Consider the following 576,716-nt stretch of genomic DNA (forward strand, 5'->3'; position numbering starts at 1 on the left):
TCTGGAGCACCTAAGTCTATACATTTATACAAGTGATTGTACAGATCTTTAGTGTAAACTTTGGTGTAGTTACCACTTCCAGCTGGATGTGGGGCTTGGAATACTCTTATACCTGCCCCTAGCAGGGTATAGTTTGCCTTGGTGAAGTTTTTGAGTCTTACTTCACCCTTTATGAGTTCTGGTGTTAGTGTCAGTTCGAAGCTGACTAATTTGTGGTCAGATTTAACTAATGAGGGTCCGACAGTTGCAGTGGTACATCTGTTTGGCATATTAGTAAGGACCAGGTCTACTATGTTTGTTCCTCTTGTTGGGGTTTGAACAATTTGTTCCAGGGTATTTGAGTTAACAAAGTCAAGGAACTTTTGTGCTAGTGAGTTAGGGCTAGAGTGGGTTGCCCAGTTGATGGTGGGATAATTGAAATCTCCCATGACCAGAGTGTTTGGCAATATTTGGATTGACTCCAGTTTGGTCAAATAGGCCTCATGTGCATCATGGTTCATGGAGGGGGATCTATAAGTAGTTATGACTTGAATGGGGTCTATGTTAGTCCATCTACACTGAAAAATTTATTAAACATCCTTTAAGTGGGAAACCTTTTACCCTGCATGCAAATGGCAATTCTAATATGTGTAACCTCATCTACTTAGCTTTTTGTTGTAAATGCAAATCCTAATACATAGGTAAAATAAACAGAAAATTAAAAGAAAGAATCAGTCAGCACTTTTCAGACATTAAGAGGCAAGTTGTTACCAATTCATTATATAAGCATATTAATGGAACAGACTCAACGCACATCTTTAAATTCTTACTATTAAAAACATTGTCACAAACACTGAGGGGAGGTGACATTAGACTTGCCACTGAGCATGAAGAACTGAAGTGAATTTTCAGATTTGAAGATCACATACCCCAGGCTTAATGAAATGGTTACTTTAAAACCTTATCTAAGACAGTTACATAATCAATTCTGTTAACTGCTACTCTATCACATGACTGGTTCATTAATAATATAATTGTGTTGCAAGAGCTACATTTGTTATCTGCTTGATGAAGCCTTAGGATGAAAATGTCTCTGCACTTGCGTTTTACTGTTTTTAGATCTTTATTATACTATGTGTACTTCACCTGTTCATGGTTCTGGTTGCTTTTTCTTGTTGAATATCAAATCTATTTTATTAGTACCAGACTTATCACCACACTAATACTATTTTTATTGGAAGTAACTAATTATTGGTTCAAATCTTTTTCATAGTTGAATAAAATGGAATCTCCAGGTATTTCTCAACCAACACCCCCAACACACTTTAGGTAGTTCTGTATTCCAATTAACCTTTCATTCTTTCCCCAAAGGACTTACCAATGACTTTTTGGTGCGGTGTTGAAGGTCTGTTTCATACCAATTTTTTTAAACTTTCTATAATATTTGGCAGTAAAGGTACAATGACTCCTAAAAGCAACATGCAGTCATCTTAAAATAAATTCATGCTACCTCTTTCCACAAATCTCCCTTAAATAAGTTTTACCTCTTTGCATTAACTTTTTCTTCACCAAGATAAATATGGTTGGAGAAAGGGACAGCACCACCTTGCACCCTTTTTTAGCCATACCCTCTTTGATACAGTCATATTAATTGCAACTGACATAGCTGGATCCCTGTACAATAACTACAATACCTTAACTCCTGCCAAAAATCTCCCACTCCTCACAACATGCCCCACTATTTCTATAAGCACTCCCAACTTACTACATCACATGCTTTCTGAATATCAAGCAAAACTGTATTTGCTTTCTCATTTCCCTCCCTTTCAGTTAATGCAACAAAATCTAGTAATATTTCAAGTAATCTCCCCTGATACATAACCTTTCACAAAACTTACTAATCCAGCAGCCAAGACACTTGCCATAATTTTCACACTGCTGTTGCACATTGATTTTGAGTGACCATTTTTGAGTCCCCCCAGATCATACTTCCCTTTGGAAAGAAACACTATTAGAGCTTCCAGCACAGACGCAGGCATAATGCCCACGTCCAACATTTTATTTATTAAATCCACCATATGGTTCTGGCAGTGTCATTTGGTTCAACATGTAGCACTCTAAACTCATCTTTGATACTGGACGATCAGAAACTGTGTTCTATTCAGACACCAGGCAACTGGATTCATGTTCCAACCCTGCCATTGCACTGCAGCATAAATGGGGGGGGGGTCTAAATGCTTATACTTTTGTGTAAACTTTGATTTTCTAGGTACCTATTAATCCAAATTTACTTTCATACATAAGACATAAAATGCTCACTCCAAAACATGCTAACAATACACTATAATATATATAATATCTGTATTTATAAAAACAAACATACTAAGCCACAGACATGAATACTAAATGTGAAATTGACTTTTCATTTACCCGATCTAATCCTCATATTCAACTGTAAACAGAATCAATATAACCTTAAATTTTCAAAAAGATCCGGTCTTTGTTACATCATAAATATTTACATATTATGCTGACTCAAGAAATTATACTCTTCTTTTTAATCCTTACCCCCAAAAAATATATACACTTCAAACAGAATACCTCTATAAACATATCAGTTTTTTCATCTTCAGTTGCTCACCATGAGAATCAATGTCCATAAAATCATTCCAGGATATAAAAATCAAAGTCAAATATATAAATAATCACACGATTATAAGACTAAGGGACAACCCAGTGTAGGAATAATTACTCATGTCTTATGCTCACAGTTCAGCTGTCCCTCTTGGTTCTGTGCACAGTTCTTTGCATTTCCCACTAAGAATCAAACATGAACATTTAACTCAGATCACAAAATTGTCCATAGCCACTGACTTTTCAAAAACATACATTCCTACAAAAAGTTTTGAACATCTCCTTGGATGCACAAATCTTCTCATCTCTTCCCACAGCTGCCATTCTCCAACAACTTTCTGCATCTGGCTGAAACTGGTTTCCTCATTTTTGCCCTCATTGTGGTTTATTGAAGCTCAAGAAACAATAATGAAGAAAACAGGCAGGAAAGCAGAGGTTAATAGGGGCACCATATAAGGTAACTCTTTCCAAATCATGGAACATTATTACCTTAAGCAACTACTTGCTGCAGCGGCAATACTTACCTCTGGTCTCAAGCACAACTGAGCCTTTTTACTCTAGTTGGTAATATCTCTGTCTACTGGAACATGTCAACTTGGCCAGTCCTTTGCTTTCAGACCCCCAGACAATTCATACTCCACAATGCTGGCACTTACATTTACCTCTTGGGGATAAAAGTAATTGAGTACAAACTGACTCATGCCTTGTGCTGACCCTTTGATAGTAATCTGTCTAAATAGTCAACATATCTTTGGGGGGTATTACCTCTTTAACACTTCTTTTTCATATACTAATTGCTTTCTAAGATGTATGGAAGTATCTGTCAACCCCCCAACACCTCCTTCTCCTTCTTTATTATGGGTTCTGATACTTCATAGGGGCTAATTCATCATTACACCCTCTCCACCATCATTCCTTATGTCCCTGTGTAACATTTTGGCAACAAATGACCACCTCTGCCAAGCTTTTCTACTGGCAGTTGGGATGCTTTTCATACCACAGCCAGGGTTGCATGGCATTTCATTTTTACCAGACACTTGTTTCTTCTCATGTTGTCAAATATAGGGAACATTTAAATTATTTTGTAATGTATACTTGTTATTAAATCTTCTACCAGCCTCACTTTATGTCCTGCAAATATTAAAGTCAAAACTGTTGTTGTTCCAACCATTCTTTAGTTCTATAGCAATGAAATTTCATAATTATGTGCCTAGGTCTCTTTCTTTGTGTAGCCATTTCTCCTGTTCCGTATTCTTTTTGATTGATTTAATTGGAGTTAATTTTAATGTTGTTGTTGTCTTTCAGCTTTTCCCAGTTAGGGGTCACCACAGCGGAACTCCGCTCCACTAATGATTGGCAGTTGATTTTCACGAACGTCGAGGTGCCAGCTCGACGTTCAATCTTCAATGAAGGCACACCCATTTATGCATGTCTTTCTAACGCCCACCCAACCATGGGGAGGACATACATACTCCACACAGAAGGCACTCCCCGCACTCCAGCCAGGAATCGAACGGGAGAACCTCTTGCTGTGAGCAACAACACTACCGCTGCACCACCATGGAAGTCAACAATTGGAGTTAATTTTAATAAATTCTGCAATCCATTTCCTCTAAAACATGTACCATATTAGAACACTTCTTCCCTTTGGCCAGTTCTAATATTTTGAAATGTCCTTTCCTTAGATGCCCTTCTAAGTCTTTTACCTTTTTTATATAAATTTAAGTGCGCCTTTATAATGCCTAGTGCCATCAAAATCTTCTACCTTTTTTATATATAAATTTAAGTGTACCTTTAAAATGCCTAACTTCCTTTTTATATCTATTAACCCTCAAATCCATCTCTTTTATTTTGTTTTTCTCAGCCATGTCCAGTCTGTTTTTTGCAGACTGATGGACTTCCTCTCAAGGTGCAATTACCTCAGATACTAGGCTTTCCAAAGATACCACTCTGCTGCTCCACATTCAGTAGGTCACTCCAAATTCACCCTCCAAAACTGCAACCTCATTGCTGTTTTGTTTTGACAACAGATGGCTCCAAATTTCCAGTCTTCCATTGACTCAGTTGTACAGTCAATTGACAAACTGGCTTCCTGGATCTCTTTAGAGCTAAAGGGAGCAGTAGCAGATGCTCCTGATGTTTTGCATCGCTGTGATGAGTTTGAAAACGGGTACTGCACATTCCTTCGAGTTTTATTTTCATTCAGACACTTTGAAATAGAAGCAGAACAGAAAATGTTAGAACTGTGACAGTTAAGTGATCTTTGAGGGCTAGAAGATTGAGCTTCCTCAGTGCTGGTGTTTCTTTTGGAACTGGAACTTTCTGGGCCAGTCAGATGCCCTGCATGTGCTGCAGCCAGTCTCTTGTTCTCAGTGTGGCATTCTTCTCAAATGTCTCTGATTTTATAGGACAATCCTGATTTTCCCTCATATTTCTATCCTGTCTCTCATAAAATTTTGGATTTTCTGGTACATCACTGAGGATTGCAATCAGTCAGTAATGATATATGTTAATCTCTTATTGCTCACCCTTTGGGCCTTTGTCCCCCATTATCTTTGGATTTATATCTCCTTGATCAAAGAAGTTAAGAGCTATATAGTGTGAGCAGTGAATGCTGTGTGGCAGTGTGATTTCAGATGTGATTATTTCTGCTTCTGCTTGCTTTAATTGAGGACTTCACATAAGGCTACATAAAAACGTGTTGCATAAATGGATTTACTGTTTCCAGTGTTGTGCTGCTGGCAGATCTACAAGTAATATCATTGCCAAATAATTACTTAGCTCATTTGCATCTGTCCATTTGGGTAGCCTGTACTAATTACTGTGTTATGCTTTTGTTCTCTATGGCCCTATAAAAGAAAATGTACTGTGGTTCTAAGTTCTGTTTTGATTATTTTTGAGATTAGACTGATGCTTTTTGATATTTCATGAAACAGTACAGAGTGAAGGCATAGTACAGACTTTATTACAAAGTTGACATGACTGCGGTGGTGGTGCTGCGGTAGCGGTGTCGCCTCACAGTAAGACGTTGTCCTGTTCGATTCTCAACTAAAGCGTCTTCTGTGTGGAGACATGCATGAATGGGCATACCTTCGTTGAAGGCTGTGCGTCAGGGCTGGCAACTCGGCACATAAAAATCTACTGCCAATCATTAGCGGACCGGAGTTCCGCTGTGGTGACCCCTAACCGGGAAAAGCCAAAAGACACAACATTTTCTGAATGCTGGAAAACTGCCATTTTGTTACTTTGTTCAGTACTGAAGAAAGTGTATTGCTCAGAAAGATGCATGTTTTGGAGTTGTGGGGGGATACATTGTGAGCAGGGTGCTACACCAATAGTCTGCTGCAAACTGTTATCTACTTTAGCTCACAAATTGTAGTTTTATGTTTGAATCAGTTTGAAACTGAAAACATCAAAAACAGGCTGCATTCCATTTACTACAATGGAGTTACTCGTGGTTATTGATTACAAGTGGGGTCAAGTGACTGCTTTGTATCATAATAAAGTGTACTTGTGTAACTTAAAAATCTTGCAATACAGTAAGGATGCATTTTTGGTGCATGATTCTGGGACAACAAGACAAAATCCACAGATTCCCCTAAACAGTCAGTAAGCCAAGTGTCACACACTTAGCCCAAAAAAACAAACAGTGTAAGAGACTATCTACCAAGTGTTCTTCCACGTGTTCTCATTAAAATAACAAAACAAAAATACTCCCCAGATTTAAAACAATATGAACCTAGTACTGGTATTAACTGTTATAAAAAATAAATAAATAAAAAATGAATTTGTCTGCTCAAATACATTTTTTAAACTTAGTAAGTCAAGTGAAAATTCCAATTCAGGATATGTTGAATTTGCAGTTTCTTTATTAGTAAATAACTAATTTACTTTAATTTAAGTAACAACTGCATTTAGCTGGGGTTCTAGATGCTCTGAGGAACATTTTTCATTTTTAAACAGCTTTTTCATCCAACGATGGCCTGAACAAAATCATGATTAAGGGAAGTAAATCAGTTGTGCTTATCAACTTTGATTTTTCACCTTTTAACCCACCCTAACTGACCAAAGCTACACTGTAATAACTAAATTAAGCTGGCGGTCTAGTGGCCTCTAGACACCCAGAAGGCATTTAGTAATAAATGCTCTGGGGTGTATTTCAGTGTTTTTTCCAACCTTCTGATTTTATGAAGACATAAACAAAAATCATCCATAAGAAAAGAAATTCAATTGTACTCTTTTATTGAAGGAGGAAATGAGTTGTATCCAAAGATTAATAAGAATAAAGAAGACAAATGCATGTGGGGTTACATTAATCATATTAGGAAATAATACTTGCCTCCCTAAAGCACCTTAAAAAATGGTAGACACTTTCTGTGCATCCCCATCTGGTGTTAAATTCAAACACAGTAGAAAGGATTAGTCCAGATAAAACCACTTTAGCGAGCACTCGTCCATCTACTTGCATAACTGAATAAACTACTGGAAACTTCAACAAGGTGCCTTTATTTTCCCCACAGGGAAGGTATCGGAGAAAGAGAGAGGGAGAGACTCCTAGATTTGCTACTCTGTCTCTTGTTAGTCCTGTCACCCTCTAGGTCACATGTGGGATACCAGACATCATGCGAGCCCTCTGGATTACCTCTGTCAGCTGGTGTTAAATTGGGATGAAAATTAAAGGACAAATGACCAAAATCATATATTTAAAGTTGCTGCTAATATATATGCATATATATAAAAAAAAAATATATATATATATATATATATATATATATATATATATATCAACACACACACACACACACACACACACACATATATATATATATATATATATGTGTGTGTGTGTGTGTGTGTGTGTGTGTGTGTGTGTGTGTGTGTGTGTGTTTATATAAGTATGTGTATATATATATATATATATATATATATATATATACTTCTAAATTTCGAAGTTTCAAAAATCTTTGAATTTCTTATGGTTGAGACCATAAGATTGAAGTTTTGCAACTTTGAAATGTAACTAAAAAAATAAAAACAAAAAAAAATGTCTCTACTAATTAAATATACCAACTCTGAGATTGTACTACAGTGAGGAAAATGGTAAATATACCATTCTGCACTGTACAGCAATGTCCATTTAAATGATTTGAAGTTTCAAAACCTTGATGTTATGGTCTCAACCATAAGAAATTCAAAGTTTTAAAACTTCGAACTTTAGAAGTAGACCCGTATATATATATATATATATATATATATATATATATATATATATATATATATATATATAAACACACACGCATACATATATACACACATACATATGCATGTCAACTCGCCCCTTCCAGCAAAAGACAGCCACCTTCCCCCTCTAATGTCAGACAAACAAAAAAACATATTTTCTGTCAGCCATACATAAACGGAATGCTTCTTTATCCTTCCACAAAAGATAGGCACCCATATATGCATCTGATTTATTGATTGTGAGGAAATGAAAAAAAAAATGCTGTAATGTTTCTAACTTGTTACTTTTAGTCAGTACACTGCTCCTGTAAAAGCTGAGTTGACTCTCTGTGCACCCTCTGAGGTTTGTGAGGAAGTTAAAGAAAAAAAATGACTACACTGTCCCCAGCCCAACACAACAATAGCGACTTCTGAGGTTTGGGAGGAAAGTTAAAGAAATAAAGTGATAAAGGAATATCACATGAATCTCAGCAAAGAAAACATCAAGCAGAACTAGCCAGGAAACACAGAGGCAAAATTAAATGGCAAATTTATACATAAACGGATAAGCGCTTTCAGTTACATTGAATCTAATAAAGTTGAAGAAGTAATGACATCATTCCCAGCTCCCCACACAAGCTACAGTGACCTTCTGTGTACACCTATGAGCAGGGATGGTTTTAGAATAGGTTGCGCTCAAGGAGATGCCACTACTAAACCTGTGTCAAAATTGACTTGTACTACTGTAGAACAGATCATATGTTGTAACTTTAAGAAGCATTTCCAAGTGTAGGCGTGTGCATAGAAATAGTGAGCACCTGGCGGCAGCAGTGCCATTTTGAGAGAACCGCCAGAGTGTTCACATGCATGAGTGTAGTAGTCAGTCTGTTTTAAGTTTATTTAAGTTTAAGTTACTAAGCCTCAGTCTTAATGTGTTTGTATATAATAAAGCTGCTTGAACTGAACCCACAACTGTTCATCTGTTTTATCCTGACCAGACAAGTGACATGGTATCAGAACCGGGATTAAGAGTGCAACTTCTTCCAGTCTTTTGGTGCAGAGTTGACGGTGACGGTATATTGAGCAGGTTGGGTGATATAGTGCTCAAACGATTAAAAGGGGCTGGAAATGAATTTCAGGTAACCAAAACTTGGTTTATGATTTATTTTGCAGAGAAAACAATATGGAGCATTTGTAAGGTATAAAATGCATTATTAATCAGATGAGTAGCACAAAACGTATTATTAATCAAATGAAAGGCACAAAATGCATTTTTAATTAAATGAAGTGTTCAAAACCAAGATATTTGATAAAACTATCAGAAATACTTATATGGGATTCAGAATTGCATGTGATTTGCATAACGAGTGTGTTTAAAGTAAAACAAGCACAAAAAAATATGAGTATGATAAGAGATTAAATAGCCATAACGAGTGCAATAAAAGGGTAAAATAAGCTTAGAAAAGCAAGGCAAATGCATGTTTGTTAGTAAATGACTGTGTTTTGGCATAATCCATTATTTCACATTAACCAAAGCCATTCAGAGCATAACTAGAGTTGTTTGAAGTATCTCAGAGTGTGCAAAGTGTTTGCAGAGTGTGCTTTATTACAGTGCAGCTATTTCAAATAGTTTACTGTGTGCAAAGTACAATTATTTTGCAAAGGTGCAGTCAAAGTATGGCCATTTCGCAAAGTTTCTTGTGATGTGTACATTTATTTGCAGAGTGCCACCATTTCAAAGTGTTTCTTACACAGTACAGAGTTATTTCATAAAGTACAGCCATTTTGAAAAGTTCTTGCACTGTATACAGTTCATTTGCAAAGTGCATTCATTTCGAAGTGTTTTTTACTCAGAGCTTCTTGTGCTGTGTACAGTTCATTCACAAAGTACAGTAATTTCTAAATATTTCTTACACTGATAAAGGGTGGTTTCACAAAGTACAATGATTTTAAAGTATTCTTGTGCTATAGCGACTTATTTAGCAAAGTGCAGTTTCAAAGAGTCTGTTGTGCTATTGGGCATAATTACAAGTTCTGGCATTTATATGTGTTTGCATGTTCATACATAATTTCAAGCACCTTCACTACTGTGTGTTGATATTGCAGAGGCATTTTTCAGACCCAGTCCACTTGAGTTTGATCATAATATTGCAGATAATTGGAGAGTATTTGAGCAGGAATATGATATTTTCATACAAGCAGCTTTATCTGACAAAGATGCATGCACGAGGGCATTTATTTTGCTTAACTTAGTGGGGGTCAGAAGCCATTGAAAGAGAGCATTCATTTGTGTATGCACCAGTAGTATATGCAGGAGAGGGGGGAACTGCATATTGTTGTACTGGCTAAATCAAGAGAGGACCCTGAGTGCTTGAAATGTAAATTTAGAGGAATGTGCAACCCCCAGAGAAATGTTACATTAGAGAGGCACCTATTTTATACAAGAGACCAAAAGCCAGGAGAAACTTTTGCAGCTTATATCACTGACTTGAGAAATCAAGCGAAAACATGCAGATTTGGTGATTTGAAAGATGAATTAATAAAGGACGGGCTTGCATGTGTCATTAATAATGCTAAAGTGAAAAAGATTTTGCTTTGTGACAGTGATTTGACATTAGAGCAAAGCTATAGAGATTTGTCAGATTCATGAGGTCACAGAAAGGCACACAAACATGCTTGCAAGTGATAAGAGCATGGTTTTAGCAGCCTCTGGAGCAAGAGTAGACAGCATGCAGCACATGGCTAGCAGAAGCAGGCCTAAGCACATGACAACTGCAGGCCATGACAGATTTCCAGCAACTTCTAAGACTAGCTCAGCAAAACGGACATGCTCAATGCAGTATAAGGGTGAATCAGCAAAACCCAAGTCAAGTCTTATTGTTAACTGTTGTAACTGTAGTGCCAATCATGAGTCTAAAAGAGAGACGTGCTTAGTATTTGATTGGCAATGCCGCAAGCATAAAAAGTGTAACCACTTTCAAAAGTTTTGAAAATCAAGCAAGCCTCACTCACTTATTAAGAAATGTCACTCAAAAAAGGAAGTTGATCATGTAGAAAGCTGCAACCCTACTTTCTATGTAGATGGTGAATCAGAGGTTGGTGAAAAGGTTAACGCAGTAATTTTGTTGGCAAAGAACGGCGTGTTTTGTGCTGTCCTGATCAATGGTAAACCCATGGAGCTCAAAGCAGACACTGGTTCAAAGTGTAATGTTGTGTCAGCAGAAACATTTGCTAGAGTGAGAGCTGGTGAACAACTTAATTTGGATAATTGTGCAAAGCTTTTTGCTTATGGAGGTGAAGAAATTCAAACCAAAGGGTCAGTAGTGCTTTCATGCTATTCAGCTGGGAACAGTTACAACTTGCAATTCTACGTAGTCACAAGACCTGTACAATCATTATTAGGTCTGAGAGACAGTTTAAGAATGAAAATGCTTTCTTTTACCAAAGACGTCCACCATGTAAGCACATGTCCTAGTTCCAGCTTCACTGATGCTATTTCCTCAGAGTATGCTGATGTTTTTGACAACAAGCTAGGCAAACTTCTGGTTGTGTACTCTGTGAAAGTAAATCCAGAGGTCAGTCCAGTGGTCAGACCAGCAAGGAGAGTTCCGATAGCTATGCAGGCCAAAGTCAAGGTCCAGTTAGATAAGATGGTGGAGCAAGGTGTGATTTGTCCAGTCACAGAACCAACTGAGTGGGTGTCTTCCATGGTAGTTGCTCATAAGAAAAGCTCAGATGAAATAAGAATATGCATTGACCCGAGAGACTTGAGCAAGGCATTAAAGAGACCTCATCATCCTAAGCATACAGTCAAGGAGGTTGCTGCCCTCATGGCAAGTGTCACTGTTTTTTCTGTCTTTGATGCAAAGAGTTCATTTTGGCAAGTAATGCTTGATCACAAATCTTCACTACTGACTACATTCAGCACACCATTTGGTAGATACAGATTTCTCAGAATGCTTTTTGAAATAAATTCTGCCAGTGAAATCTTTTTCGGGTTATCCATGTACTATAATAGTGGGTGATTTACTGGTTGGAGGTAATGGAGAAGCAGAGCATGAGAGAATCCTCAGGAAAGTTCTGGACAGAGTGTGTGAAGTGAACTTGAAGCTCAATCCTCTGAAATGTAAATTTAGGCTACAAGAAGTAACTATGTAGGTCATTTATTTACCAGTACAGGCTTATGACCAGACCCTTCCAAACAAGCAGCCATTCTTGAGATGCTAGCTCCAGACAATGTCCAAGCCCTACAGTGTTTCCTTGGTATGGTTAACTATTTGGGCACATTTATGGCAGAATTTAGTGAGTTATCAGCATCTTTAAGAGAGCTGATATGCAAAAATGTTGCTTGGTCATGGTTGGATCATCACCAGAGAGCATTTGATAACCTCAAACAGCAAATTGCCAATCCACATACATTGAGATACTATGATGTCTACAAACCAGTAGTTCTTTCCTGTGATGCTTCAAAGTTTGGTCTTGGTGCAGTTATTCTTCAAGAGGGCAGATCAGTTGCCTATGTGTCTAGAATTTCTACCAAAACTGAAATGCAGTATGCTTAAATTGAGAAGGAACTTTTGGCAATTGTATTCATATGTTCGAAGTTTCATGATTGTATTTATGGCTGAGCTATCCAAATCGAAACTGATCATCAACCTCTAGTCACTAAGTGAGTCATTAAATCAGTGTATTTAGTTGAAATTGGATCTACTTATACTGTGTTGTGAATAACTTTGTGATTGCATATACCACTTTGAAGTGATCAAGGGGTATTATGTACCATTTGCCCATTTTTCACACATGACATTATTTAAAAGACCATGGATCTGGTGTCCATTTTACAGAGATTGTCATCCGATAAGGATGACGTGCAAGTTTTTGGGCTTATGGATTATAATGAAAGTACTGATAGCAATTTCAGGGGCCTGGACAATATTTGTAGGGATTTGTTTGGAAAGCTTACCAAAAGCATGTCCTCACTCAGGACTAATGTCTGGCATTTAAAATTGTTTCGGGCATACCAAGCCAAAAATATTACACCAAGGGGATTAAGGATTCATACACAACCCTTTGTTACTGCCCCAGATGATATATTGTTGGAAGAGTGGGCATCTGTGCAACAACAAGCTACAGTGTCCTTTGTTAATGTTTTGTCTTCCTATTATGAATGTATTATATTAACTAACACTAATGAGATTAAACAAATTTGTGAGGAAGTGAAAGCTTTTGATGGACAACCCCAGTATAAGTTATGTTTGACCAAACTTTCCCAGGATTTGTTATCCTTGGAAAAAACTTTCATAACTAAAAAAAAATACACAAATTTCAAAGAGATTTGACAGATTATGACAAGGGCAAACCTTTTGGACCAAGAAAAATTGTAAGATTTTTTGACGGGCAGCCTGGTGTGGGGAAGCTTAGGAAGTAGAGACCTAGACTGATCTTAAAGAGATCTAAGACTGACTATAGTAGTACATCAGAGGAAGGTTCGTCTGCTACTGAAATTGAACAAGTACTCACTCAGGGGTCCCCAGTACATAAGAAATCTAGAGGTTTGGATGACCCTTTAGAAATAAACAACACAGGGGTGGTAGAAAACATAGAAGGAGTCAAAAATGTGGAAACACTGTTACAGGTTCTTATACCCCAGTAACTGAAGTCTCAAATGTGCACAACATCTCCTCTGTGAACCTGACTGATGTAGAAATAAAATTATTGAATAAAGGACTATCATATGTTCCTGGCTTCTTTGTGAATGAAGACACTGTAGTCAATGATGTATTGGCATTTTGCCGTCTGCTGAATTTAAAATTATTTTTTGGTGGACAAGATAACAGTCGGACTAGTTGGGATTTTCGGTTTCGGAAATCCAATTTTCAATCTCCTATGGATACATTTTTGTCTGTGTTTCAGGAATCTTGTCTCAAAGATCTGCATTTTAAATTAAATGATTCCTGTATGTTAGGTCACAATTTATCTGAAGAGGCACAAGTAGCCTTGACAAATTTGAAAAATAAATCTAATATTGTTATTACATCTGCGGACAAAGGAGGAGCAGTGGTGATCATGGACTTTCAATATTATTTGAATGAGGCCTATAGACAGTTACATGATTCCAGATACTATATGTCTATGCCGCTTGACCATACTATGCAGTTCAAAAGTGAAATAGATTCCTTTTTGAAACCAGCTGTTGAAGAGGGCATTATTGATGAGGGAACGAACCAACTGGTGGTGGATGATCCATAGAGGCAGGTTTTATATCTGCTACCTAAAATTCATAAATGTTTGGAGAAACCACCAGGCAGACTTATAGTATCTGGTAGGGGTTCATTGATGGAACCCCTTTCAGTATATCTTACACAGTATTTACAGCCTCTACTAAAGATGGTCCGTGCTAGATTGAAAGACACCACCGAATTCCTCCAGATTTTGTCTGATTCTCAGTTGGATCCGGGTTGGATGATGTGCACATTAGATGTTACCACTCTTTATACAAACATCCCCCATTGGGCTGGACTGGAGGCCTTAAAATATTGGCTTGACAAGGCAGACATCTATCCACCCGGCTTCAACACCTTGTTAATTTGTATGGCTGAACATATATTGCTAAGAATGTGTTTTATTTTCAAGCTGACTGTTTCTGGCAAACACAAGGAACTGCGATGGGGGCTTCTTTCGCCCCCATTTATGCAGACCTTTTTATGGGGTACCTAGAGAAATTTCTTATTTATGATCCATCACATAATATTTATTTAGGGGAGATGGACATTTAGCGTAGGTACCTTGATGATTGTTGGTTGATCTGGTGGGGTGATGTTACATATTTACTAGAGTTTGTCCAATATCTAAATGAGAACAAATGGGGGATGGAATTTACACTCAACATGCATGATCAGGAGATCTATTTTTTGGATGTCCGAATAACACATAATTCTGATCATACGTTGTCTACTCAAGTGTTTCATAAATACCCCCAATATAATAGCTTATTGGAGGCTACTAGTTTACACCCCCTTCATACTATCAGAAATATACCCAAATCTCAATTTTTGAGAGTCAGCAAGATTTGTTCGGATCAAGGTACCTACGAATACCATCAACAGGACCTCATAAAAAGGTTTCGTAATCGTGGATATAAGCCAGGGGCATATTATGACAGCCAGTAATTGGGCTCAGGATTAGGATCGAGCCAAATTATTGGAATATAGGGTGAGATCAGGTACAGAACAGGAGGTGATTAGGTTTGTGACTACATATGAAAGAAACATTAATGTGACTAGAAATATTATCAAAAACAATTGGAATATCCTTTTGGCTAACCAAGAGCTAGCCGGGATACTACCGCCAGAGTGTTTATTTTCCTATCGTAGGGGTCGTAATTTGGGGTCATACCTTAGTCATTTTAAATCTGGATTTAATAAGCCTGCTTTTGGTCAACAAACTACATTAACTGGGATAAATTGATGGGGTCCTTTCCCTGTGGACACTGCTCATTCTGTACACATATGCTTAAAACCAAGGAATTTTCTAGTAGGAATACTAGTAATGTTTACCAGGTTAAATGTTTTGGTAATTGTGGGATGGACTGGGTGGTCTATTTGGCCACCTGCTCCTGTTCCGCCTTTTATGTGGGACAGACGTCTAGGCCACTCAGGATCAGAATTTCTGAACATTTCAGTGACATAAGAAACCGGCGTCTGACTAACACCCTTTACAAATATGTTTGAAGCCATAAAACAGCCAAATTTCATTTTACTGTTATAGACAAAATTTGGGGAGACAGATCCAGGAAAATGGGATGGCACAGTATATTGAATAATAAGGAGAAGGCTTGGATTATTAAATTAGGGGGTTTATTTTCCCCTGGCCTGAATGACCATCTTTGAATGGTGGTTTGTATAAATAATGTATATGAATCTATATACTGAGCTGTGTCTTTAAATGCTGATTAATCTGCTCAATTATTGTATTCAGAATACTATTTAAATATTCTTTGAATGTTATGAGTGTATCACTGATGAAGGCCTTGGGGCCGAAACCGGTTTGATTTATGGTTTATATATTATTATATTAATATATATATATATATTTTTTTTTTTCATCCTTTGGTGCTGGCCTCTTTTTTGAGTTTGACTATTTTAAAAAAGCCTCTGCATACAGCTCCAGCAAGACTACAAAGAACGATGCTCAGATTACAAACATACAACTTCAAAATAGTCTATACAAAAGGCAAACTTCTTTATGTGGCTGATACCTTATCTAGATCACCCAGAAATACAACAGAACAGCTTGATGCAGAGAACATTGACTTTGATGTCATGGAAGTGTGTAATTGTTCTACACTGAGACTTGATGAGCTGAGAGATCATACAAAAACTGATCCAGTTTTGCAGAAGCTCAACCACTTCATCAATGTTGGATGGCCATCAAAGCAATCTTCTGTACTGCCAGAAGTGCAACCTTGTTTTCCTTACAGAGATGAGATGCTGATAGAAGATGGTATCATTTTAAAAGGTCCTTATGTTATTGTTCCTACTTCCTTACAACATGAATACATTCAGATTTTGCATTGTGGCCACACAGGTTCTGAAGCTACCAAAAGAAGGGCAAGAGGACTAGTAGTTTAGCCTTCTCTGTCAAAAGACATTGATAAAGTACTTTCATCTTGTTCAGTATGCAATAGTACTAAACCACATTTACAAAAAGAACCACTTCAGCTAAGCCAGATTCCTGAACTACCTTGGTCAACAGTAGCCACTGAGATAGTTGAGTGAAACAATCGGCATTACTTAGTGTTGGTAGACTCTTATTCAAACTGGTTTGAGATCGATTTGCTACCTAACCTAACATCCAGTACTGTTATTACTAAGTTGAAATGTAGTTTCTCAGTCCATGGTAGTCCACACAAAGTTATTTATGACAATGGTACCCAGTTTACCAGTCAATTATTTCAGAAATTTGCAAAAGAGTGGGACATTACTAGCAGTCTGGAATACCCACAGTCAAATGGCCTGGCTGAACTTGCAGTACAGAGTGCAAAACAATTACTAGAGAGGTTAAAGCATAACAATACTGGTATCTTCTTGAATTTACTCAATCTTTGAAATATACCCCATAACAACCTATTTGGATTGCCTGCTCAGAGACTTCTATTTAGGAAAACCAGAACAGCCTTGCCTATCAGTTCTAGTCTGTTGGTGTCTAATGTTAAAAACACCAGAGCAATCAAAGCCCAACTCATTAAGAAGCATTCCTTTCAGACGTCCAGCTGTGATAAAACGAGCAGGTTTTTTCATCTGTTGAAAGAAGGACAGACAGAATGAAAATGGTGAAAGGCTTTGATGGAACTGGTCAAGTGACAGGTATATGTGCTGAGGTCAGAGCCTGCTTAGTGCAATCTGAGGGTACAGAATACAGGAGAAACCGCAGGCATCTCCTTCCAGTGTCTGAATTGATATCGCAGCATAGTACATGTGATACAGACTCTAGATCTCAGAGCAGCCCAGACCATGTTCATATTGAAGAAGAACATGCCTCAGTACATATTCCTGTTCCTGATGATGCCCCAGATATCCCCAAAGTGGAACATTCCTTGAAGACAGTCCCCGTTGCTAGATCCAATTCTGATTTTTATGTTACATGATCGCGTCATATTTCTAAACCTAGTGTAAAATACATAGCATCCTGGACATGATTGTTTTATATGTGTTTAGTTTTGTATTATTGCATGTCAAAGAATTAGTTCTGTATAACTGCATGTCAAAGGATCATTTCTGTGTAATTGCATGTCAATGAATGCTGTCATTTAGTGTATGACCTATTTCTCAAAGAGGGAGGATGTAGAACAGAGCATGTGTTGTAACTTCAAGAAGCATTTCCAAGCGTAGGCACATGCATATAAATAGTGAGCACATGCAGGCAGCAGTGCCATTTTGAGAGAACAGCCAGAGTGTTAACACGTATGAGTGTAGTAGTCAGTATGTTTATTGAAACCCACATTCAAAGAAAATGCATCTGGCCAGTGGTGGATCAAGATTACCTTTGGGCTGTTTTCAAATCATAGGCCCCTTGCACATGAAACATACATGTGTTCTTTGATACACCTTCCTGACTGTATTAAATTATATTCCTTGAATAATATAGCACACTTGTTAGAGCACATTTTAAATGTATTGTTTTGAACATTTTTCCAGTGAAACAAAATGCATGAACCAATAATGACAAAAATGCCCAATTCAGAACATTTCCATCATAAAAGTCTACTCAAACTTCTACAATCCACCAGTATCAGTAAATATGCACAATCTCTGCAGAAGTAAAAGTAATCTAAATAATTCCACATTAAAGGGATCTGTAACTAATGAAGAGGTGGCTGCTAGCAAACAAATTTATATTTCATTGTTTCATCTACAAGTAAAGTGCCTGCTGCCCTTGAACAATAAACTGCCTATGTTGCATTAAAAAAATGATGAGCTAGTAATATTTCAGTAGGGAATGGATGGCACACTGATAGCAGGTTCATAGTTACTAGATAACTCCTCCAAAGGAGGACATTCACAGGACTGCAGCATCCACTCCCTTTAAAGTACAACATAGTACAGTATAAGTGACCCATCTGCATACTGTGAGAGTAGAACCCACAGCCTTCTGCATCAAAAGCAAGTATACTGCCTGCTGTGCTACTAACAATGCTAGCAGACTTTGCATAAGCAGCACTAAACTTCTCTTTCCCTAAAGAACTGTGCAGCACAAGAAATCAGGAAAAAGCCAAAATGTATTGCGGGGACAAAGGCCCAAAACCGGGGACACATTTTAAACATTGCTTGTATGAGCTTAGAAAGTTGCTAGAATAAAATGTTGTGTTACTATGTGTTTCCTGAAAGATAGGAAGACTAAAACTTAAATGGATATCATTATTTGGTGGATTCAGTTTGAACTGATTTGCCAGAAAACCACAAATTTTATTTTTATTTAACATTTGTTTACTGGGAAAGTCCGACTTGGAACAAAGCCAGTTTTCAGCAGAGGCTCCAGACACATGCTTTGTATCATGGGAATAAACCAGACCACCCAGAGGAAACCCACACAAACACAGGGAGGACATGCAGACTCAAAAGAGAAGACAGTTGATCGAGAATCAAACTAGAGAACCTCTTGCTGTGAGGCAACAACACTATTGCTGCACCACTACACCATCTGAATTTTAAGAGGAACAGACCAAAGGTATGAGACAAGCATTCCAGACATTTTGTGAAAATTTGTACAATTGAGAGCTACAACTTTTTTAACCAGAAATGGTGGAATGGGTAGAGAACTCAGGCTCTTGCTCTGTGTACCTAAGGTACAGGGTTTGAGCCTGAGTAGCCCTAACCACCAGGTATACCTAACTGGGGTATTTCACACACACACACACACACACACACACACACACACACACACACACACACACACACACACACACACACAAAGTGTGCAGACCACCCCCTTATGCAGAGTGTGAACACATGCACAAGAAAGAACTAAATATCTAATGTTTGTGGTGGCAGAAAGATACAAGTGCTGAATCACTTAAACAGTGCAAAATACAAGTGCTGAATCACTTAAACAGCGCAACCTAATTCCACACACATGAACCTGTCATCATACTTGTCCTCCGGCTTCCAGGTGTCCAACAGCTCGCACACTACTTGCTGGCTGTTCAGTACTTGCTGGCTGTTCAGAAAAAGTACAGTGGAGCCCTCAGCCAATTCCGACAGGCTGGCAGGCTGCTGACATCATTGCACACACCACTGCGCATGATGATGTCAGCCCAAAAGGCCGGGGGAAAAAATAAAATTAAAAAAAAAAAAAAAAGCTGGGAAATTCAGAAATTAAGGGGTGCTACTTGGGAATCGTGGCACCCCATTGTTTGGACCTCAAAAACTGGTAAAAAGGGAGAAATTCGGTATGATTGAGAGGTATGGGTAGCATCAGGGTAGTGGGTGTGGAGCTCTGAGTCATTTTACAGACTGCATCTGTCCATAAGTGACATGGGCAGTACCTCAGGAGTGAATTTATGGTTTCCAATCCATTTATCCAAGTTATTTTAGAAGACAGCGAGGGATGCACTTTGTTTTATGAAGATGGGAAGTTTATTCCATAGAAGAGGCATTCTTTGGAATACAAATCTGTCTCTCCAGCAAGTTCTATTAGAGTCAGAAATAAGGTTCAGATCTATGGAACATGTTACCCTTGTACAATTTTTCTTGCGAATAGGTAGCATTTTCATCAGAGCTGGATCAGAGAATGCCTTGAAGACCAGGCATAAGTCCCATCTCAGTAAACAATATGAGATGGAGTACAGGGATGGGGTATATATAGGTAGTCTGCATAAAACTTGTGCCTTATGCTTTGTATTTTTTTAGTGAGAAACCTCTGGGGCTGCTCATGTTGGTATAATTGCCTGGTTAGGTACATGCAGAAGGGAGCATTGTACTCTATTATGGGTCTGATGAGGGCCAAGTGCAATGGCATTATGACTTCCTTTGAGCTTGATGCCATGCCTTTACTTATAATTTGAGCCACACACAAGGGTTTCCTCACTACTGTCGTTACCTGGTGGTCAAAGTTTAGGTTACTATGTATCTGTGTTCCTAGGTCCCTCACCACTGGCTCTGCTTTCACGGTTGTGCTAGCAATATTATAATTTGCAGGGATTTCTGATTTGCCAGATGGTATAATTATGCATTTTTTAGCATTTAATCTCAGACTATGGTTTTAGCACAAGTCATTTGTCATTTTTAGGTCTGTTTGTCGGAGTTCAACATTATTTGAGAATTCAGTGAGCTTGGTCAGCCAGAAGGCGCCAACATTAGCCTTCACTTCACTTCAGACAAATATATGCTGAACAGGAATCGTCCCAACACTAAGTCCTGTGGGACACTGGTAGTAACAGGTTTCTTATCGAAAGTGGATTCAGCTATATGGACTCCATATGTCCTGGCAGTGAGCCATTTGGCTTTCCACCTGATCATATAGAGGTTTATGCCTAACTCAGTAATATTATCTATGATCCCTGAGTGAGGGATTGTGTTGAAAGCTTCGACCAGGTCTAGAAAAGCAGCGTGCATCATTTTACCCTCATCCATAGCCCCGGTGACTTTCTCAAAGAAGTCCACCAGATTGAAGAGGCAAGACCTTCCTTTGACAAAGTCAAATTGGGTCTGGTCCAGTTTTTGGAGGATTCCTATTTCATTATTGATCAGGTCCATGATAATTCTCTCCATGGCCTTGCAGGTAAGACTGGTCAAGCTTATGACTCTGTAGTTCCTTGGGTCTGTTGATGTGCCCCCCTTGTGCAGAAGGATGACTGTTGAAGTCCTCCATTCCTCTGGGACAATGCCTCTTTGGAGGTTGTGGTTAACGAAGGTTTCTAGTGGCCTAATAGATTCTGTTTTAAGCTATTTAAGAAGCATCCTGGAATGTTGTCAAGACCCATGAAGGTTGTGTTTTTGGCTTTAGTGAGCATGGTAAGGACCTGTTCCCTCATAATGACTGGTAGGGGGATGGTTGCGGGTATTTCTTTGGGTGTGGGAGGAGGGGATGGGGGCGGAGAAGTTTAAACTGAACTTGTCGGCCAGCAGATTTGCTGCAGTTTCAGGCTAGGTGTAAGTGTTGCCATTCATGATTAACTTAGTGCATTGTTGAGCATTTCCCCTGAGGTTACGAACATAATTAAAAAAAAGCCTTATGGTATCTTTCACCTGGGCGGCTATCTTTGCCACTAATTTGCTTTGGCAGATTTGAACAGCTGTCTAATGTAGTAGAAGAAGTAGATCAACACCACGAAGGATATAACGAACTTTATTTCACATAAAATCCACAGGAATAAGCGCTTTCGCGTGCTTCCAATGCACGCTTCTTCAGATGGAAGCACGCGAAAGCGCTTATTCCTGTGGATTTTATGTGAAATAAAGTTTGTTATATCCTTCGTGGTGTTGATCTACTTCTTCTACTTCATTGTTACTGGATTTTTGCTGTCGATCAACTTTAAGGGAGAGGTTCGTCTTATTTCCTGAGCTGTCTGATGTGTTTGTTTAGATTGGTGAGTGTCTTTTTGTACGGATTTGTCTGTTTCTTCTTGGCTTTGGAGAGTTTTTTTTTCCTTTTGTTGAATGGCCTATTTATGATAAGGGTCCACCATGGTGTTTTATTTTTGCCAGTAATCATAGATTTCACTCAGAAAAGTACTGTGTCCTCTATGTAGCTATGAATGCGATTGTACAGTGCTTTTGTTTACAGCTCAGAGTAGGCCTCAGTGTCATCTGGGTTTGGAGGGGCTTGGAAGTTTAATAAGCTGTCACTTAGTTTGAGGTAATTGGCCTTAGCAAAGTTCTTAACAGGTTTGGAGTTTGATGGGGGTTCTAGGTTAGTTTTAATACTAAAGGAGATCATTTGTGGTCAGATCTTACCAAGGAAAAATTAATGCATGGAAGGGGGCAGCATCCCCCCATGTTCATGAGTAGGTCCAAGATATTTGTACCTCTCTTTGGGTAGCTAACTAGTTATTTCAGGGTGTTTGCACTGACATAGTCCAAAAACCTCTGAGCAAGTGAGTTATTGATTATATAAATCTCCCAGTTTATACTGGGGTAATTGAAGTCACCCATGAGTATGGAGTTATGCTGAATGTCAAGAGATTCCAGTAGGTTTAGGTAGGAGGTGTGGTTTCCCAGACTTATGTCAGGGGATCTGTAGCTAACAAGGATATGATAGTGGGTCGCACCTGTGGTTAGTTGGGCATGGAGTAGCTGAAGTGTGTCATGTTGTTTGACCAGTCTATCAGTGTATTTATCTTTTATGAACACTGAGATGCCACCTCCTTCTTTCCTATCAAGGATTTTCAACTGGAGAAGTTTGCTTATATACAAGACATGGGGAACAGAAAAAAAAAACACATAATAAACCTTCCAGCAACTATTTTCAACTTGGATGGATTAAATTTCGCTCTCTGCTCCCACCTGAGTGCAAAATAATTCTCTGAATGTAAAACAAACTGGTTTGGAGCTCAAGTGCAATAACAAATGCTTTACAACAATGTCAGAATTCCTGCAGTATCAGGAATCCTTGTAAATTAAAGAACAACAAAAGTACCAAAGTCCAACACGGCAAACTCACAAGATGAATAAAATAAAAACTTTAATTCAGAACAGTAAGCGCCTTCACGGTGTATCAAACCACTTCATCAGACAGATTCTTGAAAGTACACACTAGGTTTAAGTAGCTAGCATAAAATCAATTAACACCATCACTAAAAACATTTTAAAGAAACAGTCTCCAAATAGTTTAGCTTAAATAGAAACATTAAGAAAAAGCTCATATATAAAATAAAAACTGACAGAAATACAAAACATTTAAAATCTCGGTGTTTAAGTGGCACTTTTGTTGTTTTTTACTTGGAATTTTTTATTGTACCGGTCCATTCTTATTCCTGGCATTGTGCTTTTTTATATATTATCCTTGTAAATAAGTTCACTAACTCTGAGAAATGATCACAAAATGCAACAAAAAAGTGTGCAATATAAGAGAACTACAACGCAAAAAAACTTTGCAAAACTTAGAAATATTTTGGCAAACTCAGAAACAGCTTTGCGGTATCAGAGGAGATTAGGAAATATCAGAATACTTTTAAAACAACTTAAGAGCAGTACATTAACAAACAGATAATGTTTCTTCAACAAGTGCAGGCTGAAAAATAGTGATAGATTCAAAAAAATAAATAAATGCAACACAGAATTGTTAAATAGCACTGAGATAGTTAGAGCAAGCTTTGTAGGTCCACATGGTTTTAGAGGCTATCCAAGTCTTATAGTCACAGGTGTCCAAGCCAGGCACAGGGAAGCTGTGAATCTGTAGGCACTTCAGATGTTTCTGATAAATGATGGCCATGTATTGTATTCTATATCTGTCAACTTCCATGCAAAGAGTAGCCATACATTAATGTATTCCAAGCTGCTTCACAGAATTCATGTTTACTTTGAAAATGCACACTAGTCCTGCAAAAGTAGATAGCTACTGTATACAATGAGAAAACAAGAAGGTAAGTTATCTAGTCAGTCACTTACACCTTCCATTACTTTTGTATAAAGACAGGTGGTATAACATCCATTGGGGGAGCTTCTGTTACCCCTGTTCCTCCAATCTCATTACCATAATGCTTTGAAGAAGTGCGTTAGTAACAGTTGACATTATATACATGATAGGGGTGGGGCATCAGTCCCTTTGCTGCATATGGGCATTCCTTTCTTGCCATCAGTCATTCAAAGCCACTCCCAAACCTGCAAGAAAATGGTGAGGGATGTTTAAAGTAAGTTATGTCTTGTATTTCATCTTTGTTCCATGGAAACAGTAGTCACACATTAAATCATTACAAGCTGTTTCACATAAATGACAGTAATCCTGCAAATGCACAACAGTCCAGCAAAGCCAGCCAGTCATTCTTTAATCCAAGTAAACAGGTGAGTCAGTTATTTTCTACAGACAGCTCCCATTTCCAGCCAGCAGTATAATTAATATGATCCATGGACTGTACTTCATCTTTGTTCCATGGAACACATTGAAGTATTCCATGTTCCCCTTACACAAATCACAACAATCCTGCAAATTCAAAATAATGAGCAAAAAGCAACCACTAGTCATATTCCTCCAAAGACAGGACACCATTTTATGTAGAACAACAGATTTTTGGGATACATTTTCTAAACAGAACCACAAAACTGCAATGTCTGGCATTTTTGACTGATTGTAAACCTCAGTGGTTTACAAGGATAATAAATATATGGGATATGCCCCTTAACCTCTTAGCACAATAAACCTGGAGAATGTCAAAATAATTGAAGGGGGACAGAATTAGGGTCATATATTAAATATTGTTCTTATAAATTTATAAAATTGCTAGAACAGGTTTTGCATTAGCATGCATGTTCTGAACGATATAGAGTCTGAAACTGAACTTTCTTTTATTGTAGTTATTCTATATGTTAGAACAGGCATGTTTTGCTAAATCAGGGACAACTGAGTACTAACTAGCCCCCAGCCATTCAAAAGATCTGGTTGTCTACCAGTAGCAATAATATAATAAATAATATATATATATATATATATATATATATATATATATATATATATATATATGTATATGTATATATATATATATATATATATATATATATATATATATATATATATATATATATATATATATATATCCTTATCAGTTGATTGAGTTTTCAGAAACTCGCAATTCATATGGCTGAGACCATATGGTCAAGTTTTTGAAAAATCTAAGCTTTTGAATGGAGATCTCGGTACAGTGCAGATCTGGAAATGTACCCTTTTTCTCACTGCAGTGCGATCTCAGAGTTGGTATGTTTAATTTGGAGGGGGAGTGGGGGGGTGCAGGGGGGCTTGCCTCTCTGCAAAAATGTAAAAATGTTAGATTTTTGTGTTTTTTTTTTCTGATGTTTGAGTTTTCGGAAACTCAGTCATATGGTGTGGACCACATGAATTTCGACTGTCTGAAAACTCAATCATCTGTCATAGACCCATATATATATATATATATATATATATATATATATATATATATATATATATATATATATATATATATATATATATATATATATATATATATATATATATATATATACATATATATATATGTGGCCAATCTTCTCTTTGTGCCAGAGTCTCAGTTTTCAATTCTTTTTTTTTTTTTTTTATTTATTTCTGATTCCCACCTATGACCTGCCAGATTCATTGTCTTTGGAAGTCATGGGCAGTACAAACAAGAGACCAACAAATAGAAAGGCAAAAACTACAGGACTTCCTCCATAGGGTGCCTCTCTCTCTGCTCTAGCAGTTGCACTTTTCTGGTATTTATTTACTTTTTGTAGTAAAGAAACCATTTTTCTACTACCAATAAATAAATAAATAAATACCTGAGAAGTGCCCCTGCTAGAGTGGTGCGTTAGACGGCCACCTACTTGACCTATGACTAAGGCTGGCTATTCTTGGGAGCATGTAATCTCATTTTTTTAATTCAAAACTAAGTTACAGAAGGTTTGCCCATAATAAAATATCATCATCATCGTCATCATTCTGCAAGTGCATATTCTTTGCGGAGTTCACTTTGCTGTGGGTAACCAAAGGTGGAAGAAGACTGAATTCTTGAGCGTTATGTGTCTGAAATTCAACCAACTGAGGATCAGAGCTCTTCTGTAGAAAATCACTGTTGGTGAGTTTTGGCAGCAGTGATGCCCTTTTCTGGGGTAGTTTTCCTCTTCTTCAAGTTAGTGTGAGCATGGATTTGGTGCATACAAGTTCAGGGGTGTGGCAAGCTTTCTCCTGTGCAAATAATATTCAGTCTGGGCATTCAGACCCTTGGCTGATTGAACCTCATTCACTTATAGTGGAGGCCTTTGCTATAGAATGGTTTGAACTGCTTAGTTATGTCTGGCTTTTTATAGATAAGTTGCCCTTTAGAGGTACATATTACATAAACTGCCTTTATATATTCATTGCACCTTATTATTATTATTATTATTATTAATAATTTAACTTGTTTATCACTGAGTACTTTGAATTAGCTTTCTCTCAAGTTAAAAAGTATACGGGCTGGAATGAAAAGGTGCTGAGTGTAACTCTGAACTGAATATCAGTGATATTCTACCTCTGCATGGAAATGATCAGAAAATAAAGGGTTAATGACAAATGTTCCAGTTCTTAAGTTTCTGGTTTACCTAACTTGTGAGGTGGACTCTCTAAGATTTGTGTCCTCTCAGAAGTAGCTTACAAGTCTTCCAAACCCTTTTTCTTAAAATCCTAATATCCAGTGTTATGGAGAAGAAGGGGATCCAGCTATTGGAAATCAGAAAATGTTGCTTCATATGATGGCTGTGAAAGTGAATATGAACAGACCAAGATCAGACAAAGTAGAAGTCCACCGTTACTCTAATCTCTCTAGACAGCAGCTAGCGAAGGTTATTTCACGTCTCATTTCTAGGGCTCATTCTTCTCTCTTAATTTTCATTTCTTCTTCAAAAGCCTAAGCAAAGCACTTTGTCTTTGTGGCCCTTATGGGGCTCTCCACCATGCTGTCTGCAACAAACTTCATATGTTTTAATATAAAATGTCCTCCTGATGAACTCCTCCTTGCGTAATCGTAATGGCAATGGACCCCTCCAAATACCAAGCTGCTGTCGCTTTATCCAGGCGCAACAGGAAACATGGATAAATCGCAGTCTGCTTCCAGAGTGTCCCTTTGTTATACAGTGTCTTCCCTCTGAACTTATCCAGGGGTGAAAATGTCACAATGAATCAGCTATTGTTTTCTCAATGATAAACACTTATCATGTCCCAGAAAACCTAGTGAACAGAAATAACACTGACTGTCTTCCCAGTACTTAAAAATTCAATGACCTCTGGACAAATAAATATCCACTTGTAACTTATATATTTTCAGGAGTCTCCAAGTGAAAATACATTCACTGCAAATTGTTGACAATTCCTTTAGAACAAACTGTTATTTGCAATGTACAATCTCAGACAGGTCCTTCACCAAGAATTACCCTTACTGTGGGAGTTTTTGCTTGAATCCAGGAAAAGGCTCCAGAGTCAATTTCTCCATGAGCTTGGTAAATGCAATGTTCCTGTGAAGCATGCTCTGGTGACTTCTGTACACATTGGTGGATATTAGATACATCTTTCTATGACCTCATGGCTTCTGGACCATCTTGGGATTCCAAATATGTGTGTCACACCAGGTGAAAAAAAAACATTCAGATATACTAGGTAAATCCACTAGAATTTGAGTCTTTATTTCTGCAGACTAAACTGTTTGCATAAACTTATTCTGCTTACTTCTAGTATATGAGCTGTACTCCAAGTTAATTATGATTCATTTACTATCATACAGCTAGTTTTACCTTGGTTTCCAAGAAATGGAGAGCAGCTTCTGTTTAATGCATGTGTTGAAAACCTTAAAGTAATGTGTTTGACTTTTTATGTGCCTTCCAATATATAGATTCAATGAGCTCTCTCTACAGTAATCTTAGATTATGGGAACCTAGTGCATTCAGCTTACAGAGTCCTCACAAAGGCTACTGCATCCTCTTGCTCTATCCCCTTAGGGATTTCGAGATCCATTTTTTTCATCTCATCTGGTCCACTGTGTCTGTAATTTTAGATTCCAACAACTCAATTTGTTTGGAAATCTGTTATATAAGTTTATGATTAATTTGATTCCCTTTCCAAACTGACAATGGCATCTGAGTGAAAAGTGCTATCCCATGTCTCATACTTTCTCTTCTCAGTTTTTAATACTTCTTCTTCTTCTTTCAGCTTTTCCCGGTTAGGGGTCACCACAGAATATCAGCTGTCCGCTCATGATTGGCAGTGGAGTTTTACAGTGCCGAGTTGCCAGCCTGGTGCCCAACCTTCCACAGAAGGCACACATGTATGCACTCACACCTAGGGCCAATTTTAGAGTGTTCAATCCACCTACAGCATGTCTTTGGGATGTGGGAGGAAACCGGAGCACCCAGAGGAAACCCACACGACCACAGGGAGGACATGCAGACTCCACACAGAAGGCACCCCAGCCGAGAATCAAACCGGAGAACCTCTTTTTATGCAATTGTTGTGAGGCGACAACATTAACTGCTGCACCACCGTGGCCGCCCCTCTTCTGAGTTTTTAATATAGTCATCAATTCTGGCTTCAGTAGTGTCCACCTTTGTACTAACAAAATAGTTGACTCCACACCTTGATTTTTCACGTGAAAGGCCATGTGTGTTGCCTTAGCTGCTTAGCATCTGGCTCTCTCTACATTCTCATGCTTAGCATCTGGCCCATTCTGGATAATCAGTCTCAGAGTCTGGCTCACTCTTGTACTCATGCTCTTTTGAGGTATTACTAGAGCCTGAACACTTACTTCCTCTAAATGTTTTCTCTGTTTTCTCTTTCTTCTCAGCATTGCTGTTCGGATATACTTGTTTTGTACTGCTTTTCTGTTGCAAAAACTCTGCAAATTCACTTACTTTACACTGATTACTTTTCTGTTGGAAGACATAAATTCAGTTGCTACCAGGTGCCAACCATTACTGGAAGTCCTAAAGCCCATTTTTGTTAGGTTTATATGCCCATAATGTCTGTGTGTCAATTTGTTCAAAATAGTAGTGGCACCAATAATTTATAGAAAGAGGATCCATGTTACATCTCCCTTTTTAGAAACAAAAAATAAATGACTGTGTGAGGTAGAGTTCTGCAATATCATTTACTTAAGTTTACAGATTTTACATTGTGTCTTTGATAATATGCATTTCACTCTGTCTCAATTTTTTAACTTGTGTTTTTGATTAGTATTCTACAGTCCTTACAGAAGTGGGAGGAGCTGTGTGTTATTAGGGGATTCCATTTTATGCTAATTAGGTGTCAAGGTGTATGGCTGGCTAAGCATACTTTTCAAGAGCCTCACAGCAAGAGGTTCTCTGGTGTGATTCTTGGCTGGGGTGCCTTCTGTGTGGAGTTTGCATGTCCTCCCTGTGTTCATGTGGGTTTCTTCAGGGTGCTCCGGTTTCCTCCCACATTCCAAAGATGTGCAGTAGGTGGACTGGACACTCTAAATTGGCCATAGGTGTGAGTGTGCATTAGAGTTTGAGGTGTAGAAGAATTACAGCAGCAGGACTAGTCACCCAGTGGTATAAGCTTTGGCTCTAGATGACTTTCACTGTTGAAGTGACACCCCGTCCCCTTGTGCAAAAATGGAAAAAAATGAGTTGTGGATGGATGAATGGATGGATACAATCAAAGGTCATTCATGCTAAATCAAATTAGTATCATTTTATAGTAACAAAATGTTAAAAGTGATGATAAAACATGGGAAGAAGCCATGCTACTACTACTACTACTACTAATAATAACGTTAACAGCACAATTAGCTAAATGATGCAGTATATAGTGCCTTTTTATGCGATGTTCCAAAGACCAAATTACCACTGTAACAGCTATAAATAAATGCAATCTGAGGGTCATGCTACTCAATGCTAGAAGTCTAAATCTCTAGATGCACTTTCTCGAAGCACTCCTTAAAATGGAGAACATTGACATTTGTGCTATAACGGAGAACTGGTTTAAAGTAGCAGAAAGCACCCCTGCGCTTCCAGGCTATAACTCATTCCATACCTTTCGGCCCCAGAACATGTACTGAAGCTCCAAAAGCAGTGGTGTCTCCATATTCATAAAGGATATGCACACCTCTAGACTAGTAGCCCAGCATAGCACATCTGAGATACTTCAGATACAACTAACATTGGATAAGATGGCGATTCAGGTCGTAGCCTGCTATAAGTCCCCAACCATGTCCCAAGACTCTCACTTCACATTCCTAAGCACCCTGGTAACTATTAGGGTCCAACCCAACACTCTCATACTAGGTGACTTCAACTACCCCTCCATTAACTGGGAAAACTACTCATGCACCAATACATTGGCCTAACGCTTCCTGGAATTCATCAATTCCAGTGCCCTGAACCACCTCATTCTTACTGCCAATAGAGGAAGCAACATCCTTGACCTGGTTATTACTAACATGGGCAACCATTGCTCTACACCAATAGTCAATTCCTCCCTGGTTAGATTCAACCACAAACTAATCAGCATGGAAATCCACATCTCACCCACACCCCCCTACAAAGGTAACCACCATGGAAACCTTCTCCAAAGCTGACTTTGGGCTCCTAAAAACAGAGGTGGCTAACTTCACAGCACCCATGTCAATGGAAAATAGATGCATGACTGCCGAATTGTACACCAATGCACTGACGAACACATACATAAATATGCATGGAACTAGCCATACCCAACAGAACCAAAACTCTCTCCTCCAAAAAAGGAAGCCAATCAGGTGGTCCCCTGCCATTAATAAACTCTACAACAGAATGAAGAAACTGTTGCAGAAAAAGGTGAAGTCCCAATGCTGGAAAGACACCCTTATTAACCTCAACAAAAGTTTAGCTCCCTCATCAAAACCTCTAAAGCCAGCTATGAAGGCAAAATTGTGGCAGACACTAAAAACAACCACAAAGCCTTCTACAGTTATATCAAGAATCTCCACAGCAAAACCCAGGTTTGCTCTGATTTACTGCATAATGGTACCTCCTATACTAAGCCAACAGATATTGGCAACATACTGGCTGACAGATTCAGTGCCAACTTTAGCCCCCCCCCCCAAAGGACCAATCATAATACCGGAGGAATGCCAGGCACCCTGCATTACTGCAGCACAGATTAAAGCTGTATTGTCCAAGGCCAAGAATACAGCTTCCATGGGACCCGACAATATCCCTGGATGTGTTCTACTGAACTGCAAAGTGAACTGGCACCACATCTGTGTGCTCTGTTCAATCACAGCCTCACCTCAGGCTTTGTCTTTACCAAATGGCATCATCATGGACCTAATTAACAAGGTTATAGGGAATCTCCAAACTGTAGATCCCATGCAGTTTGTTTTTGTGAAAGGTAGATCATGCCTGCTTATCCTGGTTGACTTCTCTGAGTCAGTCACCAGAGCTGTGGATGAGGACAAGGCAGTTCATACAGCCTACCTCGATCTGGCCAAGGCCTTTGATACCATTCCCCACTCAGGAATTATTGATAAACTCACCAAACTAGGCATCAACCACTATATCATTAGGTGGGTTGCAATTGGCTCACAGATAGAACCCACAGTGTGAAAGTAGCGGACTCCAAATAAGACTGCTGATCAGTCATGAGTGGAGTGCCACAAGGATTAGTCCTGGATCCTCTCCTCTTTGACATCTACTTCTCAGAAGTCCAGGCCAACACAGAGGGACTCTGGCTGACCAAGTTCACAGACGACTGCAAGCTGGCAGCCATTATTAACTTCCCATGTGATGTAGACATTCTAAAGAAAGGCCTCACTGAGACCAATGACTGGTGTTGAAACCATGGCCTTAAGCTTAATGCCAAAAAAATTTGTCATTATCCCCTTCAGGAAAAACTCAGTTCCCACTAATTACCACATCAATGGGAGCCCACTGAATGCTGAAGGTGTTATAAGAGATCTGGGGACACAGGTTGACAACAACCTCTCCTTCAACCACCACATTGCAACTGTGGTCAGAAAGCCCTTCTATGTGGCACATCTCATTACCAAGGGTTTTGCATCCAGGAAGAAAGAGGTCGTCATCTCTTCCTACTCTTCCCTCATTAGGCCAATCATCGAGTATAATGCCCCATTTGGCATATACCTCACTAGACACATGATACAGGCAACAGAGAGACCCAAGAGAAACTTTTCCAGATTTAAGTATTTTTTTCTCTGTTTTTTTGCTCCGACTGCCTTTCCCCGCCTAAAAAGTGAATTTCTAACTGATCTGTGCTTTAAAAAGTTTAAATTGCATTTGCCTTCTGCTTTTTACAGTTTTTGCACTTGTTTTATATCAATTTAAGTCGTTTTTGTATTGTATAACTGTTGTAGGCTACACACTAAAGTGCGCTAGCCTGTTTATAGCATTTACAGTGTTTACTGTGTGTTTTTCTGCTGGTTCCTGGAAAAAAAAAAAAATTCTCTTTTCCCACCTTTGCTGAAATAGATTAGTCCAGATTTCAGGTTTTGCTGAGTTCCGGACTGTGGTATAGTTTTCTGTGTTGCCCATATCCTAACTTGGATAGGAGGAAGCTTCTCTGTTCACCAGTGAGAGTGGGGAGCTTTGAACAGCCTATCTGTCCCTGGAGGAGTGGTCTCAGCCCTGAAACTAGTAGCTTATTGGCCGTTTTGGGTCAATTCCTATCTCTTTCAGTTTCTCTGCTTTAAAACCCGCATTTGCGTGGTTTTACACGATTTTGTGCATAACGCAGCATCGGGCAGCGCTGCTTAAATGGGTTTAAACTATTCCCGGCTCCACAAAGTCTGCTCTTCACTTTTTCCCTTAGAACTGTTCCCTTAGAACTGTTCTAAATCTCAAAGTAAGCACTCTATTTTCATTCTAAAACCCTGCAGTTGCTTGTATCAGTAATCTTATAAGTAAGCACTAATAAACTAAAGCACTACACCCTCTTATACTCCCTTTAAGTACTTGGCTCCCTATTGGTCATTTTTGATCAGTCAAAAAGTAGTTCCTTATACTATTCTGGCATGTCCAAAAGTCATTTTCGGGTTTACTCTCCAGTCCAGCTGGTGAATCTGGGAATCTTGAGGCAATGTTACAACTGCCTTATGTACACAGACCACCCTCTCCTCCTCCCAACAAGCTCAAATATATGTGAGAGATGCAGCTATATAGCCAAACTGGAGGCTGAGCTCTCTCAACCCAGTACTGGTGCAGTCAGTCAGGAAGAGAAGGTAACCACACACACCACAAATCCAGTCTCACATAGACCTATTGCAACAGCAAACCAAACACATAAACACACAAAAACATACTCAGAGGCTCTAAATAAAAATCTGCCCAAGCAGCAGAGACCTCCAAAGCAGACTTCCAAGCAACCGCTACCCCACAACAATACCCACATATCACACAGTCACAGCCCTTAAGGCTAAACAACACACCTAATACACTTCTAATAGGTGACTCTATTGTCAGATACACTGATGTCCCACTCACCAGACTGAACAAGGAGAAGGTCACTGTAAGCTGCCTGTCGGGTGCCAGGATCCACCACATAACACAAGCACTCAGGTCACTTCAAAGCAAGTACAAATATGACTCCTTCATTGTCCATGCTGGTGTGAATGACCTGAGATGTACCTCCCTGGACTACATGAAAAGAGACATAGAGGAGCTCTCTGATCATGTAGCCCAGGCCGGTATGACCCTGACCTTGAGTAGCATCTTACCCTCACTAAGAATGATGCCACAGTATAAAGACAAAAATGATCAATTTTAACAATTGGCTAAAGTATTGGTGTCATTCAAAGGGGGTCCAGTGTCTGTCAGCCTGGGATGACATGCTCGACAAGCCACGTTGCTTCGCTAGGGACGGCTTGCACCTGCCACCCCTAGGCTTTCGAATACTGGCTAAGGCTCTTGCCACCCCTATAGTGCCTTTTTTAGGCAAGGCTCAAAAGACAAACCCACCTCCATAGACAACACAAGGAAAAAGAAACTAAGGGTAATGCTGCTCAACGCCAGAAGTCTAAACCTCAAGATGCATGCACTCGAGGCTCTCCTCAGTATGGAGAATATCGATATCTGTGCAGTAACAGAAACCTGGTTCAAGGCTCCCGAGAGCACCCCAGGTTATACCTCATACCATGCTTTTCGTCCCCAAAACTCAGACCAAACCACAAAAGGAGGGGGAGTATCCATATTCATCAAAGATACCCACACCTCCAGGTTAGTGGAAATGCACGAAGCATCGGAGACCATCCATGTGCAACTAACAGTGGGCAAAACTGCCTTTCAGTTTGTAGCCTGCTACAGACCACCCTCCCAAACTCAGGAACCCCACTCGGCTTTCCTGAGAACACTGGAGAATATGAAGGTCTCTCCAAACACCATCATATTGGGTGACTTCAACTATCCAAGCATAGACTGGGAGCACTACTCAAGCCCCAACACCCTCGCCCAACGGTTCCTAGAATTTATAAACTCAAATGCTATGGAACAACTGGTCATCACTCCCACAAGAGGGGAAAACATATTGGACCTGATCATCACCATCATGGGGACTCTATGTTCCATACCAGAGGTATACCCCTCATTGGTAAGATCTGACCATAAATTAATCTCACTGGACATCCATATCCTGTCCCCACCCCAGACAAGGAAACCACAGTGAAGAACTTTTCAAAAGCAAACTTCACACTTCTCAAAACTGAAGTGGAATCCTTCAAAGCCCCCGGGCCAGTGGAAAATACGGCCCAAACTGCAGAATCCTTTACAAACGCATTCTGTGGACACCTACAGGAATGCATGGATCGTGCTATCCCAAATAAAAACCAAGACTCACTCCTCCAAAGGCAGGAGACCTATTCGGTGGACTCCAGCCATAAATAAGCTATACAACAGAAGGAGGAAGCTACTACATGATAGAGCAAAATCCCAAAAAGGGAAGGCATCTCTGATCAGTACTAGCAAGAAACTACGATCCCTCATAAAATCATCTAAGGCCAGCTTTGAAAGAAAAATTGCACAAGACGCTAAAGATAATCACAAGACCTTCTTTAGTTATGTCAGGAACCTGGGTGGCAACTCCTAGATATGCTCTGAGTTAGTGCAAAATGACAAAAAATACACTGAACCCACAGACATTACCAACATCCTGGCAGACAGGTTCAGTGCAAACTTCTCCCCCCCCTCCCCCCCAAAAGAGCAAATGTCTATCCCAACAGAGTGTAGCCTCCCTGACATCACAGATACACAGGTGAGAGCTGCCCTCTCCAAAGCAAAAAACACAGCATCAATGGGACCGGACGGTGTCCTGGGCTGTGTCTTGCATGAGCTCCAAGAAGAACTGAACCCTCACATAAAGTCACTGTTCAATCTCAGCCTTACTACAGGATATGTACCCAAGGAATGGCATACAGCAACAGTGGTCCTACTCCACAAAGGTGGTGCCACAACGGACCTCGGAAACTATCGCCCTATAAGCCTGACTAGCCTGATCTGCAAAGCTATGGAGCGTATCATCATGGAACTCATAAACAAAGACATTGGGAACCTCCAAACACTGGATCCTACCCAATTCGGCTTTGTTAAGGGCAGATCTTGCCTCTTGAACCTGGTCGACTTCTTTGAAACAGTCACCAAGGCCATAGATGAAGGGAAGGTAGTCCACACAGCCTACCTGGACCTCGCAAAAGCCTTTGACACAATACCCCACTCGGGCATCACAAATAAGCTCACCAACTTAAATATCAATCCATATGTCACAAGATGGGTTGCAAACTGGCTCAGGGATAGAACCCATATGGTCAGAATTGCAGGTGCCATGTCAGACTCTAAACCAGTTACAAGTGGTGTCCCACAAGGCTCAGTCCTGGGACCTCTCTTGTTCAGTATATATTTCTCTGAGGTACAGGCTAACACGGGAGGACTATGGCTGAGCAAGTTCACAGATGACTGCAAACTGGGTGCCATAATCAACTCGCCGACTGACACAAGTATCCTCCAAAAGGGTCTCACAGAGACGGATAACTGGTGCCAGAGCCATGGCCTAAAGTAAATGCCAAAAAGTGCATAGTCATCCCCTTTGGGAAAAACAAAGTGCCCACAAATTACCACATAGGTGGTAATCCATTAAGTAAGGAAGAAGTAATTAGGGATTTGGGGACCCAAGTAAGATAACAATCTCTCCTTTGACAATCACGTTGCCAAAATGGTTAGAAAGACCTTCTATATAGCCCACCTTATCACGAAAGGGTTCACATCTAGATCAAGAGAGGTCATTGTGCCCCTCTACTCATCACTCATCAGGCCCATAATTGAATACAATGCCCCATTTGGGATGTGCCTTACCCGACACCTGCAGCAACTGGAAAGACCCCAAAAGTACCTCACCAAGAGGATCAAGGGACTCAAACAGATGCCCTACGCAGTTAGGCTAAAGAAACTCCAGCTCTACTCAGTTGCTTACCGCCTACTCAGAGGCGATCTGTGCCTGACGTATAAAGCCATGTCCAAACCAGAATTAATGGACATGCTCCACCTCAGGAAATCCAAATCCCTTAGAGCCACATGCTCCAGGGACTTAAACCTCAGCACAGAAATAAATAGGACATGCTGGAGAGACAGATTCATATCCCAGAGGCTCCCCTCACTCTGGAACAAAATCCCAATCCATGTTAGGCAGAGCCCCTCACTGACCCTCTTCAAGAGAAATCTTGACGAGTGGATGGGGGATTGTAGGTTTACCCCTGGGATCTCTTCTGTGTCCCTACTAGACAGAGGCACAGTAAACTAACCTTAAAAGGGCTATCTTCTGTGACCTACTATACAGAGGCACAGTCAACTAATCTAAAAGGGTGGCGAAAGCCAAACACACTCTGGGCTAGGCTTATAAATGCCCTAGGGCAGATAGCCTAGTATCAACCTATGAACCTATGAACCTAATCTTCAAGAGAAATCTTGATGCGTGCATGGGAAATAGAAAGTTCCACCCCGGGATCACTCCAGTGGCTCTACTTGATAGAGGCACTGGGAACTAACGTCGGGCGGCACGATGCCAGTGCACTTCTATGGGCTAGGCTTGTAAAGGCTCCAGGGCCATTAGCATAGTACACACCTATGAACCTATGTATTGCTTTACACATTGATATTTAAGCTTAGATAAATAGTATGCACAATTAGAGTACATGAAGTTTTAATAATGAAATCATTGTTGCAGGCTTGTTTAAAGTTTTACAGCAGTTGCTGACTTGCAGTTTTGGGTTTACATCACCTATTGAGAGTGTGTGTGTGTGTGTGTGTGTGTGTGTGTGTGTGTGTGTGTGTGTGTGTGTGTGTGTGTGTGTGTGTGTGTGTGTGTGTGTGTGTGTGTGTGTGTGTGTGTGTGTGTGTGTGCGTGTGTGTGTGTGTGTGTGTGTGTGTGTGTGTGTGTGTGTGTGTGTGTGTGTGTGATTTCAGTTTAATCACTGAGAATCACATTTATTTTGACAGACACTTCTAAGTGTACCAAAACAAACCTTCCCAAGACTCTATATAATTTTATAGTAATATATAAACACATTCACAGTATGACTTTTTTTAAACCAGCAACTTTTTCATTAGAAAGTGTGTATGTTTGCTATTTTAGTAAACACCTTGCAAATAATTCATATGCTTGCTATACAAACATATATTTTGTTAGGATTAGACTATGTGAATATATATTATATGCATAAATGTGTTTGCATATACTTAAAAAGGGTCTTATACTGAGATCATTCAAGATCTGTTACATGCAAATGGTGGTTATTATTATAGCATCTCTTGTTAACGCTGTCTGAAATAATCTGGTATTGTGAAATAGCTGTGCTATATTTAGAGTCTGTGATGTTTGATATTACAAAATCACTTTGTAAATCTCAGACAACATGCACATTCCTTAAGTGTTTCACTAAGACATTCTTCCAGCCCACTTGCCCCATATCCACTGCAACAGATCAGCTTGGCTTGCTGGACGATGTTGATTAGATGGAATGGTTGACTCTTCAATGCAATGGCTGTGCCTTTTGCAGTTAGTACTGTCTGTCCATCAAGTTAGAATTCTGTTTAACATATGCCAGTGGATTGTTAGCATAACCGAATCATCTGTAATACATACACCCAACAGCATGCTCCAGAAAAAAGCATTATAAAAATGTATTTGTATTTTGCACATGATACATACAAAAAAAACAGCAAAATGTATTATCTGTGAATTTTCAATAAATGAAGCCTTCTTTTGAGCTGTAAACCAATGTTTTTTATATAACCTTTGTGTTATCTCTGTTTCCTATCATTATCCCATTTTGATTTACTATGTTTTTCTGCTTCCTCCTCCTCTTTTCAATCTTAGTTATTGGTGGCATTTACTGAGTCCTCCAAACATTACATTCTTAAACATTCATATAGTCTTTATTATTGTGCTGATATACTTTATCCCCCTGATATGAATTAATGTACCTATCAATAAGAGTAACATCAATACAAACGAAAAAATAGATAATTTTGTATTTTTATTTACATTACCTCAACATATCATTACTACAAAGGGGTTGTTCATTTAATTTGAGAGTATGTCTCTCATTTCTTTTCAAGCATATAGGTTTGATACATAAGAGTTTTCCTATTTACATTCTTTTGTGTAGTGCTATCGCAAAGATTGGATTGTGCCATAAGAAGTCATGCTACCTCACAGCAGTGGGTATGTTGATATATAGGAGTGTCACTTAGCATATGGGGCACAGGGCATAGGTAGAAAGTGAAGCAAAATGATGAATAAGTTAGAAATGTGTACATGTTGCCTTATAAGAAAAGTCCATGAACTATGCCGTTAATGGTATTAGCTGTGACGCAAATGTGGAATTCTTACAAGATCATGTGGCACAGTGTTGGCTTGATTCTCTCATTTAGGGTAAGATTTTTGGGTTCCTCCTGGCTTGCAAGCCAGGCTTTCTAGCTGTATTGGCTATTGCAAGGTTGCTGGGTTTCCCTTTTCAGGTGTCCCTTCATTCCTTTTCATGGTTTTACCACAGCCCACCATCATGCTCATGCCAGAGAGTACATTGCTGGTAATGGATATAGCAGTCCAAGTCTATATACCTGTGCCTCACTCCCTGACCAGCAGTGCAGAAGGAGATATTATCACCTATTGAAGGAGAGATACCCTGGTATGAACTGGTCTGGTCATGTGTCCTTTATTGGACTGTGCTTCATGGTTCACAATGTGAAGAACTAGAGAATCTCTCAGTGTACTGTAGACAAAGTTGTATTTCTGACCCAAGCTGTCACCTGTCACTCAGCTTGCTTTTTACTTATTTTGACCTGTTGTATGTGTAGCATTTGAGTAATTGTAGAACGTATCTTAGCTTGGCCTTGTTTACCATTTTTTCATCAGTGATAACATTAATGTTTTAGCTGAGTGACAGTCTTGTGTTGATTTGGGGAAGTTTGCATACCTGTTTTTTTATTTCATTTCATTATTTATTTGTTTAATTATTTATCTACCAATCTCTGCAACTATGTGCATATGTATATATTTATTTATAATGTTCACTGAAACAAACTGACCAAATTAGCGTATTTGAAGAATTTCACACAGGCATACAGCTGAAAAACCCTTCTGCAAGAACACATGCCTCACTGCACATCCATACTCCTACTACAATGTTGATGTTCTGCAGCCTTAGGAAAGAAGAACAATATATTTTTTTTAACAAGAAACATCTTTATTAAATTTTCACTTATGACATAGGCAATCATACAGTTATGTAAATGGAAACAAACCATACTGACGTATTTTCAGTTGCAGACATTATACATATTTTATAATCTATCCAGCCATTGTCAGTCAAACTTTACAAAGTTTATTCAGTTCCTGCCTTCCCTTAAACCTCACTCCTCCTCCAAAATGTTATTCTGCATATATTGTTTCCGCAGATCACATTTTTCCTATGTAATTTGCTCTTACCCTTTTTTAAAGATCCCACTTCCAGTTGTTTTATCTCTGTTACTATTCTAGTACAGTTGGTTTAGACTTTGAGTTTTATTTTCTAGTAATTGCTTTTTTGGCAGAAACCATAATTAGACTGAACAAAGCCTTACTATGTCAAGGCAATTCAGATTCTGTATCAAAAAATAATTTCCTTAGTTACATTAATTTGTTCACCCGGTATTTCTAACAGAGTAGTCTGTGGGGAATCTTTAAAGTCTGTCAACTTATTACACTCCCAAAAATATATATTCACAATTACCTCTTTCTTCTACATCACATCTCCAATATTTGCAATCTACCTATAGAAAAATTCTTTGGAGTCAGCTTGGGATATAAAAATGCTTTTGCAAACACTTCCAAGCAAAGATTCTAAATCTTCTAGACCTTGTTGCTTATTTGGGAGCTATACATTTATCCTCCCATTGTTTCTTTGTGAATTACTTATCCAGCCTCTCTTCCCAATCTTTTCTAACCTCCTCTGATTGATTCCTATAGTTATCATATTTTGTATGCCCTACCATTTATCCTTTTTAACAGCAGCTTCTGCTCTAGATTCTACTAAAAACTATACCAATGATGGTCTTTTACTTAGGATCCCCCTATTTCTTTTTTCTTTGCCTGTACTCTGATATCAATCCTTGATAGGGAAGGCAATCTCTAGCCTGCAGTCCAAATGAATTCTTGGCCTTTTCCCATTCTATTAAATTTCCCTCTCTAATTATTTGCTCTCGATTCCTTGGTTCCTTTGACAGTTTTTTTCTGTAAATTCCAGCCCCCCTCTTGCCAATTCTCTGTACCCCTAATTACAGTCATCCCTATTGGCAGAATCTTTCTCCATCCCCGCATTGGCTTAGTTCTTAAAATACTTTCTGTTACTTTATGAATATAATATCCCATATGGTTACTGTTATTTTCCTTAAGGAGCTATATCCAAAATCTCAGTGTCTCCTTGTTTCTTGTGCTTCCCCCTCTTGAAAGATGAAAATTTCTTGTTCCAAAGGTGTGTGACCTCAGTCTAGAAATATTTCAGTAGTAGTGGAAGGCGACCATACTCCTCCACCACAACAAAAGCAATTTTCAGTTCATGAGTTTATACTGAACTGGGGGTAATATACCAGTTAAGTCAGTCTGTTTCAGTAAACTATGCCTCAGCAATTTTAGATTAATTTAGACGTAATTTTCCCAAGAATAACAGGAGGGAAAAGCAAATGGATGTATTAGTGTTACAAAACTATAGTATTACAATTGTTGTACAAAAAAATCACTTGTAGTTAGTATTTTTATTACATGCTAACTATGTATCGGACAAAACCGAATTTACTGATAAATGTCTCAGGGTTATATACAGCTGAAGCACTACTCTACTATTTGATCCAAACAATAAAATAATGTATTTAGCATTGAATCTTACATCTTCGCATTACTGTGTTAACTACAATTAATTCCAAAGTAGGAAATTTAGAGCTGCAGTGAAATAAGCGCTCTTCACAGTTAAAGACAGAAAATGATAGGTTGTCCTCTTAAAAACATAATTAAAATGTTTATATGTTTGTGTGCATGTATGTGTGTATAAAGACATGATCATGAAAGAAAGGCGTATATAGGGGTATGGCTGAAAAAGAAATGAATGACAGCAGGAGGAGTAGAGGTAGAGGACGTTCTGTGCAGTATGAAGAATGGTATTCCTATTTGTGGAATGCAGAGAGAAAAACAAAGGCATAGCTAACTATTAGAGGAATGTTCAAACAAGAAGAGGTGTTTCACGGGAGACATGAGCTGAGTGGATTTGATAGGTGGGTAACAGAATTAAGGTGAATACTGAAGAGGATGAGGATGGGTCAGTCAGTTATAATGATGAAGAACAATTAAATATGGTGTCTAAAATGGTAGAAATGTCAAATATAATGTATCCTAGTGAACATATATGGTTTGCATGAGAAATGGATGATATATCAGCAGCAGGACATATTTGTGAAGTGAGGTACAGTAAGCAGAGGTGGTCAAACTGCTTGTGAAATAATTTAAAAAATAGATCACTAATACAAACTTTCTGTTTCATTATGGCACTCTTTATTTGGGCTAGAATTTGTCCTCAATTTAGCTGGTAAAACACTGAGATAGGTGGTGCTGGTAAAGGATCAAACCAAAATGTATAACATGAAGCCATGTTGGCCAGAGGAGCCAGCAGAATCATTAACATCAGTATTAAGGATAGTAGCAAGCTGAATTAGCTTTTACTAGAAAACAGAGTCAGGCTCATATATGAATACTAGAGGCTTCACTGGATATATGAAAATGTTAAAGGCAGACGAGGTGTAAAGTACGACTAAATTAAACAAGTTAGTGTTGGAACCTAAAGTGATGAAAACAGAGTTTCCTGGACAGAAGAAGATGTACAAATATGGAAGATGGAGAAGTCAGTCATAATAATGAGGAAAATTTTGACCATCAAGCTGTTTTATGTGAAAAGGCAGTGCTATTGATTTGTAGATCCTATGGTAATATGGGAAAGATATGATCCAAGATGTGGGTCACCTAGCTAGTCTGCATTTGTAAAACTTGCAAAGTAAGAGCAGGTGTGAGATTTGTACTACTTCAGCCATCAGTAACTACAGTGGTGAGTGTTGCTGCCATCACATATCATGTTATAGGTTCTTAGATATGTACTAGGCTAACTGCCCTTGTGGGTTATATTAAGCCTAGCCAATTTCTCTTTACTGCTTCATTTAATTTATCTTATTTGGTGTTAGATTGACATTAGCTATCCCATGGAGAATTATATATTACCACCAGTGAGAATAACTGGGATCATACCATAAATAAATAGAGGGTCTATATTACATGAACAAATGATCATAATATCGAGTACAACATACTCGACACACTTTGATCGATCGTTCATGTAATCAAAACCTTAAAACCCTAAAAAAATACAAAATCGAAAGATTTTGTTTGTCCCACACCTTTCCTATACTAACATACGGGTCTATATTAGAACACCGAATGTACAAAATTTCGAGTGTTCTAATATCGTCCCGTTTTCAGATAACACTGGAAATATCAAAGAAACAGAAAACCGAATTTTTTCCTAGGGAAAGAATTCGGATGTCCATTTCTGTTGCTTTGGTATTTTCATCACTGTGGTGGTAAGTTATGGGTCGGGTTCAGGTAAGCGTGTGATTGTGTGGACGTGAGGGTTAGGGTGGGTTAGGTGAGTTAGGGTTAGGGCACGGGTCAGGTAAGTGTGCGATTGTGTGGGTGAGGGAGGTAGGGGTGAGGTGACTGTGCGTGACTGTGTGACGATAGTAGGGTTTGGGTTTTAAGGTAAGTGATAGTAGTGGTGGTGTAGTGTTAGTAGTGTGTAGTAGTGTAGTGTGAGTGTGTATGTGTGTGTGTGTGTGTTTTGTGTTGTGTGCTTGTGTGTTTTTGTGTGTGTGTGTTTGTTTTTCTAGAACACTGAATTTTTTTTTGTGTTGTTGTTCTAATATAGACCCTAACATACAACACACACACATACAATCAAAGCATACAAACCCTAAAACACTCACATCACTCAAACGCTTAAACACATCTACTTTTAAAACAAAGTGGGGGGCTTCATCCCCCACACCCCCCACTAGCTAAATATACCAACTCTGAGATCGCTGTACATTGGGGAAAGGGCAATTTCCCGGTAATCACAAAGTGACTTCTTGCACAAGCGATTATCAGGAAATTGCCCTTTCCCCAATGTACAGCAATCTCAGAGTTGGTATATAAAAGAAAGCAGCCTCTTACCTAGCCATTCTGAACAGTATAGCGTGTTTACGTCACACACTACACTCACTACCAAGGCTGACCAAAACATTTCAGAACTCCGGATTTCAACATCTGAAGTCTCCGATTACATGAACGTTCGATCAACCTGTGTCGAGTATATTGTACTCGACATTTTGATCGTTCATTCATGTAATATAGACCCTAAATAGAAACATTTTTGCTTTCATTAAAACATATATCTGGATATCTCAAATTAGGCATGATACACAAAAGTTCATAGGTTCATAGGTGTGTACTAGGCCAATGGCCCTGGAGCCTTTACAAGCCTAGCCCATAGGATTATCCTGGCAACATGTCACCCAACTTAGTTCCCAGTACCTCTGGGACATGTTGTCATAACATGCAAAAGCTACATTTTATCTGCTTGGTTTGTATATGGAAATTCTTTGTGTTATTGAATACACGAGATTTATAGTATACTTTTATTTTATCATATTGAAAAGCTACATTTTCTAAGCTAATGCTTATTTTCCTCATTTGCATGCAACTATATTCACCTGCATGTGAAAAACAAGGAAGCCCATCAAACAAAGTGGACTCAGCTCATACCGGCATTACTAAATAAAGCAACAAATAACTTAATCAGATGCGACTTCACTTTAATGTTTTAATTAAAGGATGACACACTCAGGACTGTGTCCCCTAATGTTGTACTACAGTATCAGCAATCCAATCACCGGGAGTGGGAATAAAGCCCACAGCCTTATGGTAATCCAGAACCAATGGAATGTGTGTCACTTGTTGCACCACTGACACTGGTATTTATGCAGTTTCCTCTGACAGGGCTATAACTAGAAGTAGATATTTAAATTAAAATAATTTAGTTTATACTATCAGCAGCAATTTTGTATAAGACATAAGTATATCTGACAACTATAAAAGACGGAAATACAAGGAGCAGAACATTTATGTTGTTCTTCTGCTTTTATTACAAGTTTATAATGCTGTCATATCCTAGTCTGCATCTTTGAAGTCTGTACCAGACTGGTGTGCAAGGATAGACTTTGTAGGACAGTTACATTGTAGACTACTGACTGAGGCTCATTAACTGGAAACAGAAGGGTGCAAAAATTGTGAAAAGGTTTTGTGAAATAGTTCACCTTAGCTTTAGGTTTTCAAGACAGTGATCTATATAGCAATTTTCATAGCGTTTGGGTTTGTACTTACCCATATCAGTTGTGATCTGATGTGATTTTTCCATCAGTTACCGATCCCTCTGTACAGTCAACACCAGACTCCTGCTGCGACTATATCAATGTAGGACTTTTTCATATTTTATTTATTTGTTAAACTGGTGGGAACATCGGTTACAAATGCATTTTTTTCAAGTATGAATCAGAAGCAATCTGATTAAGTAAAGAGATCAATCCCATGACTACATCATGAAACTTGTTCTAAACTGACAGCTTTAACTCTCTGTTCTAAACTGTCACCACAGTTTCATAATAAAAGAAATACTGAGAGATGCCATATCTGGTTATTATAGGGGTAAATGCTTACTGAATATGTATGGTAAACAAGCAGTAATTACAACGATAATAAATCTCTCAGTGTAAATGCACCACAGCTATATACATATTATGATCCTTCAAATTATACTAAACACACAAAGTTTTCTATGAAGCCAAAACATTATCTGTTTCTGACATGGGAAATGGCAGCTCATCTTCTAAGGAGCCTCTGTCTTAAGAGATACTCTTACGTGAAAATGCCTACTTAACTGTATGATGTTTATTCCAGAGGATCCCTGTAGAAATAATCTTTTGGTAGAACTACAAGGCAGTTCTGGGATCAAACCAGGTGGGTGGACAGTTATAGACTATCCTGTTAATACTTCCTTGCCTGTAGTTTGGAAATGTAAGTGCTTTGTAATTGTTGTCTGCAACATTTGCTGTATTTTGGAGTAATGTGCACCTGACATAAAAGCAGAAGTAGCAGTAGCCCTTGTGCAGTTCCCTCTGACAGGACCAACGACTGATGTGGTTGTCATAGCAGAAGCAGTGTAAGCAGTAGACCAGCTAGATTAATGCTTGCTTGGTGACAGACATTACTTACCTTCTTTTCATGATGGGAAAAACAGTTGATCAGACTTTCTGAAGCCTTTTGGGCTTTCCAAATAGCATCTCAATTGCTTCTGTGTATCCAAAATGCATTTAGCAATTCACTATTTTTCTTACACGTAGAAAAAAAGACTGGTAGTGTTGGTGAAAGAGACATAAAAGACAACCTTTAACACGAAGGAAGGGTTTGTGGAATGTAATCTAATGTTTCTTACAGTTTAATGTTCATAGTGCAAAATACTTCTGCCTGAAATTACTGTCACCAAGAAACAAGAGTTTCTTGGGGGGCAAAGGTTAAGTCCATTCCATCATCTACTTCAAAAAGATCAAAAGACATTAAAATACCAAGGCTGGTGAAAGGTCATGCTATGGAGGCCTGAGGTACAATACAGTTTTCAAGAAGAGTGCAACTGTATCATAATCAACAGTTGTGGAAATTATGGGAAAACTGTGGACACCACTGAAGATAAATAGACCATAAGTTAATAATAAGGCAAACCTGTTTAGTATAAGCAATGTAAATGATCTAATACCTTAGTCAATGGGCAAAAATATGTATCAGCAGAATGCTTGTCAGTCCACAATTCAATGTTGTGACTTAACAAGGTAGGATGTCCTAGGTGAATACGTAGTCTGATTCAGAATGCAACTCACAGTGACACAATTTAGCAATCTTCTGAGCTTGACAGACTTGAGGCTGGAATGCAAAACTAGCCCATATTGTTTAGACAATAATGTTTGAAAGGAATATGTACAGGTAGAGAGCAGTTAGCTATAAAAGTAAAGTGAGCCATGTTTGTTTGGAGCATGTAATTACCACGATTATAAGTTTTACTGTATTTCTGATCTCACCATCAATTTCTTAATCAAGTGGACTAGAAGAAAGGTATAGAGAAAGCTATGTGTCCATAGAAAGAAAAGGTCTCCATCTTCTAGACTTTGGAAAGCTGTAACAGGGAGAAAACATGTGAGTCTGAGTAGTGTCTTTTTTTGCAATCATATCTGTCAGCTGGATTCCCCAAGAAGCTGAAATTGTAAATATTTCAGCAAAGTTGAATATCATGTTTTACACATAATTCTGATCACAGTGGCAGGACGGAGTTGTTTGTTCATGTAAGACACATTACTTGGTAGGTTTATTTTGTCCTGATGACTCATTCCTTATATAGTTCATTGTCTCCTTGTACAGGGATATATATGCACTCTTCCTTGTTTGTTTATTATTGCATCTTTTAGTGTTGTACTCACTGTTTACCTGAAGTATGCTTGGACTGAGTTGTAATTATATTGTTTTTCAGTCATCAAATATTGCTCTTATTTGTTTGAGACTGGTATGTGCAGAGCATTAATTGTGAGATCAAGTACATTGCACTTCGGAGGGCTTGGGCAGGGCTCTCTAAGCAGAATCTGAAGCATGCATTGTTGGAAATGAATTAGCACTGATGGAAGAGAATAACGGAAGACATGTTCAGTAGCTGGGCCAATCCCAGAAGTTACTTTGCAAATAAAGGCAGTGCTCAGATCTGATTTTCTAACAAGCTGGAATATTGGCTTCCAAAGAAGCCACTGAGTTATCTCCATATGGTGTCATCAAGATATATAAAGATATGAATACCAGAGTCTTGGCGAATTGTCTTACTGCAGTTTTTGGCAGGTCTGCCATGTGTTTCAAAAACATTATTATTTCCTTGACTTTGTTTTGTAGAAGGAATATCTTGGAATTTTAAATTCAAGATTACACTAAGAAACAGGATTTGTTGTATTGGTTACAAAGTTTATTTCTTGTTGAGAGTGATTCAGAAAAGGTTGAAGTAATGGTTCTAGGAAGTTTAGCAGTATTAACCTGTCATTATAGTAGAGGAAAATGTGAATGTGCTATGTCATTATGAACAAAAATATATGAGCTAAAATGTGTCAAGACTCACAGGGATATGAAAAAAACAGATGATATACCTTACACTAGAAGTGATACCTGCTGACATGAAACCTGAGGTATTTCCTGAGAGATGGACATATGAGAATATGCAGGTAGGCATTCTCCATGTTGGTAGTAGATAACCTTACCTATTGGGCTGGTAGTGGTAACAAGTTCTTGAGAGTTGAGAATCATCTTTCTATTTCCATCTGTCAGCCTGGAATCTGTGTGCAGGAATAAGGTGGCAGTAACATCTGCCTTTTTTCTGGAATTAATAAAATCCAAAAACCAAAACTTAGAAAAACAAAATAATGAAGCGAAAAACGTCACCAAGCACCAGTTTATTCCAAATGTTGAATGCTTTCGTAAGAACAATGTCAAACTTCAGAAGAAGTTTGACATTGTTCTTACGAAAGCGTTCAACATTTGGAATAAACTGGTGCTTGGTGACGTTTTTCACTTCATTATTTTGTTTTTCTGGCATTACTTGGAATCTGAAGTTAGAGTAGCTGGATCTCCAACTGCCTTTCTGAAGAAGGTGCTATCTCTTAGTACAGTTTATGAATACTTCATGTAATATGCACTCTTTGAAGTAATGAACTGGGGATTAGGATGCTCGCTGTTGGCATCAGTGAAGCCACGCAAATGTTTTAGTGGATTGGGCTTGACAGGGGGTCTCATTTACATAGAATAACTTTATTTTAAGAAAAGAACATATCCTCATAACTAAAGCCCCGAAACTCATTCATGAACTGATTACGTCCATGGTTGTGACATCTTCTATAGGAGTCCTGAAAAGAGTGACTATTAGTCATTATAAACTATGCGGTGTCCAAAGGAAACTTAAGCTATGCCATATAGCTCTTCTTCCTTTGAGTAAGATGAAGCAAGATGATATTTACTTCATTGAGTAAGTTATAGCAGAGTAGATGACAATCTGCGAAACTGATGTCTGAAATGAGCTTTTGTAACAGGATCTCTGTGAGTGCTGAATGAATCAGAATGTGGTACTGCAGCAGAAGCTGAGCTCAGACCTGAACCTAGACAGGATGACCTAAAAATACCCCTCAGCAAAGCTTCAATGAAACAAAAAATAAGTACACACTGCTGAAGGTAGTCTTGCCAAAAAAGAACCAAAGTAGAAAACAATGCATATGTACCACCATAGACACGTTTTGTCTTTTAACAGGGAAAAGCCGAAAAGACAAACAGACAAACAAACATTAAATCACAGATTTTATTGTGTCTATGGTGATACGTCTGCATTGTTTTCTACCTCAGCAAAGCTTCAGTAGTCTTACATTAGTTTCAACGCTGGTGTTTTGCACTTCCACTAGTTCTGCAGAGATGAGGGTCAGACTGATAAAAGTTGTTGTGTCTTTCGGCTTTTCCCGGTCAGGGGTCATCACAGCGGAACTCTGGTCCGCTAATGATTGGCAGTAGATTTTTACATGCCGAGTTGCCAGCTCTGATACACAACCTTCAAGGAAGGTATGCCCATTCATGCATGTCTCCACCCAGAAGACGCTCTAGCTGAGAATCGAACAGGACGTCTTACTGTGAGGCGACAACGCTACCGCAGCACCACCACCGCAGTCAGACTGATAAAAGTACCAGACATAATTCATCCAATGTAATCACCAATGGCAGTCTAATGACAGACATATCCCACAATATTCTCTTGTGCTAGGAATAATGTGTCCATAAGGCATGGTGCCTGATGCTCACTAGCTAAAATTGCATTAAAAATTTGTTTCTTTAATCTGAACTGCTTCTTCATAAACCTGCATCAGTAATGAAATCCTAGACTTTTCCTCTTTTTGAATTATTATCAATGTTTTTTTCCTACCTTTTTATAAAGCTACATCATAACTCAGTGTTTAAAGTGTATAATATACCTGATACTTCTTACTGGGCTATGGCCATAGTACTGTCTTCCCTGGCTGCATTCTCAGAACCCCCTGATTATGTGAAAATTGGATTTTAAGTACTCTTTTGGACAGATATTTAGTTTTTAGCTCCTCTGCTGTAGAGGTTATCAAAAAGTGTGATGAAAGAAGTAAACTGATACAGGAGATCTGTAAGAATTTTCAGCCCTTCTTTTCCAGTTTTTCTAATAGATTCCCTAACCCTTCATCCAGTTTCAGCAAAAAACAAAATAAACTGCCTAACCACAATGTGGATAAAAAGACATTTAAGAAAAAATGACAGTAGGGTTCTAAAAAATTCAGGAACCTCTCAAAACCAAGGACAGTCCAAGTCAGAATGACTATTTAAAGATTATTTAAGGAACCTTGTTCCCCCACCCTTACCCTGGCAGTCTTGTTTCCCTTCCAGAAAGTCTGAATCTTCACTTTTCTCTTTGGCAACAGATAGTTTCAGACAAATTGGTTTTTAAGATCAGTCATCAAGGTCACAGATGGTAGTAGGAGGAAATCCCATTTTTCTAGGGGGTAATTCCTCAACCATCAGACCAGACTCCTCTATCCCCCCCCCGTCCTTTAACACATGCTGTTTCAAGGACTGATAGAGACAGTTTCCCCTTCCCAGTTTGGGAAAGGCTTTTATTCAAGGATATTTTTGGTGTCAAAGAGAGAAAGAAGATGCTTGAAAACCTGTTCTGGATCCTTCTTTTCTAAATCTGTTTGTGATAGTGCCCAAGTACAAAATGCTGCCACTTCAGAACCCGCTACCTCCTCTTCCTCATTTAAGATTCCTGATAACACTAGATTTAAAAGATGCTTATCATCACATTCCTATTCATACAGATGTCAGGCACTTCCTAAGATTTTGTGTGTTTGGGTTACATTATCAGTTCTCTGCCTAACATTTTGGACTACCCACTGCACCAGGAGTATTCATAAAGTATTTAACTCAAGTTATAGCTTATTGCAGACTAAAAAATATTAAAATTTTTCCATATTTAGATGACTTGCTTATCTTTGCAAAGTCTTTTTCAACATGTCAGGAATTTCTCACTTGGGAGAGGGATCTCTAACACAAGATGGGATTCCAAGAGAACATTCAAAAGTCTTTTTTGACTCCTTCACACATGCTTGTGTTCCTTGGGTGTAAGATAAACACCTCAGTTCAAAGAGATTTTTGTTCCACAAGAAATAATGGAGCTATGTCTAGATCTATTTCTAAGGTTTTCACTTAGAAGTCTATCACTGTGAGCGTATACCTCAGGATTTTGAGTCTCACTGCATCTATGATTCTCAGGACACCCATGGAAAGACTCCACATAAGAAGGATACAATGGTGTCTGAAGTCTCTTTGGTCAAGCACCAACATCCTTTTTCTTTTCAAATCCCAGTGCTGGGATTTGTCAGAAGAGAAATCACTTGGTGGAGACAGTAAATTTCCCTACTTCCAGGTCTTTCCTTCTCTTTGCCCCAAAGCAGTCAGTCACCACAGACATCTTGGACTTTGCTTGGGGAGCAATAATTGGAGGGATAAAAGTGCAAGTTGTGTGGAACACCAAAGACAGACACAAGAACATAAATATGAAAGAAATGCTTGCCCTGATCAAGGCACTCAACTCTTTAAATCATCTTTGTTCCTTGTGAAAACTTCAAGTTGTTACAGACAATACCACAATCATGGTGTACATCACCAAGCAATGGGGAACCAGGTGCACTCCCCGTGCAGCCTAGTCATGTCAGCTTAGGATATAGTTTCACAGCACAATCTCACTCTGCAGACATTCTACATTCAGTCACAGCAAAACTGTGAGGCAAACAATCTGAACAGGCCAAGGGCAGACCCTCATGAATGAAAACTAGATCAGGGGTTTTCCAAGATTTGATCCATCTGTGGGGAGTTCTTCAAGTAGGTTTATTTGCTTCCATTCTAAACAATCAGCTGGCAAGATTCTGCTTCAGGATTCTATGCCAGAAGACCTGGAAGGCAGATGCCTTTTCCTTTCCTTGGATAGGAATGTTTCTGTATGCTTTTCTACCCATTCAGTACATCGATATTCATGGTATTCCTAAAGATTCAGAGGGAATCCCCCAAGATGAGTGTGTTTACTCCCTTCTGTCCCAGGCAACAGTGGTTCTCCCTTCTTTTGGAAATGGCCTGGGGCAGTTACAACAAGCTTTCTCATAGAATGGATCAACTCACACAAGGTCTTTAATACACCCTGTCACAAAAGGAAATATTGCCAGCCCAGTTATCTGGAATTTTGTAAATAACTTTATTTCATTTGTGAATATTGATATGATTTATACAGAACTGTATGTTATATACTAAGTTAAATGTAATCACAGCATGCCCTGCTGGCTTAGAATAGAAATGTATATAAACTATTGTAATTGTGTAACTCTATATGTTTTAACAGTAAAAACTGGGACATAACAGGTTAACTTGCAAAACTTCAAGAAAATAAGTTGAAACTAAATTATTTTATGATTGTGCTATAAAAGTTCTTTCTCAGTTTCAGTGTAGCAGACACAATGTATAGAGCTAGACATTTTTTGTATTGTCTTGGGAGAGAAGTAATTACTAGGTTTGAGATGCAGAAGTGTTTATTGCTTTATGACTTCATAACAGCTGCAGAGCTCTGAGCAAACATCTGAAGGATATATATTTTCACACAGAGCTTTTAAATTCTGTTAGTTTCTGACAAAAGGGGTTTAGCTTGGAAACTGAAGTCAGGTGACAAAAAATGATGTCATCTAAGCTAACCCAGCAGTAATATTTGATATTAATTTAAGAACTCACTCAGAGAGAGACTGGGCATTTTGTATTTTGTCTTTGACCTAACAAGAACATCCACTCATCACCACCTTCTGCACTTGCCTTGTTGTAAATAATTTTCTAGGGACTAGTAACTCTCTTAGATTCAGACAGGAATATAGTAAAGTATAGCTTAGATGTTTTCTTTTATTTATTTGAGACTGTCCTGCAATGTTGTTTTAAATATTTCCTTGGATTTAGAACTCTGATGTAACCGATTACTTACTGAGTATTGTCTTGTTCCTTTATTATTTATTATTAAATATATTTAAACCTCGCTTTGTGGCTGATATTTGTGACACATATTTAAGCTCTGAGAGTACTTACATATGTATTTGGTGACAATGTACAGGCCATTCCTAAATAGCCTTGGTTTGGTCAGACTACCATTTAGATTATTAGTACCATTACACAGTAGGATTGGACACCCTTTGTTAACAGCCTTAGAGTAGCTGATAAAAAGTTGGCTGGTGGCACCTGGAACTACCTTATAGTCTGGGCAGAAGGGGGGTATAGCTAGTTAACCTGTGCCAGCCTTTCCCAGGTGTGTGTGTGTGTGTGTGTGTGTGTGTGTGTGTGTGTGTGTGTGTGTGTGTGTGTGTGTGTGTGTGTGTGTGTGTGTGTGTGTGTGTGTGTGTTTGTATATAAATCAAATCTCAAAGTGTGTGTGTCAGCTACTTGGGCATGGACATGAAGCACCTGTTGGACAGAGATGGTGCTGGAGGTTTTTGCTTGGCCACTCAGCTGAGATCTGAACTCGATAGCTGAGCCAGTGGGGAGTCTTATTGGGGATTTGGAGAAAGAGGGAGAAACCAGCCCCACACTGACTGTGATCTCTGTGTGCTCTTAAGGGAAATTGCACTTTACTGTGTGTGTACTTGTCATCCTCCCAGTGTGAACGTCCGCTAGCTGTTGCCAGTGTTGAGGACTGAGGCTCCTTGATTACTGGGCCAGTGCATGAGCATCACATATTAATTGGTTGGCAGTGGTGGGATAGCCACATCACATATTAATTGGCTTGTAGTGGTGTGGATGTTGAATTCCTATAGCCTGTAAACAGTGGTCACTAAGGAAGGTGTTTGTACTGTTAATCAGCCATACAGTGAAATTCTGAGTTTCATATCACAATTGTTTTATTTTTGTTTTGTTAGCTTAGTTAGTCAGGAAGAACAGGCAAGCATGTCAGCAGAGAAGTATGGCAAGGTGACATGGAGCCAGTTGCCTGAGATGTGCCAGGATAAAGGACTGGTGCATGCCAACCAGCCTAAAGCAGAAATGAGTGCAGCTTTAGTCATAGCTGCATCACCGAATAGCAACCAGGAGGACACTCATACTGGCCTTGGGAATGTATAACTCACAGAAAATGGACAGTTCAACCTTTCCACAGAGGACTTAAAATTCCATCTAGAATTAGAGATTTGAGCTGGAGGCCAAGAGTTTGGAAACAGAAGCTGCAGAGAGACTGTGATGTCTGGAGAATGAGGAAAATGAGAACCTGAGATATCTGGAGGCTGAGGAAAATGAGCAACTGCGACGTCTGGAAGCTGAGGAGAATGAGAGGCAGGGGCAACATGAAAAGGAGATGCTGACTCTTCACCAGAAGCATGGAGATAATGGGGAAGGGAGTAACTGAACCCTAGAAGCAACAAAGGTCAGTAAATTTCTTCCACAATTTACAGAGGGAGATAATTTTGATAGCTTCATTCATATGTTTGAAAGGGCATGTAAACAGTATAATGTTGATAAAGGGCTCTGCGTACATTTTCTGACCCCCCCCTTACTCTGTGGTAAAGCTGTAACTGTTATTTCTAAACTGTCTGATATTGATTGCTTGAATTATAATATGGTGAAGAACTGCCTTTTAGAATGTTTTACGTTAACACCTGAAGCTTATAGAAAAAGGTTTTTTTGAGTATAGACACAAGGCAGATGAAAGTGTCTGTGAATATATTGCTGAACTAAGCACTTATTTTCATAGGTGATGAGCGAATGTCAGGTCACCACTTTTGAAGGGCTGGCAGACCTTTTGGTGAAGGAATAACCCCTTAGCTCTTTGCCTGAGAGCATGAGAATCTGGTTAGTTGACAGACAATGCAATACTGCAGATGAGTTGGGGAAGAAGGGAGATCTATACCTAGAAACCAGGGCATCACTGCACAGGAAAAGGACACCCAGTGCTGCTCATAGGTGTAAGGAAACCCATGATGGGTGGCCTAGACCACCCCAACAGAGTCTGCCAGTAGCAGGGTAAGCCACCAGTCCAGGTACACATCCAGGACTAAGGGTTAAATGTTATAAATGCAACTAGTAGAATCATGTAGCATATAGATGTACAAAGAGGCAAGCTGCGGAACAAAAGGTGGGAGAACCAGTAAGTAGGAATGACAAAATGCCAGCAGTAAGTTGTCTCAAGACAACAAGGGTACCAAACTACCACAAGAGGTTATATCCCATTTTAGTAAATGGGAAAGAGGCCATTGTTAAGAGAGACACAGCCTCTGACCTAACCATTGTGAAGCCTGCAATGGTTAAAGAGGAGCACTACTTGCTTGGGCAGTCTACTCCAGTCAGAGCTGTAGGAGGGACCCCATTCCAAATACCTTTGGCTAGGGTTCACCTTGACTGGAAGGGTGGAAAAGGAAGCCAGCAAGTAGGTGTGTTTGAGGATATCCCTGCAGATGTCCTGATAGGGATTGATTTTGATAATGTAGTACTCTGTGTATGCAGTTGCATGCAGTTAGGCTTGGAGACAAGCATGTGGGTCTGGTAGCCTGGGGAAGACCCAGACAGACTGCGCACTTGTAGCCAGGACTGGTGTGGTGGTTACTTCAGAGAGAGAGAGAGAGAGCTACCTTGTAGCAATCATACTGAAGGTGAGCCACAGCTACTTGTGGGTATTGATGTTCCCTTGGACAGAGGGACTGCAAGGGCAGAGGTGAGTAGTAGTACCCAGACTGACAGTGAGTTAGAGGATACCAGACTTCCTGTGGAAGGGGATCTGAGAAGGGTTATCAAGAGAGAGTTGAGACAGACTCAGGTCTCAGACCCTACATTACAAGGCCTGAGGGAGGTAGCTAGTGAGGCACCTGGTTTTCAAGGGAAGGGGGAATCTGTATACTGGGACAAAGGGTTACTGTATAGAGTGTGGACCCCTGAGGGATGGCTTGACAGTGAGAGAATACAGCAGTTGGTAGTGTCCAGAGACTACCGTCTGGCACTTCTAGCCATAGCCCATGATATCCCTTTGCAGGTCATAAAGGCATAAAACCTACAAAGAGATGTATTATGGAGAACTTTTACTGGCCTGGGATTTCCAGTACTGCAGGAGCTGTGAGCAGTGTCAAAAGGTAGGCAAGGCAGGAGACAAAGTGAAAGCTCCTTTGATGCCTTTGCCTGTGAGTGAGGAGCCATTTCAGAGGGTAGCTATGGATATTGTGGAGCCTCTGCATAGCCCAAGTTCCACAGGGAAAAAGTATATCCTAGTGGTAGTAGAGTGTGCTACCAGATGCCCTGAAGTGGTGGCCCTGTCCTTCATTGAGGCAGAAAAGGTGACAAATGCTTTCTTAGAGTTTTCAGCAGGGTAGGCTTTCCAAATGAAATTCTGACTGACAGAGGTGCCAATTTCATGTCAGACCTGCTGGCTTATCTGTGAAAGCACTGTGGGGTGAAGCACATAAAGACCACCCCTACCATCTCCAGACTAATGGGCTTGTTGAGAGGTTAAACTCTACACTGAAGATGATGCTACTGGTATTTGCAGATCAAGTATTTGCCCCATCCATTGTTTGCTTAAAGAGACGTGCTCCAGGAATCCACAGGTTTTTCACCCTTTGTGTTGTTGTATGAGCATAGGGTGAGCGGACCGCTAGATTTGAATCATGATGAGTGGGAGGGCAAGTGCACAAGGAGTCTGTTGTGGCATATGTTCTAAACCTCAGGACAAGGCACAGGGAACTCATGAACCTGGCCCAGGAGAACCTGGCAGAAGCCCAACAGCAGAAAAAGGTCTGGTATTACAGGAATGCTCATGCTAGAGAGTATGCTGTAGGGCAGCAGGTAATGGTTCTCATTCCTGTCAGGCACAATAAGCTGCAAGCAGCTTGGGGGGGGCCCTTCAAAGTGATAAGGAAGGTCAGTGATGGTGACTACATAGTAGAACTGCTAGGCAGGAGGCAGGGGCACATATTGTACCATGTTAACATGATGAAACCTTACCATGATAGGGAGGCCCTTGTGCTGAGTATTTGCAGTGGATGGCAGGAGGAGTCTGAGGCGGATCCGGTGACTGATCACCTCACCTTGTAGGGTGCCTGAGAGAGTCAAACAGACTTTGAGGGATGAGATGCAGGAAATTTTGTAACTAGGGGTAATACAGGAGTCTAGCAGTCCCTGGGCTTCCCCATTGGTGTGGGTAGCAAAGAAGGATGGCAGCACTAGGTTCTGTGTGGACTACAGGAAATTAGTCACACAGAGTGAGATGCTTACCCCCATGCCTAGGACAGATAAAGCCCTAGAGCAGCTGGGAGGGGCTAGGTATCTTACCACTATTGACCTTACCAAGTGTTACTGGCAGGTGCCCTTGACTCCCACTGCTAGAGAGAGGTCAGCCTTTGTGACTCCTTTTGGCTTGTATAAGTTCACAAAGGTGCCCTTTGGGATGAAAAATGCCCCAGCAACTTTCCAGAGGCTGGTAGATTGTATCCTAGCAGGAGATTTTGCCCTTGCTTACCTAGCTGATATTGCCATCTACAGCCATTCCTGGCAAGAGCACCTTCAGCATGTCAGGGAGGTGCTGGGCAGACAACAGAAGATAGGGTTGACCATTAATATCAACAAATGTCAGGTATATATGGCAGAGGTCTCCTACCTGGGACATAGAGTGGGGAGTAAGATCAGGCCAGAACCTGCCAAAGTGGAAGCCATGTAGGCACAGTCTGCACTGTTACCAGAAAGCAGGCGAGGGCATTCTTCGAGGAGTCTGAGAAAGTTTGTCCCCAATTATAGTACCATAGCTGCTCCTTCTCAGACCTGACAAGGAAAAAACAAGCCAGATAAGGTAGTGTGGACCCCAGCATGTAAGCAGGTATTCTAGAAGCTTAAAGGAGCTTTGGGAGGACCCCTGTTAGCCAGGCCAGATTATTTATTTATTGTTTATTTATTTATTGACATTTGTTGACTGGGAAAGTCCAGTGGGCTTTGGGCCCATTTTCAGTGGAGGCCTCAGGAGAAAAGCTCCAAGTTACAAGAAAATCATTACATGGATTTGTAAGGAAACCATTATTTATAAAGCAAGTGAAATAATATAGAAAACTATCTAAACAGCGCATATGTTGTAAAAAGGCACAATACAGTAACAATGGATGATTAACATGTAGGAAAATTAAACAGTTAGAAATATTTAACAATACAGCTCAAATTAAACAGTTAGAAATATTTAACAATACAGCTCGATTTTTTTTGGGGGGGAGTAGGAAAAGGGAATGGTAAGTGTAGTGGGAAGGTAGAATTAGAGAGTTAAACTTAAAGGTAGGATAGCTATAGTTAGAATCTTATAGCTAAGTAGTGGGAATATGTAGATTATAGGTGGTATGTATTTAATGGTAGTATTAAAAGTAGAAAGTGACAGAAGAGAAAGTGTGTTAAAATAGTTGTATAGATGTGTGGAGTAGGATAATAAAGATTAGGGATAACTCATATGTTATAACAGTATGACATATACACAAATATATTTGCTATGTGAAACAATTTTGCTAGATTAAGGAGGCTGTGGATATGTGTTGCATGTGCAGCTGGGGTTATCAGTGATATGTTTTAGTTTTCTTTTAAAGGAGATTATGGTGTCCAATTCTGTAACTGATGATGGGAGGGCTTTCCACATTCTAGTTATGAATGGGAATAGAGGCAGCTACCTGTTCTTTTACTAGGTTTTGATACTTTAAGTTGGTGTTTGTTGTTAGAGAGTAGATTTTTGGATGGGACGTAAGGTTCAATTATATTTTTCATGGAAGGGCAAAATTCGGGTTTATAAATGAGTTTATGGGCAAAGGTAAGTTGTGTGTAATGTAGGTAATGTGCAAATTCTAGCTAATTTAGTTCTCTAGTAGCCTGGCAATGGTGGGTACGATTTGGTTGGGATGATGTGAATTTTGCAATCTTATAATAACAGGACTGCAGTTTGTGCTGCAAAGAGTTGTAAAGATTGGTGAAGATAGGAGACCCATATAGTAAGGTTGGAAGGAGAAGACTTTTTGAAAGTTTTATTCGGATGGATTTGTCTAAGTATTGTTTATTTCTGTAAAGTTTGCCTAATTTGAAATGAGTCTTTTTTATTGTGTTATTAATATGCAAGTCAAAGCTAACTTTGCTGTCAATAGTAATGCCAAGCAGTTTGGCCTGATTTATTAACTCTATTTGGGTTTTGTTTATGGAGTATACAGTAAAGTCTGTGGGAACAGGTTTAGATGCAAAGATGAGTAGTTTAGATTTGTTAGGGTTAAGTAATAGCTGTGATTGGTTTATCCAGAGATCTATGGATGTAAAAGTCTTTTGTGTTAGCTTTTGGAGGTCAGAGAAGTAATTGTAGGTACAGATTATGGATGTATCATTTGCATATTGTATGGTAGTACAGTCAGACAGAACTTTATGTAGGTCATTTATAAAAATGTTGAATAGTAGGGGTCCTAATATTGACCCCTGGACCACTCCTATGTTATTTGGAAGAAAGCTAGAGAGGTTATTCTGCCATTTTACAGATTGCTGTCTGTTTTCCAAGTAACTAGTGAACCAGGTTAGGGTGGCATCAGAGCATCCTAGTGATTGCAGTCACTGGATATGTTTAATATAGGAGACTGTGTCAAATGCTTTTGAGAGATCCAGTAACAGGACTGATGTGAGTAGGTTACTATCTAGGGCATTATAGATGAAATTTATGAAGGAGACTAGGGCAGTAATGGTACTGTGGGATGGTCGAAAACCACATTGTGAAGGGGATTGTAGGTTGTTGCTGGTTAGATATTCAACCAGTTGTTTGTGGATGCATTTTTCCATTATTTTAGATAGAGGGGACAGTATGGATATGGGTCTAAAATTAGATAGGTCATGAGGGTTTCCACCTTTATGAAGTGGAGTGATTATTGATTTTTTCCAGAGCTGGGGGACTGTGTGCTCTGCAAGTGATCAGTTTATAAGGATACTTACTGGGAAACCTATTGCCTTAGCACTGATTTTGAGGTATTCTGGGGGGAGATTATAAGCAGATAAGGAGCCTGCTTTCAATTTACCAAGTAATGTTTGTATTTGAGAGGTTGCTACAGGTTGGAAGTTAAAGGATAGTATGGAGCTGGTATTCCCTTGAGGTACGGTGGATGGGTTAATGGGGGTTGCAGTATTGCCTGCATTTACTAATGTAAGGATAATATCAATAAAGGTTTTACTAAATATTTCAGTGATTTCAACGGGTCTATGTTAAATGTTCGAACATCCAAAATGTTAGACATTTGGATGTTCGAACATAAAAAAAAAAAAAAAAAAAAAAAGAAAACACAGAAAAAAGCACTTTAACAGTGTAGGCAGGGGGAAAGCCCCCCCTGCTCCACCCACACCTCCCTACTTAAATATACCAACTCTGAGACCGCACTTCAGAAAAGGGAACATCTCTCTATCTACACCGTATGGTGCCGTTGAAAGTCTATCTTCGAGCACTCAAAATTTAGAACGTTTGGTCTCGACCATGTAACGTTCGAAATTTTGAGCATTCGAAGATTTGACAGGTACCCGATTTCAATTGGGCTTTTGTCTGGAAATGGAAATGGAGGTGGGTTTTGGGTGCTGCCAGGATTTAGTAATGAGTTGACAGATTTCCAGAAAAATCCGGGATTATTACTGTGGTTGTTTATTTGCTGTGAGAAGTAAGCCTTTTTGTCCTGATTAATGGCCTGTTTTGCTTTGTTACTAAGTATTTTGAAGGCAGTTTCTCTGGGAGGGGTCTTATCTTTTCTCCATTTATTACGGTATATGTATGCTGCAGTTTTTGTTGGGGTTAGTTACAGCAAAGAATTTGTTGTGCAGGTGGATGCTTCAAACCATAGGGTGGGGGCTGTACTCAACCAGGTCTACTCAGAGGGAGAAGAGCACCCAGTGGTATATCTCAGTTGTAGGCTGCATCACAGGCAGGAATAATATGCAGCTGTGGAAAAGGAATGTCTAGTTATAGTGTGGGCACTGCAGAAAATTCAGCTTTATCTGTATGGAAGGAAATTCACTGTAGTTACAGACCACAATCCCTTAACACGGCTACATTTAGCCTGCCAGCAAAATGCCAAGTTACTAAGGTGGAGCCTAGGGTTCCAGGCATATTATATGACAGTGAAGCACCGCAGTGGGGTTAGCAATGCCAACCCAGGTGGGCTCTCAAGACAAGGAATGAGGTAAGGTTTTCCCAGATTGGCTCAACCCTCTCAAGCAATGTTTCTCATGGGCCACTTGAAAAACTAGCTTGAGTTTTCAGGGGAAAGAAATGTCACAAAAGGAAATATTGCCAGCCCAGCTATCTGGAATTTTGTAAATAATTCTATGTCATTTGTGAATATTTATATGTTTTATACAGATCCATATGTTATGTACTGAGTTAAATGTAACCACAGCATGCCCTGCTGGCTTAGATTATAAATGTATATACACTATTGTAATTGTGTGACTGTATATGTTTTAACAATAGAAACTGGAACATAACAAGTTAACTTGCGAAACTTCAAGAAAATAAATTGAAACTAAATTATTTTATGATTGTGCTATAAAAGTTATCTCTCAGTTTCAGTGTAGTAGACAATGTCTAGAGCTAGAAGTTTTTTGTATTGTCTTGGAAGAGAAGTAATTACTAGGTTTGAGATGTAGAAGTGTTTATTGCTTTATGACTGCCTAGCAGCTGCACAGCTCTGAGCAGTCATCTGAAATATATGTATTTTTCACACAGAGACGTTAAATTATGTCAAAAGGGGTTTAGCTTGGAAACTAAAGTCAGGTGACAAAAAGTGATGTCATCCAAGCTAACCCAACAGTAATATCTGATATTAATTTAAGAACTCTCTCAGAGAGAGACTGGGCATATTGTATTTTGTCTTTGACCTAACAAGAACATCCACTCATCACCACCTTCTGCACTTGCCTTGCTGTAAGTAATTTTCTAGGGACTAGTAACTATCTTAGATTCAGACAGCATGCACTTCATATCTGATAAGCATAAAAAATGGCCCAAAAGTCACCAGACCATGACAAAATTCCAAAATAAAGGTGACTATGTTGTGTGTAGCTACTCACTGAAGAAACAGTATAAAAGAATGAACCCAGTACCAGGAAAGTAGTATGATTGTTTTTAGGAATGTTTTTAATTTTTTTTTATTATAGTAAAACTGTGTTTATGCATATAAGAGTGACAGTCTCCTTAAGGGAAGGGTTCAGGTAATTGATTAAAACTTCTGTTGATTAATTGCTTTGTATAATACTTTTTAAGGAATGGTTGAATTTGTATCAAATTTAATTCTGATGATGTCCTGGATGCTACAGGATGAAAGCACTTAATGATATTAAAGTGTTTGCCTACTTTCTTGTATTGGGTTTGTTATTTTATACTGTTTCTTCAGTGAGTAGCTACACACAACAGAGTTGCCTTTATTTTGGTATGTATTTCATATCGCTGAACCTCTCAGTGCAAGAAATCTGAACAAAGCCAAAAATAATGGAGGGACAAATGCCCAAAAATTGGGACTGATTTTAAATATTGCACTTCTAAACTTAGAAAGTTGCTAGAAAAGCAGGTTTTGCATCAAAATGTCTTTTTAAAGGACATGAAGTCTAAAACTCAAATGTCTGTCATTGTTTATTCACTTCAATCCTTAAAGATTTGCCAGAAAACCACGTATGTTATGAGGAACAGACCAAAAATATGTGGCAAAATCCTGATATTCTGTAAAAATCTGTACCTTTGGGACACACTTTCTGAGGGATAATAAGTCTGAAATATAAATATTCATCATTATTTCATGACTTAAACCCTCATCCATTTGCTAGAAAACCACAGATTCTCATTTTGAGAAATTCTGGACACTTAAGAGATACATCTTGAGCTTTTCTGCTTTACTAATACCACCTAATATCTCTGTATCAGCATAAGTGTTTATTATTTTCTAATTTGCTATACTCCAAAATGGCCTAGAAATGAGTTCCCATGATGAGGGATTTTGTTTTACGGTCAGGACTTGCATTTTACTTATGTTTTATAGGGATAGAGAGGACCCTGTGAAGTGAAGATCATTTACTGTGGATCTCTTCACCAGTTTACAAAAATATTGAGATTTTTTTTAAACACACCTTTATTCATACTTCTTGACCATACCGAATTTCTCGGTTTTTACCGGTTTTTCAGGTCCAGATAATGAGGTGCCACAATTCCCAGGTGGCACCCCTTAATTTCCAAATTTTCCGGCTCCCCCCCGGCCTTTTGGGCTGACGTCATCACATTCAGTGGTATGTGCGATGACATCAGCAGCCTGCTAGCCTGTTGGAATTGGCTGAAGGCTCCACTGATTAGCCAGCTGTTGAACCTGGATAAAGCACTGTTCTGATGACAGGTTTGTGTGTGTGTGTGTGTGTGTGTGTGTGTGTGTGTGTGTGTGTGTGTGTGTGTGTGTGTGTGTTTAAGTGATTCAGCACTTGTATTTTTCTGCCGCCGCAAGAATTGCATTACATATTTAGTTATTTTTTTCCTGCTGCAAGCATTGGATATTTAGTTCATACTCTGCATATAGGGGGTGTGTGTGTGTGGAATTACTAGTCGCACTGTTTAAGCGATTCAGCACTTGTATTTTGCACTGCTTAAGTGATTCAGCATTTGTATCTTTCTGCCACCACAAGCAGTGGATATTTAGTTCTTTCATTCTGATGCATGTGTTCATACTCTGCATATAGGGGGAGGTGTGTGGAATTACTAGTCGCACTGTTTAAGTGATTCAGCACTTGTATTTTTCTGCCGCCACAAGGATTGTGTGTGTGTGTGTGTGTGTGTGTGTGTGTGTGTGTGTGTGTGTGTGTGTGTGTGTGTGTGTGTGTGCGTGTGTGTGTGTGTGTGTGTGTGTGAAATACCCCAGTTAGGTATACCTGGTGGTTAGGGCTACTCAGGTTCAAAGCCTGTACCTTAGGTACACGGAGCAAGAGCCTGAGTTCTCTACCCATTCCACCACTTCTGGTTAAAACAGTTGTAGCTCTCAATTGTACATATTTTCACAGAATGTCTGGAATGTTTGGCTCATACCTTTGGTCTGTTTCTCTTAAAAGTCAGATGGTGTAGTGGTGCAGCAGTAGTGTTGTTACCTCACAGCAAGAGGTTCTCTGGTTTGAGTCTCAGTTGAATTGTCTTCTGTGTGGAGTCTCCATGTCCTCCCTGTGTTTGTGTGGGCTTCCTCTGGGTGCTTTGGTTTCCTCCCATGATGCAAAGACATGTGTCTGGAGCGTCTGCTGAAAACTGGCTTTGTTCCAAGTTGGACTTTCCCAGAAAACAAATTTTAAATAAAAATAAAATTTTTGGTTTTCTGGCAAAGCAGTGAGAACTGAATTCACTAAATAATGATAGCCATTTAAGATTGTCTTCCTTTCTTTCAGGAAACACATGGTAACACAACATTTTATTCTAGAAACTTTCTAAGATTATACAAGCAATGTTTAAAATGTGTCTCTGGTTTTGGGCCTTTGTCCCCCTCCAATACATTTTGGCTTTTTCCTGATTTCTTGTGCTGCAATGTTCATCAGGGAAAGAGACATTTAGTGCTGCTTATGCAAAGCCTACTTGCATTGTTAGTAGCACAGCAGATAGTTTACTTGCTTTTGATGCAGAAGACTGTGGGTTCTACTCCCACAGTATGCAGATAGATCTCTGATACTGTACTGTGTTGGACTTTAAAGGGAGTGGATGCTGCAGTCCTGTGAATGTCCTCCTTTGGAGGAGTTACCTAGTAACTATGAACCTGCTATCAGTTTGCCATCCATTCCCTATTGAAATATTACTAGCTTATCATTTTTTAATGTAACATAGGGAATGTATTCTTCAAGGGCAGCAAGCACTTTACTTGTAGATGAAACAATGAAATATAAAGTTGTTTGCTAGCAGCAACCTCTTCATTAGTTACAGATCTCTTTAATGTAGAATTATTTAGATGACTTTTACTTCTGCAGAGGTTGTGCATAATTACTGATACTAGTGGACTGTAGAAGTTTGAGTAGACTTTTATAATAGAAATGTTCTGAATTGGGCAGTTTTGTCATTATTGGTTCATGCATTTTGTTTCACTGTTTAGTGGAAAAATGTTCAAAACAATAAATTTAAAATGCGCTCTAACGTGTGTGCTGTATTATACAAGGAATAAAATTTAATACAGTCAGGATGGTGTATCAAAGAGCACATGTATGTTTTGTGTGCAAGAGGCCTATGATTTGAAAACAGCCCAAAGGTAATCTTTATCCACCACTAGCCAGATGCATTTTCTTTGAATGTTTGTTTCAATGCTGTTTCAATGAATGTGAGGTTCAAGGGCAGAGAAGTTTTAATGCTAACTCTATTTTCATTGTGACACTTTATTACTTTGTTTAGCAGATGTCTATTAGTGTTTGTGCTAAAAAATGTAAAATAAAAGTTTTAAATGAAATCCAAATAATCATTGTAGAAGTAAAACAGTATGCACATTACAGTGTTTATGGTAAATGGGACGAAATAGCCAAGTAATGGGGCAGTGAAATGGCTGGGGGGGCTCTGGGGCCATATTTTGGTTGTCTATTCTTCAGGTTGAATTTGAAAGTTGGTATCCCACAATTCCATTGGAGTAGGCATGGTTACATAATTATGCATGTACATTTTATGTTAATCAGCATACAGATTTGTACCTATTTTTCATAGGTCTTTGTCCAGATTTTTGATGTTTCCATGTTGAGAGGTATGCCTTTATTGAATTATCACTTATGACATAGGCAATTTTACATTTATATAAAAGTAATCAAATGGTATTAACAAGTTAAAATAACAATCATTACGCTTCACATATATTGTTGTTTATCATATAACTTAAGCAACATTACATAAATTATTCAATTCCTGCCCTTTTTTAAAAAAGAAACATCTTTATTAAACCATCACTCATGACACAAGCAGTCATACATTTGTATAAATGAAAACAAACCACACCAACCCAATCCTAGTTGTAAGCATTTTACATCACAAACTATACTGACACACTCCCAGTTACAAACATTATACATCAGTTATTATCTACCAAATAATTTTCAGTCATACATTACATAGCTTATTTAAGTCCTAGCTTCTTTTAAACCTCATTCCTCCCCTGTGCATATTGTTCCCACAATTCCCATTTTATCCTATGTCGTTTGCTCCTACCCTTTTCTAAAGATCCCAGTTCCAGTTGTTTTATCTCTGTTACTATATTTACTAGTTCTAATATAGTCAGTTTAGATTTTGAGTTCCATTTTCTAGTAATTGCTTTTTTAGCAGCCACCATATTTAGACACAGCAAGGCCTTACCATGTCTAGGCTATTTCAATTCTGTATCATAGCTCAGAAAAATTATCTCCCTCATCAAACCAATCTGTCCAGCCAGCATCTCTGACAGTGCATCCTGCAGGGAATCTGTAAAGTCCACCAACCCACCAAACTTCCAGAAAATATGTTCTCAATACCTCTTTCTTCCCCATCACACCTCCAACATTTGCTGTCTACCTGAGGAAAAATTCTCTGGCATCTGCTTACGGCATAAAATATCTATGTGAACAGTCCAAGCAAAAATCTTAAATCTTCTAGATTTTGTTGCATATTTGAGAGACATATATTTTTTGTGAATTGCTTATCCAGTCTCCAGTCAAAATCTTTTCTAACCTCCTCTGGTTGATTCTTATAGTTATCATGCAATATTTTATATGCTCTATTAATTTTTCCTTTTTTAATGGCAGCTTTTCTTCTAGATTATACTAAAAACTGTACCAGTGCTGATCTTTTGTTTAGGACCCCCCCCACTCTCTTTCTCTTTGTCTATAGTTTGGTATCAATCCATGATAGGGAAGTTAATCTTTAACCTGAAGTCCAAATAAATTCCTGGTGTCTTCCCATTTTATTACCTTTCCCTCTCTAGTTATTTGTTCCCAATACCTTGGTTCCTTTGCCAGTTTTCTCCAATAAATTCCAACCCCCTATTGGCTGTTGTCAATATCCTTAATTGCAGTCATCCCTATCGACATAATCTCCTTTCTCCATTCCCAAGTTGGACAACAATATCGTGACTATGTCAAGACTAGCCTGTCCTTTTCATCACTTTGCTTTCTCTGATTTTTATTGTGGCCATCTCTGATACAACATTCTAAGAAGTATCTGCATGTCAGGCTTGAAAAATTAGATGTTAAGTGATAACTATACTTCAATATCCAAATGTGAGAAATCTGACTCCTGTTACTAATAGGTGTTAATTAATCTGAGCAGGCTCAAACTGTGCTCAAAGATTTTTAACAATGAAGTGTCTTTAATGTCTGTTATCCCTCCCTCAACTCACTGATTTGTAAACACTGTACAGTGTTATCTACCTCTGTTATTGTTAACTACTTCTATGTAACCACTCCTGCCTAACTTTGGAGTTTTCTCTCTGGACATCTGTTGAAAAGGTTGTTTTTATAATCCAGCCAGACTTTTCCTGTAAACAAATATAAATAGATAACAGGTAAGTAAATAACTCAAAATGCTGTAATAAACACCACAAGAGGATAACATGTACTTATTAAAGAAAAGTCAGTACAGAAAAAAACGCAATATCCAATGCTAACAGAATATCAGGAAAGTGAAATGAAAATGCTGTCTAATACTAACAGAAAATCAGGAAAATAAAATGAAAATAATTTTCATTAATTGCGACACCCTTAGGGTTTGATTAAAGGGAAGACAACTAATTTGTGATAAGAACAATTAAACTAATATGTAGGTGGAGTTTACTTACTCATTTATATCTGGCAACTAAGCTTTAAACCCTTGTTTTTGTTCAGATTCATAACTGCAAGAGCTCCAGGCTGCAATATGTGTCTGAGATATGATACTGCTAATCTGTGGCCGATAAGGAACATTTAAATACCTATGTTGTTGTTACAATGAGTGTAAGATTTAAAAAAACAAACAAAACAAAAAAAACATGTTCAGGCGTAAAACAAATGGAATAATTATTAATGTATGCTTTTTTTCAATATGTGGCACTTTTAGCATTGGATTATATGAAAGGAAACTCAAATTTTGGAATGAAAAGAAAAATGACATCTTAGTAGCTTTTATTGTATTCTTATTTAATACTGTATTTTAGTGCTGTAAACTAACTGCACTGTTTGTACTGCATTTGTCTGCCTTACTGTGCCTGTTAAATCGTATTTTATTGCTGTTTTCACTGTTTGCAAAGTAATTGTTGCTACTTTTCACTATTTGCAAAGCATCTCTTCTGTTTGTTCTGTTTTCCTGCCAAGCAGTGTGTTATAAATAACTGATTTGTTTGCTGTTTAAAACATTCTTTAGTGTCTTCTTGCTGTTTTTCTGCTGCTTAAAACATTTTTTATTTACCTCACTGTGTTTTTCTGCCATTTACAAGATTTTTTAGTGTTTCTCGCCTAAATTAGTGAAGCTAGTAACTGTAGCAAAGTCCGGATACAGGTTTGCTGCATCTGGGCCTTTTTGTAGTGGCTGCTGTATTCTGAGCACATTTTTGAAGCCATCCTTGATTGGAAGGGGCCCTTCTGCACCCTTGTGAGAGAAGTGTGATCTCTGGAACCTATCTGGTAAGGGTGATTGCTCTAGGTCTTGGAGTAAGCACCCTCAATGGTTCTTTTGAGTTTTTTTTATTTTTTAAGTTTTTAGCTTCTGGTATTTAAGCCCTTTATTTGCGACAGTTTCTGTTTGTTTGAACTGAGGTGCACTACCAGGCACAACTCTAATATGAGATACTAGATGACTAGAGGCTTCTGAGCTTCCCAAAAACCAAAAGTTGCCTGTTTTTTTTTTTTTTTGCTTGATTATACTATTTACTGCACTTTTTATTGTGTTCTGCTTATTTAATACTGTATTTTAATACTGTTTGCACTGCATTTGTCTGCCTTGCTGTGCCTGTTAAATCATAGTGTATTACTGTTTTCACTGTTGCAAAGCTTTGTTTGCTATTTTAACTATTTGAAAAGTAAGTGTTGCTACCTTTTACTGTTTGCAAAGCATCTGTTCTGTTTGTTTGTTTTGTTTTCCAGCCAAGCAGTGTTTTAAATAACGATTTGTTTGCTGTTTAAAACATTTTTTAGTGTTTCCTTGCTGTTTTTTTCTGTTGTTTAAGTAATTTTTAGTGTCTCACTGCTGTTTTTCTACTGTTTAAAACCTTTTTTATTGTTTCTCACCTAAATTAGTGTAGCTAGTAGCTGTAGCATAGTCCAGATACAGGTTTGCTGCATCTGGATTTGTTTGTAGTAGCTGTTGTATTCTGACCACATTTTCTAAGCCATCCTTGAGCAGAAGGGGTCCTTCTGCACCCTTGTGAGAGACTTGTGCTGATTGGAGCCTCCCTGGTGAAGGGTGATTGATCTAGGGCTTGGAGTAAGCACCCTTACTGGTTCTTTTGATTTTTTTTTTTTTTAGTTTTTTTTTTAAGTTTTTAGCTTCTGGTATTTAAGCCCTGTATTTGAGCCTTTTTCCTCTTATTTGCATGTTGCGCAGCACCATGCACTGCCGTGTAATTCTACGCCATAGCAGGACAGATATTTTCAACAATTTTCCCTTAGATACAGCTGTAGTACATTAGTGGAGTCCTCATTTTTAGGACATCTCTGATCTAAGAAGTATTGCTACTGAGCTGGGACCTATTAAACCACAAGGCAAAACCCCCATCAGAAAATAGTGTGATTAGTAGCTGTAGTATAGTCCAGATACAGGTTTTATGCATCTGGGTCTGTTTGTATTGGCTGTTGTATTTTGAGCACATTTTCTAAGCCATCCTTGAGCAGAAGGGGTCCTTAAGCACCCTTGTGAGAGATGTGTGCTGACTGGAACCTGTCTGGTGAAGGGTGATTGATCTAGGGCTTGAAGTAAGCACTCTCATTGGTTCTTTTGATTTTTTTTCTTTTTTTTTAAGTTTTTAGCTTTTGATATTTAAGCCATGCATTTGAGCCTGTTTCCTCTTGTCTGCATGTTGCGTAGCACCATGCATTGCTGCACAATTGTATATGCCATAGCTGAACAGATAATTTTTTACAAATTTTCCCTTAGATACAGCTGTAATACATTAGTGGAGTCCTCATCTTTAGTACATCTCTGATCTAAGAAGTATTGCTAGTGAGCTGTGACTTATTAAAACACCAGCCCAAACCCCATCATCAATACCCATCTACAGAGCACCTCCTAGATCAGTCCAGAAATCACCCCCTTTGTGATAACAGTTCTTCAAACCTAGCATTATGGACAGTTGGACTACCCTTGTTTCTCCTGCCAGCATTGTTGACTTGGCTCTCCTGAGGCAGTGTAGAAACTGCCTTACGTACACTCATAATCCTGTACTAACAACTCACTCTAGTACAGAGTGAGAGAGATGTATCTACATAAAGAATCTTTAATTCCTGCTCTCTCACACTGAAAACACTAATACTGTAGAGGTTGTCAACTCACCCATCACTACTGCTGCACATAGTACCTCTACTCATGCACATAGTGTGCATCCAACACATAAATCAACATCTGGGGGTTCTTCAAAAAACTTACTGAAACACCAGAGACCTCCAAAACAAAAGACTGCTACAACTTACACAGTTCCCACAGCACCCAAGACACATAGCAACACCAGTATGTCACTTACCTAGGCCTTAAGGTGTATCACTCAAAAATCTAATCTTCATGTCATTAGAGACTCCATAGTGAGACACACAGATGTCCCACTCACCAGGTTAGATAATGAGAAAGTCCCTGTCAGCTGCCTGTTTGGTGCCAGGATTCATCAGATCATGCATGCTCTCAGGTCTCTTGGCAACAGGTGCCATTATGACTCTGTCACAGCCCATGTTGGAGTGAATGACCTGAACTGTACCTCACATGACTATATGAAGAGAGATATGATTGAACTCTCTGAGTATGTGTCCCAGACAGGTATGTCCCTAGCCTTGAGCAGCATATTACCCTCACCTAGAATGATGACACAGTATAAACAAAAATTATTGATTTCAATAATTGGCTTAGTTTTTAGTGTCATTCAAAGGGGATCCAGTTTCTGTCAGCCTGGGATGACATGGTTGACAAACCTTGTTGCTTTTCTAAAGACAGTTTGCATCTGGCACCACTAGGCTTTTGGCTGCTGGCAAAGGCTCTTGCCTCCCCCACAGCATCTTTTTTAGGCAAGGTCTCAAAAACAAAATTGCTGGCTTAAAATTGACCAACCATAACAAAATAAAGGTTATGCTGCTAAACGCTAGAAGCTTAAACCAAAAACTGCACACCCTGGAAGCACTTCTATCACTGGAGGATGTAGATGTGCAGTCACAGAAACCTGGTTCAAGGCCTCAGAGAGTACCCCAAGCCTTGCAAGGCTACAGTGCCATCCACACCTTCAGAACACAAAACGAACTTGTGAGAAGCAAAAGAGCAGCTCATTAACATGACAACCAGATGCACCACCGCAGAGCCGGACCCTCATTCTGTTCCAGATAGAATCAAAGCCAGAGCCACATCCAGCATCAACAGACTTTACAACAAATGCAAAAAAAAGGCATGCTAAGGCATGGCCCATGGCCCCCAAAGTCCTCAACCCCAACTCCAAGCCTCAAAAACATATCATAACCCATCCTCTATGGGTAAACAAGGTACTTAATCAGCCTTAGCAAATACAGCTAAGGATAATCATATATATGTTTACGCTTAGCTTTAAGGTAGGACACAATGGGACACAGTGTGACTAACGGTGTCACACACACTGATCCCACAGAGATAGCAAGCCTGCTAGTGGACAGATATGGTGAAAATTTCACTCCCTTATTCCCCTCCAAACTTATCACAAACCTGACCTCCAACTTCCTCCCTACCCTACATATCTAAGGAGCAAGCCATTAAAGTATTGTCTAAGGCAAAAACACAGCATCTATGGGATCAGACAACATCCCAGGCTGTCTTTAAAACAAAATAAAACATGAACTAGCATCACCATTAAGTACCCTATTCAATAAAAGCCTAACCACTGGCTTTTTTCCTGTGGAATGGAGAGCAACAACAGTTATTCCCCTCCACAAACAGACCCGGGGAATTAAAGGCCAGTACCTTTGTCCAGCCTCATCTACAAAGCCAAGGAACATATCATCATGGACATCATAAATAAAGACATAGGTGACCTAGAAACCCTGGATCCGACCAAATTCAGCTTCATCAAGGGCAGATCCTGCCTGTTAAACCTGGTGGATTTCTTCAAAATGTGACCAGGACCATTGATGAGGGCAAATCTGTGCACACAGCATACCTCGACTTGGCAAAGGCCTTTGACAGAATCCCACACTCAGACATTACCGATAAACTTAGCAAACTGAATATAAACCTCTTTGTTGTAAGATGGGTTGCCATCTGGCTCAAAAACCAGTCACACACTATCAAAGTGTGTCACTCCACATCAACCCGCAGCCCTGTCACTGACAGGGTGCCCCAAGGGTAAGTGCCCCTACTATTTGGTATATACTTCTCAGAAGGTCAGGCCTAAACTAAGGGACTGTGGCTGACCAAGTCTGCAGATGATTGCAAACTGGGTACAATTATTGAATCCCCAAATGATGTCAGTATACTTCAGGAGTGTCTTATACAGACCAACGAATGGTGTCTTAGTCATGGTCTCAAACTGAATGCAAAGAAGTGCATTATCAGATCTGGCTTCGCAAGAAGACTGCGACCTTAACTTTGACCACCATGTGTTTGCTGTAGTAAGGAAGGCTTTCTACCTAGCACACTTGATTAGCAAAGGCATTGCCTCTAGAGCAAAGGAGGTTATAATCCTTTTATACTCATCACTAATCAAGCCCAAAATTGAGTATAAATGCCCTTTTGCTATGTACCGTACAAAGCAACTGCAGCAATTGGAGAGACCTCAGAGGTTTCTAGCTAAGAAGATCAAGGGACTCCAGCACATGCCTTATACAGACCAACTAAAGTCCCTGTCACTATAGGTTCATAGGTAGATATTAGGCTAAGTAAGCCTAGCAAACAAGGTTCACTGGTTTACACCACCCAAGAATGTTAATTTCCTGTGCCCCTGTCGAGCAGAGCCACATAAGTGATCCTCAGGGTGTATTTCCTATTTCCCATCCACTCATCAAGATTTTTCTTGAAGAGTGCTAATGAGGAACTTTGCTTGACATACATGGGTAGCTTGTTCCAGAGTATAGGAAGTCTCTGGGACAGGAATCTATCCATCTGTCTGAGGCCAGTAATCCCCTTTGTGAGGTACTTCTGTGGCCTTTACAGCTGCTGCAGATGTCTTGTGAGGTACATTCCAAAAGGGGCATTGTGCTCTATAATGGCTCTAATGAGTGCTGAGTAGAGGGGAACAATGACCTCTTTTTTCCTGGATGAGAATCCTTTTGTGATGAGGTGTGCCACATAGAAGGATTTCCTGACAACTGTGGCAATGTGATTATTAAAGGAGAGACTACTCTCCACCTGGGTCCCAAGGTCTCTTATCACGCATTCGGCATTAAGTAGACTGCCGTTTATGTGGTAGTTCATGGGTACAGAGTTTTTACCAAAGGGGATGACAATGCACTTTTTGGCATTGAGCTTGAGACCATGCCTCTGACACCAGGCATCTGTCTCAGTGACGCCCTTCTGTAGGATGTCCACATCATTTGGGGGCTCGACTATGTCTCCTAGTTTGCAGTCATCTATGAACTTCATTAGCCAGAGGCCTTCTGTGTTAGCCTGCACTTCAGAGAAGTAGATACCAAACAGGAGAGGCCTGTGGTACTCCACTTGTCACTTGTTTGAAGTCAGATTTGGAGTCTGCAACTTTTACAGTGTGTGTGGGTTCTGTCAGTGAGCCAGTTGGCAACCCATCTTGTGATGTTGGGATTTATACCTAGTTTAGTGAGTTTAGCTATAATTCCAGAATGGGGGATGGTGTCGAAAGCCTTGGCAATGTCAAGATAGGCTGTGTGAACCACCTTACCCTCATCTACAGCTTTGATGACTGCCTCAAAGAAGTCAATCAGGTTCAGAAGGCATGATCTGCCTTTCACAAACCCGAACTGGGTGGGGTTGAGAGTTTGGAGGTTACCGATGTCTTTGTTTATGAGTTCCATGATGATAGGTTCCATGGCCTTGCAGACCAGGCTCGTCAGGCTAATAGGGTGATAGTTCCCAGGATCAGTGGTGGCTTCCCCTTTGTGGAGTGGGATAACTGTAGCTGTGCACCATTCAGTGGGCACAAAGCTTGATGTGAGACTATGACTGAACTTGGTGCTTAGGTGGGGAGCCAGTTTGCTCTGAAGTTCATGTAAAACGCAGCCTGGGCTGTTGTCCGGTCCCATGAATTCTGTGTTTTTGGTTTTAGAGAGTGCAGCTTTTACCTGCATAGATGTGATTACAGGGATTCTACATTCTTCCTGTATAGATATGGGCCCTTTAGGGGGTGAGAGGGGGGGGGGGGTAAAGTTAGCACTGAACCTATCTGAATAGTATTTTATACTCGGTATCATATAGACTTCTTCGGGTATACTTATACCTGGCTTATAGAGGAATTGCCGACACAAACCTAACGAATTTGCTGCACATCTGTAAATAAAAAGGGGATTAGAGCTACACAATCCAGGGGCCTAAATATGGCCTACAACTTGAATAGGATATGCTGGAGGGACAGATTTGTCTCCCAGTGACTGCCACATCTTTGGAATACGCTGCCAATTCATGTGAAGAACCATCTCCATGACACTGTTCAAAAGGAACCTGGACAAGTGGAGGAAGCATCATAAATTCTTACTGAAGATATCATCCACAACCCTCCTGGACATGGGCAATCATTAATAAATACAATCCTGGGTATTGACTAGAGTATCTATGGTATTACATTGGGATGAAATAGCTAGGCTTGAAATGACCTCTGGCTCGATAGCCTAGTAACCTCCTATGATAGTAGAATTCTCCTTTAAGGTTATGCTGATGTATTGACTTTGCAGGCAACCATATCATGGCCTGGAAAGCACTCACTTTGCATAACACTTATTCTAAGCTTTCAACAACTTGATTTACCCATCTGACTCTGTTGCTCAAATTTAGCCTGATATGGAGTTTCTCTAGTCTTCAAGAAACCTTGGCCAACTCCTCTTCAAGAAATCAGACCATATTCACTCTGGTGGTGCTTTCTTGCACTTTGGTCAGCCAGGTATTCTCCCATTTTCCATCTCATCCACTTTGCCAGTTAGGAAGCTAACTGTATTTCTAGAAAGCCTCTACCTTCTTCTCTTGCCAGTCAACCATGCTCCCATACTGCTTACATTCCTTTCTCATCCAAGCATCATCACTGTGTGCTTCAGTACATTACTGGTATATTTATTTGGTATCTTTAATCAGCTCTTCCTACACATCAGTCTGTATGGCTATCACCAGCTCTAACATGCTATCTAATTTTTATTCACTAAATCACAGCTCAAAGCCATTATCAGTCTGCCAGACACTGTTGTACTGAACTGAGGATCATCTTATTTTATATAATTAGGTTGGGGGGGGGGTACCCTGGGTACTAGCTGCTAGGGAGAATGATCAACAGTTGCTGATGGTGTGGGAGTGCAGTAAGGACTGCCTGATTTAAAAACATTATATCACCTTTTTGTTTAAAGAGTAGTAATTAAAAAACTGAGTCTGAGTTTTTGCAGTGCATCTCTTAGTAAGATAGTGGGAAATAAATCCACAGTCCTTGTAGGAGTAGTGAAACACTTAATTCTTTCAACAAGAATGGTGGTGTATAGCTATGCTATGTAAAACCTTTGAAAACTGTTGAAAACTTGAGACAGATGAGCAGAAGTGTGCTTATTACTAAGAATCTAGAACATCAGATCAGATGCCTTTTGGGAAGTATGCTCACTGCCACTGTTTTGCCAGTTTTTTTATAAAATTACTGAAAATGCTCTGGTACTGATGTGTTGATATAGGTGGGAGAGTCCCTAGAGTGCAGTTGCTGGTATTCTTGCTTACTGTACCCCTGAATAGCTTTGCTATACACTGGTACTGTTGTGTTTTGTGGGTCAGAAGTCTTTGATGTACAGAATTTGTGAAATAGTATGAGTCTGGAAGGAAATAGTAAAAATATTGTCTTTTCCTGATTGTGCAGCATACTTGGTGTTACTGTGGTAATAATTGGTTATAAGAACAGTAATAATATAGTCTGTAAATAGACTGTAATACCTTATTAATATTAGCATCTTCTTTCGGCTTTTCGCGGTTAGGGGTCGGTCGCCACAGCGGAACTCTGGTCCGCTAATGATTGGCAGTAGTTTTTTTACAGGTGCCGAGGTGCCAGCTTCACGCCCAACCTTCAACAAAGGCACGGCCATTCTATGCATGTCTTTCAAATGCCACTCGACTGCGGGGAGGACATGCAGACTCCACACAGAAGGCGCTTCAGCCGAGAATCGAATGGGAGAACCTCTTGCTGTGAGGCAACAACGCTACCGCTGCACCACAGCGGCTTACCTTATTAATAAACTGCATAAAAAGACTAATTAACATTTTACTTAAAGCAGAAAAAAAATTTTTTTTCAGAAACTTTCATTCATGCATGGAAATGAAACATGTTGGTGACAGGTAGATACATTACTGTATTAAAACATAGTATTCCAGGTCCTGAGGAATTATGTTCACCATCATTGCACTGCTGTCTTTTATAAAGCACTCAAAAGTACTGTAGTACCCATGTCAGTATCTAGATTGGTAACCCAGAACTGTGCAGATGACAGTATGCGTGTTCACAGCATCCCTGAATAGTCTTACATTAAGGTGGCAGGGTAGTATATTTTTATGATGGGGACTTCTGACACACACACACACACACACACACACACACACACACACACACACACACACACACACACACACACACACACACACACACACACACACACACACACACACACACACACTCTGAATGTTTCAGAACAGAAAGAACAATAGAACACCATTTGTAAATAGTCAGTGTTAGTAAAATATAAAATACTATTCATGATAATAATACTGTTTAAAAAAAAAGCATGTTGGCACACTAAAGTGAAAATGTCAGAGATGGACATATCTGTCACTGTGCCACACACAATTTTCTACATGTTTTTGTTAATGGATATTTTCAAAGCATAATGTGTTTGAATTTCTCTTTCAATAGTCCTTCTCCTTAGCTATCTATCTAAAGATGTTTAAAGTCTCTCTTTGGGTTAGTAATCCATTTCTATTGCAACAGGTATGCTGCTTGCATTTATAATAGATGCAAAAAGTGGAAGTAGGACATTTGATTGACAGCCACTTCAATGAATACATTATCAGAGCAATATACATTAAAAGCTTCAATCCCTTAAAACAATATTCAATACAATTGCTCAAAACAAAGCAGAAATTTAATTTTAAGCATTACACCACACCTCTTATGCAGGGCACAACACCCCCTATATCCACTAAGCACAATCTGACCCTAAATGTATCCCTAATGTATTTCTAAAAGTATCCATTAAATATAACACTATTCCTGACCTCAATTCAAACCCCAATGTCAGTAATTTCTACACGTTGTAGAAAGACATTCAGCTAAATAGCTTTTTATTCAGTGTGACATTCAGTCAAGCTGATTTTGACCAAAGAGTCCTGAATGTTAATAATGTCTTTGATCAATTTCTTACTGTTGTAAAAAGCATGCTATAGCTTCAGCTTTGGTTACTACCAACTGTTCTGATCACAACACCCAAGTTTATTATAGGTTCATACTAGGTGTTTACTGGGCTAACAACCACAAGAAACTTTTTAAGCCTAGCCATGCATCCCAAATCTCTGACAAGTTCTGACACCCTTGATAAGTGAAGCAGGGGCTTGGGAGATGAAACATTTACAAACTAGGGCCTGAGAAATGAGACATTTACATGTTGCTTGTGTTTTAGTGTGTCTATAGTATGGCTCTCATAACATACATATTAACTGTTTAACACTCACTTTAACTTCAATGTCTCTAGAGTATGAATTTTACAGTGTACCTATTAAGTGTTGAATACCCACTTTAATTTCAGTGTGCCTCTACAATGAATCTCATAGTGCAAATGTTAACAGTTTATGGACCCTTATGCTAAAAACATTAATTTCAAAATCTAGTTACTCTATTGATACACATTTCAGAGAAGATTTGCAACACATTACATTTGTGATTCTTAGACAAATGCTGTGTATTTGGCATAAACTAACCAGATATGTGTTACGATGAGCATAACTCTGACATACCGTGGAAAAAATGGCATAGTAAAACGCAGCTGCCACACTAGGGGAAACAGCATCACTAAGGAGGCATGGTGGATAAGAGGCACTGCAGACAGTCATGTCAGACATCACTGTCAAGGCAGGCTCGCACTGTGAGTATGTGTGCATCAGTGTGTCAACAAGGTGTTGCATAGCTGCCACACCAGATAGTCTACAAATAGTCAGCACAGCAAAGTGACAACCCAGTTCATTTTTGAAACATGGAAGAAAATGGGAGAGAGGAAAGTAGGAAAAGGGAATATAGCAAATAGAGGAAAACACACAAGGATAACCACAAAGTATAACAGCTGGTAGGAGGAAGGGCAATCTGTTTTGTGAAGCAGAGTGCTCTCATTTTTAATATGCAAAGAAGAAAGATAGCTGGGGTTGGTAGAGAGAATGGTGGGGAAAGGGCCAGCTGGAGGAGGAATGGTAGCAAGGGCATACAAAAAACATAGAGACAGACAAAGAGGGTGGCATACAAACAAAAGGTAGGGATGGCAGTGGATGGACATAGACTGATAGTGGTTTGATAGCTGGTGATGGGGTGGGTTGGGCAATGAGCAAGGTATGGAGTATCCTGCAATAGAAAGGGGAGCACCTGTATGTGGATAGGGTAGGTGCCATGTCCAGATCTCAGGCCATTCCAGAGATCAACACTCAGCCATCAGATATCTCGTGACTGAGATCATGGGCAGGCTGCTCCTGCGGTGCCCTATTAGTTGGGGTCTACTGGTCTTGTTACTCAGTAATTCACATCAGGAAGTGCCCCTGGTGAAGATATAAGTATTCATCTGCTAGTGCAGCTTGATGGACACCATTCTCCGCAAATCGTGCCAGGAGATGATGGGAAAACATGTCCAGGACACTGTTATAAGAGCAGCCTCTGTCCCCTCCTGAGAAGTGGTAACAGAGGCTATTAGTGATCCTTCCAGGACAGCTTCAGCAGTGTAATCTGCATCCCCTCATGGGAGGCAGACCTAGTTACCACTGGTAAGTTAGTGCTAGAATCACTGGTCATCTCATGGTGAGGCAACTTCTGGTGCTCTGTGACCTCTGCCACCACAGTCAGACCTGCAGACATGTATGTGTACATGGTTTACTATCATATGTGCGAACGGCACTCCTGCGACTGTCATATATTCAAACATGGAAGGTCGTAATCAGTAATGTTGAAGGCAAAATAATCAATCTAGGAATGGTTTACCATGGGTCGAGGTAGGTGTTCAGTATTATTCCAAACTACAAACATGTCCCCTACCTCGACCCATGTTAAAACCATTCCTAGATTGATTATTTTGTCTTCGACATTACCGATTACGACCTTCCATGTTCGAATATATGACAGCCGCAGGAGTGCCGTTCGCACATATGATAGTAAACCGTGTACACATATGGTACAGATAAAATGGAAGTTGCACAGTGACGTTCCATGTTCAACTTTTACCAACTGGCCACTGTAAAAACAAAAGTGCATACCCCTGTACATACACACACCAGTACTTCAGGTAATACAATTAAAAGGAAGAAAATACATGCTTACACTATGTATCTCTCTCTCTCTCTCTCTAACTTCACCCCAATCTCTGCTTACCACTACTGAAGCAGGTTATGGTGCTGCCACCACATGTCATTGTGCTGGCAGGCTCATGCTAGACATCCATCTTGTGAAAGGAGCCATAATACCAGAACAGTAGATGCTTAGAAAAGTCCCTGTGCCAGAAGGACAAGCGTATTTTGTTCTTCACTACACACTGTGTAGGAGCCCTGTAGTTCAATGCTTGAGAAAGCCATGACCACTACATTAGTTCACTCCAGGAGAAAATGTTCAGACATCACATTATGCACAATGCAGCAAGAGGGTGCTACCAAACCTTTGAAGTTCAGTGCCATACTGCTACAGATCTCCAAAGTTTGTGTGCATGAACCTAAGAGTCACATGCTTTCCAACAGACATACGGAGTGTTGCTAACGCCAACTAAACTGAAGGGCAAATTGTGATGAAAATGCAGTTCGGAATCATTGGTGCTAAATGGTCTCATTACCATAACTGCTACATTGTGTGGTCCTTACTGCATGATATAAATGTGGATACCATTTTGCATGAAAATACTTTGGAATACAAGACTTTATCTTGCAGCTATATGCAATAGATGGCAGAAAAAACATTTGGTATGTGGTATGTGAGGGGGAACATGACACAGTGGCATGACACTGTCATGTCAAGCTGTGGTGGTGGTGGTGATGTAGACTGTGGGCATCTGAAATCTAGGAAAGCACAGGACATGAGGAACATGAAGACCTCTATTCATAGGTGTAGTCATGGTGATGCATTGTAAGGGATGTGGTAACAGGGTGTGCATACCAGTACAAGAGGTCAATAGGCAGATGCAGGGTGAGGTGAAGGGAGGCCTTGCCCATTACAGCAGATTGTACAGTGTGGGGCAGGATGTTGCTTATAGCAGTACAGAGGCTGGATAGCTTGGTGCAGAACCATAGGAAGAGAACAAGAGGCCATATGAGGATGACTTCATAGGTTCATAGGTTCATACTAGGCTATCTGCCCTGGGGCAATTATAAGCCTAGCCCGATTCTGTATGGCTTACGCCACCCCTTGATTTGAGTATACTATGCCCTTTTTAAGGTTCAGTTTATTGTGCCTCTGTCTAATAGTGACACGGGCGTAATCCCTGGGACAAACCTACGATCCCCCATCCACTTATCGAGATTCTTCTTGAAGAGATTCAGTGAGATGCTCTGCCTCACATGAACTGGAATTCTATTCCAGAGCGAAGGGAGCCTCTGGGTTATGAACCTGTCCCTCCAGCAAGTTTCATTTATTTCTGTGCTGAGGTTCAAGTCCCACGAGCGTGTGGCTCTAAGAGATTTAGATTTACTGAGGTGGAGCATGTCCATTAATTCTGGATTTGACATAGCTTTGTATGTCAGGCATAGATTGCCTCGAAGTAGGCGGTATGCAACTGAGTAGAGCTGGAGTTTTTTTAACCGAGCAGCATATGGCATCTGTTTGAGACCCTTGATCCTCTTGGTGAGATACTTTTGGGGTCCTTCTAATTGCTGCAGGTGTCGGGTAAGGTACATCCCAAAAGGGGCATTGTATTCTATGATGGGCCTGATGAGGGATGAATAAAGAGGCACGATTACCTCTCTTGATCTAGCTGTGAAACCCTTCGTGATGAGGTGGGCTATGTAGAAGGTCTTTCTAACCACTTTGGCAATGTGGTTTTCAAAGGAGAGATTGCTATCAACTTGGGTCCCCAGGTCCCTAATAACTTTCTCTGTACTTAATGGGTTTCCGCCTATGTGGTAATTTGTGGGCACATTGTTTTTGCCAAAGGGTATGACTATACATTTTTTGGCATTTAGCTTTAAACCATGGCGCTGGCACCAGTTATCTGTCTCTGTGAGACCTTTTTGAAGGATGTTTGTGTCAGATGGAGAGTTGATTATGGCACCCAGTTTGCAGTCATCTGCGAACTTGGTGAGCCATAGTCCTCCCACGTTTGCCTGTACCTCGGAAAAGTATATACCGAACAAGAGTGGTCCCAGGACAGAACCCTGTGGGATGCCACTTGTGACCGGTTTCGAGTCTGAAATGGCTCCAGCAACTCTCACTCTGTGGGTTCTGTCTTTGAGCCAGTTTGTGACCCATCTTGTGACATAGGGGTTTATATTTAAGCTGGATAGCTTATCTATGATGCCCGAGTGGGGTATTGTGTCAAATGCCTTTGCAAGGTCCAGATAGGCTGTGTGGACTACCTTCTCTTCATCTATGGCCATGGTGACTGTTTCAAAGAAGTCAACCAGGTTCAAAAGGCAGGATCTGCCCTTGACAAAGCCGAACTGCGTAGGATCTAGTGTCTGTAGGTCCCCAATGTCTTTGTTTATGAGCTCCATGATGATCCTCTCCATAGCCTTGCAGACTAAGCTAGTCAGGCTTATGGGGCGATAGTTTCCAGGGTCCGTAGAGGCTCCACCTTTGTGGAGTGGGACCAGTGTTGCTGTACGCCATTCTGTGGGCACATATCCTTTAGTGAGGCTGAGATTGTATAGCTGTTTTATTTGAGGGATTAGTTCCTCTTGTAGTTCATGTAGGACACAACCTGGGACGCCATCTGGTCCCATGGAAGCAGTGTTTTTTGCTTTGGAGAGGGCAGCCTTCACCTGAGCATCTGAGATGTTTGGGAGACAGCCCTCTGCCGGGATAGATACTTGCTCTTTTGCGGGGGAGGGGGTGGAGAAGTTTGCACTGAACCTGTCTGCCAGGATATTGGTGATGTCTGTGGGTTCAGTGTATTTTTTGTTGTTTAGAATCAACTCAGAACAAGTCTGGGAGTTGCATCTCAGGTTTCTAACATAACTGAAAAAAGCCTTATGATTGTCTTTGGTGTCCTGTGCAATTTTTCACTCGAAGCTGGCCTTGGAGGATTTTATGAGGGATCGTAATTTTTTGCTAGTACTGATCAGAGATGCCTTCCCTATTAGGGATTTTGCTCTATCATGTAGTAGCTTCTTCCTTCTGTTTATTTATGGTAGGGGTCCACCAGACTGGATGCCTGCCTTTGGATGATTGGGTCTTGGTTTTGTTTGGGATAGCATGATCCATGCATTCCTGGAGATGTCCGTAGAATGCATTTATATAGGATTCTGCAGTTTGGGCTGTAGTTTCCACTGGCCCTGGGGCCTTGAAGGATTCCACTTTGGTTTTGAGAAGTGAGAAGTTTGCTTTTGAGAAGTTTTTCACTGTGGTTTTCTGGGCTGGGGGTTGGGTCAGGATGTGGACATCCAGTGAAATTAATTTATGGTCTGATCTTACCAATGAGGGATATACTTCTGGTGTGGAGCATAGAGTCCCCATGTTGGTAATGATCAGGTCTAGTATGTTGTCCCCTCTTGTGGGAGTGGTGACTAGTTGTTCCATAGCATTTGAGTTTATAATTTCCAGGAATCTTTGGGCTAAGGTGCTGGGGCTTGAGTAGTGCTCCCAGTCAATGTTTGGGTAGTTGAAGTCACCCAATATAATGGTGTTCGGAGAGATCTTCATGTTCTCCAATGTTTTCAGGAAAGCCGAATGGGATTCCTGACTTTGAGAGGGTGGTCTGTAGGATGCTATAAACTGAAAAGCAGTCTTGCCCACTGTTAGTTGCACATGGATTGTCTCCGATACTTCGTGCAATGCCACTAACCTGGAGGTGTGGATATCCTTGATAAATATGGAAACTCCCCCTCCTTTTGTGGTTCGGTCTGGGTTTTGGGGCCGAAAAGCATGATATGAGGTATAGCCTGGTAGTGCTGGGGTGCTCTCTGGAGCCTTGAACCAGGTTTCTGTCACTGCACAGGTATCGATGTTCTCCATACTGAGGAGAGCTTCGAGTGCGTGCATCTTGAGGTTAAGACTTCTGGCATTTAGCAGCATTACCCTTAGTTTCTTGTTCCTTGTGCTGTCTATGGGGGTGGGATTGACTTTTGAGCCTTGCCTAAAAAAGGCACTATGGGGGTGGCAAGAGCCTTTGCCAATATCCAAAAGCCCAGTGGTGACAGGTGCAAGCCTTCCCTAGCGAAGCAACGTGGCTTGTCGAGCATGTCATCCCAGGCTGACAGACACTGGATCCCCTTTGAATGACACCAACATTTTAGCCAATTGTTAAAATCGATCATTTTGTCTTTGTACTGTGGCATCATTCTAGGTGAGGGTAAGATGCTGCTCAAGGTCAGGGTCATACCAGCCTGGGCTACATGATCAGAGAGCTCCTCTATGTCTCTTTTCATGTAGTCCAGGGAGGTACATCTCAGGTCATTCACACCAGCATGTACAATGACTGAGTCATATTTGTATTTGCTTTGGAGTGACCTGAGTGCTTGTGTTATGTGTCGGATCCTAGCACCCGACAGGCAGCTCACCATGACCTTCTCTTTATTCAGCCTGGTGAGCGGGATGTCAGTGTGTCTGACAATAGAGTCACCTATAACAAGAGTATCAGGTGTGTTATTCAGCCTTAGGGGCTGTGGCTGCTTGACACACTGACTTTGTGGGTTATGTGTTGTGTGTGTTTTGTTTTGAGGTAGCGTTTGCTTGGATGTCTGCTTTGGAGGTCTCTGTTGCTTAGGTAGATTTTTATTTAGAGCCTCCGAGTATGTTTTTGTGTATTTATGTGTTTGGTTCGCTGATGTGGTGGGACTATGTGATACTGGAATTGTGTTGTGTGAGGTTACCTTCTCCTCCTGACTGGTTACACCAGTTTTGAGATGAGAGAGCTCAGCCTCCAGTTTGGCTAAATAGTTGCATCTCTCACATATATTTGAACCTGTTTGGAGGAGGAGAGGGTTGTCCGTGTACATGAGACAGTTGTAACATTGCCTCAAAATTCCCAGATTCACCAGCTGGACTGGAGAAGAAACCATTGACTGACCTTTGGACATGCTAGAGTAATAGGGAAACTGAATTTAAGACGGACCAATAGAGGACAGGGTAATCGTAGAGAGTATAAGAGTAAGTAGTGCTTATGGTTTAATAGTGCTAATTTGTAGGATTACTTAATTGGACCAGTGAAGGGCCTTAGAATGAGAATATGGTGTATAAATTGAGAGATAGAGCAGTTCTAAGGGAAAAAGTGAAGAGCAGACTTTGTGGAGCCAGGAATAGTTTAAACCCAATTAGGCGGTGCTGCCCGTTGTTGCACTATGCTCAAAAACGTGCAAAACCACGCAAAAGAGGGTTTTAAGAGAGGAAGATGAAGGAGTTTTGGAATTGACCCAAAATTGCCAATAAAACTACAGTTTCAAGTCAGTAACCACTCCCACAGGGGCAGGCAGGATGCTCAATGTTTTTCACTGCCACTGATCAACAGAGAGACTTTCCTTTAGCCCAAGCAAAAAATGGCCTCACAGAAACTTACAAACAGTTCAAGAACAGCAAGCCTGTAACTGAACTTTTTTAAATCTCAGAAAAGTGGGAAAAAAGCAAGATTTTTTTGTTTGTTTTTTCAGAGATAGCAGAGGTTAACAAGTATCAACAAGTTATAACAGTGCAGTAAATGACCCCACACAAGAGTGCTAGGCCAAAGACAGATAAAATGCAAGTTTTGAGAAAAAAACGATTTTAAAAATAAGAGTAAACAGCTCTAGGTTGTGCTCTAAATACATTTACTAATGCAGAAATCAAATTTAACAAGCCAGAAAATGCTCAAAATAGGCGGCTATACAGAAAAACTTAGCAAATAAACAGAGGAAAAATACTTAAAGTCTCAAAGTGGCTCCTTTCTTCTCTCAGCGGTTTCTCCTCTTGGTGGGTGCTTCACCAACAGCCAACAAGCCTGAAAAGACCTTCCAGAGACTGCCTGACAATACCCATTCACTGACATGTGTATCGCAAAGGTAGGCCCCTGACAGAGGCAATGATTTGAAACATTCCTCTGTCAGGAGATAGATGGGTTACTGGAGGTCTTCCTCATGCATGACATGTGCATACTGGGCAAAGGTGCCGTGGATAAGATATATTAGGACCAGGTATGGTATAGAGTGGCACAAGATGAAAATGCTGTGGGTGGCTATCATAGTTTCTACAGCAGATGTGGCAGAGGGCATCTGATGTAATACTCTGGGCAAAGGACAAGGCAAAGAACCTATAATAAGCATGCTTACTGAAAGAGGGTGGTTGTTTGAATTCATCATTATCAACAACTTCTTTTTTCCCATTTTTGACATGAAGTTGAGGTGTCAGTTCAGCAGTGACAATCGTCTAGAGCCAATGTGTGGCTATTGTCCTATTAAAAAGTAACTGGGAAAGGGATTGACAATAGGCCCACATTTCATCTTATGGTAAGACCAGTGGGTGAAAATGGTGATGTCCTCATCAAAATTTGGGCATATATGCGAAGGGTAAGTATGTTTTTAAGAGTGCAGTGAGAATGTGGCATTATGAAGTGTGTTCCAAGCTTTCAGGACTGAGATAATACAATTGATGATAAAGAAAATGTATGAAAGGAAAATTAGAGAAAATTGGAGGCTGTATGCAACCTTAAGAAAACACGGAGTAAAGCAGCAGGTATGAGTAAAGTGACAAGGAAAGGAGAGACTTGGGGAGATAAAGTGTTAAGTTGACTTCAGTCATATATTATCAAAAGACATTATAATGAGCAATTTTTGGAGATGTGCTTGGTAGCACTGTATGAGTTAAGTAGAAGATAAGCAGAGGAAAAAACTTGAAATATTATCACATACAAATTTAGTTAGAGGTGTTCTGAAAGAAGAGGGAAAAATGAATTTGATGAATAATTTTAAGGAGATTATGAAAGGGTACATGTAATTAGATTAAAAGAGTTGAAAGCTGTATCCAGCTTTCACCCTATCCCAAAAAGGTTGACTTGAATGTCAGAATAATAACAATGATCCTGTGTTATTTTCTGATATTCTATCATTTAATTAGAATCAGTGGGTGGAGGGTGGAGTGAAGGGGGCAGTCACTCTGAACGCAGTGTGTTAGGGGGTGTGATCGACTGAATCTGATCACTCTTCAGTGTATACCAGCATTTGTAGGCAAAAGTGAATCGCTGTAGTGCTCTATGAGTGACATAAACTGTAGCAGCTGTTTGTTACAAATGCAGCAAGCAGTTTGCTACAGTTTAAAGGGAGAAAAGAGCTTTGTTTTATTTATTTGCTTTTCATGTACAAGAAGAGCTTTTTGCTATATGTATATGAAAGATAACCCAATTCTTTGGTCAGTGGCTACAGAATGGAGCCTTTATGCCTTTATTCCTAGTCATCATTTGAGGAATGGCTGAAGAGATGGAATCATGTGACATGTCTGACAGGCAATATGTCTAAGTGGCTGACAGGCAGAGTATGGACCCTTTTCTCTGGTTGGCTGCTAGGGTGCGGATAGCAACAAATGAAGCATGTATATTGGTCTATACCAGACTGGATGCTTTTGTGGGAGTATTTATTCTAAACTATTTGCCTCTGCAAAATGTTATTACTTTTTTTGTCCAGGATTGCTGACTCTGACAGAAAGAATGGAGCAAAAATCCATCCATCCACAAACCCTTTTTCCCATTTTTGCACATGGGGTTGGGGTGTCATGGTGACAATCACCTAGAGCCAAGGTTTACACCACCGGGTGGCTAGCCCTGCTGCAGTGATTCTTACACACCACACATTCATGCACACTCACTCCTATGGCAATGTACAGTGTCCAGTCCATCTATTGCATGTCTTTGGAATGTGGGAGGAAACCACAGTACCTGGAGGAAACCCCTGCAAACACTAAGAGAACTTGCAGACCCCACACAGAAGGTACCCCAGCCCAGAATTGAACCAGGGAACCTCTTGCCATGATATGCACTTTAAAATGCATTTTGCTCTTTCTTTGAGATTAGCTTGAGGGGTTGGATGCACTGGTCTGCATGTTGTGTCCCTTGTACAAAAGTATATCTCAAGTGGTATTTCAATTGCTGTGATACAGGTATAGAAAAGATAGGTCTATGGGATAACACTAATTTATGAGTTTATTAATTCTGTATTTTTTATCACTAATGTTTTGATTCTCAAAATACACACATGACCACCTCATGAATAAGAGGCAACTATATTAAATAGACTGTAAATACCAGATAGAAAGTAATACTGTACTTTGACAGCCAAAGTTAAAGACCAGTTAAGCCACAGGGACACTCAGGATATATTATTACTTATGTGACCACCAAACAAGCACTTCATTTGATCTCACTAAAACATACACGTTGATAGACAACACTGCTTATTCAGTGGATTGTGTTTGGTGTCTGTAACACTGTTTAGTATGCTGGTTTGCATTACATGAGAAGGATTTATCAGGAATGAATGAATGAAGGGAGCTAAACTTACAGAACACAAAACATTAAGCATTGCTAATCATTCCACCCACATGCAAACATTATATATAAAGAGACAGAGCTAGAGAGAGAAAGAAATGTGTGTGTCTCTGTATATGAATTATGTCTCTCATGTCGAGAACGTGCTATTTGACCACCAACTCAAGAAAAAGTTCACTGACAGAGAATGACTGACTAGGCTATTAATTCAGTCTCTCTCACACACACACACACACACACACACACACACACACACACACACACACACACACACACACACACACACACACAAAGTCATGTAACACATTCAAAATCCACATAACAGAACACACAAAAATACAAACTAAACACACTTCTAACATGTTGGAAGTCGTCTTCTCACCCCCCCCCCAAAAAAAAAACTTGCACAGCCACCTTGAGTAAGTTACTTTTGGAACACAGAGTTGCACAAACATCTGTCTTGCACAGCACCCACCTCTAACACATTTTGAACAGTACATACCTACATTGCGCTTCATATACCCTAACTGTACTTTTAAACATGGAGTTTGTCACCTACCAGGTAAATAATGCCTAAATGAAGAAAACTAGAACAGGATAAACCATGAATGGCATAAATATAATCTAGTGTAAGAGATAAAAGTATGAAGTCCAAAAACAGCCACTAAAAAACTACAATACATTCTTAATAAATTCCAAATTATTAGCCATTAAAAGGTATCCGTGTTTATTATGATGAGCCCTTTTGTCAATTAACACATTTCATCTATATGATGTGGAAAGCTAATCTGAATACCAAACCTTATTTAAGAATGTTAATGCCATTCATGTTGTCAAATTTCAGTTTCAGGTTTTGCAGATAGTATATAGGAATAAACATGTTGGAGAGTATTCAAATCATTTGTTATGCTGTGAGGCATGGAGGCAGCACAGTTATCTAGTAATTCTATTTTTTGTTTAAATAATGCATTTTATATTAATCCACTGATAAGAAAGCATGACAAACCACCATTGTAATTGTGTCATTTGTCTATACATGTGATTTTAATTGGCTCTGATCTAATCAAGGCTCCTGCTAAAGTGTTGAAATAACTGACTGCATTTTTTGTCTGATGAAGGATTTTATTTTGCATCTGAAATGTAGTTCATATATTTATTTTCTTTAGATAAAGTCACATTTTTTACCCAGATGTCTTCCCCTTGTGTTGACTTTGTGAAGAAGTTGCTTTTCATAAGTTTCTATGGTTCATCTCCTTCCACATCTCAGTTGCTCATGCTGCTGGAGTTGATGTTTACACACACACACACACACACACACACACACACACACACACACACACACACACACATTTATATAGTTCACATCAAGAAGTCAGTTGCCCTAATATCAGACTGCATAATCCTGAGCTAAAGTCACTGGGAGATTGAATCAACGACATTGACTAGTATGCATATGATCTAAGGTGTGTGTGTGTGTGTGTGTGTGTGTGTGTGTGTGTGTGTGTGTGTGCTAACAGACCTGTTCACAACACTTACTTTCACTCATTTTAACTCATTTTCTAGTGCTTTCTGGAAAATGATGACATAAAAGATAGCATCCAATGATAAATCCAGAGGAAATAAAAAGCAAACAATGAAACAAATAAAGTCCACTGGAACCGCTATAGCAAAAGTATGAAAAAACACAGAGGCTGAAATAAATCCCGTTTATTGTGCAACTTCCACAGTTTCACTTAAAAAGCTTCTTCAGGCAAGAAAATACTAAAATAGTATAAAAGCAGGTTTAAATACTCAAAATTCGTCATATGACATTAAGACCTTTTGATGAAATTGCTGTAACAGAGGTTTTAAAGAGATATATTCATTTAAGCCAGCTGTAATATGAACTTTCAATCTCAATATCCATTTATATTCCTCCAGTTCTGTTTTTTTGTATTAAGTCACCCCTTGTAAGGAATCATCAATTTTTGCTAAAATAAAGATTTTAAATAATGTGTAGCATCTAACTGCTCAATGTGTTTATACAATGCATTGATGTTTACTTTCCTATTTATCTCAGACAAATGGCTGCTAATATGATCTTTTAATCTGCCATTAGTTTTCCCAACATAATATGCTATACAGATCTGACATGCAGCTAAATAAATAACATTTCTTGTATTACAGCTGCCGTATGCATTTATATTAAATAGCTTACAAGTAACAGGGTGTATAAAAGTTTTATCAGTGTTAATATGTACACATTATTCACATTTATTACAAGTATAAGTGCCTGTTTTCTTTGTTCTAAAGTGCATATTGTTTTTAGGCTGTTCTTTGTAACATAATTTTTGCTTTAAATTGTTACCCCTTTTATACCCAAATATGGGTTTATCACCTGTTATGTTTCTAATCTCAGGTATCGTAGATAACATAGGCCAATACTTGCTGATAATACATTTGACAGCATTAGTATTCTGATTATAAGTAAGCATTCATCTAGTAAGATTATTGTTAGACATTGATTGATTCGTGGCTATGTTAATGTGGTCTGAAGAAGAAATAGGTCTACTATAACACTGTCGCCCATGAATAACATGTTCCTTTGTCCGATGGGTCATATTTTTGTTGTATCCTCTCTCAGAAAATTTAGTTATTACATTATCTAGCAGCAGCAACATTTCTATATCATTGGTATGTTATCCAGTTATACATTTCAGATGATTTTCCACTCTATTTGTAAATACAAATGGAGGATGCATTCTTGTCCGATGCAAATACGTATTTCTTTTCACAGATTTTTTTATATAACTTAGTGTCTAACAGACCCCCTTCTGATTTAACCAATGTAATATCTAAACATCTACTTTATCAAAGGAAATATCTTTCTTGAAATGTAAAAATTCAGTGCATGTATTAATAAATTCAAAAAAGAAATCAAATTCATTCAGTTTCCCTCTCCAAACAAAAAATAAATCATCAACAAACCTATGATATATACCAATTTTATTTTATTTTATTTTACATTTGTTTACTGGGAAAATCCAACTGGACACAGGTCCATTTTCAGCAGAGGCCTGGGAAGAAAAGCTCCAAATACAGTACAGTAAGGTAGGAAAGATACAATATGGTAAGATAAGAAGAAAGAATCACATAATACAGGAATTTTATACAATTGAACATACTTAGCAGAAATGAATAATTCTTAAAATATCTAAATAGTGATTTAAATACTTTATAGAATATACAATATGAATATCTGAGAGTTTTATTTTTTTACCATTGGGTAAACTAGGAAAAAATGGGAGGTGTGGAGCCACTGTTTTGTTGTTAGAAGAATCCCGGCAACAGTATGTTTGGTATGGCTTATCCTGGTGGGTGACATGAGGAAAGCCAGTTTTTTATGTAGTGGGCTTTGAGAAGTTTTTTAAATTGGGAAGCAGAGGTGGTAGAAGTTAAGTGATTTGGGAGTGAATTCCAAGTTCTGGCAATAGAGCAGGCAAAGAAAGATTTGCCAGCCTCATTTTTTGTGTTTAATGACATTGATGTGGTTCTGATAACTAGATCTTAAGGTTCTGGAGGTGGTGTAGGGGTGGGCTAGGTGCTGAAGGGCAGAGGTTTTGTCAGGAAGGTAGTAGAGCTTGTGAACTGTTGTGAGTTGGTTGAGAAGGAGGAGTTGTGGAAACTCAAGTCAGTTCACTTGCTTGAGGGCTATACAATGATGGGTCCTATGAGTGGTATCGGTAGCAAACTTGGCAATCTTGTTGTAGCAAGATTCCATCTTGGTTAGTTCGGTGTGGTGAAGGTTAGTTAAGATAGGGAGGCATACAGAAGGATGAATAACAGATGGGTTTTTGCAATAGTGGCTTTGGTGTATTTAGTCATGAACTGTCGGTTCCTGTAAAGGAGACCTAGCTTTCTGTTGACCTTCTTGATTGTCTGGGTTATATGCATGTTGAATTTTAGTTTATTGTCAGTTTCTACACCTAATAGCTTTGTGTGGGTTGTCGGGGTGATTTGTGTATTGTCTTTAGATTGTATGATAAAATTATTATTTAGTGGAGGAGATCGATCTGGGCTAAATAGAATGAGATTGTTTTTTTTTGGGATTAAGTATAAGTTTGATGTTGGTGAACCATGTTTCGGCTAGGGTAAAGTTATTTTGGGTGATGGTTTTTAGTTCTTTCAGGATAGGGGCGGCACATATAATAGTGGTGTCATCTGCATATTGCACCACGGAGGCACAGAGAGAGGATGAGGTAATCTGGTTAGTAAATAGTGAAAATAACAAGGGACTGAGGATGGACCCTTGAGGGACACCTATGGCAACTGGTAGTAGGGGAGACAATTGGTCTTGCTATTGAACTGCCTGCTGCCGATCTGATAAATAGTTACTGAACCAAGATATGGTTGAGGAGCTTATGTTGAGGGTTGCTAGAGTTTCTAGGAGTATGCTATAATTAACCATATCAAAGGCTTTGGATAAGTCTAAGAATATGGAGGATACATATAGTCCATTGTTTCTATGATGATTGACAATGCTGGAAAATGAAAGCAGCTCTGTGGTCGTACTGTGGGAAGGTCTAAGGCCATGCTGGGATTTGGATAGTAGGTTGTTTTTTAGGCAGTATTGCATAAGTTGGGTATGAACTACTTTCTCTATTAATTTTGATAGATGTGATAGTATTGCAATAGGGCAGTAGTTAGTAAGCTCAAGGGAGTTACCCCCCTTTGTGCAATAGTATAATATGTGATATATTCCATGATTGGGATACTTTGCATTCTGAGATTGACCTGTTTATGAGAATGGACACGAGATAGGCTATGGCATCTGCTGTTATCTGTAGGAAGTCAGCTGTTAGATTGTCAGCTACTAATCTGGTTGGTTTAAGTTTTTTGAGGCGTTTAGCAATTGTATTACTGGGGACTGGGTTTAGGGAAAAACTGGGGTGGGAGCTATTTGTACTGGAATGGGTGGGGGTCACTGTTGGTGTGGGGTTAGTAGTTGTGTTTTGGGTATTGGCTAGGGCTTGGATTGTTTCAGTAAAGTATTTGTTAAATTGGGTGGGGATGTTGCTGTAGTTATTTGGTAATATAGGGGAAGGAGTGGTAGCTTTTCCTGTGTGTATTAAACTATTTATTAAGGCCCAAAATTTTTGAGGGTTGTGAGTGTGTTTTTCCTGCATAGTTTTATAGTAGTTAGTTTTGTCAAGTTTTATTAGTTTTTTGGCTCTTTTGCAAAGTTCAAGATAATTCTGTTTCAGGGTAGTGTTTTTTTGCTTGTGAAATTGTAGCCAGGCTTTGCCTCTTTCTTTCATTATGGACCTAGTGTCTTTTGATAGCCATGGGGCATGGTTACTTTTGATCCTAGTGGTTCTGGGTGGTGCATGGCAGTTTAAGATATTTAGGAAGGTTGAGTTAAAGTACTGCACGGCTTCTTCTAGAGATAGTTGTTCTAGGGGAGTCCAGTTATAGCATTTTAGTGAATTAATTAGGTCATGTGCTCTAAAGGTCTTTTTGTTACGTATTACCCTGAGGATGGGTTATTTAGTTTGGTGGGACCGGTTCCTAATTAAGTAGGTTGCTTGATAGTTGCTCAGACTGTCTGGAAGACAGCCTGGCTGGTGAGCCAGAGTGGAGTCTGATAGTAGAATCCAGTCTAAGATGGACTGGTGTTTGCAGGTTTTGTCAATTCTTGTGGGGGCAGATATAATTTTGGAAAACCCATGGAGGTTAATGTGGGTAGAGGGATTTTGACTGGAACAGTCAGACCAGTCAGTGTTAAAGTCGCATAATAGTATGGTTTCTTGTGGAAGGGAAGATGATAGCCAGTTAAGTAGATTTTCCAGCATGGTAATGTTGTTGCCTGGTGGGATATATCCCCGTGCAATAATTATTTGTCTATTGGGGTTAAGTTTTAGTCTGGCTGTAATTAGTTCTATGTCTTTGGCTACTTGGACGTTACATTCAAATTGTTCAATAGTCAGGTGGCTTTGGAATAGTATAGCTACACCCCCTCCCTTTTTTCCTGATCTATCTTTACATATAATATTGTAGCCAGGGGCAGTAATTTCACTGTCATGATGTTCAGGTTTAAGCCAAGTTTTGTTAATACAACTATGTCTGGTTTGTATAGAGGTAGTAGGGCATGGAGGTCCTGTGTCTTTTTAAGTACACTCCTTACATTAATATTTAGAAAGAGAAGAGATGTTGTAGGTCTTAGGTATAGAGGATTAGGCTTGTTGAGTTGATGCGGTTATAATTATTGGGTCCTGGATTTGGGTGAATGTCGCCACAACATGTGAATTTTTGTAGTAGGTGTAGATAGATTTTGTTAAGTTTGTGGAATATTTTGGCTGGTTTTTGGGAGCAGTGGGGGCTGGTTTTGTATGTAAGAGTTTTATATAGGCAGGAGAAAGGTTGGGTGGAGGTGAGGTCACAAAGGGATATAGCAAAATGGTTAGGTTTTATGTGATTGGTAGAGAATTCAGTTTGCCATGGTGGTGGTGGGGGGATAAAATGAAGTTGTGTGTGGTAGGAGGAGAGGATATACAGGAGGAGGAGAGAGAAGAGGGATATTGGGTAGCACAGTGGATGTAGAAGGTGGGTGTTATGTGTAGAGGGCATATTATTTAGTTATGACTGAGTTTGCTGTGTGTAGGAGTGCTAGTAGTAACTGTTGGGGGAGGTGTTGTGTATGGCGTGGTGTAGTGTTTTGGAGTAGGGGATAATAGGTAGGAGATATGTTGGCAAAAAATATATTACAGCAATTGCATCAAAAGTCTGAATGTCATGTGATTAATTTTGAGTATTTAAACCTGCTTTTGGACTGTTTTAGTGGTTTCTTGCCTGAAGAAGCGTTTTAAGTGAAACTGTGGAAGTTGCACAATAAATGGGATTTATTTCAGTCTCTGTGCTTCTTTTACATACTTTGTGCTATAGTGGTTCCAGTGGACTTTATTTGTTTCATTGTTCTGGAAAAATGATGATATCTGAGATCTGATAGCCTTGCTAGTTTATGTCATAGACATTCTGCGTCATCGTATGATGCTTGGTTCAAAAATGTGCAGTTTGTTGTTACACTGCTCAAATTCTGAAGGCTAAGCCATGTATCTGTCTGTCTATCTGTCTCTCTCTCTCCATATATATATATATATATATATATATATATATATATATATATATATATATGAATGCATATGTATAAACTCTCCAACAGACCTAGTTGCACTAACAGACAAGGTACATGGGCCAACACTTAATTCACCACTAGAAATGCTCTCCTTTTCTGACTGGTAAATTAAAATGAAAGCCTACCAGTAACACCTGACACATTTTGTCTTTATACTAATCCTGTTAAGGAAAGGGCTTTTTATAAGGTAATGTGTAGGGTTCAAGATTAATGGAGGGATAGAGTAAGCATACATAAGTAAGGATGAATAGGGGGGTTAGCACCATACTTACATGTGCTAACCCTAATCCTAACCTGCCTCTGCCCCTAACTACAACCCTACACCTTACATTATGAAAAACTCTTTTCAAGAGCAGTGCAACCGCACTAAATACTCAGACATGGTCACCATACATAACACACTTGCACAACAGTGGAGCTATCCCCTTACCTAGCTTTTACTGTAATCCTAACCTGCAAATGCTAGCACATACAATCTCACCCATGTGTAGAAACTGTTGGATATTTGAAAAGTTTTGGCATTAAAACACACACACACACACACACACACACACACACACACACACACACACACACACACACACACACACACACACACACACACACACACACACACACACACACACACACACACACACACATGCCACCCACTTACTGCAACTCAAAGTACGTACCCTACACAAACCCAACTTTTTACATTCTGATGTTTGGTAAGCTTAGTACTTGATAGAGAGCACTGGTGATAAAACACTCAGCATATCACTTTGTTGGCAAAGCAATAGTTGTCAAAACTGCTTCCACCTCTCCCTCTCATATATATATATATATATATATATATATATATGTGTGTGTGTGTGTGTGCCCCCCTGCACCCCCTATGTGGGGGGCTGCACCACCCACACCCCCCTGCTTATATATACTAACTCAGAGATCGCACAAACACAGCACAAAAGCTCACTCACACATGCACATTCTCCAATCCCACACACACACTATAACTCCCACTCAAAACCCTTACAAAACACTCACTTACCTGACATAACACCTACATCCAAACACGGCACCGCTCACCAACAAAACACAAACTTGGACATTACATAGCGCAACTTCATAACCGCAAATTCGACATATTTTCGACATACATCAAATTCGCGATTATGAACGTTCGCTATTTTTAACATTCGACTTTATAGCTTCGAGATACTGAAATTCGACATTTCAGTATTTCGATGTTATAAAGTGAACCCATATATATATATATATATATATATATATATATATATATATATATATATATATATATATATATATAATATAATATATATATATATATATATATATATATATATATATATATATATATATGGATCTACTTTGAAAGCTGAAAAGGCCAAATTACCGAACGTGATTTTCGTGAAACGACATCATCGAAACCTTGATTTCCCGAACACGAAAGTTTTACCAGGGTAAGTAAACACTTGCCCAAAATTTCACGGAAACACACTGTAGTATGTAAAACCCACCTAGATGGGGAGCTGCACCCCCAACACCCCACAGGCCCCACATCCCCCCTAACTATATATACCAACTCCTGGATCGCACTACAGTGGGGAAAAGGGCATATTTCCCCATGTTAACAAATAAAGGAGTTCGTATGATGGAAATTTGAAGTTTGTCGTGCTTCCTGGGTGCTGAATCCATCAGTGTTTTTATATTATATCGTTTTCCAGTTTGGCTGAGGATTCCATTGGGACCATCTGGTATACTTTACATTTCATGTTGGACAAGTGTTTACATACCCTGGTAAAACTTTTGCTTTCAAGAAATCAAGGTTTTGATGTTGTCATCTTGCGAAAATCACTTTCAGTACTCTGGCCTTTCGAGCTTTCAAAGTAGATCTGTGTATAAATATATATATATATATATATATATATATATATATATATATATATATATATATATATATATATATATATATATATATATATATAGTCTATATTAGAACACTGAAGTTTTAAAACTTTGAATGTTCTAATATCGACCCCTATTCATTTTTTCCCAGGGAAAAAATTTGTCTGTTCCGAAACACATACACACAACACAAGCACACCAAAAAAACAGCAATCCACACACATACACTTAAAATCCTACATCTAACCCTATACTAAACTGTACATACACTACTATTTATCCACTTACCTTAACCCAAACCCCAACCCTAAGGTCCATCACTATCGCACACTCACCTCACCCATGCCCTAACCCTAACTCACCTACCCCACCCTAACCCTAACGTCAGTCACAATCACACACTTACCTGACCCGTGCCCTAACCCTAACTCACCCAACCCGTGCCCTAACCCTCATTTCCACACAATTGTTCACTTACCTTAACCTGACCCACAACTTTCCACCACAGTGCTGAAAATAGCGAAGCCACAGAAATGGCCAACCAAATTCTTTCCCTAGGAAATAATTTGGTGTTCTGCATCTTTTCTATTTTCAGCGTTCGCTGAATATGGGTCGATATTAGAACATTCAAAGTTTCAAGACTTCAATGTTGTAATATAGATCTATATATATATATATATATATATATATATATATATATATATATATATATATATATATATATATATATATATATGTGTGTCTAGCAAAAGTGATCAAAATGTACAGAACAAAACTGATGGCCGACAGGTATGCAAGATCAGCAATTCAAGCTCTGGGGAATATGTCCCTTTTCTGGGTATTGTACAATCTCTAAATTAGTAAATATAATTAGCAGGGGGGGTGCACTCCCATCAACATTTGCATTGTCGACCTTTTGTGATCAATGTTACTGATGTCAATGTTTGGGCAGTTTCATCATAGTTGTGAAGATATGTGAAGGCTGCCAGCCTAGCTTAATAGAATTTTTTAGATAATTCCATGTCATTGTAAATATGAATATAATCCACAGGCTTGTCCTTTTAAATGTAAGAAAACTGTGTTAAATGTTAAACTTCAAAAATGTAAACAGTGCACTCTGCTGGAAAAAAAGCTGATAAATCAAGCATTGCATGACTGTTTGATCTCAAAGTTCGAAGATACAATGTCTGGACTGAGGAGTTCCTTCTATTGTTTTGAGGCCAGAGTTAATTGCTAGATTTTACATATATAATGTATTTTATTGCTGTGGTTTCCTGGCCACGTGCCAGATCAAAGAAATGTTAAAACTCTTGAGTTTCTGTTAGCCTGGGAACCAGAGAAGAATGATGTAATCTAAAACGACTAAGCAGTGATATATTATTTTTAAGAGAGAGAATCAGAGCATTTTGCATTTGCCTTCAGAACTGACCACTCAACAGCACTTGCTTTGTTCTGTCTGTATGTAAGTAGGATTTTAGACTTTAGTGTTTCTCTTAAGAAATAGACAATAGTAAGTTTAGACTAGCTGTTTTCTATATTTATGTCAGACTATTCTACAGCATTATTTTAAGCAATTTCCTGTGATTTCTGAACTCTTGACTAGCACTGTGTTGACTTGAGAAGATATGTCTTGTGTTTTTATTATTTATTATTAAACATGTTTTAAACCTTTCAACTGTGTTTGTTTTGTGTATAGATAATTTAATCTCTGGAGTATAAAACCACTCCAAATAAGCCTTGTTGTTCATCACACTTACTAATTGGATAATAATATTACACAGTATAAATTGGACATCCTTTGGTAAGAGCCTTTTTAGTAGCTGATAAGAGTAGTTGGTGGCAGTGATAACTACCTTAAAGCCTGGCAGGAGGGGCATAGCTGGAGAACCTGTGCCAGCCTTCTCCAGGAGTGTCTGTGTGTTTGTATATCAACCAAATCTCAAAGTGTGTGTGTGTGTGTGTGTGTGTGTGTGTGTGTGTGTGTGTGTGTGTGTGTCAGCTACTTGGGCAGGGACATGAAGCACTGGTTGGACAGAGATGGCACTGGAGGTTTCGGCTTGACCACTTGGCTGAGATCTGTACCCTATAGCTGTGCCAGTGGGGAGCCTTATTGGGGGTCTTAAGAGAAAGGGAGAAACTAGCCCCAGACTGATTGTGATTTCTGTGTGCTCTTAAGGGAAATTGTACTTTACTGTGTGTGCACTTGTTATCCCTCCCAGTCTGGATACCTTTCACTGGTGCTAGTGGTGAGGATTGAGGCTCCTTGATTACTGGGCCAGGGCATGGGCATCACAATAGTAATTACACCCGTGTGTGTGTGTGTGTGTGTGTGTGTGTGTGTGTGTGTGTGTGTGTGTGTGTGTGTGTGTGTGTGTGTGCATTTTATGATTCATAGAAAGCAGTACTTCATTTCATTGACACCACAAAGCACTGAAAACTTATAATATGGAATCATGAGAAACTGAAAAATAAAAACAGATAAAAATGCACAATATCATACAGCCCAACTACAAGACCTAGATCAAGTGATGTGTTGGAAGTGCTACTGTTAGGGAAAGGGTTTTAATAATGTAATGTGTTGGGTTAGCATTAGGGGTGGGGCAGGATTAGGGTTAGGGTTATGGTTAGCACAAGTGAATAATTTTGGCAGGGGGGTTTCACCCACCAAGAAAAATTTCCTCATGTGTGCTAATCCTAACCCTAAGCCTACCTTGGTCCCTAATCCTAACCTCCATATTATGTTTCTGAACACCCTTTCCCTTATAGTACTACTAAACAATATAAAAGGACACAGAACACATAGAACACCAAACATGCAAAACAGTAAATCTATCCCCTTACCTAACCCTTACCCTATCCCTAAAATCCATGAACTCTAGCACACACAACAACCACTATAACTTTTTCAGTCAAGCATTCATTTTTATAATCATACCGACAAACACTATAAAAAATGAACATTCAGTCATTTGAGCATTCAATCATATGAGCTTTTAACATATTGTGACTTCAGTCTTTTTCACCACCAAATAAAAACTTTTTAATCAATTGTGCTTTCGACATTTTTAACCATATCCATATCTATATCTATAGCCATATCTATCTACTGTATCTATATATATATATATTTATATATATATATATATATATATATATATATATATATATATATACACACACACACACACACACACACACACACACACACACACACACACACACATCAATATCTATCTATATATATATATATATATATATATATATATATATAAATTTAGAGGTTTACTATCAAAAGGTTTAAATTCATTTGGTCTAACGTTCATTTGGTCGACTAATTAATATTAAGTAGTTCATTTGGTCAACAGACAGTGCTGTTGACCTTCCTTCGACCTCGTGTTGACAGCAGGCAAGGATTTATCCTTGTCAGTACTGTTGTGCGATCCTGGAGTTGTAATATATAAGTAGCGGGGTGGGGAGTGCAGCAAGGCACAGCCCCCCAGCAAAAACACTAGTGTTAGTTTGAGGTGTGTGCTGACCATTTAAATGTAGACATTTTGGCGTCGATATTATGACCTGTCGATGTACTGATTTCGACGAGAGGAACGTCGACCAAACGAATTTCAACCTTTTTATAGTAAACCATATTTACACATATATACACAAGCATATATGTTATATTGTTTTATCGAGTTACAGCATCACTGAACTGTGCTTCACAGTCAACATACAACATAGGTGTAGCAGCACAGGTCTTGTAGGTGCACGCCTGGCACTTATAGCAATGTATTAGGAATGGGTGATTATTTTTCCATTGAGCTGTAGTTTGATGAACATAAAGCTCGGCAAAAAAGTAGGGAAGTCTTATACATATTTCTCACAAAGCCTCGCTCAAAAGACTGGATTTGTTTTTTTGAGATTTCGTCTATGCCGAGTGTTCCATACTTTAATCATTAACTAGGTTTTTTTCACATTGTCAGTACATGTAATAATATGAACTTTAGAACTTGGACAGACTGATTCTTCAGTTAAAAAAGACAGACTGTCAAGAGTTGTAGGTCAAAAAAGCTAATGTATATGCTTGCCACAGCTGCCTGCAATGTTTTGCTCGTGATGGAGGATGGTATTCATTCAGCCATACAGATTATTTAACCCTAAAGTAAATTAGAATGCACTTTTATAAGCCTTTAGAGTTTCCTCATTTAAAGGAATGTTCCCATAGTTTGCTCAAAGAAATTTCCTAGCTCATAGCTGGTATGTTTTGTCACACATTCAGTATTAACATTTTTAAGCAAAAGTCTAAAGTTAATAGTTAATAATTCTGTTCATATAACTTCAAGGCTACATGCCTTGAAACACAATTATCCAGATAAAAAAAAAAAAAGAAAAGCTTTGCTTCTGATAACCTGAATAACACATCTATACAGGGCTGTACAGGTCTAGAACAAATTACAATGCACAATCAAAAAAAGTATATATATCCATGGAGGCAAGTCTACTTTCATCTCTCATGGGGGTGGCTTTGCTCTCCTGTTGCCCCTTACTTTCTTGTATTTTAAGGTCACTGCAACTTTGAGGAAAAAGTGATCAATAACACCTCAGGAAAAAAAATACCTCACTTTATCCCCATGATGCTGTGAGTTTGGAAACTATACAATAAAACATATTTTCAGGTGAGAATTCACTTTTAAACAAAAACAACTGTCACCTTTAGCAACTACGCTTGAGTGACTGTGATACAAGCAATCTCATACTAAGCAGCTGACAGGAAGCCATATTAATCGCATTGTTGTTTTGTAATTGGGAAAAGGTCTGATAAAATAACACATATTAACTGTGATGCCACTTCCTAATTAATGCTCTTACCATTTGTTCCCCAGTTTGCCTGTTCTATATTTTGAAAAATACATTTCCACATTTTGGAAACTGCAAGTAGAGAGGTATGCCATGTGTTACTGGTGCTAGTTTCAGCTGGTATTGCTTGTCTCTGTCATCCTTCCTTTTACAACTATCTATCCTTATTGCAAAGGTTAGGTGGAAGGAAATATTACGTACCACCTGTGATAAACATAAAATTTATTCAACTGCATAAAAAAATAAGTATAACAATGACAGGAGACTTTCTTTGATAACTGGCCAAATTTTCATTACTCAATATAATTACCACTTTGGGTCTTTCTTTGCTTAAAATAGACTGCGCCTAGTAGAGTAGCCATATCTCCAAAAGTAAGTAAATATAAACATATTCTCGATCCCTCCCAATAACCATCTTTGAAAAAATGAAATTCAAATAGCCCCGAGAAATGAATAATTTTTTCTTCTACATATCACTGAGCAGCAACACACAGGTATAATAAAACCTGGGCAAACCTCTCAGGTAGCTTTAAGGTATAGGCACACCTGTACATTTACTTGCTGCTGAGCACAAGGTGCGCTATATTTGTAACCTCTGCTCTGTGTATATTGTGCATTTGATCACTTTGCCCCCACTCTATATTAATCATCAGCCCCCTCCAGCCAATTTGACCATTTGTTTCACATCATCTGAGGAGGATCAATCAGGTGCGGCCTTCATTCAGATGACCATCAGGGGTGGGTCTTGATTTTTCTATTTTTTTGTGGCTCTAATTTCCTTGTGTACACTCAGTGTAAGCACAGGTGAAGAAACATGCAATGGATGGCCAAGAAGGATGCCCTCTCACATCTGCAAAAGTAATTTTCTTCATGTGGCCACTCTTATAGGTTCATAGGTTCAAAAGAGGTTACTAGGGTAGTGACCATAGAGCCTTTATAAGTCTAGCCATGTTTATCCTGGGTTTCCCAATTGTCCATGGTTAGATGGATGTACTTTACAGATCAGTACTGATTACCCCTGTCCATCAGGGACATGGGTGCCACCCCTGTGGTGACTTTGTAGTCACCCATCCATTTGTCCAGGTTATGCTTGAATAGGGTCATTGAGGACCTCTGCTTCGCATGACTTCAAAGTTAATTCCAGAACAGCAGCAATCTCTGAGAGACATACCTGTTTCTCCAGCATGTTCTGTTAATATAATTGGCAAGGTTGAGAGCCCTAGAGCAAGTGACTCTAGTGCCATTTGATTTGTGGATGTGCAGCATTTCCATCAGGTCAAGGTCAGAAACTGCCCTGTAGGCTAGGCAAAGGTTGCCTGTCAGTAGCCTATATGATATAGAGTATAGTTACAGGGCTTTCAGTCTCTCCATGTAGGTCATGGTTTGGGGGCCTCTTCCCTGGAAGCAGAGGTGGTGGCTTCCCTAGTCTCCACCAGTGCAATTGCACCTGCTCAGTATTCCCCTAAGTTTGTGCTGCTATCCACACTCCCAGTAGTGGTTAGTGGGCCATGCTTCTTTAATCCCCTCTCTCTCTTTGCCTTGCTCCTCTAGTGCCAGGACCACTGATTGAATCCCAGTTACTTAGGTTGTGGTCAAAGTTCCATCCTTCTGTACCATGGAGTCAGTCACTATAGTAATATTATTGAGTGTGGTACTGTTTATCGTCTCTTTTATTGTACTGTATTATTGTTAGGTTCATAGGAGATTGCTAGGTTAATGGCTCAATAACCCTTACAAGCCTAACCAGTTTTACTGCTAGGTTAATGGCTAAATAACCCTTACAAGCCTAACCAGTTTTACACATTTTTACCCTATTTTCTATCCCTAGGGGAAAGATAACAAGGGTCAGCAAGCATGGTTTTGACATTTTTTTACAAATGTCCTCTGTCCATAAGGGACATGGGTGCCACCCCAGTAGTGAATATGTGATTTCCCATCCATTGGTTAAGATTGCACTTAAATATAGTCAGGGAAGGGCAGTGCTTCATGTGAATAGGAAGCCTCTTCCAGGGGAGTGGCAGTCTCAGGGGCACACATTTGTCTCTCCAGCGTGAGCTATTTGTGTCAGAGATCAGGTTTAGAACATTTGAGCAGGTAACCCTTGTGCAGTTAGTTTTGTGAATATGCAACATATCCATCAGGGCTGGCTCAGAGACTACCTTGTAGGTCAGGCATAGATCATCCCTCAGTAATCAGTAAGAAGCTGAATATAGTGATAGGGGGTTTTAATTGGTCTGCATATGACATGTTGGTTATACCCTCTACTTTTTGGTGGGAAACCTCTAAGAACACTCCAGGTATTGCAGGTGACTGGCAAGATACAGGCCAAAGGGTGCATTGTACTCGATTATTGGTCTGATGAGGGCCGAGTACAGTGGTATATGGCATCCGTAGATCTGGATGCCATGCCCTTACTTATAAGCTGAGCCACATAGAAAGATTTCCACACTACAGTGGACACATGGTGGCCAAAGTTTTGACTATTATCTATCTCAGTACCCAGATATCTCATCACTGGGTCTTAGAGGGTTTTATCAGTGTTGTAATTTGCAGGGATATTTGATCTCCCAAGTGATATTATTGTGGATTTCTTTGCCTTTAGTTTGAGGCGGCGGTGCTGACACTAATCATGAGTCTGCATCAGTCCTTTCTGTAGGATATCAAGACCATTTGGGCAGTCAGTGATTACCCCCAGATTGCATTCATTGGCAAACATGGGCAGCCAAAGTTCATTTACATTTGCCTAAACATCTAAGAAGTATATCTCAAACAGGAGAGGAACCAGCACTGAGCCCTTTGGTACTCCACTGGTGACTGACCACTTGCTGGATGTGGATTCCCCCACTCTAATAACATGTGTCCTATCCTTGAGCCCTTGCTGTTTCGCTATCTATTATGCATCAGGTTTGAAAGTTCCTCAAAACTTATAAATTTAATTATATTTTTTAGTACATAATCATCTTATTTAGTGTTTTACATTTGTTACATTAATATGTCAGTCATGTTGTATTCACTATATTCCTCCTCTACACGTACAACATTTTCCTTTCTTCCCTAAAAATCTCTGTTATGCTAATTTAAATCTATACTATTAATACTTTTCAGTGTATTTATTTTTTGATTCTACTGCTTAGCATACTGCAGTAACTTTTCACAGCAATTGTACCTAACGTAAAGTTAAAACTCATGATGTGTTTGTCCATCTACAACTGAACCTCCATCCTAGTGTTATGAAATTGTAATCTGCTGTAAATCTTTAAATTTCTTTTTTGCACTTTCTGTAATTTTTATAACACAGGTCTCATCTGAAAATGGGCATTGCCAAGCAGGGATAGCACCATCAACAAAATGTGAATAAAATAAATGTCCTGTAATAGTAAATGTATTATGTTTAATTTAATGGCATATTTCTACAATAATATTTCCTGGTGCTCAGTCTAAATTTAAATGGATATTTTTTCTTTTGTATTGGTTGTAAATGTTTATACCTGAATGCATCCTGGAAATGAGTTTTATTTCAGTGTGACTAATCTATTCTATAAACAGAAATAAATACAGCAAACACACATGTAGGTTTTCAATGAAAATAAATATGTTCTATTCTTTAATGTTTACCACAATAATCTCTGCCATTTTCACAGCCAGAAAGAGAATGAGACAGAGACAGACAAACAGAAAAAAGCCAGATGGCAAGCAGACAGAATTCCATTTCTATGTAGTAAGAAGAAGGGCTGACCCTTAGTCTCCTATGGTGAAAGGTACCACAATATGCATTAAAAATGTGGACAGAAATAAAGACGAGCAAACTGTGGTATATACTGAAGAATTTACCACATACACAGACAATGTTCTAAGGCTGTGTAACTGAAAAGATCTACATAGACCCCCCATGTGCACATACAAACTCCTGTATGTGCACACTTGTCTGGCTACAAGTTTTGTAACACTTTGAACTGTACAAGGCTGTAACATGCAAGTGTGTCGAAGTATTCTGGAAAGTCTGGCATTATGGGAGTTGATTTATAGGGCAACACTCTGAGCAAATATCTGCAGGAATTAGACTGTCAGCAGGTCAGCTTGATGCGTAACTGGACTTAATAATTGCAACAGTATCCGAAGCATTCAGAACTATTTCCTTCACAGGTGGTGGGTTGTTGCATAACTTTTTGTGTTTAACCCAGAAAAGAATTGCTTTCACCTTCTCTGCCATTGTGGAGATGTGGCAATTTCTGTAACAGAAATTCAAGCCAAGTCACAAAAGGGTGTTAACCAGGGCAGAGATAGCCATTGTTTGCACAGTAGCATTAGTACAGAAATAGCAGTTAAACCAGTATTAACACTAGTTGGTTGCAGACATTTTTTTAAGCTAGACAGCAACAAAACTGCTAATGCAAATAACAATGGTCATAGTAGTTCCAGTAATAAAAGTAGCTTCTGTCTGTTGTGCCCTTGTTTGTTAATTCAGATATATCACAATTTAGTGCTATTTTTTAAATTATTCAACTGTCTCTGATATCACTCTCTTCAGTCTTAAAGCGGCAGTAGAAAAAAAGATAACACATTGGTGGTACCTCCTGTGTTATTTTAAGGATGGTCATTGTGATTATAAACATCTCTGTTATGTTTAGTAAAGAGCTAATATTTAGTTGCCATCTTCTGCAAGTTAATTGCATATTTGTGTCAGCTGGTCAATCAACCAGTAACCACATGTTGCAATTATATAAACAAGTAGTTGTGTTTAACTTACCTTACTGTTAAGACTATGCAAACGACCAAGATCCAAATAAGAATGTGCTTTCATCAATAAATATGTAGGTACCTAAAATCTGTTGCTGTTGAAGTCACAGTGGTCTCAGCATAAAGCGTTAAAAGACAAAGATGTTTGAACATATTTCTTTGATCCTACTACTACACTATGCAGCATCAGTGGGACTAGCCTGGTAGTTAGAAATTCCTTCTACTTGCAAAATTTATCCTTTTTAGCATCTCCTCAATGCCAGTTTATTCTTACTTTATTAGACCCTTCATTGAATATAATGACCCTTTTGGCATGCACTTTGCTAAATACCTAACCCATCTCAAGAAACTTCAATGTTTCCTCCTTAAAAAGATCTCAGGTGTCAGTACCCTTAGCTATTCTGACAAATTGAAAGCTGTGCCCCTCTAGTCAGTGTCATGCAGACTCACGAGCGGTGTTCTCTTCTGAGCCTTTCGTGCTATGAATGACAGAGCACTCTGAACTCCTTCCCTTAAATAGAACCAATGGTAAAACAAACAGCCACTGTAGAGTTCTGGACCTGTACCACAACATCAACAAGACCAAATGGCATAACAGGTTTCCAGTTGTCATATAGTTTACATTGTCGAACAGCCACATCATTGCGACTTAAAATCAACTCCACAAAATCAAAAGCCCAAAACATAGAACTACATAAAAAGAAAACATAAAAAACATATTTTTACAGGGTGGAAAGCCATGGTCCATGCTAAAAATGTATACCAATTCCAAGATCACAGTGCAGCAGAGAAAGGGAAAACGTCCACTCCCTGCTGTACCATGATCTCAGACCAACGCCTACCTCTACGATTCAATATTTTGGATTTTCAGTTCTGTGCAGTCAGTTTCTGAGTGTTGACAATGGATCCACTTTACAGTGTAAAGTAGACCCCAACCCAATAATTTCCCATTTTATTAGAATAGGCTGCCTTACATATCAAGCAGATCACTCTCCTAGCAACCATTACAACTACTATAAATGTCTGGATAGGTGATCACACATTTTCACCTAGGATAGGCACTCATTTTCTCCTAGGATAGGTGATCACACATTTTCACCTAGGATAGGTGATCACACATTTTCTCCTAGGATATGTGGTAAACATGTATTTAATGTGGGATATTGTAGTCTCCCATCAGTACTGGATGATGTGACTGAGCTTCTTGATGGCCTCCTTTGTCATAAGCTTAGTAGGAACCTGTGAAACTATGGAGAAGAAGATGAAATGAATATGCAGCTTTTCAATGAAAATGAATGTGCTCCACCTCTGCATTCTTTTTGTTAAAAAAAATCTGTCTTGTACTTTGTACATTTTATTTATTAATAAATTTTGGGTGTTTAATTGTTGCTGTTCAAAGTTAAGGTCTTGTTTGAGTTATGTTGTTAAACACTGACTCAGAACTTCAAGTTCCATGGTGTAAAAATTACTTTAATCTTACGTTTAGGCACTTTGCCTGTAGAATATCCAGGACTTAAACCACCTAGTAATAGGAGTTCTCAGAAAATTTTCCTCCACCAGTTTTTTAACCCACACCCTAGCATGGATCTGACTTCTCCTCTGGGTAGAGAGTATCTTTCCCTGCAACATCTTTTGTATCACACAGGATGGTACAGTTTCCATTTATAGAAGTACTTCATTACTTCCTCAAATTTATTTCATTGTGCAAATGTATTATTTTCTTTCTAAGGATTCTGAGAAAGGCTTCTCTTTATTCTTAAAGAAGTTCTTCCATTGGGATTTTTTCAACTCATTTCTTATACAGATGGAATTATGGAGCCGAAGTTCATTTGTCCTGATTATCAAATGGGAAACTGCCCCGGGGCAAAACAAATTCAAGTGTCTGTTAACCAGCTATTGTGCTTATACTACCTTGAACTGACCACAGTACAGAAATCTATAAAATTCATGTAGGGCTTAATGAGGTCATCCACCATGAAAGAGTAAGATATTTTCTAACCATCTTAGTAGGGAGATAATCAGGGCTCTGCCAAATGAGAGAAGCCTCAACTGGACCTATCGATCTCGTAGATATAAAAATAAAGAAAAAAGATTCATCTTGAGAATTAGAGCAAGAAGAAATATGAAGACAACAAGCACAGGAGATAGTCTGGAAAAAGCAGAGTTTTAGCTAAGATATCAAACCCCTCTACTCTGCAGTCAGCTCTTGTGATATTGGGCGTGATGCTGAATTTGCAACAAGCCCATGAAGCCAAAGGTCTTACCTCTAAAAGAGCAGACCTGGTCCCAAGCAGAGGATCCTTCTGACCTGGGTAACACCATGATCATTTTATCTATCTCCCTTCCTTGGCTGGGTTATTTAGTTGAGCTTACCAAGTGCTTAGTTCCATGTTTCACATGTTGCGTACCTCTGTGTACTGCTCATCCCACTTACTTTGCACCAGCCTCTGATGCCTCTTTCTGTCTGCATAGACTATGACCACTTGACATGATGGTTGCCTGATTGAAGCATACAGCCTCAGATGGGATCCAGAGATTGATTGTCGTTAGCAATTATTCAGAAACAGGATAAAAAACTGTGGCAACTATTTTTTTTCCATAGAGATACTAGTAACATATCAAACTATGAGCCTGGAACAGGGGCTATAGTTTGCAGTCTCATCATCAACACATCTTCAAGCCAAATGATGGCTGCTGTGATGATCTCAACTTTTGGGTATGAGGCATATCTTATCCAGTGTCAGCCCCCATCTCAATAATAGCTGTTCCACTACCTGTTCAATATGGGATCCCCTGTTGGCATCTGTGCTTCAGACACAACATCAAGCCCATCAGGTTCACAGAATGAATGGCAATTCCCTGCAGGTTATGACCCAGCTTTATGTTGGAATGGGCAGTTCCTTCTAGGAGTTACTACATTTGACTTAAGACATTGCTTTTATGGAGTCGTGTTGATAGATTGATACCCCTTTCCCTGACTGCAGAAACTCTGAAAATTGTCCACATAAAGCACTTTCGGTGGGACACCAGATAACTCTTTTTTTGCAGGGGGAAGCCATCTCCTGCATCCCCTAAACCAAACTATACCTACTGCAAGATCATACAACAGTGGAGAAAAGATAATTCTCCACTATCGGCTAAAGTACTTTTGGCAAAACATTTTCAGTGAAATGGCAGACACTGAAACTGCCTTCAGTTTATTGACACACTCCAATCTTTACAGAGATCAGTGAGGACATGGGGTCTACTCCACATCCTATCCTGGTGAGGATCCCAAATTAAGACAGATTCTTAGAGTCATGATATTGAAGAGAAGACAGGGATGGAAGAATGTCTCACCCTTGTTTATCTGCAACAGGAATGTGTGGTATAATGTCATACTTTCTGCATTATTACTCTAATTACAGATGCATTCAAAGAAATTGTGGTGCAGAACAGGGAACTGAGACCACTATGACACTGTAACACTCATTCCTGGAACAGACAAAATATTCTGTCTTGCAAGGATTTTCCAGGATGAGCAGAAACCTCCCTCATGATTTGAATGTTATGATGACATCCATCCACTGGATAAGCTATTTCAAAGTATTTGCTTCCTTGGCATTAGTTTCGAAGGGAATTAATTACCAGACCTACATGTTTTGCCTCCTTTTTTCAGTGTCTCCAGATGTTTAAAGTTTCAAAAACCATAACAGGAATGGACCCCATTTCTAAGTCAAGTTTCAATTAAAGTTAAATCATTATTGTTTCAGTCTTTAATGTTTGGTAATAATGTTATTTTCTGTAAGTGGAAATTACTCAGAATTGTCTACTGTACACTATTTGGAGTTACTTACATTGTTAGCATATTTAAGTCTGCTTTAATATTTTTTTTTACTAGGAACACAATCCGGGCAAGCAGAGCTCCAATAAAGGCTGTCCCTCCTCAGTAAACCAACAGTAACTTTGCAAAAAGAACCACACTGGCTTAAAGATGATAAACGCAAATATGTAATAGTTCCAAACCACATGATAAAAGTAAAACCAAGCAGGATTAAGTGCTTTGATCTCTTTACAGAAGACTTCATCAGAATCAGAAACCCATCACAACAAAAAGTTAATAAGCAGCACCATGCTTTCCAATTGGTTTTAACTTAATTAGTTAATTAATTCAGGAAATGATGTTACATCCCAAATAACCATAACAGAAAAGCATTTCTTTAACAAGTACATATATATGGCATTTAAAAACTCACTCTAATAACTGTAAACCTATATGAACAAACATTTTTTTTTAAAAAACATTGAATTAATAGATAAAAATGCTTAGCACATAAAAACACAATTATAGAAGGCCAGTCATAAAAAACTGCATGTATATATTTTTATAACGAGTAGAATAAATATGTAAAACCAAATATAACAGAATGCTGATTATTAATTGCAAGATGACTGTGTGAAAAAATGTACATATAAAAAATGTACATGTATAAAATGTACACAATAATTTACACAATAAATTTGATTATTATTGCCACAACTGAGTTTATTTATTTGACCTTTTTGGCTTAGACGCCTTCAACTTTAGTGCAGGGAGGAGTGACACATGATCATTCATCCTAGGTGGAGTACAGGCGTCCAACCTTAACTGCCGTATCATCTCCCTGTACTCCAACCTGCTCTCCCAGTCCCCTCCTCTGTCACTAGTAACCACCTGTTCCAGGACCCAAAATTTTAAATCTGCAGGGGCACAACCCATAAGATGTTGAAAAAGGGCATTTGTTTCCTTCTTCCTACTAATGTTGTACATATGTTCATAGTCACATTGTCTCAAATTATCTTCAGTTTTGCCAACATAATATGCTCAGCAGAATGTGCAGAGGATTTATACCATCAATTGGATGGGGTTGCCATGGGTTCTTCCTGTGCCCCCATATTTGCCAACATTATGTTATATTGGGAAACCAATTATGTTTTTAGTTCTAAGGATTATATTTCTAGGTACTTTCGGTTTTTGGATGATATTTTTATTGTGTGGAGGGGGCCTTTTGAGACCATCCCCTCTTTTACTGATTTTTTGAACTCCACTACAGAATTTTTAGTATTCACACATGAGATAGGACTGAATGAAATCCACTACTTAGATGTTTGTATTGGAAAAGATTTGATAAACAAGAAATTTACATCTAAGGTTAATAGGAAAAAATGTTTCAAACTTGTACCTGCATTATCAGAGTAACCACCCTTCCTTTCAGAAACGTAATATAGTTAAGGGACAAATGGTAAGAGTAGCCAAGATGACCTCTGAAAGGAATGATTATTTTCAAGAGCTAGATTATATTCATTGCCTTTTTTTAGAGAGAGGGTATCCAGACAAACGTATTATTCCTATTAAGGAACAAGTTTCACAAGGATGGGGGACTACATATATACCCCTACTCTATGGTGAGCCTCTAACGAAAAAACAGGGTTTCAAAATGAGTGCATTACCCTGCACACCTTACCTAGTCGATACTTGGTCTGGGATATGTTCAAAAGAATGCCCAGTAGGTTGGATACCTTTAATAAACATCTGAAATATAGTTTTAAGAGGAATTCCTGCCTTAAGGAGTTGTTGGAAAAGAAGAAAGGCATTATTGTTAATGGGACTACTGTTAAAATTGGGACACATAAGTGTGGAAGATGTTCTCAATGTATTTGGCTAACTGTAAATATCTAGAGATTCCTAGTATACCCTTTAGATTAAAGGCATTAAGATATTGTAGTTGCTATTCAAAAGGGGTTGTATACCTGGCATACTGCATATTCTGCTGGGCATATTACTTTGGCAAAACCGAACGTAATTTGAGACAACTTGCTATGAACATATGTACAACATTAGTAGGAAGAAGGAAACAAATGCCCTTTTTCGACATCTTATGGGTTGTGCCCCTGCAGATTTAAAATTTTGGGTCCTGGAACAGGTGGTTACTAGTGACAGAGGAGGGGACTGGGAGAGCAGGTTGGAGTACAGGGAGATGATACGGCAGTTAAGGTTGGGCGCCTGTACTCTACCTGGGATGAATGATCATGTGTCACTCCTCCCTGCACTAAAGTTGAAGGCGTCTAAGCCAAAAAGGTCAAATAAATAAACTCAGTTGTGGTAATACTAATTAAATTTATTGTGTAAATTGTTGTGTACATTTTTTATATGTACATTTTTTATATGTACATTGTTTACATAGTCATCTTGCAATTAATAATTAGCATTCTGTTAAATTTGTTTTTACATATTTATTCTACTTGTTATAAAACTATATACATGTAGTTTTTTATGAATGGCCTCCTATAATTGTGTTTTTATGTGCTAAGCCTTTGTATCTATTAATTCAATGTTTTTTAAAAAATGTTAGTTCATATAGTTATTAGAGTGAGTTTTTAAATGACATATATATGTACTTGTTAAAGAAATGCTTTTCTGTTATGGTTATTTGGGATGTAACATCATTTCCTGAATTAATGAACTAATTAAGTTAGAACCAATTGGAAAGCATGGTGCTGCTTATTAACTTTTTGTTGTGATGGGTTTCTGATTCTGATGAAGTCTTCTGTAAGGAGATCAAAGCACTTAATCCTGCTTGGTTTTACTTTTATCGTGTGGTTTGGAACTATTAAATATTTACATTTATCGTCTTTGAGCCAGTGCCTTTTTGCAAAGTTACTGTTGGTTTACTGAGGAAGGACAGCCTTTATTGGAGCTCTGCTTGCCCGGATTGTGTTCAGACACCAGCAATTTTTCTTTTTTTTACTAGCCCTGTTGCTCCTACTGCTGTTGAAAATGTCTACTTGTCTTTACTCCACATTGCTTACCTATCTTTATATTTTATAACTTTACGTCTCTTAAAACATAGGACACCCTAGTCCCTAGCTGTAGCTATTTCAATAATTAATGATTCTTCTGTTCATTTTCCCTTTGGCTACAGTTTCTATATTGTTGCTTTTACTTTCTTGACAGTGAATATTGGATGATCTTATGTGAACAGTATGTCTTCAGTTTCAGTAGTTGTTTGTGACTCTTGTTTCCAGTAATGCTCATCTATTTGTATGTTATGTTGTGTCACACCCCCAGTGGGACAATCTTGCCATATTTTATGAGTCTTTCAGTATGCAAAGCCTTAGCCTTTAGAATGTCAGAAAAAGTAACAAGATATCCAAGTGTTTCTAATTCTGTACTACAGAACCTAGATTTGCCTGTATCTCCTACTTCTATAGATTTTGTAAACCAGCATGTACATAGTCCACTATCCTGAGCTGCTGTTTTTAACTAGTTTAATTTCACCTTCACCTAGTAATTCATAACTTGGCTTTTAATCTTCAAATAGCTTTATGTTTGATATATAATTGTGGCTTTTCTAGATTTCTTTCCCTTCCCCTACTCTGGCCCCTGTCTTTATAATCTATTTTTTTGTTTGTTTTGAGACTCTATTTCAGCCTGTGTTTGTCCACTTCGGGTTGGATTTCCATGCTCATTCCATTTTGAAATGTATCTACTAGTCTGAGCAATGATGCACCTTAGACCTGTTTTCCTCATGGTTTAGAACTTCTATATGCCTGAATCTGAAGTTGCCAGCAAGCATCTATGCAGTCCAATGGGTGCAGACTTCTGTCTCTTGTGAGTCACACAGAAATCTTTAAGTTTGAGCTCCTAAACTCAGCTGTCTTTCTAGTTGCCTGCCCCTTGTGTTAATTTGACCACATATCTCTTCCGTCTCCCCTTTCATTGGTTATTGTGAGTAAGCACAAAATTATCATTTTGTGAAATCACTCCCCTTCAACTATTTAAAATTATTGGCAATCCCACTGTATTCCATAGAACCAGAACACAAAGTGCCCACACCCTCTGAATCTATCTTGTTCTTTTAGAATTAGTGGCTCTCCACTTAGGCAGCTAAAACTTAAGTTACCCCCCGCTTTCATATTTAACTTCTTAGTGTACACTGCAGTGCTTAGGATATTAATTCATTTATTTTCCCATCTTATCTTTAAAATCTGCAACATCTATTGCAAGATCTCCAATTATTGGAGAGCCCACATTCTGCCTCTCTAGTAGTTATCTTGACATTAGTGCTTCTGTTTTCTCCTGGTGAGAGAAGGAGCACAGGGTCATTATTTCCTGGAGACTGCTAATCATTGGAAAGCCTAATAACTCATTCATAGGTGACAGCTTTGACCTTATGCTTATATTCTGCTCCTGGTTAGAGGTGGAACAGAGTGCATTGATTCCTGACTGTTTCTGGTTGGGCAGTGAGTGTCTGTGCTTTACGTTCCTGATTCGTCTGGTTGGTATTCAAGGCATCTACCCGGAAAAGGTTACAACAAGCCTACCGACCCTTGCATTATCTGGGACAAGACTGTGGGTCATCAAACAGGCTGTGGCCTGCCTCTCATCTTGGGGTTGGTGCTAATGTTTTGCTTCTGGTGAGAGAAGAAGCAAAGGAGCACTGTATCTCAGCAGAGTAAGGCTGCAGTTAGTACAGCACTAGTAGTAGCCAGGCAGCAGCCATTCACATGAATCCCCTTGTTTCATCATTCTTAAGCTAATTCTTTGTTTTCAGTAAGTGCTGCTTGGTTTGTTTCTAACTTCAGAATATTTGCCTAAATGCTTCATCCTTAAATTTTCATTATCTGCTTATTAGTTTCCCCTCAAGTGTTTGGCAGTGCGCTGTATAGACACAGACACCTTGGGTGACAATATTTCTATGAAAGCACAATTGAAATTTCAGCAATACCTGGTTGCACACATGCCAACTAGTTTGCAGTAACAACCACCATCCCCAGAGTTGCAAACCAGATACTCCTGACATTGCTTTATATTCTCACTCAAACTGTCTAATCAAGAAAAAAGGGTCTGTTGGCATGGATATGGACTTTTCCACTATCTCCATTGCCAGGTTGGTAATTGCCTTATGTTTACTGACAACCTGTTAAATCTCAAACAAACTGATATGGTATGTAAGAGATGTATTAACACAAGTGCTACTAACGCTGGGCAAGACCGCAATCCAAATTGTAGCTTGCCACAGATCTCCCACCATGCCCCAGGATTTCCACTCCTCATTTCTTGATACACTGGAAAATATTAAGATACAACCCAACACCCTAATAATGGGTGATTTCAACTATCCCACCATTAACTGGGAAAACTACTCATGTACCAACTCTTTTGCTCAACGTTTTCTGGAATTCATAAATTCCAGTGCCTTGGATCAACTTATCCACACCCCCACCAGGGGCAGCGATATCCTAGACCTGGTCATTACCAACATGGGCAACCGGTGTTCCACACCAGAAGTCAATTTCTCATTGGTCAAATCCGACCACAAGCTAATCACCCTAGACATCCACATCCCATCCCCACCCCTTCAGTAGGGAAACCACCGTAAAAACATTTCTCCAAAGCCAACTTCACGCTTCTTAAGACAGAAGTGGCAAACTTATGACGCCCATGCAGATGGACAGTAGAGGTACAACTGTTGAATCCTGCACAAATGCACTTTACAAGCACTTACACAAGTGCATGGATCATGCCATTCCCTAACAGAACCAAGATGCTATCCTCAAAAAAAAAAGGAAGCCAATCTGGTGGTCCCCTGCCATAAACAAACTGTACAACAGAAGAAAGAAACTGTTGCAAAAAAGAGTAAAATCCCATGATTGGAGGAACTCCCTGGTCAGCCTCAGTAAGAAGCTGAGATCCCTCATAAAATCCTCCATGGCTAGTTATGATAACAAAATTGCCACTGGTTCTAACAAAGCATTCTATAGCTATGTCAAGAATCTCAATGGCAACACTCATATCTGCTCTATATTGCAGCACAATGGCACTAAATATACAGAACCAACTGATATTGCCAACATCCTGGCAGATAGGTTCAGTGCTAACTTTACCCCCATCTCACCCCCTAAAGGGCCCATCTCTATACCGGAAGAATGCAAAGTTCCTGTAATCATGGCTGGCAGGTAAAAACCACACTCTTCAAAGCCAAGAACACAGCATCCATGGGACCTGACAACATCCCAGGCTGCATTCTACATGAACTACAGAATGAACTGGCACCTCACCTAAGTACCATGTTCAATCATAGCCTCACCTCAGGCTTTGTGCCCACTGAATGGCGCACAGCGACAGTTATCCCACTCCACAAAGGGGGAGCCACCACAGACCCCGGGAACTACCACCCCATTAGCCTGATGAGCCTGGTCTGCAAGGCCATGGAACGTATCATCGTGGAACTTATAAACAAAGACATTGGTAATCTCCAAACTCTGGACCCCACCCAGTTCAGGTTTGTGAAAGGCAGATCATGTCTTCTAAACCTGATAGACATCTTTGAAGCAGTCACCAAAGCCGTAGATGAGGGTAAGGTGGTTCACGCAGCCTATCTAGATCTCGCCAAGGCTTTCAACACCATCCCTCACTCTGGAACTATAGATAAACTCACTAAACTAGGTATAAATCCCTATGTCACAAGATGGGTTGCCAAATGGCTCATTGACAGAACCTACAGTGTGAAAGTAGCAAACTCCAACATTGACTTCAGACCAGTGACAAGTGGAATACCACAGGGTTCAGTCCTGGGTCCTCTCCTGTTTGGTATATACTTCTCTGAAGTACAGACTAACACAGAAGGTCTTTGGCTAATGAAGTTTGCAGATGACTGCAAACTAGGAGCCATAATTGACACTCCTAATGATGTGGACATCCTACAAAAGGGCCTCACTTAGAGGGATGCCTGGTGTCAAAGTCATGGCCTCAAGCTCAATGACAAAAAATGTATTGTCATCTCCTTTGGTAAAAACTCTGTACCCATGAACTACCACATAGGCGGTAGTCTACTTAACACCAAAAGTATGATAAGAGACCTTGGGACACAGGTGGACAGTAGTCTCTCCTTTGATAATCACATCGCCACAGTAGTCAGGAAATCCTTCTACATGGCACACCTCATCACAAAAGGTTTCTCATCCAGGAAAAAAGAGGTCATTGTTCCCCTCTACTCGTCACTCATTAGACCCATTATAGAGTACAAAGCCCCTTTTGGTATGTACCTCACAAGACATCTACAACAACTGGAAAGGCCGCAGAAATACCTCACAAAGAGGATTACTGGCCTCAAACAGATATCCTACGCAGACCGTCTCCAAAACTCCAGCTTTACTCCCTTGCATATCACCCACTCAGAGGCGATCACTGCCTAACATACAAAGCCATGTCAAACCCAGAGCTGTTGGACATGCTCCACTTAAAGAAATCCCAATCCCTCCGAGCAACACAGTCTAGGGACCTAAACCTTGTCATCACAATAAACAGAACATCTTGGAGGGATAGATTCCTGTCCCAGAGACTTCCCATACTCTGGAACAAACTTCCTTTCTATATCAAGCAAAGCTCCTCATTAGCACTCTTCAAGATAAATCTTGATGATTGGATAGGAAATAGGAAATTCACCCCGGGGATCACTTCTGTGGCTCTGCTCGACAGTGGCACAGGAAAATAATTTTATTGGGTGGCGAATGCCAGGGTACCTTTTTGGCTAGGCTTATATAAGCCCTAGGGCCAATAGCCTAGGACCTACCTATGAAACTATGAACCTATATCATTAGAGACAAAGCTGTCACATAAAAGTACTCCTAATATCAATAAGGTTGTCAGTAGTACACACGCTGCACCCATTACACACAATTCAAAGCAGAAATATAGACTCACATATGCTGAGGTACTTAAATGTAACCTTTCTAAACCCCAAAGATCTCCAAGATGAAGTTCACATAAAAATACCCTCCTCAGCCCTGAATGTACTCTTTCGAAACACCACCCATCTCAACACATACAGACACAACTCATGGAGCCACTACTTCTAAGTCCATAAGGCAAGCCACCACATAATCCAGCATTCTGGTCATTGGGGACTCCATCATGAGATACACTCATGTTCCTCTCACCAGGCTGAGTAAGGAGAAAGTCATGGTCCACCACATTATGCCCACACTCAGGTCATTGGACCACAAGTACCAGTATGTCTTTGTCATAGTTCACATGGGTGTAAATGACCTGCGACATACCTCCCTAAACTATATGAAGAGAGACATCATGGAGCTCTTGGAATACATGTCCCAGGCTGGTATGAACCTAGCACTGAGCAGCATTTTACCTTCTACAAGGATGATGCTACAATATGAGGAAAAGATGAATGACTTTAATAATTGACTTAGTTTCTGGTGTCATTCCAAGGTGGTGCAATATTTTTCAGCATGGAAGGAGATGGTCAACAGACCACGCTGCTTTGCCAGGGATGGTCTGCACTTCTTCCCTCTAGGCTTTCAAATACTAGCTGAAACATTGTCTTCCCCCATAGTACCTTTTTAGGCAATGCCAACCTGAAAGTACATCAAACATAGCAAAGCAAAACCAAGCTAGGGTCAGTTAAAAAAGTTACCAAAGAATTCCTTTGCAAACTGTGAATAACATCTGTTAATTAGTGGGGGGAGCTGAGAAACCGAATTGCTCTTTTATTTAGAAATATCTGTATTTAGCTGAAGTGTATGTGTGGCCTGCTTGCTCTGAATATTGCTCATCTCTGCTTAGAAGTAGAGGCTCCATGAGGTGTGGATGTATGTGTTGATAAGGGTGGTATTACTGTTCAATGTTAGGAGTCTAAACAAAAAACTTCACTCCTTAGAAGCTCTCTTTACCCTAGAGAATGATGAGGTCTGTGAGGTTAGTGAGAACTGGTTTAAAGTTGTGGAGAGCACATTGACAGTGCAAATTTATAATGCCGTCCACCCATTTAGACCAGCTACTACACAGACAGTGACTCAATTTACATCAGAAATAAATGTTCCTCAAGGCTGGACAAATAGGACAATGCACTTGAGCTATTCCATGTTCAAATCACCATAGGCAAAATCCAATACCACCTATTTGCTATAGGTCCCCCTCTATGACCCCGGAAACCCATACCATGTATTTAAACTTTTTGGAAGCACTCACCATCCAACCCAATACCATATTCATGTGTGACTTTAATTATCCCACTATTAACTGGGAATCCTATATGGTACCAAAGATACAGGCACAGAGATTCCTGGATTTTGTAAACGCAAACTCTCTGGACCAGATTGTCAATACACCAACCAGGGGTGCAACCATATTGGATCTGATCCTCAGTAATATGGGAGAGTGCTACACAGCCCATAGTGTAATGTCTTCCCTGGTAAGGTCAGACCTCAAAATGGTCTTCTTTGAAGTAAAAATAAAACCTGGACACCCAGCTAACCATGGAATATTCAGGAACTACTCTAAAGCTAACTTCCTGCTATTAAGTGATAACCTGGCAAAATTTCAAACCCCCATAATCCCTGAGAACACTGCTGCCTATGCAGAACTGTTCACAGAAATCATATACAAACATATTAATAGCTGCAGAGAGGCAACTGTACCCACCAGGAACAAGTGCAGAACTAACTCAAAAAACAAGCCACCCTGGTGGAAACACAAAATCAACAGGCTGTATAACAGAAGGAAGAAAATCAAGGCAAAGATTAGGAGATGCAGCTCTCAGCAGGATAAAAGCACTCTCATCAAACTAAACAAACAACTCAGAGGACAAATAAAGTCTTCCAAAGCCATATTTGAGGTAAATCTGACCTCCCAGGCCAAGGACAGCCACAAGACATTCTTAAGCTATGTCCGCACCCTCAAAGGCAATACACAATTGTGTGCAGAGTTCATTACAAATGGAGCCACCTATACTGAGCCAGAAGATATAGCAAATCTATTGGCTGACAAATTCAGCTCCAACTTTACCGCTCTCACCACCTCAACCTTCTCTCAGGAAATACCATCAAATGTAACTCCGCCTGCTATTACTAGGGAATAGGTCCTTAATGCTCTTTCTAAGGCCAAGAACACTGCATCAGTGGGTCCAGACAGTAGCCCAAGATGCCTTCTAAATAGCATGAAACATGACCTACCAGACATTCTGGAATTGCCATTTAACTGTAGCCTCCAAACAGGCTTTGTGCCTCATGAATGCAACAGTCATCCCTCTGCACAATGGCAGGCCATCTGCAAACCCCAGAAACTACAGACCCATAAGTTTCACTAGTCTTATATGCAAAGCTGTGGAAAGAATTATCATGGAAATGATCGATAATGATATGGTAAACCTCCAGATGCTGAACCTAACCCAGTTTGCTTTCATCAAGGGCAGTTCATGCCTACTCAACCTGGTGGACTTCTTTGAGAAGGTCATCAAAGTAGTGGATGAGGCAAAATGGCTCACACTGCCTACCTTGACCTTGCCAAGGCATTTGACATAATATCCCACTTGGGCATTGTTGACAAATTCAAGAGGTTAGATACAAACATGTATGTAACCCAGTGGATAGCCAACTGGCTCACAGACAGGACCCAGGAAGCTAGAATTATGGAGTCCACCTCTAGAAAGATGCCAGCCACAAGTGCAGTCCCTCAGAGATTGGTCCTTAGACCTGTTCTTTTTTGTATTTTCTTCTCTGAAGTCAAGGCTAATGTCAATGGTCACAGGCTGACTAAATTTTCAGATGATCACAAATTAGGAGCTGTCATTGAATCCCACACCGACACACATGTTCTTCAGGAAGGGCTGACACAGACAAACAACTGGTGTCAGAGCCATGGACTAAAACTAAATGCCAAGAATTTTGTGTAATGGTGTCCTTCAGGAAGTCATCCACCCCTAGTAACTATCATATTTACAACACACAACTTAGAGTTGACCCAGTAGTCAGAGACTTAGGGACACACATAGACAGTAATCTATCATTTGACCATCATGTGTCAGTAGTGAGGACATCTTTCTATGTTGCAGAACTTATAAGCAAAGGTATGACTTCCTTGGACCTAGATGCCATTGTTCCACTTTATTCAGCATTCATCAGACCTATCTTTGAATAAAGTGCCCCCATTGGTATATACCTAACCAGGCATATCCAAAAATGAAACGTCCACAGAGGTTTCTCACTAAAAGAATACAGAGCATAAGTAAAATGTCCTATGCAGACTGCCTCAAGGGCCTATCCCCGTATTTTGTCTCCTACAGGCTATTGAGGGGAGATATATGCCTGGTATACAGAGCATTCTCAGACCCCACTGTGATGGACCTCCTGCATATCTGCAAAACAAACAGCACCAGAATTACCCTTTCTAAAGACTTAAACCTTGCCTGGGATATAAATAGGACCTGCTGGAGAGACAGGAATGTATCCCAGAGACTACCCTGTCTCTAGGACAAGCTCCATACCCATATGAAGCACAGTTCCTCCCTAACCCAATTTAAGTGTAACTTGGACAATTGGATGGGGAACAGGAAATTCATCCCTGGCTTGGCACCTCTGTCTTTAATAGACACAGGCGACCTGTAAATGTTTCATCTCCCAGGCCCCTGCTTGAAAATGTTTCATCTCCCAAGCCTCTGCTTACACTTATGAAGGGTACCATAACTTGTCAGAAATTTGGGACGCATGGCTAGGCTTAAAAAGACCACTTGTGGCCATTAGTCTAGTAAACACCTGTGAACATATAAGTGATTGTGTTCAGGGATGCCCAGACCTCTTTCAGACTGAGGGATACATAATCTTGTTATGTACTGGTTTTAATATATCATTAATTAAGAATTAAGAAGTTTTCTTGTCCAAATGATCCAACAATTTTTCGGCCAGTTATTTACACCAAAGCTGCTGAGTAAGAGCTTGAACTTTATTTGTACATGTCAAGTCAATTTTCAGTACTAATTTTAACATTCTTAAGCTTTGTTCTCATCTGCTCATGCTGCATTGCCAGCCCTTCATGTATTCCCAGACATTTATGCACTACATATTCAAATTTTTATATCACATTCCTCTCCTGGATTGATATTTTCTTGATGTGTCACCTTTTCTGTTATAAATGCTGATTTGACATATTTAATAAGGACCACTATCATTCATATAATAACAAAAATGTTTTAGCCATTTGTAATTGCAAAGCTGTAGTGTACAGCTTTACTTAATCTGAAAAAAAATAGGTGAGATGTCATTTGGCCAGCTTGTTTTTATATTACATTCCTCTCCTGGATCGATATTTTCTTGATGTGTCACCTTTTCTGCTATAAATGCTGATTTTACATATTTAATAAGGACCACTATCATTCATATGATATCCAAAATGTTATAGTCATTTGTAATTGCAAAGCTGTAAAGCTTTACTTAATCTGAAAAAAAAAAAGTAGGCGAAATGTCATTTGGCCAGCTTGTTTTTTGGAAGTCAAGCTGTAACCATATCCTAGTCTATTAAGTAAACAGTTTAAATGGATTAAGGGCAAGAAAAAACAGCAGTGGCACCTAGAATCATTTTGTGTTTTCCTTCTTTGGATTTTTATCCCTGGGTAGTAGTTTGTCCTTTTTATAACTCAGTACTGGTTTGGCACTGTTTCATAGTGACTGCACTGAAATGTATGATGTATTTTATGTCTGTAAACATTTATTCCATGAATATGGAATGCTGCTGAATTTTTTAATGCTTTTATTTGTAATCTATCCATGCCATACTTAGAATCTAACACTTTTTGCAACTCTCTTCTGTGGCTTTTTTTAAAAATAGATAATTCTTTATTTTGTGTAATTTTCTTTTATTATCTTTCTGTTCTACTGATATGTCTGATCTTTTATCTAAATGACTGTAAACTCTGTCTGCATCAGTTTTGATACCTAATTTATATGTTTTTTTCTAGGCTCTGAGACTGTATTTATAGTCGGCGATTAAACCATTGTGTAAAGATGCTAATTCTTTTAGGCATAAGTTGGTAGTGCATGTGGACCTGGGATTTTCCATTTGGAGACTTTCTTAATGTCAACTTAATTTCTTTAAACTTTACTTCATGCCATTCCATATTCTCTATATTAGTATTTCTTACTTTTTCTCTTTAACTCTTTTGACCATTTGGCATCTTTATGATGTCACTCAGGATCTTGATAAATACTTCTCCAAATCTACTGATTTCTTCTTTTTTACTGGTGTTAACTATTGTTATTGTTTTCTTTCCCACTTCTCTATAGAACCTTTTGGGGTCATCAGTAAATTGCTTATTTTGCTCTTTTTCTTTGTATTGTCTTGTATACCTTCTACATTTTTTCAGCTTCTGCTGACATTTTTAGTTTATCACTGGAAATAGTGTAGGATAAAGCATGATCTGTTTTCATGTTATGTATTATTTTTATCACATTTATCTTTCTTAGAATTTTTGATGATCTGTTCCCCTTTCTGTATTCTTCTAACAGTGATACTTCTTGTCTTAGTTGCTTTATGTTTTTCTCTATGTTCTGCTTCCGTGGTGATATTCTGCTTGTTCCCTTCCTTTCCTTTCTTACTGTGTGTTTTTCGGGTTCTATATCATATAATTGAAGACTAAAAATGTCAATTCACCTTTAGTCGACATGGAAATCTCGAACTTGCAGTTCATCGAACAGCCAAATTACTGATTTCTTTCCAAGGGAAAGAAATTGGTAGGCCAGCAATGAACACCACAAAAAATAAACACTTTTAAGTAGCTTGGTCCCCCCACACCCCCCAACGTGGGAGCCTGTTCCCACCCAACTAAATATTCTAATTCCAAGATCGCACTACAGTCGGGGAAAGGGCAGATGTAACGGAACAGCCAACCAATTTCTTTCCCTTGGAAAGAAATTGATGATCTGGCCATTAGATGATCTGCAGCTTCGACATTTCCATGTCGACTAAAGGTAAGTTGACATTTTCAGTCTTCGAACATATGATATAGACCCTGTTTTTGGAATATTACTTTATATGTAATTAGTTTAGATTCTATGCATTTATTTTATATCACATGAATCTCTCTTAAGAGCCCCATTTAATGTATTCATGTGTTTCATCAGTCTTCTAACACTATGGGTTTTATTCACTTTCTGTAATCACATTCCTTCATTATCTAAATATGCCTGTCTATTTCTACTAAATCAAACAGGTATTCCTTAGATCATTTTCTTCTTGATAAAAACATAGTTAAAGTCACACATAGGAGATACAGAAGTTGTCCCCGTAGGTTATGACATATTCCATTTAGACAGGATAAAGGTGCGGGTGTTATTACACAGTGCAAAGTAGATATAACTAACCGTGGGCTGTACCTACAAATGGTTCATTGAGATCAGTGCCCTACCTCATTAAAAATATGAATGAATGAATAAATAAATAAAAAAATAAATAACTCTTTAAAACTCTCAGTGAATTCCATCTCGATAAGGCAATGGTTCTATCATAATTAACTTAAAAACTTTCATTTTGAGCATCTCAGTACAGCATATTTACATATACTCTAAGGAGTCTCCTTCACAAGCTATAGCATTGCAGTGGTTAACATATAAGGGTCAGTTTGAACATCTCATAGCAGGTGATATCCAAAAATGTAGAATCATTTACAAAGCCCATTTTCTCACCCAGACTCACATCTGTATGAAATAGTTCAAATCCTTATGTTTAGTACTTACAAGCACCAACCCTCAAAAACATAAATACCATAGAATGGATTCTGAGTTTTACACCAAAGAATATCTCAGTTGTGGGTACATTGGATTCCATAAGTGATTAGTCACCCACATTATTTCTCTGGAAACTCCTCTGTATTTCTTATATATCATGCATAATTTAAAAAATGTCAGTACTGAAACATTATAGTCTAAACAATCTTACTAACTTGTCACCTTTAATATTCCTCCCTTGATGTAGCTGAACTATATTCTAACACAATTCTGTTGTCAGGCTTTGACCTTCTAGCTACCAACTGAATGACTTGAATGCATTCCCACATGCTTCCGTGGATATCTTCCATAGCCAGAAATGCAATGATGTATAGCTACGGTGGATGTAAGGCATAGCCACTATCCAGAAATCCATCCATCTATGACCATTATTATACATAGTATAGAAACCACTGTAAATCTGTATTGAAGATTCTAGAAAAGAACACATTTACAATATATAACTTGAACCTCCAATACCTACAGCATCAGGACAGGTATTAAAAATGTTATCCCCGGGCAAAACAACCTATTCTTCATCAGAAACAATAGTAAAGATATTATTCTTCCTCACACTTCAATAAATTGATGAAGTGCATAGTCTCCATTTACAACTACTTACTTCAGTCTGCATGTGCTTCCCATTTCATATATAGCCAAAGCATTATAAAAGTGAAACTTCATTAAAGGTTCACCCACTATAGATGACATTAAACCCAGTTTTTTTAACATTTAAGTCCTCTTTAATTTGTCCAGTACCTATTCTTTTTAATTAAAACACGAGACAAGGCTACGTCCCTTTATTTTTGAAAAATGGAATAATATTACCATTCAATCCCACCACATCCACAACTACTGGAAAAAACTGTAAGCCAGCAACTAATGTCACAACACCTTAAGAGCAACCTGCTGATTACTTGATAGCATAGCTTTACAACAGTCTAATAGTTCATGCAGCCGTATTCAGTCAGTGACTAAGTATAATATGAAATATATTGCATTATTTCCCCACCTCTCCTAAAGATTTACTAATGTTGACTGCATTATTCTTATCTGTTATTAAATGACTAGTCAGCACAACCATTAAACATTAGACCACCGATCGGTTCAGAAATAGCCTTATTAACTGGATGCAGACTGTAAAACTGAATAAGTGACCACTGAAAACTGTATATGTGTCCCAGCATATACCATAGGACTCCCTATTAGTGTTGTAACTCTTCTCTACTTTTGTAATTATATGTGCTTTGCCTGCATTGCTGCAGCCTTAATATGACATATGCTGACACCGCATTGTTGCTCTACTCCTCAGATTCTAGCTTTTCAGTACCTAACAAATTCTAGTTCCCGCTCTTTCCTTTCAGAAATGTTTGATTCTAGCCTTCTTCTAAATAGCAGAGTGTTGACAAGTATGATGATTTAATTCAAAGACTAGATTTCTTGATAAGTCTTCACTGCTAAAACTCATTTCCATAGATAATTCTATTTTCAAGTTAATTCTTAGAAAAAATATATTGGAGTTACCATCAACCAAAACATAATGTTATCAGAGTATAGCCAAAGAGAAAGACAAGTAGGTACCAAATGAAAGACCAGCATTAGCAGAGTTTTTATTAGAATCTAGAACAGAAGCTGCAATTAAAAAAGGAATAATTGGTAGCGCATATAAAATACTGCATGATAACTATAAGAATCAATCAGAGGAGGTTAGGAAGGATTGGGAAGACAGAGTGGATAAGCAATCCACAACGAAAGAATGGGGGGATATATGTATGTCTCCCAAATATGCAACAAAATCTAGAAGATTCAGGATTTTTGCCTGGAAATGTTTGCATAGCTATTTCATTAACCCAAGTAGACTCCAGAGAATTTTTCCTCAGGCAGACAGCAAATGTCAGAGGTGATATGGGGAAGAAAGAGATAACTGTAAACATATTTTCTGGGAGTGCGGTGAGCTGGTGGACTTTAAGGATTCCCTGTGGGATGCACTGTCAGAGATGCTGGGGTGGGCAGATTGGTCTGATGAGGGAGATGATTTTTCTGAGCTATGAAGCAAAATCGGAATTGCCTAGGCATGGTATGACCTCGCTGTGTCTAATAATGGTGCTGCCAAAAAAGCAATTACTAGAAAATGGATATCAAAATCTAAATCAACTATACTAGAAGTAGTGAATATAGTAATGAAGATAAAACAACTGGAAGCGAGGTCTTTGGAAAAGGGTAGGCGCAAACTACATTGGAAAAAATGGGAACTGTGGGAACAATACATACAAGAGAGGAATGAGGTCTAAAAGGTAACAGGACTTAAATGAACTATGTAATGTTTGGCTAAAAAAGATTGGGTATATTATAAGCGATGTATAATGTTTGCAAATGGAGTGTGACAGTATGATTTGTGATGTAAAATGCTTGCAACTAGGATTGTGTCGGTGTGGTTTGTTTTCATTTATATAAATGTATGATTGCCTATGTAGTAAGTGATGGTTTAATAAAGATGCTTCTTTAAAAAAAAGGCAGGAATTCAATAATGTATGTAATATTACTTAGAGTATATAATATATAGCAATATATGTGAAGTAAAATGTTTATGTTAATTATAGTGTGATTACTTTTATATGAATGTAAATTTGACTATGTCACAAGTGATAATTCAATAAAGGTGTATGGAAAAAGAAAAACATAATATTCAGCCAACATACTCAAAATACAATTTGAAGTACAGAGTTCTAGGTCTTCAATATAGTGCAGGCATATCATCTGTAATTAATGAAGACAACATTGTATTATCTACTAAAAAGCTTCTCTCTAAACGTCTCTTAGGTCATTTATGATTCCGACCACAAACTGAAGGAGTGGTGTATCAATATTCATTAAAGATAAATACACCACCAGTTTGGTTAAACAGTATGATTTCCAGGAGATACTTCAGGTGCAATCAACTGTTAGTAGGGCACCTATTCACGTCATTGCCAGCTACTGGACCCCATCCATAAATCAGGACACCCGCTTTGCCTATTTGAATTTACTTGAGTCTGTCAAGATACATCCAAACACCATGGTTTTGGGTGACTTTAACTACCCATCCATTGACTAGGTAAATTACTCGTGCTCAAACTCACTTGCCCAAAGGTTCCTTGACTTTGTTAACTCCAGTGCCCTGGACCGGGTGTATATCAGAACATTGAACACCCATAATCGCACAACATCGAACACCAAACCTTGAACGCAAACAATACTGAAAGCTCAAAATTCCGAAAATGGAAACCCCGGGCTCCCCTAGTTGGCCCATGCAAAGTTACACACCCTGACGTCACTGGGAAATGTGAAATGTGAAGAACGTCTGCTACGAACCACTGTTCAATAGCAGGGTAAGCAAAGCACATAACATCAAAATGTTACATGTGAATGTATTACCTCCACTGTGGTGCGATCTCGGAGATGGTATATTTAAGTAGGGGGTGTGGGGACAAAGCCCCCCACATAAGAAATAGTTTGGAGCTTGTTTGTGTATTTGAGTAGTAAATCATGTAAATATTTTGTTCTTTGTACATAGTGTGTATGTAGTGTGGTAATTGTGTGCTATTATGCTGGTTTTATTTTTAATATTTACTTTCTGTTGAGAGGAGTAGAGTACTCAATGTATATGTTTGTAGGGTTGTGTTTTGACAGTTCAAGAGATGTGGTGTTTGGTATGTTATGGTTAGGATTCAGGTTGTACGGGTGAGCGGATGGCCAAGTGTTGTTGTTAGTACATTCCGTTTTCAGAATTCTGAGCTTTCGGGGTTATTTGCGTTCAGTGTTCCGTGTTCGATGTTGTGTGATATGAAATTTTAGTCTTTCGTTGTTCTGATATAACCCCCCCTGGACCAGCTGGTTGACACCCCCACAAGGGATGTGAACATCCTGGATCTGATGCTTACCAATATGGGGGACCACTGTAGCGCCCCCACTGTGAGGTCTTCGCTGGTGAGAAGTGACCACAAATCAGTCTCATTTGAAGTAACTATCACACATGACCCCCAGCAGCAATTAAACTAAAAAACCTCTCCAAGGCAGATCATAACCTCTTACGGGATGGTATAAATAGCTTCACTGCAGCCCCCCTACGATGGAATTGGCAACTTTGCCGATTTCTACACCCATGCTTTATACAAACACCTGTATAACTGCACTGAGTCAGCTGTACCTGATAGGACCAAAACAAGCTCCTCAAGGAAGAGCAAAACTGCCCAGTGGATGACTGCCATTAACAAGCTTTACAACAAGAGGAAGAAATTACTGTCAAAGAGTAAGAGGGAGTGAGCCCTAAACCTGAAACACTCTCCTCAGCTTAAACAAGCAAATAAGACTTCTTGTAAAGTCTTCCAAAACAAACTATGAATCCAAATTAGCTTCCTCAACTAAGGACAACCATAAGGGGGTTCTTTAGTTACAGCCATAGCCTAAAAGGAAAGGCACAGATTTGTGCCGAACTGGTAGTTAATGATACCACATATACTGAGCCTGTGGACATAGCTAACCTGTTGGCCGACAGGTTCTGTGAAAACTTCAGTTCCCTGTCTCTGCTACAAGTACCCCATGACATCCCTACCACCTGTCCCCTACCGTGTATCTCTAAAGAGCAGGTTGTAAAAGCCTTCTCTAAGACCAAAAACACAGCATCTATGGGACCTGATAACATCCCAGTCTGTGTTTACATGGGCTCCAACAAGAATTAGCATCATTGGGTACTCTTTTCAGTCATAGTCTAAGCATCGGCTTCATCCCAGTTGAATGGAAAATGGCCACCATTATTCCTCTGCACAAAGGTGGTGCTTCCACTGACAGTGGGAACTACAGACCTATTAGCCTGACTAGCCTTATCTGCAAGGCCATGGACTGAATCATCATGGACCTTATCAACAAAGATATAGGTAATCTCCAAACACGTTACCCTACTCAGTTTGGATTTGTCAAAGGGAGATCTTGCTTGTTAAACCTTCTTTGAGACAGTCACCAAGGCCCTAGATGAGGAGAAATCTGTGCATACAGCCTACCTAGACTTAGGCAATGCTTTTGACACTATCCCCCACTCAAGCATCATTGACAAACTCGCCCATCTAGGTATCAACCGTTATATCATTAGACGGGTCGCTAACTGGCTCACTGATAGAACACATACTGTATAGTCAAAATAGAGGAATCCATCTCCAACAGCAGACCTGTAACCGGTGGTGTTCCACAGGGATCAGTCCTGGGACCTCCACTTTTTGGAATCTATCTCTCTGAAGCACAAGCAAAAACTAAATGTCTGTCACTGACAAAGTTTGCCTTTGACTGCAAACTGGGAGCAGTCATAGTATCTCCAAATGATGTCAACATCCTATAAGAGGGTCTTACACAAATAAATGATTGGTGCCAAAATCATGGCCTTAAACTCAATGAAAAAAATGTATTATCCCATTCAGTAAGAGTGATGTTCCTGCTAACTACCACATCAATACCAGCACCCTAAGTACACACTCACTGGTGAGAGACCTGGGCATACAGGTTGACATCAGTCTTTACCTTTGACCATCATGTCTCTACAGTGGTAAGAAGGGCATTCTATATTGCGCATCTCATAAGTAAGGGCATTGTCAATAATTGAGTACATTGCCCCTTTTGATATGTACCTTTCCAAGCAACTGCAGCAATTAGAGAAACCACAAAGGTTCCTCACAAGAAAAATTGAAGATCTTCAGCATCTGGCCTATGTGGATCATCTGAAATCCCTGTCACTTTATTCTCTTTCATACAGACTACTCAGAGGTGATCTCTGTCTTGCATACAAGACAATCTCTGACCCTGCTTTACTGGAAATGCTACATATCCTCAAGTCAAATCATACACAGGTTATTCTGTATAAAGACTTCAACCTGGTATGTGACATTAATAGAACCTTCTGGAGGGACAGATTAATCTCCCAGAGGTTACTACACCTTTGGAACAGACTCCACTTCATGTCAAACACAGCACCTCATTGTCCCTCTTCAAATGCAGTCTAGACGATTGGATGGGTAACCATAAATTCACTCTGGGGGTTCCACCTGTGCCCATCTTAGACATGGGCGTTATGGGTAGAACTTGGCTAGGCTTGTAAGGGCTATAGGGCCATTAGCCTAGTAACTTCCTATGATTAACATGGCTTCTAATATATTAACCAAGCTAGGAAATACATGTCATAAGATTGCCAAATTTGATACTGCTATGTTTCAGTTTACTCACCACTGTCTTGTCCTAAATATTATACAATGGCCAGCTTTAATAGATTGGACCCAACTTTCTCAACTTTGTACAGAACTTAAGGTGCTGTACAGCAAGTTCACATTCTGTCCTCACTTCTTTTTCTTTTAAAACTCCAAGACAACAAATTAAATCCTCCAATGCCCAGAGTACAAATCTTAAATTGAAATGACCATTATACATGTACAACTTCCTTCTATGTAGTCAAAACATGGAACACTTTACCACCATCTGTTCATAACATGTATTCTGTTCATTTCTTCTAGCACATCGTCCCCTAGCATCTACAGCTGATAAAAACCTGTTAATGTGGAATGACATAGTCACTGCACTTTTCTTCTTTTTCTCTCTCCCTAATTCTATGATTGTAACTCCATAGACAATATATGTTTTCATGTGATCTAATTTATCTAGTTCCTTTCCCATCCCTACTGTTATTCTCTCCATCTGCTGTTATTTAGTTACATCCCTTCATTATGAGCTCTGCACTCATCCTCACACCTTTATATTCATTCTGTGTTGGCAACGTTCTCTCTCTCCTGTATTGTTCTCCATGAATCTGTTCTTCCTCTCAATTATTTTTTCATATCTCTAACTTCTTAACTCTTACTTCTTTCAGTATTCTTTTGCCTGCAGCCTCAATTTAAAGGAATATCTGGTGTATTTAGTTTATTCTGTATTTGAATATTGATGTGCATCTATTTTTATCACTTTTCTTCATATCTGAAAAACCTCTCAACTGTATTATTATGCTCATGGTATATTATTGTTGTTAATGTATGTATAATATAGAATTATCTCTTCAGGCCTCCAGTAAAATAGATTCTGTGCTGCTGAACATTAACAGTTAAAGCAAAACAAACAAACTTACCAGGCATTACATAGCATGAGTCAGTCCTTCTTAAAGTAGCTACTGATTCCCTTTCAGCCCTCTAAACTTCTTCACTTGACAGTCAGGGGCAGCTGGTGATTTTTTGTTGCAATCTGAACACACATTGTTAAGTTTGTTTTGGACCGAGCTCCTTACATATGGACTTCATTAATTCGTCTGTTAAGATATTAATTCAAAGTAGAAAACTTGAAGGAGTGCATTTTAGACGTATCCATACTTTGCACAAGGACATCTGTGCAAGAGTGATCTAGGAGCACTGTTGGATGATTGACTTGTTCACATCACACAGCAGACAAATCGAATCTGAGGAAATCAAACTTAAGATACCTTTCAATTGTCTCTGATTTTACAGAATGTCTGTGATTTTGCCTCATATTTTCAACCTCTCCCTCACAAAGTTTTTCAGTTTCTGATAACTCAGTAAGGATTAAAGTCAATCATTACTGCCAGACATTCGAATTTCATTCATATTTTTGTTCAGAAAATGCATGCAAAGCCTGCTGCTCTATTAACTATTTAGCTGAACTAGACAACTATTCAAAAATTGTCTCTGACTGCATGCTTTGCCTCCCCCATTATTTCTGACGTTGTCCCTGATTTGTGAATAAAGATGTTAAGATGTGAAAGACTGTGACAAAGTTAATTTGCAGCTCATAGCCAAAATGACAGGTAGACGTATTTAACAAGAGTCTTAATAATACTTTCTGTAGGAAAATCATGGCTACCATTATGTTAATGTGTAACTTTCAGACTTATAATGCCTGTTATATTTTATGTTTAGTAGTATGTCTAGGCTTATATTTTTTTAAATAAATTGATTTTACTTGGGAATATGTCTTTTGCATCATATTTCAGATTGGGAGTTGTCTTATCAACATTTCATGCAGACTTTTCACTAACCAGATATTTTTCATGCTATATGTCCTTAAGAAATTACTTTAAACAATTTTCTCATTAATTAAAGAAATGATGAAGTCACCCTGAGGCAGAAAACAAAACTCCAGCACTTTCACTGGTCTAAGTTGGCACTACGATGGAGAATACCAGCACTACTACAAGGTGTTAGCTTCAGATGTTGTGCTCCATATCTGCTCTTGCTACAATATATGATTCTAATAAGCAACCTTTTTTACAAGTCTGTCCATAGACCTTGATACTAAATCATTGCCTTTCCTTGGCTATATTGATATATCCAAAGTTTTTGAAACAGTGCCATACAGACTTTTTTTTTCTAAAATTTCAACACAAGGAGACTGCTTCCCACTTCTGGTAGTTGGTACTGCTTATAACTGGAAAGTGTGATATAGAATCTCAGTGGTCAGTTAGTCGTACTGCATCTCCCAAGGACTGGTCCTGTGACTGATGTTTTCCATATATTCTTGATTAAAGTTTGCCCTGTGTGACTTTCTCTGCCAAATGCATATGCAAATGACACTGTGCCATTATGCAGCAGATATTTATAGGTAGTTATAATAACAGCTTGGCTAAACATATTTTCTGTTGTTTTATCTATTAGTATTCTGGGTCATGAAGGCACATTTATTCAACCCCCATTAAAGGGCACAAGCTTGGCTTGAAGCCAAACTCTGACTGATATCAGTCTCACTACTTATGTTGTCTATGCCTCATAAAGTGAACAAGAGACTTTCTGAATTAAGCTCAGTTAGACTTTCATCTACGCACCCTGTTCAGTTTTTTTTTATTTGTTACCTTATTTACAGCCATAGCTTGTGGGGTCCACTCTCACTGGCATTAGACCCATGCATATCCTCTTACTCTGCCTTTTTCTGGGGCATGTCCTGGGTATGACTTGTTAGTGAGCGGACCCTATCATCTCTCCAGATGGACACAGCCTTTTGCAGTATGTGGCTATGAATATCCCATTGATTGGGAACGGGACTGAATGTGCATGAGCTATCAAACTGTGTATGGTTGCTTCTTGCAAAGCTTGCTGGGAATGGATCCCTACCATTCCCAAGGGGGACACATAATAAGCATGGAATGAGAGGATGTGCCCACCTCTATGATGACATTGTCCTATAACTCGTTATCTTACTGGCTGAGATGCCTGTTGCCTGTCAGTGATTGATCATTTTCTCTATCATCAGTCCTGCCTTTAGGTGTGACCCAGCATATTCTGACATCCTTCCCTGAGAAACATGAGCAGGCTTTACTCCTTGTCCCACTCTCCTTTCTGTCTCTGACTCTTTCAACATCCTGGCTACTAACTGGTCCTGGATCATTTGCGTTGTACTCAGGCATCATTACTTTCTGCCATGGAGATGATAATCTCATTCAGCTCTAGTAGTCTGAGTGTTTTGTGATTCTTCCTTTAGTGAAACAACAGTTTTATTCTCACCGTGCTATTTTTATATTCAATCACTGAAATAACATGCAGTCCTTTTAAGAAGGATATGTATATTCCTATTGTATTTTCCAACATGCCAGCCATAGTTCCACTTGACTGCTGTATCACCAACCACCTCCTGATGTCAAAATGCAGTGAGTATTCTCACATCCTTTTCCATAAATGAAAAGCAGGCTAGGGGCTAATTGATATAATCCTAGTTCACCAATTTTATCTCAACAGAGGCCTGAGTCCACATATAGTCTAGATGAATATCTTGTCGCAATGGCAACAGATCTGGACTGTTTAAACCTAAACTCCAATGACAGATAAGGAGTGCTTGACTGAACTGTCTTGTTCCTTACCTGTTGGATAAACTGTCAGTCTCCTTTACAGCTCCAGGTTCCTTTTCTTGCTGGGGCACAAAGGGGGCACAGTAGCTAGCTGGGTGGGCCATGAAAGACACATGGAGAAAAAAAAACACCATACCCATAAAGTATAGAACATATAAGAATTGATGACAGCTCACACATAACCCACTGTTAAAACTGGAAGACCATTTCTCTATGAAATAAATACTGAATGCCATAATTTTACAAATCCTGCCAATGCTGACAGCACAGAAAAATTCCTCTTGCTCAAGGATTATAGTTTGTTTGAAGTGTTGGCACTTTACAGTGTAACAAATCAAGGGTGTAGCTAGCAATATAACATAGGTGGAAAAATGCCATGCACAAGGAATTCTTCTCAGAAGAAAGAGAAAAAAATATATAATTTACTCAAATTAAAGAAAAGAAAGTTTGGCTTAATTGTGTTCAGTACTGCATTGTAGGGAAAATTTGTTTAAACAAATATATCGCATTTTGTCAACATTCAAGATCAAACATGCATCTTCCTATAGTAGACACTGGTGACTAGCAAAGTAGTTTAAATGTCTGTTAAACGTTCATTGAAGTACAAGCAAGAGTGTACAGTTAACATCTCCTGGATTACAGTGATAGTTTTGTCACCTCAGGAAGAATGTAAGAGATGGTCTGTTTACACTTGGAGTAAAAATTGGAAACTGTAAAATATGCACTTCAGCTAGTTTATGTTGTTGAGTGTTTACAACTAAAGAGTTAAGAGCTGCTCTGAGAGCAAAAATCAGAGTATTTCAAGCAAAAAAGTAAAGATGCCCGTGACTCACACTACTGCCATTCTATTTACATGAAAGTTAAACAAAAATACCAACTGGCCTTAATGTACCCATCAATACTTAAAAATTAAAAAAAATAAAAAGTCATGGGTACTCAGAAGCCATGTGGCTGAAACAGTGGTATGTCCTTAAGGGGTTATTTGCATGTATCCCATGGGCCTTCACTACAGGAAGTTTAAGGTATTACACAGTGAATGCTATAATTTGGCTGAGTTTTTCTTGCAGGATGTACAAACTGAAAAGATGAAGATCTGGCAGTCAATGCAGATGATTAAGGCTATAGGGTTTGATTTTTTTTCTATCTCGATTTGCCTTCGGACTTTGAGTAAGTCAGTAAACCAGGCAGTACTTTTGGGTTGCTCCTTTGCCTGGTTTAAAAGATAGATAAAAAGATAGGGTGTACATATGAAGCTAAATACTCAATTTTGGAACAATAAAAGCAGTCAGGCCATAGTCAAATGAGTTACTAGAGAGAGTAATGGATTAGAACCCCGCTCCCAGCAGCTGTACCAATAACCCATTACTTAGCTGACACTTTCCATTTACTATAAAACATTGTTGAAACCTGTTAGCATGCATACTATTTTCTTCTTTACTTTACAATCATCACTGAGATATGGATTTAATTTTATACTTTTATTACATTTTTTATTAAAATTTTTCTGTAAAAAAACACTGACAGACATTTGACGAATAAAACACTTGCATTGAAAACAGACAGCATGAGCAATAGGAAACTTCTCTTCCTTTGAAACTTACATTTATTGAAAATGCATCTGGCAATCCATTAAGCTGCGAAAGACATCCAGGGATTTGTAGCCATTAGCATTTAGTGAAGTGCTGATTAAGGGCTATTGGAAGAGTGCAGGAATTCAAAGTACAAATCTAAGGTTGAGGGAGTCAAAAGCTGCACTATAGGAAGCACCTTATTAGTAGCTCATAGTCTTAATTCATCTGCACAAAGTACCAAGATGTTGTAGCCCAATACAGTCCATTTCACATACTTGTGGCTGTAAAAAATAAATTCATTAGGCTTTCTTAGTTAGTTACTGTTTTACCATTAAACTCATATACTTCATTCTGTGCAGTTTATTCACAGACAAATAAGTATACTGCCAACAGTTAATAAAACAAGGAAATGAAGGACTCTACCCAAAAAGCATGGCTCATATGATGAAGCCACTGTTTACCAAAATCCATTCTTTCCTTTACACTATAATTACTCTGGGAGGCAGGGCACATGTACACACACACACACACACACACACACACACACACACACACACACACACACACACACACACACACACACACACACACACACACACACTCCTCCTGACGACTTACTTAAAACTGTAAATGTAGTTATCACTTTCCTAAAGGCACTTACTGACTGCTCAAAATGTATGCACTTAATCTCCCCACCAGAACTTGGAGTATTTTCAAAAGGTGGCATTTTTCCATGTGTGCCCCCCAGCACTGCCCCTGAATAGAACCCTATATCACTCACATACTCACCCTACATGTCTTATGCCTGCCTTATCTTTCTTTAATTTGTTCAGTTTTTGTACTAGCACCTACACGGAAATGTTATTACATGTGGGTGCCAGAATTCCATTTTAAAATAATCCACCTTTTAACATTCTGGGCCATTAAGGCACATTCTTTCTAGACTGCTGTTCTTTGTACTTTTCTGAAAAACATATTTACTGGTTGTCTTAATACAGTCAGTGTTCTATGTCATTCTCTTTAGTCCTTGCTTTTTTCATCTTGTGTTTTGTTCTTCCAGGGCCTTTTCCTAACACTGATTCCTCTATTTGGAAAACTTTTGTACTTGATTTAAGAATGCACTTTCCTTAATCTTAGTGGTTACTAAACAAGCAATCTTTTAGCATCATGCTGTTTCGCTTTTAGCCTCTGCTCATTTATTTTCCCTTTTAACCTTCATTGTATAATCCTTTAGTTTTTCTTTGCTCTGCTATGAAAAGCTTTTTTTTGCCTTTTTCTTCTGTATGGGCATTCTTAGTCTGATAGTGTTTGTTTGACCTTCAATTTTTGTGATAGTTTTCTGACCTGAGTGTGCTGACATTTTAAGAACATAGGCTCATAGGTACTTATTACAGTATTGATATGTAAAGATCTTAAGAAGCCTTGCCTTACTTTTCCGCAGTAGCTTTTAGCCCTTATATTTTGCATATGAATAATCAAAAGATGGGTGGAACAAGGATTTGTTGGGATGTTTACCTTTCCCCTATATATGACAGATAGAGCTGCTAATCCATGGGTGAATTTGCAGTTATCCATCCATTCATCCAAATTATGTTTGAACAAAGTAAGAGAAGTACTTTGCTTTATGTGGAGTGGAGGACACTTTAATAGAAGTGTCATTTTTATGTGAAACAAACCTGTCCATCTAACATGTTCTATTTATTTTACAAACGAGATTGAGATCCCTTGAGTGGGCATTTCAAATACCATTGGATGTGTAATAGGTCTCACAGAATAAGGTCTGTTGAAGCTTTGTCAGCAAGTCAGTGTTTGCCTCTTAGTAGTCTGTATGATACTAAGAAAAGGGACAAGGTTTTGTGATGCTCTGCTTAGTTTTTATGATTTAGGTCACTGATTTTTTTTTTAGGTAGAAAGCACTGTGGTCATTGCATTTGGGACAAGTATTTGAACAGGTACATTATGAAAGAATCATTGCACTTAATGATCAACCTAATGAATGCTGAGTACAGTAAAACAATTGCATCCCTGGATCTGGATGCAATACCTTTAAATATAAATTGTGCAATGAAAAAGAACTTCCTTATAATAGCGGATAAATGGTAATAACAGGGCAGTTCATTGTTATCATAGGTTCCCAGATCCCTAACTTCAAGATCAGTTTTCATGGGTGTGTTGTCAATGTGATAATTATGGGAAGGTGTCATGCTTGCTGAAGGATACAATTATAGACTTCTTGGTATTTAGTTTTAGTCTATCATTTTAACTGTCTATTTGTTTGGGACAGGCATTCCTGGAGGATGTTATTGTCCTCTGGGGAATTTAATTGGGCCACCAAGTTTGCAGCCATTTGCAAACTTGGTGAGCCACAAACACATAACATTAGCTTTTACCTCAGAGAAGTTACTGCAAAAGTAGTCTGGCCCAAGGACTGAACACTTCGGAGCATTGTTCATAACTTACTCTGTTTAACCCATCATTTCAATGCCAAGAACATGGTTTACACAATTGATTCCTCAAAGATTAAGAGAGTCTGAGCAAACATACATCATCCTTCCAACATCTACAAAGAGATGCATATAAATTCTTCTGCATCTAGCTAAACTGGCACTTTAGTCTTTTGATGCAGAAAATATAGATTCTTTCATTTTCATTCCAAACTGAAAATGCTGCATAGGTACAAATGAAAAATTTAGTTTTCTGGATGCAATGAAGTGGTCAGTAGAGAGAGAGAGAACTTTTATGTTTTAAGTATGACAACAATGGCCATTCTCGTCAGTCATATTTACTTTACTAAATGTGACCTTGCCTGCCACTGTGCTGCTTTGTCTTGGATACCATATACCATGGCACAAACAACTTCCATCTAGACATATGCTTACTTTTATTCTTCTCTCCCTTTATCTTCCTCTATTGGATTCTCTCTCTGTATTTCTCTCTTAATCCTTTTCCATATTTTCTAATCTAAAAATTTGGGTCATTTTCATGTCCAAAGTCACTTTTGAATTAGCTCTTTTTTCACCCACAACTTCGCCTACTTTGTACATAACAGCTTTCCTAAATCCCATGTTCCTGTACAATATCATTTCAGTGACATAATCTGAACTCTCCAGTATCCCTCTTCCTGTTAGCATCTGCTTCTCTTTTTACTCAGATCACTTTTTACTGGCATTGCCCCGTATTATTATTTTTTAATTTATTTAGCCTTTGTTGGAAAGGTTGTTTTTGAGACCTGAGATGGTATTTATACTACTAGGAGAAATTTAGTTAGGACATTGGGGAACTTCCCCTACTTGTCATTGTTGTGAGGGGGACCATTTTGCAAGAGAACTTCCTATTTCTCTTCCAGGCACAGAAGTGGCCTGTTGAAACAGGGAGGCAGATGGAAAGAGAGGGACATGATGGAGAGGTGAAAGAAATGGAAGAGAAAGCAAATACTGGGACCACAGAATGTGTGCAGGATTGAGGAGATCTTTCAAAGAAATCTGTTTGATGGAGTTGAGTCAGAAAATGATGGATTTATAATTATAACCCTCCAGTAGGGAGAGTTGTGGGATGAGTTACTTAAAGACATAGTTATGCAGAGTGAGCCAGAAAAAGGAGGATGAGGTGTTTTCTGGGAGAACATTATGGATAAAATACAAAAGGATGATGCAGAGACAATCCAGCAGAATAGTGGTGAGATTGAAAATGAAACATATGCAGAGAAAGTAAATGAAAGTATCAGGGGAGTAGCAGAAAAGAAGGCAGAAGAAAATAAAAAAATGGAAGTTCTTGGTAAGGATTCAAAGTAAAGAAGACAAATAAATGGATAGGTATAAAGTATGGGATAATTTAATAGCTCCTTGGGGGTGTAAAAGCACATGAGGTTAGAGCCTTTATTCTTATTAACAAACATATATTTTGTGATATTATATTTGAGCCTATTTTTTCAATAGAAAATTTGTTGGAGAATATGAAAAAAGAAAGATTGTAACCCATGGAATCTTTATGTGATAAAAGCATTTAACAGGGAAACAAAAAGAAAATCCATGTATAATTTTGAACAGAGGTGGAAAGAGAGACTTTGAAAGGAAATTTGAAAATTTTATGTAAATAAATCCTGGACATCGCAAAAGTTTATGACAGAAGGAGTGCATGGACTGATGGCTGGGATTGTAATAGTGTGTTAAAAATAGAAAGAGAAGAAAAATTATACATATACCAAACATGATAAATGCGGAGGTGAATAGGGGATGTTGTAAAATACTGGGGATACTCCAAAACATGTTTTTTTATGGAAAAGGACATTTGATAAGTAACTGTGACAAAAGAAAATATTATATTTGTGGAGAAATGGGACACAATGCAAAAATGTTAATTGAAATGTCATTTATCTAACAAAATTGGACATCTATGGATAGATTGCAAAAATGAAAATAAGTGTAAGGAAAAAGAAATAGAAAGAGAAGAAAATGAACAAAGATAAGTAATTTTAGAAGTAGAAACAGAAGAAAAAATACATGAGAAAAAAGTTAGTAATGAGGACACAGAAGAAAGTTCTGAAATAAGTGATGAAGATGACATGAACTTGGAATTAGTAAAAGAAAAAAAAAGAACTCTATTGGTAAAAGGGTAAAAGAAAAGAAAATTTAAAGGGATAAGTACAAAAGAAAAAAGAGCAAGGAAATGGATGAAAAAGAATATATACAGCTAATGTTTGGGGTTGGTATAATGGTTAAGGTTTTTGACTTTCAGACACAAGGTACAATGTTTGATTCTTACCTTTGGGAGGGGACATTGGCTAGACATATAATGGTGTATTAAGAATGCTAGACTAGTAATTAGCTATGAACTTATGAAACCATGAATCTAAGGAAATGGGAAAATGCAAATTTTAGAGCGCTTTCTATAAATGGGAAATGCATTAAGAATATAGTAAGAAGAACAGGGATATTGTACGGGGGTAATCCATGTAATTATATTAGAAAACACAAGATTTTTAATGAATGAAGAAAGATTACAAACAGCGAAACTATGGGGAGGAATGATCATCTGGAATTGGGGAAATGAGAGATATTCTGGAATAGCCATATAATGTAGAAATGTAGTAATAATATTAGATGTAACTATAGCAAAAATAAGAAGGTTAACCACTCTAGATTTAAAATGGAAAGAACAACAGTATAGAATTATATCATTATATGTTTATACTAATTGTAAAGAAAGGGAAAGCTTATTTCATCAGATATTAAACTATGTAAGGATAAAAATTAATATTATAATAACATGAGACTTTAATTTTGATTTAAGAGTCAAGCGTAAAAAAGAAAGGAAATGATATAAAAATGTTAGAAGTTATAAGATGTGGTTACATTAAAACTTTGGGACACAAATCTATGGACTTACAAAAGGGAAATGCACAGAACTGAAATAGATTATTTTATAGTATCAGAAGGTTTAGTTATAGGAAAAGGGGAAGTAGTTGAAGCATGATTTTCTGATCATCTTACAATATGCCTAGAGATGAAAGAACACAAAGAATATATAAAAATAGGCAAAATAATAAAAATGATAAATGAGAAAGCATGGAAAAAATAAGGAAAGAGATTAGCAATACAGTTATGGAAAGATCATATTACTAAGAGAACATTTTACAAAAAAATATCTGAATGGTGGATGATACTTGGAAAATATAAAAAATGTTTTTACAGTGGCAATATGATGTGAGAAAAGTAGAGAAAGAAAAATATAAAATAGCATATAATGATGCATTGGAACATTTAGAACATAATGATAAAAAGTACCTTGACAAAGGAAAAAACTTATATGAAAGAAATCAAGAAAAAATACAAAAAACTGTTATGTAAGAAAATATATTTTTTAAAAGGAAAAAGAGAAGTATCATGTTGCCTAAGAAGATTATTAAAGGAAGATGGTAAAATAATGAGATAAATAAAGAAAAATGTAAAATGAGAAATAGAAAGAACTCAGGAAAATATGTTTAAAGAAAAAAGAAGGTAATGAAAAAACACATAAAGCAAAAAAGCTAACATAAAAGGAGAATAAAGAGTTGGAAAAGAGATTTCTTTAAATGAGCTAGATAAAGTATTAGGACAAATAAATATAGATTTGGCTGCAGGACCAGATGGAAACAGGGTGTGAATTTTTATAAAAATCTAAGGGATTGGCAAAAAAATATGCTTTGAAGATTTTGAATGAATGGTTAAATGAAGATTTTAAGTATAAAGAAATATGTAGTGGAATACTTAAATTCATATGGAAGAAAGAAGCTAGAAGACAAGAAAAATAATATTGAATAATAGCATAATGAATAATTATAACAACAAGGTCTTTATGAAAATAATACAAACAAGAAAATATGGAAGATAGTATACATGGTATAAAGGGGAAGGTTTGTCAAGAATTATTAATGATAGAGATATTGTGGATGATATTATAAATAGAAAAGAAGAAGCAGATGACATGATGGCAGATGTATAGGACCTTAACAAGGCATTCAGTACAACTGAACATGAAATCTTATGGATGATAATGAAAGAATATAATATAAGTGAGAAAGTTAGGAAATTATGTATGTCAGTGTATAGTAATGATAAAGTAAAATATGTGTAAATGGATGGTTAAGCCAAGTGTTTCATATGAACAATGGTGTAAGACAGGGATGTCCAATGAGTTACATATTCTTTGCATTAGTTATGAATGTGATCGTCTGTGAAATAAATCATAAAATGAAGGAGGTGTGGTATATAACACCTGAAGGGTTAAGAATTCCAGTTCTGTTAACAAGCAGACAACACTATACTAACAGCAAAAAACAAAATTTGGACAGAAGAAGAAATAATTTGCACCACTGAGTATTTAGAAGTGATAGGGATGGCATTAAGTAAAGATAAAATTAAAGGTTTAGTTGATGTAATAAAAATAGGGGATATATAATTTAGAGTGAATTAAATTTCTGTGTTATGTATAACATTTGGGAATAAAGATGCAAGTAGAATTTAATGGGAAAAACAACAGAACTAAAACAAATGTATATTTTCTGGAGAACATATATATCATCATTCAGAAAAAAGGCTTATTTGATAAATTCAGTACTGATGGGGAAAAACAGCATACTTAGCAAGTATATTTATGTTGCCAACAGTACTTGAAAAGGAAGTTTTGCAGATAAGTTTTTCATTTATGTGGGGCTCTAGATTAAACCCAGTAAAAAGAGGAGTTTTGGATGTAAATAAAAAGGAAGGAGGTTTAGTGTTAATTTACCCAGTGGTATATGCTGCTTCATTAGATTTGTACAAGGTATTAAAGTGGATAAATGAAAAAGATGAGAGATCAGTAGTAAAACTATATAAATATAAGTATAATAATTTCTGGGTATGGTTAAAAAAAAAAGAAAACGAGTGCATAAATGAAGAAATAAGATGTTACCAAGAAAATTATTTTTGATATTTTTATGGAAAATAATAATTGATGATATAGAAAAAGAAAAGTATGGTATAAGAATGTAATGACAAAAATTACTATGTAAAATCATATGAAAATCTAAAAGATGAAAAAAATTAAAGCTATAAAAATAGAAGCAAATAGCATAATCAGAAAGTAGAATGTTACATTTTTTTGTGGAGATTGGTAGTAGATAAGTTGCCAGTAAAATATAATATGCCATGTAAAAATAAAGACTGATAGAATATGTTTACATTATCAAGTAGAAGAAACTGCGGAACACATTTTTGAAATGTAAAAGAGTAAAAAGTTATGGGGAAAACTATAAAGAACATTTTTTGAAGATATAAAATAAGTGGATAAAATAAGCATGGATATGATTGCATGTGGATATTATACGAACAGAATTAAAGAATATGTAATACGAACAGAATTAAAGAATATGTTAAAAGAACAGATACAAATTTATTTTATGTTATATGGGTTATACGGAATGCAAAAATCTGTGACCTCATCCTTTTAGGCATTACCCAAATTTCTTAACCATAGGTATGAATTGAGATATAGCCTGACTGGTAAATGCATTTATTTATTTAACATTTGTTGACTGGGTCAGTGAATTGATCTGAGGGTCCTTATGGCCACGACCTGGGCCATGTATTATAGAATGATAGAAATGACATAATTAAAATAATCACACATTAAAACAAATGAAATAATAGAGTAAAAATTAACTCAAATCATCAAAAAGAGAGTAATGAAACAGACCATGGTCACTTGCACAATGCTGTGTAAGTTTTATGCAATAATAATAATAATAAAAAACGGAGTAAATAATAAACCTGAAGTAAGTTAACAGCTGTAAAGGCAACATAATCTCTAAGGCACATTTAATAATATAGCATAACACCCTGATTTAAAAAAGGGGCAAATGATATAGGAAGATGAGAATATGTGTTGCTGAGCTTCTTGCACTAATGTGTACAGATGTGTCACAGACAGACAAATGACATCACAAAAATGCAACAGAATTAGGTCCCTTACACTTTACAACAAAACAAAGATGAATGGATAAGATATAGTTTACCGCAAAAGGCAGAAAATAGCTTATTTGGCAGAAATCAGCCAGTTTCTATAAATCAGTCACATCTATTTTCTTTAAAAAGATACTGTTTGAGAGATTTCTTAAAGACTTGAAGTTTCTCAGAATTCCTGATATTTTCAGAAATGTTATTCTAGGTTGGAGGAGCAATCTTGGAGAATGCCCATTTGCAAGATGATAGAGTGAAAGAAGACCTTAGCAGTTGCAGCAACTGGAGTTCCTGAGGAAATTTCTTTGTTCTTTTGCTTGTTAATGTATTGTGGAGTAGGGGACAGTACCTTTCACTGAGAATGTTATAAGTTAGAAAGCTGAAGAGAGCTGTAGCTATATAGCAGAGGTATGGAGACAGTTGATTTCATTTATAGTGATACACAGTGGCGGCTGGTGACTTCAAATCAAAAGTGGGCTGCAGGAGACAGCTGAATGGGTGGGGCCAACAGAAAGGGGTGTGGCCAAAAACTTGGACTTTAATTAAATACACTGCCCTGGGTGCCAAATCATCATTATAAGAGTCCAGTCAAGACAAATGAATTGTAGAAGAAAAAAAATATTTCAGTGCATTGGCTACATGACAGCTTACTTAATATCTAGATGGAAACAAAAAGGTTGTTAGGCACAAATAAATAAATTACTTTTTAAATACATTACTGGAATGCCAGTCAAAATCAAGAATAAAAAAACAACTCAAATCACTTTTCCTTGTATTGGAGTACTAATTATAATTCATATTCAACTTTATAAAAGTACCAAGTAACATTCTGAAAGTAGCAATCTCTGTGAGACCCCCACTTGTAAAAATGTTTCTTATCCAAAAAAGACCTGCTGCCTGACAACTATCTACTTGTTTCATGGGGGAAACATAATCAAAGTAAAAAATGAACAGCAAACAATCAACAAGCTCAAGATAAATTGCTTAGAGGATTACTGCACAGGTTATGGACCACACATGATAGACTGGTATTCTGTTTAGTTTACGGGTAAAGCCTGCAAAAATGACTGCAAGTCTACAACAAATGTAATGAGCTTTTAAAAATACTGTAATCCTGTCCTTTATTACAAATACTGTCATATGCATTTCAATACCTAAGGCTTATACGCTATCTAGTTATGTAAATATTCTCTGCATGGCAACAACAAAATGTTAGTAATTCTTTAACAGTATGCTTATTAAAGCTTAGTATGTAACAACTTGAAGAACAGCAGCAAGAAGAAATCTACAACTGGCCACAGCACAAACACAGGTTTAATAAAAAAACTCAAAACTCTAGCGCCTCGGCTTACAGCCTTCCAGGAGTAATACAAAACACAAAGCTTTACACAGACTTTAAACACCATTCATCAATTATTCAATTACATAGTAATTGTTTCCAATTAATCTCTAAACTTAAGCCTATAGGTACCATAGTATTGAACTTTAAAATATAAATAGATTATTTACAAAGAAGTTTGTCCTTTTTCATAAAAACTTGCTTGAAAACAGAAGCTTTGAAAAAAAATGATCAGCATTATGGTTTGACTCACTTATACTTATTTCTGGATTTGCTGCTTTGTTTTGTGAGTCTCCTTTAGCAGTTGGGATAGCTTATATATATTTTTCAATGAATTTTTGAAGAGCTACCTGCTGCATATGGCGGAATCTCTTGAGGCGAATGCTGGAGGGATTTATACATCTACTGACGTGGTATCTACTCAAATGAACATTATGAATCATAATGATACTAACCGTCTACATAGACTAGTTACTAACCAGCCTAACCTTTTCCTAAGGCTTGCCTTTTCTACACAAGGAGAGGTTGAGACCATGGATACTGATGGCTTGTGTGCTTTTCTGGAAGCCTTTAAAGAAGTTGAAAATTTGATGTACAAGCTAAAAAGGTATGAATGGCAGAGGTTTCACTTTGAGGCTTGTCCTGAGCATAAAGTTATCCCTACAGGGTTGTGGATCCTGAAAATGCCTACTCAAGCCTCTAGTGAATCTGAATTACTTAAATGTTGGCAACAACTAAATCTTGATTTAAGTTTTAACTACTTACGACTTTTAATAGAATATTACACTCCCATTGAAATGCCTCTTCGTATTGACATTGAACGCCAACTAGATACTATGAAAACTAAGTATCCATCTGATGAATACCTATTAAAACTTGGCAACCTGTGTGCTCAGGTGTTGGCCTATGAATACAGGCTTAAACAACAGAAACACAAGAAGCTACTCAGGGACCACTTGGATTTCACTAAAGGTCATATTTATGTTTGGCCAAGGAGTGAACCTAATCATTCTAATGTTCAACTTGCAGTACAGCAAGTTCATGATGTGAATTTACACTCTATAGATAAAGCTAGTGCAAATACAACCAATGCACTTTCAACCAACAAGCGTACTTTAAATGTACCTAAACTGGATTCTCTGACTGTGTCCAGCAATAATCTAACTAATATTGTTTAGACTGAAGGAAATATTCCTAGTATGCTTATTCTGGATCTTTCAAATCACTCTATCAGCAATGAGCATTCTGAAGACACGCCCCTGAAATCGGGAGTTATGCCTCCAACTGCTGATGTCAAACTTACATCTCTTGACCCTCTGAATGCTACGCAAACCGTTTCGGCTAAAGCTGGAGCTCCTTCAGTGAACAGTCCATATACAGATGATTTTTTAAGGCTAGGAGCCCATAGTAAAGCGAAGAAAATACCTAGGCTTAAAGATAATGGCAATATATCCTTGCCTAGCCCTTTTATGGCTCTACCATTACCAACCAGGCTGGATCCACCGAATCAATGAGGCCGCTCTCTATCAAGAGATACTCGGAAACTGAAAGCCTCCAAGGAAGGACGGTCACCATTGAGACGGAATGGTATGAAACCTTTTCTGAACAAGACTTAGTGTATAATTTATTGAATTATGCTCTAAGAGCAGCACAGATATTTGTACTTAAAGGTTTAGACTTTGTACCAGGCAACAAATCCGATGTAGCTGATGTCATTTTAGATATCAAACTATTTGCACATAAAGTTATGCTTGAAACTCTGGGGGAAATGGCCTGTTAATACAGAAACAGGGTCCTTATAAACCGAGTGTTTATTGCCCACCTCTTGCAGCGTCTATTGAGTCGTTTGTCAAATTATGTGAAAATTATATTTTTGCATCTTCAGGCATTTTTAAGCCAAAATTTTGTAATCTAAATACTGATGAAAACAATGCTTTTCAACAACTACGAACTAAACCTTCTATCAGTATTAGGCCTGCTGATAAGCCAGGTGCAATTGTTGTACTGAATAGATCTGATTACTTAACTAGTATGTATACTATGCTAAATGATGATTGTACCTATAAGAAGGTTTTAGAGAAAGATGTTAATAGATGTATTACTAATGTGAAGAATGATCTTTATGATTTATTGATGTGTGGTGTTATTGACCATGATTTGTATGAGTCTTTGACCATTGAGAATCCCCTTATTCCAACAATACATGGGTTGCCTAAAATTCATAAGGATAGTTGCAAGCCTCCCCTCCACCCCATTGTCTCAGGGTGCAGCTGGGTGACTGAACCTCTTTGCAAATATGTTGAACTAAAACTTAATCTGTACTTAGTGAGTCTCTATCAATTTTAAAAGATACCGAACATTTTCTATCTAGTTTATACTCCTCTACAAATGGTGTCGTACTTGATAATGTTTTTCTGACAACCTTGGACATGAAAACTCTATTCACTGTTATACCCAATGAAGTGGATATTGATGCTGTTGGGTTGTTTATTTTTCATCATGGCCATTTCTCGCATAACATGATTACTGTTATTTGTACTTTGATATATTTGATTCTATGTAATAACTGTTTTGTGTTTGAAGGTCAGTATTAGCTGCAACAAACAGGAGTAGCCATGGGCACCCCCTGCACCAATAGCTATGCCAATTTGGCTATGGTGCAGTGGGAGAATGAGCATGTTTATAATGATAATCCCTATAGACACTTTATCAAGTACTACGCTAGATTTGTTGATGACATTTTTCTCTTGTGGGGAGGTAGTGAGGAAGAACTTTTGAATTTTGTCAGATACCTTGAAAGTACCACAGACTAATACTCTTCCACATCTATTGACTTCTTAGATGTTACTGTGTTAAGAAATACTGAAGGCACCCTTGAGACACACCTCTACAGGAAACCCTGTTGGAGGAATAGTTTACTCCATTGGTCTAGCATGCACCCTTCACATATTTTTCTAACATTCTTAATGGCCAATGTTTAAGAGCCTCTAGGCTATGTACCAATGATGTGGCTTTTCAAGAGACTATATATAAAATGGGTGAAGGCTTTAATGTTAGAGGGTACTCACAGACCTCAATAAATAACTCCAGGATGACTGCTTTATCGAATTGACGCACTAGAGTTGCCCGCAATTTTTCTTCGAATAATCACACTACGAATAAAAGACAGGTTGGCAACATGGGTTGCTCTCCCAGGATATTTTTTTAATATTCTAATAATATACAACATTACTGTAATGTTATTAGAAAAAATTGGCCTGTTCTTTTAGCAGATGAAAATGTAAGACGGGTGGTGGGAGATTATCCCTCCTTTACATTCAGGAATAACATGTCACTAAAAGTCTTTTATTTCCCACACTCTCAGGGAAGGTTGGTACCCTTCCCTGTTATAATTGTAAAGTCTGCTCAGGTATTTCTCCAGATCCCTGTTTTGCACACCCTGTCACCGGATGTGTTTTTACACCTAGATTTGTGGCAACAGGAACTTAGTTTATCTTGCTACATGCTGTTCCTGTAATGGTTTTTACATTGGTAAGACCACACACCAGCTGAGGGAAAGAATTCTTGAGCATTTAGGAAACATATGCAATCAGGTTATATCTAATGCCCTAGCTAATCATGCCTTATCTTATCTAGGCCATAGTAGCTTTTTGTTTAGGGGTCTACAAGTGCTGCATCCCAGTAGAAGAAGAAGTGATTTTAACAACACTGTTGAATTATGTGAACTAAAGTGGATTATCTCTATGAGGGCTTATGAACCTCCAGGCCTTAACAGTGGCATTTCCCTCAAGCCTGCTTATTAGACAGAAGCTGATGTAAAATATTTTTTGTTTTTTAACTGGTTCAGTTTTAATTGTTTCTTACTGATTGACTGAGTACTTTTTTAAAAATATGTGATTTTTATTTTCATTTTGTATTTGGTCTGATGAAGCGGTAACCCCACGAAAGCACTAACCTTTTTCCAATAAACTGTTTGCTGTTTTACATATCTTCTGGACATTTATTTGACTGGACCGTGGTGGTTTGACTCACTTATACTTATTTCTGGATTTGCTGCTTTGTTTTGTGAGTCACCTTTAGCAGTTGGGATAGCTTATATATATATATATATATATATATATATATTTTTTTTTTTTTTTCATTGCATCTTACAGTCTCAGACAAGCTTACCAAATGGTCAGTAAAGCATTGCTACTTAAACACAGAGCAACAGGCACTGCAATGACATACATTTTCTGAATAAGAAGAAGCATAAATCAACAGTATAAAAATATGACAGAAAACCATAACATTCTGCAAAATCAAGGACAGATGAAATGCCACTGTAGTACTTGTGTCTACCTTGGATGGGGGGATTCTCTGCACACTTACACTGCATAGCTCCTTGCCTTGCTTGGACACATACAGATTCAATATGTGGGAGGAGTGGGGTGCATCAAGTATGTCACAATTTGAAATGTCTCTGGCTGATGGTGATTGCCCTGACACATTTGTCATACCTATCAGCCTCAGAGCAAGAAATCTGGACAAAGCCATAAACAGAAGTGGGACAAAGGCCCAACAATAAGGACATTTTTTTAAATATTACTGTTATAAACTTAGAAAGATAATAGAATAGTAGGTCTTGTATTAGTATGAATTTTTTGAAGGGTATAAAATCTGAAACTCAAATGTCTGTCTTATTTTCTAACTTCAATCTTTAATGATTTGCCTCTAATTTGCCAGAAAATCACAATTTTATGAAAAACGGACCAAAAATGTGATGCAAAAATATAAAATAGCCACACAATACAGCTAGGAACCTGTCAAAGAAGGGACACATTTTTAATATTAGTACTGTTAACTTGAGCAGCTGACATAATAAGAGAATCTACATGCATTTCTGAAATTAAAAGTAATCTATAACTCTAATCATTACAATTATTTATTAATTCTAAACTCTCCATGTTTTCTTCCAAATTTGCCATTTTGCAGAGGGATTATTAGAGGGATAGCAACATTTTGAGCCACAATTGGGGAAAGTTGAGAGGTTTGCATATACCTAATTCTATAAAGCGAGTTATTTGCGCCTACCTCTCAACCTCTTAACACAGGAAATCTGGACAAGGCCAAATATTGGGGGAACATACAAACAGTACTAAAAATTGCTCTTGTATAAATAGAGACAGTTGACAGAATAACATGTATTGCTTTAGCATGCATTTTTCTGAAGAGTATGAAGTCTGGAAACTCAATGTCTGTCATTATTTAGTGACTTCATTCCTAAATGATTTGCCAGAAAACCACAAATATTATGGAGAGCAAACCAGAAATAAGAAGCAAAAATCTATTCATTCTGCAAAAATCTGGACAGTTAAGAGGTATAGTTCAGCCAGGGCTGTCTGAGTTGACCGCCCTTCTCCCCTCACGAAATCATGGTCGAATGGGGCCTCCTCCCTGCAGCTATTCCAATGTCCCATTAATTGGCTACTTCGCCTCATTTACCATAAGCTCTGTAATGTGCATACTGCTTTACTTCTACACTGATTTGGATTTAATTTAAAAGTTTTATTTTACATTTTACAGCACAAACACTAACAGACATCTGCTAAGCAAAGCAATCCAGTCTCACAATGAAAATAGACTTTGCATTAAAACTTCTCTGCCCTTGAAACTCACATTCATTGAAACAGCATTGAAACCCAGATTTAAAGAAAATATATCTGGCCAGTGGCAGATAAAGATTAACTTTGGGCTGTTTTCAAATCATAGGTCCCTTGCACAGGAAACATACATGTGTTCTTTGATACACCTTCCTGATTGTATTAATTTATATTCCTTGTATAATACAGTACAGTCGTTAGATGGCATTTTAAATGTATTGCTTTGAACATTTTTCCAGTAAAAAAATGAAACAAAATTCATGCACCAATAATGACAAAGCTGCCCACTTCAGAAAATTTCCATCATAAAAGTCTACTCAAACTTCTATAATCCACCAGTATCAGTAAATATGCACAATCTCTGCAGAAGTAAAAGTCATCTAAATAATCCCACATTGAAGAGATCTTAACTAATGAAGAGGTTGCTGCTAGCAAACAACTTTATATTTCATTGTTTCATTGACGAATAAAGTGCCTGTTGCCCTTGAGGAATAAATTGCCTATGTTACATTAAAAAATGATAAGCTAGTAATATTGCAATAGGGAGTGGATGGCAAACTGATAGCAGGTTCATCATTACTAGGTATCTCTGCCAAAGAGAACATTCTCATGACTGCAGCATCCACCCCCTTTAAAAGTACAACACAGTACAGTATCAGCAATGCATCTATATACTGTGGGAGTAGACCTCACAGCCTTCTGCATCAAAAGCAAGTACACTACCTGTTGTGCTATTAACAATGCAAGCAGACTCAGCATAAGCAGCACTAAACTTCTCTTCAAGCTCTAAGCTCCTTGTAAAATCCACTCGATACTCAACTGTATCTCTCAACTTTGAAGCACAAGAAATTTGGAAAAAGCCAAAATTTATTGGGGGGGACAAAAGCCCAAAAACTAGGGACGCATTTTAAACATTGCTTGTATAATCTTGGAAAGTTGCTAGAATAAAATGCTGTGTTAACAACATTTCACTGCCAAGTCTTGAACCCAGGAGCCTGTGCACTACAGACAGAGCAACAATACCACTATGCCAAATCAGCTGTTTCTTGAAAGACAGGTAGACTGAAACTTAAATGGCTGTCATTTAGTGAATTCAGTTCTCACCATAGCTCTCAACCTCTTAGCACAAAACACCTAGACAAAGCCAATAATGGGGGAATACAGCCCCAAAATATATTTAGTGAATTCAGTTCTCACCAAAGCTCTCAACCTCTTAGCACAAAAAAACTGGACAAAGCCAATAATGGGGGAATACAGCCCCAAAAATAGGGACACATTTCAAATATTGATCTTATAAACAGAAAATTTCTAGAATAAAAGTTTTTGTGTTACCATGTACTTTCTGAATAATAGTAAGTCTGAAATTCAAATGCCCGTCATTATTTAGTGAATTCAAAATCCAGAAAACCACAGATTTTATGAGGAACAGAACAAATATGAGGCAAAAAAATTCACAACCGGTGGTGGGTAGGGAATTCAAGCTCTTGCTACCTGCTCCCAAGGTACAGGGTTTGATTCTAGCCACCAGGTATATTTAACCTGGACATTTCACACACACACACACACACACACACACACACACACACACACACACACACACACACACACACACACACACACACACACACACACACACACACAGGTCCATTAGCACACACACACACACTAGGTTCCTGCAAAAGGTCCATTAGCACACACACACCAGTTTCCTGCAAAAGGTCCATTAGCACTAGAAGTACACACACCAGTGTCCTACAAAAGGTCTAGAAGCACACACATCCTACCTGAGTAGGTGTCCTTTGTAGCAAAATAAATGCAAGCCCACTTAAAGAAGTCCATCTACAGTATAAATGCAAGCCCAGTTATATTCAGCTTGTAAATCTTTCCTGCTTCAAAGTCCACGCAAGCTGCTACCCAGCCTGTGGACATTGCAGTTCTGGGATCTCTGATGTTGCATGCTGTCTTCCTAATCTGGACTGTCTCACCAGCAGTCCGGATTCTGTGCGTATGCTCCAGACTGGTTCAGCAGCAGTCTGGATATCAGGAATGCCACCCGAATGCCGCTTGTGGGTGAAGTTCTGGGACTCACATTTGTTGTTTTTACAGCTGGGAAGTTCTGGAACTCATGTTTGTTGTTCTTATTTATTTTTTCTGTGTTTTTACAGCAGGGGGGCTGAAATCCTGCAGCCCAATAGCACAAGCCACCCCTGGTGATGCAGTGATGCTATCTATTGTTAATGAATCTAAGAACTTTCAGCAGGTTGACATAGAATGGTATTCTGAGAGGAAAAAAGAACCATAATGGGCATACCGGTGTACTCATACACTGGTCAGGTTCCTGACCCCCTCTACCTACACTTCTGGATACAATCCCAAAGGTAATAGTTTAAATTGTGGGACTTGTAAGTACAAATCCTGCTACAGGATGTCTGAATGTACAGGTAGTGGGGGTATGGTGGATGTAGGGGGCTCACTTCCTGCAAAAAAAACTGAAGGAAACAGCTATAGTCAACATTCATTGTTATCTTAGTTTCTCTGTTATTTTTCCATAATTCTAGGACTCACAGTTACATGTTGCAGAATCACAATAGGGAGCTGACCTCAAGATATTAAACTCCTGTAGCTGAGGAGACTGTCCTCCACTTGTATTTTTCAGGAGAAACCCATGACCTCAGATTTATAAGTGCTGATTCCCATCTCAGACATATAACACTCAGCACCTCACTACACATTTTAAAAACATTCTTTTGATTGGGGGGACAAGCTTTGTCACCTGTGTCCCACATCACTACTACTTACATATGATGACTCTGAGATTGCTGTTTTCTTAGGGTCAGCAGACTTTTTGAGATACTGCAGTCTTAGTTTTTCCTGCACATTTCAACATTTACTAAGTATCACATTACAATCTGCATCCATAGCATCTTTTATTAATATTATTCCCTGCATTGCTTCATAGATCTCAAACGTCTTCATCCTATATTTTTAAAGAGGGTCATAACTCTAGCAATTTCCACTTTCTCTAATTTGGCGAAGTGGCAGTCCCCCATTTGCTCTATACAACTTGTTCCTCTCCTTTACTTGTACTGTGCAGTCTAAAAATATCCCAGTATTTTTCTGTCAGCAATACTACAGCCATTGTACCTTCCCTCTATAATTAACATAGAGGATTATGAGTGGGTTGCCAGTCCCAACCTGCTTATATGGATGCCAAGAAATTCACCTCAAGAGCAAAGCTTGAGAGGTGAGTCTTGGCATCCAAGATCATAATTCTTTGTAGTGAGTGGAGCTTTATCTTCTCCATGTACTGCTAGTTGCAGGGAAAAAAATCACTAAGTGTTTTGAAAACTTTAAAAGCCATAAAGGACATTGATCACTATCAGAAAGGCAGTGTAACACAGTCCCTTACATTTACACTCATCTTCCACGCCTCTCATGGTTGGTCTGTTCCTCATAAAGTCAGTGGTTTTTGAACAAATTACTGAGGACTGAATTTATAAAATAATGACATACATTTGAGTTTCAGACTTTGTATCCTTCAGAAAATGTAGGTGAACATACACCCTGTTATTCAATGAGGAAGTGAGAACACATTACTGACTGACAGCAGGCAAAAACAAATCTTTTATTCTGTCGCTGTCATTTGCTGGCCAGTAGTACTGGCTGATTTGACTGCCTAGTGCTAATCCTGACCTTAGCAACCTGAGCAAGGTGTGCTTAAGATTTGTTAAGATCAGGTCTCACACTACTCCAGTGCTTAACTGAATTATCTTTTTCTGAATATGGGAGTGTAGTCACTGTGCTCCATTTACTACTTACTATTTACTTTTAACTATTTGCTGTTGATGTCAATCCTGTTCATTTCTCTTTGCTTTCTGTCCTTTTTTCTTCTTGTTTTTTCTTAATATAGTAACTTTCTTCCATAATTATTTTATGAAGTCTGACCTGAATAAATCATTCTCAAATCTCCAAACCTCTTTAATAATGCAATTTCCTCTTGTCCCCTTTTAATGTTACTGCTACTTGCACTTAATGACCTTCTATGTGTTATGAATTCATCTCCTCCACCTCTTACCTATATTTGGTCTTTCTGTATATCACCTCTTCTTGCTTCAATATATATCCTAGCCTATTTTCACCCTTTTGCTTGATTCTGTTTATCTTCATTTGTTCTATTTCTCCCTCTTGCTTTCTTAGAATTCATTTTCATAAACTTCTTTTTTTTCACAGCACTCTGCTATAATTCCTCCAAACTGTTCAGTTTTCCTACTGTTCCTTTCACTGCTTTTCTCCATAAACATTCTTTGCCTTCAGGACCCACCTCATAACATACACCAATCCTTGTTTGGACATTGCACTTTTTCATTTAAACTCATAGGTAAATACCAGACTACCAGAGTCTGCAGACCTATACATACCTAGCTAAAAAAATATTCAGAAGTTCCCTTCATCTTCAGTATAGGTAAGAAAAGATAGACTAGGAAGAAATTTAAGGTTTCCAATCCAATCATCAAGTGTTACCATGAAAATGGGGATGGTGCTACTGTGCTTGACATGTAGTGGAAGTTTGTTCCAGAGGTGAAGGATATGCCTGAATATAAAGCTGTCTCACCTTCAGATATTACTTATTAGCTGATAAAGGTTTAGTTCTTTTAAATGGGTTTTTGAAGTACCATTTATTTTGTGAAGGAATAGGAGGTCAAAGACGGTAGGATGGATCTTTCAAAGCTTAAAAAGCTAGACACAGATTTCCACAGAAAAGTTTATATGAGGCTGAGTACAGAAAGAGGGCTGCCAGTCTGTCCTAATAATTAAGATTTTTCAAGCCAGTCATCTTTTTAGTTATGAATCTTTGAGGTCTCTCAAGTTAAGTTATATGTTTAGACAAATACCTTCCAAAATGTGCATAATCTTCAATAATGGGTCTGATAAGATATAGGTAAAGTGGAAATTAGACTTCTTTGGATCTAGTGGCAATGCCTTTTGAGCTTAAATAAGTCAGGCAGAACTGCTAAACAGACATGATGGTCAAACAATACAGAATTATCAACAATAGTAACTCTATTCCTGATGGCAGTGTCTTATCAGAGGAGTGTGTCATCTATATTGTATGTGAACATGTTTTATTTACCAAAATGAACTATGCTAAATTTTTCACATTTAATTTGAGAACATCATCCTTTGATAATTGTTAACATGGTCTAATCCATGCTGGGGCAATTCTGGATGATGCAGTAACACAGGTAATCATAAGTCAGCAGAGTTGGCCTGAAGATCAGTGAAATAGATACCAAGTAAGAGAAGGATTGCTACTCAGTTCTGTGGTACACCACTGGTAACTTCTTTTGCTTTCAGAAGTGACACCTGTCACTCTAACTGAATGGGTTGTGTCAGATAGCTAGTTAGCTATCTACTGCCTAACATAATGATTTAGAATCTGCCAATAAAGTTGGGATGAAGAGTAATGTCAAAGGCCTTGACCAGATTCAGATATGCTGTATGCGCTGCATAACTGCCAAAACAGAATCGATGAGTGACCAGGGTTAAAAGATTTTCAATGTCTATATTAACGACATCTGAGACAATACACTTCATTGCTTTACATGTGAGGCTAATGAGAGTAACCGGTCTATAGTTATTAGGGTCCATGGCAGGGACACCCTAGTGCAAAGGCAAATGGCTGCTCTCCAGGATTCAGGAATATAACCAGTGGAAAGCTCAGATTAAAGAGGTTAAGTAGGGGTTCAACTAAACAAAATCAGGCAACCTGGTATAGTCTCAGAGTGCATGGCTGAGGTGTTTTTAACATTTGAGAGGGCAGAAAGAGCTTGTTCCTTAGTAATTAAAGGAGGTGGAATCTGTGGAATAGCAATAACTGTGAGTTGAGTAAAATATGCACTAAATGTGTCAACTAGGATATCAGCTATTTCCTTTGTGTCAGAGTGCACAGTATTATTGTAGACTAGATCTGAACATTGTTTGTGTTAGTTCTTAACTTCATGACATACTTAAAGAAGAGTTTTAGTCATGTATGGTTTTAGTGACTATTTTAAATTCATACTCAGCTTTGAGCTTCGTAATGGTTCCCTTAGACTTTTTACTAGCTTCTTAAGTGTGTTTTTAAGGTAGATAGAATGTGATCTCATATACGCATTAAGCACTTTTCTATTGTTATATAATTTACTTATATGGATATTCCACCACTAGAGTTTATTTTCACATTTTCATTATATTTGGTGCAGATAGGAACTGTTTTATCAATACAAGTATTTAAGTGGGAGTGGAAGCCAGGGGCATTGGCAGAAGTTTTGGCAGTGGGATAAGTAATGAGGATTACTAAGGAATTTATTTAGGCAATCAAGTAACTGAAAAACATTTGCTTTCTAGAAGTCCTTAAACAGAGGTATTTACAGGAGAAGTGCCACCAGCTTTAATGGGAATGGTCAACAATTTATGGTCTGATTTAACAAGGTGGGATGATACATATGGAGATGTGCAAGAAGTGTCCATATATGTGAGGACTATATCAGGGATATTTTGGCCCTCTGTATCATGGTTAACTATTTTTAAGAGAGTTAGCATTTATGATGTCAAGGAAGCATTAGTCATTTTGACCATTGACTGTGTAGATCAACCAGTTTATTGACAGACTGATAGCCCCCCAGTAGAAAGGTGTTGGATTTAACAGAGATTTTAGCTAATGTGTTAAGACCTCTATCATATTCTTATTTAGCTGAAGTGATGTATGACTACTGCTGGTTTTTCCCACCCTTCCGCACCATCCCTATTGGGCTTTTAAACTTGGTGGCTTTTCTTCTGCCTGCCCGTACTATAAATTTAAATTTGGTTGGTCCTCCCACTTTCATTTCATCTGCTCATCCTATTAGGCACTGAAAGATCAACTGGGAAACACCATCTCTTTAGAGTCTTAAAGCTTGAGTTGCCTTTTCTTTCTTACCATCCCACTCACTTAGTACAAACTGCAAATTTCAGAGTATTACTTAATCTTTTTTTTCTGTTTTACTTTTAAAATCTTTAACATCTGGTACTAGACTTCCAGTCACTGCTGAGTCTAGGAAGTGATTCTCAGGAATCACCTTGGGATTATTGCTTCTGTTTTGCTCCTGGTGAGAGGAGGAGGAGGAGGAGAGGGACATTATTTCCTAGCCTTCCTAGAAATAACCAAATCACTGCAAAGCCTGAAAATGTCTTCTTAGGAGTCTGTTTGGAATTAATACTACTGCTTTGCTCCTAGTTTTCTAGAATGAACTGTGCATCAGATATACTCTGCCTAAAACAGATACTATGGGGGCAGCAAAAGCTTTGTTTAGAATGATAAAGTCTTGATGAAAGACGTGTAGAGCAGCCCTGTTAAAACAGGAAGGCTTTTCAAGAGTCTTATCCCAAAGTGAAACATACTGGATTCCCCCTAGAATGACACCAGGCAAATAGCCAAATATTAATGCCAATTATCTTGTATTTGAATCTAGGTATCATTCTGAGTGATGACAAAATGCCACTCAAGTCCAGTGTCCTTCCAGATTCAGATACATGCCTATCAAACTCAGTCATATCCTTCTGCATGTCTCTCTGGGTAGAAATCCTAAGGGCTTTCATTCACACGTGGACCACTATCAGGTCATAATAATATTTTTCAGGATGTCAGACTGAACAACTTTAACATCTTTTTGCTTTATAATGGAAATCTAAATAACTCAAATTCCCCACACTTATGACAATCTAAAGGCTGTGCTGCATAAAATTATATCACTATCTACCCCTAAGTACATATTCCCCTTTAATGCATAGTTTAATCTTTAATCTCTATTCCTCTGTTTGCTTTCTATTTTAGGTATCTCTACAAATGGGTTTCTTTTCTGAATTCAAATTAGTGTACTGAATAAAAAAATATCTTATTTTCTACTTAATGCAATTGTGTGCATTATTTGTGAAAGGCTTACTTAAGTGTAATAATATAAAATTGATCTCTAGATATTTGTCTGTGTCATGTATCCTGTCCCAAAATGTAAGTAGCTGCATGTTTTGAAAGAAATTTCATAAATCTTTTCTGTATTACTGTAAACAATAGCCTGTACATCAATCGGTTTTAACTTTAGTTCTTTGAACAATAACTCCCTTCATATCAAACATCTGTTACCTAAATAAATTCCCTGCTGGGGCTATTTACCATGCATTGCTACCTACTTTGATATAAGGCTTAGATGCCATGCTGACACCTTCTCTCCCCTGTTCAGTTTCTGTCTGTCTGTTTGTCTTTCTCTATTTCCACTTCTTTCACATCTATTCCCCCCCCCCCACACTCACAATGGGGTCTCCAGTTTTCATCTGGCCCCTTGATCCATCCTGAGACTTTCAGTTCCTTTTGTGAAGTCCATTCTTTAATTGTCTCCATGTCATTCCACCTTCATTATATTCTTTGTCATTGTGCAAGTACCTCATTCGTGTTTGTCACTATATATGCTTCTGTGACATTAACCGTTATTTTTCACCATCTGTTCTGTCATTGCAATGGTTCCTGCATACATTTCATTTTTTTTCTCCCAGATAACTTGAACTGCTTCTCTCAAACACCATCTCAAGAATTGTTGCTTCATCTAAATCTGCCCTTCAACTTTTCACCTCAGTCTTAGTATTACTGTAAAAAAAAAACGTTTCACAGGAAATATAGGAATTTCAAGGTAGTAGAGTTTGTCTGATGTCCTAGACAAATGTGTCCTATCAATATGGTAGTAGTTTGTCTGATGCTCGAGCAAAATATACTCTAGTCTATATACGTACTACACTACATCTTCAGAGAAAGATCTCCACAGGCTCTGTAGGCTTTAGCTATTCAGCAAAAGGAATACATAAATAAAATGATCATATTCTATTGTTAATAAATGAGATCAGTAATTCCCTGTAGGCAGCTATACCTTGTGAATAACCATGTAGATACAGTTATACTTCCAGGTAAAAAAAACATACCCTTTAGTGTAATAGCAACAACTGCCTAAGCAAGGTAGAGTCACATAACATCCCACATAAAGGAATATAACACTACACGTTGCATGTATGATTTCTAGGGAAATATCATCATCTTGTTATATCTCATCTGCTTGGTAATAATGTGGGAAACTGATACAATAATGCAGAAAAGCTTTTAGTTTTACATGGCTCCTGTTTAGTGTACACTCGTATCTTCAGCATATCTTTCTTGTGGATCCTCCATAGTAAGACAGTTGGAGGAAAATAATCACATGGTATCTGAAACAGATGGGCTCACTGTGAAAATATGAACTCACTGAAGGAAAATGTAGGTCTTTAAAATAGTCTCTTAGAAAAAATAAAAGAAGAAACACATTAGCCGATCCAAGTGTCTTTGAATACTTTTACATTTTCATATTTTGTTTTTGTCATGTGAACCATCAGTACATTCAGAGGAGTAGCTTAACTCACACCATGTTTAAAATATATTTACTCTAACATGAAGTAATCATGAGTGAAGAAACCTACAGGGAGCTAGGGCAACAGCAAACAGAATGCTGCTGGGTGCACTGTCAGGAGAACAGATAGTAGCAGTAAAGAAAGTATAATCTCAGGTCACTAAGCTTTACTCAGGCCATGCCCTATACATTACATGCAGTTCTGGAGGTCATGCAAGGAGAGGGGGGCTTAGTAACTGGAAGGAGGCCAGAAATACAAAAAGGCATATTGGATGGATGGAGAAGGACGTGACCAAACAGTAAAAAAAGTGGGACTGTTTTCACTGAAGTCCAGAGGGGAGGTATAGAATGGTGACCTTAAAACAGAAAGGTTTATGGGAAGGGTCAAAGATCACAGATTGTACAAACCACCTGCTCCCTGGATCTTCAAATGTACTTCTTCATAGAAACAGTTATACACAACTGGAATAGCTGTCAGAAGTGGCAGGAGGAGGATTCATGGAAACCAGTAAACAGGCTTGGGACAGGCAAATAAAGGAGTAGAGAGGAGGTTAGGGTAGGTGGAATGTTAAAGTCATTAAGAGGTAGACCAGATAGGGTATCATCTTTTTCTCCCAAGAAATAAATATAAAACAGTGTCATGTAATGTAATGCCTTTGCAGCTATTGTACAAATAAATGCAGTTTCATAAATGACCAATATACCAAATAACTTCTTATTAAAAGCTTAGAAAATGTGTCTTTTGAAAACTATGCCTGTGTGACCATCATTATGATCTTGGAACAGTGTGCCAGGGGAACTGATATCCTATGATAATTAATAGCCCTTGGCTACAGCTCTGGTCATCAACACCACCCAGCTGGGCAGTATGCTCTACAGGAAAGCACTAAGTGTATAACATTACTGCTTAAAATAACAGCAGAAGGAAACCCAAGCATGCATGTTGGGAAAAACAATCAGTTATATAAATGAAACACTTATACGCTTTTCAAGACATTTCTTAGATGGCAAAACTTGCTCATTTTAAACAACCAGTATGAAGTTTTGTGTAACAGTAGACCAGACCTGTATGTAATGATGTCATGGAGCAGTTCTTGTAACTAACTCAGAGTCTATAAATAGAACAGGGGTTGGGAGAACAGAAAACGATGTCACTGTCAATATTTGTAGTCATGCTTGTGTTAATCAAGTTAAGTCTGTGCCTTTTGGTCAGGGTTTGTGTTTTCTATGACTTTTACTGAATGTTTAAGTTTTTGTAATAATAACCAGCAGTATGAAACATGGCAAGAAAAACTCTTTTTAGAATTAAATTTTGTAAGTCTGCTTTACAAAATTACAATGTATGCAACCTCAAAAGTCTGTGGGTCAAAACATAACATCTATTCCAACAGCGAATGAAGATGTAGTCTTGAAATGTGTAGGCAGAAAATGTGCTGAGATTCTGAAACAGCAAGATAAAATATGACCATTTTTAGAACCTACATCATTCTCAGTAATAAATGTGAGAAGAGGAATCTAAATATGTTTTAACACCAGATACAAGCTGACTTCTGTAAGCCCTATGACTGAAAACATTTATTGTATACTCAGGGATATCTCTGCATGCTGGCTGCAGTGCCTTAAAATGCCTTTCATGTGCATTCAAAAAGTGTTGCATTGATTCTACGATAAACTTTAAAAATCTAAGTAATTACATAAGTTTTAATTAGTGTAAGATAAAACAGAGGTATTCATCAACAATCACACACTCTCTGTATGTACTCATCTTGCCATGTAGTATCCACACAGAGAAATCCACTGCAACTTCTTTCTGTCAAAGGATGTTGAGTTGTTAATTGCACAGACCTGGCAAAAATGTATTCCAAATTAATGTGGCATGTTTGCCTGGCTTCTAGTATAGCTCATCAAAATGTAATCTACTTAAAATTCAGTGAAGATATTTTTCAAAAAATTGATTTCAATGAAAACAACAAAAATAAACAAAAAATATTTTTTAGAATAAGGCCACCTCGTAATTTATGAATACTACCCTCCACATACCACCTGTAGACTTACTTTAACTCCAGAGTTAGACCTCTTTGGAGAAAGGACAAAATATAAAGATCTTGTAATGTCAGTACTATAGACAAAACTATTATATCCATTTCAGTTAAATCAAATTTGATAAACTATGTTAGACAAAATGTATTTAGGTGAAATATGAATCAGCGAACTTTGTGGTTATTACTTTTTCTTTCTAAAATGTGTCATAAAGTTTTGTATCAAGTCTTACAACCTATCCCCACTTTCCATTTCTCTACTGCATACAGCTCTCACACTGTTGGCCTCTTTATGACGTCACATTAAGGAGTAACAACCTTTACTGATTTTTACATTTGCCTTTTATGAACCATCAAGAAACCACACAAGTACAGGACTCCTGGGCATGTAAACAGGTATAAACAGGTAACTTCTCTAGAAAGCACTCCCCTCTTCATTTAAAACACATTTAATTTTTAAGCCTCACATGTGTTCATTTTGCCTGAATGCTTGATTATCATGACCACAATAGGCAGCAAAAATAAGTTATAAGACAATTTACCTAAGCTTAACACCAAAAGGATCAATGTATATCTACAGATTTCAGCCAATGAAACAGAACAAGGCTGAAGTGCAATATGATGATCCCCACAAGAGCCATAACAACTAAATGGCCATTACCTGTACTAAGGAAGTGGATCCTTATTCACTGTCAGATGAAGCTGCTCATGTTACACAGGTGACAGCCTCTTGGCATCAAGCTAATGAAACTCAGCGTTTAGACTTGAAAGCTGCAATTGCAGAGTCAGTCAAGAATGGATGCTCTTTAGGAGAGCATCTCATTTATTGAGACCAGACTGGGAGAAGCAGAGAATAACATAGAATACTGACCTCAGGATGGCTGAAGACTAGGAAAATGTAACCTGACACAATAACGTCTTGACCTTAGGATGAGTAAGAGAGAGAATAGAGGGATAAGAGGGTTAGGTTATACATGCCACTCTGTAAAACTGGTTTTGTATGACCTTGGATCTAGCCATCCCTCATAATCTGATCACTGTGCAGGTCTCCTGGGCCCTACAGTCTCACCCCCAGATCCAAGTGCCCTTCTTAAAGCTATCATTGTTCATGATATGGAATGTAAATTACATCTGCTAGAATGCCATTGCTTTTTTAATACAAAAGTATAGCATTGCCCTTTTAAGAGCTGGTGTGTTCCATAATGCAGTGCAAGCATTGTGCAGTGGGCAGTTCGGTATAATATGCTGAAGTTTTAACATTGTTTGTGCTGAGCTGCCATGTTGTTTGTAATAAAATTACCTGTTCATCCAAACCCATGATTTATTCAAGATGGTTATAGCACAAGAAGTAGTCTCTGTTTTGTACCACTAGCCAAGAATCTGATTTATGGGTTTACTATGAAACATCATGTCTCACTTATTTGAGATGCAAGACATCAGAAACATGGTATCTAAATGCTTAAACAAGCCCAAAACAGCAAAATGATAGAACATTGCTGAACACAGCAGCACAAAACTCTATAAAACAAATGATTTTGCTTTGATCCCCTGCACTTCTTGATGTGGAAACATCACCCACATTTTATGTCTCCTCAGCCTGGTGGATTTCTTTGAGAAGGTCACCAAAGCAAAGGGTGAGTGCAAAACATTTCAGAGTGCCTACCTTGACCTGGCCAAGTCATTTGACACAATAGCCCACTCAGGTATTGCTGACAAACTCAACAGGTTAGGTGCAAACCCTTATGTCACCAGGTGGACAGACAGCTGGCTCACAGACAGTACACAGGAAGATAGAATTGGGAGTCCACCTCTACAAAGAGACTTGTTACAAATGGAGTCCCTCAGGGTCGGTTCTGGGACTGCTTCTTTTTGGCATCTACTTCTCTGAAGTTAAGGACAATGTCAAGGGCTTCTGTATAATCAGATTTGCAGATGATTGCAAGTTAGAAGCAGTCATAAAATCCATGTATTATGATTGGTGTGACCCAATCATAATTCTTTGTAGTGCATGGACCTTCATCTGCTCCATGTACTATGAATTACAGAAAAAAAAATATATAAGAGCAGAAAGTATTCTACCAGCTTTCAAAGCCATTGAAATATGACGAAACAGTGCTGTTCAAGAGAAAGCAAGCAGAAATTAAATGGCCCTCTGAAGAATGAATATCTTTAAAAGCTGTCAGATGATTTGCTCTGAAATGCTTTTTGTTTATAAGTGGGACAGAGTAAAGTTTTAATGGACTTTTAAAGCTTTTTTATGTTTTACCATTTTTTTTTCAGGCCAGCACTATCCGCTGTTAATCCATAGCATGATATCTAAACTTAATTGCATTTAGCAGGATACTTAACAACAGTGATTGATTGCAAAGACTGCAAGCAATTATAAGCTATTCTTTAATTATAACAGTAATCTAAGCTGGAAAAATTATGTATGTAACATCTTTTCAATAAACAATGGTGTAACCACCTAGACACTGGATGTACTGAATGTACTGAATGTCCTTTCAGAAAATTAAATTGTGCAAGCTTCACAAAAAGCAAAGAATTATGTTAGAGCTGTAGTGACATAAGGAGCATTCCTTTATATAACTATAGACATGATTACTGCTGTGACAAGTAAAAGTAAAAATGCAAATTCCATGGGACCTGGCGAACTCCTAGCTTCTCCTATGAATGATTTGTATATGATTTTTTTAAAAAAACTTTGCTCAATCACCAAATGATTGAGAATAAAATTTTCTACAACCCTTCTACTCTAATCAAAAATAGGTAACCATCTGATATTCTGCAACTCATAATGGTAAGCTCCAAAATAGTGAGACTGAATGAGTGAAAATGAAGATTTTTGACTGTTAAGTCCAAGGTTGCTATTTAGCAGAATATTCTCTTTTCTCCAAGGTGTGCCAATGTCATAATTGGTATATATAAGGTATATGTAAGTTCAGGGGTGTGGTGGTTTCTTACAGGTTGGCTTGCCCCCCCCCCCAAAAAAAAAGCAATGTTAAGGGAGAGAGATGATGTCCAGCATTCACTCTTCTGCATTTTTGTACTTTTTTTTTTCAAAATTAAAGGACTCACAGTTGGAAGTATTAGAATTACAATCATTTTTGTAGGGACAAGACCTCCCCACCACCCATGTGGGACTCAGGCTCTCCCACACCCTTCAAGCTTATATATATTAAATCTATGGTCACACAGCAGCAAGAAAGGAGCAATTTTTTGTTAAAATGCATAGCAGTCTAATTTAAACAAAAATCCAGATGTTCCACTGTGTCTATAAAATTTAACATTTGCTCTTTAGTATTACGTGATTTTTCACCACTTGTGTTTGAGTAGTTAGAATCAATCACCTGTTGAAAAACAGTTTCCTACACAGAAGTAAAGAAAATCTAATTAAACCCTTATTGAACATGTTAAACATAATGCAAGCAACTAGGGCTATCCTTGACCTTTGGTGGCTGGTTGTACTGGTACTAATTCACAAAGTGGGTGGGTCATGCCAGACTCAAATAATTTTGGACTCATCAGGCTGGACAATATTCTGTTTAAAGCCATGAAGAGAAAGTCAAAATGCAGCTTATCCAAAATTTTATAGAGTGACCTACTTCCATTACATGTGCAACACTAAATAAGTAAGTTAGATGCCTACAAGTTGAAATTGACTCATGGCAACTCAATGGATGGGCCTCGTAGGGTTCCAGTGGCATATTAAGGAAGAAGATTCCCAGGCCTTTCTTCTATGCAGATACTGCTGCTGCCCAGTTGTGCCCCAAACAGGTTTTGAATCCAGGTCTGCCTGTTGGTAATCCTGCACCTTAACCCCTATGCTGTCAGTCTGCCCTATATGCAACAATATATGTTTGCTAAGGAGAGAGATCTTACCTTTTGAATCTTATGACATTCTTTGAAGAGGTAAATAAAAATCCAAGCAATAGCTCGCTTCAAAAATGCAGGCAAAGCAAACCAGGGCAGGTCTCAAAACCTCAAAGAATACTACTTTAGTAAAATAGTAAAATAGATCAAGCTTTCACATACTGAGAAAGATGCTTCTAAAGATATTTAATTTACATAAACTTGACACACGTCTTAAATAAATTAATTGAAATTCCATAACATTCTATTTACACATTCAAACCAGGAGAAACATCAATCATGATAAGTACATTTCTGAGACTGACACGAGCCATACATTCTCATTTCAGGTGTTAGCGGTAATTTGATCATTGTATAATACATGTGATGCTAGCAATGGGCACTGCTACCACCAAATATGATGATATGAATGCATCACTGACACCAATGTGACACCCAGATGGCAGGATGTCAGCTAATGGTATGAAGCTGGATCGTACTGATGGGGTTTGAAGCTGACCACTGCCATCCAAGGGTGAAGCAATAGCTATAAAGTGCTTTCAAGTCTGTTTCAATAACCAGTGCATGAAGTTCAACTTGGCCCCTAATGATTAAATGGGAATATACAGTGCCAACATCCATAACTGCAGTGGAATGCAGACAGGCCATTTACAGAGCTGAGACTTTGGCTGAGCACCCTCTTTCTCAAGCTGACTAAACTCTCTGTGATACAATGTATTCTAGTGCCCCTTTATCCAGGATAACTGCCTTTCAAATAAATTATTGTATCCCTGGTTTACTATCAAAATTCCAAAACTAACTCAGTTGAGTAATGACTTACTCAAAACAAAAAACAGTGAAAATAACAACATTGCCTACGCAAAATAATGAAATCGGTAATGTCGACATGTTGATATTCAACATTATTGACATAACCCAACTTACCTTGCCTTCCAGTGATTTCCAGCTAATGTTTTGCAGGAGGGAAGCCCCCTGCACCCCCATACCCCCTGCTAATTATGTATACAAACTTCAAGATTGCAGTACAGTGAAGAAAAGGGTACATTTCCTGATCCCTACTGTAGTGCAATCTCCAAGCAGAACGTAGACACCTCACAACAGGGAATGCACATGAGCATTTGCTGTGTGAATTCAAAAATATTCGGTTTGGTGTTACATAAACTGGAAAATAGCCTTTCTACCATTCGCGTTTGCGTGACTGCCATCCAAAATTTTGATAGTAAACCATATTCCCACATACATATGTATACAAAATTCTTGAGAAAGGCTGGCAAAGTTCTCCAGTTTCTCACAGCCTACTTCTTTGCACAGCAGCATAGCCACCATGTTTAGTAGGGCCAGAGACACTTCGATTATCAATTGCACTAAAATTAAGCTAGGTATAAAATCATAAACATTAATATGGCTTAGCATTCTAATGAGAGATGTGTACCATACAGCTTAACCCTAACAGTGTAAATGATTACCATCTTCTCAGGTAAATAACAGTATGTAAATATAATAAATATGAGCTACAAGAGCTTAAAGGTTAATAATGAACTATATTTAAAAAGATCACACTGCAAATACAGATTAAAATATGTACTGTTTGGCACACACACACACACACACACACACGCACACACACACACACACACACACACACACACACACACACACACACACACACACATATAGAAATTAAATAAAATAATAAAATAAAAATAGACAGGATGAATACAGAAAAACCTAAGCTCCAGACACCTACGTTTGCTGGCTAGAGCTTAGTACAGAAATATTAGCCCCAGCTATTATAAATTAATAAAATACGTTTCCCAAATGGATGATCACCTGGTCAAGTAAAGATGGCATCTATCATCTTCGTTTCATTTCATACAGATTTATAAACAGTGTCTATGATATCATCATACTTTTGCTGGACAAACAAATAGCTAAACCAGTTGTTTTACTCACCTAGCAACCATCAAGATTGCCAACACACATTCACATCTGCTTCATTTGAATCTTAAATCCACCCAGTGCATTCATTTTATGTAAATCATTAAGTTCATCAATTATTATAGCAATTGCATCCCAGCAGGAGGACAGTTCCTAGTATTTCATCTTTGTTTACTACATTAACAAGAGGAGATAGCAAGTTTCGAGATCTGACATGTATCAGAAGACATTCCCTGTCCTTTGATATTCAAAAAGACAAATTCATACATTCCTCTAGCCATGAGAACGAGACCCTGCTTACCACTGAACAGGAGAGAAAATGAAATACAAATGCACTAATTTTATGCATTACATTTTCACTTCAGTACCCTTTAGTCTGGCAATACCCATGGCTTCTTCCTTTAGCCTGGCATAAACCCTGGCTTCACATTAGATAACATAATTATTTCAATAAAAGGTGCTGATGTTTTCCAAAACAGTCTAAAGAATACATAACTGGTGCAGTAGAAATAACCTTAACAGCATTGTCAGTAAATGTAGCCCTATGACACTTAATAAAAATGGCATACATTATCATTACAAAGTAAATTGGCATATCATAAAAATGAAAGCATGATTAAAGTTTTAAGGACAATAATAGACAATAATTTAAATTTTAACTAGTATGAATTTACCATAGTCAGGAAGAGCACATTCAGTAATGTATTTTATTTATTTTTATTTTATTTTATTTTACATTTGTTTACCGAGAATGTCTGTGGAGTTAATATATATAAACTTGAAGGGTGTGGGAGAGCCTGCATACCAAGGTTCCCTTCAGAATTTTGAAGCTCAAAAGTTCGAATTTCCTATGATTGAAGATCATATGTTCGAAGTTTCAAAACATTGAAATCCTGAACGGAGATCGGCATACAGCGCGGACCAGAATATTTCCCTTGTCCTCACTGTAGTGCGATCTCGGAGTTGGTATATTTAAGTTGTGGGGGTCACAGCCCCCCACATGTTTTAATTGTTGGGTGGTGTTTTGGGGGTGGTTCACAATTTTGCGATTCTGAACCTGATATTCTGAAACATTTGGGGATTTTGAAATTTCGTAGTGAACCCATATATATATATATATATATATATATATATACATATCATTTGTATATATATACACACACACACACACACACACACACACACACATATATATATATATATATATATATATACATATATATATATATATATATATATATATATATATATATACACAGATACTGAAAACTACTTGGGCAACAGTGGGAAACAGAAAAAATAAAATCACCCATGTATGCCTTTATGTATAGGAATCCTGTGTTGACAATACTCACTATAAATTATGTTAGTAGCTTAACCTGGGTAAGAACAGGTGCATATTCATGAGATAGATAAATGGGATTTGAGAAGGTTTTTGAAGTAAACTTTACTGGCTTGGGATCTTATGTTTAGAGGCAAGGCATTCCAGGTTTTTGCAATGTAGTTGGAGTACAGGGAGTCACCTGAACTGTTCTTACTTCTGGTTATGTTAATTATTTATTTATTTTACATTTTTTGACCGGGTTAGTTCAACTGAGCTAAATAGCCCTTTTTCAACAGAGACCCAGGGAGAAAAGCTCCAACAGCTTAAACATAATTAAGCATAAGCAAAAACAGTTATGCAAAAGAAAAGAAAGATCTTGACTGTATACAGTAACAAATTAATGAATAAATCAGTAATATAAAAATATAACAAAACTTAGGAGAAGGCATACAGTACATATTAACTTCACAATAATTAACAGAAGACACACTCATCTTAGTCATTGTCAGAGAGCATTAAATTATCAGAGCAGTATTATAGTAAGGAGTATATGAGATAGAGAAAGGACAGTTGGTGGAATTTCTTGTAGAACGATGTTTAAGGTGGGGAAATACAGTGACAAGTCCATTGACTTTGCAGGTATTCTCTGGTGGCAGCCTTAAATTTGTTCAGTTGCTTATTAGACCTAATTTCAAGTGGGAGGCTGTTCCAAACATTGGTGGGGTTATAGCTGTAGAGATCACATCCAAACTTAGTTTTTGGTTTGTGAGTTAATAGAAGGTCTTAGGTGGAGCTCCAGAGAGGTCTAGCAGGTGAATAGTGGGAGATGAGACTTTGAAAGAGTGGGACAGTACGAAGGTTGGTAGAGGATGCAGTGAATGATCTGGAGCTGAGAGAGAAGGAGCTGATGAGGTAATTCAAGCCAGTTTAGCTGTTTCAGTGAGAGGCAGTGATGGGACTTGTAGGTTTGCTAGGCAGCAAATCTAGCTATCTTATTGTAGGTTGATTCAAGTTTGGCAAGGAGTGTCAAGTTAAGGCTAGTGAAAATTTGAGAACTGTACAGTAGGCTGGATAGTAGTATGCAAAAGGGTTACCTTAGCGTCCATGGTGAGATATTTTTTGGTGCGGTACAGGAGACCTAGTTTCTGATGAGTTTTCCTGATAGAGTTGTTGATATGCAAGTCAAATTTGAGCTGGTCATCAATAATAACTCCTAATAGCTTTCTGCTGGATTTGTCCTCAATTAAGGTGTCATTTAGAGAACATATTGAGAAGGAGGATGTGATAGGGTTAAGGATTAGTTGGTTTTTGGAGAGCCAATTTTCAACTGAGTTGAAGGTAGTCTGTGTGCCAGAGATGAGTTCAGAGAGTGAGTCAGCAATAGTAATGACTGTTGAGTCGTCATCATATTGGACTAGAGATGAGAGAGGACTGGAGGAGTAGAGAGAATTGGTAAAGATGTTAAAAAGTAGTGACCGAAGGATGGATCCTTGTGGGACATCCATTTTAACTGGGAGAGGAGGGGAGTGAGCAGAGTGCCATTTCATTGCTTGAAGTCGGTCAGAGAGGTAGCTGGCAAACCATGCAGTAGTAGCAGTGGAGAAGTTAAGATTAGCTAGTTTGTGCAGTAGAAGAGGATGGGAGATGGTGTCAAAAGCCTTTGAGAGGTCTAAGAATAGGCAGGAGATAAGTTTGTTGTCCTCTCTGGCTAGGGAAACAGAATTAAGGAAGGCTAGTAGGATAGTGGTAGTGCTATGCTTGGGTCTAAATCCATGTTGAGTAGATGTAAGCAGGTTTTCTTGGATTATGTAGTGTATGACTTGTTTATGAATAAATTTTTTGAGAATTTTGGAGAGCAGTGACAGGATAATGATAGGTCTGAAATTGGTGATATCAGTGGAGTTACCTCCTTCGTATATAGGTAAGGTATAGAATTGTCTCCAGGTGGATGGAACTTTAGACTCTTAGAGTGGTTTATTGAGATGGAGATGAGAAGAGCGAGAGAATCAGCGGCTATTTGAAGAAACAGAGAGGGAATGTTGTCTACAGATGCTGAGCAGGGTTTTAATTTGGAGAGCAAGGATTTGATGTAGCTGTTAGGTACAGGTTTAAGAGTGAATATATTTGTAGAGTTTAAGTTGCATGTGTATTCTATGTAATTAGAACTATTGTTTTGAGTAGATAGGTTGGGGTTAGGGTTCAGCAGTTTGAACATGGAGTCAATGAAATAGGTGTTAAAGGTGGAGGTGGTTTCTTCTGGAGTTTTATCTGGCTATGGATTAGAGGAGCTAGGAGTACCAGGGTGTAGTATTTGGTTTATTCAGTTCAAATTTTTTTTAGAATTAGATCTCAGGGCTGAGAGGGGGTTGTAGTAGAAGTCTTTCTTTTCTTTATTAATTTATTTTTGGCCTGATTTCCAAGTTCTTTAAAATTTTCAAGTCTGCTGGGATGTTTATTTGTTTTTGTCCATGTTTTCCATGCTTTGTCTCTATTTTTTATTAGGGTTCGGGTGGAATTGGATAGCCAAGAAGAGGTATTGGACTTTACTTGTACAGTTCAAAGAGGACCTAGTGAGTTAAGAATATTAAGGAAGGTTGAGTTAAAAGACTTAACTGCATAATCTAGGGGGAGTTGATAGAGGAAATTCCAGTTTACTTCACAGATGAGGGATTTGAAGATTTCTGGGTGGAAGCTAGTTACCTTTCTGCATGTTATGCACCTATGTGGTTTGGCATGGTGAGGTGAGTATCTAAGCACTTTTATAGTAGAGAGATTACTAACAGAGTTGGATAGAGTTTTGGGGTTGTGGTATTTGGAGGGATTAGAGACTAGTATCCAGTCTATAAGAGTGCTAGTAGCTTGTGAGTTGTTGGTGTGTGTGGGATCAGAGATAAGTTGTGTAAAGCCATACAAATGTATGTGCTGGGCAGAATATAGAGAACAGAGGGTTCGCCAATTAATATTAATGTCACCAAGAATGATAGTTTCATTGGAAATGTGTTGAGAGAAGTATGAGAGTACCTTTTCCAAAAGGGGAATGTTTTCCCTTGGTGGAATGTAGATGGCTACTATAGTGATAGTGGTATGATAATTAAGTTTGAGGTTGGTAGACAGTATTTCTGCTGGGGGGAAGTATGAATAGGCTTGTTGAGATTTGTAAGAGTTAGGAGGGTGGAGTATACTATGATTATTCTAACCTCTTTTTTATTTTGACGATCTTAGCAAAGTATATTATAGTCAGGGGGAGGAGATCCTTGTCTGGGTTTTGAGTTTACGCCAGGTTTGTATTAGGGCAATGATATCAGGAGTGTGGTGGGAGATCCAGGCATGGAGTTCACTGACTTTATTTAGAATACTTCTAGTATTTATTGAGTAGAAGGAGATGTGTTTGTTGGTAGGTAAAGTGCTACCTAAATGTGGAACATCTGTATTGTTGGTAGAAGTGGGATTCGTGCGGCTAGGATTTGGGTGGATGTCTCCTGCTTGAAGTATGATTTGAGGGAGGTAGACGAGTTTGTGCATGTGAGAACTGTAAGTATAGTATTTTAATTTATTTTTGAGTAGATAAGTGTTGGTAGGAGGAATTCTGATTTTGGGTATAGGGGTATTGATAGGAAAGATGGAAGAGAGCATAGTGAAGGCTTGAGAAGGATGTAAGGAGTTGGTATTATAGGGATTTTTAGGGATATTATAAGCTGGTGATAGTTGGGTGTTAGGAGAAGTGAGATGGAGAATACAGAAAAGTGGAAATGGTATCAGGTAAAGGGGGGTAGAGAGTGGGATTGCTGGCATGATAGAGGAGTATGATGGTATCAGTGACTAGAGGATGTGAAGGCTTGTGGTTGGTCTATGTGTAGTTGTGGTGAGTGTGTGTGTGTGTGTGTGTGTGTGTGTGTGTGTGTGTGTATGTGTGTGTGTGCATAATTAGTTGGAGTTCTAGAAGAGAGGATAGATGATGAATGGAAGGCAAGAGGTGAGCTAGCAGGTTTTCAAGTTAAGTGTATGTTGGAGATGGGGCATGTGTGGCCTAACAGGAAGGGGTAGACAGTGAGGCAGTGGGAGGAGCAGGAGATTAGGTATAAAGAAAATGATATGGGGGTGGGTAGGAATGGGGGTGGGAGGTGAATGTAGTGAGCCCGTGTGCAGCGAGGGCAAATGGAGCAGGGCTACACCTGAGGCATGAGATGACAGAAAAAAAGCTAAGCTGTAAGTATACAGCAAAGTGTAGAAGGTTTTGTGTCAGAGAATTTTCATACTTAACTCTATAACACTGTACATTTGTGTCAATTAGAACTCTGAGCAAAAGAGTTTCAATTGTTAAACACTAGGGAAAAGTCTGTAGTACATGTCAATAGGGCTGAAGAAATAGTTACCAAGAAACAAAGAGAAGCTAGATGCTTGGGATTTGGGGCTGGTGTTCATTATAATGTGCTCACCTTCAGCTGTATATTACAGAGCAGGACTGGCTGCAAAAGATAGCATAAAATACTCTTAGGTGATGAGAAGGGAGTACTGCATACTTTGGTTCAAAAATGAGTATTGGATGGCCAGTGGTGTTGGGGTTCAAGTAGTCTGCAGCAAGTGCCATCTTAGTCATGCTTTAGTTTGGCCAAAAACTTTGGTTCAAAAATGAGTATTGGATGGACAGTGGTGTTCGGGTTCAAGTAGACTACAGCAAGTGCCATCTTAGTCAAGCTTTAGTTTGGCTAAAAAGTTTGGTTCAAAAATGGGTATTGGATGGCCAGTGGTGTTCAGGTTCAAGTAGGCTGCAGCAAGGGCTGTCTTGGTCAAGCTTTAGTTTGGTCAGAAAGTTTGGTTCAAAAATGGGTATTGGAAGGCCTATGGTGTTCTGGTTCAAGTAAACCACAGTGAGGGCTGTCTTAGTCAAGCTTTAGTTTGTCCAAAAAGTTTGGTTCAAAAATGGGTATTGGATGGCCAGTGGTGTTTGGGTTCAAGTAGGATGCAGCAAGGGCTGTCTTAGTCAAGCTTTAGTTTGCTTAGAAAGTTTGGTTCAAAAATGGGTATTGGAAGGCCTGCGGTGTTCTGGATCAAGTAGACCACAGTGAGGGCTGTCTTAGTTAAGCTTTAGTTTGGCCAGAAAGTTTGGTTCAAAAATGGGTATTGGATGGCCAGTGGTGTTTGGTTTCAAGTAGACTGCAGTGAGGGCCATCTTAGTCAAGCTTTAGTTTGCCCAGAAAGCTGGTGAGCATGCTACCATGAGTTAGCACTTAGAGGGGAGGCTGGATCATAGTAGGTGTTGGCTTGAATAGTGATTTAATATGCCTTGTAGGGCTGGAGTTTTTTCAGATTGGTAAAGTATATGATGGGCTACCATGAGTTAGCACCTGGAGTGCAGGCTGGATCATAGTAGGTGTTTGCTAGAATAGTGATTTAATAGTCCTTGTAGGGCTGGAGTTTTTTCAGATTGGTAAAGTATCTGATGGGCCATTGTGAGCTGGTTAAGGGTGAGCTAGTTGGGTAATTCTAGCCAAGATAGTTGTTTAAGAGCCTGGCAGTGATGAGACCTATAAGTGGAATCAGTTGCAAACTTTGCTATCTTGTTGTAACAGGTGTTTAGTTTGGTTAAGTCTGATTTGTTAAAGTTATTGAATATGGGGAATACATAGAGAAGTGTGGAAACTAGGTGGGTTCTTGCAGTAATGGTCTTAGTATTATTGGAAAGGTATTTGTTGCACTTGTATAGGGTTCCAAGTTTTTTTTGTGAACTTTTTTATTGTTTGGGCAATATGTAAGTCAACGTTCATGTTGTTATCTATGGTAACTCCTAGATGTTTTGTTTGTGAGACTGGTGTAATGGGGATATTGTTGCTTGAATTTATTTTGAATGGAGGGATGGAATCTGTGGCTTTTGTGGGATGAAATAGCATGAGTTTAGTTTTATTTGAGTTGAGTATGAGCTGTGCATTGGATAGGCAGGATTTGACTGCAGTAAAGGATTCCTGGGTTACTTTTTGTAGTTGTTGGAGTGAGAGGGCAGAGCAGATGAAGGATGAATCATCTGCTTATTGAACCAAGGTGGCATGTAGGGTGGCAGTATGAAGGTTGATGGCAAGTAGGGTAAAAAGAAGAGGACTAAGGACAGACCCTTGTGGAACCCCTAAAGTAACAGGCAGAAGAGAAGATAGGTTGTTTTGCCATTTTACAGCCTGTCTGTATCCCGATAAGTAGCATGGAACCATGCAAACATGCAGGACTGGAGCAGCTTATATTAAGTTCAGAAAGTACAGTTAAGAGTTTATTATGTGAGACAGTATCAAAAGTCTTAGAGAGCTCCAGAAAGATAGAAAGACAAGGTTGCCTTCATTCCGGTGTTGATTAATGGTGTTAGTAAAGCTAATAAGGGCTGTGCTAGTGCTGTGATTAGGATAGAAACTGTACTGAGTATTAACCAGAAGCTTGTTAGCTAACAGATAGTTAGAATTTGTGAATGCATGCATTTTTCAAGAATTGTTGATAAAGGTGATAGAATAGCAGTAGGTTGGTAATTTGATAGTTCAGTTGAGTTTCTGCCTTTGTGTAATGGCATTATATGTGATATTTTCCAAAGAGGAGGGATATCTTGTTCAGAGATGGAGTGACTGATCAGTAAAGCAAATATATATGAGATGACTTTGGCTGCAATTCTGAGATATTCAGCAGGTAGTCTGTCTGCTGCTAGGGTCATGGGTCTGACTTTATTAAGGTATGTATGTGTAGTACTTGTCGGGACTGGTTTTAGGGAAAAGTAATTGTTATTTTGAGCTGAGTAAGCGTGGTTTGGAGGAGGTGATGTGCATTTACTGTTGGTGAGGACTAGTATAAATTTGGTGAAATATTTGTTAAACTGAGAGCTACTGGTGGATGGGGGGTGTACTAATTTGACCTGGTTGCAGAATTTTATTAATAGCAGACCAGGACTTTTGTGGGTTCTTTTTGTGCAATGATTGTATATCAGTGTAGTAGTTTTTTTGTCAAGTCTGATTTGCATTTTAAATTTCTTAGTTCAAGGTATTTCTAGATTTGCTGCTGAAGAGCATGTATAGTCTATCTAGTCACTCCAGAGGTATCATTGTATCACTTTTCATCTCACTTATTTGACCCTTACAGAGTAAAATCCATTCTGTTGCCTTTGAACAAGTAACTTGAAAGCTTCTGAAAAGGTAAAATAATATTTTAGTAGAAAAATCAAAGGGTTGGAAAAATTGAACCAGTCAACAACTGTCATTCTATTATGTTTGTTAAAGGCTAGTAAGAAGTAATGTCTGATTTGTAAGGCAATGACTGATCAGATTTGAAAGGCTGAGTCTAAAATGTACTGCTGGGTGAGCTAACATCAGATTGGAGGAACCTGATACTGAAAGTAAACATCAATATTAGATATGACTATCCAATATACAGCACTCTCCAAAATAATTGAATACGCTTCCACTTATAATCAACAGAAGACAGTCATAAACATCCCTCAGAAATAATCTTGCTGTGTAAGTAGAAATCAGAAAATATCAATGAGGGATACAACAATCAAGCTTCTTCAAGGCCAGTAGATTGTTACTGTGTTATACCAGTGAACTTATTTTAAGAAACTTTTGCACTTGGAACTGAATTTGTACTTATTAATATTTTGTGGATGCTGAATCAACAAATTAAAACTTCTATTCCTCCTTTCTGTTCTCCTAAAACATACTCTTAGTTGCATCATGTCTCCCTGCTATTTGTGTTCCCCTAAGACTTGACCTCTTCCCCACAACCTCAGTTTAAATGCACATTTATATCAACATAACTTTCAAGTCCCTTCCCTTAGCAAAGCATACCCACTCAGACTGCGATAAAACAGACCCTTTGAATAAAGCTCCTCCTTATTCCAGTTATCTTTCTATTCCCCATACCCCTTCTCTCCTACCCATTCCAATGGGCAAGCATTATAGGGCACTATAATCTCTAATCCTGTCCTTCCTAGATGCATTAGCTGCATGCAGTGGTAGGATCTTGAAAAAAATACATAATGATCAAAATCTTAATATCCTTCTTACAAACGTCTAACTTTTCTAAATGGCTCTACAACCATTCATCCAACATGAAACATATACACTTATAGGAAGTGCAAACTAAAATATGTGTATGCAAAGCACTTATATTCTTTTTCTTGGGTTGCAAAGCATCTGAAATATGAAAAAAACTACTATAAAATTGTGAATTGAATTTACAAGTGTATTGTACAAACATTTTGATTTGTACTACAACAAATATGTTTTCTTGTGTATTGGACCATAAATTCCTTAACAGAAGAGGTTGACAAAGAAATTGTGGCAGTTGTCTTTTTGAAATGTTTTCACTAGATCTTAATAAATCAATTTAAACATGTTTAAAAAAGAAAATGAAACAATTATTTGGTTTGTTTTCAAAGTCCATCCTTTACCACTACTTTCCTTTAGTGCAGCATGCTTACCTCCTTAAACAGTGCCAACTGTCATGTTGGTCTCTTCATATATATTTCTTTTATGATTACATATCACTTTTTGTTGTAACTTGGTTATACAAACATGAACGAGAGTTTAGACTGGGCACTTCAGAATGGTTAAATGAGGCAATGAAATAGAGTCTAATTATTATTTAATAAGCACCGTTCTGCTTGCTTTCAAGAGATTGATGACACCTGAATTAATTTTGTAAGTAGACAAAAGCATTTACTGAATATTAAATAAAACAATTTTTATGTGGCATTCAGTTCTTTGGTAGGTGTTTAATGTGAGTTTTGCATTGTAGCTTTGAGTGAAATGCTTTAATTTTTGGGCAATTTAAGTTTGGTTTATGTTTTTGATTTTTCATCTATAAAGTTATTTGGGGTGTGTGGGGAACAGCCCAAATGTTTATAGTATTGAGGGGGGATCCTTTCTGCAAAATGAATGTACAACTAGTGAGTCAAACACAGAAGCTGGACTTCATGCTTATGCCTTATATACCATATTAAAACATGTCTTTAATTGTTTTTTCTCCCCCCCCCCCAGAGCATTTTTATTATGTGAATGTTGGTACAAAGCACTTTATATTGGGCAAGTATACTGTGATCTAGCACTAATTTAATTTTAAATCAAATAGGCACTATGGAATATACCATATAATGCTAAAAGTTAAATCACACTATAAAGGATCACTACTATTTTGAGCATGCTGACTGGGAGCCCAACCACTGTGCTCATTATATTTGAGCACACGTCAATAGGAAAAAGTCCGATCACTGAAGTACCGATGAGTGATCAGTTTTTTATTGGCATATGCTGGATAACAGCATTACAATCTCTTTTACCAGGGACAAAGCAAAATATGCAAAAAATTAGGTATGTTCTACAAAACTGAAGAAATAGAAACATTGCTGATTTTCCTCATATTTGTGTGCTGTCCCTCATAAAATCTTTGATTTTTTTTTTAATAGCAGAAAAACAAACAAACGATAGAGATGCTCTTTTCTGCATTGCTTTTCTGCATTGCACTGATATACAGTGAAAGCATGGGAATGAGGAATATGTCAACAAACAGACACTAATGTGAAAGAAGACAGTAGGCCTTGCGATGAAACCATGCCAACCATGGGTAAATCCTATGATAGCCATACCTACTTGTGTTATTGCTATAAAGTGAATCATCAGATGGCATTTCAACAGTGAATAGTTTTTGGTATGACAGCAATGTATAATAGCATACAGGAAAATAACATTTTGTATCACTGCATAGCAATTTTTTTTCTGAACAGTTGATACACTATGCTGCTTTGTTAAATATGGATTTCATCTGAAAGGTACATAGTGACTGATGAAACATAAGATAAGACATGCACTGTTGATATTTTTCTATAAAACTCAGAATTATCACATTTCAGAGTACTCTTTCAGTTCTCTTTATCTTACAATATATTTTATAAATTACATAGTGGAACTACATGTTTATAAATTATAAAACCATAAATTACTGTATGGTTTAAGAATATATAATATTATGTCAAACAGAGGATTATGAACTGGCCAGTAATCATAACCTCTATATTATGTGTTCAAGACATGAATGCCAAATAAATTCACCTCAAGAGTGAAGCTCTCAAATAACTAATGGTTATGATAGTAAACCCAATCAAAATGTTTTGAAGTTCATGGAACTTTATCTGCTCCGTCTGCTACTGGTTACAGAAAAAAAGAGTGTTAAGTGTTTTGATGGCTTTTAAAGCCATAAGGCACTTAGGAAGCATTGTCAGAAATACAGTGTAATTCAGTCTGTTATGCTTACAGTCACCTTCCATGCCTCTCAGTTGTCCAGATTTTTACAGAATGTCCAGATGTTTGCCTCATATTTTAGTCTGTTCCTCTGTGGTTTTCTGACAAATCACTGAGGATAGAAGTCACTAAAACATGACATAAATTTGAATTTCAGAATTCCTATTCTTCACAAAATGCAGGCAAATGCAAGTCCTGTTATTTTAACAACTTTCCAAGTTTATAAGAGGAAGTCAGGGACCCAGTACTGGCACAGATAACAGGGAAAAAGATTGTTGCTGTTGTCTGCTGGTCAGTGCTGACAGATTTGACTGCCTAGTGCAAAACCTGACTTTATCAAGTTAAGCAGGGGGATGTTTAAGATTTGTTAAGATTGGGTCTTGCACTACAATAGAGCTTAACTGATTTGTCTTTTTCTGGATATTGGAGAGTAACCATCATGCTGCATGTACTACAAGCACGTTATTTATAAAAACACAAGATCTCTCTGGCCACAGCAGTGTCCCATATCTCACTTTATTGCAGTTTTGCAGTGAAAGGTAGACCAGAACAGGGATTTAAAAGCAAGCATACCTACTTCTCTCACCTCTGGAATCACTAGCCTAGAACAAGAGTATATATTACTGTTACTAAAACCATGGAGGGTAAACCCGAGATAGGCCCACAGGAGTCTATAACAATCCCTCCGCCAGAGACCAAGGGATCATTATTTCATTTGTATCCAAAACAAATTTGCAGGATAGTAAAGAAGGCTTTTGGTAACAAATAGTATTGAGATGTTACCATTCTACTAGTTCTGGTCCTATGTTTCATTCAACAAGCACTGGTAACTATCTGTTGCCTTCATGTTAATAACCCAAAGGCTAAGTTTTTTTTAATTGGTTAGCTGTAAAAGGAGAACTAACCCTAGGATGGGCAGACAAACATGAAGCAGAGATGAATGAAACCATGAATGCAATCAAAGTCAGGACCTTAGGTGTCAAATGTGTATGTTGTAAACTGCATTGCATAAAATATGCTCAGATAAAATAACTATAAGCAAAAGAACACTCACTGAAGAGTGAGAACCAAGCATATTTGTTTTTTCAGCCTAATCGACTTTGTTTAATAAGAAATAAATACAGCTTCAATGGACAACAGCAAGAGATGACCCATTAGTCCATGTATCAATAACAATAAAAACACAAAATTACACTTTTAGAATAACTAGGACAGTGGCTGTTTCATTCTGCTTGCCATCATACAAGCTAACTTTGGAAAAAGTGAATGAGAACTATATACAATAAAAGAAAATCCAGAAAAGACAACAGAACACAACATGTAAAACTGCCAACTGCACCCATGATGTTGCATTGTATAATATCCAAAAGCCCTATTAATGAGCCAGAAATTTAGATCTGCAAATCACCCTACAAAACATAAGGATGCCTGATAATGGACTGCTGTCTGTTTCATCGTTAATATACATTCTTGTGAAGACAGCATCAGGAAAACTTCAGACCAATGCTTTGCTTTATGCTTATGAAGTAGTTTAGTGCCTAACTAGCTGCTAAACAGAACTTCAACAGCAGGACAGCACAGAATGGAAAGACAGAAAGACAGAGGATACTGCAGTAACATCACATTATAAAACAGGTGTGCGGCAACCCTGGCATTCATACATGTTTTATACATTGGGGACATATGTCAGCACTAAGTAAATAGCTATAGGTGATGCTTGCAGAAAATGTCCTAATCTGAGTTAATGGCTGAAAGGATGTGATTGTTGGGAGAGAGAGAGGTGGCCATGGCTGAAGGCTGTTTTACCAACTTTATGTTGTAAGCCATTGATGAAAGTAGTGGGAAGGTAAGAACAAATGTAAAGGGAAAGGCATAACTGACTATGTCACAATCTGCTGCAGAATAACAACCTAGCACTGATATAAATATGCATAGCAGCGGCAGCAAAGAAGAGGGACTGTGTTTCTAATGAGTGGCAGATGTATATAAACATTAGCAGAAATACACTGCAAGACAAACAATAGATTTAAATGTGAAGAATTAAAAGGGGGTTTGGATTCCATACGATCAATCATTTGCAACAGCCAAGCCAAGTAAAGCAAAGTGCAGTACAGTGAAAGCTAAATAACTCAGTTTTATTTTAAATGTTTTGCTTTGCTTTGCATTAAAAAAACTGTAAACCACACTGCCATAACTCTCAACTGTATAGATTTGCAGAATGTCCAGATTTTTGCCTGTTCCTCATAAAATGTGTGGTTTTTTGGAGTTTAGTGGCAAATCATTGAGGACTGAATTCACTATATAATGACAGACATTTGTGTTTCAAAATTCATATACTTCAGAAAATGTATGGTAACACGAGACCTTTTATTCTAGCAAATTTCTAAGTTTATAAGAGCAGCATTTAAAATTTGTCCCTGGTTTTGATGCTTTGTCTCCCCATTATTTTTGGCTTTGTCCAGATTTTTGTACCAAGAGGTTGAGAGCTAAGCACACTGCAATAAATTTGGTAATAAGAAAACGCTGTTAGTTTTTGACAGAGTGAGATTAATTTAGGATGGGTAGCACATGTTTAGGAGAAAATATCAAGTCAAATGAACCTGCTACAATTTTTCTGAGTGGGTGACAACAAGAGAAAATGGCCAGAATTACAGTGTAGATGCAGTACTTCGGGATTTCATTAAGGTATTCAACTCTGTAACATAAACTACTTGAGAAGACATTATAGCTGAGGGTGATTGCAAAATTTTCAAATGATTAAAACATTATTCAATAACAAGGTAAAAAGGATACATTTTAAATGGTATTGTTCATTATCAAGAGATTCTATAATTGGACACTACAGGGTTTAAGTGTTTGGGCTATTACATTAAACCACATAAACACAGAATATGTGGGGTTAATATATTATTTTAACAATGATCAACAATCTATAGTTTCAGGCAGCAGATTCTTTGCTAGGCCAACTTGACCCAGTTTTATGACTGGGCCACTACTGAGGCAGCAGATTCTTTGCTAGGCCAACTTGAACCAGATTTATGACTGGGACACTACTGAGGCAGATAAAAGTATTTTTGTGGCTCAGTTTAGAAAGGACATCAACATCATATCACAATTTTTTATGGGGAAATTAAAATGTAAGAGGTCAGACCAAAAATGGTGAAGAGGACAGGAAACTGGCTGATTGAACAGAATCCATATGTAGAAGATAAATTGTTTTACATAAAGCCAATAAGAAGTGAATTAAGACAGTACATTGGCAGGAGATGGTGAAGTTAGTCTCCAAGCTCCCTATTCATGGGTGACCGTAACTACTCTTCTGTAGACCAGACATAACCTCAAGCACACAGGCACAGCAATTTCTGGGCAATTTATGGACTTTATTATCACAAACACCCTGGAACAGATAGTGTACGCTCCAACCAGAAGAGCAAACATACTGGATCTAGTACTCACCAAGATGGCTGAGTGTTGTGCTCCTCATGCCACCATTTCACATCCTCACTTGTGAAGTCAGATCAAAAGCCGTCTTAGTTGAAGTAAAAATCAACCTAGAAATTCCAGCTAAACCAGTTAACAGGAAATATTCAAAGGATGTGAATTGCTGCATAAAGGCTACTGTACCTACTATAAGTAAACCCAAAACAAACAGTAAAAACAAGCCCAACTGATGGAATCCTCACCTGAACAGCATATGTAACAAAAGAAGAAAACACATGGCAAAAATCAGGAAAATCAGGTCCCTTAAAAAACAAGTGCACTTTATACAACTAAACAAGAAACTAGGAGGTCTAACTAAGTCCAGCAAAGCCATCTATGAGGCAGGATAGCCTTGCATGCTAAGGACAATCAGACAGCCATCTTCAAGTTCATTGAGAGCCTTAGAGGTAGCACACAACCATGTGATGAATTGCTGGTGAATGGTGCCACATACACCAATCAGAGTGACATAAGCAAATCTTCTGGCTGATAAATTCAGCTTAAATGTCACCTCTCCACTTCCTCACTCAGTTTCAGCAGGTGAAATCCCCTCCAACATACTTTCCCCAGCTATCAGCAGCACTTACTAAAGCCAAGAACATTGCCTTCATGGGTCCTGGCAATATCCCTGGTTGCTTCCTGAACCGTCTAAAACATGACCTATCAGGACCACATGAGGCATGCTTTTACTACAGCCTTGAAACAGCCTACATTCCAAGTGAATGGAGGACTGCAACAGTCATTCCTCCCACAAGGGCAGACCATCAACTGATCCTGGGAACTGCAGACCCATCAGTCTAATAAGTCTAATATGCAAAGCCATGAAATTAATTATCATGGAAATGATAAATAAGGACATTGGCAAGCTACAGACATTGGATCAATCCCAATTTGGCTTTGTTAAGGGAAGGTCATGCCTACTTAACTTGGTAGACTTCTTTGAGAGGGTCACCAAGGCATGGACAAGGGTAAAGCAGTGCATACAGCATATCTTGACTTGGCTAAGGCATTTGATACAATACTCCACTAAGACATTGTTGACAAGCTCTCTGAGCTAGGTGTTAACTCCTACATAACTTGCTAGCTTTCTGGCTGGCTCACAGGATTGGTGAGACCACCTCCACCAAGAGACCAGTGACCACCCCAGGGTTCCATGCTCAGACTGCTCCTGTTTGGCATCTACTTCTTGGAAGCCAAGGTTAGCAATAAAGGCCTCTGGTTGACCAAATTTGCAGATCACTGTAAACTGGGAGCTGTTATAGACTACCTCCCAAGACACAAATATCTTACAAGTGGGCTTAACAGAAACAAATGTCTAGTGACAAAGCCATAGCCTAAAACTGAATTCCAAAAATGCATTATAATGCCCTTTGGGAAACTGTCAATGCAAGTTAATTGCTCCATTGATAAACACCTCTAAGAGTCAACTCAGTAGTAAGGAATCTAGGGATATATGTAGACAGCAATTTGGCATTTGACCAACATGTATCTAAGATAGTAAGAAAATCATTCTATGTCACCCAACTTATATGTAAGGATATGGCATCCAGGTCTTAGGAAGTTATACTATCATTCTACTGGGCCCTTATCAAATCTTTCATTAAATACATTGCCCCCTTTGGTATGTATCTAATCAGACACTTGCAATGGTTGGAACACCCACAAAGGATTCTCACCATTAGAATTCAGAGCATGAATACCCTGACCTACTCTGATCGCCTAAAAGCTCTGTCTATGTATACAGCCTCCTACAGGCTGCTGAGAGGGGATTTTTGTCTGGCTTACAGGGCTTCCTCTGACCCAGACCTGATGTATCTGTTACACATGCGCTAAGCAAACAGTACCAGAAACACTAGATCCAGAGATCTGAACTTCACTTGTGACATAAACAGAACATGGTGGAGAGACAGATATGTGTGCCAAAGGATACTCTACTATGGAGTAGTCTCCCCACCCATGTAAAACAATGTTCTTTGGCCATATTCAAACAAATCCTTGACAATTGGATGGGAAATCATAAATTTACTCTTAGTCTGGCCCCACATCCCTTGTGGACAGAGGCTGTCAATAAGAAAAGTATTATCCTAATTAACAACCCCCCCCCCCCCACAAATCTAGCTACCTGCATACTAACATGCTCCCCCCACCTTGTATGATACTTGGGGCCATACTTGTCAACCTCTTTGAGCAAAGAATCTGGACAAAGCCATAAATAAAAGTGGGACAAAGGCCCAAAAATATGGATTTTTTTTAAATATTGCTCTTACAAACTTAGAAAGTTGATAGAATAACATGTTTTACATTAGCATGAATTTTCTGAAGGGTATGAAGTCTGAAACTCAAATGTCTGTCATTATTTTCTATTTTCAGCCTTTAATAATTTGCCACTAATTGGCCAGAAAACCACAGTTTTATGAAAAATGGACTACAATATGAGGCGAAAATCTAGACATTCTGCAAAAACCTGTACAGTTGAGAGGTATGGTTGGCACCCAAATGGTTTGGGGTGCACAGCTAGGCTTGTAAGAGCCCTAGTGCTCATTAGCCTAGTAGCAACCTATAAACCAATGCGACTTGGTGTGGCTTCCTGGTTGGATGGACACATGGTATCTGCAGAGTTATGCACTTTGACGGGAAAACCTTAGAAAGACAGACATGGTATAGGGCATAGCTCTAGGAAAGAAAGAGGAGAAAAGGTTGGATAATGAAGAGCAATTTAAATGTTAAATTAGAAGAACTCACTGTATATTGGAGCACATAGTTTATGAAGTGGATTCCAAACATACTAAGCTCAGCCCTTCATAGTTTAAAGCACTGGAAGGCTGCACCTGGAGTGCTATGTCAATTTCTGGCAGCTGTACAGAAGGAAGGACATTAGGCTGATAGAAAATGTGCCCATGGTTACTAAAATGGGTGAAGTGAATGATCACCTCCATGGTATGGAGGAATAAAACCCTGACTGTGATGCAGATGATCTGGGGTCAACTAGTGACCCAGACAGTGGAGAAGCTGGCAAGGATAGGATGGGAGTGAGTGATCAATACAATCTCACTAATGTTAGGAGAGAAGAGTAATTCAATTGCTGCAAAAATGGTGTCTAATACAGAGTGGGCATGCAGTATATATTGCTGCTCAGGGAATGGGTGCTTGACTCTGCAAAGCCAGTGCTGGTAGCATATACTATGCATGTCTGGCAGTGGGCATGCACAAGAGAAGGTACTTTATGTCTCTGCAAAGATACAGGTGAATACATGGGTCATCAGCCAAGGGGATAGGTCTAATAGTAATATATCCATTAACTCTGCATCATGTAGAATGTAGTCTGCATGGTGTATGGCTCTTGTACAGTACTTTTGCAACACTTGAATGGCTCCAGTTTTGAGGGGGAGCGGGCTAAGTCAGATCCTCAGACTACCATGATGCGAATATCCCTGCCCTAGCAGGTAATGTAAAAGACTGATGCAGTGTGGGGCACAAGATTCCTTCTGGCCTATGTAGATGATGCTGTCTTTCCAACTGGCTCATGATCCATCCAGCTGTAGGCCCCACTGGACAAATGAAAGGGCTCAAGACCAATGGGGGGGCTAATGGCCAGTTTGCAGGGAGGCAAAGAGCTTATATAAATAAAAAAAGGTGAAGGGTATGGAGAGTTAATACTAGAACAGACACAGATACAGGCACTTTCAAATGAATGGACTAAAAGAGAGAAGAGTAGAGGATAGGAGAGAAAACCAGAAAAGACATGAAAAAAAAAAACAAAACAAGAAAGGAGAAAATAATTAAAATGCTACATAAAAGTATTAGAAAAAAGTATTTTACATGTGTGGAAATTCAAAGTAGAAGACTTCTACATGTACTTAATGACATATTTATAGCTTCATTGGTTGCTAACATGCTACTAAATGATAGACCTGTTAAACGTTTTAAGTCCATCCACTGCAGTCTCACTGGTGCACCCAACTAATGACTCCCCCTATCCATTTGTGATAGGGGAGCTAGGTCTAGAATGCGTTTGTGCTTTCCCATTCATTTGTCTAAGTTAGATTCGGAGATATTGAAGGATATACTTTGCTTTATGGAAAGTAGAAGTTTATTCCTGAGGTGGGGAATTCTTTGGGACAGACATCTGCCATGCTAACAAGTCCTATTTATGTTACAGTACAGATTTGGGTCCCTTGGTCTTGTACTTATGTTACTGTCATCTTAAGTAGATGTAGTAATCAAGCAGCACTGGATCATTTACAGCTTTATAGGGCAGGCATAGCTGACCATGTAGGAATCTGAATGAGCCAGAGAAGATAGACACAGCTTTTAGAAACCATTGGTTAACATATGGAGATAATACCAGAGTTTTTTGGTGATGAGCCACCAGGTTTTTTCAAATTGGATCAGGTGTTTGGGCAGACACATACCAAAGGTATGATCCTGATAAGAGAAGAACACAGAGGAATGATGATCTCTTTTGGCTGAAGGAAGATGTCTTTAGTTATCAGCTAGATGAGGCAGAAGGCTTTCCTAATAATGGGGGATACATGGTGGTTAAAGGACAGTTCTTTATCCATGAAGGTGCCTAGGTGTCTACTAACAGCATCTAAGGAAGGTGTCATTTATATGGTAGAAGTGTAAGAGTTCCTGTTTCCCAAACAGTACAATGCTGCAGTTTTTGAACCTCAGTTTTATACCATGATCCTAGGTTTGTGGAGTCAGACCCTCTTGAAGGATCTGAGCAGTTTCAGTTTTTAGGGGAGTTGGTAGTAGCTCCAAGTTTGCAGGCATCCACAATCCTGGTCAGCCAAAAGGCCTTTAATGTCAGATTTGAGAACAGAGTACTAGTTGCTGAATACAAGTGGTCCCAAAACAGAGCACTGCTGAACGCTACTGGTGACAAGGATCTTGGAAAATAGAGTGCCATCAGTTCTAACAGAATGGTGGCTCTCAGTGATCAAGCTGGCAATGCAGTGGGTTACATATGGATTTATATTGTGTTTGACCAGTTTTGTTAGTGATTCCAAAGTGGGGTATGTCAAAAGGCTTAGCTACATAAAGGTATGCAGTGGGAAATAAAGAGCTGATCGGAAGAGAAGTTGGAGCTAAATTTAACGGCAGGGTATTATCTATATCCTGAGTCTCTAATATCATTAAAAGTAAGCTTGGTGAAATGCTGGGTATTTTCTTTACAAAATTAAAGATGGAATTGTGGTTATGCTTTGCTGACACAGGAATTTTAGTTGATAATTAGTTCTGCAAGAATCTTGCTCCTGTGTTTTTTCAACTCTTTTTGAAGTTGATTATAACATGCTAAATTGTTATGTTCTTTAGAGCCATCAGCTTTTTCCTTTTATTGTAAAATTTGTTTATAGTTGATTTCCACAGGCAGATTTATTTATAAACTTCACATTACATTTATGGGAAATAGGAAAATGAACCTGTATGCAAGACGTGAGACAGGAGTATAAACTTTGGGGATGGCTGTATAAACTTTGGGTATGTTCAGTGATATTTGCCATGATGTCATCAAGGTGTGGGAGACTGCTGACCTTTCTGAAGTCATCATCCATCAGAAAAAATTGGCCTTGGAAAAGTCACTAAAAATTGATTGGGACGGTCATTGGTCTGTACTGGAAGCATGCGGTGAACATATCTCTCAACTTGCAGCCACTGAAAATAGGAACAAGGGCCTTGAAAAGTAGGTACATCCAGCCAAAATTCTAGACATCTAATTAGCATAAGATTTGGATACCATATAGCATATTACTCTTGCCGATTCCGGTAAGAATGTGGAATACTACTTAGAAACACGTGACAAAAATGTTGGAAAAATATAAACACATCAAAGAGTCAGTGTACAATATGTATACTTTAATTTGATATATTGCAAAATTCTAGCACACAAGGTCATTAATAAGGGAAATGTAAGATGTGTTTCCTCTTTCTTTATATCACTGGTGCCACTAATAAGTTTGCACTGAACAGTATCAGAAATTGTGTGATGGGAGAGTCAAATTTTGTGCAGGGGTAAATCAGGCCTGAAAACAGTAATGTTTCTCCAAAATAAAGACAGTTGAGAGGTCTGAACATGAGCAAAACAGGGCAAAAATTTGAATAGATTACATTAGTGAGAGTATGACAATGGGTGAGGAATAGACAGATTCTGTGCTGATGATGTGAAGACTGACTAGTAGGGGAGGGTTCTATTTCATCAAGAGAGTTTGAAATGATAACATCAAGGAATTATTGTGTGTACTTGTTTGTAGAGGTGTAGGTTTGCAAGTTTATGGTAAAGTATGAACGTTTTCTAGAGAAATGGTGTTTGGTTTGATGGACTGGGACTCTAGTTTATTAAGATATGTATGATTTCAGGTATCAATGATGGAGTTCTGTGGTTTGCCCCGATATGATATGAGACCTTGTTTGCTACTCTTAGGATATAAAGGAGTTCAAGACCATTTTTCTGGTCAAGGGGTCAAGTCAAGCCTATCTTGACCTCGTCAAGGTTTTTGACACAATCCCCCATTCTGGAATTATAGCTAAACTCACTAAACTAGGTACAAATCCCTATGTCACAAGATGGGTTGCCAACTGGCTCACTGACAGAACCCACACTGTAAAAGTTGCAGACTCCAAATCTGACTTCAAACCAGTGACACATGGAGTACCACAGGGTGAAGTCCTGGGACCTCTCCTGTTTGGTATCTACTTCTCTAAAGTACATGCTAACACAGAAGGCCTCTGGCTAATGAAGTTCACAGATGACTGCAAACTAGGAGCCATAGTCGAGTCCCTAAATGATGTGGACATCCTACAGAAGGGCCTCAATGAGACAGATGCCTGGTGTCAGAGGCATGGCCTCAAGCTCAATGCCAAAAAGTGCACTGTCATCCCCTTTGGTAAAAACTCTGTACCCATGAACTACCACATAAACGGTAGTCTACTTAACACTGAATGTGTGATAAGAGACCTTGGGACCCAGGTGGACAGTAGTCTCTCCTTTGATAATCACATTGCCACAGTAGGCAGGAAATCATTCTATGTGGCACACCTCATCACAAAAGGGTTCTCATTCAGGAAAAAAGAGGTCATTGTTCCCATCTACTCGACACTTATTAGACCCATTATAGAGTACAACGCCCCTTTTGGAATGTACCTCACAAGACATCTGCAGCAGCTGGAAAGGCCACAGAAGTACCTCACAAAGAGGATTACTGGCCTCAAACAGATGCCCTAAACTGACTGTCTCAAAAAACTCCAGCTTTACTCTGTAGCATATCGCCGCCTCTGAGGTGATCTCTGCCTAACATATAAAGCTATGTCAAACCCAGAGCTGTTGGACATGCTACACCTAAAGAAATCCCAGTCCCTCTGAGCTACATGCTCTACGGACCTAAACCTTGTCACCACAATAAACAGGACATGCTGGAGGGATAGATTCCTGTCCCAGAGACTTCCCATACTCTGGAACAAGCTACCCATCTATGTTAAGCAAAGCTAAGTTCCTCATTAGCACTCTTCAAGAAAAATCTTGATGAGTGGATGGGAAAAAGGAAATACACCTCGAGGATCACTTCTGTGGCTCTGCTCGACAGGGGCACAGGAAATTAACTTTCTTGGGTGGCGTAAGCCAGGGAACCTTGTTGGCTAGGCTTACATAGGCTTACATAGGCCCTTGGGCCGATAGCCTAGTACCTACCTATGAACCTCTTAGTCCAGAGGGACAACCATGCCACCACCAGTGTTACTGTTTACACTAGTAGGCTTAAACAAATGTCAAGAAGAAAACTGTGGTAAGGAGAGAGCTTTCTAGAGTTGTTATTTCACTGACAGTGTGGTATGCCCCAGGAATGCATTACTGTCATGGTATACCCTGAAGTTCATTGCTGGAGTCAGGGGTAATGAATATGTTAACAGAAGGCTTTAAGGCTATCTTGTAGTGAGAAAACAAGAGCTTGGGCAACGAAAAGTACAGTTCCTAAGGGTCAGGTGGAGCAGGTGAAGAAATGTGAAAAACTGTATGTCTTTTTCTTTCTCCATATTTGGATTTCTGTATTGCTAGCAATGGTAGGAAGAGTTATGTGTGCAGTGTGGAGGACAAAATTACCTTCTGACATTGTCATCAAATTTTGGCTCACTGAAACAATGAAAGTTACTCTTTAGATGGTGCTTGCAATGATGCTATGTTATACATCCTGGAAGCGATAAAATGACATAATTAAGGAATACTAAATTGGAGGTAGGGTGATGAAAATAATCTGATGTGCTTATTAATTCAAAATTAAAATAATCTTTTTAGAGCTTAATGGAGGTATGGCAGTTCAACGAAATGTTGGATTGCTTTGTCCAGCCCATTGACCACACAAAAACTAATGTACTGTAGTTTTGGAGGTCTTACTTAAAAAAGATAACAATTGAGTGGATTCCAGAAAGTTGGTAGATGGTGGGAAGCTGTCTGAGTACACTTATGAGGAAAGACTAGAGAATCTGGGCTTGTACACTGTGGAGTACAGAATGGGTAAATCAGTTTTTAAACAAGATAGACTGAGATGAAATTGTATATAAGCACTGGAAGCAGAAGGGGCCATAACTGGCAACTTAGAAAGGAGAATTTCATGTCTGAGATGAGAAGGCATGTTTTATTCACAGTGTTGTGAACTCATGGAATGGATAAAAAAAGATAGTAGACTGTGAATCTGCTAAATGTTTTAAAATAACCAAAGATAAGAAGAAGGGTCAGTCAGCTGAGTAGTTGGGGGGCAGTATAGAACAACTGTCTACAGCAGGCTGCAATGCATAGACAGCATTGGCTGACCTATAGATCTTTTCTTTTGGTTACTGTTCATATGTTCACAATTGCCATAATATTTAACATTACTGTATTGCTAGAGTTAACAGCCCCAGTCTATTCCTTTTGTTGAGAAATTAAAAAAATGTATCTCTGTTTTTTCCACTGAATACCATATATACATACACAAGTACACACACAGACACACACACACACACACATATATATATATATATATATATATATATATATAGACACACACACACACACACACACATATATATATATATATATATATATATATATATATATATATATATATATATATTTGTATATATACATACATACACATATGTGAATGTTTGTATGTGTGTGTGTAAATACACTGTTGCATTTAAGTAAAACAACTTCTTCTTTCGGCTTTTCCCAGTTAGGGGTTGCCACAGTGGATCACCTGCCCGCTCATGATTGGCAGTGGAGTTTTACGGTGTCAAGATGCCAGCCCTGCGCCCGACCTTCCACAGAAGGCACACGCACGCATTCACGCCTAGGGCCAATTTAGAGTGTCCAGTCCGCCTACATATCTTTGGGATGTGGGAGGAAACCAGAGCACCCGGAGGAAACCCACATGACCACAGGAAGGACATACAGACTCTGCACAGAAGGCACCCCAGTCGAGGATCGAACCAGAGAACCTCTTTCTGTGAAGTGGCAACACTAACTGCTGCACCACCATGGCTGCCCATTGCATTTAAGTAAAACTAGAGATCCTTATTTATTTGAAATGCTATCATCAATGTGTAACTTGGTCAACAGTGAACACATTTTAATGATCTCCGAATGATAATAACACTAGATACGAGCAAATATATCGTTTATCATATTATTCAACAATATATATTTCAGCATAAACCATATATCTCTAGTAAATGTTTTCTGCCATCAGGAAGCTAAGCAGGTAGCAGGACCTTAACTATGAATCTGTCATGCTCTGATGGATGTTGTAGGTGTTGAGTACAGTGTTGCATGAAATGTTGTCTTCAACCATAATTTAGTGTGTGTGTGTGTGTGTGTGTGTGTGTGTGTGTGTGTGTGTGTGTGTGTGTGTGTGTGTGTGTGTATGTGTGTGTGTGTGTATGTGTGTGTGTGTGTATACGTCTATATGTGTGATTGCACCATGCACCAAGGGCTATTACAAAGTGCTGTTTTGCCAGGTGCATGTATATTATTGTGCTCTCTGTGGAACTCAGTATAGCATTGTTATTTAATAGTTATACATCCAGTTATTTATTTGTTATACTTTTAATAATGGCATCCTTTTGTAGTGTAGACCCACATAAATGATGCACAATGCTACAAGGTACAAATGACAATATATTTCACAGTAATATGTACTAGTCCCATAGTGAACTGCAAGTAAAACAATTCTCCATCCCCAAATCTGGTATTATCTCTGGGCACATTGCTATCATCTCTCTGAGGTAAAACTTAGCAACTTTAAGACTTACAATCCCCTTCATGATGAATCACATAAATAATTAGACCAGATTAAGTAGGTAATTAAGTTGACATTTATCAGGCTGTTCTGTGGCAGAGTGCATGTTCAAGTAGAGGTCAGGTGAGAAAAACTCCTCTAAGATAAGTGCAAGTAGTAGTAGTAGAGAGGCAATGCTTCCACTTTACTGTGTCCTGGTCAGGCCACACCAGGAGCACTGTCTGCAGATTTGTAGGCCATACAAGGAAAAGAATATGTGGCTGCTGGATGGTGTCCAGATGACCCCCCCCCCCCGAAGAGTGCATGTGATGGAAAGGATAGGATATGACCAGAGACTCTGAATGAACTAAATATCTGTTTTCACCGAACTAGAAAATAGAGGAGAAAACAAATGAAGTGGGTTCATAAAATTATATCAATGAGGTGTACAAACCCTGCCCTGAAAACAAGGGCTTGAAGGGAATTGGGGCCTTATAGGTAGCAGATTGGGGACACCACATATTCCTTCTCTGTTGGAAATACTTCTTCATGGAGAGGGTTGCAAAGCCATGGGATGGTCTATGAGACTTGGTTTTGGGGACGAAATCCATACAGGCATTCAGGAGAACATGGAACAGAAGGAGAAGAAGTGAGGCACAAGATAGGAAAGGGGAAGTAACAGAATGTTGGATGCACATAAAAAGCAGATTACATGGGGTATACTCTTCTTCTGCTATCAGGCAACTATAATTGGAGTGTGAAGAAGGGATTTTAGGAGAGTGATGAAAGAGGCTAGGTAAGAAGAAATGTAGCAGTAGGATAATCTGTTGTAAAATGTACATATGAATTGTGTTTTTTCCTAGACAGCTTGACTGAGCACATTTCTTTTTTTTTCAAAAAAAAAATTATTAAAATTTGAATAAAGAGATGAATTACATAAAATGTTCCATTTTTAACAATAATAAAAAAACGAAAAAACAATCATTCTATGTCTAACAACATAACTATCTACAAATGATGTTCACATAAATATCAAACAAATTATAGGTTTGCTCATATACAATCAATACTTTTCTAGCAAGTCTGATAGATTTTTCCACATATTAATTCTAGACATATTTCTATTAGTTCTTGACTTAATGGTCAAAAGTTCCAGACTGCAGACTTCAGTAAGAAGGTTTTTGAATTCTTGAAATGTAGGGGAAGTTTCTGATTTCCAGTTAATTGTTATTATTTTTCTTGCTACTGCTAATATGGTCCATATTAATGTATATTTGGATTTTTTAACACTTTGATGTATTGGAGTATTAAATATAATTAAAGATTTAGAAATCAAAAAATTATCTGTAAATAAACCTTGAAGAAAACTATTTATATCTTCCCAATATTTTTTTAGAAGTATGCAGTCATAGAACATATGAGACCAGTAAGCTTTTAATACTTCTTTTCATCTCCAACAATCATTGATGTTCTTATTGAATTTATTTAGAATGTGTGGTGTAATAAAGGATCTATGCATATATTTCCAGGTGTATAATTTCCACTTCAGGGAAGATGTAGTGTAGTAGGCTGATTCTAATATATTTTGTTTGTCTTGATCATTAGGAGCATAGTTATTAATTGTATTGAATTATTCCCAATATTTCTCAGTGTGAAAATTTGTATAATTTCTAAGTATTTTGTAAATATGTGTTAATTTTATTTTAGCAGTGTTTATATTTTGAATAAGTGTAGTCAGAAGTAAAATTATTTTAGGTAATGGATGTACTAAATGTAAGGACATTGAATCCAAATTATTTATAATATATTGTCTACATTCCTGTATGCATAGCCAAAAGTTTGAGTATATGTCATATTCAAGTTTTAGGTCCTCAACAGACTTTAGTCTATCTTTTTCTGTTAATTGAGACCAATAAATAAGATTTTTCTCTTTGAATAATAGCATTTTTGTATTATCTGTTGTGGTTAATATACCTTGAGTAAATGCAATTGGGAAAAGAAGGAAAATCCATGTTTTTTAATTAGTGAATTTAAAAATAAAGTTCCTAAATGTTTTTAAAATGAGTAGCAAATACATTGATTTATTTAACTTATATGAATGTACTGTAAGGATATCTTTTAATATCCACAAAATAGGATTATTTAATATTAGTGTTTTTTTGAATGTTTAGTTTGTTAGAAGAGTCCCAAGCTAATGAGATTAAGTATTGTTTCCATTTAGAAGAATATGTATTATTGATTAGAAAAGAGACTATGTTAATAATCTAGGCTAAAGTATATAATTCCAAATTAGGAAATCTTATGCCACCATTTGTCCAGTCTTTTATATGATGTAAGGCTATTCTGGATTTATTAGGATACCATAAAAATTTAAATATCAAGGAATTCAATCTTTTAATTATTGTTTTTGGGGGAATTAATGAAAGTGATTGAATAATATAAAGTATTTTAGGAAGGATATTCATTTTTATAATAGAAAGCCTTTCATCCATGGAAAAGAATAAACTATTCCATTTTTTATAGCATCTTCAATTTTACTTAAGCAATTATTAAAGTTTAATTGGATGATATATTTTATATTATTGGTGTAATCACTATTCCTAAATATGTTATCTGATTATTCTGAGGAATAAGTTTTTTATATTTTTGTTGAATTGTGTTTTGTTTTAGATTAATTGGGATGATCTGAGTTTTATTGTTATTAAAACTTAAACCTGATATTTTTTGAAAATTATTAATACTTTTAAATATGGCAGGAATAGATTTGTAATTTTCTCCTACTGTTACCAAAATATCATCAGCAAATAATTGAATTTTAGATGAAGTATCTAAATTTAATTTATAACCTTCAATGTTTTCATCATCTCTTACTAAATTGGCCCATGGTTCCATAATCAATGTAAATAAAAGGGGGGATAAAGGACATCCCTGTTTAGTTCCTCTTGTAATAGGAATGTTTTCTGATATGGCAGTGCCAATTTTGATATATGCCCGACTACCTTTATATAGGTTTGTTATACGATTTATAAAATTATCCGAGAAATTCAATTCTTCTAGCAATATAAATAAATAGTCCCAGTTAACTGAGTCAAAGGTGCAATTTATATGTAAACCTATTAAAGTTAAAGTTTTGTTAGAAGTTTTTGCCGAATCTATCAAAGTAATTGTTCTTATTATATTGTCATAAGTAGTTCTATTTACCATAAAACCTGTTTGATCATTTACTAATAGTGGCAAAAAACTTTTTAATCTCTCAGCATATATGGACATAAACATTTTGTAATCTGTATTTAATAAAGAGATTGGTCTATATGAAGAACACTTAATAGGATCTCTATTTGATTTGATTATTGGTGAGATAAGGGTATATTTCCAAGAAGCAGGTATGAAAGTGTTGTTTTGGGAAATGTTAAATACTTTATGAAGAATATTTAAAGCAGATTTTGTTAATAATTTATATATTTCTGGGATAATGCCATCATTCCCGGGGGCTTTGTGTAATTTGAGTTTTGTTATCTGGTTTTGTATATCCTGTAAAGAAATAGGTTTATCTATGTTATTAGTTTGATCTCCTGATAATCTATGTTTTGTATACTTTGTTATAAATGTCTTAATCATATCTTTTGAATCTACTGATTTATCTTATGAAAGAATTCTTTGAATTCCAATAAAATATTGTGTATATTAGACACAAGTTTCTTCTTTTTTTGGGAATAAATCTCCTTAATATGGTTGAGTTTTTTTAAGTCTTTTAGTTTTACTTGCTAAGATATTTAAAGATCTAGGATTTGTTAAGAAGGTTATACATTTAAATTTCTTTGTTCTGATCTTTGTTTTATGGTTTAAGATCTCTAGGTATTTTGTATTTAGTTTAATTATCTCTTTCTCTTTGTTTATTCTATCAACATTACTGTCTAAGTTAAGTTTTAGCTTTTCTAATTTACATTGTAGATCTAATAGTTCTTTGCCCCAGGATTTTCTTTCTCTTATTGTTATACCACGAGAGAATTCTCCCATATAGAAAGGCTTTTAAGGCATACCATATATAAATTTCTGATATATTATTAGTATTATTTAATGTGATAAAGTATTGTATCTCTAAAAGCAAAAATTCTTTAAATTCTTTCAATTTAGTTATGTATGCTGGTATTCTTTGAATTATAACAGTGTGAGTTGTTTTGGTTAGTAATTCAAAAGTTATTGAGTTGTGATCAGACAAGGGACATGAAATAACCTTCACTTTTATTAAGTCATCTGTTAATTCTTTTGATATTAGGATTCTATCTATTCTAGTGTTTGTTTTATATCTGTGGGAGTAATGAGTATGGGAGTGAGTCTGAATCTGCAAATCTATTGATATCTTTTAATATAAATGATTGCATAAAGTCCAATAGTAATTTAGCTGAAGTTGAATTTTTTTCTTTTAACTGAAGTGTTAGTATCTGCATCATTTAATATACAATTAAAATCACCTGCTATTATTAAATTACCTTTAGCTAGACTAACTATCTTATTTAAATGCTGTTTGACAGTGTTTGAACCAATACCTGGAATCCAATATATGTTTATTAAAGTATATTTTTTATATAGTTTTATTGTGACAGAACAAAACATACCTTTGTTATCTTTGTATAGGTCTAGTATTTTAGGCATGGGAAGTGTTTTACTCCAAGATATATCTACTCCTCTTTTCTTTTCACTATGTTCTGAGCTTGTTAAAATTGAATAATACCTGTTATTTAGCTTATCATTATCTGTAGATATTAGATGTGTTTCTTGTAAAAAGACAAGATGTGATTTATGGGTTTTAAGATATTTGAGCAAGCTTCCTCTCTTGCAAGGATTATTTAGACCATTAATATTTATTGAAATATCCTTTAAAAGAAACATTTATATTATGTGTTATAAATTATATACAAGGTAAATCACTTGTATTCCATTCTGGTAAGCACTAATGCTAGAAAACATATTTATCAATTCATAGACAAACTGTAGAGTCTCAAAATATGTTGCTATTGTGAACATCATAAAAAAATGTAACATTGCATTATAATAGAACATCAATATAACAAGTCTGCCCATACCCTTCCTGGAGCTGTAAACTCCTAATTTGAGTAGCATATACCACTCAAATATCCTCCTTTCAAATAGTGACAATGTCTCAGCTACTGTCAAATAGTGTTATTGTCTGTAAAAAAAATATATATATTCTTCACTGTTTTTTTTTAAACTATTCATTAAATTAAATTGATATACTTTTACATTTAATATAGTATATCCAATTACTATATCTGTGCTTGAGGTTTAATTGATGTTAAGCAATTACATCAGACAGAAAACATAACTAAAACAATACATATAACTATTTAACAATCATAGTATTTCAGATAGGGTTGTCATATGCATATGCTAGCATTTCTTTTATAACATTTAGTAATTTTGTATATGTAAAGTTTATATGAAGTACATTTAAAATCAATTAATGTTTCATAGAATGCATTTATGTTATTTAAAACTGGTTATCTTAAACCCAGATAGGATATAAGCACTGTTTCTTTAAATTCTAATCATTAGAGAGAAGAAGGTAAAAAAAAGAAAAGGCTATTATTTCTTTAATATTAATATTATCTTTATATAATTATATATGTTATCTTTCTATAATATGCTTTATAATATACAGTATGCTTTAGCATTGCATATAAGATCATCTGATTTGATTTCTGTAATAAAATGTAATTTTTATAATAACTATAATTACAAATGCAGGTAGGAAATTACAAAATGGTGATAATTGTATATTAATTGTGCTTTATGTATGTGGTTATATGTATGGGAGTGCTTAAACTGTTTATTTGTGCTTACATACATATTTGCGGTGAAAACCGCGTTCCAGCATTCTAAAAAGTCAGTGCGACTTTCCCAGAAAGTTAAAGTTCACAAAAAGTGAGTCGCACAGTCAAGGATGATGTCATCAGTGTGTTTCTTCTTCTTTTAATGAACGGAGCCTCTCGAGCTGGATTTCAAAGCTGACCAGAATAAAAGCGGGAACAGTTAGTGCTTGAGTTCTTCTTTTATTAGTCTCTTGGGTCTGCGTGGAACAACTGACAAAGCTGGTGAGTGAAAAAAAAGCTAAAAAGTGCACGAGTCGCACAGAGACTAACTGCAATATGTTAAAGTGTAGATGCAACATTTTAATGTCATTCACGTTTGTATATGCAATCGCTAAGGTAATAATTAGTAAACAGAATTGTCCCATTAATCCTGCATAGTTACTAGTAATGCATTAGATTCTGTTTGCTTTCTTCACACACCCTAGCCCTGAGACTTTAATATTGTACGTATATCACACTAACAGCCACAATCAAATTCCTCTATTTCTCTCAACATCATACAAATAACTTTTCATTTCCCCTTGTCCTTCATTTAAACCAGATGATCATTTTCAATTACAGTCTTATTAATTTTTAAGTACATTCAAAGTACAGAAAGAGAAGTGAGGAAAAAAAAACTATAATATAACCAAACATACCATATTTATACTACCAAGATATAATACAGAAACACACAAACATATTTAATATTGAATAAAAAAAAAGGGAAGAAAATGTTACACTTACATGTAGTTACAACCGTGAGTTTACTTTAAAGTCTTTATGTTTAGATTTAAAGTCTCATATTAATGGTGCATTTCTTTATTTCTTTAACTTCTTTTTTTCAACTGATTTCCAGTTGTCATTTTCAGCTAATCTTTTAAGACTTGCACTTGCCCATTCCATATCTTCTAGCTTTTCAATTATTTTGTTGGATTTAATAAAAGTAAGAGCTGTGTCCAGATCATCAAAGGTTTTGATACCATCCTGTAGAAATATTTTGAGTCTGGCTGGGAACAATAGATGGGTTTTTATTTGTGCCTTTTTGAGTTCTTTGATTAAGGGTAGGAAAAGTTTTCTTTTTGTTATTACTGTTGAAGAATAATCATTATCGAAACGAATGGTATTGTCATTTAATTTAATGGGCGCTTTTGCCCAGGCTGTTTTTGCACTAGTTCTTTGTCATATGAAGATAAGAATTTTACAATTACAGATTTAGTAAAGTTATTCTTACTTGTTTTAGATGAAGCAAAAGATCTATGCACCCTTTCGATACCATATGACAAAGCTTCTGGTAGATCTAGTACTTCTTGGATCCAGGTTGTCAGGAACTTTGATAGATTGTTTCCCTCTATATTTTCTGGTAAGCCAAATATTCTAATGTTATTTCTTCAAGACCGGTTTTCTAAATCATCTACTTTGGATTGTAATATGTATTTTGCTTTATTAAAAAGTCTATATTATTTTCATCTTTAAGTACTCTACTGTCAATGTCATTTAGTGCTAATTCAATACCTGAAATTTGTGATTTTTGAAGCTGCAGATCTTCGTGTATCTTTTCCATTTGTTCAGTACAGTCTTTTAAAGATATCAATCTTTAAATCCATTTTATCTAGTTTGGTAGATAATTCTTGTACATTGGTGAGTAAAGAATGTAAGTCCTTTTTTAGAGAAGATTCTTGATGTAGTGTTTTTAAGGTAGCCATTATGTTGGCAGTGAAGCTAGATAAAGTATCCAAGGTATTATTGACAGGAAAAACTTAGAATTTCTTCAGAATTTTTATATGTTATCATAGAGCTAGTTGAGAGGAATTTATTGCTGAAGATTGTAACTTTCTCAGATAAGATTTACTGTAAAATTCCTGTCATACAAATTTTAAACTGACAGAGCTGAAGAGAACTGCTGCTATTCTGAGCACTTCTTGGCCAGGCCCTCCACTGAGTACATTTCTGAAGGATCACTGCAATGCAAGTCTCTCCCCCGAAAGTTCATTGGCTCCTCCTCCAAATTGTTTCTATTTGATCTGAGGCTGAATGTTGTATAGCCCCTGCATAGGATGGAAGACTCCCCCAAACAATGAAAAAAAAATATGGATTGGGGTCATTCAACCAAAAATGCTTTTGACCGACAAATGCAAATAAAACCCAGAAGTGAATTCCACTATTTGATCCAATGAGGGAGAATGCTGTACTTGCATTATTCTGTTTGTAGTGAAGTTTAGTCTAAGAATATAATGTAGTAAGTGGCAAATAAAATTTTGTTAGGTCTAAAGACAAGACTCCAGAGAGAGATGATCAAAGTCAGATTATACTATACGAGTATGAAAAGGATGCTGTTAGAAACCAGGAGTAATGGATCTCTGTTCACAAGTTCCATCAGCCACAAGGTAGGTAAAACAGTGGGCAATTGTTTTTCCATGCTTGAACCAGAAATTCTTAGATGTTGGATTTATGTTCAGAAATGTAGGTCTTAAGCAGAGCATGTATTTTTCTGTTTTTTTTGGGAAACACAGCCAGATGAGACACAGTTGTTGTTACTGTTGCCTCTTACCCTTGGGTCACATTTGATGTTGACCGAATGGAGTCTTATGTCAGGAATTCCACATTTCTTTGACCTCCTAAGGCCATGTTATTTAGGTGAGGGCTAGTAAAAAAAAATGTTGCCGCATAGGTTTGCATTTTTGGATTTCTTTCTCCACATGTTTTGCCTCTGTGGCACAGTAGGATTAACCCAGTTAAAAAATTGAACAAATGTAGTAAAATATTGCCAATTCTTCTTTCTTTTAACATGGTAGCAAGCAGACTATTCTAAATCTGGTGAGAGACCTGAAATGACTGAGCTGTAGGTAAGACCACTGCTGATCTTTGTGTCCACAAAGAGAGGAACAAGAGATGGAATATACAGACAAAGAGATGGAAAATATAAGGATATATACAGACAAAGATCTAAAAATAAGTAGTTCTGCTCATCACCTTCAAGATCCAGTGCATTTTTATGTCCAGAAGAGATTGTAGGTTATAGGTAAAGGTAGGATGTCTCAGTGGTGAGAAGATAGTAAAAAATGTGTGTTAGGGTTAGTGGGTTAAGACATTTAAAACACAAAAGGGATGGAAGTTATAGAAATTATTAATGCAGTAATAATTGATATAATAATCCAAGAAATATACCAAAATTCTTGAACATGGTGTACAAACGTACATGCCTGGTTCAGTAATAATAAATGGTCTCACTTTTAATTTCAAGTAAGACAACATTATGATACTTGACAAAAAGGTCACATATGACTGGAAAGCAAGTGGGCATATATTAAAATATCTAATATATATATATATATATATATATACATATATATATATATATATATATATATATATACATATATATATATATATATATATATATATATATATATATATATGGGTCTATATGACTTGGTCGACAGTTTATATGATCGACTGTTTATTTGGCCGACAGTTCATTTGATCGACAAGCATTTTAGGTGGGGGGCTTTGCCCCCCACACCCCCCAATGTGGGGGGCTGTGCCACCCACACCCCCCCTAACTATATATATCAACTCCAGGGTCACACAACATTGGGGAAGGGGGCAAATGCTTGTCAATTAAATGAACTGTCGACCAAATGAACAGTCGATCATATGAACTGTCGACCAAGTCATATAGACCCATATATATATATATATATATATATATATATATATATATATATATATATATATATATACATATAGTTATGGGTCTAGGCCTATTCACTGAAAGCACATTTCACCGAAAGTCAAATAACTGTACACAGATCACTGAAAGCTCAATTCACTGAAACACATTTAACTGAAAGTTATATATGGCCTTTTCCCCACTGTTGCGTGACCCTGGAGTTAGTATTTATAGTAAGGGGGTGTGGGGGGCACCGCTGCCCACATCGGGAGGTGTGGGGGGGATATTCCCCCTCATATTTTGGATATATATTAAGTTCAGAAAAGAGTAATTTATTGGAATTGCAAGTATCCATGTATATAGTTCAAAATATTTAATGTGTGCCCCCCCCACACCCCCCTACTATATATACTAACTCCAGGGTCACACAACAGTGGGGAAAAGGCCATATATAAGTTTCAGTGAAATGTGTTTTCAGTGAATTGTGCACAGTCAAATGTGTTTCAGTGAAATGGGCTTTTAGTGAATAGTCCTAGACCCATATATATATACACACACACACACACGTATATACATATATATATATATATATATATATATATATATATATATATATATATATATATATATATACATTACATATATATTATATAGTAAAATTATGCCACCATTAAAGATTTAGGAACAATAGTAGACAAAAAGTTAATATCTGAGCTGTGTGTGTCTGTCAAAATCAGTAAAGCTTTTTTTTAGCCTAATTCTAAACTGTATGTCATTCCAAGAATTTCATCAGTTTATATCTCATTGACCTGACTAACTATTAAACAGAGTACTAGATTCTGTAGTCTGTAAATGAGAGAACTGAAAGAATCTCAAAAGGAACACTGATTTCTTACTAGAAAAATTGCAAAGTGGGAAATCTTGATATATTCAGAAAGGCCATTATGAAATGCCATTATATTAAATTTCTTACAGATGTTGTAGAGGTAGCCCCTGCCTAGATTATAAGGCAGTGTCTGGTTCACTTCTGTTTGAAAGTCTATACCTGAAAGGCACTTCTAGCAGGATTTAACACGAGATCAAAAACCCAAATACTAAATATAAATATCAATAACACAGATATGTGACACGTATTATACAATGTCCACCAAGATTGTGGAATATGCTTCTCCTTAATATTAGAAGTCAGTTGTTAATGAGAGAGAGAGAGAGAGACAGAGAGAGAGAGAGAGAGAGAGAGAGAGAGAGAGAGAGCGAGAGAGAGAGAGACAGAGAGAGAGAGAGCGAGACAGAGAGACAGAGAGAGAGAGAGAGACAGAGACAGAGAGAGAGAGAGAGAGAGAGAGAGAGAATGGTACCACATACACCAATCAGAGTGACATAAGCAAATCTTCTGGCTGATAAATTCATCTCAAATGTCACCTCCCCACTTCCTCACTCAGTTCCACCAGGTGAAATCCCCTCTAACATACTTTCCTCAGCTATCAGCAGCACTTACTAAAGCCGAGAACACTGCCTTCATGGGTCCTGGCAGTATCCCCGGTTGCTTCCTGAACTGTCTAAAACATGACCTATCAGGACCACATGAGGCATGCTTTAACTAGTCTTGAAACAGCCTACATTCCAAGTGAATGGAGGACTGCTACAGTTATTCCTCCCACAAGGGCAGATCATCAACTGATCCAGGGAACTGCAGAACCATCAGTCTAATAAGTCTAATATGCAAAGCCATGGAATGCATTATCATGGAAATGATAAATAAGGACATTGGCAAACTACAGACATTGGACCAATCCCAATTTGGCTTTGTTAAGGGAAGTTCATGCATACGTAACTTGGTAGACTTCTTTGACAGGGTCACCAAGCCATGGACAAGGGTAAAACAGTGCATACAGCATATCTTGACTTGGCTAAGGCATTTGATACAATACTCCACTAAGACATTGTTGACAAGCTCTCTGAGCTAGGTGTAAACCCTTACATAAATTGCTAGATTGCTGGCTGGCTCACAGGATTGGTGAGACCACCTCCACCAAGAGACCAGTGATGAGTGGAGTACCCCAGGGTTCCATGCTGGGCCCGCTTCTGTTTGGCATCTACTTCTTGGAAGTCAAGGCTAGCAATAAAGGCCTCTGGCTGACCAAGTTTGCAGATCACTGTAAACTGGGAACTATTATAGATTACCTCCCAAGACATGAATATTTTGCAAGTGGGGTTAACAGAAACAAATGTCTAGTGGCAAAGCCATGGCCTAAAACGGAATGCCAAAAATGCATTATAATGCCCTTTGAGAAACTGTCAATGCAAGTTAATTACTCCATTGATAAATGCCTCTAAGAGACTACTCAGTAGTAAGGGATCTGGGAATATATGTGAGAACACATCAACCTATGCTGAACTGCTCTCAGAAACTCTGTACAGCCATGTAAATGGCTACAGACAGGCTGCTATACCTAGCAGAAGTAAGTCCAGAACTATCCCCAGAAACAAACTGCCCTGTTAGTATCCCAAATTAAACAGGCTATACAACAAAAGGAAAATAATTATGGCAAAATCAGGAAGGGTAATTCCCATAAAGATAAAAGCTCTTTCATCAAAGCAAGTAGGCAACTAAGAGGGCTAATTAGGTCAAGCCAAGCCAACTTTGAAGTTAAGATATCTTCCTAGAAGAAAGATAACCATAAGGCCTTCTACAGCTATGGCAGAAATCTTAAGGGCAGCACACAGCAATGTGCTGAACTAGTGGTTAATGGTGAGACATTCACCAAGCCTGTTGATATAGCGAACCTGTTAATGGACAAATTCAATTCCAACTCTACACCCTCTCTCACCTCCAACCATCCCATAAATAATACCCTCAATAACCTCTCCAACTATAATTAGGGAACATGTACTGGTTACACTTACTAAAGCGAAGAACACGGCCTCAGTGGGCACCAATAACATCACAGGATGCCTCCTGAATACCCTAAAATATGACCTCTCAGGACCCCTGGAGTCATTATTTAACTATAGTCTTAAGATGGGTTTTGTGCCATGTGAATGGAGGACTACAATGGTTGTTCCTCTTCATAAAGGAGGACCTTCAACAGATCCTGGAATCTACAGAGCCATTATTCTGACTAAGTCTTATTTGTAAAGCCATGGAAAGAATTATCATGGAAATTATCAAGAAGGACATAGGAGATGTCCAGACACTGGATTCATTCCAGTTTGGTGTTGTTAAAGGGAGGTCATACTTACTGAAACTGGTGGACTTCTTTGAAAAAGTCACTAAGGCAATGGATGAGGGGAAAACTATGCATATTGCCTTCTTGGATCTGGCTAAGGCATTTGATACAATATCTCACTCAGGCATTGTCAAAAAACTACAGAACTAATTAAAACCCCCTTTATAACACACTGGATAGCTAGCTAACTGGCTCACTGATAGGTCCCAGGAAGCTAGAATTGGTGAGGCCACCTCCACAAAGAAGTTCAGCACCAGTGGAATCCCCAGGGTTCGGGGCTAGGTCCACTCCTCTTTGGCATCTACATCTCGGGTGTCTAAGCCAGTGTCAAAGGCCTCTGGCTAATCACATTTGCAGATGATTGCAAATCGGGAGCAATCACTGAATCCACCCCAAGATGAGAACATCCTTCAGGAAAGTATAATACAGACAAATACTTAGTGCCAAAGCCATGCTTAAAACTCAATACCAAGGAATGCATTATAGTACCTTTTGGAAAGTCTGCTTCCCTGGGTAAATACATCATCAATAAAACATTCTTAAAATCTGATTCACTAGACAGAAATATGGGAATTCAGGTAGATGGTAACCTAGCCATAGACCAACATGTTGCACGAACCAAAAAGAAAAGATAAAACTGAAGACCACAGATGAAGAATCCACTTAAAACACCAGTTTATTGCACCTCTAGCACTTTGGCAACCACCTTCAAGGAGTATAAAACATCACGTAACTTACACAGTTTATATACCCTACTACATCTAACAATTAAACAAGCAGCCTAAACCAATTAATTAATAAACATTAAAAAATACTTAATACTACTTTCTCATCAGATAAGAAGCCTCCAGTTACATTCCACATTCAGACCCTGAGGAAATAAAGTGTCATATTTCAAAATGAAAATACTTTCTTTATATAACAACTTCTTTTTATACAAATCATCAGAAAATACACCCTTCATAATATGTTCTAAGATAGTGGCTTGTAACCCATTTGGATTAGAATTGTGAGCCAGCATAAAATGTTTAGCAACAGGGCTATCTTCTTTATTATTTATAATATTCCTGACATGCTCCTGCAGTCTAGTTTTAAACTTCCTTTTACTTTCTCCTATATATACAAGGTTACATGGACATTTCAACGCATAAATAATACCTTCAGTATTACAGCTAAATATATTTTTAACCTCAAATACATGGCCATTTATATACTTAAAAGTTGGAACAATACAATGACATACATTGCAATGATCACAGGGTAAAGTTACTAGTCTCTGCATGGTCCTATATTGCAATGTCTCAGTGGGATATTTAAATTTATTATGTACCAAGATATCTTTTAAATTCCTACTTCTACGAAATGAAATGCCTAAAGACCTAGACAATAATTTTTTTAGGTCCATTGATCTAAACAAAAAATTCCAGTAGTGTTTAACAATATCTATTAAAACATCACTGAAAACACTATATGTAGAGACAAAATAAACTAGTCTTTTCTCTTGATTTCTAACATCTAACTTATATCCCTTACTTCCATACTTATAAGTACCAACTTTATGTTGTTCATTAATAACCTTATCTATAGCTATTTGAATACTAGTTTCACTATGGCCCCTCAATCTAAACATCTCACTAGTCACACTAATTTCTTTAAAGAAGTCCATGTCAGTATTACGTAGCCGTCTAAGTCTCATACATTCCCCATAGGGCAAAGAGACCAAAGTATGAACTGGATGACAGCTAGTCCCCATCAAATACTGATTACTATCAGCAAATTTTCTATGTACAGACGTACGTAAAGTATTGCTGTCCTCCAAAATCAGATGTATGTCTAAAAAACCAACGTGTCTAGGGTAGTGAGAAAACCCTTCTGTGTTGCTCAACTTATAAGCAAGGACATGGCATCTAGGTTCAGAGAAGTCATTATACTACTGTACTTGGCCCTCATCTGGCCCATCATAGAGTATAATGCCTCCTTCAGTATGTAGCTAACCAGACATATCTAGCAACTGGAACGTCCACAAAGGTTCCTAACAAAATGATTACAGAGAGTAAACACAATATCCTAAAATGATCACCTGAAAGCCCTGTCTCTTTACTTGGTATCATACAGACTTCTGAGAGGTGATCTTTGCCTGGTATACAAGGCATCCCTGGATCCTGTTTTAATGAATCTTTTGTACATCCACAAAGCAAACAGCATCAGAACTACTAGATTAAAAAACAACTTTTGTTTGCAATGTAATTAGGACATGTTGGAGCGACAGATATGCTTCTCAGAGAATTTCCATTCTCTGGAACATGCTTCCCATCCATGTGAAGCAGAGTTCCTCCTTATCCCTATTTAAGCGCAACTTGGAACAGTGGGGGGGTAATTGGAAATTCACCCATGGTCTGGCTCCTATGTCTCTGATAGTCAGAGGTGGTCAATAAATCACCCCTATAAATCAAATGTGTGGGTCACATTTGGGTTGCATAGCTAAGCATTTAATGGCTCTAGTGGTTGTTAGCCTTGTATAAACCTATAAACTTATGAGGCATGTAGCTCTCAACTGTCCAGATTTTTGCAGAATGTCCATATTTTTACTCATATTTTTGGTCCATTTCTCATAAAAATTGTAGTTGTCTTGCAAATCGCTGACAAATCATTGAGGACTGAAGTCAGAAAATAATGGCAGACGTTTGATTTTCAGACTTCATATCAGTGGTGGCTGGTGACTTCAAATTAAAGGGGGGGTTGCAGGAGACAGCTGAATGGGTGGGGCCAATGGTGTGGGGTGTGGCCAACTAGAAAGGGGTGAAGCTATGCTCAAAACCACAACAACTGGAACTTTAACTAAATACGCTGCCCTGGGTGCCAAACCATCATTACAAGAGTCCAATCAAGACAAAATGAAGTGTAGAAGAAAAAAATATTTCAATGCATTGGCTATATGACAGATTACTTAATATCTAGATGGAAACGTGAAGGTTGTGAGGCATGAAAAAATAAATTACTTTTTAAATACATTACTGGAATGTCAGTCAAAATAATCTATATAAAAAAAAAACAAGCAGCTCTAAACTTAAATCACTTCTCCTTGCACTGCAGTTCTAATTTTAATTTATATTCAGCTTTATAAAATTACCAAGTAACATGCTGAAAGTAGCAATCTCTGTGATACCCCCACTTGTAAAAATGTTTCTTATCCAAAAAAGACCTGCTGCCTGACAAGTGACAACAACTATCTACTTGTTTCATGGGGAAGACATAATCAAAGTAAAAAATTAACAGCAAACAAGAAACAAGCTCAAGATAAATTGCTTAAAGGGTTACTGCACAAGTTATGGATCACACATGATAGATTGGCAGTTTAGTTTACTGGTAAAGCCTGCAAAGATGACTGCAAGTCTCCAACAAATGTAATGAGCTTCTGAAAATACTGTAATCCTGTCCTTTATTACTAATACTGTCATATGCATTTCAATACCAAAGGCTTATACGTTATCTAGTTATGTAAATATTCCCTGCATGGCAACAACAACAAGGCTTTCATTGTTAGTAATTATTTAACAGTATGCTTATTAAAGCTTACTTGCACCTTACAATCTCCGACAAGCTTACCTGATGGTCATTAAAGCATTGCTACTTAAACACAGAGCAACAGGGCATTGCAACTGCATGCATTTTCTGAATAATAAGAAGCATAAATCAACAGCATAAAAATATGACAGAAAACCATAATATTCTGCAAAATCAAGGACAGATGAAAAGCCACTGTCATACTTGTGTCTACCTTGGATGGGGAGATACTTTGCACACTTACACTGCATAACTGCTCCTTGCCTTGCTTGGATACATCCAAAGCCACTACATGGGGGAGTGGGGTGCAACAAGTATGTCACAATTTGAAATGTCTCTGGCTGACGGTGATGTCTTTGACACTCATACCTCTTAACCTCAGAGCAAGAAATCCCGACAAAGCCATACATAGAAGTGGGTCAAAGAACCCAAAAAATAAGGACAATTTTTAAATATTGCTCTTATTAACTTAGAAAGATAATAGAATAGTAGTGGGTCTTGCTTTAGTATGAATTTTCTGAAGGGTATGAAATCTGAAACTAAAATGTCTGCCATTATTTTCTAACTTCAATCTTTAATGATTTGCCACAAATTTGCCAGAAAACCACAATTTTATGAAAAACGGACCAAAAATGTGATGCAAAAATATAAAATTGTCACACAATACAGCCAAGAACCTGTCAAAGAAGGGACACCATTTTAATATTAGTACTGTTAACTTGAGCATCCGACAAAATAAGAGAATCAACATGCATTTCTGAAATAAAAGTAATCTATAACTCTGATCATTACAGTTATTTATAATTGTAAATCCTCTACGTTTTCTTCCAAAATTGCCATTTTGCGGAGGAATTATTAGGGGGAGAGCAAAATTTTGAGCCAAAATTGTGAGAGTTGAGAGGTTTGGATATTCCTAATTCTATAAAGCACTTTATTTGCACATACCTATCAACCTCTTAATGCAGGAAATCTGGACAAGGCCAAATATATTGGGGGAACATACAAACAGTACTAAAATTGCTCTTGTTTTAACTTAAGAGAATAACAGGTCTTGCTTTAGCATGCATTTTTCTGAAGGTTATGATGTCTGAAACTCAATATCTGTCATTATTTAGTGACTTCATTGAAATTGTTTGCCAGAAAACCACACATTTTATGAGGAACAAACCAAAAATAAGTAGCAAATATCTATTCATTCTGCAAAAATCTGGACAGTTGAGAGGTATAGTTCAGCCAGGGTTGTCTTTGAGTTTGCTGCCCTTCCCTCTCACAAAATCACGGTCGAATGGAGCCTCCCCCCTGCAGCCATTCCAATGTCCCATTCCTTGGTTATTTCACCCTATTTACCATAAACAATGTAATGTGCATACTGCTTTACTTTTGCGATGATTTGGATTTCATTTGAAGATTTTATTTTGCATTTTACAGCACAAGTACTAATAGATATCTGCTAAAGAAAGCAATGCAGTCTCACAATGAAAATAGACTTAGCATTAAAACTTCTCTGCCCTTGAAACTCGCATTCATTGAAACAGCATTGAAACCCATAATCAAAGAAAATACATTTTGCCAGTGGCAGATAAAGACTAACTTTGGGCTGTTTTCATATCACAGGCCCCTTGCACATGAAACATACACATACTCTTTGATACACCTTCCTGACTGTATTACATTATATTCCCTGTACAATACAGTACAGTTGTTAGAGGTCATTTTAAATTTATTGTTTTGAACATTTTTCCAGTAAACAATGAAACAAAATGCATGCACCAATAATGACAAAACTGCCCAATTCAGAGCATTTCCATCATAAAAGTCTACTCAAACTTCTACAGTTCACCAGTATCAGTAAATAGGCACACTCTCTGAAGAAGTAAAAGTCATCTAAATAATTCCACATTAAAGAGATCTGTAACTAAAGAAGAGGTTGCTGCTAGCAAACAACTTTATAATTCATTATTTCATCTACAAATAAAGTGCCTCTTGCTCTTGAGGAATAAATTGCTAGTAATATTGCAATAGGGAATGGATGGCAAACTGATAGGTTCGTAGTTACTAGGTATCTTCACCAAAAAAGACTGCAGCATCCACCCCCTTTACAACACAGTACATTATCAGCAATGCATCTACCTACTGTGGGAGTAGAACCCACTGCCTTCTGCATCAAAAACAAGTACACTACCTTTTGTGCTATTAACAATGCAAGCACACTCAGCATAAGCAGCACTAAACTTTTATTGCCCTGCAGCTGTCAGCTCCTTGTAAAATCTACTTGATGCTCAGCTGTATCTCAGAACTTTGCAGCACAAAAAATCTGGAAAAAGACAAAATTTATTGGGGGGGGGGCAAAATCCCCAGAACCAGGGCACATTTTAAACATTGCTTGTATAATGTTGGAAAGTTGCTAGAATAAAATGCTGTGTTACCACCATACATTTCACTGCCAAGTCTTGAACCCAGGACACTGTTCAAAACAGTCAGGGAAACATACCAGTTTGCCAAATCAGCTGTTTTGTGAAAGAGAGGAAGACTGAAACTTAAATGGCTACCATTTAGGGAATTCTGTTCTCACCATAGGTTCATAGGTAGGTACTAGGCTATCGGCCCAAGGGCCTAAGTAAGCCTAGCCAACAAGATTCCCTAGCTTATGCCACCCAAGAAAGTTAATTTCCTGTGCCCATGTTGAGCAGAGCCACAGAAGTGATCCCCATGGTGTATTTCCTATTTCCCATCCACTCATCAAGATTTTTCTTGAAGAGTGCTAATGAGGAACTTTGCTTGACATAAATGGGTAGCTTGTTCCAGAGTATAGGAAGTCTCTGGGACAGGAATCTATCCCTTCAGCATGTCCTGTTTATTGTGGTGACAAGGTTTAAGTCCCTAGAGCATGTAGCTCGGAGGGAGTTGGATTTCTTTAGGTGTAGCATGTCCAACAGCTCTGGGTTTAACATAGCTTTATATGTTAAGCAGAGATCTCCTCAGAGTAGGCAATATGCTACAGATTAAAGCTGGAGTTTTTTGAGAAAGTCAGTGAAGGGCATCTGTTTGAGGCCAGTAATCCTCTTTATGAGGTACTTTTGTGACCTTTCCAGCTGCTGCAGATGTCTTATGAGGTGCATTCCAAAAGGGGCATTTATAATGGGTCTAATGAGTGCCGAGTAACGGGGAGCAGTTACCTCTTTTTTCCTGGATGAGAACCCTTTTGTGATGAGGTGTGCCACATAGAAGGATTTCTTGACTACTGTGGTGATGTGATTATCAAAGGAGAGACTACTGTCCACCTGGGTCCCAAGGTCTCTTATCACACATTCGGCATTCAGTAGACTGCTGTTTATGTGGTAGTTCATGGGTACAGAGTTTTTACCAAAGGGGATGACAGTGCACTTTTTGGCATTGAGCTTGAGGCCATATCTCTGACACCAGGCATCTGTCTCAGTGAGGCCCTTCTGTAGGATGTTCAAATAATTTGGGGACTTGACTATGGATTCTAGTTTGCAGTCATATGCAAACTTCATTAGCCAGAGGCCTTCTGTGTTAGCCTGTACTTCAGAGAAGTAGATACCAAACAGGAGAGGTCCCAGAACTGAACCCTGTAGTACTCCACTTGTCACTGGCTTGAAGTCATATTTGGAGTCTGCAACTTTTACAGTGTGTAGGTTCTGTCAGTGAGCCAGTTGGCAACCCATCTTGTGACTTAGGGATTTATACCTAGTTTAGTGAGTTTAGCTATAATTGCAGAATGGGGGATTGTGTTGAAAGCCTTGGCGAGGTCACGATAGGCTGTTAGAACCACCTTACCCTCATCTACAGCTTTGGTGACTGCCTCAAAGAAGTCAGTCAGGTTCAGAAGGCATGATCTGCCTTTCACAAACCTGAACTGGGTGGGGTCCATAGTTTGGAGGTTACCAATGTCTTTGTTTATGAGTTCCATGATGATTTGTTCCATGGCCTTGCAGACCAGGCTCGTCAGGTTAATAGGGCAATAGTTCCCAGGATCAGTGGTGGCTCCCCCTTTGTGGAGTGGGATAACTGTTGATGGTGCTTAGGTGGGGAGCCAATTCATTCTGAAGTTTGTGCAAAATGCAGCCTGGGATGTTGTCCGGTCCCATGGATGCTGTGTTTTTGGTTTTAGAGAGTGGAACTTTTACCTGCATAGATGTGATTACAGGGACACTGCATTCATCCTGTATAGATATGAGCCCTTTAGGGGGTGAGAGTGGGGTAAAGTTAGCACTGAACCTATCTGCCAGGATGTTGGCAATATCAGTTGGTTCTGTAATTTTCGTGCTGTTGCGCTGTAACTCAGAGCAGATCTGGGTGTTGCCATTGAGATCCTTGACATAGCTATAGAATGCTTTGTGGTTGCCCTTAGAATCACTGGTGATTTTGTTTATATAGCTAGCTTTGGAGGGTCTCAGCTTCTTCTTATAAGGGATCTCAGCTTCTTACTGAGGCTGACCATGGAGCTCCTCCACTCTCTTTTGCAACAGTTTCTTCCTTCTGTTGTAGAGTTCGTTTATGGAAGGGGACCAGCAGATTGGCTTCCTTTTTTTGGAGGATAGCATCTTGGTTCTGTTTGGGATAGCATGATTCATGCACTTGTGTAAGTGCTTATATAGTGCATTTGTGCAGGATTTAGCAGTTGTAACTGTATTGTCCATCTGCATGGGTGTCATGAAGTTCGCCACTTCTGTCTTAAGAAGCATGAAGTTAGCTATGGAGACATTTTTTACCGTGGCTTCCTTAATGGTGGGAGGGGGCATAACTAGGTTGATTTACTTATGGTCGGATCTGACCAACGAGGAGTTGACTTCAGGTGTGGAACACCGGTCACTCATGTTGGTAATGACTATGTCTAGGATAATGTTGCCCCTGGTGGGGGTGTGGATAAGTTAATCCAGGGCATTGGAATTTATGAATTCCAGAAAGAGTTGAGTGAAGGAGTTGGCACATGAGTAGTTTTCCCAGTTAATGGTGGGGTAGTTGAAATTGACCATTATTAGGGTGTTTGATTGAACCCTAATATTTTCCAGTATATCAAGAAAAGAGGAGTGGGAATCCTGGGGCATGGTGGGGGATCTGTAGCAAGCCACAATTTGGATTGCAGTTTTGCCCAGAGTTAGCTGCACTTGGATAACCTCAGATGCATTATGCTACTCAACTAGCCTGGAGGTGTGGATATCCTTAATAAATATGGACACACCTCCACCTTTGGTGTTCTGGCCCAGGTTAGATTGCCAAAAAGTGTGGTAGGAGTTATAGCCTGGTAATGCAGGGGTGTTCTCTAGAGTCTTGAACCAGGTCTCAGTCCCTGCACAAATATCAATATTCTCCATTTTAAGGAGTGCCTCAAGTAAGTGCATTTTGAGATTTAGACTTCTAGCATTGAATAGCATTACCTCAGTTTTTGCTTGCCTATTCCTGTTATGGTGCTGAATTTGTCATTTGAACCTTGCCTAAAAAAGGCACTATAGGGGTGGCAAGACCATTCCCAGTATCAGGAATCCCAGGGGCAACAGGTGCAGGCCATCTCTGGCAAAGCATCATGGTCTGTCGACCATGACGTCGCAGGCAGACAGATACTAGATCCCCTTAGAATGGCACCAGAAGCTTAGCCAATTGTTGACGTCAATCATTTTGTCCTTGTATTGTGGTATCATTCTGGGCAGTGGCAGGATGCTACTCAGAGCTAAGGTCATACCTACCTGGGCTACAAGATCAGAGAGCTCTTACATGTCTCTTCTCATGTAGTCCAGGGAGGTACATCTCAGGTCATTCACACCAACATGAACAATGACAGAGTCATATTTGTACTTGTTGTGGAGTGACCTGAGTGCGTGGGTTATGTGGCAGGCCCTGGCACCCGGCAGGCAGCTGACAGTAACCTTCTCCTTGTTTAGCCTGTTGAGTGGGACATCAGTGTGCCTGACTACAGAGTCACCTATGACTAGTGCATTGGGTACGTTGTTTTACCTTATGGGCTGTGGTTTATTGGCACACTGAGTCTGTGGGTTATGTGTCATTTAGGTTATGTTGGGGGGTGGAGGTTGCTTGCGTTTCTGCTTTGGAGGTCTCTGTTGCTTGAGTAGATTATTATTGAGAGCCTCTGTGAATGTTTTTGTGTTTCTATGTGTGGATTTTGTTGGTGCAGGTTTAGTGGGACTATGTGATGAGTGTGGTGTAGTGCAAGTGTTTACTTTCTCCTCTTGACTGTCAAGTTCAGTCTTGATTGGACAGAGCTTTACCTCCAGTTTGGCTAGATAAGTGCATCTCTCACAGGTTCTGGTGTTGGGTGATAGGGGGATAGGTTGTCTGTGTACATGAGGCAATTGCTACATTGCCCCAAGATGCCCAGATTCATCAGGTAGACATGAGAGTACACTGGGAGCTGACCCTTGGACATGCCTGAATAAAAAAAACTACTTTCCTCTAGACAATTGAGAAAAGTGAATATAAGAGATGTTTTTCTCTAAGCAAGTGAGGAAAGTAAGTAAAAACCTGTTTTCCTCTAGGTAAAGAGGACGGTTGAGTACTGTAGTAATTTGTAGCTTATTTACTGCTAACAACAAGTTCTGAACAAGTGCTGAGTCAAATAAGCAAATTCAAGTGCTAAAACTAAGAATCTGTACTTGGATCTTGTGGTTGATACGCTCCCTAGTGCTTACCACTCCCACTGATAAGCTAGAAGGCTTTCCTCCAACACAGAAAGGCTTGGGGGGGGGGCTCAGAAGTTTACAAACAGTCCTGGATTCAGCAAAGCTGTATCTGGACTAGACTAGTTACAGGAAAGATGGGAAACAAGTGCAAACACAGGCTTTTAAACCAGGAAGTTGAAAGAGATGGAAAAACTGCCCAAACGGCCAATAAACTACAATTTCTGGGCCAGAAACCACTCTTGTGGTAGATAGGCTACCTAGTGCTTACCACTCCCACTGATTAGCTAGAAGGCTTCCCTCCAACACAGAAAGGCTTTGGGGGCTCAGAAGCTTACAAACAGTCCTGGTTACAGCAAATCTGTATCTGGACTAGACTAGTTACAGGAAACGCATGAAGCAAGCTTAGAATTTTTTTTTTTTGTAAAGTGGAAAGGGAGAAAGGAGAAACAGAAGATAATTCAAAGTTCAGGACCTAAGTGGCTTGCCCTTCACAGATGTTCTCTCTGTATTAAGTAGAATGAGCTAGTGACAGTAGACTGGAAGAGAGCTGGGATAGAGCTGAACTGATGGGACTGGTAGGAGTGTTTGAAGTCAAAATATGATCACATTGTACTCAGTTGAGTGAGCAAATGAGACCTAAGAGGAGTGTTCAAACACAAATTTACAGGAGGGGTGGGCAATTCCAAAGCCAACAAAATTAATACCAGAACAAGAACAGGGAGGGAGGGTGGAAAACTAACTGCAGAAAGAGAGAGAGACCACAGTATTCTCTGAAACAATTAAATAGAAAAATAAAGAACTACATTGTGACACAGACCACAATATTCAATGAAACCATTAAAGAGGCAGAAAAATAAAATGCAGTACAATCTTTAACACTGTAAGTTCTTACTTAACTCAGCTAGTAATGCAGTTGATTGTAGGTATGTAGCAGAAGCCAAACAACTCAGATATTGAGCAGTAATAAATGCTGTCAACCTCTTAGCACAAAACACCTGAACAAAGCCAATAATGGGGGAATACAGCACCCAAACATATTCAGTGAATTCAGTTCTCACCATAGCTCTCAACCTCTTAGCAAAAAACACCTGGACAAAGCCAGTAATGGGGGAGTACAGCCCCCAAAAATATACAGTGAATTCAGTTCTCACCATACCTCTCAACCTTAGCACAAAAAACCTGGACGAAGCCAATAATCTGGGAATACAGTCCCAAAAATAGGGACAAATTTCAAATATCAATCTTATGTTGTGTCTTTTGGCTTTTCCCGGTTAGGGGTTGCCACAGCGGAACTCCGGTCCGCTAATGATTGGCAGTAGATTTTTATGTGCTGAGTTGCCAGCCCTGACGCACAACCTTCAACGAAGGTATGCCCATTCACACATGTCTCCACACAGAAGACGCTCTAGCTGAGAATCGAACAGGATGTCTTACTGTGAGGTGACAACACTACTGCAGCACCATATCAATCTTATAAACTTAGAAAATTGCTAGAATAAAAAGTTTTGTGTTACCATGTACTTTTTGAGCAATATGAAGTCTGAAATTCAAATGCCTGCCATTTTTATTTATTTAACATTTGTTAACCAGGAAAGTCTGATTTGGAACAAAAGCCAATTTTCAGCAGAGGCCCAGGGAGAAACACTCCAGACACATGTCTTTGTAAGATGGGAGGACACCAGAGCACCCAGAGGAAACCCACACAAACACAGGGAAGACATGCAGACTCCACATAGAAGGCACCCCAGCCAAGAATCAAACCAGAGAACCTGTAGCTGTCAGGCAACAATGCTACTACCACTGTACCACTGCACTACTGACTGTGTGAGGAGAAAATGCAGAAACCACAGATTTTATTTATCATTTGTTAACCAGAAAAGTCTAACTTGGGACAAACGCCAATTTTCAGCAGAGGCCCATGGAGAAACAGTCCAGACACATGTCTTTGTAAGATGGGACGACACCAGAGCACCCAGAGAAAACCCACACAAACACAGGAAGAACATGCAGACTCCACACAGAAGGCACCCTAGCCAAGAATCAAACCAGAGAACCTGTAACTGTCAGGCAACAATGCTACCACTGCACCACTGCACTACTAACTGTGTGAGGAAAAAAAAATACAGAAACCACAGATTTTATGAGGAACAGAACAGAACAAATATGAGCAAAAATCTGCAAATGTTTTACAAATGGTGGTGGGTAGGGACTTCAGGCTCTTGCCACCTGCACCCAAGGTACAGGGTTCAAGCCCACCACCATGTATCTGGAGTTCTCTCTAGTCACACACACACACACACACACACACACACACACACACACACACACACACACACACACACACACACACACACACACACACACACACACACACACACACACACACACACACACACACACACACACCCATACACACACACACAAACAGTCAGTACCTGACTTCAGTTGAGTGTTTATCCTCAGTCCCATTCAAGTTCTTCTGCAGTATCAGTTCCCTGAGTCCATGTCCCATTCAGTGTTTCCCGAGTCCCATGCAAGCTAATGGCTGGTTTTCCTGCAAGAATGTAGGCTCCAGCCTGCAGACGATGCAGTCCGGAGTTCTTCTGTTCTGTGTGGTCGTCACTGCATAGACTTCTGGGCATCTGCAGGGCAGAGATGCCTTCCCCCTATCAGGACAGTCTAGAGTTCTGTGAGTTCCAGGAACTCCATGCACGCATGCGTGGAGTTCCGGTACTTGCAATTTTTTTTTCTTCTTTCTACATTTCTGGGACTCGCAATTTTTTTTTGTTTTTGTTTTTTTTTCTTCTTTCTACAGCTGTGGGGCTGCAGTCCTGCAGTCCTATAGCACAAGCCGCCTCTGCTTCATATCCTTCAGAAAACTGATGCAAATGCAAAACCTGTTATTCTATCAACTTTCTAAGTTTTTAAGAGCAATATTTGAAAAAGTGTTCCTATTTTTGGGCCTTTGTCCCCCCATTATTTGTGGTATTGTCCAGATTTCTTGTTCTTAGAAGTTGATAGGTGTTAAGAGTACTACATTACTGAGGTTAATGACGAAATTGCTGCAGCTACTAAGACTGCTGTTGAATTTTTAGACTGCAAACAAATGCTTTACTGAACTTTAAATGCTAAACTGCAACCGATAGATTATAACACACTGTGGTGTCAAATTATCCATGACTTGAGAAAGCTGTGGAAATTCCCCTAGTAAATGCAAAGTCTGGATAGATGGTATGCGTCAAAGGATGCTTTGTTAGTAAATACAAGATATGGAAAATGGGTGTGCTTAGAAAAAGTGAAGTATTAACTGAAAAATACTGGGAAAACTTTGTAGTAGTGCAAAGTGTTCACAGTTTGCTATGGTGTGATGAAGAGAAGTGTTCTACTGGCTTTCTGAAAAGGCGAGTTTGGTAATTTTGAAGTGTGTACATTGGGGTGTACTGCAGAAAGCTATTGCACTACCTTTTTACAAAAACTAACAACTCTGAATCATGTGCACTGGGAAATTGAGACAATGCTGTCTGCTTAATTACAGTCTAAGCAATGTTTGTATTAAAGTGATGTAAATTCAGTAATATGGTGTTTCAGAAACAGTTCAAATTTACAGCTACACAGAAGTAATTGTAATGTTTCTTCACTGTGCTGTTTGCTGTGTTAGCAAGAATGAACTGTGCATTGGAAAAAGGTGCCCAAGCAGGCGGGAGCATTTTGCAATCAAAGCAAAATTAGTTGTAGGAAAAAGGAATCGAAGTGAGTGAGGCCCTTCACAATGAAAAAAAAAAAATAGCTATTAGTTGCTCCAGTGAAAAAGAACACAGCTTATAATGCTTATGCTGTTTATAGGAGGTTACTAGACGAATGACCCAAAGGCCTTTACAAGTCTAAACAACTGAACCCAACATTTCTTCTGTTATTGGTATGTCTTGTTTAAAGCAAGTGAAAATTAAAAGCATACAGTTTTTAAGTTTTTCTTAAATATACTGTTTGATTGAAACTGCTGAAAACTCTAGACAAGCATTTCTTTGTAAACAGTAGAAAAAACAGGAAATTTGCACTGTGTTGAAAGCACTGTCAAATTGTCTAATTTTCTTTAATTATCAGTTGTTGAACTAGTTATTCCCACTAAGCTAGTGACCTCTATTCAGGAGAGATCTGAGGTGGTATTTTCATGGCCAAATGGAGGCCTAGGCAAGATAATCGACCAGCCTCGCACACACAGGCATCACAGTATCTAATAACATGGCTGTATCTCCCCAGTTACCAAAGACACTGTTCAAACCTGTCAGCATGCATATTATTGAAACAAAACCAAAAACAAACTAATGAACAAAGAAAAGACGCCAACTCCTACTCTTCCTGGAGCCAGGACAAAAAGGCACAAGAAATCAAACCGTATCCAGTAAACGTGGTTCCAAAAAGGAAAAAGCTATAAGCGTTACAGTTTATCCAGAAAACGTTATTTCAAGCTGTAGTTTAACGCTGTTTATTGTTCAAAAAAAGAGCGTTTTCACCGTAGTTAAAACTATGGCTTCTTCAGAACAAAACATTCAAAAAGTACCGCCAACAACTGTATAAATAGTACGTGCACAGCGTGGCTTAATGGTTAGTTAAATTAAAGGAACAGTACATCAAAGTCAAGCTGTGCACTCATCAAACACCAGTATATAAAAATATGTGTGATAAATATAACACATATTTCTAGATCTGCATGTAACAATATTATTTAAAGTGCTGTTAATGTAAACTCATTCAGTACTATTAAAAGCAACTAACCCAACACTCGATTTACAATAAATAATATTAGTACAAATAATTAAAAATAAATTAGAAGTTAAGAATTACAAAGCCCTAAAAATACAAATTGCCTTCAATTTAATATGTTACTACACGTAGATACCTAACATAATTCTATTGTCTAGTGTAGGCAAATGTAAAAAATCATCAATACAGGACCATAACAAAGTAAATAAAAATTGTAAGTAAAAAATGTTATCAACGAGGATACAATAAACAAAATACAAATTGCCTTCAATTTGATGTATTACTACACATAAATACCTAATGCAATTCTATTATCTAGTATAGTCCAAACAGGACCATGACCAAATAAAAATATTAGCAACAAAAATGCAGTAAGTTAAAAGTAAAAATAATAATGAATAAAAGAAGACTAGCAATAAACTGTAAAAATATGTACATAAACCATACAAGTGTGTATTAAATTAAAAAATGTAAAAATGTGTGTAAACTTTATCGAACATAATAAAAAGTCTGTTTGTACCCTAATGTCATCTCATATAATTCCTCATCTTTAAAATACAGGAGATATTACAGTGTTCATTCAACCCTGGAACACAAAATGAGTTCAACAGGAGTTGCCATTCCAATTCTCAAGTTTCTAATATAAGGCTAACTGGTCCTCCCCTCGTAGTTTGTGGTACTTCATCAATAGCAAGAAAACTGAAACAGTGCCCCTCATACTTGCTACAATATTTTGCTAAGGCATTTTCGCATTTCTTAGTTTTTATTGCATACAAATGTTCATAGATCCTGTCACGTAACCTTCGGTCCGTTTTCCCTACATAATATGCATCACAGCAGTTGCATAGGGCCAAATAAACTATAGATTTAGATGTACAGTTAAGTTTATGATATATATAATATTTCTCATTCCGAATCTTAAAAGAATTACAAGTTTTTACAAAACCCACATTGTGAACAACCTTTAGATTTTATATTATTATTTAACCCTTTATTGTTTTCGAGAATAGATTTAAGGTTACTCCCACTTTTATACACGAATCTAGGTCTATCCCCTAGTTCTACCAACAGTTCTTCGTTATTCAAGATGAAGTGCCAGTTCTTAATTAAAATATGTTGAATATCATGAGAGTCCCTACTGAAAGTGGAGATGAAACTAGTGTAAGGAATTTCTAAGTTCGTACTATTTCTTCCATTACTATTATTCATCATCACCAATTCCTGCTCTCTTACTTCAAGGGAGGAGTTTAAGTACTCTACTTCTGAAGTTTTACTACTAAGTAGTGAAAGGTAGATCCCATTAAGGCGCTTGGTGTTAACTTCATCTAGAAGTTCTAGGAACATAGTTAGTGGATAGTCTCTACTCATAAACATTCCTCTTAAGTTGTTACATTCATTGACGAATGCTCTATCCCTACTACACATCCTGGCTGCTCTTATTAACTGCCCCTTAATAATAGCTCTTTTTTGCTTGAAAGGGTGTGAGCTTTTAAAATGCAAAAAAGAGTTGCAGTAGGTTGGTTTTCTATAAATTGTGGAAAAATATTCCGAGTTTTCTATATCCTTACCCAGTTTCACATCTAGATAGTCTATTTCCGTAAATGAAAAAGTAAAAGTAAATGTAAATTTCAAAAAGGAAGTAGAGTTGTTCATCAGTTCAATCAAATTCGATGCATCTTCTGCATTGCCTTTAAATAGGATGAACACATCGTCAAGGTATCTAGTGTAAAATCTTATTTTCCCCATTATAGTTGTGTTTTTAAATATGTAGAGCTTTTCCCAGTATGCCATAAAAAGGTTAGCGACGGTTGCACCGCATGGTGAACTCATTGCTATACCTTGTCTCTGTAAGTATACTTTACTATTAAAGGTAAAGTAATTAGATGTTAAAATGATGTCAAGAAGTTCAGGGACAATATCAATCTCTTTTTTTGAAGCTCCAAGTTCACTAAGTAGTAAGGAAATCCATTCTACTGCCTCTAAGTGTGGTATGGATGTGTAGAGGTCGACTACGTCAACCGTGAGGAAGTTTAATGATTTATCAAACTCAATGTTGTTCATGTTGTAGAGGAAAGACCATGAGTCTTTGCATATACTTGGAATCAATTTCAAGTATTTTGACAAAATAGTTTCAACAAGTTGTGCACAGGGGTAGGTTATTGATAAACGACTGTCGATTAATGCATGCATTGGTGGATCATATAAGTTCTTGTGAATTTTCGGAATTCCGAAGATCACAGAGTTTTTGGACATATTGATATCAATATAGTTATATGTTTCTAAGTCGATCTTACCACAAACAAACATGTCTCTAAAGTAACCTCTAATCCTTGTTTTTGATATATTCAGTTCATTCATTGAGGACAAGTTATAAGCTGCACTAGTTAATATATCCTCCATTTTTTCTATATAAGTATGGTTATCAAAAATAACCAAGCCTCCTCCTTTATCAGGCTTTACCACTCTAGTGTCTGAAGAGCATAAGTGTTTAAGACAACTCATTTGTTCAACTGTAATGTTATAGTCTAAGTACTTCTTTTTAGTTGTGTGTTCAGTGTGTAAATGCCTGATATCCACTTCGCATGCTTTCTCAAAAAGAGCTAAGCTAGTGTGTAAGGGAGGATTGAAAGTGCTAGCTAGTTTCAGCTTAGGTTCATTAATAGTAGCGTTGTTGTCAAAAATAATTTTAAGGTTAAGCTTCCTGACATAGCACTTTAAACCAATGATTGTTCTAGGGAGGTTGCAATTCCTTGTAGGGACAAAAGTTTTCCCATACTCTAACAGTTCGATCAAACAAGGGTCTAAAGAGATACTTGAGAAATTATAAATGGCAAAGTCTCCATTTTTAATGGTAAGAATTTCCAACTTGTTGTTATATAGGTCATGTTTTGCAGTATTCTCAGGACCAACTAGTTCCATAGTTTGGTCAATATCAACTATTGTAGTTTCAAGTCCAGGTACGGAAGCTGTTGGCATCGCTACTTCCGAGAGTTGTTCCAGTTCTTCTGTTGGAACTTCAAGTTCCGTGAACCTAAAAAATGACTGTTGTTGGAATTGTTACTGTAGTTGTTGTACCTGTTGTTCACATATTGAGGGGGACCATTCTTGTTAGTATTTGCCCGAATTCTATTACTACGTCTTGGGCCTTGCCCTTCTACATCATCATTACCAAATCCAATGTCATGCCCACTTGAAGATGGTTGAGGGTCCAGTCTCTCATTATTTTCATCATTCAAGTTAATAATACGTGGAGCGCTTAATTTAGTATAAGCCAAGTTGTTCCTGTACGAAAGTCTGTCCCTCACTAATTTTTTGTTCTTATTTGTTTTTAATTTTTCTATAAATGAATCTATACTCGTAAAAATCCGAGTATAGTCAAATTTGTAACGCTCAAAGTCTAAGTCATTTTTCAATCCTGTGTCAAGTGCAGATACTTCAATAGTCAGCTTATCAATTTGCTTGTTATAGTGTTTAATCAATAAATCAAGTAACTGCAAGCCCTGGTTATCAAAAAGTATGGCTAATTCTTTGTTGAAGTCAGAGTCATAAAATAGTCCTGTGGGGCAGAAGTTAGACCTCAACCCCTTAGGAATCAACTTCTCAGAAAGACATTGCCTGAAGTACTTCACTTCTAATTGTAACTTTTTCAGTTTTAGAAGTTTTAAATCAAAGCTTTTAAGTCTATCTGCGATGGTACTGTCACTTACTGTAGAGTTATGAAAGTCCATGGCCGGTTGTTCCTGCCCTACTTCAAAGTTCATGTTGTCCAAGTTTTTAATCCAAACTTCCATGTTAGGAACTCCTATAAGCATATGGTCCTGCTGATTGTTGGTAATAGGTGGAAAATGTTGATCATACATAGCTCCAGTAAGCGGTAAAGAGTTATTAGTCAAAGTTGATGTCCGCAATGGACAAGGTGGTTGCCCTGGTGGTATTGAAGCATCCGTAGGGCTACTCGTAGGTAAAATGAAGGAAGCCCCTCCTGGCCTCCTTGAAGCGGTACTCAGTTGTTGTTCATGTTGTTCTGACCCATGGAAAGAACGCTGAATATCTCGTTTTTCAATGATATCCAGTTTTGAAGAAATACTGTCCATGCGTTGAGACAGTTCGCGTATTAACGCAGTTAAACTGTCAGAGTCATTGTTGGACTCTGAGTTAAAAAGTCCTGGACTGCCCAGACTAGTAGGCTGGCCAGACGACATAATAGTGAAACAAAACCAAAAACAAACTAATGAACAAAGAAAAGACGCCAACTCCTACTCTTCCTGGAGCCAGGACAAAAAGGCACAAGAAATCAAACCGTATCCAGTAGACGTGGTTCCAAAAAGGAAAAAGCTATAAGCATTACAGTTTATCCAGAAAACGTTACTTCAAGCTGTAGCTTAACGCTGTTTATTGTTCAAAAAAAGAGCGTTTTCGCCGTAGTTAAAACTACGGCTTCTTCAGAACAAAACATTCAAAAAGTACCGCCAACAACTGTATAAATAGTACGTGCACAGCATGGCTTAATGGTTAGTTAAATTAAAGGAACAGTACATCAAAGTCAAGCTGTGCGCTCATCAAACACCAGTATAAAAATATGTGTGATAAATATAACACATATTTCTAGATCTGCATGTAACAATATTATTTAAAGTGCTGTTAATGTAAACTCATTCAGTACTATTAAAAGCAACTAACCCAACACTCGATTTACAATAAATAATATTAGTACAAATAATTAAAAATAAATTAGAAGTTAAGAATTACAAAGCCCTAAAAATACAAATTGCCTTCAATTTAATATGTTACTACACGTAGATACCTAACATAATTCTATTGTCTAGTGTAGGCAAATGTAAAAAATCATCAATACAGGACCATAACAAAGTAAATAAAAATTGTAAGTAAAAAATTTTATCAACAAGGACATATTATTGCATATTATCTTCTCCTTTACTTTTATAGTTGCCACATAGATTTAGATTTCATTAAAAACTTTTATTTTAAATCTAACAGAAAAGACACTGACAGACATTTTCTAAACAAAACAAAACACTCACATTAAAAACAGACTTAGCATTGATGCAACAGTTAAGGCTATGAACTGTAGTTCTTGTGGTACAGGATTTGATTTCTTAAGCCATAATTTGCCTACTGTGTAACATTGAGCAAGTCACTTAACCAGACATCACTCAGAGGTCACCCTTGAAAAGTAACTGTGTGCCTAGAGGGCTTACCAAGTGAAGAAGTGGGTATTATTATGAGAAACAGTACGTTTCTTTTCCCTTGGAAATCATATTTAGTTAAAATGCATCTGGAAACATTATTAAACTACAAGACATGCTGGGATTCATACTCAAGTAGCATATAGTAAAGTACTAATTAGCATCTCTGTGAAAGGTGCATTTGCTACCAGCTTGTGATAGCCCATTGGACACAAGCGCTCCCTTTCAGGAGCAGCTGAGGAGCACTTCTGATAGCCTTACTTATCTGCACTAAGTGCTAAACAAACTGCTGTAGCCCAAACACAGTGCATTTCACACTTGGGTGCCTGCAAAAACAAGTTAAATTAAAATGTATTCATAGTTAAAATATTGACATTAAAATCAGACTTCATGCTGTTCATTTTATTTGCAGCTAAAACACACTGTCAACATTAAGGAAAACACGGATCACATCCAAAGAGCATGGCTCATATGGTGATGCTCTCATTGAGTGCAATCAGTTTGCTTCCCCTACAGTACAAATACTCTAGTCCATAGATAGTTACCAGGGTTGTAGTCCAGGGGACTGTTGAGGAGTCTAGCCCAAATTTCCAGTTGTCCCAAAGCACTGTCTGGTTAAGTGAGTTTCTGGAGGACAGGGTGGCAAATATAATGTAAATATGTGGCAAAATCAGAAATGTTCTGCAAAACTGGAGACAGATAAGAACAAATGACACTATATAACTTAATAAGTTAACAGGACAGGTTTTGCATCAAAATGTATTTCTCAGAAAACTGTGAAACTCTAATGACTGTAATCCTAAGTGATTTATCAAAGCGGTCTAACAGTTGGTAACGAGGATTAAAGCTGTTGCTACCTGTACCAGGATACAGGATTGGAGACTGAACAAGTCCTTTAGGCAGAGACTGATAACAGGGGGATTTTACACACACACACACACACACACACACACACACACACACACACACACACACACACACACACACACACACACACACACACACACACACCTGTTTGTTTTGGGGAAATAAAAAAAAAGCACTGCATCTCCACTTTTCGGTACACGTTCACGGCCAAAAATAAACCTACTCAATAAAAAACTTGTGGTGCTACAATTCCACTCAGCGTGATACTGCTTATATTCAGTGTAAAAAGAATTCCTCTACATAAACTGCTACATCTGTGTTCGCATTGTTCTGGTTTGCAAAATTTAAATTTCGCTGCATTTCCCGGAAAGTCGTGTCCTCTGCATGTACTCTGATTGGCTAAAGCATCTGCCAACGAAATAAGTCTGAAAATAGAATTTGCTTGCACGCAGAGCAGGAAATCTTGTCCTTTTAACAGCAGGAAGCTGGAAATTGTACATGAAATATAGCAGAAGGCAGGAAATCATCAGCATAATCCAGCAGTATTTTGTATTATTAATGTCATGGAAAACTTTTCTTTCTTTTTTTTTTTTTTTTTTTTTTTTTAATTAATGTTGGTGGTTGGGCCTTTAGCCAGTACTGGGCCAAAGGCAGCTTCCTAGGTCACCTTGCACTGGATCCAGCTCTGGCCCTTGGATCTTTTACATCTACTTGTGCTACCACCAACTCAAGCAGATGGGATCTTGATTTAACATGTCATCTGAAGAACTACACACTCAGGAGTGCAGCACTCCCCAATGCTGGACTGCAGTGTCAGTAAGCCAGTCACCTGGGGTAGGAATAGAAATACATATTTATTATGTATACCTTCTGTCTTTCATCTCACATTTGCACTTCTTTGTTAAATCTTAGTATTCTTGCCTCCATTATTGTTTGCCTCCTATTAAACATGTAAAAGCACATCAAAGGATGGAGTTATTTTACTTCATATCACCCTAACATTGGCCTTGACTTTGGTAAAAAGCACAATAATGAAAACCTTCTACTCACCTGCTTTAACTGCCAATGATAAAATACATATTGTTAAAACAATACCCAAAGCCATTTATCTGAACAGATCTGGCCCCAAAGATGACATTTCTCTTGCTGAAACTATTTTACTAAGACAGTGAGGTAAAATTTTTCTGCTTTCAGGAAAAGCTGAGATACCTCCCATAGTGTCTGTGTAAAATGGAGGTTTGTAAATGTCATAGAAAATGGCATTATTAATATATGGCTGATGTATGGTACAACACTAAAGAGTGACAGTTGTGACCTTTGAACTTGTATGCAGAGTACCATCTTAGTGAATGCAGAATAGTATTTATAAATTTACTGTATTTGATCTATACACACACACACACACACACACACACACACACACACACACACACACACACACACACACACACACACACACACACACACACACACACACACACACACACACGTGCGTGTGTGTGCATGCATGTCTTGTTAACCGGCTAAGTGCACTAACCACAAATGCTTTTTGATGGGTCATAGGCAACAGGAGAAAACTGTATGGTTTAATGACTTTTTCAGAGTCACACAGGAAGCAAATGAAGACTGAGGGAACCATATTCAAAGACTACAGGACAGAGCTTGTTAGTAGCTCATAGCATTAATCTTCTGTGCTGAAATACAACGCACCCACAACACATAATTGTCCACAGACATGTTGTTGTTGTTCAGTATGTGTCATGGTCAGATAGCTTAATATTTGTTAAATAAAAACCTTTGCAGTTAATTAAATACATAAGGCAAGTGCAGCATTATATGCAGGAATTAATTTCACTTCTAATATGAGTAATAAATTGATAATTTAAGTAATGTATATGTTTATATAAGCAGCTCATTTTATATTTAAGCTATTATGTGTCTTGACTTTAATGAGTTTGACAGATTAAACAGTGGTTTTAATTACAGGGTCCCTGAGTTTTCAAATATATGTTGTTATTCACTTAGGGCAATAGTTTCTGAATATGTTGCTGAGATATTCACAGTAAGTGTTCACTAGTTACATAGCTCTTCATAACTCAGTATCCTCTCTCTCTCTCTTAGAGGACAAAGCAATAAAATCAGATTTATAAAACTGCAAATATTATATACCACATGACTCCAAAGTACTGGAAATAAGCAGAATATTATAGAAATAAAATGTAAATAAAGTATACAGTTTAGTAGTAGTCCAGAAGTAGTCAGGGAACTTGGCCCAGCTAAGGATCTCCCATGAACAAAATATGCCAGAGCAGTGATGCACGGATGCTAATAATGCAACAGTACTGTAGTTACCTGATATTCTCAGGTATTAAGCCTTATGTACCTATGTGCCAAGGTGACAATTCCTAAAGCTTTCATGGACTTTTCACCAAATATGATAAGACTTCCATAGCTTCAGACATCTAAAATAACTCTAACAAGGGCTTGAAATGCCTGGGGAAATCAGAATGGCTGCATTTCCAAAGACAGAAACATATATTCAGGATCTTTAAAAGTGGTGGATATTGTGATGTGAAAAGACACAAAACCATGTAAAAGCAAACCTTTTTTTTTCAGTCTCAGAGTTCTATGTCATTCCAGATAACTTCACTATTACCTTGACTCAAACATTTTATTTTACTAATCTTGTTTTTTACTGTATGGGGGTGGGGGGATTTGTGAGCAAGCCTGCCACTCCTGCTTTAACTTTAAGTACTTGTGTAGGACCATTATGTTATTGCCCCTGCAGCCTAGTGTAGCTGTAATGAAACAACCCCAAGAGTGCTGAGCTCCATGCTTTTAGTCTCAATACTGCCACTGCCTTTCCTGCCATATGAGACCTTCTCAGCTCTTTGCTATAAATATCTTCAGGATGGCTGGGCAAGGAACTTTTGGAGTCAGATTTACACTACTTTGCATTAGCACGTTGTGCTGTGCAGTCCCTAAAACACTTTTCCTGCCTTGCCTTGGAGGACGGTTCCATTTTGCACCTGTGTGATGTAGAGTTTGGAGCCCACAAAGGGAGGGGAGAAACAAATTACACTAACACACCAACAACTGTACAAAAGGCAGTTATTTGACTGGCTGCTGTCTCTGTGGATTATTCTACAATAAGGTAAGCAAAATCAATACTTTGCACAACTAAACTATGATTTCTTCAGAGTTAGAGTCAAAGACTTTACTACAGAAGCACTTTGTGAGTACAATCAGATAAATCATAACCATTTAATTAATATTTCTTTTTTATCATGTTGTTTGCTAATTATTCTACCAGAGGTGAGAAAAATCTGCTGAGCATCTGACTTTGGTAGGCAAGTTTTCAGTTAAATTTAGACTGTAGATACAGGAATACCCTTTGAGAAGGTAATATGAGTCTTCTAGCAGTTACAGTTACCTGACCTTTCTGTGAGCTATGGCTCCATTTTGGTTTCTTATATTCTTTTGATTTCTTATTTTATTTTACTTTAAATTCAAGATCAGTGTGTACATGCTTTTTTATTCTCATCAGTTTAGCAGATTACATTTTTCCTGCCATAAACAACAAGAATGCATTGTACTAAAAGTTTCCTACTATTCATATGAACTTATTTGTTAAAAATAATATTAAGGCACTGACTCTTTCAAACTGAATCATACTTTTCCTGGAAAAAAATAAAGCCATTAAAAAGTAATTATAGTTAACTCACTGAATTGAAAATAAATATAATTGGTTAGTGCATGCTTAGGTTAACTTCTGGGGCAATTTGCAACAGAACTGAAGTTTAACTTTTATAATTGCGTTTTAGGATTATTCTAATGCTTCAAACTTAACTTCTAGTAACCTTACTGATTTTCTTACTTAAACTTTAGCAATCAGAAATTTACCTTTATGTCAGTGTGTCCGTCTGTCTGTGTACATCATTTTCTATCTGCTTTTTGCTTGCATAGACAGATGAAATTCACATTTATGTTAAACTATAAATGTTTTGTTAGTTTCATGTAATTTTTTAGCTGGTCTTTAATACACAGTATGTATTAGAATAACAGTAAAATATATGAGTGTACTGAAAAGGAACCTTGCAATTCAAAAGTGCAGATTCAGATGCAACTACCTGTACCACTTTTCACTGAAGAAAATCTCTGTCTCCTGTACTGTACTGCTTTTAATAATCATCCACTATTAAATATTTTTCCTTAGATTTTAATCAGGAAACAACAAAAGAAACCCAAAAATCATGCCTCTGTTAGGAGTTCCAGCACCACCCAAGAGGAAGAAGTCTACAAAATTGATTACAGAGATCACACATGATGGTAAGGTTATTGTCATATGTATAGAGCAAGTACAGGTGAGACTACAGCAGGAATGCTTCAGGGATGGGGAGGGGTCATATAGCACCTCTTGGAATATTTAATAATAAATAAGGTGAGAAATATGGAAGACTTGCTGATATATGGATTACTGATTGCAACAGAAGACAGCACTGGCCGACTTAGTTTTTTTCATTAAAAAATATTATGCAAGTATACAGGACTGAAAGTGGTAAAAGTGGAAACCCACATGAATATGTAATGCATAATGCTATGTTTTCCATGGGATGCACACTTTATTTTTCAAAAGTGAGCAGAATTTATTTTATGTATTTTAAGAAATACCTACCACATTTCACCTTGCTCTCAGACACAGAACATGAATAGTTTTTTTGGAAGACAGTAGTTTTTTGCAGCAGTTTCTGCCGAAGTGCAATATTCTGCATTTTTAAATATCTAGTTTGGTCAGCGAGATGTACATTATATACATGTATGCAGACAACAGATTATTTGAGTAAGACTGATAAGGAAAAAGCAGAGTGCCTGTCATTATGCACTGATAATGTAGATTCATGTTTGTAGCAAGATATAGACCATGTTCAAGGCTATAACCCCAGTCGGCAGAAGATGACATAGATATATATAGACTATAAACATACTGAGGTAGGTACAGTTACATGCAAGCCAATACAGAAGAGGCTAATACAGATAATTTCATAGACAGCTATAGATAGTCATGCCCTTTTCAGATACTCATGATTGATAGCTGGGTGAGTTTGTGGACAGATAGATATGAAGAAAGACACTAAGATAATGCATAGATAGCCAGTTGTGGAACATTTTCTGGAAAAAAAAAACTAATTGACAAAAAGATTAATATTTATAACATCATCTCCCCCTTACACATTAAAAACCTAAAGAAGCAGTTCAGTAAATTGGGCAACGTTGTGAGTGTATGTGTGTGTAAATATAAATATATATGTACATATATAACAATGTTTTTATACCAAAATGAATTTATATGATTTTATGAGGGTCTAAGTCAGTATTCAGCACAGGCATTTAACACCTTAAGGAGCATGCACTGCGCACTCAGTAATTCATTTCCATTCAAGGAATTGTGCTGAGATCAGCGTTAAAGTCTTCAGCTCAGATGAGAGGAGCAGGAGTTGGCTATAAGGGCTATAAACTCTCACTCGAATGCTGTCCTTCCTGTAAGAGATGGTAGGAGGGAAGGATGTTGATCTCTTCATAAGAAGCTCCTCATAATCCAGAGTGGGGATGATTGCAATTATCTTGTCTGTACCAGGGAGCTGGGTGATTGTTAGGGATGTCCTACACCCCTGGATTCTTTGCATACATTCAGTTTGTTGTTGAAAGTTACACAAATGGAACTTATGAAAAGTTATATTCAATCAGCATTTCAAACTAAACTAAGCAATGATAAAAATGCAACAAAACTAAAATATCATTTCAAACCAAACAATTTTTTATGTATTACTATTCATAGTGGGCTATGTTTTTTGCCCAGTCTTAAATAACACAAAATCTGTTTTGCTTGTACTTATTATTATTTAAGATGAGCTTAAGCATTAGGGCAGTCCCCCATTACTCAGTAATATAAAAGGTTGTCTACCTTGAAATTATATTGTTAATTTTGCTACTGTATTTTGTTTTTTGAGGCGTGTTTATTGTATAAGTTTCCTAATGAATGTATTTACAAATGCAAATATTCAGTAACAGTAATAGCAGAGTTTGTAAAGCCTGTTGTTAGACAAGTTTACACACTTGTATTGCATACCATAACTTTATATCACCAGTGCCATGAAAAAGAATATTCAGCACTTCTGACAACCACTAGATGCTGTGTCCATGTGCTTATGTGCCACAAAGTTAAGGCTAATTAAAAAAGACAGAAAGATGACCATTCACCTAAAAAGAATGACTATGGTTATTTAACCATTACCACTCCACCATAAAGTCCCCATTGGTACATCTGTATCTACAATGGGTTCCATACACTAGATAGAATTTTCACTAATTTGAAATAGTGCATGTAATGCTCACTGCAGCGAAAGTGCACTTAATCGAAAGTGCACTTACACGAAGTTCAGTACAACAAATGGGTGTTGTACTGAACTTCCGTGCAGTACTCATGGACCTTAGGGTTAGGGCACGGGTCATAGTAAGGGGATAGCCCGTAGGGCTATCCCCTTACCATGACCTGTGCCCTAACCCTAAGGTCTGTGATGACTGCAGTGCAGTGAAGGACATAGCAATGTCCTCCACTATGGTGCGATAGTCACGAACCTTAGGGTTAGGGCATGGGTTAGGGTAAGGGGATAGCTTTACTAACTATCCCCTTACCCTAACCCGTGCCCTAACTCTAAGGTCCATGACAATTGCACCATAGTGGAGGACATAGCTTGTTTTTTATGTCCTCCACTGTGCTGCGGTGTTTTCGGTGAAGTGTACTTACGCAAAAGTTCACTTTCATTAAAGTGAACTTTCGCAGAAGTGAGGCTTCCTATTACAAGTTCGAAGTAGTGAACTTTTGTTCTTGTAATAGGAATCCATCTACAATATATTTAGTGTAAATCTGGACCCTGACAATGTCCCTCAACAATTGCCATGAGAAGAGGTCCCACCCACCATAGGAATATGCGAGGATGACATAAGTGGCACACTGTAAATAGTGATTAAGTGAGGATCCTGGAAAAAGGGATGTATTACATAACCCAGCAGTCAACTACTAGCAGGTATGTAAGTCAAAAAAAAAAAAAATTAGAAAACCAGCAGCACAAAAGCTCACATCAGTGATCTGCCTTTTAGTGAGCTATGGTAACTTTTTCCCTTTATGCTTTTGTTTTAGTTTTGTATTCTGCGTATTTCTCTTTATCAATATGTACTATGGCTTAAACTGTGAGGAAATAGCTAGGAAACTTTATAAGAATAAACAGCTCAAAGGATACTATTTCACTGTAAATCTGCTTTGTTTTAGAATGTTTATAAAATTTTATACCTCTCTTGGGACTTCTCGGGTATTTCCATCTGTTACTGGCTCTCTGTCTCACTCAAATAGGATGGAATTAAAAGTCCTGCATGTGTACTTCAAAGCAAAATCAATTTGCATTGAGCTGGCATCTGCTTTAGTTGAAACATTTAAGTATGCTCCTCTTTGGAGGTATAGTTTACTCTGGCTTTATTTTAAGAGTGTAGACTTCATGTGGTGTGCACAGTGCCTGATGACTGGAGATGTGCTCAGGTACAACTTTAAACATTAATATAAGTCTATTCCTGTCTCCTGACATCAAATCTATTGCAGTTTAATCAATGCATGCCATGCTCACTTTACTACTGCATATGAGATTTTGAACTAGCAACTCAGTATAAAATAGGAAGTATTTAAAGTTAATAGTGTACTGATGCAGAAGATTTTGCAGTTCACTTACCATGGCCTACTAATGATTATGCTAAAATCATATAGTAGAAAATTAATCCTGAGAAAAAAATAGTGCTGTCTTCAAAGGTATATAGTCTTGACAGTAAAAAAGAATAAGGCAATCAGACAAGCAGATAAGGTATTATAGCTGAAAAGGGATCACACAGAAAACACAGCAAGTGTACTGCTACTAACTACAGACCAGACAACCTGATATCAATGGGAGGGCAATTAATGCACGACTTGCAGGAATACAGACTGATGGAGCAGATGGAAGCAGAAAGACTGCAATTCCACTATCACTGCCATGTTGCACACATCACAAATTGTGTCACACTAACTCTGAAAATGTCAACTGATAGTGTGAATATATAGTTGGATGAGGGTGGGTTAGAAAAGCGATGTATATGAAACTCAGTAAAGCACTCCAGACTGCAAAGCACTCAAGATGATTGTGCCAAGACTGATGGTATTTGTGACTCTCAGAGTGGGAAAAGAAGGATGGTGCTCACCAGTGCCACCAAATGGCACATTTCCATAAAAACCTTTCAACAGACACATGACTGCACTGATTACCCTTGTGGTTACATTTTATTTCCTGTTGCTTATGGTGTGCTCAATGCTGTTTAACATCTGCTTATATTGTATGCTGTCTCATTTTGCTTTTGAGGTTTACAGTGTCATAAGTTGCTTTTGCTGACACGTATTTCTCTGTTCCTATAAGTGGCTTTATTACTTTCCAGGATTACTACAGAGAATACACCTTTTTTGGCAAGTGAATAAAACCAATCTAACATGCTCTCATACTGTCTGTATTACTTTCTAAGATTGAAACTCAGAAGCAAAAGGCTCACTTACCATTTCACAGAATGAGTTGTACATGCAATACCTATGACATAGGTTCAGAAACCAGCTGGCTTTGTTAAAGCACTGGGTGGGAAGGGAGGATGTCATACTCTATGACTGTTGTCTTTCTTCAGTGTTGGAACAAAGATGCATAGGTAAGCACTATGCTAGCTGCCCTTGCTGGCCATTTAAAGCCTAGTCAATTTCCCTGAAGGTGATGATCAAACCATGTACCTTGTGCTGTTGAGGTAAATACCTTCACCATTATGCCAAGTCCTGGCTCATTATAAATGTCATCAGGATGTATTCTAAAAACTGGTGTCTGGAAATATGCCATCACATGGAATTCTGTTATCCAGCCTCTGTCTAAAGCAGGAATGCAGATCCAAAGACAATGACTGTTTAACATCCCATGAACAGTCTCTGTTTTATCATCAGTCAGTTAATATGTGCTGGCTGACAGATACGGACAATCCAGAGCTAAACTGGGAAAGTATTTTTCTTTAAGAAGAGAAACATTAAGAGGTAGATCACTACAAAACAAAACAAAACTCACCCCTGCCAAAAATGTGTGATAGATTGCAAAAAATCACTAAGTGAAACACAAAAAGTGATGGCAAAGAACAGAGAGCTGGTCTATTAACATTTCACTTGCTGTGCTTATAAAAGCTGCAGACTCCGTTGACTGATTTTAGATATTGCTGTTTTGGGCTTTCCCTTTTACCTGTACCCTGTCCATCAGAATTATCTTATTGTTTTGGTCCCATTACAATTAGTGAGATACATACATGTATACAAGTCAAGCTCCACTCGAGCAACCCGTATGCATTTGTTTCCATGCCAAAGACCACTTACCTCTAACAATCCTCAGACTACAAACCTGTTGCAATTTTTTACCCAGTTAAAATTCTTGATTACATTACTTAATGTGACCTTCTCTCAATCAACATGAATTTAGGCTGGATATAATACCCTAGACATGAGCGCTACGGAATCCTGAAAGCCCAAAACCGTGAAGACCAAAATCATGAGATCAAAATCTCGAAAGTTCAAAATACTGAAAACTCAAAATACTGAAAACACACAGGATACCAACACTTACTATATTCCAGCACAAGTACATACAGAAACAAATAAAACACAAACTATATTACTCTTCTCCAAGTATAAGCATAATATATCAACTCTGAGATTGCACTTAGTGTAGGGAAGTGCAATCTCGGAGTTGATAGATTTAAGTAGCAGGGGGTGTAAAGGCTCATCTTACCCATGTAGAATGATACGCAGGATTCATAAGTTGCAGTGTAAACAACATGTGTTGAGTTATAGTTAAATATAGCCTTTGCCCAAATGTCAAGGTCCAAATTTCGCAAATAAATATTACTAGTATTAGAAATTAATCAGCACTGGTTACAATTTCCATATCAGTAAGTCTCAAACACTGAACTGCTCATAACACCCTGAAAACCTTTTTTCTCTAAAATAGATTTGAGATTATTACTTTCTTATAAGTGAATAAAAGTCTTGTTCCAACACAATTAACTAGGTCAGAGTTTCCCAAAATAATTTTGCAATTTTCAGTCATAATATTTTTGATGACAGACATATTGTTAGCAATAGGATCAGTAAACCCAACCTATAAGAATTGTGATTGGTCTCTACTACTTCCTCATGTTGATGTAAGATCAATGATTTTTCTGAACCGCAATAACTCAGAATTGGCTGAGCTTTCCCCTTTCTAAGCAATGACACTTTTGCATCAATGACTCCCTTTATAACATGCATTGGATATAAACTCTGTTTGTGTAGATACTAGTTCTCTGAAAATACTACTGACAAAACTGATGGTGATATCCAAAAAATCAACTTTACTACCAAAATCTCTTTAGTAATTTTTTGGATATCACCATCAATTTTGACACAATGAACCACTTTTGTCAGTAGAATTTTCAGGAAACAATCATTTGTGAACTAATATCTACACAAACAGAGTTGGCATCCAATGCATGATAAAAAGGGATTTATCAAGGGACAGTTAATCTGTTTAAGTAAGTTAACTAATAAGGATGAAATTTATCAAGAAGAAAGGAAGACCTTAATGGATTTGTTTTGTTGCAAGAGGCTATGATTCTGATTGGCTGGATGTAATTCGTGCAGAAGTGTCATTGCTTAGAAAGGGGAAAGTTCAGCCAATTCTGAGTTATTGTGGTTCAGACCAATCATTGATCTTACATCAACATGAGGAAGTAGTACAGCCCAATCCCATTTCTTATAGGTTAGCATTTCCTATTCCTATTATGAACGATATATCTGTCATCAAAAATATTAATACTGAAAATTGGAAAATAATTATTGGAAACTCTGACCTAGTTAATTGTGTTGGAACAAGACCTTTATTCACTTACAAGAAAATGAATAATCTCAAATCTATTTTAGAGAAAAAAAACTTTTCAGGGTATTATGAGCAATTCAGTGTTTGGGGCTTACTGCTGTGGAAATTGTAATCAAGCCAATTAATTTCTAACACTAGTAATATTTATTTGCCAAATCTGGACCTTAACATTTGGCCAATGGCTAGATATAATTGTAACTCAACACATGTTTACATTGTGAATTGTGAATCCTGCAAATCATTCTACGTGGGTAAGATGAGTCGTCAGCTGAAAGAAGAATATATGAACATTCATGGGCTATTCGGGCCAAGGATACTAATAATTTGTTAGCAAAGCATAGTTTAGTGTGTGAAGATTTCAAAAAGTTCATATTTTATGCACTTGATAGTGTGGTTACACTTGATTTTTGTGTTGATGCTTGAAACCTCTTCGAGTGCCGAGAACCACTTTGACAGATTCGGCTGAGAGCAGATCATGCTCTGGGCCTTAGTGATAATAGAAATTTGAAATGTTTTTTAAGGAAGAACAAGTTAAAACACAATAAAGCCACTGTTTATTGAGGATTTATTTGGTTATATATAGTCTTATATATTTTATTTAAAATGTTTAATAGTTGAATTATTTAAGGACGTGAATTTTTACAGCTGATGATCAAAGTGAGGCTATTGTTTTAAACCAGATTTTGATTGGATTAAAGTGAGGGCGTTGTTTCAAACTAGTTGTGTATTGTATAATCAATAGTATGGTGTATGATTCAAAAGTACATTTTAAATGTATGGTGGAATGTACTGTTCTTTTAATGTCTGATGAAGTTCTGAGTGGATTTTTTTGCAGAATGAAAGCGCTTACATACTGAAAACATTTTTTACTTCAGCTGTTTGGATGTGTGAACTTTTTTTTTCTTTTACTTCTGTAAACCAGTAACTACATTATGTATTTTCCAAATATTTTAATTTACACTCCACAAATGCAAGTTGATACATCATGCAAACTGCCCATTTCGTTCATTCCACCTCCTTCAACTACACTTTAGTTCCATCTCTGTTAAATAACCAGGTTTCTAATATACCTCAATGAACATATGCCATTGCTTTGTTACTCTTCCCTGTTTTATCATATGTTATTATTTTAGTCTATAGCCCTCACCTTGGCACAGTTCATGTCTGAAAAGGATCCTTGGACCTGCCCACCAAACCAGATAAGAAAGTAAATAAATAAAATAATATCATGGGGATGCATCCAGCATAACTAGACTCATTCTTCCAAATGGGGCTTTACTTAAGATAGCAGCTAATTTACCAAGGTCAAGTGATTCTAATCACTTTTAATTTACCGACATTTATCAATAAGCCAGCAAATCAAGACACAAAATTTTGCACACTTACTTATTAGCAAACAAACAAAAAACAGTAATATATACTAGTTTCCCTCCAAGGCTGCACATTCACACTCCCTATACTAATATATGCTAACTCCAAGATCCCACTATTGTAGAGACTGGGAAACAGTGTAGTCTCTATTTCCTCCTACTTTGTGATAGTGATTGGTCAAATGGAGTACAATAACTTTGCACATTCATTCAGGAGGACACTTGGTGAGAGAAACTTAACTACATAACTCTCAAAAAGTTGTTCTGAAGTAAAAAAGGACTACAGCTACATCATTGCCTTATGTCCTTTACTGGTGCTACTGGTAGTATTTTTCCTGTGTAACCAAGCAATCATTTCTGCCATTTTATCCAGTCTTTCAGAATTCGTGCAGTCTTGACTCAAACTCTTATCACTAGATTTGCCTAATATTTACTCAGTTTATTAGTTAGTGACTAGTAGTGCTCCTTGTTAATATGAGCCATCCTTTCTAAAGCTCCTTTGATCAGAGACTTAGGCTTTGTTCTTTCACATCCAGTTCCTAAAATAAATAAAGTATCAGCTGTAATGAACTTACATATTATCCCAGAAAAAACATTGCACTGCTGCTGAAATCTGTTCACTGGTCGTGGGCTTGTGAGATGACAAACTAAGACATTTTAACAACTCTTGTCTATGCTATATCTCACATCCCAGGAAGGAAACACAATGATGTGCCAAGTTCTTTGTGAATGTTCAGCATCTGAAAGGCTAAGTACTGCCTTTGCAGAAAGGGCAGGGGTGAGCATTGGGTGGCCTGGATTCAGATAAAACAAGACTTGCACAAGGAAAGCCAAGGTGCTCATGGAACTTGCAGTAGTATTGCCATTGCTTTGAAGGGAGTGAACAACCAAAACAATTCAGAAACTGTCTGATGTTGCCTTCAATTAAAAAGTATAAAACAAACACTTACAAGGTCCCTACAACAAGAAATGCTCAAGTTTTCTAAACATACAAGAACACTGGCATTTGAAATATAGAGCACCATGTTAAACACTGGCCACAGATCAGCTGCATAAACTAAACCAGACAAACTCTAGAGCTTCACTCTAGGCCTTCTGCCATCTTAGTGAAACTCCTGATGTAGCAACACAAGACTCCAGTGCACAGAAGAGGGAGTTTCAATTGTTGGAGATAATAAATGTAAATGTCTTTAGTAAAAAGGAGTAAAGGATACATGTCATCCCTTAAAAAGGTAAATAACTCCTGTATAAAAATAATTGCCTGCCAAATGTGACAGCAAATTGCAATGATCAGTAAAACCTGGCCAAGAAAATATGCAAACTATGAAGCAACTTGGAACTAGTAAATGTCTACAGACTAAAAGCACTTCCACAATATTACCTTAGCATATGGTATAACACCATGATTCTAAAGGGACTGGTATTATTATTACAGTAAAAATAATGCCAAGGTAAGGAAGTTAAATGGATATACATTGCTGGAATATAATTTAGAAGGTATTTCTAAAGGGTATATATTAGATTATCGAAGTTTTAATACTTTGAATCACTAAAGATCTAACTTTAGTGATAGAAGTCTTAAAACTTCGAATTGTTATAAAAATATTTTTAAAACAAAAAAAGTAAAACCTAAAGGCTGTAAGCAGGAGGGCAAGCACCCTTGCACCCCCACTACTTAAATATATCAACTCCGAGATCGCACTTCAGTGCAATACAGTACGGAAACGAAATATTTCTGTTTCCTATACTGTAGTGTGATCTCAGATTTGGTATATTTAAAGAGTGGGGGTGCTGGGGGGCTTGCCTCCTTGCTTACACCCTTTTGTTTTTTTTGTTTTAAAAATATTTTTATAACAATTCGAAGTTTTAAGACTTTGATCACTAAAGTTCGATCTTTAGTGATTCGAAGTATTAAAACATTGACAATCTAATATAGACCCATTTCTAAATGTAGTTAAGCTGGCTCTTTATTGGAAGCCAATATAGAAAGATAATAGATCTTTTATGGCTAAAGCATATAAAGTAGAATTGGTAATTCAGAGAAGAATGAATTAATAAATCAGTTAACCAAGACTAATATCTGTGTCATAGTAACAGTGAGTAAATGAAAGGCTACCTTATACTGATGTGAAACCTGCAGTGTCCTAACCAAGAAGGATGAGCAGATAATGATGGTGATGAGGAAAGCAAAGGGATCCAAGCAGCATGGCAGACATCTGCAAACATCAGGATAGTGACCCCTAATGGGTATAGAATCCAGTGATGTGTGGCCATATAAGGGTGATCTCAGAGCCCAAACCTGACAAAGCTCACAAACAATCCATCAAATTGGAAGCTAATTATATAATTAGCTCCTCATAAAGCCATAACAGATAGCTGACAGCAAATAAGTAGCACTGTGCTCAGCTGTACGTGCATTTTACAACATACAGAAAAGGGATGTCATGAGAAGGAAAGCTGCCAAGCTCCGAACCTGGAATTGATTTTTGCTCTGACATTTGAGTGACAGGCACAAAACTCTGGCATCCTTTGTATGTTTATCCCTCCAGAGTTTAAATGCAGCTGTTTAAGTCTTTAACTTATGAGTAGTAGTTCTACATATTATAATGATTACTCCAGTTCTTATCTCAGCCCTCAGATACACACTTAACAGCCTTGCTAGGGTGACAGTATTGAACTTTTCCATGCATAGTTTTTGATGACGGCATCACTTCTAACTAGCTGAATTGATTTCCACTGTGGTATGGAAGTCCCGCAAATATGTATGTTGAGGAATGTCGGAGGCAGGGCGTAAACAAACAGGTTATAAAACTAAAGCCATCATCAGCCTTGCAGTGTACAAGGCCTACCCAGTGACTTTGCTGTCTACATATTTGTCTATTTACTTCTTTGTTAACTAGGTTGAAAAACTGAATTGGCACTTTGGAATATGGTTACTGACCCCACTTTTATAAGTCTAGCAGCCATTTCTGTGCATACTGACAGGAAAGCTGCTTAAGCATTTGCAAATCCGAACCATAAAGCAGGATACAGCAGTCCTTTGCTGATTGCTATGAGTGTTTTGCATGAGTCACAGCCTCAAAGCATACTCTGTTATATAGACATTATTTCTTTTGCATTGCCTTTCTACTGTATAAAACAGCTTCCTGAACATAAACTAAAAGCAAAGGATTCATCAGACATCTATTTAATTATGTATTATATTTTGTGAATTATGTAAGCTAGATGTACAGAAAAGAGGAGTACATGCACTGACAGAATTGCAGCTTGTGGAATGTTCTGGTGAACTACACCTGATTATAAACCTGCAGAGCTTGGGAATTGCATTACACAACAGCACTGCAGCTACAGAGTATGGGGTTTTCACTGGATTACTCCTGAGCAGCAAAAAGCTGACAGTGAAGAGTTTTGTAACAGAGTCCATATGCAAATATTGTTACTCTGTGGTTTGTGCATGTGCTCAATCTTAATCAGGATATTTCATAACCAATATTTAGAATCAGTCCCCCAAAACAGAGGAATAAAAGTAGGATACATTTTCCTTTGACCTTGACTTTTTGTTTGAAGAATTTTTCAAGCAGGAACAGCTGACTTAGATTCCTTGGATAAACATTCACCACTCAGTTGATTAGAGAAGTGTATAAAAGGTACTTATCAGGCTAGGACTCAACAAGTTTAGAGGGTGTCTCAGCTTTAATTTACCTGTCTTAGGAGTTAAGAATGATAACTAAGTTAACACTTCACACTGGTAAATTTTCCCTTAAATATCAAATATCTCAAAGGGGTCCATGTTCAGCCATCAAATGGCATGTTCATTGAATGGCTATTAACCGAACATAAACCATGAAATTTCCCTTTCAGAGAAACCACATATTATCATAAACAAATACATCGAATGGCCATAATTGGCCAACAGAAAGGAAACAGCACTTTTATGTACGTGTAGGTAAGGTAACAATAAGAAAACTTTCCTCTTCCTCACTGCAGTGAAATCCTGGAGTTGCTATATCTAATTAGGGGGGTGTGGGGGGTTGCATGGATGTATTATTTACGATGATGTGCCTTCTCGAGGAAAAGCACATTTGAGAGTTTGTGTTCGGCGAATGGCCTTCTGATGAACGTGCCATTTGATGCCTGAACATAGACCCATCTCAGAGTCTCCTACCTCTTTATACAAACTGCAGTGGGACAACTAGGAGGAACACTGCAGAATCAGTAAGTTGACTGCAGGAAACCTTTGGAATCCCTTTGATTCTGCTAATGTTATTTAGAGCTTAGCATTCAACCTTTTTATCCCTTTGGTTTACCTGCAAAGAGCTCATGTTAAGAATTTTGGATTAATTTATCTACTTGCACAGCTAGCAAAGGTATACATGCATCTATGTATATAGCTCTAATACATCAAAACTGTGGTACATCATTCTTTTGTACTAAGGATGCATGGATGCCTCCTAGTAAAAAGTTACAGTAAAATGGTCTGCTGAGCAGGTATGATGGAAACACTTTGAATCATGAAACTGAAGAAAAGGAAACAGGCACTCCAGTAGTAAATGCTATGAAGCACCAGGTTTAATCTCCATCTCCTTAGACTTGGCATCACTCATATTAACATTTAGGTATTTCGTCCACCAGACGTTTTGAACAATGATTTCTTTTAGAGTCGTTGCCCAGGCTTGTGGTGTTGAGGTTAGTGAACACAACCTGCTAAAAAACAGTATGTAATAAAATAGAGATGTCAAGAAAGAATATTTCTGTGGCTGTAGTCTTCTCTCACCCATCCTGGAAAATCGAATTTAGCTTTCTTAGTGTGGATTATGTCTCATGGCCTTGTCTGAACCCATGCTGGAGCCAAATTGTTTGAGGTGGGTGATGAGTTAGGTGCTTGTAGCAGTATGTCTTAGTTCTTAGAATATTTTCTGCTACTTTATAATTCAAAGTGGAAAGGGATGATGTTTAAACAGGGGGGAAGCTCAAGAAACAAGGAGAGACTGCAATTTTGGATGCAGGCCTTTAAGGAGAATAATAGTAATCATGAAGGCTGAGCCATAAAATGTAATTATAGCTTTACATTTTGCTTTGGTCCTCCTGTTTGTCAAATGGTGTTGTACATGATTCTTCTATAAAGAAGCCCCCTGCTACTTCTTCTTCTTCTTCTTTCGGCTTTACTTTATCAGAGTTTGATGGGGGGGGGGGTAGGAGTTAAATGGCTATAAAGGAGTATTTTTGCAGTTTGTTTTATTGCCTCCTTTTTGAGTGATGACTTTGTGGTAGAAAGCTAGGAAAATTGTGGTAGGAGTACTATTATATGATACTTGAGGGCCAAGTTGGAGACTTGGGAGTAATTGCGCAGATACATTAAATATAAGAATTATTAGCTGTTTGCTGAGGTAAATGTTGTGAGTGAGAAGTTAATCCGTATTGAGATTTAATAGCTCTACCATTGATAATTACTGATTTCTTTTGAAAAAATAGGGTTGCTTAAAGAAGATATTTTATGAATTTTAAATAATGCTATTGGCCAATCTAAGTTTCTTTCTGTATTCTCTGACTCCGCTAGCACTGAGGATCAGTAGTTTGACTAACTGTTTTATGGGCCAGTTATTCTTAATGTCAGCAGGTCATGGAATCTCAGACTGTGAATGTGTTCTGCTTAGACCATGGTCCTTTGGCCATTATTATTTTTAAGTAGACACACCTGCCCTGCCTGAAAAAATAAATTGCAGAGAAAAAAATCAGACAGACTTTGTTAAGGGATTGCTACTAAATGGAAAAAAGTCATAAAGAAATTCAGTGTGTAGACTGTGAGGTGTACCTGAATGTAAAGATCGCAGATGCCATCTAGTGTGATTTCTCCATTAATCCAACCATCCATTCATACATCCATTATCCACAACCCATTTTTGCACATGGGTTCAGAGTGTCACTTCAACACCGACAATCATCCTTTATAGAATAATAAGGATGTGATAACTGAAGGGTTTGGCCATTATTTCCATTACATTCATGTAAATGTGCTGGGTGGATTTTCTGTTGAAACTATCATGGCTTTCAAAGGACTTCCCAAGGTTGTTACTCTGCCAGAAAGATAGTCTGCTGGAAAACTACTTCTGTTTCTCCCTGTAAATGCTGCATAGGCCTAGTATAACTTACCAGGTCACAAAAGTAAAACATGTGGCTTTATGGGCCTAGATGAAATCCCTGGTAAATATGTTACAAGTATATGTAGCACAGTCCATTATAATTCCAGATCTAAGTAGGTCTCCACCTCCTCGTACTATGCATTGATTAGACCCATCGCTGAGTTCAGCAACTCCTTTATTATATACTTTATTAAGCATATCTAGAAATTGGAAAGACCACAGTGGTTTCTAAATAAAAAGGCCAAGGGCTTAAAAGATCTGAGCTACCAAGAAAGACTGGAGACTTTATCATAGGTTCATAGGTTGATACTAGGCTATCAGCCATAGGGTCTATACAAGCCTAGCCATAACAATTCCCTGGCTATTTCTTCCCTGGACCCCTGTCTAGCAGGGCAACTGACGTGATCCCCGGGGTGAATTTCCTTTCTCCCATCCAATCGTCAAGGTTCCTTTTGAAGAGGGCCAAAGAGGCACTCTGCTTGACTTGTACGGGCAATCTATTCCAGAGTCTGGGGAGTTTCTGGGTCAGGAACCTATCCCTCCAGCATGTTTTGTTTATTGTGATGACAAGGTTTAGATTCCTGGAGTGTGTGGCTCTGAGGGATTGGGATTTCTTTAAGTGTAGCATGTCCATCAGCTCTGGGTTTGACATGGCCTTGTATGTTAAGCAGAGTTCGCCTCTGAGTAGTCGATATGCGACAGAGTATAGCTGGAGTTTTTTAAGGCGGTCAGCGTAGGGCATCTGCTTTAATCCTGTGATTCTTTTAGTGAGGTATTTCTGCGGCCTTTCCAGTTGTTGCAGGTGTCTTGAGAGGTACATACCAAACGGGGCGTTGTATTCTATAATGGGTCTAATGAGGGATGAGTACAGTGGGACAATGACCTCCTTTTTTTCTGGATGAAAAGCCCTTAGTGATGAGGTGTGCCACATAGAAGGATTTCCTGACTGTTGTGGTGATGTGGTTATCAAAGGTGAGACCACTGTCCACCTGTGTCCCTAAGTCTCTTATCACACTTTCAGTGTTTAGTGCACTGCCACCTATATGGTAATTCATGGGTACATGTTTTTTCCCAAAGGGGATAACTATACATTTCTTGGCATTGAGCTTGAGCCCATGGCTCTGACACCAAGCATCTGTTTCTGTAAGGTCCTTTTTTAGAGTATCCACATCATTTGGGGATTCAATAATGGCTCCCAGTTTGCAGTCATCTGCGAACTTTGTTAGCCAGAGTCCCTTAGTGTTGGCCTGTACTTCACAGAAGTAGATGCCAAACAAGAGCGGTCCCAGGACTTAACCCTGAGGTACTTCACTTGTCACTTGTCTGGAGCTGGATTTGGAGTTGGCTACTTTTACAGTGTGGGTTCTATCAGTAAGCCAGTTATCAACCCATTGGGTGACAGAGGGATTAATGCCCAGCTTAGTAAGTTTATCTATGATTCCAGAGTGGGGGGTGGTGTCAAAGGCCTTGGCAAGGTCTAGATAGGCTGTGTGGACCACCTTACCCTTGTCCATGGCTCTGGAGACTGATTAGAAGAAGTCAATCAGGTTCAGGAGACAAAATTGGCCCTTCACGAACCCAAACTGGGTGGGGTCCAGTGTTTGATGGTTGCCAGTGTCTTTGTTTATAAGTTCCATGATAATACACTCCATGACCTTGTAGATAAGGCTCATCAGACTGACGGGATGGTAGTTTCCGGGATTTAAGGTGGTTCCCCCCTTGTGGAGTGGGATAACTGTAGCTCTGCGCCACTCAGTGGGCATGAAAACCTGAGGTGAAGCTATGATTAACCATGACACTTAGGTGAGGTGCCAGTTCATATTGTAGTTCATGTAGTACACAGCCTGGGATGTCATCTGGTCCCATGGATGCTGTATTCTTAGCTTTGCAGAGTGCGTTTTTTACCTGTGTGGCCATTATTACCTCAATTTGGCAATCTTCCGGTATTGAGATGGGCCATTTAGAGGGTGAGAGGGGGGTGAAGTTGGCACTGAATCGATCTGCCAGGATATTGGCAATATCCTTGGGATCAGTATATTTAATGCCATTCTGTTTTAGCTCAGAGCAGATCTGAACATTACCAATTAGATTCTTGACATAGTTATATAATGCCTTGTGGTTGTCTTTGGAATCTTAGGCAATTTTATTTTCGTAACAAGCTTTGGAGGATTTTATGAGGGATCTCAGTTTTTTACTGAGGCTGGTAAGGGAGATTTTTGCATCTTGGGATTTTCCTCTTTTCTGCAACAGTTTCTTACTTTTGTTGTAAAGTTTGTTTATGGCAGGGGACGACCAGATTGACTTCCTTTTTTTGGATGAGAGCATCTTGGTTCTATTTGGGATGGCACGATTCATGCATGAGTGGATGTGCTCGTACAGTGCCTTAGTGTAGGATTCAGCAGTTGAACTTTCAGTTCCTGTCTGCATGGGTGTCATGAAGTTTGTCACTTCTGACTTGAGTAGCATAAAGTTGGCTTTGGAGAAGCTTTTTATGGAGGTATCCTAAGGGATGGGGGTGGGATGTGGATGTTAAGGATGATTAGCTTATGGTCAGACCTGACTAATGAGGGGGTGACCACGGGTGTGGAGCATCGATTTCCCATGTTGGTAATGACCAAGTCTAGGATATTGGAGCCCCTGGTGGGACTATGGATTAGTTGATCCAGGCCGTTGGAATTTATGAATTCCAAGAACCGTTGGGCAAAGGTGTTGGTACATGAGTTGTTTTCCCAGTTAATGGCAGGGTAGTTAAAATCACCCAGTATTATGGTGTTTGGTTCTATCTTAATATTTTCCAGTATGTTTAGAAAGGTGTAGTGAGAATCTTGGGGTATGGTGAGGGATCTGTAGCAAGCTACAATTTGGATTGCAGTCTTACCTAGTGTTAGTTCCACCTGGAGAATTTCAGACGCATTGTGTTGGGCAACTAGCCTGGTGGTGTGAATATCCTTGGTGAATATTGACACTCCTCCACCTTTAGTGTTTTGGTCTTGGTTTGGTGGCCGAAAAGTGTGGTAAGAGTTGTAGCCTGGTATTGCAGGGGTGCTCTCTGGAGCCTTGAATCAGGTCTCAGTTACTGCACAGATATCGATGTTCTCCATTTTTAGGAGTGCCTTGAGAGAGTGCATTTTGAGGTTTAGACTTCTAGCATTGAGTAGCATTACCTTTAGATTTTGCATGCTTGTACCTGTTATGGTGGTGGTTTTGTCCTTTGAACTTTGCCTAAAAAAGGCACTATAGGGGTGGCAAGAGCCTTAGCCAGTAACCTGAATCCCAGGGGCAACAGGTGCAGACTATCTCTGGCAAAGCATCGTGGTCTGTCGATCATGTCGTCCCAGGCAGACAGATACTGGATCCCTTTTGAATGACACCAGAAGCTTAGCCAATTGTTGAAGTCATTCATTTTGTCCTTATATTGTGGCATCATTCTGGGTGAAGGCAGGATGCTACTCAGAGCTAGGGTCATACCTGCCTGGGCCACATGATCCGAGAGCTCTTCCATGTCTCTTTTCATGTAGTCCAGGGAGGTACGTCTCAAGTCATTCACTCCAACATGGACAATGACAGAGTCATATTTGTACTTGTTGTGGAGTGACTTGAGTGCATGCATTATGTGGCAGATCCTGGCACCCGACAGGCAGCTGACTGTAATTTTCTCCTTGTTCAACCTGGTGAGTGGGACATCAGTGTGCTGGACTATAAAGTCACCTATGACTAAAATGTTAAGTATGTTGTCTTGCCTTAGGGGCTGTTGCTGGGTGGTACACTGGTGTTGTGAACTGTGTGACACTTTGGTTGTGACTGGTGTTTGTTTGAGTTTCAGCTTCAGAGGTCCTTGTTGCTTGGGCAGGTTACAGTTAAGGGCCTCTGCATATGTGGATTTAGTGTTGCTATATGTGGATGTTAGTGGTGTGGGTTTATAAGGGCTATGTGTTGCTTGAGGTGTAGTGTAGGTGTTAACCTTCTCGTGACTGTCTAGCACAATCCTGGGTGGAGAGAGCTTTGCTTCTATTTTGGCTATGTAAGTGCATCTCTCACAGGTTGTAGTCTCTATACTCAGTGTCATAAATCCTCTAAAGGGCAATCTCTGCCTTGCTTATAGGGCTATAATGGATCCAGTAGTCCAAACATTTTTAAACCTCCATAAATCAAACAGTCCAGCTAATATTAGGGCTAGATATCTAAATCTACTCCAGCTAATAAACAAGGCATCATGGGGGGATACATTTGCCACACAGTGCCTGCCCCTTCTCATGAGCAAACTTTCCCACCAGTTTAAACAGTGTGACATATTGTCCACCTTTAAAAAGGAGCTGGACAACGGGATGGGCATTCATACATTAACGTCTGGTATGAATGACCTTGCCATCCTTGAAAAGAGATTCAAGGCTTAAGGGTGGGCACTGGCAAGGCAGAAATGCCCTTGTGGCTAAGATGCCTTGTAACTTCCTATTAATATCTAGTAAAATTATAACGAGGGAATGTATCTTACAAAGTTGGGTTAGATCATTTTCAGTTCCCATATTCGATGAAACAATAAGCAGGAAGTCGCTATTTATAGGTCAATAGACCTCACTGCTGTGATAGGCAAATATTACAAATATTGTTTACTTCAGCTCCTGGTGCAGTCTAATCAGTACTGAGCTGGAGAATATGCCACATGGATTAATATGATGGTATTCTGATTTAACTTCCTTAACTCACTTTTACAACAATGTGTTACTATTAGTACATTTCCACATAACTGCAAACTAAACTCATCATCTTGCAGTTAATCCATATTTGGTACAATAGTTAGCACAATGGTTAAAGGAGAGAGCAATGTGTTACAATACTAGATGAAGCAGCTTCATGGAAAAGGGGAACAGCTGGAGTATCCCATGGTTTTGTGTTGGGTCCTATATTATTCGACTTTTAGATTTTCCTGCTTATTCTCAGTTTTTATTAACAAAATATGCAGATGATTGTAAAATAGGCACTGCCATGAAAAATCCGACTATGTTGTTAATGTAAACTTATTTTTTACAGAGGACTGTAATATGGATGTCCAACACTGACCTAAGTTTTAGTGTAAAGATGAGTAATTTGATTGCTTTTGGCTGTTCATTTCAGGATCATGTTCTTTAATCAGACAGTAGAAATAGCAGGTTAGGGACAATTCTCTAAAGAACAAGTGCCAAACACAGATGTCAAAGCAATGAGACAGACGGGACTTTTGTTTAAGCTACTTGAAACCAGGGATCCTGTTATACTGTGTGGTTTGTACACAATGTTTTTTAGACTGCTTTTTGTCTACTTTAAATGGATAATATTTGTTAGCTAGAATCGATTCAGAAATATGTTATCAAAAAATAGCTAATGCACAATGGATATAAAAACTAAATTTGTATAGTGTAAGTTACAGATTACTTATAGTTGAACTTTGTCTTGCTTTCAAACCTCTTTCTAATGACAATTTAAGTGAAGATCTTGGTTTTCTAATAGGCAACCAAAAGCCTAACACTTAACGGTCTAATTTTCATAGCTTACTTGAAATGAATTGTTAAATGGGCTCTAAGTTTACCTAGAGTGCTGTAGTACGTGATTTGTTAACAGCTTTTTCTGATGAAGACATATCATTGAAGTGGATATTCAAAGATGGAAAGATGGGTTTTAATCATGTTTCAAGCACTGCAAAGATGCCTAGTAAGTAGGTTAAGATCCACACAAGGAATTCAGGCACTTTAATTTGTATTATTTCTACCTTTAACACTGACAACCCTGATTCCTTTTGTTGAACTCCAGGTAAAACTAGTTGGGGAGACAAGAAAGATATTGTATGGCAATGTGATAGGTCCTTGTTGGGGATGAATGCCCCTGATGACATCTAAACTAGAATATTAAGTTCAGTTTCTTTATACTTGCAGCAATTATGTGGTGGAGGGGGGATGTTTTGTGAAGGGATATGATATCCATATAACTTCAAAATATGTGTGAAAAGAAGGATCTTCATTTGGAGAAGAAGGGTTACAATGGGTTTAGAGGAAGTGAATGGACATGGTGGGAATTAGAAAGCAGGCAGGCAGTGTGAGATTCATGCCCAGAGATGAATGGTATCTATTTTTTCCAGGAAGTGCTTAGACAAGAATAAAAAGATACAGGAGGAGCAGTATGACATAATGTGGTCCTTGAACCTGGATGCCATATCTTTAGATAGAAGCTGCGTGAAGAACAAGGACTTTCTTACAATAGTGGATATGTGGTAATTGAATGGCAGTTCATTGTCCAGATAGGTTCCCAAATCCCTGACTACAGGGTTGACATTCAGGAGATGTTGTCAAAGTGATAGTTACAAGGGAAGTCAAGCTTTCTTGGCATTTAGTTTTAGTCCATGGTTTTGACATCAGTGATTTATTTAGGAAATACCTTCTTGGAGAATTCTGGTACCCTCATGTTAGTTAATGATGGTACAGACATCTGCAAACTTGCTCAGCCATAAACCATTAATATTTGTTTCGATCTCTGAGAAGCAAATGCCAAAGAGGAGTGGCTCAAGCACTGAACCCTGGGCTGTACTGCTAGTGACAGGTCTTTTGGAAGATGTAGATCTACACTATTATTCCCTGGGTTCTGTTTTTGAACGGATTAGCTATCCAGCAATCTACATAGAAAGTTACATTTCATTCTTTTAATTTCTTCAGGTCTTTTGGATTTCTAATACCATGATGAGAATGGACCCCATTCCTAAGTCAAAGTATGTTTAAAGTTCATAAAATTAGTATTGTTTCAATCTTTGATGTCAGCCAGAAGTGCACTTTGCAGCACCCGCAATGTGCCCACTAATGACTCCTTCTGCAATTCGTATGAGGTTACATGTATTGGTAACATATCTAAATACGATTGTAGATTCTTTTTATAAGACCCATTGCTTCTAGTACTATTGGAACTGTCTGGGTATCTTTTTTCCACATTACTCTCATTTCTGCCTGCAAATCCTACTAGTTTTGACTTTGTGTCTCTCTGTACACAAGACACTGCAGCCACTAAGTGTGGTGATTTCAATGATCAGTGCTACTTTTGTCTTCTTTTCATGGACCTCTATATCCGTTTTCTGGCAAATATCTTTTGAAGTGTTGGTAATGAGTGATTCCATATGATGTAGACTTCATCATTTTCTTCATCATTTTAAGGTGTTTACCTTACAGACACAAGGTACTGGGTTTGATTCTCACAGGGGGTAATTGGCTAGGCTTAAAATGGCCAGTAAGGGCAATTAGCCTAGTACTAATCTATGAACCTATTCTGTGATGCTTTGTGACTAATGTTTCTAGTGTTTTTCAGCCACTTCAATACCATAATGTTTGCACAATCCCCAGTGCAACAGTCCTGCCACATTATTATGCCTTTCAGTATACAGTCCTTCTGCCATTAGTGTGACACATCCAGCAAAGAGGTGTGCAATTGTTTCCAATTCTGTTTTACAAATCCTACATTTGTCTGTTTCTCCCACATGTTCAATGGACTTTGTACGCAGCCCACTATGTTGTGCCACCAATATTAACCTTTCATCCCTTGGTTTGAATTCATCTCTCCTTAACCTTCCTGCGTTTGATCCTGATCAACATGAAGTTCTTGCAGAAGTTTTCTATACTTGCAACTATATTTATGCATTCTCCTCATTTGGTCCTTCACATTATATTCTTTCTTTTGTTTTTTTGGCACATTCAGTCGCCGCCTGATTTTTATCTACTTCTGGTTTGATTTCCATTCCTGCTTGATGCTAATTACATTTCACTGGGAGAGTTTATCTTAAATACCTTAATGTGAGATGGTGATAAACACCTTTGCAATGTGAAGATTTTGTAGTTTGTATTGAACTGCCCTCATCCATTGCTTCAGTAACCTTCACAAAGAAGTTGACCAGGATAAGTAGGCACAGTCTGCCCCGATGAATCCGAAGTGGCTTAGATTGAGAGTTCATAGGTTAGCTATGTCTTTATTTATTTATACTGGATGGAATAAAACACCAGCACTGCAAGATCTAGGAAAAGTGTTTTTCTGTTTTTTTACTGACTTTACTTTTTGTGCTTTTATTAATCTAGTTTAATTTAATGAGATCTGAAAGAGAACTAAGCCACTTTACAGCTTCACATTGTGTTAGGACCTTGAAAAGTGTTGTTTGTTGTTGGCCAACATGCTTGCTTGACGTTTTTTCAGCTTTTGTCAGTGGTGTTACAAACTACCCATGTTTGCATGATCTAGTACTCATTTGCTATGAGCTGCTAAGCACTGGATTGGGACCTGTTCTATTGGATTTAACTGATTGATATCTAACCGAGTAAAATACCAATCCTGTAAACTCTGGGACACATGTTGTTTTCTGGTTTTCTTCTTTGTTTACTGTGATACCTGTAGACTTTTTTGTGTTTTTATTGATCTAGCTAAGAATTACTTTTGGATTACTCTAGTGAGAGTAAGAGGGAACCAAGCCTTTTCTAGGCCTCCGAATGCTGTAGAACCTTGAAAAGTGTCATTTACGTTTAGACAGTGTGCTCACTTGAATCGTTTTCAGCTTTTGTTAACATTTCTATAGGTTTCCCGTGTATGCACTGCATTACACTTTGCTCATGGGAGTTGCTACATGCACTGTATTGGAACAAGGATTTTGATTCCTACCTGTCTTAATACTACCTACATTTCCTTAATACTATTAGTTACTTTGACTAGCGATCCTTAGACGTGTAACCAGCTACCTGCAGAAGTGTGATGCATATATCCTCCAAGTAGTTTCTAGCAGCCCACAGCTGCTCAGCATTACCTTGCATAGCCTGTATCCCTATGTATCCAAAGCAGCCTGTAGTTGTCCTATAAAGCTCATATTCTACAGCAGTTTAGCACCTCTGCACTTCTCATTGTCACAATTGCAACATAATCTACATTACATCACTTACTTTAATTAGTCAGGCAGTGTACCCTTACCAACCAAACCTAATATCTCTTTTAGTATATATACCAGAAGCATGACCTCAAACTGAATGGCAAGAAATGCATCATTATCCCCTTTGGGAAAAATGTCATCCCCACTAATTATCACATTAATAACAATGTACTAAGCATGCAATCAGTCGAGAGTAACCTGACTTTTGACCACCACATTGCCTCCGTTGTATGTAAGGCTTTCTACATGGCCCACCTCATAAATAAGGGTATTTCATCCAGGAACAAGGAGGTCATAATATCCCTGTACTCCTACCTTATCAGACCCATTATCGCATGTACCTTGCCAAGCACATGCAGCAGTTGGAGAGACAACAGAGGTTCCTGACCAGGCAAATCCAGGGTCTCAAACACCTATCCTATACAGATAGGCTTAAAGCCCTGTCCCTCTACGAAGTCTCATACAGACTGCTCAGAGGTGACCTGTGTCTGGCATACAAGGCCATTTCAGACACAGCCGTGATGGAGTTGCTGCATATCCGTAAGACAAATTCCACTCGCGCAGCCCGCACGCAAGGCCTTAACTTGGTCTGTGACATTAATAGAACTTTTTGGCGGGATATATTTGTGCCCCAAATACTTCCCTGTCTGTGGAATAGACTCCCTCTCCATGTCAAGCAGAGTAGCTCTCTAGCCCTCTTTAAGAGGAACCTGGATGACTGGATGGGAAAAAGAAAATATACCCCTGGGATCCCACCTGTGTCCCTGCTGGACAGGGGACTCTGGTGCTGCCTTTGAGGAAACATGGGCAAAATTCTTTGCTAGGCTTATAAGGGTCTCCAGGCCAATAGCCTAGTATGATCCTATGAACCTATAATAATAACAGGTAGTCTACACCTATGAACTAAACATAATTTACTTAATTTAGTTCATATAATAACTCATTGTAAACTCCTAAGTGAAAAATACACATAGCTACATTCCTCAATAGTATAACTCATTAAATACTTCATTAACTAATATAGTACTCTGTGTAATCTTAATTAATTCTCATAGCCTCTGGACCAATATAGAAGGTCAGCCTGCTTGTTTCCCATCTGTTGTTAACCTCATATAACACTTGGTATCCTCAGGTGGGTCTATATCACAACATCGAAGACTCATTACTTCGAATGCGTCTTCATCAAACCCATAAAAATGAAAACTGAAAACAGTGAAACTACATATGAGCAATTTCATTCCTTGGGAAAGAAATTGCTTGTCCAAAAATATATATATATATCACTACATGGGGCTTCACCCCACCCCTAACTAAATATACCAACTCTGAGATCACACTACAGTTTACAAAACAGCAAACTACTTGAGGTGGCAAGCGTTTTCTTTCCCAGGGAAAGAAATTGCTCATATGCCCCTTTGCTGTTTTCAGTTTTCATTATTTTAAGTTCGGCGAAGATGCATTCAAAATTATGCATCTTCGAAGATTTAATAGGATCCCTCCTCGGGCAATGTATTGTATTTATTATCTAATGGTCACAGATAATTAACTCTTAGTCAACAAAAGAAATTCTGTTTGTGAGAGATGCAGAGATTTAACAAATATCACAAAAACCCATGGACTTTGAGCAATACACACAACTAATGACCTCCACAGCAACCACACTAAAATGTCTTGTGCTGAAGCTAGAAAAAAAAACATTTTCAAAGTCTCCTAGACCCATGAAGACTAGGTCTTAGTGGAAATACAACTCAGTATTAAGACCTTCATATCAAAGAGAACATCAGAAAATTGACTAAAAACTTGAAAAATATGATTAGGTCAAGTAAAGCAAACCTGAACTTCGGTTAGCATCTGAAACTAAAGATATTACAAATCCTTTTTTAGCTACATTTGCAAACTAAGAAATAAAAGCCAACATTTTTCTGAACTTATTCAGAATGGTCAAACTTGCTATATTTCATTAGACATTACCAACATACTCCAAGCAAGTTTATTCTGAATTTTACCTCACTGATGACTTTCCAAAGCTCACTTATTCCTGAAGCATCGCTATTGTTGTGCACTCTATGTATGCATGTATATATGTATGTGTACATTCATTTTGCTAAGTAAATAATTTAACTAGTCAAATAGCTAGCATGTTTTCAGGCATGACACAAGCCAACAGATAAAAGCAAGCTGTAACATCCAGTAGTTAGCATGTTTTCAGGCATGTCACAAGCCGATAGATAAAAGCAAGATATAACATTCAGTAAACAAGCAGGGTAAGAAATTTCAAATGAAAGCCTATACTTTCACAAAAAATTAGAATATTTAAATTGTCTAAGATATATAAAACTGTAAATTTCACAGACAAATATGTATTTTGGATAGTTGAAAAGCACAGTTTAAAAAATTGGAACATAAAAAATACACACACACACACACACATATATATATATAAATATATATATATATATATAAATATATATATATATATATATATATATATATATATATATATATATACATAGATCTATATATATATATATATATATATATATATATATATATATATATATATATATATACACACACACACACACACACACACACACACACACACACACACACACATACATACACAAAACAGTAAAAAAGCAACGGAGATCTTGCTTTCTCTGTTGCTTTTGCTCACAGCTCTGATGTACTGCGCAGGCGCAGTACATCAGAACTGCCAGGGATGCCAGACATCTGCGGAAGGGCAGTAAACAGGCATTATACTATGCCATTATTTAAGAAAAGTAATAGTTTCTTTTCTTAAATAATGTCATGGTATAATAGCAATAACCCACTTCTGGGTGTGGGTAATGCTGTATTTCCACGGTTGGCTTTGTTTGGTCCCTGGGCTTCGCCCTCGGGACCAAACCACTCCAACCGTGGATAAATCCAGCATTACCCACACCCAGGCATGGGTTATTGCTATAATATTACATTAACTTAAGTGTTACTAGCTGTTAAGTTTGTTACATTTCATGCCTGGTACTCTCATCAGCAGTTTTTGACCTTATGGCACCATCTAGTGGTCAGAATATGTTAACATTGTGAAGGCAGCTCTTTCCTCAATATTTTCTAATTCCAATCATTTAAAAATACTTTTGACTAAATATTGCACTCTTCAAATGTATCTACTTTAAATTCTATGTTCTGTCTATTAATTGTCATTATTTCTTTCCAACATTCTGATTTGCCATCCTGTCTTATTGCATTAGTTGCCCAACAATCATTTTCTGAGCTTAAGTTATCATGTTTTTCCCTTTCTCAGTATCAGCTGAGCTTTTGGTTGGTAATGCTCATTTATTAATTTATGTTCGACAACATGTAAATTACTTTGAATGCACATGTTTTCCCATTTTCACATCCGTTTCTTAGTTTTGATTCTGTATGACTGAATAAGAGTACTGTGACAGGACGGTGACCCATTCAGGATGAACAACTGTGTCTTAAGACATCGCATGCTGTGACAGTCTCTGATTGTCTTACAACGCTGCACCGGACTAATCGCGTAATGGACAGTGGATAGATGAACTAATTAATGAATAAACACAGGAAATGTTTGCTGTCATGCTCATAGACAGATCTTCTGCAAACTTTAATTGAAATGATGGGACCAATTTGGCCACTTTCCTGGAATTTCATACGAGTCTCACTTTCACATCTATTACCTTTCCTATACATTCTGCCTTTATTTCTAACTCGTGTCTTATTATTTTCATCATATTTTATTTTACACCATTCTTTTCCTTAGTTCATCCTTTTACATTTGTGCTAGAAATTTCACTTGCCCTTCTCAAACCTACAGCTTTGATAATGTCACCTCTGGTTCTCTTAAAGCCTGCTTCTTGTGCTATAACTTTCAATACCAACAAATATTGTTTTTCTTATCAGAGAATTATACACCTCACCAAATTCACAATCTTTGACTTTTGTCTTCACATCATTAACATAAATAGCTATAGTGTCTGTGGGACCTTGTGCTTTTGTGTAGAACAAATGTTTTATAAATGGCAAATTCTTTTTAGGCTGACAACGACTGTATTTTTTCTCTACATTTCTCAAACTTTTCTTAAGAAAAGTGAAAGAGCTAACATTACTTCTTCTCTGGCAACATGCAGTTATGCAACACAGTGCCATTTTAATCTTTTCAGATAATCCACTTACATTAAGGAATAAATCATATTTCTGGATCCAGAGCACCCAGTTTTCTGCTAAATTTCTTCATCCTAAGAGAATTCTTTGTGGTTGCAGTTGAAAATTTTGCAGTATGAATTATACGTATGTGGTGCCAAACTCAGAGATTCTTGAATGCAAATATATTTCTTCATGTCTGCAGATGTATTTCTTCAATTCTGGCTATATTTCACTAATCCTATCCCATCTCCATGTCATAAGTTTAATAAACAAAAAACACAACAGGTATGATTTAATTTTCCTGATATTTATATTCCAGCTGTGAGATGTTGAGATGATTTATTTATGACATGACATGCAATCACAGTAGGCAGATCATTAATCATAAAGCTAAAATCTATTCTCCAATATGATAATAGCATTGTTAGGATCATAGTCTCTGCTAACAGTCAGCACACTGGAAATGAAAGGATTATAGAGTGTGATTGCTGGCTACATCACTGGGCAAGCAGAATGTTTTTGAGTTACTAGGGAAATGGGGAGCCTTGACTGAGTGACCAACTAACTCTGCATTATAGAAAGGTCTGTATTAGCCTGAAAAGAGCAACAATATTCAAAGTTGGACTGGAAAGGTACACCACAATGATCATATTTTTAAACTTCGAAGGAGGGGAGGATAGTGTTGCAGAAGATGGATAGGAACTCAAACACTTGGCAGTGGGTGAAAAAGAATACATTATATAGCAGAGAAGCAAAAAAGGGGTGACTCTGAACATGACTTGGCAGTATCACTGGACAGTGTAAGGTGTCCATGACATTAAATGGAAAAGCTGCAAGTACTGATGCAGGAGGAGAATGTGGATATTGCTGGTATTCTAGAAACATGGGCCAACCATAGAAAGGATGGAACTTTCAAGCAAAAGAAAACAGGTTGTCCAGTAATAGCAAAGAGAAAAGAGTTAGAGGAACAGCGATGATCTTCATAAGAGTATCAAATGTGAGGTTAGAGATGTGTAGGATTAATACCCCCTGCTGGGGCAAGGAAACATGAGGGTCAACCTCCAGATGTGAGGTTAGAGATGTGGAGGAATGCTACCCTGTGCAGGGACAAGGAAACAGTGAGGGTCAACCTCCAAATGTGAGGTTAGAGATGTGTAGGAATACTACCCCCTGCAGGGGCAAGGAAACAGTGAGGGTCAACCTCAAAATGTGAGGTTAGAGATGTGGAGAAATAATACCCCCTGCTGGGGCAAGGAAACAGTGAGGGTCAACCTCCAGTAAGTGCTACTATTGTTAAGGTAGAGGAAGATGGGGGAAATGCTAGTAGAATAATACAGACACATTGAGGGAAGCAGAAGAAAGACTGCAGGGGAAAATAAAATGCTAGGAGGTTTAAGATAGTTATACTTGTTGAGGGATCTGAACCTGCCAGAATCAAACTGGAAGCTCCTATGCTACAGGGTTGCGAGGGAGAAGGAAGTTGTTTGATATTTTATATCATGAGGGGTTTACACAGCTGATGACAGATTGTAACCAAAATGATAACATTCTTAAGTAATCTGAAACAGAGCACAGAAAGTCAAAAATGTCCAGATGAAGACACTATTGGCCAGTGGTGAACATGCTAATGTGTGGTACACTGTGGATGGGAAATGTTACGACACCAAGAACAATGATGGTGGCATGGGATTTTGGACAAGGTCAGTGATGACTTCAAGGACTTGATGAAAATCAAAGGGCTGAGGAAACTCTGGGAATGGAGGGGGGATTGAGTACTCATGGCTATGGTCAAGAATTTCACGATGATATAAAAGGGAAAGAAAAGACCAACATTGCGACATAGGACTATAATGCAATTAGGGCAAAAGATGACAGCATACAAAAGGTAGAAAAGAAGACATCAGGAGTTGGATAGGGGTAAAAAAAATGGCAAGGAAAACAAAGGAGAAAACCAAAAGGAACTTGGCAGAATATATGAAGAAATGAAACAAATGTTTTTTTCAGGTATATAGCAGAAAGGAGGAATTCAGAAAGGGTGACAAAGTATGACAGGGAGAACACAGAAAATAGGGAAAAGTACAAGTTTTGAATGACTTCTTGACATCAGCCTACATGAAGGATGGTAAGATTCCACAATGGGAAATGCTGGGAAAGAGAGAGGGTAGGGTGAGGAGAGAAGCAGATGGATAGCAGGATAGATAGAAAACTTTCTGTCTAAAGGAAGGATAAGGCACAGGGTTGGATAGGCTGCTATCCAGGGTCTTCAAGGATCTGCCCAGTGTGCTGTCACATTCTCTGATGAAAAGCATTAATAGATGACTGGTCATGCAGAAATGCCTGAATATGGGAATACTGTAGAAATGGCACTTCTGTGCTAGGGAAGAAACATCTGGGGAACTACATGCCTACTTGCCTAACAGCTGTGTTGGGGAAAGTCATGGAGAAAAGTCTGAGGGAAAGAATGGCTCTTTATTTCAGAAGACATCACTCTCCAGAATAGCAGCCAACATAAATTCATAGCCAAATAGAGTTTCAGTAAGAGTTTGTGACACTTAATCCATTTTTATGCTTAAGTTACAAAAGAATGTCTTAGTGGAGAACAATTACATATGAGCTAATTAGGCTCACCAAAGCTTTTTACATAGCCCCACCAAGGCAGCTGCTAGGAAGGAAAAAGCAGAGGATCTGAAACTAGACTTATGAGGATCTCGAGTCAGTATAGTAGAATGGAAGAACAAATGGTTGAGGTGAGAGAGATGATGTCAAGGACAAGAGAAATGAAAAGTGAACCAGGACGTGGATCAGTTCTGAGCCCACTGTTCGATAGCGTGTTCATCTCAGACATATCTGAAAGAAAAGAAAACAGGCTCAGCTTCTTAGAAAATCACATAAAGACAGCATGAAAAATGAAGGACTGTATTAGATGAACATTCTGAACAAACACCTGAAAAGGCTGTCCAAGTGGACAGAAGTACGACATTTGAAGTTTAGTTTAGGCAAATGCAAAGCACAGTGACTGGCATGTGCAGTATGAGCTTGAGAGGAGTCCCCTTCATGGCAACAGTGCAGGGAAAAGGCTCTTAGAAAGTTAAGTGAAGGCACCTGAACTGACTAGTCAGGAAGAGAGTGATAGGCCTTAGGCAGCACAGGAAAGAATGCCTTAGGAAGATGAAGTCTAGAAGCAAAGATAGAATCGTGCCACTCTGCTGGGCCCCGCTGAAGCCACATCTTAACTTCTGTGTGAAGTTTTGCAGACCAAACAAGGCGAGGGATATCAGGCTGCTTGAAGGAGCCTTCTAGAAAATTGCTGGAAACCTTTGTGTGATGGAGGACAAAGTGAATGACCATGGACTGGGAAGCTGAAATTTTTCTCTGTATAGATCAGATAAAAGACAGGGTCTCATGAGAAGGGTGCACATAATCATGTCCAGGAGATGTGAAGAGCCTTCCCTGAACAGGGTGGAAAGGAAGGAAGAAGGGGCGCAGGCAGTATTCTGAAGGAACCAACTACTTACAGCATTTGTAAAAGCAGTTCTTAACAGAGATATGTGTAGACTTTTGGAATAGATTGCTGGAATAGTACTGGAAAAGAAAACATTGGGAGCATTCAAGGGTACATAAAGAATATGACAAAAAGGAGAAATGGACAAGACTTGGAGTGTTAAATGGACTTAAAAGGCAGACTAGATAGGCTTACTGTCTTTTTCTGGCACTAAACAAACAGTGTTATGTATCTAAGTATATGTATATTGTATCTCTAGATGCTTGCTTGAGTTAGAGCACCTTGTGTTAGGGTTCATTGACCACATTCATGTTAAAGCAAATTTTTAACTTGAAAACTATTAGCTCTCCAGAAATTTGGTGTGAAATTGTTTATCTTAGCACTATATACTAAACATCATGTGACTAAAAATAATGGTAGTGCAGATATACAACAAAAAGATGTGCTATAAACTGTACCTGACTGATTTGCATGAAAGCATGCTTTATTGTGCAACAATTATAATACAGTAAATGCTGACAAAACAAAACTTGTGTCATTAAACCTTATATAAGTGTCTCAGCTTTATCCTCAAGTTTGATAATAATTTCTTTTTTAATTGCAAATTTTTATTGTTAATACAGATAAGTGTATTTTAACTATATAGAAATAGACTGACACAAGGAAAATTTGGTGGTACATAGTCTGATACAGTTGTATCAATGTGTTTATGCTTTATCTAATTCCAAAGCAGCCATTAAGATCAATATTCCTGGCTTAAACAATGCAAATCAAACATAAGCCTATACTACTTGTTCAGTGCATGATGACCAATTAGTGTAAAGGAAAGAATCTCTGATTCAGAAACAAAGAAAAGCCAAAGAAATACATCATTAATGGCTCACTACCATGTTTCTGACTTAACTGTGTTATTGTTTTTCCTCTCTGAATTACAAAAAGCTTACTGAAAGGCAGAAACATTTTGAGATAAAGCTTCCTCATTATGGTAAACTTTTCTGAATGCAGGGTAACTGCAGTAGTACTCATATTTAAAAGACTCAGCATGCAAATCCCTTTTTTAATGGATAGCTGTGCAACAATTAATTCAAATATACAAAAAAAATCTCAAGGAGGTAGCACAGTGGCAAAACCATCAAATGAACAGGAATAAAAATACTGTGATACAGCAGCGATAACATCCACCAGTTTAATAACTCTCAAAAAACAGTAAAAACAAAGTAAGCACTTTCACTGACTGTGTCAGCTTCTTTAGACCATAAAACAAGTTACAAAACTTCCAGATGTATACCCCTAAGCCACTCAGATTCCACCAATAAACTTATTACTTTCTGGTCATGTGTACCCTCTTAATTGCTAAATATTCACTTCATATGAACAGCCTTCTAGCTTTAAAGACTGGTCTTAAAGAGACCCTACCATTTAAACCCTTGCAATTATCTGCCTATAGTTGCAGTATCCAATAGAGCTCCCTGCTCTCAGTCTTGTTAGAGATATCACCCAATTGCTGATCCTCTGGTATAATATAATTTACCATAAAGATAAAACTATTTTCGCTGTTGGTATCTATAACATGTTTAGCCTACGTTTTTTTCTCACCTGACTGCCTAATACATCTAACGTGCTCTCTGATTCTTTCCATCAATGTTCTGTTTGTCTTGCCAGTCTAAAAACTTTGGCAAGTATTACACTGAGCTAAGTGGACTAAATTCTTAGTCTGACAACCAGCTAACACATCAAACCTATACACTTTTCCTGCAATGGGATGTTTAAAACTATTTACTTTTGTTGATAAAGATACAAAAATTATACCTTCCGCAAGGGACGGTGCCTTTATCAGAATAAGGATCATAGTGCTTCACTGGTCCACAGCATAATAGATGCTTAAGGGATTTTTTATTCTTGAAAATAAATCCTGGTTCTGTGCCTGTAACACCCTGTACGTCTTTATCTGACATTAAAATGTGCCAGTTCCATTTTATAACCTCAAACTTCTTCTTTTTCTTAGGTTCATAGGTAGGTACTAGGCTATCGGCCCAAGGGCCTAAGTAAGCCTAGCCAACAAGGTTCTCTGACTTATGCCACCCAAGAAAGTTAATTTCCTATGCCCCTGTCGAGCAGAGCCACAGAAGTGATCCCCGGGGTATATTTCCTATTTCTCATCCACTCATCAAGATTTTTCTTGAAGAGTGCTAATAAGGAACTTTGCTTGACATATATGGGTAGCTTGTTCCAGAGTATAGGAAGTCTCTGGGACAGGAATCTATCCCTCCAGCATGTCCTGTTTATTGTGGTGACAAGGTTTAGGTCCCTAGAGCATGTAGCTTGGCGGGATTGGGATTTCTTTAAGTGTAGCATGTCCAACAGCTCTGGGTTTAACATAGCTTTTCCTCAGAGTAGGCGATATGCTACAGAGTAAAGCTGGAGTTTTTTGAGATGGTCAGTGTAGGGCATCTGTTTGAGACCAGTAATCCTCTTTGTGAGGTACTTCTGTGGCCTTTCAAGCTGCTGAAGATGTCTTGTGAGGTACATTCCAAAAGGGGTGTTGTACTCTATAATGGGTCTAATGAGTGCCAAGTAGAGGGGAACAATGACCTCTTTTTTCCTAAATGAGAACCCTTTTGTGATGAGGTGTGCCACATAGAAGGATTTCCACGAGTACTGTGGTGATGTGATTATCAAAGGAGAGACTACTGTCCACCTGGGTCCCAAGGTCTCTTATCACATATTCGGCATTAAGTAGACTGCCATTTATATGGTAGTTCATGGGTACAGAGTTTTTACCAAAGGGGATGACAATGCACTTTTTGGCATTGAGCTTGAGGCCATGCCTCTGACACCAGGCATCTGTCTCAGTGAGACCCATCTGTAGGATGTCCACATCATTTGGGGACTCGACTATGGTTCCTAGTTTGCAGTCATCTGCGAACTTGATTAGACAGAGGCCTTCTGTGTTAGTCAGTACTTCAGAGAAGTAGATACCAAACAGGAGAGGTCCCAGGACTGAAATCTGCGGTACTTCACTTGTCACTGATCTGAGGTCAGATTTGGAGTCTGCAACTTTTACAGTGTGGGTTCTGTCAGTGAGCCAGTTGGCAACCCATCTTGTGATGTAGGGATTTATACCTAGTTTAGTGAGTTTAGCTGTAATTCCAGAATGGGGGATGGTGTCAAAAGCCTTGGTGAGGTCAAGATAGGCAGTGTGAACCACATTACCCTTGTCTATGCCTTTGGTGACTGCCTTAAAGAAGTTGATCAGGTTCAGAAGGCATGATCTGCCTTTCACAAACCCGAACTGGGTGGGGTCCAGAGTTTGGAGGTTACCAATGTCTTTGTTTATGAGTTCCATGATGATACGTTCCATGGCCTTGCAAAACAGGCTCGTCAGGCTAATAGGACTATAGTTCCTAGGATCAGTGTTGGCTCCCCCTTTGTGGAGTGGGATAACTGTTGCTGTGCACCATTTAGTGGGCACAAAGCCTGATGTGAGACTATGATTGAACATGTTGCTTAGGTGGGGAGCTAGTTCATGCTGAGGTTCATATAAAACGCAGCCTGGAATGTTGTCCGGTCCCATGGATGCTGTGTTTTTGGTTTTAGAGAGTGCAGATTTTACCTGCATAGATGTGATTACAGGGGCTCTGCATTCTTCCTGTATAGATATGGGCCCTTTAGGGGGTGAGAAGGAGTAAAGTTAGCACTGAACCTATCTGCCAGGATGTTGGCAATATCAGTTGGTTCTGTAATTTTCGTGCCGTATTGTCCATCTGCATGGGTGTCATGAAGTTTGCCACTTCTTCTTAAGAAGCATGAAGTTGGCTTTGGAGAATTTTTTTACCGTGGTTCCTTAATGGTGGGTGGGGGCGGGGTGCGGATATCTAGGGTGATTAGCCTATGGTCGGATCTGACCAACGAAGAGTTGACTTCACGTATGGAACACTGGTCACTCATGTTGGTAATGGCTAGGTCTAGGATATTGTTGCCCCTGGTGGGGGTGTGGATAAGTTGATCCAGGGCATTGGAATTTATGAATTCCAGAAAGCTTTGGACATGAGTAGTTTTCCCAGTTAATGGTGGGGTAGTTGAAATCACCCATTATTAGGGTGTTTGTTTGAACCCTAATATTTTCCAGTAAATCAAGAAAAGAGGAATGGAAATCCTGGGGCATGGTGGGGGATCTGTAGCAAGCTACAATTTGGATTGCAGTTTTGCCCAGAGTTAGTTGCGGTTGGATAACCTTGGATGCATTATGCTGCACAACTAGCCTGGAGGTGTGGATATCCTTAATGAATATGGACACACCTCCGCCTTTGGTGTTCTGGTCCCAGTTAGATGGCCGAAAAGTGTGGTATGAGTTATAGCTTGGTAATGCAGGGGTGCTCTCTAGAGCCTTGAACCAGGTCTCAGTCACTGCACTGATATCGATGTTCTCCATTTTAAGGAGTGCCTTGATTGAGTGCATTTTGAGATTTAGACTTCTAGCATTGAGTAGTATTACCCTCAGTTTTTGCTTGCCTGTTCCTGTTATGGTAGTGAATTTGTCATTTGAACCTTGCCTAAATAAGGCACTATAGGGGCGGCAAGACCCTTAGCCAGTATCTGGAATCCCAGGGGCAACAGGTGCAGGCCATCTCTGGCAAGGTATCATGATCTGTCGACCATGTCGTCCCCAGGCAGACAGATTCTGGATCCCCTTAGAATGATACCAGAAGCTTAGCCAATTGTTGAAGTCAGTCATTTTGTTGTTGTGCTGCAGTATCATTCTGGGTGATGGCAGGATGCTACTCAGGGCTAGGGTCATACCTGCCTGGGCTACAAGATTGGAGAGCTCTTCCATGTCTCTTTTCATGTAGTCCAGAGAGGTGCATCTCAGGTCATTCAAACCAACATGGACAATGACAGAGTCACATTTGTACTTGTTGTGGAGTGACCTGAGTGCGTGGGTTATGTGGTGGATCCTGGCACCCGATAGGCAGCTGACAGTAACCTTCTCCTTGTTTAGCCTAATGAGTGGGACATCAGTATGCCTGACTATAGAGTCACCTATGACTAGTGTGTTGGGTACATTGTTTTGCCTTATGGGCTGTGGTTTATTGGCACACTAAGTCTCTTCTTTTGGCTTTTCTTGGTTAGGGGTCACCACAGCGGATCACCTGTCCGCTCATGAGTGACAGTGGAGTTTTACAGTGTCGAGTTGCCAGCCCGGTGCCCAACCTTCCACAGAAGGCACACACATGCACGCACTCACGCCTAGGGTCATTTTAGAATGTCCAGTCCGCCTACAACATGTCTTTGGGATGTGGGAGGAAACTGGAGCACCCGGCGGAAACCTATGCGACCACAGGGAGGACATGCAGACTCCGCACAAAAGGCACCCCAGCCAAGGATTGAACCAGAGAACCTCTTGCTGTGAGGCAGCAATGCTAACCATTTTATAACCTCAAACATCAATGTAATATTATTGGAAAAATACAGGGAAATCTTAGCACCTGGGACACATTCTCCATCTTCCCCATTCTTGCTCCCCTTACCACTAGCTTCAGAGAAGCAATATCTAGCCGACCCCTTTCTCAAATACTTCAGCTTATTTAATTCAAAATTAACTTCTTGATTTTTATACCCTCTCTCTGTTAACCCGTCCTTCATATCACTTAGAGCTGCCTCAAAATTAGCTGTGTTGTTATGCAGTCTAGATATTCTCATACCTTGTCCCCTAATAATATTTTTAAATACATGTCGAGGATGATGACTCTGTCTGTTCAGGATATGATTCCTACAGGTGTCTTTCCTATACCTATTTGTGATAATCTGATTGAACTCCCCTCTTTCTAGTTTAACATCCAAAAAACTGATGACATTATAGGAAATCTATGTAGTGGAAGGCAAACAGCAAGTGGTACTATGCAGATATTCAACAAATTTCCCAAACATATCTATTGTACCCTTCCATAGGAGGAAGACATCATCCACAAACCTACTATAAAATTTTATGTAAGGGACATATTCATTATTTTCAACACTGACTCACTCTCCCATTGCCCTAAAACACTGTTGGCATAGCTATTTGCACAGGATGTCCCCATGGCCACCTTGTGCATTGCCTATAGTATCTATCACTAAACATAAACACATTATTTTCTAATATAATTTCTAGAAACAGTCATCAAATCTATGTGCTTCATGTCATACCTGCTGTTATGTACTAAAATCTTTTTAGTCATCTCCACCCCTTCCTGGTTAGGAATCATAGAAAATAGCGAAACATCCATGGTAATAAGCAAATTCTCTTCTCTCAGAGTTTCACTACCACAACAGGAAAACAAATCAGATAAAATTGTTTAGTGCCAGTTGAAACATTGGCTATTTCACTACTCACTGGTCTTAAAACTTTTCCACATAAATTGACATTGGCTCAGTGATCCACCCCGTTCAGATACTATGGATCTGAATGGTGGATTAAGCTCATCTTTATGAATCTTCGGTAAGCCTTGGAAAATAGGCATCACCGGCTTATTGACAACAAAGTATTTAAACAGATCTTTTGAAATATTCCTTACTTAGAAACAGTCCTGTAGAGTTAACACCACTAATAATATTATACACTGTCATCAAATCAATCAGTTCATAAATCTGAAAATCACTAAGCATGTTAAAAAATAGTCGTTCTATAGAACTCAGCATCCATTATAACTATAGCTCCATCCTTATCTGCAGGCCTGATGGAAATGGTATCCTCTTGTTGTAATACATTTAGCACCAACATCTCATTTTTGCTTAAATTAAAACATTTGTTTTTGTCTTTAACATCTCCCCAAAACAATTGAGTCAAATCATACTCACATGCATTACAAAGCACTTCTAAATCACTTGTTTTTTTAAACAAATTGATAGCTTGTTTGCCAGAAAAAAAAAACAGTCTTCAACTAATGATTTTGTGAAGAAAATGGTGCAGAGTGCATTGATTCCTGGCTGTTTCTGTTGGGACAGTGAGTGTCTGTGCTTAACTTTCCTGATTGGATTGGTTGTTATTCAAGGTATCTACCAGGAAAAGGCTACAATTAGCCTACATACCCTTGCATCATCTGGAACAAGACTGTGGATCAGCAAACAGGCTGTGGCCTGCCTCTCATCTTGGGGTTGGTGCTAATGTTTTGCTTCTGGTGAGAGAAGAAGCAAAGGAGTATTGTATCCCAGCAGAGTGAGGCTGCTGTGAGACCATCAGTAGTAGTAGGCAGTAGCCATTCACACGATTCCCCTCTTTTCATCATTATTGACAAGCTAATTCTTTGTTTTCTGTAAGTACTGCTTGATTTATTTCTAGCTTCAGAATATCTGCCTAAATACTGCATCCTTAAATTTTAAGGGTCTACATATTATTTTCCCCTTAAGTGTTTGGCCATGCTATGTACAAATGCATACACCTTGAATAACATTTTTCCTGTAAAAGCCCAATTGAAATTTCTCCAGTAACTAATTGCACACAGGACAACTAGTTTGCAGTGACAAGCACTGTCCCCAGAGTTGCAAACCGAATACTGACATTGCTTTATATTCTCACTCCAGCTATCTGATTAATAAAAAAAGGGGCTGTTGCCATGGATATGAACTTTCCCATTATCTCTGTTACCGGCTTGGTGGATATGGGCATCCTGAGGCAATGTAGAAATTGCCTCATGTTTACTGACACCAGTTAATTGTCAGACAAACTGATATGGTGTGTGAGAGATGTATTTACACAAAGTTACTGGAGGCAAAGCTCTCACATAAATGTACTCCTAATGTTAATAAGGTTGTCAGTAGTACACATACTGCACCCATTACACACAATTCAAAGCAGACATACAGACCCACATATGCTGAGGCACTTAAGTGTAACCTTCCTAAACCACAAAGACTTCCTAGATGAAGTACACATAACAAATACCCTCAGCAGCCCAAAATGCACTGTTTCAAAACAACACCCACATCAACATATAGAGCCACATCTCATGGAGCGTCTGCCTCTAAGCCCATAAGGCAAGCCACCAACATGTTAGTCATTGGAGACTCCATCGTGAGACACACTGATGTCCCTCTCACCAGGCTGAGTAAGGGTCAGTTGCTTATCACGGGCTAGTATCTGCCACATTATGCATACACTCAGGTGTCTGGACCACTAGTACCAGTATGACTCAGTCATAGTCCATGTGGGAGTAAGTGACCTGAGATGTACCTCCCTAGATTATATAAAGAGAGGCACCATGGCGCTCTCAGAATATGTGTCTCAGTCTGGTATGAGCCTAGCACTAAGCAGCATTTTACCTTCTCCAAGGATGATGCCACAATACAAACAAAATATAATTGACTTTAATAATTGGCTTAGTTTCTGGTGTCATTCTAAGGGGGTGCAATATTTGTCAGCTTGGAAGGAGATGGTCAACAGACCACGCTGCTTTGTCAGGGATGGTCTATTCTCCCCTCTAGGCGTTCAAATATCAGCTAAAACATTGTCTTCCCCCGTAGTACCTTTTTAGGCAATGTCAAACTGAAAGTACTTCCGACATAGCAAATCACAACCAAGAAAATCTAAAGGTATTGCTGCTCAATGCTAGGAGTCTAAACAAAAAACTCCACTCCCTAGAAGCTTTCTTCACCCTAGAGATTGCTGATGTCTGTGCGGTCACTGAGACCTGGTTTAAAGCCGCTGAGAGCACACCAGCAGTGCAAGGTTATAATGCCTTCCACACATTTAGACCAGCCACTACATAGGCATGGACTAAAGGTGGAGGTGTCTGTATTTACATAAGGAATAAATATACCTCAAGGCTCATCAAACAGGACATTGCACTTGAACTGCTCCATATTACAATCACTACAGGCAAAATACAATATCACTGACTTTAATTACCCCACTATTAATTGTGAATCCTATATGACACCAAATGTACAGGCACAGAGATTCCTGGATTTTGAAAACACAAACTCCCGAGCCAGATAGTCATTACACCAACCAGATGTGCAGACATACTTCATCTAGTCTTCACTAATATGGGAGAGTGCTGCACACCCCCTAATGGAATGCCTTCCCTGGTACGGTCAGACCACAAAATGGTCCCCTTTGAAGTAAAAATAAAACCTAGACCCCCAGCTAAACCTGGAATATTCAGAAACTATTCTATGGCTATCCTCCTGCTATTAAGTGATAACCTGACAAAATTTCAAGCCCCTTATAAACCCTGAGAACACTGCTGCCGATGCAGAACTGTTCACAGAAGCCCTGTACAAGCATGTTAATAGCTGCATAGAGGCAGCTGTACCTACCAACTAACTCAATAAACAAGGCACTCTGGTGGAATCAAAAAATTAATAGGCTGTATAACAGAAGGAAGAAAATCATGGCAAAAGTTAGGAGGTGCAGCACCCAGAAGGATAAAAGTACTCCTATCAAACTAAACAAACATCTCAGAGGACAAATAAAGTCTACCAAAGCAAAATTTGAAGTGAAATTGGCCTCACAGGCCAAGGACAAACACAAGCCATTCTTTAGCTCTGTCAGTAACCTCAAAGGCAATACACAGTTATGTGCAGAGCTCATTGTAAATGGAGCCATCTATACTGAGCCAGAAGATATAGCAAACCTACTGGCCGATAAATTCAGTCCAGACTTTACCCCTCTCTCCCCCTCAACCTTCCTCATGAAATACCATCACATATAACTCCCCCTGCTATCACTAGGGAACAGGTCTTTAATGTTCTCTCTAATGACAAGAATACTGCATAAATGGCCCCAGACAATATCCCAGGATGCCTAATAAATAGCATGAAACATGACCCATTAGAGCCTCTGGAATTGCTATTTAACTATAGCCTCCTAACAGGCTTTGTACCTTGTGAATGGAGAATAGCAACAGGCATCCCTCTGCACAAAGGTGGGCCATCTACACACCCTGGAAACTACAGACCCATAAGTCTCATTAGCCTTGTATGTAAAGCCATGGAAAAACTTTTCATGGAAATGATCAATAATGATATAGTAATCCTGCAGACACTGGACTCAACCCAGTTTGGTTTCATCAAGGGCAAATCATGCCTACTCAGCCTGGTGGATTTCTTTGAGAAGGTCACTAAAGCAATGGATGAGGGCAAAATGGTTCACACTGCCTACCTTGACCTGGCCAAGGCATTTGACACAATACCCCACTCAGGCATTGTTGACAAACTAAAGAGGTTAGGTAAAAACTCATATGTCACCTGGTGGATAGCCAACTGGCTTATAGACAGGACCCAGGAAGTTAGAATTGAGGAGCCCACCTCTACAAAGAGGCCAGTCACAAGTGGAGTCCCTCAAGAATCAGTCCTTGGACCGCTTCTTTTTGGCATTTACTTCTCTGAAGTCAGGACCAATGTCAATGGTCTCTGACTGAATACATTTGCATATGTTTGCAAATAAGGAGCTGTCATTGAATACCAGACTGAAACAAATGTTCTCCAGGAAGGGCTGACACAGACAAAAAAACTGGTGTCAGAGCCATGGACTAAAACTAAATGCCAAGAATTGTATAATATTATCCTTTGGGAAATCATCCACCTTGATAACTATCATATTGACAACACACCCCTTAAAGTTGACCCAGTAGTCAGGGACTTAGGGACACACATAGATAGTAATCTAGCCTTTGACCATCACGTGTCTACAGTAGTGAGGAAATCATTTTATGTTGCTCAACTTATAAACAAAAGTATGGCATCTAGGTCCAAGGAAATCATTGTTCCACTGTATTCGGCATTCATCACACCTATCATTGAGTACAATGTCCCCTTTGGTATGTACCTAACCATACATAGCCCACAATTGGAACATCCACAGAGATTCTTCACTAAAAGAATACAGGGCTTAAGTAAAGTGTCCTATTCAGACCACTTCAAGGCTCTGTCCCTGCATTCTGTCTCCTCCAGGCTTTTGAAAGGAGATCTATGCCTGACATACAAGGCATTGTCATACCCTACTCTGATGGACCTCCTGCATATCTGCAAAACAACCACACCAGTATTACCCATTCTAAAGAATTAAACCTTGCCTGTGATATAAATAGGACCTGCTGGAGAGACAGATATGTATCCCAGTATCCAGTTCTGGGTGTTAGAGGAGTGGAGCAGTGCGAACCAGACATTCGTCCTAAAACCAGTAAAGTACAAGTGTTGCAGGGTTTTCATATGCTTCCTTTACCCATCAGGAAAAAAGATAGCTGAGAACTGAATCGTTCCAAAAGCAGGGGGTTGGAAGAGATGGATGAATTTGCAGGAGGATCAAATGATACAGTCCCTAAAAATGGATGTGAGAAAAAGGTACAGCATATTAGTACACAATATATCCAGGAGAACACTTAATGACTATGAACTATCTATTTTACAGAAAGGCTTATCATTTGTTCCTGCTAAAGGAACACATTTGGAATAAACCATGATAGACCTTAAAGTTTTCATACATAATCTTCAGTTAAAGACAGTTATTTTTCTGATGATCAAGCTGGGAATTTGTTTAAAAAAAAACGAGTGAATACAATCCTGTGTTAAATGCCAGTTTAGAAGTGTTTTGTAATGCATGTGAGTATGATTTGACTCAATTGTTTTGTGGAGATGCTAAGGACAAAAACAAATGTTTCAATTTAAGCAAAAATGAGATGTTGGCGCTAAATGCATTACGACGAGATGATAGCATTTCCTTCCAACCTGCAGATAAGGGTGGAGCTATAGTTATAGTGGATGCTGAGCTCCATAGAACGACTATTTTTAACATGCTTAGTGATTTTAATATTTATAAAATGATTGATTTGATGACAGTGTATATTATTATTAGTGGTGTTAACTCTACTTTACAGGATTGTTTGTTAGGAAGGAATGTTTCAGAAGACCTGTTTAAATACTTGGTTATCAATAAGCCGGTGATGCCTATTTTCCAAGGCTTACCAAAGATTAATAAAGACAAGCTTAATCCACCATTCAGATCCATAGTATCTGGATTGGGGTGGCTCACTCAGCCAATGTCAATTTATGTGAAAAAGTTTTTAAGACCAGTGAGTAGTGAAATAGCCAATGTTTCAACTGACACTAAACAATTTTATCTGATTTGTTTTCCTGTTATGCTAGTGAACCTCTGAGAGAAGAGAATTTGCTCATTACCATGGATGTTTCGCTATTTTCCAAGATTAATAAATAGGAAGGGGTGGAGATGACTAAAAAGTTTTTATTACATAACAGCAGGTATGACACGTAGCACACAGATAGATGCTGTAAGTGACGTACAAGGTTGGCCATGGGGATACCCTGTGTGAATAGCTATGCCAACAGTGTTTTAGGGCAATGGGAGAGCGAGTCAGTGTTGAACAATAATGACTATGTCCCTTACATAAAATTCTATAGCAGGTTTGTGGATGATGTCTTCTTCCTATGGAAGGGTACAGTAGATATGTTTGGGAAGTTTGTTGAATATCTGCATAATACTACTAGCTATTTGCTTTCCACTACACAGAGTTCTTCTAATGTCATCAGTTTTTTGGATATTAAATTAGAAAGATGGGAGTTCAATTAGATTATCATGAGTAGGTATAGGAAAGACACCTACAGGAATCATATCCTGCATAGACAGAGCCATGTGTTTAAAATATTATCAGGGGACAAGGTATGAGGATATCTATACTGCATAACAACACAGCTGACTTTGAAGCAGCTCTGAGTGATATGAAGGAAGAGTTAAGAGAGAGAGAGAGAGAGGGTATAAAGATCAAGAAATTAATGTTTTAATTAAATAAGCTGAAGGATTTGAAAAAGGGGTCAGCTAGACCTTTCTTTTTTGAATCTAGTGGTAAGGGGAGCAAGAATGGGCAAGATGGGTTATGTCTCCCAGATGCTAAGATTTCCCTGTATTTTTCCAGTAATATTACATCAGTCTTTGAGATTATAAAATGGAACTGGCACATTTTAATGTCAGATAAAGCCTTATAGGGTGTTATAGGCACAGAATCAAGATTTATTTTTAAGAATAAGAAATCCCTTAAGCATCTGTTATGCTATGGACCAGTGAAGAAGTACGATCCCATTTCTGCTAAAGGTGTAATTTTTGTATTTTTATTAGCAAAAGTAATGGTTTTAAACATCCTATTGCAGGAAAAGTGTATAGGTTTGATGTGTCAGCTAGTCATTTTACTAAGAATTTCGTCTATTTAGCTCAGTGTAATACATTTATTGGCAAGACAGACAGAAAATTGATGGAAAGAGTCAGAGAGAACGTTAAATGTATTAGGCAGTCAGGTGAGAAGAACCATCTGGGAAAACGTTATAGATACCAACAGCAAACATAATTTTAGCTTTATGGTAAATGAGATTATACCAGAGGATCAGAGGTTGGGTGACATCTCTAACAAGACTGAGAGCAGGGAGCTCTATTGGATACTGCAACTACAGACAGATAAATGCAAGGGTTTAAATTGCAGGGTCTCTTTTTAAGACCAGTCCTTAAAGCTAGAAGGCTGTTCAGATAAAGTGAATATTTAATAATTAAGAGGGTACAAATGACCAGGAATCAATAAGCTTATTGGTGGAATCTGAATGGCTTAGGGGTATTTATCTGGAAGTTTTGTAACTTGTTTTATGGATTGATGAAGCTGACACAGTCAGTGAAAGTGCTTACTTTGTTTTTACTGTTTTTTTAAGAGTTATTAAACTGGTGGATGTTATCTCTGCTGCATCACAGTATTTTTATTCTTGTTCAATTAATTCAAATATTTTCAGAAAAAAAATGAAGATAAATACCTGCAGTGTTTATAGACCATGATATATTTGACAGTAGACTAGATTCCTCTATTGCTTGTTTCTTGTTCAATGTATAGTTCTTCCCTCAAGCTTTTATACCATGTCCTATTTTTTCTGCTTTGATGACATCTGACTCATATGGTTAATACTAGAAAATCCTGGAGAAAGTTATTACATAACCTTGTTATTACTGTAAAACTGGTTGTTCAGAATGCATATCACATTACAGCTCACTGTTCCTTATGAGCTAGTACGTGCATATCATTTCTGAAGTACTGCTGTAAAGATGCCTGTTTTTAAACTATTTATGAGATACCTTCTCTTTGTTCCACTTCCGCTCAAAATGTGTCTGTTACCATAATACATTTGATCATTTTTATATTTCTTTATTTTAATAGGCTTAATTTTGTTGTCTTTATTCATTAAATTATCACCCCAAATAAACTGTGAAAATGTTGAATAAAACATGCTTTAGTTCTTTCTCAGAAAATTCAGTGATTTTTTAATCATTTGATCCTTTTAACTTTGATTTTACTTTTTATTAATGTTTTTACTGCCAAAGCATTGTACTTAAAAGAAACATGAAACAACAGTTAAAAGACACAAATAAACAACACACAGCTGAACGTAAATCTTATATATGTACGCACAGATGCACACAGGCACACGCATGCATATGTGTAGATATTACATAACTATGTAAGGGAACACTGAGTTTCGTTGACACTAGTTTTAGTCGACAGGTGTGCCAGATTGCACAGTTCTCAGGGTTGTGGAATATGCACTTTTCCTGACATTGTGCAATCTCTGAATTAGCATAAATAATTAGCAGGGAGTGTGAGAATACAGGGAGCTTGCCCCCTGCAAAAAATATGTTTTTACTTTGTTTTTTGCATGTGCAGAGGCTGTTGCTTGGTGTATATGTAGTAGCATGCCTATGTCTGCAAAATTGATATTTTCTTGACAACATTATATACATTGATGTTTGGATTATCTAAAAATGTTTAAACAACTTATAAAAGATAGAACCCCCCCCCATGAATTGTCAAGCAATGGGTATCACTGTAGCCAGAACTGGCATCTGATTAGAAGCATGCCTGCATCATTGGTCTGATGTTGTAAGCCCCAGTTTGGCAGTGTGCACATTAGCAGGTAGGGTTAAGAGGGTTTAGACTAAAAATCATTGTAACCAGTGCCTACCTTGATAATTACCCCTCTTAGACTCTTGCAAATAGGGGAAAATTATGGCTGACAGTCAACAGAGAGAACAAGACAAAGGTTTTCACCTCATCCTTTAACTCACAGTTCCAGTGTTTTATGTATACTTGCCTCTATAGCTGTCCTCTTCTTCTCTCTTTTATATTCCAGTGGATATACTTACAGCCTTCCAGTATCATGTTTCACCACCACAATCTCTTGTTAACTGAATCACCAGCTGTTGTTGTACTTCTATAATCATTTCATACATAGTCCATCCAAAAGTTCCTTCAAGTCAGCAGCTTTCATAAATCATTGATGTATTCCTATACCATCCCTACCCACAACTCAACAAGATACACTGCTCACTGGCCAGTGCATCTTATGCATGTCTCCCATCTCATGCATGCAGCCCTGTAATGGTACACTTAAAAATAAACAACACTTCACATCTGTCATCTTTTTTCAAGTTCCACAACCCTCACAATACATTACCTCAACGTTCTCTCTACTCAGGTAATTTGTCTCTAGTACAGAGATAACAGCCAGCCTTGTCCTTTGTAGACTAGATGGCTTAATGGTTAAGGTCTTTGCCTCCCATGCACAAGGTACAAGGTTTGATCCTGACCTCCGACCAACGCCTGTTTGGAGTTTGCATGTTCTCCCTGTGTCTCTGTGGGGTTTCTCCCATGTTCGAAAAAAAAACAACAAAAAAAAAAAACATGCTGAGAGTTTCCATCTCAAATTCATTAATGAATGGAGCTGTGGGCAGCAGCACAGACTCTACATGGTGCCCTATAGGGGGAAGAATTGTACAGATCAACCTCTTTTAGCATCTACTGTGGTGAGCAGTATCCTCAAGATAGGAGAACATGGATCACAGACTGTGCGCCGTGGCAGGGCTAGCCACTCGATTGTGTAAAATATGGCTGTAGGTGATTTGGTCATGTTGACTAATGTTGACAAAAATGGGCACCGGTAGTTACCGATGATAAGTGGGTTGTGGACCCGGCCTACCCATGCCATGGACCCTTGCTAACAGTGGGAGGGGTATATGTGCCACTATTGGCTAGTGTGTGCCTGCCATGAAGCCCAGCAGTCCTGGGTTAATAAGCTACTGGCTGGCCAGTTTCTAGTTGCCCAGCTTGGGTTACCTGGGATAGCTCTGTTGCGCTAAAGCTGGACTTAAAACAAACCAACTGACTTGCCAAACATGAACTGAGAATTGTTACGCTTAATGTAGGTTTACTGACAGGATGCAGCTTGGAAGTGGATAACATGATGATATGGAGGAGTCTGGACATCCTATATATCCAAGAGATGAGATGTAAGGGCAGTGCAGCAAAGCCACTTGGCTTGGGAATCCAGACTCTACTACTCAGGTGGGGGACAAGCTAGAAATGGTGTAGAAATTGTGATAAGAGAAAGACTTCAGAAGACAGTGAAGGATCTCATCAGAATTAATGACAGACTCCACCATAATGATAGGGCAGCATTCATAATCTCAGCCTATGCCCCACAGCAGGGTTGTGATAGTGTTGAAAAGAGTGCATGCAAACAGCAGTTGCAGGACCTACTAGATAAAGCAGGACAACTTGAATTGGTGTTGATAATGAGTGACTTGAATGCACATATCGGGACAGACAGAAAAGGATATGAGGACTGCCTTGGTCTACATGGGTTGGGCAATAGGAATAAAGAAGGAGAAGCCATTCTAGACTTCTGTCTGGCAAATGGCTTGATACTAACCAACACATGGCTCAGAAAGAGAGACAGTCACAAGATCACATACAAGAGTAGCCAACATGCAACTCAGGTAGACTTCCTCCTAGTAAGGAAAAGGCACTGGTGTAGAATCCATAATTGCAAAGTTATCCCCAGTGAAACAGTCGGCCCACAGCATAAACCACTAGTTGCCACAATCAGCTGCAAGCAGCGGTCAGAGAAGGCTCTAAGGTCAACAGAGACCAGGCTGTAGACCTGGAAGTTGACTGGAGAGAAAGTACAACAGTTCAAGGAATTACACAGGACTCTAAGACCCCAAAAAGAGGAAGAAATAGGTGGAGATGAAGAAGAGTGGCAGTGCCTAAAAACAGCATGTGTTAGGACTACAGAAAAGATATGTGGCCGAGCCAGATATGGATATAAGGTACATAAGGAAAGCTGGTGGTGGAATGCAGAAGTCCAGGAAGTCATCAAAAGAAAGAAGGAGTGCAGGAAGAAGTGGGATATAGAAAAGACTGACCAGGCTAGGAAGGACTACTGGTTGGCTAATAAAGAAGCTAAGAAATAAGTTGCAATAACAAAGAATAGGGCATCAGAGGCACTCTACCGACGTTTGGAAAGTGACTCAGGGGCACAAAGAAACTATATCAGGTTGCAAGGCAAAGACAGAAAGATAAAGAAGATAGTCAGACACCCTTCACAAGAAATGCAAGCAACAACCTCCTCACCAGTCCAAAGGATATCAAAGGCAGATGGAAGGAGTATTTCCAGCAACTTCTGAATAAAGAATACCCCACAGAAGCTGTACTGCCCCAGAAACACTGTATGATGAGAGAAGAAGAGGAGTCCACCTTAGAAGAAGTAAGAACAGCAATAAGGAAGATGAAGTCAGGGAAAGCAGCAGGCTCAGATGAGGTCACAGCAGATATGATAAAGATGCTGGGTGAGATAGGGGAGAAATTGTTCCTGACAGTACTAATAGCAGTGTGGAGAGAAAGACGTATCCCAGATGACTGGAGAATAAGCATACTCATGCCAGTGTACAAGAACAAAGGGGACATCCACTACTGTGGGCAGTACAGAAGCATCAAACTCGTACCACACTGCATGAAAGTTCTGGAGAGGGTGATTGATAAATGGATACGCAGAGTAGTAGAATGTAAGATGGGAGATGAGCAGTTTGGATTCAGATCAGGATGCAGTACAATTGACTTGATGTTTGCATTGAGACGGATACTTGAGAAGAAGATAGAGATGAGGCGAGAGTTCTACTGGGCATTCCTAGACTTGGATAAAGCATATGACAAAGTCCCAAGAAAGCTGATCTGGGCAGTACTGCGGTGGTCTGAAGTCCCAGAATCATTGGTAGAATTAGTGTAAGCTATATACAAGGACCCAGTGAGTCAAGTACGAACAGTGTTCGGCCTCACAGAGGGGTTCCCAGTGGGAGTGGGTGTACACCAGGGTTCAGCTCTGAGCCCACTGCTGTTCATAGTGGTGATGGACTACATTAGCAAACAGGTTGGAGGGGACAGATCAACAAAGGTGTTGTATGCAGACAATGTGGCAGTGCAGGCAGACTCTGAGCTAGAACTTCAGCAAAGGATAGGAGAATGGAATGCAAAACTGAATGCAAATGAGATAAAACTAAGCACAGATAAGACAGTGGTAATGGCAGCAAATTGGGGAAATCAGAAGAAGCTGAGAATAGAGATAGAAGGGAAGATAGTGGAACAGGTAAACAGCTTCAAGTATCTGGGAGTGGTGGTTGAGGAGAAGGGTAGTCTGAATGAAGAGGTCAAAGCTAGAATCAGAGGGCTGCAGCCAACTGGTACAGAGTATCAGGTATAGTCTATGACAGAAGAATGCCAAAGAAGCTGAAAAGTAAGGTGTACAAGACAGTAGAACGACCAGTACTACTGTATGGTACAGAAACCTGGATAGGAAAGGCAGAACAGTTGAAGAAGCTAGAGGTGATGGAAATGAAGTGCCTGAGAAAGGTGGCAGGATGCACACTGTGGGACAGACGAAGAAGTGAAGACATAGGAGCAGAAGCCAAAGTAGCTCCAATTGCAGAAAAGATCAAAGAGAACAGATCATGGTGGTTTGGGCACATGTGTAGAAAAGCAGAAGACAATCTGGTGAGGAAGATTTGGGACAGACAGGAAGAAGATAAGAGGAAGTGAGGACATCCAGCAAACAGGTGGAATGAATTGTGTGAATGAATATCTGCGATAGTCCAGCACGAGTGTTGAAGAAGGCAGGAGCATGGCACTGAATTGAGAGAGTTAGTGACAGTTAACATGATTCCGTGACCCCATGTAGAAAAAAATGGGAAAAAATGGGCTGATGATGATTGTCTTTTGTAGAAATTTCCTCATGATTTGTTGAGTACAATTTCAGTTAAGCTGTGGATTGAGGGTGAATGAAAATCTGCCTGTTTTCATATACTAGTTCTTTAATTTGCTGTCAGAATACTCCAAGAGAAGTAATGTTTTCCATGTTTTTATTTGGATGCAAGAGGAACCTACCATAGGTATTTATGTGGTAATGATGTATCTCCTGGGGCTGTAGGCCCAAGTACTAAAGTATTATTGCAGTGAGGTATTAATAGCAAAGTGAAACAGAGGTGTTTGATGTACTCATAATCAAAAGTATCAGGTCAAAACTAATGTTTTCAAGCATGACAAAATCCAGAAAGTAAAGAAAGGGTTTTGTTAGGTAACCAAGTATGTTACCTTTCTCTAGCTTTAGCTGACCATGTATTGAGAGCAGTAACTTCATAGGAGGGGATATGGTGGATCATTCCTTGCACCAAAGGAGCTTAGGGTTTTGGTGTCTCCAAAAGTGCTTTTAATGTAGATGTTAACTGTTTGACTAAATGTGTAGCTTGTACTGGTAAACCATTCTGTGCCCTCTTACAGGAGGCTATACTATCGCTGCTGTTTGAGCATTACATGTAATCACCTACAGTCTTCTTTTGTAGTCAGTTTATAATTTTGTTTTTGAGAGTTTGTGATAGTAAAACAGCATACATTTGCAAGCTTTTTTCTTGGAGGTATGCAAAAATTAAATGTAAATATTTAGTATATTGATGATTTCTTATTGTCCTTTTAAACATGTTAAACTATATATTTCTCTTCCTTATGTACAGAGTAAAGAAATGTAGATAAAATGCACTGTAATTTGGATCAGGTTGCATACCTATGTAAATAGAACAGTCTACTGGCAAAACAAATATGTACAGTTTGTAACAACTCCCTCTATATAACATTTAAAACATTTTATGGCAGACTGGTGCAGAATTTTATAAATCCCTGAATTCCAGCAAAATTGGAAATTCTGAAATTACAAAGCAAACATTTTATGTGGGAACCTACCGTTTACAGTCAAACAACGCACAATAGTGTCTTACTGCTTTTCTTAAGCCCCAGATTTATTCTGGAAAAGGAGGACTGCAATTATATATTTTATATGTAGATATGCTTGTACATGCTTGCTTTAGGTAACCATACTTGTTATTTTACACATATTCTAAAAGGAGTGTTTTGTGTACCAGAAAACTCAAGTACAAGGTTGTCATTTCTCTCTCTAGGTCACATTTGTGATGTAGCCTTCGAACCAGAAGGAGCTCACTGGTTGTCATTAGTCATATTATATCAAGATAACATTATGGGCCTTTCACTTGAGATCCCCAGGTGATGACGTTTTAAAACTCATGTCTTGTTATTAGTTGATACATCAAATGTCTCCGTAAACATCTCACTTGCAATCTACTTTGACGTGTTCCATTTGACATATTTGTAGACATCCAACTCTTTGGACGAATCAATGTAACATGTAATTGCTGAATGTCAGTTTGCACACAGGAATATAGCAGCATATAGTTTCAGATGCATTAGTTCTCAAGTTTAGGACATGATTATCAAAGCATCGTGATGAAAACAATATTTCTGTTACCTGACTTGCAACTCTATGTTTTCAGTCCTTACAGAAACGGAACCTGAAGTCGGCAAGCTCTATCTTGGGAAGAAGATTAGTGTCCCAAGAGACATCATGCTAGAAGAGCTTTCATTGCAGAACAACAAAGGCTCCAAGATGTTTAAGAACAGGCAGATGAGAGTGGAAAGATTCATCTATGAGAACAATCCAGATATTTTCATTGCTCAAGGCATGGTAAGAAGACTTCATTTCTTTAATGCTTTAATACAGATGTGTGTAAGCAGATCTTAGCTTGATGCCAGCATACGGATATGGATTACAAATTGGCAAAGGTATGGCCTGCATTTTAAATGGTCAGTAGTGCACTTCAGTCTGAGGGTAAGACATTTATTGACAAATTAAACTATACCAAGTTACAAATCTTTAATCGGGTTGTCTACATTTCATTTCATTAATGTTTAATTTTCATTGAAAGGTGAAAAATCAACTGTTTGAAAAATACTGGCTTTTTTATGAGATCACAAAACAGTGCAGGTTGTGTAATTTGCCCTTTCTACACTGTGGTTTCATCTTGGAGTTGGTTTATATAATTAGCAGGAGGTATGGGGCACACCCCCATGTGGACTGTGCAAGGAGGCATGCTAGCCCCACCCCCAACCCCACTTTTTTTTTGATGATTTGTGTTTAAAACTATTAAGTTCAATCCTTTGCTGTTGGCTGATAATAATAAAGAAAGTGAATGATCGTATGTGTGCTCTTACACTGGCATCATTAGTGTGGAGAGGTCAAGAGAGGTCACATGACCATGTGCTTTATAATAAAGGAGAAAGCGAGGGTTGTTCCCCTCTTCCATTTTTAACCAGATTGATTCCTCTATAAATAGGTTCATAGGTTCATAGGTTCATACTAGGCTATCTGCCCTAGGGCATTTATAAGCCTAGCCAGAATGTGTTTGGCTTTCGCCACCCATTTTAAATTTATTTTGCTATGCCCTTTTTCGAGGTTAGTATACTGTGCCTCTGTCTAACAGTGACACAGAAGTGATACCCGGGGTAAACCTATGATCTCCCATCCACTCATCAAGATTCCTCTTGAAGAGAGTCAATGAGGGACTCTGCCTAACCTGGACTGGGATTTTATTCCAGAGTGAAGGGAGCCTCTGGGTTATGAATCTGTCCCTCCAGCATGTCCTATTTATTTCAGTGCTGAGGTTCAAGTCTCTCGAGCGTAGCTCGATGGGATTTGGATTTTCTGAGGTGCAGCATGTCCATTAATTCCAGGTTGGACATGGCTTTATATGTCAGGCACAGATCGCCTTTGAACAGGCGGTATGCCACTGAGTAGAGCTGGAGTTTCTTTAACCGGGCAGTATATGGCATCTGTTTGAGCCCTTTGATCCTCTTGGTGAGGTACTTTTGGGGTCTTTCCAGTTGCTGGAGGTGTCTGGTAAGGTACATCCCAAAAGGGCATTGTACTCAATTATGGGCCTGATGAGGGATGAGTAAAGAGGCATGATGACCTCCCCTGATCTAGATGTGAATCCCTTCATGATTAGGTGGGCTATATAAAATGTTTTTCTAACCACTTTGGCCACGTGGTTGTCAAATGAGAGATTGCTATCAACTTGGGTCCCCAGGTCCCTAATTACTTCTTCTGTACTTAATAGATTACCACCTATGTGGTAATTTGTGGGCACTTTGATTTGCCAAAGGGGATGACTATACACTTTTGGCATTTAGCTTGAGGCCATGGCTCTGGCACCAGTTGCCTGTTTCTATGAGGCCCTTTTGGAGGATGCTTGTGTCGGCTGGAGAGTCGATTATGGTGCCCAGTTTGCAGTCATCTGCGAACTTGGTCAGCCACAGTCCTTTGTGTTGGCCTGTACCTCCGAGAAATATATACCGAACAAGAGAGGTCCCAGGACTGAGCCTTGTGGGACACCACTTGTAACTGGTTTGGAGTCTGACATGGCTCCAGCAATTCTAACCATGTGGGTTCTGTCCTTGAGCCAGTTTGCAATCCATCTAGTGACATAGGGGTTTATATTTAAGCTGGTGAGCTTATCTATAATGCCCGAGAGGGATTGTATCGAAGGCTTTTGCGAGGTCCAGGTTGGCTGTGTGGACCACCTTCTCCTCGTCAATGGCCTTGGTGACTGTTTCAAAGAAATCAACCAGGTTTAAGAGGCAGGATCTGCCCTTAACAAAGCCGAACTGGGTAGGATCCAGTGTCTGTAGGTCCCCAATATCTTTATTTATGAGGTCCATGATGATCCTTTCCATAGCTTTGCAGACCAAGCTAGTCAGGCTTATGGGCGATAGTTTCCAGGATCCATTGAGGCACCACCTTTATGGAGAGGGACCACTGTTGCTGTACACCACTCTTTGGGCACATATCCTGTAGTAAGGCTGAGATTGAAAAGTAGTTTTATGTTTGGGTTTAGCTCTTCTTGGAGTTCATGTAGGACGCAGCCCGGGACACCGTCTGGTCCCATTGATGCTGTGTTTTTTGCTTTGGAGAGGGCTGCTCTTACCTGAGCATCTGAGATGTCAGGGGGGCAGCACTCTGCTGGGATAGATATTTGCCCTTTTGGTGGGGGGGGGGGAAGAGAAGTTTGCGCTAAACCTGTCAGCTAGGATGTTGGCAATGTCTGTGGGTTCAGTGTATTTTTTGTCATTTTGGACTAATTCTGAGCATATCTGGGAATTACCACCCAGGTTCCTAACATAACTAAAGAAAGCCTTGTGATTATCCTTAGTGTCCTGTGCAATTTTTGTATATCTAACCCGACTTTCTTACCCTTAAGATGATACCGCCAACAGGTTATGGGCCCAGAAGGGAAGTAGGAAGCCGATGGCACAGACTATTTTTCGACAGAGATGAGAAGAATTATGAGTTATGGGAGACAAAGTTTCTGGGGCACCTGCATTTGCTAGGGCTGAAAGATGCCATTTTGCGAAATGTGCAGCAGGATGCAGAAGATGATGAGAACGAGGAGGAAGGCGACGATGATGCTGAGAAAAATGAGGAGGCATGTGCAGAACTAATACAGTTCTTAGACAACAAAAGTTTGTCCCTCGTCATGAGAGAGGCCACAGATGATGGTAGAGAAGTGCTTCAGATCCTGAGAGACCATTATGCCGGGAAAGGGAAGTCAAGGGTAATTAGCCTGTACACCGAATTAACAAGCCTCCAGAAGGCCATCAGTGAAAGTGTCACAGACTATATTATTAGGGCTGAGACGGCCATTACAGCACTTAGAAATGCTGGAGAGAAGCTCAGTGATGGATTACTAATTGCGAAGATCCTGAAAGGGTTGCCTGAAAAGTTTAAACCATTTGCAGTACACATCACACAAGATGATGATAAGTTGGGCTTTGGTGAGTTCAAAACAAGGTTGAGAAGCTATGAACATACCGAGAAATTTAGTGCCAACGTAAGTAATGAAAATGTGATGAAAGTAAGTGGCCTTGGGGAAAGAGTGAAAGCAGAGATTATATGCTATGGCTGTGGCCAAAAGGGACATAAGGCATGAGAATGCCAGGGAAAATATAAAGGCCAGAGATAGTGGTGTAGTTTGTGTAAAATCTCTAGCCATGGGGACAGTAACTGTAGATGAAAGAAGAAAGACAATGTGAAACAAGCAACTGATGCAGATGATCACACATTTGTTTTCAGAATAAATGAGCATCAAATTCGTGAGTTAAAACAGAAGGGATTAATGGTAGACACTGGTGCCACATCACACATAATTAATGACCTGAAAAAGTTTAAATGCTGTGATGCAACTTTCCAGCCAGAGGAACACATTGTGTAATTAGCTGATGGAATGAGAACCTGTGGGGCCGCACAAAAGAGAGGTAATGCAGAGGTATGGCTGCTAGACACAGAGAGGCACAAAGTAAAGGTGATGATGACTTGGGCACTGTATATCCCGACGTAGTCGCAAAGCATTTTTCCTGTTAAGGCAGCAACATCCAAAGGGGCCTCGATCAACTTTAAACAAGGCCAAGACCAACTCATCTACAAAAACAGCACCACTTTTGACATAAATGAGTGTGATAGACTCTGTTATTTAGACACATATGATGAAGAAAATGATACTGAGATACATTATGATGCATGTCAGAGTTGTTATGACATTCAAGCATGGCAGAAAGTGCTTGGTCACTGTAATTTCGAAGATGTGTCAAAATTAGAAAAAGTGGTAAAAGGAATGAAAATTAAAGGTAAAGTTGAGAGACCTAACCTAGATTGTGAAACCTGTATGCAAGGGAAATTTGTACAAAGCAGAAGTAGAGAACCAGGTGCAAGAGCAAAAGTTGTGTTTGAACTAGTACATACTGATTTGGCAGGCACAATTGAGCCAGTAGCAAAAGACGGCTTTAAGTACACTTTAGCATTTACTGACGATTACTCAGGTGTAACTTTCTACTTTCTGAAAGCCAAGAGTGATACAGTCAAGGCGACTGAAAAGTTTATTGCAGATTCAGCTCCTTATGGGAAGGTAAAATGTATCAGATCAGATAATGGCACTGAGTTTATGTCGAGAGACTTTCAGTCACTTCTTCTTCTTTCGGCTTTTTCCCGTTAGGGATCACCACAGTGGATCATCTCTCTGCTCATAATTGGCAGTGGAGTTTTACAGTGTTGAGTTGCCAGCCCGGCACCCAACCTACCACAGACAGTACACACATGCACACACTCACACCTAGGGCCAATTTAGAGTGTCCAGTCCACCTACTGCATGTCTTTGGGATGTGGGAGGAAACTGGAGCACCCGGAGGAATCCCACGCGACCACAGGGAGGACATGCAGACTCTGCACAGAAGGCACCCCAGCTGAGAATCGAAACGGAGAACCTCTTGCTGTGAGGCGGCAACGCTAACCACTGCACCACAGTGGCTGCTCTATATTGAGTAAAAATGTTATAAGACATGAAACGTCCGCACCTTACTCACCCCATCAGAATGGGACGGCAGAGAGAAATTGGAGAACACTGTTCAAAATGGCAAGGTGTATGTTGATAGAGAGTGATTTACCTAAAGAGTTGTGGACACATGCAGTAATGGCTGCTGCTTTTATTCGCAACAGATATTATAACAGGCATGTGGGGCAGACCCCATTCTTTATGCTAACAGTAAAGAAACCTGATCTTTCAAGGATGAGAGAATCTGGATCAGTGTGTTATGCATACAGACAAGATAGAAAGAAGTTAGACCCAACATGTGATAAAGGGATCTTTGTCGGATATGATAAAAACAGCCCATCATATCTAGTTTATTATCCTGACACAAGAAGGGTCCTTAGACACAGGTTAGTCAAGTTCTTTACTAAGAATGTAGCTGAATGCCAGATTCAGACAGACCCAGAAGTGATAGATGAAGATCTTAATACCAGAAGAAGTGTGCATGTTAAGTCAGAGTCAAAAGATGACAGTCGACACAATAGTAAAGCAAGAAGAGGAACGGCAGGATACACACTAGTCTAAAAGAGAGAGAAAACCACCTGCATACTTGAAAGACTATGAGTGTAAAGTTGAAAATGATGATTATGTGACAGTTAATACTGACTATTGTTACCGATTAATATGCAACACACCGCAGAGCTTTAAAGAAGCCATGTCTTGATCTAACTCGGAAAAGTGGGTCAAAGCTATGAAGGAAGAACTTAAGTCTTTAAAGGAAAAGAACACATTTACACTCACCACACTGCCGGAAGATAAAAATGTAGGTGGGTATTCATGGTAAAAGACAATGCAGATAATACAGAGACTTACAAAGCTAGATATGTAGCTAAAGGCTATAGTCAAGTCGTTGGTATAGATTATAACGAAACATTTGCACCAACTGTGAGTATGACATCTGTATGAAGCTTAATGCAGATGGCAGCTCAGTATGATTTAGAATTGCACCAGATGGATGTACAAACGGCTTATTTACATGCTCCTATAGACTGTGAGGTGTATATGGAGCAACCTGAAGGTTTCAAAAAGAAATCTAATAACGATGAAAAATTGGTTTGTAAACTGAACAAGTCATTATATGGATTGAAACAATCAGGGTGTAACTGGAACAAAAATGTTGCATGATTATCTTTGTGAAAATAGTTTTATCCAAAACCCCGCAGACCATTGTGTATACACTAGACAAGCAGAAAATGAGAAAACAGTCCTAATTATATGGGTTGACGATCTCATTATAGCAGCTAGTGACAATGAATCACTAAACGATGTAAAGGAAATGCTCAAGGCTAAATTTAAAATGAAAGATCTGGGAAAGCTAAGACATTTTCTAGGCATTGATTTTACCCAGAATATGGTGGTGCTGCGGTAGCGTTGTCGCCTCATAGCAAGACGTTGTGCCGTTCGATTCTCAGTTAGAGCATCTTCTCTGTGGAGACATGCGTGAATGGGCGTACCTTCATTGAAGGTTGTGTGTCAGGGCTGGCAAACTCGGCATGTAAAAAATCTACTGCCAATCATTAGCGGACCGGAGTTCCGCTGTGGCAACCCCTAACCGGGAAAAGCCGAAAGACACAAGCAAACAAAGAGGTGAAGTCAAGATGAACCAAAAGAGGTACATTACAAAAATTCTTGAGAAATTTGGTATGTCTAATTATAAAGTAAGAAGTACCCCTTCTGAACAAAAAACAAACTTTGAGTGTGACAGTGAATTTACAGATCTAACAAAATATCGTCAGCTTGTGGGTAGTTTGATATATGTTATGACAAGCAAGAGACCTGATCTTAGCTGGATTATAAGTAAACTTTCATAATATTTGTCACAACCAAGTGAATCTCATTTAACACTAGCCAAACATGTGTTAAGATACTTGAACGGTACATTGGACGGAGAGCTGTGTTATAAGAAAAGTGAAGGGAAACTTCAGCTTATAGCATACAGTGATGCAGATTGAGCAACAGATCAAAATGACAGATGTAGTACAACAGGTTTTTGCTTTAGCCTCAATAGAGATGGGCCTATTATTTCGTGGAAATCAAAGAAGCAACAAACGGTAGCTTTATCTACATGTGAGGCAGAGTACATGGCATTAGCAGCAACAACACAGGAGAGTTTGCACCTTGTGCAGCTGTTGAGTGGAATGGATGGAGAGTGCAAGTATGTGCCAGTAACAATATTTAAAGACAATCAAGGAGCAATCGCTTTGTCGAAGAATCCAGTAAGCCGACAGAGATGTAAACATGTTGACATTAAGTATCATTTTGTCAGGTCAGCACTTAATGATGACAAAATAAGCATTGAATATTACCCGACAATGGACATGGTTGCAGATGTCTTTACTAAACCTGCTACGAAGTTGAAGATTGAAAAGTTCATGTATTACATATTTGGAATGTGAAGGAAGAGTTATCCAAGAATATGTTCTTAAAATGTATTTTGTGTACAGTGTAAGAGCAAGTGGGGGTGTTGGCTGATAATAATAAAGAGAGTGAATGCTTGTATGTGTGCTCTTATATTGACGTCGTCAGTGTGGAGAGGTCAAGAGAGGTCACATGACCATGTGCTTTATAATAAAGGAGGAAGCAAGGGTTATTCCCCTCTTCTGTTTTTAACCAGATTGATTGCCTTCACATGTGTTTATTTTCCTCTGTAAATGTATGTCTAACCCAACTTTCTTACCCTTAAGATAATACCGCCAACATTTGCGGTTTGGGATTTTGAAATTTCAATAAAATGTCATAAATCAATTTAATCATATTCTATATTCATAGTAGCACAGTCTAACATATGTTGATTTTATTATTTTTTTAGAGAGGATATAATCATTATGTAGTTTTATACATGGTAAACTGAGAAGCAGCTTTAGAATACTGTGTCGCATAGACCACCTTTCTCTGCTGTATACTTAGATAAACATTTGTCAGTGCTGAATATTGGTTTGAACTACAGCTAGACTGCAGCAGTTATGATTAAAAACATGTGATCAATAAATTGAGAAAATATGGAGCAGATGGAATATACATTTTCAGACTGTCATCCTTCAGTGAACTAAAATGTGTGACAAAATGTTTGTGGGTTGTATACAATGATTTTTGTTTTTCTCATCATGGTCCAATTGTTCACATTCCTGTCTGTGTGTGGTATTAAATGTGCTGCTCACTAAAGCCAAGCCTTGAACAGTGCATCATGTTCCACATTGAAATGTTGTTGCTACTCTGTTAAACAGTGCATTACTAGCAATATTGCTGTTCAGTCCCTTAGGAACAAAACATAGCCTCAAGACCAAAGCTAAACATACTGATTAGCATTTCACATTTATTAATTTACTGAAACATTTGAACAGCTGATATCGTATTTAATTAAATTCTTAAGAACATAACTGAGCAAACAGTTTTTGCTAGTTACCTAGCAGCATTTAATTTGAATGAAACATCTAATGAAACTTGTGATGTTCATCATATTGATCACTGCTGCAGTAGCTTTAGCTATACGGGGTTAAATCCTGCCAAGGATATAACAGTAGGGTAGCTTCCAAAGCTTCAGGGTTCCTCCCACATGACAAAACTATCAAGCAACTTGAGATGAGCTAACTAAATGAAAAGTTTTAGCATGAAGTCCTTCAGTGCTTTGCTACTGCCTAACAGTATGCTCCTCTGGGGCTTTCAAGGATTGGCAGTTGGTTTGTACTTTCGTTTGTTGGGCAGATAAGTTCCCTTTGTGGGAAAAGACTTCCATGTTCGTAATATTGCTGATATCTTATTATATTTCGTCTTCAGGAAAGTTATTTTAAAGTTAGTAGTGTTGTATTTTAATCAACTGCCAGAAGACTGCAACGTTCTTTTAAATGGAGCACATGTTTTTTCTGTCAGTTTAAAAGTAAGTAAAGTAACTAAAAACATTTTTTTCTGTGGATAAATTGTTTATTTTTCCTTTGTAGGGCTGGCACAGTGTTTTAAATTGCCAGCCCCACAATATTTTTTCCAGCAAAAAAGTAAATTTTGTGAACTGATAGTGTTCACCGGCAATTGCTGCTTGTCTTCCCAAGGAAAGAGGCAACATTTTAGGTTTGACCATGGAACAGACTACCAGTTCCACAACTGTTCCTTCTTCTAGCCCCAAAAAGAAAAAGTTAAGTAAACAGCCTTTGCTATCACAGCAGGCGAGCAATTTGCCTCAGTCACAGGTGGGTGACTCTGCTTGTTGTACCTCAGACCACTCATCTTTTACCCCAGATCTGTCTGGTGTAGCACCTACAGCCACTATATACCAGGGGTTACCCATGTCCCATGAAGATATTGGGATCCCCTCATTAGGCATGGGAGGGACATTCTTGCTGGTTCTGGGAAATGTAACAAGGAAGTTCTTCCTTTGTGTCAGAATGCTGTGCTCATCCCTGAGAAAGCTATTGCTGACATTAGTAACACAGTTGGCCCCATTTTCCTGTGAAAAAGAAACAGAAAACCAAGCAGGTATCCACTCATCCTTAAATTTCTTTGGATAGGAGTAATTTACTGGGTCTGCCCCAGGGTTTAATTGACTGTATTGCTCCTTCACGTAAAGTAGTTTCTGGTAAAAAAAAAGAGGGATTCCTCTTTTCCTGAAAGAGATTTCACGATTCTGAATCTCCACAAGAAGATGCAAGGATGGATACAATTTTTCCCCTCAAAGCACAGTTTCTGATTATTACTGAGGGGGTTTCTGTTTCTCTGAGAGTACTACTAGAATGTCCCACTTTTTTCAGTGGGAGAACACTGAGGTTTCTCAGTCCTTTAGAAAATACTAACAGCTGTTACAGAAGGATTTTCCAGAGCCCATACCTATTCCTCCTGTTCTGTCTGCTTTAGAGGATGTGTGTGTTACTTACTGCAATTTTCCTGTTAGTCAGCCAGCAGTCCCTAAAAAGGCAGTTAGGATGTATAAAGTTCCTCAGACTTTTACATTTTTATAGACTATTCCCAAACCTGACCCATCAGCTTTAGCTTTAGTTGTTCTCTCTGCTGCTAAACACTTAGTTAATTCGGATCCTACTCTCTGATACGGATGGGAACATTATTGATATGTATGGGAAAAATGTATACTTCTGCAACTGTGATTTTCAGAATTTCGAATTGTCAGGGTCATATATTAAAGTTTGTTCTGACAAATTGCTAAAGTATGAGGAATGTTTTATCTGCAGTTTCTTTTAGTGAGAAAACATCTGCTTTAAATAACATAGTTTCTTTTATTGCACAGGTCACCATTCATTGTTTACAGTGTGTGTATGACTCTGCTGATACTTCTCCCAGGGCTATGACCACTGATGCTATTTTGAGGAGATTTGCTTGGCTTAATTCTCAAAACCTCCCAGGCAATGTTAAAAATTAGATCTTAAATTCTCCATTCGATAGAGATCCAGTGTGTGGCCCCTCTGCGGCAGAGGTGATCAAAAGTGTGATGAAAGGGACAGGCTGATCCTGGGAATCTCTTAAGATTTTTCAGCCCTCCTTTTCCAAATTGCCCAAGGGATTTTCTGTGTCCTCATCCAGTTTTGGCAAAAAAAATAAACAAAAAGAATAAACTGGTAAATAGATGTTTAAAACAAAATGGCAAGGGTGTTCTAAAAAGAAATCTCACATCTCTCAAAAAAAACAGTCTAGCATTTCTAAATGATTATTCAAGAGATCTTGTGACCCCCCCCAACACCCAAGCCCTTTTTTTCTTCCCGAAAGCCTGAATCTCTATGTTTATCTTTGAAGACAGATTGTTTTAGACATATGGGTTCTGGAAATCATTCATCAAGTTTACAGATAGCAGTGGGATAAAATTCCTTCTTTCCAGGGAGTCATTACTCATCCTCAAGATCAGAATATTTTATTTCCACCTGTTCTTCATCACATGCTGTCACAAGGAGTGCTAGAACCAGTTCCTCCTTCCCAGGTGGGAAAGGGCTGTAATTCCATGATGTTCCTTGTACCAAAGAAAGATAATGCTTGGAGACCAGTTCTGGATCTTTCCTTCCTAAACCTGTTTTTGATAGTTCCTACATTCAGAATGATATCATTTCACAACCTGTTAGCTCATCTTCCTCTTTCAAGTTTCCTGGTAACACTAGACCTAAAAGATACATATCATCACATCCCTATTAATCCAGACTTCATATGTTTCTTAAGGTTTTTTTGTGTGTGGATCATATTATCAGTTTTCTGCCTTATGCTTTGGACTATCCACTTTACCAGCATAGTTCACAATATATCTAGCTACAGTTATAGCCCATTGCAGGCTACCAAGATATCCACATTGTTCCTTATTTTGATGACTTGCTCATCTTTGCAGAGTCTTTTTCAAAGTATCAAGAATCTCCCTCTTAGGAGAGAGAGCTCTTTCACAAGCAGGGATTCCAAGACAACATTTAAAAGTCTTTCTTGACTCCTTCACACAGTACTGTGTTCCTGGGAAGTCAACTAGACACTTCAAAGAGCTTTTCTTCTACATGAAAAAAGAAATCTTCATTTAGATCTGTTTCTAAGGTTTTCCACTCAGACATTAGTCACTGTGAAGGAATAACTCATAATTTGGGTCTCATAGCATCTATGATTTTCACAATGGCATCAGCAACACTCCACATAAAAAGATATAGTGGTATCTAAAATCTCTTTGGTCCCAGCATCAACATCCTTAATCTATTGAAATCCTGGTGCTGGGGTTTGTCAGAAGAGAAATCTTTTTGTGGAAATCACAAATATCCTTAAATCCAAGTCTTGCCTTCTCCTTTCCTGTTCCAAAGCTGTCAGTTACCACAGATTCTTTGGACTTTGCTTGGGAAGCAGTTTCAGGAGGGATAAAAGTGCAAGACGTGTGGGCCACAAAGGACAGATGCAAGCATATAAATATCAAGGAGATGCTTGCCCTGATAAAGGCACTCAACTCTCTGAATCATCTTTGGTCCCCTGGGACCTCTTCAAATGGTTATAGACAATACAATAGTTATGTGATACATCAACAAGCAAGAATGAACCAGGTGGTACCCGCTTTGCAGACTAGCCAGTTTAGCTTTGGATATAGCTTCACAGCACAATCTCACTCTCCAGACATCTTTCATTCTGTCAGAGAAAAACTGTATGGCAGGCAAGCTGAGCAGGACCAGGGCAGACACTCATGAAAGGAAACTAGATCAGAGGGTCTTCAAAGATCAGATCTATCTGCGGGGAATTCCTCAAGTATAACTGTTTGCCTATTCACTGAACAATCAACTGGAAATATTCTGTTCCAGGACTCCATGCAATAAGCCTTGGAAAACAGATGTCTTATCTTTTCCTTGGACCAGAATGTTCCGGTATGCTTTTCTGCCCCTTCTGCTAGTATCCAGAAGTAATCCCCCAAGATCATTGTGGTGACTCCCTTCTAGTCCAGGCAACCATGGTTATCCCTTCTTTTGGAAATGGCAAGGAACAAATACAAGCTTCTGCACAGACTGGCTATACTCACACAAGAACAGGGATGTTTATTAGATCCTGATATCAATCAACTTCAACTAACTGCCTGGATGACAGGGTCTTAATTCCTTTTAGACATCTGTTTACTGAGGGTACGAAGCATGTACTAATGAAGGCAAGAAAGCCGGCTACTAGGAAATCATATATTAGCAAATGGAAAAGGTTTTCTAGTTGGTGCCAATAACATAATCAGCACCCATTCAGGGGCTAGCTGTTCTCTGGTTTTACAATATTTGTGTACGTTACTATCCTTATTCATCTATCAAGGTCCATTTATTGGCCATTTTAGCATGTCTGCACATGGATCCACCTCTTTCAATGCAGTCTCATGTTAAAATGTTCTTGAAAGGGGTTTAGGTTAAGAGACTTCCAAGAATACTGGTGGCTCCTCCTTGGGATATTGATTTTGTGTTAGAGAGGCTAACACTTGCTCCATTTGAACAGCTAATCTGAAGGACTTGAAGTTCTTAAGATTGAAAACACTTTTAATGATTGTTCTGACCTCTGCAAGATGGGTATCTGAGTTGCAACTTCTTATGATGAATCAACCATATCTCATTTTGCATAGGAACAGGATTCCTTTGAAAACTAATCCTTCTTTTATGCCTAAAGTGGTATCTGAGTTTACTTTGAGAAAACTATCCATGTCTGCGTTTTCTTTTCTGACACTAAATGAGTAAGAGAGGGTACTGCATACTTTGATTGTTCACAGACAACTCAAGTACTATCTTGCCAGAACTAAAACTTTCAGATCTTTTGATCAATTGCTCATTTCTTGTGAAGGTAAGAAGAAGGGACAACCTGTGTCAAAACCGATTTATTTCTTGTCTAAGGTTAAGGCTATTTTATATTTTTATACTCACCATAACAGAAATATTCCAGGCAGGTTCAAGGCTTGGCTTCAATTATGGCTTTATGGCTTGTTGGGGTTAAGCTTTGATCTATTACTGTGCTATTGGTCCCTGCTTACAACCTACCTGTACAAAATACTATTGATTCCTCCTTAGGTCCAGATCAAGGTTTGCTAGGACTATTCTCCATGGACTCCTAGATTCTTCTTCTCCCCACCAAATGTATGATGTTCCACGGCAAGCTCTATCCATAGCTCTTGATATTATAAATGATATATAGAATAACATATAGTACAGTTGTGGAGGCTGAACTTACCATAACAGAGCTGCTCCCTCCACCCACTAAGTGCTAGCTCCCTCTCTCCCCTTGTTTTTTGGTGTGTTTTTTATTCCAGGGTGTGGACATTTATTTTTGTTGTTCTTAGCATTGTCCTTTCAGGGCTCATCTTCCCTCTCTCTGATGGCTGGAAAGCTATGAAGGGCCCCAACTTGTCTTTTAGTCAGCTCAGCTCAAGCTGCCTGATGGTTTCAGCATGTGAAAGGTACCTGAAGTTTGGAAGGATATTACCTCAGCAGCAGTGATTTGAATTGGTCACTTGTTTAACCGTCAAATGACATTTGCACCGAATGGCTAAACATCAAACTCTATACACTGAACGTTCATTCAGCAAATGGAAAAATAACTAGTTGGCCAAAACTTCCCTGTCTGCCCTTTTCTTGACTGTAGTATAGTTGGGTTTTACCAAAGAATGTAAAACAAAACCAGACAACAGAAAACCAAATGAAGTGGGGGGCTATCCCCCCCACATCCCCCAATTTGGAGGGCACCCCCTAACTATGTATACTAACACCAGGTTTGCACTACAGTGGGGAAAAGGACATATACCTTTGACTTGCCTTAGAGTACTACTTGTCATTGAAATGAGTTTTAGGTGAAATGAACTTTCAGTGAAATGAACTTTAGGTGATTTGGTCTCAGTGAAATGGGTGTCAGTGAAATGGCCTTTCAGTGAAGTGATACGAATCCAAATATATATACATATAGTTAGGAGAGGTTTGGGGGAGTGAAGCCCCCCCCCCAACTGGGTAGATTTTAAATACTGCAATGTGTGAGAGATGGGGATGTGTTGGCTAACTAGTTACTTTCCCTGTCGTAAAAAGGAACGTTCGTTGAATGAATATTTGATGGATAGGGTTTGATGGTTAGCTATTCCATGCAAATGTCATTGGATGGTTAAGCATAGACCCGATTTCAGTATCTACTGCTATGATAAGTTCAACTTACACAACTGTACTTTACTAACATGTGTAAAGGAGAACATGTCTAGTGGAATAATAAAAATGAATAATGCCATGTAAAATTTTACTTAATGTAATCATGCATTTTTGTAAGCTCCTCTGCCTTCACAGAATAAGGCTAGATATACCTCTAAAAGAAATGTTTTGCACTTAAGTGCAAACACATTTAGCCTATAGACATATCTAGCCACATTCCATGAAACTAGGAAAGTTTTAAAACACACCCGATTGCAGTAAACAGTACTTCAAACAGTATTATTATTTTTTTAAATACATCTAAGAAATATTTATTCCTGGAACATGTTCACATCATCTTTAAGCTCTAACCAGATAACAGAAAGAGAAACCCATAATGGAGATGTTCCTTTAAAGTGGTACAGCTCACATGTACGGAGATATAAAATATTTTTAAAAATATTTAATTACCACACTTAGCTTATTCCATAGTGTATAGTATTTTTATTTTGCAAATCAATTTAGTTATAAATCTAAAATGCTTGATTAACACATATGGCAAACTTACTAAATTATTGCAGACTTGATTATAATCCTCTGTATTAATACTACTGCAGAGATCATTTTGAGGTCTATAAAACTCATGACAATTATATTCAGTAAGTCAGACGTGGATCCTGTTGAGTAGCATGATATAATTATATTTTCGACCATATGTTTCTAAAGGTCCTGCATTGCTTTCAGGTGTGCAGGACAAGGTTTGCATCATAGTATAGTAGAATGTTAATGGTGTTGAATGTAAACCATTTTTGAAAAAAAAAAACCTAATTCTGTAGGAAAAATAAGATTGTGGCGGGATAGCCATATTGGATGCAGCTGGCTCAAGTTTCTGAGAAAAGAGAAGGATGGGAAACACCATTTTAGTATTTAAACAGGCTTATGTTAGTTCACAGTGAGGCTAGCAGAAAATTCAGACCTGAGAGACTGCAAATAGAAAAATGTCATGCAATTTGAAATGTAACTGATCTGATATAAATGAGGTAATGGTTCTATTTTTACAGCTGAAAAGGTCTTAACACATGCAGCTGCCTTTTACAGCTCTGCTGGCTCAGGGTATTGTTTCATATGCATAGGAATTTCAGCTATGCATGATCTTTTATTTAATCTGCAAGATCCCTTTAACATTTACTTAGCTGCACATTTTCTTTACAGTTTCAACTTGCTTTTCCTGCTTTGAGGTGGATAACCCCTTTGTCAGCTTGATAACTAATGGACAGCAGCTGTTTTCATGAAACTGTCTCCCATAATGATGTCCTAGAAGTCATCTATATGAAAGCTTTGCATGTTTCTGACATGGTCTCATCAATCTGTTACCCCGACTTTCTGATTGTGCTGGGCTGTGTAGCAGCTGTTTACTGTCCTGCCTGTTATCATGAATAATTCCGTGTCAATTCACTGTAGCTATAGGCTACGACGGTGTAACTGCCATAAAGGTACAACGTCATGCAGGCTGTGTGACATCAGTGCCCATTTAAAGCTCTTTTGAAATGTTAGGTTTAGTCTAACATTGTAGTTGTGACAGCAAGTGGTATAGAGAAACTGATGATGAAAAATGACTCACCTACAAAGAAGAAACTATGGAATGCAGAAGTTGCCAACAATACCAGAAATGTGATTACATTTCCTTTCACTCCACTCCCTTCCTCCCTATGTCTTCTAGTGATTTACCTCACATCTCCTTCCTAAAATTTCTAAAAAGTCTGACAGACAGAGCTACAGCGGAAAGAAAAAATATGTTAATCTATCGTTTTGGAGAATGTTTTCATATTGAGAGAATTCAGGGGTATTTCTTGTTCTTTTTTTTGTCTTTAAAAATAATAATAATAAAATCCATTTGTTAACCAGATCACCCACTGCACACTCAGTACCCGTTCATGTGCAAGCCAGGCGCAATGTCTGGTTAAGTGATTTGCTTAAGGTCACACAGCAGGCACATAAGGGCTGGGGGAATCAAGCCCTGTACCATAGGAACTACAGCTCATAACCTTAACCCTCTGTGCATAGGTGCTGAACCCATAAAGTGGGGGGGTGTCCCCCCACTTTTAAATGCTGCCCAATGTGCCCTCAGACTGCCACTGGAGTAGTGATTTCACAGAATCATTTGCCTTTGCATTTCTGAGGTAACCACAAGCACATGCAGCTGGAAAACGATGAGAACGGTAATAAATCAGCTTTTTTTCTAGCTGCCCAAGCTCATGGATTCCATGGAAACACCTATGTGTTTCTGAGGCATACTGATCAATTTCTTTTGCCAAGAATTTTGGACGAAGCCAAAAATAACATAAGAATGAAAGCTCAAAACAAAGGACAATTTTTAACTATTACCTATTCATTTAAAATTTTAACAGAACAGGTTTTGCATTAGCATGTATTTTCTGAACAGTGAACATATGAAACTTTAATGTGTGGCATTAGTGAAAGACTGTAATGGTCTGCGTAACTCTCAGCTTTTGCTTAAAAATTCTGGACAAAGCCAACAGTGGTGGGGGATAAAGGCCAAAATCAGGAAGATATTTTAAATATTTCTCTTATAAACTTGCTAGAATAACAGATTTTGCTATTGTACATTTTCTGAAGGATGTAAAGTTTGAGACTCAAATGTTTCATTATTTAATGAGCACAACCTTAATAGTTTGCCAGAAAATCACAGATTTTATGAAGAACAAACTGAAAACATGAGGTAATAATCTAGACATTCTACAACATTCTGGAGAGTTGAGAGGTGCGATCCTACACAGTAATGCTAAAAATACATTATACTGTCCTTTGGGAAACTATCAACCTAAGTTGATTATTCCACTACAAAACACCCCTAAGAGTCAACCCAGTAGTAAGGGATCTGGTAACATATGTAGTCAGCAATCTGGCCTTTGATCAGCACATTGCTAAGATAATAAGAACATCATTCTATGTCACCTAAGTTATAGGTAATGGTATGGCATCCAGGTCCAAGGAAGTTATAGTATCACTTTACATGGCCCTTATCAGGCCTATAATTGAATACAGTGCCCCTCTGGCATATATCTTACTAGACTCTTGCAACAGTTAGAGCACCCACAAAGGTTTCTCACCAGGAGAATTCACCTAAAGGCTCTGGTACTGTATTTAGTCTCCTACAGGCTGTTGAGAGGGGATCATTGCCTGGCTTACAGTGCTTCCTCAGACCCAGCCCTTGTAGATCTGTTGCATATGCATAAAACAAACAGCACCAGAAACACCACATGCAGGAATCTGAACTTCACTTTTGACATAGACAGAATGTGCTGGAAGGGCAGATATGTGCTCCAAAGGATCCCTGTACTATGGCATAGGCTCCCCCTCCGTGTAAAACAGAGTTCATCCCTGAACCTATTCAAATGAAATCTTGACAATTGGATAAGAAAATGTAAATTTTCTTATCCTGGTCTGGCCCTCATGTTCCTTATTGACAGAAGCCGTCAATAAGAAAAGTTTTATCCTAACACCCCTCCTACAAATTTTAGTTACCTCCCTACTAACATGCCCTTGATTTAATTTTCCCAAGTGTTTTGGGTTTCTAATACCATTCCTAAGTTATAATATGATTAAAGTTTATGAAATTAGTATTGATTTAATCTTTGGTTTTAGCCAGTAGTGCTCTTTGCAGTACCCACAGTGTGCTCAGAATTGACTCCTTCGGCAATTCATATTGAGTTACATATATCAGTAACATATCCAAGTATGATTGTAAATTCTTTTTTTATACACCCCATTGCTCCAACTACTATTGGAACTGTCTGGGTATCCTTCGTCCACATTGCCCTTGTTTTTGCCTGTAAATTGTAGTATTTTATGAATTTGTGTCTCTCTGTACGTAAGACACTGTAGTCACTGGATGTAGCAATTTCAGTGATCAATGCTACTTTTGTCTTCTTTTCATGGATTACTGTATCTAGTTTTCTCACATATATTTTTTAAACTGTTGGTAATTGATGATCCCATGTGATATAACTTCATCATTTTTATAATGCTTTGTAGCTCATGTTTCCAATGTTTTTCAGCTCCTTCAATATTATGTTGGCACAATCCTCAATGTAACAGTCTTGCCACATTAATATGCCTTTCAGTATACAGTCCTTCTCCCATTAGTGCATCGCACCCAGGAAAAAAATGTGTGACTGTTTACATTTCTGTTTTACAAATCCTGCATTTGTCTTTTTCTCCCACATGTTCAATGGACTTTGTAAAACAATGTGTACATAGTCCACTATCCTGGGCCGTCAATATTAACTCGTCATCTTTTGGTTTAAATTCACCTCACCTTAACCATTCATGCATTTGATCTTGATCAATATAAGGTGTTCAAAGAGTTTTCTGTACCTGCAAATATATTTTTGCATTTTCCACATTTTTTGATCTCTCCTCTGATCCTTCACTTATATTCTTTCTTTTGTTTTTTGGCACATTCATTTGCTGCCTGATTTTCAACTACTTCTGGTTTGATTTCTGTTCCCACTTGACACCGATATGTGTTTGCTAAACTAAGCAGGGAAGTCATCTTAGACTTATTCTCCTCATGTTTTAAAACATTCACTATGTTTGGGCCTTGTGGGGTCAGCAGATATGTATGCAGTCCTACGATTGCAGATCTATACATGTAATCACTTTCAATGAGAACTATACCTCCTTTAGAACAGAGAATATATAATTTTGGTATACGCTGGTTTTTAGAAATCATTTGATAAGCATGAAGCATTTTCCTTGTCCAACTGATCCAATACCTTATGGGGCCTGCCAGTCACTCCAAAACTGTAAGTTAGGACATGAAGAGCAAACTGGTTTATAGCCTGGACTTTGTTCCTGGATATCAGAGCTGTTTTCAGTATTAATTTTAATCTTCTAAAATATTTCTTACTATGTTTTATTCACATTTGTTCATGTTTTATTGTTGATCCTTTATCAGTTCTAAATATTTATACAATCCATCTTGTTCAAGTTCTTTTATATCACATTCCTTTCCCAGACTGATATTTTCTTGGTGCTGCAGTTTTCCTGCTTTAAAGGCTGCTTTTGCACATTTTTCAAGACGAAATGACATTCTTATGTCATCTGAGAAAGTTTTGACCACCACCATATGAACTATACAGTTTTAAATCATCCAAAAAAAGAAGATGAAAAGTCTTGAACACTTTGTTGTTTTCTGGGAGCCAAATTATAACCATTAAGACAAAAGAGCAATGGTGACAGAGTCACCCTGAAATATCCCCCTTTGAATTTTTATCCCTGGAATAATAATTTGTCCTTTATAATGGCTTAACTGTAAAGCAGTTTTCCACTGTTTCATGGTTGCTGTAATGTAATCAATCAGTGTAGGGTGTATATTATACATTTTAAGTACTCTTATCAATGAATGCGGGATACTGTCAAATGTTTTTTTGTAGTCTATCCATGCCATACATAGGTTCTTCCCCTTTTTACAGTTCCCCATTCTGACTTTATTTAACAACAAATGATGCTTTGTTCCATATGACTTTCTTTTGTTACCCTTTTGTTCTATTGCCATGATTGAGTTTTCTTCTAAATGATTATAAACTCTGTTGGTATCAGTTCCAGTGTATAGTTTATACATCGTCAGAAGGCAAGTTATTGGTCTATAGTTTTTAGGATAGCTTGCAGGTTCGCGCGTCGGTTCATAGGTGGTTACTGGGCTATTGACCTGAAGGTCTTCCTAAGCCTAGCTGTGTGTACCCAATATAATACTAGACAAACCCAATATAAAGGATATTGCCTAAACTTGAGATCTTAGTTAGCAATGACTGCCCATATCTAGGAGAGTCATAGGTGAAATCCCATACAGGAATTTACAATTTCCCATCCAGTCATTCAGCCTATACCTAAACAAGGTCATAGAGGGGCTTTATTTGATGTGAATTGATAGCCTGTTCCAGAGGAGTGGCAACATCTGAGAGACATATATCTCTCCAGCAGGTCCTATTTATGTTGCTGGTCAAATTAAGGTCCCTGGAGTGGGTGACCCTTGTCCCATTTGACTTATGGATGCGCAGCATTTCCATTACGTTTGGATCCAAGATTGCACTGTACTCTACTGAGTACAGAGACAGTGACTTCAGTATGTCAGTGTATGACGTGTGCTGGAGACCCTGAATTTTCTTGGTTAGAAATCTCTAAAGTGTCTCAAGTTGCTGCAGGTGCCTGGTAAGGTACATACCAAAGGGAGCAATGTACTCAATTATTGGCCTGATGAGGGTCGAGTACAGTTATGACCTCTTTCACTCTTGAGGCAATGCTTTTGCTAAGGAGGTGTGTGACGTAGAATGTCTTCCTTCCCACAGTAGTCACGTGGTGGTCAAAGTTTAGGCTACAATCAACTTGCTTTCCCAAGTCTCTCACTACTGACTTGTTACTTAGGGTATTATTTATATGATTGTCTGCAGGGATATCATTTTTACCAAAGGGGATGATGATGCATTTTTAGCAATGAGTTAGAGTCCATGGCTTTGGCATCCATCATTGGTTTGTGTAAGTACCTCTTGAGGTATACTGACATTGTTTGAGGATTCAGTGTTTGCACCTAATTTGCAATTGTCAGCAAACCTAGTCAGCCATAATCCCTCTGTTTTGCCCTGAACTTCTGACAAATATATTCTAAACAATAGGGGGCCCAGCACTGACCTTGTGGAATCCCACTAGTGGCAGGTCTGCTGGTTGAGGTAAAGTCCCCAACTTTGACTCAGTATGATCTCTTGATGAGCCAGGTAGCACCACACCTGATGGCATAAGTGCTGCTATTTAACTGGGAGAGTTTATCAATGATGCCCAAATGTGGGACTGTGTTCAAGGCCTTGGCTAAGTCAAGGTAGGTTGTATGCAGAGATTTGTTTTTGTCTCTGGCACCGATGACATTTTTGAAGAAGTCCACCAGTTTTAACAGGCATGACCTGTCTGTGACAAACCCATGCTGTGTCAGATCAAGGGACTGGAGATCACCTATATCCTTATCTATAAGGAACATGATGATTCGTTCACTGGCCTTACAGATAAGCCTGGTTAAGCTTATGGGTCTGTAGTTCCCAGGGTCTGTTACTGTACCTCCTTTAAGAAAGGGGATGACAGTTGCTGTTTTCCATTCAGAAGGGACAAAATCAGTACTCATGTTTTAGACCATTTAAAACACAACCTGGGATGCCATTTAGTCCCATAAAGGCTATGTTTTTGGCCTTGGAGAGAACATTAATGACTTGCTCTTTGGAGATGCAAGGTGGAGGAAATGTAAAGGGAATGCTTTGTGGAATGTTTGAAGGGAACAGGAGGGTGAACTTTTCACCAAATCTCTCGGATAATAGATCAGCTGTTTTCGCGGGATCAGTGTGTGTGATGTCATCCTCAGCTAGTTCAGCACACATCTAGGTCCTACCTTTTAGGTTATGGATATAGCTGAAGAATGCCTTATGGTTATCCTTAGTTATGGTTGCTAATTGTTTTTCGAAGTTGTACTTAGAGGATTTTACAAGTTGTCTTATTTGTTTGTTCAAGCAGAGGAGGGTGTTCTTCCAGTGCTGGGACCTGTCTATTTTTCCTTAGACAGCACCTTCTTCCTATTGTTGTATAACTTAATAATGCTAGATATCCATCAGAGAGGCTTGTTTCTTTCTTGAGGATCTTGTTTTGATCCTGTCAGGAACAGCTGTGTCAATACATTTGTGTATGCCTTAGTATAGTTGTCAATGCCCTCTGTGGGAACAGGAGCTTAGAAATTATTTATGCCATCCCTTAGGAGGCTATAATTAGATTTAGTGAACTTTTTAGCCTGATTTCACCTAAGAAGGGTTCAGGTATTATAGCTACTTCAAATGTGACTGATTTGTGATCAGATTTAACCAGGAAGGGTCCTATATTTGAGGAGTATCCTCTTAAGAAGGAATATTGCTTTTTCTGTTGTTAACCAGGTTGGTGTCTGTTTGGGGTCTGCATATAAATAGTTCTTACTCATGGCTAAATTTCCATGTAAAGATGTGAATACTTTTAGCCAGAAATTAGATACTGCATCTGGGCCTGAGGTTTTCTATTTAGGAGCTTTTCTTAATTTTGTTTTAGTTTCTCTGGCTGTTACTTCTTCCCATTTCATATCCTGTAGATCTGAACTTTTATTATTTCTTTTACTTCTTCTATCCATTCAGCATCTTTGTTATGCTCCACATGATCTTCATAGATATTTCTCCAATTTGTTTTGCCTTGTTTCCCAGTTCTCTATAAATCTTTTTTGGGGTCATCAATAAATTGCTTATTTTGTACTTTTCCTTTATATTTATCTGCATAGCTTCTAAGTATTTTTGCATGTGCTGATATCTTTATGGCCTCCCATACATAGATGCCCATGATCTTCGGGAACCCAAATGGTTTAGGGTGTACAGTTAGGCTTGTAAGGGCCCAAATCATCATTAGTCTAGTGACAACCTAAGAACCTGAGTAATTTATCAGAAAATCAAATATTTTTTGCAGGGCAGGGAAAAAATATGAGGCAAAATCAGGGATGTTCTGCAAAATTCTATACTGTTCATTTATTTACTTTTTTTGATTGATTGCTGTATGTTTATCAGATAAGTGGGTTGAAATGTATGTTTTACAAGTAAACTTTAATTTCCATACGTTAGTGCGAACCTGCGTGTTTATTGCGTTTCAACCACCAAATACCAGGATAGGCTTTTGTTCTCCTAATAGCCAGTTATAGGCATAATTTTCCACAAAGGCACATTTCACTGGAGTTAGACTAACTTACAATGTAGTAATCATTTTTCTGTATCTAATTCTTCATTCATTCATTCTTTTACACCCATTTTATGGCATTCAGGATCATTATGGGTACAGGCTGAGATTTCCTGACAAGCTATGGGATTAAGGCATAGAAACAGTTTGCATTCATAGATTCACAAATCTTGTGACGATTCACATTTTGCCTGTACCCTCCCTCAGGCAGCACCTCCTTTCTCCAAGAGGGCCATACCAATAAAACCTAGAGTAAATTGGTGGATACCCATTCAGTCAATGGCTTATGTTTAAAGTAAGATAGTGAATTGCACTGCTTAACATGTAGGGGAAATTTATTCCAAAGGTATGGGAAGTGCTGCCTTATAAGCATGCCTCTCTACTACACTGTATTTATCTGTTAGTGAAGTTTTAGGTCCATGGTTCTAATATTGGTGGAGATATTCAACATGCAGAGAAACAGGAGATCCAGGATATCTGAGTCTCTAATGGTACACTAAGCAAGATAGATCTCCCCTTAATACTCTGTAAGACATTGAATAAGGAGAGAGAGAACTTCCAGCCACTCTTGGTAGCTCAGAAACTTTAAGCATGTGATGTTATTGGTTAGGAGCCTTTGTGGTCTTTCTAGTTGTCAGCTGTATTTAGTGAGATAAATACGAAGGGGGGGGGGGTGTGTTGTACATGATAATGGGCCTGATCAATGCTGACTATAAAGGAGTGATTACATCTTAAGACCATGCTGACATTCTCTTGGCAACTAGGTGGGCTAAATAAAAGGATTTCCTGACAACTGTTGTCACATGAGGATCAGACCAGCACTGGTAGAGTTTTTAGTAGAATCTAGTACAGAAGTTGTCATTAAGAAAGAAATAATTAGTAGAGCGTATAAAACATTGCATGATCACTATAAGAGTCAATCAGAGGAGATTAGAAAGGACTGGGAAGAGAGATTAGATAAGCAATTCACAAGGAAACAATGGGGGAATATATGTATGTCTCCCAAATATGCAACAAAGTCTATACAATTTAGGATCTTTGCTTGGAATTGTTTACATGGGTATTTTTATACCCTAAATGGACTCCTAATAATTTTTCCTCAGATAGACAGCAAATGTTGGAGGTGTGATGGGGAAGGAAAAGGTAACTGGGGACATATTTTCTGGGAGTCTAATGAGCTGGCAGACTTTAAAGATTCTCTGCAGACTGCTCTGTTGGAGATACTGGGTGAGCAAATTGGTGCAACTAAGGAAATGGCGTTTTTGAGCTATGATACAGAATCAGAATTGCCTAGACATAGTAAGGACTTGCTGAGTCTAATTAGGATGGCTGCCAAAAAAGCAATTACTAGAAAATGGAAATCAAAGTCTAAACCGACTTTACTAGAGGTAGTAAAGATAGTAACAGAGATAAAACAATTGGAAATGGGATCTTTAGAAAAGAGTAGGAACAAATGACATAGGGAAAATGTGAATTGTGGGATCAATACATACAGAGGAGGAATGAGATTTAAAAGAAGGCAGGAATTGAATGCGCTATCAGAGGCACTGGAAGCTGTTGAAGACTGGGGGGGGGGTGACAGGGGCACTTAGTGATCTAAAAAGGGCAATTTTTTAAAACAGTTTACTACCACAACATAGGTTCACTTGGAGAACATTTTAAGCTTAGCCAGTTTTTATTTTGGTGCTTGAATTAACATTTCCTGATTGGTCTTACCTGTCCCATGGTTGATAATTGTATATTAGCTCTTGTGAGAATAAATGTGATCACACTGTAGATAATTTGAGGGGACCCATGTAAGGGATGCAACATTTAGGAAATGCCTCTATCCATTAGTGGCATGAGGGGTAATCCTGGAGTACATTTTCTATTACCCATCCTTAGATCCAAGTTGCATTTGAATATGGACAGGGATGAGCTTTGTTTTACTTGAACGGATAGTCTCTTCTGGATATATATCCATCTCTCCACAACATTCAGTTTAGATACCTGGACTGAGTATTTCTGATGACATTTGATTTACTGATGTTCAGTAGGTCCATCTATATTAGGTTAGAGGATTCCTTGTATGCCATACACATCACCTCTAAGCACTCTGTAGGATACTGAGTATAGTGATAAATCTTTGAGGTGGTCCATGCAAGACCTACTGTTTAGGACTTGTATCCTTTCAGTAAGGTATCTCTGTGGGTATTCCAATTGTGCATGGGGCTGGACAGATACATGCCAAAGTGGGCATTATACGGAATGATTGACCTATTGAGGGCTTTGTAAAGGGGGACAATAACATCTCTAGATCTGGTCACAATCAATTTGTTTATAAGCTGTGCAATCTAGAAAGACTTTCTTATGACTCTGGGCACATGTTGGTCAAAAGTTAGGTCACTGTACACACAAGTTCCCAAATGCCAAACAACTGGATCAGTTCTCAGGGGGCATTGTCAATTTGGCAGTTCCTTGGAGTAGATGACTTCCCAAAGGATACGGTAATGTATTTCTTGGAGTTTAGTTTCAATTCATGATTCTGGCACCAATTATTGTTTGGGACAAACCTTCCTGCATGATGGTTAAGTCATTCGGGGATTCAATAACTCCTCCTAGCTTGCAGTCATCTCATACTTAGTTGGCCAAAGCCCTTTGGTGTTTCCTTTTACTTTTGAGATGTATATGCCAAACAGAAAAACTCTCAGCACTGAACCTTGGGGGACACCATTGGTGACTGGTCTTTTCCACTATTTTGATCTCCTGCATCCTGTGAGAAAGCATACATGTATATGTTCTTTGATTCATCTTCCTGATTGTATTAACCTGATTGTATTAAATTATATTCCTTGTATAATACAGCACCACTTTTTAGAATGTGTTTTAAATTTGTAGTTTGGACAGTGGTGGCTGCTGACTTCAAATCAAAGGGGGGCTGCAGGAGACAGCTGAATGGGTGGGGTCAAGGGGAGGGTGTGGCCAACTAGAAAGGGGAGGGGCTATGTAAAAAGCAGCACCTCCTTTCTCCAAGAGGGCCATACCAATAAAACCTAGAGTAAATTGGTGGATACCCATTCAGTCAATGGCTTATGTTTAAAGTAAGATAGTGAATTGCACTGCTTAACATGTAGGAAATTTATTCCAAGGTATGGGAAGTGCTGCCTTTATAAGCATGCCTCTCTACTACACTGTATTTATCTGTTAGTGAAGTTTTAGGTCCATGGTTCTAATATTGGTGGAGATATTCAACATGCAGAGAAACAGGAGATCCAGGATATCTGAGTCTCTAATGGTACACTAAGCAAGATAGATCTCCTTAATACTCTGTATGACATTGAATAAGGAGAGAGAGAACTTCCAGCCACTCTTGGTAGCTCAGAAACTTTAAGCATGTGATGTTATTGGTTAGGAGCCTTTGTGGTCTTTCTAGTTGTCAGCTGTATTTAGTGAGATAAATACGAAGGGGGGGGGGGGTGTTGTACGTGATAATGGGCCTGATCAATGCTGACTATAAAGGAGTGATTACATCTTAAGACCATGCTGACATTCTCTTGGCAACTAGGTGGGCTAAATAAAAGGATTTCCTGACAACTGTTGTCACATGAGGATCAGGAGACAGGGCGCTATCATCCCAGGTTTCTAGGTCCCTGACAAAAATTTCATTTCGTAATGGTGTGTTGGCTATACAGTATGATGTGTGGAGGGATTGTCTACCAAAAGTGACATTAAACTTTTAAACGTTTAGTTTTAAGGTAATTTTTAGTGCATCAAGGGTTTAGTAGGGAGAGTTCTTTCAGAAGATGCTTGGTATCACAGGGGGAGTTAACAACAAACTCCAGTTTGCAGCTATCGTCAAACTTTGTTAAAGTAGAATCCTTGGCTCTCCACTTGAAGATCTGAGAAGTGAATATTGAAAAAGAGAAACACCACTGGTCACATTCATACTTACTGATGAGGCACCTATAACTCTCATTATGTGGGCTCTCTCTTTAAACCAATTTGCTATGCATATTGCCACTGATGGTTGATTTTTAAAGTAATTAGATTTTGCATGATGCCAGCAGGGGGATTGGTGCTGAAGACCTTCGCCAGGTCAAGGTATGCCACATGTACTGCATGAACACCATCTTTACAGCCTCTGTAACTCTTTTGAAGAAATTTACCATGTTAACTCAACAAGAGCTACCCTCCACAAAGCCACACTGTTAGGTTTCAAGTCAAACAAGAATCTTGATAGCACAGATTATGAGATTCACAACTGCAGTGCGTCACTCACCAGGGACAAAGCCAGTAGCTAACTTAAGTTAAACAGCTTGAGGAGTGCCTTGAACAGCATGTTAAACGCTATTATGCAGTCAGGTATCTGGTATGTAGTTGTAAATAAAGATGCAATCAAAAGGATTTTTTTCCAAATATCTGACAAAACCAAGCATATTGCATATTTTTTATTATCCAGGTGGTATGGTGTCGTAAAATGCTTTATGGAGAGTAACAAATCTTGTTAATAAGCTGTGTTTTCTTTGTCTTTTGGCTTTTCCTGGTTAGGGGTCGCCACAGCGGAACTCCGGTCCGCTAATGATTGGCAGTAGATTTTTACGTACTGAGTTGCCGGCTCTGACGCACAACCTTCAACGAAGGTACGCCCATTCACGCATGTCTCCACACAGAAGACACTCTAGCTGAGAATTGAACAGGATAACGTATTACTGTGAGGCGACGCTACCGCAGCACCACCACCGCAGATTGTTAATAAGCTGTGTGATGTGCTTAAATGGGGGTGTTCCTGGCAGTACTGACAGTCTTCATTCTGGCATTTAATGAAATGAAACTCTTGGAAAAGGATTTCATGTGTCTTCTACTGTCCACTGTCCCCCTTACTCTCCCCCATCCTGGCCTTGCCACACCAGATTATTTTTTTTTCTTGTTTTCTCATACTCATGTAAACCTCAGATTTTTCCTGTATTGTTTCAATATATTCTAACTATCCGCTATTACAAAATAATAAATAAGTAGGAAAATTTCAAATTAAGCCAGACGTCTTATCCTCCCCTACCAGAAGCCATTGGGTTCTAGATGCTCTGAATTGCATTTTAGAGCTTTTTTAAAACATTTGAGACAAAGATGGCCTGGACAAAATTGTGGCTAAAGAAAGAAATTCATACTTGCTTTTTATTTTCTTCCTGGATCCTTTCACCACTCCCTAAATGGCCAAGTGCAATTTAATAACTGTGGAGGAAATAAAATTAAACTGATTGCCTGCAGGCTGCTTGGCCCTCAGAAGTCATGGGATTCTAGATGCTATGAGGTACACTTTAGAGATTTTTTTTCCCCAGCCTTTTGCTACAGTTATGGCCTAGACAAAAAAACATAAGTAACTAAAGAAATTTAGTGTTATTTTTTCCTTTCAAGGAAGACATAAATTATGTCCAAGGCTTAATGATAAAGGCTGACAAAAAAGTAGTTCCCAATAAACTGTGAAGATAAATGCTTGCAAAAATACTTGAGTCAGTTCTTAGAATAGTTTCTGTCTCCTTGTCAGTGGAAAAAAAAGATGGTCACCTTCTGTGTATCCCTTTGACAATAGACTGAAATGAATGTTAATGGATAAATGACCTAGTCATATATTTTGAGTTGCTCCTGCCACACATCATAAAACTTGCCTCTTCACCTCGTCTCAGAGTGATAGCTACTATCTGTGTATCAAGCTGACAACCAAAATATACTAACATGTTTTAACTTGTTGATCACAGATGTATATTGACAATATGCTAACTTACCCCACCTTCCAAAGTTAACCACCCATAAGCACTTCTGATATGTGATTGTGAGAAAAGAGAAAAAAAATATCACAGTCATGTATTCCAGCCTGTTACTCCTAGACAGTACACTGCTCCTACATAAGCTGTAGTGATGTTATGTGCATACCTGTGAGGTATGATTGTGTGAAAAGTCTGAGAAATAATGACCATACTTTCCCCAGTTCCAAAGAAGTTATAGTGACCTTCTATGTTTACCTGTGAGGTTTGATTGTAAGAATAATTCAAGAAATAATCTCACAGTTCCCAGCCCCCAATGCACACAAACAAGCTATAGCAACTTTCTGGGCACACCTCTAAGCAGGGCCAGTTGCAGAACAGATGAATCCAGGGCAGAAGCCCTTAATAAACCTGCGTCAAACTCTACTTCTACAACTTAAGTTGTGGACACTGCCAGGATCTAAATGTTCTGTGATGCATTTTGTGTGTTATTGTTGAAAAATAATAACATAGTTTATTATGCTCCGAATCTGGCAGGGAAACATGCTTGTTAAGCACCATTCTCACATTGAAAGGTTCTTAACAAGCTTTTATTAAGTACCTCTTATTGTTGTTCAAGTCTAGTAACACACTAGAACAGTAACAGCAATCAGCAGTCACCACAAAAGAGCAAAGGGAAAATGTTAAGTGTTTAACAGTCAGAATGAAGTGTTTAACAGCTTCCCATCACTCTCCTGTGGTGCCTGCTCTCTGTGTGACATACTGCACTTTTTTCTCTAACTTTTGAAAATATGGCTACTGAATCACATACTAGGCAGGTGCAACATTAGCTTCATTTGTACGTTTCTTTGAGATTTCTGTGCAGTCATTCCAAATGTAACTCATCTTTACAATATATACATCTTTTATCACAGATATGCTTCTGTTATGGTAGCAGACAGCTAAAAGAATTGCCATTTTAGATCAATAGGTGCCGCTTTTGCCTTCTTCCACCCCTGCAGCCTTCAACAGCTTTTGGCACCCCTGCCTCTGTGCCAACTGACAACAAACTATCACTGTCATTACAAAATATGTTTACTTTCAGTAATTTGGAGAAGTTGTATCTCAACAAGTTTGACAAAGACAAAACGATACCACCATGTGCTGGCCAAACAGTAAATGTGCAAGTATGAAAAATGAGCGAATGATAAGAAACTAGGAGGGAAAACTGATAATGGTCTGGAAGGTTTTGTTTAACAGTATTTTTAGAGAAGGAGAAGTACCTACACCCTAAAAGAAAGTGGTGGTAGCTGTAATACCTGAAGAGCATAAACATCCATCAGAATCCAGCTTCATACAGGCCCATTTCAATACTAAACCGTGATTATAAAGTGTTTATGGCTTTAATGGCTGAAAGAATGGCAAAATTGATGCCAAATTGATAGATAGGGATCAATGTTATTTTGTGGAGGGGAGGTAAATATTTGACAACATTAACAGAACACTGATGATCCAGAGGGAAGCAGAAAGTAAGAAAGTACCACTGTTGTTGGTGGGTCTTGGCGCAGAGAAAGCACTTGACAGAGTAAGCTGAGACTTTATGAAGAGGGCAATAGAAGCATGTGCTTTCCCTGATAAAATTATGAGATGATTAGGAGGATATATGAGGGACTGCAGGCAAAAATTAAAGTGGATGGGGTCCTCTCTGATGATCTCTGCTTGAACAGAGGAACCAGGCAGAAGTGTCCTCTCTCCCCTTTGTTATTTGCGTTATATTTAGAACCATTGACAAAGAAAATAAAGGACTGAGAAATTCAAGGATATAATTCATTTAGTAGTCAAGACAAGCTGGCTCTATTTGCAGATGACATTATTTTATACCTGACAAAACCAGAAAGGGACATTGCAGTGCTGTGGAACATATTGAGACAGTTTCAAATCTTTTCGAGATACAAAATTAATGAAGCTTAAACAAAAACAACAGCGATAAACTATGTACCTGCGTATGAAATGGTCCAGCAATATCCATACTTATGGGGACATGATAAGATGAAGTATGTAGGAGTATGGATTAAAAATGCTTGCAGTGTGGCAACTAAGGATATGAAGTAAGAGACTAAACAAAAGATAACAACAAACTGAGAAAATGGAAGCTCTGTTATATGGATATCGAAAGTAAGATACAAGCAGTTAAAATGTTTTTAGTCCCTTTAATCTTACACATAGATCAGGCATATTTTTATAAACCAGAAGAGCAGCTGTGGATAGCAATTAATAAAGAGATGAAGGATTTTATTTGGGAGGGCAAGACAGCAAGAATCAAGTGGAATAAGTTTATTCTTCCAATAGAGCAGGGCAGATTAGGATTACTCAATTTGAATGGGTATTTCAGCGCAGCACCTTTTAAGGCTCCTATACATAACACAAGCAGAAAACTATAATTCAATATGAAAGAGATGATGATGAAACAGGGAGAAACACATGAAACAAAGAGAGACTGGGATATTGGATGCAGACCTTTAAGGAGAATAACATTAATCATAAGAATATTATATTCAAAAAAGTGCAGGAACTATACTAAGAACTAAGCCAACATGGGAATGGAGAAAGGAGATTCTGCTGATAAGGATGACTGCAATTAGGGATACACACAATAGGCAAGAGGGGGCTGGAATTTATTGGAGAAAACTGGCAAAGGAACCAAGGTACTGGGAGCCAAGAACTTACTTGGACTGCAGGTTAGAAATTGCCTTGCCTATCACACATTGATATCAGAGTTTAGGCAAAGAGAAAGAAATAGGGGGTCCTAAATGAAAGACCAGCACTGGTAGAGTTTTTAGTAGAATCTAGTACAGAAGTTGTCATTAAGAAATAAATAATTAGTAGAGCGTATAAAACATTGCATGATCACTATAAGAGTCAATCAGAGGAGATTAGAATGGACTGGGAAGAGAGATTAGATAAGCAATTCACAAGGAAACAATGGAGGAATATACGTATGTCTCCCAAATATGCAACAAAGTCTATACAATTTAGGATCTTTGCTTGGAATTGTTTACATAGGTATTTTTATACCCTAAATGGACTCCAAGGAATTTTTCCTCAGATAGACAGCAAATGTTGGAGGTGTGATGGGGAAGGAAGAGGTAACTGGGAACATATTTTCTGGGAGTCTAATGAGCTGGCAGACTTTAAAGATTCTCTGCAGACTGCTCTGTTGGAGATACTGGGTGAGCAAATTGGTGCAACTAAGAAATGGCGTTTTTGAGCTATGATACAGAATCAGAATTGCCTAGACATAGTAAGGACTTGCTGAGTCTAATTATGGTGGCTGCCAAAAAAAGCAATTGCTAGAGAATGGAAATCAAAGTCTAAACCGACTTTACTAGAGGTAGTAAATATAGTAACAGAGATAAAACAACTGGAAATGGGATCTTTAGAAAAGAGTAGGAACAAATGACATAGGGAAAATGGGAATTGTGGGATCAATACATACAGAGGAGGAATGAAATTTAAAAGAAGGCAGGAATTGAATGTGCTATCAGAGGCACTGGAAGCTGTTGAAGACTGGGGGGGGGGTGACAGGGGCACTTAGTGATCTAAAAAGGGCAATTTTTTAAAACAGTTTACTACCACAACACAGGTTCACTTGGAGAACATTTTAAGCTTAGCCAATTTTCATTTTGGTGCTTGAATTAACATTTCCTGATTGGTCTTACCTGTCCCATGGCTGATAATTGTATATTAGCTCTTGTGAGAATAAATGTGATCACACTGTAGATAATTTGAGGGGACCCATGTAAGGGATGCAACATTTAGGAACTGCCTCTATCCATTAGTGGCACGAGGGGTAATCCTGGAGTACACTTTCTATTACCCATCCTTAGATCCAAGTTGCATTTGAATATGGACAGGGATGAGCTTTGTTTTACTTGAATGGATAGTCTCTTCTGGATATATATCCATCTCTCCACAACATTCAGTTTAGATACCTGGACTGAGTATTTCTGATGACATTTGATTTGCTGATGTTCAGTAGGTCCATCTATATTAGGTTAGAGGATTCCTTGTATGCCATACACATCACCTCTAAGCACTCGGTAGGATACTGAGTATAGTGATAAATCTTTGAGGTGGTCCATGCAAGACCTACTGTTTAGGACTTGTATCCTTTCAGTAAGGTATCTCTGTGGGTATTCCAATTGTGCATGGGGCTGGACATATACATGCCAAAGTGGGCATTATACAGAATGATTGACCTAATGAGGGCTTTGTAAAGGGGGACAATGACATCTCTAGATCTGGTCACAATCAATTTGTTTATAAGCTGTGCAATCTAGAAAGACATTCTTATGACTCTGGGCACATGTTGGTCAAAAGTTAGGTCACTGTACACACAAGTTCCCAAATGCCAAACAACTGGATCAGTTCTCAGGGGGCATTGTCAATTTGGCAGTTCCTTGGAGCAGATGACTTCCCAAAGGATACGGTAATGTATTTCTTGGAGTTTAGTTTCAATTCATGATTCTAGCACCAATTATTGTTTGGGACAAACCTTCCTGCATGATGGTTAAGTCATTCGGGGATTCAATAACTCCTCCTAGCTTGCAGTCATCTCATACTTAGTTGTCCAAAGCCCTTTGGTATTTCCTTTTACTTTTGAGATGTATATTCCAAACAGAAAAACTCTCAGCACCGAACCTTTGGGGACACCATTGGTGACTGGTCTTTTCCCCTATTTTGATCTCCTGCATCCTGTGAGCAAGCATACATGTATATGTTCTTTGATTCACCTGATTGTATTAACCTGATTGTATTAAATTATATTCCTTGTATAATACAGCACCACTTGTTAGAATGTGTTTTAAATTTGTAGTTTGGAACGGTCTTCTAGTGAGCAATGAAACAACATGTATGAACCAATAATGACAAAACTACCCATTTCAGAAAATTTCAACCATTAAAGGCCACTCAAACATCTGTCACTACAATCCACCAATATCAATAAATATGCAAAATCTCTCCAGAAGTAAGTCATCTAAATAATTCCACAGTAAAGGGATCTGTAACTAATGAAGAAGCTGCTGCTGGCAAACAACGTTATATTTCATTGTTTCATGTACAAATAAATTGCCTGTTGCCCTTGAAGAATAAATTGCCTATGTTACATTAAAAAATGATATGCTAGTAATTTTGCAATGGGGAATAGATGGCAAACTGATAATGGGTTTGTAGTTACTAAGTAACTCCTCCAAAGGATGACATTCGTAGGACTGCAACATCCACACCCAATAAAGTTCAGCACAGTACAGTATCAACAATCTATCTGCATACTGTGGGAGTAGAACCCTCAGCCTTGTGCAGCAAAAGCAAGTATACTACCTGTTGTGCTACTAACAATGCAAACGGCTTAGCATAATTAGGATTAAACTTCTCTTCCCCTGGAGCTCTCAGCTCCTTGTAAAATCCACTTGACGATCAACTAAATCTCATAACTTCGCAGCACAAGAAATCTGGAAAAAGGCAAATTTTATTTTGGGGGAGCAAAGGCCCAAAACCAGGGACACATTTTAAATATTGTTTGTATAATCTTAGAAAGTTGCTAAAATAAAGTGTTTTGTGTCACCATGTGTTTCCTGAAAGATAGGAAGACTGAAACTTAAAGAGCTATCATTTATTTAGTGAATTCAGTTCTCACTGATTTGCCAGAAAAATACAAATTTTAAGAGGAACAGACCAAAAGTATGAGCCAAACATTTTGTGAAAATCTGAGCATTGGATAGCTATGGACTCAACTCCCTGAATCACAAGTGGTGGTATGGGTAGAGAATTCAGGATCTTGTTTGAGCCTGAGTAACACTAACCACCAGCTTTATTCCAAATCAGTTATAATTAATGTAATATTACATTAGATCTCACGTACCTATATATATGGCTGGAAAATAATACATGAAATTCATATAACTGATGTCAGAACTATAGAAAATCAATTTAAGGAACAATACGGAATAAGTAAAGTTCATTGGCTTTTGTGAGAATTTTGTTATTTAGTAAGTTTAATAATTTTTCTTATGGCATTAATCAACTATTTAATAACTTTAAAAATGTAATTGATTGTAATTACAGCATTAAACACGTCCTATTAGTTATATTCCCTATAGCATACTCCCCTGATTGCCTAGATTCTTTCAACATCAATGCGATGCAAATATTAAAGGAAAATAACTTGCTATTCTGGCATCAGTTTATTGAAAATAAGAGTATTAAACCACTAAACTCTCTTCTATGTAGTTTTGATAGTCAGTGCAGTTGGTTGTTTATACACTCATTATGGCAGTTTATAGAAAACAAAATGAGAGTATCAATCAACCTAGTGACTGAATCTATACCTAGTTTGATCCAACTTTATATTAGGTGTCTTGAAAAGATAGATAATCAAAAATTAAGTATCTCACCTACCTATAAAATACTAAGAGAAGACACTATAAAGTTTGACTCAGATTTTTGGAATTACTATGTAAAGATTAATGGAGAACACATATCTGATGAATCCAAAAAACTGTTATTGAAATCTACGTATGGTACCTCTTCTTCATTATATTGGAGACTATATACATGGAAATTTATGAATAGGAGTTTCTGTACTCTACATAAAATAAATCTTATACTCAAAAACAGTGAAAGTAAATGTTGAAAATGTGATGAATTACTAGAGGCCAACTGGGTTCACATGTCCATTGAATGTAGAAATGTTGTTCAATACTGGAAAGACTATATGGTCTGATAGTTGTCATATTTCTAACTCACTAATCCTATTCAGTGTTCCTACACCTAATGTAATACCTAAATCTCAGATTCAGTTACTCTGGTCAATTCTTGCAACTGCCAGAAATGTTATTACTTTGAACTGGAAAAGTAAACAAGATTTGATGTTTAAAAAATTTACTAATTTAGCAAAACTTGTTTGTAAAAATGAACTGCAAACCATTTATTATAGAACTCATAACATTACTCATAAAAAAAATAACATGGCAAAAATTGGAAAACCTTTTGAACAAATACTGATAACTTCCTATGGGTAAAATTAATGTTTATCATGGATGAATGTAAATATTGTAAATAGCTTTGTTATTGTTTTATTGTATTTGTTATATGCACATTTGCATATGTTTATAATGAAAACAAAATAAAAATGTTTTTGGAAAAAAAAGAAAGCTTCTGTCATTTATTTATTTATTTGTCTCCACCTCTTTTCAGTAGAGGCCTAAGGTGATATTCATATTGACTAGAGGAAACCTGGCCAGGACACTGGGGAGCTTCCACTTTTCCTTATGATAAGTGTTGTGGGCTCTTTTACTTTCACTGAGCTACCACCAACTCAGACAGATGGGGCTTCAGTTTAACGTCACATTCAAAGGATAGATTCATACAGAATACATTTACTTTCCTCAAGACTGTACATCTTGCACTTTTTATTCCCCTTCTGTATATGAAAATTGTAGACTTAGCACCATCTTGTTGCCTTCATCTGAACTGCCTCTGTGTGTATATGTTGCTTCATTAATGAGGCTTTTAGAACTGAATCCATATTTTATATAGGCCTTGCCAGCAGTCTTTAAAGTGGGATAATAACCTTTCATTTTCACCTAGTGATGCTTCTTCTTATAACCTTTCATTTTCACCTAGTGATACTTCTTTTTGCAGATCACAATGTTCCACTCATCCTACTTGATCCATTCTCATACAACCTGCTTACTTTTATTTCATCTACCACTACTGATCCCAGGTTTCTTCCCATTTTTGTTGTTGCAACTACTTCCCTCCTAACTCCACACTGCTTTCCTGTGTTTCTGCTTCCCAGATGCATTATTTTGAATTTCCCATTAATCCAGACATTCTTTCCTAAATGATCATTCTGTACAGGGTCATGATGGTAGAAATCTTAGCAGGATAGGCAAGACTTCCCTATTATCAATGACAGTCTCCAGCTGAATTTATGGGATCCCCAAGGATTCCTGGCAAGTTGAGAAATATAATCCCTCCAGCATGTCCTCAGCCTGCCATGGGACATCTTCCTTGTATGCCATGCGTACTGATTACGCATCATGTGAGAATCCCCCAGGGGCATCCTTACTAAGTACCCAAACCACATCAACTGACTCCTGTTAAGACAGGAATAGTGGCTGCTCTACTCTATCCTGCTACATTGACAAGCTTTTCATTCTGTCATGGAGAAGGAGCCAAACAATCCCATGAAGGAATCTTGTTTCTGTCAGTTTTAATTTGTGCCCTCATGTTTTTGCTCATAACCCAAAGTTCATGACCATAGGTGAGCATGAGGTCAAAGCTTAGCAAGTAAATTCACGGTTTTGTCAAGGGATTCCACTCTTGTGTATCACTGTAGCCCAGTGCAACACTTATGCCTCCACACTGAATCTCCTGGATCCCATATGTCTTCATGAGTGCAGAAGACACAAAGATACTTGCTCTTTTCCATTTGTAGCTGCTCCCAATCATGTGTAGAGAGCACTCCACTCTTTTCCTGTAGACAACCAGGATCTATCATTTTTGGGTCCAAATTTTGCTGGAGATCATAGGCACGTAAGGCTGACAGACTCACTCTTGCTGAAGTCACCCATCCACATTGGCTGTACTTTACTTATTGCAACAATGTAAATACCATCTCGTGCTTCACAGATACAATGCTAAAACAGAATGTAGTAGAGATCCTGGAACCACATACTTTAGTAACACCTCCCACAAGATATTGCAGGGTTTATAATCACATGCCTTTTCTAGGTCCACAAGAACATAGGAAGACAATATGCTTAAAACCCCATCACCCTTATTATATTTGAGCAAGGGCAAGGAGGGAGTTTATACATTGTTTACAACCAGGAAAGAATCTAAATTGTTTCTCATGAATCAGTATCAGAAGGGTTCCCTTGCAGGACTGAGAAATAAACTTTTTCATGAAATCTAAGGAAGTTTAAGTGGAGTACACACTGCTGTTCCCCATTAGAAGATGTGGACCACCAACCTAGTTTATCAGTCAGACATACTGACTTCATCATTCATTCAAAACTGAAAAGACACCATAATCACTACGCCCCAAAAGTGTCCAAAGGTTTCAGCATTTCTATCTGGATGTCATCCACTGCCATATTCTTGTTACAATGGAAATGTTTAATGTTTAACCTCATCTACAGAAATAAATTCTATCCCACCACTTGCTTCTGATGCTTTCTCCTCCTCAGAGAAGACCATGTTCACCAGATTATGGAGTTTAAAAAACTTTATATTAACAGTTACATAAAGTTATATAGTTTCCATATATTTTTATGTATATATTTTAACTTATATTTATTAGTTTATTACAATCTCCCACATATCAACTTTAAAACAGTTTTTAACTTTAGCTAAGTCCTAATTTCAGCCAAGTTTTAAACTTTCACATCCAGTAGATGTCCTATTTTAAAAAACTTTTATTCCTTAGTTTAACATTTAACTTATATTATTCTATTAATTTATCAAATACTATTAAATTATTAAATACTATATAAACTATTCATCAGTTAACCAATTTTATGCTTTACTTTAAAGAGACTCTGTAATATAAATATCAATATTAGTCCCTTATACTGTCTAAGCAATTGATAAATTTATTATATTACCTATTTGCTATGTATTATTTTTATAGAACTTCAATTAATAACTTTTAAAACTTGATTTAATTAAATAGTTAAATACTTTGATACAGTTCTATATTAATTTTTATTCTAAACAGATATAACTATACAATATATTTAACATAACTTTCATGTAATTATATATTTCAAAATAGTTATTTCTATGTATAGTAAAATTATTAACAGCTTCCTCATACATTTTTATATTTTTAATATTTAATGAATGTTTTATAATATTTTTTGACCGCTTGACTAGTAATTAGTCAGCATAGTAACTTTATTTGTTAACGGCAGATTCTGAAACCTGTGTCCTACCATTTCACAATTCCACAAATTTATTGGTGATAAAGTCGTTAACATTCTCTGCGTTTAGTTGAATATAAATTTGTTCGTAATGAACAACGATGAACATATTATACTGCTATATTTTCTGTTATAGTTCCTTTGTTACATATCCTTAAAGTTCTGACATGTAATTTCAGTATGCGCTTAGCTTTAACATCTAGGAAATGCTGTCTTAACATTTAGGAAATGCTGTTTTAGTTTTATTTTTAGCTTTAAGTCTATATTACAAGATGTTGAATGTTTTATTAACTAAATTGTATATATATAAGGAATTTTTTATATATATTATAATTTAATTTGCAAGAGAAAAAGCGGCGGACTTATACAAGTAATATAAGCTTTTGAATACATGCCTTTACTATATTATAGAACTGTCAATGTGTTCTGAACTTGTTCTGAACTTTATTTCTTTAAATGTTGATTGAATTGTTTAATTAAATCAAGCTTTTAGCTAATTGTCTTGCTATTTAAACTAAGTCAGTGGGAGAAATCATTATCTGAAGAAGCGTGGTTGTATCCACGCGAAAGCGCTTATCCACCCACTTGTTTCGTTAAATAAAAAGTTTATTTTAATATTACGCTACTATTTCTACTGGATTATTTGGCTGAAAAGTGACTTTACATTTTGTTGCATCGTGGAGAGATCAGTTTCTGTTTTTGCCTAGATTATGGAGTTTCTTAAAGTACCTAATGGCAATATCCCTTAAAGGCTATCAGTTCTCCACTGTTGTTGGGTACTGCCTGGGCAATATCCTGTCACCCTCTACTGTGTCACCAGAATCTCTTTGAAGCTATTACAAATCAGTCTCACTGATCACACCATGCACCACTCACATCATTACCTTTAATTTTGTGACTGCTACAGTTGCTTTCTTCCTAAACTATTAATTCATAGCAGTTAAATCTGTATACCCACTGTTATTAGTGCTTCTTTTATAACGTGATAACTTTTCTTACTGCTAATGTTCAAGAGTGGATCTGATAGTTACCAATATGAGAAGCACAGACCACCATTTGGCCACAGCTCCACACCTTAGTTCTTAAGTCTAGAATAAGGGCCATTTAATTTCCACATCCCCAATCTCCTCAGGTATATAGGAAAATTCTTGAGAATGGATGTTGAACACATGCTGCAGGGAAGAATCAGCTGGATATTCATGGAACAGCTTAACTGCATGTCTTAGCTTTCTGTTTTGGTCCAGCTACCACTATGACCATCTGACCCAGCTCACCACCAAGTGGTGAACAATGGCAGCTTAACAACTCTCTTGACCTGAGTGTCCAGACATGCTCAGCTACAAAGTTAGATATGGTCATTTGTCTCAGTCTGCAATCAGGTGCACTTACGGCTATCTTTTATATTTGAACATGGTGTTTTCACTGAGTAGTCCATAACTAGAACAGACATCCAAAACAAATCACCACTCAGATTTAGATGAGGCAAGCCATTCCTCCTAGTCATTTTTATCCCAGTATCTCACTCATTGTCCATGTCAGCACTAATGTTTCCCAGCATAATGGCAGAGTTAGTGGGTGATAGCCTATCAAATACTACAGTCCTCTATTTGTGTTCTGTAAGATCGCCAACTGCCACAAAAATCTGCTAGGCATACCTTTCCACCTCTTAACTCAAGAATTCTTGACAAACATAGAAAAAATGGAAGTTGTAGGAACAATGCATGCAGAATAATGTTTTCGATGAGGAGTGATGTTTAAGGGAAGGCAGGAATTGATCAGTTTAAGCAATGTTGGATTTATGATAATTTTACAAAAGAATATATGTAATGTATAATGTCTGTTACTGAGAATATGTTAATAAAGTATGTTTTATTTTATATAAATGTATGTTTGTCTTTGTCTTAACTAATAATTCAGTAAATATATTAAAAAATGAATTCTAAACAGAGGCAAAATGCAGTGGGGGACAATGACCCCAAGTTAGTGACATACTTTTAAATACTGCTTTTTTAAGTTAGAAAGTTGCCGGAATGATAGGTTTTGCATTAGTATGCATCTTCTGAATTATATGAAGTCTGAAACTGAAATTTCTGCCATCATTTAATGAATCTGATTCTTAATTTTTAATAATTTGCCATAAAACCACAAATTTTATAAAGAACAGACCAAAAATATGAAGTAAAAGAGGGAAACTGAAAGATTTTAAGAATAATGCTGCTGAAATTTAATAATAATAAAACTGAAGCTTTAGTGTTAAATCAATTACTAGATAGCAAGTTTAAAGACAAAGATAAATATAATTGGGAAGAGAAAGAACTAAATTATTTAGGAATAAAAATCTATGAATATGTGAGTAAAATTATTAATAATAATGAAAAATAATTGAAATGTTACTTTTTATTTAAAAAATGACTTTTTATTTTTACTTTTGAGGATAGGTTAAAAATTATTATATTACCCAAGATTATATATATTGTATTCAATAGCTTTAATACTTGACAAAAAACTTTAAAGAAAATGGAAAAAATGCTAACTTCATTCTTATGGTATCATAAAAAGCTGAGAATTGTTTATAGAAATCATATAAAAATATGAGAACATGGTGGTATTACCTTCCCAGATGTAGAATCTTATTCGATTGCTGCAAATTTTAACTCTATTGTACTCTGGACAGACACAACCTGCACTACTCAATAGAAAACCATTTAGTAGTAGATTATGCAAATTCTTATAAGTTTATCAAATATGATAAATTGGAAATATGTTATGATCCGTTCATCTAGTTAATAAAATTTACCTTTGAATGAAATTCATTTCAATCTTTAGACTCTGCATATATGAAATTAGTTATTAAAACAGTTAAGAAATATGTTTTTAAAACTCAAAAGCAAAATGGACATTTTTGTGCTTTCCCATTGCACACACCTATAGATTTAAGGAAACTCAGAACAATATTAAAATTAATTTATTAAAAAGGAATGGATTAGTGCTATGGTCTGATTGCTTTGAAAAAGGAAAAGCTAAGTCACCAGAATATTTAATGAAAGATTATAAGTTGGATGAATATGTTAACCAGTTAATATTGTCCATCAATAAGAAATTAAATGAATCTATGAGTGAAGAAGAACAGAATACTATTCCCCCATTATATGACTATAAAAATGCTATCATTTAAGGTAAATTGACCGTGAAAGGAAGCATGTCCAAGTTATATAACTTAATAATAATTTTGGTGCAAAATTCTGAAACATTTTAGATAGTAGTGGATTGAGTGACTGAATAGATGGTAAGAATAAAACTCTGTTACTTAAAATCAGGTAGTCAAACTTCTTCAAGTTTATACTGATAAGTTTTTATGTGTAAATATATAAATAGAATGTTATTCCCTATAAAATCTCTAAGTTTAGTAAAATGACTTCTTCAGTTTGTTGGAGATGTAGTAACATTGTAAAGGCTGATTGGATGCACATGTTCATGGACTGTGAAAAATTAAATGTACATCAGGAAGAGATAAATATTTTTAAGGGGTTGTGGTTTGCTAATTGTTCATTAACTTGATCAATAATATTAATGAATGTGCCACTTCCTTTATCTGTAAAAGCCAAACAGCAAAATATCTTCTGGAGTTTACTGACAGTAGCCAGAAGAGTTATTACAAAAAATTGGAAATCAAACTCTGTTCTTACATTCAAAAAATGTTTACGTTTAACATCGATGATATGTAAAACTGAAAAAAAGAAGTGATCAGAATAAGATGTATAAATCATACTAAGAGTTTTAGTGGTAGGGATAGCCTTGAAATTGTTGCTAATGAAATACTAAGACTATTAATGTGAAAATTGTATAAAGTTGCCTTGGTGATTCAATGTATTCCTAACACTGTATAACAGTATGTGATGTTGAATTTCTTCCATTATGTGTATATTTTTTAAATATGTTAAAGTAATACAAATTTTCTTAAAAATATGGAGTAAAAATCTGGACATTCTATGAAATTCTAGACAGTTGAGAAGTATACTGTTAGGAGTACACGTGTGTGTGTGTGTGTGTGTGTGTGTGTGTGTGTGTGTGTGTGTGTGTGTGTGTGTGTGTGTGTATATATATATATATACACACACACACACACACACACACACACACACACACACACACACACACACACACACAACAGAAATCAATATGGTAAACATTTGAAATATTGGGACCCACAAACCTGCAAAAGTGTTTCCAAAAATATAGAGACTAAATGGCTGAAAAAATGGACTTATACTAAGTATGAGAAGGGAATTTTCCAGAATAACCTCTTTTCACCAAGGTATGGTGATCTTGGAGTTGGTATATACAAGTCTGGGGTGTGGGAGTCTTGCCTGTACAGTAGAGTTGTGGGAGTGGGCTTGACTCATGCAAAAAGTAATTTAAAAGAGAAGGGCGATGTTCAAGACTTCTCCTGCAGTTTCAGTCATTTTACCCCCGATCTGTTAGCACTTGGCATTATGAGTACTAACATTTCAGTAGGTAGCAAATAAATATCCTTAATGCAATGCATAGAAGCATTGATGTGACCTTTTGGTCAGCTGCTGCAACCTTCAGCTGTACATATACAGTATATTCCCTAATGTTATAACTACCCTTACAAACAGAACAGGAGAGACTATCTCTCACAAGAGTTGTGGTTCATGAACCAGATATGTGAGTACAGTTAAGGCCATCATTTTCCAACTACCTCTGCAAAATTCATATGTTTCCATAACAGTGAGGTGACATACCATACCTCAAGAGCCAGATGCCGTTACCAGGCTCTGTTCACTTTTAATCCAAGATGAGTCTGTCTACTGCTTGACTGTCAACACACCCAACTCCCCAGCTTTCACCTTGTGGGAGGTAAACCCACACAACAGTTCACCTAATCAGCTGGTGCTTGCTAATGAGCGTCACTCCCAGGTTTGGATCTAAGTGAGGGTCTTTGCATCACTGTTCTTTGGGTTTCTGTGATTGTTCAACAGCCACAATGAGGTGTTACATTTTGATTGCTCTTTGTTGTCTATCCCCCTTTCTCAAACCAATCTGCTGTAATATCTTTACCAAGCACAGAAAGCTCCAGAGAGTAAAGTTCTAATGACCATGGGGTACACACATTTTTTGTCCATGACACATTTGAATTTTTCTGTATTGAATTTAAGCAAACATGTTTTATAGGTTCACAGGCAAATACTAGGCTAACTGCCATTGTGTGCCATTTCTGGCCTAGCCAATTTCCCTTTCATGAGAATCAAACCTTGAACCTTGCATTTGTGACATAAACATTTTAACCATTATAGCAGTCTTCCAACAGGTCTCAGTCCTTTCCATCTTCTAATCTTTTCTATACCATATTTTTCTATCTGCTTTGCTACATAACTTGCAGCATCAACAAAAAATGAAAGCTTTTTCTTCCTGGCTTTCTGCCAGATCCGATATAAAGAGTCTATATTAGATCAGCTAATGCTTAAACAAGTGAATACTGATTGATTGAACTTATTTAAGCGAATGTTCAAAATATCGAAGCAACAGAAACCCAAATTTTTTCCTAGGGAAAGAATTTGGTTGTCCGTTTATGTTGCTTCGGTATTTTCAGTGCTGTGGTGGAAAGTTACAGGTCGGATTCAGGTAAGTGTGCGATTGTGTGGATGTGAGTGTTAGGGTGGGTTAGTTGAGTTAGGGTTAGGGCGAGGGTTAGGTATGTGTGCGATTGTGTGGACGTGAGGGTTAGGGCGGGTTTAGGTGAGTTAGGGAGCGGGTGAGGTGAGTGTGCAATAGTGATGGACCTTAGGGTTAGGGTTTGGGTTAACGTAAGTGGATAGTTAGTGGTGTGTGCATAGTTTAGTGTAGGGTTAGGTGTCAGATTTTAGGTGTATGTGTGTGGATTTCTGTTTGTTTGGTGTGCTTGTGCTGTGTGTATGTGTTTTGGATCATCAATTTTTTTCCCTAGGAAAAAAATTGCTGATCTGACACTTCAAGATTGTAAGCTTTTGCTTACATAAGGTCGATAAATCAGCGTTCGCTGATCTAATATAGACCCGATATAAAGGCACTGAAAATACGGGCTGATGTACTGACACTTCTGATAGTACAATAATTGCCATTTTTTCAATGCATTAAATCTCACTGCATCCTTGAAATTCCTTTTACTATAACTATCTATGTCTGAGTGCTTAAATGGTAGCATTGTTTTGCCAGTGCTACCATTTAAGCCTATTAAAATTTGTTTACTGAACATGTATTAGATTCATGGTAAAATGATTTTCTCAAAAGATTTGTATGTTTTCATTAATTCTAATTATGCAAGTAGCAATTGGTTGACATTTGTTTGGTTTCAGTGATATGACTGAAGGTTTAAGCTGCAGGTAATTCACATTGTTGGAGATCACTTTTAACTAAATGGCTTCTCTTTCTTAGATTTGATCTTGAGCCTGTCCCATAGAAGGTATAAAGAATGACCTTGCTCTTACAAATAACTGCACTCAAGGTATTCTCCTTTATATTTGGCACAGTAAAGTCCTCCACCAGCAATACTGCCTTCCCCCTGTCAGCCTAAGAATGACATCTGTCATTTTTCTTGTCTTTCTATTGCCTGTGAGGTTCTCTGTATTGTCTCTGTGATGATTCTTCTGTCATTTCCAACCTCCAGTCTAACAATTTATTTGCATATTCAATTGCTTTGATGATCTTTTTCTTATATAGAGAGCTATACCTCCTTTTTTGTTTACCCAGTACTTCTGAAACCCTGCATACTCTTGTAGATTTACATCTCAGACATGGTATTCTGTCAATTTTCTGTTGCAGTAACCATTTTTTGCTTTATTCACAAACTGTATTTATAAGTGGGAAATGATGATTTCCTAGATATTTTATTGTGCTTCTCCCTTGGGTATGAAAAAATGTTAATAAAGCCCCTAAAACCCTTCATGTAGCATCCTAATTCCACCCTCAGGCAGATACAGTATAAAGGATAGATCCCAAAACAATTTATACTTGGTGCAAGGCACTATCACAAAACTTCTGCTGTAGCTTTCATGGTTGTGATCCCAAACGAAAGTTGGTATTCTCCCTAATAAATTATAGGCAGAGCCAAAACTGATCACATTCATTGCCTTTGATGTAGACCTGTCCAAAGCATTCAACACCATATCTCGCCATAAACTATTACTAAAACTCTCCACCTGAGGTCCCCACACCTCCCCCTTTTGGTTTAACAGCTACCTAACAGATAGACACCATGTAGTCAAATGGCAGCAAGAATACTTATTATTTTTCCCCATTACTGTAGGAGTGCCACAAGGTTCCATATTTAGACCCCTCCTGTTTAACATATTCATAAATTATCTACCCATTGCTTCCGGGCATGCCAGTCTTGAACAATATGCAGATGACTCCACACTTATCTGCACAGCCGCTAACCTACAAAAGCTTCAAGAAATTACTAAAGAATCCTTTACGTCCGTAGAATCTGGGCTAGACAACTCACAACTTCTACTTAACCCCCCAAAAACAAAATTATTACTTTTCACCCCAAAAATATTCTTCCAAAGCAAAGCTCTTGTAAAAATCATTTCATTAAATAACACACTGATTGAACAGGTCTCTAACATCAAACTCTTATAAGTCACAATTGATGCCAAGTTAAAATTTGACCTACACTTCCAAACTGTTATTAAAAAAAACACCAAAATCTCAGCCTCTTGTATAGAACAACCCCCTACTTAACAGAACAAGAGAAACCACAGCAAAATCTTACCTCCTACCTACCCTACAGTATGCCTTCCTATTCTTTACTAACTTACAAATATCCACACAAACAAAGCTGGAACAGTACTACAATAAAATAGTGTGCGTTGCTGTAAATCACCCCTTTAGAACTCATCACTGTTCTGCCAATAACAGCTAAATTGGACTGAACTCCCACATCACCTCAACTATAATCAGCTACTACTAGCTCATACTCTGATATACTACCCTGATAAGTATCTGGCACTAAAAGGCATATTTCAACAATAACATCCTACCAAAGCTCTTCACCATAAAGACAAACTGTTCCTTGACGTCACTAAAGCCCCAAGTGCATCAAGAGCCTCCTTATACTCAAGCTCTGTAGATACTCTCTGGAATACCCTCCCACATGCTCTCAGGCTTCTTGAAATCCAACAGGCATTCGAAACACATTTAAGACAACACCTCTCAACATCCTGGCTGTGCAGCTGTACATCTTCAGGATAGGTTTAATACCTCTGCTTTTTTTCTTCCTCTTCTACTATACATTTGCTCTTCTCTACTCTATTACCAACTATTACTCAGTCTTCATCCACCCCACCTTTTTCATATACCTCTCTTAACTCTTTTATCACTCATTTCATATATGTCTCATAATTAAATTAAATTTGCATTCCATCCTTTGTAAATAACTCAGTATTCTGTATTGCGACATGCATACTACTGCACAGTTATTTTGCTATATCTGTAGAGAATATAATTAGTATAAGAAGCCTTACTACTTTATGTATAGTTGCTATCTTATCTATTTTATCAGTGTAAAATTTATTTTAATTGTATTCTCTCTGATATTGTTGATATTGTATAACTTAAAAGATTGTGTTTGTGCTGCATGTACTGTTTCTTTTCTCCCTGGGCCTCAACTGAAAAGGGGCCTTTGTGCCAAGCCAAATTTCCCCATTCAACAGATGCAAAATGCATAAATACATAAATAAATAAATAAATAAAATAAATGCTTTCACACCCTCAGCTATCTTAGCCTTTACTCCTGCCATCTTGCCCTTTATATATATATATATATATATATATATATATATATATATATATATATATATGTGTGTGTGTGTGTGTGTGTGTGTGTATATATATATATATATATATATATATATATATATATATATATATATATATATGGATTCACTTTAGAAGCTTGAAATACTGAAATATCGAAATTCAGTATTTCGAGACCATAAAGTGGAATCCTGAAAGCAGCGAAGCCTCAGAAGCGCGAAATTCAAAATCTCGCACACTGGAGATTTTGAATTAGCGCTTCCGGTGTTTCACTGTGGTTGTGGATTCTGGTAAGTATTTATTTGTTAAGGGTTTTGGGTAGGGGCTGTGGTGTGTGTTAGTGTGTTTTGTTGCTGTGATGTGTGTGCGCGAGGAGAATGTAGCTTGTGTGGTGGTGTTTTGTGTGTGTTCGTATGTAGTGCGACCTTGGAGTTAGAATATTTAAGTAGGGGGGTGTGGGGGGCACAGGGGGGCTTTCCCCCCTGCTTTTATGTAGTACAGAGCTTGTGTTTGTGTGTGGGGAGGAAGGTGTGTGTGTTGAGTAGAAGTGCTAATTCAAAATCTCCGGTGTGCGAGATTTTGAATTTTGTGCTTCTGAGTTTTCAGGTTTCGACTTTATAGCCTCGAAATACAAAATGTCGATATTTCAGTATTTCGAGGATATAAAGTGAATCTATATATATATATATATATATATATATATATATATATATATATATATATATATATACTGTATATATGCCCCTGACTCAGTCTTTTTCCCCAAAATCATCATCCAAATCATATTTTTCCTTTTCCTGGTTTCATGTTTCACCCATCTTATGTAAGAACTTATTTATGTTCATCTTACACAGCTTCTTATCTTTTTCTGAGCAGTTTTAGGCAATGCTACTGACTCCACTGTTATCCTACCAGTAGCCCTGTAATTCTACACATGCTGTTAGGAAACCAAAACTTAACTTGTATGTTTCAGCCTCTAACAGGCAGGGGCTCATCTCTGAATGGCTCAATTTGGTACCTTAGTTAATTATTATTAGCTTGCTACTGCATAGTTTTTAAATTGGAGAACTATTCACACACTTCTGATTTTATACTTTATAGCTGCCTGACTTGCATACCCTGTTACGTACCTTGCATCACTTATGTTCCTTTTGTTTGGCTATGTTTTAGTATACTCATTTGTTAAGGAACTATTTTCTGTGTAACCTTTTGACTATGTAAATGTTTTTCTGTATGATTTGACTATATTAACTATTCTAGAATGGTTTCCTAGCAGTGAATAGCAGCAACATTTAGAGGCTAACCAGGTTTTCCTTTTTCAAATTATGACCATAAATGTTATGAAATTTTCCTCAGATTCTCTGAACAGTGTATAGAAAATGCTTGGATCAATGCTTACCATGAACATACAAAAATTCATTCTCAAAATCTAAAAGCTGTTTGAGCTCAGGTGTGATTACTAGTGCTATCAGCCAACTGCAGTTAGTTTTCTACTACTGTTTCTTTCTTTATTAATTCTTGAGTGGACACAGAGCACTTTCTTGCTTGTATTCAGAGGTCAGTCACTTGGCTCCTTGCTGAATGCAGTTACGCTGGAGCAACTGAAACACTAAAGGTACTAAATGATTACTGTGAGCTTGCTGGGTTTCAAGACTGAACAGATTGTTGTCCTTGTTTACCGGAAAAATGTATGTACTTTACATCTGCCTGTAGTGCCGGCACTATCCCTGATCTGTACATCATACACATTTGTGCTATGCACAAACTCTGCTGTTTTGTCTAATTTTACTGGAAATTATTATAGCATTGCTGTGGATCTTGATTGCAGGAGTCTGGAATCTTCCCACGTAATGATGTTTTTCAGTCTGCATTTGATCAGAGATTGGGACAGTACCAACGGACTAAATACCAGACTAATGTGGATAACTTTAGGGGGAAAAAGACAACTTTTAACTTGATGTTGACTTTCTTTCATGTTGCTATGAATTCTGATTGGATAAGTTTGGCATTTTTTCAGGTCACATCTTATTTATAGCCTGCATTTGGTAATACATGTTAAGGAAATATACACCAATGATTTGTGGCTCACCTTTGAAGAAACGGCTGCATTGAAAGCATGACTGTAGTCTTATATGCATAGTGTTAAAACATTTTTTGCTGGGTTTTTTTTTGGCAAAAGAAAAAACTGCTTTTGAAGGACAAAATGTTTTTGTGGGTTCACTTACAAGAAGCTACAGCCTTCTGTGTCCTGAGTATGAATATCTTGGCGCACACTGGTCTATTTTGTCTTGAATTCATCAGAATTGTGCATGGTGTTGTCATTGTTGTCAACTAATTATACTTCAGGGATAACTATTAATTCTTAATTCTTTATTTTCTAATTTGTTTCAGAAATTGCTTTACTGTTTGGTTTGAGTGTTTTGTGCATATTATTAAGGTGTTAGATGTGGTTGATTGTTACTAGTACTTGGTGCCACAGATATTGGCCCCGATTCCAAAAATCTTGCTCTCAGTATAAATTAACACCATAGACTGTTCCCTGTAGTAAGCTTGTTTACAGGTAGGCCTTACACTGAAGTAAGTCACTCACATTGAGAATGAGTCTTTCTGAATCAGGGCAGACTTACATTGAGAGCAACTTTTTTGGAATCTGGATCACTGTGTTTGTTTGCCATCTTATCATTTAAATATTAACAGCCTACACTTCTTTTATCCATGGACACATGAACTCTTTTTTTTTTTTTTTTTTGCCAGTGCTGTCAAGTACATTTAACATTTCTTGTAAAGCTTGTCACAGCTACCATTTAAATTCAATTCTTTCTTATTTATCTAGTGACAACTTCACTATTAATAGTGATTTAAAATGTATTTTAGTTATTTTATTGGTTGTTGTGGTTACTATTTAAATATTCTATGTTCTTATTTATCAGTTGTCCATATGAGTGATTTACTTACCTATTTTTAAGGTTGCAACTGTCATAAGTGAACATGTAATTATGTTACAGTAGTTCTGTTACTTTGTTTTACCTGTATAGTACTTGCATGTGGCATATCACTTTCTAATGTATTTGATTTTGTAAATTTATATTTCACTGCTTTATTGGCACTGTTATTAATATTTCTTGCACTGGATTCAAAAAGTGTCTAGGTGCATTATATGACTATGGCATTCAGTATGCTTTTATTATCTGTAACTATCAAGAAAGTTTATTTATTTTCTAAATGTCATCTCCTACTCCACAATTTCTAAGTGTTAGCTTTAATTGCCAAATAATCACTGTCCTTAATACTTCACCATACCTATCAGTAAAATGCTATATAAAAGACAGTTTCAAATGTAATGACAAAACCTGTTTTCACAGTATTGATTATTCCTCATCCTTAATCTAGCTGACTTATGGGACACAGCCATTACATTGCTCCAACCAACCAACTCTACAAACCTTAACAGCAAATATTTAGAAATCAAGCCTAACAACCTATCACCACTTGTATAAAATATTGCTCACAATATCTAAAAGAGAAGCTGATGTTAAAAAAGGGATAATTAGTAGAGCATATAAAATATTGCACAATAATTATAGGAATCAATCAGATGCAGTTAGAAAGTAGTGGGAAGAAAGATTGGATATGCAATTCTCAAAGAAGCAATGGGATGATATATCTATGGCTCCCAAATATGCAACAAAGTACAAAGGATTTAGGATCTTTGCTTGGAAGTGTTTGCATAGGTATTTATATAATACAAGCAGGCTCCAGAGGACTTTTCCTCAGGCAGATTGCACATGTTGGAGGTGTGATAGGTAAGAAATAAGTAACTAGGAACATATTTTTGTGGAGTGCAATGAGTTGACAGAGTTTAAACATTCCCTACAGACTACTGTGCCAGATGTGATGCCCCAACACTGGCCCAGTAATCAGGGAGCCTCATTCCTTACCCCTGGCAACAGTAGGTAATGTACACACTGGGAGGATGACAAGTACACACACAGTAAAGTGCAATTTCCATTAAGAGCACACAGAGATCACAGTCAGACTGGGGCTGGTTTCTCCCTCTTTCTCCTGATCCCCAGTAAGACTTCCCACTAGCACAGCTATAGAGTTGAGATCTCAGCTGAGTGGCGAAGCTAAGACCTTCAGCACCCTCTCTGTCCAACTAGTGCTTCATGTCCCTGCCCAAGTAGTTGAAACACACACGCTTTGAGATTTGATTTATATACAAACACACGCACACACACACACACACACACACACACACACACACACACACACACACACACACACACACACACACACACACACACACACACCTGGGGAAAACTGGCATATATTTACTAGCTGTGGCCCTTCTACCTAGACTATAAGGTATTTCCAGCTGCCACCAGCCACTACTTATCAGCTACTTAAGGCCCTTAGCAAAGGGTGTCCAATCCTACTGTGTAATGCTACTATTAATCCAAATGGTAGTCTGACAGCTCTTTGCTAACACTCTTCAAAAGAAACCTTGAAGAATGGATGGGAAACAGAAAGTTTACCCCGGGGATCACTTCAATGGCTCTGCTGGACAGAGGCACATGGAACTAATCTAAGGGGGAGGCAAAAGCCAACACATTCTGGCTAGGCTTATAAATGCCTTCGGGCAGATAGACTAGTACCTACCTATGAACCTATGAACCAAGAGCAAGGCTATTTAGGAGTGGCCTGTACAGTGTCACGAAATACATATGCAAGTATGCTAAGAGCTTAAATATCTCTAAACAGACCAGCCACAATTCAAAGGTTTGGATATATTTAACAATAAATAATAAAAGAACAAGGAAATACTCAATAAATCAACACAGTAACTTCTGAGTTCAAAATCACAGGAAATATTTTAAAACAACATTGCAGGACAGTCTCAAATAAATAAAGAAAACATCTAAGCTATACTTTACTATACTCCTATCTGAATCTGAAAAGAGTTATTATGCCCTAAAAAGCTTACTTACAAGGCAAGTGCAGATGTAGTGATGATGAGTGGATGTTCCCAGGTCAAAGACAAAATACAAAATGCTCAGTCTCTCTCTGAGAGAGTTCTTAAATTAATATCAAATATTACTGCTGGGTTAGATTGGATGACATCACTTTTTGTCACCTGACTTCAGTTTCCAAGCTAAACCCCTTTTGTCAGAAATGACCAGAATTTAATATCTCTGTGTGAAAAATACATATTTCTCAGATGTTTGCTCACATCTGTGCAGCTGCTAGGAAGTCATAAAGCAGCAAAACACTTCTGCATCTCAAACCTAGTAATTACTTCTCTTCCAAGACAATACAAAAACTTCTAGCTCTAGACATTGTGTCTGCTACACTGAAACTGAGAGATAACTTTTATAGCACAATTGTAAAGCAATTTAATTTCAACTTATTTTCTTAAAGTTTTGCAATTTAACTCTGTATGTTTCAGTTTCTACTATTAAAACATACACATTTGCGGAGGTATATAGTTTATATACATTTCTGTTCTTTTCCAGTGTGGTATACTGTGGACACATCCTTGAAGCTCAGTACTGTACAAACCCTGTTCAACACATAACTTCTGTACCAGTAGTTTAATATACACATAACATATAGTTCTAAAACATTTGGTAACACAAGCAATAGCATCATGCTGGTATTCACAAATGACATATAACAAGTCACAAAATTCCGGATAGCTGGGCTGGCAATGTGACACCAGAAATACTGGGTGAAAAAATTGGGGTAAGTAAGGAAATTATTTTTTTGAGCTGTGATACAGCATTGGAATTGCCTAGACATAGTAAGGCCTTGCTGAGTTTAATTCTGGTGGCTGCCACAAAAGCAATTACTAGAAAATGGAAATCAAAGTCTAAACCAAATGTACTAGAAGTAGTGAATATAGTAATATAGATAAAAAAACTTTAAGTTGAATCTTTAGAAAAGGGTAGAAGAAAATTACATGGAAAAAATGGGAATTGTGGGAACAATACATGCAGAATAATGTTTTGGTAGACAAATTAGGTTTAAAGGAAGGCAGGAATCAGATGAGCTATGTAATGTTTGACAGACAACTACTTTGTAAATTTTAAGTGGTGTATAATGTTTGCAACTAAAAATATGTCAGAATGGTTTCTTTTCATTTATATATATATATATATATATATATGCAATTGTCTATGTTGTTATTAAAAATTCAATAAATATGTTTCTTGTTTTATATATTACATATATATATATATATATATATATATATATATATATATATATATATATATATATATATATATATATATATATATATATCATCATCATCATCTTATTTCAGCTGTTCCCGTTAGGGGTCACCACAGCGGATCACCTGTTTCCATTTCTTCCTGTCCTCTGCATCTTGCTCTGTCACACCAACCACCTGCATGTCCTGTCCTCTCTCTCAACACATCTATAAACCTTATCTTAGGCCTTCCTCTTTTACTGTTACCTAGTAGCTTCATCCTTAGCATCTTTTTCCCAATATACTCCACATCCCTTCTCAGCACATGTCCAAACCAACGTAATCTTGCCTCTCTGGCTTTGTCTCCAAACCTTCCAACCTGGCTGACCCTCTAATATACTTATTCCTAATCCTGTCCACCCTTGTCACACCCAGTGCAAATCTTAACATCTTTAACTCTGCCACATCCAGCTCAAACTCCTGCCTTTTTGTCAATGCCATTGTCTCCAACCCATATAACATAGCTGGTCTCGCTACCCTCTTGTAGACCTTCCCTTTCATTCTTACAGGTACTCGTCTGTCACAAATCACTCCTGACACTCTTCTCCACCCACTCCATCCTGCCTGTACTCTCTTCTTCACCTCTCTTCCACACTCACCGTTACTCCGAACTATTGACCCCAAGTATTTAAACTCATCCACCTTCGCCACCTCTACTCCTTGCATCCTCACCATTCCTCTATCCTCCCTCTCATTCACACACATATATTCTGTCTTAGTCCTGCTGACCTTCATTCCTCTTCTCTCTAGAGCATATCTCCATCTCTCCAGGGTCTCCTCCACCTGTTCTCTACTCTCACTACAGATCACAATGTCATCTGCAAACATCATAGTCCATGGGGACTCCTGTCTGATCTCGCCTGTCAACCTGTCCATCACCATTGCAAATAAGAAAGGGCTCAGAGCTGATCCTTGATGTAACCCCACCTCCACCTTAAACGCATCCATCACTCCCACCCCAGACCTCACCGCTGTCACACTACCCTCATACATATCCTGTACCACTCTTACATACTTCTCTGACACTCCTGACTTCCTCATACAATACCACAACTCCTCTCTAGGCACCCTGTCATATGCTTTCTCCAGGTCTAACAAAACACAATGCAACTCCTTCTGACATTCTCTGTACTTCTCCATCAACACTCTCAGAGCAAACATCGCATCTGTAGTGCTCTTTCCTGGCATGAAACCATACTGCTGTTTACTAATCATCACATCCCTTCTTAACCTAGCTTCAACTACTCTTTCACATAACTTCATGCTGTGACTGATCAATTTAATCCCTCTGTAGTTACTGCAGCTCTGCACATCACCCTTATTCTTAAAAATCGGTACCAAAACACTTTTTCTCCATTCCTCAGACATCCTCTCACTTTCCAAGATTTCATTAAACAATCTGGTTAAAAGTTCCACTGCCATTTCACCTAAACACATGCTTCCACAGGTATGTCATCTGGGCCAACAGCCTTTCCATTCTTCATTCTCTTCATAGCTATCCTTACTTCCTCCTTGCTAATCCATTGTACTTCATGATTCCCTATCCCTACATCATCCTCTCATTCTCTTCATTCATCAACCCCTCAAAGTACTCTTTCCATCTCCTCAACACACTCTCCTCACTTGTGAGTATGTTTCCCTCATTATCCTTTATCACCTTTACCTGTTGCACATCTTTCCTAGCTTGGTCCCTCTGTCTAGCCAATCGGTACAGGTCCTTTTCTCCCTCCTTAGTGTCCAACCTTTCATACAACTCTTCATATGCCTTATCCTTAGCCTTTGCCACCTCTCTCTTTGCCATGCACCTCATCTCCTTATACTCCTGTCTACTTTCTTCATTTCTCTGACAATCCCACTTCTTCTTTGCTAACCTCTTTGCCTGTATAGTCTTCTGTACTTCCTCATTCCATATATATATTACCCACCACTTTCCAGACCACAGTACTACAAAGACAGCATCTGATGAGCATATGCCCTTTTGTCTTAATGCAAAGCAATTTCTACATATTCCTGAGTAATTGGCCAGGTGAAAAAAATGGAGGCAGTGTTGTGCAGCTAGTAAGGAAAATGCTAAAATAATACAAACATTATTAGGTAAAAAATCCTGTAACAGAGTTCCCATGTTGCTTGTAACTTAAGTACTCAATAGGCAGCCACATAACGTTACTTGTACCTTTTTACTACATTCTGTATCTTTTTTGAAAACACCATACTGGACACACACACAGTTCCACAGATGCAACATAATAACAATAATGCTGATCTTCTGGGACAAAAAAGGTCAACCAGTTTATGTTTATAAATCATTTTACTCAGCTAAATAGATCTCCCACTAATCCAACCCCTCAACCATCAAAAGTCCTCTTCTCAATTTACCTATAACTAACTTCCAGCATAGTTGTAAAACCTTTACCTGTCTCCCTAATACCCACAGCTATCACCTCTCCATGCAAACATTTCTTTCATATAAAGCCCCTAAAAGCAAGCCAATAAATATCACTTCAAGAACCTTTTCTAAAGCCAAAGAGTGCATGTTCAGCAAATCTTAGACAGTCTAGCTTGGTCAGATCTACAGTGAAACACAAGACACAACCCAAACCTTATCAATATGTAACACTCTTATCATTGCTAAACAGTTCCCAATCAATATTTAACACTGTTATCATTCCTATTATTGATAAACACTTTGCAACTACACAAAATGGTTGAAAAGGCAGTGCTGTCTTTGTGTAACTCCTACTCTTAAACAGCTTATGAAAGCTAAAAGCAAGGAGTCAAACTAAAAATCAGTACAAATTCCTTTCTTCACATTACTTTTCTCTCTCTTTTAGGCAGACATATAAACAGGAATATTAAACAGGTTAAATATATGCACATTAGAACTATGTAATCTTAGATGGTTTCAAAACTCTGGCCATTCTGGAAGTTATTAAAGAAATGACTTTCTTCTTTAAAACCATACCATAACTCTGCCCCAAGCATGGACCCTTTCAGTCTTCAGAGATTCAGAGCATTGACATCCTCCAGAGCCTTCTCACTCCCATAATGCTATTAACTGACAACTGCCCTCAAAACCTCCTCATTCTCCTCAAACAAATCCTGTATTGCACTGGAACTCCTCCATCATTTGATTTCTAGGCACAGTTCTACAAGACACTTTAAAAGGCAACTTAAGAAAATATATATGATAACAAACTCAAACCAAAATGGAATCAACAATGTCTTCAGGATAACCATTTCATCCATAGATAAAACTCAGACACAAATATTCAACCTTACATTGACAAAGGGAATAGTCTCCTCAGTTTAAGTATTCTTTAATTATCTCCATTATTAAAAATTCCTTCCTCCCTGTGACATACAATGTCTAATCACAAAAATATTTGAAAAAGCAATTTACAATCAGCTTTTGGTAACATCAGCAAAGATGGTCTTTTAACCAATGCCTAGCAGACCAGGAGACTGGCTACCATGTACACTATAAGCAATAAAAAATTACATTTCAGAGGAAAAGTACTGCCTTTCTGAAAGTACTTTTATCAGTCTCAGTCTCAGTAGCACATTATAAATAGGGTTAATTGTTTTTGAAAAGTTAAATTGATTTTAGGACCACCTTAAATCAAAGAACCTTCAAAGTACAGACAGGTAACCAGCTTTCAATGAAGGTGTCTTCTCAACAGCCATATTCTAAAGATCAATGCATTATCCTATTCTTTTTTTTTCTTTAATCATAAATGATATTTCTGGCATTATTCCTTCTGCCATCTATTACAGTATATGCAAATGACATATTATTGGTTGTATTCCTCCTGTCATTCATTAAGCTGTATGCAGATGACATTCTTCCTCATATATCAGGAACCTCTACAGTGTAAATTCCAAAACAGCTATAAAAAATTTCCAGTCTACTTTTTTGTTAGTTTTCTCACAACCACATGACACTTAGTACTGCTAGAACTGCTACTGCATTTTTCGAAGCATCTAACAAACAATCAAAAGTAGCCCCTTAACAACATCAATCCTAAATGGCAGCTTGGTATTCCACAATAAATACCTGCACCTCGTGATGTATTGTATTCTTTCAGTTAAATTCTATTCTGAGCTATTTACAAAAAAATTGAACAAACAACTACAATCTGTTACTGTACTTTTAACCACTACACCTTTTGATCGTGGTGTGCACAAACTATTCAAGTACTTATCCTGTGTCTCAAACACAGCTCCTGATCATAACCCTTAATGAATCCTATAATACTAAGTTCTTACAAAAAGGGCAAACAGTTAACTGTGTATTTATCAAACTAGCTCCAAGAAATGAACACCACTGTGATGTCCTTAAAAAAGCAAAACTGGTTCCACATCCAGTAAGAGCCACACTAATCATGTCCACTTATCTTTAAGATACTGAGCAATAAATACTGACCTTTTGTTCTTAATAAACTGTTAAAGTCTCTACATACTACCTTAGCACACAAGCTGAAACATACTTGCTCTATAGAGACTACACCTTCTGTCTTGCAGTTGGAAAGAAGAGCTTTTCTGAAATAGCTCCAGCCAATTGAAACCATTTCTCTCTGCAGATATCAAAAAAGATAGCAGCTATTTAGAGCAAAACTCGTAAGATACCTAAAATACACCTAAACCTACTCTCTAGACAAAAACACACCTACAATACCCATAAAAATCTTTAATAATCATCAAATTGTAACAGACATATCTTTATCATCATTTGAAACACAATACTTGTAAACAGGTGCATACATCGTTAAACTGTAAATGCCAGTCATTGCTTAGCACATGGTAATGTCCTCCTGTTACAATGTCAATTGAAGTGTATATAAGTTGAAGAGTACCTGTTATATAGAAGCAACAATATGGTAAAACTATATTTGTTCATAAGTAAAGGTAGTGATTTAACATTTCAACTTATATCATACAAATTAGGAGCCCTAAGCTGATCTTTATTTTTCATCACAAGTATGTACAAGCCTTTTATACGTCATGCTATCACATTGCTGTATCCATTTGAATGCATCTGTTTGATTATTTTAAGCCTTTATTATATGGAATTTGATTATATTAGGCCTTTATTATATGAATCTGCTATACATGGCTGTGCTTGTCTCAGTGCTGGCTTGTGACTAAAAATGGTCCTAAGACCAGTCTAATAAGTCACTTAACAAAGACAAATAAACAAATATAATGTATTTGTAACTTAAGTACTTATTGCCAGGATCATAGATGAAAATGGTTATTAAACATGAATTAATAAAATTAATTAAATGAATGAATAAATAAACGAGGAAACAGGCAATCCTTCAAGGGTATTCCCACATCCTATTTCTTTTCTTTTTCCCTGCCCCTCTCTCTACCCATCCCAGGCTTGTCCTCTGGTTGCTCCCCAGTTTCCTCTTCTGCCTATTCCTTAAATCCCCCAGTTGTTCCTTTTCTGACATTCCCAAATGTGACTCATCACTGGCTGAATCATCTGACACCTTGAGATATCTACTTCCTGGTAAACAATGTTTACAGCCTGGGAAGCAAGAAAGGTTATAGGAATTATGGGCAAGGAACCAGAAGCCATCATTAATGCAGCAATCCATCAAGATCTCTAGTTATGGCAGCATCTTCGATAATAATGTCAATGTACGTGGTGCATGCAAGACATGACTTCTAGTAATTTAGCCAAAAAATAAGTAAAATGTGCTCAGAGCTAATTAAAATAAATGAAACACTGAAGAAGTATATCAATTCAAGTAACAAAAGGCTGGAAAAAATGTAAGAATATTTAAACGTATATTCAGATGTGCTGACAAAACTGCAAAAATCAGCGGTCCAAATAGAGAAGCCTGGCTGAGTGTGACACTACTCAAGAAAAGATGTTTCAAAAAATTGTAGAATTAGAGGATACAGCACATAGGGAAAACCTGAGATTTTCTGCTGTACCACAGAAACTAGAAGGAAAAGACTGTATTAATTTTATGAAACCACAAATAAGCAACTGGACTGGTATTCCACAGTAGGAACTGTTACTTGAAAGGGCACACTGTGCATGTGCTCCAAACCTTGGGAAAACAGCCAAGACCTTGGGAGGGTGGCCTAATGGTTAAGGTGTTTGCCTTACAAACACACAGTGCAGGGATTGAGTCTCACAAAGGATGATTAGCTATTAGCTTGGCTTCTGCCGTTTAGTTGGGAGGGGGGTTGGGAGGTTGGTTAAGGGTTTTGTCTGTACACAAGGCAGGTGGGGGGTTTGAGTCTCATAAGGGATAATTGGCTAGGCTTAAAATGGCTCGCAAGGGCAGTTAGCCTAGTACTAATCTATGATTTCTATGATTTCTATGATTTCAAATGATTTCAAAAATAGTAAAGATACAATTATATCAGCAGAAAGAGCTGATTCTGGCAAAACTGTGGCAAAAGGACAAAGTCCTAAAAGTTGGAGACAGTAGTGTGTTTAGTGGAAACTGTACACCAGGCAGAAGAGAAGTAAAATTATTCAAACAATCAGGGAATGTCAAGAAGCAGGTATGAGATTCAAGCTATTGTATCTAGCTATCTTCAGAATGTTTTTCCTGGAGAGTCAAAGTCATTTTTGATGCAGAACTTGCTAAGGAGAAAAATACAAAAGTTTGTCCAAAAAAGTGAGCTATTAAAGAAGAGATTCTGCTTCTTAATTTTCTGGTTATAAAGTTCATAGAGAGGTTATGCCAGTGAAACCTCTTCCAGTGTTCCAAAGAAAAGCATATGAGAGACAGAAAAAAAAACACAGAAGTTAGCTTGATGAACCAGAAGTACATTGGAAATGAACCAGACACTGGATTTGGAAGATGGGCAGTCAACAGCAATTCAAAAATGAATGAATAAATATGGGATTACAAAGCATCAATTACATTTGAGAAATATGATGGAAAATGTAGACTTGGAAATATTGGACTTCTTTTAGTTTGTTAAACTTGTAGGGACTCCAGAGCATATGCTCTACTTCATGTCATTAATGTTTGGAAGAACATTAAGGCGAGGATACAGGGAAGGAAGAGGAAAGGTGTAACTGTAAGTAAAACAATTTTTGTTCTTATCAGTAATTTTATAAAACATGCATGCTATAAAGTAAAGCTTTTTCAATTGTTTTCATGTGTAATAAGGATACTAATGAAAACAGGTACCCCTTTTTTCCTTATTTTTTCTTCTTGTTTAGTTTTAAGAAGTGTAGGCAATACAATTTAAAAAGAGAAGGAAGCCTGGCAAAAGAGCATGATATAAGCAAAATTGATAGACTTTTTCTTGCTTTTGCTTAGGGGGATGACTGGATTATGGCTGTTGGCTTGATCTAATAAGTATTAAGGGAAAACAGTAAATAAAAGAACACTGAATATAAAGAAAAACACTCATCTAGCAAATAAATATTCACAGTGCAACATGAGAAGTTTGTAGCAGAAAGCAACTGTGTATTGGGCTGTCACATTTCTGTGAAGACAATTTGATAAAGGGGCACTCAAAATAGAATACTTCTTTCTTTCAATAGCTAGGAGATATTGTTTTCTGAAAGCATTCCAGCTGTTTTCTTCATCTGGGAGAGAAATAAAGATAAAACCAAATCAGACAGCACTTAATGTATGCAAAAGCACAGGCTGTACCATGCATCTTAACATGCATAACCTTCATTACAGGTCAATTCAAGCCTGTGAGTGTGGCTGTCAGTCTGGGATAATTGTTATTATTATGAGTGTTAAACTTCATTATTTGTAGATGTATATAGTTTTCTATGTTTGTATTAAGTTATTGGGTTCTGACATGTTTTTTTAGGGGTTTCTTTAAAACAAAAAGTCTTGTAGATGTGATATATAGATTCAAATGGATATTACAAGAAGCAACTTTATAAAAATCAACTTGCCAAACATTGGTGTATGCATGTAACTCAAAAGCTGAAACTAGATATTACAAAAAGTTATTATACATAACAAGTGGGAATAATAACTTCTTATCACAATGACAACACTTTCCATATTATCTTTAAATTTGAATGGTCTCACAATATATACAAAAAGAAAGAGTAGTGTACTATATTAAAAATGCAGAGAGCAAATAGCTATTCTACAGGAGAAACATTTGGAAAGAACTGAGCATGTGACTTTGATAAAGAAAGGAATTTAGAATTATTCAGTGGACTATCTGGGGCAAAGAAAAAGGGGAGTACTTATATTAATTGCAAGAGGAATATCACTAGTGATAGAAGGGGGAAATATAATAATGGTAGATTTGTAGGGACTACTGGCAAGGGAGGAGGATTATGCTGGCATGTATTTATATTTTACCTAAAATTGCTATAACAGAGCTTAAGAAAACTCTGGGAGAAATAATCAGCTTTCAGCAGGGAATATTACTTATAAGTGGGGACTGCAATTTGATTTGCAACAGTGAAGATGTATCTGGGGGACCTAGAAGGGAAAATATAACAAAAGAGGGTAGATTTTTTAAGAAATGTTTGAAAATATTTGATAAGGAAGTTGGGAAATAAGCAGTAGGAGTTCAGAGAGAATGTACATATTATTCCCAAGGTACAAACAGTGGGCTCAGCTAGACAGAAATTATATTTCACAGGAACATGCATTTAATTGAAAGTTTTTATATGCACCCTATACCTATTTCAGATCATTTGCCAATAATAACTAAAATAAAAATGCAGGGTAATGAAATAAAAATGAGACACTAGCACTTCCCCACCTATCTGTTAGACAGAGAGGAATTTAAGGAATGGGTAGTGGAAATGATTCAAGGATTATTAGGGAAGATAGAAATTTCTTCTGAATATATAGCTAGAGAGTGGGGTAAAATTAAAGTGAAGTTTAAAAATAGGGTGAAAGTAAAAGAAAAAGAGATATGGTTACGAAGTAACAATAATTATTTAGAGAGATTTACAAAAGTTAAGATATTGCAGAATAGGGGAAATATTACAGAACAAGAAGTGACACAATTGCTGAGTTCTAAAGAGAAAATAAGGGACTACATTGATAATATGCATGAGTTTGGAAAAATTGCTGTGAAGCAACTGTTTTTTGATAATAACTCCAGAGCACAAAACTTTTAGCACATTGGCGCAGGCAACACAAAGTAGAAAGGTTGTTGCCAAGCTTAGGGAACATATAACATGGAAAATGACTAGAGATCCTATAGAGGTATTAGATATTTTTAGACATTTTTTGAAAATCTGTATAAAGCAGAAAAATGTGGACCTCAAGAAAAAGTACAAATGAAAATGTTTATGATAAAGTTAAATATGCCAAGGTTAAAGGCAGATAAAGCTCAATTACTAAAAGTGAGGATAGGAGGTAATGAGATAAAAATGGTGATGTATAACCAATCTACAGGAATGTCTCCAGGAATAGATGGTGTTTCTGTGGAAGTTTGGAAGCTAGGAGGGAAGAAAGTGATAAGGATATGGAGGGGCTTGTTTAACTATTTTAAAAGGAGGAGAAGCACCAACATCCTGGAAGAAAGAGGTGGTGACTGTAATACCCAAGGATGGTAAAGAACATCAGATCTAGATTCATATAGGCACATTTTGATTCTAAACCCTGATTATATGGTGTTTGTGTCTATTATGGATAAACAAATGGCAAAAGAGATACCAAAACTGATAGATATAGATCAATGTGGTTTTGTGAAGGGGATGCAAACATTTGACAACATTAATAAAACAATGATGATACAGAGAAAAACAGAATATAAGAAAATACTACTGTTGTTGGTGGGTTGTGATACAGAGAAAGCATTCAACAGAGTAAGCTGGAATTTTATGTGTAGGGCAATAGAAGCAACTGCATTCCCTGATAAAATACTAAAGTTGATTTCTAGGATATATGAGGAATCAGGGGTGACAATTAAAGTTGAGGCTTCCCCTCTGATATGTTCTGTTTGAACAGATGAACCAGGGAGGGTATCCATTTTTTCCATTTTTTATTTGTGTTATATTTAGAACTATTGACAAAGAAAATAAGAGACTCAGAAATTCAAAGATATACTTGGCTTGGTAATCAAGAACAATTGGCTTTATTTGCAGATTATATTATTTTATATCTAATAAAACCAGAAAAACACATTTCAGTGTTGTGGAACATTATGAGACAGTTTCAAGTCTTTTTGAGATACAAAATTAATGAAGATAAAACAAAGGCAATAGATATAAACTATGTACCCACACATGAACTGGTTCAGCAATACCCATATTTATGTGGACATGATAAAATGAAGTACTTAGGAGTATGGATTAAAAATGCTTCTGTTATGGCAGCTAAGGTTGCGTGGGAAGAGACTAAATAAAAGATAATACACAAACTGAGAAATCTGAAGCTCTGCTTTATGGAGATGGATAGTAAGATACAAGCAGTGAAAATGTTTAGTCCCTTTAATTTTATAGACAGGTCAGGTATATTTTATCAACCAGAAGAGATACTGTGGATAGCAATTAATAAAGAGAGGAAGGATTTTATCTTAGAGGAGAAGTGGGCAGGAGTCAAGTAGGATAAGATGATCCTTCCAGTAGAACAAGGTGGTTTGGGATTACCTGATTTGAAGGTGTATTTCAGAGCTACACCGTTTAGGCTCCTATACAGATCACAAGCAGTAAGCTATAATTCAAAGTGGAAAGGGATAGTGATGAACCAGAGGGAAGCTCAAGAAACAAGGAAAGACAAGGAATTTTGGATGCAGATCCTTAAGGAAAATAATAACCATATAGAATATTTTTTTTGTAAAGTTGCAGACAGTATTCTAAGAAATAAGCCAACATGAGAATGAAGAAAAGAAATTTTGAACATAGGAATGACTACAATTAGGAGTACAGATAATATCCAAGAGGGGGGGCTGAAATTTACTGGAGAAAAATGGCAAAGGAACCAAGGTATTGGGACCAAATAATTAGAGAAAGAAAGGTAATAGAATGGGAAGAGGGTAAGAATTCATTTAAACTGCAAGCTCGACACTGCTTTCAAAATACAGGCAAAAAGAAAGAAATAGGGGGATCCTAAGTGAAAGACCAGCATTGGTAGAGTTGTTAGTAGAATCTAGAACATAAACTGTTATTAAAAAAAGATAGTTAGTAGGGCATATACAATATTGCATGATAACTATAACCAATCAGAGGAGGTTAGAAAGGATTGGGAAGGGAGACAGGATAAACAATTCACAAATAAATAATGGGATGATATATGTATGGCTCCCAAATATGTAACTAAGTCTAGGGGATTTAGGATATTTTCTTGGAAATATTTGCATAGGTATTTTTATACCCCAAGTAGACTCCAAAGAATTTTTCCTCAGGTGGAATGAATTGGGGGTGTGAGAGGGAAGAAAGAAGCAAATTGAGAACATATTTTTAGGAGTGTAATGAAATGGAAGATTTTAAAAAATTCCCGCAGTCTACTCTGTCAGAAATATTGAGTGAGCAAACTGGTGTAACTAAAGAAATAATTTTTTTATCTGTGATACAGAATCAGATTGTCTAGCCATAGTAAGGCCTTGCTGAGTTTAATTATGGTGGCTGCCAAAAAAGCAATTACTAGAAAATGAAAATCAAAGTCCAAACCAACTGTATTAGAAGTAGTGGACATAGTAACAAAGATAAAAGAACTGGAAGTGGGATCTTTAGAAAAGGGTAGGAGCAAATTACATACAAAAATGGGATTCATGGGAACAGTGCATGCAGAATAATGTTTTGGGGAGGAATGAGGTATAAGGAAAGGTAGGAATTGAATGAGCTATGCAATGTTTGACTGCCAATACTTGTATATATTATAAGTGATGTATAATGGTTGCAACTGAAAATATGTTAGTATGGTTTGTTTTCATTTATATAATTGTATGATTGCCTGTGCCATAAGTGATAGCTCAATAAAGATGTTTCTTTTTAAAAGAGAGAGAGAGAGAGAAGACCAGTGGCTGCTTCATCCTATCCTTCCCAGCTAACTCTACCTTTATCTAGTTCTTTGCTAATCATTAGTGTGAATCATTCATGATTTGCTGTTTTTAGTCATGTCATCAGGTTGAAAAATAATGTAAACAGTGCTATATAAGAGATTTGTGTAAACATTTTGCCATGTAACATTGCGTTTGCTACTTGACTCTTGAGTTTAAATTTGCTTACTTTATGTAATTGTGTAGCAGTCTATTTAACCTAAGTAGTGGCCAGAAAGGGTATTTGGATCATTATCTTACCCAGTTAAAAATAGATAAATACTTATGACAAGGACACAGCCAGTTTCTGAAAATGACACGTTGTGAGCTGCTCGCCTGAGGTCCCTCCCCACTTCTGAATGCTGCACCTTATGACAGTTTGTGACAAGAAATCAGACATTGGTTGGCAACCTGCTCTGTCATGCAGTAACATCTTGTTGCATCTTTAAGGCCTTGCTATTCAGGAATTCCTTTAAAAAATATTCTATATCCAGTTTATGATATTTCATATTGTCTGTTTAACCACTGCAAAAAAAAAATCAGGCTAATTTCCAAATGTTTTTCCAGTCCGATGTTTATGTAAAAATCTGAATGCTGACATGTTGCATATTTTTTTGTTTTTCCCGTTTATAGCTTATTAACTCAGTTTTCATCTTACATTCATAAGTATCTCAAAGCCTAGAAACTTTCTGATCAATGTAAGAGAAAATGTAGTGACTGAAAAGGAGTTTGGAAAACACTTTTTCAAACTGTTCATGTACCGTGCTCTCATTGTTTTTGCAGCTTTTTATTTGTTATTTAGAAATGACTGGAATTCTTTATATATTTTAAACAAATCACATAGGCTGATAATCTTTTAGATGTTCAAAGGCAGTTAACTGTGCCTTATATTTCACAGCTTAAATATGGTTTGCCCTGGTTTAATTTCTCCAAGTATGTCTGGCAGTATAAGTCAGTCATGCATATATTTTTTACCAAAACATAAGCAATGCTACCTAACTTTGTCAGTATATATAGTGCTGGACAAACTAACCTAGTTTAAATACAACTACTAATTCATAAGGTTTATATTTTGATTAATAATATTTTGTATTATCCTTTAAGTTTCTGAATATAATATATTTTGTAATGGCACTGTCTACTTTCTTTTCGACAGTAGATCAGATTGGGCATGATAAATTTGACCTTTTCCTAATGATGTCTGCTTATGAAGTGGCTTTCAGTAGTCCTTGGAGGCGTTTCTATAGCTCTGTTATGGCATGCAGATTAGAGGAGCAAACCTGCTCATTGCATGGTGGGATTTGGGCTAATAGCAGATATTATCATTGTGGCTAGAGTATTAGGTAGCTGCTGTATCCCACCTCTGCCTGTATGATATGCTAACAGTCATCTTGATTTTATTCCTTAAGACATTATAGTATCGTTCAAAAGAAAAGCACCACAACTGACTGCATTTTGAGCAAAGAGGTCACTGTATTCAAAATTATGCTGTGTTATCTTTTATCAGCTTAGAAAGAAAAAAAAGTCCATTCCTAACCATGTTATTTCTGTTTTTCTTTCCTCTCTTTTTCTTTAATTAAGGATGACCTCCCAAAATTTATTCCTGGACCTGGTGGGAGAATGGGACCTGGATACAGTGTGGTGGACGGACGTAGTGGGCAAACATTAATAACCTCAACAACTGACTATTATGCAGCTGGTGGCAGACAGCTTCATCCCCCAGTGCCCCTTCAAAAACCAGGGGAAAAAGGCAGGACTGCTGCAGGAGGCGGAGCTGGACAGCACGGTGGCTCTGGTGGCAGTGCTGGTGATGCTGGTGGTGTTGCTGGTCAGGATGAAGCAGGTCAAGGTGAGTGTGGAGGCTATCCCTTAGCTCATCATAAAAGGGTGTAAAGTTTCAGTCAAATACATACATCTGTAGTCAGATAGAAGTAAAGCAGGTTAATGTAAAAAAATAGGATTTTATTATATTCACATTGCTTTATTACTGACAGTTATTAATTTTAAAGACAGCCTTGCAGTCCTTGTAGGCTGTTCTTTGAAACTATGTTTTCACTGTGACTAGTGGTGATAGGAAGGCTCATTTTTTGTTTTAAGAGTTTGCTGACGGAGGTGGAATAGTTTAATTCTCACGAGTCCATGACATAAAGGATACTCGCTAAATGTTAGTCTATGTCACTTCAATGGTTAATAGAACAACAGATTTTGTAGCATAAAACATTTCTGAAGAATAAGCAGTAAGAGGCTATCACGCCTGGCATTAGTGACTGACTGTAATCGCCTGTGATTTACAAGAGACAATGCTAATGTAAGAGGCAAAATCAGGGGCCTTCTATAAAACTGGTTGCAGTTGAGAGGTATGTAGGTATATCTGAGTGTGTGTGTGTGTGTTTGTGTGTGTGCGTGTGTGTGTGTGTGTGTGTGTGTGCGTGTGTGTGTGTGTGTGTGTCTGTTTGATAAAGTGGATGAGAGGGATGTTTATGCCAACACACTACATGAGTACCAGTGGCGATTACCACAGGAAAGTGCTGAGTAACACTAGTACTAACACCACACAGTTCAGAGACATGTATATTAACCAGTAATGAGGTGTTTCTTCATTTGGGTAAACATGTCTCTGAATCACATTTACAATGATCATGGGGTGGTTTCATCAGAAAAAGCTTTCTGATTTTTTTCCTGTATATTTTAGCACCAATTAGATTCATTTGTGTGGCATTTTTCTTTCTTGAGTGACTCTGAGGTAGCTGTAAAATACAATTCTACATAGGTTCATAGGTAGGTACTAGGCTATCTGCCCAAAGGCATTTATAAGCCTAGCTGGAATGTGTTGGCTTTCGCTGCCCCCTTAGATTAGTTCCCTGTGCCTCTGTCCAGCAGAGCCATTGAAGTGATCCCTGGGGTAAACTTTCTGTTTCCCATCCACTCATCAAGGTTTCTCTTGAAGAGGGTTAGCGAGGAGTTCTGCCTAATGTAGATTGGAATCTTGTTCCAGAGCATGGGAAGTCTCTGGGACAGGAATCTATCCCTCTAGCACGTCCTATTTATTGTTGTGGTGAGGTTTAGATCCCTGGAGCATGTGGCTCGAGGGGATATGGTTTTCTTTAGGTGGAGCATGTCCATCAATTCTGGGTTGTACATGGCCTTGTATGTCAGGCAGAGATCACCTCTGAGTAGGCAGTATGCAACCGAGTACAGCTGGAGTTTCTTCAGTCGAGCTGCATAGGGCATCGGCTTGAGGCCAGTGATCCTCTTGGTGAGATACTTCTGTGGTCTTTCCAGTTGTTGCAGGTGTCTTGTAAGGTACATCCCAAATGGGGCATTGTACTCTATGATGGGTCTGATGAGTGATGTGTAGAGGGGCCCAATGACCTCTTTCGATCTGGATGCAAACCCTTTTGTGATTAGGTGGGCTACATAGAAGGATTTTCTAACCACTTTGGCAATGTGATTATCAAAGGAGAGGTTACTATCTACTTGGGTCCCCAGATCCCTTATTACATCTTCCATATTTAGGGGGCTACCACCTATGTGGTAGTTTGTGGGTACTTTGTTTTTTCCAAAGGGGATGACTATGTAATTTTTGGCATTTAGCCTGAGACCATGGTTTTGACACCAGGTATCTGTCTCAGTGAGACCCTTTTAGAGGATGTCTGTGTCAGCCACAGAGTCAATTATAGCCCCTAGTTTGCAGTCGTCTGCAAACTTGGTGAGCCATAGTCCTCCTGTGCTTGCCTGTACCTCTGAGAAGTATATGCTGAACAGGAGGGGTCCTAGGACTGAGCCCTGGGGGACGCCACTTGTAACAGGTTTACAGTCAGACCTAGCTCCTGCAACTCTTACCATGTGGGTTCTGTCCGTGAGCCAGTTGGCAACTCATCTCATGATGTAGGGGTTTATGTTCAGGCTGGTGAGCTTGTCTATAATACCTGAGTGGGGAATAGTGTCGAAGGCCTTTGCGAGGTCTAGGTAGGCTGTGTGGACCACCTTTTCCTCATCTATAGCCTTGGTAACTGTCTCAAAGAAGTCCACCAGGTTTAGGAGGCATGATCTGCCCTTAACAAAGCCGAACTGGGTTGGGTCCAGTGTTTGGAGGTTTCCAATGTCTCTGTTAATGAGATCCATGATGATGCGTTCCATAGCTTTGCAGACCAAGCTAGTCAGGCTTATAGGGCGATAGTTCCCGGGGTCCGTTGTGGCTCCACCTTTGTGGAGTGGAATAACCATTGCTGTGCGCCACTCTGTGGTCGTGTAGCCTGTGGAGAGGCTGCATTTAAACAGTGTGTTTAGGTGAGGGGTTAGTTCATCTTTGAGCTCATGTAGGAAGCAGCCTGGGACACTGTCTGGTCCCATTGATGCTGTGTTTTTGGCTTTGGAAAGGGCTGTTTTAACCTGAGTGTCTGTGGTTTCAGGGGAACTACATTCTTCTGGTATAGTTATGGGCCCTTTTGGGGGTGAGAAGGGGGTGAAGTTTGCACTGAACCTGTCTGCCAGGATATTGGCTATATCGGTCAGTTCAGTGTATTTTGTGCCATTCTGCACTAACTCCGAGCAGATATGAGAATTGCCACTTAGATTCTTGACATAGCTAAAGAATGCCTTGTGGTTATCTTTGGAGTCCATGGCAATTTTTCTTTCGAAGCTAGCCTTGGATGATTTTATGAGGGAACGTAGTTTCTTGCTGATACTGATCAGGGATGTCTTCCCTTCTTGGGATTTTACTCTTTTCTGTACTAGTTTCCTCCTTCTATTGTATAGCTTGTTTATGGCAGGGGTCCACCAGACTGGTTTCCTTTTCTTGGAGGTGTTAGTCTTGGTTTTGTTTGGGATAGCACGAGCCATGCATTCGTGTAGGTGCCCGTAGAGTGCATTAGTAAAGGATTTTGCAGCTTGGATAGCATTATCCTTTAGCATGGGGGCTTTGAAACTTCCCACATCGGTCTTAAGTAATGTGAAGTTTGCTTTGGAAAAGTTTTTGATGGTGGTTTCTTTGACCGGGGGTGGTGACGGAATGTGGATATCCAGAGTGATTAGTTTATGGTCAGATCTAATCAGTGAGGGGTTGACCTCCAATGTGGAACACCGGTTGCCCATGTTGGTGATGACCAGGCCCAATATGTTGTCATCTCTGGTGGGGCTGTTAACCAGTTGATCCAGGGCATTTGAGTTTATAAATTCTAGGAAATGTTGGGCTAGGGAGCTCGTACTTGAATAGTTCTCCCAGTTAATGTTTGGATAATTGAAATCAGCCAATATCAAGGTGTTTGGTAGGACCTTTATGTTTCCCAGTGTTTCCAGGAATGCGGAATGGGGGTCCTGGGACATGGTGGGTGATGTTCAGTATATGACTCCCAGTCCTCATGTGTGTTTTCATATTCATTAAATTTCCAAGCTGTGGTTATTTCTACTGTTCTACGCATATACCTTCACTTCTCTATAGCACTGATGACATATGGCTTACTCTAGGTAATGGCTTAAATAACACTATTTTCGTAATCGATTATCAATTATAGTGCATACACGTTGACATTTTGTTATGCTTTTTTTCACTTATATAGCTACATAGGTAGAAGTAATATTGGTAATTATAATAATGTTGGGTTTAATAACTGCATTAACTCTACTTGGCAGAACACTTTATGCTTATTATAATTGTATATGTGACACACACTTGATTATACTTCATATCATGGGAAGGAAGGACTCCTTTAGCCAATTTAATCTTAATACATTAGAGGAACCAGGCTATATAAAATGATAGCTTGAACAAATGGAGTGAAACTACACACAGGAACTTGCTACAGAAACCCAAGTGAAAAGCACCTTGGGCAGATTACACTATTAGGTCTCCTTACTGTATTAGTTTTCATATAATCAGCAAACTGATCAATCCTATTCCCTATACTTTTGGTTATCCATCCATCTCTATATGCATTTGCAATCCCCTACTTTATCCAGTTTAGGGTCATAGGTTCATAGGTTCTTAAGTATTTTATAGATTAGCTGTCTTTGTGAGCCATTTTTAGCCTAGCTAATTTTCCCTCAATGGTGAGAAGTAAATCATGTACCTTGTGTCTGTGAGGTAAACATCTTAACCATTATGCCAACCCCTAACCCCCATGTGATGCAGGAACCTATCCCACCATGCAACAGGTATACGACAGGAACCATTTCTGGATAGGTTGCCAGTCCACTGCAAGACAACTGCACATTAACACACACAAACCTCATCTGTAACCGGGGACAATGTGAACATCAACTGTTCAGTTACCTGCATGTCTTTAGTATGCTGGAGGAAAATGGTACTGCGACAAACACCATGCAGAAATAATGAGGACATATAAACTGCATAGAACTCACCCCACTGGAGGAAAATGGTACTATGACAAACACCATGCAGAAATAATGAGGACATATAAACTGCATAGAATGCACCCCACTGGAGGAAAATGGTACTACGACAAACACCATGCAGACATAATGAAGACATATAAACTGCATTGAATGCACCCCACTGGAGGAAAATGGTACTACGACAAACACCATGCAGACATAATGAGGACATATAAACTGCATAGAAAGCAACCCACTGGAGGAAAATGCTACTACGACAAGCACCATACAGACATAATGAGGACATATAAACTGCATAGAACTCACACCACAGGAGGAAAATGGTACTGCGACAAACACCATGCAGACATAATGAGGACATATAAACTGAATAGAACACACCCCACTGGAGGAAAATGGTACTGCGACAAACACCATGCAGACATAATGAGGACATATAAACTGCATAGAATGCACCCCACTGGAGGAAAATGGTACTACGACAAACACCATGCAGACATAATGAGGGCATATAAACTGCATAGAACACAGCCCACTGGCAACCAAACTAGAGACCCAAGGTCTGTGAGTTAGTAATGCTCACTTCTGTTTACTGTAAATATTTTAAACAGACTGGCTTTAACACAGTATCTTGCAGCAGTCCACATTCTGCGTAGAACCCCACTCTTCTTAATCTTCTAATGTTTACCATAGTCTTTACCCCAAAACACATCTCTTTCAAAACAACACTGCTCATGACTGCCTCTGCCAACAGTTTCATAGGTTCATAGGCAGGTACTGGGCTATCTGTCCAAAGGCATATATTAGCCCAGCCACATTGTGCGGTATTAACCACCCCTTTGGTTAGTTCCCTAGGCCCTTGATCTAGCAGCTAGTACCCTTGGTCCCTATCTAGTAGAGCTGTTGGTATGATCCCTGATGTGAACTTTCTGTTACCCATCCACTCGTCAAGGTTCCTCTTGAAGAGTGATAGTGAGGGGCTCTGTCTTATGTAGATCAGGACCTTGTTCTATAGCAGGGGAAGTCTTTGCGAAGGGAATCTATCCCTCCAGCATGTTCTATTCATTGTTGTGCTGAGGTTTATATCCCTAGAGCATGTAGCTTGAATGGATTTGGTTTTGCTAAGACGGAGCATGTTCAACAGTTCTGGGTTGGACATGGCTCTGTATGTTAGACAGAGATCGCCTCTGAGAAAGCGGTATGCAACAGAGAAAAGCCTTAGTTTTTTCAATCGTGCTGCACAGGGCAACTGTTTGAGGCCAGTAATCCTCTTAGTGAGGTACCTCTGTGGTCTCTCCAGCTGCTGGAGATGCCTAGCCAGGTACATTCCAATTGGTGCAGTGTACTCAATAATGGGTCTGATGAGGGAAGAGTAGAGGGGCACCACTATATTCTTAGATCTTGATGTGAACCCTTTCGTGATCAGATGGGTCACATAGAAGGATTTTCTAACCACCTTGGCAACATGGTTATCAAAGGAAAGCTGACTATCTACTTGGGTCCCTAGATCCCTTATTACTACTTCTGATTTCAGGGGGTTACCTCCTATGTGGTAGTTCACAGGTACTCTGTTTTTTCCAAAGGGGATTACTATGCATTTTTTAGCATTTAGCTTGAGACTATGGCTTTGACACCATGCATCAGTCTCATTAAGGCCCTTCTGGAGGATATCCATGTCAGCAGGACACTCTATTATAGCACCCAGGTTGCAGTCATCCACAAACTTGGTCAGCCACAGCCCTTCAGTGCTTGCCTGTACTTTTGAGAAGTATATGCCAAACAGGAGGGGCCCCAGGACAGAGCCCTGAGGCACACTGCTTGTTACTGGTCGGGATTCGGACATAGATTCCACTACTCTTACTTTGTGGGATCTGTCTGAGAGCCAGTTTGCAATCCATCTTGTGACGTAAGGCTTTATGCCCAGGTTGGTGAATTTATCAATAATACCCAAATGGGGAATGGTGTCAAATGCTTTAGCAAGGTCAAGGTAAGCTGTGTGTACCTCCTTTCCCTTATCTATAGCCTGAGTAACTGTCTCAAAGAAGTCCACCAGGTTCAGGAGGCATGATCTGCCCTTGACGAAGCCGAACTGTGTGGGGTCAAGTGTTTGGAGGTTCCCAATCTCTCCATTTATGAGTTCCATAATGATTCACTCCATTGCCTTACAGATCATACTGGTCAGGCTTATTGGTTGGTAGTTCCCAGGGTCGGTTGTGGGCCCACCCTTGTGCAGCTGAACCACCGTTGCTGTGCGCCATTCTATGGGCACATATCCTGTCGAGAGGCTGTGTCTGAACAGGGTATTCAGATGCGGGGTTAATTCATTTTGGAGCTCGCGTATGACACAGTCCGAGACACCATCTGGTCCCATGGAGGCAGTGTTTTTAGCTTTAGATGCAGCCTTATTAACCAACTTATCAGTAATAATTGGAGTTACACAATCCCCTGGAATAGTAATAGGCCCTGTAGGTGGTGAGGGGGGGGGGGTTTGCACTGAACTTGTCAGCCAAGATGTTGGCAATGTCAGTGGGGTCAGTGTATTTTGTTCCATTTTGTACTAGCTCAGAACAGACCTGAGCGTTGCCATTTAGGTTTTTGACGTAACCATAGAAGGCCTTATAGTTAACCTTGGCATCCTTGGCAACTATCTTTTCAAAATTGGCTTTAGTTGACTTGATGAGGGCCCTCAATTTCTTACTAAAGCTGATCAGGGAAGATTTTTCTACTTGAGATTTGGCCTTTTTTTGTATAAGTCTCCTCCTTTTATTGTATAGTTTGCTTATGGCCGGGGTCCACCAGACTGGTTTCTTCTTGCTTGAGGAAGGAGTCTTGGTTTTATTTTGGATAGCACAGTCCATGCAATCCTGAAGATGTATATAAAGTGCCTTGATGTAGGATTCTGCATCCTGGATATCATTATCCTTCTGCAAGGGGATAGTGAAGCTTTCCACTTCTGACGCAAGTAGTTTGAAGTTTGCTTTGGAAAGGTTTTTTACGAAGGTTTATTTGACTGGGGGAGGTGGAGGGGTGAGGATGTCTAGGGTTATCAGTTTGTGGTCTGTTCTGACCAGAGAGGGAGTGATAATGGGTGTGGTACAATGGGCGCCCATATTTGTGATGACTAAATCCAATATGTTGTCTCCTCTAGTGGGAGAACATACCAGTTGTTCAAGGGCATTTGAATTTATAAATTCTATGAACCACTGGGCATAGGAGTTAGAACTTTGGTAGTTCACCCAGTTTATACCAGGGTAGTTGAAATCACCCAAAATTATGGTGTTGGGTAGGACCTTAATATTTTCCAATGCCTCAAGGAATGCTGAGTGAGCATTTTGGGACATGGTGGGCGATCTATAACAGGCTACGACTTGAAATGTGATTTTGCCTGCTGATAGTTGCACATGGATGATCTCTGGGGAAGCATGCTCTGCCACTAACCTGGATATGTGGGTATCCCTGATGAATATGGATACACCTCCGCCCTTTGTACTGCAATCCAGTAACTGTGGCCAGAAAGTATGATATGAATTGTAACCTGGTAGTGCTGGGGTGCTCTCTGGAGCCTTGAACCAGGTTTCCGTCACTGCACAAACATCGATTTTCTCCATACTGAGGAGTGCCTCGAGTGCGTGCATTTTGAGGTTGAGACTTCTGGCGTTGAGTAGCATTACCCTTTGTTTTTGGATACCTGTGCTGGTTACAGTGGTTGGTTTGTCCTTTGAGCCTTGCCTAAAAAAGGCACTATGGGGACGGCAAGAGCCTTGGCCAGTATTTGAAAGCCTAGGGGTGACAGGTGCAAACCATCTCTGGCGAAACAGTGAGGCTTGTCTATCATGTCATCCCAGGCAGATAGATACTGGATCCCCTTAGAATGACACCAGAAGCTTAGCCAATCGTTGAAATTGATCATTTTGTCTTTGTATTGTGGTATCATTCTAGGTGAAGGTAGTATGCTACTCAAGGTCAGGGTCATACCAGCTTGGGCTACATGATCAGAGAGCTCCTCAATGTCTCTTTTCATGTAGTCCAGGGAGGTATGTCTTAGAATGATCATTCACACCAACATGTACAATGACAGCATCATACTTGTACTTGTTCTGGAATGACCTAAGTGCCTGTGTTATGTGGTGGATCCTAGCAGCCAACAGGCAGCTGACAGTAGCCTTCTCCTTGTTCAGCCTGGTGAGTGGAACATCTGTGTGCCTTACTATAGAGTCTCCTATTACTAGCATGTTGGGTATGGTGTTTTGCCTTAGGGGCTGTCGTGAGGCACACTGCTGAGGTGAATTATGTGTTTTCTGGCTTGTGTTTGGAGGTGCAGGTTGCTTGCTTGTCTGCTTTGGAGGGCACTGTTTCTTTTTCAGATTGGTACCTAGTGCCTCCAAAAATGTTTTTGTGTATTTATGTGTATGTTTTGCCGGTGCTTGTTTTGTAGATCCATGTGTGACTGGTGGTGTGATGCTAGTGTGTCTCTTCTCCTCTTGACTGTCTGTTACAGTCATGGGTTGAGAGCGCTTAGCCTCCAGTCTGGCTGTGTATTTGCATCTCCCACAAGTGTTTGTGTCTAGAGGTAAGAGGAGAGGGTTGTCTGTATACATGAGGCAGTTGTGACATTGCCTCAGGATGCCCAATTCCACCAGATGAACTGGAGAGTACACCTGAAGCTGACCTCTGGACATGCTTGGAAAAGTAAATTTTACTTGTCTTGCGGACAGTCGAGGGTCTTATGCTGTATTATAATAGTGCTGTCTAGGAGATTTGGAAAATAATAGTGCTGACTAGGAGATTTGGACAAGTGCTGATTTGGGTTATGCAAGTGCTGCAATAAAAGCAGTTGATCTGAAGCCCTTGAGTTGAGGTTTGCCTAGTTCTAAGGGAAAATTTGCAGCGCAGACTTTGTGGAGCCAGGAATAGTATACCCCAGCTAACCGGTGCTGCTCAACGCTGCTCTGTGGGCAAGACCGCGCAAAAAGAGACTTACAGGGTTTTAAGAGAGAGAGATCAAGGAGTTTGGAATTGACCCAAAATGGCCAATAAAACTACAGTTTCTAGGCAGTAATCACTCCTACAGGGACAGGCAGGCTGCTCAGTGTTAACCACTGCCACTGGTGAACACAGAGACTTCCCTTTAGCCCAAGTAAGCACTCCAAGAAACTTACAAACAGTTCAGAACAGCAACTCTGTAACTGAACTTTTATTTAAATTATAGAATGTGGGGAAATAGCAAGATGTTTTTGTTTTTTTTTGTTTTTGTTTAAGGATAGCAGAGACACACAAGTAGCAAACTAGTCAGAACAGTGCAATAAATGACCCCAACATGTGTGTGCTAGGTCAGAGGCAGGTAAAATGCAATTTTAAGAAAAAACGATTTTAAATTAAGTGCAACACAAAAAATGCAATAAACAGGCTCTAGGTATGTTCTAAATACTGTTTCTAACACATATATCAACTTTTGAAAGCAAGAAAACGCCGAAAGGTAGGCAGCAATGCAGTTATTCTAAGAAATAAATCAGAAGAAAATACTTAAAATCTCAAAAGTGGCTCCTTTCTGCTCTCAGCGTTTTTTCCTCTTGGTAGGTGCTTCAGCAACAACTATCGAGTCTGGAAAGACGCCAAAACCACACGGCTGCAGGGTTTTAAAAGAGAGAGAGATCAAGGAGTTTGGAATTGACCCAAAATGGCCAATAAAACTACAGTTTCTAGGCAGTAACTACTCCTACAGGGACAGGCAGGCTGCTCAGTGTTAACCACTGCCACTGGTGAACACAGAGACTTCCCTTTAGTCCAAGCAAGCACTAGCCTCCAAGAAAGTTACAAACTGTTCAAGCAACTCTGTAACTGAACTTTTTTTAAATTATAGAAAGTGGGAAAATAGCAAGATTTTTTTTTGTTTTTGTTTTTGTTTAAGGATAGCAGAGACACACAAGTAGCAAACTAGTCAGAACAGTGCAATAAATGACCCCAACATGTGTGTGCTAGGTCAGAGGCAGGTAAAATGCAATTTTAAGAAAAAACAATTTTAAATTAAGTGCAACACAAAAAATGCAATAAACAGGCTCTAGGTATGTTCTAAATACTGTTTCTAACACAGATATCAACTTTTGCAAGCAATAAAATGCCGAAAAGTAGCTGGCAATGCAGTTTTTCTAAGAAATAAATCAGAAGAAAATACTTAAAATCTCAAAAGTGGCTCCTTTCTTCTCTCAGCATTTTTTCCTCTTGGTAGGTGCTTCAGCAACACTATTCACAAAGTAAATCACATAAAATTACTGGGTGTCATCACAGATTACCAATTGAAATTCAACCACCATATATCATAGTTAAAAAAAAAAATCATCTAAAACTAGATACCTTATACAGAGTAAAAGCTCACCTCACTGACATAGCAAGAAGACGTATAGCCTTTGCTTTCTTACTGACATCACTCTTCTATGCTGCTGCACTCTTCACTAACCTTCAGGGCTCACAACTATCCAAATTTAAGCAATTTTATAACAAAATAGCCAAATTTGCTTTAAACTGTAACAACAGATCACACCACTGCCTGGCCCTCAGAGAAATAAATGGGCTAGAACTACCACATCATCTAACTCTTTCTCCACTAATTACAATACAGAGACTTCTCTATAAGCCAGAAAATTGTCCAGCCCTTAACAACTTAATACATCACTACTCCCTCAGTATAATTTTATGCTCTAGAGAAAAAAGTCACTAATCACTATAACCAAATCATCCAATAATGCAGGTGACTATATTGAAATAGTGTAGTTAAACTATGGAACCACATCCTGCTAAACCAGGCTTGCCACCCCTTCGTTTTTTTTCCGGACTATCAGGAAATCAAACTGATTCTCCGGTAGTCCGGAAAACACTGTACAAACTCCGGTATTCTGTTTCAAAAAGGAAACAGACTATTGGAGTTTGTAAATCGGCTGATTTACTATGCTTTTCTTACAGAAAAGCATAGCAAATCAACCAAAAGCAGGCGGCGGGAGCGAAAAAAGAGGGCGTTCCCGTTGATCGGCTGATTTACTATGCTTTTCTTACAGAAAAGCATAGCAAATCAGCCAAAAGCAGGCGGCGGGAACGAAAAAAGAGGGCGTTTCTGTTGAGTGATGCTGTCGTGACATCACAAAATGGGGTTGGCGGGAGAGGGGGTGGGGTGGGCGGGGTTACTGGTGACGCGAGGGGCGTGGCGTGGCTCCGGTTTTAGCCGTGAACGAAGGTGGCAACCCTATGCTAAACTCATTTAAAACACAACTAAAATTTAACTTGGCAAATGAATGGATCTGCTCCTGTGTATCTCCAGGGTAAATGCCATGTCATTAAACCATTTTTCTTAATTCAGAATCCTTTGCACCAGAACCAGTCTTCAGCAATACCTGAATAGTTTTACTGGCATCTCCCAGCCATTTACATAGTTTTGTGACACTGCTCACTACTCCACCACTTTATTGCTAATATAAACCTCATGATAACCATATATATAATGTATCTGTGAACCTGCTTTATACCCCATGTCTTAACTGCAACATTAATACTTTTTGCCCTACCTGTTTCCTATCCTCACCTCTATTTCTTTGAATTTCAAAGCAGTAATCACATTATCTTTTACCTATTTGACAAACCCACTAATATACATCTTCAAATGCTCAATGTTCAACAATGTTTAACATCTTCTAATGCATACACATCTTTTATACTGTAATAGGTGCTTTTATTTCATAAAAATGTAATCTAACTGGCAAATGAATGTGTAATTGTTCATGTACATTACCTCAGTGTCTGTTCATGTATATTACTGAATGTCTGTTTAAAAATGTTTGTAATATTTGTAATAAATTTGAACTTTTCTCCCTGAGCCTCCACTAAACAGGTAAACAAAAGCAAAATAAATAAATAAAAGCATACATGCATACATTAATTAATTAATTAACAATTAGTAAAGTCCAACAATCACTGTATGCCATAGGTTCATAGGTATGTATGTACTAGGCTAATGGCCCTGGGGCCTTTACAAGCCTAGCCATAGGATTACCCTGGCATAGTGCCACCCGACCTTGGTTCCCAGTGCCTCTGTCAAGTAGAGCCACTGGAGTTATCCCCGGGGTGAATTTTCTGTTTCCCATCTACTCATCAAGATTTCTCTTGAAGAGGGTCAGCGAGGTGCTTTGCTTGACATGTATGGGAAGTCTATTCCATAGCTTGGGCAGTCTCTGGATTATGAACCTGTCCCTCCAGCACATTCTGTTAATTGTGATCATGAGGTTGAGGTCTCTGGAGCGTGTGGTGTGGAGGGATTGGGATTTCTTTAGATGTAGCATTTCTAACAGAGCTAGGTCAGACATGGCTTTGTAAGTCAAGCAGAGATTGCCTCTAAGCAGGCGATATGAGACAGAGAATAGTTGGAGTTTTTTGAGTCGGTACATATAGGACAAGTGTCTAAGGCCTAGGATCCTATTTGTGAGGTATGTTTGCGGCCTCTCCAGTTGTTGCAGGTGTCTAATGAGGTACATGCCAAATGGGGCATTGTACTCGATGATTGGCCTAATGAGGGAAGAGTAGAGGGAGACAATGACCTCTTTCTTCCTGGATGCAAAACCCTTAGTAATGAGATGTGCCACATAGAAGGACTTTCTGACCACAGTGGCAATGTGGTGATCAAAAGAGAAGTTGCTGTCAACCTGTGTTCCAAGATCTCTTATAACACCTTCTGTGTTCAGTGGACTACCATCAAACCTTTTTATAGATACATAAGATGTGGAAGGAATAAAGATACACAAATTGATAAACTGTGTGCAGATTCTAAAATTTATTCTCAGACACAACAGATTATAGATATATTTACAAAATCTTATGCAAAACAGTTTGGCTCCACAAAAGGGGTGGTAAATTGTCCTAGTGACATCCAGGTAACCCCAGATACTGGAATAAAATTAGATTATATTGAAAAAGAACTGTGCAAACTGGATCCAAACAAAGCGCAGGGAGGAGACAGAATAAGTAACAATGATTTGAGAACACTTAAGCAAGAACTTACACTGCCATTACATCTATTATTCACTAGGTCATATAAATATGGGGAGATTCCTCAAGACTGGAGACATGCACTAATTAAACCTGTCTTTAAGGGAAAGAGGAGTAGGACAAACCCCAAACCATATAGACCCTTAAGTCTACTTTCATGTTGTGGAAAAATAATGGAGGAGGTAATACTGGATAAGTTATTGTCAGAACTGGATAAGGTGAGACTTGAAACCATATATCAGCATGCATATGTTGAAAATAGATCTATTACCACCCGTAACATGATGTTCTATAACAATATAATAACAGCTATGAATGAAAAATTGTGCTATGATGTGATTTATATATATTTAACTTCAGCGTTTGACAGGGTCATGCACAAAACACTGATCAATAAATTAGTACAACTAGGTATTGATGTACTGCTGATAAGATGGATAGCTGCATGGCTTTCAAATAGGACATGGCAAGTATCACACATCAACTGGACAGGTGAAATCCTTGGTTACAGTCAAGGTGTCCCACAGGGCTCCGTACTAGGCTCTTAGTTATTTAGATTGTATCTTTCAGACCTTACTTTTTCATCTGAGGTGTTCTACAGTCTATATGCTGACGACCTGAGATTGGGTAAACTGATTACAAGTGTTACAGATAAGGCATGTCTGCAAAATAATTTGACTAAATTGACCATTTGGGCACAGGAGAATAATATGTTGATAAATACATCAAAAACTAAGCATATGAGATTTGGGAGACATAAACTGAAAGGTGAATATTTAATACAGAACACAGTGATTGAAACTGTAGACTCATTTAAGGACCTGGGTATATGGGTAGATTCAGCTATGAGTTTTTCTAATCATATCAACCAATTGGCTAATGATAGTTATAGAACTATAGGTTGTATAAAAAGATTTATAAAGTCTAGGAAATCAAACATAATGAAGTCATTGTTTGTTAGCTACATTAGACCCAAACTTGAGTATGGAATAACAATATGAAAACCTTGTAGGAAAACAAGCATGAATAAACTGGAAAGAGTACAGCAGAAATATACTAAGGACATCCATGGATGTGAAAATCTAAGTTATTATGAAAGACTAAAATATCTGAACTTGTACAGTGTCTCTTACAGATATTTAAGAGGAGATCTTATCCAGTTATTTAAGGCATTTAGAGACAACTACCTCTGGGAATGTTTGGGGTTATCAAAAAGTACTAGAGAATTGTCAGATAACCTATGTAGAAGATTCTATAGGAATGAGAAGTGTACTAATTGGTTCTCTGACAGAGTAGCTGATGCTTGGAACAGACTACCAAATTACATTAAAGCAGTACTAGTTTAGATATTTTTAAGAACAGCCTGGACATTTATTATGGAAACAAGTGTTTTGGTATAATGGCAAGCTAGAAGGGCTTTAATGCCCATGCTTGAAGCATTTGTATGTATGTATCAGTGCGGTAATTCATGAGAACAGGGGTTTTCCTAAAGGGGATGACAACACAGTTTTTGGCATTGAGCTTAAGGCCATGCTTCTGACACCAGTCGTTGGTCTCAGTGAGGCCATTCTGTAGGATGTCAACATCACTTAGGGAGTTAATAATAGCTCCCAACTTGCAATTGTCTGCAAACTTTGTCAGCTAGAGTCCCTTTGTTTTGGCCTAGACTTCAGAGAAGTCAATACCAAACAGGAGAGGACCCAGGACCAAACCCTGTGAGACTCCACCCATGACTAGTTGGCAGTCTGACATGCGCTTTGTATCCGTTTCAGCTATAAACTATTCATACAATTGCTTCAGAGTGCAGTGCACCAGAGAGATTGTTGGCATGTAAAGCCATGCTAACATCCAATAGTCAATCCATTAACATCTAGGAACATGGTCATTCTACCTCAGAGTATTGTGGGATGGAAAAAGGGTGCACAGACTGAGGAAATGTGTAGCTATATTAGGGAACATCTCTATAAGATTAAAACTGTCACTGCTGGAAAGCTGTGATCCTTCATCATTATGATTTTTCTTCTTTACTTTGTTCATTTTTTTAATTCTAGTTTAAAGCAGAGCTACACTAACATGTTTGTACATTTCTAGGAATAATCAAATCAGCTCAGACTGCAGAGCTGCACAACTTTTCAGACTTCGTGCAATGTTCTGGTCAGTATCATCTGTTCATGCATGATAGCTATTGGTGTACCACACATGAATAAATTTCACAGGTCACATGAATGAAGCTGAGCAGTTAGACTAAGATAATACAGGACAAAGAGGGAGAGAGAGAGAGAGAGAAAGAGAGAGAGAACTCATGTAATGGGGTGGGGGGGGGGGTATTCTCTGTCTTGGGAGAGTGATATTTTTTTTTTTTACAGACAGAGTAGTAAAAAGTTCACCAGCTGTAAACATTGTTTATTATACAGCAAAGGCATCTTATTCCCCATGATATTGCACAGCATGGCAGTCCACCATCCTCCCTTCACCTTATTCTGGTCTCTTGCCAGTACCTTCCCCCATTGTTTCACTCTTTCATCCTCATCCCTTACGTGTGACAAGTTCACTCCCAGTTTAATTAAAACAGAAGTTGGTTCTGATGCTGTTCATTAAGCCTGCCTTCTGCAACAATTTTCTATTATTACCAAGTGTATATATTTTGCTCCTTCATCTGGGTCTTTCCTGTAATCCAGCATTTTGGTTTTTCCTTCACCTTCTTAGCCACCCATTAAGTTCTATTGTTTTTCCTGCCTTTGTATAATATTGCTAGCCACAAGTTACACATTCAAAAATGCTTTTCAGCAGAAAAATAAAAATAAAAAAATTCCATTGTTTTTTTCTTTCCTATTGCATTTGTTTCACTGCATTTGGTTTTGACTCTGCCAGCCCATGAGATCTTACGTGCACAATGACCTAGGAATTGCCATTTTTTGAGGGGTTCTTTTAACATCTTCCAGGTTTGCAGATTTTAGAGTTAGATTAAGTAGTTTATTATCCTTCTCTAAGCTCTTAGTCATCCATTTTCAAACATGTGCTTCTCCTCTTATTACTGATTTGCATGACACTTGCATGTAACTGCACTCCCTGTAGATACCTTCTTTAATGTTTCTTTACATGACTCTATCAATATACACATTTCCTTCTCTATTCCCTAATCTACATAATATTTTGACTAACATTCACCAGTAAAGTCCTACTGTACAAGTGACCATCCACCTTAGTGGTGCATCCCCCAGTAGCCCTGTTAAATGTTTCTGTCAACCACAATTATACCATATACCTCAACTACCCTTTTCCTATTTTATGTAATTTTCATCAGCCTTTGTTGTCTATCATCATACACTCTGTTTTACCCATCCCTCTAAAATAATCCACTTTCCTCATTTATTTATTTATTTTATTTTATTTTATTTACATTTGTAGTTACGGGGAGCACTGATCACAGCATGACCAGCTACAGACTCAGCTCAGGTTGCATTAAAAATAGTAGTGGCGGACCCAGCACTCACACAGATGGGGAGCTAACAGTGACTGGACAATTTATGAATAGCAGAACATCAATGCATAATCTGGTTAGTGCCATCGTATGCACTGTCTTTCTTGATGTCCAGTTACCATTTCCATCCTTCTGTATATACTGAGCTAACCCTGCCTTCTTGCAAACTGTCACAGCCCCTTTATCTTCATTTCATTCTAGCATGGTACCAAAACCTGTACGTTTAGTATATGGGTGGTGCTTTACTCCAGGTTGCCCATGTTTGGAACAGACACTTGAACTTTCCAGAGTGACTCTACGAACCACATGCAGCTAAGTGCAGGCTGATTTGTCTCATGGTGAATTTCATATGTTCATAGGTAAGTACTAGGTTAGCTGCCTTTGCAGAACATTTTAAGCCTAAATAATTTCCCAGCTTCAAATAACTCATCCCATTTGGTTATAGATCAGCCTTACCCATCCTGTGGTTGAGCATTATATATTATCCCTAATGACAATAACTGGGATCATACCATAGATAATTTGAGGAGACCCAGGCATGGAATAAAATATTTATAGCTCCATCTGTCCATTAGTAGTATGGGGGGCAGTCCTGGGGTAAATTTTCTGTTTCCCATCAGTAGATCTAAGTTGTAATTGAAAATTGACAGGGATGAACTTTGTTTTATGTGGAAGGGAAGTCTATTCCACAGCAGTAGAAAAATGTACCTGTCCCTCCAAACCATTCTGTTGATGTTACATAAGAGGTTTACATCCCTAGATCAAGTATTTCTGATGCCAGTTGACTTGCTGATGTGCAGTAAATCCATCAGTAATGGGTCAGAAGATGCCTTGAATGCCAGACACAGGTCACCTGTTAGCAGTCTGTAGGATACCAAATATAATGACAGGGCTTTGAGTTGGTCCATGTAGGACATGTTGTTTAGGCCTTGTATCCTTTTAATAAGGCATCTCTGTGGTCATTCAACTTGTTGCATGTGTATGGACTTCAACCCATGATAAACATCAAACTATGGCTTGCAAAGTCATTGTACTTAGACATATTTATGTGCCTGAACTAAAAAAAAAAAAAGTTCTAAATATCTAACTATAAACACTGTGCTAAATAAAGTGATCCTATAAGCTAAATTGCACTAAAATGTGATATGGAAATAAAGCTGTATATTATGCTTTGTACCTTGCTTATTAAAAAAATGTGCAGTTCTAATTAACCGCACATAAGAGACATCAACCATATATCACACACTGACAACTATAGTTTGTCTGTAGGTCTTTTACTAAGGGCCAAGAAAATAACTCCTTCCTCTAGCCAACATTGCATGAGTAACAGGGTTTCTGTCTCCTACTCCCCTCTTTCAACCCCATATAGATAATGTACCTCCCTTTTAGCACTGGCACGTCATATTTACTAGTTTTATTTATATAAATATAAGATATTTTTCCTTCTACTGCTTACATACTCTAGAACTAATTATCTGATTTCCTGTTACTTCTAGCACATTACACCTTATACCCAATCACTTGCTTTGTACTTTTGCCCTCATTTTCCCACTGAAAAGAAAATCTGATTTTTTTTAATAACTTCTGCATGCACCTAATCTTCGGGTGATCAAATGATTATAGTACAATTTCTTTCCTTGTAAGTGGATTCTTTCCTTTTATGTTGTTTGCTGTTTTCTATTTTGCTTGGTTATAGTACAATATTGACTTTCAAAGACTGAGTGGTACAAACAGAAATTATGCCAGGAAATTCAAATTTATACACATGGCCTTACACTGCTGCCAGAAGTATACCTCACATCTAGAAAATAGAGACATAGCTAGAGTGGGCTGAAGGGGCAGTCACCACGGGTGAAAAGGGTTAGCAGGTCAGTATTCGGTGCATGCCAGCACTTAGAATTGTAGCTAACAGTTTGCTAGAGTTTAAAAGGAGAGAAGGGGAAAAAAAGGAGCTTTTTTTAGTTTTTAGCTTAAAGATGTGGGGTGCCAGATCGGGGGATGGCAGTGGGTGCAGGAATAGCTAGTTATAACTCTGTGTTGCCCTGCAAATGTAATAATCATTTTCAAATGCTGCCCCCTACAGCTATAACAGTTTTATAACTGGCAAGCCTATTTCTGAGCAAGATATATGCACAAGTCTGTGTTGTGGGTCCAAGGTTAGATACTCGAAGGTATTCTTGCCTCAGTAAGTCAAAGTTCCTGAGACAGGCTCAGAAGGAAAATGCACTTATCAAAATAAAGGAATGTGCCTGCATATATCCTTGGTCATAATAATTTGTGTTTTGCTGGTACTACAGGTTAAGTTTCAGTTCTGCTTGGTTAAGATGTTTACCTTACAACACAACATACAGAGTTTGATTCTCACCTTTGGGAAGCATGGCTAGGCTTAAAAAGGCCACCTGGGGTCATTAGCATAGCAATCACCTATGAATCTGTAAAATTTATTTTGGGGTTTTTATGCTTCCGCTATGACTCACCACATTAAAACTTGGTGAGGAACTAACTTGCCAAGCACAACTGGTCAGAAATTTATCCTAAAGGAAGACTTAAATGTCATTATTATTTTACTAAATATAAATCTGAGGCTTTGACAATGATGAACAGGTTGGTGCAATCCAAATACAGAACCCATTCCTGCTACCATGCTTTTCACAGTGATCATACCTGATGTATGATCTAATATATCACAGTTCTGAGGCTGGAGGTTATGCAGATTGATGGGCACATTATAGTTTTATAATTACTATATAAGGTAAATCTGCTTACTGCAGCATTAAATTCAAAGAGACACAAATGAGTCAAGAGACACATAACGTTGTTATATGAACTATCACTTTTATATATAAATGCACATTTACTTTCTTTTGAGACTTCTACATGTTAAAAAATATCAATGACTGAGGAGTAACACTACCAACCAATAAAATATTATTTCATTGATATTACGTAAATTATGTATTTACTGAATTCTTATTTCAAGTAGGTATGTAGATACCAATGAATATTACATCGTCAGATGAATGTGAAAGCAACAGCACTAACACATTGTTTATTTAATGTGCAACTTTTTTTATTTGGGTCCAGTTATTTGGTAAATACATATCATTATCTGTGAGTCTCTACAAATGATCATGTATTTTACTAGCTGAAGCAAAAACAGCTATGGGAGACTGTCATGTTTTATTATCATAAACTGGAGGTGCAGACTACTTTTCAGAATTTCATTTGCTGAGATGCAAATTACAAAATTTTCAGGTGATTATCTGCTAATTTCCCTAATGGCAACATTTCACTCTTCCAGATGGACTGCTTTCAGAACAGCTCAAAAATGACAAAACAGCTTGTCTGTAAGTGCAATTTACAGATAAAACTGAAATACGGAAAACCATGGTTTAAAACTTTTTTATGATTTTTTTGGCTGATTACTTCTTAACATAAGCACTGATGGGGAGCTATAGCGTCCCTAACACCTCTTCAAAAATACACCTATGAATATTGGCAACAGAAATATAACAATTATAAGTAACAAAGAAACACAACAATTATACAGACCAGCCAAAAAAAGAAAGTTATTATGTACAGACTTTACGCCATGTTAAGGCCTAAATTTTATGAGTAGAAAAGTATAATTAGAGGAATAGTAAGAAGAGGAGTTGTAGGACCCAGCAGGATAAAACCGCTCTCATCAAACTAAACAAACAAGTCTACCAAAGCCAAATTTTAGGTAAATTTGGCCTCCCAGGTCAAGGACAACCACAAGGCATTCTTTAGCTATGTCAGCAGCAACAAAGGCAATACACAATTGTGTGCAGTGCTCATTGTAAATGGAGCCACCTATACTGAGCCAAAAGATACAGCAAACCTACTAGCTGGCAAATTCAGCTCCAACTTTACCCCTCTTTCTCACCATCAACCTTCTCAAAGGAAATACCATCAAATATAAATCCTTCTGTTATCACTAGGGAGCAGGTCCTTAATGCTCTCTCTAAGGCCAAGGATGCTGCATCAGTGGGCCCAGACAATATCTCAGGATGCTTTCTAAATATGAAACATGATCTATCAAGCCCTCTGGAATTTCTGTTTAACTGTAGCCTTCAAACAGGCTTTGTTCCTCATGAATGGAGAACAGCAACAGTCATCCCTCTGCACAATGGTGGGTCACCCACAGATCCTGGACACTACAGGCCCATAAGTCTCACTAGTCTCATATGCAAAGCCATGGAAAGAATTATCATGGAAATGATCAATAATGACATAGAGAACCTCCAGACACCAGACTCAATGCCATTTTGGTTTCATCAAGGGCAGGACATGCCTACTGAACCTGGTGGACTTCTTTGAGAAGGTCACTAAAGCAATGGATGAGGGCAAAATGGTTCACACTGCCTACCTTAACCTAGCCAAGGTATCTGACACAATACCCCACTCAGGCATTGTTGACAAACTTATGAGATTAGGTACAAATGCTTATGTCACCCAGTGGATAGCCAGTTGGCTCACAGACAGGACCCATTAAGTTAGAAATGGGGAATCCACTTCTACAAAGAGGCAGTCACAAGCAGAGTTGATTAGGGATTGGTCCTTTTTGGCATTTACTTCTCTGAAGTCAAGGCCAAAGTCAGAGGTCTCTTGCTGAATTTGCAGGTGATTGCATATTAGGAACTATCACTGAATCACCCATTGATGCAAGTGTTCTCCAGAAAGGGCTGAGACTGGCAAACAACTGGTGGCAGAGCCATGGATGAAAACTAAATGGCAAAAAATGCATAATAGTATCCTTCAGGAAGTCATCCATCTCTGGTAACTATCATATTGACAACATACCCCTAAGAATTGATCCAGTAGTCAGGGACTTGGGGACACACATAAATAGTAATCTAGCCTTTGACCATCACGTGTCTACAGTAGTGAGGAAATCATTCTATGTTGTGCAACTTATAAACAAAGGTATGGTATCTAGGTTCAAGGCAGTCATTGTTCCACTGTATTTGGCATTCAACAGACCTATCATTGAGTACAGTGCCCCCTTTGGTATGTACCTAACCAGGCATATCCAACAACTAGAATGTCCGCAGAGGTTTCTTACTAAAAGGATACAGGGTGTAAGTAACATGTACTATGCAGACCGCCTCAGGGCCCTATCTCTGTATTCTGTATCATACAGGCTATTGAGGGGAGATCTGTGCCTGGCATACAAGGCATTGTCAGACCATACTCTGATTGACCTCCTGCATATCCACAAAACAAACAGCTCCGGAATTACCCATTCTAAAGACTTAAATGTTGCCTGTGATATAAATAGGAATTGGCTGGAGAGACAGGTATGTATCTCAGGGACTACTCCCTCAATGGAACAGGCTCCCCATCCATATGAAGCAGAGTTCCTGCTTAACCCAATTAAAATGTAACTTGGACAATTGGATGGGGAACAGGAAATTCATCCCCGGTTTGGCACCTATGTCCCTAATAGACACAGGCAGCCTGTAAATGGTTCATCTTCCAGGCCATAGCTTATAAATGTTTCATCTCCCAAACCCCTGCTTCACTTATCAAAGGTACCAGAACTTGTCAGGGATTTGGGATGCATGGTTAGGCTTAAAAAGACCCTTGTGGTTATTAGCCTAGTAAACACCTATGATCCCATGAACCTATAACAAAAGTGATAAGTAGGTCTTAGAAATTGCAAAGATTAACATAGGGGTTTAGTGGACAAAACAAGATATGAGTAATGGCAAAGACACAGAGTCCAAGGAGACAGCAGAACTGAGAAAGATAAATATTGTAGGATGGCAATGTGCAAGGAGACAGAGAAGCTATGTACATGTTTATAAGAAACAGAAACATAGCAGTAACCAGCAGAGTAATGCTGTTAGTGACATGTTAGGAAACTAACCTTGTACCCAGCAGTGGTGATTAAGTGATATGTCCTGCCTTCTGGCATTTGTATTGTTCAAACAATACTGTGTGAGTTGGGGCCTGAACTTAAAGTATGTTCAGTGAGATAATGAGGAAGGGATCGCCATGTTTAGTGAGATAATGAGGAAGGGATCGCCATGTTCAGTGAGATAATGAGGAAGGGATCGCCATGTTCAGTGAGATAATGAGGAAGGGATCGCTATGTTCAGTGAGATAATGAGGAAGGGATCGCCATGTTCAGTGAGATAATGAGGAAGGGATCGCCATGTTCAGTGAGATAATGAGGAAGGGATTGCCATGTTCAGTGAGACAATGAGGAAGGGATCGCCATGTTCAGTGAGATAATGAGGAAGGGATCGCCATGTTCAGTGAGATAATGAGGAAGGGATCGCCATGTTCAGTGAGATAATGAGGAAGGGATCGCCATGTTCAGTGAGATAATGAGAAAGGGATCGCCATGTTCAGTGAGATAATGAGGAAGGGATCGCCATGTTCAGTGAGATAATGAGGAAGGGATCGCCATGTTCAGTGAGATAATGAGGAAGGGATTGCCATGTTCAGTGAGACAATGAGGAAGGGATCGCCATGTTCAGTGAGATAATGAGGAAGGGATCGCCATGTTCAGTGAGATAATGAGGAAGGGATCGCCATGTTCAGTGAGATAATGAGGAAGGGATCGCCATGTTCAGTGAGATAATGAGGAAGGGATTGCCATGTTCAGTGAGACAATGAGGAAGGGATCGCCATGTTCAGTGAGATAATGAGGAAGGGATCGCCATGTTCAGTGAGATAATGAGGAAGGGATCGCCATGTTCAGTGAGATAATGAGGAAGGGATCACCATGTTCAGTGAGATAATGAGGAAAGGATCGCCATGTTCAGTGAGATAATGAGGAAGAGATCGCCATGTTCAGTGAGATAATGAGGAAGGGATCGCCATGTTCAGTGAGATAATGAGGAAGGGATTGCCATGTTCAGTGAGATAATGAGGAAGGGATCGCCATGTTCAGTGAGATAATGAGGAAGGGATCGCCATGTTCAGTGAGATAATGAGGAAGAGATCGCCATGTTCAGTGAGATAATGAGGAAGGGATTGCCATAGTTTTAGAGCAAGTTCAGAGAAACATGAGTCAGAGCTCTGTACTTTAGTAGATGCACTTTGGAAAGTAGGACCTTCTGTGCTCTGGATTCTGAGGTTGAGGGGTTGGGGTGCTATCATAAGTTTCATTGCAAATGGAAAAGGGGAAACTTGATGGAATAATTTGAATAGCTGAAAACCCAAGCATAAGTTGGATGTGACTTTTATTGGGAGTCAAAGTGAAAGTCAAAGTAAACTTTATTGGTATTCAGATTATACAACTTGTACACCACTGAACAAAATTTTGTTACTCCTTCTCAAAGTGGAGGCATTTTCACACATAGACAATCTGTATTACAACAGCTACTACAGATATGACCGACATTATTGTCTTAGGTTCTTAACTAACTATACATAAAAATTGCACAGAAAGGGGTTGAACTTTTTGCAGTAATCATTATTGCACATTTAGGTTTGCTGTAATAATTATTGCACATTTAGGATTGCTGTAATCATTATTGCACATTTAGGTCTGCACGAGAGTATGACTTAAGAGAATCCCAGTGGGATTATTGCACCAAAGTTATTGCACAGAACTATGTGATACCAACAGCCTTTTCAGAGTTCAGAGTTCAGCACAGTGTTCAGTTAGTATGAGTTTAGTAGTCTGATGGCCTGTGGAAAAAGCTCTTGTTGTATCTGGCTGTTTTGCATCTCATACTGTGGTAGTGTTTACTAGAGGATAAATAGGTGAACAGTCCATGGGCAGTGTCTCTGATAATCTTGTTGGTCCTCCTGAGACATTTTGACTGGTGTATTTCTTGGATGGCAGGGGGCATGTTTCCAGTGATTTTCTCTGCTACCTTAACCACTTTCTGAAGGACCTTTTTGCTCGAGGTGGAACAGTTACCGTACCAGGATGCCAGACTGTTGGTTAGTATACTTTGTATGGTAACTCTGTAAAAGGTGGTAAGGATTAGAGAGGGGAGGTCTGCATTTCTCATCTTTCACAGGAAATAAAGGCATTGCTGTGTTTTTTTTACAATGGCAATAGTATTAATGCTCTATGTTAGGTCATCTGTGATATGTAGCCCCCCCCAATAATTTTGTGCTTTCCACTCTCTCTACTATGTCATTGTGGATTGTTAGTGGAGAGAGTGTTTTATGCCTTCTTCTGAAGTTGACAATGATCTCTTTGGTCTTGTTCACGTTTAATGAGAGGTTGTCGTTGTTGCATCAGACAATGAGTTGACTAACTTCCTCTCTATAGGCTGATTTGTTATTGTGGCTGATGAGACCTACAGCAGTTGTGTTGTCTACAAACATGATGAGGTGGTTCGAGTTGAACATGGCTGTGCAGTCAACAAGGTGAATGACAGAGGTTTCAGTACACAGCCCTGAGGAGCCCCCGTATTCATAGTGATGCTCTCGGAGGTGCTATTTCCAGTGCACACTGTCTGAGGTCTGTCTGTGAGGAAGTCCAGTATCAAATTGCATAGGAGTGTGTTTATTCCCAGTTGTTCAAGTTTCTTTATCAGATATTGGGGGATCACGGTGTTGAATGCAGAGCTAAAGTCTATGAACAACATTTGCACATAACAATTATTGTTTTCCAAGTGGGCCATGGATACTTAAAGTGCCATTGAGATAGCATCTTCTGTGGAGTTATTTGGCCAATTTGTCTTAGATGAAGTTAGGCAATGGAATTCAAGGTGAGCAAAGCCATAGCTGGATCATCTGGCACCTGGCACTGCTCACTCATCTGGCACTCCTCAACACTAAGATGAAAAGCAAAAAGAAAAAAAAAACTTTGATCAGGAGCTCCTTCCCAGGTCTTTTGTATTGTTGATGTTTATGATGTTTATGATACTTCTCTCTGCTTAGACCCCACTCCACACAAGGCACCACAAAAACAAAGACTTCATTCCTGACCACAGAACCAGTACAGGAATTAATTTCCATGTCAACATTCAGAAATGCTGGTATGGAAATGAATATTGCACTGCTAACCAATCAGATCTGCTGATCGTGCCCCCTAATATGTTGCATGTGGGGTGTCTGTCACCTTTATCCACTCAATCTGTGCTTCTGAAGGTTAGGGATTTGTTCATCTCTCACTGACATACTCTTGAGCTCCTCTGTTTAACTCTTTTCCCTTGCATATAGCCTGTTATCAGCTTTATCATGCACTGTACTTATGATGCTTCTGAGTTTGGTTTCCTTGGTATGATGACAGTTTCTCACTGTGCCCATAAATCATTATTTTGCAACTCACATGTATACAAGTTTTTATGTACTTTCTTTGCACACAATCAGTAAGTCGCACAAGTACCGGGGAGGGCAGAGATATGGAGTCTAAAGGAGGCCTGTTCCAAATCTCAGTTGTTGATGTACAGGCAAATAATTATGGCCAGAAGGTAGTCACTGCTTGTTAGGGAAGTCATTGAGTCAAAGTAAAAGACCATCAAGTTAAAGAAAAAGGCCATATACACTTTGCAAGTTGCATCACTTATGTAATTTATGTCAAACAAACCATGCTTGTATATATACAGTACTTTTATGGTATTGTCTTTTAATGTATTTGTACTGTTTGTATCTGGGGTATTACATGTGAATGTACTTCCTTTGTAATCTGTACTGTACTTTCAGGTTGTGGATGAAAAGGGTCTCTGGAGCAGATCACCTACCTTGTTATCAAATAGTAAATACATAAATTCCCTGTTACCATCCCCTTGTATCATTTCCGATAAAATCAACCTCCTAAAATTCAAACATTTTAATATGAATATACAGTGTTTGGACAGTGCAGTGGTGCAGCGGTAGCATTGTCACCTCACAGCAAGAGCTTCTCCGGTTCAGTTCTTGGCTGGGGTGCCTTTTGTTTGGAGTCTGCATGTCCTCCTTGCAATTGTATGGGTTTCCTCCGGATGCTCCGGTTTCCTCCCACATTATGAAGACATGCATCTGGAGCATTTCTCCCTGGGCCTCCGTTGAAAATTGGCTCATTCCAAGTCGGACTTTCCTGGTTAACAAATGTTAAATAACTAAATAATAAATAACAGCACTTTTTATTTATTCATTTATTTATTCATTCAGTTTTTGATAGAGCACTGATCCAAATGAACCCATTTCAGTCTCAGTCCAGATGAACAAAAATGACATAAAACTTACCTATTAAGAATGCATATTACAAACATAAGAAAACCTGTGTAGAAAAAAAGAAAACCAGTGGTAACAAAATAGTACAAAACCTATTACACAATAGGCAGGGAATAGGAGATATAGGAAAGGAGATGAAGAAGTAGTTCTAGAGAGAAAAGAAAGGACAAAATTGTGAATAATGTAAATGCAGTGAAAGAAGGTAAAAAGGAGAGACCGCACAAAAGATAATTACATACAGCATGTACAATGCATTACCTTTTGTTCATAATATCACATATGTGTTCATTCATGGTCTTCTGATGAAGACTCCAGTTTATCAGCAGAGACAAAAGCACTTAGAAATTAACTTTTGATGCAAATCATTTATTTTTTCCCTTCATTTTTTGCAGTTTGCTCTTACCTGAGTTCAAGCAAGGTAAGTGTGGCAGCCACAGGGAGGTAAAGGGAGGGGTAAGGGTGTAGGTTAGACTTTCAGAAAGTGATTGGGAAGGGGACTTAGGTTTAGAAAGTGGGTGGAACTTTATGATTTGAGAGCAGGAAGAGAATGTAAGGTTACAGAGTGATTGGAGACTTTCGACTTTTGCAGTGGGAGGGGAGTTTTAGGTTTAGGGAGGGGGAGGTGAGATTAGGATTAGGGGCTATACAGGAGTTTAGGTTTAGGGCATAGAAGCAAGTTTTGGTTAGGGAATTGGAGTGGAGCTTTAAACTTAGGGAGAGATTAGGGACTTTAGATTTAGGGAGGAGTGTGTAGTTTTAGGTTATGGTTTAGGGAGCAATTCAGAGACTTAGAGTTAGGGAATGGGAGAGGAGACTTATGGGTAAGGTTTGGAACCATGTAAGAATTTTAGGGTTTGAGTTAGTGCTCTGCTAGGGTGATGGCAGTTCAGTTGGGTCTGGTAGTAGGAGGGCTAGGTAATTAACTAGGATCAGATTAGTGGGAGTTAGGGCACTTGCCATTTAGAGCAAGTGATAGTGAGAAATTGTGCTGCAAGGCAAGCACTTGTAGTCATTCCTTCATTCAAGTTAGTCTGATGAAGTCAACAGTTTGTCAGTACAGACAAAAATGGTTACACATAAACTTTTGATTTATTTTTGTTTAGATTCAGTTTACTTTTTTCAAAATATAGTTCAATCTTTTTGTTTGATCTTTTTGTTTCAATCTGTTACTGGAAGTATTTAGTTCTGCAGAGACATAACTGACACTGTCTGATTTTTCCTTAAACTTTTCCCCCTAATCTTCAGGCGCTCACTTAAAATATTCACAAAACAAATCCTTACTTTTAAATATCCAAGACAATAAACATAGTTCAGTTTCAAAAAAGCATACCTTGCTTTACTGTGAGCAAAGTTAAAAGCCTTATCCATTGCACTTGGTCTATTTGGTGCTGATTTAACATGTATTCTAGTGCCTAGATAAAACTATCAAATCGTTTTCCACAAAGAAAAGCAGAAAGCCCGATCCAAAATAAGGTAAGATGGCTTTAGACAGGAAATAAGCTCTGATAATGTTTGTATGAAGGAGGTTTGCTAAGGTGCTGACACAATTTTGTTAATAGTAATAATAATAATAATAATAATAATAATAATAATAATAATACAGCAGTATATGATTTTACAGCACCTTGCAAGTCAAACCTGCACCTTATTTTCACAAGAAAAATAATTGTAAGTTTAATACAACTTGTCACATTTTATGTATTTGCAGCATTTTTACTGGAAATAAAATTGGAGGGTTTCTGCAATTTTTCACAATGGTTGCTGATCAGATGCTTTCTGAGTGGATTGCCAAGTAATTTTTTTTTTAACACCCTGCCAGACTTTAACTGGCAATCATAACTCTCAACCTCTTAGAGTAAGAAATCTGGGCAAAGCCATAAATAATGGGGGGAGGGGAACAAAGGCCCAAAAAATAGGGACATTTTTAAATATTGCTCTTACAAATTTAGAAAGTAGAGGGAATAACAGGCTTTGCGTTAGCATGAAGTTTCTGGAGGGTGCAAAGTCTTTAACACAAATGTCTGTCATTATTTTTTGACTTAAATCTTCAATGATTTGCCAGTGGTTTGCTAGAAAAAAACATTTTTTAATGAAAAATGGACCAGAAATATGAGGTAAAAATCTGAACGTTCTGCAAAAATCTGTACAGTTGAGAGGTATGCTGGTAATACTGTCAAAACTCCTCATAGCAAAGGGGCAGCAATTTCTGGTGCATCCTTAAAGAATAGTTCTGTTGTGTTGTGTCCACTTGTTTTGTAGTACACACTTTTGGTAAGCATTGCTCTGCCAACTGCAGCTTAGGTAGCAGGGACACATTGGGGGAGACATTTTTCTGGGACTCTGACATACAATCTCTGACTTAGGGTGCTCTCCATTAGTGGTATTAATTGAGATTCTACTCATGCAAGGATCTATCAAGAAGGGTACTCAGCAGTAGGTATTACAGATAGATTTTGATGGGTCTGTGTTACATAATCGAAGTCCGCAAACCTCTGTTCATCAAACCGAAAAGAGCGAACATTTTCATAATTCACATTCACATTAGCAAATATTTTAAACAGGGAATGGAAATAGTTGGCCAACATCAGGAAATTTGCCCTCTTCCCCACTGTAGTGTGATCTCAGAGTTGGTATATATATATATATATATATATATATATATATATATATATATATATATATATATATATATATATATATATATATATAGGTGGGGGGCAGCCTCCCACCTGGGTATGTTTGACATACTGCACTTTGTGTGACAGTCACAATGTTGGTCAACTAATTCCATTCCCTGTTTAAGACATTTGCTGATGTTGCCATTTGCTTAATTGAATGTTTGCTCTTTTTGTCTTGATGAACAGAGTTTTGTGGAATTGAACATTTGATTATATGACATAGACCCGATTTTAAAATATGACTTTATCTACAAGAGGATTCATTTTGATAGAGCAAGAAAATCCTCACTCCATCCATCTGCAGATGAGTGGTTCTTCTATCTGTGGCCATGTGAATATATGCAGCCTCATCTCTTGTTTAAAAATGTAGTGCTAAATCTGTGTTGCTATTTCTTAGTTTACAGGTAGGTGTTCTGTAGTGAGAAGAAGTGAACTGGTGGGCTCTAAAGACAAGCACACTGTTGTAGCTGATGAGTTACATTACAACAAGCATCAGCTGGGCATTTAGATATTCCTGATTGTAGCATTTTGCTGGAAGAATGCTAAGTATTTGTTGAAGGCAAAATATTACTCAAACTATGAGCCGTCAAGGAGGATCCATTTGTAGAAAAACTGATAAGGTATGAATTATCATCAAGGTCCCTTTTTCCCATTTTCTACATGGAGTTGGGGTGAAGGGTCAACTGTTGCCATCTCTCTCAGTTCAGTGCTATTCTCCTACCTTCTTCAACATATATGCCTGACTTTATAGGTCTGTCACACAGTCCATCCACTTCTTTGCGGAATGTCCTTGATTCCTCTTTCCTTCTTCCTGTCTGTTCCAAATCTTCTTAACCAGATTGCCTTCTGCCTTTTGGCACATGTGGCAGAACCACCATAATCTGCTGTCTTTGACTTTCTCTGCAATTGGGCAATTGGACCTACTTTGGTTTCTTCTCTGACGTCCTCATTTCTTTGTCTTTCCCACAATGTGCACCCTACCATCCACCTTAGTCACTTGATTTCCATCACCTCTAGATTCCTCCAGTGCTCTGCCTTTACTGCCCAGGTTTCTATGCCATGCAATAGTACTGGTCACACCACTTTTTTACATCATACTTTTCAGTTTCTTTGGCATTCTTCTGTCACATACTACCCCTGACGACACTCTGTGCCAGTTGCCTGCAGCCCTTCTGAATCTAACTTTGTTCTAGTCATTTAGACCTCCTTCTCCTCAATCACCCTTCCCAGGTACCTGAAGCTATTAACCTGTTCCACTAGTTTCTCTTCTATCTCAGCTTCTTCTGATTCCCCACCATTTACTGTCTTTACAACTGTCTTATCTGTACTATGTTTAATCCCATGTGCCTTTGGTTTTGCATTCCATTCCCCTAACCTTTGCTCAAGGTCTGCATGTAATGACACATCATTTGCATACATCAACTATGCTGATCTTTCCCCTCCAACCTGTTTGCTAATGTGGTCCATCACCAGCTTGAACAGCAGTGGACGCAGAGCTGAACCGTGATGCACACCCACTCTCACTGGGAATCCCTCTGTGAGACTGAACACTGTCTATACTTGAGACATTGCATCCTTGTACATAGCCTGCACTAATTCTTCCAGTATTTCTGGGACTTCAAACTACCACAGAACTGCCAAAATCAGCTTTTTTGGAACTTTTCATATCTTTTCTCCAAGGCTAGGAATGCCCAGTTGGACTCTTTCGTCATATCAAGCTTCTTTTCAACTATCTGTCTCACTACAAGCATTGGATCTTTTGTGCTGCATCCTGATCTGGATCCGAATTGCTCATTTCCATCTTAGTTCTACTACTCTGGTTACTAGTTTAACAATAAGCTTCTCCAGAACTTTCATGCAGTGTGATAGACGTTTGATATCTCTGTACTGCCCACAGTTGTGAATGTCTCCTTTGTTTTGAACACTGGTTCTAGTATGCTTTTTCTCCAGTTATCTACAATATGCCTTTATCAACATACTGCTTTGAGTGCCCTCAGCCTCATGAGACATTTCTCCCCTATCTCACCCAACATCTTTATAATATCTGTTGTGACCTCAACTCAGCCTGCTGCTTTCCCTGACTTAATTTTCCTTAGTGATGGTTCTGGAGATCCTCATCTTCTTTTATTGTTGGCTGCATCTGGGGAAGTACAGCTTCTGATGGGTTTTCTTCATTCAGAAGCTGATGGAAATACTCCTTCCATCAGCCTTTGATGTCCTATGGACTGGTGAGCAGGTTGTTGCTGACATCCCTTATGAAGGGTGTCTATCTTCTTTATCCTTCTGTCTTTGCCTTGCAATCTGATAGAGTTTCTTTGAGCTATCTACTTAGTCACTTTCCAGAAGCTGGTAGAATGGCACTGATGCTTTGTTCTTTGCAATTGCAACTGCTCTCTTAGCCTCTTTGTTAGTCAACCAGAATTCCTTTCTAACCTGGTCCATATTTTTTCTGTCTCCCACTTTTTTTCTGCACTCCTACTTTCTTTTGGTGCTTCTTGGACCTCTGCATTCCATCACCAGCTTTCTTTTTTATTTATTTTTTTACGTATTAATACATTTTATACTCAATAGCATAAGAAAGGTACCCCCCAATAAAGAAAAAAAGATCAATTTTCTTTTAGTCTAATAATATTTAAATATTATGAACATGCACCAAATACTTATTAAAATTAACATTCTATTAACTGATGTCGTCAATATCTATTGTATAAATTCTACTAATACATCTAGTACGATGCCAATACTTCTTAACATCATCACACATCCACAAACAATACTACAGATTACCTAATTCCTCATTACACTGCCAACATAATACAGAGTTAGATAGGTGTGTGAAAATAATTTATTTGGTGTGATATGAATTGCAAACATGATCTTGTATTGTTCTATTCCTTACATGATTATAGTTAATCTTATTCAAAGTTTCGAAACAAAGGTCTTTATTTAAGAAACCTTTAGAGATGATTCACATTTTCCCAGGCATACTCACATTTGTACTTAATTTAACTTGTATATTCTTGCAACCACCTTTTTAAAATTTGTAGGAATTTTAGTACCCGCCAGGGATTCATTACCTTGAAATAAAACTTCCATTTCCTCATATAGTTTATCAATACACACTGATTAAAATATCTTGTTTTATATAATCTAACCATGATAGTTTATTTATATTTGTACCATATGTCTCAAAAAAGGAAAACAATCAACTACATTGTATATTTTCCACAAAATCTTAATATAAAGTAGCAACGCAATTAACTGGTCTGTGAATTTGTCATAAAGCTGTAATAGTTTAAAACTATCTGACTTTTTCATAAGGATACAAAAAAGTGGAGATTATGAATTTAATATTTTATTGAAAATAATTTTATAAACCTCTTATTGAATAGATATAAAACTTGACAACATACATGCTGCAATATATCTTTAAACATCTGATAAATTTAAACCTTGTAAACTTGATGTACACATAACTTGCCACAAAATTTTACAGGAACCTCTTCTCCACAAGAACTTTCTTATTTTCCTTTTAACTTGAAATGTCCACTGATTGGTAGAATAAACTATTTTATTTTGCAAAGGAAATATTATTAAAGGAATTTTTTTCTAATAAAGAAATAAATGTGTCTTCTATATACATTCATAGGAGATTCATAGGTGCTTACTAAGCTAATGTCACAAGAGCCTTTACAAGCATAGTCAGTAATACCCATGATATGACAATATTAGATCTTAATTCCCCAGATATGGGATGGAGTGGTATCAGGTAGTGGGTCTTTGGGTGTTGGAGCCCTGAGTCATATTTCAGACTGCCTCTATCTATAAGGGACATGGGCAGTGCCTCAGGAGTAAATTTATGGTTCTCTATCCATTTATCCAAATTATTTTTAAAGACAGTGAGGGGATGAGCTTTGTTTTATGGAGATGAGAAGTTTATTCCATAGACGAGGGAACCTTTGGGATAAAAATCTATCTCTCCAGTAAGTTCTGTTAGAGTCACAAATAAGGTTCAGGTCCATGGAACATGTAACCCTTTGTGACAACACACTACTGTCCCAGTAATCAAGGAGCCTCAGTCCTCACCAGTGGGGGATGTACATTGGGGGGATGACAGGTACACACTCAGTGTTTCCCTAATGTGGTGAGTGGATCTTGATGTTGTCAAGTCAAAGGCAGAATACAGAATGCTCTCTCAGAGAGTTCTTTAATTACAATCTCAAATATTACTGCTTGGATAGCTTGCAGAAAGACATAATTTCTTGTCATCTGACTCTATACCAGGTAAACCCCCCACTACTGAAAGCTAGCAGTATTTAGCATCTACCTGTGAAAATACATACACAAGGGCTTTCCATCAGCTCTTGGTACTTGCTGGAAGTCATAAAACACTTCCATAACAATACAGAAAGTTCCCTAGTTCTAGACATTGTGTTTGTTACTGCACTGAAACTGAAAGATAACATCTTATGGCCTGGCAATAAAGTTATTCAATTTCAGCTATTTTTCTGATGTTAACCTTATGTATTCCAGTTTCCACTGTTCAAATATATACAGCTAAACAGTTACAGTAGTGCAGGTACATTTCTGTTCTATTCCAGTAGGGCATGCTGTGGTTGCGTTTTAAGCTCTTTGCAAAAACCTTTTCAACATGTACTTCTTGTCCAGACCAATGGAGGCTGTGTTTTTGGCTTTAGTGAGTGCATTAAGGACCTGTTTCCTCATAGTGACTAGTAGAGGGATGGTTGCAGGTATTTCTTTGATATATAGCTGACATACAATTCTAGTACATTTGCAATAAATATCTTATATCAATCATGTTGTTATCCACACATGTTATGTAATTATTTACAAAATTCCAGATAGCTGTGTTGGTAGTATCTCCCTTTGTTATACCTTTTATAGTTTTTCTTGTTAATATGTAACATTTTCATCAGGGATGGATCAGAGAATGCCTTGTAGGTCAGGCATAAGTCCCCCCCTCAATAAATGATATGAGATGGAGTAAAGGGATAGGGCCTTTAGTCGATCTGCATAACACGTCTTACACAATGTATTTTTTTAGTGAAAAACCTCTGGGGCTGCTCCAGTTGGTGTAAATGCCTGGTTAGGTACATGCAGAATGAAGCACTGTACTTGATTATAGGCCTGCTGAGGGCCAAATATAATGGCACTGTGACTTCCTTTGATCTTGATGCCAAGCCTTTACTTATAAGCTGAGCCTCACAGAAGGATTTGCTCACTACTGTAGCTATCTGGTGGTCAAAGTTTAGGTTTCTATCTATCTGTGTTCCTAGGTCCCTCACCACTGGGTTTACTTTTAGGGGTGCACTATCAATATTATAATTTGCAGGGGTGTGCTATCAGTATTATAATTTGCAGGGATGTCTGATTTACCAAAGGGTATGAATATGCATTTTTTAGCTTTTGGTCTCAGACCATGGTTTGGGCTCCAGTCTCTTGTAATTTTTAGGTCTGTTTGTAGGCTGTCAACATTGTTTGGGGATTCAATGATTGCTCCCAGCGTACAGCTGTCAGCAAAGTTGGTGAGCCAGAGGCCCACTACATTGGCCTTCACTGCAGAGAAGTATATACCAAATAGGAGAGGTTCCAACATTGAGCCCTGGGGGACACTGCTAATAACAGGTTTCTTAGAAGCAGATTCACCTATCCGGACAACATGTGTCCCATTAGTGAGCCATTTGGCTATCCATCTGATGATGATGCCTAACTCAGTAAGTTTTTCTATGATCCTGAAGTAGGGGATTGTGTCAAAAGATTCAGCCAGGTCTAGATAAGTGATGTGTAAGGTTTTACCCTCATCCATGGCCCTGGTAATTTTCTCAAAGAAGTCCACCAGACTGAACTAGCAAGACCTCTCTTTGACAAAGCCAAATTGGGTCTGTTCCAGTTTTTAGAAAGTTCATATGTCGCTTTTGATCAGGTGTATAGAACTGCAGATAAGACTGGTCAAACCTATGCATCTATGGTTCCCTGGGTCAGCTGATGGGTCCCCCTGGTGCACAGGGATGACTGTTACAGTCCTCCATTGCTCTGGGACAAAGCCTGTCCAGAGGCTTTGGTTAAAGAGGGTTTCTAGAGGCCTTGATAGAGTCTGTTTTAAGCTATTCAAGAAGTATCCTGGAATGTTGTCCAGACCAATGAAGGCTGTGTTTTTGGTTTTAGGAGAACATTAAGGCCCTGTTCCCTCATAGTGACCAATAGAGGGATGGTTGCAGGTATTTTTTTGGGTGTGGTAGGAGGTGGGAGGAGATGTTTGAGCTGAACTTGTCAGCCAGCAGGTTTGCTATAGTTTCAAACTGGTTGTAAATGTTGCCATTCATGATTAACACAGCACATTGCCAAGCATTTCCCCTGAGGTTCTGAACATAATTAAAAAAGCCTTATGGTTATCTTTCACCTTGGTGGCTATCTTTGCCTCATAGTTTGCTTTGACAGATTTAACCAGCTCTCTATTCTTTTGTTTAGACTTGTGAGTGTCTTCTTGCACTGTTTTGCCTGTTCCGTCTTGGCTTTGGAGAGTATATTTCCTTTTGCTCTTTTTGCTGAAGAGCCTATTTATGCTAGGGGCCCACCAGGGTGGTTTATTTTTGCCAGTAATCATATATTTGACTTGGACAAGTGCTGCCTCTACTATGCAGCTATGAATGTGGTTGTACAGTGCTTTTGTGTACAGCTCAGAGTAGGCCTCAGTGTCATCCATGTTCAGAGGGGCTTGGAAGTTTAATAAGCTATCCCTTAGTTTGAGGTAATTGGCCTTGGCAAAGTTCTTAACAGGTCTGAAGTTTGATGGGGGTTCTATGTTAATTTAGTACTAAACAAGATGATTTTGTGGTTAGATCTTACCAAGAAGGAGTTAATGTATGGGAGTGAGCAGCATCCTGCCCCATGTTCGTGAGTACTTGGTCTAGGATATTTGTACCTCTAGTTGGGAAGCTATCTAGTTACTCCAGGGTGTTTGCATTGACGAAGTCCAGAAATCTCTGAGCAAGTGAATTATGGGTTGTACAAGTCTTCCAGTTTATGCAGGAATAGTTGAAGTTACCTGAAAGTATGGTGTTATGCTGAATGTTAAGAGATTCCAGTAGATGTAGGTAGGAGGTGTGGTTTTACAAACTCATGTTAGGGGATCTGTAACTATGGTTAGTTGGACATGGAGCAGCTCAAATGAGTCATGTTGTTGGATCAGTCTAACAGTGTACTTGTTCTTTATGAACACTGAGACACCTCCTCTCTTTGTTTTATCCTGAGCTAAGTGGGACTGAAATGTATGAAAGGCATTGCAGCCTTTGATAGCCGTGTGGTTTCTATAGTTCTGTGACTGCACATATGTCTGGGTCCTCCATGGTAAGGAGTGCTTCAAGGGAGAGCAGCAGTACCTTTAGGTAGTCGTGAGTGATTTTTGTTATTTTGGAGGCTTTAACAACTTGGCACAGCCTAAAAAAGGATATATGGGGATAGATAATGTGTTTGCCAGTATCCAGAAGCCAAGTGGTGACAAGTGCAAACCATCTCTGGCAAAGCATCTTGGTTTGTCCATCATGTCTCCCCAGGCTGACAGATGTTGGATCCCCTTGTTTTGACACCAGAAACAAAGTCAATCATTTAAGGCAATCATTTTTGCTGGTACTGTGGCATCATCACTGATGAAGGTAGGATGCTACTTAGCGCTAGATTCATACCTGCCTAAGACACATATTCAGAGAGCTCCATCATGTCTGTCTTCATATTGTATCGTGATGTACTTCTTAGATCATTTACACCCACATGGCCTATAACCATCTCATACTGGTGCTTGTGTTTAAAATACATTAAGTGCATGCATGATCTGGTGGATCCTGGATACAGACATACAGCTCACTGTGATCTTCTCCTTGTTTAGCCTGGTAAGGAGGACATCAATATGTCTTACAATAGAAACCCCAATAACTAGAATGTTCGGTTGTGTGGTGTGTTGCCTTATGGGTTTGGGGGTGGGGCTACTATGATTTTCAGAGTTATGTGTTGTGTAAGTTGCTATATTTTTTGAGTGTGTGCAGGGCTACTGAGAGATGCTTTTAGAAGGTCTGTTTGGGTAGATTACAAGTGAGTACCTCTGTATATATGGGTCTATGTGTTTGTTCCTTAGTGTTGGTAGTGAGTGTTATGGGTGTAACACTAACAATGTGGTTTGCATTTTTCATCTGTGTGTATGTAAGAGCTTTGACGTTGTGTATCTACATCTCTCATACACTGGTTTTATCTGTTCTAAAATTAAATGGTTGTCAGTGAACATGAGGCAGTTGCTACACTGCCTCAGGATGCCCATATCCACCAGGACAGACACAGAGATGACAGGGGCGTGACTACCCATTGTACCATATCCTAAGTAGCTGGGAAGGCATAGGGGAGAGTCACTTAAAGGTCTAAGCGAGAATATTTAGTAGTATGCCATTAGATGTTCTGCAGTGGTGCTGCCCTCAGCTCTTCAAGCAACTATGAACAATGGGAGACAATGGAGAATATTTTCTGTAGAGGATTTTACTCTAGAGAGGTCATTTTATATACAAGGTATGAGTAATGAGCTTTTATACGAGCAGGATGAAAGACTTTTACACAGTTAAGTTTTCAGGCCAATGAGATAAGCACACAATAAGCCTTCCACCAGCCGTTCCCAACTTGAATGGGTTGAATCAGCCCTCTGCTCCCATCAGAGACAGAAAAATCCTCTTAGTATAAAAAGAACTGGTTTTGAGTTCAAGTGCTCTAACAAATGCTTTACAACAAAAGGCAAAACTCCTGCAGAATCGGGAATCTTTGGAAATAAGTTCACAAATCCTTTGGCAAACTCAGAACAACTTTTGCAGTATCAGAGGAGATTAGTAAATATCAGAACAGCATTAAAACAACATAGGAACAGTACAGTAACAAACAAATGGCATTTCTTCAACAAGTGCAGGCTGAAAATGTGATAAATTCAACCAAATCAATAAGTGCAGCACAGAAGTGTTAAATAGCATCAAGATGGCTAGAGCAAGTGCAAAAAATAATTATATCAGCTTTGTAGGTCCAGATGGTTTTAGAAGCAATACAAGTCTAGTAGCCACTGGCATCTAAGCCAGGTACAGGGAAGCTCTGAAAAAATCAAGTGCCACCTTAATTTTCCCTAGTAGATGTCATGTTTTCAAAACGACTTTTTTTGAAATTATTTACAGCCATTATTCCCAGAAACTTCATTTCACTAACAATTGGCATTAGATGTCACACATCAGATTTGTCATTATTAAAAATAAAAAGGAAATCTTTCTGATTTATGATGTATCACATAACCAGTTATATTACTTGATCAAAACACTTGATAACATTATAAAAAATGTTATTATAGTCTCATTTTTTTCAAACAGACATTTGCAAATTCCACTAATACTGGCTCAATTCTTCTTATAACTGACTCAATATATCTTTATTCTTATGCAGTAATGGATTTTCAGGTAATAGAAATATTGTAGCTGGCTGGGGACAACCTTGTCTTACTTCCATTAATATTACAATCTTAGGTTTCATTCTATCATTTTCTCTTAAATAAGCCTCTGTCTGGGCATATGGATTCTGTATTATTGTAATAAGAGATGAGTGAAAGGCATACTTTTCCAAAACTTTCCAAATAAAAATGCAACAAGTCAAATGCCTTCCTAGCATCAAACCTAATAAAATCTAATTAATCATTGGATTTCTCAGCATCAAACATCAAAGCTTGTAATAAAACATTTGCCTCATTTAATTTCATTTTTTGGCAGAAACCAAATTTTATAGGAAGAAGTATTTTATTTAGGTAAACTCCAAATTTTTGAATAATCACATTAGCTATACATTTAAAATCCATCACCATAGATATCAGACGATAATGATTTGGACACAACTAATCTTTGTATTCTTTTTTTTAACAAAATTATTTCAGCCACTTTCATTGAATTAGGAAGCCCCCATCTAGGAAAAGTCAGTAGATTTGGCAATTTGTATAAATACTGAGTTAACTTTTATTTAAACATTTTATAAACGTCTGCTATAAATCCATCTGGATCTGGAGAGTTAGTAACCTTCAATAAATCAGTAGCAGCATGTATTTATCAGAATGTAATTACAGCTTCTTTAAAGTTTGGTATTGGACTATAACCATTCTTTCATTACATCAATATTATCTGACCATTTCCCTGTATAAATATTAAAAATGTAATTATATAGAATACTTTACATTTTATTAAAATGTACCATTAAATTTCTTGAAGAATTATGGGTTTGCTATATATATATATATATATATATATATATATATATATATATATATATATCAAGTTTTCTTACTTGCAATGTCAAAACCTTCTGTAAGTTTAAAAAAAAATCTAATTACTTAATTTATCTAGTTCTTGTTGACACCTATGTAAACAATTCAGCTTTTGTCTCCATATAAGTAAGTATTTATAATAATTCACTGCTAACAACTGAGATAAATTATCTACTTGTTTTTTTTCAGCTTATTACACCTTAATCTAGTTATCTGATAATATTTTATCTTATTATACAGAATATGACTATAGACTGAGACTTTAAAAACATCCCACTTCACATTAAAAGAAACAGGTGTATCATAATTTAATTCCCCAAATTCCATAATATTAGCTCAAATCTCTTCCACCATCTGTTGTGATCCAAACCAAGAGGCATACTTCTTCCTTTTAATAAACTGTCTAATTGAACTGCTATGAACAAGTTCCATCCTCAATAAACTATGATCAGTCCATAATACATAATGAAATTTGTAAGACGTCATTAACTGCATGAAATCATAAGATACAATAAATGTATTTATTCTAGAACTTAACTTAAAAGGGTGTGAACTATGTGCAAACCATCTTACATCTGGATTTACAATTCTACAAATATCATGTAAATCTTTCTTATCCAGAAAACTATTTAAAATGCCGCAGTGTTTAACTTGATATGATATACTTTTTGATGGAAATGATCTGTCTTTATCCACATCTAATACCACATTCAAATCACCACCACATGTGGTAATATTCAACATATTGAATAATGACATATGTAAAAAATATTTCATACTCTAGACAGGGGGCATAAATTGAATCCACTGACCACTTTACTTCATTTAATTTCAAAGAAGCTAGGATCATCCTTCCCTTTACACCAGAGTATATATTTTCTTATTGCCATTCACACTTGCTTTTAATAATAGCACCACTCTTTTTCCTTTCAGACCCTTTCCTTTCTGACATTAACAATTAAATGTGTAATCCATTTATTTTTACTAAGAATACTAGATGATTCATCATATGCCCGATATGGTTACTGTAATAATATATTTTTTCAGGTCTTTTTATTATATAGTTCAACACTATTTTCATCTTAGAAATTTCATGTGTTCCATTTATAATAATATTAGTTACTTTCAACATTTCTATCTTAATCAGAAATAAATGTTTATTCCACATCAAAAAGAGAACAAGAACAAAGGAAATGTACATACTTTGCTTATGATTCATTATCAATGAAACAACTACCCCCCCCAAAAAAAAAAAAAAATAACAAATATAACATACCCATGCTTACACTTATCAAGGATATCAGAATTCATCAGAGATTTGGGATGCATGGCTAGGCTTAAAAAGGCCTTTGTGGTCATTAGCCTAATAAATGCCTATGAAGCTATGAACAAAAAAAATGTTCATAATGCCTCTTATCAATTAACAATGAAACCATTCAAGTAAGTCCATCCAGATGGAGTAATCAATCACCGATCTCCAAGGACAGTCAGTTCATGCCTCACATCACTTTTCTTCTCAAATACTAATGGGATCCCTTTCCAAATAATCTTTAGTTTGGAAGGAAATCAAAAACTTGACTTCATGTTCTTTCTCCACCGTTCAATTCTGATTTCTGAAAATATGTTCCATTGCTTAATAATAGCTTGGGGTAAATCAGCAAAATTAGATATTTTTTGACTCTCAGAGCTAAAGTTTGTGTTTCTTATATTTATTTATTTAACATTTGTTTACTGAGAAAGTCTGACTGGGACAGAGCCCATTTTTAGCAGAGGTCGAAGGAGAAAGGCTCCAGATGCATGTCTTTGGAATGTCAGAGGAAACCAGAGCACCCAGAGGAAACTCATGTGAATGTAGGGAGGGCATGCAGACTGTACACAGAAGGTACCGCAGCTGAGAATTGACCTAGACAGCCTCTTGCTGTGAGGTGACAATGCATACAGCTGCACCACTGTGCTGTATATCAACATTACAGCTGGTGTTAAAACAATTCACAGTCTTTAGCTTTATTAAATCCGAGACCAGATGGAAGGGGAGCAAGGCTAGGTGTATCGGAGGTGGTTTCAAATTGTTTTATCATGGTGTGGATGGGAGGAGAAATGACATAGGCATTATCCTGAAGGAACAGTATGCTAAGAGTGTTTTGGAGGGGAAAAGAGTGTCGGATAGAGTGATGTTTATGAAGCTGGAAATTGATGGTGTAATGATGAATGTTGTTAGTGCATATGCTCCACAAGTTGGGTGTGTGATGGATGAGAAAGAAACATTTTGGAGTGAGTTGGATGAAGTGGTGATGACTGTACCCAAGGGTGAGAGACTGGTGATTGGAGCAGATTTCAATGGGCATGTTGGTGAAGGGAACAGAGGGGATGAGGAAGTGATGGGGTAGGTATGGTGATAAGCAAAGAAATGCAGAAGGTCAGATGGTAGTGGGTTTTGCGAAAAGGATGGACATGGCTGTGATGAATACATATTTTAACAAGAGGCAGGAGCATAGGGTGACATACAAGAGTGGAGGAAGATGCACACAGGTGGATTATATCTTATGTAGAAGGGCCAGTCTGAAGGAGATTAGAGACTGTAAAGTGGTGGCAGGGGAAAGTGTAGTTAGGCAGCATAGGATGGTGGTTTGTAGGATGACATTGGTGACCAAGAAGAGGAGGATGAGTGTGAGGGCAGCGTCAAGGATCAAATGGTGGAAATTGAAAAAGGGTAATTGTGAGGTGATGTTCAGGGAGGTGTTAAGACAGGCACTGGGTGGCAGTGAAGAGTTGCCGAATAGCTGGGTAACTACAGCAGAGCTAGTAAGAGAGATGGCTAGAAAGGTGCTTGGTGTGACATTTGGAAAGAGGAATGAGGGCAAGGAGACCTGGTGGTGGAATGAAGAAGTACAGGAGAGTATACAGAGAAAGAGGTTGGCGAAGAAGAAGTGGGATTGTCCGAGAGATGAAGAAAGTAGACAAGAGTATGAGGAGATGAGGTGCATGGCAAATAGAGAGGTGGTGAAGGCTAAGGATAAGATGTATGAAGAGTTGTATAAAAGGTTGGACACTAAGGAGGGAGAAAAGGACCTGTACCAATTGGCTAGACAGAGGGACCGAGCTAGTAAAGATGTGCAGCAGGTAAAGGCGATAAAGGATAATGAGGGAAACATACTCATAAGCGAGGAGAGTGTGTTGAGCAGATGGAAAGAGTGCTTTGAGGGGCTGATGAATGAAGAGAATGAGAGGGAGAGAAGGTTGGATGATGTGCGGATAGTGAATCATGAAGTGCAGTGGATTAGCAAGGAGGAAGTAAGGATAGCTATGAAGAGGATGAAGAATGGAAAGGCTGTTGGTCCAGATGACATACCTGTGGAAGCATGGCGGTGTTTAGGTGAAATGGCAGTGGAGTTTTTAACTAGATTGTTTAATGAAATCTTGGAAAGTGAGAGGATGCCTGAGGAATGGAGAAAAGTGTTTTGGTACCGATTTTTAAGAATAAGGGTGATGTGCAGAGCTGTAGTAACTACAGAGGGATTAAACTGATCAGTCACAGCATGAAGTTATGGGAAAGAGTAGTGGAAGCTAGGTTAAGAAGGGAGGTGATGATTAGTGATCAGCAGTATGGTTTCATGCCAGGAAAGAGCACTACATATGCGATGTTTGCTCTGAGAGTGTTGATGGAGAAGTACAGAGAAGGTCAGAAGGACTTGCATTGTGTCTTTGTGGATTTAGAGAAAGCATATGATAGGGTGCCTAGAGAGGAGCTGTGGTATTGTATGAGGAAGGCAGGAGTGTCAGAGAAGTATGTAAGAGTGGTACAGGATATGTACAAGGGTAGTGTGACAGCGGTGAGGTCTGCGGTGGGAGTGACGAATGCATTTAAGGTGGAGGTGGGATTACATCAAGGATCAGCTCTGAGCCCTTTCATATTTGCAATGGTGATGGACAGGTTGACAGACAAGATCAGACAGGAGTCCCCGTGGACTATGATGTTTGCAGATGACATTGTGATCTGTAGTGAGAGTAGGGAAGAGGTGGAGGAGACCCTGGGGAGGTGGAGAAATGCTCTAGAGAGAAGAGGAATGGAGGTCAGCAGGACGAAGACAGAATATATGTGTGTGAATGAGAGGGAGGATAGTGGAATGGTGAGGATGCAGGAGTAGAGGTGGCAAAAGTGGATGAGTTTAAATACTTGGGATTAACAGTTCAGAGTAATGGTGAGTGTGGAAGAGATGTGAAGAAGAGAGTACAGGCAGGATGGAGTGGGTGGAGAAGAGTGTCAGGAGTGATTTGTGACAGACGAGTACCAGTAAGAGTGAAAGGGAAGGTCTACAAGAGGGTAGTGAGACCAGCTGTGTTATATGGGTTGGAGACAGTGGCATTGAACAAAAAGGCAGGAGTCAGAGCTTGACGTGGCAGAGTTGAAGATGTTAAGATTTGCACTGGGTGTGACGAGGATGGACAAGATTAGGAATAAGTATATTAGAGGGACAGCCCAGGTTGGAAGGTTTGGAGACAAAGCCAGAAAGGCAAGATTACATTGGTTTGGACATGTGCTGAGGACTGATGCAGAGTATATTGGGAAAAATATGCTAAGGATGAAGCTGCCAGCTAACAGGAAAAGAGGAAGACCTAAGATAAGGTTTATGGATATAGTGAGAGAGGACATGCAGGTGGTTGGTGTGACAGAGCAAGATGCAGAGGACAGGAAGAAATGGAAACAGTTGATCTGCTGTGATGACCCCTAACAGGAGCAGCCGAAAGAAGAAGAAATCCAGCTATAAAAGTTCATGGATATTGCTTTTCTGGAACTTCACTTCTTTTGACCACAAGTCAATGAATGTGGTCAACCTCAAGCTCTTTCATAGTAGTTAAATACCTGCTAAGCAAAACTTGAAATATTTTTTTAAATGAATTCTTTTATGACTCCTTGAGAATCCCAAACTTCAGGTACAACAAATATTCTTATGTTCTTGTGTCTAGCATGTGATTCAAAGTCTATTGTACAATAACATCTCATTACTATTCAAAAATGTGCATGCTGATTTGGAAGTCCAGCAAGAGTGCCCATTGTATGTCGAGCATACCCCAGTGCTAAATGAAGTACCACTTACCAGCTAGACTTTTCTGCTGGTGTATACTAGAGGACGCACCAAAATATGAGAAAAAGAAATAGGTGCATTCTGCAAAACTAAAAGAGGAACATACCTGATTTTCCTCATATTTTTGCACTTTCCATGTAAATGTCTATTTTTTAACAGCTAAAAAAAAACTAACCAAACAGCAATAGACATGCTGTTCTCTCCTGCACTGATGTACTGTGCAGGTGTGGGAATATAAGTCCCATATGTATGCAATTGTATATCAGTATAAATAAGACAGTATGGAAGATGGCAAAAGTACCCTTATACAATCACATTATTTAAGAAAGGTAAGTAATTGCTTTCTTAAATAATGTTATTGTATAAAAGCAACAATCCACTCCTGCTTTTGGGTACATCAGGATTTACCTATGGTTGGCTTTGTTTAATCACTCAGGCTTCCTCCTTGTGATTCAACCACACCAACTGTGGGTGAATCCTGATATACCCACGCCCAGTTGTGGATTATTGCTTTATTAAAGATTCTTACAATTCAGTATTAGATGACTCCAGTATTTGTATTTTCTTCATTTTATCTACAATAAAGGTTGCAACTGCAGATTTTCCTTCAAAATCTTTAATTTGTTTTACTTGCTTAGAAACTTGCGTTTGTACACAAGTTAAAGTTTTTTATACTTGTGCCACCTGATTTACCACAATTTCAAACTTACTGTATCACAAATACAATTCAAGTTCTCAAATACATCTGTTAAATTTGTCTTTGAAGCCGCTTGTATTTTTGTGCTACATTACCCTTTATAACTAAAGCTTGCTGTTCATTTATTTCACTCACCAAGTTATCATTATGGATAGGTGGTTATCCTCTCTTGAAACATTTCCTTCAGTTACTCCATCTGCCAAAACCATTGATTTCACTATTGCCAGTGATTCCATTTTTGTAGTGGTACCTTGAGTCACTGCATCTTTAATAGGATGAGTGTCCATCACAGAACTTTTACTCCTGCAATTCACTCGATTGACTATCGTTTGGCGAAGGCAGTTTCGCATCTCTTGATTCTGCTTTACTTTTAGTACTCCTAGTACATAGATGGCTTAACCATGCTTCAATTCATGCTAAATCCAAGTGCAATGCTAAATGTTTATTTCCTAGACTGTCCTAACCGAGAAACAATGGGGCTATGCATATTACATCATATGCATCCTTGATCACTTCGTCCCTGTCCTATGTCTCAGATCTCCACTACGAGCTTTCCTTGTGTACCTTACTTCCATACCTGGCTCAGCTGCATATCTGTTTTATAGCCCTCACACATTCTGTTTTGAGATGCTGTCATTCTTCTTCAACTCCATTTATTTCCTCTTCTTCTTGAGGTGCTATAGCGAGTAATTCTTTGAACTGCTGCACTTTATCTCCTGTCAACTTCTAGGTCTTCAACCTAGTCGCTGTTGACTTTACAGACTTCTTTGATCATTGCTTGCAGATGATTGTGGCAACCAGTGGTTAATGCTGTGGGATGACTGTTTTCACTGGGGATGACTTTACAATCACTGATTCTACCCCTGTGCCCTTTCTTTACTAGGAAGAAGTCTACCTGAGCTACATGATTGCCACTCTTGTATGTGATCTTGTGACTGTCTCTCTTGCTGAATCATGTGTTGACCACCATCAAGTCATTTGCCAGACAGAAGTCTAGAATGGCCTCTCCTTCTCTATTCCTATTACTCCACTTACGTGGACCTAGTTAGTCCTCATATCCTATTCTGTCTGTTACGATATGTTAATTCAGGTCACTCATCAACACCAATTCATGTTGTCCTGCTTTATCTAGTAGGTCCTGCAATTGCTGTCTAAATACATTCTTTTACTTACCACCACAACCCTGTTGTGGGGAATAGGCTGAGACTATGAATACTGCCCTATTCTTACACTGGAGTCTGAGTGCCATGAGTCTGTCACTAATTCTGATGACATCCTTCACTGTTTTAAGATCATAGGGGATTACTAGGCTTTTGACCCGGAGGTCATTTTAAGCCTAGCCATTTCATCCCAATGTAATACCATAGAAATTCTAATCAGTACCTAAGATTGCATTTATTGATGACTGTCCATGTCCAGGAGGTTTGTGCACTCTATCCCCTAGTAAGAATACCCATCCAGGTTCCTCTTGAACAGTGTTATAGAGGTGCTCTGTTTCACATGAATTGATAGCCTGTTCCAAAAACATAGAAGTCACTGGCAGATAAAACTTTTACTCCAGCATGTCCTATTTAAGTTGCAGGCCATAATTAGGTCCCTGGAATCGGTAGCCCTAGTCCCATTTACAGATATGCAGCAAGTTCATTATGTTTGGGTCTTGGATTGCTTTGTAACCCAGGCATGAGTCTCCCCAAAGAAGTCTATATGATACAGAATATAGTGACAGGGACTTTCATTGGTCTGTGTAAGGCACGTGCTGGAGCCCCTTGATCTTCTTTGTTAGAAACCTCTGAGGTCTATCATCTAATTGCTGCAGGTGCTTAGTATGGTACATGCCAAATGGGGCATTATACTCAATTATGAGCCAGATATTTGCTGAGTATGGGGGGGCTTATAACTTCTTTTTCTCTCGAGGTGAGGACTACATGGAAAGCTTTCCTTACTATAGTAGACATATGGATTTTGAAGCTAAGGTCATGGTCAACTTGTGATCCCAGGTCTCTTACTTGCTGTTAATTTCTTCTTGGGTGAGGACATTGTTTGTGCCAAAGGGAGTGATGACAGATTTCTTTGCATTCAGTTTGAGACCATGACTAATACACCAGTTGGTGGTCTGCATGAGACCCTCTTGGAGTATGCTGACATCATTTGGGGATTCAGTGATTGCACCTATTTTGCAGTCATCCACAAATTTGGTCAGCCACACCCCCTTAGTTTTGACCTGAACTTCTGAGAAGTATATACTAAACAGTAGGGGGCTCAGTATTGACCTCTGTGGCACCTCGCTGATAACAGATCTGCTGGTTGATGTGGAGTCACCCACTTTGATATTGTCCGTCTGGTTTGTGAGCCAGTTGGCAACCCATCTTACAATGAAGGGGTTCACATTGAGTTTGCTAAGTTTATCAGTAATGCCTGAATGGGTGATTGTTTCAAAAGCCTTTGCCAGATTTGCACTTGTCAGTGGCTTTGGTCACATTTTCAAAGAAATCCACCAGATTTAGCAGGCAGGATCTGCCCTTCACGAAGCCAAATTGGGTAGAATCCAGGGTTTGGAGGTCACTTAGGTCTTTATTTATTTATGAGGTCCATAATGATATGTTCAATGGCCTTACAGATGAGGCTGGTCAGGCTTATGCGTTTGTAATTCCCTGGGTCTGTTGTAAGGCCACTCTTGTGGAGAAGAATAACTGTTGGCTGGTCTCCATTCTGCAGGAACAAAGCTTGTGATTAGGTTATGATTATGATCAAAAAGAGTACTTAGTGGTAATGCTAGTTCATGTTTTAGCCTATTTAGAAGACAGCCTGGGATGTCGTCTGGTCCCATAGAGGCTGTGTTGCCTTGGACAAGACTTTGTAGACCTGCTCTTCAGATATGTAGGGTGGTGGGGAAGTTTGGGGAAGATTTGTTGTAAGATAGGAGGGGATAAGTGAGTGAAATTGTCACCATACCTATCTGCTAGCAGGATTGCTATCTCTGTGGGGTCAGTGTGTGTGATACCATTGCCCACTAGTTCTGCACATGCTTGGGTCCTACCCTTTAGGTTACATACGTAACTATAAAAGGCCTTATGGTTATCCTTGGCTGCACTTGCTAAGTTTTTCTCAAAGGAGCACTTGCAGGATGTGACAAGTTGCCTTATTTGCTTGTTGAGGCCGATGAGTGTGTTTTTCCATTGTTGGAGCCTTGCCTTTGTTTTCTTGGACAGCAACTTTTTGTGTTTAAAGTTTGTTGATGCTGGATGTCCACCATGGCAGCTTGTTTTTACTTGGGGCTGTGGCTTTGAATCTTTCTGGTACAGCAGAGTTTATACATTTATGCAAGTGATTGTATAGGGCTTTAGTGTAAGCTTTGGCACAGTAACCACTTTCAGCTTGGAATGGGGCTTGGAATGCACTTATACCTTCACCTAGGAGGGTATAGTTTGCTTTGGTAAAGTTTTTTAGTCTGATTTAACCCTTTGTGAGCTCTGGTGTTAGTGCCAGCTTGAAGGTGACTGATTTGTGGTGGTCAGTTTTAACTAATGAGGGTCTGACAGTTGCGGCAGTGCATCTGTTTGACATGTTGATGAGGACCAGATCCAGAATGTTTGTTCCCCTTGTCAGGGTATGGACAATTTGTTCCAGGGCATTTGAATTAAGTCAAAGAACTTTTGTGCTAGCAAGTTAGGACTAGCGTAAGTTTCCCAGTTGATGGTGGGATAATTGAAATCCCCCATAACCATTGTATTTAGTAAAATTTGGATTGTCTCCACTTTTTTCTAAAACCTCTCCCTCACCACAATTCCCACATCATTTTTAGCTTGTCTTCTTCCAGAGTAGTAGATTCTGGATCCCATATCAAATGTCTTTGCTGTACTGACCTTCCATCTTGTCCAGTCTCCTGCTTACTAACATGCCATCCACTTCCAGCTTTGTCCTGTCAGTGAACCCACACTGAGTGTAGCAAGTCTTGTTCATGTTTGGCAGATTGAGTTTGCATCCAGCTTTCACTCAATAGAGCAATTACCCAAGCTATGCAATTGGACAATGGCCAGCCAATAGTTTATTGATCCAGGGCTGCCTGGCTTTATAGTGGGCACACACTGGCCACTAGGGGGCATATATACCCCTCCTACTGTTAGTACGGGTTCCTGGCAAAGGCATAGAAGGCCAGATCCTCAACCCACTTATCACTGGCAAATACTCATGCCCATTTGACAACATTATTCAACAGAACAGAATCAACTAGAGACATATTTTACATTGTTGAGTGGCTAGCCCTGACAGAGCTCACAGTCTTGATTCACGTTCTCCTATCCAGGAGGATACCATGCACCACAGATGATGTCTAAAGCGGTTGGTCTATATAACTCTACGCATTATAGGCACCATTTAGAGTCTGTGTTGCTGCCCACAACTCCATTCTTGGGTGGGTTTGAGGTGGAAAATTCAACATGTTTTTGGGAGGTGGGAGGAAGACACAAGACAAACATGCAGTCCCCATACAGGCATTGGCCAGAGGTCAGGATCGAAAATTGTACGTTTTGCTTGAGATGCGAAGACATTCAACTGGCTTCTAAGGTAAGAATGTTTCTGTAATGAACACAACTGAGAAGAAAAAAGTGCTTGGAAACAGTACCAAAATCACAACAAACCAAAGCACTTGCAGAACCAGCAAACAAAACGCCTCTTCAGGTCGGTGAACCAAAATGATTTATTTAACGCCACAAAACAATAACTTGCGTTTTCATCCTTAGACTTCATTAGAATGAATAGTTACACAAGCTAGTAATCTCCTTAAATAACCCTCCATTCCCATTAACAAAACAATTAAGCAATTTAAACATTTAATATAATTGAATGTGGTGCATTCAAAATGCTGCTATAAAACTCCTAAAACAGTCACTTATTGGAATACAAGGTTCTAATAACAGATTTTAAAAACAATGAATCACATAATTAATATGTAAATACATAAAATGCAGGCCATCAAATATAATAATATAGAAATAAATAAATAAGATGTATTGCACCAAAATATTAAATTGTGTTGAAACAATGCCACTGTGATGAACTAGTAGAACACTGCCATCTACTGGTCAAGAAATAATGCTAAATAAAAACATAGTTTAGCAGATCTAAATTTGAGGACAGGGGCTAAAGAAATATAGTCATTCAAGCCTAGTTCGCTGTTGGCCTCCAAACTCAACTGCCAAAATAGTTGCCTGTACTCTATAGTTGTCTCCTAGGGACCACCTCGAGGGTCCTATTCTATTTTTTCTATGACAAAAAAGCCACAAACTGCATCTTTTCAAAGTATGGTACATTTGAATAGAGAATTATTGGTATCTTGCTTTCTAATGTCGTAGAGATGTTCGTATATTCGTTTCTTAAACATCCTAGTGGTCTTCCCTATATAGAAGGCTCCACAGGGTGTACAAATGGCTATATATATGATCCGCATGATGTCACAGTTGTTGAATGCGTTGGTTTCTAACTTTATGTTCCTCTCCATTAAATACACACTCTCCCCCTGTATAACATGTGAGCATTGGGAGCAAGCCCACACTTAAAAGTGCCTTTCTTCTGCCTACCCTGCTTTCGTTTTCTATATTCCAGCATTTCCTTAATATTTTTCCACTTCCTATAAGTGAATTTCAGGGGATCCTTGAATAACAGGTCCAAGTCAGAATACTCCCTAAACTTCCCCCAATTTCTAGAAATAATATCTTTAACCAAATAAGTGTCACTACTAAAATTCAAGATGAAATTATTACTCCAATTTGTATCTGGGGTTGGGGTATTCTTTGTATTAATTACAGTGTGTTCCAGTACCCCTAGAATGGGACTAAATCTCCCCCCCTCTCATTTTTTTATTTCGTTCATTACTTTTTCTATTAAAACAAGGGGGTAGTTTCTTTCCAAGAGCATATTTTTCAGTTTCTTACTTTCTATATCGAAGTCGCTATCCAGGGACATCATCCTATTACTCCTAATGAGCTGCCCTTTCAAAATTCCTAGCTTTTGTTTGAAAAGGTGGGTACTATTGTAAAACAAGTAGGAGTTTGAAAAAGTCACTTTTCTGTAAACATTGGACTTAAATTTTCTGACTTCAGGTATCTTTTCAATCATCACATCCAAGTATTGTAAGTGTTTCCTAGAAAAACTGTGGATGAATTTGAGGAAGTCAGTAGTACTATTGACGTACTTGATGAATTCTATTAGTTTCTCCTCAGGTCCAATCCAAAACATACAAATATCATCCAGGTAATGTCGATAGTGCTTCCAATATTGAGAATATACAGAATGAAAAATAAACTGCTCTTCCCAAATAGACAATACCAAGTTTGCATACATGGGGGCACAACTGGCCCCCATGGCGACTCCACTTGAATGACTAAAAAACTCACCCTTAAAATACAGAAAATTATGTCTTTGTACCAAATCCATTAAATCCATAAACACCAAGATACTGTTTTCATCAAAACTTCCTTTGGTTCTAAGAGCTTCTTCAAACCATTCTAACCCTAGCTTATGAGGAATGACATTGAATAAATCTGGATATCTAAAATAACAAAGATGAGTTCATCACTATATAGGTCACTGTTAATACTTCTCAAAAAATCGCAAGAGTCCTTCAGGATGCCTTCCTGCTCAGACCAGACCCCTTTTAACCTTAAGTCCAAAAATTTGGCCAAGGGATAAGTTTTAGATCTAGTGGCTGCCACATTTGGTCTGAGTGGTGGGTTGTCCACATCCTTATGGACCTTGGGTATACCAAAAATAGATGGTAATATTGGTTTGTCCATAATTAAATAGTGGTAGATATCCTGACTACTCATATCTTCATCAATCAATTCTTTGAATGAAACCAATCTTCCTATGGGCTATATTAATCTCGTTACGTGAGACTCTAGAATATCTGTCCATGTTGTTTAATATATCCAACATCTTGCCTGAATAAATAATACTGTCCATAAGGAAAATCCCCCCCCCCCCCCGTCGGGTTTCATAACTCTGACTTGATGGTTGATCCTTAACGAATCCAGGAGGGCATGTTCTTCCTTGTTCAAATTATATTGTTTTCTTTTCTTATTTAGACCTTGTCAAAGCTCCATTTCTACCTGAATTTCAAAGTTTTTTAACTGGGGGTGAAGGGGTGGATTATGAGTACTTTTTCTCTTAATCAAATTCATACCCCCCCGCCCCCGATGGTGCATTAACAATTCTAAGTTCTTTTTTCTCAAAAACAATTTTAAGTCAATCAAAATGTTTATAATTTGACTTCTGTTACTAGGTACAAACTTCAAACTTTTACTAAACAAACTAAAGTATGTGCAGTCGATGTCCAGGCTACTGTAATTGTATATACTAAAATTGTGGTACTTATGCCTATACCCCTCGACTACTATACCGTTGTCTTGTACCAGACTATGAGTGGGGCTAATCGGGGTTAGCATCTCCTTCTGTTTGAATATTCCCCCCTGTTGGGGTAGTAGTTGACTGGTGTTCTTTGTTTTATCCTCTCGGATCTCCTCAGTGTGGGAAAATCCAAAGGGTCATTCAAGTCGTACCCCCCTATTGCTTCCCCAAAAGGATAATTACTGTAGCCCCCTCCGTGACCCCATTCTCGGTTGTCCAAATCTTCTCCCTGTAAATCATCACCCATGTGATCAGTGTGATTCCTGTACTGGTGCTTAAAATTGTTTTTGAGTTTAGGGTAACATCGTTTTTTCCTATATTCTTTTGTATCCCTATCAATCTTCTTACATTTCCTGTTAAATAAAAATGTACACTTTTCATCAATCTTTCCTTTCACATGTAAGTATTTGGATCTTTCTTCTTCCACAGTAAATAGTAAATCAGTTGTAATCTCATTATTAGTTTTTTCTATATCATTGAGTAATGTGTCCATTTCTCCTTCATTATTTTTAATGATGGCCCGCAGTATATCCAAACCACAGTGATTAAATATCTTAATGAGTTCTTTATGGAACTCACTACCCTCTTTAACATTATTTGGATACCTGTAAATACGTAGTCCTTTGGGCACAATGCCCCTCCCAAAACACTCTTGTAAGTAACAGTTATCCATATTTAAAGATTTGCATCTAAGCATTAACTCATACAGCAGGCTCACATTCATACTATAATTGTTATGTTGGTTCAAATTGAACCTTTGGTTAGTGTCCTCACTAGGTACAGAAAAGTTACACCTAGATTTTAACCATTCCTGCACAGAAGACATCCCCCCAGTTCTTAGACTCAGAGTGTTTTGCATTATTGTCAATACGGCTGAAAGCCGAAAAAAGTCACCTTGGTGGGAGGCGTGAGTTGTTTTCTTTCCCGCACGTGTGTTAGAACTCTCAGGTCCAGTCTGGGAACTGCTGCCCCTTAAGTCGCCGTTAGGTTCGTGGGAGCCATTTTCTTCTGTATTCCCTCTCCTGCGACCTTTTAAGGACTGCATCCCTTGTGAAGGATCCAAGGTTAAAACTCTGCTTTTGTCCCTCTGAGGTAATGCTTTCCTGATTACCTGGTAACGACACCTCCAGTCTGTCATTGTTAAAAGCCCCACTAGGATTGGGTGAGGCTGTAAAAAGAACATGATGCTGTGTGAGAATACCCAGTAACTGGGAAAGCTGTTCTTCCACCCTTGTGAGCCGATTGCTCACACCATCCAGGTTGCTGGCTCGTCCTATTGGAGAGTCCATGCTGGTCTGCAATTCCTCCATGCAGAGCCCAAAACAATGAACACAATTGAGAAAGAAAAAGTGCTTGGAAGCAGTACCAAAATTGCAACAAACCAAAGCACTTGCAGAACCAGCAAACAAAACACCTGTTCAGGTCAGTGAACCAAAATTATTTATTTAATGCCACAAAACAATAACTTGCATTTTCATCTTTAGGCTTCATCAGAATGGATAGTTACACAAGCTAGTAATCTCCTTAAATAACCCTCCCTTCCCATTAACAAAACAATTAACCATTTGAAACATTTAATATAATTGAATGTGGTGCATTCAAAATGCTGCTATAAAAACTCCTAAAACAAAGAGTCACTTATTGCAATAACAGGTTCTAAAAACAGATTTTAAAAACAATCAATCACATAATTAATATGTAAATACATAAAATTCAGGCCATCAAATATAATAATATAGAAATGAATAAATAAGATGTATTGCACCAAAATTTTAAATCGTGTTGAAACAATACCACTGTGATGAACTAGTAGAACACTGCCATCTACTGGTCAAGAAATAATGCTAAATAAAAACATTATAGTTTAGCAGATCTAAGTTTGAGGACAGGGGCTAAAGAAATATAGTCATTCAAGCCTAGTTCACTGTTGGCCTCCAAACTCAACTGACAAAATAGTTCCCTGTACTCTATAGTTGTCTCCCAGGGACCACCTCGAGGGTCCTGTTCTATTTTTTTTTATGCCAAAAAAGCCAAAAACTGCATCTTTACAAAGTATGGTATGTCTGAACAGTGCATTATTGGTATCTTGCTTACTAATGTCGTAGAAATGTTCGTATATTCGCCTCTTAAACTTCCTAGTGGTCTTTCCTATATAGAAGGCTCCACAGGGTTTACAAATGGCGATATATATGACCCCCATGGTGTCACAGTTGTTGAATGCGTTGGTTTCTAACTTTATGTTCCTCTCCATTAAATACACACTCTCCCCCTGTATAACATGTGAGCATTGGGAGCAAGCCCCACACTTAAAAGTGCCTTTCTTCTGCCTACCCTGCTTTGGTTTTATATATTCCAGCATTTCCTTAATATTTTTCCCCTTCCTATAAGTGAATTTCAGGGAGTCCTTGAATAACAGGTTCAAGTCAGAATACTCCCTAAACTTCCCCCAATTTCTAGAAATAATATCTTTAACTAAGTAAGTGTCACTACTAAAATTCAAGATGAAATTACTACTCCAATTTGCATCTGGGGTTGGGTTATTCTTTGTATTAATTACAGTGTGTTCCAGTATCCCTAAAATGGGACTAAATCTCCCCCCTCTCATTTTGTATTTTGTTCATTACTTTTTCTATTAAAACAGGGGGGTAGTTTCTTTCCAAGAACATATTTTTCAGTTTCTTATTTTCTATATCGAAGTCACTATCCAGAGACATCATCCTATTACTCTTAATGAACTGCCCTTTCAAAATTCCTTTCTTTTGTTTGAAAGGGTGGGCACTAGTGTAAAACAAGTAGGAGTTTGAAAAGTCACTTTTCTGTAAACATTGGACTTAAATTTTGACTTCAGGTATCTTTTCAATCATCACATCCAAGTATTGTAAGTGTTCCCTAGAAAAACTGTGGGTGAATTTGAGGAAGTCAGTAGTACTATTGACGTACTTGATGAATTCTATTAGTTTCTCCTCAGGTCCAATCTAAAACATACAAATATCATCCGGGTAACTTCAATAGTGTTTCCAATATTGAGAATATACAGAATGAAAAATAAACTGCTCTTCCCAAATAGACAATACCAAGTTTGCATACATGGGGGCACAACTGGCCGCCATGGCTACTCCACTTGAATGCCTAAAAAACTCACCCTCGAAATACAGAAAATGATGTCTTAGTACCAAATCCATTAAATCCATAAACACCAAGATACTGTTTTCATCAAAACTTCCTTTGGTTCTAAGAGCTTCTTTGAACCATTCTAATCCTAGCTTATGAGGAATGACGTTGAATAAATCTGGATATCTAAAGTAACAAAGATGAGTTCATCACTATATAGGTCATTGTTTATACTTCTCAAAAAATCCCAAGAGTCCTTCAGGATACCTGTCTGCTCAGACCAGACCCTTTTTAACCTTAAGTCCAAAAATTTGGCCAAGGGATACGTTTTAGATCTAGTGGCTGCCACATTTGGTCTGAGTGGTGGGTTGTCCACATCCTTATGGACCTTGGCTATACCAAAAATAGATGGTACTGTTGGTTTGTCCATAATTAAATAGTGGTAGGTATCTTGACTAATCATATCTTCATCAATCAATTCTTTAAGAATGAAATCAATCTTCCTATGGGCTATATTAATCTCGTTACGTGAGACTCTAGAATATCTGTCCATGTTGTTTAATATATCCAACATCTTGCCTGAATAAATAATACTGTCCATAAGGAAAATCCCACCCCCCCTTGTTGGGTTTCTTAATCTTGACTTGAAGGTTGTTCCTTAAAGAATCCAGGAGGGCATGTTCTTCCTTGTTCAAATTGTATTGTCTTCTTTTCTTATTTAGACCCTGTTGAAGCTCCCTTTCTACCTGAATTTCCAAAGTGTTTTAACTGGGGGTGAAGGGGTGGATTATGAGTACTTTTTCTCTTAATCAAATTCACACCCCTCCCTTTGTGGTGCATTAACAATTCTAAGTTCTTTTTTCTCAAAAACCATTTTAAGTCAATCAAAACGTTCATAATTTGACTTCTGTTACTAGGTACAAACTTCAAACCTTTACTAAACAAACTAAAGTATGTGCAGTCGATGTCCAGGCTACTGTAATTGTATATACTAAAATTGTGGTACTTATGCCTATGCCACTCGACTACTATACCGTTGTTTTGTATCAGACTACGAGTGGGGCTAATCGGGGTTAATATCTCCTTCTGTTCGAATATTCCCCCCTGTTGGGGTAGTAGTTGACTGGTGTTCTTTGTTTTATCCTCTCGGATCTCCTCAGTGTGGGAAAATCCAAAGGGTCATTCAAGTCGTACCCCCCCTATTGCTTCCCCAAAAGGATAATTACTGTAGCCCCCTCCGTGACCCCATTCTCGGTTGTCCAAATCTTCTCCCTGTAAATCATCACCCATGTGATCAGTGTGATTCCTGTACTGGTGCTTAAAATTGTTTTTGAGTTTAGGGTAACATCGTTTTTCCCTATATTCTTTTATATCCCTATCAAGCTTCTTACATTTCCTGTTAAATAAAAATGTACATTTTTCATCAATCTTTCCTTTCACATGTAAGTATTTGGATCTTTCTTCTTCCACAGTAAATGGTAAATCAGTTGTAATCTCATTATTAGTTTTTTCTATATCATTGAGTAATGTGTCCATTTCTCCTTCATTATTTTTAATGATGGCCCGCAGTATATCCAAACCACAGTGATTAAATATCTTAATGAGTTCTTTATGGAACTCACTACCCTCTTTAACATTATTTGGATACCTGTAAATACGTAGTCCTTTGGGCACAATGCCCCCCCCAAAACACTCTTGTAAGTAACAGTTATCCATATTTAAAGATTTGTATCTAAGCATTAACTCATACAGCAGGCTCACATTCATACTATAATTGTTACGTTGGTTCAAATTGAACCTTCGGTTAGTGTCCTCACTAGGTACAGAAAAGTTACACCTAGATTTTAACCATCCCTGCACAGAAGACATCCCCCCAGTTCTTAGACTCAGAGTGTTTTGCATTATTGTCAATACGGCTGAAAGCCGAAAAAAAAGTCACCTTGGTGGGAGGCGTGAGTTATTTCCTTTCCCTCACACATGTTAGAACTCTCGGGTCCAGTCTCGGAACTGCTGTCCCTTAAGTCGCCGTTAGGTTCATGGGAGTAATTTTCTTCTGTATTCCCTCTCCTGCGACCTTTTAAAGACTGCATCCCCTGTGAAGGATCCAAGGCTAAAACTCTGCTTTTGTCCCTCTGAGTTAATGCCTCCTTGTTACCTGGTAACGACGCCTCTGGTCTGTCATTGTCAAAAGCCCCACTAGGATTGGGTGAGGCTGTAAAAGGAACGTGATGCTGTGTGAGAATACTCAGTAACTGGGAAAGCTGTTCTTCCACCCTTGTGAGCCGATTGCTCACACCATTCAGGTCGCTGGCTCGTCCTATTGGAGAGTCCATGCTGGTCTGCAATTCCTCCATGCAGAACACAAAACAATGAACACAACTGAGAAGGAAAAAGTGCTTAGAAACAGTACCAAAATTGCAACAAACCAAAGCAATTGCAGAACCAGCAAACAAAACACCTGTTCAGGTCAGTGAACCAAAATGATTTATTTAATGCCACAAAACAATAACTTGCATTTTCGTCTTTAGATTAAATCAGAATGAATAGTTACACAAGCTAGTAATCTCCTTAAATAACCCTCCCTTCCCTTTAACAAAACAATTAACCAATTGAAACATTTAATATAATTGAATGTGGTGCATTCAAAATGCTGCTATAAAACTCCTAAAACAGTCACTTGTTGGAATACAAGGTTCTAATAACAGATTTTAAAAACAATGAATCACATAATTAATATGCAAATACATAAAATTCAGGCCATCAAATATAATAATATAGAAATAAATAAATAAGATCTATTGCACCAACATTTTAAATTGTATTGAAACAATACCACTGTAATGAACTTGTAAAACACTGCCATCTACTGGTCAAGAAATAATGCTAAATAAAAACATTATAGTTTAGCAGATCTAAGTTTGAGGACAGGGGATAAAAAAATATAGTCATTGAAGCCTGGTTCGCTGTTGGCCTCCAAACTCAACTGCCAAAATAGTTCCCTGTACTCTATAGTTGTCTCCAAGGGACCACCTCGAGGGTCCTGTTCTATTTTTTCTATGACAAAAAAGCCAAAAATTGCATCTTTACAAAGTATGGTATGTCTGAATAGTGCATTATTGGTATCTTGCTTACTAATGTCATAGAGATGTTCGTATATTCGCCTCTTAAGCATCCTAGTGGTCTTCCCTATATAGAAGGCTCCACAGGGTTTACAAACGGCGATATATATGACCCCCATGGTGTCACAGTTGGAAAATGCGTTGGTTTCTAACTTTATGTTCCTCTCCATTAACTACACACTCTCCCCCTGTATAACATGTGAGCATTGGGAGCAAGCCCCACACTTAAAAGTGCCTTTCTTCTGCCTACCCTGCTTTGGTTTTCTATATTCCAGCATTTCCTTAATATTTTTCCCCTTCCTATAAGTCAATTTCAGGGGGTCCTTGAATAACAGGTCCCGGGCACTTGAATTAAAGTCAAAGAACTTTTGTTCTAGCAAGTTAGGACTAGCATAAGTTTCCCAGTTGATGGTGGGATAATTGAAATCCCCATAACCAGTGTGTTTAGTAAAATTTGGATTGTCTCCACTTTTTTCTAAAACCTCTCCCTCACCACAATTCCCACATCATTTTTAGCTTGTCTTCCTCCAGAGTAGTAGACTCTGAATCCCAAATCAAATGTCTTTGCTGCACTGACTTTCCATCTTGTCCAGTCACCTCCTTACTAACTTGTCATCCACTTACAAGCTTTATCCTGTCAGTGAACGCACACTGAGTGTAGCAAGTCTTGTTCATGTTTGGCAGATTAATTTTGCATCCAGCTTTCACTCAATAGATGCAAGAACCCAAGCTATGCAATTGGACAATGGCCAGCCAGTAGTTTATTGATCCAGGGCTGCTTGACTTTATAGTGGGCACACACACTGGCCACTAGGGGCATATATACCCCTCCTACTGTTAGCACAGGTTCCTGAAAAAGGCATAGATGGCCAGCTCCTTAACCCACTTATCACTGGCAAATACTCATGCCCATTTGACAACATTATTCAACAGAACAGAATCAACTAGAGACATATTTTACACTGTTGAGTGGCTAGCCCTGACAGGGCTCACAGTCTTGATTCATGTTCTCCTATCGAGGAGGATACCATGCACCCCAGATGATGTCTAAAGCGGTTGGTCTATATAACTCTACGCATTATAGGCACCATTTAGAGTCTGTGCTGCTACCCACAACTCCATTCTTGGGTGGGTTTGAGGTAAAAAATTCAACATGTTTTTGGGAGGTGGGAGGAAGACACAAGACAAACATGTAGTCTCCATACAGGCATTCTCCAGAGGTCAGGATAAAAAATTGTACCTTTTGCTTGAGATGCGAAGACTTTAACCATTACGCCAACTGGCCTCTAAGGTAAGAATGTTTCTGTAATTTTTTTTTTTTTTGATGACGATGATGATGATGATGATGATGATTAGTCTAGGCTAGTGGCTTAATATCTGGAAAAACCCGATGTTGTATTTCCACTACTAGGAAAACTTTGAATAGGGCTTAGGGGATCTTCCCCTCCTCTTTTGTGATAGGTGTGTGGGATCTTTTATATCCACCTGAGCCACCAGCAACTCAAGCAAATGGGACCTCAGTTTAATGTCTCATGCAAAGTACAACATACTGAGGAGTGCGACACTACCCTAATGCTGTACTACAATACCAGTAAACAAATCACCTAGAGTAGGAAATGAACACACAGGCTTCTAGTCTTCCAGCACCAAATGCAAGTGTGCTACCTGTTGCACTACTGATACTGAGCTTGTCTGTCGCAAAAATAAATAATTTTAGGATGCATCTGGTTAAATTCATTAACGTAATTTAAAAAATATTTCACTAAATACAAAACAAAGCAAGTAAACCAAAAAATCCCTTCCATTTCCATGGAAATAGGTAACCTTGAGTAGCAACAGTCATATGAAAGGGATACTGATTGTCATGACAATGAGTGTCTTAACACGAATCATGACTGAACTCAGGGCTCTAAATATGACACAACTGTCATTATAACCATTTTGACAAATTTGAGTTTTTAAAATAAATGCAGATAATGTAACATGCCAGTTATCAACATTAGGTAGGTTGGTGAGGGTGAGGCTCAAATTACAGTCATGACAAAGTTTGCAAATACTGAAATATGTTTCAAACTCATTGCTTGCCAACATACAAGAGATTGGTACTAAAATTATGGCATTTCTAAATTCTGCTCTATGCCTATAATTTGATATAACTGACCTTAAATTTTCATTAAATCGATAATTTTGATAATGTGTGGAACATTCTTTTTACCACTAATTGCTTGAATTTTACTTTGAAGGAACACTTTATCAGGGGACCTCTAGTGTTATTTCTTCTACTAAAACACAAGTGCTTGAAAGATGCTATTTCACAATTTTGTTTTGAAAATTACGCTTTTCTCTGAATTTATCAAAGAAAAGGGAAAGACAAATACATGATTTTCTGTGCAGAAGCTAAGTATTTGTATCAGTTCTGTGGCATAGAGGGATAAATCCCTGATTATGATCCAGGTGAGCCATGACTGACTAGAGACCTGGAGACTGGAAGATCAGCCAAGAGATGGCAGTTAAGTAAATGAAACCATCTCACCTACGTTGGGAGGAGGGAGGTGGTCTGTTCACTGACTCTACTGACAGCCAGTTGAGTTTGGGTGTAAAATACAGAGATTCTGTGATTGAGGACGCACTTGATCTGCAAGGTAGCATGCAGTACCATCGGTGGATTTCAGCACAGGTGTGGAAGCACACGCATGTCATTAGTTCAGAATTTATAAAAAAAATTCCCTAACTGTCCCACAAGATGATGGCTTACGTTCTCTATTGTTTGACTCCTGTGCAGGTGTACGAGAATAATGTGAAGCATGAAGAATAACAAAAAGGTCAGATGACTTGATAGCTGTGGGAATGCTCAGGGACCAAAACAGCATAAAATAAAAAAAAGTATTGAGTAACTGTAACCTTGGTGATGATTTTGTTAAGTAGCAATGGGCATATAATGCAGAGCCCTGCACATGGGGATTATGGGGATCTCACCCCTAATGAAAATGTTCAAACAAATGTCTGCTGATAACTTCTAATCCCAATTTAGGGAATTTAAGATAGAATCCTTGATAGTCTTGAGAAAATCTCATTTTCACTGATTTCCATTGTAGGATATATTTTTGACTTCATTATCTCTGTAGCCATTTATTTGTGTTTTGTATGTATTTGTTTATGTATATATTTATTTACCATATGTTTAAGCCACATGGATTAATCCACTAAGTAGCAGTCTTTTATTGGGTAAACTGGAGAAATTCCCCAGATAGAACAGGATCAAACAATATTGTCATATTATGTGCCATCACATTACTTCACATACATAATATCATATTCCTTTATTTGCATCTTTATCAGAAGTTAAGCTTAGATTCCTTATGGTTGGTTGCAGGACACTGGGTATTTCCACATTTTTATCATAGACTATAATAAGAAAGGATAAAAAATACACATATTTCAGAAATTGAGCAAACATGACTTGAAAACTCAACAAAAACATGAAGTAGACAGTCCAGGCATCCATATCTTTCTTCTGAGGCATAATTCAGATCTATGCAGACAACTAGGCATGTTTGTGCTTCTTTGATAACATTTTTTCCCACACATTATGTGTAAATATATTGAAAGACATACATGACAAGAATGTGATAACTACACTTTTGATTTGGAATACGATACACATTTAAATCTTACAAGCCTATCACATATCATGATTTTATTCATCGGCTGATACTGATATATTTTTCTAAGATGCCTTGTTAAGTATAATACAGTTTAAGAATTACAGGGTGTAGTCACCAACGTACTACATTGAGAAGTGTGTGTACTTTAGAAAAAAGTTAACATGTGCCTTACTTGTTGCCTTCCACTACCCTCCATTACCTCCAATGCTACATTTCTCATTGTACATTGGAAAGTGCTCTACTTTTCCAGCACTTTTAAATAGTTTTATGCATTCATTTACTAAGGAAGTAGGCTAGTTCAATGGTACCTTTCACTCAGAAATGGAACAAAAAAGTTGTTGCACTAGAAAAACACAAGATACATTGCAGTAAGCCAGAGAACACAAGTGTGTCACAGCATAAACAAAATACGTCAAAACTTTTTTGCTGGTACTCAGCACAAAACATGTATTTATTTTATTTTGATATATACTGCAACAAGTTACAGAACTAAGAGCTATACATTTATTATAATGCAGTTCAATAGATGGAATTATTGCAACATACTAAAATCATAAAATAGCTTTAATTCTTTGTGAGCTATTTAGAAAAATAAAAACCAAGAAAACAAGACAACCTAACAGTTTATAACTTAAAACACTAAAAAACATAAAATCTGCCAAAGTGCCCTGGAAGAATAATCACAAAAACTGTTTTAGTGAAAGAAACTTTCATAAAAAACTTCATCAGAAATCAAAAAATTCAAGTCCACATTAAAATATATATATAAATATCAACCAACAGAAAAGACCAGTCAAGAAAACAATCAATTGAAAGCACAAAAACTCTTAAAGTACTCTTAACCTCCATTCTTTTAGAAGGTATTTAATGTTAATAGCTTCATTCAAACCCGGGGGTACATCAGCTCTTAACTTGACCTGTCATTCAAGTTCTCTTGTCTCAACCAAATTCTTATAATCTCCACCCCTTGTTTTCTAAAACTCTATCTAAAACTGCAAAAGTATTTTTTTTTTAATTCTCACAAAAAATGGAATCCCTATCAAGAGCATTGTTTGTGTCTTTGGTTTTAACTGGATAAAGATGTTCCCTTATTGTTTGCCTCAGAGTCCTAGTAGTCATACCTATATAAAAACTACTACAGCCAGAGCATAACCCAATGTACACAACTCCTGTAGTACCACAGTTAAATCTGCAAGGAGTCTCTATAGTGTGTGAAATGTGGTTTAAGTAAACAAATGACCCCTCACTAATAAACGTACAAACATTACACTCGTAACATTTGTAGGTACCAAAATACTCTAGTATTATCTTGTTCTAACATAAATTTAATACACTTATCCTTTTTATATATAAATTTAGGGGGCTTCACCTAACAATAATCTTAGCTCCTGGTTACCAGAGATGATTCTTCAGTTGTTTTGAATTATTTGTCTAATACAAACATTGTCCACCGACATGTGCAAACAAAAAGAGACATATAAAATTTGGCTGCATTCTTAGAGTAGGTTTTCAGAGTAACAGAAATGTCTCAGGAAACTGATGAATTTGGTTCTGGGGTGTTAGAAGTGGTAGTAGGAATAATGATATTCCCAATAGGGTTCCCTCTTTTTGTCATGCTCTGGCTGTGTGTACCCTGTACTACCACACACTGGGAGAGATAATCAGGCTAAGCTTCATCCCTTCTCTTCCCCTCTCCACCTCAGCTGTTAGGGTATTGTTGACCATGGAGAAAAGGAATGGCCTAGGATCTAATTCTTGAGGGACTCCTTTATGTATATCATTTTGGGAAGGGAAAGTTTTGTTGATATTTACTCTGATAATCTTTTAATGATGTAATTTTACAACAAAATATATACTGCTTTGGTTAATTCTATGTTCTGGATATAGTAAAAATGGATGTTATGGTTCATGCTGTTGAATGCATTTCTAATGTATATCGTTTCAGTTAGCTTGCCTTATTTAGTACACAGGTAGATCACACTGGTTACAGAACAGAGCGCAGTGGAAGTAGTGATCCTTCTCTGGATCCATGCTGATTTAGGATTTCAGATTTGTTGCTGCATTCCAAATAACTCATACTGTATGATTTACTCAAGTGTTTCTGTGAGTACTGGGATTACATATAATTATATATATAACTAGTCTGCAGCCATCTGTTCATCTAAGAGCTGTAGTGTTAGGTAAGGGTGCTACTATGGCTTTCTGTCTTATCTCTGGGATTGTTAGTGATATCAATGACACACTAATGAGATGAGTAAGAGACCCATTTAGGAAGTTTGTAGAAGGAAGTTTTGATTGTACTGTAAGCAGATTTCAAGATGTAGAAATGTGATGGACAGCTTTACTGTGGGTCTCCAATGTGCAAGAACTTGCAAAGCCATTTTTGCACAAGTTAAAGTAAAATATTGATTCTTTAAGAACACTTTGCAGTATTTTTGATAGTTTTTTCTTCCTCCATGTTGTACAACCATAGAGTTGGTGTATATACATTCAGGGGTGTAGGTTTTACCTACCATGTGGGGTACAGAGGGGCTTACCACCTACCAAAAAAATAATAAAAATAAAAAGAAACACCTTTTAAGTTGGTCTCTTACATTATTTGTTAACAGGCAACTTTCAAGGTATTCCTAGTGAGAAATTGAGAAATGAGGGATCATGTTAAAGTCTCTCATAACAGAGGTGTGCTGAGGGGTGTTAGGAACATTAGAACTTGTAAGTGTTGACTGTTGAGGGAATGCTGGTGTGAGGAATTGGTGCCCTGATGTAGTTTAAATATAGAAATGTAGTTCCTAGATCCTTCAGTTACTTCTTTTTCTGTTAGTGTTTATTTATTATGATTGAATATTTTGCTGGGTTGAGGCTGTTTTCTTGATTATGATTAGTTATGTACACAATTAAATAATAGTGTATGAGAAAACTGATCAATGTACAAGGTTATGCATTTACCTTTATTATCTTATAAACTGTTACTATCACAAGAGTATAAGGGAAACTTTCAAAAATAACATATCTATTTGTCATTAGCACAAGTCAGTAATTAACGTGTTCCTGTATGCAAATGCTGCTTATTCAATATGTTTGTTCAGGTGATATTGCTATCTTCAACCATGAAAATGGAAACCATATCAAGAGAAGTACCTAATCCTCTCTCTTTTTTGTTTTTGTTTATACTATGCAGGTGGTGAAGGAGGAGATGCCAAGTCTGGAGGCAAGACATCAATCCATATTATTAAAACATATATCTCCCCTTGGGAACGGGCTATGGGTAATGACGCTGAACTAAAAGCAACAATGAGGCTCATGCTATCGGCTCCTGGCCCACGACCTGACCTACTGAAATACAAGTGCTTCAATAGGTAAGCTTTTGGTCATATGGGGCTCAGAACAGCAGTATGTCAGATGAGTGACATGTGTCATTATTCTTTTGAGTGGCACGTGCCATTATTCTTTTGTCACAATTCCTGCTGTGCAATTACAGCCGTGCCCATTACTACCCCATAACTTAAAAGCAGAGTTTCCATGAGCTACTGTACAATCTGTGTTCAGAAAGACATTGTAAAATAATCAGTCAGCTGGAAGATAAAGTAGTAAATGTTTCAGATGAATATGCTCCTTTCCTTATGGTTGGGGATATGAAGGCCGGAGCCAAACATCCATGAAATATCATGTTCGCATTTATTTTATTTTATTTATTTTATTTTACATTTGTTGACCGGGCTAGTCTAGCTGGATATATGTCCATTTTCAGTAGAGGGCCGGGGAGAAAAGCTCCAAGCAAAAAAATGGGAAATTTAACAATGCATATAACTATGAGAAGTACAATACAGAGTTAGCACTCTGAGAGAGAACAGTTATAAAATAAATTTGTAAAACTAAACACTTTTAGTGGAAATTAAACTAAACAATTCTACAACTCACAGTAGAAAGTATAAGCAAGTCTTAGAAAAGGGAAAAGAATATATATATTATTCTAAAATTCCTGAGTAAGAGTCAGTAGTAGTAAGTCAATTTGGAGGTAAAGTTTATAGGAGTAGTGTACAGGGTTATGGATAGAAGTGAGAAAAGATGTCAATCTGGGTTAGTGCATGGACAGAGCCAATGAGCTTTGAGATGTTCTTTAAGATGTTTTATAAAAAGAGAAGTAGAAGCAAGGGAAGTTAAGTCAGCAGGAAGCTGATTCCAAAATTTTCCTGCAGTGTTTGAGAAGAGTGAATCCCCAGCTTTGTTGTTAGCTTTATTAGAGGAGACTAGAAGTTTGTTAGCAGAGTGTAGTGTAGGTAGATTCATATAAGGTGTAATAAGATTAGTGAGGATAGGGGTATTATTAGGGTGGTATAGGATCTTTTGAGTAATAAGTAGTTGTTGATAGAGTATGTGGTTATGAAGTTCTAGCCAGCCAAGCTGTTTGAGGTTAAGGCAGTGGTGAGTTTTAAAGGGGAAGCTTGTGATGAATCTAGTTATGCTATTATAACAGGTAGAGAGTTTAGATAGGTTCTTTTTGGATAGGTTGGTGTATATAACAGAGGCATAGAAAAGGGTGGAAATGAGGTGAGCCAGGGCAATTGTTTTGCTTGCAGGAGGGGTAAGAAAGGGTTTTATTCTATAGAGGGTGCCAAGTTTTTTGTTGATAGACTTAATAGTTGAGTTAATGTGTACGTCATAGCTGAGTTGATTATCAATAGTTACACCTAGTAGGCGGGTTGTAGTCTCTGGGGTAATGTTGGTACCATTGTTAGAGGTTATAGAGAAGGAAGGAACAGGTGATTTATGAGTAGGAGTAAAGAGTAGTAGTTTTGTTTTTTTTGGGATTTAGGAGGAGGCAGTGTTGCATAAACCAGTCTTCAACCTTCTTAAAAACAGTTTGGGTGAGAGAGTGGAGAGAGGTTATACTCTTGGCTGTACAGATTAAGGTGGAGTCATCTGCATACTGAATACAGGTGGCTTGGGGTATGTTAGTATGTAAGTTGTTAATAAATAAGGAGAAGAGTAGGGAACCTAAGACAGAGCCTTGGGGCACTCCTATTTTTACTGGTAGTAGTGAAGACAGGATGTTATGCCAAAGTACTGCTTGCTGTCTATTTTCCAGATAAGATCTAAACCATTGTATGGCTTGAGGATCTAGAGAGTGAGCCGTTAGTTTGTCTAGCAGTAGGTTGTGGTTAACCATGTCAAAGGCTTTTGACAGGTCAATAAATAATGCAGAGGAATATGAGTTATTGTTACGATTTTTATTTATGGAGTCAGTAAAGGATAGAAGGGCAGTTGATGTACTGTGGAATGGCCTAAAACCATGTTGGCAGTTTGCTAGTAGGTTATTTTGTAATAAGTGGTTGAGTAGCTGTTTGTGAATACATTTTTCCATTATCTTAGCTAATGGGGACAGTAGGGCAATAGGGCAATAGTTAGAAAGCTCAGTAGATTGTCCTCCTTTATGTAGAGGGATGATATGGGATATCTTCCATAGAGCAGGGATTTTGCCCTCAGAGATAGATCTGTTAATAAGGATAGAGATGGGATAGTCTACGGCTTTAGTGGCTAATTTTAGGTATTCAGATGGGAGTTGGTCATCAGAAGGGGTGCAAGGCTTCAATTTTTGAAGTAGCTTACAGATGAAAGATGTAGATACAGGTTGTATTTGAAAGGTAGGTAAAGAAGTATTGCAGATATTTGGTTGGGAAGCAGTGAGAGGAGGTAAAGAATTGGCCAGGGTTTGAATGGCTTCTGTAAAGTAGTTATTAAAGGCATCAGGGATCAGGTTGGAGTTGTTACTATTGAAACCGGTTGGGTTTGGAGTGGTGGTGTGGCCTGGTTGAAGAAGTTTGTTTATCCCACTCCAGAATTTTTGTGGGGTTTGTTGATTGGTTTGTTGGAGGCCGAGGTAGTAATCTTTTTTGTCTCTAAGAATATCTTTTTTGGTGGACTTTCTTAGTTGTTTAAACTGGAGGTGGGTTGTTGGACATTTGGTAGATCTTCAATTAGCCCAGATTTTATTTCTGAAGTGTATCTTTTGCCTGGTTTGTTTTGTGAGCCAGGGGGCACATTTGTTTTTTATTCTAGTTGAGCGATAAGGGGCATGGGAGTCTAGGATATTAAGAAATTTAGTGTTGAAGTAGGTAACTGCTTCGTCTAGTTCTAGATAGGTTAGTGGTGACCAGTCACAAGCTTGCAATTCGGTTAAGAAGCTGTCTGGTTTAAAACTTTTTTTTTTGACCGGGAGGTTTTGAGATTATGTGTGGAGGGAATGTGGGTTTTTTGTTTAATAATGTAGGTAAGTGTGTGGTCACTGATATCATCTGGGAGGGTTCCTGGAGTATAAGATTCAGGGTATCTGTTAATAAGGATCCAATCCAGAGTACTTTCCTTGTTAGTGGGTTTATGGATTCTTGTAGTAGTAGTAATTAGTTGAGAGAATCCAAAGAGGTTTATATGGTTGTTGGGGTTGAGAGAACTACAAGAAGACCAGTCTATATTAACGTTACCAAGTACAATGGTCTCCTGGGGTACATGGGTAGAGAAATGACTAAGCAAGTTTTCTAGAGAATTTGCATTGTTACCTGGAGGTAGATACATGCAAATTATATAGATTGATTTAGAGTTATTGATTTGGAGTTTGATAGTTAGGGTTTCAGATTTGGTATCTATTGATGGGAGCACATTAATGAGGGAAATTTGTAGGTTCAATTTATAAAGAATGGCTATACCCCCACCTTTTTTCATTTTACAGTAATTTCTGAGGATGTTATAGCCAGGAGGGCTAATTTCTTGTTCGAGAGTAGATGGTTTTAGCCAAGTTTCTGTAAGACATAGAATGCCAAATGAGTGTACATCAAGGAGTGCATGCAGGTGGGAAATTTTATTGTTTATAGTTCTTATGTTAAGGTGAGCTATCAGAAGGGAGTTGGTTTAATAATTGTAGAAGTTATAGGTACTGTTACATTGGTAGGGTTAGTTATGGCATCAGTATAGGGGCCAGGGTTTGGATGAATGTCACCATCTAGGAGGGGGTGTTGCTGGGGGTATTGTAGAGATTTTAAGAGTTTATGAAGGCTATTAAGAGTCTTCTTGGTAGAGAAGTGAATAATGTGAGTTGTTTTGTGGAATTTAGGTAAAGAGTAATTAGAAACATAGGTTATGTTACTATGGTTAAGGAAGAAGGTGAATGAGGATGGTAAAGTTTGTTGGCTATGATGGTTTTGTTCAGATAGAGAAAGATATTCATAGGAGGTAAGTGAGTATGGTATGGTAAGAATTGCTAGTGTGGTAGTTAAGAGTAGTAATTTGGTTAAATTAGTTTTATTTGTAGAAGCCATGGTAAGAGGATTTAAATAGGGAATAGTTAGTGTTAGTATGTATTGTAGTAAGGAGACAAAGTGTTTGAAGATGTTGAGCAGGTGATAAGTTAAGTTGGTAAGTAGTTAACAGAGTTAGATAGGAGGTAGAGTAGTGTAGTTAAGGTTAGAAGACAGAGGGAGTGGTAAGAAAGACAGATTGGTAGTACTAATCAGGTGAGAGAGTTATGGGAGTGGCTTGGTGATGTGGTATGTGATAGGTGGGGATAGGAAGGGGGAGTGGCAGTGAAGTATAAGTGTAGGACCAGTGTGGGTGGGTGGGAATTAGGGGTAGGGTAGGGGAGGGAGTGAGCCCCTAGGGCAAACGGAGCGGGTAGAAACAGACAATGGAGCAGCTGGAGGAGAAACAATCAGTAGAGCTCAGTCTAGAAGGTAAGTCAAGTATGTCTAAGGAGAGAAGGAGCAGAGAAAAGTTAGAGGTCTGTTAGAGACACAGGAGAGTATAGGGAGTTAAAATAGAGGGTATATTGTAATCTCCGAGTCGTTTAAGGTCAAAGAAGTTTAAAATAGATAAAGCAGAGGAACAAAGGAAAAGCAGAATAAATCTTGGATGGGATAGGGGTGCCACCTACAAGGCAAAGCTAGAAGTACAAGCAGCTACAAAAGGAAGGTAGGCTATGGCAGATTACAAAAAGGGGGAAACATAGTAAGAGGGATACTAATAGGTGATGTAGTAGTAAGGTCAACAAGGTAGCTAGTTTGGGGGGAGGGAGGCTGCTGGCTGACTGTCCTCAGAGCTTACTTTAGAACCCCTAAAGCTACAGTGATCAGTTCTATGCTTTACAGGTAGGCCATGGAAACATACTTTCTTAATTCCTTAACAGAGAGTGCAGGGAGTAGAGGCAACAAAACAAAACTATGGGTCCTTTGTCAGCTGGTAGGTAGATTCTCAGAAGAATTATAGGCTGGAACAGCACAGTGAAGATCAGGGTACTTGAGGGAAAGAGAGAGAGACAACAGTGGTAGTGAGTAGCAAGAAGCCCACATAGACAGAGTAAAATAATTAGGACAATAGTTAACACTTCAACAGTTAGACATTGTACATTCACTAAGTAATACTACAAGCTAACAGTATCAAAACAAGTGCTTAAAGTGCATAAAGACTAACGGAATGATGTACATCAAGAGTAATTTATAACACATGTGACCCCCCAACCCCATGTTCAAAAGTGGGAAAAAGGGTTGTGGATGGATGGATGGATGGATGGATGGATGGATGCTTAACTGTTACAGAGTTGAAAAGCATGGTGAGGTACACAGTAGAATATTAAAGCAGTATATATGGTATTAGAATGCATTACATCCCTCCAAACTAGAAAATGAAAGACAAATTGCACTTCCTCTCACCTGTTAATTGCAGGTGGGGGCATCACTGTGCACAAAGCAGGTATACTATAGTGATCACACTTCTGCTTCGTGTCTGCATGTGTGTATGTGTGTGTGTGTGTGTGTGTGTGTGTGTGTGTGTGTGTGTGTGTGTCTGCAGACCATTGTGAGTCAGAACAAAAACTTGCATATACTTAAAAAAACACAAAAATACACATGACTAGTTTGATGGCATTCTGAAGCAGGTTACAATTTTTTAGGACAAAAGCACTGATGTCGGGTTCTTGCAATAATAACCTTGATGGACTGAGACCTTAAAAAGCACATCCCAATATCTGCCATGTTGCTTATTGGTAGCACTTGCGGTCCTTGAATTCAGAAGTTTTACTTCTACCGCGCATGGCTACCACACGCATTCTTTTTTTGTGACTGCAGCTGTAACATGCTTCCGAATGGATTATTTATACATAGCTTGGCAGTGCTGAGACTGTCTGCTCCAGTAACATTCTGTCTCAGTCATGAACAGTTAGAAACACTGTATATGATTTTATGAGCTGTTTTGCAGACCACATCTTCAGTACCAATTACTGTTAACATTAACATTATTAGGGTAGAATGATTTTACTTCATAAACAGTCAGAGTTTTCTGGTCTGTTTTTTTAAATCAGGCTGTAGGCATTTTATGAACTAAATGTTTCCTCCATGTCCAGTCAGGTTTCAGCATTTTCTAAGACCATTTACCAAAAGGTTTTAGAGCAGATCACTAACAAATGCACAGAGTAAGAAAGCACTGTCAGTGACAATAGAAAAAAAGAGAAAGGAAAACCACCGCGACAAAATATGAAAATAGAAATAACTCAGTTAGGTGAAAAACCTTCCAGACATATGAACATGTTTTCCTATAGGTGTACAAGGACCAGCTGATCAGGTTCTAACTGTCTGAACACATTAGGTGTAATCACTATTTGTCACAGATCAAAAGTTATATTTTTTAAGACTTATACTTTGTTAAGCATTCTGCATTTATACTAAAGCAGATAGAACACATGTTGTTGCAGTTTCCATAGGTACAGAAGAAATGTAACGTACTATGTGACACTGACTTTACATGACCAATAAGTGAAGGTTCACAGTTTTAGATCATATGCAAAGATTTTTGTTACCTTTTCTTTTTGCCGAAATTATGGTCTCATCATGTAAAGTTGGCTTTCCAATTAGAAAATAAATAGATTTTTCTTTAGTTACTTCAGTGGAAGTATGCTTATTAAGTATAGTAAACTTGTATTGTTATTTACTGTAGATCGAGCAGCTGTCCAGTTATTTCCTAATTCCATGCCATGCAGTTGTTAGGATATATAGTCTGAATGTCTGTAGTAGTAAGTAGATGTTTTCTGTAGTCTAGCAGATTTCAGCATACAAATGCTGCACAATCAGTTAGTCAGACAATAAATAAAGTAAAAGCAAACTATAACAGAATAAGATTAATTGTAAAACGTATAATGATTGACATACAGTAAAGTAACACTGATAGTTATCTACCACTGGGATAATAAAGAGCATAGGCTTACTGTACATCAGTACCCTGATTGGAGAACGAGTGTTCTCCAGCAGGGTATTACTGTACAAATAATGCCTGCCGAAAAACATGTCAAACTGCTGTGGAGCTAGGACTGAGAAAACAGAACGGTTGCCATTATTTTATCCTTGCTAAACAGCTCTTCTGCTGTTTAGCGAGTGTAAAATAAAATAAAAGGTTAAAAAAAAAACCTGTGTGTATGTGTTTGTGTGTGAAAGCATATGTGTGTGTGAGTGTGACAGAGAGATTGGTTGAACTTCTGTTTTATGCTCTCTAAGCAGCGCTTTTGCTGTTTAGAGAGTGTAAAATAAAATAAAAGTGCGTGTATATGTGTTAGTGTGTGAAAGTGTATGCCTGTATGATTGTTAGTGAGAGATTGGTTAAGCTACTGTTTTACACTGGCTAAGCACCGCTTCTGCTGTTTAGCAAATGTAAAATAAAAAGTGTGTGTGTGTGTGTGTGTGTGTGTGTGTGTGTGTGTGTGTGTGTGTGTGTGTGTGTGTGTGTGTGTGTGTGTGTGTGTGTGTGTGTGTGTGTGTGTGTGTGTGTGTGTGTCTGTGTGTGTGTGTGTGTGAAGAGCGATCCCTGGCAGCATCATGTAGGAACCTTGCATAACTCTCTGCACAAGACATCTGGACAGAGCAATAAATAATGGGGAAACAAAGGACTTGAAATAAATAGGGACAGATTTTAAATGTTGCTCTTATAAACTTGCTAGAATAACAGAGATTTTGTTAGCATGCATTTTTTTATCTGAAGCAGAGGTGTGTGTGTGCATGTGTGTGTGTGTGTGTGTGTGTGTGTGAGATGACTACTGGCAGCAGCAGTAAAGAGATTTACAAACCTCTGCACTTTTCAGTTGAGGAAATCTTTGGGGAACAAAGGCTCTAAATTAGAAACTTAATTATTGCTATTATAAAATTACCAATTTGCTAAAGTAAAGGATTTAAGTTAGCATGAATTTTCTGAAGGAAAAAAATCTGAAGCTCAAATCTATGTCATTATTTAGTAATTTCAATGGCCGTGGTGGTCCAGCAGTTATTGTTGTCACCTCACAGCAAGAGGTTCTCCGGTTCGATTCTCGGCTGGAGTGCCTTCTGTGCAGAGTCTGCATGTCCTTCCTGCAGTCAAGTGAAATTTAAAGGCATGCAGGTAGACAACTCGACAACGTAAAAATCCACTGCCAATCAAGAGTGGACCAGTGATTCACTGTGGCGACCCTAACCAGGAAAAACTGAAAGACTTTTTATTTAGTAATTTCAATCTCCAGTCATGGCAGCCAAACAATTTACGCATAAGGAACCACAAATAAAGTAAATAATTTGCTTATTTTTTAAATGTTGCATTTTGGCTGTAAAATGCTTCCTCCAGCACCATTAACATATACTACAGCAAGTTTGAAACATTAAGCAGAGGAATTATTTTGCATCAAAAATATACTAAAAAATATGGTACTTACGTATTATCGCAACCAGATTTTCGTGGTTGTGAAATTCGCATACTTCAACTGTACCAAGGGCATAAAACACAGAAAGGGATTATACAAAGTCCTTATTGGTGACGAGAAAGTTTGCATTACCTTCAGGAAGGCAAACAATTGAAAAAAATCATCTGCCTGATTTGCTTGCATTACAGACGCATGGTTGATTTGACAGGGCTGCTATCGTTTTGAGAAATGTAATTTGTAAGTACAGATTTCTCCATGTTCTAAAAAAGGTGTAACAGCCAGTTTTAAATTATGTGGCTATATTTTGTGTTTCAAATTTCACAAATGGGCTTTTATTAATAGGAAAATGCAGAGTAGATGGGATGAAATCCTTTACAATGAGCTTCTCTAGTTTCCTGGATTCCGTATTTACCAGACTTTTTCTTCTTTTTTTTAACATATATGTAGTTGGGCACACTGATACCTCTCAAGTGTCCAGATGTATGAATCATGTTTTAAAGCGTTCCTTGCCAAAACTGATTTCCGATTCATCATCGAGTCTTAATGTCAGTAAATTATGCGGTTATGGTCAACCGTGTTTGATTTAGGCAGTGAACATGAAAGGAAACAAAAAAGGGAAGATTTTTGCCAGCTTTGGAAGCTGTTTGTGAGAATAGGTAATGTCAGCTGTGCTACTTCATATATGATTACATTGTGTAAGTGTTGATAGAAAGTACCTGTGTATGTATGCAGCTTACTGTGTTCCTGAAACATAACCAATATAAACCGGCAGTAGAAAAGACTTTGAAGATCACTTCTGAGTCTTACATGCAGTCGTTACAGTTGAGGTATGTGAATTTCGCGACCCTGAAAATTTGGTTGCGATAATACGTTAAGTCCCAAAAATATATATATTAATAAAAATATATATATATAAATAAGCAAAACAAAACAGTTTCACAGTCAGTCCATCTGTAAGTGCAATAATGCCCTCCAGGGTGTGTGGTAATGTGTAATTAAAGCCCTTCCAGGGGTGTAGATGCCTGGGGAAGCAGGCCTCATAACAGCCCTGGGCGGGTGTTAATTACACATTAACACAAGCCCTGATGGGCATTATTACTTGCTTATACACTTTTCATAGAAGCTTACTCTGTTCTAATTCACTTTTACCAGAGTATAACTGCATTTATTTACTCATTTATTATCTGATTGAACGAGTGACTGTGCTACATTTATGTGTTGAAATCTGCTATTGACTTCAGAAAACAACTACGCACTGCAAACAGTCAAACTGTTTTTAACAATTATATCATTAGAGTTCTAAATCACATGACATGGAATCAGGAAGTAACTGGACAGCTAGTCAGCCTACAGTAAATGCAAACACAAGTTTACTATACTTAATAAGCATAGTTCCAGTGAAATAATTAAAGTAAAATCATAATAATGTCAAAAATATCTCAGAACAAAGGAATGGGATGTATAAATGCATGAATTGTAATTTTTGTAAATATATTCTAGTTGGCAGCAGAGTTTGGGTGACAGGAAGAAATTGCAAAATTAAATTATGGGAAAAATATAATTGTAAGTGCAAGTTTGTGTTGTATATTGCTCTAGGTTGGCTTTGTCCTGCCTTTTATATAGGTAGAATAGTTAGAGAATTCAGTATGAGAACTGATGAGCATTTGAAGGCAGTGGAAAAAATGGAATTAAGTAATACTTTAGCAAAGCACGTTAGTCACTATCACTCTGATAATGTTAGGAATGGCGATTTTAAATTCTCTGTTGTGGATCAAGTTTTTAATCATTGTTTGAAAATGGATGCTGAAGATGAGCTGGACTGGAAACAATATTGTGGGCAGATTAGACTAGATGCGTGTGATTTTCCAGGAATGAATGATAGGAAGAATTACAACGTTGTGCTGAAAAGGAAAGCGTTAATGCAGTAGTTTATTTGGTTATGTGATTTTGTTGCACAGTATTTAAATGTGTTAGTGATGACAAGCATTTAGGTCTGATGAAGTACTATACAAAGAGTGAAAGCACTTACCATGTGTATTTTTTAGTATTAAAATTAAAGTTTTAAAGTTTAAATTGTATGTTGTTTTACTTTTTTTGTTTTATATATATATATATATATATATATATATATATATATATATATATATATATATATATATATATATATATATATATATGTGTGTGTGTGTGTATATATGTATATGTGTATATATATATATATATATATATATATATATATATATATGTGTATATATATATATATATATATATATATATATGTGTATATATATATATATATATATATATATATATATATATATATATATATATATATATATATATATATATATTATATATATGTATGTGTATATATATATATATATATATATATATATATATATATATGTGTGTGTGTGTGTGTATGTATATATCTATGTATTTATGTATATGTGTGTGTGTGAGTTGGGCAATATTTTAATATCATCTTCTCTAGTATAGCATGTTGATCAAAGTAAGGACTATGTGATATTAAAAGGTGCATATTCCTTATGGGAGGGAAGGATGAATCATGTAGTTACAATGGAGCTTCTGTCATGTGAGCATCACTCTATATCCTGCTGTGGCACTGACTTCGGTACTTAGATTCCAAAGCCTGGCACCTTTTTTGTGCAGCTTCCTGCATTTGATGACCTTTGTATGACTCCCTCAGCATGTGCATTAATTCTTGTTTTTTTTTTTTTTTTTACTTATTCTGTTTCATTACATTTTTATCCACTGCAGTTTGACAGCTTAACTTTCAATAGCTTGCACCATTCAGTCACTGCATTTCCATGACTGGGTTACATGGAATCTGTAGGTAAGCTGATAATGATCTCTCCTGAACCTGCCCTAAAAATAAATGCAAGATTAAAATGTATTCCTGTTTATAACTCTGGTGTATATCACTGCTATGTTTGTAATGGCTTCAAGAAAATCTATGTGGACTAACGCTGGCTACAATGAAAGTCTATGCTTAGAAATGCTGGGAAATTTGATTCACAAGGCATCATAGCAACGCACTTCCACTAGTCTGATTTTAAAAATAGATGCTTGTCCAGTCAAAACAGTGGCTAACAAAGACAGTTTATGGTGCAGAGAAAACAATCTCAAGTATCAGCTTTATACATAACTTTTTTTTTCTTAAAAAGCATTATCAAACAGAACTCCTCTATTCATCCCTTATAACATTCCTCTAAATGTCTCAATTCAAACGCTTATAAGTGATGATGACAATAAACAGACAAAAAAAATCAAAGTAGAAGAATATTTAAAGGGCAGAAATAGATTGAAGTGTTTTGCTACACATGAACAAGTAGTAGAAACAAGCTGGGGCCACCTCGCAATGTTACTTTAACCACCAGCTCCCCAAAACTCTTTGTCCCTGCCACACACATACTTCTCAACCTGGTGACAATGAAAATAGCAACAAAGGCCATTGACAAGATAGGTTCATAGGTTTAGGTTCATAGGTTCATACTAGGCTATCTGCCCTGGAGCAATTTTAAGCCTAGCCCGATTCTGTATGGCTTACGCCACCCCTTGATTTGAGTATACTGTGCCCTTTTTAAGGTTTAGTTTACTGTGCCTCTGTCTAATAGTGACACGGGAGTAATCCCTGGGGCAAACCTACGATTCCAGTCTTATAGGTTCATAGATTAGTACTAGGCTAACTGTCCTTGTGAGCCATTTTAAGCCTAGCCAATTATCCCTTGTGAGAGTCAAACCCTGCACCTTGTGTTTGTAAGGCAAACACCTTAACCATTAGGCTACCCATCCAGCCAAAAATCTGGACATTTAATTAGCATAACATTTGAATACTAAATAGCACATAGCTCTTCCTGGCTCCAGTGACAATGTGGGATACTACTCAGAACAACATGTTTAAAAAAATCAGAGTAACACAATAATGGAAAAAAATAAGCACATTATCAAATAAACTGCAAAATCTGTAGACTTTAATGAACTGTATTGTAAATTTTTTCTACACAAGGTCATTTATTTTTACTTAAGTAAAAGGTAGATGTAAGAAGTGTTTCCCGTTTCTTTAAATTTGTGTGGTTTTCAGCATACTAGACATTTTCAAAAATCACACATAATGAATGGAAGTCAGAAAATTGTGTGACAGAGTAAATCAAGCCTGAAAATAGTGACATACCTCCAAAAATGGGGACATCCTGTGCAGGGATAAATCAGACCTGAAAATAGGAGTATTACTCCAAAATAGGGACAGTTGAGAGGTTTGCTACATAGTCATTTTCACTCTAATTTGCTGAATTACACTTACAGTTGATACAGTAAGAAGATTACACAGTTGTGACTCTGTTTCAGTAAAATAAAAAAATGTTTTCTTTGCTTTTCTGAGAACTTCATATTCTACCAGTCATTCACATTTCACTTTAATTTTCAGCATCCGTTCTTATTGGGTCTGTATCACTTGTGATCCTGTAAGGGCACTATGGGTCTATGTCATACATTCCAGTTTTTCTTTAGTCCCCTGTCTTCATCCCTGTCCGTGTCTTACTGCTCATTTGTTAAACCACTTTCATTAGGGTAATAAGTTTGAGTGTCAAGCACACAACCTACTGAATATTTTGAGATTACATTACCCTTTGCAATCCAAATGGGTTTCAGATGCAGAGGAGAATGGTTCATTGACTGTTACTTGTCAGACTACTTTTGCACTTCAAACTCATATCAAGGTCATAGCTGGTCTGTAAGTTGCAGTTATGTTGAGTGCAACCTTGAACAAGGTTAACACAGCTTATTTTGGGATGCTGAGGATATGGGAGTCAGTGTCTGAATATGATTTTCTAAGTATCTTTGGAGGAGGGCATCTTTTCAGTTGACTTGACAAGTCACTGATAACTTACTAATAACTCCCTCCCTCAAAAACTTTACTCAGATATGGGGCTACTTTATATAAATCACAAATATCCCCTCATTGTACAGACGGTTGAAAAACTGAATGTGGTTAAATTGGAAAATCAATTAACTTCTGAGTCTCCTTCACAAATCTTTACCTCAGTTTTGGCAGAGTGTGACAAAAAACTACAGTGACTTCATTGTTTTTGAGGTTTTTCCTTGGTAGTTTACATGGTAGAGCTTGATACACTACTGGGCTAATCAGAGGAGTTTCTAGGTCTAGGGCTATTAGACACAGTTATACTAAGGTCAAATTATATCCCTCTTACAAAAGTAAGTGGATGGAAATTCTTCTCCTTCATCCCTCTACCTGTGGCACTTACCAAGTTCATCTGTCACCCCACTGTAATTCACCTACAGGAATTAATTTGACTGAATTCCATTTCACTAAATCATAACTGAAAGAAAAACAAAATGACTGAAAAATCATTTGATTGAAGTCTCATGAGATTGAATCAAGAGTGAATGAAATTTACAGAAGTCTATAGAATATCACTTTTGGTATGTTTGTATAAAAGCAATGATTACCTGTCTGTGTCTAATCTCTTTTCTCCACTGTTGTACAACTGTGGAATACGTAGATTTAAGTAAGAGGGTGCCCTCTTTGCAAAAAAAAAAAAAAAAAAAAATTTAAGGTATGTTTCATTTAATAAAGTTTTTCAATCTAATGTGATTTTAACAAAATGAGTTCTTAGTCAAATGTGTTTTCAGTCAAATTTGTTCTGCCATTTCTAAGTCAGTGAAGTGAGATTCAGGCAAAATGAATATCTCAAATTCATCATATATATGTAATTAAGGCACATTAGATTGAGATGGGAGTTAGATTTCTTTGCTTTATAAATAGTACCACATTCTGTCTGTTTTCCGAAATGGAAATATGCAAATGATATCAGCACTGAATACCAGTATGAGATACAGGAATATATGGCTATGTCTTAGCTAAGACTGAACCCAGGAAAACAGGGCCAAAATCAAGGTTCTGAAGACGGAGCCAAATGACTGATGAGTTTGTCACTGGAAGACCCATTCAGTTGTCTAAGAAATAGGATGATAGTAAATGAGGGTCTCTCCCAAGCTGTAATTATTTGGTGTTATCTTGGATATGTACGTACATATATGAGTTATGAGTGTCCAATACTCTGTATGGCTGTATCTTGTTATTATTTTACAGATAACACCAGGATAATGGACTTATTTCATGAGCTGGACAAAGTATTGAGGATTTATGACCTAATGACACAAAAACTAGCTTACTGCAATGATCTGTGTCTGGGTCATACGTGTGTGCACAGCATGCTTACTGAGCATCTGCTATCTTCCTGTTTCATTCCAGTCATCATGAAAACACACTGCTTACCCATCTCATTTAGTCCCACAAGTAAGTTAGAAGTACTATACAACACTTGACTGTCTGTAGGATATCTGTTGCTTTTGTATCCCAGAGTGCAGTTTTTACTCAGGCAGCAAGAATTTGATGGGGCTTGCAGTGATAAGGTTAAAATTATCTAGTGAAACACCTCCTGAGTTTCTTTTTATATAGTGCTCTGTTTAAAGTTCAGTACTTTACCAGATAATTTCAGAAGGGTGCTAAAAACATATTTCTTGTTCCTGAATGTTAATAGTATGTGAACAGATGTTTCTGTCACTTAATTTTATTTGGCTGAATATATGTTCTGTATTTTTTACTTTCTTTTGTTTCTTTCATGTTCTATTTGTTTTTTTTTATATATGTGAAGACAGGAATAAGCTGACTGTAGAAGAAAACCAAAGGTCCATTGAGTTCACTTGATTCTTACAGCTGACCCATTGTACCTCATTATACACCTTTCTAAGCCCCTTGGATCAGTCTGTTCACCAATATTGTACCACAGATTCTGGCTAGTGACTTCATGGACACAAAGCTATCTGTGTAAAAGTTAGTTATATAAGTCTATACTTTGGACTTCAGCTGTCCTTTTTTCCTTCATTCGCTCCTTCTATCCCCTACCTAAAATGGTCAATAACAATTCAGAGAGTTTATATCACATGTCCCATTTTCCTCTTAACTCCAAAGTATATATGCTAAGTGCCTTTACCCTCTCAATATACCATTCCTCATGACCTTTGATAGCCTAATAGCCAATATATCATTCCTCATGCCCTTGGTTAGCTTAATAGCCATGATCTACGTTAACAGTACTGTATTTTGTATCATTTTGTAAGGTTCTTAAAATATGTTTAGTATTTTAGCTGTAGCTTTCTCAGTGTTCTTCAACTTAATTTTTATTAAGGTGTTTTATAGTTAAAGCACGAGTAACAATAAATAAAATATGTACCTAAAAATCAAATAAAAAAGCAATAAAATAATAAAATGCCAGTATAGATACAGAAAGAGAATGAATGACATCTATTTTCCAGTTGTGCTTTCCCTTCACTAGGAAGCCAAACATGCTAATGGTCTTTGTCACAGCCTACTCACACTGGGCTGCATGACTGAGTTTACAGGGGAGGTCCCCTGCCACATTTATTTTTCATTGTCTCTATATACAGGTCATTCTCCCTAGTCTGAATCCTAGATCTGTTACAGTAAAGTGTATCCTCAGGATTCAATGATGCCTACACTAAGTGTACCCTAAGTGTTCACTGTTCTGAGTGAACAGATAACACAGATGTAACATACACCTTCTTCCTAATTTTAGTTTTCCGTTGTTCTGTTTGATTCTCAGCTAGAGCATCTTCTGTGTGGAGACATGCATGAATGGGCATGCCTTCGTTGAAGGTTGTGCGTCAGAGCTGGCAACTCGGCACGTAAAAATCTACTGCCAATCATTAGCAGACCGGAGTTCCACTGTGGCAACCTCTAACCGGGAAAAGCTGAAAGACACAACAACAACAACTACTGATATTCTTGCAGCTTTAAATATTGACAAGGATTCATAAAGGTTACCACAAAGTGTAGACTACATGTACACTTAGTGCAATCTTTCTGAGTGACTAGAAAGCATAAAAAATGTGATAAGAATTTTCTTGAATACGTACTGTGTGCATTTAGTGTACACTTAGTATAGGCCTTACTGAATCTGGCCCATAACTTTGCACTTTTTTATACCGAATACTAAGTGCTGTCTATCTGTAGACTGTGCTACCTTTGCTCTTGTGTGATCTTTGATCTTGTCACAGACTGGGACCTCTTTTCTGACTACAAAAGCAGGCTTAGTGTCATCAGTAAAGACACTGCTTCTGTTTTCCACTCCACTCTTTGACACCTTTGCTGTTAATAGCATTATACTATCAACTTTCTAATATTTCCCTATGATTCCTACCTGTCAATAAGTCCCTTATCACCTTTACTAGCTTAGAGTCCCTGTCCCCTTTACTATCTTAGATCACACCTCCACATGACTTATCTTTCATGGTAGCATTTTGTGTGGCATGATGTTAAAGGTTTAACAGAGTTTTAACTACATCTCATTCAATGAGTTACCCTTTCTCAACTGGGACTTACTAATGTAATGTTTCCAACTTGACTAATAAGGCATTGGTTGAGGGAAGTCATATTGTTGCCCATCTTTAAAGGCAACCCTGGTCTATTACATGGAATTATTCCCATTCATTTCTCAGAGAAGTGAAGCTGTCCTTTCTGTAATTGTGTGTGTGTGTGTGTGTGTGTGTGTGTGTGTGTGTGTGTGTGTGTGTTTTGCCTTGCTATACAATGTGCATTGGCACCCTTTTAGTCTTCTGAAACAGATGAAGAACCCAAGATAAGGTTATAAATCTTAGTCACAGTTTTTCAAATTATTTATTAATTTTAACAACTGTATTAGTAAATAAGGGGGTAATTCACCCAGCTCCTTTAGCTTATCACTTCATAGCATCATAAACTCAGCTTAATTAACTGGTTAAGTAGATTGTATGTTACACTAGGGTGAGCTACTACAAGGATACTTTTCTGAAATGGCCTGCATCAGAGGGCATGTGCATGAATAATGACTAAGAATAATAAATATTGTGAGCAAGATATAACTATTTAAATATATTAAATACCACAAATAGAAGGACATGAACTATACACACAATAAACATAGGTTATGGAAAGCATTGTTATTAGAAGTTTTACAACACATAAAAAAAGGGACATGGATTAAAAAGTGCTATAGTAGGGGTTTGGTCAAATCTTCAAGCTAAGTCAGATGCATGCAACATGAAAGTAAGATGAGAAAAAGTGTTTTATCAGAAGTAGCTTAACAGGCAGTAACTGTTATACCAAAATTACAAAATTACAGTATTACCACTCCACTGAATTCAAATGAAAAAGAGACAGCTGAATAGCTAGGGTATTATGTGGGCTAGGTGGAGAAAAAAGAAGGGCAGATTGAGAGAAATGGAGGGGTGGAATAATTTCTCCTTTCTTCCCATCACTGCTTCATCTGTCCAGCTATTCATAAGGTCATAGGCTGTTACTAAGCTATTGGCTCTGAGGGACTTATAAGCCTAGCCCATGTTTAGACAAGTCAGCATCCAGAGCCCCTGTTCAGCAGGGACACAGGTGGAATCCCAGGAGTGTATTTTCTGTTTCCCATCCAGTTATCCAGGTTGCGCTTGAAAAGGGCTAATGAGGTACACTGCTTGACATGGAGAGGGAGTCTATTCCATAGATGGGGAAGTCTCTGGGACCACTGCTTGACATGGAGAGGGAGTCTATTCCACAGATGGGGAAGTCCCTGGGACACAAATCTGTCCTGCCAGCAAGTCCTATTGATATCACAGACCAGGTTGAGGTCATGCGTATGGGTTGCTCGAGTGGAACTTAACTTGTGGCTATGCAGCAGTCCCATCAAGGCGGAGTCTGAGATTGCTTTATATGCCAGACAAAGGTCACCTCTGAGGAGTCTGTATAAGACTCAGTAGAGGGACAGGGCTTTTAGCCTATCTTTGTAGGGTAGGTGTTTGAGGCCCTGGATTCTCCTGGTGAGGAACCTCTGTGGTCTCTCCAGCTGCTGCATGTGCTTTGCGAGGTACAAGCTGAAGGGGGCATTGTATGTAATAATTGGTCTTATAAGGAAAGAGTACAGGGATTTTATGACCTCTTTGTCCCTGGATGAGATACCCTTACTTATGAGGCGGGCCATGTTGAAAGATTTCTTATTCATCCATCTTTGTCTACTACATTTTTCATGTTATTCTTTGAAAACAGAAATGAAAATGCAGTTAATAATGATGTGTGCCTCCTGGCTTCATCATAACGCTTTCCATTTTCTCCCTGTTGTCTGATCTTGGGGCATGTTATACAGGACCCCTTTAAAAATATCAGCAAATATATCTGCCCTGTTATCTACTAAATGACTGACTTTAAATTAGCAACCAGAAGAAGTCAGAAGGTGATATGTTCAACCTGCTGACCTTGACCCATCTTGGTGGTGCTGTTATCATTCCATGAGGTATGCAATAAGTCAGTGAGGAGCCCTTTCATGAACTACTCCTAGTGAACCTTCCTATTTGCTTCTTCCCCCACCAGCAAATGCTCATATATATTTTTTCCCTCTTGCCCAGACTAATACTACATGTTTTCACCTCTTGCTATTCTATTACACAGGTTTCCTCTCTCCTTTCATAGCTGCTTCATATATACTTTTACTTTTGTGGTTTTTAATGCATAATCTATTCTTTTCAATCTCTTTGAGCTTACTTTTCTTTTTCATGTGCAGTATTTTTCTTTACTTTTCTTTTTCATGTGCAGTTTTTATCTTTACTTTTCTTATTTTTTTATTGCAGTGATCTGCATGGCAGAGGCTTCCTACCATTAAAATCTGAAAATTTTCCAAATATAAGTAGGGAGCTAAGGAGTGCTAAGAACAAACTGAAAGTTTGAGCCCTACCATCTGGTGAAAGAAAGTTATATGTCTTCTCTTTCCCTTATACAGTTCAGTGTAAATTTGTATCTAGCACTTTCTTTCTAACCTTATAGTCAGCATTAAAATTAATTGACATTTTCAGCCACTAATTATTTGTGGCTTTCTGGCAAATTACACATTATTCCTTATTCTTTCACATTTTATTAAAGCTGGTGTCATCACAGAAAAATGAAGTGCTGATTTGCCTTAAGGACCCCTATTTCCCCCACTCCATTCTCACCCAGAATGAAGACACTCCAGCCATTGCTGTAATGTAGCTGCAATTTGCAAAAACATGCACACTTCACACTAGTACTAATTTTCTTCCCACCCTGTGTACTTCCCTGAGTAAAATAAGGAAGTATTTGTTCGTTATTTAAAGCAAGGACTTCTATTCTTAAAAAAAATCTAGTGCACCATATTGTACTTAGAGAAGTTTTCTTCTTGACTGTTTTCTGTTTAATTTTCCCTTGTAGACATTTACTTCCCTGCATCAGCTACCAGTGCCTGATTGATTATTTTGGGTAGGAGTAGTAGTCTGGAAGAGTTGGAACCCACTTTGTTCACCCATGTTTCACTCCCCTACCCTACCCACAATTTCCACCCACCAGCTCATATACCACATATATACTCTCTTTAACTTCACCCACTTCTAATCAACCCAGTCTAAACTCACCTCTATCTCCTACCATCTTCAAATCAAATCAATACACTCTGTTTCAGAATCTCCTCCCTGCTCTAAGCTCCTATTTTTAAACAGCTTCAATTTCCCTCAGCCAGTCACTTACAACTTTTTACTAACTAAATATTCCTCCACATTAAAAAGCCCATTCTACTAAGATCGTATTCTGCTCTTTTTTGGAGTATTCATTACTGTCCACTGTGCCAAGATTCCTAACATAAACTCTACCCATTCCACTCATTTCTCAAGTACTTATCAATCATCTATATATATATATATATATATATATATATATATATATATATATATATATATATATACACATATATATATATTTATATATCTGTTTATCCTGCTCTCTCTATCTTCATATATATATATATATATATATATATATATATAGATATACACACACACACACACACACACACACACACACACACACACACACACACACACACACACACACACACACATATATATATACTACTTTTTTCCAATTAACCCTCACTTAAACTAGTCTGACTACATTACCAGTCCATATTCCTCCGTGCTACTCAAAATAACAATTACATATCTAACTCTCACTACCTCATTCTCTCTGTACTTTCTTAAAATTCACTTCCTATCATATATCATTGTTATCTAATGGCATCTTTTCACTATTCCTTCTGACTTCCAACCTACAATCCCCCATAATAGCACCTAGATGAGAGAATATATCCTGCATTCATATTGTTCATATTTTCAATTCAGGACAGTGCACCCATTCAACATAAATGTAAAAGCAGAATCAAAATAAGAATATAAGCAAACCTTACCTCAGTACTCTTATAAAAAAAATGCAACAATGTTATGACACACAACCAAATTCAGGCCTATGTAATCATAGTACTCCCTTACTACCTCCACTACTACAATTCCAAATGAACCCCAACAAGCATCCCATATCTGCAAAAAGCTACACCTAGTCATTATTAACCTCCATTGCATCTGTAACAAACTAATAGAACTCCACATTTGGATAGCCCACCACATTCCAAATATTTTATTAATCACTGAAACCTTTTTAAAGCCAAGTACACAAGATGAAGAATCTTCCGCAATGTTACAACATTATTCAATCTAATCTCATAAATAGAAAAGGAGGTAACATGACAATTATCCACTCAAACATGCTAGAACTTTCACCCTGCTGAAATACTATGCCACAGTTAACTTCCAAACTCCTCATATCCTTTCTCAGACTCAGTAGTTATAAGACCCTGTGAACAGCTGTAGCTTATATACCCCCAGGTGACAATAGATCTATAGATGGAGTTTTTCTGTTCTGGACCTCAAGTAGCATCCACCAATTAAATGTCATTTGAGGTGATCTGAACATCAGCTGGTACAATTTTAATATCAGTTTTTCAACTTCTACTGTAAATCTCTTTGGGTTCACTCTACTTTTCAATACTGATAGCAATCCTCATTTGCTAATACTTTTTCATCATCCCACTTTGCAATTATTGATTAAGAGTCTTCAGTCTTTCTTTTCCAGCCCCAGCTGCTTCTCCTTAAGTTGCAAATCTCTTATGCTATGATCTGTTTCACTCCTTTCCAACCTAAACGTTTTGCTTCTTAAACACTCCATGAATGATACCACTTGCTTTACTCTGTCTTTCAATATATCCATTGCTTTACTGTGTCTTTCAATATATCTCACTGCTGGGGTGAGATTTCTCCCATACTCTCCATCAAATTTATCAGACAGTCTTTAATCTTACATCAGAACACTGTGTTTGAATATATAGCCTGAGAATCTCTACAAACTTTTTTTTGGCTCCCATAAAAGAGTTTAAATGAGACTGATAGACTAGCATAATTGGAGTACATTACTTGTATCCTTTCAATCAATTCCAACAGACACCTCTCAAGTGTACCTCATTATGTGCCCTGTGGATTGGCGAGCAGACTGCTGTCACCCCTTGTGAATGACGTCTGGTCACTATTTTCTTTATCTTTCTGCCTTTACCTTTCAATATGATACAGTTTTGTGTCATTTTACAGATGTTGTAGAGTGCTCCTGGTGTCCTGTTCTTTTCTATTGCTACTGCTCTTTTAGCCCCTTTGTCAGCCAACCAGTATTCCATCTTAGCCTGCTCCATCTTTTCTAACTCCCACTTTCCCTGCAGTATTTCTTTCTTTTGATAACTTTCTTGTCTTCTGCATTCCACTCCCAGCTTTCCATAAATACTACAGAAAATTAAGTCAGATGAAGTCAAGGCACATATGATCAAGATGTTGGGTAAATTAATGGAGAAATGGCTCCTGAGGGTACTCATATAGGTATGGAGAGAAAGGTGTGTCCCAGAGGACTGGAGAATAAGCATTCTATTGCAGTGTTTAAAAATAAAGGGGACATTCAAAACTGTCAGCAGCACAGAAGTATCAAACTGCTGTCACACTGCAAGAAAGTGCTGGAGAGAGTGATTGATAAACACATAAAGAGAGTACTAAAATTAAACGTTGAGTAGTCTGGATTCCATTCAGGATGCACAACAACTGACATGATGCTTGCAGTGAGACAGATAGTGAAGAAGATATAAATGAAGAAATAATCCAACTGGGTATTCCTAGACTTGGAGAAAGCAAATTAACCCCCATGAAAGCTGATTTAAGCAGTCCTGCAATAATTTCAATTACAGAAACATTGATAGAATTAGTTCAGGCAATGTACAAAGATCCAGTGACACATAAGTATGTAGCATGTTTGGAATCACAGAGCAATTCACAGTGGAAGTAGGTGTGCATGACAGTTAAGCTCTGAGTGTTGTTTGTACTGGCAGTGGACTGCATTAGTAAACCGGTCAAAGGGAACAGATGAGCAAAGCCGCTGTATGCAGACAGTGTGGTATTACAAGCAGAATGAAAACAGCAACTTCAGAAAATGATAGGGGAATGGAATGCAAAACTGAAGGCTCATGGGATGAAACCGAGTACAGACAAAATAGTTATGGCAGCAAATGGCAGAAATCAGAAGAAGCTGAAAACTAAGATAGAAAGGAAACTAATGGAGCAGCTTAAAAAGTTTAAGTATCTGTGAGGGAAGGATGAGGAGAAGGAAAGTCTGAATGAGGAGGTCAAAGCTAGAATCAAAAATGCTGTAGCAACTGTTACGGAGTGCTATTGATAGCATATGACAAAAGAATGCCAAAGATGCTGAAAAGTAAAGTTTATAAACCAGTAGTGCAACCAGTGCTTCTATATGGTACAGAGACCTGGGCAGTGAAAGCAGAGCAGTTACGGAAGCTAGAGGTGATGGAGGCGAAGTTTTTGAGGTGGGAGGTAGTACACACAATGAGGGACAGATAAAGAAATGATAATATCAGTGCAGAAGCCAAAGTAGCTCCAGTGCAGAGACAGTCAAAACAAACAGAATATAGTGGTTCAGGCACATGTGCACAAAGGCAGAAGACAATTTATTGAAGAAAATTTGAGACAGACAGATGGAAATTAGGAGGAATTAAGGACATACAGTAAAAATGAAATTAATTGTGTGAGTAAAGACCTGTGACAGTCAGGCATGATTGTCGAAGAAGATAGGAGAATGATGCTGAATCGAGAAAGGTGGCAACGGTTGGTGTTATACCCCAACCCCATATAGAAAAATGGAAAAAGGGGTTAATGATGATGGTGATAATAAAGCACCGTACAGATCTTTATTCAAACATCATACTTAAACTTCTCAGCTAATGCCATTTCAGAGCTCTGAGACGGCAGTAGCTGATGCACTAAGTGTGAAGTGTAATGTTTGAATAAAGATAAGCGTGGACTTTTTTGTCATGGCTTAATTAACTTTTAGGTTGGTTGTTGAATATAGAAGACAATTATCTCATGTTTTCCAATATTCAGATGGTCAGATATGGTATTTTCAAGTATTTTCCTGGAAAAATGGAAAATCAGTTTTGTAACATTTTTGTGTTGCATGATAGAGGTACAATAGATAAAATGTTGGAAAGAATGGAAGAAATCGGAACAGAAAAGTAAGCAGTCAGAATGAGGTAGATATGCAGTTTACATTTTGGTTAATTAAACAGGCAACCTGGTAGAGCCTGTCTAAAAAGGGATGGACTAGACATATTTTAAATACTAGATGGAATGGAATTCCAAACTAATGAAGAAAGTTTACAGAAGGCTTTTTAAGGATGTATTTAGTGAGAAAGGTGGTTACTGCAACTTAAAGACTGGGAGACCTATACATTGCCACTCTGACTGGAGAACAAATGTTCTACAGCAAAGTGTTAATGTACAAGTAATGCCTGCTGATAAATGAGTCCACCTGTTCACGGCAAGCTGCCATGGAGCTTGGACTGTTAGGAAATTAATGGTTGCCATTATTTTAAGTTCGCTAAGCAGTGCTTTTGTGTTTTAGTTATAGCGTAAAATTAAAACAAAATGTGTGTGTTTGTGTGTATGCGTATTTATGTGTTTATGATCTGTGCTTGAATGTATGCGAGCATAAAAGTAAGAGTGAGAGCGATTTGCACATTATTTTACTCTTGATAAGCAAAACTTTTGCTGTTCAGTGAGTGTAAAATGAAATCAAATGGATAATAAAAAAAATAGAATAGTGCGTGTGTGTGTGTGTGTTTATTTTTCTGTTTGTGTGTGTGAATGTATGAGTGCTTGCATGCATGAAAGCGGAAGTGTTTGCATGTGTTTGCACGCATGTGTGTGTGTGTGTGTGTGTGTGTGTGTGTGTGTGTGTGTGTGTGTGTGTGTGTGTGTGAGGGAGATCAAGCAGTGGATGTAACTCTTAAAATTAAGAGGTATTCATACCTCTCAATCTCTTAGCTCAGGAAATCCAGATAAAGTTTAAAAAATTGGGGACCAAAGACTCAAAAATAGGGACAGACTTTAATTATTGCTCTTATAAAATTAGAAAGTTGCTTATAATAACAGGATTTATATTAACATGCATTTTCTGAAGGATATTAAGTCCAGACCTCTAACCGGTCCCTGATTTTCAGGGATACTTCAGATTTTGACTCAAATTTAGCTCTGCCTCCCTTAATCCCTCCTAAAACAGGTAAATTGTGAAGAAAAGGTGCTGAATTACATTTAATAAACAATGGTAATAAATAGACTTATAGACTTTCTTACTTCAGAAAATACACATTAATTCACATTCTCTTATTCTGTCAGTGTATCATATTAATAGTACTATTTTAAAAGTGTCTCTGATTACGACTAGATTTATAACTGATTCTGTTGACATTTACCTCGATTAGTTGAGAGCTATGATAAAGTCTGAAACTCATGTAACTCATTATTTAGTGACTTCATCACTCACTGATTTGCCATCATATTGAATTATAAATATGTATATATATAAAATTAAAATAAAACAAATACAAAAAAATTTTTACAGACAGCCCATTCTCTTAAGTGCAACAATGCCCTCCAGGGTGTGTTTTATTGTGGAAATAATGCCTTCCACCTGCAGCCTTGGGCATCAGAACATCCCCGGATGGGTATTATTTACATAACACACACCCTGTCAGGTATTATTGCTTGCTTAACATAGCCTGCAAAATGTAATCTGAGTGGGTAATATTTTTGTGCTTACAGAATGTTTGCTAGCTCTGGGTGGACAAAAAAGTTATTGTTGAGTAATTTGTAATAGATTATAACAAAAAGGAGTTTGCTGATTTTATTAGTGGGTCCTGTGTCACTGGAAGTGAGAAGTTTACAGTGGTACTGGTGCATTTGCAGATTAAAAAATATGGATTTATAGATTTTATTCTGAGCTCAATGAAGTAAAGTATTTATGAACTGCAAAGAGTAGGAAAACGAGAGATTATCTAAGATGGACATTAGCATACATTTATCAGTTGATGAGCAGACTGAAGGAAAAAAAAACAACTGGCATATTCATGAGATAATTTAAGTTAGTTCTTTGTTAACAGACACTTCAAACTGACTATGAAAGGATAAGGTGAATTACTTGTATCTTCTTTTAAATGAGGATACTGCTCACACAAAGGATAGCTGTAGAGGCTTGGAAATCGGACGGAATGTTATTTACAAAAAGAAAAAAAGGGGATGGAATAAAGATCAGAATCCAGGGGTACATTAGATTGTAGGTCAGTGGGTTCAGATATTGCTTGTCCAAAATGAATATAAATAGGTCAGTCAGTTACATAGTGTTCACATGATTATAAAAGTTCATAAGCAAAATGATTTAAGGAGGCTGCAAAAGTAACAGAGAATGATTTATTATTTCAAAGTCACATTTTAAATTTACAAGTTCAGCTCCTGTTAGGCACTCTTTGTCCTTACTGAAAAACACATAGGCAGATATAAGGCAAGTGGAGGTACTGGACACATGTCAAAAGCTGTGGTGAGAATTATTCGGCATATAGTAATGATCAGTATTGGATAGGATTTGTTTGCAAACTTTTGTTTGTTTGTGTCTTTCGTCTTTTCCCGGTTAGGGGTTGCCACAGCAGAACTCCAGTCTGCTAATGATTGGCAGTAAATTTTTACGTGCTGGCTTGCCAGGCCTAACGCACAACCTTCAATGAAGGAACACCCATTCATGCATGTCGACACACAGAAGACGCTCTGAGAATCGAACGGGCAACGTCTAACTGTGAGGCGACAACGCTACCGCAGCACCACCACCGCAGTCTATTTGTTTGTAAACTAACTTTTTAAATTATTTTACTATTACATAAAGGTTGGATACTGAAGGAAAATACTGAAGAAGCAGAGCTGGAGAATTTCTTAAACTCTCCAAGGGTCTTGCAAATTAATATTTGTTTCAAATTATCACTTGGAAAATTAAGAACAGTGTGTGACTTAACATATAAGGTGGGATTTATTTATTGAGTTTTGCCTGGTTCTTAATCATATAAATAGATCATGACCAGATCTAAATGTGACATATGTACAGGAAGATAAGACAAAAGAAGAAAATATAGTCTATACAAAATTAAAACCACTACAAGTTATAAATTAGTAAAGAGGTAAGTTTGATGAGAGAGGGAATTAGTTAAAAGATTAGAAAGGATACTGCCAGATTCATCACAGTTTATAACTTAGTGACTCCTTATCTACCTATCTATCTATATCACTGGGATTCTGGATCAGTACTTACACTAAGTCCAGGTTTATGAATTATTATCAGAACAGCCTTATAGTCAGTATTATTTGGTCCAAATGGAGAGATGATAAGTCAACAAGTAAAGGGGAGTATTATTGCTGAAACTGAATTCATCATTAAGTTTTGGTGAGTACCTTCATGAGAAGGACCCTGTTTTTCACAAACTTCCAGCAAGATGACACTGATATATAGACTGTATTTATATAGCATATATCATGGACAGAAGTAGGTAAAAAAATTTAAAAAGAGAGCTGGGTGCACAAGACCCGGGATAAAAAAGTGCCCAGTCCTGGTAGGCACACTAGTGCCAGGACTGAAAAAGATGACAGTGTAGAATCCTCAAAATACAGAAACATTCCTACAATGGAGCCAGGCCAAGACCAGGGGGAGGATACCCCCCCTGTTGTAAAAGGCAGTAGTAGTCCACAAAAATCACAAAAACTAATAGGCCAAAGAAGAGCCATAAAGAAGATAAAGTGGACTATTGAGGAAAAGAAAGAAATTATGTATTGTTACTATTGTGCAAAAAGCACAGAATTTCCAGACACAGGATATACAAAATGATTAAGAGAGAAATTAGAGGAAAGAAAATACTTCCACAGGAAAAACTATCAGAAACTTCAAATGAAAATTTGTGTTCATTAATTCAAAAGATTTGTGTAAAACAGTATATAGATCAAGAAAGTTTGACCTGTTTGGAAAAAGAAACATCTGAGGCAGTGTGTGTGATGCCCCTGCACTGGCGGAGTAATCATGGAGCCTCAATACTCACCACTAGCACCAGTGAGGGATGTACACACTGGGAGGATGACAAGTACACACACAGTAAAGTACATTTTCCCTTAAGAGTACACAGAGATCACAGTCAGTCTGGGGCTGGTTTTTGCCTCTTTCTCCAGATCCCCAATAGGACTCCCCACTGGCACAGCTATAGGGTTACGATCTCAGCTGAGTGGCCAAGCTAAGACCTCCAGCACCCTCTCTGTCCAACCAGTGCTTCGTGTCCCTGCCCAAGTAGCTGACACACACACACACACACACACACACACACACACACACACACACACACACACACACACACACACACACACTTTGAGATTTGATTTATACACAAACACACACATACACACACCTGGGAAAGGCTGGCACAGGTTTATTGGCTATGCCCTGTTTTGCCCAGACCATAAGGTAGTAACAGCTGCCACCAGACACCCTTACTTATCAGCTGCTATAAAGGCCCTTACAAAGGGTGCCCAATCCTACTGTGTAATGTTACTGTTATCCAAATGGTAACTGTGACCAAGACTAAGGCTATTAAGGAGTTGCCTATACAGTGTCACCAGATAAATATGCAAGTACACTAAGAGCTTAAATATCTCTAAACAATCGAGCCACAATTAAAGGGTTGAAATATATTTAATAATAAATAATAATTGAACAAGACAATACTCAAACAATACAGTAACTACAGAGTTCAGAATTACAGGAAATGTTTTAAAACAACATTGCAGGACAGTCTCAAATAACTACAGAAAGCATCTAAACTAATCTTTACTATATTCCTATCTAAGACATATTACTATATCCTGGTTATTTACTATTGGCAAGGGAAGTGCTGATGAGAGGATGTTTCCAGGTCCAAAGACCAATACAAAATGCACAGACTCACTCTCTGAGATAGTCCTTAAATTAATAATACACATTACTGCTGGCTTAGCTGGGATGACATCACTGTTTGTCACCTGCCTTCATTTCCCAGGATAACAGAAAATTAAAATTTAACATTTCTCTGTGAAAAATACTCAGATGTGCAACTGCTAGGAAGTCACAGAGCAATAAAACACTTTAATTTTGAAACCTAGTAATTATTTCAGTTTCAGGACAATAGGAAAAACTTCTAGCTCTAGACATCCTGTCTCCTTACTGCATTAACTAACCTCCTATAGCACATCATAAAACACTTTACTTTTCTACTTATTTTCTTGAGGCTTTGCAAGTTAACTGTATGTTCCAGCTTCTACCATTAAAACCTACATTTGCACAGGCATATAGTTTACATCCATTTTTGTTCTTTCCCAGTAGGGTACATTGTGGTTAAATTCTTGAAGCTCAGTCCATAACATATAGTTTTCTTACATTTGTAAGACACACATATGAATCATATCACTATTTACAAATGACATATGATTATTTACAAAATTTCAGCTAGCTGGGCTGGCAGAATCACGGTATGAAAATATAAACAAGAAAACCTAGAGATATTTGAAAAGTATAAAAAAGAAATATGGACATGGGAAAGAAAGAGAGATTTGATATGGTGCAATATTTATGCTAAGGAGAAAGCCAAATTAATCAATATAAAGAAGGCAGCCCCAAAGATATTAGAAGATAAATACAGGCAAAAGCATCTGGATATGGAAAATTTCACAATAAAAAAATAATATCAGAAAGTTGCGATGTAGAAAAGAAGATTAGTAAAGTAAAAGTTGAAAAAAAATAGAAGTTGAAGTTATGGAGTTCCTGAAAAGTGAAGGATTTGGTGTAGAAGGTCTAATACATGTTACATCATAACATGATGGAGTGAGTCCCCAAAGTAAGGAGAAGCAGGAAGAACAGGAGCCATCTGCAGAAGAAATATGGACATGGGAAAGAAAAACAGATTTAATATGGTGTAATATTTATGCAAAGGAGAAAGCAAAGCTAACCAATACAAAAAGAGCAGCACCAAAGATATTTGAAGAGAAATACAGGCAAAGGAATCCAGACACGGAAAACTTTACAGTACAAAAAATAAGGCGACAAAGAGGAAAATTAGGAAAGGGGATTAGTAATAGAGATGTTAAAGAAATAGACATTGAGTTAATGGAGTACCTGCGAAGTGAAGGATTCAGTGCAGAAAATCTAATTCAGAAGGCACCAGAACAAGATAGAGAAATAGATATCCAAATTAGGGGGAAACCAGTGGAACAGGAAGCAATTGGTCAGGTACCATATGAAGATATTTTAGAGCCTTCTGCAGGAAACCAGTATAAATGTTCTCTTGCAGCTAGACAGCAAGGAAACTGTGGAAAAACTGATGCAGTCAATGTTGAGGAGTGATAGGCCAGTGAGTTCCCATATGACAGAGCAAATGATGGCACAGAATGAAATTGAAGAGAACGTGCCACAGGAAGATGCTATAGAACTTTCTGTAGAATGTCCACAGGAAATGGAAAACAAGGGATGTGCCCTCGGTTTGGAAGAAAATGATCAAAGAGAAGAGTTGCTTGATTTAATAGAACATAGATGGATATATTAAGATTGGGCGGCCGCAGTGGTGCAGCAGTTAGCATTGTCACCTCACAGCAAGATGTACCCTGGTTCGATCCTCAGCTGGGGTGCCTTCTGTGTGGAGTCTGCATGTCCTCCCTTTGGTCATGTGGGTTTCCTCCGGGTGCTCCGGTTTCCTCCCACATCCCACAGACATGCTGTAGGTGGATTGGACACTCTAAATTGACCCTAGGCATGAGTGTGTACATGTGTGTGCCTTCTGTGGAAGGTTGGGTGCCGGTCTGGCCACTCGATACTGTAAAACTCTACTGCCAATCATGAGCAGACAGCTGATCCGCTGTGGCGACCCCTAACCGGGAAAAGCCAAAAGAAGAAGAAGAAGATAGATATATTAAGATCAATGAAAGAAATAAACTGCAGAAGGTCAATAAAACCCCAAAAATTCAGAAGTCTGATAAAACAAATGAATACAGTAATTACTGTTCAGAGCGATGCATGTGATATAACAGAAGTAAATAGGATATATTACTGTGCAGCTAAATTAATAACGGATAAAATTCTACCACAAGAACACAGGGTAGTGATGGGAAAGGAAGGGGAGAAATGGAATACCATCATTGAAATACTGAATAGAGAAAACTATAAAGCAATTAAAGACAATAAGTGTCAGTGTTAGAAGACTATAGAAGAGGGAATTCATCAACAAAAATACTAAGAAAGATAGATGTGGTAAAAGCAATGTGCAGTATTAGAACAAACGAGGATCTATCATGCACTATTGCAAATAATAAGCTAAAAATTTCAGCACAGGTGGAAAAACTTAGAAGATATACAGATAAATATAAAGGAAAAGTACAAAATAAGCAATTTATTGATGAGCCAAAAAGGTTTTATACAGGCTTGGGAAACAAAGTAAAAGGAATTCAAAGACTGCCAAAAAAAGAAGAAATAGATGCATTTTGGAGATGTATCTATGAAGATCCTGTGGAACATAACAGAGATGCTAAATGGATAGAAATAAAAGAAAGAATAAGATGTTTAAAGGTACAGGATATAAAATGTGATGAAGCAACAGCCAGAGAGCTTGAAACAAAGTTAAGAAAAGCCTCTGAGTGGAAAATCCCAGGCTCAGATGCAATACCTAACTTTTGGTTAAACATATTAACATCTTTGTACAAAGCTTTAGCCATGAGTAAGAACTATTCATATGCGCATCCCAAACAGACACCAACCTGGCTAACAGCAGGAAAAACAATGCTCCTACTTAAGAGTGAACCTGCAAGCTACCCTAAAAATTAAAGACCAATAACTTGCCTTCTAACGACATATAAACTAAACATGGGAATTGATACTGACAGAGTTTTAGTCATTTAGAAGGAAAACTCAATTATGGCAGTAGAACAAAAGGGCAATAAAAGAAAGGATCACTTCATAGTAGAGAACTGTAAAAGGGGAAGAATCTAAGTATGGAATGGATTGACTACAAAAAAGCATTTGATAATATCCCACATTCATGGATAAAAGAGTGCTTAAAAATGTATAAGCTACACCCTACCCTGATTCCTACATTACAGTGACCATGAAACAGTGGCATACCACTTTGCAATTAAGCCATGATAAAGGACAAATTATTATCCCAGGGATAAAAATTCAAAGGGAGATATTCCAGGGTGACTTTCTATCACTGTTGCTATTCTGCTTTGCCCTTAACCCGTTAAGCTGCTTACTTAACAGCTTAGGCCATGGCTATAACTTGGCTCCTAGAAAACAACAAAGTGTAAAAACTTCTCATCTTCTCTTTGTCAATCATTTAAAACTGTATAGCTTATCAGATGAGGAACTGAAAGCACAACTGCAGGTTGTCAAAACGTTTTCAGATTATATAAGCATGTCATTTGGTTTTGATAAATATGCTCCGATTTCCTCCCACATCCCAAAGACATGCTGTAGGTGGATTGGACACTCTAAATTAGTGTGCGAGTGCATGTGTGTGCCTTCTGTGGAAGGTTGGGCGCTGGGCTGGCAACTCATCACCGTAAAACAACAGTGCCAATCATGAGTAGACAGGTGATCTGCTGTGGCGACCCCTAACTGGGAAAAGCCGAAAGAACTCTGTCAGTATCAATTCCCATGTATGGTTTATATGTCGTTAGAAGGCAAGTTATTGGCTTCGCAAGGGACGGCTTGCACCTGTCACCCCTAGGCTTCCGGATATTGGCAAAGGCTCTTGCCACCCCCATAGTGCCTTTTTTAGGCAAGGCTCAAATTCTAAACCTACCACCCTAGAACACAAAAAAGTAAAAAAACTAAGGGTAATGCTGCTCAATGCCAGAAGTCTCAATCTCAAGATACACGCACTCGAGGCCCTTCTCAGTATGGAGAACATCGATGTCTGTGCTGTGACAGAAACCTGGTTCAAGGCTCCTGAGAGCACCCCAGCACTAGCAGGTTTCACCTCATATCATGCGTTCGCCCCAAAATCCGGACAACACCAAGAAAGGAGGGGTGTCCATATTCATAAAGGACACCCACACCTCAAGGTTGGTGGCAATGCACGATGCATCGGAGACCATCCAGGTGCAATTAACCATAGGCAAGACTGCTCTGCAATTTGTAGCATGTTACAGGCCACCCTCTCAAACTCAGGAACCTCACATGGCCTTCCTGAAAACAATGGAGGGGATAATTGTATCTCCAAACACCATCATACTAGGTGACTTCAACTACCCTAATATAGACTGGGAACACTACTCAAGCCCAAACACTCTAGCCCAAAGGTTCCTGGAGTTCATAAACTCAAATGCCATGGAACAACTAGTCACCATCCCCACAAGAGGAGAAAACATACTTGATCTCATCATCACGAACATGGGATCACAATGTTCAACACCGGAAGTATACCCCTCACTGGTGAGATCAGATCATAAACTAATCTCGCTGGAGGTCCTCATCCCGCCCCCACCTGAAACAAAAAAGACCATAGTGAAAAACTTCTCAAAAGCCGACTTCACACTTCTAAAAACTAGTGTGGTCTCCTTTAAGGCCCCTGAGCCAGTGGTAAACATTACTCAAACCACTGAATCACTTACAAATGCCTTCTACCAGCACCTACAGGACTGCATGGATCAGGCAATCCCAAACAAAACTAAGACTCTTTGTACCAAAGGCAAGCGTCCAGTCTGGTGGACCCCAGCCATAAACAAGCTCTACAACAAAAGGAGGAAGCTACTACAAGATAGAGCAAAATCCTTGAAAGGTAAGACACCTTTGATCATTGAGCTCTCATAAAATCATCCAAGGCAAATTTTGAGAGAAAAATCGCCAAGGATTCAAAAGACAATCATAAGGCCTTCTTTAGCTATGTTAGAAACCTAGGAGGAAACTCCCAGATATGCTCAGAATTAGTTCAAAATGATGTGAAGATTACTGAACCTACACACATTGCCAACATACTGGCTGACAGGTTCAGTGCAAACTTCTCCCCCAAAGGAGAGATATCTATACCAGAGGATTGTAGCCCCCAAACATCTCCAACGCCCAGGTGAGAACTGCTCTCTCCAAAGCAAAAACACAGCATCCATGGGACCGGATGGTGTCCCGGCTGTGTGCTCCATGAACTCAATGAGGAATTAAACCCGCAGTTAGGACAGCTGTTTAATCTTAGCCTCACCTCAGGATACGTACCCAAGGAGTGGCGCACGGCGACTGTGGTCCCACTTCACAAGGGCGGTGCCTCCACCGACCCTGGAAATTACCATCCCATTAGCTTGACAAGCCTTATCTGCAAAGCCATGGAGAGGATCATAATGGAACTCATAAATAAAGACATAGGGAACTTGCAGACTTTGGATCCAACCCAGTTTGGCTTTGTCAAAGGCAGATCATGCCTTTTAAACTTGGTTGACTTTTTCGAGACAGTCACCAAGGCCATTGATGAGGGAAAGATACAGCCTACCTTGACCTGGCAAAGGCCTTCGACACAATACCCCACTCAGGTATCATCAAAAAACTCATCAGCTTGAATGTAAACCCATACATCACAAGATGGGTTGCAAACTGGCTAAGTGACAGAACCCACAGGGTCAGAGTTGCTGGAGCCATGTCAGACTCAAAGCCTGTCACAAATGGTGTCCCACAGGGCTCAGTCCTGGGTCCACTCTTGTTCGGCATCTACTTTTCTGAAGTACAAGCAAACACAGGAGGGTTATGGCTGACAAAGTTTGCAGATGACTGCAAACTGGGCCATAGTCGAAAACACATCTGACACAGATATCCTTCAGAAGGGCCTCACAGAAATGGATAACTGGTGCCAGAGCCATGGCCTAAAGTTAAATGCCAAGAAATGCATAGTCATACCCTTCGGGAAAAACAAGGTTACCCCTAGCTACCATATAGGTGGCAATCCACTGAGCACAGAAGAAGTCATCAGGGATCTGGGGACCCAGGTTGACAGTAGCCTTCGTTTGACACTCATGTTGCTAAAGTAGTTAGGAAAACCTTCTACATTGCCCACCTGATCATGAAGGGATTCACATCTAGATCAAGGGAGGTCATCGCCCCTGTACTCATCACTCATTAGACCTATGATTGAGTACAATGCCCCATTCGGAATGTATCTGACCAGACACCTGCAGCAGCTGGAAAGGCCCCAAAAGTTCCTCACCAAAAGGATAAAGGGTCTCAAAAATATGTCTTATGCTGCCCGACTGAAAGAACTCCAGCTCTATTCAGTCTCATACCGCTTGCTCAGAGGTGACCTGTGCCTGACATATAAGGCCATGTCAAACCCTGATTTGATGAATATGCTTCACCTCAAAAATCTAGATCCCTCAGAACCACAAGGGCGGGAGACTTAAACCTTGACAGGGTTATTAATAGAACATGCTGGAGGGACAGATTCATCACCCAGAGACTCCCTATGCTGTGGAACAAAATCCCGGTACATGTGAGGCAGAGCACCTCGCTGGCCTTGTTCAAGAGGAATCTTGACCAATGGATGGGGGATCACAGATATACCCCAGGGATTACTTCAGTGTCACTGCTTGACAGAGGCACAGCAAAATAATAGGCATAGTTTTATTCAAACTAAAGGGGTGGCGAAAGCCAAATAACTATGGGCTAGGCTTATAAATGCCCTTGGGCAGATAGCCTAGTATGAACCTATGAACCTATGAACCTATGAACCTAAGAAGAAGAAAGATGAAATAGTATGAGCTGTGATGAGTGAAGTAGTGGCAGAAATGACAAATAAAAAAATTGAAATAGCTAAGAGCACAAAATAGAAAGAAAGATCTAGGGTGGAACAGCAATGAAGAAAGAGAAAAAAATGCAACATATACATGAGTGGTAAGGAAGACAGAGTAGAAAGAGGAAAAAAGGAATAGCATATATATAATATATATATATAATATATGCAAATACGGGCCCAAGCTCTGAAAAGTTACTGCGAGGTGTACATGAGGTATATACCTAGCTGCAATTTTTTTTGTATTCAGAGATAGCTGTACCACAGTGCTGTAACACAAAGATGTGCAAAACTACAGTGGGGGCTGTCTTTGCCACTGTACTATATGCTAATGAGGCTTTTAGGGGGTAGGCATATGTTAATTAGCCATGTGTTATTCCTCAAAACTGCCTGAGATAAGGCATTTATGCACCCACGTGTCACTCAGCTGAGTAACATAGCACAGCTGCCTCTTGCAACTTGTAGTAATGAACATAACCAAAATGCCATGTTCATCCATCCTTGTAGAAGAATTGCTGGGGAGTTTATTGGGGGTGTGTGTGAGTGTGTGTATGTGATGGGCTACATGTGTAAGTGTGTGTCTGCTTCAGAGGTCACAGTGATGAGTTTCACGAGGGAGTAGGTTTGGTGAGTGTGTGCATGGGGGAATGTTGAGGAGATTGGTTTGGGGTGGCTATTATACTTCCATACACCCTTAGACTAATGAACAAAGCCTGCAATATTGATTCTGAGGGAACACAAACTACTGAGGAATAACTATGAAAACATGGGATTAGGGGAACAATAGCCACCAAGGAGAACACTAAAGATGTGGGTTTTGGGACTACTAGCCAACAAAAGACATGGGGCAGTGAGATCACTAGCCACCAGGGAGAAAAATATACATCCCTCAATGGGACCAGTAGCCACTAAGGAGATGACTAATGACATGGCTAGAGGGGGATCACAAGAGCAGGAAGAACTCTTTGCTACTATTCCTTACTAGCACTTATACAAGATGTGGGTGGGTAAAATACTAGGTGCCAGAGAGAACAGATCATGCCTTAAGGGCACTTACACAAGATGTGGGTGGGTAAAATACTAGGTGCCAGAGAGAACAGATCATGCCTTAAGGACACTTACACAAGATGGGGAGGGCACTAGACAATATGGATACTCTATACAGAATACCTGAAAAGCACTTAATAAAAAAAAAACTCTGAGCTTGGAATGTCTAGATACCAGGGTTACTATAAGTAGGGTGCCTTAAAGGCACTAAAAAGGATTCCAACTCTATAACCTCTCACCTAGGATGTTAGTCCTCTGCACCACCGCTAGACATCAGGGATATAATGTAAAAAAATACATAAGACTGGGAAACAATAAGATGCTATGTGATCCTATCTCGCCTACATTCTGTACTGATGGGTTCGGAGCCGATCCCTCGGCTCCGACTCGGCACGCTTATGCTATAGAGCGATGGCCTCTTATTGGCTGAGCTATCTTTATCCCAGGATGCACCACCACTAATCCCCCAGATCTCATTTGCCGCTAACAAGCTTAGACGTGGTCTCAACTTGGCTGGGCTAAGTACTATTTATTTAGGCTTTTTCCTGTCACAAATTTCCTTACTTTGAACCCAAAAGCTGTTTTAACAGCTATTATTGTTATATAAGTGTGATTGGTTAATTTCTGTTGAGAAATTCATGATTTTTTTAGTCAGGGAAGGTTTCCCATTTTAGTTAGAGGGGCCTTCCCCTGTTGCTTTGCTACTAGTGTCTTTTTCTTGGGTCAAGTACCCGTTTAAGTTAGAGGGTCTTGACTCTCTTTCCCTCTTTCTCTGTGTGTTTTACTGTATAGTGTTTTAAAAAAAAAAAATATATATATATATTTGTTAAATTTGTTAAATTTAACTTTACCCTTTGACTAAGTTTAGTATTTTTTGACTTTTTAGGTTCTGTGGCTAAAGCAGTTATGTCTAAAGAACACAAACCCTCCGGGTTTAAGAAATGCTTGAGGTGTGGTTTTAAAATGTCCATAACGGATGACCACTCCTCGTGCGTCTATTGCTTAGGTGCCAAGCACCTACAAGAATCGTGTAGTGTGTGCCACGCTTTCTCATCAAGAGTCCTCCAGGAGAGGAAGAACAAATTAATCCTCAAGGGATTAATCAAGCCTTCCTTCGAGGAAGCTTTATCTTCCTCTCCGTCTCCTTCTAAAAAGAAGAAAGCGTCGTCTCCGACCAGTCAGTCGGAACCGACCGCTAAAAAATCTAAGCAGACTTCTCCATCGGCTCCACGGACTTTGGAGCCGATGTCGGAACGGTCTGCCTCGATGCCTCCAGCCTCGACCCCTCTGGTTTCGGAGCCGAGGTCTGGGGCATCGAGAGGCGGGTCACCCTCATCGGCTCCACTGATATTGGAGCCGATAAGGGTTACCGGCTCAGACTCTTCCCCCTCGGAGCCGAAGTCCTTATCGGCACCGAGGGAAATTTCCTTGAGATCTTCCTCGGAGCCGATAGCTGTTGAGTCCATTCGGAGCCGGTCCCCAAGCCCTTCGGAGCCGATGGATAAATCGGTTCGGGCCCGATCGGTATCCTCTAGATCATCCAAGATGTCTAATTCGGACATCGACAGGGTGCTCCTTCGACTCTTCCAGTCTCCGGTGTTCCAAAAGCTAGTTTCGGCTCCAGCCCATTCGGCTTCGGAGCTGATGGTCCACTCCCCTACTGTGGTTCCTCCTCCAACAGCTTCAGCACCGTTGGAGCCGGTGCTGGTGGAACCTGTGGAGGTGTTAGGGTCGGGCCCGACCCTTGCTCCAACTCCGGCCCTTGGGTCGGAGTTCAGTACACGGACTTCTTCCTTCGGCCCTGGGGGGGAGGCTTCGGGATTGATGTTTCGGTCCCAAGTCTCCCTCTTGATGCGTCGGCGGCGGGAGTGCCGTCCACTGTCGTGGCCACGGAGGTGGGACCCTCCCAGGATTCTGGTGGTCCTGACTTCAGGGCTATGAGGAGTGCTTTAGCCAAATCTTCCTTGGCTACCTCCACGGTTTCCCCAGCTCCTTCCCTGCATACGGAAACTGGGTCGTTGGCAGTCCCCCTGTCCTTAGACAGTGGAGCCCCCGGGCCTCAGGTTACCCCCGCTGGGGTTTCTCCCCCTCCTGGAGGTCCTTCTGAAGCCTCTTCGGAAGAACCCCCCAGGAAAAGATCGTGCAAGAGGAAGCACGTGGACTCCCCTGATGAGTCTTTGACATCTGACACTGATCTCGATGATGCAGAGGGGTCCCCTAAGTCGTCCTCGGATGATGTCTCCTTTGCAGACATCCTGGAAGCCCTAAAACAACGAGGCGGCTGGCAGTCCAAACCTCTCTCTGCTGATGAGTCGGTGTTCCTGAAGGCCTTCGGGGCTCAGCCCTCCGCCTCCTGGGTGTCTCCGCCCTTCGATGAGCTCTTGGATTTGATCTGTCGAAGGGCGTGGGAACACCCAGACTCTGTGGAACCAGTGCCTGCTCGTCCGAATAAGTTCCTCTCTGCGCCCCCTGAAAAAGAGTTTCTAATGAAAGGTGTGGCTGTAGATGCTTTGGTGGTGGCATCTGCTACCCAGCAAGATGTAGCAGAGGCTTCAACGTCCGTCCATCCTCCTAATAAGGAGTCTAGGAGCATGGATTGGTACAGAAAGTGCACCCTCAGTTCAGCGGCCTTTACACTGAGGTCCTTGAACTACCTTACGCACTTTACCAGATTTCAGAGGGATCTGATTAAGGAGCTATCCGATACCCTCTTGGGTAACCTGCCTGAGGAGCTGGCCCAGACGGTTGGCTCTCAGCTGGCTACAATGTCGTCCATTTCGAAGTCGTCCATGAGGCTCATTTCTTATGCAGCCGAGGGGGCGAGTAGAGTGGTGGGTACAGGCATTGCTCTACGGAGACAAGCCTGGCTCCGCCTGTGTCATTTCGTGGAGGCCTTTAAGTCTTCCTTTGCCGACGCCCCCTTTGATGGGTCCTCCCTGTTTGGACCCAAGGTAAAGGACACACTAACCCGCTGTGAACAGGAGGGTAAGACTCTGACTGCCGTAGGGGCATGATTTTCCACTCCCTTTCAGCCTTATCCCAAGGCTAAAAGAGGAGGGAAAATGTGGTTCCGTAGATCTCAGAAGCCTTACCCCTCTCAGCAGGAGGATTCCCCTTCCAGAGGCAGAGGAGGGGGGAATTCTTCCGGAAGACGCCGTCCCAGAGGTGGCAGAGGCCCTCGCAACACTGGTGACCGCGAGTCCTTTCGTGGCTCTTCAGCCTTCCATAGTCCCTGAGGGATTGCCCGGCTGTGCAGCTCCGGAGCCAGTCGGGGGTCTTTTCTCGAAGCACCTAAAGGCCTGGGAAGGTATCACTCAGGACCGATGGGTGCTTCGGATTATAGCCGGAGGTTACTCCATCCCATTCTCTCATCCCCCCCTCAGCCCAGAAAAATCCCGGACCCGCCACCCAGTCAACGGGATATCGCAGCCTCAGAAGTTTCAAAGCTGCTGCAAAAAGGAGTCATCCAACCGGTCCCCGCAGACCAGATCGGATTAGGGACTTACTCAAGATTCTTTTTGGTGCCAAAAAAGACCGGGGACTTGAGGCCCATCTTGGACCTCAGCATTCTAAACCGTTCAGTCAGAAAGTCCAAGTTCCGAATGGTCACCCTACAAACCATTCTCCCATTACTGGAGAAGGGTGTTTGGATGTGCTCCATAGATCTCAAGGACGCTTATTACCATATCATGGTACATCAAGCGTCCAGGAGACATCTGCGCTTCAGCCTAGGAGGCAGTCATTTTCAGTTCCGTGCGCTGCCCTTTGGTCTCACCACAGCCCCCAGGGTGTTCACCAAATGTTTGGCGGTCGTGACTGCTCACCTGAGAAGTCTAGGATTCCAGGTGTTTCCGTATCTAGACGACTGGCTTCTAACTGCCACCTCCAAGCATCTATTATTGCGGAGCCTACAAGCCACTATATCACTGGGCAATTCCCTTGGAATCACCTTCAATTGGCTAAAGTCTGTGTTGCTGCCATCTCAACGCATAAGATTCATAGGGGTAGAGATAGACTCAAACCAAATGCGGGTCTATCTACCTACAGACAGGATACTAACCATTCAGGCTCAAGTTCGAGCCTTACTTCCCAGATCCAAAGCCCCAGCCAGAATGGTCATGCAGCTATTAGGATCCATTTCCACCACGGTTCTTCTAGTTCCTCTGGCAAAGTTGCACATGAGAATTCTTCAGTGGCTTCTTTCAGCTCAGTGGTCCTTCCAGGAACTCCCTCTCAGTCACCTCATATGGATCACGGAATCTTGCAAACGGGACCTTCGCTGGTGGCTAGTGCCCTCCAACTTGGATCAGGGACGACCCTTTGTTCTACCCCCTCCGGCGGCCATTTTGACCACGGACGCCTCCCAGACGGGGTGGGGGGGGGCATTCCCTGGGCAGTCCAAGGCAAATGGCACTCGGAAGAGACTTTGCTTCATATCAACGTCTTAGAAATGAGGGCAGTGCTTCTGTCCCTTCAAGCCCTTCACGATTATCTTCCTCAAGGCGTAATTGCTGTTCACTCAGACAACATGTCAGTTGTCTGGTACCTGAACAAACAGGGAGGGACCAGATCCTATCCTCTTTGCAGAGAAGCCATGAGAGTTTGGGAATGGGCAGTCTCGACCAAACGTTTCCTAGTGGCTACTCACATACCGGGCAAGTCCAATGTGATAGCCGACAGATTGAGCAGAACCATCCTCTCTCCTCACGAATGGTCACTGAATATAACAGTAGCAAGTCAGATTTTCAGCAAATGGGGAGTTCCGTGTTGCGATCTCTTTGCGACTCCTCTGAATGCAAAGTGCAAAGAGTTCTTCTCCCTAACCCCGGCTCCGGGGAAGAGCCCCATGGACGCATTAGTCCATCCTTGGCCCACCGGCTTGCTTTATGCCTTCCCTCCAGTTCCTCTCCTTCCCAGGGTGATTCAAAAGGCATTTCTCTTGGGGAGCAAAATGATCTTAATTGCTCCTTACTGGCCTCGTCAAGTTTGGTTCCCCTATCTTCGGAGACATGCTCTGGAAGGTCCATGGTTCCTGGATCAGATCCCAGACCTACTTGTTCACCATTCGGGACTATTCCACCAGTCCCTACACACCTTAAAATTGACGGCTTGGCTCCTCCTTTTCCGACGATAGTCAGGAGTCATACTTTGGATCCAGATGTTGTACACATATTATCTTCGGCCCATAAGTCTGCTACAAAGAAACTGTATTCTAGCAAATGGAAAAGATTCGCTATTTGGGCTCAACTCCGGGGCCTAGACCCCATTTCTATTCCCATAGCAGAGGTACTAAAATTTTTGACTTCTCTTTTCAATCAAGGCTCTTCAGTTTCTACCATCAAGGTACAATTGGCAGCAATCTCTAATTTTCATGAATCCATAGACCCACCTTTAATGAGCAACAGATTGTGTAAAACCTTCTTGAAAGGTGCTGCTCTATTAAGACCTCCGATTTCTCACCCTGCACCTCCATAGGATCTTGATATAGTGTTACGCGCCTTGACTTCTTACCCTTTTGAACCGGCAGCTACATGTGATATAAAGTTCCTATCATGGAAGACAGCCTTTCTGGTGGCGATTACTTCGGCCAGAAGAGTTTCAGAGCTTCAAGCTTTGTCTGTAAAACCCCCGTACTTTGTTTTTCACAAAGACAGAGTATCCCTCAGGCCAAATCCTTCCTTTGTCCCTAAAATTTGTTCTAGTTTCTGCTTACAACAATCGTTAGAGCTTCCAGTTTATTTCCCAAAATACTCTAACAAAGCGGAGTTCATTTTCCACACACTAGATGTCCACAGACAGTTACGTTTTTATTTAGACAGGACCAAACAAACAAGGAAAACAGATCAGTTGTTTGTATCCTTTGCAGATAACAAATTGGGCAAAGCTGTCACAAAGGTCACTATTGCCAAATGGATCAGGGACTGTATTACTCAAGCTTATTTTTATTCTAACAAAGAGCTTACCACCTCTGTCAAGGCTCATTCTACAAGGGCTATGGCTACTTCGATAGCATTTCATTCTAAGCTTGCTATTAGTGACATTTGTGCTGCAGCTACATGGTCTTCCCCGCACACCTTCATTTCCCACTACAAATTAGATGTGGCATCTAGAGGACGAGCTTCATTTGGTTCCACAGTGCTCAGGAGTGTTTTCCAATGAGCCACCCAGGATTTAGGTGCTAGGGACACTGTCCCATCAGTACAGAATGTAGGCGAGATAGGATCACATAACATCTTTTAGTTATGTACTCACCATAACTTCAGATGTTTGAGATCCATCTCGCCTACATTCCTAATAACCCACCCTCCTTCCCCCTTCCTTGGAGATCAGAGGATATCAGAAGGTCCGAATCCTGTTGTTTTATCTTGAAACATCTAACAATGTTATATAATCAAGTTGTGCATGTGTGCATGAATGCGGACAAACAAGATCTGGGGGATTAGTGGTGGTGCATCCTGGGATAAAGATAGCTCAGCCAATAAGAGGCCTCGCTCTATAGCATAAGCGTGTCGAGTCGGAGCTGAGGGATCGGCTCCGAACCCATCAGTAAAGAATGTAGGCGAGATGGATCCCAAACATCTGAAGTTATGGTGAGTACATAACTAAAAGTTATCTACAGAGGCTTCAAACCCTGCACCCTTGCCACAGTAAAACTCAGCATTAACACACTGTGCTAACTGATAAGTTGTGCAGTATGTTTTTCTTTAACATATAATAAGGATCTCAGACTTTAGTCAATGGCTGCAACAACTGGTGAGTTGCAAAGAAGAGGATCAGAGCACATAAATCATACCTCTCAGCCTTGTAGCACAACAAATCTAAACAGAACCAGCATTAATGGTAGAAGGAAGGCACACAGTCAGGGACAGATTTTAATTATTTCTCCTACAGATTGGAAAGTTGCTAATATAACTGCTTTTGAAATAGCATGCATTTACTGAAGGTTATGAAGTGTGAAACTTTAATGTCTGACATTAATGACTTAATTATTCATGATATGTGTGTGTGTGTGTGTGTGTGTGTGTGTGAGTGTGTGTGTGTGTGTGTGTGTATTTTGTGTAGCAGAGTGAATGTGAGGGGTGCCTCTGCTAACATGCTACTTCATGGAAACAGGGCCTTTTTATCACATCCTTTAACATAAACACTGGATTTCTTTCTGAACCCCTGAGATTATTTTTAACTGGAGAATGTGGGATATTCAACAAGAGTTGTTATCAGGATAGGTGGCTTGTAAAAATTTGTCTAAAGGCTAGGATAACTGACCTGCAGCTTTAAAACAATTGCTTTTATATTCTTGGCATAGATGGGCTTTAAACTTGCTCTTAAAAAGTGAGAGATTATTTGCATCAGGGACTTCTTTGGGTAGTTTGTGCCATGCAGCTCAGGACAATTTCTAGCAAGACATTTCACGGAAGGAGATAAAGAAAGGAGGCATGTAGAGCTTTGTAGGGGGATTCAAGTACAATTTATTTACAGGTGGAGGGAAATGTTTGAAAGTAAAGGCGTTTAAGAGGTAGGTAGAGGTGGCTGAAATCACTCAGCTTAACATTTGTTTAAATAATCCATCTATATAGGTTTACACAGACATTACAAGGCACTAATGCCTGTGTTATGAATATAACTCGATTTTTCTTAGTTATCGTTAAGAAATCTATGCTCTAAGTAAGTAGAATTTATTCTCTACATGTTTCTGCACTTCTCCATAGAAATCCACCTTACTCAGATTCTACGTGTTCCACTCATACCTTAGCAGCAGTTATTTCACTTTCAATTACTCAATTAGATGAAACCACGATTCCAAGTACTTTGAGCATGTTTCAAAATTGTACATATACAAATACTGTATCACCAGTCGTATTATGTGTTCAGCTGCATTACCATCTATAACTTTTCTAGACCAGTGTTTATGCATATTTACTATTGCTTTTGAAATTGCATTAGCTCATTTCTGCTATTTGTTAACGTTTTTGTTACATATAATTAATGTACTTTAATACTTTTCTATTCTCTCTTCTGTATATTTTGTGTTTATCTAATGGGCCTGTGGAGTGGCTGAATTCCTTTATCCAGTTACCAAGAAAAAAGAAACAAAGAAATAAAAATAAAAATGTCTTTGACTCGCAAAATGTTTAACATGAGAATTCAGTTTAAAATAAACATTTCATGTTCTCAGTATCAGATGTTAAGTTGTATCAGAGCTGGATTGCAGCAGAAGTAGTTTAATAATATGATCAAGAAAATGTGGAAGCAGGAAGCAGTGAAGACGAAATAATGAAAAAACCAGCAGCTCCCACCATGATCTAAAAGATTTGCTCAGTCTGTGTTTATTTGGGAGGGGTGGTAGTCACTTATCATGATGCATAACTGGATGTCTGCAGCATCTGTAAATATTCATTACGTTTGCAATGCTGTCAGGAAACATTTAGTGGTGAATTAGTTTTAATGTTCAAAACTGCATAACGAAAAAGAAAGTCATGGTTATAATGCTGGGTGTTTTCATCTAGCTTATTACAGATATTAGTTTATTTATTTATTTTTCTTTTTGGAATGGACTTACCAACTGTAATGGAGGCCATTGGGATATATGCAAATGACCCCTTACAGACACTGAGTGTTTCAGCTGCATGGCTCCTGAATGTCCATGACGTCTTTGTACTTTTTGAGTATTTATAGTTGCATTCAGGCCAACAAAGCCAAACCCCACTAGCTGTGGACATGCATTTTTTTACCTTTTTTATTGACCTCGTCAGCACAGCATTAGTGTATAGTTTGGCTATACTTCAGAAACGCAGGGTCTTTAAACCCAGCTGATGCTCATAAAGATTAACCTAAGTAAGCTAAAGTATACTTCATAGGTAGTCTAAGAGAGTAACCATAATCTTTATGGAAATCAACTCAGATTAAATATCCTGTATTTCTGAAGTATAGCAAAATATATATAGCTATATAGGCATAAAGACTTAAAAAGTAAGGGGGTTGTCTTGCAGCTTTTACTGAATGGGTTGTCTGTCTGACCTTTTTACCTTTTGTTTTTTTTTTTTATTGTAAAGTATCTTATGCCTCTGGATAGTGCATCAGAATAAATACACATGCTTTTATAGATGTGATTTTTTCAGGACAATCCTGCATAAAGTAAACCCTCAAGTAATGTATAACTCAGGAAGAAGCAGTTGTATAGTGCGGTCATCTTAGTCATACCTCATAACCCATTGACCCTTACAGTTTTAAAGGCAGCCCAAAAATCAGTGTAATGTTAAATAATAACTCCTATAAAAGTAATCAAAATGAATGCTTAAGAAGTAAGTTAAAGTGTATTTCATAGTTACTAAGCATGCAGTCCAGGAGACCATTAATGAGCCTAGCCCAAATTTCCAACTACCCCAAAGCACTGTCTGGTTTAGTGACTTGTTCACGGTCACAGAGTAGGCAAATGAATGTGGAAAGATTCAAACTGTTTACCCTTGGAAGAGGAAGGATTTCTTTAACAAGCCAGAACTTCTTTCCTATACAAGAACTGCCAGTATAGTTCTGAGAGCACAGTCCTGTTTTTTTCTATGTGAGAACAAAAGATGCTGTTATTTTTCAGGGGGAGGGGGCTGCACCCCTACACCTCTCTTAAGGAAACTTTGTCACTCTTCCCCTACCTCTATATATACTACCTCCAGGGTTACTGCATTTTGGGATAAGGGCACAAAATGTACTTAGAAAAATTCTGAGTTCTGAAATTATTCCAGTTGCCATTTTGCTGTTGTGACATGTCGCTGTCTTTAAGAGTACTTTAATTTTCTTTTGCTAACTCTTTGTGAGTGACAGGTAAGCAGAGAAATAACAATTAACCACATATCACAATTTGATGCTCAGTTGATATGCTGTGTTTGCCCTTAGTATCTCATTAAATTAACAGGTAGGCCACAAAATTTGATCAAGGCCATCACAGATGCTAGATATATAGTCCTCTTAAGTAATACTCGTGGGCCAGAATGGCAACAACATTGCACATATACTGACATGTCATAACACCGCAGAAAGACTCAAGCTTCTTCCATTTTTACTATTATTACCATATGTCAGAGTGAGCCCAGAACACTACATCTCCATGACAGAAAAGAACCATTGTCAGACAGCTTCTCAGTATTTTCTGTAACATCACTGTTACACATCTGTGATATCAAAGCACATGATGAACAATTACTGACTATCACAGCTGGCATAAAATGATGTATCTCTTCATCAATGATATATCTCTAGGAAAGCGTTATGCCAGGACACTATTATAGTTCCCTGTGCTTCCAAAGGAAACGTTTTGATTGTCCCAGAATTATAACTCCAGGTCCTGGAACAGTGAAAACAAATATGCAAAGTGAAGAAGGCATGTAACCAGTCTGAGATTGCTCTATTTCAGCAGTGTTTTTCTCTTTCTCCATGGTGCAGTGATCTAGAGTTAATTTACCCCTTACAGAACATGATTTAAAAGTAGAATGAAGTGCAGTAAGTTTGTTGTAATGTAGAAAAATTAATGCAAATATGATTAAAAGTATGCATGCAAAGTGCAGAATAAGGCAGATACTAATATATAATTATGTAAAAGTTAGAGATCACAGGTCACCGTTGATACGGATTATTGTGATGTACTATGTATCAAGTCTTTTATGCCACATTGAGAGCCATTTCATTAGCAGCTTCTTGCAAAGTCGCCACTTTGTTACTTCTCTTCTTGCTTTTCTGTCACAGCAGCCTCATCTGCAGCTGCTTGATATTGTCATGCACTATTTTAAATTTCTTATGTGCAAACAAGGAGGTTGGTTTACTTAGATCTCCTTTTTTATAAAGTCTCAGAACATGGCCTTTAAGAATGCTATTCAAATTTTCTGAGATTCTTCAGTACACAAAAGAGAAACATTACAAACTCTTATTCTCTTTCGGCTGTTCCCGTTAGGGGTTGCCACAACGGATCGTCTGTTTCCATTTCTTCCTGTCCTCTGCTTAATGCTCTGTCACACCAACCACCTGCATGTCCTCTCTCACCACATCCATAAACCTTATCTTAGGCCATCCTCTTTTCCTCTTACCTGGGATTTCCATCCTTAGCATCCTTTTCTCAATATACCCATCATCCCTCCTCAGCATATGTCCAAACCAATGATACTGATTCCTAATCCTGTCCATCCTTGTCACACCCAGTGCAAATATTAACATCTTTAACTCTGCCACTTTCAGCTCTGACTCTTGCCTTTTTGTCATCGTCACCGTCTCCAACCCATACAACATAGCTGGTCTCACTAGCCTCTTGTAGACCTTCCATTTCACTCTTACTGATACCCATCTGTCACAAATCACTCCTGACACTCTTCTGCACCCACTCCACCATGCCTGTACTCTCTTCTTCACCTCTCTTCCACACTCACCATTACTCAGAACTGTTGATCCCAAGTACTTAAACTCATCCACCTTTGCCAACTCTATTCCCTGCATCCTCACCATTCCTCTATCCTCCCTCTCATTCACACACATATATTCTGTCTTAGTCCTGCTGACCTTCATTCCACTCCTCTCTAGAGCATATCTCCACCTCTCCAGGGTCTCCTCAACCTGGTCCCTACTCTCACTACAGATCACAGTGTCATCTGCAAACATCATAGTCCATGAGGCCTCCTGTCTGATCTCATCTGTCAACCTGTCCATCACCATTGCAAATAAGAAAGGGCTCAGAGCTGATCATTGATGTAATCCCACCTCCACTTTAAATGGATCTGTCACTCCCACTGCAGACTTCACCACTGTCACACTACCCTCGTACATATCCTGTACCACTCTTACATACTTCTCTGCCACTCCTGACTTTCTCATACAATACCACAACTCCTCTCTAGGCACCTTATCATATGCTTTCTCCAAGTCCACAAAGACACAATGCAACTCCTTCTGACCTAATCTAAATTTCTCCATCAACACTCTCAGAGCAAACATCACATCTGCAGTGCTCTTTCCCGGCATGAAACCATACTGCTGATCTCTAATCATCACCTCCCTTCTTAACCTAGCTTCCACTACTCTTTCCCATAACTTCAAGCTGTGACTGATCAGTTTTATCCCTCTGTAGTTACTACAACTCTACACATCACCCTTATTCTTAAAAATAGGTACCAAAACACTTTTTCTCCACTCTTCAGGCATCCTCTGACTTTCCAAGATTTCATTAAACAATCTGGTTAAAAACTCCACTGCCATTTCTCCTAAGCACCTCCATGCTTCCACTGGTATGTCATCTGGACCAACAGCCTTTCCATTCTTCATCCTCTTCATAGCTATCTGTACTTCCTCCTTGCTAATCTGTTTCACTTCCTGATTCACTACCCCCATATCATCCAACCTTCTCTCTCTCTCATTCTCTTCATTCATCAGCCCCTCAAAGCATTCTTTCCATCTGCTCAAAAAACATTACAAGAAACATTACAAACTAATTTACTTTAATCTGTAAAGGACAACTAGGTTATCACAGATACTAGCTTATTTTCTAAATAGCTTTATTATTATTTATTTTATTTTATTTTATTTTATTTTGTAATGGACTTGTGTATTTTATTCTAAAATATCTTATGCCTTTGGATAGTGTACCAGAACAATTATAAGTGATTTTATACTAGCTAGACTCAATTACTTTCTCTTCCAAGACAGCCCTGGTTAGTTTCCAGCTTCCTGTGTCTGTCTCAGAGGTCCAGACTTTGATGACAAGTACCTATCAGTGTCTTTACATTCACTGCTGCAGTATTCATTATTTACGGGATTCCCTGCCATGGAAGCCCCAATGTCAGCAGTGTACCAAAGCCTACTGTTACCTTAAGGTATGCCGAACATCACTCATACACTCATGTAGCATAGGGCATAAAGGTGATGTCCAGATGTGCCATCCTTAGAGCTTCTTTGTCACCAATCCAAATGCATCTCTAGATCATTGGCTTGAATGTCTAAAATCATTTTCTGCCAGTTTGAACATAGTTTTCATTCTCCAGTAACACTTACATCTTCCAAGTTTCTTCCTGAGCTTTTGCACTGTCCCACAAGTACTAAATACTGCAGCAGTGAATGTAAGGACATAATATAGTTGTGTAAAATCTTACCATATGTTTGCCTTCACTGCTGCAGTATTCACTCCCTCCCTCCTTCCCTCTAGTCCTTTCCCTTCCTGGATGTACTGGTTATCACCTGGGTTTACTTAGACTGTGGTTCCTACTCGGGCAATCAGTTCTGAGAATGGTATGTCCAGATGTCACCTTTATGCCCCATGCTACAAGAGGAGAATACTGGTGACATTCGGTGTACCTTAAAGCAACAATAGGCTTTGGTATACTGGGCATGTCAGGGTTTCCATGGCAGGGAATCTGACAAGTAATGAATACTGCAGCAGTGAAGACAAGGGCATCTGCTTTTATGATAAGATTTTACACAACTGGACTTTTCCTTCACAATGTAGTTTTCCATGGCTGCAAAATAAGTCTTGCAATGGTGTCTCTCTTTTGGAAACTTTGTTGAGTTTTAGAGGTCAGATTATCAAGTTCACATTTTTCAGCAGATACAGTGGGTCTCAGCTGTAAAAGATACAGGAACATGCTTTCATCTCTTAACTATATCATTAGTTGATGTTCATCATATTGATTACTGCTGCAGTAGCCTTAGCTATATGGCTTATATCCTGCCAAGGATATAAAAGCTGGTTAGCATCCAAAGCTTTAGGACATCTTCCCAGCACCCAAACCATCAGTCAGCTCAAGCTGAGCTGGCTAAAAAGACAGGTGCAGCCATCAATCCCTTTAGACTTTTCCTGCCGCTGAACGGTACACACCTTTGAGGCTTTCTAGGATTTCGGTTGGCTTATGCTGTTCTTTTGCTGGGCAGATAAGTTCCCTTTGGGGAAAAATCTTTTATTTAAAAAAAAAAATTGTTTAATAATACCTGCTCAGGAAAAGTATTTTAAAGCTAGGAGTTTGTGTTTTAACAGTCTGTCCTCAGACTATATTGCATTTTATAAATTCCTAAGAGTTTATAAGTTGTTTAAACTAATTGCAAACCATTTTTTCCCTGTGGAGAACTTGTGTTTATTTTACTTTGTGGGGCTAGAAAAGTGTGCCAAACTGTTTTACTGCTTTTTTATCTGAAAAAAAAAATACTTTTAAAGACTTTTAATTTTATTGGCTGTTGCTGCTTGTTTTCCCCAGAGAAGAGGCATTATTTTCAGCTTGGCCATGAAGCAAACTTTTGGTACTATGGTCTCTCCTTCTTCCAGCCACAAAAAGAAAACTTTAAGCAAACAGCCCTTGTCATCATAGCAGGCTAACAATTTGCATCAGCCTCAGGTGGGTGACTCTGGTGTGGCTTAGTTGCTCCTCAGAGAACTCATTTTTAACCCTGGATACCTGTGGTATAGCTCCTACAGACACCGTGGAACAGAGGTTATCCACGTCCTTTGCAGTTGTTGAGGTCACCTTAGTGACAAGGGAGAGCCACTCCTGTTGGTGCTGGTTGAGGGAACTGGGAAGACTTCCTTGTTTTATACCTACTACAGTTAAACAATTTACACACTAAATATATAATAAATTAATTAACCAAATACCTGCAATTACAATCACTATTCAAAACACTAGGTGTCAGTGGATTATATTTCAAAATATACACTGACTCCTTGTACAATAATTTGTCCTTTAAAAGCACTAACTCACCCAAATTTAAATTAATTTTCTCTAAAATACATCCCTTTAAAAACAAAGGATTACTGTGGTGATAAACCTTAAAATGCATCGCAAGGGGGATTTCCACACGAACATTCCTAATATCTCTCATTTGTTCTTGCAACCTGACTTTAAACATTCTCTGACTTCCCCCACATAGAACGTATTACGAGGGCATTTAAAAATATAAATTATACCAGCCATATTATATGAACATTTTTGAGTGGGGTTAAAACTAATTCCATTTATCCTAGAGAAACTATTAACTATTTGGTTGCATATTGATAACTTACCACAAGGTTAAGTACCTTTCTTAGAAAAAACTGAGCTCCATATATTAACATCAGGCATAACAAATTTACTATGTATTATTAAATCTGCTATGCTATCACCCTTTTTAAAAGAAATGCATGGCCTATGACTTATTATACTAGTCAAATCCTTATCTTTTAACAACATAGGCCAATAATATTTTAAAATGTTCACAATTTGTTCACTAAGAACATTATACACTCATACAAAACAAGAGGTTCTCCCGTTCGATTCTCGGCTTGGCTTGGGAGTGCTTTCTGTGTAGAGTCTGCATGTCCTCCCCACGGTTGGGTAGCATTCGGAAGACATGAGTGCGTAAATGGGCGTGCCTTCATTGAAAGTTGGGCGTTGAGCTGGCACCTCTGCGTTTCGTAAAAAAATCTACTGCCAATCATTAGCAGACTGGAGTTCCGCTGTGGTGACCCCTTACCGGGAAAAAGCCAAAAGACAAACAACAACAACAAAATAAATACCTTTCAGATTATTACACTGTTCCCCACTCTTTCACAGTAGAGGTATTTCTGTATTCTTCCACCCAGAAATGGAAATACATTCTTATCGGGAGAGTCTCCCTTACTAATCTGTCTATAGAAAGCTTCATTACAATTATTACATTTTTGTTTAACTTTGTGAGGAGATTCCATAATAGTATTACTAATATAGCCCCTATTTAAAAACATATTCAATGTACATTGAGCTTCTACTTCAAAATCTGTATCCAGACTACATAATTTACTCAATCGTAAAAATTCACCATAGGGCAAAGAATTAATAAAATGTGGGGGGTGGCAACTATTGCCATGTAGAAATGTATTCTCTCTCCCCAGTTTTCTATGGACTGAGGTAACAATTCCCCCTTCAATAGATCCTATCAAATTAAGATCTAAAAAATTAACCTGATGACCTGTCTGTAGGCCATCAAATCTTAAATCTATTATTATATAGGGAACAAACAAAAGTATTAACTTCTTCAAAACTTTCCTCACAAACAAAAATTAAATCATCTATGTAATGAAAGTATTTTACTATGTATTTTTTTTTTTAAAAAAACTATTATGATAAAAAATTCCACATCAAACATAGCCATAAATAAATTTGCATACAGGGGGGCCAAAAGTGCCTCCATGGCCAAGCCTTGAATCTGATGGAATATTTCATTATTAAAAAAATATTTTCCAAACAAAATTGATCAATTTCCTCACTATAACAGGACAAAGGACTATCTGCTAAGAAAAATCTCAAGGTTTTTATCCTATGTTGGTGTTGGATGCTGGTATACAAACTTTGAACACTCAACACCACCCAAAACATATTCCCCTTCCATTTTAAACCAGATATTCTGTCTGAAAAATCTTGGGTGTCTCTAATATGAGGTCATTTTTTTAACATATGCAAATAAATAATCATGCAAAACTGAACGAATATTGTGAAGAAAATAGCTACATGAAGAGACTACTGGACATCCTACTAAGCTATCCAAACCGTATGAATTCTTGGTAGACAATATAATAAAGCCAGTTCACTTCCATGGATAGAAAACATTTTTAACATCCTTTTTGTCAACATAACTCAATCTTAAACCTTTTTGCAATAACTGGTCATACTGTTTAAGTGCTTCTTGGTAACAAGTAGTATCGCATTTCTTATATATTTCAGAATCATTCAATAATCGATAACACATATGTATATATTGTGTATAATTCATAACTACAATCCTATTTCCTTTATCTAAAGGTTTTACAACTAATTGGTTGTTGTTACCTAAATCAGTCAAACTTTGCCACTGTTCCCTAGGTAGATTATATTTAACATCACATTTAAATATCATACAATTATTACACAATTATTCTACTATAGAATTAAATGACATTGAAAAATGCTGAACACGTTCATTTATAAAAGGGGATATGAACTGACTGTCATATTTCACCCCTGAAGTATCTAAATGACAATAAGCATTTGTTTGTATGTCATTCCACTCCTCATCATTAGAAATACAGGAAGAAAAGCTTTCATTAGAACTCATATCCAAACTTTCAACAGATTCATGCCCCCAATGATGTATTACAAAAATACTAAACAAAATGTAACTTTCACAACAAATGGAAAATTTCACATTTTAAAATGTGTAACCTAGAAGTAACAGTCAGCACAAATTTTAATCCCATGTTTAGCACAGACTTTAACGTTTATAACTCAGCCCCTGAAGTATTCACAATCAAATTTAAACAGTCATTATTGTTAATAACATTTATTTTATGTCCCAGATCATTGCCATCTCCCTTTTTTATATTGCTATTTGAATGTCCCATCTGACTGCCCCTGTCCAGTCCTTCCTCTCTTTCTGTCTGTTGCATGAAATGTCTGGTTAGATGACCCCCCAAAATTTCTCCTCATGACTCACCGGTTGTTGTGCAGGTGATAAAGGGGGATAATTTTCCCCTTCACTGTCTCCATCAGTAAGAGTTTCAGAATCTTCTGAAAAGGAGACCGCCAACGGCTTTTCCTGGTTTCTGGTTTGATGTAATGTTGAAGATTGCCCCATGAGATTTAAATGTCCATAGAAATTCCTTGCCATTACCATAGTCCCAAATGTCTCTTTTTAACTTTTCTTTCTTTTTTCAGTCAGGTCCTGTTCATAGGATTTTAATTTATCATTTACCTCACTAAGCAATGCATCTAAACGGGAGGCCTCTGCAGTTGTTGAGATCACCTTAATGGGCAAGGCAGAGCCACTCTTGTTGGTGCTGGTTGAGGGAACTGGGAGGACTTCCCTATTATGTCAGAATATTGTGCCCATCCCTGAGGAAGCTGCCGTTGTCATTAATAACACTGTTGTCCCCATGTTTCTTGTCAAAAAGAAACAGAACACTAAACATGTATCTACTCCTTCTCAAATTCCTTTAGACAGGAATAGTTTACTGGGTCTGGCTCAGGGTTTAATTCAGGATATTGATCCTTCTTATAAGGTAGTTTCTGGTAAAAGAAAGAGGGATAGCTCTTTTCCTGAAGAGATTCAAAATTCTGAATATGGACAGGGAGATGAAAGGACAGACACAGGGTTTTCTCCTAAGATTTTTGATTCAGACATAGAGGAGAGCTCAGTTTCTGGTTCTCTCTGAGGGTTTCTCTTCCTCTGAAACTATTTCAGACTATTTCAAACTTCTTCAAAACCTCCTTCACAAACAAAAATTAAATCATCTATGTAACAAAAGTATTTTAGTACATATTTAAAAAAATACTATGATACAAAACTTCCATTTCAAACATAGCCATAAATAAATTTGCATATGGGGGCAAAAGGTGCTCCCATGGCTGTACCTTGAATCTGATGGAATATTTCATTATTAAGCATAAAAAAAAAACATTTTCCAAACAAAATTGAACAATTTCCTCAATATAACAGGACAGAGGACTCTCTGCCCAGAAAAATCTCAAGGTTTGTATCCCATATTGGTATTGGATACTGGTGTACAAACTGAACATTCAACACCACCAAAACATATTCTCCTTCCATTTTAAACCAGATAGTCTGTCTACAAAATCTTGGGTGTCTCTAATATAAGAGGAAATTTTGTAAATATATACAAATAAATAATCATGCAAAAATGAACCCATATTGTGAAGAAAATACCTACATAAAGAGACTATTGCACATCATAGTAAGCTATCCAAATCCTTATGAATTTTTGGTAGACAGTAGAATAAATCCAGTTCACTTCAATAAATAGAAAACCTTTTTTCAACATAATTTTTATCAAAATAACCCAATCTTAAACCTTTTTGCAATAACTACTCATACTGTTTAATTGCTTCTTGGTAACAAGCAATATCACATCTCTCATATACTTCAGAATCATTCAATAATCGATAACACATATGTATATATTGTTTATAATTCATAACAACAATCCTATTTCCTTTATCTGAAGGTTTTATAACTAACTGGTTGTTAGCTAAATCAATCAGACTTTGCCACTGTTCCCTAGATAGGTTATATTTAACGTCATATTTAAATTTCATAAAATTATTATACAATTGTCCTACTGAAAAATTAAATGACAGTGAAAAATGCTGAATACATTCATTTACAAAAAGGGTATGAACTGACTCTCATATTTCACCCCCAAAGTATCTAAATGAAAATAAGCATTTGTTTGTATGTCATTCCACTCCTCATCATTAGAAATACAAGAAAAAAAGCTTTCATTAGAGCTCATATCCAAACTTTCAACAGATTCATGCCCCAATGATGTATTACAAAAATATTAAGCGAGATGTAACTTTCACTCCAAATGGAAAATTTCATATTTTAAAATGTGTAACCTAGGAATAACATTCGGCACAAATTTTAATCCCATATTTAGCACAGACTTTAAAGTTTCCGATAACTCAGCCCCTGAAATATTCACAAAGTTAAAGTCATTATTATTAATAATGTTTATTTTCTGTCCCAAATCATTGCCATCTCCCTTTTTTATGTGTGTCCATATTAAATCAGCGAATGCTGATTTAGTGACCCTTTAATAGCAAAAGCTGTCAATCCCGAAGACATGGAACAATGATTTTTTTGGTTTTGAACATTTTTTTTTTTTGTGGAACAGTGATTTTTTTTTTCTCCTGTGAAAAAAATTGTTGTTCCGTGTCTTCAAGGTTGTTAGCTTTTGTTCTTAAAGGGTTGATAAATCAGCGTTCACTATTTTAAGTGTTCACTAATTTAACATAGACCCTCTTATGTTGCTGTTTAAATGTTTCATCTGTGTACTGTCCCTGTTCATTCCTTCCTCTCTTTCTGTCTGCCGTATGAAAAGTTGGGTTAGATGCCCTCCGAAATCTCTCCTCATGACTCACCGGTTGTTATGTAGGTGGTAAGGGGGGATAATTTTCCCCTTCATTGTTGCCATCTGTAAGTGTTTCAGACCCTTCTGTAAAGGAGACCATCAAAGGCTTTTTCTGGTTTGTGGTTTGACGTAATGTTGTAGATTGCCCACGAGATTTAAACTTCCATAAAAATGCCTTGCCATTACCATTGTCCCGAATGTTTCTTTTTAACTTTTCCTTCTTGTTTTCAATCAAGTCCTGCTCATAAGATTTTAATTTATCATTTACCTCACTAAGCAATGCTTCTAAACGGGAGGCCTCTGCAGTTGTTGAGATCACCTTAATGGGCAAGGCAGAGCCACTCTTGTTGGTGCTGGTTGAGGGAACTGGGAGGACTTCCCTATTATGTCAGAATATTGTGCCCATCCCTGAGGAAGCTGCCATTGTCATTAATAACACTGTTGTCCCCATTTTTCATGTCAAAAAGAAACAGAACACTAAACATGTATCCACTCTTTGTCAAATTCTCTTAGACAGGAGTAGTTTACTGGGTCTGGCTCAGGGTTTAATTCAGGATATTGATCCTTCTTATAAGGTTGTTTCTGGTAAAAGAAAGAGGGATAGCTCTTTTCCTGAAGAGATTGAAGATTCTGAATCTGGACAGGGAGATGAAAGGGCAGACAAATGGTTTTCTCCTAAGATTTTTGATTCAGACTCAGAGGAGTGCTCAGTTTCTGGTTCTTCCTGTGAGGGTTTCTCTTCCTCTGAAACTATTTCCAGAATGTGCATTGTTTTCCCTGGGAGAACACTGAGGCTTTTCAGTCCCTCAGAAAATACTATGAGTGGTTTTCCAAAAGGAATTTCCAGAACCTTCATCCATTCCTAAATTTCTGTCAGCTTTGGAAGATGTATATGCCATTGCCTGCCATTTTCCTGATAGTTAGCCAGCTGCCCCTAAAAAGGCAGATAGAATATATAAAGTTCATCAGTAGTTTAAGTTTTTATACACTATAGCTTTAGTTAGCATGGCTGCGGTGGTGCAGCGGTTAGTGTTTCCACCTCACAGCAAGAGGTTCTCCAGTTCGATCCTCAGCTGGGGTTCCTTCTATGTGGAGTCTGCATGTCCTCCCTGTGGTCATGTGGGTTTCTGCTGGGTGCTCTGGTTTCCTCCCACATCCCAAAGACATGCTGTAGGTGGATTGGATATTCTAAATTGGCCCTAGGCATGAATGCATGCATGTGCCTTCCGTGGAAGGTTGGCTGGCAACTTGATACCGTAAAACTCCACAATCAGTCATGAGCAGACAGGTGATCCAATGTGGTGACCCCTAACCAGGAAAAGCTGAAAGAAGAAGAAGAAGACACACTATAGCTTTAGTTAATCCTACTGCTGCTAAATATTTAATTCATTCCAGTCCTATACTTTCTGATAAGGATGGGGAAGATTACTGAAGTATAGGGAAAAATGTGCATGCTTCTGTAACTTTGATTTTCAGAATTTTGAATTGTCAGGTTCATATGTTAAAGTTTATTCTGACTAATTGTGATAGTATGAGGAATGTTTTGTGAGCAGTTTCTTCTTTTGAGGAAAAATCTTCTTTAAATAATTTAGTTTCTTCAATTTTATAAGTCACAACTCATTTACAGCATGTGTATAACCTAGGTGATACTTCTTCCAGGGTTATCACTACTGGTATGTTTTTTTTTTTTTTTTTTTTTTTTGCCTGGCTGCATTCTCAGAACTTCCAAGAGAATGTTAAAATTAGATTTTAAATTCTCCTTCAGATGGTGATTTAGTTTTTGGTTCCTCTGCTGTAGAGGTGATAAAAAAGTGTGATGAAAGGGAAAAGCTAGCTGATGCAGGGAATCTGTAACATTTTCAACTCCTCCTTTTCCAAAATGTCTCAAGGATTCTCTAACCCTTCATCCAGTTTTGGCAAAAAACAAAATAAGCAGTCTCAACAAAATACAGGTTAACATCTGTTTAAGAAGAAATGACAAGGGGGTTGCAAAAAGAATTCAGGAACCTCCCAATCCAAGGACAGTCCAACAGGTTTGAATGAGTATTCAAGGGAATGTGCCCTCCGCCAGCCCAATTTCCCTTCCAGAAAGTCTGAATCTCCCACTTTTCTTTTTAGCAACAAATTGTTTCTGACAAATTGGTTCTGAAGATCATTCATCAAGATTACAGATGGTAGTGAGAGGATATTCCTCTTTTCTGGTGGAAAGTCCTCATCTACCAGACAAGATCAGACTCTTTTATTTCCACATGTCCTTCATGACATGCTGTCCCAGGGAGGCATAGAACCAGTTCCTCCTTTCCAGGTGGGGAAAGGTTTTCATTAAAGGATGCTTTTGGTACCAGAGAAAGAAAATGCTTGGAGACCAGTAATGGATCTTTCTTTCATAAACATGTTTATGATAGTGGCCAAGTTCAAAATGTCGTCACTTCACAATCTGTTACTTCTTCTTCTTCTTTCAAGTTTCCTAGTAATACTAGATTTAAAATATGCTTATCATCACATCCCTATTAATTCAGACAACAGCTGTTTGTTCAGGGTTGTGTGTGTCTGGGTCACATTATTAGTTTTCTAGCTTATCCTTTGGACTATCCACTGTACCAAGAGTGTTCACAAATTGACTAACTCCAATTATAGCTCATTGAAGGCTAGAAGGTATCCACATTTTTCTATATAGACAACTTGATTATGTTTGCAGAGTCTTTTTCAAAGTGTCAGGAATATCTTATTTGGTTGAAAGATTTCTTGCACAAGCTGAGATTCCAAGAGAACATTCAAAATTCTTTTTTGACTCCTTCACACAGGATTGTGTTCCTGGATGTCAATTAAACACCTCGGTTCATGGAGATTTTCTTCCACAGGAAAAAATAGATTTATATCTACATCTGTTTCTAAGGTTTTCCACTCAGACTTCAGTCACTGTGAGGAAATACCTCATGAATTTGGGTCTCATGGCATCTTCGATTCTCATGATACCCCTGACAAGACTCTTCATGAGAAAAATACAGTTGTTTATGAAGTCTCATTGGTCTCAGCACCAACAACCTTTGTCCTTTCAAATCCCAGTACTTGGGTTTGTCAGAAGATATATCATTTGGTGGGGACAGCAAATATACATAAATACAAGTTTCTCCTCTACCCTTTCTGTTCCAAACCAGTCATTCACCACAGATGCCTTGGAGTTTGGTTGGGGAGCAATTTCAGGAGGGATAAAAGTACAAATGTTTGTGAGACACCTAGGACAGATGCAAGGACACAAATATAAAAGAGATGCTTGTCGTGATTAGGACACACAACTCTTTGAATTATCTTTGGTCCCCGGGAGCTCTTCATGTTGTTACAGACAATAACACAGCCATATGGTACATCAACAAGCAAAGGGGAACCAGGTTGTATCCCCTTTGCAAACTAGCCATGTTAGCTAGAGATATAGCTTAGCAGCACAATTTCACTCAACAGGTATCCAACATCCTATCAGCACAAAACAGTGTGGCAGACAAGCTGAGCAGGGCAAGGGCAGATCCTCATGAATGGAAACTAGATCAGGGGTCTTCCAATATTTGAGCCAGCTGTGGGAAGTTCCTCAAATAGACCTGTGTTTCCCCTCTCTGAACAATTAGCTGTCAAGATTCTGCTCCAAGACTCTATGCAAGAATGCTTGGAAGACTGATGCCTTTTCTTTTCCTTGGAAAAGAATGATCCCATATGTCTTTCCACCCTTTACACTAATATCCAGGGTACTTCTGAAGATTCAGAAGGTATCCACCAAGATCATTGTTGTGACTCCCTTCTGGTCCAGGCAACCATGGTTCTCCCTTCTTTTGGAAATGGCCAGGGGCAATTATCACAATCTTCCTCACAGACTGAATCTACTCACACAAGAGCAGGTGTATTTGATACACCTCAGTACTAATCAACTTCAACTGACTGCCTGGATGATAGGGTCTTAATTCCCTTTTGGTACAGATGTACTGAGGATGTGCAGCAGGTACTTATGGAAGCACAAAAGCCTGTTACTAGAAAATCATATATTAGCAAATGGAAAAGATTTTCTAGTTTGTGCCAACAACATAATCAGCACCCATTCAGGGCCAATTGGTCTCTGGTTTTATAATATTTGTTTGAGTCAGTATCCTATGGCCTTTCTTACCCCCCCCCCCCCATTACCATTCATTTAACAGTCATTTCAGAATTTCTGTCCACAGATTCTCTTCTTTCAATGCATTCTCAAGTCAAAATGTTTTTAAAGGGGTTTTGCATAAGAGACTTCCTAGAAAACCAGTGACTTCTCCTTGGGATGTTAATTTTGTGTTAGAAAAACTAATACTCGCTCCATTTGAACAACAAGTTACCCTGGCTGACTTGAGGTTCTTAACATTGAAACAGTTTTACTGATCTGACCTCTGAATAAGGATATTTGAGTTGCAAGTGCTTGTGGAGAGTCAGTTCTGTGTCATTTTCCCCACAGACAGGATTTCTTTGAGAACTAATCCTTCTTTTATGCCTAAAGTAGTATCCAAGTTTATCTTAAGCCAAAATATCCATCTATCCATTTTCTTTCCTGAACCTAAATATGGGGGAGAAAAGATACTCCAAACCTTGGATATCCACAGACAACTCTGGTACTCTCTTGACAGAACTAAATCTTTCAGATTTTAGGGTCAACTGTTCATTTCTTGTGAAGGTAAGAAGAAGGAACAACCTGTGTCAAAACAGACTATTTCCAAATGGTTGTCTAAGGCTATTAACATTGTTATACTCACCACAACAAAACTATTCCAGGCAGGGTCAAAGCCTGTTCTACTAGGGCCTTTGGCTTCATTTATGTTTTTGTAGAAATGGTTGTATTCTAGAAGTATTCTAGAAGCAGCAACACGGTCTTCTGTACATACTTTTACAAAGCACTATATGCTTGATTCCTTCTCCAGGTCTAGATCATGCTTTACTAGGACCATTCTCCAGGGACTGTTAGACCGTTCTCCTTCCACCTCCCAAATGTAGTAAGCTATGGTAATCTACCAGTATGAGTCAAGCTACTGCAGCAGTTATCAGTATGACAGATGTAGGATAGTTGTATAATTAAACTTATAACATTAGATGCTCAAATGATCACTGCTGCAGTAGCGGATCTCTATCTTTACCCCCTTTGTTTTTTTGTGTTGTTCATGCCAGGGAGTGACTACATATTTTTGTTGCTACTAGCATTATCCTTTCATGGTTCAGCCTCCCTCTGTCTGTTGGCATGAAAGATCTGAAGGATGTGACACCCACACCTGACTTTTTAGTCAGCTCATCTCAAGCTGACTGATGATTTGGGCATGTGCAAGGTACCCTGAATCTTTGGAATCTGTCTGGGAGTTATATCCTTGGTAGGCTATAACCTATCTAGTTAAAGCTAATTCAGCAGTTATAATTCAAACATCTGCTATTATGACAAGTTTATTTTCCTTTGTCTGCTCATTCCTTGGAAACCAGTCTCAAATTGTTTACATTCCACATCTTTTATAGAGAATGAGGTTCACATATTCAGTACTAAATTATAGAATCTCACCTTGTAAATCAACTTTAAGGGGATTTTATAATGAACATTATGGAGAGAGACTGTCTTAAGATGTACTTGTGTAGAGATTAGCTACACAAGTCAGTATTCTGTGGTAACTTTTTCTGCAGTGAGATGACAGGGCAAATTGGGATGTAACTCAATTTAAGTAACTTGCAATTTAAGTAACTTGCTGTACAATGCTAGCATTTAATCACCGAAATCAGGACATCTGTAACAAAGTATCTTTATGGTAATGTTCTCATTCTGGCTATTGTTTTTTTTTAATGTGCTTTCTTTCTAGAACTGCCATACCTTATGGAGGATTCGAAAAGGCATCCAAACTGATGACTTTCCAAATGCCAGAATTTGAACCAAGCCCTCCAGAACCAGAGTGTATTGTGGTCTTTAACCAGGACGTCAATGTTAGACCCTCATTCAACAGAACCCCAATTCCCTGGGTTGGCTCTGGGGAACATGGGAGCCTCAACATTGAAATAAGTGTTCCTGCTGGAGCTGAAACTGAAGAGCTGTAAATAGTGCACCATCATGACAGTGTAATATGGAGCCTGCTGGGAATGAAATATTATCAAGAAATAGTTTATTTTGGTTTCTGCACTTTACATTTTGCTGGTCTAAATTCTCAAGATTCTTCAAAACTGCTGCTAAAGTTCTTTGTTTCAAAATAAATTAATTGCTTACTAGTCTGGAAAGCATACTTGTGTTTCTGCCAGACAAAATCAGCCAGGTAAAATCAGGACATTTTACTACCCTTCACCCAATATTTCAGAAAGAAATGGGTCTAAAACCTGTGCTCCCTGCATTGCTTCAGCTAAAATGTCTCACTGAGTGCAACAAATCTGTTCTTTGAGAAAACCAATAAAATACTGGACAATGAAAGCTGTATGTTGCAATTATTAACCTTTAGAATTTAATTCCATTAATAGGATATAAATAGGAATGAAATACCGGTGGAACAGAAAGTCTTGTTAATGTTGTATGTATCTACAACAAATGCTATTAGAACCCCCCCCCCAATTCAAATTTTGAAAGGTCGGATTATACTGGATATGGAATTCTGTCTGTTTTGCCTAACCTCTCATATAGTGGTAGACAATAGTTATGATTATAAAGAACCTAAGGAATACAATCAACTTGGTTAACATTGGCTCAGGAAGTCCATTACTTAATCAAAATTCACTTGTTAAATATGAATATAGTCATACATTAATATAAATATTTTAAACAGGAGATATGCTACTAGAGACTTACTGAAATCAGATTCCTCAACATTACCAATGTTTTTATCTCATGTTTTGTATTAACACCAATTTGCAATGATCATTTCTCTTTTGTCCATGGTCAGCCAACCATGGTTTGCGTGAGACAATGTGCAAGAGACAAGGTCTCCCTTCAAAGAGATCCATTCTGAGGTTTACCAAAATTTCTCTTATGTAGACAGACACATGTAGAAATGCATGTGACACTTTTCCTGGTGGGATGTGCTAATAATTGGTACAGAGGATACCTTCAGCCTCTGTTGAGGAGTTATATCCTTGGTAAGATTTATAATATATATGTATATTGACTGCTGGCCTGAACTAACAGTCAAAGTCCACTAGTGAACCTGAGTCACTGACATTCCCAGTAAAGCACCCCACCTGCAGTAGTGGTTCAGCCTTTATGGGGGAAAGGGTGATGTAAGTAGCCCCCTCTGTCATACTGCTTGATGACTTACTTTCAGTCACTTTCTGAATATAAACAGAAAGCTCAGAGATCTCATTACTAGCACAATGGGAATCATTGTTATTATGCAGAACAATTTAATCATAAGAATGATTCTAGTAATCTTCATTTTTGTCAAAGTACATAACCAGGGAGTAGGCTCTTCCTTACTAGTAATTTGGTTTCTGCTTATTTGCTTTTATACTCTCTTAAATTGTAGCAGTAGAGAACAAAGGTGGGTGACAAAACAAAAATCTGAGTTTGAATTCTGTACCCACTGCCTACATATTACACATTTTTATGAAAATCATTTTATTCATTATACATACATCCACAAACTCTTTTCCCCTTTTTTGCACATGGGGTTAGGGTGTCACTTCGACGGTGACAATCATCAAGAGCCAATGTTCAAACTGCTGGGAGGCTAACTGTGAAAAAAATAACAAGAAGTCAAACCTTTTTTTGTACCAAATAGTGACTGTAAAACATTTGTGAAGTGGAAAGCACAATAGCATGCTGCTGAACTCTGAATGCTTAATTGGCCAGTATCCACAAATATGGGGGGGGGGCTGAACTTGATGAAATGCAAAAAAATATTGCCAACATCTTCACACTGAAAGCCATGAACTATTGTAAAATAAACATGGAAACATTATTACCGCAATTAAATTCCATAACTGTAATGGCTTCTAGTACAGTATATATGACAGCCAATATCTACATAATATTTTTGATCCTATCACTTGAAGTACAGTACTGAAAATGCTTGAGTCTGACATTCAATGCCAATTTCCTATTGCATGCAAAATCTCTATTCAGGGTAGAAAAACATATTACAGTAGATGTAAAAAAATGACACCTATGTTATTTATAGGGTATTGAGAATGCAAGTTTTGGTGAAAAGTACTGAAAATTAACAGTTAATAGGTTGCCTTCAACAACTAAATGCTAACTTACAGAACTTGTGATTTACAATATTTGTGTAATACAATAATATTAGACTAGATTTTTTTTCTGATAATACTATATCAATGCAACCGGTAATAAAAATCATCTAGCATGGAATGTGACTTTGCAGAAGAAGTAGAAAATGTGTTCCCTTCATATAAAACATGCTTTGGTATGACTTTGAGCAGCTTTCACATTCATGATCTGCATTGTAAAAATCAGCCTACTGTACAATACTGATGAAATCACAGAAAACATTGAAGGACAGAGGGTTGAATTAATTGTGTTAAATTTAACTTTGTTTAATTGCAATAAATTTACCCCAAAACTTAATTAGAATTTATAAAGTGCATTTTGAATGTATACAGACAAAACTTTAACATCTGATGTTGCAGACAGTTTTGCTAAGACAGTGTGAAATCAACTTTTAGGATTTGAAAAGTGCATTTTGATATGGAAGTGGAAAATGACAGGTATTACATTTCTAAGATGCTGTAGTAAATGGTGGTAATTTCAGAATTGTATGGAAATATATGTTTGCCTTGAGTTTGCATGTGAAATGCATTGAAGCCCCACAGGGTATAGGAGTGAATGCTTATTACCAAGACATCTTGATAGGCATCCTGCTTGTGATCTGTTCTGAGAGCACACACTTTAGAAGATGAATTCTGCTAGGAGTAATTCCCAGAGTGGAATTCTCTCTCCAGGCCTTTCTTAAGGAAAGTAGGTAGGCACCTTCTTTCCTTCATCCAATAGGTGATCTCTAGTCACCAACTGCACACATGGACACACTGCTTGTGTGCCAGTAAGCTAGTAACATTTCAGTAAAAATATTAAAAGACATCAAAGTTAGGTGGAGGCACCTAAAATAATCCAAACTGGGTGTAATTTAAACTGATTCTCTTTCTGGTAAAAGGCAGGAACTCATTTATTAAACTATGAAACAGAAATAAGAGATTCAGCAGTACAACTAGAACATGGAAGGAAAAGTAGGGCACAGCATTTGTTTTTTCTGAAGCTATGTTTGAAAATAAGAGAGTGGTGGTAGCACACGGGGATGTAGAAAAATATCTGAAAACAACGGAGGAATTAAGTTAATGTAAAGGAGACAACAGAGCAAAACATGAAACTGTTACGGGAAAGAGCTGCTGCCAGCAAGAGAAATGATAAGTCAATAATAAATTAAGGTGAATTATTTAGATTTAATGGCCAATCATTTATACTGTAGGCTGAATGAAAACTCTGGTGAAGCAAGACATAAGGGGCTACTTCAAAAATCTGGTAGTGTGGCCCTAACTTCACAAACTGTGGTATTTCTAAGTTTTTATAGACTGAACTGCCTGATGCATCCTATATATGTTGAAGATAAGATGATGTGTTATGATGTGTCTGAGTTTTCTTTATACAAATAAAGGCGCTTTATTTGAAAGAAAGTTAGAAAAACAATAAAAAAAGAAAAAAATGCATGTAGACATAGAGATCAAAGAACCCCCCCCCCCCAGGATTATTCCATGGTGGTTTACAATAAAAATTAAGAAAAATATAAAATTGACATTATATGGATGTGATGCAGTCTTGCAGAATTGCATTTCCCCTAGAAAGCTGGTAGTAATGTTTTAAAGAGACTCATATTTAATCCCTCAGGAGAGATGGTTAATTTTTGTCAAGTAGACCAGTCAGTGGAGAAGGCAGAGTCTTGGGATCAAAGAAGAAGCCATTCAGAAATATTGGTAATCTTGACTTTACCAATGAGGTAAAAGAAAGACCAGTAAGAGTAATCAAAAACCAGAGGTCAGTGCAGCAGGAATGTAGTGTAGGTTGTATTCAAGGCAACTGGGCACAGAAACTAATTATCTCCGAAGTGCAAGGAGGTGCAGAGACTGTGAAAATACCTCTGTGTGAAGAAACGATTTGTTCAGAAGTGTACTGGAGAGGAACTGATCAACTGGATGTGCAAGAAAGAATGATTAAGCTGAACTGAATGAAAGGTGCTGACCTGTATTTGCAGCAAGATGTAAAAAAGAGACAAGTAGAAGAATTTGGAATCCCATGACGAAAAGATGGATCAAAAGTATTTTTCTATAAAATGTGGATTATACACTGCTGTTGCTGTAAGACTATAAGGCATATTGACCTCTGTTGTAATTTATTGGGATGCAAGATATTTGTGTGTTAGAGTTAATCAGCTGCCTTTTCAGAAAAGGGGTAGAAGGTAATGCAGATTTGAGAGGGGAGCATTCTCTGTAGCAGTTTAAGGGTTAAACAGTCTTTATTAGTAGCAGTCTAAAGACTCAGCAGTTCACATACATAATCAAAATTGGCCTACAAAAGTAATGGAAAATGCATAATCATGATCTTCTGAAGTAATTTAATGAGGCAGCACCACGCTTTCTTCATCTACCTATCTTTACCTGGTCTAGATCACTACATTGACAGCTAAAACCACCGAATACCCTTACCTCGACACTGCTTAACCGAAAGCAGGAAATGTCTAATGGCCAGAGCAGCAATTTTTTTCCCCAGGGAAAAAAATGGCTGGGGCAACAAAAAAAAAAAAAAACAAAACAAAACAACAAAAAAAACCAAACAAACAAAAAAACACACAAAATAAAGCGGGGGGCTTCCCCCCCAATGTGGGGGGGCTGTGCTCCCCACACCCCCCTACTTAAATATACCTACTCCGAGATCGCACTACAGTGGAGCAAACAGCAAACTCCCAACAATGGCCCAGTGATTATTTTCTTCTAGGAAAAAAATCACTGTTCTGGCCGTTCAACATTTCCTGCTTTTGGTTAAGCAGTGTTGAGGTAAGGGTGTTTGGTATTTTTAGCTGTTGGTCTTCTGATATAGACCCTCTTTACCCAAGCTGATGAAGAGTTACTTACTTAATCCCTAGATACTTCCTCCTTGCCTAACTTCTGATCTTGTGCTTGCTGCACACTACTGTTTTTCACATTTTTTTTTAGAAAAAACACTGGACTATCTAGTCAGATATTGCATAATCACTCCTCATCCATTCCTCCAAAACAAGTCCCCTTTCCCTAACAAGTTCTAAATTATGCACCTTTCCTTCTCCATCCCCAGCTATCATGTTTCAGCAAGTCCTCCCTTCTTAAATGGGAGAAATCACCCATTATATTATCTATGCAAGTAAACCAAATGGGCACCAGATCTGCAGAACAGTGCACAATACAAGTGCAGAATGCTCTTGCTGTACAGTATACACTGAATGTCTTTGACACAGTGTATTACAGTGTGACACCTGAAACTTATTCTGCTGTGTGTATGCTATCTAATACTGTGATTACCTGTTACACCATGTATTAGTGTTTCTTGTTGATTACACTGTGGACCTTGTGCATTGAACTACTCTGACATATAAGTCGTGTTGCACTCGAACGTCTACCTGATTTGTGCATGCATTGTTCCCCTGTGTTTTTTTCTCACACTGTGTAATTTTTATCTTTTTGATGATTACTGTGAAACTTTTTTCCCTGGGTTTACTCTGAAAAGAAGTTGCTAATTCAGTGGGACACATCCCGGGCTACAAAGTGAAATAAATAAACAGTTGGATATAAAACCAATTTGTAAGACTGTGTCCTTATTGATTTCTTTCTAATGCTGAAGTAAACAACTGCTGACCCCTGACATAGAGAGCTCAGGTTCCAGCTTATGATTTGATTGATTTCCATCCTCAAATAATGTCTTTGTATATCACTGTTGCAATATCCTAAACAGAAGGGATCTCCCACCCAGGGCAGCCTGAGGGTCACCCAATATGCAAAAGCCTAATGATCTTGTATGCACCGTTCATCACATTTATGCTCCCTGCACAGAATGTAGGGCATAAAAGGGACACATAGATGCAGCTGCGCAGAACTTTGCCACCAGTTGGAATGTCATTGTTGCTAGTTGGTCTGAACACTTTGTTGCTATACTGAATACTTAGCCACCAGATAATTGCCTCTTTGGGGTTATTTTTTTATTTTTTATTTATTTATTTTTTTTACTTTTCTTGGTCTTATATTTTATTTTGCTACCTAGAATTCATACTATCCAAGAAGGCAAAATGTCAGTGTGGGAGGCAGATTCCCCATAAAGATTATGCTGAATAGAGTCTTTTTTGTTTAGATGCTTCCCACAACCATACCTCTTGTAGTATCTGTAAGGCATTTGTGCCTAAGACACTCGGTAGTCATTTCTCTTCCCTGGCCATTTATCTTGAAAACCAATGGCTTAAATAGTTAGCCCAGGGTAACATGACAGAATCATTTAACCCTGGAATACTCCTGCTAGGTAAGAAGAAGGCCAAGAAGTCTCAGCTGGATTCTTTAGCTGTCTATTCTCCACCAGATATCCCTCCAGAAACATGTAATAGCTCTGTAGATCATTGAGCATCTACACTGGATTCCTCTGCAGTGACCCTTCCGGACACTGGCTTGGATCTATCTTTCCACACATCCTCTGAGGTTTTTCAGGCATCTTGTCTGGATTTTGAGGGGGAACTGTGGTTGATTATCTCAGAGGGTCCTAGAGGGATTCCTCAGATATTGCTCAAGCACGAGGTTCTGGGTTCTCTTATCGAATCTTGCCAAGGGTTGGAACCTCTGGTATTTGTTAGGGCTGATGTCCCTTCAAGAAAATACAAAAGCTGAAGCATGCTTTGGTCCATCCTAATTATTCTCAAAGAGAATTGCAAGAGTTTACTCAGGGCTTCTTTTCTACCTTGATGGCCCTAAACCTGCTCAAGTGGTTTCAGTAGCTGCTCCTCCTTGGACCTCTACCATTTCTAAATGGATTAGGGAACCAGATGCCTCAGATGAGAATTTAGTGTCTGATAAATAGTCTTTGTCCTATTCTTCACAGATGGCGTCGCCTTTGGCTTATGGTTCTGATGAAGAGAAGTCTGTTAGCCCTGAGTCTCCTTTTGAGAAATTGTCCTTTGAGAACACAATTGCCAGGATGATGGAACACTTTAAATGGGATTCTTCTCAAATGTCTGATATTCAGAGAAGATATTATGAGTTGCTTCAGCTGGATACTCCTAAACCATCGGCAGTTCCTCCAATGTCAGCTGCCTTGTTAGATACTTTCATTGCTACTTCCAAGTCTCCTGACTCTCAGCCTCCTGCTCCTCAGAAACCTCATAGGTTCTATAAGGTTCCTGAGGATTTTCAGTTTTTATTTAAATGTCCTTCTGCTGATCCTGATGTGGTGTCAGTCTCTTCTGACAAACCTTCTAAGCTTTTGCTCACTTCCAGACTTGTGCCCTCTGATAAGGATACTAGGGCAATGAAGAGGATTGGGAAGAACGTTTACACTGCTTCTACTTTGGCCTTTATGGCTGTTAATTACCAGATCCACATGACCAGGTATGCTGCAGCCTTGATTGCTTAGGTTTGTTATGTTATTTCTGACTTCCCTGATTCTGAAGGGAAATCCTCTGCCTTATCTTTTTAGGTTCTGCTTGTCAAGTGCCTCACCACTCTATTACATGTAGTTATGATGCTGTTGGTGCCTCTTCCAGGCCTGTGGCTTTTGGGTCTGTCATGAGGTATTATTCTCAGGTTTGTCTTCAGTCTCTGCCCGAGGACATTAAAGCCAAGTTGTTGAATGCTCCTTTGGATAATAAACATATTTTTGGGACTAAAATCCAGCCCCAGCGGAGTAAATGCTCAGCAAGAAAACTATTTTGGGACTGCTGCTGCTGCTGATACATTTAAATCTCTTCAAGAGAAAGGCAAAGCCTTGCAGAACCTTAAACATATTTTTGTCTCTCTTATCCCTAAGTTCCAGAGGAATTATCCTCCTAGATTTGCTTTTGTTCATATGCAACCCCAACAGGCCTCCATGGGAATGAAGGGTGGTAGGCGGGCTTCTTTCTATTATCTGTCAGGGTTACTTCATGGTATGGAATTCTCTCCCTCCTTTTTCAGGGATTCCTCAACCTCCTCTAGAACAACTTCCTCATTTCCCAGAGGTTCTGGGGTCCCTGATGAACAAAGGAACTATTCAACCTGCCACCCATTCCCAAATGGGAAACGGTGTTTGATTTCAGGATGTTCATGATTCCTCAAAAGGAGGGCACTTGTAGAAGTATTCTGGATCTCTCCCAGCTCAACACTTTTCTCAAGGTTCCTTCTTATAAGATGCTTACTCTTCAACCCTCTATCCTTATTTGTTACCCCTGGCTTTTTCTGGTGTGCTTGGATATGAAAGATGCTTACATTCATATCCCCATTCACCATCTTTAAAGGAAGTTTTTATGTTTCTCTGTGTCTTCATCTCATTTTCAATTCTCTGCTTTGCCCTTTGGTCTTTCTACTGCCCCAAGGGTATTCACAAAATGCCTAGCTGCCGTGATTGTTTTCTGCAGGCTTCAAGACATTCAAATTTTTTCTTATCTAGATGACCTGTTGCTTCAGGCACCTTCTCCCAGTCACCTGTCACAGAATCTGGGGATCACTATCTCTCTTATTCAAAGTCTATGGTTCACTCTCAACTTCCAAAAATCCATGCTGTCTCCTTCTCAGGATTATGTGTATCTGGAATGCAGGATTCAGACAGTGCCAGTATTGGCCTCTCTTCCACCTCATTGGCAGCCTTTTTTCAGTCTCTTCTTTCTCTGACTGTCATACAGACCATGGCCTCTTCTATTCCGATGCTTTCTCTTGCCAAACTGCATATGTAGAAGCTTCACGGGTACCTCAAGTCAGTTTAGCTGCAGCATTGTCACCCTCTGGATTTCAGCGTGCCTCTCCTTCCATGTCTAAAGAAGGAATTTGAGTGGTGGATTCAACAGTTTGCTCTCAACCCAGTTTGGCCCTTTCAGCCTCCAGTCCCTTCTCAAGAACTGCTCACTGATACCTCAGATATGGAGTGGAAGACTTCTTTTGGTCACCTAAAAGTTCAGGGTCTCTGGCCTCCTTATCAGAAGTCAGGTCATATCAACATCAAAGAAATGAAAGCTCTGATTCTGGCCCTTCAAGCTTTTCACCCCATGTTCTCTCCTGGTCCCTTGAAGGTGTATACAGACAACACTACAGTGATGTGGTATGTCAACAAGCAGGGAGGCATAAAATCTTACCTCCTCTGCAGGATGGTGCTTCAGGCTTGGGATGTGGCTCTCAGTTATCAGTTAACTCGTCAGACAGTATACACGCCTTGAGAGCACAATATAGTGGCAGACTTTCTGAGCAGGTCCAAAACACAAGCTCATGAAAGGATTCTTCAAAGAGACATATTTCTGGACATTATCCATTGGTGGGGTATTCTTCAGGTAGATCTTTTTGCCTCCTCTCTGAACAGGCAGCCTCCTCTCCTATTCCAGAAGGCCATGCCATCTGGCATGAAAGATGAATGTTTCATAATGCTTTCTCTCCTTTCCCTCTACTTGTAAAAGTCCTGCAGAAAATTCAGGTGGACTCTCTAAAAATCTTGCTAGCAATTCCTTTTTGGCTGAGACAGCACTGGTTCCCCCTTTAATGCATCTGGCCAGGGGCAATCTCCACAAGTTACCTCACTGGTTGGATCTCCTCACACAGGACAAGGAGTCTATCATTCATCCTCACCTGTTCACTCTTCAGCTGACACTGGGGGTGATAGGGATTTGATCCCTTTCAAGCACCTCTTTTCTGAGGATGTGGTCAGGGTTTTACAGGAGGAAAGGAAGCCCTCAACCAGAAAATCTTATATGTCCAAATGGAAAAGATTTTCTGTCTGTGCCATGCTCTTAACCAGGACCCTTTTTCAGTGGGACTCCCTCTGGAAATCTCTTATTTGTGTGAGTTGCTCCAGTGTGGCTTGGCCTATTCTTCTGTGAAGGCCCACTTTTCAGCCATTTCTGCTTGTGTACCCTTGAATACTCCTTTGGCTTCTTGTTTTGAAGTCAAACAATTTCTTAAAGGGATCCTGTATATTAGGCCTACAAGGAAACCTAGTCCTCTTCCTTTGGACTTTAATTTTGTTTTGGAAAAATTGATTCAGGCTCTTTATGAGTCTGCAGATTCTGCTTCTTTGCAGCATTGTACGTGGAAGACTATTTTGTTGCTGGCTCTTACTTCTGCTTGGAGGGTTTCTGAGCTCCAGGCCCTTATCGCCATTCCTCATTTTTGGGTTTTTCACAGGGACAGGGTGTTCCTTGATACCAATCCTTCTTTTATGCTCAAGGTAGTAAATGAATTGTCCTTGAATCAGTCAGTACAGCTTCCTTCCTTTTTCCCTTTTCCTCAGTCTGCTAGTGAAAGGGTCCTGCATGCATTGGATTTGCACAGGCAGCTCAGGTACTATTTGAATAAAACTAAGGCCATTCATAAATCTGATCAGATTTTTGTTTCATTTCATGCCAGAACATTGGGTTTGGCTGTATCTAGGCAAACCATCTCCTCCTGGATATCTAAGGCCATTTCATTTTGTTATATTTTTAGTGGCAAATCTGGATCTACTTGTTAGAGCTCATTCGACTACGGCTTTTGCCTCTTCTGGCACCTTCCTCAAGGGGTTGGACACCAGTTCCATCCCTGAAGCTGCTACTTGGTCTTCAGTGCATACCTTTACTAAATATTATAAGTTGAATATGGTTTCTAGGGCTAGAACAGGTTTTGCTGAAAACATTTTATGTGGGTTTGTTGAGGACTCATCTCAGCCTTCCACCTCCCATTCTGTTTCTTGAGCATTTTTACTCTCCCTTCTGTTTAGGATCCTGCAACAGTGATATAGAAGAACAATAATATAGTTTTGTAAAATCTTACCATAACAGTAGATGTCCTTATCTTCACTGTTGCAGTATTCATTCCCTCCTTTCAACCGCCTCTTGTTTGTTCTCCTTTTTTGTTTTAGATTCCCTTCTGGCTGAGCATTTCCAGTTTTTCTGCTGCATTTTTTCCTTCTGGGTGTGCATGAACTCCTTTGTTCTATGGAGACTGTTCTCTTCTGGGACAATTCAGTTCTGGCTAGTTGTGTCAATATGTCCCTTTTATGCTCTATGGTTTGTGAGGGGAGCATAAATGTAACATATGGCACATAGAAGATCAGTAGGCTTTTGTATACTGTCCAAGCATTGGACTGCCTTGGGCGGGAGATCCCTCATGTTTAGGATACTGCAACAGTGAACAGAAGGACATCAACTGTTATAGTAAGATTTTATGCAACTGTACTTTATCCCTGGCAAGTGTACTCAGGTGTACGGAGAGATAGATTAAGAGAGAATAGCATGCAGTTTGGTAGGTAACTAAAATCTTGTTTTCTGATACTTGACTCTGTTGTTTCATTAAGCCAAAGGGTGAGTGTCTTTTTTATAACACAATTGGGGGACTATTTATTCCTTTTTTGTTCTATAAATAACTGTGAAAAAGGCATAATGTTTGGAGAAATTAATGGTGATACTTGTACACTTCAAATGTTTAAAGAACTATATGGCTGTTTATGTAAGTTAATAAGAAAGTTAAAGTTGTGAAACTGGCTTTGGGTCAGAATTGTGGAGAATGACTGATGTCATCTGATCAGTGGTGGATGCACACTTGTGGAAGGGTGATGACTTATCCCCCTTCCAAGAGGGTGCATCCACCATTGATCCTAATAAATACAAACTGCTAAACTGTACCATCATTATTTAAAAATTACTGGAATGTATCAAAATGAAACTCAAACAAAGATATTGACAACAATCCCTGGACGTAAACCAGTTTGGATTTTTAACAGCTAGATCCAGCCTACTAAATGTGGACTTCTTTGAAAAAATCACTAAAGCATTGTTTGGGACAAATTGGTACACACTGCTTACCTTGACATGGTAAAGGCATTTGGTACCATTCCACAGTCTGGCATTATTGACTAAACTAATCAAACTAAGTTTAAACCCTTAATGTAACCCTCTAGACAGTGAACTGGCTTACTGACAGAACCCTATCAATCAGGACTAGGGGAGTGCTATTCTCTAAAAGCTTTTTAATAATAGGGTTCCCAAGGGATCCGTGCTCAGGCTGCTTCTATTAGGTATTTACTTCTCTAAGGTTAAAGCTGGGTTAAGGTTCTGTGGCTGGCCAGTTTTCAAGATAATTGCAAATTTAGAGCTACCACTGACTCTAAAGAGTACTGTAAGATCCTTCAAGAAGGCCTAACACAAAAAACTATCATGCCAGAACCATAACCTAAAGCTAAGTGCTAAAAGGTGTAGTAATTTGTCCTTTGAGAAACAGAAGGACCCATACCTATACCACATAAATGATACCCTCCCCCCCAAACTGACATGATCATTAAACACCTGGACACTTTTATAGTCAATAAATTATCCTGTGATGACCACATATCTACTGTTGTTAGAAAGTCCTTCTACTTAGCAGATCATCAAAGATATATATTCTAGCTCAAAGGGCGTTATCATCCACTCTACTCTCTTTATATCCATAATTGGAATATAATGATCCCTTTGGTACATATCTTCTCAAATACACAACCCAACTTGGGAAAAAAACAAACCAAACCCCACCCCCCCCAAAAAAAAAAACAGCACTTTCTCACCTAAAGAATCAAGGGCATGTTTTCCTTGAGTTACACAGATTGCCTTAAAGCATTTATCTCACTTCTCTACTCTCTCAAAGACTCTTAAGGGTTCACCTCTGCCTACCTACAAGGCCTCAAATGATACAGCTTTGTATGATCTGCTACACATTTGCAAAACCTGTAACACAATGACCAACCACTCAAAAGATATAAAAATCCAATGGAAACCAGTATGGATAAAACAAACAGTATTTCAGATAAAATATTGCAGATAGGACTGTGTAAACATTTTATTTGGAATATGTATACCACAAAAACAGATGAGGTGGTAAGAGATTTTCTTAAAAGTTTCAGAGGACAAATATGTGAATCAAGAGATAATGCGATACCTCTTCATGCAACTTTGAGGTAGGTAGTATGGGAACACCTGGACAGGACTCAATTTTAGATATCTTTAAGAGAGAAATTCAAACGAAGTACAGATTACGGAAGTAGCTTTGATTTCTTTCAAACTGGAGAAGGTTTACTGAACTAGGTCAAGTCAATGACTATTAGTGAAAATGACATATTAGACCATGCCATTGTCAGATTTTGCTGGCTGCTTCCTTGGAGTGTATGCTAAAAAACAACAGCTGTAGGCCAATTTAGGATAATGAAATCTGATGAGTTTGAGGTTCAACCTGATGATGAGTGTGACAAAAGGAGATACTGCCAGCTCAGCTAGCTGGAATTTTGTAAATAATTATATGTAACTTGTGAATATCAAACTAATTTATACAAGATGCTGGTGTTACAAATGTAATCAGACTGTATGTCATATAAGATGCTGGTGTTACAAATGTATTAGAACTGTATGTCATGTGTATATCAAACTGCTTTGTACAGATGTTAGTATTGAAAGGGTATTTGTAAAGTGCATGTGCTTACAATGTATCCACAGTGTCCCCTACTGGAAGAGAGCAGAAATGCACCATTGTAACTGTTTAACTGTATATGTTAACAGAGGAAACTGGAGAGTTAACCTCAGTCCAGCAAACTTTAAAACATATTTAAAACTAAATTACTTTATAGGTTAGGCCATAAAGAGGCTATCTCTCAGGTTTCAATGCAGCTAGAGGAACAAAGTATGTACTAGGAAGCTTTCTGCATTTTCTTTAGGGTGAACTAATTGCTACTCTGAAATCATGAAGGAATGCAATTGTTTTATGACTTCCAGCATCTGCCAAAGATCTGAGCAAAAGCCCTTGTATGAGTATTTTTACAGGTAGATGCTAAATACTGCCAGCTTCAGCAATGGGGGGTTGCCTGGAAACTAGAAGTTAGATGACCAGAATTATGTAATTCTATAAGCTATCCCAGGAATAATATTTTAGATATTATTTTGAGAAGTCTCTTAGTGAGACAGAGCATTCTGCATTCTGTCTTGGACCTGACAACAACAACAAGAACCATTCACCAGATTATCTGCCTTGCTCTAAGTAAGATATTAAGGTACAGTAACTCTCTTAGATACAGACAAGAATATAACGAATCTTAGTTTAGATTTTGTTTTTCTTTAGTTGTGTGAACCTGTACTGCAATGTTATTTTAAATATTTCCTGTGGTTTTGAACTCTGATGTCACTGTTGTCTTCTTCTTTTATTATTTATTATTAAATAAATTTAAACCTTTCATTGTGGCTGATCTGTGTAGAGATATTTAAGTTCTGAGAGTACTTGCTATTTATTTGGTGACACTGTGTGGGCCACTCCTAATAGCCTTGCTCTTGGCCAAACTAACATTTGTATTAGTATTAATTCATTCCCTCCATTACAGCTCTTTTGAGTATGTACCTTTAGCTCCCACTGGGTATGTCTTGAGCCTTTAAAAAATGAAGTTATCACCTTGCAGTTCTAACGAATACTCATTGACAGAGGTCAAATATCAATAGAGTTGGGTTTGCCATCATGTATGCTTCAAGATAACATATTGTGACACCTTGTATTTAGCATGGTTTTGGAAGTATTAATGCAAATATGAACAAGCAATATTTGATGCCTAGAGGTGCAGTAGGAGGTAACTGCAGAAATGCCTGGAGGCACACGGGTGTAATGATTTAATATTACACAGTAAGATTGGACACCCTTTAAGGGCTCTAAAGTAGCTGATAAGGAGTGACTGGTGGCATTGGAAATGACCTTATAGTTAGGACAGGAGGGAGCATAGCTAGTAAATCTGTGTCAGCCTTTCCCAGTTGTGTGTGTGTAAATCAAACGTCAAAGAATGTGTGTGTCAGCTACTTGGGCAAGGACGTGAAGCACTGGTTGGACAGAGAGAGTGCTGGAGGCCTTGGCTTGGTCACTCAGCTGAGATCTCAACTCTATAGCTGTGCCAGTGGGGAGTCTTACTGGGGATCTGGAGAAAGAGGGAGAAACCAGCCCCAGACTGACTGTGGTCTCTGTGTACTCTTAAGGGAAATTGCATTTGATGCAGAGATCTGCATCTGGTAAAACTGTGTGTACATATTATCCTTCCAGTGAACGTCCCCCGCACAGGTGCCAGTAATGCAGATTGAGGCTCCTTGATTACTGGTCCAGTGATGGGTCATGACTTATTAATTGGCTGACAGTGCTGGGATCACCACATCACATACTGGAATTCAGTGGTGTGGATATTGAACTCCTGTAGCCTGGAAACATTGGTCACTAAAGAAGGTGTTTGTACTCTCAAACAGCCATAATGTAGACATTCAGAGTTTCATATCATAATAGTTTTATTTACTTTTTGTTAGCTTAGTTAGTCAGGGAGAGCAGGCAATGATGTCAGTAGAGGATTATGGTAAGCTGACAAGGAGCCAGTTGGCTGAGATGTGCCAAGCCAAAGGACTGGTGCATGCCAACCTGACTAAATGGAAATTATTGCAGTCTTAACCACAGCTGCAGCACAGACCAGGAACCAGAAAGACAACCAGATTAGCCTTGGGGATGTGCAGTTCTCAGAAAATGGACAATTCAACTTTTCCTCAGAGAACTTAAAAAAAACATCTGGAGTTAAAGAGACTTGAACTGGAGGCCAAACATTTTGAACTAGAATCAGCAGAGAGATTGCGGCATTTGGAGGTTGAAACAGAATCAGTACTGGGACTGTGGCATTTGGATTAGAATCAGCAGAGAGACTGAAATGTCTGGAAGCCAAAGAAAATGAGAGGCAGAAGCAGCTTGAAAATGAGATGTTGACTCTTCACCCGGGTCATAGAGGTAATGGGGAAGGGAATAACTGAACCTCAGAAGCAATAAAGGTCAGTAAATTTCTTCCACAATTTACAGAGAGTGATATTTTTAATAGTTGTATTCATATGTTTGATAGGATATATAAACAGTATAATGTTGACCAAGGGCTCTGGGTACAGTTCCTGACCCTCTTACTACATGGTAACACTGTAACTGCTGTTTCTAAATTGTCTGATACTGATTGCTTAAATTATAATATAGTTAAAATTTGTTTATTAGAGTGTTTTAAGTTAACACCTGAAGCTTACAGAAAAAAAGTTTTGTAAGCATATATGCAAGATAGATGAAAGTGCATGTGATTATTTTGCTGAGTTAAGCACTTATTTTCATAGGTGGGTGGGTGAGTGGTTGTCAGGTCACCACTTTTGAAGGGGTGGCAGACATTGTGGTGAGGGAACAAGCCCTTAGAATGTTGCCTGAGGACATGAGAATCTGGTTGGCAGATAGAGAATGCAACACAGCAGATGAATTGGGGAAAAAGGGAAATCTATATCCAGCAAGCAGGGCATCACTGCATAGAAAAGGGATACCCAGTACTGCACATGGGTATAAGGGAACCCATGGTGGGCAGCCTAAACCACCCCAACAGAGTCCACCAGTAACAGGGGAAGCCACTAGTTCAGGTACACTGCCAGGATCAAGGGTTACATATTTTTAATGTAACCAGTGGAGCCGTGTAGCATAGAGATGTCCACAGAAGCAAGATGTGGAACAAAAGGTGGGGGAACCAGCAAGTGGGAATGACAGAATGTCAGCAGTAAGTTGTCTGGAGACAACAAGGGTACCAAACTACCACAAGAGATTATATCCTGTCTTAGTAGATGGGAAGCAGGCCACTGCCAAGAGAGACACAGCCTCTGACCTAACCATTGTAAAGCCTGCAATGGTTAAAGAGGAGCACTACTTGCTTGGGCAGTCTACTGCAGTCAGAGCTTTAGGAGGGACCCCATTACAGATACCTTTGGTTAGAGTTCACCTTAACTGGGAGGGTGGAAAAAGAAGCAAGCAAGTAGGTGTGTTTGTTGATATCCCTGAGATGCCCTGATATGGAATGATTTTGATAATGCAGTACCATGTGTGCATGCAGTTACACACAGTCAGGCTTGGAGACAAACATGTGGATCTGGTAGTCTGGGGGGACCCAGACAGACTGCACACTTGAAGCCAGGACTGGTGAGGTGGTTACTGCAGAGAGGGAGCTACCCTGTAGCAGTGAGACTGAAGGTGAGGCACAGCTGCTGGTGGGTACCAATGTTCCCTTGGACAGAGAGACTGCAAGGGCAGAAGTGAGTACTAGTACCCAGGCTGACAGTGAGGCACCGCTGTCAGAGGATACCAGACTTCCTGTGGAAGGGGAGCTGGGAAGGGTTACAAAGAGATAGTTGTGACAAGCTCTGTTCTCAGACCCTACATTATAAGGCTTGAGGGAAGTAGCTAGGGAGGTGCCTGATCCTCAAGGAAAAGCGGAATCTGTATACTGGGACAAAAGGTTACTGTACAGAGAGTGGACCCCTGAAGGAGGGCTAGAGGGTGAGAGAATACAGCAGTTGGTAATACCCAGAGCCTACTGTCTGGCACTTCTAGCCATAGCACATGACATTCCCTTTGCAGGTCATAATGGCATAAAGATTACCAAGAGACATATTATGCAGAATGTTTGTTGGTCTGGGATTTTCAGGGATGTAACAGGGTACTGCAGGACCTGTGAGCAGTTCCAAAAAGTAGGCAAGGCAGGAGTCAAGTTCAAAGCTCCTTTGGTGCTTTTGCCAGTGATTTTGGAGCCATTTCAGTGGGTAGCTATGGATATTGTGTGGCCTCTGAGCACCCCAAATTCCACAGGGAAGAAGTATATCCTAGCAGTAGTAGATTATGCTACCACATATCCTGAGGCAGTGGCCCTGTCCTGCATGGAGGTAGAAAAGGTGGTAAATGCCTTGTTAGAGATTTTCAGCAGGGTAGGTTTCCCAAAGGAAATACTGACTGACAGAGGTGACAATTTCATGTCAGACCTACTGGCTTGTCTGTGGAAGCACTGTGGGGTGAAACACCTAAAGACCACCCCCTACCATCCCCCGACTAATGGTCTGGTGGAGAGGTTAAACTCTACAATAAAGACCATGCTACATGCATTTGCAGACCATTTTAAGAGAGTGTGTGACAAATATGTGCCCCATCTGTTGTTTTCTTACAGAGAGGTGCCCCAGGAATCCACAGGTTTCTCACCTTTTGAGTTGCTGTATGGGCATTAGGTGAGGGGACCTCTAGATTTGATTCGTGATGAGTGAGACGGTGTGTGAATCCCACAAAGAGTCTGTTGTGGCATATGTTCTAAACCTTAAGACAAGACTCAGAGAACTCATGAGCTTGGCCCAGGAGAACCTGGCAGAAGCCCAACAGCAGAAAAAGGTCTGGTATGACAGGATTGCTAGAGCCAGAGAGTATGCTGTGGGGCAGTAGGTTATGGTTCTCATTCCTGTCAGACACAACAAGCTTCAGGCAGCATGGGAGGTACCCTTCAAAGTGGTAAGGAAGGGCATTGATGTCACCTACATGGTAGAATTGCTAGGCAGGAGGCAGGGGCACAAATTGTACCATGTTAACACCATGAAACATTACCATAGTAGGAGGCCCAGGTGCTAAGTATTTGCAGTAGAAGGCAGGAGGAGTCTGAGGGAGATCAATGGCTACAGGAAGCCAGCCAGCCAAATTCCAAATTACTATGGTGGCGCCTAGGGTTGCAGGCATAGCATATGACAGTGCAGCACTATACTGGGGCCAGCAATGTCAAGGCAGCTGGGATCTCAAGACAGGGGATGGGGTAATGTATTCCCAGATAGGCTCATCCCTCTCAGGCAACATTTCCCAAGGGTCACTTGAAAAACTAGCTTGAGTCTTCGAAGGGGGAAAGAAGTGTGACAAAAGGAGGTACTGTCAGCACAGCTAGCTGGAATTTTGTAAATAATTATATGTCATTTGTGAATAGCAAACTAATTTATACAAGATGCTGGTGTTACAAATGTGTTAGAACTGTATGTCATATAAGATGCTGGTGTTACAAATGCATTAGAACTGTATGTCATGTGTGTATATCAAACTGCTTTGTTCAGATGTTTGTGTTGAAAAGGTATTTGTAAAGTGCTTGTGCTTAAAATGTATCCACAGTGTGCCCTGCTGGAAGAGAACAGACATGTACCTGCACTATTGTAACTGTTTAAACGTATATGATAAGAGAGGAAACTGGAGAGTTAACCTCAGTCCAGCAAACTTTAGAAAAAATATTTGAATTTAAATTACTTTCTAGGCTAGGACATAAAGATAATATCTTCATCGCAACTAGAGACACAATATCTGCACTATGTAACTTTCTGTATTTGCTTTATGGTGAACTAATTGCTACTTGAAAACATGAAGGAATGCAATTGTTTTGTTACTTCCAGCATCTGCCAAAGATCTGAACAAAAGACCTTGTATGAGTATTTTTACAGGCAGATGCTAAATACTGCCAGCTTCAGCAATGGGGGTTCTGACTGGGAACTAGAAGTCAGATGAGCAGAAATTATATCATTCTGGAAGCTATCTCAGCAGTAATATTTTAGATATTATTTTGAGAAGTCTCCTATTGAGACAAAGCATTCTGCATTCTGTCTTGGACCTGACAACAACAAGTACCATTCACCACATCATCTGCCTTGCTGTAAGTTATTAGGATACAGTAAATCTCTTAGATACAGTCAAGAATATAGCAAAACTTAGTTTAGATTTTGTTTTTCTTTATTTGTGTGAACCTGTACTGCAGTGCTATTTAAAAAATTTCCTGTAGAACTCTGATGTCACTGTGAATATATATTTAGTATTGTCTTGCTCTTTTATGTATTATTAAATATATTTAAACATTTCATTGTGACTTATCTGTGTAGAGATATTTAAGTTTTGACAGTACTTGCATATTTATTTGGTGACACTGTGTGGGCCACTCCTAATAGCCTTGCTCTTGATCAAACTACCATTTGTATTAGTATTAATATTACACAGTAAGATTGGACACCCTCTGCTAAAGGCCCTAAAGTAGCTGATAAGGAGTTACTGGTGGCAGTGGAAACTACCTTATGGTCTGGGCAGAAGGGGGCATATCTAATAAACCTGTGCCAGCCTTTTCCAGGTGTGTGTGTCTGTAAATCAAACCTCAACGAGTGTGTGTGTGTGTGTGTGTGTGTGTGTGTGTGTGTGTGTGTGTGTGTGTGTGTGTAAATCAAACCTCAAAGAGTGTGTGTGTGTGTGTGTGTGTGTGTGTGTGTGTGTGTGTGTGTGTGTGTGTGTGTGTGTGTGTGTGTGTGCATGTGTGTGTGTGTGTGTGTGCATGTGTGTGTCTGTGTGTGTGTGTGTGTGTGTGTGTGTAAATCAAACCTCAAAGAGTGTGTGTGTGTGTGTGTGTGTGTGTGTGTGTGTGTGTGTGTGTGTGTGTGTGTGTGTGTGTGTGTGTGTGTGTGTGTGTGTGTGTGTGTGCACGCGCGTGCATGCGTGTGAGCTACTTAGACAGGGATATGAAACACTGATTAGACAGAGAAGGTGCTGGAGGTCTTGGCTTGGTTCCTCAGCTGAGATCTCAACTCTGTAGCTGTGCCAGTGGGGAGTCTTATTGGGGATTTGGAGAAAGAGGGAGAAGCCAGCTCTGGACTGACTGTGGTCTCTGTGTGCTCTTAAGGGAAAATGCACTTGATGCAGAGAACTGCATATGGCAATACTGTGTATGTACCTGTTATCCTCCCAATGGACAAAGGTGCTAGTGATGAGGATTGAGGCTCCTTGATTACTTGTCCAGTGATGGGTTGTCACAATGAGCATTTGTACAAATGTGATGTAAAAGGTAAGATTATTGATAAAGCAAACAGTGGAGGTGGTGAACTGAGCCCGAGGGGAAGTTAACATACTAGGCAGTGGCGGCTGGTGACTTCAAATCAAAGGGGGACTGCAGGAGACAACTGAATGGGTGGGGCCAATGGGAAAGGGAGTGGCCAACTAGAAAGGGGCAGAGCTATGCTGAAAACCAGGACTTTAATTAAATACGCTGCCCTGGGTGCCAATCTATCATTATGAGAGTACAATCAAGACAAAATGAAGTGGGGAAGAAAACATATATTTCAGTGCATTGGCTACATGACAGCTTACTTAATATTTACATGGAAACAAAAAGGTTGTGAGACATGAAAAAATAAATTACTTTTTAATACATTACTGGAATGTCAGTCAAAATGAAGTATAAAAAACAAGCAGCACTCAACTCAAACCACTTCTCCTTGCACTGCAGTTCTAATTATAATTTATATTCAGCTTTATAAACATACCAAGTAACATGCTGAAAGTAGCAATCTTTGTGATACAGATTAACCCCACTTATAAAAATGTTTCTTATCCAAAAAAGACCTGCTGCCTGACAACAACTATCTACTTATTTCATGGAGAAAACATGCTCAAAGTAAAAAATGAACAGCAAACAAGAAACAAGCTCAAGATAAATTGCTTAAAGGATTACTGCACAGGTTATGGACCGCACATGTTAGATTGGCATTCTGTTTAGTTTACAGGAAAAGCCAGCAAAAATGACTGCAAGTCTCCAACAAATGTAATGAGACTCTGAAAATACTGTAATCCTGTCCTTTATTGCAAATATTGTCATATGCATTTCAATACCTAAGGCTTATACGTTATCTACCTATGTAAATATTATCTGCATGGCAGCACCAAAATGACTTTCAGTGTTGATAATTATTGAACAGCATGCTTATTAAAGCTTACTTGCATCTTACAGTCTCAGACAAGCTTACCTGATGGTCATTAGAGCATTGCTACTTAAACACAGAGCAACATGTACTGCAACAACATGCATTTTCTGAATAATAAGAAGCATAAATCAATAGTATAAAAATATGACAGAAAACCAGAACATTCTGCAAAATCAAGGACAGATGAAAAGCCACTGTAGTACTTGTGTCTACCTTGGATGGGGGGACACTTTGCACACTTACACTGCATAACTGCTCCTTGCCTTGCTTGGACACATCCAGAGTCACTGCATGGGGGAGTGGGGTACAACAAGTATGTCACAATTTAAAATTTCTCTGGCTGATGGTGAGGGCCCTGACATATTTGTCATACTTCTCAACCTCAGAGCAAGAAATCTGGAAAAAGCCATAAACAAAAGTGGGACAAAGGCCCAAAAATAAGGGCAATTTTTAAATATTGCTCTTATAAACTTAAAAAGATAATAGAATAGTAAGTCTTGCAATAGTATGAATTTTCTGAAGGGTATGAAATCTGAAACTCAAATGTCTGTCATTATTCCTAACTTCACTCTTTAATGATTTGCCACTAATTTGCCAGAAAAGCATAATTTTATGAAAAAACAGACCAAAAATGTGATGCAAAAATATAAAATAGCCACACAATACAGCTGGGAACCTGTCAAAAAAGGAACACATTTTTAATATTAGTACTGTAAAGTTTATCAGCTGACGAGAGAATCTACATGAATTTCTAAAATAAAAGTAATCTGTAACTGATCATTACAATTATTTATTAATTGTAAACCCTCCACTTTTCTTTCAAAACTGCCATTTTGTGGAGGGATTATTAGGGGGAGAGCAATATTTTGATCCAAAATCAGGGATAGTTGAGAGGTTTGTATATACCTAATTCTATAAAATGATTTATTTGCACATACCTCTCAACCTCTTAATGCAGGAAATCTGGACAAGGCCAAATATATTGGGGGAACAAACAAACAGTACTAAAAGTTGCTCTTGTATAAACTTAGACAGTTGATAGAATAACAGGTCTTGCTTTAGCATGCATTTTTCTGAAGGGTATGAAGTCTGAAACTCAATGTCTGTCATTATTAAGTGACTTCAGTCCTAAATGATTTTCCAGAAAACCACAAATTTTATGAGGAACAAACCAAAAATAAGAAACAAAAATCTATTCATTCTGTGAAAATCTGGACAGTTGAGAGGTATAGTTCAGCCGGGAGAATTGTGTGGCAGAAATCCTACACAGCAGACTTGGCTCCCTAGGTGTGGATAATAAGAACCCCCCCCCCAAAAAAAAAAAACGAAGATCTAAGAGAAGTGATTGCTTCAATCTGGCTCCATCACTTCCATCACATTCAGACTCAGTGAAAATATTCAACAACAAAAAAGTTTGTGCTTCTAGACAGTTGATTTAACTGGTTCCTAATCGAACACATCCAACCAAGAACTGGGAGGGGGCGTACCTGAGTTGATCAGATAATCAATAAACACCTTCCTGATTTGTATTAAATTATATTCCTTGTATAATACAGTACAGTTGTTAGAAGGCATTTTACATTTACTGTTTTGAACATTTTTCCAGTAAACAATGAAACAAAATGCATGCACCAGTAATGACAAAACTGTAAAATTCAGAACATTTCCATCATAAAAGTCTACTCAAACTTCTACAATCCACCAGTATCAGTAAATATGCACAATCTCTGCAGAAGTAAAAATCTTCTAAGTAATTCCACATTAAAGAGATCTGTAACTAATGGAGAGGTTGCTGCTAGCAAACACCTTTATATTTCATTGTTTCATCTACAAATAAAGTGCTTGTTGCCCTTCAGGAATAAATTGCCTAGGTTATGTAACTTACATTAAAAAAAGGATAAGCTAGTAGTATTACAATAGGGAATGTATGGCAAACTGATAACAGGTTCATACTTACTAGGTACCTCCATCAAAGAGGATATTCTCAGGACTGCAGCATCCACCCCCTTTAAAAGTACAACAGTACATTATCAGGAATGCATCTACATACTGTGGGAGTAGAACCCACAGCCTTCTGCATCGAAAGCAATTACACTACCTGTTGTGCTATTAGCAATGCAAGTAAACTCAGCATATGCAGTACTAAACTTCTCTTCAAGCTCTCAGATCCTTGTAAAATCCACTCAACACTCAACTGTATCTCTCAACTTTGAAGCACAAGAAATCTGAAAAAAAGCCAAAATTTATTGGGAGGGAGAGGGAGACAAAAGCCCAAAAAACAGAAACACATTTTAAACACTGCTTGTATAATCTTGGAAAGTTGCTAGAATAAAATGTTATTTTACCACCATCCATGTTACTGCCAAGTCTTGAACACAGGACCCTATGCACTACAGTTTGTGTTATTAACAATTCAAGTAAACTCAGCATAAGCAGCACTAAACTTCTCTTCAAGCTCTCAGATCCTTGTAAAATCCACTCAGCACTTAACTGCATCTTTCAACTTTGCAGCACAAGAAATCTGGAAAAAAGCCAAAATGTATTGGGAGGGAGAGAGAGAGAGACAAAAGCCCAAAAAACAGAGACACATTTTAAACAAACACTGCTTGTCTAATCTTGGAAAGTTGCTAGAATAAAATGTTATGTTACCACTATGCTTTTCACTGCCAAGTCTTGAACGCAGGACCCTATGCACTACAGTCAGAGCAACATATCATTATGCCATACAAGCTGTTTCTAAAAAGAAATGAAAACTGAAACTTAAATGGCTATCATTTAATTAATTCAGTTCTCACAATAGCTCTCAACCTCTTAGCACAAAACAACTTGGACAAAGCCAATAATGGGGGAATACAGCCCTCAAACATATTCAGGGAATTCAATTCTCAGTTCTCACCATAGCTCTCAACCTCTTAGCACAAAAAACCAGGACAAAGCCAATAATGGGGGAATACAGCCCCAAAAATAGGGACATTTTTCAAATATTGATGTTATAAGCTTAGAAAATTGCTAGAACAAAAGGTTTTGTTTTGTGTAGTGTTACCAATGTATTTTCTGAAGAATATGAAGTCTGAAATTCAAATGCCTGTGTCATCACATTCAGAAGAAACATATGAGGCAAAAATCTGCAATGGTGGTGGGTGGGTAGGGAATTCTGGCTGTTGCTACCTATATCCAAAGTAGAGAGTTTGAGCATCAACTCTAGTCACCAGGAAAATTGGATTGGGAGCATTTTACATACACACACACACACACACACACACACACACACACACACACACACACACACACACACACACACACACACACACACACACACTATTCCTACTGTGCTTGCTTTCTGCAGTGAGAGTCTGAACGAGAACTTCTGCATTAATATTCCCACCATGCTTGTGGTTGGTTTTGCTTGCTTTTGGCAGAGTGAGTCTGAATGAATGAGAATGTCTAAGAACGCTGCCATTAGTAGCACTCAGTCCGCTGCCATTACTACCATGCAAATAGCACTCAGTCCAAGAGTGTGTGTGAGTCGGGAGTGGGATCCAGCCAATGTGATATGAGCCAGGAGTGCAGAGCCAATTAGTTTGTAAAGTCAGGAGTGCGGGTGCTGGAGAGCCAGACTGCAGATATTGCAGTCCGTTCTCCTTGCAGTCTGTGTGGTTACAAACTGCATAGACCTCTGGGGATCTACAATGAATTCCTTGTTTTTATAATCCAGACTGGTTAGATGGCAGTCCAGAAAACACAAAGGGAAAAGCACACATGCGCAGGACTTGCAGCTACTTTTCTGTTTTTATTTTACAACTGGGGGGGGGGGGGCTGCAGTCCTGCAGTCCAATAGCACGAGTTGCCCCTGAATTACTAGGGGAATTGGGAGAACAAATTAATGACTTTAGTATGGGCCAATGTGATGATCACAGGGGATAGCTAACAACTTCTGATGATTAGGAAGTGCATCTACATAAACAGATTACGGGTAAGAGAAAAATACTAAGTATAAGATACAGAAAATGAACAAAGTTAAGTAGTTAATAAACAGTGCCATTATGGACCAGGTTCAACAACTTGGTAAGAGTAGACGTAAGATAATGAGCAGAAGGAGAAAGATGGCACAGGAGTATCATAAACATAGAAAGCTTTAGTGGACACTAATTGTCTTATTATTGGGGGAAGGAGTTGTCATCAGAAAAAACATAAATATTTAAAACACACAGCTAATTCTAGTGACTTCCAGTATGCTAGAAATTAATTAAAGTTAGATGTTTGTTTTACACTTTAACTGAGATGGAATTGTCCTAACTTACCAAATGTTTACTTTACTACTTTGTGTCACTGCTACTTCCTAACATTTGGAACAAAGTTTTAAGCATGAAGACTTCATATCTGATCATTAGGAGGTCCAAAAAAACTCTTAGAAATTGTGAAATTAAACAACACACAGTGGTGCAGCAATTGCATTGTCGCCTCACAGCAAGAAGTTCTCCAGTTTGATTCTCAGCTGGGGTGCCTTCTGGGTGGGGTCTGCATCTCCTCTCTGCATTCATATGGGTTTCCTTTGGGTGCTCCATTTTCCTGCCACATTACAAAGACAAGCATCTCTCTGAAAATTGTCTTCATTTCAAGCCAGACTTTCCTGGTAAACAAATTTTAAATAAAAATAAAAAAACATCTTTTTTGTTACTTTTAGTATGCTAGAAGCTATGCATTAAGCTTAAGGTTCTGTATGAAAATTTATTTTACCTTTCAAGGATCCAGAAGCCTTTTATTGTAACCATTTACTTTATTTACTGATAATGTATCTAACATTAATGATGAAGTATTGTGGTTCATCTGCCACATTACCATTGCATTAAAGTCAGAGTAATGACAAGTTTTAAACATGTAAAGTGTTTATTAAAGGAAAGTTGACGTGTTTGAAAATTACTTAATGCAAGTACTTTGTTAATGAATAATAGTGAAGCTATTTATAAAACTTGCTTCAAATTGCTTCAAACAGCGGAAAAGTATGGGTCTCAAAAGTTAAAAACTGCATTATACTTGCACCAGCACCTTATTTCTACCTGTGGTTTACTTGAAACTGCAAAACAGATAGAAAAATTTATTTTGCTTCCCACACAGTGTGCAGATTTCAGACAAGATCTGTCTAGTTAATATTGTTGAAGCAAGCCTATGCTGTCATAGAAAAATAAATAGTGATGAGAAGTCATTCTGGAAAAGGTCTCCAAAAGGCAATGTGAGGATGCCCACTTTCATTGAAGTAGCTATAGACAAATATGCTTCTTCGGAGAGAATTTCAAAAGAAAAAAAAAACAATCAAGTCATTTTGGATACCTTTATCCTATTCAGGACTGCATGATAATGAGAAAATATCCTCATGTTTGATGGGTGTATGCCAGAGAATTACTTCTGGATGGGATGCCAGTCCATTGCAGGATGGGCACTTACATATACACACACACACACACACACACACACACACACACACACACACACACACACACACACACACACACACACACACACACACACACACACACACACACACACACACACACACACACACACACACACACACACACACACACACACACTCAAACCTTTGGGCAATTTGAAAGTTTGTCAATTCACCTACCTACTTGTCTTTAGGATGTGGAGCAACATGATAGCACTGAGTGAAAAATGTGGATGCAGGGAGGACATGCATCTTCCCCACAGAAGGATGTGGACTGAATCAGAGAAGGAAGCAGCATGATGTAACAATGCTAAATGCTGAACCAGTTTACAAGCCTTAACAAATACAACAGAAATAATTACCCTGGCATTAACAAGGAAAACCTGCAGCATAGCAGTAAAATGCTTACTACTGCAGCCTTTGACGTAGCTTTTGGCATCCACGAATCAGTCCTAGAGCCTGTCTGGGTATACCCATTGTATATACATGGGTCTTTTATGCTTTCCTCTCTTTTCTGATACATGAGCTGCTTAATCTGATTGCTGTGATCTTTTTTATGTTTCTATTGCTGAGTTATTTTTTCTCTAGGACTGCCTTGTAAAGGAATCTCTTTCTCATTTAGTTAGCATAATGAAATGAATAAATAATGCTTATTTATTTATTTATTGCATTTGTTTAGCAGGGTAGTCCAACTGGGTCTATATGACGCTATCGAATGGATTAAATAGTGAATGCTATTTAGTCAGTCCGATACTGTCGAAATGGCAAAATAGCAAAGTCACGGAACATCTAATTTTTTCCTAGGGAAAAAATTCAGTGGGCTATCTTCGGGACTTTGCCATTTCCTCCATTGTGGTGCGATCTCGGAGTTGGTATATTTAAGTAGGGGGGGTGTGGGGCGAAGCCACTTAAATTTGTGTTTAAGTTTATTTATTTTTTAATGGAGCAGTAAATTTTTTCCCTGGGAAAAAAATTTGCTGTTCCATTTGTTCGATATTTTGTTGTTTCGATATTATCGGTACAATGAAATAGCGTTTGCTATTTACATCGTACGATAATATGATATAGATGCATCCAGCTGGGTAGAAAGCTATCCCTTTTCAGCAGATGCCAGGAGAGAAAAGCTTCTGAATTATTACAACATTACATAACTAGCATAATAAACAGAGGGATACAACTAATAAATACATATACAAAATTTAAATAGTATCATTTATTAATACCAATAGAATTTAATGAGCTATGATACATATTTGGACATGAACTTGGCTGAAGGAGAGAAAAGGAGAAAATGTTTTAGGATAGCTAGAATGAAGAAAAGGTAGAGGTACAGGACAAGGAGCAGATTTTGGACCAATAACTAAGGATAAACTGTTTGAAAAGAATAGGAGAAAATAAGGAGCAGGACATAATAACTTTCTTCTCAATATATTCTTGTTTTCATCTTTTCCTAACAAAGTGTCTACAGCAGCAACTACAGCATATATATATATATATAGGAGCACTTTACATGCTCGAATTACTTAAAGCTCAAATTGAATATGGTCGAGACTATAAGCGATGTTTAACTTTTTTTTTTTGTTTACGTTTCCTTTTAGGAGTTCGAGTTTCCGAAAATTGAACTTATGGTCTCAACCATATGAAGTTTGGGTTTTTGGGAATTTGAGATTCTAAAGTGAATCCTTATAAATAAATATATATATATATATATATATATATGTATATATATATATGTGTGTGTATATATATATATATATATATATATATGTGTGTGTATATATATATATATATATATATATATATACATATATATATGTGTGTGTGTGTGTGTGTGTGTGTGTGTGTGTGTGTGTGTGTGTATATATATATATATATATGTATATAGATATAGATATATGTATACGTGTGTGTGTATGTGTGTGTGTGTGGGTCTATATTATGTTGCCGAAATGGCAAGGCCAGGTCACCGATTTTTTTCCTAGGGAAAAAAAATTGCTTGGCCATCGCCGTGAAATTGCCCTTTACCCCACTGTAGTGCAATCTTGGAGTTGGTATATTTAGTTAGTAAGGGTGTGGGAGGTAAAGTCCCCCACTTTGTAAGGATTTAGATGGTGTGTCATGTCTGGTTGGTCTGCCGATTTTTTTCTCTAGGAAAAAAAAAACAGTGACCTGGCCGCTCGGCTTAGTGGTGTTTATGTGTCACTGAAATGGCATTTGCTGTTTTGCCATTTCAGCAACATAATATATATATATATATATATATATATATATATATATATATATATATATATATGGGTCTACTTCATAAGCACAAAATCGCACATAACCAAAGATGAAAAGAACGAGATGAGAACTCCAAAACGTCAATTAAATGAATGACCACATAGCCGACAGGTTTCCCATGGTAAGTAACCACTGGTCCAACAACTAACGGACAATGCACCGCACAACTGCACCCCCCTAACTAAATATACCATCTCCAGGATTTCACTAAATGGGGAAAAGGATAAGTTTCCCCTTGTTGGCCCATGGGAAACTTGTCGGCTATGTGGTTGATGTGGTTGGTCATGAAACTGAATTTTTGGAGTTCTCATCTTGGGCATCTGGGCATTTGGTCTTCAGTCTTCAGTTAAGTACGATTTCATTCTTGTAAAGTAGACCCATGTATATATATATATATATATATATATATATATATATATATATATATATATATATATATATATATATATATCTATGGCAGCTGTCCAGACAAAATTTTATCTCTTACTGAGCGATCACCATACAAATTAATAAAGACCACAAACATGGAAGGAAAGGCAGTACTCTAAATGGGAAAAAAGCACTTTAAACAGCAGTCTGGGTCATTTATCAAAATCTTGGGTGTTGACAATAGCAACTACCTACATTGGAGAATATTATAAAAGTCAAACAAATTTAGCTTACAATCTACTGAAATAAAATGAAATCATTGCCTATACACAAGATGCATGTTTATCTTTGAGTGCTGCCAGGTCCAACAGTCAAGCGACTTTATGCCTAGTTACAAAAAGAATAACAACTTCTGTAGAAGCAAGTAAGTCAAATTATTACAGTCACTGAAACTAAATGTGAGCTAATAAATATGGCTAGGAAATTGTAAGTAATGCATACAGACATTTTTAAAGTTGCTAACACATAGTTGGCCATCAGCTGCCCCACAGTATTTCTCCTAGTTCACTGGATCTAAATATCCCTCCAGTTATCCAATAAACTCCCAGTGGGATTGGGATCAGCAAGGAGATAGAGGTATCCTGGGATAGTGATAAAGTGCTGCTGTATTTTTTATGTTATTTTTGCCAGTTCTAAATGTGCTCAGTAACACCCTAGGTTTGGGACGTGCAATGGACATCAGTGTTGGACAACCCTCACACATTAGCAGGATGCCCTACCTACTTGCGGGCAGCACCTCATGACTGTTTCCCTAGGCTCCACCATGGAAATCAAACTGTGATGTATCCTGAGCATGTCTGTATCCCACATCACCTAGGATGGGCTTTCCCAAAGATTACAAACAAAGAAACTATTGGCAGGAAAGATAATCTGGAATTTGGGAAATGAGAGATGTTCTGGAATAGTCATATTCTGTAGAAATACAGTAACGATATTAGATGTAACTTTTGCAAAAATGGAAAGGTTAACCATTGTAGATTTAAAATGGAAAGAACAAGTATATAGAATTATAATATTATATGCTTATACTAATTTTAAAGAAAGGGAAAGCTTATGTCATCAGATTTTAGACTATGTAATGATAAATATGAATATTATAATAATAGGAGACTTTAATTGTGATGTAATAGGCAAGTGTAAAAAGAAAGGACATGATATAAGAAAATGTCAGAAGTTAAAAGGTGTGATAAGTTAAAACTCTGGGACAAAATTTCATGGGCTTACAAAAGGGGTTATGCATAGAACTGAAATATATTATTTTATAGTGTCAGAAGGCTTAATTTTAGGAGAAGGAGAGGTAGTTGAAACAGGATTTTCTGAACATCTTGCAACAGATAAAGGAAAAGAAGGAATATATAAAATAGGGAAATAAATAAAAGGGAAAAATGAGAAAGTGTGGCATGAAGAAGAAAAGAGATAAGCAATAAAGTTATGGAAATATCATATTACTTTAAGACCATTTTATAAAAATTGCTTTGAATGGTGGATGATATTTAAAGAAAAAATATAAAAAAATGTTTTACAGCAGCAATATGATGTGAGAAAAATAGAGAAAGAAAATATAAAAGAACATAAAACAATGCATTGAAAGATTTAGAACATAATGATAGAAAGTACTTTGACTACGAAAGATTATATGAAAGAAATAAAACTGGGAGACTAAAAAAGTTATCAGAAAAAGGGAATAAAGAGTTTGAAAAGGAGATTTTTTTAAATGAGCTAGATAAAGTATTAGTACAAGTAAATACAGATTTAGCTGCAGAACAGATGGAAAAAGGTATGAAAGGGTATGGAATGTTTATAAATTTAAGAGACTGGCAAAAGTATATATTTTTAAATATTTTGAAGGAATGTTTAAATGAATGTTTTATGTATAAAGTATTATGTAGTAGAATACTTAAATGCATATGGAAGAAGGAAGATAATTAAAAACTGGAGCCAATAGTATTGAATAATAATGATTATAATGTTTATAAAAATGTGACAAAAGATATAAACTAAATGGAAAATATTATGGAAGATAGTATATTTAGTATAAAGGGGAAGGGTTTTCAAGAATTACTAATGATAGTTAGAGAAGTTGTGGATGATATTATAAATAGAAAAGAAGAAGCAAAAATCATGATAGCAGACCTTAATAAGGCATTTGACACAATTGCACCTGAAATCTCATAGGTAATAATGAAAGAATATAATATAAGTGTGAAAGTTAGGAAATTATGTATGCCAGTATATAATAATAATAAAGTAAACATACTTGTAAATAGCTGGTTAAATCTAGAGGAACATATGAAGAGTCGTGTAAGACAGGGATGTCCAATGACTTGTATATTCTTTGCATTAGTTATGAAAGTGATAGTATGTAAAATAAATTATAAAATGAAGGAGTTGGGGTGTATAACACCTGAAGGGTTAAGAATTCCAGTTCTGTTAAAGTATGCAGATGACATTATAATAATTGGAAAAAAAAAACTAAATTTGGATAAAAGAAGAAGTAATTTGCACAAATCAGTGTCTAGAGGATGATTAGGGTGGCTTTTAATAAAGAGAAAAGTAAAGGTTTATGTGATGTAAAAATAGGGAGGGTATATATTTTACAATGAATGAAGTTTCAATGTTAGGTATAAAATTTTGGAACAAAGATGTAATAGAATTCAGTGGGGGGAAATAGATGAAATAAAACAAACCTGCCTTTTCTGGCAAACATATAAATCATCATTCTTATAAAAGGGCTTATTTGATAAATTGAATATTTATGGAAAAATATAATACTTAGCAAGTATGTTTAGGTTGCCAACAGTATTTGAAAAGGAATTATTGCAGATAATGTATGTAAATAAAGAAGTAAGTTTACAGTTAATTAACCCAGTGGTATATGCTGCTTCATTAAATTTGTAGAATGTGTTAAAGTGGATAAATGAAAAAGATGACAGATTAGTAGTAAAACTGTATAAATATGAGTATGATAAATTCTGCAGTATGGCAAAAAAGAGTAAATGAGAAAAAGAGTGTATAAATGTAGAAATAAAATATTACCAAGAAAAATATGTTTGTGGAAAATAAAAATTGATGATATAGAAAAAGGTAGAAAAGTATAGTATAAGACTGTAGTGATAAAACATTACTATGTAAAACCATGGGAAATTCTAACAAATGAAAAAAAAGCTATAAAAACAAGAAGCCAATGGTATAATCAGAATGTAGAATGTCAAGATTTTTGTGGAGATTGGTAATAGATAAGTTGCCAGTAAAAGGAAGTTTACCACATTAAAAGAAAAGTGATAGAAAATGTTTACATTGCCAAGAAGAACAAACTATGGAATATGTGTTTTTGAAATGTAAAAGAGTAAAAGGTTATGGGGAAAATTATATAAAGAAGATTTTTTGAAGATATGAAAGAAGTGGATAAAATCAATATGGATATGTTTAAATACAGATATAAGAATAGAAGTAAAATATGTTAAAAGGATAGACAAAAAGTTATTTTATGTTATATAGGTTATATGGAATGAAAGAATAAATGAAATTATGTTTAATGGTAAATGGAGTTTAGCAACAATATTAAGTAAATTCAGATGGTGGTTATGGGAAAGTGAGTGGGGGGTCTATTAGGGATGAATAGTATAATTGTAAAGGGAATTATGATTATATATAAATAGATTTGTGTGTGTGTGTGTGTGTGTGTGTGTGTGTTTGTGTGTGTGTATGTATATGTATATATATATATATATGTGTGTGTGTGTGTGTGTGTGTGTGTGTGTGTGTGTGTGTGTGTATATATGTATATATATATATATATATATATATATATATATATAGTTGTACATTTGTAAATATGTAAATATTTGTAAATAAGTGTTATTTGTACATAAATAAAGGACCCCAGATCTTTTTGAGAGGTACCATGGAATCCTTTACATCCACCTGAGCTATCACCAGCTCAAGCAGATGGGGCCTCATGCTAACATCTCATCCAAAGGTTTGCACACTCAGGATTGCAACCCCCATTTATTCTGCACTACACTGTCATCAATAAATTTGGCTGGTGTGGGAATAGAACCTACAGCCTTCTACACTAAACACAAGTGTGCGACCTGTTGCACAACTGATGTTACTGTCCTTATTCATTAGAGCTATGATAATTTGTTCCATGGCTTTGCAGACTAAGTTAGTGAGACTTATGGACCTATAGTTACCTTTGTCAGTGGTGGGATCACATTTATGGAACAAGATGACTTTGGCATTTTTCCATGCTTCAGGTATATATCTTGTGGAGAGACTTTTTACTGAAGATGTTTAGGCGAGGTTTGGCTGGGTTATGCTTTAAGCTGACTATATAGACCATATAGGATGTATGTCCCTGTGAAGGTGTTACTTTTTGTTTTGAAGAGGGAGGTTAATATTTAGACAATATTGATGACGGGGATTTACCTGAGTTGAGATGGGGGATTGAGGGTATAGTATGTAGAATGGAATTATACTTGAATATGGTATGTGGAGTGAACTTTTAGCTGAATATTTATATGGAGTGAAATTAGAGATTACTCTTTTAGCCAAGATGTTAGCTATGGAGTCTGGGTTAGTGTGGGTAGTATCTTTTGCAATGAATTTAGAGGATGTCAGGATATTATTGCAGATTTTATGTACATAGCTAAAAAGTAGTGAGTAGGTTTTTATATTCTAGCTATCTTGTGCTTATAAGCAGGCATGGTAAATCTCATAGTATTCTTGAGTTCCTTACTAATTTGGTTATATTTTGATTTATGAACTAGATGGGGGCATGATTTATATAAGTCTAGGAGGTTTCATTTCTTCTTATCTAATTTGTTGATTCCATTATTCCACCATATTGCATTTGATGTATTTATTGTTAAACTTATAATGGAAAGAGACAGTTTTCTCTGTACAGTGATTTAGTAGATCATACAATTCCTTGGTTATGGCTGGAGTGTCAGTGTTCAGGGATTGTGGGGGTTTTTTTTGGGACGGGAAAAACTTATTTAAAAAAATTTTTAGGGGGGGAGTGGGCCTTTTGTTGGAATTATTTAAAAAATTTTTTTTTAAAAACTTTGGGAGAAAAAACCCTTTTTTTTCAAAAAAAAAACTTTTAAAAATTTTTTTTTTTTCCTTTTCCCTTTTTGGTTTTTTTTTTTGGGGGGAAAAAACCTTTTTGTTTTTGGGCCATTTTTTTTTTTTGAAAACCTTAAGTGCAAAAAGGTTGGGGTTTATTAAAAACATTAAAACAAGGGAAATTTTTTTTTTGGCAAAGGTAAATTCATCCCCCTGGTCAGCAAATAAATTTTGGGGGGGGGGGGTTGGTTTTGTAAATTTTTAACCCAATTTGGTTAAATAAAAGGGGGTTAAAAAAATTTATCAAAATTACAAAATATTTAAAAACAATTTTGGCCTTTTCCCCCAATGAAGAAGGGTTTAAAAAAAATTGGAAAAAAGGTTTTTTTTAAGGGAAAAAATTAATTTTAAAAAGAAAAAAATTTTTTTTTTAAGGGTTTAACCCCAAAATTCCCCTTTTTTAAATGGAAAAAATTTGGGCATTTAAAAAAAAACCAAATTTTAATTTTAAAAATTAGCTTTTTGAATAAACGGGGGGAAACCCTGGTTTCCAAAAAAAAAAGTTAAAAACCCAAAAAAAAATTTTTGGACTTCCCCCCAATTTTATTTAAGGGGGGGCTTGGGAATTGAGGGGGGGCAACCCCACTTGGGGCTTTTCCCTTGAAAAAAAAATAACTTAAAAACCTTCAACCCCTTCCAAAACCCCCCCCCCCCCCCCCCCCCCCCCCCCCCCCCCCCCCCCCCCCCCCCCCCCCCCCCCCCCCCCCCCCCCCCCCGAGAAAAAAAAAAAAAAAAAAAAAAAAAAAAAAAAAAAAAAAAAAAAAAGAACAAAAAAAAAAAAAAATAAAAAAAAAAAAAAAAAAAGAATTATGAAAAAAAAAAAAAAAAAAAAAAAAAAAAGATGCAAAAAACTTGACAAATGCATTGAAGAGCTGGTAGTGGTTATCAAACTGCTTTGTTCAGATGTTTGTGTTGAAAAGGTATTTGTAAAGTGTGTGTGCTTAAAATGTATCCACAGTGTGCCCTGCTGGAAGAGAACAGACATGTACCTGCACTATTGTAACTGTTTAAACGTATATGATAAGAGAGGAAACTGGAGAGTTAACCTCAGTCCAGCAAACTTTAGAAAAAATATTTGAATTTAAATTACTTTAGGACATAAAGATACTATCTTCAATGCAACTAGAGACACAATATCTGTACTATGTAGCTTTCTGTATTGTCTTTAGGGTGAACTAATTGTTACTTGAAAACATGAAGGAATGCAATTGTTTTGTGACTTCCAGCATCTGCCAAAGATCTGAGCAAAAGACCTTTTATGAGTATTTTTACAGGCAAATGCTAAATACTGCCAGCTTCAGCAATGGGGGTTCTGACTGGGAACTAGAAGTCAGATGAGCAGAAATTATGTCATTCTGGAAGCTATCCCAGCAGTAATATTTTAGATATTATTTTGAGAAGTCTCCTATTGAGACAAAACATTCTGCATTCTGTCTTGGACCTGACAACAAGTACCATTCACCACATCATCTGCCTTGCTGTAAGTTATTAGGATACAGTAAATCTCTTAGATACAGTCAAGAATATAGCAAAACATAGTTTAGATTTTGTTTTTCTTTATTTGTGTGAACCTGTACTGCAGTGCTATTTAAAAAAATTCCTGTGGAACTCTGATGTCACTGTGAATATATATTTAGTATTGTCTTGTTCTTTTATTTATTATTAAATATATTTAAACATTTCATTGTGACTGATCTGTGTAGAGATATTTAAGTTTTGACAGTACTTGCATATTTATTTGGTGACACTGTGTGGGTTACTCCCAATAGTCTTGCTCTTGGTCAAACTACCATTTGTATTAGTATTAATATTACACAGTAATATTGGACACCCTCTGTTAAGGGCCCTAAAGTAGCTGATAAGGAGTTACTGGTGGCAGTGGAAACTACCTTATGGTCTGGGCAGAAGGGGGCATATCTAGTAAACCTGTGCCAGCCTTTCCCAGGTGTGTGTGTGTTTAAATCAAACCTCAAAGAGTGTGTGTGTGTGTGTGTGTGTGTGTGTGTGTGTGTGTGTGTGTGTGTGTGTGTGTGTGTGTGTGTGTGTGTGTGTGTGTGTGTGAGCTACTTAGACAGGGATACGAAGCACTGGTTAGAAAGAGAAGGTGCTGGAGGTCTTGGCTTGCTTCCTCAGCTGAGATACTTGATACCACGGAGCTCCAATAAGTGATCTAACTCCTTGGTTAGCTAATAGATGACTACCACATCCAGGCACACAAAATTTTTTCAATGGCTAGTACCAAAGGAGTATAACTGCACTAGTCACTCGTTTTGTTACCTCCTCTGATAAAAATACAAACAGCTGTCCTTACTGTTGAACAAAACAATTCCTTTCACAAACTTCCACCAAACACCCTCGAATTGATCTTGCTTCGTTGAGCGTGACAGCCAATATATATTTGTACCCCAAGGCACAAAGATGTAAATCCTACTAAACGCTCAAACGTACTGTTAAACAAAAAGGACTAAAATCTCCTCTCGCAAAAAAATGCGACCAGCTGTCTTTACTTCTGGACTAAACAGTTCCTTTCAAAGACTTCCAGCAACCACAATCAGCTTAAACTTGTTTTATTGAGCAGAACAGTCAATAAAATGCTTATTCCTCCAAGGCACACAGAGGTTAAGCCTACAAAACGTTAAAGCGTACTGTTGAACGTAAAAATAAAAAACTAATAAAACCAATTAATGCGCTGAAGGAAACCAGCGTATACTGTGCATCTAATACAACAATTTGTGATGCGCTAACTCAGTTAGTTGCCCATAAAAATAACCTGGAGTTCAACTGATAATCCAATAACTTCAGTTAAGCGCTTTCACTCAAAAAATCTTGAGCTTCCTCAGAACGTCTCTATGTAAAATCCTCCATCTTTTAAAACTTTTTTGGTGCCAATTCAAACAATCCAGGTCAAAATTTAAAGCTACAATATATTTTTCAGAAATCAATAACAGTTCTACAATAACCATTCCTATAATCATGTAAATACATGTAAAAAATGAATGTATTGCCAATACAAATATATGTATTTGAATGACTATACTACACAATAATATAATGAAATATAATGAAATATAAAATATAATATATGTTAATTAAATATGTGTAAAAATACATTCCCACTTGTAATAAATATTACATACCCTAATGTTTAATAACTTGTAATTCCATAAAAATACATTGATTTTGTCACCCAAACTGTCATGGTTGAATACCATATCATAATAAATAATAAAACACTCTTCAACATCTATACATATGTAAATATTTGAACATATTTGTACTATATGTTGACTTCTAATATAGCTTTTAGAGAGATGTTATCGTTTAGACCTGGTGGGGTGGTAGTATCTACAAATATTTGCCACCATGCTTCTCGATAACTTAATACTTTCTTATTATCTCCACCCCTGGGATCATGTCTAACACTATCTAACAACCCAAATTTAAAATGATGTTCCTCACCTCTAGATTCTATATGTTTATACAATGCACTTCTATTGTCCTTTTTCTTTATACAGTATATATGTTCATAAATACGCTTTTTTAAACTTCTCTCTGTTTTTCCCACGTAATAATTAAAACATATTTGACATATTGCAATATATATTACCATCCTAGTGTTACAATTGCCCTTAATAAATCTAATATTAGATCTCATAGCATTGTTTAACACTAGTTCTTTGTTCTCAATAATATAACTGCATTGACTACACGCCCCACACTTAATAGTGTGTTGAATAATATGTGTGGATGTCTCCTTTCTGTATAAAGTTCCCTTTTCCATTAATCTTTTGATATTAGCACCCATCTTAAATACAAAACCTGTTTTTTCTCCTATTACATTCTTAATTGTCTCATCATTGAACATAATATGCCAATAATTCTTAATACTTTGTATAATGTTATTGGCATGTGGACTGTACATTAAGATGAGAGCTCTACTTTTGTTTTCATTCTTGTTACTGAGTTTGCCCGTTACTTCCCGATTAGGAATAATATTGTTGTTTCCTAATCCTAATAATGGTTTATAGGTAGTATTCCAAAGACTCTTAACATATGTGTCAACGTCATTCAATAACCTTTGTGGATATCCCCTGTCTAAAAACAACTTATGTATAAATTTAATTTCCTCTTCTAAAATGTTGAATGGAGTAGTCAGTCTTATAGCCCTTATACATTGGCTTTTGTATATATTCCTTTTTAGTTTTTCGGGATGGCAGCTTATATATGATAGATAATCATTGGAAAAGGTATCTTTTCTATAGATTTTAGAATGCAATTCACCCCCATCCTTGTATACTAACGTATCAAGGTAAGCTAAACCAGTCTTGTTATAGGAATATGTAAACTTCAAAAAATCACTGCTTTGATTGAGATACCGAATGAACTCTAATAATTCCTCTTCACCTGATTTCCATATGATGTAAATGTCATCTAAAAATCGGACATAATGTACAATATATTTAAAATATGGACTGGTAAAAAGGTTGGTATCTTCCCAATCAAGCATGACCAGGTTGGCATATATGGGAGCACAAGCTGCTCCCATAGCTACCCCCCTGGTCTGCCGATAATACTCTCCCTCAAAATAAATAAAATTGTTGTCCAAAATAATGTCCAACATTTCAATTATCAAGCTCACTTCATCCCACTCAATTCCAGCATATTTCCTGATGCAATTAGCAAAAGCTTCTAAACCTTTGGTTTTTGGTATACAGGAGAAGAGGTCAATGACGTCAACGGTGACAAACATATGATCATCATTCCATTTTTGTATGGGGAAATTCCTTAGAAAATCCCAGGAATCTTTTGCTAAGTGGGGTACGTAATTGTAAATATGTTTCAACTTGATATCTATGTATTTTCCCATAAAGTACGTTTTTGATTTACTCCCGGAGATTATAGGTCGGAGGGGCGGGTCTAATATATTTTTATGAATTTTCGGTATACCCACAATGGTGGCCAATCTAGGACTCTTTACCTTTATAAACTTGTAAATGTCGTTGTCTATTCTGCCATCGATTAAAAATTCTTCTATGTAGCTATCTACCTTCTGATACGCTATGTTGATTTAATTTAAAGATGTAGTAGCATAATTTCCCGAATTATGCAATATTTGATGTATCTTGTTGCTGTATTCCAAATGGTCGTAAAGTACGACCCCCCCCCCTTGTCCGGTTTCATAACCCTTAAATTGTTGTTAATCTGTATCTCCTTGAGTAAATTCCTTTCTTCTAGCGTTAAATTGTTCTCCTGGGCAACTTTCTTCTGAAGATTGTATAACCTATATATATCCTTAGATACAATTCTTTCGTATACATCTACAGTAGGGTGCTGTATTGGCATAAATGTACTGGGAACTTTGAATTCAGTTTGTTCATATTGTTTGATGAAATTGTTGGGTGATTTGCTAAAGAAAATAGCTAAATTTAATTTTCTAGTAAATTTCTTTAGTTCCATGATGTTATCTACTAATTGAAATTTAGGGGTAGGTACAAATTTCATTCCTTTTGAAAATAAAGTGAAATGTAATTTAGTGATTTCAATGTTAGCATAATTGTATATATTGAAGCCATTCCATGTATAGATAAAACCATTGTTGACCACTTCATTGCATAAAATTCTTTCTCTATCTCTCCCCTCAATCACCTTTTATTCCTGAAGTGATATCTGTCTGACTGCTGATTTCTTCCTTTCTGATTTCAATAATGATCTCCCTGGGGATTGTAGTCCCTCTGAAAATCGTTTTTTTCTTTTGTGATTCTATCACATCTACGTGATGAATTGAAATTTGACTGTCCTGATTCTTCCCTTTCTTCTACCCTTTGATTTTTCATCCCCCAATGATATACTTTCTTATTCTCATAATGCTCCAAATCTCTCTGGATTTTCTTATGCTTTGTCTCACCCAAGGTATGTATATGTTTCTCAGCTAGAACATACTGATTATTATACATCCTCTCCCACTCATCAAAGAGTAAATCAGTAGTAATTTTTTGATTCAAATTTTCTGTTTCTTGTATGAGTTGGGCTAAAGCATAAGAAAATCCAGAGAGATTTGGAGCATTATGAGAATAAGAAAGTATATCATTGGGGGATGAAAAATCAAAGGGTAGAGGAAAGGGAAGAATCAGGACAGTCAAATTTCAATTCATCAAGTAGATGTGATAGAATCACAAAAGAAAAAAACATTTTCAGAGGGACTACAATCCCCAGGGAGATCATTATTGGAATCAGAAAGGAAGAAATCAGCAGTCAGACAGATATCACTTCAGGAATCAAAGGTGATTGAGGGGAGAGATAGAGAAAGAATTTTATGCAATGAAGTGGTCAACAATGGGTTTATCTATACATGGAATGGCTTCAATATATACAATTATGCTAACATTGAAATCACTAAATTACATTTCACTTTATTTTCAAAAGGAATGAAATTTGTACCTACCCCTAAATTTCAATTAGTAGATAACATCATGGAACTAAAGAAATTTACTAGAAAATTAAATTTAGCTATTTTCTTTAGCAAATCACCCAACAATTTCATCAAACAATATGAACAAACTGAATTCAAAGTTCCCAGTACATTTATGCCAATACAGCACCCTACTGTAGATGTATACGAAAGAATTGTATCTAAGGATATATATAGGTTATACAATCTTCAGAAGAAAGTTGCCCAGGAGAACAATTTAACGCTAGAAGAAAGGAATTTACTCAAGGAGATACAGATTAACAACAATTTAAGGGTTATGAAACCGGACAAGGGAGGGGGGGTCGTACTTTACGACCATTTGGAATACAGCAACAAGATACATCAAATATTACATAATTCGGGAAATTATGCTACTACATCTTTAAATGAAATCAACATAGCGTATCAGAGGGTAGATAGCTACATAGAAGAATTTTTAATCGATGGCAGAATAGACAACGACATTTACAAGTTTATAAAGGTAAAGTGTCCTAGATTGGCCACCATTGTGGGTATACCGAAAATTCATAAAAATATATTAGACCCGCCCTTCCGACCTATAGTCTCCGGGAGTAAATCAAAAACGTACTTTATGGGAAAATACATAGATATCAAGTTGAAACATATTTACAATTACGTACCCCACTTAGCAAAAGATTCCTGGGATTTTCTAAGGAATTTCCCCATACAAAAATGGAATGATGATCATATGTTTGTCACCGTTGACGTCATTGACCTCTTCTCCTGTATACCAAAAACCAAAGGTTTAGAGGCTTTTGCTAATTGCATCAGGAAATATGCTGGAATTGAGTGGGATGAAGTGAGCTTGATAATTGAAATGTTGGACATTATTTTGGACAACAATTTTATTTATTTTGAGAGAGAGTATTATCGGCAGACCAGGGGGGTAGCTATGGGAGCAGCTTGTGCTCCCATATATGCCAACCTGGTCATGCTTGATTGGGAAGATACCAACCTTTTTACCAGTCCATATTTTAAATATATTGTACATTATGTCTGATTTCTAGATGACATTTACATCATATGGAAATCAGGTGAAAAGGAATTATTAGAGTTCATTTGGTATCTCAATCAAAGCAGTGATTTTTTGAAGTTTACATATTCCTATAACAAGACTGGTTTAGCTTACCTTGATACGTTAGTATACAAGGATGGGGTGAATTGCATTCTAAAATCTATAGAAAAGATACCTTTTCCAATGATTATCTATCATATGTAAGTTGCCATCCCGAAAAACTAAAAAGGAATATATACAAAGGCCAGTGTATAAGGGCTATAAGAATGACTACTGCATTCAACATTTTAGAAGAGGAAATTAAATTTATACATAAGTTGTTTTTAGACAGGGGATATCCACAAAGGTTATTGAATGACGTTGACACATATGTTAAGAGTCTTTGGAATACTACCTACAAACCATTATTAGGATTAGGAAACAACAATATTATTCCTAATCGGGAAGTAACGGGCAAACTCAGTAACAAGAATGAAAACAAAAGTAGAGCTCTCATCTTAATGTACAGTCCACATGCCAATAACATTATACAAAGTATTAAGAATTATTGGCATATTATGTTCAATGATGAGACAATTAAGAATGTAATAGGAGAAAAAATAGGTTTTGTATTTAAGATGGGTGCTAATATCAAAAGATTAATGGAAAAGGGAACTTTATACAATAAGGAGACATCCACACATATTATTCAACACACTATTAAGTGTGGGGCGTGTAGTCAATGCAGTTATATTATTGAGAACAAAGAACTAGTGTTAAACAATGGTATGAGATCTAATATTAGATTTATTAAGGGCAATTGTAACACTAGGATGGTAATATATATTGCAATATGTCAAATATGTTTTAATTATTACGTGGGAAAAACAGAGAGAAGTTTAAAAAAGCGTATTTATGAACATATATACTGTATAAAGAAAAAGGACAATAGAAGTGCATTGTATAAACATATAGAATCTAGAGGTGAGGAACATCATTTTAAATTTGGGTTGTTAGATAGTGTTAGACATGATCCCAGGGGTGGAGATAATAAGAAAGTATTAAGTTATCGAGAAGCATGGTGGCAAATATTTGTAGATGCTACCACCCCACCAGGTCTAAACGATAACATCTCTCTAAAAGCTATATTAGAAGTCAACATATCGTACAAATATGTTCAAATATTTACATATGTATAGATGTTGAAGAGTGTTTTATTATTTATTATGATATGGTATTCAACCATGACAGTTTGGGTGACGAAATCAATGTATTTTTATGGAATTACAAGTTATTAAACATTAGGGTATGTAATATTTATTACAAGTGGGAATGTATTTTTACACATATTTAATTAACATATTATATTATATTTTATATTTCATTATATTTCATTATATTATTGTGTAGTATAGTCAATCAAATACATATATTTGTATTGGCAATACATTCATTTTTTACATGTATTTACATGATTATAGGAATGGTTATTGTAGAACTGTTATTGATTTCTGAAAAATATATTGTAGCTTTAAATTTTGACCTGGATTGTTTGAATTGGCGCCAAAAAAGTTTTAAAAGATGGAGGATTTTACATAGAGATGTTCTGAGGAAGCTCAAGATTTTTTGAGTGAAAGCGCTTAACCGAAGTTATTGGATTATCAGTTGAACTCCAGGTTATTTTTACGGACAACTAACTGAGTTAGCGCATCACAAATTGTTGTATTAGATGCACAGTATACGCTGGTTTCCTTCAGCGCATTAATTGGTTTTATTAGTTTTTTATTTTTACGTTCAACAGTACGCTTTAACGTTTTGTAGGCTTAACCTCCGTGTGCCTTGGAGGAATAAGCATTTTATTGACTGTTCTGCTCAATAAAACAAGTTTAAGCCGATTGTGGTTGCTGGAAGTCTTTGAAAGGAACTGTTTAGTCCAGAAGTAAAGACAGCTGGTTGCAATTTTTTGCGAGAGGAGATTTTAGTCCTTTTTGTTCCACAGTACATTTGAGCGTTTAGTAGGATTTACATCTTTGTGCCTTGGGGTACAAATATATATTGGCTGTCACGCTCAACGAAGCAAGATCAATTCGAGGGTGTTTGGTGGAAGTTTGTGAAAGGAATTGTTTCGTTCAACAGTAAGGACAGCTGTTTGTATTTTTATCAGAGGAGGTAACAAAATGAGTAACTAGTGCAGTTATACTCCTTTGGTACTAGCCATTGAAAAAATTTTGTGTGCCTGGATGTGGTAGTCATCTATTAGCTAACCAAGGAGTTAGATCACTTATTGGAGCTCCGTGGTATCAAGTATTTGGTTGTATTTTTTGGTTTTTATTCCTCAGCTGAGATCTCAACTCTGTAGCTGTGGCAGTGGGGAGTCTTATTGGGGATCTGGAGAAAGAGGGAGAAGCCAGCTCTGGACTGACTGTGGTCTCTGTGTGCTCTTAAGGGAAAATGCACTTGATGCAGAGAACTGCATCTGGCAATACTGTGTGTGTACCTGTTATCCTCCCAATAAACACAGGTGCTAGTGGTGAGGATTGAGGCTCCTTGATTACTTGTACAGTGATGGGTTGTCACAATGAGTATTTGTACAAATGTGATGTAAAAGGTAAGATTATTGATAAATCAAACAGTGGAGGTGGTGAACTGAGCCCGAAGGGAAGTTAACATACTAGGCAGTGGCGGTTGGTGACTTCAAATCAAAGGGGGACTGCAGGAGACAGCTGAATGGGTGGGGCCAATGGGAAGGGGTGTGGCCAACTAGAAAGGGACAGAGCTATGCTCAAAACCAGGACTTTAATTAAATACCCTGCCCTCGGTGCCAAGCTGTCATTATGAGAGTGCAATCAAGACAAAATGAAGTGGAGAAGAAAAAAATGTATTTCAGTGCATTGGCTGCATGACAACTTACTTAATATTTACATGGAACCAAAAAGGTTGTGAGGCATGAAAAAATAAATTACTTTTTAATACATTACTGGAATGTTAGTCGAAATGAAGTATAAAAAACAAGCAGCACTCAACTCAAACCACTTCTCCTTGCACTGCAGTTCTAATTATAATTTATATTCAGCTTTATAAACATGCCAAGTAACATGTTGAAAGTAGCAATCTCTGTGATACAGATTAACCCCACTTATAAAAATGTTTCTTATCCAAAAAAGACCTGCTGCCTGACAACAACTATCTACTTGTTTCATGGAGAAAACATGATCAAAGGAAAAAATGAACAGCAAACAAGAAACAAGCTCAAGATAAATTGCTTAAAGGATTACTGCACAGGTTATGGACCACACATGTTAGATTGGCATTCTGTTTAGTTTACAGGTAAAGCCAGCAAAAATGACTGCAAGTCTCCAACAAATGTAATGAGACTCTGAAAATACTGTAATCCTGTCCTTTATTACAAATATTGCCATATGCATTTCAATACCTAAGGCTTATACCTTATCTAGCTATGTAAATATTCTCTGCATGGCAACACCAAAATTACTTTCAATGTTGATAATTATTTAACAGTATGCTTATTAAAGCTTACGTGCATCTTACAGTCTCAGACAAGCTTACCTGATGGTCATTAGAGCATTGCTACTTAAACACAGAGCAACATGTACTGCAACAACATGCATTTTCTGAATAATAAGAAGCATAAATCAACAGTATAAAAATATGACAGAAAACCAGAACATTCTGCAAAATCAAGGACAGATGAAAAGCCACTGTAGTACTTGTGTCTACCTTGGATGGGGGGATACTTTGCACATTTACAATGCATAACTGCTCCTTGCCTTGCTTGGACACATCCAGAGTCACTGCATGGGGGAGTGGGATACAACAAGTATGTCACAATTTGAAATTTCTCTGGGTGATGGTGATGGCCCTGACATATTTGCCATACCTCTCAACCTCAGAGCAAGAAATCTGGAAAAAGCCCTAAACAGAAGTGGGACAAAGGCCCAAAAATAAGGGCAATTTTTAAATATTGCTCTTATAAACTTAAAAAAGATAATAGAATAGTAAGTCTTGCAATAGTATGAATTTTCTGAAGGGTATGAAATCTGAAACTCAAGTGTCTGTCATTATTCCTAACTTCAATCTTTAATGATTTGCCACTAATTTGCCAGAAAACCACAATTTTATGAAAAACAGACCAAAAATGTGATGCAAAAATATAAAATAGCCACACAATACAGCTGGGAACCTGTCAAAAAAGGAACACATTTTTAATATTAGTACTATAAAGTTTAGCAGCTGACAAAATAAGAGAATCTACATGCATTTCTAAAATAAAAGTAATCTGTAACTGATCATTACAATTATTTATTAATTGTAAACCCTCCACTTTTCTTCCAAAATTGCCATTTTGCGGAGGGATTATTAGGGGGAGAGCAACATTTTGATCCAAAATCAGGGATAGTTGAGAGGTTTGGATATACCTAATTCTATAGAACGATTTATTTGCACATACCTCTCAACCTCTTAATGGAGGAAATCTGGACAAGGCCAAATATATTGGGGGAACAAACAAACAGTACTAAAAGTTGCTCTTGTATAAACTTAGACAGTTGGTAGAATAACAGGTCTTGCTTTAGCATGCATTTTTCTGAAGGGTATGAATTCTGAAACTCAATGTCTGTCATTATTAAGTGACTTCAGTCCTAAATGATTTTCGAGAAAACCACAAATTTTATGAGGAACAAACCAAAAATAAGAAACAAAAATCTATTAATTCTGTGAAAATCTGGACAGTTGAGAGGTATAGTTCAGCCGGGAGAATTGTGCGGCAGAAATCCTACATGGCGGACTTAGCTCCCTAGGTGTGGATAATAAGAACCCCCCCCCAAAAAAAAAAACGAAGATCTAAGAGAAGTGATTGCTTCAATCTGGCTCCATCACTTCCATCACATTCAGACTCAGTGAAAATATTCAACAACAAAAAAGTTTGTACTTCTAGACAGTTGATTTAACTGGTTCCTAATCGAACACATCCAACCAAGAAATGGGAGGGGGCGTACCTGAGTTGATCAGATAATCAATAAACACCTTCCTGATTTGTATTAAATTATATTCCTTGTATAATACAGTACAGTTGTTAGAGGGCGTTTTACATTTACTGTTTTGAACATTTTTCCAGTAAACAATGAAACAAAATGCATGCACCAATAATGACAAAACTGCAAAATTCAGAACATTTCATCATAAAAGTCTACTCAAACTTATACAATCCACCAGTATCAGTAAATATGCACAATCTCTGCAGAAGTAAAAATCATCTAAGTAATTCCACATTAAAGAGATCTGTAACTAATGGAGAGGTTGCTGCTAGCAAACAACTTTATATTTCATTGTTTCTCTACAAATAAAGTGCCTGTTGCCCTTCAGGAATAAATTGCCTAGGTTATGTAACTTACATTAAAAAAAGGATAAGCTAGTAGTATTGCAATAGGGAATGGATGGCAAACTGATAACAGGTTCATACTAGGTACCTCCGTCAAAGCGGATATTCTCAGGACTGCAGCATCCACCCCCTTTAAAAGTACAACACAGTACATTATCAGGAATGCATCTACATACTGTGGGAGTAGAACCCACAGCCTTTTGCATCGAAAGCAGTACACTACCTGTTGTGCTATTAACAATGCAAGTAAACTCAGCATATGCAGTACTAAACTTCTCTTCAAGCTCTCAGATCCTTGTAAAATCCACTCAACACTCAACTGTATCTCTCAACTTTGCAGCACAAGAAATCTGAAAAAAAGCCAAAATTTATTGGGAGGGAGAGGGAGACAAAAGCCCCAAAACCAGAAACACATTTTAAACACTACTTGTATAATCTTGGAAAGTTGCTAGAATAAAATGTTATTTTACCACCATGCATGTTACTGTCAAGTCTTGAACGCAGGACCCTATGCACTACAGTTTGTGCTATTAACAATTCAAGTAAACTCAGCATAAGCAGCACTAAACTTCTCTTCAAGCTCTCATTACCTTGTAAAATCCATTCATCACTTAATTGTATCTCTCAACTTTGCAGCACAAGAAATCTGGAAAAAGCCAAAATGTATTGGGAGGGAGAGGGAGACAAAAGTCCAAAAACCAGAGACACATTTTAAACAAACACTGCTTGTAATGTTGGAAAGTTGCTAGAATAAAATGTTATGTTACCACTATGCTTTTCACTGCCAAGTCTTGAACGCAGGACCCTATGCACTACAGTCAGAGCAACATATCACTATGCCATATAAGCTGTTTCTAAAAAGAAATGAAGACTGAAACTTAAATGGCTATCATTTAATGAATTCAGTTCTCACCATAGCTCTCAATCTCTTAGCACACAACACTTGGACATAGCCAATATTGGGGGAATACAGACCTTAAACATATTCAGGGAATTCAATTCTCAGTTCTCACCATAGCTCTCAACCTCTTAGCACAAAAAAACAGGACAAAGCCAATAATGGGGGAATACAGCCCTAACAATAGGGACATTTTTCAAATATTGATGTTATAAGCTTAGAAAATTGCTAGAACAAAATGTTTTGTTTTGTGTAGTGTTACCAATGTATTTTCTGAAGAATATGAAGTCTGAAATTCAAATGCCTGTGTCATCACATTCAAAAGAAACATATGAGGCAAAAATCTGCAATGATGGTGGGTGGGTAGGGAATTCTAGCTGTTGCTACCTGTATCCAAAGTAGAGGGTTTGAACATCAGCCTGGATAACTCTAGCCACCAAGAAAATTGGATTGGGAGCATTTTACACACACACACACACACACACACACACACACACACACACACACACACACACACACACACACACTTTCTACTGTGCTTGCTTTCTGCAGAGAGAGTCTGAACGAGACTTTCTGCATTAATATTCCTACCATGCTTGCGGTTGGTTTAGCTTGCTTTCGGCAGAGTGAGTCCGAATGAATGTGAATGTCTAAGAACGCTGCCATTAGTAGCACTCAGTCTGCTGCCATTACTACCTTGCAAATAGCACTCAGTCCAAGAGTGTGTGCGAGCTGGGAGTGGGAAGATCCAGCCAATGAGATATGAGCCAGGAGTGCAGAGCCAATCAGTTTGTAAAGTCAGGAGTGCAAGTACTGAAGAGCCAGACTGCAGAAATTGCAGTCCATTCTCCTTGCAGTCTATGCGGTTACAAACTGCACAGACTTCTGGGGATCTACAATGAATTCCTTGTTTTTGTAATCCAGACTGGTTAGACGGCAGTCTGGAAAACACATAGGGAAAAGCACACATGCGCAGGACTTGCAGCTACTTTTCTGTTTTTATTTTACAACTGGGGGGTCTGCATTCCTGCAGTCCAATAGCATGAGCTGCCCCTGAATTACTAGGGGAATGGGGAGAACAAATTAATGACTTTAGTATGGGCCAATATGATGATCACAGGGGATAGCTAACGACTTGTGATGATTAGGAAGTGCATCTACAATAACAGATTACGAGTAAGAGAAAAATACTAAGTATAAGATACAGAAAATGAACAAAGTTAAGTAGTTAATAAACAGTGCCATTATGGACCAGGTTCAACAACTTGGTAAGAGTAGACATAAGGTAGTGAGCAGAAGGAGAAAGATGGCACAGGTGTATCATAAATATAGAAAGCTTTAGTGGGCACTAATTGTCTTATTATTGGGGGAAGGAGTTCTAGAGAGTTGTCATCAGAAAAACATTTAATTATTTGAAACACACAGCTAATTTTAGTGACTTCCAGTATGCTAGAAATTAATTAAAGTTAGATGTTTTGTTTTACACTTTAACTGAGATGGAATTGTCCTAACTTACCAAATGTTTGCTTTACTACTTTGTGTCACTGCTACTTCCTAACATTTGGTATGAAGTTTTAAACATGAAGACTTCATATCTGATCATTAGGAGGTCCAAAAAAACTCTTAGAAATTGTGAAATTAAACAACACACAGTGGTGCAGCGGTTGCATTGTCGCCTCACAGCAAGAAGTTCTCCAGTTTGATTCTCGGCTGGGGTGCTTTCTGGGTGGAGTCTGCATCTCCTCTCTGCATTCATTTGGGTTTCCTTTGGGTGCTCCATTTTCCTGCCACATTACAAAGACAAGCATCTGGAGCATTTCTCCCTGGGCCTACTTTGAAAATTGTCTTCGTTTCAAGTCAGACTTTCCTGGTAAACAAATTTTAAATAAAAATAAAAAACATCTTTTTTGTGACTTTTAGTATGCTAGAAGCTATGCATTAAGCTTAAGGTTCTGTATGAAAATGTATTTTACCTTTCAAGGAGCCAGAAGCCTTTTATCGTAACCATTTACGTTATTTACTGATAATGTATCTAACATTAATGAGGAAGTATTGTGGTTCATCTGCCACATTACCATTGCATTAAAGTCAGAGTAATGACAAGTTTTAAACATGTAAAGTGTTTATTAAAGGAAAGTTGACGTGTTTGAAAATTACTTAATGCAAGTACTCTGTTAATGAATAATAGTGAAGCTATTTATAAAACTTGCTTCAAATTGCTTCAAACAGCAGAAAAGTATGGGTCTCAAAAGTTCAAAACTGCATTATACTCGCACCAGCACCTTATTTCTACCTGTGGTTTACTTGAAACTGCAAAACAGACAGAAAACTTGTTTTTGCTTCCCACACAGTGTGCAGATTTCAGACAAGATCTGTCTAGTTAATATTGTTGAAGCAAGCCTATGCTGTCATAGAAAAATAAATAGTGATGAGAAGTCATTCTGGAAAAGGTCTCCAAAAGGAAATGTGAGGATGCCCACTTTCGTTGAAGTAGCTATAGGCAAATATGCTTCTTTGGAGAGAATTTCAAAAGAAAAAAAAAACAATCAAGTCATTTTGGATACCTTTATCCTATTCAGGACTGCATGGAAATGAGAAAATATCCTCACGTTTGATGGGTGTATGGCAGATAATTACTTCTGGATGGGATGCCAGTCCATTGCAGGATGGGCACTTACATATACACACACACACACACACACACACACACACACACACACACACACACACACACACACACACACACACACACACACACACGCACACACACACACACACACACACACACACACACACACACACACACACACACACACACACACACACACACACACACACACACTCAAACCTTTGGGCAATTTGGAAGTTTGTCAATTCACCTACCTACTTGTCTTTAGTATGTGGAGCAACATGATAGCACTGAGTGAAAAATGTGGATGCAGGGAGGACATGCATCTTCCCCACAGAAGGATGTGGACTGAATCAGAGAAGGAAGCAGCATGATGTAACAATGCTAAATGCTGAACCAGTTTACAAGCCTTAACAAATACAACAGAAATAATTACCCTGGCATTAACAAGGAAAACCTGCAGCATAGCAGTAAAATGCTTACTACTGCAGCCTTTGACGTAGCTTTTAGCATCCACGAGTCAGTCCTAGAGCCTGTCTGGGTATACCCATTGTATATGCGTGGGTCTTTTATGCCTTCTCTGGTTTCCTCTCTTTTCTGATACATGAGCTGCTTAATCTGATTGCTGTGATCTTTTTTATGTTTCTATTGCTGAGTTATTTTTTCTCTAGGACTGCCTTGTAAAGGAATCTCTTGCTCATTTAGTTAGCATAATGAAATGAATAAATAATGCTTATTTATTTATTTATTGCATTTGTTTACCAGGGTAGTCCAACTGGGTCTATATGACGCTATCGAATGGACTAAATAGTGAATGCTATTTAGTCGGTCCGATACTGTTGAAATGGCAAAATAGCGAAGTCACGGAACATCTAATTTTTTCCCAGGGAAAAAATTCAGTGGGCTGTCTTCTGGACTTTGCCATTTCCTCCATTGTGGTGCGATCTCGGAGTTGGTATTTTTAAGTAGGGTGGGTGTGGTGTGAAGCCCCCCCACTTAAATTTGTGTTTAAGTTTATTTATTTTTTATGGAGCAGCAAATTTTTTCGCTGGGAAAAAAATTTGCTGTTCCGTTTGTTACATATTTTGTTGTGTCGATATTATCTGTACAATGAAATAGCATTCGCTATTTACATCGTACGATAATGTGATCTAGACGCGTCCAGCTGGGTAGAAAGCTACCCCTTTTCAGCAGATGCCAGGAGTGAAAAGCTTCTGAAAAATTACAACATTACATAACTAGCATAATAAACAAAGGTATACAACGAATAAATACATATACAAAATTTAAATAGTATCATTAATTAATAGCAATAAAATTTAATGAGCTTTGATACATATTCGGAAATGAACTTGGCAGAAGGAGAGAAAAGGAGAAAATGGAGGATTAGTATTATGAGTGAGAGAGAATGTTTTAGGATAGCTAGAATGAAGAAAAGGGAGAGGTACAGGACAAGGAGCAGATTTTGGACCAGTAACTAAGGATAAACTGAAAAGAATAGGAGAAAATAAGGGGCAGGACATAATAACTTTCTTCTCAATATATTCTTGTTTTCATCTTTTCCTAACAAAGTGTCTACAACAGCAACAAATCATTAAAATTATGTTACTTGATTTCACACAGCAGTAGTTCATGTTCAATATGCATATATATTAAATAAAAAGCCTCCAAAATATATATATATATATATATATATATATATATATATATATATATATATGGGAGCACTTTACATGCTCGAATTACTGAAAGCTCGCATTGCATATGGTCGAGACTATAAGCGATGTTTGACTTTTTTTTTTTTACGTTTCATTTAGGAGTTCGAGTTTCCGAAAATCGAACTTATGGTCTCGACCATATGAAGTTCGGGTTTTTGGGAATTCGAGCTTCTAAAGTGAATCCATATAAATATATATATATATATATATATATATATATATATATATATATATATATATATATGTATATATGTGTGTGTGTGTGTGTGTGTGTGTGTGTGTGTGTGTGTGTGTGTGTGTGTGTATATATATATATATATATATATATATATATATATATATATATATACATGGGTCTATATTATGTTGCCGAAATGCCAAGGCCAGGTCACTGATTTTTTTCATAGGGAAAAAAATTGCTTGGCCATCGCCGTGAAATTGCCCTTTACCCCACTGTAGTGCAATCTTGGAGTTGGTATATTTAGTTAGTAGGGGTGTGGGAGGCAAAGCCCCCCACTTCGTAAGGATTTAGATGGTGTGTCATGTCTGGTTGGTCTGCCGATTTTTTTTTCTAGGAAAAAAACAGTGACCTGGCCGTTCGGGTTAGTGGTGTTTATGTGTCACTGAAATGGCATTTGCTGTTTTTGCCATTTCAGCAACATAATATAGGCCTATATATATATATATATATATATATATATATATATATATATATATATATATATATATATAGATATGTGTGTGTGTGTGTGTGTGTGTGTGTGTGTGTGTGTGTGTGTGTGTATATATATATATATATATATATATATATATGTGTGTGTGTGTGTGTGTGTGTGTGTGTGTGTGTGTGTCTATATATATATATATATATATATATATATATATATATATATATATATATATATATATATATATGGGTCTACTTCATTACTTCATAAGCACAAAATTGCACATAACCGAAGATGAAAAGAATGAGATGAGAACTCCAAAACTTCAATTAAATGAATGACCACATAGCCGACAGGTTTCCCATGGTAAGTAACCACTGAAGCAAGTAAGTCAAATTATTACAGTCACTGAAGCTAAATATGAGCTAATAAATATGGCTAGGAAATTGTAAGTAATGCATGCAGACTTTTTTAAAGTTGCTAACACATAGTTGACCATCAGTTGCCCCACAGTATTTCTCCTAGTTCACTGGATCTAAATATCCCTCCATTTACCCAATAAACTCCCAGTGGGATTGGGATCAGCAAGCAGACAGAGGTATCCTGGGATAGTGATAATGTGCTGCTGTATTTTTTATCTTATTTTTGCCAGTTTTAAATGTGCTCAGTAACACCCTAGGTTTAGGACGTGCAATGGACATCAGTGTTGGACAACCCTCACACATTAGAAGAATGCCTAACCTACTTGCGGGCAGCACATCATGACTGTTTCCCTAGGCTCCACCATTAAATCAAACCATGTTGTTTAATTTGTAGTCAAGGTCTTGTCCCGCTATGCAATGGCACTGGCACATGCAGACTTTGCTGGACTCCACTTGCTACAGTTAAACATACTCTGAAGGTTGTAATGGGCAAATAGCTAAAGAGCACATTCTGCATTGCCTCACTGACAACAAAGTGGAAAGAATATTGAGGAATGGGGATGGGATCTCATAAGGATGCTATGGAATCATGGCATAACACTATGTTCAAAATACCTCTCACCTGTCCAGATTTTAACAGAATGTCCAGATTTTTTGGTTCATATTTTACGTCTGTTCCTCATAAAATTTCTGTTTTTTGGCAAATCACTGGGATGATCTGAGGACTGAAGTCACTAAATAACAACATACATTTGAGTTTCAGATTCCAATACTTGCATGTTTAAACAAACCATGTTATTCTAGCAACTTTCTAAGTTTATAAGAGCAGTATTTAAAATATGTCCCTATTTTTGGGGCTTTGTCCAGAGTTCTTGTGCTAAGAGGTTGAGAAATATAATATTCATCTATGGCAAATCTTGCACAGTTCTCGTGTTGAGCACAGCCTCTTACTCTGTTACGCTTTAAATATGTCATTGAACAGATCTTTGGTTAAGTACCCTTTGGAAATCTCATTGCATCCCTGGTTCTTCTGTAACATTACCTGAGGAACCATTGGTTTTGTATTGCAGTAATCATCATGTCATGCAAAAGCACTTGATGTGATAACAGTGACACTATATCAATCAGCACAATGTTGAATCAGTGACAACTACATGTAGCTGTTCTATGTAGACTACTATATGCAGCTTTATTCATGTTATAGATTCAGAAATGCTCACTAAGCACTAAACTTTGAAATTCCAAGGATACTGCTCCATACTACACTGCAAGTGATGCTGAACATGTAATACGGTAGAAGTATAATCATAAACAAAAGAAAGCTGACAGACAGAGAAGGCAGCCATGAGATAAAGCTGTGGGATACATTTGCTCTGTATGATAAAAGTAGTCACTATGCCATAAAATGGAAGTACAGTCCCCCAAAGAATGATAGTACATTGGTGAATAATGCAAGGTACTGACAAAGTGTGAGAAGGAAACTTTCCAAAGCACCAACAGCATTCCAACCAGTCTGCCTCAACTGTTGAATAAGGCAACAGTCTCTGCTATATAAAAGGCACAAACAAGACAGGTAAGATAATAAACAAGATATGGAGGCATACAACAAATACTTTTACATGCCTTTACCTGGAGAAGGAAAGATAATGTTATATGCAAAGCACAGAATATTGATGACATGCAGATACATGAACATATGGAAAAAGCACATGAGAAACACAAAATATTGTAGCATCAGACCACATGTGTAACAGAAATATATATATATATATATATATATATATATATATATATATATATATACACATATATATATATATATATATATATATATATATATATATGTATGTATATATATATATATATATGTGTGTGTGTGTGTGTGATACACAGACAAATTCTGTATATGCATCATCTTTATTGCATGAAAGAGCTAACTGACATAATTATCTATAGTGTATATAAAAATATACTACAGCGTGAATGCAGGCTACCGATGCCCAGCAATGCTGATCAGATGACATGAATGAGGAAAGTGAATGAGAAAACACTGTAGACAGTAATATTCACAACACCTCGGACCAGAAGTGATGTCCAGATAAGCATTGTGGGCATGAAGTCCAGCATCAGTAATACAATGCAGTGCAAAAGGCTGATGTGTCCTTGTGGAGGGGAGCATGCTATCCTCACAATATTTGAAAACTTAGGTATGTGAGCAGCCAAAATTATTAACATTTGCTTATACTTTGAGCTAAGTCCTTCACCTAGACCTTTGGTGACTTTTTTTGAAGAAGCTAATAAGATTAAGAAGGCACGAGCTACCCTTGACAAAGCCAAACTGCTAAGGGTCTAGAATATGTACTTTTATTTATTCTTTGTTGATCAAAGTACAACTAACCTAGTAAATTCTTTTCAGGGGAGGCCTGAGGTGGTTGTTATACTACAACAAGAAATTTTGTTTGGGGATCAGGGAACTTCCCCAGCTCATCATTGTTGTGAATGGGACCAATTTTGGAGGAGCAATTCCTGTTTCCATTAAAGGCATGGAGGCAGCCTGGAGAAACAGGGAGACAGATAGACAGAGATATAGATAATGAAGTTGTAAAAAAATGTAACAGGGAGGCAGATGGAGAGAGAAGGAGATGATGGAGTGGTGAAAGAAATGGAAGATAAAGCAAATATCAACATCAGAGAATGTGTGCAGGATTCTGAGGAAATATTTCAAAGAAATCTGTTTGATGGAGATGAGCCAGCAAATGGTGGATGTATAATTGCAGCCATCCAGTTGGGAGGGTTGTGAGATGATTTATTTAAAGAAATGGTGGGACAGAGTGAGCCAGAAAATGAAGGAGATGTTTCCTGGAGGGACAGCATGGAAAAAATACAAAAGGAGGCTGCAGATACAATCCTGAAGAATAGAAGTGATATGGAAAAGAAAACATATGCAGAGAAATTAAAAGAAGGCATAAGTGGGGGTAGCATAAAATAAGGCAGAAGAAAATGAAAAACTGAAGTATGTGGTAAGGATTCAAAGTAAAGAAGAAAAAGAAATGGGCAAGTATGAAATGTGGGACAGTTTAATTGTTCCTTTGTTTGTAAAAGCACATTCAAAGCATTTACTCTTATTAACAGAGACATTTTGTGACATTATATTTGAGATTATTTTTAAATAGAATTGTTTTTCAGGAAAATATGAACAAAAGAAAGACTTTAACTCATGGAATCTTTATGTGATAAAAACATTTAACAGGGAAACAAAAAAGAAAATTCATGTACAATTTCAAACAGAGGTAGAAAGAGAGACTTTGAAAGAGCATTTGAAAACTTTATGTAAAGAAGTACTGGACACTGCAAAAGTTTTTGACAAAAGGAGTTTATAAACTGGTGGCTGAGATTATAATATTGTATTAAAAATAGAAAGATAAAAATTATTCATACCAAGCATGATAAATGTGGAAGGGAATAGGGGTGTCACAAAATACTGGGGGCAACATAAACATGTTTTTTGTGGAAAAGAAGGACATTTGACAAGTAACTGTGACAAAAGAAAATGTTGCATTTGTGGAGAAATCTGACATTATGCAAAAATGTGAAATCAAATGTTGTAAATGTAAAAAATGGACATTTATGGATGGATTGTTAAAATGAAAATAAGAATAAGAAAAAAGAAAAAGAACGAGAAGAAAATGAACAAAGAGAAAAACATTTTAGAAGTAGTAGAAATAGAAGAAAAATTAGATAATAAAAACAGTAAAATGGACATAGAAGAAGATTCTGAAATAAGCAGTGAATAATACATAAATTGGGAGTTAGTAAAAGAATGAAAATAATTATCTTGGTAAAAGGGTAAAACATTGAAAAAGAAATTTTAATGGTATAAGTACAAAAGAAAAAAGAAAGGAAATGGATGAAAAAGAATATATAAGCTAATGATTGGTGGTGGTACAGTGATTAAGGTATCTGACTCACCAGACACAAGGTACAGTGTTTGATTCTCACCTTTGGAAGGAAAATCGGGTAGGCTTAGAATGGTCTGTTGAGAAAGCTAGGCTAGTAATTAGCTATGAACTTATGAAACCATGAATCTAAGGAAAATGGAAAATAAAAATTTTAGAGTTATTTCTATGAATGTGAATAGTATTAAGAATACAGTAAGAAGAATAGTGATTTTGTAGTGGTGTGATACATGTGATACAGATGTATTTATATTAGAAGACAGAAGATTTTAACAAATGAAGAAAGATTACAAACAAAGAAACTATGGGCAGAAAAAATTATCTGGAATTTGGGAAATGAGAGATGTCCTGTAATAGCCATATTCTGTAGAAATACAGTAAAGATATTAGATGTAACTTAAAATGGAAAGAACAAGTATATTGAATTATAATATTATATTCTTATACTAATTTTAAAGAAAGGGAAAGCTTATGTCATCAGATTTTAGACTATGTAATGATAAATATGAATATTATAATAATAGGAGACTTTAATTGTGATTTAATAGGCAAGTGTAAAAAGAAAGGACATGATATAAGAAAATGTCAGAAGTTAAAAGGTGTGATAAGTTAAAACTTTGGGACAAAATTTCATGGGCTTACAAAAGGGGTTATGCATAGAACGGAAATATATTATATATTATAGTGTCAGAAGGCTTAGTTTTAGGAGAAGGAGAGGTAGTTGAAACAGGATTTTCTGAACATCTTGCAACAGATAAAGGAAAAGAAGGAATATATAAAAATAGGGAAATAAATAAAAGGGAAAAATGAGAAAGCGTGGAATGAAGAAGAAAAGAGATCAGTAATACAGTTATGGAAATATCATATTACTTTGAGACCATTTTATAAAAATTGCTTTGAATGGTGGATGATATTTAAAGAAAAAATATAAAACTTTTTTACAGTGGCAATATGATGTGAGAAAAATAGAGAAAGAAAATATAAAAGAACATAAAACAATGCATTGGAAGATTTAGAACATAATGATAAAAAGTACTTTGACTAAGAAAGATTATATGAAAGAAATAAAACTTGGAGAGTAAAAAAGTTATCAGAAAAAGGGAATAAAGAGTTTGAAAAGGAGATTTCTTTAAATGAGCTAAATAAAGTATTAGGACAAGTAAATATAGATTCAGCTGCAGGACAGATGGAAAAGGGTATGGAATGTTTATAAATTTAAGAGACTGGCAAAAATATATATTTTTAAATATTTTGAATGAATGTTTAAATGAAGGTTTTATGTATAAAGTATTATGTAGTAGAATACTTAAATGCATATGGAAGAAGGAAGATAATTAAAAACTGGAGCCAATAGTATTGAATAATAATGATTATAATGTTTATAAAAATGTGACAAAAGATATAAACTAAATGGAAAATATTATGGAAGATAGTATATTTAGTATAAAGGGGAAGGGTTGTCAAGAATTACTAATGATAGTTAGAGAAGTTGTGGATGATATTATAAATAGAAAAGAAGAAGCAAAAATCATGATAGCAGACCTTAATAAGGCATTTGACACAATTGCACCTGAAATCTCATAGGTAATAATGAAAGAATATAATATAAGTGGGAAAGTTAGGAAATTATGTATGCCAGTATATAATAATAATAAAGTAAACATACTTGTAAATAGCTGGTTAAATCTAGAGGAACATATGAAGAGTCGTGTAAGACAGGGATGTCCAATGACTTGTATATTCTTTGCATTAGTTATGAAAGTGATAGTATGTAAAATAAATTATAAAATGAAGGAGTTGGGGTGTATAACACCTGAAGGGTTAAGAATTCCAGTTCTGTTAAAATATACAGATGACATTATAATAACTGGAAAAAAACTAAATTTGGATAAAAGAAGAAGTAATTTGCACAAATCAGTGTCTAGAGGATGATTAGGGTGGCTTTTAATAAAGAGAAAAGTAAAGGTTTATGTGATGTAAAAATAGGGAGGGTATATATTTTACAATGAATGAAGTTTCAATGTTAGATATAAAATTTTGGAACAAAGATGTAATAGAATTTAATGGGGGGGAATAGATGAAATAAAGCAAACCTGCCTTTTCTGGCAAACATATAAATCATCATTCTTAAAAAAGGGCTTATTTGATAAATTGAATATTTATGGAAAAATATAATACTTAGCAAGTATGTTTATGTTGCCAACAGTATTTGAAAAGGAATTATTGCAGATAATGTATGTAAATAAAGAAGTAAGTTTACAGTTAATTAACCCAGTGGTATATGCTGCTTCATTAAATTTGTAGAATGTGTTAAAGTGGATAAATGAAAAAGATGACAGATTAGTAGTAAAACTGTATAAATATGAGTATGATAAATTTTGCAGTATGGTAAAGAAAGAGTAAATGAGAAAAAGAGTGTATAAATGTAGAAATAAAATATTGCCAAGAAAAATATTTTTGTGGAAAATAAAAATTGATGATATAGAAAAAGGTAGAAAAGTATAGTATAAGAATGTAGTGATAAAATATTACTATGTAAAACCATGGGAAATTCTAACAAATGAAAAAAAAGCTATAAAAACAAGAAGCCAATGGTATAATCAGAATGTAGAATGTCAAGATTTTTGTGGAGATTGGTAATAGATAAGTTTCCAGTAAAAGGAAATTTACCACATAAAAAGAAAAGTGATAGAAAATGTTTACATTGCCAAGAAGAACAAACTATGGAATATGTGTTTTTGAAATGTAAAAGAGTAAAAGGTTATGGGGAAAATTATATAAAGAAGATTTTTTGAAGATATGAAAGAAGTGGATAAAATCAATATGGATATGTTTAAATACAGATATAAGAATAGAAGTAAAAATATGTTAAAAGGATAGACAAAATGTTATTTTATGTTATATACGTTATATGGAATGAAAGAATAAATGAAATTATGTTTAATGGTAAATGGAGTTTAGCAACAGTATTAAGTAAATTCAGATGGTGGTTATGGGAAAGTGAGTGGGGGTCTATTAGGGATGAATAGTATAATTGTAAAGGGAATTATGATTATATATAAATAGATTTGTGTGTGCGTGTGTGTGTATGTATATATATATATATATATATATATATATATATATATATGTGTGTGTGTGTGTGTGCGTGTGTGCGTGTGTGCGTGTGTGCGTGTGTGTGTGTGTGTATATATATATATATATATATATATATATATCTATATCTATATATATATATATATATATATATATATATATAGTTGTACATTTGTAAATATGTAAATATTTGTAAATAAGAGTTATTTTGTACATAAATAAAGGACCCCAGCTCTTTTTGAGAGGTACCATGGAATCCTTTACATCCACCTGAGCTATCACCAGCTCAAGCAGATGGGGCCTCATGCTAACATCTCATCCAAAGGTTTGCACACTCAGGATTGCAACCCCCATTTATTCTGCACTACACTGTCATCAATAAATTTGGCTGGTGTGGGAATAGAACCTACAGCCTTCTACACTAAACACAAGTGTGCAACCTGTTGCACAACTGATGTTACTGTCCTTATTCATTAGAGCTATGATAATTTGTTCCATGGCTTTGCAGACTAAGTTAGTGAGACTTATGGACCTATAGTTACCTTTGTCAGTGGTGGGATCACATTTATGGAACAAGATGACTTTGGCATTTTTCCATTCTTCAGGTATATATCTTGTGGAGAGACTTTTTACTGAAGATGTTTAGGAGAGGTTTGGCTGGGTTATGCTTTAAGATGACTATATAGACCATATAGGATGTATGTCCCTGTGAAGGTGTTACTTTTTGTTTTGTAGAGGGAGGTTAATATTTAGACAATATTGATGACGGGGGGGGGGGTTACCTGAGTTGATATGGGGGATTGAGGGTATAGTATGTGGAATGGAATTATAGTTGAATATGGTATGTGGAGTGAACTTTTAGCTGAATATTTATATGGAGTGAAATTAGAGATTACTCTTTTAGCCAAGATGTTAGCTATGGAGTGAGTCTGGGTTAGTGTGGGTAGTATCTTTTGCAATGAATTTAGAGGATGTCAGGATATTATTGCAGATTTTATGTACATAGCTAAAAAGTAGTGAGTAGGTTTTTATATTCTAGCTATCTTGTGCTTATAAGCAGGCATGGTAAATCTCATAGTATTCTTGAGTTTCTTACTAATTTGGTTACATTTTGATTTATGAACTAGATGGGGGCATGATTTATATAAGTCTAGGAGGTTTCATTTCTTCTTATCTAATTTGTTGATTCCATTATTCCACCATATTGCATTTGATGTATTTATTGTTAAACTTATAATGAAATCATTGCCTATACACAAGATGCATGTTTATCTTTGAGTGCTGCCAGGTCCAACAGTCAAGCGACTTTATGCCTAGTTACAAAAAGAATAACAACTTCTGTAGAAGCAAGTAAGTCAGATTATTACAGTCACTGAAGCTACATATGAGCTAATAAATATGGCTAGGAAATTTTAAGTAATGCATACAGACTTTTTTAAAGTTGCTAACACATAGTTGACCATCAGTTGCCCCACAGTATTTCTCCTAGTTCACTGGATCTAAATATCCCTCCATTTACCCAATAAACTCCCAGTGGGATTGGGATCAGCAAGCAGACAGAGGTATCCTGGGATAGTGATAATGTGCTGCTGTATTTTTTATCTTATTTTTGCCAGTTTTAAATGTGCTCAGTAACACCCTAGGTTTAGGACGTGCAATGGACATCAGTGTTGGACAACCTTCACACATTAGAAGAATGCCTAACCTACTTGCGGGCAGCACCTCATGACTGTTTCCCTAGGCTCCACCATGGAAATCAAACCATGTTGTTTAATTTGTAGTCAAGGTCTTATCCCGCTATGCAATGGCACTGGCACATGCAGACTTTGCTGGACTCCACTTGCTACAGTTAAACATACTCTGAAGGTTGTAATGGGCAAATAGCTAAAGAGCACATTCTGCATTGCCTCACTGACAACAAAGTGGAAAGAATATTGAGGAATGGGGATGGGATCTCATAAGGATGCTATGGAATCATGGCATAACACTATGTTCAAAATACCTCTCACCTGTCCAGATTTTAACAGAATGTCCAGATTTTTTGGTTCATATTTTATGTCTGTTCCTCATAAAATTTGTGTTTTTTGGCAAATCACTGGGATGATCTGAGGACTGAAGTCACTAAATAACAACATACATTTGAGTTTCAGATTCCAATACTTGCATGTTTAAACAAACCATGTTATTCTAGCAACTTTCTAAGTTTATAAGAGCAGTATTTAAAATATGTCCCTATTTTTGGGGCTTTGTCCAGAGTTCTTGTGCTAAGAGGTTGAGAAATATAATATTCATCTATGGCAAATCTTGCACAGTTCTCGTGTTGAGCACAGCCTCTTACTCTGTTACGCTTTAAATATGTCATTGAACAGATCTTTGGTTAAGTACCCTTTGGAAATCTCATTGCATCCCAGGTTCTTCTGTAACATTACCTGAGGAACCATTGGTTTTGTATTGCAGTAATCATCATGTCATGCAAAAGCACTTGATGTGATAACAGTGACACTATATCAATCAGCACAATGTTGAATCAGTGACAACTACATGTAGCTGTTCTATGTAGACTACTATATGCAGCTTTATTCATGTTATAGATTCAGAAATGCTCACTAAGCACTAAACTTTGAAATTCCAAGGATACTGCTCCATACTACACTGCAAGTGATGCTGAACATGTAATACGGTAGAAGTATAATCATAAACAAAAGAAAGCTGACAGACAGAGAAGGCAGCCATGAGATAAAGCTGTGGGATACATTTGCTCTGTATGATAAAAGTAGTCACTATGCCATAAAATGGAAGTACAGTCCCCCAAAGAATGATAGTACATTGGTAAATAATGCAAGGTACTGACAAAGTGTGAGAAGGAAACTTACCAAAGCACCAACAGCATTCCAGCCAGTCTGCCTCAACTGTTGAATAAGGCAACAGTCTCTGCTATATAAAAGGCACAAACAAGACAGGTAAGATAATAAACAAGATATGGAGGCATACAACAAATACTTTTACATACCTTTACCTGGAGAAGGAAAGATAATGTTATATGCAAAGCACAGAATATTGATGACATGCAGATACATGAACATACGGAAAAAGCACATGAGAAACACAAAATATTGTAGCATCAGACCACATGTGTAACAGAAATATATATATATATATATATATATATATATATATATATATATATATATATATATATACACACATATATATATATGTATATATATATATATATGTATATATATATATATATATATATATATATATATGTGTGTGTGTGTGTGTGTGTGTGTGTGATACACAGACAAATTCTGTATATGCATCAACTTTATTGCATGAAAGAGCTAACTGACATAATTATCTGTAGTGTATATAAGAATATACTACAGCGTGAATGCAGGCTACTGATGCCCAGCAATGCTGATCAGATGACATGAATGAGGAAAGTGAATGAGAAAACACTGTAGACAGTAATATTCACAACACCTCGGACCAGAAGTGATGTCCAGAAAAGCATTGTGGGCATGAAGTCCAGCATCAGTAATACAATGCAGTGCAAAAGGCTGATGTGTCCTTGTGGAAGGGTGCATGCTATCCTCACAATATTTGAAAACTTAGGTATGTGAGCAGCCAAAAGTTATTAACATTTGCTTATACTTTGAGCTAAGTCCTTCACCTAGACCTTTGGTGACTTTTTTTGAAGAAGCTAATAAGATTAAAAAGGCATGAGCTACCCTTGACAAAGCCAAACTGCTAAGGGTCTAGAATCTGTACTTTTATTTATTCTTTGTTGATCAAAGTACAACTAACCTAGTAGCTTCTTTTCAGGGGAGGCCTGAGGTGGTCGTTATACTACAACAAGAAATTTTGTTTGGGGATCAGGGAACTTCCCCAGCTCATCATTGTTGTGAATGGGACCGATTTTAGAGGAGCAATTCCTGTTTCCATTAAAGGCATGGAGGCAGCCTGGAGAAACAGGGAGGCAGATAGACAGAGATATAGATAATGAAGTTGTAAAAAAATGGAACAGGGAGGCAGATGGAGAGAGAAGGAGATGATGGAGTGATGAAAGAAATGGAAGATAAAGCAAATATCAACATCAGAGAATGTGTGCAGGATTCTGAGGAAATATTTCAAAGAAATCTGTTTGATGGAGATGAGCCAGCAAATTGTGGATGTATAATTGCAGCCATCCAGTTGGGAGGGTTGTGAGATGATTTATTTAAAGAAATGGTGGGACAGAGTGAGCCAGAAAATGAAGGAGATGTTTCCTGGAGGGACAGCATGGAAAAAATACAAAAGGAGGCTGCAGATACAATCCTGAAGAATAGAAGTGATATGGAAAATAAAACATATGCAGAGAAATTAAAAGAAGGCATAAGTGGGGGTAGCATAAAATAAGGCAGGAGAAAATGAAAAACTGAAGTATGTGGTAAGGATTCAAAGCAAAGAAGAAAAAGAAATGGGCAAGTATGAAATGTGGGACAGTTTAATAGTTCCTTTGTTTGTAAAAGCACATTCAAAGCATTTACTCTTATTAACAGAGACATTTTGTGACATTATATTTGAGACTATTTTTAAATAGAATTGTTTTTCAGGAAAATATGAAAAAAAGAAAGACTGTAATTCATGGAATCTTTATGTGATAAAAACATTTAACGGAAACAAAAAAGAAAATTAATGTACAATTTCAAACAGAGGTAGAAAGAGAGACTTTGAAAGGGCATTTGAAAACTTTATGTAAAGAAGTACTGGACACTGCAAAAGTTTTTGACAAAAGGAGTTTATAAACTGGTGGCTGAGATTATAATATTGTGTTAAAAATAGAAAGATAAAAATTATTCATATCAAGCATGATAAATGTGGAAGGGAATAGGGGTGTCACAAAATACTGGGGGCAACATAAACATGTTTTTTTGTGGAAAAGAAGGACATTTGATAAGTAACTGTGACAAAAGAAAATGTTGCATTTGTGGGGAAATCTGACATTATGCAAAAATGTGAAATCAAATGTTGTAAATGTAAAAAATGGACATTTATGGATGCATTGTTAAAAAATGAAAATAAGAATAAGAAAAAAGAAAAAGAACGAGAAGAAAATGAACAAAGAGAAAAACATTTTAGAAGTAGTAGAAATAGAAGAAAAATTAGATAATAAAACGGTAAAATGGACATCGAAGAAGATTCTGAAATAAGCAGTGAAGAATACATAAATTGGGAGATAGTAAAAGAATGAAAATAATTATCTTGGTAAAAGGGTAAAACATTGAAAAAGAAATTTTAATGGGATAAGTACAAAAGAAAAAAGAAAGGAAATGGATGAAAAAGAATATATAAGCTAATGATTGGTGGTGGTACAGTGATTAAGGTATCTGACTCACCAGACACAAGGTACAGTGTTTGATTCTCACCTTTGGAAGGAAAATCGGGTAGGCTTAGAATGGTCTGTTGAGAAAGCTAGGCTAGTAATTAGCTATGAACTTATGAAACCATGAATCTAAGGAAAATGGAAAATAAAAATTTTAGAGTTATTTCTATGAATGTGAATAGTATTAAGAATACAGTAAGAAGAATAGTGATTTTGTAGTGGTGTGATACATGTGATACAGATGTATTTATATTAGAAGACAGAAGATTTTTAACAAATGAAGAAAGATTACAAACAAAGAAACTATGGGCAGAAAAAATTATCTGGAATTTGGGAAATGAGAGATGTCCTGTAATAGCCATATTCTGTAGAAATACAGTAAAGATATTAGATGTAACTTAAAATGGAAAGAACAAGTATATTGAATTATAATATTATATTCTTATACTAATTTTAAAGAAAGGGAAAGCTTATGTCATCAGATTTTAGACTATGTAATGATAAATATGAATATTATAATAATAGGAGACTTTAATTGTGATTTAATAGGCAAGTGTAAAAAGAAAGGACATGATATAAGAAAATGTCAGAAGTTAAAAGGTGTGATAAGTTAAAACTTTGGGACAAAATTTCATGGGCTTACAAAAGGGGTTATGCATAGAACTGAAATATATTATATATTATAGTGTCAGAAGCCTTAGTTTTAGGAGAAGGAGACGTAGTTGAAACAGGATTTTCTGAACATCTTGTAATAGATAAAGGAAAACAAGGAATATATAAAAATAGGGAAAGAAATAAAAGGGAAAAATGAGAAAGCGTGGAATGAAGAAGAAAAGAGAGCAGTAATACAGTTATGGAAATATCATATTACTTTGAGACCATTTTATAAAAAATGCTTTGAATGGTGGATGATATTTAAAGAAAAAATATAAAACTTTTTTTACAGTGGCAATATGATGTGAGAAAAATAGGGAAAGAAAATATAAAAGAACATAAAACAATGCATTGGAAGATTTAGAACATAATGATAGAAAGTACTTTGACTAAGAAAGATTATATGAAAGAAATAAACTTGGAGAGTAAAAAAGTTATCAGAAAATGGGACTAAAGAGATGGAAAATGAGATTTCTTTAAATGAGCTAAATAAAGTATTAGGACAAGTAATATAGATTCAGCTGCAGGACAGATGGAAAAGGGTATGGAATGTTTATACATTTAAGAGACTGGCAAACATATATATTTTTAAATATTTTGAATGAATGTTTAAATGAAGGTTTTATGTATAAAGTATTATTTAGTAGAATACTTAAATGCATATGGAAGAAGGAAGATAATTAAAAACTGGAGCCAATAGTATTGAATAACAATGATTATAATGTTTATAAAAAATGTTACAAAAAGATATAAACTAAAATGGAAAATATTATGAAAGATAGTATATTTAGTATAAAGGGGAAGGGTTGTCAAGAATTACTAATGATAGTTAGAGAAGTTGTGGATGATATTATAAATAGAAAAGAAGAAGCAAAAATCATGATAGCAGACCTTAATAAGGCATTTGACACAACTGCACCTGAAATCTCATAGGTAATAATGAAAGAATATAATATAAGTGGGAAAGTTAGGAAATTATGTATGCCAGTATATAGTAATAATAAAGTAAAAATACTTGTAAATAGCTGGCTAAATCTAGAGGAACATATGAAGAGTCGTGTAAGACAGGGATGTCCAATGATTTGTATATTCTTTGCATTAGTTATGAAAGTGATAGTATGTAAAATAAATTATAAAAATGAAGGAGGTGGGGTGCATAACACTTGAAGGGTTAAGAATTCCAGTTCTGTTAAAATATGCAGATGACATTATAATAATTGGAAAAAAGTAAATTTGGATAAAAGAAAAAGTAATTTGCACAAATCAGTGTCTAAAGGATGATTAGGGTGGCTTTAAATAAAGAGAAAAGTAAAGGTTTATGTGATGTAAAAATAGGGGAGGTATATATTTTACAATGAATGAGGTTTCAGTGCTAGATATAAAATTTTGAAACAAATATGTAATAGAATTCAACGGGGGAAAATAGATGAAATAAAGCAAACCTGCCTTTTCTGGCAAACATATAAGTCATCATTCTTAAAAAAGGGTTTATTTGATAAATGTAATATTTATGGAAAAATATAACACTTAGCAAGTATGTTTATGTTGCCAACAGTATTTGAAAAGGAATTATTGCAGATAATGTATGTAAATAAAGAAGTAAGTTTACAGTTAATTAACCCAGTGGTATATGCTGCTTCATTAAATTTGTAGAATGTGTTAAAGTGGATAAATGAAAAAGATGACAGATTAGTAGTAAAACTGTATAAATATGAATATGATAAATTCTGCATTATGGTAAAAAAGAGTAAATGAGAAAAAGAGTGTATAAATGTAGAAATAAAATATTGCCAATTAAAATATTTTTGTGGAAAATAAAAATTGATGATATAGAAAAAGGTAGAAAAGTATGGTATAATAATGTAGTGATAAAACATTACTATGTAAAACCATAGGAAAAACTAACAAATGAAAAAAGCTATAAAAACAAGAAGCCAATGGTATAATCAGAAAGAAGAATGTCAAGATTTTTGTGGAGATTGGTAATAGATAAATTGCCAGTAAAAGGAAATATACCACATAAAAAGAAAAGTGATAGAAAATGTTTACATTGCCAAGAAGAACAAACTATGGAATATGTGTTTTTGAAATGCAAAAGAGTAAAAGGTTATGGGGAAAATTATATAAAGAAGATTTTTGTTTTGTGAAATTTTGTTCAAACATTGGGGAATTTTCTCAGTGAATCCTGAGTTATCACGTATATTAGGTGAAAAACCTCTTATTGTTTACAGAATGTCACATAATTTGAAAAGAATTTTAGAAATTGGGAATACCACTAATTCCAAGGGTGGAGGAAGTGGAATACTTACATCCACCAAAAAATGTGGCAATTGTAACCAATGCAGATTTATTATGTGTCAAACAGAAATAGTTTTAGGCAATAGTAATAAGACAGCAATTAGATTAGTGAAAGGGAATTGCAATACGACGAATGTCGTTTATATTGCCAAATGTGAAGTGTGTCCTGCCTACTATGTTGGGAAAACTGAGAGGGCTTTCAAAAAAAGAATTTACGACCATTCATATTGTATCAGAAAGAAAGATCGTAACAATGCTTTGTATAGGCATATCGAAAGCAATGGTGACCAACATAGATTTAAATTTGCTATTATTGAACACATTAAATCTGATTTCAAGGGGGGGTAACATTAAGGAAGTATTAAGTTACAAAGAGATTTGGTGGCAGCTATATACAGATGCTGCCACATTACCAGGACTAAATGACACTATAGCCATCAAACCTTTGTTGACTAGATAAACCTTTGTTGACTAGATGAAGTGACATATAAAGTCTCATCAAATTTATTATTAGCTTTTTAACATACAGTTTGTCAAACATACAGTTTTTAATATTTTTAATATATTTATTATACAACATATATTTTTGTATACATTTAATCATTTTATTTAAACATATTCAATACACATTTTATGAATATTATATTAAATACATAACACTGATATTAATTTATACATAATCAAATATTGTTAAGTCAATAGATTTTAAAATTACATAATAGTTATTTAGGTTTTATAACAGCAGCTAATTCATTTACACATAAGTTTGCACATTATTTCCCCACAATATATCACTTTTGCTTACACACTTAATATCTAGTTCTAACATTTTTTACAACAACCACAATCAATATATATCTAATATTTAAACTATTGATTTATAAGCACATTTACACAGTTCAGCAACAACTTATTTAGTTTTGGTTTTATTTAAAGGAATTTATTAGCTTTAGGGATATGTATCTTAAACGAAGCATCTATGTTGCATATGGTTTACACAAATCAAACTTTATTTTGTTATTAATGTACTTAGCATGTGTTTGGAGGAGGTATAGTTGAATATGTTTGTTAAGTTTTTATTTTCTATTTTTTATTATTTTTATCATTATTTTTAATTACATAAACAAATATGCATCTTGTCATTTTAAATTTAAAAGTTTTGTCAGAAAAGATTTGCGCCATAAAGTTTATTTAAAATGGCGTACCAATCAAATGAATGAGTTCTGAAGAAGCCTATGACTTATAGGTGAAAGCGCTTAACTCATACGATTACTTTGTATCAAGTTTTTATATGCATTATTGTTTTCAATAAACGTCTCAGTGGCCGTCACATACTGTGTTTCCTCATCTGTTGGGAGAGAAGATAGCACAGTATTGTCTTATTTTAAGTATGTTTATGTTGCCAACAGTATTTGAAAAGGAATTATTGCAGATAATGTATGTAAATAAAGAAGTAAGTTTACAGTTAATTAACCCAGTGGTATATGCTGCTTCATTAAATTTGTAGAATGTGTTAAAGTGGATAAATGAAAAAGATGACAGATTAGTAGTAAAACTGTATAAATATGAATATGATAAATTCTGCATTATGGTAAAAAAGAGTAAATGAGAAAAAGAGTGTATAAATGTAGAAATAAAATATTGCCAATTAAAATATTTTTGTGGAAAATAAAAATTGATGATATAGAAAAAGGTAGAAAAGTATGGTATAATAATGTAGTGATAAAACATTACTATGTAAAACCATAGGAAAAACTAACAAATGAAAAAAAGCTATAAAAACAAGAAGCCAATGGTATAATCAGAAAGAAGAATGTCAAGATTTTTGTGGAGATTGGTAATAGATAAATTGCCAGTAAAAGGAAATATACCACATAAAAAGAAAAGTGATAGAAAATGTTTACATTGCCAAGAAGAACAAACTATGGAATATGTGTTTTTGAAATGTAAAAGAGTAAAAGGTTATGGGGAAAATTATATAAAGAAGATTTTTTGAAGCTATGAAAGAAGTGGATAAAATCAGTATGGATATGATTAAATACAGATATAAGAATAGAAGTAAAATATGTTAAAAGGATAGACAAAAAGTTATTTTATGTTATATAGGTTATATGGAATGAAAGAATAAATGAAATTATGTTTAATGGTAAATGGAGTTTAGCAACAATATTAAGTAAATTCAGATGGTTATGGGAAAGTGAGTGGGGGGTCTATTAGGGATGAAAATTTAGTATAATTGTAAAGGGAATTATGATTATATATAAATAGATTTGTGTGAGTGTGTGTGTGTATATATATATATATATATATATATATATATATATATATATATATATATATATTATATATATATATATATATATGTGTGTGTGTGTGTGTGTGTGTGTGTATATATATATATATATATATATATATATATATATATATATGTAGTTGTACATTTGTAAATATGTAAATATTTGTAAATAAGAGTTATTTTGTACATAAATAAAGGACCCCCACTCTTTTTGAGAGGTACTATGGAATCCTTTACATCCACCTGAGCTATCACCAGCTCAAGCAGATGGGGCCTCATGCTAACATCTCATCCAAAGGTTTGCACACTCAGGATTGCAACCCCCATTTATTCTGCACTACACTGCCATCAATAAATTCAGCTGGTGTGGGAATAGAACCTACAGCCTTCTACACTAAACACAAGTGTGTGACCTGTTGCACAACTGATGTTACTGTCCTTTTTCATTAGAGCTATGATAATTTGTTCCATGGCTTTGCAGATTAGGTTAGTGAGACTTATGGACCTATAGTTACCTTTGTCAGTGGTGGGATCACATTTATGGAACAAGATGACTTTGGCATTTCTCCATTCTTTAGGTATATATCTTGTGGAGAGAATTTTTACTGAAGATGTTTAGGAGAGGTTTGGCTGGGTTATGCTTTAAGCTGACTATCTAGACCATATAGGATGTATGTCCCTGTGAAGGTGTTACTTTTTGTTTTGAAGAGGGAGGTTAATATTTAGACAATATTGATGACGGGGGGGGGGGGATTTACCTGAGTTGATATGGGAGATTGAGGGTATAGTATGTAGAATGGAATTATAGTTGAATATGGTATGTGGAGTGAACTTTTAGCTGAATATTTATATGGAGTGAAATTAGAGATTACTCTATTAGCCAAGATGTTAGCTATGGAGTCTGGGTTAGTGTGGGTAGTGTCTTTTGCAATGAATTTAGAGGATGTCAGGATATTATTGCAGATTTTATGTACATAGCTAAAAAGTAGTGAGTAGGTTTTTATATTCTAGCTATCTTGTGCTTATAAGCAGGCATGGTAAATCTCATAGTATTCTTGAGTTCCTTACTAATTTGGTTACATTTTGATTTAAGAACTAGATGGGGGCATGATTTATATAAGTCTAGGAGGTTTCATTTCTTCTTATCTAATTTGTTGATTCTATTATTCCACCATATTGCATTTGATGTATTTATTGTTAAACTTATAATGGAAAGAGACAGTTTTCTCTGTACAGTGATTTAGTAGATCATACAATTCCTTGGTTATGGCTGGAGTGTCAGTGTTCAGGGATTTGGGGTGACTGGACTATTTATTATGGGAGTGGCATGTGATTATTTAGTTACATTGAGTAACCTCACACTTAAAATATCTTTTCATGGTTGGGTGAGACCTGATGGCCATTATGAAACTTAGTGCAGAGGTTAGTTTATTACATTAACAGGAATTTTTTGTGGCAAAGGTAAATCATACTGGTCAGCAAATAACTGTTACGTGTGTAATTACATGTAATATAAGTAATATCATACATATTTGACAATTTTGCCTTACATGAGAAGTTTATGTAGGTGTAGTATTATTTCAGAAAAAAAAACTAAGTACCATTCCTATTAAATGCATGCATTTACATTTTATTTATTAGCTTGATAAACAGACTGGTCCAGTAAAACCCATTTTGACTTCATTATAAGCTGATGCATCACTTGCTTCCTGATATACTTCACCTTCACCCTCAAAACAAGCACTGCAATACCTTGGCATGCTAAAGTCCTTGATGCCATGAAGTGCTGGGTTTGACCAAACAATTGAATACTAAGTTCTGAACTTCACACTGTGTAAACCTGACAGTCCTTATTTAAGAATTGTCTCCCATTAATAATCCTGTCCATGGTTGCAGTAATGAAATGAAGCCATATGCACTGACATCTAATTTTTGAGCCTGTAAATAACCTCCTAATAAAAAGGTTCAAGCCATGATCTCATAGCTGATGTTTACTGGATTTCCACCTCTGATCTGAAGTTAACAACTGTTTGATCAGAGAGTAATCAATGAAAAATTCAGGAAAAACCTGTAGTGGAACAACTTTGAGATTCCTCAGCTCTCTCCATAACCATTTCAATAATGAGGGTAAAAGGCTACCAGAATGTTATTATAGCCATATTTGAAAGGTATGATACTAAAAATAATGAAAAAAAAAATTAAAAGGAAAACTCTTCTTCTTCTTATCCAAATAATTGAGAGTTGTTTTTTCAATTGATGAGTGCTTTAGTGCTTTCACCCTATAAGAGTGCTTCATCAGATCTAAGTTCAACCTCAGAATGTCACTGTTTTAATATGTTCTTCAAAATAATGAAAAGGAAACTAAACATGGGAGAGTGTTGGTCTAGGACAATGACAGTGGTCAGGAATAGCCTTGATATTTATCGTAAAACCATGGGTTGGCTGAAAACCAGCAACAAAGTCTTCATCAGCAGTATTTGCTAGTCACTACAGTAGATGTCTTAGGTTTTATAGCACACAGTGATTCTTGGCTTTCTATAGTATTTAATCATTTCCTGTAACCCCCACTCACCTAACGTCTTCATATATCTTTAATTTTGCTCTTAGGTTTCCATAATTACCCCATGACATCTGCTTAGGTTCCCATCTCATCCTCTTTTATACTCCAATTCTTACTGTTATTTCTCTTTCCATATCTGTTTTTTTAACTTCCCCTGACATTATCCGAATAAGCCAATAAAGGTGAAAGCACAATTGACACATCCTAACTGTGTCCTATGGAGCCCCATATGACTTGTACAACTCTCCCTTAGACAACCCAAGTATTCAGCTTTCTATGCCACTGGAGCTATTAGGTTCATAGGTAAGTACTAGGCTAGCTGCCTTTGTAGGCCATTTTAAGCCTAGCCAATTTCCGTTTTTTGCTTGAAATAACCTATCCCATTTGTTTATAATTGGCCTTACCCATCTCATGGTTGATAATTATATATTAATTCCTAATGAAAATAACTGGGATTATACCATAGATAATTTGAGGGGAGCCATGCATAGGATAAAGCATTTAGAAACTGCATCTGTCCATTAGTAGTACAGAAGGCAGTCCTCGGATAAATATTCTGTTTCCCATCCATACATCTAAGTTGCATTTGAAAATGGACCGGGATGAACTTTGTTTTATGAGAATGGGAAATCTGTTCCACAGCAGCAGTATCTTATATGAAATATACCTGTCCCTCCAAACCATTCTGTTGGTGTTGCAGAAAAGGTTCAGATACCGAGACAAAGTATTCTGAAGCCTTTTGAATTGCTAATATGCAATAAATCTACCAGTAATAGGTTAGACAATGCCTTGTATGCCACATACAGGTCACCTCTTAGCAGTTATTGTATTTACCTACTCAAATGTTTTGTTATTAAGATGATTAGAAATATATATATTTTTTTTGTTGCTGCAGAGACATAGACTCAGTGATAAAAAAACCTTAATCCCACCCAATCACATTACACCTTGCAGACCCCCCCCCAGCCAATTAGAGAGAGTTTTTTTCTACCTATCAATGCTCAATAACTTAGGCCCACTAGCCAGTAATCTGCCCCTCTTAATTCATAACACTATTGACCAATTCATTTCCCCATAAACTCATTAAGATCTTGCTGTTTTTCAACCAACCAGTAGCTATACTTTAAATATCTAGACCACTCTTAACCATTCTTTTTAAGAACATATAAATACAGTGAAGTTCTGTGGCTGAACATAGATCTGATGAAATCCTCTTATAGAGTGAAAGCCTTTATCACCTGAAGTAAAGAATCTGACCATTATTCAGACAAGAAGAACCCTTTCTGTGTATTTTTCTTTTGTTTGTCATTATTTTTATTTTTTTCAAATATAGCTAAAATGCGAATCTAGTGGTCTTTTATCTTTATTACTGAAAAGGTTATGGAAAGAGTAAGGCATCCCACAGTTGTACCACTACGGGCTTCACCCAGGTAATATTTTTTTTTTGACAAAAAGATAAGTTTTAATTCTGTATAAAAGGTCTTCAAAATGATTGTATCCTTACCTTCCATCTCAAAAAGGCCATGAAATATTCTTTAATGGAAAGCTACCGTTCAAATGGGTTGTCCTACCTTCCTTAAAGAAAGCATTTGCCAAGTACTTTTAGCCCTTTTGTGCAATCTTAAATTCCTTCTCACTGATAAATAAAACCAAGGGCCAGATTCAGGAACCTCTACACAAAGTGTACACTATTCTGAGTGAATAGACAACACAAGCATAACTTCCACCTTCTTCCTGCTAATTTTAGTTTTCCTACTGATTTTCTTGCAACCCTAAATATTGAGGGGCATTCATGAAGGTTACCACAAAGTGTAGACTGTGTCTATACTTAGTCTAATCTTTCTGATAAATAGACAGCACAAAAAATGTGGTAGAGATGTTCTTGAATACAGACAGTGTACACAATGTACAGTCAGTGTAGGTGTTCATGAACTTGGGCCCACGTTTTTTGCAGCATTGGTTCACTTCACCAAATTGCTGTTGTGTCTATAGTTCTTTTATTCTTAACTGACTATTTACAACTGACTACAGCACACAAGCTCATTCATCATCCAGAAAAATGCCCTGCGCTACAAAACTTATTACTGCCAGGGACCTCCATTCTAGTAGCAAATTCTTATTACTTATAAGTCAAATAATGTTGAGGAAACTTGCTCTATTCCCAATGCATTTCTAAACTGTAGAATAGTATCCCCATGCAAATAAAACTGCACAACAATCTCAGTAGTGTTAAACCACTTAAACCACTGCTTAAACATCTTAACCAATCCTGGTCTTGTACATGCTCATCACAGGGTTAAAACCTTTTCACTGTACAATACTATCTAAATACTCTCCTTAAACATAATATTCTCAACCTCTTACTGAAATGATAAAACAATTTTTATACACAGCTATTGCCTGTACAATCCACTAAGTTGAATGTGTGCATTCATTTAAGTAACTTACACCTCTGTGAAATCTTAAAATGTATATGTATAAATGTAACTACTGTTTATGTATAAATGTAAATAGAAATGTAACTACTCTGTGTTTGACTGCAACATAGTATAATGCAATGTAAGCAAATGGAGCTTTTCTCCCCAGGCTTCCACTGAAAATGGGTATTATGCGGTCAGACTTTCCCAGTAAACAAGGATAAATAAATAAATAAATAAAATTAAATAGAATCTAGACACACAAGTTATGTCTGGTTGGTATAGTATGGCAACACCATTTAACCCATTGTTTTGCTATGTGGACACTATAGATTGAATCTCCTTGATTATCAGTAGATGCTTTGACTAGTACTAAGGAGGTGCTGGTGTATGGAGCTAGTCGAGATTGAGGTGTATTAACTCAGTCTCTTGGATAATGATGCAGAATTATTGGAGAAATAACAGCCTGTTAGATATTGTTAGCTGGATACTCTTCAGACGGTTTAAACATTCTAGCCAGCTAAACAGCTTGGTTAAGGCTTTTCAGTGGTGAGCGCAGGAATTCATTGATATTCTTCAGGCACTCAAGATGAGCCTAAAATGGGTCTAAACGGATCAGTGCTCTAACCCAGTTAACAAATATAAATATATAAAATAAACTGCATGCATGTGGTTGCATAACATACAGTCTCATCTTTGCATCCATTACACAGATATTGACATCCCATGCCAAATTAGGCACATCGAAAAATTGTACTAACAGTGCCTTTCACAAAAAAACTAGCAATGTCATAAGGCTACAGATAACTTGCAGTGAAGTAACATGCTGTGTTCAAGTAAAAAAGCTTGTATCAATTGTATATGTGCAGGATGGGAATAAATGAGGCTTGCAATGTAAAGACAATGCATCACCATCCCCAAGCATGTGTGCATAAACAGTAATATGCAGGAAGGTCAAGATATATCTAAAAATGAATAGCTATGCTACATAAACATGCCAGAATATCTTATTATTGCAAACCAGAATGCACCAGCCAAACCAACAGCACCCTTCCTAGGAGGTAATTACATGAGGGTGTGGGTTGCAGTAAAAGGGAGGCGTAACTCAAAAAGCATACACAAAAAGAGAAAAAGAAGAGTAGTTTAGCAGGAATGGGGAAACACCATTGCTTAAGTGACATTTTTTATTGAGCTCCCATATATAGTCAGACATATAATATTTAATACTTTTTCATTTTTAGTAGATTTACAAACTATGAGGTCACTGAATATTTAAGTGGAAGCATACTTACCAACAATTAAGTAGGCATACTTGAATCTTTTGGTTTGTTGTAGAAATTGGTATGGGAACCACAATTTATTTTTAAAAAAGAAAAAAACTGAAATTTTATTTTGAAATAGGGCAAAATTACCATAATAAACAGCAAATGACAACAAGGGGTATGGTAAAATCTGGAGCCTGAACACAGCACAGATGTATTTACAATACAGGGAATATTACTATCAGTGGTTACCCCAGAGTTATAGCTCCAAATGATAAGTCTGATTGTGGTACTAAGGGGGCTGTTTACGTGGTACAGTGTTTATCATAGCCTGCATTTTATATAGGTAAGACCAAACAATGGTTAAGGAAGAATATCATTGTTATTATCTTATAAAAAGGAGTGATTCCATAGATGCCCTGCACAGGCATTTGGCAACTGTTCTGGATATAAGAACATTGTCTTTTTTGTTTTAGAAAAGGTACCATGATTTTCCAGGAGTGGCAACTGGAAGGCTTATCTAGAATCTAAGGAACTGCATTTGCAAATTCTTTTGAATGCAATCTGCAGCCCTGGAATAAATGATAAACTTTCCAGTAATAGTCTTTTGCTCTTGAAAAGGACTAAGTTATGAAGAGAAGAGAGTGTAGCAATTTTCTAATAATGTTTAAATATGGAACTGGTAATAGTGAATATTAATGACTATTTGTACATGGATTTACCTGGAAAAAGAAATAAATGACTATTTGTAAAAGGATTTACCTGGAAGAACTAAAACTAGTATATCAATAGCCATACATAAAAAATAATAAATAAATAAAATACAAATCCAAGTCCACTCTGAAACTCCTGGTCCAAAGGATATTCCTCATGGAGCAGTCAGTGATGCAGCCAAATACTACAATATTGTAATGGCCCTTCGGCTCAGAAATGTTACACAAAACCAAGTGAGACATTTATGAACAAGTCTTTATCCTTCTGGGTCTTTGGTAGGAGATAACATTTTACCTGAATTTGCAAACGGCAGCAAACAACTTCTGTAGGCCTGTTATACTTTTTCTGAACATAAGTTTCATGAAATGGTGGGTAGCCTCTATATAAAAAAAAAAAAACTCATGGTGATACCCTTCCACATGCAGGAAGTTCCACTTAGCTAACCAACACTACTACTCTCCCCGTTAACCAGAATTATTTAAAGGTGCTTTATGAGACACTACAAGGTCATCACTCACACACAGTGACCTACCAGTTTAAGCAATGTCTCTCTCTCTCTCTTTCTATAACCACAACTCTTTTTTTATACAAATGTGGTACTGATAGCATGTAACTATGCAAGGACTGGGCTTGGTAGACCTCAGAGTTCATTGCATTAACCTGTGGTATAGGAAGTGAAACTGGGATAAGGTTGGGGGGTGAGACAGGTTTATCCCATGTAAAAATGAGATGATATGTAAACAATGAGGTGCAAAATTGACACAGCTTAATTTAGTAATAAAAAATAGTCTTTTTTGACAATAGAAAGACCAAAACATCTACAATATATATAAAAAAATCAAAATAATGTAAATAACAGCAACAGTACATAGTATTTGCCTCCCACACCCACTAACCTATATGTACTTTCTCTACTACTGCAAAATAATGATGCAGCTGAAAACATCGTAATTGACTATATACATTCTGGTAAAGGACCTTCAATAGAGAATACTTCACAAACAAACCATATGATGAAATGCATCCCAATGAAATATAATGACCCCATGGTCCGAGCCACAAAAGGAGGGGGAGTATCAATATTCGTCAAAGATACCCACACCTCCAGGTTAGTGGCACAGTACGAAGCATCAGAGACTATCCATGTGCAACTAACAGTGGGTAAAACTGCCTTCCAGTTTATAGCCTGCTACAGACCACCCTCCCAAACCCAGGAACTCAACTCGGCCTTCCTGAGAACACTGGAAAATATGAAGGTCTCTCCAAACACCATTATATTGGGCAACTTCAACTACCCAAACATAGACTGAGAGCATTACTCTAGCTCCAACACCCTAGCCCAAAGGTTCCTAGAATTTATAAACTCAAATGCTATGGAACAACTTGTTACCACTCCCACAAGAGGGAAAAATATGCTGGACCTGATCATCACCAACATGGGGACTCTATGCTCCAGACCAGAAGTGTATCCCTCACTGGTAAGATCAGACCATAAACTAATCTCACTGGATATTCACATCCTGACCCCACCCCCTGCCCAGAAAACCACAGTGAAAAACTTCTCTAAAGCAAGTTTCACACTCCTGAAAACTGAGGTGGAATCCTTCAAAGCCCCCGGGCCTGTGGAAAATATGGCCCAGACCGCAGAATCCTTTATAAACGCATTCTATGAACACCTTCAGGAATGCATGGATCATGCAATCCCAAATAAAACCAAGACCCAATCCTCCAAAGGCAGACGTCCTGTCTGGTGGATCCCAGCCATAAACAAACTATACAATAGAAGGAGGAAGCTACTACATGATAGAGCAAAATCCCAAAAAGGGAAGGCATCCCTGATCAGTATTAGCAAAAAACTACGGGCACTCATAAAATCGTCTAAGGCCAGCTTTGAGAGAAAAATTGCACAGGACACTAAGGATAATCACAAGGCTTTCTTTAGTTATGTTAGGAACCTGGGTGGGAATTCCCAGATATGCTCAGAATTAGTCCAAAATGACAAAAAATACACCGAACCCACAGACATTGCCAACATCCTAGCTGACAGGTTCAGCGCAAATCCCGCCCCCCCCACCAAAAGGGCAAATATCTATCCCAGCAGAGTGCTGCCCCTCTGACATCTCAGATGCTCAGGTAAGAGCCGCCCTCTCCAAAGCAAAAAACACAGCATCAATGGGACCAGACGGTGTCCCGGGCTGCATCCTACATGAACTCCAAGAAGAGCTAAACCCAAACATAAAACTACTGTTCAATCTCAGCCTTACTACAGGATATGTACCCAAAGAGTGGTGTACAGCAATGGTGGTCCCTCTCCACAAAGGTGGTGCCTCAACGGATCCTGGAAGCTATCGCCCCATAAGCCTGACTAGCTTGGTCTGCAAAGCTATGGAAAGGATCATCATGGACCTTATAAATAAAGATATTGGGGACCTACAGACACTGGATCCTACCCAGTTCGGCTTTGTTAAGGGCAGATCCTGCCTCTTAAACCTGGTCAATTTCTTTGAAACAGTCACCAAGGCCATTGACGAGGGGAAGGTGGTCCACACAGCCTACCTGGACCTCACAAAAGCCTTTGATGCAATACCCCACTCGGGCATTATAGATAAGCTCACCAGCTTAAATATAAACCCCTATGTCACTAGATGGGTTGCAAACTGGCTCAAGGACAGAACCCACATGGTTAGAATTGCTGGAGCCATGTCAAACTCCAAACCAGTTACAAGTGGCGTCCCACAAGGCTCAGTCCTGGGACCTCTCTTGTTTGGTATATATTTCTCGGAGGTACAGGCCAACATGGAAGGACTGTGGCTGACCAAGTTTGCAGATGACTGCAAACTGGGCGCCATAATCGACACTTCAGCCAACACAAGCATCCTCCAAAAGGGCCTCATAGAAACAGACAACTGGTGCCAGAGCCATGGCCTCAAGCTAAACGCCAAAAAGTGTATAGTCATCCCCTTTGGCAAAAACAAAGTGCCCACAAATTACCACATAGGTGGTAATCCATTAAGTACAGAAGAAGTAATTAGGGACCTGGGGACCCAAGTTGATAGCAATCTCTCATTTGACAACCACGTAGCCAAAGTGGTTAGAAAAACATTTTATATAGCCCACCTAATCATGAAGGGATTCACATCTAGATCAGGGGAGGTCATCGTGCCTCTTTACTCATCCCTCATCAGGTGCATAATTGAGTATAATGCCCCTTTTGGGATGTACCTTACCAGACACCTGCAGCAACTGGAAAGACCCCAAAAGTACCTCACCAAGAAGATCAAAGGGCTCAAACAGATGCTATATGCTGCCCGGTTAAAGAAACTCCAGCTCTACTCAGTGGCATACAGCCTGCTCAGAGGTGATCTGTGCCTGACGCATAAAGCCATGTCCAACCCAGAATTAATGGACATGCTGCACCTCAGAAAATCCAAATCCCATCAAGCTACGCGATCGAGAGACTTGAACCTCAGCACTGAAATAAATAGGACATGCTGGAGGGACAGATTCATAACCCAGAGGCTCCCTTCACTCTGGAATAAAATCCCAGTCTAGGTTAGGCAGAGTCCCTCATTGACTCTCTTCAAGAAGAATCTTGATGAGTGGATGGGGGATTGTAGGTTTACCCCGGGTATCACTTCTGTGTCACTGTTAGACAGAGGCACAGTATACTAACCTTGAAAAAGGGCATAGCAAAATTAATTTAAAATGGGTGGCGAAAGCCAAACACACTCTGGCTAGGCTTATAAATGCCCTAGGGCAGATAGCCTAGTATGAACCTATAAACCTATAAAAACCTTGTCAGTAGGCTACTGCTTGGTCTTCCAGTCTCAGCCAAACAGTGTTAGACATCAGCATTGAGCACTATGTCCACTGAAGCAATGCTCTTGTGGTATTTATTACTATAATTGTCCATCCTGGGTCTGGATTAAGATGGCAAAGACTGATTCAGCAGTTACTTGTCCAACATCAGAGGCTATCAAATGAGATGCTGACCAGACCACCCCATGTGAAGTATAATGTCCCAGAAGGAGCCTGCCCAGCTCCTTTCTTTTTTTGCCTTTGTCATTGAATTATGGAGATGTAACATAGACACAATTTGTTCAGTAAGTGAGCAGCTCAGTACTTATTTGTCCTGCAGACTCTCATTCTGATGTTAAACTTAATCATCAGATTTTTTTATCCTATAATCATAGCTTTTTACTTATGACCTTCTTTTAAATAGTAGTAAAATCAAGCGTGTGCTATTTTGTAGAAACATGGCTGAAGAAGAACAGAATGGTCATTCTCTATCTTTGGTAAAACAGATTTAAATTATTAGAAATTGCAAACTCTTTGAAGTATTTAGTGACAAACATGTCACTGACTTCATCTCAAATCCATATATTCACTCCAGGAGATTATTCAACCAAAACTCTGAGAGACTCTTCTAAGTCAACTGTTATCTCACTGTTAATTGTCTGAAAACTTTAGATTATGTAGATCTTACAACAAAGAGTTCTATAGTGCAGCACTCTTCATAAATTTCCATACCAGCCATTTACAATGTACACAATATTGGATTTTTTAAAAAAATATGTATTTTTGAAGTTTTATTTAGTTATAAAATACTCAAATGTGTGTGTGTGTGTGTGTGTGTGTGTGTGTGTGTGTGGCCTTTAAAAAAATAGCTTCATGGTAAGCTATAGAAGAGAGTTAGATCATATGACTTTTACACATATATAATGAACTGATTTTTTTTTTTTTGTATTTTTAGGTACTGATGAAGTTTATCTAAGATGAAAGCAGTTGACTAACTGTGATTAAAACTGTGTGGATTTAACTTCTGTTCAACACTATTTGTGAACTTCTCCAAACTGGGTAGACTTGCAAGTACAACAGAATAATAAGGCGAGGGGTGGGCACCAGAACAATAAAGTGAGTGGGGCATCCCTCCTGCAGTTTCCTGAACTGTGCCCTCATCTGATTCTTCAGCTGAAAAAAATACACTTTTTCAACTACAGTATAGCAGAAAATTACAAAAAGAGCTTAATTTCAATAAAACAAGCTTGTTTCTTAATGTTCTGCTACAGTAAAAACTTGCACCACTGGCCCAACCTGCATCTGCATCTTATTTGCTGGCTTGATAGACACAGATACAATGCAGGTACGTTGACTGGTTGAACAGATCAAAAAGAAGAAGACGTACCTCTCAACTTACTTTCCTGGATGTGCCTGATTTTGTCTCCTATTTTTCTCTTGTTCTCTGTAAATGTTTTGATTCACTGAGAATTACAATGAGTCAGTACTGGCTGCCACTCAGAGTTTCTTACTTCTTGCTGATCGATAACTGCATGTTGTTACTGGGTTTCAGGAGGCACAAGCACTCTATTTTTGCAGTTCACTTGTTTTATTTTTCTGACTAGATGTATGTACTGATTTCAGTGTGTGTGTGTGTGTGTGTGTGTGTGTGTGTGTGTGTGTGTGTGTGTGTGTGTGTGTTTGTGCGCGCGCACGCACGTGCATGCATGCATGCATCAGAGAGAGACAGACTTTGAGTGTACATGAGTGTGCATTAGTGCGGGTATGTGGCCGTGCATGTCCAGATAAGTGTGTGTATTTGTACTTTCCTTCTGAACATGCATGACTTTTCTCCTTGTTCCTCATAACATTTTTATTTTATGGTAAATCACTAAGGATTTTAGGCAAGTCAGTAATGTTAGATTTTAGAGCATCATACTCCTTACTGTTCAGAAACTGCACATTCATTTGAGACATGTTCTATTAATGTTTTAAATGACTTGAGTAATATTTAAAATTGCTCTTGATTTTGTCCCCTCATTGTTTTTTGCCATGTCTAGAGTTCTTGAGTCGGTGAGTTGTTCTTGTACACTGGCACAGGTATGCTTATTTGCCAGTCATCTGGGATATGTCTTTCTCTCCACACTGATATGAGTACCCTCAGGAGCCATTTCTCTCTTCTGTCTTAACCAGTATCTTTATTTTTAAGTTAATTAGAATTGGATTTAAAAATTGTCCCTGATTGTGGGTTCTTTGTCCCCTCATTATTTTGGCTTCACTCAGAATTCTTAAACAAAAACATTGAGAGGTGTGAAAGAAGGAGACTCTGTCAAAAAATGTTGTTCACTCATCTTATGTTTGGAAAAAAAACAGTAGATCTGCAGCTTGCCTTATTGATGTCTTATACTTATAACAGGTAAGAAAATAAACCTATTTTTTTCTTAGCATTTTTTGTGTGTCATACTGCTGACCAGATGAAACCAGATGGCTTAATGGTTAAGGTCTTCACCTCCCATGCACAAGGTACAAGGTTCGATCCTGACCTCCGACCAATGCCTGTTTGGAGTTTGCATGTTCTCCCTGTGTCTCTGTGGGGTTTCTGTCATGTGCCATGCTGAGTGTTTCCATCTCAAACTCACCAATGAATGGAGCTGCGGGCAGCAGCACAGACTCTACATGGTGCACTATAGGGGGGAGAGTTGTACAGACCAGCCGCTTTGGGCATCTACTGTGGTGCACAATATCCTCCAGATAGGAGAACACAAATCACAGACTGCACACTGTGGCAGGGATAGCCACTCGATGGTGTAAAATATGGCTCTAGGTGATTCGGTCATGTTGACTAATGTCACCAAAAATGGGCATGGGTAATTACCAGTGATAAGTGGATTGAGGACCCGCCCTACTCTGACCCACACCAGGGACCCTTGCTAATGGTGGGAGGAGTATATGTCCCCCTATTGGCTAGTTGTGTGCCCGCCATAAAGCCCAGCAGCCCTGGGTCAGTAACCTACTGGCTGGCCAGTGTCTAGTTGCCCAGCCTGGGTTACTTGGGACAGCTCTGTTGAGCGAAAGCTGGATGTAAAACCAACCAACCTGCTAAACATGAACTGAGAATTGCTACGCTTAATGTAGGTTCGCTGACAGGACGCAGCTTGGAAGTGGGTGACATGATGATGATACGGAGGACGCTGGACATCCTATGTATCCAAGAGATGAGATGGAAGGGCAGTGCAGCAAAGTCACTTGGCTTGGGATCCAGACTCTACTACTCAGGTGGGGGACAGGCAAGAAATGGAGTGGGAATTGTGGTGAGAGAGAGGCTTCAGAAGGCAGTGAAGGATATCATCAGAATTAATAACAGACTCATGGCAATCAGACTCCAGTGTAATGATAGGGCAGTATTCATAATCTCAGCCTATGCCCCACAGCAGGGTTGTGATAGTGAGGAAAAGAGTGCATTCAGAAAGCAGTTACAGGACCTACTAGATAAAGCTGGACAACTTGAATTGGTGTTGATAATGGGTGACCTGAATGCACATATCGGGACAGACAGAACAGGATATCAGGACTGCCTGGGTCCACATGGGTGAGGCAACAGGAATAAAGAAGGAGAAGCCATTTTAGACTTCAATCTGGCAAATGGCTTGATAGTAACCAGCACATGGTTCAGAAAGAGAGACAGTCACAAGATTGCAAAGTCTTCCCTAGTGAAACAGTTGGCTCACAGCATAAACTATTAGTTGCCACAATCAGCTGCAAGCAGTGGTCAGTGAAAGCTCTAAGGTCAACAGAGACCAGGCTGAAGACCTGGAAGTTGACTGGACAGAAAGTACAGCAGTTCAAGGAATTACTCAGGGCTCTACCACCCCAAGAAGAGGAGGAAATAGATGGAGCTGAAGAAGAGTGGCAGCCCCTAAAAACAGCATGTGTTAGGACTACAGAAAAGATATGTGGCCGAGCCAGGTATGGCAATAAGATACATAAGGAATGCAGACATCCAGAAAGTCATCAAAAGAAAGAAGGAGTGCAGGAAGAAGTGGGGGATAGAAAAGACTGACCAGGCTAGGAAGGACTACTGGTTGGGTGCAAAAGAAGTTAAGGAAGAAGTTGCAATAGCAAAAAATAGGGCATCAGAGGCACTCTACTAACTTCTGGAAAGTGACTCAGTAAGGGGCACAAAGAAACTATATCAGGTTGCAAGGCAAAGACAGAAAGATAAAAAGATAGACACCCTTCATTAGGGATGCCAGCAACAACCTGCTCACCAGTCCACAGGACATCAAAGGCAGATGGAAGGAGTATTTCCAGCAGCTTCTGAATGAAGAAAACCCCACAGAAGTTGTACTGCCCTAGAAAAAGCCTATGTTGAGAGAAGAAGAGGAGCCCACCTTAGAAGAAGTAAGAACAGCATTAAGGAAGATGAAGTCAGGGAAAGCAGCAGGCTCAGATGAGGTCACAGCAGATATGATAAAGATGCTGGGTGAGATAGGGGAGAAATGGCTCCTGATTGTACTAATAGCAGGGTGGAGAGAAAGGCATATCCCAGATGACTGGAGAATAAGCATACTCATGCCAGTGTACAAGAACAAAGGTGACATCCACAACTTTGGGCAGTACAGAGGCCTCAAACTCCTACCACATTGCATGAAAGTTCTGGAGAGGGTGATTGATAAATGGATACACCAAGTAGTAGAATGTAAGATGGGAGATGAGCAGTTCAGATTTAGATCAGGATGCAGCACAACTGACCCAATGTTTGCATTGAGACAGATATTTGAGAAGAAGCTAGAGATGAGAAGTAGACTTGGAGAAAGCATATTTCAAGGTCCCAAGAAAGCTGATCTGGGCAGTACTGCAGTAGTTTGAAGTCCCAGAAACACTGGTAGAATTAGTGCAGGCTATGTACAAGGACCCAGTGACTTAAGTACGAACACTGTTCGGTCTCACAAAGGGGTTCCCAGTGGGAATGGGTGTACACCAGTGTTCACCTCTGAGCCCACTGCTGTTCAACTGGTAATGGACTACAAACAGGTTGGAAGGGACAGATCAACAAGGCTGTTGTTTACAGTTGATGGGCAGTACTCAGACTCTGAGCTAGAACTTCAGCAGAGGATAGGAGAATGGAATGCAAATCTGAAGGCACATGGGATGAAATTAAGCACAGATAAGACGGTGGTAATGGCAGCAAACTGGGGAAATCAGAAGAAGCTGAGAATAGAGGTAGAAGGGAAGTTAGTGGATAGTAAATTATCTCATCATTCTACCAAATTCACTTAATTACTAGCAACCATAAAACATTAATTAACACAATTAAGTAACATCCAATAAAATCACACATTTAATTACAATAATAATTTCCAATTGCATTCACCATTCAAACCAGTAGGGGTCAATGTACCATATTTTAGAATAAAAACTACTTCCTTATAAAGCAATTTATTTTTTAAATCCATACCATAATTTAACCTTTTCTAAACTAGCACCTTTTAAACACCTACCATCCCCACCATGATATAATTAAAATGAACAGCCAAAGGGCTCTCCATTTTTTTATTCTTGATATCTCTTAAGTGTTCCTGCAATCTTACCTTAAAGATCCTTTTCGTCTCCCCCACATAAAACAAATTACAATTGCATATCAATATATAAATAATGCCCTCACTATTGACTTGACAAAACCTTCTGAGAGATAGGGAAGCCATTTATAAAGACAAAGTATGCAAAGGATTTATACATACTCACAAGTAGCCCACACCGGGAACATGTATACATGTAACCTTAAACCAATGAACCAGCATGTGTATGTGTTTCAGAGTGTGGAGTTTAAATAAATTATTGATCTAATTTTCTTTCTTTTTTTACTTTCCACACAATCAGACTTCAAAGGTGTATATAGAAGTGGATGTCTTTATGAGGAAGAGGTATGAAGGCATGTTGCATATGAAAACAGGGTCATCACATAAAAACTATCAAATAAAAACATAGTGTCTAATAACAACAGGAAGTTGAAATATTGTATTTTGGCTATGATTTTGTTTTCTTCCCAGAGAAACATTAGAAGTATACAGAATGTGAGTATAATTTTGGGGTGACATGATGTATGAAAGCAAATGATAGTTGTAGGATCACTTGATATATTTTTGGGAGGAAGGTAGTATCTGTTAAAGGGCAATATGGCCATTACATTTCTGTGATTCCTTCAAAGGTAATATAATGTCTCAGGAGAGGCACATTCCACTGGGACAGGATGAGCATATTTTGTACCAAATTACCTTATTGAAAGTCTATGATTTTTTTTTTTATTGAGGATTGTCTTCTGGGAAACAAAATAAGGCCTCTTAAACACAGCTAGTAAATCCAGCATTTCAGAGGGCTTTTGTTGTCACATTCTGACAATATGCCTGGTTACCACCTTGGTGCCCTACACCAGAGGTGCTGGAAGATGTTGAAGGCTGCAGGGGTGGAGGGTGAGAGGGTCACTTGGTGATCTAAAAAGGGACATTTTTTGAAACTATTTACTACCACAATATAGTTCACTTGGAGGACATTTTAAGCTTAGCCAATTTCCCTTTTGGTGCTTTAATTAACATTTCCTGATTGGTCTTACCTATCCCATGGCTGATAATTGTATATTAGCCCTAGTGAGAATAGCTGTGATCATACCATAAATAATTTGAGGAAAGCCATGTAAGGGATACAGCATTTAGGAACTGCCTCTATCCATTAGTGGCATGACGGGCAATCCTAGAGTACAGTTTCTATTACCCATCCTTAGATCCAAGTTGCTTTTGAATATGGATGGGGTTTAGCTTTGTTTTACTTCAATGGATAGTCTATTCTGGAACAGTGGTAGCTTCTGTGATGTATATCCATCTCTCCACAACATTCAGTTTAGATGCCGGGACTGAGTATTTCTGATGCCATTTGACTTACTGATGTTCAGTAGGTCCATCGGTACTGGGTGGGAGGATGCCTTGTATGCCAGACAGAGGTCACCTCTAAGCACTCTGTAGGATACTGAGTATAGTGATAAATCTTTGAGGTGATAAATCTTTGAGGTGGTCCATGCAAGACCTATTGTTTAAAACTTGTATCCCTTTAGTAAGGTATCTGTGTAGGTATTCCAATTGTTGCATGGCTCTCGACAGATACATGCCAAAGTTGGCATTATAAAAAATGGTTATCCTAATGAGGGCTTTGCAAAGGGGGACAATAATATCTCTAGATCTAGTTGCAATCAGTTTGTTTATAAGCTGCGCAATATCGAAAGGCTTTATGACTCTGGGCACATGTTGGTCAAACCTTAGGTCACTGTATACACAAGTTCCCAAATGCTAAACATCTGGGTCAGTTTTCAGGGGGTATTGTCAGTTTGACAATTCCCTGGAGTAGATGACTTCCCAAAACATATGATAATGTATTTTTTTTTTTTAGTTTAGTTTCAATTCATGATTCTGGTGCCAGTTATTGTTTGGGACAAACCTTCCTGCGTGATGGTTAAGTCATCTGGGGATTCAATAATTGCTCTTAGCTTGCAGTCATTTCAAACCTAGTCAGCCAAAGCCCTTTGGTGTTTCCTTTTACTTTTGAGATGTAATAGTCCAAAAATAAGCACATGAGGCTGAAAACCAGGAAAATAGCACCCAAAGATAATTTATTACATACAAGTAAGCACTTTCGTCTGGTGAGCATCACCAGACTTCTTCAGACTTTAAACTGTGTACCATTGTCAGATACAACTTTGTGCAGAATGCTACGCACAGAAAAATGTCTCTTCAATTTTGTAATAACAGCGCTGGACATTAGATTAAGAAGAAGGTCAATTCCAAACCAATTCGACTAAGAGTCTACTAACACTAAGTAATGCTGACAATTCCATTTGAAAATATCAGTAGCAACTGTCGACCTTGGTAATTCAGGAATCTGGTTTAGGTGAAGTGGTTCTTTTTGTTGGTGTGGTTTAATACTGTTGCAAATTGAACATGCTACCATTTACTTCTCTATATCTTTTGATATTGAAGGCCAAAATACTATAATGCCTCTTGCCCTTCTCTTGGTTGAATCAGTACCCAGGTGACCATGATGCAAGATCTGGTTAAATTCCTGTTGTAATGCTGAAGGAATAACCACTTTAGGACCTTTCATGATGATTCCATCTTCCATCATGAGCTTGTCTCGGTAAGGAAAATATTTTTGTATGTCAAGTGGTAAACTAATTTGTCTCACTGGCCATCCTTGTCTGATAAAATGTTTCAGCTTCTGAAGAACAGGGTCTAAAGCTATGTGATTTCTGAGTTCATCAAGATGTGAAGAGGAAAAATGTGTGACTTCCATGACTTTAAGGTCTGCTTTCTCAATGTCATGCTGTTCTGTTTTTTGCCTAGGTGCTCTTGATAAAGCATCTACAAGGTAGAGACATTTGCCTTTTGTATAAACAATATTGAAATTGTACTTTTGCAATTTTAACATCATGCACTGCAAGTGTGCTGGGATTGAATGTATTGGCTTTTTCAAAATAGTCACTAGAGGTTGGTGATCAGTCTTTATTTCAACAGGTTTGCCATAAATATAATCATGAAACTTCAAACATGAGAACACAACTGCCAAAAGCTCTTTTTCAATTTCCGCATACTGTATCTCAGTTTGGGTTAATGTTCTGGGTGCATAGGCTACTGGTATACCTTCTTGAATCAAGCTGCACCAAGACCATACTTAGAAGCATCACATGAAAGAGTTACTGGTTTGTGAACATCATAATATCTCAATGTGGGTGGACTGGTAATTTTCGTTTAAGAACATCAAATGCTCTTTGTTGTTGTTCTAACCAAGACCAATTTACCTTTTGCATGTCAGCTCACATAACGGTGCTGAAAGCTCACTCAGGTCTGGGATGAACTTTGCTAAATAATTGACCATACCTAGAAAATGATGCAAAGATGTGACATTATCTGGAACTGGCATCTCAAGGATTGCTGCTTGCTTAGACAGATCTGGTTGTAAGCCAGACCTGGTAAACAAATGACCCACATAAGTAACTTCTCTCAGCTTGAATTTACACTTCTGAGGATTCAGCCTAAGATTGACTTCACATGCATGGTCTAGAACTTTCCTGATGTTTCTATCATAGCTGCAATTCTTTACCATTGCCCCTTACAATAATGTCATATACTATGATAGCACATTGATAACCTGAAACGATTTGCTCCATCACACGTTGAAATACTTAATTGGCAGAATTTATCACAAATGGCACTCTTAATAATCTGTATCTTCCAAATGGTGTACTGAAAGTAGTTAACAATGAAGATTTGTGATCTAGCAAAATTTTCAAAATGAACTTTTGCATCGAAGACAGAAAAAACAGTGGCATTCAGCATAAGAGCCGATACTTCTTCTACTGTGTGCATTTGATGATGAGGACATTTAAGCACGTTGTTTAAATCTCTAGGATCAATACGATTGTAATATCAGCTGAGCTTGTTTTATGAGATATGACTATGGAGGATACCCATTCATTTGGTTCTTTTACTGGAGTTATGACACCTAAATTCACCATTATGTCTACCGCTGTCTTCATTTTCTCTGCATTGCTACCAGAACATTCTTGGCTGGTCTGACAACAGGGCTTACTTCATGGTTTAACTTCATGGAATATGTGATGGTAGTTTGCCAAACACATCTTTGAAAATGTCAGCATATTCATGAAAAATGTTGTGTATAACTATCGTGGTTGTTCAGACTAATATGGTGGACCTCCTTATTAAATGAAATCAGTCCCATTCTCAAACTGTCTTTGAGGCCTAACAGTGATGGCATGTGTCTTTTGACTATGTAAAACTGCAAGTCATAGCTGTTCCCAGCAGAATAGCATGTGAGAAGTACTGCACCATCGATTTGAATGTCTTCACCACCATAAGTAACAAGTTTCGCACACTTTGCTGAATCAAGTTTCTCACCAGCATTTACTTTGGCAAACATTTGTGCTGATATAACATTACACTTGGACCCAGTGTCCACTTTAAGCTCTATAGGTTTTCCATTAATCTGTACAGTACAAAATATTTCACCCTTTGCTGCCAACTGATAATCTATTGCATTAACAGTTTCATCAGTCACAGAGACATCATCAACATAGACAGTTTGCTCATGGCTTTCTATCTGATCTACTTGCTTCTTTGGATGCTCTCTTTTAATAGAAGTATGTGCCACTTTAGAGTTGCAATGCCTTTTGAAATGATTCCACTTTTTACATTTGTGACATTGCTGACCAAAAGCTAAGCACTTTTCTCATTTAGGTTCATGGTTACCTCCACAATTACAATAGTTAACAATAAAGTTGTTTGTAGCAGCCCCATATGGTTTATGGTTAGGGTTAGAAGCTGCCCCGCTCAGCTTATATCTCTTTTTTATCTTAGCTTTCTGTTGTACAGTATCAACATTCGCACTGGTAGACACTGTGTGCATGCTTTCCTCATTCGTAAGCATATTCTTGTGCTTCTCTGTGAGCTCATAAATTTGACAAATCTCTGTGGTTTTGCTTAATGTTAAATCACTATCTTGAAGCAAAATCTTTCTAACTGCATCATTATTAACACCACACATAAATCTATCCTTTATTAACTCATCTCGCAAATCACCAAATGTGCACGTTTTAGCTTTATTTCTCAAGTAATATATGCTGCTATAGTTTCACCAGGCTTTTGATTTCTTGTGTAAAATATGTGCCTTTCCATTGTAATATTCATTTGAGGGTTACACATTTCTCTAAATTTACATTTTAAGCACTCATGTTCTTCCTGCGTTTTAGCCTGTATCATAATATGGTGGTTCTCCCCCTCCTCTGGATATACAAATGAGCGTTCCCTCTCAATGGCTTTTGAGCCTGCTAAATTAAGAAGTATGAAGGCTTTTGTACATGCATCTTTATCAGAAAAAGCAGCCTGTATGAAAATATCATATTCTTGTTCAAACACTTGCCAGTTCTCAGCAATATTGTTATCAAACACAAGTGGTTCAGGTCTGCGAAATCCCTCTGCCATAACAACAAAATACACTTAAACATAAGCATAGACCAGGTACTTGTAATTATGCTCAAATGCACACAACAGTCTCTTTGAAAAGGCTTCACTTTGCCACTGCAAACACTGCAAACATTCCAGAAGCTTTGGGCACTTCAAATAGCTTTAATTAATGCAAAAAAGTAGTACATTGGGAAGAAATGTAGTTGTTTTAGCCTTTCCATACATTTTAACACTTCACAAATTATTTCAAACACTTTTGTATTTATTCTGAATACTTTTATCAGTATGTCGCTATTTTGGACATTTTGTTTAGCTCAGTAATTATTTTGAACATTTTGAATGCTTCACCACACATTTGGTGACTGAAAAATCATTTAAATGAGTTTTGTTATCTTTGAATAACCACTGACCTGTCTTCGAATTCACTCCGGTATATTCCTCCACTTTTAACTGCATGCCACTTAACTGCGTGCCTCATGGCTTGTGTATTGCTTCAACTTCGGATCCCATTCTGGCACCATGTCGCTTGTCTCATGCATTCAAAAGAGATGATGAAGCAGTGTATGGGTAAGCTAACTGTGTGTGAGTGTGTGTGTGTGTGTGTGTGTGTGTGTGTGTGTGTGTGTGTGTGTGTGTGTGTGTGTATATATATATATATATATATATATATATATATATATATATATATATATATATATATACACACATAGATAGATATAGTAGTAAAAAAGCAGTGCAATTACCATGGCATAGGAGAAGCTCAGCACTGAATGGCGATTTATTGTAATAAATTATATCTTGGCCATATCAATTGTCTAAGACCTTTATTAAATTCACGAGTGATGATTAGGTACAACTTCTTTAACTGAAATGAACGAGCCATTACTATAGACTTATGCCAAAATAACATTTCTTATTGGCCAATAAGAACTTTAAATTGAGTTTTTACCATTTTATTAGCAGATCTGAAGAAGGGTATAAACAAATCAAAAGCACTCATCTGTTTCATTTATTTATTTTATTAAAATGTTATTTTGTGAGATTTGCAGTAGTAATCCCTGTGATGATATCTGAAGGTTGCCAGCCTAGCTAGATGGAATTTTGTAGATAATTCTGTCATTGTAATTATAAATATAAGCCACAGGCTTGTTCTCTTAAATGTGAAAAGACTGTATTGGATGTTGAACTGCAAAAATGTAACAACAGTGTATTCTGGTGTAAGAAAGCTGATAAATCAAGCACTTTATGACTGTTTTGATCTCAGGGCTTGGAGCCATGATGTCTGAACCAGCAGATTCTTTCTATTGTTTTGAGACTATAGTTAATTTTACAGATATAATGTCTTTAATGCTGTAGTTTCCTAACCAGGTACAAGCTTACTAAGAAATGTTAAAGTAGAGTTTCTGTTAGCCAGGGAAACCAGAGAATTGTTAAGAATGATGTAATCTAAAATGAGTCAGCAGGATGTATTATCAGTTTAAAGGACATTCCCAGAGAACAGAGAGAAAGAGCATTTTGCATTTGTCTTCAGAACTGACCACTCACCAGCACTTGCTTTGCTCTGTCTGTATGTAAGTATGATCTTATACTTTAGTGTTTCTCTTAAGGAATAGACTGAAAATAGTAAGTTTATTCAAGTGCTTGGGCCGATAGCCTAGTACCTACCTATCTACCTACCTAAAAATCTTGATAAGCAGAAGGGAAATAGGAAATATACCCCGGGGA

At 38.0% G+C, this 576,716-nt stretch overlaps 1 protein-coding gene across 1 annotated transcript; it reads left to right on the plus strand.

The window, feature by feature from the left end:
• Positions 1 to 231,463: 231,463 nt before the first annotated feature.
• On the plus strand, positions 231,464 to 481,739 carry MYOZ1 (myozenin 1). The gene is made up of 6 exons (XM_044056202.1): positions 231,464 to 231,691; positions 232,754 to 232,866; positions 284,335 to 284,525; positions 351,965 to 352,232; positions 418,676 to 418,853; positions 481,144 to 481,739. Exons 2-6 carry the CDS (start codon positions 232,791 to 232,793, stop codon positions 481,373 to 481,375), a joined length of 945 nt encoding a protein of 314 aa, XP_043912137.1. The 5' UTR covers positions 231,464 to 231,691; positions 232,754 to 232,790; the 3' UTR covers positions 481,376 to 481,739.
• The last annotated feature ends 94,977 nt before the right edge of the window (positions 481,740 to 576,716 follow it).

The sequence above is a fragment of the Protopterus annectens genome, chromosome 14.part0, assembly GCF_019279795.1.
Source record: "Protopterus annectens isolate FY-2018-M chromosome 14.part0, PAN1.0, whole genome shotgun sequence".
NCBI classification, from domain to species: domain Eukaryota; kingdom Metazoa; phylum Chordata; order Ceratodontiformes; family Protopteridae; genus Protopterus; species Protopterus annectens.

What these genes read in the sequence shown, in the direction of transcription:
- MYOZ1 (XM_044056202.1), top strand. Translation starts at nt 232,791, where the DNA reads ATGCCTCTGTTAGGAGTTCCAGCACCACCCAAGAGGAAGAAGTCTACA. An exon ending in TACAGAGATCACACATGATG is followed by an intron (nt 232,867 to 284,334) that starts GTAAGGTTATTG and finishes CTATGTTTTCAG; the next exon opens with TCCTTACAGAAACGGAACCT. An exon ending in TTTTCATTGCTCAAGGCATG is followed by an intron (nt 284,526 to 351,964) that starts GTAAGAAGACTT and finishes TCTTTAATTAAG; the next exon opens with GATGACCTCCCAAAATTTAT.